General features: G+C 39.1%; 20 protein-coding genes, 1 long non-coding RNA gene and 4 pseudogenes across 32 annotated transcripts; 14 read left to right on the plus strand and 11 right to left on the minus strand.

Moving 5' to 3' along the window:
* Positions 1-1573: 1573 nt before the first annotated feature.
* aftpha (aftiphilin a) lies at positions 1574-14097 on the minus strand. Of its 3 annotated transcripts, none has more exons than XM_088342356.1 (10): positions 13847-14097; positions 8957-10417; positions 7531-7661; positions 7325-7466; positions 6485-6541; positions 6284-6406; positions 6160-6220; positions 3945-4028; positions 3711-3834; positions 1574-2209 (listed from the first exon to the last, which is right to left on the minus strand). In XM_088342356.1, the coding sequence occupies exons 2-10, from the start codon at positions 10391-10393 to the stop codon at positions 2068-2070; spliced, it is 2301 nt and encodes a 766-aa protein (XP_088198482.1). In that variant the 5' UTR covers positions 10394-10417; positions 13847-14097; the 3' UTR covers positions 1574-2067. The 3 variants fall into 3 exon arrangements, with proteins under 3 accessions (XP_088198482.1, XP_088198483.1, XP_088198484.1); XM_088342357.1 differs by having other exon boundaries at positions 7325-7454; positions 13847-14092; XM_088342358.1 differs by lacking the exon at positions 3945-4028 and having other exon boundaries at positions 13847-14093.
* Positions 12494-12583, plus strand: LOC148361613 (U2 spliceosomal RNA; annotated as a pseudogene).
* Positions 14098-16063: 1966 nt separating the features above from the next.
* LOC148361614 (galectin-related protein-like) lies at positions 16064-22444 on the minus strand. The gene is made up of 5 exons (XM_088342359.1): positions 22322-22444; positions 20388-20459; positions 20224-20312; positions 19753-19939; positions 16064-16504 (listed from the first exon to the last, which is right to left on the minus strand). Exons 1-5 carry the CDS (start codon positions 22358-22360, stop codon positions 16361-16363), a joined length of 531 nt encoding a protein of 176 aa, XP_088198485.1. The 5' UTR covers positions 22361-22444; the 3' UTR covers positions 16064-16360.
* Positions 22445-26068: 3624 nt separating this feature from the next.
* Positions 26069-32625, plus strand: LOC148361615 (uncharacterized; annotated as a pseudogene).
* A 5162-nt stretch (positions 32626-37787) lies between these two features.
* On the minus strand, positions 37788-48974 carry LOC148361616 (equilibrative nucleoside transporter 2-like). Its single transcript, XM_088342930.1, has 11 exons — positions 48870-48974; positions 46218-46348; positions 45994-46133; positions 44758-44892; positions 44580-44677; positions 43262-43349; positions 43106-43191; positions 42815-42923; positions 42631-42716; positions 40234-40430; positions 37788-38426 (listed from the first exon to the last, which is right to left on the minus strand). Exons 1-11 carry the CDS (start codon positions 48972-48974, stop codon positions 38315-38317), a joined length of 1287 nt encoding a protein of 428 aa, XP_088199056.1. The 3' UTR covers positions 37788-38314.
* Positions 48975-63128: 14154 nt separating this feature from the next.
* On the plus strand, positions 63129-73989 carry ndufaf5 (NADH:ubiquinone oxidoreductase complex assembly factor 5). The gene is made up of 11 exons (XM_088342361.1): positions 63129-63363; positions 65489-65529; positions 65598-65661; positions 65884-65931; positions 66012-66115; positions 66184-66223; positions 68666-68863; positions 71589-71649; positions 71725-71808; positions 73561-73643; positions 73724-73989. The coding sequence occupies exons 1-11, from the start codon at positions 63157-63159 to the stop codon at positions 73790-73792; spliced, it is 999 nt and encodes a 332-aa protein (XP_088198487.1). The 5' UTR covers positions 63129-63156; the 3' UTR covers positions 73793-73989.
* A 105-nt stretch (positions 73990-74094) lies between these two features.
* On the minus strand, positions 74095-84884 carry klf1 (Kruppel like factor 1 (erythroid)). The gene is made up of 4 exons (XM_088342360.1): positions 84654-84884; positions 82934-83415; positions 80065-80354; positions 74095-76544 (listed from the first exon to the last, which is right to left on the minus strand). Exons 1-4 carry the CDS (start codon positions 84714-84716, stop codon positions 76369-76371), a joined length of 1011 nt encoding a protein of 336 aa, XP_088198486.1. The 5' UTR covers positions 84717-84884; the 3' UTR covers positions 74095-76368.
* A 10980-nt stretch (positions 84885-95864) lies between these two features.
* c8h22orf23 (chromosome 8 C22orf23 homolog) lies at positions 95865-101945 on the plus strand. 2 transcript variants are annotated; one of them, XM_088342365.1, is made up of 6 exons: positions 95865-96191; positions 97685-97747; positions 97832-98005; positions 99477-99602; positions 99710-99810; positions 99884-101945. In XM_088342365.1, exons 1-6 carry the CDS (start codon positions 96050-96052, stop codon positions 99929-99931), a joined length of 654 nt encoding a protein of 217 aa, XP_088198491.1. In that variant the 5' UTR covers positions 95865-96049; the 3' UTR covers positions 99932-101945. The 2 variants fall into 2 exon arrangements, with proteins under 2 accessions (XP_088198491.1, XP_088198492.1); XM_088342366.1 differs by having other exon boundaries at positions 95865-96170.
* A 37-nt stretch (positions 101946-101982) lies between these two features.
* Positions 101983-129868, minus strand: micall1a (MICAL-like 1a). Of its 3 annotated transcripts, XM_088342364.1 has the most exons (17): positions 129116-129259; positions 123901-125060; positions 121192-121240; positions 118777-118918; positions 117463-117563; positions 116352-116470; positions 114145-114737; positions 114009-114069; positions 113428-113834; positions 111541-111893; positions 111338-111472; positions 111126-111252; positions 107742-107832; positions 107061-107134; positions 106664-106778; positions 105562-105608; positions 101983-104680 (listed from the first exon to the last, which is right to left on the minus strand). In XM_088342364.1, exons 2-17 carry the CDS (start codon positions 123966-123968, stop codon positions 104553-104555), a joined length of 2610 nt encoding a protein of 869 aa, XP_088198490.1. In that variant the 5' UTR covers positions 123969-125060; positions 129116-129259; the 3' UTR covers positions 101983-104552. The 3 variants fall into 3 exon arrangements, with proteins under 3 accessions (XP_088198490.1, XP_088198489.1, XP_088198488.1); XM_088342363.1 differs by lacking the exon at positions 123901-125060 and having other exon boundaries at positions 111541-111857; positions 129116-129868; XM_088342362.1 differs by lacking the exon at positions 123901-125060 and having other exon boundaries at positions 129116-129868.
* Positions 129869-132538: 2670 nt separating this feature from the next.
* Positions 132539-143511, minus strand: LOC148361621 (putative ATP-dependent RNA helicase DDX17). Of its 2 annotated transcripts, XM_088342368.1 has the most exons (14): positions 143132-143511; positions 141794-141956; positions 141578-141674; positions 141364-141497; positions 141051-141116; positions 139574-139715; positions 139275-139435; positions 137464-137636; positions 137105-137215; positions 136953-137014; positions 136826-136885; positions 134137-134370; positions 133872-134075; positions 132539-132817 (listed from the first exon to the last, which is right to left on the minus strand). In XM_088342368.1, the coding sequence occupies exons 1-14, from the start codon at positions 143182-143184 to the stop codon at positions 132744-132746; spliced, it is 1734 nt and encodes a 577-aa protein (XP_088198494.1). In that variant the 5' UTR covers positions 143185-143511; the 3' UTR covers positions 132539-132743. The 2 variants fall into 2 exon arrangements, with proteins under 2 accessions (XP_088198494.1, XP_088198493.1); XM_088342367.1 differs by having other exon boundaries at positions 132539-134075; positions 143132-143510.
* On the plus strand, positions 143379-150639 carry ntan1 (N-terminal asparagine amidase). The gene is made up of 10 exons (XM_088342369.1): positions 143379-143778; positions 147522-147624; positions 147966-148031; positions 148118-148226; positions 148291-148364; positions 148450-148503; positions 148595-148648; positions 148727-148824; positions 149815-149928; positions 150020-150639. The coding sequence occupies exons 1-10, from the start codon at positions 143698-143700 to the stop codon at positions 150197-150199; spliced, it is 933 nt and encodes a 310-aa protein (XP_088198495.1). The 5' UTR covers positions 143379-143697; the 3' UTR covers positions 150200-150639.
* Positions 150640-152665: 2026 nt separating this feature from the next.
* LOC148361623 (mpv17-like protein) lies at positions 152666-161274 on the plus strand. The gene is made up of 4 exons (XM_088342370.1): positions 152666-153346; positions 154507-154577; positions 157216-157245; positions 157511-161274. Exons 1-4 carry the CDS (start codon positions 153040-153042, stop codon positions 157727-157729), a joined length of 627 nt encoding a protein of 208 aa, XP_088198496.1. The 5' UTR covers positions 152666-153039; the 3' UTR covers positions 157730-161274.
* A 5758-nt stretch (positions 161275-167032) lies between these two features.
* bmerb1 (bMERB domain containing 1) lies at positions 167033-191263 on the plus strand. Its single transcript, XM_088342372.1, has 6 exons — positions 167033-167249; positions 175066-175186; positions 185212-185285; positions 187919-188033; positions 190328-190410; positions 190487-191263. Exons 1-6 carry the CDS (start codon positions 167162-167164, stop codon positions 190603-190605), a joined length of 600 nt encoding a protein of 199 aa, XP_088198498.1. The 5' UTR covers positions 167033-167161; the 3' UTR covers positions 190606-191263.
* On the plus strand, positions 181027-181199 carry LOC148361625 (U2 spliceosomal RNA; annotated as a pseudogene).
* Positions 191264-195862: 4599 nt separating the features above from the next.
* On the minus strand, positions 195863-212498 carry marf1 (meiosis regulator and mRNA stability factor 1). 4 transcript variants are annotated; one of them, XM_088342376.1, is made up of 27 exons: positions 212358-212498; positions 211781-211991; positions 211490-211690; positions 210541-210691; positions 207461-207675; positions 207268-207385; positions 207024-207196; positions 206277-206786; positions 205621-205769; positions 205356-205493; positions 205043-205229; positions 204787-204965; positions 204534-204614; positions 203583-203822; positions 202846-202965; positions 202573-202751; positions 202253-202473; positions 201748-201890; positions 201518-201651; positions 200994-201196; positions 200678-200905; positions 200334-200570; positions 200000-200254; positions 199841-199901; positions 199649-199753; positions 199172-199348; positions 195863-197810 (listed from the first exon to the last, which is right to left on the minus strand). In XM_088342376.1, exons 2-27 carry the CDS (start codon positions 211931-211933, stop codon positions 197653-197655), a joined length of 4716 nt encoding a protein of 1571 aa, XP_088198502.1. In that variant the 5' UTR covers positions 211934-211991; positions 212358-212498; the 3' UTR covers positions 195863-197652. The 4 variants fall into 4 exon arrangements, with proteins under 4 accessions (XP_088198502.1, XP_088198500.1, XP_088198499.1 ...); XM_088342374.1 differs by having other exon boundaries at positions 205356-205490; positions 210830-211690; XM_088342373.1 differs by having other exon boundaries at positions 210830-211690.
* Positions 212499-214852: 2354 nt separating this feature from the next.
* On the plus strand, positions 214853-229540 carry LOC148361627 (pannexin-1-like). The gene is made up of 6 exons (XM_088342380.1): positions 214853-215216; positions 219677-219798; positions 219886-220091; positions 222456-222960; positions 227552-227702; positions 227818-229540. The coding sequence occupies exons 1-5, from the start codon at positions 215036-215038 to the stop codon at positions 227690-227692; spliced, it is 1155 nt and encodes a 384-aa protein (XP_088198506.1). The 5' UTR covers positions 214853-215035; the 3' UTR covers positions 227693-227702; positions 227818-229540.
* Positions 229541-230806: 1266 nt separating this feature from the next.
* Positions 230807-242016, plus strand: nde1 (nudE neurodevelopment protein 1). Its single transcript, XM_088342381.1, has 9 exons — positions 230807-230920; positions 231329-231442; positions 234816-234969; positions 235042-235190; positions 236303-236439; positions 236525-236698; positions 237465-237550; positions 237629-237783; positions 240310-242016. The coding sequence occupies exons 2-9, from the start codon at positions 231357-231359 to the stop codon at positions 240401-240403; spliced, it is 1035 nt and encodes a 344-aa protein (XP_088198507.1). The 5' UTR covers positions 230807-230920; positions 231329-231356; the 3' UTR covers positions 240404-242016.
* Positions 242017-290694, minus strand: LOC148361629 (uncharacterized). The gene is made up of 42 exons (XM_088342378.1): positions 290570-290694; positions 285154-285518; positions 283543-283699; positions 281555-281582; positions 276206-276305; positions 276052-276078; positions 270870-270962; positions 270737-270800; positions 270482-270580; positions 270145-270288; positions 269641-269736; positions 269435-269553; positions 269200-269352; positions 268940-269113; positions 268053-268226; positions 267596-267710; positions 267302-267495; positions 264885-265006; positions 264705-264774; positions 264464-264624; positions 262867-262975; positions 262666-262797; positions 262384-262590; positions 262156-262293; positions 261967-262090; positions 261722-261893; positions 260030-260242; positions 259806-259950; positions 258347-258553; positions 258167-258271; positions 257934-258086; positions 257102-257350; positions 256818-257030; positions 252673-252885; positions 252417-252578; positions 250413-250541; positions 249172-249260; positions 248976-249099; positions 248705-248913; positions 247315-247423; positions 247062-247234; positions 242017-244313 (listed from the first exon to the last, which is right to left on the minus strand). Exons 2-42 carry the CDS (start codon positions 285493-285495, stop codon positions 244187-244189), a joined length of 5934 nt encoding a protein of 1977 aa, XP_088198504.1. The 5' UTR covers positions 285496-285518; positions 290570-290694; the 3' UTR covers positions 242017-244186.
* On the minus strand, positions 256475-256564 carry LOC148361630 (U2 spliceosomal RNA; annotated as a pseudogene).
* Positions 290695-298995: 8301 nt separating the features above from the next.
* LOC148361631 (uncharacterized) lies at positions 298996-321855 on the plus strand. Its single transcript, XR_015851142.1, has 3 exons — positions 298996-299148; positions 312647-312755; positions 320992-321855. It is a non-coding gene; the product is annotated as an uncharacterized LOC148361631 (long non-coding RNA).
* On the minus strand, positions 300537-304466 carry cep20 (centrosomal protein 20). The gene is made up of 4 exons (XM_088343163.1): positions 304341-304466; positions 303800-303997; positions 302264-302348; positions 300537-300867 (listed from the first exon to the last, which is right to left on the minus strand). The coding sequence occupies exons 1-4, from the start codon at positions 304366-304368 to the stop codon at positions 300744-300746; spliced, it is 435 nt and encodes a 144-aa protein (XP_088199289.1). The 5' UTR covers positions 304369-304466; the 3' UTR covers positions 300537-300743.
* abcc6a (ATP binding cassette subfamily C member 6a) lies at positions 306389-340914 on the minus strand. The gene is made up of 31 exons (XM_088342377.1): positions 340539-340914; positions 337586-337762; positions 337366-337491; positions 330088-330225; positions 324133-324255; positions 321173-321234; positions 320912-321043; positions 320334-320540; positions 318133-318310; positions 316823-316984; positions 316653-316745; positions 316049-316252; positions 315571-315717; positions 314417-314504; positions 313887-313956; positions 312605-312731; positions 312320-312496; positions 312094-312261; positions 311726-311909; positions 311542-311626; positions 311341-311458; positions 311040-311247; positions 310620-310930; positions 310290-310489; positions 310080-310206; positions 309716-309817; positions 309500-309646; positions 309266-309424; positions 309002-309168; positions 308737-308931; positions 306389-307653 (listed from the first exon to the last, which is right to left on the minus strand). The coding sequence occupies exons 1-31, from the start codon at positions 340578-340580 to the stop codon at positions 307545-307547; spliced, it is 4533 nt and encodes a 1510-aa protein (XP_088198503.1). The 5' UTR covers positions 340581-340914; the 3' UTR covers positions 306389-307544.
* A 42761-nt stretch (positions 340915-383675) lies between these two features.
* On the plus strand, positions 383676-393435 carry coq7 (coenzyme Q7 homolog, ubiquinone (yeast)). 2 transcript variants are annotated; one of them, XM_088343164.1, is made up of 6 exons: positions 383676-383971; positions 384242-384417; positions 387244-387358; positions 387464-387603; positions 391861-391929; positions 393313-393435. In XM_088343164.1, the coding sequence occupies exons 1-6, from the start codon at positions 383887-383889 to the stop codon at positions 393388-393390; spliced, it is 663 nt and encodes a 220-aa protein (XP_088199290.1). In that variant the 5' UTR covers positions 383676-383886; the 3' UTR covers positions 393391-393435. The 2 variants fall into 2 exon arrangements, 1 of the variants encoding a protein (XP_088199290.1); XR_015851218.1 differs by having other exon boundaries at positions 383694-383971; positions 387464-387607.
* Positions 393436-403777: 10342 nt separating this feature from the next.
* notum2 (notum pectinacetylesterase 2) lies at positions 403778-420844 on the plus strand. The gene is made up of 13 exons (XM_088343165.1): positions 403778-403876; positions 407087-407260; positions 408719-409016; positions 409086-409138; positions 411292-411387; positions 411454-411514; positions 411578-411690; positions 411775-411880; positions 413478-413666; positions 417010-417110; positions 419494-419641; positions 419722-419769; positions 420375-420844. The coding sequence occupies exons 3-13, from the start codon at positions 408721-408723 to the stop codon at positions 420676-420678; spliced, it is 1515 nt and encodes a 504-aa protein (XP_088199291.1). The 5' UTR covers positions 403778-403876; positions 407087-407260; positions 408719-408720; the 3' UTR covers positions 420679-420844.
* Positions 420845-422637: 1793 nt separating this feature from the next.
* On the plus strand, positions 422638-429644 carry rps15a (ribosomal protein S15a). 2 transcript variants are annotated; one of them, XM_088342382.1, is made up of 5 exons: positions 422638-422679; positions 423405-423542; positions 423623-423702; positions 427961-428046; positions 429514-429644. In XM_088342382.1, the coding sequence occupies exons 2-5, from the start codon at positions 423410-423412 to the stop codon at positions 429605-429607; spliced, it is 393 nt and encodes a 130-aa protein (XP_088198508.1). In that variant the 5' UTR covers positions 422638-422679; positions 423405-423409; the 3' UTR covers positions 429608-429644. The 2 variants fall into 2 exon arrangements, with proteins under 2 accessions (XP_088198508.1, XP_088198509.1); XM_088342383.1 differs by lacking the exon at positions 422638-422679 and adding an exon at positions 422728-422927.
* The last annotated feature ends 51601 nt before the right edge of the window (positions 429645-481245 follow it).

Consider the following 481245-nt stretch of genomic DNA (forward strand, 5'->3'; position numbering starts at 1 on the left):
TCCAGTCCAGTTTATTGCCCAGCTGCACACCCAGGTATTTGTAAGTCTGGAAAATTCTACACATTCTCCTTTGATAGTTACAGGAACCGGGTGAGTTCTAGTTCTCCTGAAGTCCACCACCATCTCCCTGGTCTTGGTGGTGTTCAGGTGCAGGTGGTTAGCGTCGCTGAATCAATTTCCTGTACTCCTCCTCCTGCCCACTTCTGATACATCCCACGATAGCAGTGTCATCAGCAAACTTCTGCACGTGGCAGGACTCAGAGTTGTACTGAAAGTCCGACGTATACCGGGTGAATAGGAATGGAGAGAGCACGGTCCCCTGCGGCGATCATGTGCTCCTGTGTGTTTTATTATAAAAAGTAACATTGGATTGATCATGTATTTTTGTCTAGTATTCAAATGAATGTTTTTATTGAATGGAAGTTTCTAGGATCACTAGGAGGCACTAAATATTACACACTTTCCCTTTGATGCATTTAGGCCGGGAGTGCAACACTGAATCTACCACTAGCTGCAGGAGTGCAGTAGCGCATTTCTACCTTTAAAATTGGTAAAAAGGAGTACAGTACTATGTATTTTTCAGTGTCTTAACCGATGCATCTGATGTTTTTTTTTGTAGTCCCTCACGTAATGTGAATATGCCTTTCTGAACAACGCACATCTTCATACCTATAAATCCATACGATTTTATATTCTTACTTTGCTAAAATGTTTAACAGAACAGTGTATGTTACACCTCCTAGTGGTAAAACATTAAAATATACAAAAATGCAAAAACCAGCATACAAAAATATTGATTACAATTCTAATAAGTTTTAAAATGTGCTTTTATTCTATTAAAACGGGAGCCTAACCTAGAGGGAGCTGACATAATTGCCATCTTGCCCCTACAGGTACCCAAAAACCTTAAAGGCTAGGCCAAATATAAAAATGGTGTGGTCTGGTCATGTTGAGTTTCATAGTTTATTATTTTTGCACTTTGCAGCGCCCATTTATGACACTACACAATAGTCACATCTATTGGTCAAATATTACCTTTGCAGCTTTATCATGCATATTCAGTAAAAATAAAAATGTTCCAGTTGGGCTAATTAAAAATGTCTATTCTTGGCCTTTTCAGCACTTGTTCATAAGCACCATTAAAAAAAAATAGATTTTCCAAAATCCATTGCCAATTCTCATGTGTGAATAAATGTTCTGTCTTTAAGGACCATTATTATTTAATACATTGGTTTTAATTCTATGATGTGGGCTTATTACCTTTATTGCTCCTGACATTTTATAATTGGTTTTAGATCACAAGATGACAGATGAACAAAGGATTGATCTGTATTTTGTCAAATGGTTGCATAACATTTAAAGTCAAACATTTCAAAAGTACCCTATAATCTGGGTCCTGGTGTTATTAAAATGCATACATTTACTTTTGTATATTCAGAAACTGCATTTGAGACCTTTTTACTTTTTCTCTTAAATTAGTTTATTTGTGTAAACTAAAAGTCAGGTGAACAAACACGCGCACGCACACACACACGTACGTACATACACGTAAGTGCCCACACCAAGGCTGGCATAACTTCCAGTGATTTCATTTTATTTTCTTCAATAAGAACAATTCTCTATTTTTCCTCAACTGAGTGCAAAGTGCTTTCCTGACTCTTCCTGCCAAATACACCCACACAAAACGCAGCGCACTAATTGGTCCCTTCATTCATACACGCACCTCAATGTTCAGACCCAAGATGCAAGCCCACACGGCCACTGTGCGCATGGAGACATTCAAAACGTCAGCAGCAGGCACAGCAGCCAAAGTCCATAAATATGAATTGATAAGATTGATTGTTTGGGTATTGATAATGACCGTCAGCATTTCTTCCCTGAATATATACACACCAAAGCACAAGCAAAATGTGTGGGAGAAAGCCTACCAAACCCCCTTTCCCTGGAATAAATGCTTTTGATCCCCCACAAAAAAGATAAAAGGAATAAAAATTGGAGAAAAACAGGGCTGTTGCAAGCGGAAACCTGCGGGTGGGCCTGTGGACAGGTGCGTGCATGCAGAGCTCTTCAGTCAGGTGTGGCCTGCGAGGCAAGTGGCATGAGCGTGGCGGGGAACATAAGAACCCTGGCCGTCATGAAGGACAGGTCGGGAAGGCTGCATATCACTTCAGCTGCCTCTGAGCTCAGTTTTTCATCCTTCCGCGTCTTCCTGTGGGGTGGGAATAGGGGAAACCAACGTTATTGTGTTTAGCATGCCAAGCTCAGTGGCAAATTCATCTCATTACTCACCGCATAAAAATATATTTTTTCACATTAAATAAAATCAAAATTGCATAACTTACTGTATTTTCCACATTACAAGGCGCAACTGATAAGGTTCACCACAAATTAAAGTCTTGTGAATTTTTTTTCATATGGGAAACACCAGACTAAGACGCATGGAATCAAATTGCTGTAAGGCTAGGGTTGCACACAACTCTATGAAGTGCATTGATTGATCAGTCAGGTTATGTCACTGATCACAATTGCATTACATTGGACGCAACATGAAGCAAATAATCGAACCCAGATGGCGCAGCAGAGTGTGCCAGTTCCTATCCTTTAGACCACTAAGGATACACACAACACATAGATACGCATTTGGTTTGATCACACTTTTTTTAGTCACAGTACCGAATTTTTGATATTATTGGGCCAGACTACAAAAATACTGTCAGATGTAAAACGGGTCCTAGTACAGCCGATTCGCAAAGGTTTTACAAAGCGCACAACTTTTTAAACTAAATGACAAGAAAGGCATTGTCGGAAGTAATTTGGTAGTTCTGAACTGAATAAAGAGATTGGCATTATATGGTAATTTGGATGTCCTGAAAGATAAACGCATGGCTGCACATATTCAGAATGCTCGTCACTTACAACGCTTAGTCTGGCCTAAGAAAAAGAAAAACAACATTCTCTCTACTCGTGACATATCTGGTACAGTGACAAATGCCCGGAGTGGCTGAACGGAAAGAACGGGGGATTTCCCAAAGGCCTGGCTCATGTCATGGTCTATGTCGGGCTGGCGAAGTCAGAAAAATAATTTTAACATGCGTCTGTCACTTGTACTATCTAACCTTACGTGTGCATTTATTCTCCAGTCAGCTATTTGGCCACGTTCAGCGGAACAGATGGAGTTTTACCATTTGGGGGTATTCCTCCCTTACAAATTACAAGTTGGTTTGGCCCACCACCAGTCAGTTATTATATAGTGTCAAAATGAACACAGAGCAGCGTAAATTGTATGAGTTGCTATTTGGAACTGAAAAATCCCGAAAAATAAAATTAAACGCCTTAAATGAAGGACTGTTATAATACATTTCACTCATTTTGCCTGTCATCGGTGTATCCCTGATTGTGTGTTGTGCTACAGAATTTAGCAATTGAGTAGCTCCTCTCACTCAAACTCGTAGTGATGGGATTTCAGTCTTTTTCGAGAAGAGGCTCTTACGGCACGGCTCAATAAAAAGGGACTGCTCTTTCGGGTCCCAAAAGCATCTTCAGTCTTTGTTGCTTTTATCCAACAAACATTGATATGTAACCTTATGCAAAAAATTACTTTTGGGGGACAAATACAGCTGAAAAAGAAAATAGAAAAAAAAAATTAAAGGCAAAAAGAGAAAAAAGAAGAAACCATAATAAAGAAAGAAGAAGTATGGTCTGAAACTCACTTGGTGGCGGTGCTGGTCTTGTCCATTGTGGACATGAGGCGGGCGAAAGCGTCCACCACGCGGCTTCCGGCGCTGCCAGCGTCCATCTTGGCTGTGGTCAGCTCGATCAGTTCGGGGTCCATGCCTGCAGGACGGGGAAAGAATTAGTAGGTGAGTGCCGATGTGCAATAGCTGGTCCAGCACGACGATTAAGCGAGTGAAAGACAGCAAGAGACGACAGTGACAGCAGCTGACCTGGAATGGCGGTGGAGAAGGACAAGCCTGAGTCGTCAACGGGACCAAAGAAGTCCAGGTTTAGTAGAAAGGAGCCGCCACTGGCTGTGCGTGTGTACGACACCAACAAGCAGCACAGGAAGGTAAAGAATAAGATGAAGAGAAGTGATTGGCCTGATAAGGGCTGGGTGGCAGATCCATTTCGGGCCAAAAAGGTTTGAGGACACGATCGGCGCTTTTCCACAACACAGTTCCTGCCTGCCTTGCCTCACTTTTGGGGGTTTTCCATTCTGAAAAATTTACCTTTTCCTTGGCCCCTACTACCACGTTTCTTTGTACCTTATCGATAGAAGTTCCAAGACCGAGTCCCAGGGACTAAAACGTCATTCCGGTGACTAGCGACCACTTATTGGTCAGCGATGATGCTTCCCTGAAAGCTGCATCTAAAACAAGCCATCATTGTTTGTCCGCGTTTTACCCCAACAAAAAACAATTTTTTTCCAAGTTTTGGAAACTGTAATTCTGCCCCGTGGTCAGTTGATGAACGAATCCAGTAAGAGCTCGCCGGAACAAAATTGAAGTGTTTCTAACAGCTGGGTAGCTGAAGAGCAATAGAATAAACCAACGTAGCAGGCTAACGTTTGAATGTGTGTTAAACGGGTAAGAACAACGAACAAAAACAAACTGTTGGGTATTTCTTTGTCTTGAAGTCCATCTTTGTATGTTTGCCGGATGTTTCACTTATATTTTTTTTGGTGCATGTGTTGCGATGCAGTGTCAATTAATCAATGGCCATTTAATCTGGCCTCTTTTACTTCACGTATAAAATTAATCAATTTAAAATCTATTCTTTCATTTAAAAAAAACAGAGTATGTGATTGCTTATTATAGAATAACATTTGAGCGTGTGTCATGACAATATGGCAGGGCTTTTGAACCTTTAAGCTAAGGTGCACTTTTTTGTTAAAAAAAAAATCTCAGTCTGTTTGAAATATTTTTAAATTCATTTCAGGTACCAGGTTTTTTTTTTTAGCTTAAATTATACGATCATTTAAAATAAGTGTATCAAAGTTCCTTTTGGATCACAATTGTACTGTAATTTTGGACTTTACTATATTTTTAACCTGTTTATGTTTCACAACATTAATATTGTGTCTTTTTTAGAAACATAAAAAAACAAACTTAATATGAAGGGGTGGAGGATGTCTACCAGGGGAACAAACATTTTTAGTATTTCTTTTTACAATTTTTAGCATACAGTATTAAGAATTACATCAGCTAAATTATAGTTGCCTTTTTTTATCTTGCCTATATAGAAAATGAGTCCAAATAATAGGTAAATAAAAACAATACACAACCGGGATATTGCACTTAAAACTAACAAGTCAATGAAATGCCTTCCATTTGGACAAAGTTATGGCAATGAAGTCAAGTTTAAATAAAGTAAACAGTACAATGTAAAACATTTACAAGTATGAATGTAAAGTAAAAATATTACTTTTGCAAATAAAATACTTTTACCGCCCAAACCCTTTTGGAACCATAAAAATAGTCAAGAACATCTAAAAAAATAAATTAATCTTGCCTAAACAATAATGAGTTATTACAACATCCTAACAAGAATATGCATTCATAACCACATATTCCTATTGTAATTTGATATTATAGCTCCAGAGACAATTAAGTAATTACACTCCTATTTTATATTTCTGAACATTTTAAATTGTGTACGTCGTACACCTTAAAACATTAATGGGCACAAATTTGGATGGAAAAATAATAATTTAATAATAGTTTAATGTAGTCTGGGTCTAGAATTTGACCAAAAGAGGGAGTATATCGCCTGTGCAAGGTGATGATGTCAAACCACTGTACCATGGCAATGCCTTCAATGGAAAAGGAGACTAGGAAAAGTATTTAGTACCAGTTGCGAGGCGAGCTGGAAGCATGTTGTGGAAAAGAGGCATAATGTCACTCTAGGTTAGATGGCTGTGACCCTTGGTCAGAATCCTTTATCTGCGCAAGATTCTGTTGGTTGGATATGAACAAAAATTAACTTAAGTTGCACCAAACAATCTCTATAAGATAACTTTTTCATCCATATCGCCCAGCCCTACAACTTGATAAGAGAGGCCATTTATTTGCCTTTTGAACATCTTAACTAAAGAAAAGAAAGGAAGTGAAGTAGTAAGTTAGGAAGAATGTTTGTGTTGTTACATTTGGATCTACCACCTACCGTCCAAAGGATTGGTAAGGCCACTACTGCTCCAGTCAAATTGGACAGGTGGGAGCACCTCCTGCAAAGATGGCATGGATGTTGACTACAGTTTCAACCGGACAACCCCTTCCCTTCATCTCACCTGCGAGACATCCGAGGGGCAAGAGTTGCCATCAGGAGCAATTGCTGGTGCTTGTGCAATGGAAGCAATCATCTCTGCTGCAGAGATGGGCTTTACTGGCTCTTTGGTGGGCTCCAGCATGCCCTGGGGACACAACACACATTAGGCATGGACAAGTAAGAAAATATGTTTTGGTTCCAGGGACACCAGTAAGTGACTGACCAGGCTGGCGGCATAGACGGGAACGATGAGCGGCTGCTTCTTCTGTCCAGTGAACAGCTGAAAACATGAAAGACAAATACAAGATTCAGAGATTCAGATTCAAGGCTTAAGCGAGTAAAGCACAATAGTTTGACTCCTGCTTTTAGTCTTTTCCTCATAATAACACGACTTAGATTTTTACCACAACCAAAAGAGATATTTTGATTAAAGAATTGAAAAATTAAAGTCCATCAGTCGAATTCCTCAATGCTAACTCTGTCAGATCCAGCCCTGTCAAAGAGTAATATTGACATATGTAGTCGTCAATAGCAGTTGACGATAAGATATCATGAACTCAAACGAGTTTTATTTTTACGGTTTAGTGAAGACTGTTAAGTTTCGTCTCGTCCGAAATGTCTTGCAAGGTATAATTTTGCACAAGTAGCAAAATGTTGGGTTGAGCTTAAATTTAACCAGTAAATTGTGACATAGAAACAGGTTATACCAGGGAAAAGGACAATGTTAAGACTAATTTTATATCATACATCAATGTTGTATGAAAATGTTCTATAGGATTTTTTTTTTTTTTGCAATAAATCAAATCGAGTTTGTTGGATTCATTGAATCAATTATAATAAATTAAAATCAGATTGATCCAGACAAATCAGTTTTATTTGGTCAAACATTTCAATAGCTTTGTATAAATGAATGAATTAAATGACACTTGTCTCCCACAGACAACATTATTATTTTCTATACTGTCTCAAACTGTAGTGTTTTAAATTGTTTTTCTTTGAGTTTTTAACAATGGTCAAGAATACTAGAGATGGAAGTAGAATACAGTAAATGTAAAACCCTCACAATGTTGCGTGTGTCGATGCCAAGGCAGCTGAGCAGCGTTTTGTTGCAGTAGGAGCCCCCCCACTGATGTCTGAGGCCCACCGCCTCGTGAATGTCTTGAAGCTGCGACCACACTCCACCACTGAGCACGCTACACAAACGACTACATAAGACATTGTTGAACAGGTCCAGCCATTGGCTGGTAGCGCAGCCTTCTGTGACTTTACCTGCTGACGTCCTTGCCCGCCTCTACAAGCATCTTGAGTGACACCACCTGCTCTTCCGTGGTGGCGGAGGGCCCGGTGGACAGGGGAAAGCTCATCTCGAGCAACTTTTCAACTCGACTACAAACTACCTCCTGAAGACGTGGCAAAAAAAGAACAGACGAGAACAATTTATTTAGCCATAGGATAAACATTAAACCTAATGGCAAGAAAATCTATGTACAAAGATATTGCTGTATCACGGGATTAGGTTTAGAGCGTTATCATGCTGCTCTAAAATGGCAATTTTGAAATATTTGGTAATTAAAAAAAATGAAAAAGCCACAATGTTGACTTTAGAACTAAATAGTATCCACTGGTAATATATAAATGTAATACACATTCATGTGTATCAATAACTGACAAGGAATAATAAACAACTTAGGTAAATGCAATGTATGAAGAATTTTGCAAGAGATTCTGGCAAACTAAATATTTTTTCTTTTAGTGAATTACTCAATGTTAACCCTTACTAATTGAAAGGAAGGGGTTCTAAACTAGCACCCAAAAAGGGAAATCTAAAAACAATTGCCCCAAAATAAAATCTTGATGTAGGCATTATAATTTGATGAATTACTTGGCACTCTATTTTCCCCAAGAACATTTTCCTTTATTATTAAAATTATTATTGGTCGGGCCTTAGAATGTCTTATTGTCATTACACCAAGTGCCAATGAAATTCAAAGCTGCTTAGTTGGAACTTTTTACAAAGTGAAGAATTACCTTCAAATCATGTCAGTGTTGACCTGCTAAGAAAAACTGGATCTGTAATCATTCATATTTACTCTAAAGAGTTTAAGCGTACGGACTACATATAGTCCCATACCCAACAAATAGGAGGAAAAAACTTGAGTCAATGCGACTTCTGAAAAGCACCATAAAGACTAGCAATAAAATGAACAAGAGAGAGCGGAGAAATGCCCTGACTAAGTGCATTATGACCTCCAGGTATGGCCCGGGCGCGTTTTAACACCTGGCCGATGATCGTGAGCAGTTTGCCGGCCGAAACGAGTGCCAGAGAGCCTTAATTGAGCCCTAACCCCTCTTCCAATCGTTTGTCTAACTTATCAGTGAACTTTTGTCACCCTAATGCAGCCTTTAGACACTGCCTTTACCGAACTATAGCTTTGTTTGCCATATTTCTGAGGTCAATCACAAAAAAACAAGGTCAACTTACGCACACACCAACCGAATATGGTTGCCGCTACAAATCTTGCTGGGATGCAGATGACATGATAGGAACTATCAATAAGAGCATATGATTCAAGTAGAGCAAATTTGTAATTTCACTAGTGCCTTTGACTTTTATCAGTAGTTAAGTATATATCTACTTCAAAAAGAGTAGTGAGTCCTGTGAAAAGCCCTTCATAACTTGATCAACAACACTAACCGTGTGTCTACTGTTGTCCTGGTCCACATTGGACGGTTCTGCCTGATGCCAGTCTTCCACAGTAGCGCCAGCGGCTGGATCGGCGTCATCAGAGTTGAACGCCGCCCATGACTCGCCCGTCGACGGCTCTTCACCGGATGCATTTTCAAAAGCGTTCCATCTTCTTTCTGCAGCTGAGAAATTTGTGAATGAGGCTTCTTCTTCATCATTAGTGTCTGGTTTAGACCCATTACAGTCACCAAAGTCTTCAGGGGCTTCTGGCGGGAACACTTGTTGGTGGTTAAAGTCCATAAAGGATTGCTCGCCAAATGAGCCCGCGTCTCCAAAGTCCCCAAATTCCTCATCCTCATCCAGCTGGCTTTGGTCAGCGGGGGTGGCGGTCCCCTCTTGGAGAAATGGTGGTGAAGGGGAGAGGCCTGTTGTGCTCATGTCGCCATACTCTTCCAGGGCGTCTGTGGAGAGGGGGCGGCCTAACGACGTTTCTGTTTCCTCAGTCTCCGTCTCTGACGTCTTTCTCTCAGATCCAGGGCTGCCAACATTGGTCTGTGCGGCTGCTGGTGACAAACCACTGTTAACAGCAACCTCTGCATTTTCTGACGACTCTGTCGCAACGGACAAGCCCTCGATACAGGTGTTGTCTGGGCAGGCACTGTTGACATTTGTGCCGTTGACAAAGTCACTTTCACCGCAGACACCATTGCCATGAGTCCCATCAGCATAGATGCCATTGACATGAGCACCATTGACACTATTGCATTGGTCGCCATCTTTAGAGTTGTAGTCAGTGTCGTTGAGAGGTTGGATTGTGTGAGTAGCGGATAAGTCCTGTGCAAAGTTGGCATTACTTGGGTGGTTGCCTGGCTGTGTGTGACATAATTCTGCAAGAGGTGTGTCTTCAATGTCTGGACCAGTTCTGTCTGTGGTGAATCCCTGGCGGTCACAATTACCTTGTGTGGTTCCGTCCTGGTGTCCAATGTCAAAGAAAGCGTCAAAATCACCAATTTCCTCATCTAGACCGTTCACACCTACAACAACTTTGTCGCCGCTATGGCAGCTGTCAAACGTCTGAGGAACCGGCTTAATGTCTATGCACGGGAATCCGTTCGTAATATTGCTGCTATCCCCGCCGGCAGCACGAGAGTCTGATCTGTCAACAGCTGACCCGTCCCAGCTTTCGACCGCTGCTGAGTGACTTGCTGGAGCCACTCCGTTAGTTTTGACCTCCTGCGCGGCTGAAAGGCCGTTGAGACGCTCCGTTGGTGAGCAGGCGTCCGGGTCAAAAGAGGCCTGCCCCTGTGCATTCAACTCGCTGAAGCTGATGCTGGCAGACACGGTCGAAAAAGCGCCAAAATCGCCAAACTCGTCATCGTCGTCCTCCTCAGTGTCCTCCATTGGTGGTGGGGACGAAGAATACAGCCGGATGACGTCAGGCTCCATGGCGACACGTCCGTCCTGCTACACCTGCCAAGCATACAAAAAATGTGTCAGGATTTCCATGGCCATCAACATCACCATCATTTCCATCGACCGGTTACATGTTCATCAACCAAGAAAACCGTCATGCTTGTGCTGTTATACTTTAAGCCTGATAGCAACCAATTCTGTTCATGCAGACAATTTTAAGGTGTTTCTAAGTATTTTGATTGTTTATTTGCCTACATTTTCAACAGATAATCTCCATCATTGTCGTAAAAAAATAAACTCAAAATCTCAGCATTTTAAATGCCATAGTCTTGGTTATAATACATATCACTTCTGTATGGAAGATTCAGAACTTTTTCATTGCTAATAATCCCTAAGTCAAAATCACTCAAAGAAACTGGAACATTAGTGTTGAGGTCAAATAACATCAATTCTACATTTTTTTAAAGACACGGAAAAAAATTCTATATCATTTTTAAACTGCAGTGAATGGATTAAGTTCAATTCAAGCTGCTGAACTGGTCACTGAAAGAACCAATGGTTTGATAGTAAATTTTGCCAAAAGATTTAAGGTCCATTATTAGTGTTTCAGGCAGGAGGCTTTATTCAATATTTAGCAGAATAAACTTTCCTCCAAAATTAATCTGCATTTTTAAAAGAAAATGTGTACCCGGCCTTTTTTCTTTTCTACAGTGATGTGGCAAACCCAACCAAAAACTTTTTTTTTAATTCAATTTCCTGTGCTTCTTGCAAACAAGTAGTCTACTTGAAGTTAATGGTTTTTAATCAACTTTTATCTCTTCCATTAGAAGAGCACTGGCACCAAGAATAAGGATGGAAGAAGGGGCGAGCAGGTGCAGAAGAAATAGACCCAATGATCGCTTATGTAAGGCTATTCTGTATTTTTTTTGTAATGCACGAGTGTCAGTGATTCGCAACCTTTTCTGAGCCAAAGCACACTTTTTGATCAAAAAAATCTGAGACACACAATCAGTCAAAAATATTTTAAAAAAAAAAATCCTGGCACCACTTTCAAGTTTTTTTTAAAGCTTAAATGATCATGTTGCCCAAATACACAGTATCAAGTTTTTGTGTTCACCATGCCTCAGAGGGAATATCGGTTATTCATTTTGGTTTAGCGTTTTGCTGTAACTTCAGATGTTAAATGTTAAACCTATTTTATAAGTTTTACTATATTTTCTTTTCTCAAGGATAAAAATTTCCATAAGTTAGCAAACATTATCTGCAATTGGAACAAAAAGTTTAACGAGGCCCTAATTTTTAAGTAACGTAAGAAAATTAAAAATCACTAAATTTATGTGCAAGAATTTTACTTTATCTGATTTAATCATTTTTGTAGTGCAATTTTAAACAGCTTTGTCAAACAAAACTGGTTATTAAACACATTTCCCTATACCTCGTGAGCAGAAAAAAAAAATCCTATTCTGACATGGATGAATGTTACGGTTATGCAGCTGATCAACAGAATGAAGCACGGATAATAAACAATGGCATACTATTTTACTAAGATAAAAATAATAATAATAATGTACTTGTGTGGATTGGAGTGCATCCCCTAGGACAAAACTTATAAGTGAGGACTGATATAAAAATATTAAGGAAGCCTATAATATGGCAATCACGAGACTTGTCAAAAGAACACAAAACGATTGTGTATTCAAACTAAACATGGTACGCGCTTCTAGTATCATGGTGTATTCCAGTAGTCCGCACCATTTCCTGAAAATCAAACCAGTGCAATGTCTGATAACATTCTCAGTCCTAGCCCAATAACATTAAGAAAAAGAAAATAGACTGCAATTACTGGACCGCTAGTGATCTGGAAGACGTGGGAAAAGGTATTCATTACATTTCATCTCATCTCATGACACTATTCCAGCTCATGGTACGATGTTGTAAGTTGTTTTGGCTAAAATATTTCCCATAATTCTTCATTACACTGTTGTACAATGTGCCTCGGTAAGTGAAAATAGTGTTAGGATAAGATCAAAATCAAACACTTTTTTTCCAGCGAAATCTTCAATCTTAATAACCTAGAGGTTAGGATTCAGCATTAAAACACATACCGTGTTTGGAGGAGTGCTTGCCATGATCTTTGATTTTTGCATTTCGGAGATGGAATAAGAGCTTGCTCTGTCCACTCCACGCATCGGCCCGGTATTGCAGTACCTCCGGGAACGGTGCATTCGCAATGATCGCAGCAAGGCTTTAGGGCTAGGACCTTAGCTTGGCCTTTTGGCTGAGAGTAAGTGTCCCGGCTCCTAGGCTTTGTAGCGTGTTATGAACTGACCGATAACGGATAATGGATAATGAATAACGAAGATAGAACAATAACCCTTAAAAACCCCAAAACCCCATCACCGCCTCAATCAGGGCATTATTGCATCCAAAGTTGACCAAAAGTGGTCAGCAGTACATGTCGACTGATCAATCATTGCTCAAATACTACCGTGAAGCGTTGTGTATGAGCGCACTCAAACTTTGAGTTCTAATGAGGTATTAACATAAAATAGGGCAACGGTTTTCTTTTAGTGCAGCCCAGTATAATAAAGCACTTTTGTCTTTTGGTGCAGCCGAATATGTAACAAACCACAGCCCAGTATCAATCCTCACCCGGTGGTCGCCGACCACTGATGTGTACTGTACTCTATTTTGATGTCCCTGCACTCATATTTTTCATACGTAGTTTTCCTACGTATTTCCCCTTAGGAAAAAAAGTTAACTCAGCAAAATGATCATGACAGGATCCGCCTGAATATACTGATGTCATGAAATTTAACTCAGCTTTGACGTTTTGGAATCATGGAACTACTTGTGTATTTAGTAATAGGTCAAGCTGAATCACTCAATTTTTACGCATTGGCCGAACCAAAGAAAAGTAGTAGTTTGAGATTGTAGAGCCACTTAGGGCCCGAGTACACCAAAGTTTGACCACTTTTTGCTACACGTTTGCCTGCCATGGAGGGAGGCTAACGGACGATTAGGGCTGGCGCTGACTCCAAAACAAAAAGCCGTAGAGGACACAAGCTAACGTGTGTGTCGTCTTCAATGCGGGAGTTCATGCTAGAACTTTTTGGACTGGAGCTCAATAGGTCACAAGTCCAAACTAACTAGCCTTAAGGTTAGGCGGCGAACATTAGCGCATAGCTCATAACGACGACGTAGACGAGTATGTCATTTCCGCGTTTGTCCACCTCGACTACGTACAATACGCTCACACGCTCGGCCGCAGCTGAATTCGAGAGCGTGAAATAGGACAGACGAGTGCCGTCAAAGGCGTCGAACGGTACCGGACAGCTTGGTTAGCATCAGGCGCTGCTAGCTAACAAGAGCCACAAGTTGAAGCTAGCCGAAGCGAGCTAGCGTTGACAGCAGGTGTTTCCTGATTCTCCTTTCCCGTTTCCTTTCATCGATACAGGACAACCAAACAGCACTCTCTTTACGCACCTTGACCCGTTCAATGAGAACTTCCATGACGCAAGGGAAGGACTCCTCCGCGGGACCGGTGGGGCGGCAACTCACTGGAGCCTGAAGTCAAGCTCGACGAGCCCGGCTGCTGGAGCTTGGCGGTGAGGTAGGACGAGATGAGGTCGCCTATGACGACGGGCGAGCGAACGGTCCGCCCGCCAGCCTCTGGATGCTTCCCACTTCCCCGGCATGCAACGCGCGGGCAAGCCGACAAAAACATGTAGGGAGCGCACGAATAAATAAAAAAGTGCATGTATTCGCCTATCACGTGAAACGTCCCCAGTTCGAGATCGTGTGGAAACATATGCTGGCCTGGATAGGGATGGGCACCACCAGGCTATACTTGCCCAAGACACACACACCACAGAAGATGGTGACCTAGTGGTTAAAGCACATTGTCAAACAGGCGGCCCGCGGGCCAGATTAGGCCCGCGAGACAACACTCAGAGAAGCGCAAGAGAAAAACAAGATGCAGGTTGAAATATGTCAACTTGATGTTGCCAAAGCCAGGTGCCTCTCACAAAGACACTGTACTTGTTTTTTATTTCTCTCTCTCTCTCTCTTTCTTTTCCACCCCTTTTCTCCCACTCTGTCTCTTTCACTCTCTGTGTCTCTCTTTTTCTCTTCCTTTGTTGCTCTTTCTCTTTGTGTCTTTTAACCTCTTTTGCTCTAACCTCCTTTTTTCCTTGTCTCTCTCTTCATACCCTTCGCGCTTTCTTTTCGCTTTTCTCTCCTGTCTTTCTATTTGTCTTGGGATTTCTTTCTTCCTCTCCCTTTTCTTTTCTCCCTCTCACGACTTTTTATCTTTTGTTTCTCACGCTCTCCGTCTCTCTTTTTCTTTCTTTGTCCCGCCCTCTCTCCTTTTCCCTCCCTCTTTCTCTTATTTGTTTATCTCTTTTTCTTTCTCTTTGAACTACTAGTACGGCCCCTCGACAGAATGTTTGTTCTATCGTGTGGCCCCCGAGTTAAAATGAGTTTGACACCCCTGGGTTAAGGGATCCAACCAACCATCATGTACTGCTTAAGTTGCCGAGGAAAGTGTTGGAGCTTATATTTGGAAACATAAGAAAAAACAGGAAATTGAGAAAAAGTACACAAGAGTCGAAGAATAGTTTGTTTGTCATAGTATGTGTTTATTTTTTATAATAAATTGTTTTGAACATTTCATCATAACAAACAAAATGGACACTAGAATAGACAGTCATAAAATACAAAATTGACAAATTTCCAGGGAACACTAAAGGCTGTAGAATTACATCAAAATAAATCAAACAATAACAACTAAGACCCGTTTCACTCAACACAAGGGGGAGATCCACATGCAACAACCAATTTTCAGCACCGCTTATCCTCACTAGGGTCATGGGGTGCTGGGGCCCATCCCAGCCATCTTCAGTGGATACACTGAACGGGTTGCCAGCCAGTTGCAGGGCACACATAGACAGACAAATCACTTGCTCATTCAAATCCATGGACAATTTGGAACCACCAATCAACCTGACATGCATGTCTTTGGAATGTGGGACGAAACCTAAGTGCCTGGAGGAAACCCACGCAGTCACGGGGTAAAAAAATGTGACCACAAATGACTGTTAAACTGTTAGTCTGTTAATGCCCAAACTACATACAACAATCAGATCGAAAAGTCAATACATGTGCAGAATGTGCACAAGGTAACTACAAGTGTTTCACCACACTTGTGTAGACAAATGTTAGCTCAGAGGTTTTGCTTAAATACATTTCAATCTTAAAAAATATTCTAAATCATTTGACTGCTAAGGTTGACTAGTTAGGTTGTCTTTCTCAAAGTTAATAGATCCTCAATTCCTTTCTAGCTACCAGCCTCCCTGCATAATGTTAGCATGTTCTCTCTGTGCCTGAGTGGGTTTCCTCCTGCATCACAAAAACATGCATGGCAGGTATTTGATGATTTCAAGAGTGCAAGTGTTATGGTTGTGTCTCCGTGTACCCTGGGACTGGCTGGAAACTGGTCCAGTGTGCCCCCTGCCCCAAGTGCGAAGTCAGCTGGGATAGGTCCCTGCACTTGTGAGGCTGAGCTGTTGGGAAATGAATGAATAACTGAAGTAAGAAATTATTTAAAATAGTAAAAGATGAATTGATAATACAATTACATGCAAGAATGACTGTGAGATGAAATTTTAATACTGTATAGCAGCACACTCAATCAAAAGTATAAAAAAACATTTCTTTATTCAACAATAGCTTATTTACACCAGTAACACAATAAGGCTACTTCTTACAAACACATGAACATCACACCAAATTGCTATTGCAAATGGAATGGCATTTTTAAAAGTTCAGTAACACAAATAACAATCGGCCAGCCGATTTGTCTACTGATATTTGCTGTATTCAAATGATTGAATATTTCCTCCAGCACTCTTTAATACAGTACAATACAACACAATGGCATCCAAAACCCTCAACCCCCGCAATCACTGCATTCAAATTGACATTTCGTGCCGCGTCTTATCAACCCAGCTTGGTGATAGTGAGGCTGCCTTTGATCCACAGTGTGTCCACCAAATGAGGTGGCATCAACCGGTGCTCAAAGTCAAAAATCTTCTGTGCGTCCACAAACACACGAAAGCCGCTTGACTCGCACTCCAATTCCATCTGGACACACACATAAAAGCACACATGGACTTTAGTCATCATGTGCCAAAGCACTTTTTCAAAAAATGAACGTCCTAATAATTCCGGAGAATAACTTCTAATGCATTGGCCTAAAACCAAATTTGAATATAAAATTATTTGGATATAAATGAGGGCTTTTAATAGATGAAATATTTTAACTGTAATTTGAAACCCATAGTCGCACTTCAAATCGCCAATTTTCTTGAAAAATAAAAAATAAAGCCTAACTTGAATTCTGATTTTGTCTTAAAGGGCAGTGTGTATTATTTAATACTCATAGGTCGAAAAATTAGCATTTATTCTACATAACATGAGCCTCAGCTGAGGGGCGCAGACATGATTGTCCTCCATCTTTCTGCCACAAGTATCCAAAAACCTAAAAAAAGCTGGGCAAATATGAAACGTAAAACGGTGAAATTTGGTCACTTTGAATCTCTGTAGTTTTTTTTCCCATATGCTTTGTAGCACTTGTTTTCAGTTGCACCATTAATACAGTGACATCTAGTGGTCAAATATTACACAGTGCCCCTTTAATATTAAACCCCTCTTTGAAACCCTAACATGGGAATGAAAATTCCATAAAACCCAAACCCTGTTTGAAATGCCCAGATGATGCCCTTATCTTTTGTTCAAAACACTACTTTCAAACACAATCACCTTTAGCTTGGAATTTAATGCCTTAGCCCTTTTTAGACTCCCCAGGCTGTCTAAAAACTTCCTTCAGCCCGATTTACAGATGCTGCCCGGCTTACAAACGAGTTAGGTTCCGGACGATCGTTTGTAAGTTGAATTTGTTCGTAAGTTGCTTCAGTGCTATATTTTGTATGTTTAAGGTTTATATACAGGGAGTGCAGAATTATTAGGCAAATGAGTATTTTGACCACATCATCCTCTTTATGCACGTTGTCTTACTCCAAGCCGTATAGGCTCGAAAGCCTACTACCAATTAAGCATATCAGGTAATGTGCATCTCTGTAATGAGAAGGGGTGTGGTCTAATGACATCAACACCCTAGATCAGGTGTGCATAACTATTAGGCAACTTCCTTTCCTTTGGCAAAATGGGTCAGAAGAGGGACTTGACAGGCTCTGAAAAGTCAAAAATAGTGAGATATCTTGCAGAGGGATGCAGCACTCTTAAAATTGCCAAGCTTCTGAAGCGTGATCATCGAACAATCAAGCGTTACATTCAAAATAGTCAACAGGGTCGCAAGAAGCGTGTAGAAAAACCAAGGCGCAAAATAACTGCCCGTGAACTGAGAAAAGTCAAGCGTACAGCTGCCAAGATGCCACTTGCCACCAGTTTTGCCATATTTCAGAGCTGCAACATCACTGGAGTGCCCAAAAGCACAAGGTGTGCAATACTCAGAGACATGGCCAAGGTAAGAAAGGCTGAAAAACGACCACCACTGAACAAGACACACAAGCTGAAACGTCAAGACTGGGCCAAGAAAAATCTCAAGACGGATTTTTCTAAGGTTTTATGGACTGATGAAATGAGAGTGAGTCTTGATGGGCCAGATGGATGGGCCCGTGGCTGGATCGGTAAAGGGCAGAGAGCTCCAGTCCGCCTCAGACGCCAGCAAGGTGGAGGTGGGGTACTGGTATGGGCTGGTATCATCAAAGATGAGCTTGTGGGGCCTTTTCGGGTTGAGAATGGACTCAAGCTCAACTCCCAGTCCTACTGCCAGTTTCTGGAAGACACCTTCTTCAAGCAGTGGTACAGGAAGAAGTCTGCATCCTTCAAGAAAAACATGATTTTCATCCAGGACAACGCTCCATCACACGCATCCAAGTACTCCACAGCGTGGCTGGCACCTGATCTGAACCCCATAGAGAACCTGTGGTCCCTCATCAAATGTGAGATTTACAAGGAGGGAAAACAGTACACCTCTCTGAACAGTGTCTGGGAGGCTGTGGTTGCTGCTGCACGCAATGTTGATCGTGAACAGATCAAAGCACTGACAGAATCCATGGATGGCAGGCTTTTGAGTGTCCTTGCAAAGAAAGGTGGCTATATTGGTCACTGATTTGTTTTTGTTTTGTTTTTGAATGTCAGAAATGTATATTTGTGAATGTTGAGCTGTTATATTGGTTTTCCTGATGAAAATAAATAATTGAAATGGGTATACATTTGTTTTTTGTTAAGTTGCCTAATAATTATGCACAGTAATAGTCACCTGCACACACAGATATCCTCCTAAAATAGCTAAAACTAAAAAAGCCCCACTCCAACTTCCAAAATATTCAGCTTTGATATTAATGAGACTTTTGGGTTCATTAAGAACATGGTTGTTGTTCAATAATAAAATTAATCCTCAAAAATACAACTTGCCTAATAATTCTGCACTCCCTGTAAGTATGTTTAAGGCTTGTATAAGTAACCTGTATAGTTCTGCACTAAAAAAATAAAAATTTCATAAAACAATATGTTCTATAAAGATAAATAAAGTTGAGTTTAACTTACTTTTGGAAGATTTTCTTTAAGAGGTCCACCACCGTGGTAAAAACTGGCCGAAAAAAAGCGTTCCAACCATTTTCTCAACCAGATCAAGCTTTCTTATTCCATTTTTATTTGAAAAGAAACGGCTCGCCTCGTCTTTACAATTTGCAACACTCACATTGAATGGATGCCCGAGATATTAAATTATAAAAATGTCAAAGTTCTAAGCATGCGCACCTTACATGCGTAAAATGTAAGGTGCGCATGAATGAGGTCAGTAGGGCGACGAATGCCGCGAGAGTTGGTGCGAGAGTGTAGGCGAGTGCGAGAGTTTAGTTTTGGAGAGAGTTTGGTGTGTTTACAAAGAGACCGTAAGAGTTTCTGAGTATTTTTTCATGAACGAGGAGCAATCCATTACCCACACAAAATGACAGGCTACATTGGTGGCAGCGGTGGGATTACGAGCAGGTGATGGAGAGATGTTTACATACGAATTGGGAAGAGGAAGCGGATTTTTGCACTTCAGGGTGGATGTTGGGTGACCTCAAGCAACGCCACACTAGGGTAGCGGCGGAAAGAAGCACTACAGTAATGTCCTGTACTCAAAAAAAAGGTGCACACAATACAAAATCTAACTAACAGCAAGGTCCGGATATTTTTCAACATCCCGAAAAAAATGTTTGTATCTACCGTCTTACGTACGTCGGATGGTCGTAAGTAGGATACCGTCTGTACTACTTTTCCTATTTATTTCTAATGTACGGTAGCCAATATACTTAGTTTACCTTGAATGGCTGCCCTTTGATGAACGGAAAGAAGGGTATTGCACTGTCAGCACGGCCCCACACTCCGGCCACGCAAGCTCGACGCAGCACCTGCCGCTGGCCTGCTAAGCGCACGCATATTTCAAGTGCTACGTTGGTCGGAGGCTGGCCGTGTACGCCCTGCCCACATGTCAACGCCACGTAGAACCTGACACAAATGCAAAAAGTCTGCATTAGCAAATGGGAACCCCAACAGGGATTTTCTAAATAGGGCTGCAGGCTGACATGGGCACAGTACAAAACCTAGCTTTTACATAATTTAGCGCCCTGGAAAACTCATTTGTTATTGCTGGTGACCGAATGTCAGTCCAGATGGGCTGCATACCTTTGGTTGAAAGTTATCTTTGCATTTCAAGGTAGGTTAGGGGTTTAAACCAAAGTCAGCGCTTCAAATGAACGACGTGAAAAAAAAACCTCAAGGGTTGTTTTTACTTATCAGCGTGCGGGTCCACGATGCCCATGATGACCACTTTCTTCCCCGTATGCATCCCGCATTGGACTTCACCCCGAAAAGGAACCATCTGCGCAAATTCATCCGCCACATCTGTAACTTTGAGTTTGTCATTGTTTGCCTTTTACGGTTGTGGATCTCGTACCAGTTTCGTGTCCACTTGCTGCTGACAGTTGCTGCCGAGGACTGTAGCCTCATTGATGTCAATTTTCCATTTCTGGAAGGAAATATACACACAAATAATAATTTCCTTCCTTTGCACAAAAGTGGGACAGAAACTGAACACAGATTCACTCGCGCGCGCGCACACGCACACACACACACACTTCTTTTTATTACTTTTTAGGACAACCATTTGCATTAATCATTTTTTGCCTCCTACCCTACGATTAAAGGTAACAAATGATCGACTTACCCTTATCCCAGCCGAAACCAAATCAGACCTAAACTCTAAAACTAAGTACAAACCAACAGAAAGGGGCCAAATGTTGTATAGATGAGATGTAACAGTTTTATTTACTTATTATATTTTTTAGATCAGGGGATGGTGTCATAATAGTCTTTTGCAATAATCTGTGGTCTGTGCAGCCCACTGAGACTAATTGTGATTAAGGGTCATACAAATAAACATGAGTTGACTTTATTTTATTTTTCACAAAGCAATACATTTCTATGGTTATTTTTGCTTTGTTATCGATAGGTTTATTATGTTTTTAATATTGGAAAAATGCAAAGGAGATTTCATTGGATGCCACTTCCTTATTTTGACTTATTGCACACTATTGCTCGTTGTTTTGACTATTACATCATTGTCACTATCGAGTAATCATGTTGCTGTTCTTTGATTACCACACCCCCCAGGACTTATCTGTTTTTTTTGTAACCTTAAAGATAATACAAGAGGCTCAGGGAAGTCAGAAACAGAATGGAATTTTCTTTTCAGAAGGCCCCTCACCCTGTTTCTCATTGCAAGTTTAAAATCCAATGATGTATTTTCTACTTATTTTGAGTGTCTACTAAAGTTCAAACATAACAGTAATATACTGTACGTAAACTTCGACTTGTTTTTTAGGGATTTATTCTGTTCTTACCTGGTTCCGTTGATAATATGTGTATTATTTGCCCTCATGTAGGTTTTAGATCAGGGGATGGTGTAATAATAGTCTGTAATTTGCAATAATCTTTGATCTGTGTAGCCCTTTGAGACTCTTTGTGATTAAGGGCTATACAAATAAACATGACTTGACTTTGTACTAAGTTACTATATTTATCACCATGATAACATACCTGTCAACTTGTACGTTTTTGCCGTACAAAGTACGTTTGTTATGCATTTTACAGGAAAATCTGTACGGAAAAACGCAAATTTGTCAATTATGGTTACCATCCGGTTAACACAGACTATCACGAAACTGCAATTCAATCAAGTCTAACGAGTTCGCTGCGGTAGCCTCTATCTCGGTATCGTTTTTTTTCCGTTGCGACGAAGCGAGCGGTTTGATGCTACTGTGCGCATGCGTCTGCCGCCTGGGGATTTCCTATAATGGATCATTCAGAGAAAAAAAAATGGTGTAAGATTATTTTGCATTTTGTAAGGGAAAATACGACAGTTTGTATGGACATGGAGCCGTGGAGGTTGACAGGTATGTGATAATTATTATTTATTATTGTTCAAAGTTAAAGTTAGAACAAAGAGTACTAGTGTTTATACACACACACACACACACACACACACACACACACACACACCCTACATTAGTTTTAGCTACTTTTTCTGTAAAATGTCTTATCAATAGAGCCCTTAAACGCATTAACAGATGCAAATAGCACAATAGATATGTTCTCGTATTCCAATGATAAAAGTTTGCATCGGGTTAGTTTACTCTTATTTTTGTTAAGCTTGCGATACCGAAAGCCCGCTTCCTGTTGTCCGGCGACGTCAACTTAGCGACAGTCAAAAGTCCTCAAAAGTAATTACGACGTCGCCACACGACCAAAAAACCCCCAGGTTACACCAGCTTCACGACATCAATATTTACATTCATTACTTATTGTTGCAAAAAGCTTTAAAACCTTTACCTTTCTCTCGCGCGACGTCCCAAGTTGCGCTGCTGCCATTTTGAAAGCTGGAACGCGCTCAATGCTATTGCACACGACACTTCCAGAACGCGCGCGGAACTATTGTTTACCACTTTGAATACCTGTTAACCCTCGACGACTAGAAATCGCGCATTATATATATCGTATTATATATATATATATATATATATATATATATATATATATATGTGGTCCAAATTGTCCCTAGGTGTGAATGAGCGAGCGAGTTGTCTGTCCCTGTGTGCCCTGCGATTGGCTAGCAACCAGTTCAGGGTGTCCCCTGCCCACTGCCCGATGATTGCTGGGATGGGCTCCAGCACCCCCGCGACCCTACTGAGGATAAGCGGTGCAGCTAATGAGATCATATATATATATATATATATATATATATATATATATATATATATATATATATGTGTGTGTACTGCTTTTGTTTTTTCCATTTGTGATCTAATTTAAGAAAAATAAATAAACACGAGTCAAGTCAAGTCATTTTTATTTGTATAGCCCTAAATCACGAAGAGTCTCAAAGGGCTTCACAGATCACCACACTATATTACACAGACTATTTTTCAGCCGATGAGAAGAGTAGGTTATTCATATGCTATGGAGTAGAAGTGAGTTTTAAGTTTAGATTTAAACATTTCCACTGAGGTTGCAGATCGGATCTCACGGGGAAGAGCATTCCACAGCACCGGTGCCCGGATGGAGAACGCTCTCGAACCAGCAGAACACTTCTTTGCTATTGGGACCACCAGAAGACCGGCACTCTCAGAATGTAGGCTTCGGACCGGGACGTAGGGGCAAATCAGATCCGAAAGATAAGAGGGAGCAAGTCCATGTATGATTTTGTACAATACTAAGAGAACCTTGAAATCACATCTATGGCTAACTGGGAGCCAATGCAGGTTAGCCAAAATCGGTGTTATGTGATCGTACTTTTTTGTCCTAGTTAAAAGCCTCGCTGCGGCATTTTGTACCAGCTGAAGTGACTTGATTCTAGACTTCGGGAGACCAGAGAGTAGTGCATTACAGTAATCGAGACGGGAGGTGACAAACGCATGAATTATAATTTCCGCATCAGACTGAGACAGTATTGAACGGATTTTAGCAATGTTACGAAGATGGAAGAAAGCGGTTCTAGTAATTTTCTGATGGATTTAAACTGTAAATATGTTATTCTACTGTTGCATTATCTTCTTTGCAAACTGTGTCTTTCTTGCTTGTGTTTGAAGAAGGAGGAAACAGGATATGTTATTCTACTGTTGCATTATCTTCTTTGCATACTGTGTCTTTCTTGCTTGTGTTTGAAGAAGGAGGAAACAGTATAACACCTTATCTGCGGCGAGATAAGGGACCTTTCTGACCGCAGGCTCACCTAGTTTCGTTTACTATAGATAACATGTTATCGTATAAACAGGTCTCAACTGTTTGTTTTGTCACTCCCCCTTCCTTTAGCAGAAGAGACCTTATGTAAATTAGGGCCTTCCGAACACAATAAAAGGACAAGGAGCATAAGAATTTTTCAGAGTGTCCAGATGTCTACTTTATGTAGACTATGGTCATTACTCCTTGCAAGTAAGTTTAAACTTACGATTCTTTGTGTCTTTTTTGTATATAGGTTTTGTTTACATCTGTTGGGTTAAACCTGACATTTATTTGGTCCTTCGAGCCGGATTCCAAGATACCTGACGATCCCAGCGTGTGAGTAAAGATCCAGGCAAGTCTGTAGCCACAGCATTAAGACCCTTTTCGGGACTGGTCCCTTCCTTACAAGTTGGGATCCGAAGGTTGACGGAAAGTCCAAGGACTCAGAGAATTGTGAGTAAAACTTTTATTTTAAAAAGGAATGCATGTGACTAAAGTAAAAGGGTATGAGTGTGAAGAATTCAAAACAGAGTTAAGAAAATAAATCCTAACAATCCTAGGCACTATTAGGTAAAAGAGAAACGTGGCCAGTGAGCCTTAAGACACAGTGAAGTCTTAAGTAAGAGGGCAAGGGTTCCTCTCCGTTTCAAAAAGAACTCAAGGGAAGTTCTTTAAGACAGTGAAGTCTTAAGTAAGAGGGCAAGGGTTCCTCTAGGTAAAAGGGCAAGGGTTCCTCTCTGTTTAAAAAGAACTCAAGGGAAGTTCTTTGTTCTTCAAAAAGAGTGAAAGTGAGTGTGAAAGAAAATACTATTACCACTAGGTAATTGTATTTTATACCAAAGCAACAGGGAATAAATGGTGAGCCTTTGTGGATGCATGTAGGCAAGAAAATTCCACCTGCAAAGGTTGAAGTGAGTTTTACCACAAAAGGTTATTTATCACCATCCTGTTGAAAGAGAAACTCAGTGTTAGAATACACTAGGTATTAAAAACCACTGAGTCCAAATTTAGTTCTAAAAATGGGAAAGGGGCAAAGTAAAGTAAAACAGAAGCTTTTAGAAGATCTTTCGTGCAAAGACTGGAAAGTCATTGAAAAGGAAGATGCCTCAGCGATAGAACCCCTATGTTACTGGATAAAACAATATAACTTTAATGGGAAGTTGTCCACAGCAGGCATTAGAGAACTGCAACAAAAAATAAGAAACAAATGCAAACAGAAAAATAATAAGATGAGAAAAGAAGGTTATGAACAGACACAAGTCTGGATAAAAATAGCAGGACAGCGAGAGGAAGGTGAAAGGAGGGCAAGACAGGAGAGAGAGGAGAAAAAGAGACAGGAAGCAGAAAAAGAGAAGAAGGAACTGGAAACAGAGAAAGAAGCAAAAGAAAAACCTGTAATGTTTCATAAGAAAGAAGATGACGAATATTCAGGCCCGTACAGAAACGCGAGGGAAATGTTAGCTCAAGCAGAAGGACCTTCTGCACCCTCAGAAGAACTACCCCCTCAATATACACCTCCTACTACAGATACTCCACATACTCCACAAAAGCCGTTTACACGTTCACAAGGAAAAATGGGGGGATGGACTAAAAACTTGACATCAGGGTTAGGGGGCTTGTTATCGCCAGCACCAAAGGTACCACCAGTAGGAAGAGATAATACAGAACTATACCCCCTAATAGAATTGCCAAATCCCCGTGCCAATGATGCAGATCAACCACCCACAATTAGGGTCTATAGGACCTGGACACAGGAGGATGTGAGAAAAGCAGTGGAAGGCATCCCTCATCCCAGAGAGGATGTAGAGGAATGCATAACGCAGATGGAAAATCTAAGGCGATCTTATCATCTAAACGGAATGGAAGTACAGCAAGTTTGGATGACACAATTAGGGCCAGATTGGTTCCACGTAAAAGGAGCATACTCTCCAACTAATGACGCTAACCCTCCCGTGATACTTGCACCCGAATCTGAACGATTGACACAACAGGTGACCCCTCTCCTAGAAAGAATCAGAACTAAATACAGGAAAAGAGCAAATTACACTGAAATAGGGAGATGTAAACAAAAACCAGATGAGCCATTTGATGAATATAGAGTAAGAATGGAAAAGGTGTTTAGGGCACATAGTGGGTTAGAACCTGGTGATGGAGCTGACGAGGGCCCCTATAAACAACAATTAAAAAATGCATTGCACTCAGGCTCCTTACCAGAGATTAGTGGATGGGTAAATCGCCACTATATAAGCATGAATGGAGGAACACTTGCAGAATACATAAATCATACCCTCCATGCTGAGAAAGTGATCAAAAGTAAGAAAGGGGAGAAGAAGCCATTAACAATTTTCTACCAAGAAGATGAAGGAACCACAGTGTTCTTTCAACAATCTAGAGGTAGAGGCCGAGGAAGAGGTAGAGGCCAAGGTAGAGACAGAGGTTTTGGATCACGTGCAAGCAATAAACCTAGAACCTGTTGGTCTTGTGGGAAGGAAGGGCATATTGCTATAAATTGCAGAAGCAACCCTTCCCCACAAGACTATCAGAGTGCATGACTAGGCCCGGAACCAGGACCAGAGCCTGAAATGAAATTTGAGATAGAGATAAAGCTAAAGGACAAAAATGAGGAAGAGGAAGAATATCTTTTCAAAACTCACCATGAGAAATTTGAAGAAGAGGTTTTAAACTTAGAAAACATAGTGTATAAAGAGAAAATAAGACCAGAAATCACACTATTAGTTCAGGGCACTCCAGTTACATTTCTCTGTGATACTGGAGCATGTAGAACTACTATTAAAGAAACAGTGCCCCATGTGATGCTTAGCTCAAATAGCACAAAAGTACGTGCAGCACAGGGCGTCCTTAAAGAGGTCCGAGAAACAGAGCCCATGTGGCTCCAAGACCCAGAAGGCAAATCATGCCAGTTGACCGTTCTAATGCTACCAGAATGTCCAGTAAATTTGCTTGGAAGAGATGGCTTAGTAGCCCTAGGTTTGGCTATAATGCCAACTCCTGATGGACTAAAAATAATCAGACAGAAACCAGAAGAAGTGTATGTAGTGCAGGGAGTGGGAAAACCTAATTACTACTATACACTAGACATTCCAAACAAACCTCCTACTTCTGCAGGAGCACATCTTATGGATGAAGGAAAGGGAGCAGTGAGACAGGTACAAGATCAAATGTCACCAGATGAGTTGCATGTCACTATGTGTTATACTAAAAGTCCTGACCTTAAGTACAAAGCAAGCCTAGACAGAGTTACACCCGCCAAAATAACAGTATCCTATGTGTACTCTGACAGTGCTGCCAACGCCGCAGCGGCAGCCATTTTACCAAACTCGATCATGCCGTGGTTCAGAATGTACTGCAAACCTCACATTTCATTATGTAAGAGTAAAGACACTGAGTGGAAAGAGCTTGGGAAGCTGGTGGACAGAGGAGAAAATGTACGGGATTGGGTAGCAACAGGCGTTAACACATGGTTCAGCGATTCTACTGGACTATCCAGGAAGTCATTATTCTGGACTATAATAGTAAACTCAGGAGTACATCTGAAAAAAAAAGAAGGAATGACACATTTACTTTACTAAGGAACAGCAGGAGCTATTAAAACAAATTCCTAATAAACTATGGTCCCAGGGACCCACAGATGTAGGACTAGTAAAAGGAGCACAACCTATAATAATAAGACCCAAAACAGAACATCGGCCCAGAATAAAACAATATCCTTTAAAACCAGATGCAATGGAAGGAATAGAACCAGTAATAGAAGATCTAAAGAAGACGGGAGTACTAATAGAATGTGCTGAGTCGCCCGTAAACACACCGATATTTCCTGTAAAGAAGGCACCCCCATCTTCAGGGTGGAGTATGGTTCAGGATTTGATAGCGGTAAATAACGCAGTGATCCAGAGGTCCCCGTGTGTGGCAGATCCACACACGCTATTGAACTCTCTGAACCCAAAGGCCAAGTATTTCACAGTGGTAGATATAAGCAACGCATTCTTCTCAGTACCAGTGCATAAAGACAGTCAATTCTGGTTTGCATTTACGTTTAAAGGGAAAAGATATACATACACCAGATTACCTCAAGGGTATTGTGAAAGTCCAACAATTTACTCTCAAGTAATTGCATCAAGTCTGTCTACCTTCGAGCCTCCAAATAAGAGCCAACTACTAACTTATGTAGATGACATATTAGTAGCATCAAAAACCAAAAAAGGATGTGAAGCAGATACAATAGCACTACTAAAACATTTAGCTGAAGAAGGCCATAAAGTAAGCAAAAACAAGTTGCAATTTTGTCAACAAAGGGTAAAGTACTTGGGTCACCAATTGAGTGCAGGAGGAAGAACTATTCTAGAGGAAAGAAAATCGGCCAGACTACAAGCACCCAAACCACTAACAAAGAAGCAAATGATGTCCTTTTTAGGACTCACAAATTATTGCAGAAGCTGGGTGCCTAACTATGCAGAAATAACAGCGCCATTGCAGTCTCTCATGTACAAAGAGGAACTGAAAATGTCTGACTACCTAAAATGGACCCCTGAGGCAGAAAAAGCTTTTTGCAAATTAAAGCAAGCCATGGTTAGTAGCTGTACACTGGCGTTACCAGACTATCAAAAAGAGTTTGTACAAATGGTAGACTGCAAAGGACATTTTATGACCTCAGTTTTAACCCAAATGCATGGTAACAAGCTTAGGCCCGTAGCCTACTACTCAACCAAAATGGATACTGTAGCATGTGCACTGCCACACTGCGTAAGGGCAGTAATAGCTGCATCACTAACTGTCACTTCAAGTGCAGACGTAGTACTTTTTCACCCACTAGTACTTAAAGTCCCTCATGCCGTGTCAGCCCTGCTTTTACAAACAAAAATGAGTTTTTTTGTCACCAGCAAGACATCTATCATGCATATCAATACTACTGTCTCAGCCTCACCTAAAAATAGAACGATGCACAGTACTTAACCCAGCAACACTGGTTCCCACAGAGGATGAAGGTGAGACTCATGATTGTGAAGCATTAGCAGAGCAAACAGCGAAAAGTAGAGCAGATCTAAAAGACACTCCACTAGAAAATGGACAAACCCTTTTTGTAGATGGTACCTCAAAGAAAGATGAAACAGGAAAAACGAGGACAGGCTATGCTGTAGTAACACATGATAAAGTGTTAAAGGCAGAAGCATTACCTCAACATTTTTCAGCTCAAGCTGCAGAGTTAGTGGCCCTAACAGAAGCCTGCAAACTTATGAAAGATAAAATAGCAACAATATACACAGATAGCCAGTATGCCTATGCAACAACTCACACGTTTGCACAACACTGGAAAAATAGAGGAATGATAACATCAACAGGAAAACCAGTGACACATGCAAAACTGCTAACAGAACTATTACAAGCAGTGCAGCTGCCAAAACAGTTAGCTATATGTAAATGTGTGGCCCACACACCAGAAACAAACCCAGTTTCAAAGGGCAATGCATTTGCAGATAAAATAGCAAAACAAGCTGCACAACGAGAAATAACAGTTCTAAGTCTAACAGAAAATGCCTTAAAAAACAAAATACTACAAGAAATGCAACAACAATCGCCTAAACCAGAGCAAGAACTCTGGAAAAGAAAAGGAGCACACCTAAAAGATGGAATTTATAAATGACCAGAAGATAAACCAATCTTACCAAAAAATCTATACCAATGGGCAGCAATATTGAGCCATGGGAAAACACATGTCTCAACAGGAGGGATAGTAGGATTGATAAACCAGATATATACAACCTATGGTTTTAACTCCTATTCAAAAAAATTTTGTAGAACATGTTTGATATGTGCAAAGCACAATGCTCAGGGTAATCTAAGACCAAAGAGAGGACAGTTTCCAAAACCAGATTATCCATTCCAACACATACATATGGACTTTATAGAACTTAACAATAGTGAAGGGGAAAAAGTTCTGTTTAGTGATAATAGATTCATTCTCAAAATGGATAGAGCTTTTTCCTACAAAACACCCAGATGCGCTAACAGTAGCTAAAGCATTATGCCAAGACATAATTCCACGTTATGGGATTCCAGAAAAGATCTATAGTGATAATGGTTCACATTTTGTAAATCAAATAATAACTAAAATAGGCCAAGCATTTCATATAGACCTAAAACATCACTGTGCTTATCACCCACAAAGTGCAGGGTTGGTGGAAAGGATGAATGGAACTATAAAAAACAGACTTAGAAAGTGTATGGAAGAAACCAAAAGACCATGGACTAAATGTCTAGAATTAGTAAAACTGCATATTAACATCACCAGTACAAATGGGCTAACACCATATGAAGTATTATTTGGTAGACCTTACAGATTACCATTCTTTAAAAATATGTGGGAAACTGATGACGAAAGTACTCTGGCTGATTACATGAGAAAAATGTTGCAGCACCAGAAGCAACTGGCAGATTGCAGTAATAACGATGATACACTTTCCATGTCTCCACAGGAAAGCCAGTTAGTTGAACCAGGAGATTGGGTCCTGGTAAAAACCATAAAGAAGAAACACTGGCATTCACCAAAGTGGGAAGGGCCCTACCAGGTGTTGTTAACCACAGGCACAGCAGTAAAGATTGCAGAACGAAACACATGGGTTCATTTGACACATTGTAAGAAAGTGATTAAATATGACTAAAATAACTATTTCTATCTTAGCATACACCGTAACCGTCCTAATTTGCGTCATTGTGATAGCATTGTGGTACCTATTGTAGAGCTGTAGTTCCTCAACAATACTTTCAGAGGAAGTCTGGCTACAAAGGGGGCTGTAATTATAGTTTGCAGTCGTCTCAAACCAGTGAAGATTGTCCACAACTCTGGAAGTATTAGGAGGAATTGCAGATCTACGAGTAGAATGCTCACTCCAACGCATAAGAAAATCGTGGCGGTATGTGGACCGATAGGAGCAATAGTAGTAATGTTGTTGTTACTAGGAGAAAAAGACCTCGATATGCAAAGAAGAAGGATAGGATGGACCAATAACGTGCAAAATGGACAAATAAAGAACCCGTGCAATACCACTGATGGAGACCAACACACGACAAAAGAACTGTACTTCTGTTACCAAAGCAATAGCATTCAGTCTGTGTTCACTTTTGACCGGAGCTTACAAGTTGGAGGTTACAGCATAAATAGTTGGAAGAGATATGACTGGTATCTGGATAGTAACAGGGACATCATGGGACATAATTTGGAGAACTCCCACAATTGGGAATATGTCTTTGCCACTACTGGATCATGGAATAAAGGATCATATGGATCCTCCATGCGCTCCAATAGGTGGAAAAGACAGGTCTCCTTAACCAAATCAAATGATAGATTGACGTTGAACGTCAATACAACCCAAAACCCTTTTGGAAAGCCTGATAAATTTGGGCCATATCAGAACCCACCATGTCATGGGTTAGCATTATGTATATGGAGACCACATGCCCAAGACCCCTGTACTGTGTTTCTGTTATGTCCAAATATCACGACGTCCCTTACTAAAGAACCAGACTTTACACTAGGGCCAAAATCAATCTCTCCTATCAAACCTAGGATTTATGTAAAACCTGATACAGATGATTGGTTTCAAATTAGCACAGGCATTTCTAAAATAAATAACAACTGGCTTCTAATGGCAGAACAAGCTGCGCAAGCAGCAAAAACAGATTGTGTAGTGTGCATGGGAGCCAGACCTGTTTTGCAAGTAGTTCCCTCAGCCTTAGAGTATAAATGTCTGGCAGATGTGATGAATAATACTACACCTTCAACAAACTGTTAATCATGGGATGAAGTTTACCCTTTAACCTCGGATGAAAAGGAAAAACCTATATTCTCTAACAAAGTGGCTGAAGGAAATTTCTCCTGCATAAATAGGACAGGTAAAGGCAAGAAAATGGGTAAATTAGACAGCAATCAATGTCACTCAGTGCAGACAGTAGACATAACCTTTAGGCCTAAGTCTCGGAGTGACATCTGGTGGTGGTGTGGAGATAAAAAGTTGTATGACAAGCTACCATATAACACCACAGGACTCTGCGCCTCAGTCTCATTAATCTTACCAGTATCCATCACACCAACCTCAGTTACTGATTTAATGTCCAAAGCAAATAGTGTACTTCCCCACACCTGGAAAAACAGAAAGAAGAGATCATCATCAGGATGGAGTGAAAATGACCCTACTTACATAGACAGTATAGGGATTCCAAGAGGTGTTCCTGATGAATACAAATTAGCAGATCAAGTAGCAGCTGGTTTTGAATCAATCCTATGTTGGTGGTGCACTATGAACAAAAATGTAGACAGAATCAACTACATCCACTATAACGTGCAGAGACTGGGCAACCATACTGAAAAAGGATTCTCCGCCATCCACGAGCAGTTGTCAGCTACCTCCCTTATGGCTTTCCAAAATAGAATTTCTGTTGACATGCTGTTAGCAGAAAAAGGAGGAGTCTGTGCCATATTTGGTGATCAGTGCTGCACGTTCATTCCTAATAATACAGCAGCTGACGGGAGTCTCACCAAAGCTTTGGAAGGACTCAGGTCCCTTAACAGCAAAATGAAAGACCATTCTGGAGTTGACACATCAATGTGGGACAGGTTTGGAGACATGTTTGGTAGATACAAACAACTGGTGTTGTCTATTCTCATGTCAATGGCTGTATTTACAGCTATCCTCACCTTATGTGGATGTTGTTGTATCCCTTGCATTAGAGTTTTATGCACCAGAATGATTACCACTGCTATACAGCCTGTTAAAACAGAGGTATCAGAAATGTATGCACTTCTCACCCCAAAGGGTGAAGCTCAGAAAGACAGTGATGACGGTGATGCTTCCTTACATTTTCCAGATCTTTTTTCAGAAGTTTTTGACTACGGTGAATAAGACGACAAAGTTTAACCTCTAAGTGTAACATGAGTACTATAACATGATTCTGTAACTGAAAATCGAGAGAAGAAGTTATTGGATGACAAAGAGAAATAGTACAAAGTGAATAAACAGGAGGGAAATGATGGATTTAAACTGTAAATATGTTATTCTACTGTTGCATTATCTTCTTTGCAAACTGTGTCTTTCTTGCTTGTGTTTGAAGAAGGAGGAAACAGGATATGTTATTCTACTGTTGCATTATCTTCTTTGCATACTGTGTCTTTCTTGCTTGTGTTTGAAGAAGGAGGAAACAGGATAACACCTTATCTGCGGCGAGATAAGGGACCTTTCTGACCGCAGGCTCACCTAGTTTCGTTTACTATAGATAACATGTTATCGTATAAACAGGTCTCAACTGTTTGTTTTGTCACTCCCCCTTCCTTTAGCAGAAGAGACCTTATGTAAATTAGGGCCTTCCGAACACAATAAAAGGACAAGGAGCATAAGAATTTTTCAGAGTGTCCAGATGTCTACTTTATGTAGACTATGGTCATTACTCCTTGCAAGTAAGTTTAAACTCACGATTCTTTGTGTCTTTTTTGTATATAGGTTTTGTTTACATCTGTTGGGTTAAACCTGACATTTTCTTTACATGCATTTCAAAGGATAGATCAGGGTCAAATATGACACCTAAATTTTTAACTGAGTCACTCTGTGTGATGTGACATTTGTCAATGTTCACAGCAGTTTTTGAGAATAAGTCACGGCATTTAGATGGACCAATGACTAACATCTCGGTCTTTTCAGAGTTAGGACGCAAGAAATTGAGTGACATTCACTCTTTCATCTCAACGAGGCAGGCCTCCAAATTTCCACAGTTTAGTGTGGGAGATTCCTCCAACGGAAGATATAGTTGAGTGTCGTCTGCGTAGCAGTGGAAGCTGATATTGTACTTGCGAATTATATCACCTAATGGAAGCATGTAAATACTGAAAAGAAGGGGGCCAAGCACTGAAGCCTGCGGAACACCGCAGGTAACATTAAAGGGCTCAGATGTCATTTCACCATATTTAACACAGTGCGTCCTATCTGAGAGATAGGATCTGAACCACGAGAGGACGGCTCCTGAGAGACCAATCCATTTTTCCAACCGTTCTAGTAGGATATTGTGGTGCACTGTGTCAAAAGCAGCACTAAGATCCAGCAGCAGCAAAAGTGATGAAGCGCCAGAATCCATTGCCAGTAGGAGATCATTTGTTACCTTGATCAGAGCTGTCTCAGTAGAGTGGTTAGCCCTGAATCCTGATTGCATGGATTCAAAAAGGTTATTCTCGGATATGAAAACATTTAGCTGCTGTGCCACTACTTTTTCAAGTACTTTAGAGAGGAAAGGTAGGTTTGACACAGGTCTATAATTACTTAAGATTTCTGGATCAAGGTTGGGTCGTTTCAGTGTGGGTTTAATAACGGCGGACTTAAAAGCTGCTGGAACTACACCGGAGGAGAGTGATATGTTTATAATATTTAGAACTGAAGGTCCAAGGACGCCAAAAAGACTTTTAATAAGTGAACCTGGGAGCGGGTCAAACTGGCAAGTTGTCGGTTTGGCCGCATTCACCACCTGATTGAGATCATCAAGTGACAGTTCACTAAAACGGGACAATTTCCCAGGACAGCCACCCTGTCGTGCATCTGTAGATTTCAGCCCTTTAGTATGTGTGGTATTAATAATTTCTTTAGCAATTTCTTCCTGTATGCATTGAATCTTCTTAGTAAAGAAGACCATTAAGTCATGAGCAGAGTGCGTCGAACTATCTGCAGTAGTCTGTTGCCTTGTAAGCGATGCTACACTGTCAAAAAGGGCTTTGGGATTGTTCTTTTGAGACGCAATCACCTTCGAAAGATAGGCCGATTTTGCAGAGGCAAGGGCCGCTTTATACTTTAACAAGCTGTCACACCATGTTTGATGGAAAACCTCAAGCTTGGTAGTGCGCCATTTTCTTTCCAATTTCCTGCATTCTTGTTTAAGGGTTCTAATTTCATCAGTAAACCAAGGCGTGCGTCTTTTAGGACGTGATTTTAGCTTCATGGGCGCTATTGAATCCAGGACACTAGTCAGGGTGGTATTGAACTCATTCATGAGTGATTCAATCGAGCCATTGTATGAAGGAAAGGACGCAACTGCTCCAGGAAGGAGTTCAAAGAGCTCAGAAACTGTGCCAGTGCCTATATTGCGTCCGCTAAATCCTTCAGCTTTTTTAACACTACATTTAGCTAGCACCTCAAATGTAACTAAATAATGATCCGAGATAACGGTAGTACACGGTAACACCATAATGTTTGAGGTTAAAACTCCTCGAGTCAGAATCAAGTCTAGCGTGTTCCCATCTTTATGGGTTGGCAAATCAACCAGTTGATTAAAACCAAATGCATCAATTAGAGACTTAAACGCAATAGTGAGTGAACTGAGTGGGGTGTTCATATGAATGTTAAAGTCCCCCATAATTATAATTTTGTCTGCATAAGTTACTAGTTCAGACAAAAGTTCAGCAAATTCGTCTAAGAAAGTTGTGTACGGCCCAGGTGCGCGATAGATAGTTATTACATAAATTGACAATAGAGAGGACCGCATCACAAGAGCCTCAAACGCCTTGTAATTATTAGAGGTACGAGGATTAAATTTGAGCGTTTTTTTCAGAAATGAGCGCGACACCGCCACCCTTTTTCAACGTGTGTGCTACATGGCTACTCTCGTAGTCTGGGGGAGAAGCATAATTTAGCGCTAAATACTCATCCGGGCGTAACCAAGTTTCACAAAGACCCATACAGTTAAGTTTATATTCACGAATAATGTTTTTAACAAGTAAAGCTTTTGGAGCAAGCGATCTAATATTTAACAGACCAAATTTTAGCTTTGCTGAATCATTTGACTTAGCTGAACTCTTTGTAGTCTTTGTCGAGATCTTCAAAAGATGCCGCGGTTGTTGCTTTTCGTGTGCGCTGAGTGTAAAGCTTCGGTTGTCCGGCGAGGAATGAATGGTGGAATTAGTTACATACTCGCGTCCATCTTGCTGTTTAGACTTCGCACGCTTCACACATCTACCTGCACGGCAACCACGCTTCTGTTTTCTGTCCTTACGGCGCCGTTGTCGTCGTTTATTAAGAGGAATAGCGGTCCACAAGGATGCCGGATCTCTTTGAAGTTCGCTCGGTATATCATAGGCGGTATAAAAAGTGCACGAAAAGTCGAAATTTAGACGCCCACCCAACCGAATAAGTTCGTCCCTACTGTAAGTGTTTTTGGCCACACATGTGTCCAAAAGTGAAAGCAAAAAAGACAAGAGAACGGCAATAAATAGAAGATTAGCTGGAGAGCAACTAGCCGCAAGCATACATCCATGCGCCGCCATGTTGGAACACGAGCCTTGCATAGAGGGCAGTGTTGTGCATGTTACGTTAAAAAAGTAATTAGTTATAGTTACTCACTACTTCTTCAATAAAGTAACTGAGTTACTCTGTAGTAAAAGTAACTAATTACAAGGAAAAGTAACTAGTTTTGTTACTTTGGAAATAAGTGGTTGTATGTCAAAATATTTGAAACGCTCTGCACTGTATTCAAGTTAGTTGAATAGCAAAAAACAAACAGGTAGTTGTGTTAAAGAACCTTACACTATTTGTTGCACTTCACCAGCAACAGATTTATCCTCCACGTGAAGTGCAACAAAAAGAAGCAGTCAACAATATGTGAGTTAAATTAATTAAATCCAACTCGAATGGTCTGTTGTCGAAATGGGAATTCCTACTCTTTTTAGAGAAACGGCTTTTTCAGCTTGGCTCACTCAAAAGGGCCTGCTCTTTTAGCTCGCAAATGCCTCTACAGGTTGTTTTTGTTGTCTAATCCATATCCATTCATCGTCTACACCACTTATCCTCAGTAGGGTTGTGGGGGTGCTGGAGCCCATCCGAGCCATCTTCAGGCATTGGGCCGGGGACATACTTGACTGGTTGCCTGCCAGTCGCAGGGCACTCAGACAGACAATTTACCCGCTCATTCAAACCTAGGGACAATTTGGACCTGACATGCATGCTTTTGAGAATGTAGGAGGAAACCGGAGTGCTTGGAGGGAACCCACTCAGACATGGGAAGAACATGTTGGAGTAGCTGGACTTGAACCCTGAACTTCCACACCGTGGGGCTGCGCGCTTGAAGAAGAAATCCACAGGTTTCGAGGGCGCTCTCCATTCTGGCCCCGGTGCTGTGGACTGCTCTGCCCTCTAAGATTCAAACTGTAACATCAGGAGAAGGGTTTAAATCTAGGATTAAAAAACACATATATTCTATGGCTTATGAATGACCTATATTTTATGTTGATAATGTCTGTGTATTGTTTGTTGATGCCCTTGCAACATCCATTGAAGCCTGGTCATCCCGAAAGGGGGATTAAGCCATGAGGCACCTTCTCAAGGTTTCTTAATCTCTTCATGCTGAGGTTTTTGAGTTTTTCCTTGCCCTCGTGTAGGTTTTTTGTTCAGGGGATAGTGTAATAATAGTCTACTCCGTAATAGTGTATGGTCTGCGCAGCCTTTTGAGACTTCTTGTGATTAAGGGCTAAACAAATAAACATGACTTGACTTGAAGTTAGGCAAAAATAATCTTTGGTATTGTACTTGTTTTGGTATCGAATAGGAGTATTTTAGCAAAATTAAGCGCACAAAAATAATATACAATTGTTTAGGTTGACAGGTATGTCTTTGCAGTAACACGTTTTAAAGAACACATTCAGGTTATGTATCACATTGTCCCTGCTGCTTGTCCTGAATGGGGAAAATACTTCTTTGGTAAAGATTTTCCACCCACACAAACCAGTTCAGGGTGTCCACCACCTAAAGATGGCTGGAATGGGCTCCAGCACCCCCATGACCCTACTGAGGATAAGCGGTGCAGAAAAGGGAAGTATGGATGTTCCAGCCAGTGTTAAGAATGTTTTCGTTGCGAAGAAAATTGAAGACTATCAAGATTTATGGCCAATAAATTGAACATGAACCACAAGCTGATGTTTTTGTAAAATTGCTCTACAGTTTTTGTAGCGAGGTTTAGGATTGTTAGATTTTTCTTCCAATCAAATTGATTTCCCCACTATTGAAGTGAAATCTATTTTTATGAATAAAAACACCACTTTTATAGGAAAATTATTTTATCTATTGGACTGCAATGTAACATCCCATCAGTCACATGACAGAACCAATTTATTACATTTGGAAAACAACTCTTAAAAATAAAAGAATCACGCATACAACTCATACATATAACACATCATAGATACACAAATTGTTAAAGATACAAAATAAGTGCATTGTTTTATACGATACACAATATGATATGCAATTTTTTTTTAGCTCAAAGTGGCTGAGAACAAGTGCTTTTTAAAAATATTGGGGTTTTTTTGGTCACATTTTTATTTTTTGACCACTTCCCCCAATCTCCATTAATTTTGCAAACTTGGCACTGGCATTCTTTTCATGACATCACATCATTGTTCCCATAAATTAGTCCCGCTTGTCACTTTCTAAGTTTTCCTAAACAAAATACATTTAAACTGCACTCGTAGTCAATAAATATTTAGGTCAGCAGAGGTACTGGATTAAAATTTGTATTACAGTGCTACCACACAGTGAAAAACTTTGTCCAGTGGTTGGTTAGAACCTAGAGCAGCTTTCCCAGAGGGAAGGATAGTGACGCACCCAGCGCCAAACCCAAAACCAGGAAGAAGGTCATGAGCAAGCCGGCCGTCTCGCAGTCTTTGTGGCTGACCAGTCTGATAAAAATAAACAAAATCATTAATTTTACATCATCTCACCACTTTGAAATAATAAATCTGTATCATCAATTATTAATGTGCCCTAAAAAGTTTATTCTGTTTTTAATATTTGTCACCTGCAAAGAAACTTGCATTGGATGCCAATTCATTATTTTGACTTATATCGCGCACTGTTGTACAATATACAATAAAGTAAATCTGAATCTGAATCTGAATAATTACATAATTTTCACGGTCGGCCAAGAATGTTTCTGTTTTTTGATTCCCACATCCTTTCAAAAGTTGCTCGAGGGAGGACTTGTGGAACAGGTTGGAGTTTCTTATCTGAAGTTTGGGCTCACTCCCTGTTCTCCTAGCAAGTTCAAAATGTAGTGATGTCTTCTCTCCTTATTTTGAGTGTCTACTAAACTATAAACCTGGAAACAAGTAAAAAAAATACAAGTGCATTATGTTGAATTTACTTAACAATTATAAAAACAATCCAGTTTTGTTATTAATTGGGCTATGTTTTGGGGAGATTTGTTTTGAAGTGTTCCTATTAATTGATTTTTTTTCTCTCCTGTTTTCATGAATGATTTTTTTGTTCTGTTTTTTGGAAGTAATTTATTATTTGGGAGCTTTTTCTAGTCTTTCAGAATTGTTTGTTCGTTTGCTTTCCGAAAATCACTGCATATCCACCTTGAATGCATTTGAAATGCATGATTTTGTATCCAAGAATGTCACATCTATCCAATCGATCCTCGAAAAAAAAAAATGCTATATCAAGCAGATATGAATGGGCTTTCCTCTTAAACTGAGGCAAAATCCTCTTGTCCCTGTTCAAAGTAAACACGCTATGTGACTTAAAAATAGGGCCACCTTTAAGGGTCTCTCTCCCATATGGAAATAAAACCTGATTTAATTGAGTAATCCTGTCATTTTACTTTACCAGCTCCAAAGAAAATCAATGTGTATACTCTATTCTGTTTTGCTATCAAATAGAAAAAATATGCAAATAGCTGAAGAAAACTGAAAACATTTTAAAAATATTTAAAAGTCAGAAAAATTATTTCGAAAAAAGAGAGCATTAAAAAAAAAACTAAAAAAAACAAAGCTCCTTGAAAAATAAAAAATATTTTTTGTTTTTTCAAGTAAATTCTGTACACTTCCGTAAAAATATCAATCTGATTTTGTGTTCGCAAATGTCCGGTAAACACAATTTATATGGTATTTCTAATCCATCTCCTACATTTCTAAGAATGAATTAACATCAATTGCTCATGTAACAGTAACAACTAATCAGGAATCAGCTTCTAAAAACAGGTGAGCTACGATTGGTCCACATGTGAGTCTCATAAAACTTGATGTTTCTTTTTTATTACCCATATAAGAATAAAGATGATGCAGTTTCAAATTACAATTTTTTTGGGTGGTTGTATGCTAGCGAGATCCATCTAATCAAAATCTATTCTATCAATCAATATCTAAACTATTTTCTAAGTCCCAATTTGTGTGCCTGTTTTTATGACTTATAGACCCTGAAATGACTAAACTGATTTTACAGTTACACTCAAGACCTCCGCAAGTGTCTTTGCTAGGTTTCGTGTAATGGGACACCCGATAAATACCATCAAAATCGTTAAACATCTGCTTTTGTGTGGTCTGTTATTTGTGGGGCCTCTAATGCTTTCTGCGGCCAAATTGGATACTGCAGCACCCGGCCAATCGACCACTCCCAGCAGCTCAATCCAATTTTCTATCGGAGCGCAAACGCCGTAGCATTCCGCTTGTCAACAATAAATGTAAAAAGTGTCCTGGGACTCACTGTGGTGCGTAGGCCATGCACAGGCTGGCCAAGTAACCATTGGAGAAGGCGAAGAGCGCCACAATTGTGGCGAAGGCGGCATCGTGACGGAACAAGACCATCAATTGCGAGCCCGGGATGTTGCACATCATCAGCAGCGGGATCAAGAGCACACGAGATATTACCACGCACGGTAACAGGCGGCTGTCCTTGGACGGCTGTAAGCACACAGAGGAGGATGAAAAACATTTTCGAGTACAGTTTTGCTAGCTGGCAGCCAACCAAAATATCTAATACAGTGGCTTTAAAAATTTTGGGGGGCGAAATGTATTTTGCACCAAGTACCTCTAACCACCATGAATGTTGGGTTTTGAATATTTATGAAGTGTGGAAAATTTGGCAATCCGGGTCGTTTCTTTCAAATTTCACTAATTTTTTCATGGTTGCCATGGCGCCCAAATGGCTGTGCCCGTGTGTGTCACAGTTGCCATGGTGCCCAAGTGGCCCCGCCCGTGTGGCGGCAGCTGCGGCTCGTTGAGACATTGACTTTCTGTCTAGATAAAGCTCAGCGCTCTCTTGCTTCGATTGTCAGCCCTTCAAACGAACTTCTGCCCCACAAGACGTGGGTTCTGACTCTGTCCTGATTTCCTGTTGATATCTTCAGTCCGGTATCCTCTTTTATTTCGGGTTCCAGTTTCGTTTCTGTCTATTTTGGTCCGGTTTATTATTTTCTCCAGTTTTTTTCCCGTCTTGTTTCACCTGTTAATTATCTATATCCTGATTTGTTGTCAACCCTGTCTGTCCCTTCCTGTCTGATATCAACTCGGGCTATTGGAATCGGTCTCGTCGGTCTCTGGCTTACTGTCCTTCCACGCCAGACCGGCTTCTTAACATGCATGACTCCCCATTTCCCGTAAAATAAAGGCTTGTGGAAGAACGTCACGCAATTGGGTCAAATTCATCATGTTGTTTAAATAAAGGAACACTATTCTTAATCATACAGCACAATTTGGAGGTGTTGTTTTCAACAAAATATCCCAGTTTTTGGTTGTCATTTTGTATAATAAGTTGTTTTTGAAAACAAACCACCCATAAACAACAAAATAAATCAATTTTAGGTCGTTTTAAACAAATGACCCAATCAGTTGCGTTCAAAAGAAAATGTCTTAGTTTTTAGGGGGTTTTAACCAATAGCACAATATTTTTGATTTAGCGCTTGTGCGGCACAGTTCATGTCATGGGAACCTCCTGCGTGGGTTCAAATCCAGCTCCAGACATCCTGTGCGGAGTTTGTATGTTCTCCCCGTGCTTGCGTGGGTTTCCTCCGGGCACTCCGGTTTCCTCCCACATTCTAAAAAACATGCATTTCAGGTGAATTGGCAGGTCCAAATTGTCCCTAGGTGTGAATGAGCGAGTGAGTTGTCTGTCCCCGTGTGCCCTGCGATTGGCTGGCAACCAGTTCAGGGTGTCCCCTGCCCACTCCCCAGAGATGGCTGGGATGGGCTCCAGACACCCCCCCCCCCCCCCCCCCCGCCCCCCCCGCGACCATAATGAGGATAAGCGGTACGGCTAATGAGATGAGATGAGACAAAATATCCCAGTAATTTTTAAAGGCCAACTTTTTTAGGGAACATTTTATTTTTCATACGGCACTTTGAGTTGTCTTTTGTTGTCCTAAAAGTGTTATACCATTACATTTAAGTTTGAATAACAACAAAATTTCTCAAAAAAGCCCAAATGGTTAATGGGACAAATTTTGACCCAAATTTGTTTATTTTATGAAGTAACAGTTTTAATGGTGTGCACTTTGTTTATTTAATGTAGACTATTCCTGAAATAATGGTAAAATATCCTTTGATTTTAAGGTCCTTCACAAAAGACTATAGGAATTAAACAATTAAACCCTTTTTCTGACGCAACAGAATTGTGTTTTCTACAAAAAAACAACTGTTTATTTTGATAGAGACAATTCTCACTAAGAAGGCTATGTTTGTGAAATCCGTGACTCTCCCAAGCAAAGAACCAAATGACATTCTGCGACTTATTCAGAACCTTTAAATATTTAAAGGAAAAGCCCCTGGCGTCTGAATGTTATTCTATTCCAAGGTATGTTCCAGATGTTTGAAGTCTAATTACTTTTTTCAAGTGTGGTGTTCAAACCCAAAAATATTTTTACTGAGGAATTGGCATTTTAATAAAAGCTGCAAAAGGTTGATTCCACCAGGAAACGTCTCAATTAATAATTAGTTTTAAGTCATCTTAATACAAAAGCTTCGTTTTACATTTATTTTAAAATGCCACCTCCCCCTGAAGTTTCTTTGCACAATCCCATATGAAAATCCCAAGACATCACATATTTTTTTATACAGTTCCTGTTTCTAATGTAGTGGCTTGTGTGTCCATGTGTGTCAGACATACCCACTGTGCGAGTGAAGGGGCACTACGGCCCACCAAGTCCATGACATTAAATACCAAAAAGCAGCAAACACATGTGAACACTTTATCTGATGGCATAGAAAAAGAAAGAGGGAGAAAATCAACTATACATTAAAACATGAGTAAAATTGAAAGTTTGACAACGCAAGACAGAATGTCAGCTCACCCCACTGGGCATGTTCTTTGTATATGGTCTCCACGCGCACCAGCACCACAGGAAACACGGAAAGCGTGACAGCAAACACGCATGTGATGCATAACGCCATGGACCAGATCTGAAAAAGGTAAACATATCTATAAATTGACACAACCGTTCATTATCTTTCAAAATAATATGTCATGTTCCCCTTTAATAAGATTCCACAGATAGATGAATGAATGCGCCAACATGTCTTAAAACACCGTTACATGTCTTACACACGCTGTCACTCAAAAATTTGCAGAAAACGGCACGGACCTTCTTGAAGACGCACAAAACCGACAATCGCTCCCTGCCCTGGCCGTCTGAAGCTGTGCCCTTTTTGCTCATGAAATGTTTGTTGTCTGACAAAGAAGAAATAGGGATGATGGACAGGATAGCGACAAAAAAGAGCATTTGGTGTTGTGCACAAACCTGTACCGGGAAGAAGCTCCTTCATCTTTTCCTCATCGTTATCGTGATGGTCGGGTGCGGTTCGTCTCAAGTGGAAGCGGGCAAACTCCTGCGTGGGCAATCGCTATCATTTGTACACTTTTATTTACTAAACTGATACACATTTTTGATCATTTAGAAAGCATGTTAAAACTACCAATGTTGCTGTCCAAAGAATGTGGTCACACAAACTAAAATAGTTAATGATCAAAGTGAGTAGGTCATTGAATTACAACATTATTAATAAGAACTTATTAAACAAATGGATAAATGAATCATTCTATCACCTTATTACACTGTTTAAAATTCTACCTCCGCCCCTTAATTCCTTTGTATAATCCCAGATGAAAATCCCTGATCCAAGACATCACATTTTTAAGACAGTTGTTGTGTCTAATGTAGTGTCCTGTGCCACAATTCTCAGAATAACTTCAATCCTGATTTCCAAACTAATTTTAAAAATCTAATGTAAAATATTAAATTCTTGCTTTATTCTAATTGGGTACATATTTTTTTAAAAGCAATGTTTTTATGTTTGTCTGTTTTCCTCACTTGGTTTAATATATCAAACATTTTAAAAACGCAATTACTAGTAACCTAGTTAAATTAGAAGGATGGTTTCAAACTCTTTATTTTAGTAACTAGATAGTTGACTTTTAAAGTAAAAAATATGATTTAAAGACTCATAAATTATGGTAATTTACTTAATAAAATTGAATTTTATTTATATATGAATATGTATATACACGCGCGCACACACACACACACACACACACACACACAAAAGATGCTGCATTTACAGGTGTATGCCACTTATTAAGCTAGCAATCCAAAACACCAATGCCCAACAGTGTAAACTGCACAGTGCACATGTTTTTTTAAATTTTTATCTAAATGTTATTGAACTTCTTAAGAGATGCTGAGGGTGCTGATAAAATTTGTCACGTATTGAAATGTAAAATAAATGTATCTAATTTGGAAAATCAAGGGAGCAATAATTTATTCGATTATCTTTTTCATTTAATTAGCGGCATGCACTTTTTTTTAGATTTATTGTATTGTCCAAATTCTGGGTTTGAATTTAGAAGATAGGAAGTACTAGTTTTGAAGCTAATATTTCTCTTTTATGCCAATAGGATATCAATAACAGATAATAATGAGTATCAGCACTGAATAAGCTCCATAAACAACATGCTACATGGATAAAGTTTAGCTTCGTAAAACAATATGCTGCTAAATTACAGAAAAAGTCATTCGAAGGAATAGGATAGTGACAGGCTAAATAAAATGATGTGCATACCAGGCGAGGCAACAGAGCGTAGCAGGCCAATGTTCCCAGCGTTGCCACGCAAGGTGTGATGAAGTAACCCAACGCTGCTGACTTGGCGTCGGCATTACCTGACGCAAGAACATAACCACCAAAAATCAATTTTTTTTTTGCTGAAGACATTGATGATGATGGTTATCCTCATTCTCACCCAGCACCGACACCAGCATGGCACCAGCGGCAAAGATCCCCGCTAGCCCTTGCCCGCTCATGAACAACATGCTGTACCGGGCCGGCAGAAGGCCCACTGCCCCAAAAAGGCTGCCCTGCAACACTGCACCAAACACTGAGGAAAAAAAAAAAGATCCCACGTACAAACAAGTGTTAGTGACATTCTATTAGGGCTGCCATGATAAATCAACATTGGCAACAAAAATCGGTAATAGAAATAGTTGACAGTGAATTCCATTGTCGACTAATGTCGCCAGAAACGTTTTTACAACAGAGTGAGGCATCTTACATGATTATAATCTCTACTGAGAGTCGCCCATGCGCTTGTGTCTCATTGGCAACATGCAGAAATGGCGGTGTCGATATCAAATACGTGTACAAAAACTTCTTAAGTTTCGGAGCATTTTAGCCCGGATACGACGAATAAAAAGAATACTTGCAAAGTTTGCAAAACGGAGCAGTACCTCGGTGACACACGGACATTCAAAGAGCACGACGGACAGTTAATGCAAAATAGAGTCTGACTCACCTCGGTAGGTTCTAAGCAACATTCAAGCAAATACGTTTTCAATGACACCTTTTGTCCATTTTCATATGTATATACTTCACTATAAATATGTCAGACTTACAGAGTTATGCCTGACAAACGTATTTTGAAATTAAATGCATGCAGTCGGAAGAACAAAAGTCAATCGTTAAAACGTTAAAAACAACATATGTCAGTTGCTAAAACTGTTTGATTTCATTAAGTTCATTAAGTTGTTGTTTTTTTCGCACAGACTTTGCAGTTCACCACTGAATGTACTTCACAAAATGCATCTAGTTTTTTTTTCCTGTAATTGGTTTATTGCGGTAAAAAATGTTTACTTGATTTTTATTTATCATTTATTTGGCTGTCCCTAAAAAATGAACAGAGGTTTTTTTATGAGTTGATACCGCTATTATTTTTTGATTCAATTTATGTAGGGATTTATGTTCAACAAAAGAAGCATTTTTCATTGAACCCATATTTATTGTGTTAATTATCATTTGCCATATAATAAAATCAACTTCCTTCTAAATTAAAGAAAAAAAGGAACCGATTATTTGACAAATCATTTCAATAGTCGCTGACTAGTCGATTTTTGAAATAGTCGTTAGTTGCAGCCTTACGTCCCATATGGCTGAGTTGTTGCATCTTACATGTTTGTGTATGTTTTAAAGGGATTTGACTGACTGTTGATGAACCAGATGGTCGCCATGGTGACAGAGAAGAAGGTGTCAGGCGCCATCGGTACCTCCACCAGGGCAGCTGTCAATGAGAAGAGCAGCAAGATGGCCACTAGGCTGCAGGTGACACGCACGCCTTCCCGGACCCTAAGTGGACCGGACCCCGCACACATATGATCAAGAAACAAACCAACAACTCCAGTGGTGGGACTGACATTAACACACACTTACCATTGGTAAACAAATGAGTTGAGCAGCGTGAAAAGCAGCAAGGGCAGCTGAGAAAGCAACGACATCCAACTGTCGTAGTTGTACTCTTTGACTGTTGCCTCCGACGATGCATTGAGACGCTGGTTGAAGTACTGTGGACAAGAACAAATGCCGTTTTAACACACAATGTTTGCAGCCATGCAGCAGAGACATGTGAACAAATACAGGAGATTGGCGTCGATATAACCAGTGTTATATCACATTACTGACAAACAGTAATTGGTTACATATACTACATTTAAAAGTAATTAAGTGACTTCCCAGATTAGAGACACCCACAAGTTGTAGTACTGGATCTAGTCACAAAATATCTTACTGTAACTAGACCCCTGAAACTGCTTTAAAATAGCCACAAAAGTAACTGTGGAAACAGTGAATTTTTCATATTTCTTGGCTTGTGCAATGTCAAAAGCTTGCAAACGAACACTTAACACAGAGACACCATATCCATTTTGTCTATAAAACACTCAAGATTTCCTTCACCATTTCTGGGCACTGTCCAAAACGTTTTTTTATCCTAGCATTGTGCATTGCCAGTGTCTGAAACTCATGACAAAAAGTGACCGGACACCAGCCATAAAGTTGCCTGCCCCATTTTTCACAACTTGAAACACAATAAGACAACTAATCTCAAAGAAAAAAAAACATTGCTGCAAAGTATTAAGGATTGATAATCAGAATATATAACAAAACAACACTTTAAAATGAAGTTTATTATAAATCTACTCATAACATTCGTTGCATGGATATGACATCGCTGTTTTCCATCTGCCATCAGTATGTACCTGTGTTAACTCATCTTCAATCATGCAATGTTTGCGTTGCGTCGTCTGCTACAAGCCACGTGAACTCCTCTTTTCACGATGATTTTAATTTACGTTTAGGTTTTATAGCATCAAAAATTTTGTTAGCTTCTTTCGAATCTTTCTTCTGGGGCTGAGGTTTTGGCTTGATTCCTAACCACTCATCCATTTTTCTTGTGTTCTCTGTGCTCCTACTTTGGAAAATGATATGCAAATGCACGACCTTATAAGGCTCGGGAAAGTCGGAAGCACGAAGTTATTCAATGCAGGCTTCTCATTGGCTGCAGAGTATGCAAATTGCCAAACGAACCGAAATTCCGAAATTTCCAAACCAAACGAAGATTTCGAAATCGGAATAAAGCAAACGTTTGATTTGAAAAAAAAAAATAAAAAAAAAAAAATATATATATATATATATATATATATATATAATAATAATAAAAAAATAAAAGCGAAAGTTGTTCGCCCGACGTAAAATATCCACGCCCCGGGCGTCCGGGCAAACATTATTTCAGACACTGGCATTGCTTAAATAATTTTACAAATAAAAAGGCCGGAATTCAGCACACTTTTACCGTAAGTTCTATGCTCACGTTGACCCCATGGGTTTCCCGTTGGTTTGTGGTTTTTGTATAAGCCACGTCCCCAATCCCCACACGCTGCCTACCGTTCGCTACTAGTGACACACAACCAAAGCATATAACCAGAGCATATACAGTAGAGAGAATATTTCTATTAGAAATTCAGCAACCTCGTACTCAGTGCTTGAGACAGGGTAAATGGTATGCATTTATATAGCGCTTTTCAAGTCAATGAAGACCTCCCAAAGCGCTTTACAATGTGCTTCACACTTACCCATTCACACACACACTCACACACCAATAGCGGCCATGCAGCCATGCAAGGCGCCGACCTGCTTATTGGGGGCATTAGGGATTCAGTGTCTTGCCCAAGGACATATAACACGGAGGAGCCGGGAATCGAACCTGCGATCTCTTGACCCAAAGACGAGCGCTCTACCTCCTGAGCTAATGCCGCCTAGTTGTACCTCATAAATAACACGCCCACACTCCTGAAACATTGATGTCATCTATCTATCTATCTATCTACCTACCTTGGTCATATCCCTCAAGAGGGGGTGACCGACAGCAAGACAAACACATACAATAACAAAGAAAATAAAAGGGAAAAAATTGCAAAAAAAAACACACAAACATTTTTGGACCATGGTCAACCCAAATGCCCAAACACGCAAACAAGTTAGGCACCTCGGCACCTAAGTTGGTCATGCTTTCGTCCCTCCAGATGAAACGGGACACCAGAAAGCGGCCATGTCACACGGGTGCCCACCCCATCCTTAAGAACGTGTCCACAATCCCACTATCCTTTCACAATACCTCTCCACTCCTTTCTATCACCAACATGATGTTATACCAAGGGTTTTATGTGACATTGTGACCAAAGTTAGCGATCAGAGGACGTTGTAGTTCATGTTCTGCCTTTAATAAGCGTCGGAGTAACGCACCATGTTGTAATGACAGTTGAGTTACAAAATTTTATTAATTATTTACAGACCTTGTTGCTGAGAAATGTAATTGCATGAAAGAAGTGTGTGTCTTTAAAACGCGTTAAACTCAACACAAGGAGATTTCCAGGCTCTGTTGCCATAGTAATAGTAGTTACAAAATATTTCTTGTCATGTCACCAGTAATCAACCTCGAAACCTCTAATAGGACAAATAAAATTCTGTGATTTGACAGGTCAAGGCAATAGATTTGTAGCAATGGCAATATGCAAATATGGTGCTCACCTGAGAGGCCGTAATGAAAAAGTTCCAGGGGAGCAGCGTCCCCAGGCCCAACACAAAGAAGATGGCGGCGACCACATTACCGCTGCAGAATATATCCCAAAACATGTGCTATTAATTTTTGTTGCATAAAGAGTATATTTTTGATGTACTCACTGGTCAGGTGGAGTGTTTTCTTTCTTCTCTTTTGACATCCTTAAGAATAAATAAAACAAATCAGATTTTAAATATTTTGTATAAAGGCAATCGACTTGTACAACTAACCACTTCTCTTTTTATAAAACAATCATTTGTGGTGAACAGCATCATATACATCTACGCCCAAACTTAAGAAATGGACCCATAAAGGAAAACAAAACACCACAATATAGGACACGTACAACATAGAGAAACATATATGTTAAAATAAATAAAAATAATGGAATATGTTCAGAAGAACACTACCAAATTTGGGCACATCATATTTCAAGCGATAGCATAGCATTCATGACCGTTATAGGTTCAATTTTTTACAATGTACTGTCCAAATCCTGGAGAGGGATCGGTGCCACCGGCCCGTAATTGCCCAAGACACACCACAGGTAATGGTGCCCCTACATCCTTGTTGGTTAAAGGAATGCACCCACCAACCCACTGTACAAATATCTGCTGTTGATTAAAGGATTTACAAAAAATAGATCATTCTGGACCAATTAGGGGGAAAAATGAAAATTCTGACACACAAACTATGCAGACTGTGCGGGAAGTTAAATAATACATGGTACCTTTAAAAAACAAACAAAATAACAAAGGAAGTTCGGATAGGTAGGCAAACATTTTCAAGGTAGTGCTTGTAGACTGTCTTAAGTTATAGGTGCATAAAAAAAATAGTGCATTCACTTGTAGTTGCAACATTGTGCAAAATAAGAATAAAGAGTAAAATAAGAGAGGATGGGAGGTAAATGTATCACAAGAAGTTGAATATCCTCCTAAAACAAATTCCATCTTAAATGGCTTTGATAATGTTTGTCAGAATCTAAACAGATGGTGGACCCAGACGTGTAACGTTTTCACACAAGCTTCATTTTGCGTGAACAGGGTAGTCAACGCAAGCGAAACCGGACAGGACAGATGGGATCGATACCAGACAGGACAAATACCAGACACTAATGCAAGATACCGGACAGGATAAGACAGATGGGACAGATACCGGATAATGGAGCAAGATACCGAACAGGACAGGCGGGATCGATGCCGGATACTGGAGCAAGATACCGGACAGGACAAGAAAGACAGGATCAATAGCGGGGCAAGATACCGGGCTGGACGAGACAGGTGGGATCGATACCGGATACTGGAGCAAGATATCGGACAAGACGAGACAGACTGGATCGATACCGGAGACTGGAGCAAGATACCGGACAAGGCGAGACAGACGGGATCGATACCGGATACTGGAGCAAGATATCGGACAAGACGAGACAGACGGGATCGATACCGGGGACTGGAGCAAGATACCGGATACTGGAGACCGGAGCAAGATACCGGACAGGACGAGCCAGGCGGGATCGATACCGAATACTGGAGACTGGAGCAAAATACCGGACAGGATGAGACAGGCGGGATCGATACCGGATACACGAGCAGGATACCGGACAGAGTCAAAATACAAATCTTGCAAGTGCAGAGGTTCGTTGACGGACTGACAAGGAGTGAATGAGAGCACTGAGTTTAAATAGGAGGGAAGCCAATCAGGCAACGAGCAGCAGCTGTCGCCAAACGGGCGGGCCCAAGTGAGGGCAATGGGCAACCGTGACAATATTACAATAATAGTTGGTCTCACTGGTTAAAACGTTGAACAGTAGTATCTACATATTGACTGGGAGGTCGCTGGTTCGCGCCTCGGCCGAGTCATACCTAAGACTTATAACATTGGTAAAAATGGCGGCGCCCTCTGTTGGCTGCGGCTGCATCGGCTCGCTACAACGGGTCAGGTGTATCGACATTTCGTTCTGTGTACATTGTTACAAAGAATGACAATACAAAGGAAATTATTATTATTATTATTATTATTTTATAAGGCATTACTATATCAGCTTGTTGACATTGAATTGATCACATAAACACATCCACTTTTTCATGTCAAATTTGAACGGTTTGCATGATGCTCCTATGTCAATGTCAAGGCCCACGGGCTGGATGTCGCCTGTGAGAAGGTTTTCTTCGGCCCCTGAGATGATCTTGATTTATTATTGTATGAACATATGTAACCGCGTTGTACGTGTCCCACCAAAGATCCACATTCACGCTGGACTGGATGATGAGGTTTTTATTATTACAGTTCTGCAAATGGATGAGTCACAACATTAGCTTTTTCTGCTGGGTTTGATCTCTTTGATCTTATGCATGGTGAGAGATTTGTCAGCTGGGGTTATAATGTTTAAAATTAACTTATTTTGTGGAGCACCAAAAGATATGTCTTACCTTTGTAGTACTCTGGTTAAACTGACAAAACCCCGCCTCCTGGTCACATGTTAGAAGCCAAAACCAAACCCCACCCCATACCAGCAGATGGCACTGTTGGACTCAGCATTGCAGGACATTTACCAAAAACTATACACATATTTTAGCAGGAATTTCAATAAAATAAAAGTTATTATTACACCCGTTACATACACCCCCCTGAAATTCTGCTAAATATGGGTGTGCTACACTAAACAGAAAAAAAATCACATGCCAAAAAGGCAAATACTGATGAAAAAGAGGACACGAAAACTGGTACAGTATTACAAGGAACAAACTGAAGTGCATGTCAGTTCTAAAACTCTCCCAAAAAGGAGTGTGAAAAGAAAGGAGGCGATCAAACTCCTAACTAAGCACAGACTCAAAGATGCCTGTTACATCTCTGAAATATCAAACATTATTCCTGTAGTTGTAAGTGCTCACATAGGCACAATTCTTGTTTCTTACTCAAGCTTTGTTACTCAAACTGAAAGTGCATCTCTACTGAACTTAAACTAGGAACTTGCAGATATTGCGGACAGATGATTGTCACCTACCACATGGTCATTCATCTGACAAATAAGACGACTAGGAGGCCTGATGGACTGGCGGACCCTAAGACCATAACGGTTAGGTTGAGCACAAATAACCTGAGCTTGAAGGTCTGGGGCAGTCAAGTCTAAACAGTCAGTATCAGGGGAGTCTGCGTCCAGATGGTCAGTGTTCAATGGGGTCTCGTCTGGGAGACCCATACCCAAAGGGATCATGTTTTCAGAGCACTGTGATGGGCTATCCGTATTGTCACTTGAAGTATGGTCAACATCTCGTTCGGGGATGTGCTGACTTCCTCGGCTGGATGTATCAACACTGCGAGAGTCGGACTGGGCATCAGATCTGCTGTCTAGTGAGTTATCCTCTACCTCTGGATGAACTTGCTCTTCACCTGCCTGTATCACCCAGTTTACTGTACGGACATCACTGTCTTCAACCGCGTCAGGTAAATCAGGGCATACATCACTTCCATGCATAGCAGCGTCAGACTCTGAGTGTTCAGATTCGCTGGCCAGATCATCCTCACAGGGCAAGAAGCTAACAGAGAGCAGCAAATTCCTGTGAACTACCTTCTCTCTGCCCGTCAGACAATCCTTGACTCTGTAGACATTGAGATCAGGCTTGACTGATATGACTTCATACGGGGTTGACTCCCACTTATCTGCAACTTTGCGTTTCCCCGGGACACCTCTGTTGGCGATCAACACCCGGTCTCCCACGACGAGTGGTGATCCTTTGGCGCTACGGTTGTACAGCTTGGCATGACGAGTCTGTTCTCTGAGAGTATTCCTCTGTACAATTTGAGCAGCTTCATGTAGATCTTTCTTCAGATGGCGTACAAAGTCAGAGTAGCTGACAACAGCATCATTGGTATTAGCATGTTGAAACATGACATCGACAGGGAGACGAGGGATCCTACCAAACACTAGGTAAAACGGTGCAAACCCTGTTGTCTCATGCTCTGTGCAGTTATAGCAGAATGTGAGCTGCTGCAGCATTTGTGGCCACTTTGCTTTGGGCTGAGGGGGAAGGGTTCTGATCATATCTCCCAATGTTCGGTTGAATCGTTCTGCGATGCCATTTCCCATGGGGTGGTACGGAGTGGTATGGGATTTCTGCACCCCTGCCATCTCTAGAAGCTCTTTGATCAGTTTGCTCTCAAAATTAGCTCCCTGATCAGAGTGGATACGCCGTGGGAAACCATAGACAAGGAAGAAATCCTGCCACAGACGGCGAGCAACTTGTTTGGCGGTTTGATTTCTGCAAGGGAAGGCGTGCGCCATCTTGGAGAAATGATCAGTTACGACCAGGACATCTACAGACTTGTTCTCTTGCTCAGCAGTCCAAAAGTCTATACAGACCAACTCCATAGGCTCAGAGGTGACTATGTTCTTGAGTGGTGCACGGTTGTGTGGTTCCGGTGTTTTCCCTACTACACAGCGCTGACAGGATTTGACATAATTCACAACATCACGTTCCATGCCATTCCAGAAGAATCGTTGCCTCACCAGAGACAAAGTACGGTTCTGGCCTTGGTGACCTGCTGAGTCATGTAAACCTTGAAGGACTTTCTGTTTCAATGAATCAGGCACCACAAACTGGAAGATTTTCTTGGCCATGTGAGGATCTTTCCTTATTTTGTAGAGCATGCCATTCTGTATGGTGAGTCTGCTCCAATGCTTCAGTAGTTTCATCACACTAGGCGACTCGACAGCTCTCTCACGCCTGGTAGGTCTCTTGTGTCTATGCACAAAGTACATGGTCCTGCTTATTGTGTTGTCCTGTTCTTGTAAACCAACAAGCTGACTCTGTGGGAGTGCCGTTGACTGATCTCCCTTCTGCAGAAGATTGAAGTTGGCGTCTGTTCCCATCACTTGACCCACGCCACCAGTGGACTGAGCACTGAAGACAGCAGCAACCTCTTCTGATGTCACAGAACCATTGGAGCCTGATGGAATTGCCCTTTTTACTGACTCGTCTGATGTCCCAGCACTCTCGTCTACAACAGCGTGACAATTGTTGGATACTCTGAACACCTCTTGCACAGTACTGTTGTTCACCCTGTTGACTTGGTCCAAGAGCGAAGTATAGGGCTCGGTAACAAGGCGATGACCCACACATGACCGTACAAATGGCTCACGGCTCAGAGCGTCGGCTACGATGTTCTTTGGTCCGGGAATGTACTTCAGGTCAAAATTGTATGCAGCTAGCTTCGCTACCCACCGCTGTTCACACGCATCAAGTCTTGGTTTGGTCAAAATGTATGTAAGTGGGTTATTGTCGGTCCACGTTGTAAAGTGTCTTCCTTTCAACCAATGGCTGAATTTATCACATACCGCCCATTTCCAGGCAAGAAATTCGAGCCTGTGTGCAGGGTAGTTGAGCTGGGAGCGAGAGAGCGTCTTACTTGCAAAGGCGACTGGTCTGGCTACTTTTCCACCAGGTGGCAGCTGTGACAGGACTGCTCCAATCCCATCAAAGGATGCGTCGACAGCCAGAATAAACGGCGCATCAAAATCTGGGTGGGCCAGAGTGACACCTGTCACGAGGTCGTGCTTCAGTGTTTCAAAGGCGTTCTGGCATGCATCGGACCAATCTGCAGGCGTCAGCTTCACTTGACCTTTCTTGCGGGCTCTCTTGCGCTTATGCTTGTCACCAGATTCAGATGTGAGCCTGAACATAGGTTTTGCCTTCGCAGAACATGCTTCAATGAAGCTTTGGAAATACATCACCATGCCTAGAAAAGATCTGATTTTACTAGGGCATGGCGTCTTGCCATCCGACTCCATTAGATCAGTGACTTGTACGTCATTTATCGCTCTCACTTTCTCGGGGTCAGTCCGAATTCCATCCTCACTGATGACATGCCCAAGAAATTTCACAGTCCGTCTGAGGAAAAAACACTTTTTGGGTGCGAGCTTGAGGTTGTGTTCCTTAAGGCGAGTAAACACCATCTGCAGGCGTTGGAGTGCAACTTCCTCTGTGGGGGCAAACACCATCAGATCGTCGAGGTAACATAATAGGCTCATGAAATTCTGATCACCAAATATTGACATCATCATCCTCATAAATGTTGCTGGGCTGTTGCAAAGTCCCTGAGGGAGCCGGTTGTACTCGTGAAGGCCGAATGGTGAGGAGAATGCCGTGTACTTTTTGTCGTCAGGGTGCAAGGGGACATTGTAGTAGCCTGACGTCAGATCCATTGTGGAGAAAAAGGCATTTCCCCCAAGTGCGGCCAAAGCATCAGCTTGATGCGGTAGTGGGTAGGCATCCTTTATGGTTCTTGCATTAAGCCTTCTGAAATCAGTACATACCCTTAGTTCTCCATTCCGCTTCCATATGAGAACAAGCGCAGATGCATAGTCGCTAGTCGACTTCTGAATAATTCCTTTCTCTTCCATCTCGTTCAGAGTCGTCCTCAGTTTTTCATACTGACTTGGTGGTATACGTCTGTAGGGTAGACGGAACGGCTTATCATCAACAAGGTGGATACGATGTACAAACTCTTTGGCCTCTCCACAGTCCATCTTATGGCGAGAAAAGATTGACTCAAATTGTTCGATGATATGAAGGAGCTTGTCTTTACACTGCAGCGAAACCTCACATGACTTCAGGTCAATGTCTTGCAGTCCCAGAGCTTCCAATGCACGCATCATGTCCTCTTCTGACCTGGGTCGGACCTCTTTGCTCTGTACACTCTGCACGTTGCACTTGACCTCCTCTGCATTGGGCAGGTCTTCCGCTGCGATACAAGGAGACACATCTGCAATTTTCCTGTTTCTTCTCAGCACCACAACTCTGTCCGTGGGATTAAAGACTTTAACAGGCACCCATCCATCTCCCCAGAGTGGAGTAACAACTCGTCCGACAAGGACTTGTCTGGGCGCAGCCTTAGATTGGGTTGGCTCAACGACCACTGTGCTGCCCGCTGATGCCCCGGCCAACTCAGGTAACTTGCCCCAAATAACGTACTCGGTCCGTGGATTCAGCGTCACGCAACTCTTGATCTTTACTGTCCCTACCTTGTCTGGAATGCAATCACCTCTCCATCTCTCTGTGTTGGAAAGCATTGACAGGAATTGACTGTGGTTATCGGACAGACCGTTGTCAGGAGTGGAAACTAATCTCCAATAGCCATCAGTACTTTTCAATTGAGTCAAAATATATTTGATGGCATTGCTGCCAAGGATCATCTGTTCTGTCTGGCCTGGCACCACCATTACTGGTATTATCATTTGGCACCCGTAAACTGTGACGTGAATGTCGTACATATCTCTGGGAGAAACTTGGTGTCCACCGCAGCCTACAATGACATAATCATCGGCCGTGTAACTCATCATATCAGGGAATTGCTGCAGGAGGTACTTAGCTGTGTCCTCACTTACTGTACAAGCCATCGACCCGCTGTCCAACAGTGCTCTGAAAGTGGGGCCTTCTTGCACAAGTACAGGTGTGTAAAACAGTTCGTCAGTCTCCGCTATTCTCTGAAACCCCTGAAAGATCAGCTTCTTCGATGGAGGTATCTTGTTGCTATACAACTCATAAATTGATTTATTGTCTTGCATGTCAGGCTTCACATTAGTGGTGGGAGGTATACTCAGTTGATCTGCACTGTTCTCCCCTAAGCGCAGATCAGTTAGTTTCCCTGAGGCAGCGGGACAACTTTCGTCACTGGACAATCACGTCGAGAATGCCCTGGGGCATGGCAGTGAAAGCAAAGGTTTTTGTCTCGGCAATGAGAGAGAGCACTGTGTTCGACTTCTTTGCAAATGATACATGGCTTGGCAGTGAAACCATTTATTCTGGCTCCAGGTCGCCTGGTTGGAGCTCCCCCTCTCTCTTGAAACTGGTTCGAGGTAACACGTATCAGAACTTTCTCCAACATACTAATAACGTCCGTTAGAGAGACATACTGTGGGCTCGAAGTCTGAGGTGGCTCGTGCACGAGGGTTGGACCATGGTTCACCTCAGCTTTGTGTACGGCAATTTCCGCTCTATTCGCAGGTTGTTGTAGGGAATCTGCTTTGTAGCTCTTCTCAGCGTGGTATTCATTCAGCACCTCTAGTACCTCACATGCTGACCACTTTTCGATGGTTTTTGATCTGTAAGTGAGTGCCAGTTCCTTGCATGGGCAGTTCCTAATAAATATGCGAGTAACCTCTATTTCAGGGTTGTCAAATGTTTTGCCCTGCTCTCTCAAGCACTCAGAGGCAAGGTCAGCTGCTCTGTTTAGTCTCAGCCAGTAGTCATAGGGGTCTTCCTGGTCTTTGGGCAAAGTTGAATAAAAGTCAGCTAAAGGGACAGCAGAGTACTTGGTACAGCTAAAGTATTTCCTGAGAAGACTATAAATCATGTCAGGGCGGGTATAGACGTCTATATTACTGTTTCTAATGCTAAACCTAACTACATCTTTAGCTTTTCCTCTCAAATGTATAAGGATTTCCTCTGCTTGCTCTTCAAGTTTCACATCACTCCTTTTTATAAATGTCCTCATTAGATCTTCCCACTCATGTATTGTTATTGAGTCTGAGCCATCCCCAATAAATGACGGCGGTTCCTTAACCTTTCTCTGCGTTACCACCTGACTCAATCTGTTTGCTTCATCTTGTGTGGCAGCAGCGTTAGGAGCTACTATATTATGTGACTGTATATTTGAGAATATGCTATCAGCCAATTTATGTCCTATCTCCTGAATAATATTTGTCATGTGATCAGCTAAACCCTCAGAAATTTCACTCGCGGAATTTGGCGTAGATGTGGGTCTGACCTGAGGTGAAGGTAGGCTAGCATGTTGGTCAGCTGCATTATGGGTGCTCACACTGGAACTTGCCTCTACTCTATGTGTCGCACCACCTGGGGTAGAACTATTATCAGAGGGGATGGGGGTAAACATGCCCCTGCCCCTGCCAAAGTGAATAGGTGTGTCAAATTGTGGAGCTAACACATTGCTCTGATTAAACATGTTTCAAAGATTAACAGAAAAAAATGTAAATAAGTCAAAATCACAAAATAAATCAGCAGCCTTCGTATCACTGTGACACTGCACTGTAATGAGCTAAACAATATCGCTCATGTAACTAAAATTTCAAATACTGTGAGCTCATGTGGCAGGTAGGACAGTCCTCGGTTCGGCGAGTTTGATAGAAGTCACGGGTCACGGCACCAATGTAACCGCGTTGTACGTGTCCCACCAAAGATCCACATTCACGCTGGACTGGATGATGAGGTTTTTATTATTACAGTTCTGCAAATGGATGAGTCACAACATTAGCTTTTTCTGCTGGGTTTGATCTCTTTGATCTTATGCATGGTGAGAGATTTGTCAGCTGGGGTTATAATGTTTAAAATTAACTTATTTTGTGGAGCACCAAAAGATATGTCTTACCTTTGTAGTACTCTGGTTAAACTGACAAAACCCCGCCTCCTGGTCACATGTTAGAAGCCAAAACCAAACCCCACCCCATACCAGCAGATGGCACTGTTGGACTCAGCATTGCAGGACATTTACCAAAAACTATACACATATTTTAGCAGGAATTTCAATAAAATAAAAGTTATTATTACACCCGTTACATAGTTATTGTATGAACATACACAAAAATGTAAAATAATTATAACATGTGTTCAACTAGATACCACCAAATTTGGACACCCCGCTGTTGTTAATAATGAGGGAGGAAGTAATGAAATGTAAAGCAAAGCCACCAGAGAGCACTGTCTGCAATATTTTTAAGCAGACTTGTTGAGAGACATTGCAACAATTTCAAGCATTTACAAGCACATCGCCCAAATTCCAAGCACTTTTCAATCATTGAAAACACCAAATCAAAATTCAAGATTTCAAGCACCCGTATGAACCCTGAATATTATGTGATCACTTAAAAAATGGGTTTTGTCCCAACCAATCCACAAACCAAACCTACATCCTTGAGAAGAAGTATCCATTTATTTATTTTTTTCAATGTACAAATACATTCTATTTTTAATATATATAATTGTGTGCCAATTCGGGAAAAAAATGAAATTCTGGAGAGAAATAACATTGGACCAGACAACATCATTTATGCCGATTGTACAGGAAGTCATGGTGTAAATGACGTCATCGCCATTCATCCAGCTCATGGCGCCAAGTGTATTTCCGCGTAACGTCATCCACGTGCCGCGTTTTACTTACAAGAGTCGCTCTCACCATCACAAAATGTCTTCTCGCAACACTCCCAGCATTTCTGAGATATAAATTCCAAAAATGTGCACCTTGGGTGCCGAACATATTTGACAGCGTTTAAACAAACGTGGGCGTGATACACGGTTGTCACGCCGGTACACACGTGCGCAGTGAAATGTATAGAAATGAATCATATAGTAATTATTTTAGTTGCCCAGTGGCTCCATGTTAGTAATTTAAACGCTTAAAAACTAAATACATCCCTTGATTGGTCACCTTTTCACCGACTTTTAAGTATCGTGAGATAAAATAATTTTTAAAAAATACCCGCAAACTCACCTGCGTTGTTCTTTGGCGTTTTGTCTCCAATCTCGAACGTCTAGTGGGGCGAGAGTGTTTCCGCTAAAATGATGACCGCGACTATGTGACAGTTTGAAAGAGCGCCAATACTACTTGTTCCCCTTTACCGGGAAAACGGGGGCGGCTCCTTTGAGCTCCACCTACTAAATAAAACAGCCACCCACACTGCATGCAACGCATGATTGTACTGTATTAACTACTGTACTACTATGCAAAACAATTTGCTCTTTTTTTACCAGTAAGCAACTGGTATTTCCAGGAGTAATTACATTTTTGTAGGGGTGAATCAGGCGCGGATTTATACATTAGAATAGAATAGAATAGAATAGAATAGAATAGAATAGAATAGAATAGAATAGAATACAAGTCATGTTTATTTGTATAGCCCTTAATGACAAGGAGTCTCAAAGACCTGCACAGACCACAGTTTATTGCAAACCACAGACTATTACTACACCATCCCCTGATCTAAAACCTACATGAGGGCAAGGAAAAACTCAAAACCCTCAACACGAGGAAAATGAAGAAACCTTGAGATAGGACCACATATGAGGTAGGTTTAGAATAGAATAGAATAGAATAGAATAGAATAGAATAGAATAGAATAGAATAGAATAGAATAGAATAGAATGAAATAGAATAGAATAGTCATTAATATCAAAGTTGTGAAACATTGTGTGCAACGAGATTGGACATGGCAGGGTTCCTACAGCTTCAGGCAAAATAAATTAAAGAAGCACTCATCTTGGGATCAAGAGGTCGTAAGTTCGATTCCCGGCACCTCCGTGTTATATGTCGACCTGTTCTTCTGCAAGACACTTAATCTCAATGCCCCCGATAGCAGGTAGTTGAGCGGCTTGCTTCCAAGGTCAGCTGGAAGCAAGCCGACGCTGCTATCGGTGTGTGAGCGTGTGAGTGTGTGTGAATGGGTAAGTGTGAAGCATATTGTAAAGCGCTTTGGGAGTTCTTCGGTGACTATATAAATGCAGAACATTTACATTCACTCCAGGGTAAACATATAATAAAGATTTTAAAGAGAAAAAAATAGATAAAAGACTGTCAGAATAAAAAGCCAAAACACATTTGCAACGTAGTGCTTAGAGACAGGACCAAGTTATTGTAATGGTGCAATGGAATAATACTGCATCACGTTCAGAGCTTTTGGGGTGCTGTGCACCCAAGGTCTAGCTGGTTAACCAATATGTCGTGTTAGGGTCTCCATTGACCCGTTTCCATTTTACAAAGGAATCAAATGGACCAATCCATTTGAAGGCAGAGGAGTATTTCCAATGCTACGTTTTTCCATTTTTTGTTTTACTTTTTTAAGAAAAATCTTATCTTGCGTTTTTCGTCATATTTAAGCATATTCTTTCCTTTAAGGAAATTACATTTTTAAAATATTTTCATTTTGGGGGTCCTTCTGTGGAATTTAGGGGCGCTCAAGCACCCCCCAAAACAGCTGGTCATACCCATGGTACATCGTAACAATAGTGCAATTACTAATGTGCTTGATTACTGAAATTTGTCTAGCTGAGCCATTTGTTTAATTCCTGCAAAAACGCCTGCAGATGGAAACAAACCCCAGAGCAGAACATGTTTGCGACGTCACGCATTGCACGTTGATTTATCTCATGGCGTCACTTATGCGCTGTAATATGAGAACTACGCTCGCAGTTCTTGGTGACTTTGCAAAAATCGTTGACACAATCTGAGAATATTATTCAATTATCAATTTGGTGGGGGATACCAACAAATTTGAAGACCATCTGTGGATGGACACCACAGTGTTGGGGAAATTCTGCTTGTCCAACAATCATTATCAAGGCAAAGGATTTCAGATCACTGTGTAAAAAGGATAATGTCATTATGGACAATATATGTTCAATTGGTCGAGTGGAAAAGTCTGGTTGTTACCAAATTGCTATTTATTAAGAAAAATAATTAAAATGATTCACAAAGTGCATATGAAAAAAGGTTCAACAAAAATATTGCTGTTAAAAGTACATTTTATTCCACTGACCCTGGAACTAATGCATTTATTTTGGCTCTGCCCTAAGGATAGAAAAATGTGGTCTGAAATATGTAATATATGGTACATAAGATTGACAATAGGTTACAACTATTTTTGAAATATATTGTACTTGGAATATATGACTCAAAGACACATAAGTTAAAGTCAAAAGTCAATCCTGTTGTCATCATGGAGAAATTCTGTCAAGAACCGGAACAGGAGGAGAACCCAAATGCGTGACGTTTCTCACACAAGCTTTTATTTTACGGGAAATGGGGCAGTCATGCAGGTTAACACAAACCACTGGTGATTCGGCGATCTCTGGGCGAAAGAAGAAAGACGGAATTCTGACATGAAACAACAGAAAGCAAGAGTCCAACGAGATCGATACCAGTACACAAGCTGATACCGGACAGATGATGTCGATACCGGACAGAACGGGTTTGAAAGGATTGATAACAGATATAAGAGACTTGAGACAGATATCAGACAGGATGAGAATGACGGGCATGATACCAGACACTGGAGACGGGAGACCTAAATCAAAACCAGACAAAACAGACAGGATCGACACCCGACAGAGTCTAACCCTACGTCTTGCGGGTGCAAAGGTTCGTTGACAGACAGACAAAGGGTGAGTGAGAGTACTGAGCTTAAATAGAAGGGAAGCCAATCTGTCAACGAGCCGCAGCTGGCGCCAATTGGGCACGATGGAAACGGTGACAAATTCTACACGCGCATATATTTTTATGTCCTCTAACTGGTAGATTTTGGGTTGTTTAGTGTTATTGGAATTGTTTTCCAGCCAAGCATTATCATTTACCATGAGTTCTTGTTCAAAAATGTCACATTATGCCTGTGACATGACCAGGGGCGATTTTAGGTTCAGTGCTTTCAGGGTGCTGATAACCTAGAGCAGGGGTGTGCAAACTGTGGCCTGTGGGCCACATACGGCAGGCCTCTTCATATGGACAACCAAAGAAAAATGGTCAAAATAAAATGAGATATAGGCTATATATAACAGTAAATATAGTACTTGTAATAAAAAATAATTGTGCCAACTTTGTCCCCTTTGTACTTTTGTGTGTCCTCAATAAAATACTACAAACAAAAAACTACAGTAATACTACAAAATGATGACTACAAAAATTATATACAAATACAATTACAGTAATATGACAGATATATTACAAAAATACCACTGCATAAATACTAGGATGCGGTGCTATGAATCAAATAGACTCAACCATTTCAAGGCAGTGGAATATTTCCCACGCTGCGTCGTTTACATTTTTGTTTTGTTTTATTTATTCATTATAATCTAGAGTTTTCATCATATTTAAGCCTATCTTGCGGTTTATAAGGGAAAAGAGAGTTTTTAAAATGGTATAATTCTTGAGGGTGCTTGGGTTGAAATTGAGGGTGCTGAGCGCCCTCCAAAACGGGCTGGTTGCGCCCATGGACATGACGTGTAGCTGTACTGTTTTTCTGTGTAATTTGTTCAATAAAGCATCAAAAATAATATAATGTTGTCGAAAAAAAAGTAAATCTCGAGGATATTACAAGTTATAGGTGGTTGCCTACTCCAATATGGCCGCGATGCAGGCACGGCGGCTCACTGGATTGCAAGTTTGATGACGTAACCCCGTATCATTGGTCCTTACACACTGCCTACGTCATCCTGACCCGGAAAGAGTGTATCCCTGACCAGAAAGGTCACCATGATCGGTGGCAGCTTGTGCGGGAGATTCCTGCGGGCCTCCGCGTTACAATGGCCCCGATGCAGTGTGGTGGAAGCCCGCAAGATTTCGTCGCGGTCTGGAGGAAGAGAACCCGCCAACGTGTTTGACCGAAACGCGAAGAAACGACAGAAGGAATGGGCGGGCTCAGGCAGTGGCAGCCGGAAGTACGACTACCTCAGGGATGAGGTGAGCGGAGGAGCAGAGATCAGAAGCTGCAAGTTGTTATTTTTTTTTGCCACTGCGCAGGATTTTGGTTATTTTAACTGTTATGTCGAATGAACACATGTTTTGAAACCTTATTTACGACAAAAATGACGATCAAAATGAGCCTCAACACTCTTAAGTGAGTGTTGGACACTCATTTTAAGTGGTTTATTTGTATTGATATGTGACATAGATATGGGGATATGGCTCTGGCATTATTATTCTTGAATAGATTTCCAAAGACATGCATTTCAGGTGAATTGGCCGGTCCAAATTGTCCCTAGGTGTGAATGAGCGAATGAGTTGTCTGTCCCTGTGTGCCCTGCGATTGGCTGGCAACCAGTTCAGGGTGTCCCCTGCCCACTGCCCGATGATTGCTGGGATGGGCTCCAGCCCCCCGCGACCCTACTGAGGATAAGCGGTACGGCTAATGAGATGAGATGAGATGAGATTTGATCAAATGACACACGGTGAAAAAAATGTGTTGAAGAAGTAGCTTTTGTCTGGAGAGCTCAACCTCCACGGCTCCATGCCTTTACAAAATGTCGTATTTTCCCTTACAAAATACAAAATCGTCTTACACCATATTTTTTTTCAAACGTGTTTATTTATGTAGTTTAACATGTTGTATTGTACACGTGTTTCGTTATATCATATATATTGTTCATTAACATTTTGTTGTGAAATACTGAGTTGCTCGACATGAATGAGGTTTATTATAAAAAAAAAGTTAAAAAATGAAGTAGCTTGGACGTTCACTGTAGAAGGAAAAAATACATGCAAATACAATTAAGTAGAATAATACATTTTCTTATTCAAATTATTAATTCATTATCTACATTAAATCATTGTTGGTAATATACTGATTAAAGGGATAACCACAAACCTGTCTTTTTTTCATTTTCTCCTTTTATACTTCCTTTCCAAGCTCGGTGGCCTTGGGGGTAGGGCGCCCGCTCCGAGACTGGGAGGTTGCTGGTTCAAGCCTCGGCCGAGTCATACCTAAGACTTACAACATTGGTACTCATTGCCTCCCTGCTTAACGCTCGGCATTAGGGGTTGGATTGGGGGGTTTGGTCACCTAATGACTTCCAACACATCAGTTGGGTTGAGCGAGGGGGTTGGGAATCCCCTTCTCTGTATCAATCTCCCAGAGTCAGGAATGTGTTCTTGACTCTAGGGGGGTATGGCTCCAGTGTATATAATATATATATATATATATATATATATATATATATATATATACTTCCTTTTTTTCTTAACTTTATACGACATAAAAATTTGTAGTATAATGCATCAAAGCAAGTGAGCCGTTTGAGAGCCGACTCTCTTTAATGAGTTGAGCCGAAAAAGCCGGTTCTCTAAAAAGAGACAGACTTCCTTTCACTACACAACTACCACATGAAGTCCGATGTTTTTTAAGACCACATGTATGTTCTGTACTGCTTCTGATCGGCTGTCGAGTATGTACTGCTCTGCTTTCGCTTTGTTAACTTGTAATCTGAATGATGCATGATAGGAAATCCTCAGGCAGCAGACGCATGCGCACAGTAGCGTCAAACCTCTCGCTTCGTTGGTAATGAAAAAAAAGTTACCGAGATAGAGGTTACCGCGGCGAACTCGTTTGACTTGATTGATTTGCCGTTTCGTGATAGTCCGGATGATACCCATTATTGACAAATTTGCGTTTTTCCGTACAGATTTTCTTGTACGTCGTACACGTCTTAAAATGCATAAGAAACGTGCTTTGTACGGCAAAAACGTACAGGTTGACAGGTATGAGAGCTGGTTTGGCGGTTTTGTTGTATTTTGTCTTAAAATATATAGTGTGGTTCTCTCAATTTTTTTCAAAAACATAGTATTGCTTTTATGGCTCTTTGAGTCACAAAGGTTCCCGACTCCTGCTCTATCTGCAACGCAGGGCCATTTGCTTGTAACAATATGAATATTGTATTGATTTTCTGTTGTACATCAAAGCCCAGCAACCATTACGTAAATCATACAGTTAAACTTTCAATATTTTTTTCAGTGGTCAACTACAAAATTAGCATGTTGCCGGTAAATTAAAGACCTGATAATAGAAATTACTGTTTGTTTGTTTTGTCAGGTTGGGAGTCGGGTGGCAGATCGCGTGTACGACGTTGCAAGGTGATACCCATCTCAAGAATGCATGTTGCTTTTTTTGTTAATCTCATTGTGAGTTCATATAATTGCAGGACTTTCCCGCTTGCATTGGAAATTGGTGTAGGGCGAGGTCACATTGCTCAACATTTAACCAAGGTAGGCTAAAATCCTAAGTGATAAGATTTAACATTAACCAAACTTCAGAATTAATGTTATCATCACACAGTTATTTTCACATTCTATTCTGAGAATTCTGTACCGAAAAAAATGCTTGTAAAATAAGCTCATACTAGATATAAACAAGCACCAGTAATGGCAATTATAAGTACTTATCTTTCAAAGTACAAGCATCATGTTTGTTTTCTGCTTATGCTTTAGGACACAGTGGAGCGATTGTTTTTAACAGACATCTCTGAGAATTCCCTGGTATGTTTTTGTCCACGTTGTTGGATTATTTTTGAAGATGCATCTCAAACATGCAAGTTCCTGCTCACGGCTGTCATCAGAGGCAGAACATGGGTGGGGAGATGAGGTGTCACACGCTGGTGGCCGATGAGGAGTTTCTTCCATTTCGTGAGAATTCATTTGACCTAGTCCTCAGCAGCATGAAGTAAGAATAACGCTTTGTTTGACGTGTTCGATCACGACGCTGACCTTTGCTTCTTTTGTGGTCTTCAGTTTACACTGGGTCAATGACTTGCCCGCCGCGTTTAGGCAGGTCAGTAAAAATTTCCCTTTGTGTCCCAATCGGCACTTCATGGTTTTTTTTTGTTGCCTTAATCCCACATTACCAATTATTTTGTAACATTATGCACAGAAATAATTAAAAATAGGGGAAATAAAGAAAAAAATACAAATATCTAAATAATATACAAAAGGAAAATACAATAACAAAAGAGAGATAAAAGATGAACAAAGAACAAACGTTATATTCTATAGAAACACCATAACACTGAAATGGAAATATAAGTGATATATGTATACATCTACAAAAAAAGATAAAACCTAAAACAATTTCAACCTTTTTTACGTTAAATAAATTGGAAGTCAACGTCACAGAATCCCATAAAATGCATATCGCCCAATTTCAAGAGAAAAAAGGTGTCTCAGTGGAGAGCCTGGTTCCTTCTTTCGCTTAAAAGAGCCGGCTAATAGAGACGTTTCATTCATGAACTCCACAATTTAGGTGTCGTCAAAACTCATCCCTCATTTGACTTTTCTTTAAGCACATTAGTAAATCATTTTTCGTAAATGTTATTTAACTGTGTAGTACTCGCTTTTTTGAATGGTGACCTGATCCAAAAAGACATGACGTTAACAACTCTGAGGAGACGCAGAACACGGCGTCAGGTTTTTAGGGGGCACGCCGCCAAAGAAGTAAAAGCGTAAAAATATTTAGTTCGATTACCCCGTTACTGAAAAAAATAGCACCTTTTGGTAACGGCGTATTTTATTACGGCGTTATTCCTGGCGCTGATTATCGTTAATATTAAAAAATCATACACCAAATTATTTACTAATTTCACATGTTTTCCAGTGGATCCCTGAAAAACACATGAATTAGAAATCAAAATATTCACAGATCTGAAGATAAATGTAAAATTCAAAACAATTTTAGCTTTTTACACACTGGACAGATTAATAGTTAAACAACGACACAAAATCCCTGAAAATGCAAAACAATAAAAATATTAACTCTTCAGTGCTATAAATGAATGATAAAATGCAAAAAATATGAACTGTTTACAATTCTTTTTTAACCAATTTAGACCAAGATCCTCTTAAAAACATGCAAAAAAATATATATTAAAAAATGTAAGGCAAAAGAAAAGTCTCTATGATTGAAAAATAGAATGCATTCTGCTTCGAAGCAATCAATATTATTAAAATAAGTCCAAATTTGGCTCATCAACAAGATGGCGGACAATTATGTCACTTCCCTGTAGGTCAGAGTTCTAAAACTCTGTTTGCCCGGGGTGAGCTAGGGTCTGAGTGACGTTAATTGTGTTTTCCACAAGAAAAGTTCTGATAAAACTATTCTACTGTTCTCATATATATTTTCAACAAATACGGAACTTTCTTTTTTGGTCTTCATTATAAAATACAATTATTACCCTACACCTTTAGAGCCCTTTCTGTGTTTGTAAACAAGTGTGATGTAGCCATACCGCACGTGCATTGTTGAAGCAGAATGGCAGAATTCATGTCAGTTTATGTCAGCCCATTGACACAAAAAGATAATAAATCATAAATAGGAACAGCTCAAAACAGCACAAAGGATGTGCAAGCAGCAAGATAGCGACATTATCTTAGTCATCAAAGTCAACAAAAATAAACCTCTTTTGAAGGGCGTTGGATTTCTTTTTTTTTTGAAGGTACAGGAAAATTTGAAAAATTTACCTTGAAATATGAACGCATTAATAAAATGTATTCTTGTTTAAACTTAAAAGATTCAGTAACATTTATCAATCGTCTTATTTAATAATTCACCGATTTACTTTCGTGGCAACATTGCATGACCGCAATAACGAAACGATCAAAACGGCTATGTGGTTTCAGTCGGGCCTTTCAGAGCAGAGGCATGTCTTAGGTCTACCCACATACACATAGCAACTTTAGGCAACGACTTTTACTTTGGACTATAGGAAAGTGTAATTTTGATTTGAAGAAGCTGTCCACCAAACGTTTTTGGCCATGTCTGAAAGCCGTGCCAGGTAATGTGTACGAGGCACCATGTATTGTGTGCAAGAAAAAATTGAGTTTGTTTCAATTGTGGGATTTTTTTGTCAACTTGGCCTTAAATTGGATTTCAAAAGGCGTTTAAAAAGTCTTGAATGTAACTTGCCTTAAGCTTTAGCAACTCTGTAGAAGGTTCTAGGTTATGCCCGTATAGCAAAGCGGAAAATGCTTTCAACTGAAACATCAACATGTTATGATTGATATGAATATACAAAAAGAGGAAACAACACAAAATTATTGTTAAAATCTTGCAAACACATCCATCCCAGTGGGCAAGCTATTGCCCCGTTTTGTTGAGTGAAAAGTTGTCGTCATCTTAAATCATCATCAAGTTACAAAATGGATGCCTCTCTAAGATGAGCAAAAACAGATGGAATGGCTTTTTACATCACATCCCACGATAAGAATGATTCTTCCGCAGATTTATGACGTCCTGAAGCCGGACGGCGTGTTCATCGGAGCCATGGCCGGCGGCGAAACGCTGTACGAGCTGCGTTGCTCACTGCAGCTGGCTGAGACGGAGCGCGAGGGAGGATTCTCGCCACATATCTCGCCTTACACGGCCGTCACCGACCTGGGGAACTTGCTGGGACAGGCCGGATTCAACATGCTCACAGTGGTAAAGTCACTTAAATATACAAATTCATCAACAGAATCTACCATAAATTCCTGAATACATGCTGCTGCTTGTTTTCTTCCATTTAAACTATGCAAATTACAATTTAATGCAGCTAATTCTTTTTTTTTTCCGAGATGAATAGCCGCAAGGTGACAGTGACGACTTCGGATGCAGAAGTGCGACAAAAAAATTCTCAAAACAAAACTCTATGGACTGTAGTCCGTAAGATTCAGAAGCCCGTACAATCACAAGAGGCTGCACACATGCAGATTCATGCGACTGATCTTGAGCTCTCCCTACCCTTGCGTGCATTGCAAAGTAATAGAAAGGAGACCAAGTATTGCTACTACATAAAAAAAAATCATTACACATGCATGTACTAGTTACAATCTAAGGAGGGGTATACCATAATCATCCGGGTGACACATATCGGACTGATAACAGCATAATAAAAAATGTACCCGATAATTAGTCACCTGCTGCCACACTAAAATATTCAATCAGCCAACATTGTTAGAAAGTTTCCAAAATTTAGTGTATAATGCTTTTTTATGTAATAGTAGCAATACTTCTCCTCACTAACACGTAATATGTAAATGCTGATTTGATTAATATATACAGTGGAACCTCGGTTCTCGACCATAATCCGTTCCAGAACCCTGTTCGAAAACCGATGGTCGCCTCATCTACAATGTCCTGGTACATAGCCCTCTTTGCCTAATGAGATATTGCTAGCCTGTCTTCCCAGGGAACAGTGAGTTCGGCAAGAATGATGGACTTTGAACTCCATCTGCCAGAGGTTCGGTGTGCCGAGGCTAGTGCCACACTGACTGCACAATACCCTTTGCTCCTTCCCCCAGAACTTCAAATTGCTTGGTGTGGGTAGAATATCAGCCACAGTGCGCAACAGAAAGTTCAGTTTGCCCTGGTCGATAGGCCCATAGCTTCTTCCAAGTCAACGGTGTCTCGCCCGGGCCTCCCACTGCATCCAGCGTGCCTGGGAGCCCGACCCCACCGCTTTGATTCAACGATCTTCTTGGACCCTTTGTACCACCATGTCCCTTCTGTCTCGCACGAAGGATTTGTCGACAATTTCCCATCCAAAATAAAATAAAATCCCAACTTAAAACTCAAGACAGACAGGCAAAAGAACAGTTCAACATCATATGTTGAAAAATATAAAGCAGTATACTTTACTAGTAGTATGAAACAAAAAACTACGAATACAGAGGCGTTACAGATTTTGGTTGGGATATCAAAGTTACCAAAGTCATCCCATCGCTCATTAGTCACATCAACAGGTTTTATCTCCTGAGCATTTTTTTCACAAGTTTTGGGGTTAAGCCATATTGGTGCATGTTTTTTTCGGCACTGGGAATTTTTGCAGGTTTTGTGTGCTTCCTGCCAGACCATATAGAGTGATGGAAAATGAGATTGCTCTTTCCATTCCCCCTTGCTTCCAGAGGTTTGTGCAAGATACTCTATTGACTTAAAAGTGGAAGTAATCTCCTGCTCATTAAGAACCAAAAATAGTCTTTGCAACCCAATATTATGCAATCCAAACCTTTTCGACCAAAAGAACCACAATACCTAAATATTTAGTTTTTCTCGTTTTTTTGACATCCACGTTGTTTAACTATTAATCTGTTCAGTGTGTAAAAAGCTAAAATTGTTTTGAATTTTACAATTGTCTTCAGATGTGTGAATATTTTGATTTCTAATTCATGTGTTTTTCAGGAATCCACTGCAAAACAGGTGAACCTATATTTTAAGACAAAATTCACCAAAGCCACTTAACCCTCTCTGCAGACAAAAGCTGATTTTCCCGTGCATTTTATTTCTCTGTGTGGCGTTCAATGGTTTGAACTGAAAATAAAAGTTTATGGATGACTTCCCGTCTGTGCAGTGGGTGCGTGTGAGAGAGAGGGGAGCTGTTGTGTTTGCATAGATCCACTCACCCTATCAAATTTGTGTGTGTGTGTTTGTGTGTGTGGCTAGCCTTTGTGCGTAATTACACTTTGTTCTGTGGGTTTTTATCACATAGTGTTTCAACAGTAAACATTCATTATTCAATGAGTTTCTTCATAAAGGATTCTTTAGTGATGTAAAGCCAAAACAGGGTCTGTTGGTGTGACACCTGTATACTGATGGTAAGACCGTACCCTTTACGTACTGGACCAAACAGCCCTCATTATCAGCGTTGCTCCGGCTATGCACGCACCCAACATGTTTTGGAATCTTATCAATATTGGAGCACCACAGAGGAAATTTGCTCAATTAGCGTTTTTTCTCCGAGAAAGAGCTACCCATGAAAAGAGCCATACATGGCATGCGGGCCAAAGATTCCAAACCCTTGTATAATTGTTCATGTTAGACCGCGACAATCCAGCCCTCTCCGTGATGGGTACAATTTATCTGAATTTGTGGTTTCTTCCTATCCCACAAATAATGTTTTATTATGATATCATAGCGTAAGAGTATTTTTGGGACTGAAAATAGGTATCTTTCCCGTTATGCAATTTATTTGACAGATTTTTACATTTGTAATATGTTATTTTTTTTAATAATAAGGCAATGTGAATACTAGATAATCTGTTTATATTGATGTTATAATTTGAATTTAAAAAAACGTATCTTAATTTTTAATAAATATTGTACTTTTTTTCTGTATGGAAGGTTTATGTTATCAAAAATAACATTTTGTATTATTGAATATGTGTTTCAGGACATTGATGAGGTGCAAGTGTTTTATCCAGGCATTATGGAGGTGATGACAGACTTGCAAGGTAATGGTTAATTCTTCTTCAAAAGAACCTTCCGTTCACTCCACCTCACTCTGTGTGTTTCCTTGTGTGGTTTAGGTATGGGCGAGAGCAACTGTGCTTGGAACCGACGCTCCATGTTGCATCGAGACACCATTTTGGCGGCGGCGGCCATTTACAAAGGTGCGTTTTTTGAGGCCTTTGAGGTACAAGTTGAATCGAGTCTTTGATCATTGTTGGCTGTGTTACTAAAGGAAAGTAATTAGTTACAGTTAGTAGTTAATTTTTTTAAAAATAATTGCATTGATTATAGTATTTTATGGTTGTAAATACAGCTTGGATGCGAGCAAATAAGGTAGGGAGAAAATCAGAATATTACTAGGGAGAAATTACGCTTTCTTGTACTTTGTGCTTTAGACGACAGCACTGTAATTGTATTCAGTTCTATTTTGTACATAAATATATACAGTGAAGAAAATGAGTATTTGAACACCCTGCTATTTTGCTATTTCTCCCACTTGGAAATCATGGAGGGGTCTGACATTTTCATGGTAGGTGCCAGCCACTGTGAGAGATAAACTAAAAAGAAAATTCCAGAAATCACAATGCATGATTTTTAACGATTTATTTGAGTAGTATGGCTGGAAATAAGTTTTTGAACACCTGAAAAAAGTGAATGTTAATATTTGGTACAATAGCCTTTGTTTGCAATCACAGAGATCAAACGTTTCCTGTAGTTTTTCACCAAGTTTGCACACACTGCAGGAGGGATCTTGGCCCACTCCTCCACACAGATCTTCTCTAGCTCAGTCAGGTTTCTGGGCTGTCGCTGAGAAACAGGGAGTTTGAGCTCCCTCCAAAGTTTTTCAATTGGGTTCAGGGATGGAGACCTATTTGCAGCTGCATCACGCAATCATACATTGTGATTTCTGGATTTTTCTTTTTAGTTTATCTCTCTCACAGTGGACATACACCTACGATGACAAGTTCAGGCCCCTCCATGATTGAGTGGAACTAATAGAAAAATGGCAGTGTCTTCAAATACTTATTTTCTTCATTGTACTTGCCCGCCCTTTCCAGGTGTTATGTTCAGTGTCGTGTTTCTGGCGGATTGAGAGTTCTATGGTTCTTTGTGAGCGAAGGACAAACTGTAAAAGAACAGATGACATTGAAAATCATCATCTCCTTTTTAAAAGTAGCAGAGTAACGCACCGTGTTATAACGACAGTTCAGTTACAAAATATATTGATAATGTACCATTATTGAGAAAGGTAATTGCGTTCCAGGAACGCGTTCCTTTGTAATGCGTTACTCCTAACTAGAGGTAAGATGTTAAGCTGGAGCCTTAACCCGGCCTAAAATTTGGGTTGGGTCTAAAATGTCATTACTGTACTAAGTTCCAGAACGGGCTTCTCGCACGCTCTTTTTAAAAAATGATCCACCCGTCATTGTTCCATGTTTCTTTTTCTTTGTGAAGGATCAGCGCAGTGCAACATTCAGGCTCGTCGATGCCAAAATCACAATTCCTTCCTCCTCCCGAGTCCTCACAAATGAAATATGAAAGTTTGAGTTTGTTTTGGGCTCGGTCCCTCAAATCAAGTAAATTTATCGAGCTGGGGCTGGTTTGGGTTTCAATACCCTTGGGCCGGGTCGGGCTGGATTCTTTTTAGGCTTGACCTTCCCTCTACTCACAAAACTGTCTCTGACAACGCTCTCAGTTCACATAACATGGCAGAATCCTTCCCAACACAAAACTTACATCACTAGTTTATGCTCCCAAGCCAAACAAAAGATACCAAACACTCCTTACTTGCACCACCTTACAGTCGACAAGATTATCAAGACCTGAAATATGTTTCATCATAGAGAGTTAATGCCAGCGGGATTTACTGTTATCGAAGCATTTCAAAGAAAGACATTTTATCTTTGTGCCAGAAATGTATGGAAACGAGGATGGTTCTGTTCCGGCCACTTTCGACGTCCTGTACATGATTGGCTGGAAGCCTCACCATTCGCAGGTGACTCACCTCACACTCTGACAAACCGAAATGTGACGAAACGTTCTCATGATGACTTTTTGGTTTGTTTTTGTCTTCAGGCAAAGGCAGCCAAACGAGGATCTGCAACCGTCTCTTTTGGAGATTTGTCCAAAATAAATGACAAATGAACCACGCTAGCTTGAATTGCGATCAATCGTATTTATTCAACCTGTACATTTATTGAGTGTGCGTTTGTAAATTTCAACTGCTGTCATCTTGTTAGTAACGTTTTTCCTGCTTCCCAAACAAAAATGCGTCTTGGGATATTTTCCAAAGTGTGTCTTCAAAAGCATCCAATGTGTAAATTAAAGGAATCTTTTAATAATTAGTATACAATTCTTTTTAAACCCTGAGTTAAAATGTTTCATTTTGTTCAACTTGACATAAAAGCTTTTTTGACACGACACAATACAGTAGCGGGAGTAGCCTCCTTATTTTACTTATATACAGCACCAACATCTGGTCGCCGTTGCTTTTGTGTAAAGCGCTCTTCTGAGATGAGCCAAACCTCTGCATTTACGGGATGCGGCACTTGGGTGTACATTTGCTACATGTGTGATGTGATGTAAAATATGAAACTTCTGTATTTGAAACCAGAGACTTGTATGTACAAGGTGGTTGGCTCTTTTTTTAAAAATTTTTTTTTGAAGAACTACGCTTTTTTACTCTTAACTTAAGACACTGTATTATATAGCGCTTCCCACTGACTATCATAAATGTGCAGTTTTTTAAATACTTTTGTCTCTCACCTAGAGGAAGCTGACATAATTGTCCGCCATCTTGCGGCTACCTCATAAAGGCTAGGCACAAAAATAAGGAAAAGTAAAAAGGTGTAGTCAGCTCACTTTGAGTCTCCGAAGTTTGTTTTCTTCCTTGTACCATTTAGCACTTGTTTATAGCTGAACAATTTTTATTTTTTCCTCTAACTCTTGCGTGTGGCCAAAGGCTTCACAAAAGTTAAGTTTTGTGAAAAAAGTTACGAAATTTACACAAATCCAGGGCAATATATTTAAATGCTTTGCACTTTGTGGAATTATTGTGTATAGCAGTACTGGGATTTATGATAAAACTATTTACTCCCAAGTATATGATTAATATGTTTCAGTAGTGCAGTGGTAAACACATTTGCCTAACATGCGACACGTCTCTGGGTGGAAACATATGTTGACCTGGAGAGGGATGGACCCCACCAAGACACACCACAGGACATTATGCCACTACGACCCTAGTGGTTAAGGGATCCAATCAACCAACCGAGATATGATTGATAAGATAAAATACATCTAGTTTTCCACAAATTATAAACCTTGTCTGTACATACCTCATCTCTTCAAAGCGTTTCCAACTGTTTTTGATCCAACGTATTTTTAATGTTTTATTTGTATTCGTACAAAGTGGATGAATAATACATTGAAAACACCAGTCTTAATCGAGCACTGCTGTGCTGATGTAAAGTGGTAAGACTTTTTTAGAATATGACAAAGAAACCAATAATCCAAAACTTGAATCACACACAAATGTAAATAGAATTTTTTTCTACCAAAACTTGTCAATAGATACGATTACAATATTTTTATTGCCCAAATGCCTCCAGACAAATATACAAATACACAACATTAAGTTAAATAATTGAATACAAATATTTTAAAAAAATTGAGAACAGGACAATGGTAGAATGAAGAGAAGTGAAACATAGATATGCAAATTAAGGTCATGATTTCGTGCCCGTACCAAATCTTCAAATGTACTCCCCCCTTCTGCAGGTCTTGTGTTAGTGTTGGGGATTATTGTCCACATGCTCCATGATATATGTACAGTTTTTTTTAATGTGGACTAATTTACTAGGCCATCATTTTCAGCGTAGTTCTTTTGTCACATAAGGGGAAGAATGTGTTAGATTTGGTCTGAACATGGCTAGGTTTAGGAGTAGCAAAAGAAAGTCGGCTACAATACAAGACTATTCATCGAGCATATTTGAAATGAAAAATGATGATAGTTTAATCATTTATTTCTTTATCAAAACAAGGACAGATTGGAAAATAACATTACAAAAAGATATTTAATGAGCTACAAAATCAAAAGCCATTTTGCAATAAAAGCACGCGGTAACTGGTTGGCATATTAGCTGCACCTTTACAACTATTACAATATAATCGTATGAAGAGGTCATTTTTTTTTTTTATCATTTATCATTATCAAGAAGGTCATTTGGTAGTTGTTTTGAGGCTCCCATGTTGCCAAAGAGGAGAACAACTTGCAATTGGCCACCAAAAACAATCTTTCTAATGATTGGATTCACTTATGTAGGCTATGTCGGTCAATGGTCAATGAGCTTACCAAACTATTTTGTTTTCAAACTCTTTGTCTGTTTAGAATTTGTGCGATGAGCGAGCGAGTTGTCTGTCCCTGTGTGCCCTGCGATTGGGTGGCAACCAGTTCAGGGTGTCCCCTGCCCACTGCCCGATGATTCCCGGGATGGGCTCCAGCACCCCCGCCACCCTACTGAGGATAAGCGGTGCAGCTAATGAGATGAGATGAGATGAAGGATATGGTCATAAATATTGCCGATATCGAAAAAAATGTTTGCTGGTTTACAAAAGGGATTGAATCTGTTTAATGGATAAGACTTAATATTTTGTATAAAAGCCCCATATTGGATTTCATGTAGGATATGTACCCTAAGTGTATTTTGATGTCTTGATCATCAGGTATGCCTTTTCATATGCAAAGCCAGATGGTCAGAACGTGAGAAGGCCCTATGGCAGAGCACACACTCGTAAGGTTTTTGGCCCGTGTGCTTGCGGTAGTGACGTGTTAGCTCATCGGAGCGAGCGAACTTCCAGCTGCAGCCATCCCATGAGCAATGGTACGGCTTTTCTCCTGCAAACGTATGAAGGACAAAAGTTACTTTATGTTTACATGCAGGGAATGGTCCGATTGACGTCAGAATTTGTAATCTGCTTTGCTTATTTATATATATATATATATATATATATATATATATATATATATATATATAGTGTTTATATATATTATATATTATATACATTTTTATATATTCCTCCCACATAAGTGTTTTGGCCCTCTCTTCAACACAGATCTTCCCTATATCAGTCAGGTTTCTGGGCTGTCGCTAAGAAACATGGAGTTTGAGCTCCCTCCAAAGATTTTCGATTGGGTTCAGGTCTGGAGGTTGGCTGGGCCATGCTAGAACCTTGGTATGCTTCTTACGGCGCCACTCCTTGGTTTTCCTGGATATGTGCTTCGGGTCGTTGTGGTGTTGGAAGACCCAGCCACGACAAATCTTCAATGCTCTGACTGAGGGAAGGAGGTTATTCCCCCATATCTCACAATACACGGCCCCCAATCATCCTCTCTTTAATGCAGTGCACTAGTCCTGTCCCATATGCAGCAAAACACCCCAAAGCACCCCCATGCTTCACAGTAGGGATGGTGTTATTCGGATTGTGTACAGGTGTTCAAATACTTATTTGCAGCTATATCACATAAATAAATTGTTAAAAAAAATAATGCATTGTGATTTCAGCACATTGACATTTTTACTGGCTCAAGGCGTCATTGCTGTCATACACTTACTGTACAAATTTTTGTGTTACCTATGTTTTTTTAAAAAATAATGTTCACTTTGCTTGGTGTATTGTTATCCAATGCCAAATCTATTACCCTGGTCATCCCACAAAAGGGTATCAGCACTTGTGAGGCCCCTTCTCAAGGTTTCTTATTTTCCTAATGATTAGGTTTTTAAGTTTTTCCTTGCCTGCATGTTGGTTTAAGATCAGGAAATCGTTTAATTCTAACCTGTGCAGTCCTTTGAGACCTTTTGTGATTAAGGGCAATACTGATCAAACGATGAAAAACAAACATACATTACAGCAATATCATGGTATTTGGATTACGCTACTGATTCCATTTCTTTTCAGCAGGTAATTAATAACTCTTTTTTTAAAAAAAATAAATCCTATCAACCCTGCCTATAATGTGGGAGGTAATGAAACAGGTTTTATACGTGTTTATATTGTCTTATGGAACTGAAATTCGGGCAGCACTGCGGGACAGTGGTTAGCGCGTGTGCGGCACCGTTCTGAGGTCATGAGGTCGAACCTCCTGTGTGGAGTTAGCATGTTCTCCCCGTGCTTGCGTGGGTTTCCTCAGGGCACGCCGGTTTTTTCCCACATTCCAAAAACATGCATGTCAGGTTAATTGGCCGGTCCAAATTGTCCCGAGGTGTGAATGAACGAGTGAGTTGTCTGTCTCCATGTGCCCTGCGACAGGCTGGCAACCAGTTCAGATTGTCCCCTGCCCGAAGATGCCTGGGACGGGGTCCAACACCCCTGCGACCCTACTGAGGATAAGCGGTGCAGATAATGGATGGATGCATGTAAGTGAAATTCCGACAGAGGGCAGTACGGGATAAGGAAACTCACAAAGCCAGGAGTGAGAAGTGGTTATTCAGACACGTGTCAAGAGTTAAACGTAGTTCTTATCCGGCAACATACTTATTTTATTTGCAAGTTAAAGTGTTGTTGTACCTAAATCAAATGTTACCCTTTTGAGGTGAGTGAAATAGCAAAGCAAAAAACAAAAAAAAACCACACTCTACACGTGACCTTAAATTGCCGAGAATGAGAGCCATGACCGACGGCAAGAGCATTTGAGTTGCAACAAATATCATTAACCATGACAGAAGGATATAACCTAGACTTTTTCTGATGGTGAGTTATTGCTTTGCGTTAGGGTGTGCCAACCGTCAAGGTTCTAAGCCTGGTTTAGGATTTCATCATATCTGTTTTGATGAAGATGGAGGTCGGTGATGTTTATCTGCAAATCAAAACGAGGGACTGCGGTCCTAAAATTCTAGGATTTGCAGTGAGCATTTTTTACAAGGTACAGCTAATGTATTTCCGAGCAATCTTATGTGAAGTAGGTATGAGTCACGTGAAAAATACGGTATATAATAGGTTAGCTAGTGCTAACTAGCTACATTAGTGGCTTACTGTTGCCATTTCTTACTATGTAAAAAAGCTGTTTTTATTGCGATTAACCAGCTATTCAAAACAATATTCTTCCGTGTTTCACATGTATTGAAAACTGTTATGTGCTCTACGATAAAGCTTATTACTCAGAATTGAACTGCCAAATTATCAAAGAATAAAACGGGAGACGAACGTTCAGAAGATGAAATGTCATTTTGCCAAAGTAAATATTTTCAACATGCTCAAAATTGATTTCTATAAAAGGTGCAAATACCCCGTGCTTTACTGTTGTATTACATTCTCCAACATATTAGATACAAAGTATCTAATATCAGCAATGAAGAACTGGTAAGCATCCTGGCTTTTATAAGCTTTTAGATCAGCACCAGTGTATGACGATACTCCATCTACAATATAGTGATGCACTGAAGTCAGGCAGAATGGATAATTTGGTCAGATGTGTGAATATGTCAGCAGGAAGACTGTGTGGGTCTGTAGCTAGCATCGCTAATGCTATACTCAGTTTCCCTAAATAGTGTTTGTTTGACTAACTATTGCCAATAATGTGTAATAGTATAGCTTTTTTGTTGTTTGTCTACTGTTTACTGGCCTCGTCCACTGTTTTCTACGGTTTACTGCCGTTTGTCATGGAGTCGTCGCGTGTGTGCTAAGGGGTCAACATGTTACGTCCAACAAACACAACTTGAAGCGATAAGGTGGTAAACGGAAAGTACTTTCTCATTTTCTAGAGAAATAATTTCCTTTGAGTTCTACAAATAAGTTTAAAAAGGAGGGGGAAGATTAACAAAAAAATTGATTGGCAAAGGAGAATTAATGGGATTGCAACTTAACGTGGGCATAACCTGATACTACTCGGGTCGAAGCACGATTGATCTGATTACGCACATTCACGTTTAACAGTAAACATTACATAGAAGTCCAATTATCATCAGATACACCAAAGAGTTATTTCCCTTGTCGTACTTTTTTTGTGTTTATTTACATCTTTCAGGATGACTTTTTCTCTCCGTTCTCAAACATTTGTTTCTGGCCCAGTGAGTAAAATAGTGTGATAATGAGATGTAATCCATGCCTTTACATCTGCCATCTGTATCACTGTGTATAGTGGTTCGGTTTCGGCACTCACTGCCGCGACTCGGGTTGGATTCCTATTGCATACAATTTTGGGGGATTTAGGTCAGTGACATTTGTCGTCTGATCATTCCTTGGACTCGTTAGTAATACGCAATAATGACTGTAGTTTAAAATCCAAGCGCCTTATACAGTATATGAAAAATATGACGAATGAATATTTGTAGCATGGTGGTCCTGAAGTCAGACCAGTTCAGAACCACTGCTTTAAATTACCCGACTCGTACTATTCTCCACACGTGCGTTGGACTTACCGGTGTGTGTCCGGAGGTGAGCCTTGAGGTGCGAGCTCTTGGTGTAGGTCTTGCTGCAGCCCGGGTATTCACAGCCGTGAACGGCGGGTTTCTTTTTCCCGGTGGCCTTTCGCGTACGCTTTCCATCCACCCCAACAGGTGGCATCGGCGGCGACCGCATCTGTTGAAGTACCAGACGCCCGGCTGCCTGGCCGCCAGTGTAGTCGCAGAAAATGCTGGTGCCGTTGGCGAAGGGAGATTGGTAGTTGTAGTGTCGAGGGTCAGGGGTTGTTTCTTGATGAGGGAGGAACCTGCCGTCAAGGAAAGATAAGGTAAGACGGAGCCTTAAATATCCAGACCGACACATACCCAAGCCTGCGGGTAATAAAGCCAGAGCCAGATCAACTAACTTGACGTGCAGGACCGAGCCAAAACAAACACAAAATCTTATTTTTTATTTTTGAGTACTCGAGAAGAGGAGAGGTGATTTGTGATAACAAATTAAAGCCTGCCTTTTGTAATGAAAGTTAAACAAGACTGTATATACATTTGCATCTTTTATATTTTTGTGTCTGCAGAGGTTACATTAACCTACAACTTACCATCATTGACAGATTTTTTTCAAGAGTTGTTGGGACAATTCTAAGGCCATCCGTCATTTTCAGAGCTTGAAAATTAGGCCATAAACTACAGCAGCAGTACGTCCACTAGAATCTAGCACGACAAAATAACTTAACTTGCAGTATCGAGCCATAAGAAAAACAGAAATTTCCTATATTTTTTGTGAGGACTCGGGAGGAGGAAGCAAGGATGATTTTGGCGCCGACGATTGGCATGTTGCACTGCGCGGATGGTCCACAAAAAAAAAAAGAAACATGGAAAAATTAAAACCTGTGTTTTTGTAACAAAATCTCAGCTAAACAAGACTGCATAAACATTTTTATATTTTTGTGTCTGCTGCTTTTTGGAGAGTTGATGGTAAAATTAAGACCATTCGTCATTTTGATTGGAAATTGGACCATAAACCACAGCAGCAGTACATCTTTAGGCCAAGCATAGAGAGAAGTTTTTTAAAAATATATTTTTTTATTATGTAGATAAGTATCCATATCTTGTATACACTGTTTGAAAATTTGGCGGCGCATGGATATGTCCTAATTTTTGAAGGAAAAGCACTGTTTTTTTCAATGAAGATAACAATAATTTTATAGATAGTTAATGGAACATCCATTGCAGCCTGGTCATCCTGGAAGGAAAATTAGCTCATGTGCAGTCCCTTTTCAAGGTTTCTTCATTTTCCTCATTCTGAGGTTTTTGAGTTTTTCCTTGCCCTTGTGTAGGTTTTAGATCAGGGGATGGTGTAATAATAGTCTGTAATTTGTTATAGTCTGTGGTCTGTGTAGCCCTCTGAGACTCCTTGTGATTAAGAGCTATGCAAATAAACTTCTAACCATGCATTATCTGCAGCGCTTATCCTCAGTAGGGTTGCGAGGGTGCTGGAGCCCATCTCGGCTATCTTCGGGCAGTGGGCAGGGGACACCCTGAACCAGTTGTTAACATAACTTGACTAAAATTATTTAAAAATACACCCATATATATTAACATGGTAAATGACTAGTTTAGCTGCAAATGTCTGGTTAATGAATGACTATAAAATCGTTGTGCATTTATGTCAGCACATCTATAAACAGTTTAGCTGGGTAGAGAAGCTAGAAAACTGACCATCCTTTGAGCTAGTTGAGTATCTGGAGTGTCACTTTTGAGAACGTGATTCAACTTTCAACATGGCCCAAAAAAGAACTTCCATGTGAAACTCGACAATTTACACCAGTTAATAGAAATCAGGGCAATTAGATGCCAGAAATTACCAGGTAAGTGAAGATCTGCTACAGTGTGTGCACTACTCCAGAGAACACAACAGAGTAAATAGTGAAGTGGGGGGGGGGGGCACTGCACAACCCAGCAAAAGGACAAGTACATTAGAGTCTGTAGTCTGAGCAATAAACGCCCTAAAGTTCCTCAACTAGCACCTTTGTTAAATTTATCCATCTATCTTTATATCTATCTACCCTGGTTATATCCCTCAAGAGGGGTGACCGAAAGCAAGACAAACACATAAACTCAGGTGGTAGAGCGCTCGTCTTGGGATAAAGAGGTCGCAGGTTCAAATTTCGAAATGTCCCTGGGCAAAACACTGAACCCCTAATTGCCTCCGATAGCAGGTAGTTGCCTTGCATGGCTGACGCTGCTATCGGTTAGTTAGTGTGTAAAAGGGAAACATGTGAAACACATTGTAAAAAAGGAAAAAAGTAGCAAAAAACACAAAAAAATTGCCAATGGAAAACCCAAATGCCCAAACAAGTTAAGCACCTCGGCACCCAAGTTGGTCATGCTTTCGTCCCTCCAGATAAAACAGGACATAAGAAAGCGGCCATGTCACTTGGGTCAGAGTGACACAACACACTCTTCAGCAGGGCCCGTGAACTTTTACTGGTTTACCACCGCCGTATGATACAGTTTGGTTAAATAGTACCTGCAAAACACCATTGTCAACATCTACTATGAAGGGGCGACTTCAAGATTCTGGCTTCTAAAGCAGAGTGGCGTAGAAAAAGCCATATCTGAGACTTGCCAAAAAAATGAAGAGTTTTGTATGGGCAAAAGAACACAGACCGTGCAAAAATCCTCAGATAAAGAAAAGTGTCTATTTCATGGAAAAAATAAAATTGTCAGGGTGACATTCAAACAGTAGTGTAGATTTCCTTAATCAAAAAAAATGTTAAAAAGTCAGCGAGAGAGAAGCCTCGCCAAACCCGAACGTAATGAGTGATAATTTAGGTCCGACCGGGGCTGAAATTCGCGTCGGTCCAAACCGGGCTTAAGATCTTACCTTTGAGGGAAGGCCCCTGAAGGAGGATGCTGTGGGGCGTAGTATGAATTGAAGTCCCAAGATGTGAATTCGCTGAGGTTTCCCGAGCTCTGTCGTTCTAAGGGGAAGCCAAACTGCTCCGCGTGGTCGGAAGCAGACGTTCGACCTGAAGGCTCATTGTTATAACTTTGGTGGTACAATTGTGGCTGTAATGTCATATTTGGGGGCCCCAACTCTGCCATGAGACTGAAGTCAATCTCATCCTGTCCGGTTTGGTCCTTATGTGTGGCTCCACCATCTTGATTCATCTGTGGTTTGCAGTTCTCGTTGCTGTGGTCCAGAGTAGGGCTAATGTCCGGCGAAGGGCCGCTCCATTCGGACAGAAGCAGTTCGATATCCCATGAGGCCTGGCTATCGTTATCCGGAGGACCCTCACTCGTTCGCTTGGAAGGGTGTAGCTGTTCGGGGCCCAAATGTGTCGAGCCGTCTTCCAACTTCCACACCTAGGAGCGTTTGGTACAGTCAGGTGAAAATGCATTTTTAAAAAGGAAAACAACAAAACAAGAGGGTCACATAGAAAAAGTGAAGCTACGAATTGCTTCACTCAGAATTCGATTTTAAAGGACACTGTCATAGTCCAACCGAAAACGAGAGCTACACAGCAGAAGGAATATGACAAAGTGCAGAGACTCAAACCGCATCATTTTTCTTATTATTTTCTGCCCAGACTTTCGCAAGGTTTACAGTTTTTGGGGGTACCAGTAGCAGCAAAACGGTGGACAATCATGTCAGCTCCCTCTAGGTGACCCCCATGTTATGTAGAATAAATACAAATTTCTCAATCTATGAGTATATGAAAATGCACGTTTGTATGATAGTTCATGTATTGTTTTCTTTATATTCAAATCAATACTTTTTTAAAGAATTAGTTTTTTTTAATATTACACGATCCTTTAAAACAAGGCTCACTACTTTTTTCAAGCTGAGAGCTATGTTTTGTTACTAATTAGCGGAAAGGTCACCCAGATTGATATGCATTTCTAAAATAACAACTTATTATGTCATTACTATGCAGTAACCTTGTTATTACCAGGTTAATTATTCAAAAATAGGGTTAAATAGACTCAGTAAACCAATATAAAAACACTAGAAAATCTCAATGACCCAGCACTTGAGGTGTTTTCAAAACAGGTCCACGGGCACCTCAGCTGACCCTAAGGTCACCCTGGTGCCCGTGGGCCCCACGTTGGAGACTGCTGCATTCAAATTATGTCAGTGTTGTACACTCTCTGTGGTGAAACCTCTACATTAAATCGAGTTCCAGATTTAACACTGAGACATTTTCCAATATTTCAAATTGAATGAATACGATTATTATTAAACAATAATTATGGATGTGGAAAACTACATTATTTCAAAGCTGATAGTAATACCGGATAACAATGCTATTAGCAAATTCAGATATACATTATTGTCATTCTGGTACACACGTATACAGAGCTCAATGTCAATACGTTAGACCCGCAAAGTTTTCGCACGATATAAATATGTAGGGATATAAAGTAGTAGAGCTGTAGAAACATCCTTTACATGAGATCAGATCGGCCTTTGGCCTGTAGGTTATTTTTTTTAATTTTTGGGACGTTTGATTTGACACCCCTCCTGTACAAGTTCAAGATGATGCTTTTTCTTTTTTAGACGTTGAACCAGTAAAACAAACCTTAACCCTGACTAAACTTACTTTCATGTCAGGCAAGTTGGAGAAGGAGCTGAAGGAAGGCAGCACAGCCTGTGTCGTCGCCATTAAGATCAAATAGAATAAAAAACAGCCAGCAGATGTGATCCTTTTCAGGACTTTCTGTGTTTTAATGTCCTCAACTCGAAAAGTCGATCAGAAGCTCTCCGAACTTCTCATGGCGGTTACAGTTGATGACCCGAGGGGCAGTTTGATGAAGTCGCCTCCTCGGCAGCATTTGCCTTCTGCTATCTCTTCGACCTCCTTGCCTATCTTTGTCAGCTGAAACTCTCCTTTCGAATCTCTCGTTTTCATCAGAGGAGGGTAGAGTAGCCAAAAAATTGGACTCCAAAAGTTCTGTTACTTCAGAATAGTATTACTCAAGTAGAAGTAAATTACCTGAGTAAAAGTAAAAAGTTACTTTGTGACAAAAACGACTCAAGTACTGAGTAACCGTAGCAACGTCTAATTTATTTAATTGTTTTTTAAGCAACTGTTCAATCAGATTATCAAATCATCAAAATCCATCTAATCGACCATAAGTTACATTTCATTTCGTAATAGATTATAAGAGTCAAAGTAAATTAGACTACTTTAGTATAATAGTATAAATCAAAGGAATAAATTAAGCACAAGTAGCACATTTCAAGCCCAAGTACTTCTTTTAAAAGGCTCTGCAGGCAAAACAACAAGCTAGCCAAGGGTCAGCACCCCAAAATGTTGAAAGAGCCATACTAACAAAGTTGTCAAGGGCTGCAAAAAATTAAAAGCCTTATATAAGCCTTATAAGATGCTGTATGTATGAATTAAAGAATGTTGAATTGGTTTGGTAAAATTAAAGAAATGCAATGTAGAAATCCAATTTTTGATGTCATTTTTATTTTAAAGATTGGTGAAAAAAAAGGTGCACCATGTGCCCCGTATCTGGCCAAGATAAAGAGTGCAATAAAACAGCATGAATGCGTAAAAATAAAATGTCAACCTTTTGAAAAGGTAAAAAAAAAATGCCATTAATACAGTTTATGTCAAGAACCGGAACAGGATCAGGACCCAAATGCGTGACGTTTCTCACACAAGCCTTTTATTTTATTGGAAATGAAGAGTCATGCACGTTAGGCAGCAGTCTGGCATGGAATGATAGGAAGCCAGAGGTTGACGAGATCGATACCAATTGCCCAAGCAGATATCGGACGGATGGGGTTGATACTGGACAGGACGGGACAGACAAGATTGATATCAAAACAGGATATCGAAAATAAACAGGATAAACTAGACAGGAACAAAACTGGAAACCGATATTAAACAGGACAAAATAAAAGGGAACAATACCGGACAGGAAATACCAACAGGAAACAGGACAGAGTCAAAACTCACATCTTGCGGGGCAGGGTTTCGCTGACGGACCGATAAAGAAAGAGTGAGAGCACTGAGCTTAAATAGAAGGAAAGCCAATCTGTCAAAAAGCCAAATCTGGCGGGCAACGGGCGGGCCAATTGGGTGCCATGGCAACCTTGACAGTTTAAGTTTGATTTTTATTGAGTTATTTTCCTCTCTCTTATTTTGTTATTTAAACAGCCACCTGCTTGGTATGTGATGCTGCCTCTTTAAAAGGGGTGGGGCTTGGGCCCCACAGTGGCTCTCACTCAGCAAACACCGAGGAAAAAAAGCAAGCAAAGGACTCGGAGAAATGCGCGTACTTATGTGGAGGGGATTTAGGTTACTTAGTTTTTTTGCTTCAATGTAGCCTAATGCAGCGGAGTAAGAGTACCGTTTCTTCTTCCAAAATTTACTCAAGTAAAAGTAAAAAATATAGTGATTTAAAAGTACTCCCAGAAGTACAAAATGTCCCAAAATAGTAAATGTATCAATGTAAATGTATCACGTTACGAACCACCTCTGGTTTTCATGTCACATTGGACTGTTGCTGTCACAAGCCAGGAACCGAGACAGGACCCAATAGCGTTCGTTCTACTCACTTTTTAATGAAGAAAGAGAGCAGTGCTTGCATCCTTGATCCGATGATCGTCGGTCACGGGTAGCTGATGGCAGGAACGCGGAAGTGGCACTTCCGTGTTGTGCGAGGGTAGTCGTAGACAGCGAGAAAACATGTTGATGGCCAGGACGGGGGTGCAAAACGGAAACGGGTCCAGAAAAGAGCTCGGCAACAGGTATCAGGCAGGAAACAGGGCAAAACAGGTCGATGGCCTCGTGATCTGCAGTCACCCCGAAACATACCGCTAAATATTGTTTGGTAACTTCTTATTTTATTTCGGAAAAGAAAAAAAAAGGGTATTCAATATATTTTTAGCTAATATCGCATATTTGATACCAGTTTATTTCAGACTGAGAATAGTATTCAACTCTTCAGTAGGCTCCTCCCTGTTAGATACAGGCCCGTCTCGGAAAATGTGAATACTGTGAGTGATTCCTCGTTTATCGCAGCGGTTACAATCTAGAAAGGGCCTATGGTAGGCAAAATTCATGAAGAAGAAACGTTTTCTTGGCGTCTATTTATGTCTTAAAAGGCGACTTTCTGTTTTCTCCATTCTCTAGCATTCATCTCTGGTACTGTGACTAAAATAGTGTAATAATTACATAAGGCCTAATGCCTTTTTGTATGCTACTTATGCCAGAGGTAGACTACCTGAAGATCTTAAAAATAGTTAGTTTATTTTTAAATGTATTACCTAGCCTTTTATTTATTTTTTTATACTTCTAATTATGGTTCGCTAGTACACTTTCTATGATATTCTAATATTTTAAAATGTGACATTTGAGTGTTTGCTATAATCAGGAATATTAAAGCAATAAAAGACTTGTAATGTTTCAATTGAATCCAGAATGTATAATATTTTTGTTTTCACAATATTCTAATTTCATGAGACAACTCTATTTTCCAGATGTGGGTAAACTACGGCTCGTGGGCCACATGCGGCTTGAGACTCATTTTAATCCGGCCAACTACATTAAAATGGCTAAACATAAAACTACATTTAAAATATATATTTTTTTATATATATAGAATGTTCAATAAAGTAGTCCTAATACAATTGTTGTTTTGGGGCCACTCTTTCCCCCGGTGCCCTTTTGTGTGTACCCCAAATTAAAAAAAATGTTTCTATCAAGCATAAACTCCATATATTTTTATCTCATTATTTTGCTTGAATTTTAAGTGTTTGTAGACTAAGTCCTTTTAAAAAATATATTTATAGGTTGAGATGAGGCTCACCTATACCTCTTGCTGCTTCGGGTACCCACAAAAAACGGAAACCTTGTGAGAGGCTGTGAAGGAAAATAATCAGGGAGAAAATTGTGCAGTTTCATTACTTTGAGTTTCCGTAGTTTAATCTCTTCCTTGTGCTTTGTAGCACTCGTTTGCGGTTGCACTATCCAATCCAGTGGTTGAATATTACAGAGTCCCTTTACTATTTTAATCACAATTTTTGACAATATTTTGATATTTTGGGGTTTACCACAAATCCCAACTTAAATATGACTTGACTTCCCTTTTGCTATATTTTATGAAGTGCATATCTGCCGTCAGAATAACAGCCTGATTGTAAATAATTTTCCTCATGCTGCTTTTTGTAGTTTTTCCTTTGCCCACATCACTCCAACAAATAATTGTCCTTTAACTTTGTATTTGACAAATTTTATCACAAGTAAATTTTTCATATATTTGAATTTCTTTCGTCTAAAGATAATGTATTTCATCACATATAGTTAACTTCGAATGTTTTAAGTGAGTCTGCAATAGCCTCGTATTGTCATCGATATGACACAGAGCTAAACCATCAAAGAAGGACCATGACCACACTGGATGTGTAACAGTAGCTTTATTACCTTGTCCCAAATTGTGAAAACTGCAAAAAGTACATTACAACGCTTTGAGACCACGTGCCAATAAATTCACAGAAAAAAAGTACATAAATCTTACACCTTTAAAAGCTATTACAAGATATAGTTGTTTATAAATCAAATAAACACTTTTGGAAACTTGGGGCATTGCCTGGCTAATCCTTCAACATGGACAGAGACCGATTAGAACGTTCACTTGCCCTGTCAGCCTGTGTGTGACTACTAAAGGCAACTAAATCAAAGAGCGGGAAGTGACAAGGAAGACCTGGAACTAGGACAAGTAGTATTATTTTGCTATATTTTTTAACTCAAAGCTCATATAAACACGAAACATATATGTAGAACACTTCTTAATTAACTTTTTAGCCTTGTATTACATTTTGAACACAGTAACTTACCTATTAAACAAAAAACAGGTGTCATAAGGACAACATAAGACTTATTTACTTTGCATTGAATTATTGACAAATAACATTTGGGTCAATATAATGTATTTACATGCAACTATCAGTATCAGGGGATGTTGTATTGGTGGTCTGTGTAACCCTTGAAACGTTTTGTGAATAAGGACATTACAAATAAATGCAAACTGACTTGACTTAATAACAATCATGGCAATACTTTGTAAGTATCCAACGTCGCTTTTACTTCTGAGAAGACCTGTGTGTTTGAAAGGTGATTATATTCTTGTAGTATTTATCTATTGCTGGCAGTTGCCCGTCACCTGATAACACTGGAGAAGTTTATCACCGATAAAATAAAAACAACTCCCTCTCCCTCTCTCTCTCTCTCTCTCCTAACTGCACAGAACTCATTTTCAATAACCCCACATTTTAGTCACTTTTATGTCAAGGAAAGGAAAACATTCTTCAGGGTCTTTATATCCAACAGCTTTTTGTCAATGGAGGCTTCAAATGCATAAGTATGACTTATCCAACCACCAGCAACAATTACTGTATATTGAGCTATTGTAAGTTATTGCATGGAGCGTGAAAAACAAGAGTTTTGACCGTGTGCTTGACTGCACATGCCGTGGGATTACTGCACTTAACGGGTCACTGCGTATTATTCGACCACCAGATGTCGCTGTATAACGCAGTGCGCCCGAAAACATATGCTACAAAACTTACAAACTATGGAGACTACAAATTACCTAACTGCACCATTTTTTATCCAATTTTTTTTTTGCCTAACCTTTCGCAAGGTTTTTGGTTTATTGGGGTACCCTTAGCAGCAAGATGGTGGACATTCATATCAGCTACCTCATGTTATGTGAAATGAATGTAAATTTTTCTCGACCTATGAGTATTTTTAAAAATGCACGTTCATATGATATTTAATGTATTTTTGTTTATTTTTTTCAACTCCATATTGTTTTTTGATTATGTTTTTAACACTGAGAGGCGCTAAATATTACACACTGTCCCTTTAAGATCTTTACTTGCCTATCTGCCTTTTTGACCACCATAGTCACAGCTGCATCGTGTATAGAGCTTGTTTTCTTTGCAGTTCTGTTCGACATGTATCTGCTTCAAAGACCTGTTAGAAAATCGAGTAAAGAATGGGTGGGAAAAGTGTGGCAGAAGTTAAATGCTAAAAATGTATAAAAAAACAAAAAATAGTCAAGTCATGTTTATTTGCATATCCCTTAATCCCAAAGAGTCACAAAGGGCTGCACAGACCACAGATTATTGCAAACCACAGACTATCATTACACCATCCCCTGATCTAAAACCTACATGAGGGCAAGGGAAAACTCAAAAGCCTCAACATGAAGAAAATGAAGAAACCTTTAGAACCACCAATCAAGAGCCGGTTCCTTTCGAGACAAAATGTTTCTCTTTTGATTGGTCAAAATGCATTTTTTTCAGGGATGTGGGATTTGGTGCTGTTAGTTCGGAATTTATTGAGCATAAAGAAGGTTACTAAAGAACATTTGTTGATCTGGTGCCACTCTTGTCCCCAGTGTCCCCAACATCCAAATAACTGGCTATTTTCTTCTTTTATTGCTATTTTCAAAATATTTGTCAAATTTAGTAAAAAATATTGCATTTTGAAGTTTTCAATGCAAATTATGAGATTTAGTGCTCTAAAAAGGGACACAATGTATTACTTTGCTTTAATCCTGAGTGTTTCAAAAGAAATTGATTAAATGGTTTATTTATAGATGGGGGGAAAAAGAAATATACAACATTTACCTTTAAATGTCTGCATTTTTGTTTATTCATCAATGCATATCATCGGTGCTATTCTAAAAAGACTCATCTACGTTTCTGGTCATTTTTTATTTTTGCCTGAATGGAACGTGCGAAAAAAATGCTATACATAAAAAGAAATGCCAAAAATAGAGATATATTTTTAACGGTGACAACAAGATGAGAAAATTTCAGTGTGCTTAAATGATTCCCTCATGTCACCGAGGCATTGGATTCAAGACTGAATCCGTTGATACAAAAATAAAATCAATAATTTTATTCCTTCCAGCCCTTTTGCCAAATTTTCCAACGCAATTCAACCCTTGACACAAAAGGTTTGCCCACCCCTGTGTTAAAGTAAGACAAAACAACGTATCATCTTTCAATGGAAATTTTCTTTTTTCTATTTACAAATATCTTGCTCAATCATTTCATTATTTTTTTATTTTTTTATCTATTTTACAATATTTTTCTTACATATGGCTGACACCTAGAAAAGTAGGATAAAAGAGCAACATTGTTGATGATGTCTGTCTTTTGATGCCCCTGCAACATCCATTTCAGCCTGGCTATCCTGGAAGGGGATGACGTTATGTGCGGTCCATTTTCAAGGTTTATCTGTTGTCTTCATACTTAAGTTTTTGAGTTTTTCCTTGCCCTTATGTAGATTTTAGATCGGTGTGACTCCCGGTATGGTAACATATTTTTGTGAATTTCCCCACGGGGATTAATAAAGTATCTATCTAGATATCTAGCTATCTATCTAGCTAGGTATCTATCTATGTATTTGATGGTGTTACTGTGGTCCGTGCAGCTCTTTGAGACTTTTATGATTGAGGCCACTATACAAATAAACATGACTTGACAAGATAATTATCTTATTTTACTATATTTATGTATTCATACTTTGTTTATTTTACCATATATCTGTCTATTTCGACTTCTTCGGTGTAGCGTTGCAAAAAGATCAATATATTTTGTTTTATTTGATATCATACTTCAATTATTTTATATTTTATTTTTAATTGTATTGTTTGTTTTTGTAACATCCATTGCAGCCTGGTCATCCTGGTAGGGGGAATTGCCATTTCAAGGTTTCTTCTTTTTTCTCATGCTGAGGTTTTTGAGCTTTTCCTTGCCCTCGTGTAGGTTTTAGATCAGGGGATGGTGTAATAATAGTCTGTAGTTTGCAATAATTTGTGGTCTGTGCAGCCCTGTGAGACTCCTTGTGATTACGGGCTATACAAAAACATCACTTGACTGTAGTGAATGAATGAATAAAAACTTTATTTCGAACATTAAAATAAAAACAGGACAAAAACAATGCGTCAACAACAAAATAATGTCACATAACATGTTCGAAAAGGGGTAGTCAGAAGCAGATGCTTACTTTTCCCACCCCTCTATCTTCCCTATTAAATACCTTTTACAAATCCTCCTTTCCTCTTATGTCTAATATAACAAAATCTCGTGGATATACTTATTCCATTGGTCAGATATCAATAATTATAACAATTACAATAATCAAGTCAAGTCAAGTCATTTTTATTTGTATAGCCCTAATCACATATTTTATACACTAATCTTCGCAATACCCATCCCTCAACGTCATAATACGCCTAGTTACCAAATGTCACTGCGGCACCAATGATAATAACAACAATAAAAATAAACATAATATTTGTAATAACAGTTCCGACATAACAATAGCAACAACAACAACAACAAGTTAACCATAGTTTGAAATGCAGTATTTCCAATCTCCCTCATATCCCATTCTCTTCATCCCTGTATTTCGCCAGTAATGCTTTTTTGTATTTAAATTTGAACACGTGGATAGTTGGACATTGTTTGATCTCATCTCACGCATACTTTTCCTGGTGGTTCTTACCTTTGGGAATTTGAAATCACTACAGCCCCTCAAGTTATAATTTCTCTCTTTCCGAGTGAACAATTTTTGTATGTTTTCTGGCACTATGTTTTTGGTGACCTTTAATAACAGTTGTGAAGTGAAAAATTTTATTAAAGCATCCAATTTTAATAATTTGGACTGCTTGAATAAAATATTGGCATGATCCCGATATCCTACCCTGTTCTTATTGCACGTTTTTAAAGGATAAAAAGGGGCTGTAGTGAACCTTTGTAATTATTGCCCCAGACTTCTGCACAATATGTTAAATATGGCAGAACGAGAGAACAATATAATAAATACAATGCATTATAATTTAAAAGAAATTTGGTTTTATCAATAATTGAAATGCTTTTAGATACCTTAGTTTTTTTATGTCTGATGTGTGTTTTCCAACTTAGTTTATTGTCTATTATGACCCCTAAAAACTTAATTTCTGATACAATGTCTATTGCAACACCATCCATTTTTACTTCTAAATCTTGATTTGCCTTGCCATTACCAAAGAATATTACTTTGGTTTTATTTAACTTTAAAGATAATTTATTTTTATCCATCCATACTTTTAGGTTAATTAGTTCACGATTAATACAGGATACCAAATCAATATAGTTATCATTTGAATAGAAAATGTTAGTGTCGTCTGCAAATATTACTATTTTCAATAGTTTTGAAACATTAGAAATATCGTTAATATATAAATTAAATAACTTTGGTCCCAGGATAGAACCCTGTGGTACTCCACAACAGATGTCCAAATATTCAGATGACAACTCTCCCATTTTCACATATTGCTTCCTCCCTGTCAAATAACTTTGAATCCATTGCAAAGCCACTCCCCTGATGCCATATCCTTCCAGTTTTTTTAATAGTATATTATGATTAATGGTATCAAATGCTTTTTTTAAGTCAATAAATACCCCGACTGCGTATCTCTTCTTTTCTATACTATGGGTGATTTCTTCCACTGCATCAATAATTGCCATTGTTGCTGATCTGTTTGCTCTAAAACCATATTGACTTTCATTAATCAATTTATGTTTATCAACAAACTGTTCTAGTCTATTATTGTAAAGTCTCTCTAATATTTTAGAGAACTGAGGAAGCAGAGATACCGGTCTATAGTTTGTAAAAATGTGCTTGTTTCCATTTTTGTATATTGGTACTTTTGCTCCTTGGATTACCTGTGTTTCCCTCTTTCGTTCGTAGTGTACTTATACATGAAAAATGATACAAATCATGATCAAAACTTAGTATTATTGTTTGAACCTTTTTTTTAATCGTTCTTAACTTTTTGCAGAGTAGGCGGTGCCCAGTAAACCTGCGGCGCCATTTGCTGTACTCTAAAGATTATTTTAAAGCAAGAATATCAAGTCATCATTGAAGGTTTATCCAGTGGTGCGTCGAGTTCTTTGACCGTTTACATGTTGTATCTTTGACGCCCCCTGGTGACAGTTTATTTAACCTTTGTTAACTAAAACTTTTCTTGGCTTGCATGTGTGAATTGAACTCTTATCATCATGGGCGCCCGTAAGAGAGGAAGACAGAAAAAGAACTGGACTGACAAAATCAAGAAATTGGACTGTGGCCATCTTTGCTCTGACCCAAACTCCAGGAACTATCAGCAGTGGAAAAAGCTGTCCAGAGTTGCCTCCTCAGTGGTGCTCCGACGACCCAGGCGTTTAAGGGATTTGTAAACTGTGATAAGCAGGCGGCCAGGAATTCTTTTTCACCCAAGACATTCAATATTCTTTTCTTGTTACACTGACTTTTTTCACAATCGAGCATTAGCTATTTTTTCCTCGCCCTCATTTGGTTTCAGATCGAGATTTTGTAATGGAGGTCTGTGCAGCCTTTTGAGGCTCCTTGTAAGTTTAGCACACAACAAATTAAATAACTTGATTTCTGAAAGATGCTTTTGATGAAAATGTATGTAACTTCAATAATATCCTTCTTGCTGACGCAATCTTATGGCAGAAACCCTCACTGCAGCTCTTTTTGTTGTGCGTGCAAGTATGTAAATTTCTTAGATGCGCTACAAAAAAAAAACCTCATCCTGTTTCATCTTTTGGGGTTTAGGTAGGCATTTGGACTATATTTGAAACAGCCCTTTTCTTACTTTGATCATTTTCATCCTCATACCTGTCAACCTGTACGTTTTTGGCGTACAAAGTACGTTTATTTTGCATTTTAAGACGTGTACGACGTACAAGAAAATCTGTATGGAAAACCGCATATTTGTCAATAATGGGTGCCATCCGGTAAACACAGACTATCACGAAACGGCAAATCAATCAAGTCTAACGAGTTCGCCGCGGTAGCCTCTACCTTGGTATAGTTTTTTTTCGTTGCAAACAAAGCCAGTGGTTTGATGCTACTCTGTGCATGCGTCTGCCGCCTAGGGATTTCCCATCATGCATCATTCCGAAAAAAAAAGAAAATGGTGTAAGATTATTTTCTATTTTGTAAGGGAAAATATACTGTACGGGCATGGATCCGTCGAGGTTGGCGGGTATGCATCCTACAATTAAAGAAAACCACAAGCACGCGCGTGAAATCACTGATATTCGGAAGATTACGATTTTGGATCACCATTTAATCACAATAGAAGCAGCCCGTTTAGGTGTGCATCAATAGGTGAGAAAAGGGAGAGTTCATTATATAATAATAATAATAATACTGTAATTCATTCTACTTCAAAGCGCAACTTTTGGCACAATAAATGAACACCGATAATAAAAGTAAGATAAACGCAGACGGGCGCAGTTAAAAAAAACCTAAATGTGCTTGGAACACAGACTTAATAGAGAAAATATTTAATTTGAAACTTTTTAAGTTGTTTAACATGTCATATTGTACATGTGTTTCGTTATATCATTCTGTACATATTCTTAATGATAAAATAAAATTAAAAAACTACGCACCACACCATTGTGATAAGTCAATAAAACAGTTTATACATTGCATTTTTTTACTCTGTCAATCAAATTATGAGTGATATGTATTCAGGGTTGGGTAGGGTTAGTTTAACTGGATTACTAAATTACAAAATTTTGTGCGGGCTTGGGGAGTAACGGAATACATGGAGTTGTGAGTCATAATTTTATTCATATTTAGTTTCTTTAGTCTTTTATTAGCATATTTGGTATTGGAGTAATTCAAAAGTAATTGTAAGTAATCCAGTTAAAGTAACCCTACCCAACCCTGTATGTATTCTAGGTTCATTTATTTGTAAATCTGACTATGCAAGACACGTCACTGGTTTGTAGTCATGGATACCGAAAGCTACACGCGTGGTGAACAGCTATCGGGTAATTTTGCGTTTGGCATCAACTTAGCTAGCTCATTTAAACACAGTAACACACCCATTGAATGTAACTGCCATATAACGAACCGATTATCCTCTTCAAGCAACTGCACTAATGTAAAAAAAAACGCCGATGGGAATGCTGTTTAGGAAGAAGTGTTCAGCTGAAATGGAGACGTACTCCCCGGGAAGAGTCTTCGGAGCGCACCCAGGAACCAAACATTACAGCAGGAAGACTCGAGATCTGCTCACATGTAAGATGAACCAAACAAACGGTATCAAAGTCAACTTATATCATGCCTGTCAACCTCCACGGCGCCATGCCCTTACAAACTGTCGTATTTTTCCCCTTACAAAATACAAAATAAACTTACATTGTGGGTGTCAAACAGGCGGCCCGCGGGCCGGATCAGGCCCACTAAGGAATTGAATCCGGCCCGCGAGGCAACGCTCAGAGAAGTGCAAGAGAAAAACGAGCTGCAGGTTGAAATATCTCCACTTGATGTTGCCAAAAGCCAGGTGCCTCTCACAAAGAAGCTCCACTTGTATTTGTTTTCTCTCTCTCTCTCTCTCTCTCTCTCTCTCTCTCTCTCTCTCTCTCTCTCTCTCTCTCTCTCTCTCTCTCTCTCTCTCTCTCTCAGTCTCTGTATTTCTCTTTCTTTATTCCTCTTTGTCTCTTTCTCTCTGTGTCTTTTTACCTTCTTTTGATCTCTTCTCCTTTCCCCTTCTCACTTTTTCCCCTTCTCTCTTTCTCTCCTCTTTTATCCCCTTCTGGCTTTCTACCTTTCTTTTTCTCTTTGTATTTCTTTCTTTCTCTTTCTCTTTCTTTCCCCCTCTCTCACTATTTCTCTTTTTGTCGCTTTTGTTTCTCATGCTCTCTCTCTCTCTCTCTCTCTGTCTCTCTCTCTCATTCTCCTTTTCTCTTTCTGTGTCCCACCCTCTCTAATTTTCTCTTTCTCTTATTTCTTTTTATTTTTTATTTTTCTCTAATCTTCTAGTCTGGCCCCTGCGAGAACGTTTGTTCTATCATGTGGCCCCGAGTTAAAATTAGTTTGACACCCCTGCCTTACACCATATTTTTTTTCAAATGTGTTTATTTATGTAGTTTAATATGTCATATTGTACATGTGTTTTGTTATATCATTCTGTACATATTCTTAATAATAAAATAAAAAGTAAAAAATCCCAAAATCAGGAACAATTGTTATCAGCAATTAAAATATCCATTAATAACACTTTAAATTTAAATTTGTAAATAAAGATATTTTTGGAGGAAAAAATTAGTTGGCATTTCTATTTTGTAAACCAAACCACAATATCAACCATTGTTGCTTGAATTTTAAATTTCAAATACCAATAACAAAACAATAGCTTTATTGTTTTAATAGGCTTATTATATAGAATACGTCCGCTATTGTTGGAAGCGCAGCAGAATGTGCGTTCACGCGAGGGGGGAAGATGCGCACAGTAGCATCAAATAGCTCGCTTCATTTGCAACGAAAAAAAAACGATACCGAGATAGAGGCTACCGCGGCGGACTTGTTTGACTTGATTGATTTGCCGTTTTGTAATAGTCGGTGTATACCGGATGCGACCCATAATTGACAAATTTGCGTTTTTCCGTACAGATTTTCTTGTTTGTCATACTCATCTTAAAATGCATAATAAATGTACTTTGTGCGGCAAGAACGTACAGGTTGACGGGTATGATATATTTACGGGCTGTCATTGCATGAAGCCATTTTATCCCAATCTCTCCGCTGGATAGCAATGACGGCGGAGTTAACTCTCAACAGTCTCCAAAGAAAAAAGATCAGCGACTGTCTGAAAGGTAAAGCTCTCTCATTTGTCCTGAACGGTTGCATTGCGGAACCTTTTAATTCAGGGGAGGAAAAAAACCCTTCCCCTCCCTCAGATGGCTCAGCTTTGCCTCAAACTATTGAGCCACCATCATCAACTTCATCTCCTCAGTTTCAAGCCAACGAACGCCTTCAAAATCTTCTTCCGGCGCGTCCGCTGAGACGTAGTGCTCATTCTTGTCGCTCTGGAAACAGCTATGAGAGAGAAAAGTTCTGCCCGGCACCCACAAGTATGAGAAAAATCTACTTTGGAACATAATTGAGCTTTCTATTCTTTCCGCTTTCCAACGTTGTTGAGGCCCAGCTGGAATGGAAGCCCCAAAGTGCCAAACTAAAGTCATTTTACACAACTTGAGCCTCAAATTGAAGGAGGTGACATCATTGTCCGATATCTTTCTGCTACGGCATGGGGCTCCAATCTTTTGCAAGCCGAGAGCTACTTTTTGTTAAAGCACCCAGTTTTATATGCATTTAAAAAAATAACTTTTCGTTTATTATTGTAACGCCCCTCGATGTGATCACCGATGCACTCAGTCGCTGATTAAGCCTCGTTGCCAATTAACATTCACACAAGACCTACTGTTGGTCGCAACTCACGCCGTTCCCGTGCACAGACTGACTTCAAAGCACAAAACTTCTGCCTCTTTCGTCTCCCCCTTCCTTTGCGAAATATAAATGGTAAATGGTCTGCATTTATAGAGCGCCTTTCAAGTCAATAAAGACTCCCAAACTCCCAAAGCGCTTTACAATGTGCTTCACACTTACCAATAGGGAGTCAGCCATGCAAGGCGCCTACCTGCTTATTGGGGGCATTAGGGATTCAGTGTCTTGCCCAAGGACACTTCGACATATAACACGGAGGAGCCGGGAATCGAACCTGCGACCTCTTGATCCCAAGACGAGTGCTCTACCTCCTGGGTACATGCGTGAACACAAACGACAACAGACATCACACTATGTTGTCACGTTAATTATTGGAAGTAGGCTTAACTAGACTTAGTCAACTACTAAAAAACATTTTACTAGCTGAGAGACGGGCACTGAAAAAGTTGCAGTCGTCATGGACAATTCATCACATCCACTACACAGCATCATCTCAAAATGGAAGAGCACCTTTAGCGACAGACTGCTGTCACAGTCTTGTTCCATGGATAGACTGAGGAGATCATTTCTTCCTCGTGCCATGAGGCTCTTTAACTCCACCCGGGGGAGATAATCCCACATTAAACCACACCCCCACATTGCATATTACCCTATTTTTATTACAGTGTGTATTTTATGTATCACTACTTAAATACTCTATATCAACACTTTACATTGGGTATTCATGTATTATATTCCTTTTACTTTATTATTGTTTTATTTTCAACACAAGGATACTGCTGGAAGTGTGAATTTCCCTACGGGGATGAATAAAGTATCAATCCATCTTGAGTCTCCACAGTTTTTATCTTTCCTTCTGCTTTTTAGCATTCATTTTAAGTTGCACTACATAATTAATACATCTAATGGTCAAATAAAACAGTGTCCCTTCAAAAATGAAAAACGATTTTATATAATTGACCGCTTTAGAGCCATAGTTTTTCATAGATACATTTTTCATTTTTGGCACATTTGGGCATCCTTACCAGCTGTGGCTTGTGGATTAGTGTGTTAAAAGACGAAACAATAAAATGTGCACTCTTTTTGGACTTAATCTAGGAGACTTAGAAAAAGAGAAGAGGAGGCTTCAAAACATCTTGGCAACCGGTCATGAAGATGACACAGCTTTCAAAACGGCGGTTAAACATCAGATGCCTGAGTTAACAAAGGACCGCTATCAGGAAGGTTTGAGATAACCCACACAGCATTGGCCACATGCTAGTTATAGCACTAGCAATGGCGGGTATGTTGGTAACAGCCATATATACATATATATATTTTAATTTTTGTAGTTCTGGAGGAGATTGAGGAAAGGAGACAATTCCTGTCTGATATGGCCTCTCTGGGACAAGACAAGCAGTACATCCGCATTATAAACACAGAGATTTCACAGGTAAACACATTTGTCAAGTCCAATAAAATGATTTCATGCATTATACTGACATCAGTTCTGAATTGCTTTCTAGAAAATCAGGGAACTGGAGATGCTGAATGGCAAACATCCAAAGATCTAACCCCAATGGAAAAGAGCGTTTGAAATAACTAAGGATAAATCTGCACTTCAATCAAATAATAACATTTGATAGGAAACACATAGTAAATATTTGAAAAATGATCAAGGGAAATCAATTATTTTAATCAGCAAACAATAATAATTTTTTGTTAAAAAAAATGATAAAAAATACAAGAACCAATAGCACCTCTTTCGTCATTGCTGCGGGGAGAACACGCACGCCAACGTAGATATCAAACAAGACCTCATAGTAATTGTCAGTAAGACATTGCTTGGATTTGGAAAACCAAATTTCTCCTTTTCTTCGTTTTGACTCCTCCGGCGACAGTGTGAACCACAACGGACGAAGGACCCGATCAAGACGAGTTTTGCCCTGTTTTTTTCCCTCTTAGAAAAATTCCCTCGACGAGTTGCGAGTGACACTACAACAGGAACCACACAAAGATCTGATTCATCAGAGCTTCACATCAGGGTCGCGGTGGGAATTGGATTTTTCCTTTGATCTTGACTGTGGACTCATGAACTTTGAGAAAACAAAACCATGGATTTGGGATTCCCTGAATTGTAAAACATTGGAATTGCATTTTCTTTGCTTATTTGATGAACCTTCTTGTAATTAATTTTAATTGTCATTGAAATTTGAAATGTATTATTGTGTGGCCTTAATTTCTCACACGGAGAAAGATTTAGCTTAATTATACAATTGTAGTGATGAGCATAAAAAGACATTTTTAGACTAATAATGGGTATTAGCAACCGAAATTAGAGTAGATAACCGGTCATTAAACTGAAATAGAAATAACACAAGGTTAGTAAACCTATACAACCAAAATTTAGGATTTGTTATCTAACACCTTACAATAAATAAGATTGTTCTTTCACTATAACTTATGTTAAATGTTGTCTAATGTCTTGTCCATTATATTGACGTGTTTTGTACAAATTTGACTCGGGTGTTTCCTCTATTAATTTTACTTGTCAAGTCATGTTTATCTGTATAGCCCTTAATCACAAGGAGTCTCAAAGGGCTGCACAGACCACAGATTTTTACAAACCACAGACTATTATTACACCATCCTCTGATCTAAAATCTACAGGAGGGCAAGGAAAAACCAGAGCATTCCAAGACATCGGGGCCCGAATGAAGCCTTAGAGTGACCAAATCACACCATTCTTTTCTTTTTTTTGCCCAGCCTTTCACAAGGTTTTTGGTTTGTTGGGATAGCCGTAGCAGAAAGATCAGGGATGATTATGTCAGCTCCTTCTTGCTGTGACCCTTGTTATATAATAAATACAAATTTCTCAACCTAAAAAAAACACAGGTTTATAATAGTTCATGTATTTTTGCTTATTACTCAAATCAATATTGTTTTTCAGTGTTGTCTTTATGAAATAAATAAATTGTAGGGCGACACGGCAGATGAGTGGGTAGTGTGTCTGCGGGACAGTTCTGAGGTCATGGGTTCAAATCCAACTACCAGCATTCCTGTGCGGAGTTTGCATGTTTTCCCCGTGCTTGAACAGGTTTCCTCCAGGCACTCCCACATTCCAAAAACATGCATGTCAGGTTAATTGGCCGGTCCAAATTGTCCCTAGGTATGAATGAGAAAGTGAGTTGTATGTCTCAATGTGCCCTGCGACTGGCTTGAAACTAAATCAGGCTGCCCGAAGAAAGCTGGGATGGGCTCCAGCACCCCCGCGACCCTAATAGGGATGAATGGTGCAGATATTGGATGGAAATAAATTGTATATTTTATTTTTGGAAAAAATTGCCCAGAGCTTCTTTGGCTTGTGTGCAAGAATGGTAATCAACTACTAAACATGTTTATCCTATTTTCAATGTGATTTGAGGCATCTGATTTTAAACTTAGAATTTTTGAATTTGGAACTTGGTTGCTCACCTCTCACCAAACCGAGGACTAGTCTAATAGCCTTTCTTCCCTCTGCCAAACAGCATATGTGCTACACTAAGATAATAATTTCCTGTATCTTATTGATATAATTTCTGAATTGCATTCAAGAAACAAACCTGAGAAATAAACAACAATAATGTACTTGTATCAATTTGCTTTATTGATCTGCCTTCCAGTCTCTCCGTCATTTGCATGAGGTTGCTGCAGCAATTGGTTGTAAAAAGTGGGCAACGTGACCTGGCAGTATTAAATAAATGGCACGACATCATACACCCCATTTTAGACACACATGAAGCAAAGAAAAATATAAATTAACACGCTTTCCAAGTTAAAAAAAAGGCGAGAACTTGTTAAAAACCACAAATGAGATATTTTAACATGAACAACTCACTCACAGAAATGTAGGTAGAAACTGTCAGGCTTTAGCAGATTCAAAATAAATGTGCTTTGCATCCAAGTAAAGTCACTGAAGACTATCACTCTGCTACTGGAGCTGTCCCGATCCGATATTGATTCAATATCAGCAACCCATAAAAGTTTCCAAATACTGGTGCTCATAAACAAGCGGTCCAATCCTTTTCTTCTATCTAGGAACATTTGGAGAGTCTAAGTGATTAAAACGCCTAGACCAAGGGCATAGTTTTAGCATGGACGTGTCCCCACCAATATTGAGCAATCATTGTTTTGTCCCTACCAATATTATTTGATAACCTAAAAAAAGAGAGATTTAATATATTTGGTTGTGTGTCACCAGTAGCGAACTATAGTCAGCACTTTAGAAGGGGCCTTGGCTGATTGAGGAACAACAAGCCAACAGGAAACCAATGGGGCAAATACGTGAATGCAGCAACAGAATTTACGGTGAAAGTGGGTTGCCTTTTCATAATTTTATTTGTAAAATTATGTTTACAATACTTGGAGAGAAAAACAATGAAAACGTCTTTCTGCTGACTTCAAGCCAAGAGTGAGAAACAGCAAGAAAGTTTGGTGGAAATACAAAATATGTCAGATGATGGATAAAAGAGATCACACAAAATTGCACCAAAGTCCAGGCATGCAAACAGGAGATCAAAAGATGAACCGTAGCCAGAAATCGGAGAAGATCTTGGAGTGGTTTGAAGCCAAAATGGATAGGGAGTGTCTCGGCTAAGTGTTCGTTTGCAAGCTTTAAGGATTGCACAGGCAAAGAAATATGCATGTCAGTGTACACGTTTTCTTTCTTTTTCCCTTAGTATGTTGCTATTTTGAAACACTTTTAAGGTATATGCGAGTATACACACTGTGAGGTTTGTGTGTTTTTATATATTAGGATTTGTTCCAAGCCCAAGACCAAACCTATGCCCTTTGTCCGGACCCCAGGCAACCAACCGTTGAGGGTTTCAAGACTACATGATTGACGCAATGTTAAGACAACACGCAACCAAACTCGCACTGTTTTCTCATGGTGGCGACAGGATATACAACTGATATTGTTAACCTTTTTGACTGAAGGAATAGACTAAAGGAAGGAAAATATTTTGTTCGAATAGAAATGAAAAAAAAAAATACAATTTATAATTTACTGTATCATTTTATTTGATACCGGATCAGATAACATTAGTATCGGACAATAATCAGGACCCCAAATATCGACTTTGTTTCAAAAGTGAAAACATATTGGGATGCCCTCATCCACTAATAGACAACGTATCTTTGACATAAATAATGATAGTCACCATAATGGTTATTTCTATTTTGTATGACTTATTACAGTAAACCATACTATTTGCATGATTTTTATTTTGGTATTCTGCTCGTTTTGCACCATAGCGGACCAGAAAAAGGCCTACTTTGGCCAACTAAAGCCGTTCCCTAAATCTAAATAAAAGTACGCCAGTCCTTGAAGAAGCAAAAGCACAAATCGACGCACCAGTTTATGAAAGTGCTCATTGTAAACGGATTTCTTCCACTTTGGATGATGTAGTCACCGACCATAGCGATAGGAGGTGGAGACTGCTTTGGAACCCCAAGATTGTACATCATATTTGATACGCCCAAGTTGTGCACCGCATTAAATACGACTGACTTCTGTCACACACATGTAAATCTTTCTGCTTTTGGCTCTATCAAATCCACCCGGATTACACAAGACCCCTTGTGCCACGAGTCTAAACATATTGTCACCAAATTGTCAGATACTTTGAGGGCACAGCAACTGTTACGATATTGCTAGATATTTGGGTTGTTGAGGGTTACACTACAAAAACATTCTTACCCAATTGGCAGAAACATTTCGCTCATTTCAAGAATATTTTTTCCTTATTTTATCTTGTTTCTCAAGAAATGCAAGAAAATTCTTCCCTACAATATTTTTTAGATAAAAAAAATAATCCACCACTTTTTTGTTTAAGAGCAATGTTTCTCTTATTTTATCGGACAAAGGTAAAATATCTTGAAATCATAAAACATGATTATTTTTGCAATGTACAACCTAAACAACCATTTATGAGATATGATATGATAAACTACCATAAACTCCAAGGTATCAATCTAGGAAGCCGATCATAGGTCAGTTAAGCTTTGGTCAGCATCAATCAGGAATCGGTAACAAGTCTGTGCAGTATTGCAGCGAGCTACTTAACAGGCTGGAGAGCTCTCAAAGCACTCGGCTCTTAGGGAGGATCATCTGTGTGGCACTTCAAGACGTCCGTGTGTTAAAAACTGTTCCGATCAACTATTGTCCTTACGAGGACTCTTTCCAGGTTCTCCTTTGTGACTCAACCTCTTCAGAACCTTCATGGGTTTAAACTTTCCCCCTTTCTTCTTCAGCTCGTCTCCATCCAACTCCTTGTGGAAATCTGACAAAGAGGAAATGACAGAATCAATTAGTAAAAAAAAAAAAAAAAACACCTTTAACCGATCTTTAGAATCTTTACAACAACACCAAGTGTCAAACTATTTAGCCGTGATTAGCTGTCAGGGGTTGTGAATGTCTGACATAGAAATAAAATAACTTTACAAATGAGTTTAAGTTAGGAGTGCAACACCGTGTTTCTACCACAGGCAGTAGTAGCGCTTTAGTTTTTCTATCTTTAAGGCTGGTAAGAACAAATGTCATGAGAATTTCCCCCCAGTCTTTAGCTAATGAGATGCATCGAATAAGCATGCAACTGTGATGTCTGCCCTCTACCATTTCCTGGATATTTTTCAAGCGTATAATTTGCGCAAGGTACGGAAAAATGACGAATGATCAATGATTCAATTGAAGACTTTTAACACAAATGTTTGTCCATTTCAATGATGTCGAAGTTTCAGATTTACAAAACTGAATAGAGAACAAAAAATGACCATTTGATTCCCAAGGTTGGAACTGTGACAAAATCACAAAGCCAAAGCGAAATACATCTGTATCCTTCTTGTTTGCAGTATTTAGTGACATGTTCACAAAAGAACTCTGCTCACATCTTCTTGGCAAACCATTATTCTGGGACCTAGGTTCTGGCCTTACTTTTTTTTAATATATTTAATGAAATCATCAAATGTCACATAGTGAAATAAAATGCTCTGAAGAATAAGCTTTAAACTCAATCGCAGTTTTGACGGCTTTGTCTTTTTGCGTTTTAAAATATATGGCAGGGCTCTCATTGAAAAAAAACAACAACAAATTATTTTGCTTTTTTTTGAGTCAAAAAGGTTTACAACCCCTGCTCTGTATGAAGAGGCGGGCATGCAATCCTACCTTTTTTCTTAAGCACAGCTTCCATAAACTTATCCTCCTCTTCTTCCCTGCGAGAAATTCACATCGTTAAAGTTGACAGTACTAGCTTTTAATGATGCAGAGTTGCTGACTTGGACTCCACCAAAGTTTCAACATTTAAGTTGATTTGAATTTGAGGTAAGATCGTGTTTAATTAATCCAGCCCGGCCAAAGCCCATGGCTATTTAAGCCTGACCCAGCCCTAGCACGACCAATTATTTTGAATTGTAGGATCGAGCCCGAAGCAAACCTTTAATTACATATTAACTGTGAGGACTAAGAAAGGGGAGAGGTGATTTATGATAACACATTAAAATCTGTCTTTTGTAACAAAATCTGAGTAAAACAAGACTGTATAAACACTTCCATCTTTTATATTTCTGTGTCTGCAGCTTTTTTGATGGGAAGTTGATTGGAAATATTCAGGCCATCCGTTATTTTGACAGGTTAAAAATTGTGCCATAAACCACAGCAGCAAGCAATACATCCTTAAAACCCCAATGTGTGATATTTGACCAATTGGTGACACTGTATTGTCTGGTACGAGAGAGAGCCAGTGATACACGGCACAGCATAGCGACAGAATGCCGGAAAAACATGGCGCCGACTTATTTTTTTTTTTAAATAAAAACTAACATTGGTAAGATAGTTCATGTATGTTTACCTAGTATTCAAAACAATTTTTCTTATACTACCTAAGTTTTTTTGTACCACTAGGAGGCACCAAAAAGTATGGAGACAAGGAGTACTTTGAATTGATATATAGTACTTGTTTTGATTAGGCGACTTGTTTTTTTTTTTTTTTTTTGCTGACCACCTTCTCTTGTGGCCAAAACTACTCCTGGCTTTAAAACGCCTTAGCGCACTGCAATGTTAGCGTAGCAACATCACACTTTATGAGAGAGAAGCCCGACCAGACCCGAATGCAATATTTTAGGCCCAACCCGGGCCGAAATTCGGGTAACGCTTGGGCTTAAGATCTTACCTCGAATTTGGACAGCATTATTTCAAAGACAGTAGTCCAAAAAAAGAGGGAGAGGGATGTTCAAGGCTCCCAAAATGTTGCAGAACACGGCAAGATTACCTTTGCCTGTCCTGGTCCATGCTGTTTACTATTTGGTTACGTTGCTCAATGATGGTAACCAGCTCGGCCATCAGCTGCTGCTCACGGCTCTTGTCCTCCTCAGTCCAGTCTTTCTCTGATGGGGAGGGGCAGGATGACTCTTTTTAGCTTATACATATGGCCCCATTAGCAAAACTTTATTGGTGAAAATACTAAACACTGTAGTTTTTACCCAAACAGCTTTAGCCTTAATTATTCAAGTATGTAGCTTTCTTCATATTGACTTCAGCATTATATTAATACGTACAACAGGCACTTCCTTTGCCTCCACACAGGAAGGGCACTGTCCGCTCAAATGGAGCAGATGAGCTTTGAAAACACACACAGCTGGTTAACAAAGGAAGGCGCACAAACAAACCTGGTTTGTTGAGGAGGCATCTCAGCTCGTACTCCACGTCGGCCTGTCTCTCCTCCAGGTTCTGCTGCTTTGTCCTGTTGGGAGCGTAAAAGAAAGATATATGTTGGTTTATTTAGGTTGATATTGCAATTGATTTTGTAATTGAAAAAAATAAAATAAAAACAAGTTCAACAAAAAAATACCCCAAAAGACCTATTAGCCATTTCAATTGGAATAACAGAAATTTCCGGAATGTAATCCAAAGTTTTTGTCACACAATTTCAATGCTGCGGCTTATGCAGAGATGCGGCTAATGTATGCATTTTTTGTGACGTCCGCAAGGGACGCTCAGGAAGAATGGTCTGGAGGACACAAGTAACAACCACCAATAAACATCACAGAAGAAGAAGTTTGATGTACAATAACTCGCTTTGCACATTAATAAAATTTGCACAAACTTACCCCAATCATAGAAAATACAAAAAGAAAAGCATATTGTATGACACATCTTTCAAGTTAAAAGTAATCCAGATGGCAGATAAAGAAAACAGGTGTGAGTTATGTATGTATAAAATGTTTCTCTTTCTTTAAAAAATGTATGGGTGTGGCTTATAGTTAGCGGCGGCTTAGTCTGGAATTTATGGTACTCATTCATATTCAGACATAAGTAAATATTGACTCCTACTGTGTTCTGTTACTTACGTGTAGACTAGCTCAGCTTCACGTCGGACTAACTGATGTTTGTCATGAATGAGTGTGAACCAGTCCACCAGCAGGCGCTCCTCATCCTCGTCTGGAAGAATAAGCACACCTTTGATGGAATCATATACACATAAACAGAGGATGGATTGAACTGCTGTATTTTACGGACTATAAGGCGCATCCAAAATCTCCAAATTGGCAAGAAATTTAAATGTGCATCTTTCATAATTCGGTGCACCATATGTATGGAAAATCATATTTCTGCAATTATTGATCAGTCGTTATTTATCGCTGATCATGACTGCATGAAAATGGCGAAAACAGGGATTGAATTCATAACGGCGCTAAGAGCACTGAATTATAACCACCATCCGACTAGGGATATAGATTATGTAGGAAAAGGCAATAGGTATTATCTCATTATCAGACCATTTTTAGCCACAGTACCAGATATAAATAAATGTTAAGTAAATGAGAAAACAGTAATCAAAAAATTGGTATAAAATTTTGTTTTGCCTTTTTTCTTAGCTCAAAGTACTATAACGCTAAGTGATAAACAAAGTGACAGACATTTTTGCGTTTGTCTATATTTCTCAGGAAGACTGAATTACTTCCAACAATGCCTTTCACTTCATTCAGTGCAGAATCTTGTGCGCTTTGAGAGGACTGCCTTATAGTTTGGAATGTCCAATATATAAAACAATACCAGAAAAGTTTTCGGGGTGAACCTTTTAGAGTAGTGCTGAAAATATGGTAGATGTTTTTTTTTTGATATTTTTCCCCCAAGATACCTTCACAGAATTTTCCAGTCTCTACATCTTTTTTGCAACCTGTTGCTGACACTCTGAACTGAGCGGCAACTTCCCTCCAAGGACATCCTGTTTAAAGTCTTGCAAAGGCAAGGTACTGTTGATCAATTGATGGACGACATTTTCAAGGAAATGCATTGCCACATTTGTAAATGAAATGTTTCTTCTGCCATTTGCTGTTTGGCACCATGTAAGTGAGAAAACAGGAAGTCAAGCAAAAAGTACTGAACACTTGAACCCTTGATGTGTGATTTGAAGTTTACGAAATGTCAAATTATGTAAATCTGCTTAGGGAATGTTGCAATTTTGCTCAGCATAGAAATTTCAAATATCTTTACAGTATGCCTTAGCTCCAACGCAGTTCACCTTTCATAGCTTTGCTCTCTGTGGATTTGAATTGTACTTTGTAGTCTGCATTCCGATTGGTTAAAAAGTTTCCAAGGCACTCATTTAATGCAATAATGTATAATTATGTTTTTAAAAGCATTGTCCCTGAGAGCCAAACGTAAAAATACATTTTTTTATTAAAAAGGGTTTGGTTCTGGTCATCAGTAAGTATCAACCCTCTGGGAATTAATACAGTATGATAAATCATAATTAAATGACAGAAGTGGCTTTGATCAGATATTCATCCACAAATCGAGTAAGCGTCCAATTTCAGTGTTTCAGTGCTTCCCGTATCCAAAGATTGAGAGTGTGCAGCAAGTAGGTGTAAAAGCAGCGTAAGTAGCAGAGATATCGATGAGTACAAACAATTAACGCTTCAATAAAACTTTTTTTGTTTCTTGAAAAAAGATGACAATGTTATCTTAGGGGCAGAGAGGATCACGTTCCGTGCATGTCCACACTCGCCATGGTGACCGAATTCATGTGCTCATGTCAAGGGAAACATTAGGCGTTTAAAAATTCTTGACACATTCATACATCATTCATACATAAATTCAGTGTTCTTGCAGTGCAATTTTATTTTGGAAGCAAATTTCCCTTGCTTTTATTGAAAGCAATGTTTAGATCAGGGGTCTCCAACGTGATGCCCATCGGCACCAGGTTGGCCCCTAAGGACAACAGAGGTGCCCGTGGACCTGTTCTGAAAATAGCTCAACAGTGCTGGGTCATTGATATTTTATAGTAAAATGTTTTTTTAGGGGTTGACTAAGTCTATTTAACCCTACTTCTAATGATTAACCCGGTAAAAACATAGTAATAAAATAGTAACAAGATAGTAATAACATATCAAAAATGCATAAAAATTGGGTGCCCTTTGCGCTAATTAGTAACAATAAGTAGCTCTCTAATTGAAACAGGTTGGAGACCACTGGCCTAGATATTCGAGGTATCACAAATGCAAAAAAAGCGCAGAAGTAAAAGTTCTGCCTGAAATGCATCCTTTCACAAATCTGGTTTAATATTTGATGACAAATTTCAAGAAACGCAATGTTCAACTGTTGTTTTCTAAACAATGGTAAAAGCTAGAAATAAGTTTTTTTTCTCTAATGACAGGTGAGGGTTTATATGTCCTTTGGTGTTAGATAGATAGATAGATAGATAGATAGATACTTTGTTCATCCCCGAAGAGAAATTCACATTTCCAGCAGCATCCCTGAGCTGAGAACAATCGAGAACAATCGAAAATAACACGGGAGCTGCTGGACTGTAGCAACAGAACTAAATTTATAGTGGGCCTTCGAAAATATGTCAAAATACTAAAAAATGTCTGACACCAGCTCTTACTATTGGAGAAAAATGTCTAGCATTGAACGAATTAAATAAATAAATAAGCATTTATAGGTACGGATAGGTAAAGGCGCCCGGGATACAACATTAATCTGTTCTGAGGTAGGAATAGCAAAGTGAAATTGTCTTATAGCAGACGATAGAAACCGATAGTAATGCATAGCTAATATGGTCAAAAACCCCAGAACCCCCCCAAAAAAACATTACTATTACTACAATAGTAATTAGTAAGTACTACTTATGTGTACTATACAGGAAATAAAACCATAAATAAATAAGAAAATAATAAATTTAAAGGTTTTAAAAGTATTTGTAAAGTCATATTAGCCGGTAAACCATGTGTAGTAGATTTCAAAATCTATTAACAAACTGCCGATGATAGCGAAGTACCATTTTTATTGTAACTGGGATAACCATGAACGGGTTAAATCAATTATTTGAAGGACATGCAAAGTTTTGCAGGAAGCGGGGATAGAGGATTCATCTGCAGGAATAGACCACATGGGAAATGCACGTTGTAACCTGCGAAAAGGACTGGCCTCAGTTAAATGTGCATGTGCTAGACCAGCTAATAAATATAATAATATTCGGTTAAGTTTGACTTGGGTAGTTTCATTGGTCCATTTTGAGGTAATTGTTATGATATTTTTTTATCAGATGTAAAGGGACTATCTGTTAATATAATGGAAGATTCATTCTTCAGTAAAAATAACTCAATAAACTGCATGCCATTTAAAATTGAAGGGTTCAATGTGTGGGAAAAGTAGACCTGAAAGTAAAATATTTTTGGAACTTATCTTTGACAACAAACAAACATCTGAGAGGCATTCTGGTTTCCTACCATCTGGATTGTCTCTTAGTTTCTTTTCCAGCTCCACACCCCTTAGCTCTAGCTCATCCAGGCGTATCTCCAGCCGACTCATCTCCACGTGTATATCTTCTACCGGGATGTATTGATCAGACTGCACCTGTTCAGTGTTTGCATGCACAGAACCACTTTAGTTCCAGTTTTAAACTAATTGCTTTAAAAAATGTTTACGAAATTGTTTTTACTCTGCGTTTGATAAGCGGGAATCCATGACCTGGGGCTGGTGGTCTAGCAGGACGGGAACCTTTGGGGGGTTTGTTTTGGGATTTACCACGAGAGGGTGAAGCTTTCCTGTTGAATGGATTTTCCTTACAAATACGCTAAAAAGAAAGAAATAGAAAAGGTTTAGTGTAAAGTATATATATATATTTTTAAAAGATGTTTTTACCTTGTGTAAAGGAGTTGTCTCTGAGGCTAACGGACTGGGAGTGCTTGTAGTCGTTTTGGTTTCGTGGTTGCGACTGACTTGTGGGGTAGCAGGCGCCGAGCTCACACTTGAAGGGGCAGGAGACGCAACAGAAAAATGAGGAAGACGCTCACTGGAGGAGGAGGAGGAGGAAGGTGAAGCAGTCGATGGTGAACAAATGGAAGGCTCAGATAAGCTTTTGGTGAAGCTGAGTTCCTGATCAATGTCTCCTCCAGGACCTAAACAGGGTTGGCAGGAGCTGTGTTCGGAGCCAGTGGAAAGATTCTCCGCACTGAGAGCTGGAGAGCAAGAAGATTGCTGAGATTGTGGAGGAACTGAGAGCACAAAAGGAACAGAGATTACATTTCAAATATTATTAAAGAGGAGTGGCAAAAAAAACATCTATATCAATTTTTAACTTTTTTTAGTGAAAGCAGAGTCATTTTTGAGGTGGTATTCTGTAGGGCAGTGGTTAGCACATTCGCATAGAGGTCCCTGCTTTGAGACCGGGTGGAAACATTTGTTGGCCTGGAGAGGGATGGGCGCCACCAGGCTGTACTTGCCCAAGACACACCACAGGAATTGGTTTACATACGACCCTAGTTGTTAAAGGAAACTCCAAGCATCATTTGAGGTGTTCAAAGTTAAATATTTTCTCTATCAACCCCAAAACGTTCCTGTAAAATTGGCCTAAAATTCCGATCCAAGACGTACACTAAGAAAATTGAATGTTGTTCTTGAACTGTTTGAACAATATACAATGTTTTGATGATTGGCTGGCAACCAGTTCAGGGTGTCCCCCTGCCCACTTCCCGATGATTGCTGGGATGGGCTCCAGCACCCCCGCGACCCTACTGAGGATAAGCGGTGTAGCTAATGAGATGAGACACTGTTTTGATCTCTTTTTGAAAGTTAACAATTTGACGTTTAGCCCCAAACTGAAATAATAACTGCAAGTGCTACTAATATCTGAGTAATCTAAGTTGGAGCACACAAAAATAGAAGGTTTTTATTGTCGCCTGATTTTTTTTTTCCAACCAAATATCTGTAAAAGAGTGTAGCATGGGCATCTTAGCTAAAAAACAGGTAAGACAGTAGCTTGAAGCTTTACCTGGTATCTTGTCAAAATTGATCACAATCTGAAAAAAACTTAACACATTATTTTACAAATTTTTAGAAGGGTAGATTCTAGCCGTTTCCAAAATTGGCCATTAGGATACGACAAGTTTACAAAAAAAAACCCCCCAAAAAACCCCTGCAACTGTGTATTTTAGATTTTTTTTTTTGACATTTTTAAACAGCATTAAATGTTTGACTTCCAGAAATCAATCAATCAATGATTGTGAGTGCTGGGGAGTGAGGTCATGCTCGTCCCGGTTGTATTTTTGTTTCTATTTGTTAGTGTAGCATTAAAATGGTGAACAAAGAGGCTTTTAAGTACAGTCCAAACACGAATCCAAACACCAAAAAAGATGAAAGAAAAGTTTATCTGGGCATTTCTAAATAGCGCACGTAATTGTACGTGTATCATGAACGAGCTGACAGAGGCAGCAATGATGGGACAAGCCAGGAAATGGCGGCAGTGGGTAAAAAGGTTCCAAATTCTGTACAGCTCCTCTAAGGAGCAATCAATTGGGCTTCCTTTTTAAAAGGGGTCGGAGCTATTGAATCCCATTAGGGCAAAGGGCAGGCTGCAGTAAATTAATCAGGCGAAGAAAAAAACAAAATCATCATTTATCAAATCACCCAGGATTAAAAAAAATCTGCATTGTTTATACCGCTATAAGAGAATATAAAAATGCCTGCTTTCCAGTAAACACCAAGTAAGTGAAACTATATCATGGCGATTCTGCAAGATTTTTTTCAAACCTTGGTTAGCTGCAGGTGTCTGCGGTGCACGAGGTGCAGGTCGTTTCTTGCTTTTTGCACTTCCCGGGCTAGCAGACCGAGACGAACTTCCTGTGGTCGGGGGCGTGTCGGCGCCGGCCGCTTGTGAGATTTTATACCACGGATGACTCGTTGCCAGGGCTGTCGGAATAGCACTGCCTTCCTCATCGTCTTTAGCCTCGTCATTTTCCTCTTCGTCATCCTCAAAGGGGTTGGGGGGTGAACTGGACCTGGAGCCCTCCTCTTTAAGAGAACACACAGAGCCTGCGTTGGGGGGTGTTGCAAATCCTGCAGGGGGAGGTGGCGGGGGTTTCTTCTTCTTGGCTTCTGATTGCACCAAGGCAAGCCAAGGTGGGTCTTTTGGTTTATGTGTGTCACTGGACGACAAGCTGGACAGTGAGACAGACACATGGAGGCATCACAGACAAGAAGACCACACATCCAAACAGAGCCATGAAATGGTCAATATATATGATGATGTCATTCAGACAGGGAAAACAAAAAACGATGTGGTCACACAAACAAAAAACAAAAAGTAACAGGATTAATAGAAAGTCACATACCCCCTTGGAGACTGAGATCTTTCTCTGGGTTTTGGAGGGGTGGGTGGCTTCTTATGTACACCTACATTTCCAGAGCAAATGTAAGAGTCAATATTTTGAATCTACCAGTTTTTTTAAAGCCACTTCCATCACATACCAGCTGCCTGGCTGTCTGTTGACCGTGGTAGCTTCACTCGTGGGGGTGGGCGGGGCGTAGGGCTGGGCTCCGCCACTCGACGTGGTGCTGGCACTGGTCTGGCGACTGCTTCAGTTTGATTGACAGCTTTAGAGGACAAGTCCCCATTGGCTGTCTTATTTTCTTCTGACACTGCTTGCTCCTCTTCATCCTCTTCGTCATCACTCTCATCAAAAGGGTTGGGAGGAGAAGCTGGCCGATTTTCCACTTCTGTTTGTCCGCTGCCATTGAGTAAATCTGTGTCATCCGAAGAAATGTTGGTTGTTGGAACAGGAGTGACTATGACAGGGACGTTTGCTGGTGTGTCAATGTTTTTGACTTTCTCCACAGGGAATGGAGTCGCATGCTGATCTTGCTCAGAGCCTGGGATTTGGGGAAATGTATTGCGACCTATTCTCACTGACTGAACTGGACTGGGTGTCTTGCTAAGATCTGGCCGGCCATTCTGGTTTGTTGAAGCTTGCCTTATAAGGTGGTGGGTGCAAACCAAAGATCCAGAATCACTTCCCTGTCTGTAAGAACCAGGTACCAAAGTGCTTCGACACTCAGTGCATCTGTAAAAGCAGAAAATCTTATATGATATAATACGAAATCAGCTCAACATTAGAATCAGTCATATGTAAAATACAGCATGCATGCAAAACTTGGTAAATTTTATCTGATCCATCTGACTTAGAGGCATGATCGGGCCTAAAAAAAAATCCATTAAAACCTGACCCGGACCAGCGGGTATTGAAGCACGAACCATCCTGAGCCCCACCAGTTAGCTTGATTTGAGGGACGGAGTCAGAAGCAAATCTGAATTTTAAAATTGATTTTAATTAGAGGAGGGGTGTTTTTTGCCCACTACAAACCCACATTTTGGGCAGGGCCCTGGTCTAAGATCTCACCTTAGTAATCTGACTTGATAGTTAATGGTGGCCCAAAAGGTCCAAAATTATGATTACATTTTCAAATAAGCATGGAAACAAACAAAAATATAAATAATAACCAGAATAACAAACTTAAATATAAATGAATAATAAAAGTGATCATTTTAAACAAACATTTGAATACCCTTATGTAGAGATATACCTAAAAACAAAACAAAGTCAAACTAAATACAAAATATAATAACTCAATTTAAAAATTAAAATAAATGCAAATAAATCAAAATAAATACATAAAAAGTACAAAATCTCAATCTACAAATACAATATTTTGATTTTGACAGAGCAAACGTCCCTGTTGTACATAAATATGGCCTACTACGTGTATGTCTAGTCAAACAACTCCATGCTAAAATATCAGAAAAGGATGATTTATTTGAGGAGTTAAAAGCAAATATAACCAAAATGACTGAGAACAAGGAGACACTCATGCAAGAAATTGGTATGTTGATATTTTAGTGTCATTCTGGTTTATCAGTGTTCCTGTTTTTAACTGATCAGGGACTTTTAGTTAAGATCATTTTTATTTCAATGCTGTTAAAAGTCAAACATTTAACTCTTGAGTGCAATGTGCATTATACGATGTGAATGTGAACGAAACAGAATTCCCCAAAATTTCGAAACGAATGAGGTTTTTCCCCAGTGATTTAACATTTAGTATCTCTGAAGAGCGGGATGACGCGTTTACACCGAAAACCGCGGCGACTAGATGACGATGGTGCAGTACCTGAGTCAGATCATGTAAACCAGTACTATCAGTTTTATGTGGGGGAGCAAGCCCCAACCCAAAAAAAGCCTAGAGAGGAATGGGCGCAGCCAGGCTGTACTTGGCCACAGCAGCAACAAAGGAAGTGTTGGCCCGAAGAAAAAAATGAAAATGAAATGATCTGCATTTATAAAGCGCTTTTCAAGTCAATGACTTCCCAAAGCGCTTTACAATCCACATTTCCCAATAGCGGCCTTGTATTGCAGCCATGCAAGACGCTAACCTGCTTATTGGGGGTATTAGGGGTTCAGTGTCTTACCCAAGGACACTTCGACATGTAACACGGACAAGCCGGGATTCGAACTCCCTTGATCCCAAGACGAGCGCTCTACCTCCTGAGCTACTGCTGCCCCATGACCCGTGTGCTTAAGGGATCCGTGAACTGTGAACCTCATTTTCACTATTAGTGACTTTTTGCCACCCAATATTCCACTGACATGAAATAGCCATGGAAACGTATACGGAGTACTCACCTGAAGCAATTTCGATGGTACAGCTTGCCGTCCACCAAAAAGCGCTGCACCAGATGGACGTGCTGATGGCAGGAGGTGCAGGTGCTGCTCAGTGTGCTACGTTTCACGTCCAGCCCCGGCTAGTGCAAGCGAGCCGAAAGCAATTGGCAGGCAGAGGGCAGGAGGAAACGACAAGGAAAAGGGTGGGGGTGTGGAATAGGGAGGATGCAGAATGAAAAGGGGAAGATCAAACATGGAGTCAGGATTTGAGGATGTGAATTCTTCATTGTGTTTATGTTGCTACATCTACTTCCTGTCATTTTTACAGTGTAATCCAACAACACAATTTTCTGAAATGTAAAAAAAAAAAAGAAACAAAAAGAAAAATACAAATTTTAATTATACAGTACTTTGATCGATATGAAATAAAACAATAATCATTGATAAAAATAAAGGGAAAAAAAATAACGCTCGAGTTAGTATTGATAGTTATAAATTCACACGAGAAAGGATACAATTTCCAGTCTCTTTTTTCAAAAGTTTTTAGACTAGGATAAAAATTAGTGGTGAGCAGCAGCTAATTGTTAAGCACGGGACACAGTGTTAGGGAAGTACAACACCAATATGTTAGCCACAAGACTGACCTATGTCTATTACTTTCATCTCTTAGTTCCCCCCACCACCCGTTACTGCTTAGGTTCAGAAACAGACAGCGGAGAGGGGGTCAGATTTGGGGAAGGGGAAGTACACGAAGGAGTGGATTAGATTTCCACCTGGAGAAATGACCACACCAGTGCATGAGTATTTGGATGAAAGAAAAGAAAGAGAGGAGACATGATACATGGGCTTCTTTAAGGACTTATACTTTTGTTGCCCTTGCAGAATAGATAAAAAAAAAAGAGTGATAATATACTTGAATATTATAATTTTGTATTTTTATGTACACAAATATTCTGAAAAATCAGTTTCCTTTTTTATCTACTAAATGACACAGCAGACCTGAAATATAAAACATGCAGTATTTGAGAAGGAAGTAACTGCCTTCAGAAGTCACCAACAAAAGCACGAGGAAAACTCACTGTCATCTCTGAAAATCAATATAAACATTTTCCTTCCCAAATCTCACTCTTACCTCAGACTCAATCTTTTTTTCCTCGAGTGGATCTGGAGATCGTTTCAGGGCAGGTTCATTTTGATTAAAAGCCCCCAGTCTCTTCATGCTAGGGGGGTGTACTGCAGAAAGACAATGCAAGATTAGATGTTCACATTTATCAAACACCCACAAGTTGAAACATTTTCCAGTAGGTTAGCATTTTCAGTCAAAAATTGAATTTCTGTAAATCCAAATCAATGATGTATTAAAGGGCTATGCATTATAAACCCAGTTTATATAGCAACCCCTAGAAGCACTTACATAGGATTCTGGGTTTGAAGGCGAATCTGGGATCCTTTTGTGTGGTATTGTATGTGATGTATGGCCTTTACAGTTGATATAAAAATGAAACACTAGTTGTTTTGTTAAAAAAAGTTTTTTTTTAATCATAAATGGGAGGAATGAGTTGTACAACTCAAAATAGACATTTTGCAAGAAAACTGAGTACATACAACAGCAATAAAGTGGGCGTACAAGTCAATTAATAACTTTAGATTTGCTTTTGTTTAGAACTAACTAGTAACAATCTATGTCAGCACTCAACTATTATCAGTTAAACCTAAATCCGAGACTTTCATTGGTACTGGTTTGCTTTCCAGCGAAAGCCTCTTAAGTTTTTCAGCATTGGCTAGCAAAGATTTTACACAAACTTTTTTTTAGTACTAATTGTAGATTGGGATTATCAGAAAGCTTCAATTAAAAACTGGCACCTTACAAAACCTATTAAGTACCTGGGAACCAAGATATTACAACAATAAAATAAACACCAATTGTAAATTGTATGATATGGTAGCTTTTAGTTTTGATCCTTTTGTGTTAAAAATAGAATAGGGCATTATCCACAGAGCGCTTCTGTTTCACAGCCATGCAGCCGTTGAAGTCGGGTTAATATAGCAATAAGTTGATCAAATGCTTCTGTTTACATCATGGATGCCGTTAAGAGCACATATGCCTAATAGACAGGCAGATGTGCAGCAGGAGCAACACATAGGGACAGATACATCTGTATTTTTGTGCCTTCATGAATTGAATACAAATTTCACAACTGCCTTTTGTATTTCCTTGGGTTGTCTCTGTGTGATATTAAAATTAATTTGATGATATGAAACCTTTGTGAGTTACAAATATGGAAAAAAAAACCCACAGAAATAAGGAAGGGGGCAAATACTTTTTTCGCGGCACCGTAGTTGGGACTAGTCAGCTAAAATGGTAATGATTTAAATGTCTATAGTTCATGGTGAAAGGGTTTGAAATCACGGAACCTTTCACCTTCATTGTGTCCGTCATACTAACCTTGAGACTTGTTATTGAAGAAGTTGTAGTACTGGGAGACATAGGTTATGATGCTGAGTCTGTCAGGAACCTTCATTGATACCATGTCTTCCGGGTCCAACAGCGCTGGTATCCCAAGCTGGGCCTCAGCCACCTCAAAGGCCTAAGGGTCAAGCATTAAGACTCTCATTCGTTTCAAGCAAGGACTTGTAATCACCTTGAGAGTGGAGCTATAAAAACTAGCAGTAAATACTTTGGACCTAATACATTGAAAACCACTGGCGTGTGCGTGTGTGTTACATCATCACTTGTGATTGTGTTATGTTCTTCTGTCACAAGCTCTCTTACAGTATAAATAAGAGCCTAGCTCCTGCTTATGTTTAGAACTGCGCACTAGTGAGAAGGCGTATGGATGCATAAACAAGCGTTCAACCTATATACTGTAGAACAGGGGTCGGGAACCTTTTTGACTCAAAGAGCCATAAAAGCAAAAAATTTTAATTTTATTTTGGGAAAGAGCCACACCATATATTATGAGACAAATTTACTAAATTGCTAAACCCGCGCCCCAGACAAAAGCTTAGTCTTCAGCACATTTATTTTTGATGATTTGAGAAAAATTATGAAAAGAGAATAATGCCAGAGCCCCTGTCCCAAATTCAACAAACAGACCACTTTAAACTTGTCTCTCTTTTGCAATTACTCAAGATCGGTTAAACTCCTTTTGACCCTTTTTTTCATACATATTGGTTTCAAAACCAGATGCAAGCATTTATTTTGTAAAAACGTCACAACATTCTGAGAATAGGGAGCCTTATGTGCTTACCTTTGGCGAGAGATGGGAGGGAATGCTTGTACTTTTTGCATAGCTCCACCCATCCCTCCCACTCACCCAATCAAATGACTAAGTTCTCTTCCGGTGTTTTGGCGTATTTACAGTTCTGTGGATTCATCATAAAGTATCTGAACACTGAACACAGATTATATAGTGAACTTTTAAATAAAGGATTCTTTAGCGTTGTACAGCCAAAACGAGTTTTTTTTCCCCTTTTTTTGTGTGACACCTTGACTGTAAATTGTAGTGAAAAACGTGCCCTAAATATACTGCGAAGTGTTTCCTTCGCATTTAGCTTTGGTTTGGCTTTACGTGTACCTGAATAGGATAGATAATCCCGGTTTTGAACAAGATGGAGAAATTTTGCATGCAATCAAATTGGTCTCTGAGCCACAGATACTCATAGAAAGAGCCATAGGTTCCCGACCCCTGCTGTAGAACAACTTAAACCACTTCATAGAATTTATCAACGGATATGACAAAAAAGGCTGCATTTAACGGAGGTTTCAGTTATTTTAACCTTTCAAATTATACTTGAGAATGCCTAACTAATATTAACTAGAATGGTAGCATGATCATGGCATGTGACAGGAGTCTTAGTGAAGATCTTAAATATGGACACACTGCTAAAATGAAAAGAAACAGACTTAAATAGTTGCATGTGCTTCTTATTTGCACATATAAATGACGTATTGATGCTTAAGCCTCAGAGGAACGATTTGCTTGTACTTATTAGTCAGCAGATTTGGTTTCTTGCTCTTTACACAAACCTTTCAGCAAATAAAAAGGAGACTAGCAACAGAAAGGCTTTGCCAAAGTTTGGCTTACACTTTGAAAGAAAAGATTACCATTTTAGCATTGAATGGATTTGAGAGATTAAAAAACTCTTACAAGGAAAAATATGTTCAAAATGTGAGCCTTTTTTGACTTTACCATTAATGTCAATTTTCCTAACTCCCAATTCGCATGATTGCAATTATTTATCTTCTTCTTGATTTGCTGCAATCAAAGGAGTCGAAGTCTAAACTGTGTCTTATCAAAACCTAGATAGCTACTCGGGTGCGAGTTAGTGGGCAGAGCATTTCTATAGTAGTCCATGAACAATAGAGAAAAGGATCACAAAAAAATGAGGATGCACAGTTTGGACCAGCTCTGGCATAATTGCTGAACATTTAAGGGATTTCACACTGAGAAAGCAATAATATAATTTCATTAACGAATTGATGTAGTTCAAATTTAATGAGAAGTCAAATGTGTACAATCGTCCAATGCATACAATATCCATTAAATACTAAAATATGCAACCCTACTTTATCACAAAATGCAAGGTAAGCAAATGCGCTGCAACACGTTTGAATCTGGTGCACCTTCACCAATTTCAATGTTCCGTACACGTGCACTATTTATGAGTACCCGTGTCTATAATATGACAACTGTAATATAATTAAACAGCAAACAATAGAAATTACAAAATCGAATACAGTATCTTTTGAATAGTCATAAATCTCAAAACAAAACATCCTTGAAAAAATAAGAAAATAATAATTCTAATAATTAACGGGATTAAACAGCAAACATCTTGAAGACAAAAAATAACTTACCAGTCGGTTGTTTTCGTAGACATCATTTTTAGAAAGGGAGCCAAAGTCTCTAAAACAAGAAAAAAAAAACAGAACAGTTTGTCAGAAAGTGTGCAAATGGTCCAACTTAACAAAAGAAGAATCAACACCACTGATTTGTTAAGAACCACAAAAAAGAGGTGTCTGAGCGGCACGCTGGACAGACCTACTAAGCATTTAAGCCATTTAAAGACACTTGTTTTGCTACTGTAACCCCCAACACAATTATACAGGCTGGGGAAAATAACAGTAGTGGAGGTGCTATTATGATTACAAAGGGCCCAGAGTGAGGAAGTGACGCTTCCACCAATAAACATCCTGCTCTTAAGTGGAAAATATCTGAAGTGTTCCTGAATGAAAGCATGCTTGTCTGCATGTCTTGGAAAGGCATGTTGGAAAAAGTCTAGTTCTTCTGATAACAAGTAAGTGGGAAATAATGCTGAAAGAGGGTTTGTGTTGACTAGCAGTCACCCCCAACTAACAGGCCACAGAGCAATATCAGGCCTTGGGTTGTTTGATACCAGGCAAAAAGAAAATATGGTTTGATTATATTTAACTTATTATTGTTTTATTGACAGGAGTCTGTTGCAGTAAGTTGGCGCAAAGTAGCCCATACTGTGCGATTTTAGTTCGATGTTATAAGCAGATCCAAATATCGCACATAGTAGATTTATGCTTACTATTATTACTACTGTATTGTTATTATAATTTTTATTTGTATTAATCTCATCATTGTTATTATCATTATTTATTCAAGAAAATAAACAAAATGTTTAATTCCGACTTTGAGACGCGCAGTGAAAATATTGTCAGACATTAAAAGGGTTCGTGATGAGAAAATTATGGGACTGGACAACATTATGTAAGCACATTAAATGGAAATCCCGGAAAAGGCCAAACCCCCACCAAGTGCTCACACAAGTGACCTGTTTTTGCTCCAAACTTGATCCTTAGCGCATTAGCAGTCCACAGAGCAGCAGCTCAAATATAAAGGGTGGTCTAAGTGGTCAACTAGGTCAAATCTTTTCCAGATAATTTTGGAGTGACAATGAACTGGCACAACCCATACAAATGATGGACGGAGTCAGCCATGGCAGTGCTCCATTTAATTTATTTTGGGATAAGGGACAACTGAGGGTGAAACCAACTTTATAAGTTAATGTGTGTCGTCAATATACACAAGAAATCCCCACTTTGAGTATTGTGACGACACACATCAACATGTGCATCACAAAATCAATTAAGGCATTCAAAGGGTTCTCATGAGGAAACACCCTAAAATAACTTGAAACTAGGGTTGCAACTAACATTTATTTTTATAATCGATAAAAAAAAATCGTCAGATTTATCGATTAAACGATGAATCAGATGAACAAAAAACACATTATTAATTTCTGCTTTTTATTCAAATATTGACATTATTTGGACAGATAAGAAAACAGCGCACAAAACAGAATATTCTACAATACTAAAAAAATAATCAGCGTTTGTCATGTAACAAACAAAAGACATACAAACTTAGGTTATAAACCTGACATACATATTTTTTATAAAGTGCTAAAAGGCATCTTTGTTGTTTAGGGGACATGGGCTTTTGGAACAAGAAGTCATTGCAAATCTGAAAACTCGGTGAGACGTTTCAACATTAACATTCCAAATATTGATCAAAAAACAATAAACAAAAATACATACAAATCAATGATATACATCTGCAAATATATAAGATAAGTCTCTTAAGTGCAAATAAAATAGGTGTTTTTGTTGTTTGGAAGGGACATAAGCTTTTGGAACAAGAAATAAATGCAAATGTAAAAACAAAATAACATGATTTTCAACATTAACAAGCAAGAAGTAACCACTATCCCCCTTGCTCACTAACTCACTCTTCCTTCTTTGAGAATTTTGCATTGCAATGCAAAAATGTGAGCATGTCAATGAGGATCTCAGTGATGACAGCAGCTTGCTGTGACGTGCATGATGTCTCTTTCTCATCATGAAACTTGTCATTGTTTGCTGTTTTCAATTGATACCAAAACCTATGAGTATTATTATGGCACAATTTGCAAGGATACAATAATCACTCCGAATTTGCCAGAAAAGTAAAACATGATGTTTGATCCTAAACGTATTGACACCATTGTGTGCAAGCAAGTTGAGCTTTTTTTTTCTTTATAAAAGCATTGTTAAACCTACTCCCTTCCGTTACATGTTTATGATAATATTGCATTGTTAAGCAGATTTATTTTACTTTTGTTTGGTGCAAATAATCTGTTGTTCCCTTTGTCAATTAGTATTTGGTACTGTATTTTTGTGTTGTGCCCAATCAGACACAGACACAGACACGCACGCACAAACACACAGTCACTATTAAAACTATCAAGCAAACGTTAACATGTCAAGGGAGCAACCAGAGACTAACGATACGTTCCTTTACCTAATCACTCGGACTTTGCCAGAAAATTAAAACTTGATGCTTAATCTTACCATTGTTGCGTGAAGGTTTAGTGTTTTTATATGAAGCACAATCAAAAACTGCTTAAGATGATTTAACTGAAATAAAAAGTATAACACACACGCGCACACACCAGCTAAAAAGCAAACATCGGCTAGCTATCAGAGACCAAGGTTACGTTTCCGCTCTTAAACAACGCAAATAACAGATGAATAAAAACAAATAATGCAGTGACTTACCCTTCTACTGATCTCCCTTCATCCTCGTCGGTGACTCCATGTTTTGTTTTTGTTTGCCGCCTCATCATTGTGGTGCTCCCGTGCCATTTCACTTTTGCAAAGCTTGCAAATTACTTACTTATTTGTTCTGTTAAGAGTGGAGTACCCCCACATTTTTGCGGACTTTGAAAATGGCGCCTTAATTCGCACTCCACCTTGCTCTGTTATATTCGCCGACTCGCGCTGCGTGTGACGACATTGGCTTTGTTTGCCGAGTGACGCATACATCGCGTGACACAACGAATCGATGAACCTTTAATCGTCGATTTTAATTGATTTTACTGATTCGTTGTTCCAGCACTACTTGAAATCTGATGCCACACTAAAATGACCATTTATTTTCCAGCTTATTGTACATGCCGTTTCCTCACAATCTTGTTAGCAGTAATGCCAATCAATATTGAACTAATAAATTACCTAAATGTATATTTTTAAATGAATGGTCCAAATCGCCAAAATTTGAATTTCTGATCTGAAGTGTAAACTTTATGTTGAATGACAACGTGACTTTTTCAACAGCCGGGAAAAAAAGCAAGTGAATCATTAGAATTTTCAGTCTAAAATAACATTATACTTGGGATTAAAAACAGGAATCAATTGGGTTTTGCATCCTGCTCGTCAACCTATATAAACAAACGCCTCAACCGAACAAAATCTGCGTTATTTACAACACAAAAATAATTCTAAACATTTTAGCAAAATTAAAATACTGACTTATTAGCACTTGACAGAAGAACTGTTAAACATACAGGTATATTGATATATACATTTAATAATGATGGTTATATTTAAGCATGTGTGTAGTTAAGACCCGATGGAAACCCAAAATAAATTCTTGCACAGCAGTTTGCTAAAAGGTTTGATCAAGTGTTACACCAATAAATAACTAAACAGGCTCCCACTCCAATGTAAACTTTTTAAAACAACTGTTGAACTTTCTGCAAACATAGTGGCTACAGGCACACTACAATGACCAGCGCCCATTTAAGAGAAGTAAATCAGGTTTGACAAGCAGAGGCCTCGGCTGCAGATTACTCTGACAGGCTGTCTGTCTGGATCAAAGTGGGCCGGAATCGGTGACTGCAGCTACTGTACACACTACGGGGCAAAAGGGTGCCAAGCTGTGACAGAAATGGAAGAGGCATTGTTCAGAGTTGACTTGCAGAGTTTAGATATTTTTCAGTTCATTGACTAAATCATACATGAAATGTTTGCTCCGTTTCCTTCATAGGCAAGAGGAAAAATAATTTTCCTTTGCATGAATAGATCTCCTTTTGCACACAGCCCAAAATACATAGGGTGCATACAAATATATCAACTAAAGCAACTTTTTTTATGTGGATTATAGAGATTAGATTCTCCCAGAAACATTGGGAAGCTTGGTGCTACAAAATTCACACGAGAATGGCAGTGCGTGGGCTAGATTTATGATGTGTGCCAAAAGTGGCAAGCATCAATTTGTACTCAACTGACAGTAGGGAAGATACTATTCATCATTAGGGAGAGGGTTTCTTGCCTGGTGAAGGTAAACAACAAGCCTGAAGACCACAAGGGATTTAAAGCAAAAGCAAAAAAAACCCTATTATACATTTTTCCAGATCTGAATATACAGGTAGGAATTGCATTATGGGCCTGATCACCTAATTGTCTGCTCGTCTGTCATATTGCTACAACTCACAAAAAAACACTTTACTTGTATTTGACAAAAGTTGCAATTGAATCCTAAATAACCCTAGTCACTAAATCCCAGTAACTGTGACGACCTAACATAACTTAGAATGTGTGACTAACACAAGTCACGTGAGTAACTAGTAGTTAGTCACATTCCATTTGAATGCGCTCGTTCACAGCACATGACAGCTGACTAGACTGACTGGGATTATTATAGGAATAGACTATAGGGTCATCTTTTATGACTCACAACTTGATATCCCCTCTTCCAGCAAATGTTTCATTGGGAAATGGTTGGCTATCACAAACATACATAACACCGGTCATCTCTTTAGATTCCATCTAATTTGTCTGCCTGTATAATAAAAGCAGAGATTTGAGTTAGTCTGTGGAACACAAGGCTTGTCACGCTGTGTTGATTACACAAGATTGATCTCTTGCTTACATATACTATTACAGTATATGTACCGTTAGGTCTGTAGAATGATGGATGCTACACCCTGATTCTAATCACCAAACTGAGAAAATTGATTTCTGAAATTTTGTACAACCCAAAATGGGAACTGTTACGATATTCCTATCAATACTTAGTATGCAAATGCCAACATCATAGGAATGCTGACTCATTAGAAATCAAACTGCTTGAATTTGATCCTGTAACTGAATTATATTTCCTAGACATGGCAAGTGCTGATGTCATTGTTATGGGTGCTGATACCAGGTGTTTTATTATTTAATGGCTACTTGTGGTAAAACAAAAAAAACAACAAAAAAAAAAAACATAAAAACATAACATAACGAAAAACATATTCTATTTAAAAAACAATATTAATTTTAGTAATAAGAAGAAAGACATGAACTATTACATAAGCATGCATTTTATCAAATATCCGTATTAGGGCAGGGGCCTCAGACGATCATCATAAGGGCACAATTGCACCCCCGGGCCGCAAGTCTGAGACCCATGCTCTAATAATAATAATAATAATAATAATAATAATTTCCTTGTATTGTCATTCTGTGTAACAATGTACACAGAACGAAATGTCGATTGCACCTGACCCGTTGTAGCGAGCCGATGCAGCCGCAGCCAACAGAGGGCGAGTTTGTATGTAAATGATCATGTTACCTAAATTGACAGTATATGTTTTTATTTTAATTTGTGGTCGGTGTGGATCAGCAAGTAATACAGGTTATTTATTTTGGAGAATAATTATGTCGTAATTTTGGATTTTAATATATTCTTAACCCGTTATTCAAGTTTAACCATATTTACTTAATTTTTAAGGGGTGTAAAACCTAAAGTCAAAAATAAACTAATTTGTTTCTACGACATTCCTGCTTTTTTTAAGTAGAAGAAAATAATAAAAAGGAAATTGTGTCGTATTTTTGAGTCCCCTAGTGGTAAAACAACTTTATTCATTTGAAAAAAAAAATGTAATTTGAATAACAAATTATACGTTTCAAATTGTTTTGTAGCAGCTTGTGTATGGAAAAAAAATTGAAAATAGACAAAACTTATTTATTTTTTTGTCAGACTGATATTACTCTGCCCATTCCGACTCCAGATTGTGTCCGTCACTGATAGCAGACGACAACCTCGTTTTAGATTACTAAAAAAAGTCTTGGTACACTGGCAAATGTTAAACTTGATCAAGCATTTATTTTTCACATACATTGTTTACATTAATATTTTGTTTGTTTTTATTCTAGTCTGTCTTGCTGTGAGTGAACAGGTACCATGTTGTGTTTGTAGGGTTTATTATCACTTAATAAGAAAAATTGCAATCATTAATAAGGGGAGAAATGGGCTGAGGTTGACAGGTATGCGGTTGAGTGAATGCAGTTTTACACTTGAACCAACTCACTATGCTATACAAACTCAACTCCGCTCTCTAGCGGCTAAAAATAGCATTTAGTTAGCATTTATTTAAAACATCCTAACTTTTGATATAAATGACATGGAGACTTGCTTCTTTTTGTGACAAACTCATAAATGTTTGACGATCTGGATTAAATCACCCAACAGGCCGGATTCTACCAGTAGGCTGGATGTTTAACATGCCTGCTAAGGAATTGGTAGGTACTTTCAATAGTAGCCAATTCAGGTATACGGAGACTCCTCGCTACTTCACGCTTCAGTTATCGCTTAATCGCTCTTTTGCGGATTTTTAATTGAATTGCCTTTATTGTCATTGAGATCAATGTTTTTCTTATTGTGGTCAGAGAGAGCACAGATGAAGGGCTGTGTATGTAATGGGTGGGCATGCCTGTTAGCGTGCGGGCATGTGATACGCTCCTGTAGGCTGTCAGTAAAACAGTTTGCGCAGTCAATGTTTCCAAATCAAAACAAGCCGGGAAGAATACCGGCAGCTATCTTTAACGGCTCGTTACATTGAAAATAAATTCATCAATTAAATCAAACTCCGTGGAAAGTCAAAAGAGCGCAACGAGATGGTGATCACCAGCGGGTGCTCTGTGGATTATTATCGGGTTTGGGAATTGATTGAGGCGGCGTTGTTAGAGAAAGCAATAGCGAGGCTGCAGGTCTGGCCTACTGCTACTGCTAAGTTAACACCCCTCAGAAGATGCCCCTGCAGAGACTGTATTTCAGCAACGCCAGATCCATTAACCATGAAAAAGATGACCTGGAGCTACAACTCGTGGGAAACAGCTACCTTTGGGACTCTTTTATTTCAATCTTTGTGGAGACTTGGCTCAAATAAAGGACACCCTATGCTAACAGGGAGCTAGCCAGCCGCTATAGACTAAGAAAACAAGGAGACGCCCTCCAATTTTGTCTTAATTTTCTATAATGACAATTGAACCATCCAATCAAATACAATTATGTGTTACATGTAGATCTATAGCTATTTTGTTAGTCATATACCATACCTGTCAACCTCCACGGCTCCATGCCCGTACAAAGTGTCGTATTTTCACATACAAAATAATCGGACACCATTTTTTTTTTTTTCGGAATGATGCATGATGGGATATCCACAGGCGGCAGACGCATGCGCACATTAGCATCAAACCGCTCGCTTCGTTTACTACGAAAACAACAATAGTAAGGTAGAGGCTTCCGCAGCGAACTCCTTTGACTTGATTGATTTGCCGTTTTGTGATAGTCGGTGTATACCGGATGGTACCCATCATTGACAAATTTGCGTTTTTCCGTACAGATTTCCCTTTACGTTGTCCTCGTCTTAAAATGTATAAAAAAAACGTACTTTGTAAGGCAAAACCGTACAGGTATGATATACTGTAAATTGCTGATGAATGTTTCGGAGCTTTTGTGTAGGTGCGATACTACTTCGCGGATTCTGGCTTTTCATGGGGGGTTCTGGTCCCCATTAACCGTGAAAGCAGAGGGATATCTGTGCATGTCTTCTGCTGAAAACATAATTTGTAGAAACTGTCTTCGTATGTGGTATCACTATCGGTTAGAATTTTTTTATCGAACATCTCTAAAATGTCCACAACCACTGAAATGTGTACTTACATCAACTCCGGCCTGTAGCGATGTATGATGGCACAAAATGCCAAGCCGTCTCGAAAGGACGTGGACATGTCCTTAATTTCCACATCGTGGTAATCTTCACACTGTACCCGACACCACTCTTGAAGAGCCTTAAGAGATCCCATCATCATGCCGTAGCGGAGTTCCGGGCGGCGGCAGTCTTCATTTGAAGAGTTTCGCCCCAGGGCGTCACTTTTAACCAACAACGCGACGTTTTGAGAGCGAGTAAAAAATTGCCAACTTTTTCTAAGTACAACCTAGATGTTAGTGTCCAAAATATGACCTTGGCGAGGATATTTTATCAAGCCCCCCCCCAAAACAGATGGGGAACACAGATGATATATTAAATTGCTAGCTTAAAGCCGTAAAAGTTCTAAGAGCAACCAACTTTGCTAGCAAGCTAGCAGCGTCCCGGCCAGTAAAGTAAACACTTTCGTTAAAAGGACGACTTTGAACGGAGCTGTGAAAAGATAAATCAGTTCAGATTCAAGTAGGGGTGACAGTTAATGATGCGTGGTCCGTGGTACACTTCTTTTTGCCACCTTGTCCCTCTTTTCGCGATGATCGAACCGAATGAAAATGAAATGCTATCGTTAATCCCACAAAAGGTAGTTAAAATCTCCGTAGCCGATGTCCGAAACTTGTCGCCGATGCCAATTCATCTTCGCCCGCTTGAACTGAAACGTTGGCAAGGCTCTAACTCCACAATGTCACGCTGCTGTATGATTCCGCGCCGCACCCCCACCGGGGGCGCTACAGAGATTCTGAACGCCCATTTGCCAATCACGCGATATTACAAAACATCGCGAGATATCAGCTTGTTAGTAAGTTTTATTTATATATATATATTTTTTTAATTGGATAATACATCGTCACAGACAATATTGGCATGGAAACAAACAGTCAAAATTAATATATCTCCGGGCAGTGGGCAGGGGGACACCATGAACTGGTTGCCAGCCAATTGCAGGGCACACAGGGACAGACAACTCATTCGCTCATTCACACCTAGGGACAATTTGGAACGGCCAATTCACCTGAAATGCATGTTTTTGGAACGTGGGAGGAAACTGGAGTGCCCGGAAGAAACCCACGCAAGCACGGGGAGAACATACAAACTCCGCACAGGAAGTCTGGAGCTAAAGACAAATTCGTTAACAAAATTTTGAAAAGTGGTTTCACACTTTTGATATACAGTACAGTATATTTTTTGTTGATAAAACGTTTTGGTATACATAAAAATGAGATTTATTGCCTTTCTATTGTTCTTTAGTATAAGTCCAAATGTAATATAATCTCTGGAAAAGGTGTTAGGAAAAGTGGAGATGATAAGAGTGATCTTACAAATCCTAAGAAGGTTCTGGAGTGAAACGAGTTATCGCTTAACAAGCATCTAAATATGTATTGCAATTCACCCCACCCAACAGAGGTTAATGGAGAAAACAAATCTTGGACCTCCAACTGGAACTGGTTGACATCTTTGCAAAAAAAGCAAAAGGAGTGTTTTAGATGAAAAGATAAATTGATTGACCGAGAAAGGGGGGAAAATGCAGCCTATTTTTGTGGCCTTGAAAAGACAGAAAAGAAATTGTGTCAAATCCCTAATTACTGATAATATTAAAATTTTAGATGAAAGCCCAATCTCCCTCTGAGATTTTATTTTATAGCAATTTTTACAAGTCAAAGTTATCGGAGGCGTGCTGGGATATGCTCCTAAAATAGATTCACACATCTCTATTATTAATAATTATATTAAAAAAAATGATGACCAAATTACAATAACAGGACTTGATAAAGCAGTTAGCCGCTTGTCAAGCATTAAAGAGCCTGGTTCTGATGGGATCACAGAAGCCTTATATTAAACATTTCTGGTAAGAAATATGGTAATATTGCACCTGGTCTCTAGAAATATTTATAAACTTTTGCTTCCTCCCACAATGGCCCACAGCACATATTGGGATTGTTTATCACATTAACAGAACAGACCAAAAAGAAAAAAAAACTTTAATGACATTTTGAAAAGTCGGGTTACATTTTAGACATTTTTTTTAATAGATAATTTTACCATTAACAATGAGATTCAAAAAAACAACTCAATTTTGTTATGTAGGATATTTGCATGTTTAAAACTGGAAGTTGCAATCTTTTACTAAAACGGACATTTAATTCGATTGTTGTAGCAGTTTATTCACACATAGACAGTGTTTCATTTTTTTTTTTTTTTTTAAAAAGCAGTCGGAGAATAAAGTATTAGTTTCGGGTCAAGATTTCGTTGTTTAACTTTGAAAGAGGTCGATTTTTTTCTTGACAGAACCTCTGTATAATTTGACCTAAGAACAAATAGTTAGTGGTTACACTAGCATGGGGTGTCATGATTACTGACTAGCATCACCTGTGCCCGCTGATCCGGCGCCAGCCGCTGCAGGCTACCTCATTGGATCCTTGTCCCTTTTTAAGCCTACTCCTGTCACTCTCTGGTTGTCAGTCCGTCAGCGAACCTATATTGTTACAAAGAAAGTATTTTGACCCTGACTCCCGCCTGTACCGTTTTTGCACCCGTTTTTCCACCTGTCCATTCCTGTTTTCCCCATCTGTTTCCGGCTACGACCGGTTTTTGATCCCAACCACATGTTTGCTCTCCTGTACCGGCTATCGACCTGTTTTTTTCCATCCCTGACACCGCCATCTCCCGCTACGGAACATCCCCTTCCGTATTCGGATCAAGATTTGATTTTTGTGAGCAGCTTGCTTCCCGCGTCCAGCGAGCACCGGATCGCGGGCGCTGCCTTTCCTCTTTCTATCAATAAAACTTGTGGTTAACGTTACACAATTGGGTCCTGATTCCGTTCTCGTCGTGACATGGGGGCAACATGACAGGAGGTGATTTTAATATTCTTTTGGTGAGATCTTAAATATCCATAGAATAAGTGACGTAATTGTATGTAATATATGCCACATTTATTCTCGTTGTGAATAATGTACACGACGTTGTAATCTATGACAAAAAATACATTTGAATCAGAATCAACCTTTAATCTTGTATTGGAAAAATCACCTTGCAGTCCTAAGAAATTATGAAACTTCATACACAAACAATAAGCACAACAATTAACTTCCATCTGCTTTTTATTTTGCTCGTCACTTAATTACTTCAAAAAGATGATGACTTAGTTCATTTTGCCACCTCCATTAGTTTTTTTCTGACCCAAATAGTCCTAAAATGGTGCCTCTATTTGACATCATATTAAAATCCTACATGTGTCTGAGACTGAAGTCAGTTTTTATGTACCGGTACAGTAATTTTTATGGACCTGTCAAAATCATACCCTGAATTGATAAATTGCAGTAAAGGCTAATGTAACACAGCTACAGTCTATAAATAAGGAATGATAAGAATGAGACTGGTTGTTTGTTGACGTGATTCTTTTAATATGATCATATACAAAGTCTTTCTTGAGTTTCTATGTGACTGCATTATGAAAACAGGTTTGATGTGTTCTCTTGTACGATTGCTCAATTTCATTCCTCAAACATTGCACAGAAACACACATATTTAACAGTTTGACAGAAAATTTGGCATCCAAGCATTTCACAGGCAGATATACTGACCTCACCTGGTCATTGTCTTAAACCCAAACAGTCCTACTATTGTGAGGCCCAACAAGAGGAGAATTCCCGCTAGTCCTAAGGAGTGGAAACACAACATTGTGTCCAGAGCTTTTATAAATTCATATCAAAATGATGAATCTGCTAAAGAATAATACAATACACTGATAGAAAGCAGTAAGTACATGTGTTCCTATTCAGAAATAACTTCCATAGCTACACAAATTATGAAAGAAAATTGTTCTGATTCACTGCTGTGATTAACAAAACCCAAATACTATACAAAAGTCCCTTTAAACAATACTCCTACACACACAATTATATACATATAAAAATAAAACATTGCACATGTATTGGTTTAAATTGTTGGTGTGCTCTCTTACTCTTTTTGACGCGAGACACATTAATGTAATGTTCAAAACATTTTTTGGCTTAAATTGTGGTTGAGGATGACTACCAACCTAATCTTTTTGGGAGGGCGGACGGAGGTACTTAACTGAACATAAACTTTAAAAAAATCCACCAATACAACACTGGGTACTTGTAAATATGACTTCTTTAGAAGTTACTTTTATGGTAGATATGATCTGAGGTTTGAATGTAAGTTTCCTTTGACATTTGAACTAAACTGACATTCAGCAGCGGAAAACCCCTCCATCAAAGCTTAATATCGCACTTAATCCCTATTGTAAGACCAGTACAAAACTATCATTGCTGAAACATGTCTTCTCATCCTTGCTGTTTTAGCAGACTGATAAGACTGGGTAGCCATAAAAGGTAGGAGTAAAGTGAAACTCGACCCAGATTAATTTCCTAATATGTTAAATGGGTCCCCACTTGACTGAAAACAATAATATATTCTTAAATGAGGTAAGAAGCATATTCAGAAGCCGCAATTGTGAGAGCTCATGAGTGTTGACTTCCACTTTAAGACTGGACATAAAAAGATAATAAAAAGTACTTTCAGAAACATGTTTTTACATAAATCATAGATACTGCATGGAATGGTGGAAGCATATTTTTTTAGGTTTTCCCTAAAACCAGATTAAACTCGGTTAGAGGGTTGTGGCGGACGTTGCTGAGACATGAGCGGCTTTGGCCCAACCGGTGGCAGACGTTTGGGCAAACTGACCCTGAAGATGACTCGAGTACTCCGTCCATCCACCACTATGGTTGGAGTTGTGGCTGCCTCTGTAACCCAGGTATTGATCCAAATTGTGGCTGCCTCTGCTCCGATCTCTACTGCCGGGGCGCATGCGGCGTTCGCACTCATCCTGGTACATCATATTAGGGTTGTTGGAGTTGCCCCTTCGGTAACGCATTCTACCACCTGGCCCTAAACAGAAAATAGGAATGGAAATCAAGTGTATAGAAACGAACTTTCTGATGATATTTACCACTTCCTCTTCCGTGGCCCGCATCCACCAACTGAAGAAGTTTCGGATCGACGGCCTGATTCGCCTCCTCCAGAACCCGGACTAAGTCGCGAGCCTGTCGTGCGTTGGAAGGTGTGAAGAATGTGTAGGCGGTGCCCTTGTTGGTGCTACGTGCCGTACGTCCAATACGGTGGACGTAATCTTCAGAGGAATTGGGGTAGTCAAAGTTGATGACGAACTTGATGTCGTCCACATCTTTTGAAATAAAAATTGTATTTTTTAGAGATTGGAAAGGTATATAGTTTTTAAAATAGGTTCAATCAGAATAAGTAGAAAACTGGTCTTTTCTTATTTATGGATATTTTTTCAGATTTATTTAAATTCTAGTGAACTTACCTCTTAATTGCTAATGAGACAGAAAAGCCAACTTGACTTGTGCCTACTTGAAGACAATATCCCCTCAGTAAGTCTATCATGGATGTAGCATACCATATACTGTTGGCCATCCTGCTAAATTTACTTTATTACTCAGAATGCAGTGTGTTTACATAGAAAAATAAAATACAATAAATTAACAAATATATAATCATTTTTAAGTGGTTATAGGGTTTCCCTTATTACTTTATAAAACCACCAGGGTGAGTATTCTTTATCAGTGGCATCAATTAACTGTCTTCCAATTTGTCAAACTTTGACTGTTACAACTGTCCCAGTTTTACAACTGTACCAGGTCCCAAAATCAGTTTTGTTCCATTTTTAAATAGGCACACTTGAGTGTTTTTGTTGTAAAGTTGATGTAAAAGCAGATACCATGAAAACGTTTAAAAATGAAGAGTGGCTGCTCCACAGATTTTATATAAAACACTCATCCTATTATCAGGTGCGCCTTAAGTGTGCGTTAAATTCAGCAATGCCACATACCTTTTAGTTCAGTGCGCCTTATGGTAGAGAAAATACATTAATTAACAAACTACAACAGACGGAACTAGGTTAATTTTTTCATTGAAATATTTCGGAAGGGGTCGCTGTGCGATGATCATGGAGGGTTAAAAAAAGGGGCAGTGTGGTACTTACCCCCTTTGTGTGTTGATCAGTCCTGGTTCAGAGGGAGGGCCTGGGGCTGAGGGTGAGGGAGACCGCCTGACTCTTCCCTCACCTTCTGCACACACCAGCAACATCAGACTGGAGCAGAACTGCGAAACCTTAAGCCGCGGACTAAGGTTCTCTTGCTCTTGCATATTGCAAAACCCTCCTCAGGCCCTGGCCAGGACTGGATCCAGACAAGCCAATCTAGCACACTCGCTGCCTGTCTGCTTTTTTGGGGGTGGGGGGCAGGCATCAGAGCAGACAAACAGAAACCTTGGGCAACTCCGATGACAGGCTCGTTGGATTCACGCACAGTATTCTATATTATATATTGTTAAACCCCTTGAAAAAAAATAAACACCTATTTTTACAAGGACTGAGCGTGCAGCAACAGCAGCAGGGCAGACTGTTATAGCTGCTGCACGCTACTAAATCCTCAATAAAATTGATGGGACTATAAGGAAAATAAAGTAATGCAAATTTTAACCAATCAGAGACCCTATTGCTAATAACTTTTTTATATACCCCACAAATATAGCAAGTATGAGTGACTGATAGGTATTTCTCACTCAATGTCTATTGCAGTTAAGGCAGCATGTCAAAGATCCTCGCTTGAGGGATGCTTCTAGCTATAGCACCAAGTAACAGATCAGCAGACCAAAGTCCCAATATTGTACAATAAACATAAATAAAGCATTCATATACAGATATTCGATTAATAACCCATTCTTAAAATAGGAAGCATTCATTTATCAAAGTAGCCAAATCAATTCATTGTAATAGAGAACAAAAACAATGTTACTGTCAAACAATGCAACATCCACTCTTTATTTACATAGACCAGGGGTCTCCAACATTTTTGAAGGGCTACTTTTTGTCACTAATAAACGCAAAAAGAACCCAGTTTTGATATGCACTTTTAAAATCACAACTTGTCATGTTATAACTATGTTGTTACTATATTATTATCAAGTTAATTATTGAAAATAGGGTTAAACAGACTCAGCCAACCACAAAAAAAAACACATTTTGATAGAACAGGTCCAGGGCACCTCAGCCGCCTTTAGGGGGCACCCTGGTGCCAACAGGCACCATGTTGGAGACCGCTAACATAGACAGTCAGAAAGTGGAGTGGGGATGAAGGGTGGGACGGGCATGTCAGAACAGTAACTCATTTAAAAAGAAAATATCCATGTGTTAAAGTTGGGATTCAATCACATGATGCCTATTTCATAAAATCCCAGGAGATGTTATTTTAGATCTGAGGTAGGGTCACATTTTTTGCCTCAGGAATTTGACTTTTGATAACATTTTCCGCTCCTCTGAGTTATTGTCAAGACACTGAAACCCTATGGTCAAGTATGAAGCACGCTGTAAAGTGCTTTGGGAGGTCTTCAGTGACTTGTAAAGCGCTAGATAAATGCAGACCATTTACCATTTATGTAAATACTGTATTCAAAAATAAATGGTACAAAATGTTTCTTTGCAACATATTTTAAAAAGAGAACACCAAAGATTAAGGAATATATGAGTTATTTTTTTTGACAACCTTGAAAAGCATTGTCTCAATTAAATTACAAAACAACAGGGTGACTGATATTTTGTTAAATTTGAGGAGACATACCCAGACCACGTGAAGCAACATCTGTGGCAATCAGAATTGGGGCTTTTCCACTCCGAAATTCTGTTGGAAATGAGAAATAATCTCAGACAGCTCCCATTCAACAACTAAACAAATCTTTAACACAAACCCGTGAGCACCCAGTCTCTTTCTGGCTGGCTCTTGTCTCCGTGAATACACATGGCTGGCCACCTAGTGGGGAAAAAAGGCAATTGTAGCCTAGAGCCCAAAAAATCTTACCAGAAACAAGTGATCAAACTAGCAGACACATTGCTTACTCACCCATCCCTTCGCATTCTTCTTGTCAGCTCGTCACAGCGTTTCTTGGTCTCCACAAATATGATGGTTTTGTTCTCCTTATGTGCCATAATTTCTTCCATGAGTTGCAAAAGTCTAGGGAAAGAGGTCACATCATGATACCTCCCATTTCATTGGACATTTTCTTGGAAACACTTTTGGGGCTTTCATATTGCGTATTCAGAATCACTGCTTATTCTGCTACTTGTTCTCACTTCAAGTATGGATAAAAAGGATCTTACTATGATTCAAAAGGTATTAGGAGGATCACACTAAAACTTGTGTGTAAAGCCCAACATACAGTAATAGCATATCTACTGTACATATTTTTGTCACTTCCTTACTTGTGGTCTTTTTCATTGTCTGTGCACACATCGACAATTTGCAAAATGTTGTGGTTGGCGCTAAGCTCCAGGGCTCCAACATTAATCTGGATGTAGTCCTTCAAAAAATCTTCCGCGAGTTGACGGACATCTCTGGGCCAAGTTGCACTCCACATCAGGGTTTGTCTGTCCGGCTTGGGTGAAAAAAAGAATGAGATCAAATTAAGCCTTTCAGCAGGGAGTCACAAACGTGGTGCATGCAGGCTAAAAGTTTCCCTCAAAGAACAACTGAGTAGACAGCTGATCAGTCCTGAAAATACCTCACCTAAGCTGCGCGCGTGCGCAATCGCGCACTCCCTGCACATTCACAGCGCACAAGAAAATCTATCCAGCGCTATGTTCCCTCTAAACTGCGTGTGTGAGTTTTTTAAGTTTTTTGCGAACCGGCTTCTTCGGCTTGGCTCACTAAAAGGAACCGGCTCTTTCGGGTCCTAAACGGCTCTTCAGGTTATTTTTGCTTCTTTCATCCCTATATGACCAAATATTATGTAAAATTATGCACAAAATGACTTAAAGGAGGCGGGAATAGAACAAAAAAGAAAAAAATACCAAAATGAAAAAGTAGTGTAAAGCTGAGAAAAAAAACAAAAGGAAGAAAAAAAGAAGGAAAAATTCAGAAAAAAACAGAAAAAAAGAATAGAAAGAAACAAAGGAAAAAAGTAAATAGAAAACAAAAAGAAAAAAGTAACAGCTAGGAAAAAATAAACACAATGAGATTTTTTAAAAGGGATTAAAAAAATGGAAACAGGGAAAAAGAAGAAAAAGTTTGTGTTGCATTCAAATAATTTCCAATTATACCAAGTCAATCTTGTTGCCAACGTTGTACTTCCACTAAAAAAATGTGATTAAATACAGTTCTGTATCGTGCAACCAACTAAATAAGCCCCCCAAAATGTTAGTAGTAAGCGACAAAAGATACCAGGAAAAAAAATAAATGAAAATCTTGTGAAAGAATTGTAAAAACATATGACTTTTGTAGGCCGTACAACCTTTGCACATTACATTAGTCAATTCATTCAAAAGTGAATTTTTTTTTGCATTGCCGGAAACTCAGCAAAATGTAACTTGATGTCAAGTTTTGGACATGTTTGATAATGACTCAGTTGCCACACTTGGGATTGCCGTTGCTCACTGTTGTTTCAAGCGTTGCTCACCGACTTTGTGTGAACGCTCAGACCCGTGAAAAATTAGAGGGAACATTGCTCACCAGTGATAGGTCGTTGTGATTTTCTGGGAAATTTTAAAATGTAAAACATGGAAAAGATTCTAAGGTGTTTTTATATTGGTAGTTTGGATTTCTTACTGGCATAAAAAATTAAGATGGTCAGTGCTTTTACATACAGTATCTTATTGGTTTATTATAACTATAAATACTATTTTTTACAACTACCATATCAATTATATACTTATATACTGCGTAATTGTAAGTAATCGCCTCTCATTTTGACAAACATATTTTTATGGTTGAATGAGCATATTTTATCTTCACTCCTAATACAGTAGACCCCCGGGATTATGAAATTAATCTGCTCTAAGGTGAGGATTGCAAAGTTAAATTGCTGTATAGTCGGGGATAGAAACCGATAATTAATAGCTGATGTGTTCTGAACCCCTGTTATATAATAATGACAGAGTGACAACATAGTGAAAATATAATAAACGTTTTGCAAATAGTTATACAACCGGAGCCCTTAACATTTATCAGTAACAAATGAGTAGTTCTCAGCTCTAAAAAAGTGGGTGACCCTTGCATTACAGAGTTCTTCTCCTACCCTAATTTGTTCAACTATCTTGCGAATCTGTGGTTCGAATCCCATGTCCAGCATGCGGTCAGCTTCGTCCAGCACGAGGTATGTGCAACGACGCAGGTTAGTCTTCTCTGACTCTAAGAAGTCAATCAGGCGTCCAGGTGTTGCAATGCAGATCTCAACACCTAAAGAAGAATAAAAAAGGAAAGTCTCCACATAGAATTGAATACAGTAGTGCTGTCCTCGAGTACATTGGCAGTTACAAAAGATTTTCAGCACAACTTTTGACATGATGCAGCCATGTCATCACATGGCATACTCACCCCTCTCAAGCTCTCGTATCTGTGGCCCTCTGGGTGCTCCACCATATACACAGGTGCTTTTTATTCTGGAAGAGTTGCCATATTCAGAAGCCACTTGCTGAACCTGCTGGGCCAGCTCTCTGGTCGGGGCAAGGACCAAACACTATTGGAGGAGAGACTTGGTTAGATACTGCCTAACAAAAAAGAAACAATAAGAAAATTGAATTTGGACCCCCTAAAGTCAAACAATATGGAAAAGGAAATACAGTGCTCACTATTTCACAGTTCACTTTTCATGATTTCACCTTGTGCATTCTGTTTTGCATTGATTAGCTAAACAGCCTCTCTGCTTCTCTACCAGTGCGTCAATAACTCAATCCTCTCAACTTGAAGCCTTAAAAACAGTATAATTTTAATCAATTGTAGTCTGTGTCACCTCCTGCATCCATCCGCTACTTCACCAAGTTAAGTTATGTCAGACCAAGGGTAAATAACATTTATTTTCCTTTTACATTTTTATTGATTTACTTCATTTAATCCTTTGCAGTTACAGTATATTCCAAATAAGTAGTATTTACTACGTACTACTTTGATATTTTAAGGTTTGGAGGTTTGCCATAGGTTTCTCTCCCTGCTGTACGACACTTTCAGTTAGCAATCCCCACCTCAGAAGGTATTAATGTCATATCCCAGAGGTTCACTGTCATTGTGAAAAACAAAACAAAACAAAACAAAAAAAGTTCAATTTGATGCAAAGACTTTGCCAAATTGAAACTTTTCTTTATTAAAAGTATTCTATGTATTATTTATAAGGATGCAAGTTTTTTACCCAAATTAGAGAGGAAGACCTGCTTGTAAAATACTTCTGCGTATTGTTTACAGCAGGGGTCGGTAACCTTTTTGACCCAAAGAGCCATGATAGCAAAATATTTTTATTTTTATTAGAGAGCCATTCCATTTATTTTAGGAGAAAATTCTGCTAAACCGCCAAACCCACTCTCCAGACAAAAGCTAATTTTTCAGCATGATTTATTTCTCTGTGTGATGTTAGATGATTTGAAATAATAATATTAATGCCAGGGCCAGGTCCCAAATCAACAAATATACCACTTTAAGCTTGTCTCACTCCCAGAGTTACTTATGATTATTAAGGCTCATTTTGACCTTCGTACTATCCGATACCTGAATCAACATCTGAATCTGAATCTGAATTTTATTATTGAGACTTGTGGACTCTTGAAAAGAAACATATGGTTCGTGAGCCTCTGGGTTACAGTTACAACTCAAATTATTTTAATCGGCAAATTAAATGGGTGGTGGCATCAGAGACAGCTTCTAGTGAAATGCCAAACCACAATAATAATGGAGAAAGGAGTGTTGAGTCTCCATTTTACGCCACACCTCAGATAAACCGGAACTCCGATATGGGTAAGCAGTAGAAAATGCAAAGGGAAAACCAACAGACAAAATTAAAAACAACCTTTTGGTTTAAACTTACAATAGGTCCATCTCCACTCTCCAGATAGGGCTGATGATTAATGTGCACGATTGATGGAAGAAGATACTACGAATATAAAAAGGGGAAAGCGCAGTGTTAGGAACTACATGAAATGAATCTCTATTTGCATTTATTTAATGTACAAATGTTTGCATATTGGAGTTGAATCTAAGGTAAAAAACATGTTAAAATATCCATATTTAAGTCTTCCAATGTTTTTATGGGTATCATTAATAAGGATCAAGTAGTAAATAAACAAGTTTATCATTTTTTTTTTATTCGTCATCGAGTTTGTGCTTGTTTATATCCTTACGGCTAAAGTCTTTCCGGAACCCGTCTGTGCAATTCCCACCATGTCCTTGCCGCTCAGAGCAAGAGGGAAGCCCTGAGCCTGAATAGGTGTGGGCTCCGTGAAGTTCTGCTGCATGAGCACATCCATTACATATTCTAATTCAAAAGGGAAACAATATTACTAGACTACCGGGAATTTATATATATAATGCACGATGTATGGCTGGTACACTCACGTGGAAACTGTGCCTGTTGAAAAGTTATTACAGGCTTAGGACAGTCCGGTCCTTTGACTGTGATCTCTTTGCTTCTACGAAACTCCTCAACTTCATCCTAGTGACAGAACGTAAAGAAGGTAAACATGACATTTCTATTCACCGAAGCAAACAAAGTATTCTAACCCTACAAAAACATAATTTTAAATTCAATTCGATCAAATAAAATGTGTGGACCTGATTCATTTGTTGAACTTCTGGGTGCTCAATGTAAAAGTTCTTTTCAAATTTTGGCAGCTCATCAAGGTTCCACCTCTGCTGGCGCAGACGGTCACCTAGATTTCCAGTCCTCATGTGTGCGGGCCCATTATTCCGACTGCCCATTGGCCCAGAACGAGGCCTACAAGTTTACACATACAAGTGCCCCAAAAAATCAGTTCCAGCAGATTGTCAAAATCTGCATTAAACTCTACAAAGTAGCGTTAAGACAAAAGTGAAGACGATGATTATGCATTCTACTAGGTATACAACTGAGAAAATGTGGTAGTTTTTAAAGATACAATATATAATAAAGGTTATGCAGTCCAGTGTTTATAAACAGATGTGCTTGGGTATATTAATGTGCCGTGAGAGGTTGTCTAGTGTGTCCCAGTAAATTGACCAATTTTCTTTGCAAAAAAAAATGAAAAAAATAAAACCCACTCCATTGTGCAATACATTTGCTTTCTTCCAATGATCAGCAATTACTCTATCAATCATTCATATCAGTAGGTGGCAGATTATATTTTATCTTTATACAATAATCTGCTTATGAGGTAGTGCAAGGGAAATATATCTAGTAACTTGTTTTGTTTCAAGAAAGTGATCAAGTTGCGACCTTTTTCTTCTCTTTTTCTTCTATTTAGTCAAAAGGTTTTTGAGTTTACCCTTAGTAGCAATATGGCAGACAGTCATGTCAGCTCTTTCCGTGTGGACCTCATGTAGTGAGAAACTTCCCTTTTTAAGGGCATTTTAAAAATTCAGTGTTATATGATTGCTCATGCAGCACGTCGGCCGGGTGGTTACTGCGCAGCCATGGTGCAGAGGTCCAGAGTTCCATTCCAGCTACCGCAGTCTCCCCATGCGGAGTTTGCATGTTCTCCCCGTGACTGTATGAGTTTCCTCCAAGCACTCAGGTTTTGTCCCACACTCGAAAAACATGCTTAGCAGGTTAATTGGCCAATAAAAAATTGTCCCTAGGTGAGAGTGAGTTAACTGTCTCTGTGTGCCCTGTGACTGGCTTGGCAACCAATTCAGGGTGACCCCTGCCAACTACCCAAAATTGCCTGGGATAGGCTCCACCACCACCCGCGACCCTATTGAGAATATGCAGTGCAGAAAATTGATGGATAATAGGCTCATGTAGTTTTGCTTATTATTCAAAACAAGGTTGTTGTTTTTCTTAATGAAGTTGTTACCACTGGGAGGCGCTAAAATACAATAAGTACCTTTAAGGTTTCAACTTTCAGCTATTTGAATTTGATAATTGAATAATAATTACATTATTTTAGCCATAAAGAATCACGATCAACTTACCTATATCGCCAGCTATCCCTGTCTCTGTGGCCATAGGATGAACCCCGCCTCATATTCCCAAAACAAAACGTGGAGCGTCTTGTCGTCAAAAAGGCTTCTTTACGCCGTAATTTAGCCACAGGTACGCTTTTATTCACCTGTAAACGCACGAACTTATCTTTGCACTTTACACTCTATGACAAAAGGTACGATTTGAAAATGTCCCAAGAACTGACGCGTCACCTAACACAGGACGAACACAACTTCATGTGTAGGCTGTTTATTTTCCCCGCCCTCTCCAGATGCGCAACTCCAAGTAGTCGGGGAGCGTATTTCGACAAATTGACTAATGGCTACGAATAAATACCTGTAGTCAAGAATGCTACTCAATGTTTACTTCAACTGGAAGGGAGGCCTTTTGGCTTCCGTACCATGGGGTGTCACTGTTGTTATGAAACCTTACATTCCAGCGTAAAAGAAAATAATTTTCATGAAAAAAAGGGAAGTTGTCGTTTTCTACATGGAATGAGCAATGTAGTCGTTACTAAGTTTGTCTCTAATTATTAGTTTGTTAATGACTTTGGGACATGCCTTTGCTCATTCAAAATAAACCAGTGGAGCGTATAACTTCGACTGCAGAGCTCTTTGATACATATCCCCAATTAAAGGTAGGTTTGGCTAAAACAAGTTAGGAATCATGTTTCTTGTTTAAACTGATGCATAAACTTATTCAACTTATTTGACCTCGTTTTTAAATTTCACTGTTTAGGACGTATCATAATTATGTTTACGTGTAAATTCCATCAGCCTCAAGTGTACTCTCAAGTGATTGGGATGACAATTGTAATTTATGTCTCTTTATTTACGCCCTGCTCAAACGAGGACTAATATACTTTAACTTTTACAAATCACTGCCTCTTTGACCGGCTGCTTTGCTACAGGTCCCTTAGACTAGTGTTTTTCAACTAGTGTGCCGTGAGACCCTGTCTAGTGTGCAGCTGGAATTTGCCCAATTTTACCTTTCAAAAAAATCAGGCCATTATTCAGTATTTTTGCTTTTTTCAGACGAGGAACTATAATAGTCATCCATATCAGTAGGTGGCAGTAGATTTTCATATACTAATTAGCTGCTCATGAGGTAGCACAGTGCATTTAATAACTTAATTTGTTGAACAAATCGGTTTAAGATTGCACTGTAAAATGAATCAAATAAAGCAAATCATTCTTTTTTATTTTAAGTATTATGTTTTCCTTTTTATATACTAATTATCTGCTAATGAGGTGGCACAGTGACATATTTGACATAACTTCATTTTCAAACATTTTCGACGGACGGTGTGCCTCGGAACTTTTTTATAAATAAAAGTGTACCTTGGTTCAAAAAGGGTTGAAAAACACTGCCTTAGACCAGCGTTTTTAAACCTTTTTTGAGCCGGGGCATGTTTTTTTACATTGGAAATATTTTGCTGCACACCACTAATCAAAAATGTTATAAAATGACACTGAACAGTCTGTTTGATTACAATATAATTTTTAAGACCACCAGTTTTACAGCACCGACACTTGACAATGACACAATGTTTGCAGAAAATGATTCATTAATGTTTTATAAAATTTGAAATTTGAATAATTTCTCACAGCACACCTGACGATCTCTCACGGCACAAATAGTGTGTCGCGGCACGGTGGTTGAAAATCACTGCCTTAGACTAACCGATCAGAGACAGTTTTTCCCCTAAAGCAGCGGTCGGCAACCTTTGACACCGAAAGAGCCATTTGAACCCGGTTTCCACGGAAAAGAAAACACTGGGAGCCGCACATCTAAAATGAAAAAAAAAAAAACTTCTACTACTTTACCGCAGCATGTTTCTTATGAAATCCACGTGCTACAGAGAAAGTTACATTTTATTCATTTAATGAACACATTTTGAATTCTTGAAAAATAATAACAATGAATGTCTCTTTCAAATAAATTAAAAAGCTGAATTTAAATTGTCCATGTAGCAAACGAAAGCAGAAAAATGCCATGAGGCGTCATCCTTATATCCATTTATCTTATCTAAAATGAAGATAACACTGTATATATTGCTTTTTCTTACCTTTACACTTTGTATAAACAACTATAGTGTGGTTATGTCTTATGAAGTGCTACGGAGAAAATTAAATTTTACCGATGTAATGAACACATTTTGAATTCTTGAAAAAATAATAATGTCTGAATGTCTCTTTCGAATAAATTAAAAAGCTGAATTTAAATTGTGCATGCAGCAAACAAAATATCTGCATAAATATTTATTTTACCTGGTTAATGGGACTTCTGCTCCTGAACCTCTGCGCACAGCTTCTGCAAATCGGGGCTGTACGAAGTCACTTTCATCTTTACGCAGGACTGTAAGCTGTCATCTGTGAGCCGTAAGCGGTGTTTGTTTGCATCATTGAATGTTCTATTTTCTTGAGATATTTTTCTTTTCTTACATTTCTCCATTGGCTTTGCCGGGGTTGAAAGTCGCTCAAAATAGACGGCGTTTCAGCGGGTATACCAGCTTCCGCAGTGTGACGTCTATTTTGAGCGACGAAAAAATAATATCAAATAATTTAATCAATATTTTAATATTTCAAGATCACAATAATCTTCAAATTTAGAACTAAAATAATATAAAAACCAACACAAATAAAACACACTTCAATTAAATACAAAAAAAATTTTTTTTGTAATTTATTTTCCCAAGCCAATCAGAGCCGCATTATAAGGATGAAAGAGCCGCATGAGGCTCCGGAGCCGCGGGTTGCCGACTGCTGCCCTAAAGCCATTTTGCACCTCCTGGTGGTAAAAGCTTCACTCATTAAAAAAAAAAAAATCAAATAATAGCAGTGTCTGAAACTCATGACAAAAAGATACCGGACACCAGGGGAGACAACTCTGAAAAGTTGCCTGCCCAGCCATAAAGTTGCCTGCCCCATTTTTCACAACTTGAAACACAATAAGACGACTCATCGCAAAAAACAAACAAAAAAACAATTGTTTCAAAGTATTAAGGATTGATAATCAGTATATATAACAGAACAACACTTTAAAATCAAGTTTATTATAAATCTACTTATAACATTCATTGCATGTATATGACTTCGCTGTTTTCCATTTGCCATCAGTATGTACCTGTATTTACTCATCTTCATTCATGCAATGTTTGGGTTGCGTCGTCTGCTTCTAGCCACGTGAACTCCTCTTTCCACGATGCTTTTAACGTACGTTTATGTTTTGTAGCGTCATAAATTTTGTTCGCTTCTTTTGAATGTCTCTTCTGGGGCTGAGGTTTTGGGTTGATTCCTGGTCAGAGTGTGCAGTTTCCTCATACATTAGAAGATAAGCAGGGCATTGTGGTTCAGCCTTTAAGCATATTTATTCCTCAACAGCAAGCAAAAGAGAACACGGTTCCATTCAATACAACATGGCAATCAACAATTAGCAAAATGATAAATGGTGCGTGCGTAATGACGTCACACAATGGAAAAAGTCTTACTGCGATACGAGTAAGAGCGCTATTAAATTGACAAATCTTCACAATTCCTAACCACTTATCCATTTTTTTTGCGTTCTCTGTGCGTCTACTTTGGAAAAAGATATGCAAATGCACTACTTTATAACGCTCGGGAAAGTCCGGAACCACGATGTTATTCCTATCGGCTGCAGAGTATGCAAATTTCCAAACAAACCGAAATTCTGAAATTTCCTAAACAAACGAAGATTTCAAAGCAGAAACGTTTTGTAAGTTGTACACCCGACGTAAAAGATGCACGGCCCGGGCGTCCGGGCAGACGTTATTTCAGAAACTGATAATAGGCAAACATAAGTGAACTATCATATAAACGTGCATTTTTAAAAATACTTTAGGTCTAGAAATCAACAATTATTTCACAACCTGAGTTTCGCCACCTTGCTTCCAAGTGTAACCAAAGACCCCCAAAAGCCTAGTCAATAAAGTAGTATAATGGTCAATTTAGTCGCTTTGAGTCCCTGTATTTTGTAGTCTTCCTTGTGGTTTTTAGCACTTGCTTTCACCATACAGTGACATCTAATGTTCAAAGATTACACACTGTCCCATTAAAATCAACACACATTCTAGTAAACACTCTTCAACCCGGGCAATACAATTGTTAACTATTCATATTTTTTTTCTTTTTTCTTTCTTTTTCACAATGTTGCTGTTAATGCAGTGTTTTCTGATGCACATATACAATTTAGGCAAGTCTATAACCCCTACCTTGTACTTATTACCTATCCTAATTTGCCTTTATGCTTTAAGTTGTCTATTTCATATTTATACTGGATTGCCACATCTGATCTTGTTGTAAACAATCTACATTACGTTTTAATCAACAAAAATAAAGACTATTTTATTTTCTTCCACAGGAAAATGCTAAAGCCTTTCGTTCCCAGCCTCTCACAGATGTTGACCCCAAGTGCCTCTTGTACGTCCAGCAAAGAGAGTTTGCTGCAACAACACCAGCAGATAGTAAGGGGCTAGTAGTGAAATATTAAATTGTATTCATAAATTTCAATATTAATGCTTGCGAGGTGTTTTTCTAAAATCTTACATACTTATATAAAGCTCTCAATGTTAGCCTTAGCACTGATATTGAGTAGGCAGAAAATAGTTCACTATTAATGACTTTAGTAAAGTGTTGCAATTTTACACACACAGAAGAAATTGGATATCGTCATAATGTCTTCTCTAAATAAAAAATAAACAAAGATGGGCACATAAATTGACAAATAATCTAGACTTTAGATCAAATCATCAAAAATTAAATTATGGGTTACATTTACCATTTTGTCTTCTATCTACTATTCGAGATATTGTGTCAGTGATTGGATCTGACGATGCCACTACCTGCCATTTAGTTGTGCTGCGCCATACAGGTAAAATGTATTTTCTATTTTTTTTTTACAATTGTGTTGTTTTTATTTTAGAACATTTGAGTTTGAACCTTGTTTCTCATTTATAGGAAGTGGAGCTGCTTGCCTCGCACATTGTGATGGCTCCGACACTTGCGCTGAAATTTCCCTTTTTATCAAATCAATCACATCCCTGAGTTCCTGCTGTAATGAGGGCAGGTATGTAAAAATAATCTAGTTTGGGTCATAGTTCATTAATTTAACCTTTTGATTGATCTCGTAGACTTGAACTCCATCTTGTTGGTGGATTTAAGGACGATGCGATGACATCCCATGCACTCAGCCTTAACATATTAGGTATTGTCTAATTCACTTACTTAATATTTCCATGAAAAATTAAAAGGAATAATGCTAAACTTGAAAGTCCCTCTACATTCTACAGAAGCCTTTCATCGACTGAAAGATGATATTCATCTGGAAACCTGTTGTGTCACAGGTAATTCTTGTCACAAGAACCATTACACATTTTGCGAAAAAAAAAAAAGTAACTATTCTTGTCTTCATTCTTCTTGTATTTTTTCCTGCAGAAATGAATGATGTTGACTTAAATGCTGTTCATAAGCCTGCAGTTTATGGTGTTGGTACGTGTGTGTCATACTACCTGTTATAAGCTATTTTAAAAGAAAACTACTCTAATTGCCTTTTCTGTTGTTTTTTAGGTGTCAATGTCAAAACAGGCAAAGTCTTCCCTGCAACCTTTCCTTATAAAGGACCAGCAGAGGACCTGCGGTCAGCGCGCTCCTTCACTGGAGGAGAGGTATTGTACACATCATTCAGCATGTGCTAATCCAATGGTTCCCAAACTTTTGCAGGCTAGCGCCCCCTTGGCTCCCTAGTGTATTATTACCTCTCAGTCCAATTGTAGATGCACCTTCTTTGTCTTTTACCTGTTATTCTTTTTAAAATGACTTGTGTTTCTTCTGGATCTAACGACTATGCGAAAGTAAATTCTGCAATGGGCTTTTTTTTTCTGTTCCACGTCTGCTTCTTCAAAACCAAAATAGGTCTTCGGTGCATGCTTGGTTTCCTCCTCGTTTTTTTTTACTTTGGGTCCATGTTTACGGAGTCCGCCATGACACCCAATGAGCTCACACGGTGGGTGTTGCATAGTGCGGTTCTTGCAAACTTTGAATCGCGTTCATTGGCTTGTGCTATTATTAAAACTTGCCTCTGATTGGTCGGCGCTTTTTAAAACTCGAACAGTAACAATTGTGGTTGGCCAAAACTCCCATCACTCACTACAAAACCTTGAAACAAACGCAGTGCTTTGCAGTTTCACAACCGCCCTACGTCACATCGCGATGTCAATTCGATTTCGGTTAATCGTGCAGCCCTAATGTCTTGTATACAAACGTTCAAACTTCTGACTTCAGACTGCTGCCCCCTTATCGCCCCATTACCGCCCCCTACCGCGCCCTTCTTCCTACAAAAGTAAACATTGAGACGTCAAGTGAATAAAACAGAAAGTAAATATATGGATAATCAAGGGTGCATTAATTACAAAATAAACAAATGAAGAAGATGTGAATGACTGAAATAATAAAAAGGCTATAGCTGAAAACTCATACAACCATTGCTGTATTCAATGACACCGTTCTATATTACAACATAAACTTTACAACTTCAACATAAAGAATAAAGCTTTTAAGATATCCTCATATGATTAGCATTTTTATGGTTTCACTAAGAAAATGAAATTTCTCTTTCTTTCCAAAAGCAACCAAATTCTATTTTTAATGTTGGACAGATGGTAAACATCTATGATTCACGACGGGGACTAGTAAAGGTTGACCCTTGCAAGTGGTCTCCCAACATGGAAATTGCCTTTTGGTTATCACAAGATGATGCTATCATTTTGAAGGTGAACAATCCTATGAACAATTGTTGTGATTCAATTCAAAGTGTATACTAAAGTCTGTATTTTAAGTGTTTATTTTTTGTGTCCTTACTAGTATTTGTCTACCTCACCAAAGGCTGAGCCACCGCACTTTGTCCACCAAATCAAATCCACCATCCAGTTCCTCCTAAAGAACCCTAACTCGGATGGTCTCTTCCCTGGGGGACAGCCTCAGCTCTATCAAAGGACTGAAAGCGGCGACTGGGAGAGGGCAGCCTCTCAAGTTAATTCTTGATGTATTTTTTAGACTGATCAATCATCACCTTATCTCTTGAACCATACCCTTCATTTTCCTCATATAGTCTATGGAATTTCTGACATGACTCACCTGGCAGGCCCAGTCAAGATGGAGAAACAAAATGCATCCTGTTAGTGAATACTCTTCCCAGCTGATGCAAAACCTGCACATTTGATCTTGTCTCATGTTAATATTCCTCTTCTTTGTGCCTGAAGTCAACCCGCATTTATTAGTCTAAAAGTCCCTAAATCACAAAACAAGCTGAACGGCCTTCACAAACCCGCAGTTGACAATTACAACATCCCCTTGCCCTAAAATCTTTACTTGCTGTAGAATGGTGACCACTCAACTGATATCTCATTTTCTTGTAATTCACATTGGTGACAAACTGATTTTTTTCTCTTACTTAATGATATAAAACTTAACAATACTCAAAAGTTTTCCATCCATTATTCAAATTGTTATACCCCTTTGTGTGACGGGGTACGCTGAAGCAATTCCAGTTTTCTACTTTCTTCCTCTTAATGCTGCAAAACAATCCTTCCACTATGGGCAAATATTGCTTCCCACTTGTATGTTTCTTGTTTTATTATATTTTAAATTGGTATTTCTCACAGAATTACACCAATAATCCTCAATTTGAGCAAAATTAGCCTTTTGGAGCAATTTTGCACACGTAGTACAAAACTATTGATAGTATGAAAACATGGAAGAACGTCATTCTTTAAGGTGGGATGCATAGTTTGAGGTATCTTTAAAAAGTTTTAAAAAATATATATTTCCTCTGTTGATTATGTGTTAAAAATGGTTAACTAATTTCAAATAATTTATTTGAGTGCATCTACATACTTGCTCGCACAACATAAGAAACGCAATGATGATTCTAGGCCAGAGACTGTATATTAGTATATTTTTAGGATTACATACACTACATTTAGTATACAATGTATTTCATAATAATACGTTTTATTTCAAACTGCCTTTCTGTCCACCCTATGTTGCTGTACAGTGGGGTCAGGAACCTTTTTGACCCAAAGGGCCATAAAAGCAAAAAAATGTTTTATAAAAGAAATTGAGGAAGCCACATATTTTTTCAGACAAAATTGAAAAAACTGCCAAACACGCTCTCTAGACAAAAGCACTGTGTGTCATTTGATGATTTAATCAAATGTATGAAATGATAATAATGCCAAATCCTGTGTCCCAAATCAATGTAAATATGCCATTTACAATTTGGCTTCCACCTTCAGTTAAGAGTGTCGAGGCATTATTTTCCCATGAAATTTGTCCTTAATAACGGTTTCAAAATAATGTGCATGCAAAGTTCTTTTGTAAAAATGTCACAAATTACTGCAAATGATAAGGATATTGTCATACAGTATTCACTTTCGGTGTAGACTGCACTGAGTGAGTGAGAGAGAAGGAAGTGCCTTGCGCTGTGTGCAGGGATCCGTCCACCTGTACTGCTCACCCAATCAAAGTCATTTGCCAGCGTTTTTATTCATCAGTTTAAATGGTTTCTTATCGAACTTCTGTATTAAGTTGCTTCGGCTTTATATGGACCAAAATCGGGATGAAATCACTTGACTTTGGAACGCCACAGAGAGATGTGCAATAGGTACATTTTATTCCAGAGCCATATGTACTCATGAAAAGAGCCATATATGGCTCCCGAGCCATAGATTCTCTACCCCTGACTGTACACAAAACATAAAATGGTGATACAAATTAAAAGAAAAATAAAAGAAAAACAAAAAATGAATAAAAAAGCAGCCTACAATAAGAAAAATTGGGGAAGGGGCTGGGATCATGTGGGGCAGTTTTGTAATAGAAAGGCAAGTCTGGATAGGTGGGTTTTTAGTCCGGATTGGAAGACTGACAGGGTGGCAGAATTTGACTTTTTATTTAGCATTTTCTTCCTCATTTGACAAAAAAAACAAATCATAAATGGTGATGTGTAATATTTAGCGCCTACTAGTGGTAAAAAAACAAACAAAAAAAAACGTTCATCCAGTTAAAACATTGATTTGAATACTGCGAACAAAATTTATAACCTATCATACCATTGTTGTTTTTGTTAAAACAACATTAGGTCGAGAATTTTTTATTTATTTTTCACAGTGGTATACCTTCTTGGATCGGCGCCATGTTCTTCCGGCATCCTGTCATCACGCTTTGCGGCGTATCACTGGGCCCCGCTGATACCGGACAACACAGTGCCATCTAGCGGTCAAATATTTCACAACTGGGCTTAAAGGACAAGCTAAAATACAACCAAATAATGATTTACCTCTTTTGAAAATATAATAGCTTTCTGATTGAACGTTACTTTCACATTTGGGATAAGAATTACAACCCAGTGTCAACCATCTGACTTTCATTTGTCCATGAAAAGCTCGTGCTTTTCCTAATCCCGCCCACATTCGACGTTAGCCAATCAAAACAGAGCGCAGGCGGTGGACACTCTGGTAAATACAGTCAGCAATACCCTCTCGAAGCTCTGGCGACCAGTCCCGTTCATTTGTTTATTTGCTGGATCCAAAAATGTTGACTTTCGACACATACTTTTTATAACAATTTATTTATCCCGACATAGAATTTAATCGTGTTATGAGCGCCCTCCATTGGAAATATTCTATAATTTTAATGCCAAGAAGCTCATTGGGTAAATATGACGCACGTCATTTGTCCTGCCGTGACCGCACGATAGCGCCGAGCAAATTGAATCCTTATTTTTCTTTTTTTCGTTTAATGTAATTTTCTCCCCAAATTCACAATGCAAGCTAATCGTGTAGCCCTCTTGTCCGTCGTAACGTAACGTTGCCTGTGTTCTATTAATGATGATAAAAGCCTTTATGAAACATGCCCGCCGGTTCCCCTGGGTCACTAACGTGACGTTGTACGGTTGCCTGTTCGCGGGAGGGGACTTTGTCCATCAATGGTTTTCCTACCGGGAGAAAATGGACTGGAATCACACACGGAATGTCGCCGTGGTCGCATTCAGTTTCCATGGCAACTTCAATTTCTTCTGGATGCGCTTTCTGGAGCGCCGGTTCCCCGGCAATTCGGTGCGGATGGTGATCAAGAAGCTTCTACTGGACCAGACCACGGCGGCGCCCTTGGCCACCAGTGTATTCTACACAGGTCGGTTAATGGATAATTTGACTTGTAACCCAACCACTTCTTTAATCGCTTCCGACAAGACCCTTCTGCTCTGTTAATGTTTGCTGCTGCTCAAAGGTCACGATTGTTCTTTAACTTCGTTATTTTCTCCACGCACACCACGAACTCACTGCATTCCATCTCCTTAAGTCATGTGTTGTTACTTTCTTCTTTCAAAGTAGGTTTTTCCCCCCTTGAAACTTCCAACTAAACTCCTCACATGTCTTTGAACAACTTCTTTTTAACTAAATCTGGTCCATGTTGACAGTGGCGTTTCTACACTACATTACTCCCTGGGCGAGACCACCAGAAAATAATACAAATTGACTTATTAATTCTTATACAGAAAATCACACAATTACACACTTGAAAACACACTAAAGAAAACATAGTTGTATAATGAAAAGTAGACAAGCTAAAAGATAGATAGATGGATAGATACTTTATTCATACCCGAAGGGAAATTCACATAAAACCAGACCTTTCCAGCTTTCCTTGATGCAAAATCATCGATGATATCATCATAAGCGATCTGCTTCTTATTTCGTGATTAGTGTTTGATTACAGCAAGGCCAGTCACCTCCATTTCACACATGATGTTGACAGGGTTGAATACAACTCAAATTGAAAACATTTTTTTTTCACTAAATCCTTTATAAACTGAATCAGAAAGGTAGATGACTGCTTCAATTCCAACTATCGGCCTCCATGTGTTGAGTTTGCATAATTTTCCTGTGTCTGAGTGGATTTTCTCCAAGGACTTCACTTTCCTTCTTAGCACCAAAAACATGCGTGGCAGGTCGGTTGATGTTTGGATATTGTCTTTAGGAATGAGTATGTGAGAGAATTATTGTCTGTCTCAGTGTGGACACCAGTCCAGGGGGTCCTTTGCCCATTACCTGAGGTCAGCTATGATGGACTCCAGGAACCCTGTGACCTGAGTGAGGATAAGCAGCTGGAAAATGAATGAATGGATGAATATTTAAATATGACCGGATCTGATTAAGGCCAAAAATTAGCTGTCCAAAATTTGGTTTTGGGTGGGAAATTCTGAATAGATGTATCAAATGAATTACGACCAAATTAATATATATCTATTATATTAATCAGTCTGATTGTCATCTGTCTTTTGTGTTCAACAGGCATGAGTTTCTTAGAAGGCAAAGAGGATATCATGGAAGATTGGAGGGACAAATTCCTGAACACTTATAAAGTGAGTAGAACAGAAGAACAATATACGATGTCAAGTCAAGTCATGTTCATTTGTATAGCCCTTAATCACAAAGAGCCTCAAAGGGCTGCACAGACCACAGATTATTGCAAACCACAGACTATGATTACACCATCCCCTGATCTAAAATCTACACGAGTGCAAGGAAAAACTCAAAACCCTAACATGAGGAAAATGAAACCTTGAGAAGGGACTGCACATGAGTTAATCCCCCTTACAGGATGACCAGGCTGCAACGGATGTTGAAATAACAAATAATATACAGAGATTGTCAACAGAAAATACAGTTCATTAATATGCTATAGAATAGAAATGTGTTTTAAGCTTTGATTTAAACATTTCCACTGAAGTTTCAGATCGAGACTCAGGGGGAAGAGCATTCCACAGCACCGGGGCCCGAATGGAGAACACTCTCGAAGCAATCATTTTGATTATTTTTTTTTTACATTACTATCAATACAAAAATCTAGTATTTCATTTTGATGTATTTACATATTTTACTGTAAAGATACAACATGAATGGTTATAAGGAAATAGTAAAAATGAAGGAAAAAAAATCAGTGGAAGGAGAGAGGTACGCTTGAGGAATCCAGGTTGATTCACTGAGCCACACTTCTAGTCGTTTTTAATAGTCGAGTGTTGGCATAAAAATAGTAATTTGTAATCACAGATATTTCATGCCTCCATTAAACATGGTCAACTAATAGTGATCTACACCAAACAATAGCAAACTGAGTAGCAAGGCATATGTTTTCAGATCAATTAAGTTTTGTTTCCTATTCAGTGGTCGGTGTAATATTTTTTTATTATTTTTACCCAGATGGCAAACTCACAGAACACACACTCTCAAAAGCACATGAAATGGACACCACTTTTGAGTGTTATTCACTGACCTGTGTTATTCACGAAATTCTCTCCCAATGTAAATCTTGTTTTAAAGAAGCCTGTATTTTTTCTAATTAATGTTTTTTCATTGTTAAAATAAATAAAGCTTAATACTGATACATTAAAAAAATAAGATTAACCTTGTATAAATTGTGTTATAACAAACTGCTGAGTCAAGGAAAGCAAAAGTTTAGCAGAAAGTAATTCAGAGCTTGAATCAAAGATCAAAACTGTGTAAAAAGTTTTGTAAAATCACTAAATAATACCATGCGTCTTTATTCTGGTTTAAAATTATAGAACTTCGGTAAACATGTATCCAAAAAGTAGTCAAGTCAAGTCATGTTTATTTGTATAGCCCTTAATCACAAAGAGTCTCAAAGGGCTGCGCATACAACAGATTATTGAAAACCACAGACTATGATTACACCATCCCCTGATTTAAAACCTTCATGAGGGCAAGGAAAAACTCAAAAACCTCAACATGATAAAAATGAAGAAACCTTGAAAAGGGACTGCACATGAGGTAATCTCCCTTCCTGGATGACCTGGCTGTAGTCTTTGAGAGACTAGAGCTTGACTTTATCAATCCATTGATGAATATTCACTTTGTCTGTCAGGGTTAGGATTATATTGTAGAAAGTGCATATGATTATTGATGTTTGTTATGTGAAAGTAAGTCCCTTCTAAACATTATACAAGTGCTCCAGTAGTTAATGTCACACATGCCTTGGCTAAGAAAAATACTTTACACATTTTTTAACAAGTGACATTGTCTTCTTTGTACACATTTACAGCTGTAACATATGAAAATTACATATACAAACGCTGATGCATTGAGGGGAAACTACAATGGGCTTTTTTCAGTTGTTATTATTCCTTGTGACGTTTGAGAATTTGTCTTGAGTACAAAAAGAGGAATTTTATTCATTCATCCATTACTTTATTATGTTAGAAACTCCACATTCATTTACTAATAGTTGTTTTTTTTCCCTTTTGCTCACTGATTTGGTTTTCTGTTAACATTTTTGATTTCCTGCACCATCAGCGATCTTCAAATGCTCCATGAGAATAGTCTGCAAGTGAAGCAATTTAGTTTCTTTTTCATTCTGTCAAAGCTAAAGTTGGTTGAGAAATGCATGTTGGAGAGCGTTCTCCATTCGGGCCCCGGTGTTGTGGAATGCTCTTCCCCCTGGGATTCGATCTGCAACCTCAGTGGAACTGTTTAAATCCAGGCTTAAAAGACACTTTTGTTTTCTAGCTTATGAATGACCTACATTTTCTGTTGACGATATCTGTGTATTATTTGTTAATTCAACATCTGTTGCAGCCTGTTCATCCTGGAAGGGGGATTACCTCATGTGTGGTCCCTTCTCATTTCAAGGTTTCTTCATTTTCCTCATGTTGAGGTTTTTGAGTTTTTCCTTGCCCTCATGTAGGTTTTAGATCAGGGGATGGTGTAATAATAGTCTGTGGTTTGCAATAATCTGTGGTCTGTGCAGCCCTTTGATACTCCTTGTGATTAAGGGCTATACAAATAAACATGACCTCACTTGACTTGCTGAATGGCCTTTTCCAATCATGTTTTGTTAGTGTGTTAATGCCTGAAGAGCAAAACAATTAAACAGTTGAACTGAAATCCCGACTACAGTGGTTTCTAACCAGAGCGCAAGGCAAATTAATATTTGTACTGTATTTACTTTTCTATGAGTTAATTTTGTGTTATTTCTCTTTTCAGACTGGCTTAATGTTCTGGCCCTTCATGCAGGTAAAATCTAATCTCATTTTAAGGGCTAGAATTTAATCATTGGGCATGAGTGGCAATATTTTACTAAGAAGGTGCATGATTTACAGCTCTAAACTAAGTTAAAAACCTTTCCTACATTGTGGAGAAAAATACAACCAACCCCTTGTCGAATATTCAATTGTCTGTACACTGTAACCTGCATAGATACATTTTGCACAACCAGAGCCAGTTTATTGTGTGTTTCTTCACTAAAATGAACAATTATTTTTGTGTCTTCCTCCCACAGTTTTTAAACTTTGCGTTGGTGCCTCCGTACGTGCGGACAACCTTCAGCGGCGGCTGTGCCTTTATATGGGCCACTTTCTTGTGTTTTTCGCGTCAGAGTGGCGACGGTACGGCTGGTGCTGCCCTCGAATGGATGTTCCCCTCGAAAGAGGGCGAAGCAGAGAAGACAGATGAGCTGAAAAAAAAGGTCCTTTCTACCCAAGAGTCTTCATCCAAGTAGAATGGAATCACACACCTAAAAAAGGTCGGAGCAATTGCGGAGAAAGCAGCTCAGGAATCACTCGGGGAGCAATGCTGGGGTACAAATACTAACGTCATCCTGATTTGAACGATACACACACCTGAGAAAACAAAATTTTTAAACTAAACCATTTGCTATTGCCATTCTGAAAAAAATCGAACGAACAATAATCTTAAAAATGGTCACATTCACAATGTTTTGTCCGGTATGAAGGTGCTAGCATCTCAATATTTTGTAAACATCGCAAGGCTCTCACTCAGTTACCATCTTCTAGAAATCGGTTAAAAGTTGAAAGAGTTTACCTGATATCTTTTCAAGATGCGCTTGTTCAAGGCCTGATGTATGGAGTAAATAAGCTTTTGATTGGCTACAAGTTCAGCTGCCTGAACTGTGTTAGTCTTGTGCTGTGGTACTTCATCTGTGCTCCCAGTTAAACCAAAATCAGTGTCGGAAGTCAACCTAAATAATAATATATTGTTTCACCCACCAATAGTCTAAATTTGGCATTTTCATTAGTATTGTGTCCGGAAAATATGAGTTGAGAAGCAATACCCTCTCGATTCTTTCCGTTTCTAGGGGCGGCCATTTTGAGATTTGTTGTTTAACGTAGATAACTTCACAGTTGTTAAGGCTTCATCTAATAACCAATCATGGCTCTGCTTCGGAAAGCAGGTGATTGGTCACCACTTGGGTCCTATGCAACTTCAATATATTTTTCAGTAGACAGCAATTAAAATGGTCGCCTAATGAAAAAGTACATCAACTGGTAGAAATGTTTTCTTAAAATATATTGCATAAACACAACATTGTTCAAAATCAATGTTTTATATGTAAGGGGCTTGTACCATATATTTTTGTTAGGAATTTTTTGGGGCTGATTTCCGCTCTAAATGTACTGTATAAGCTTTTACGTTTCTGCTTACTTGATAATGATGATAACTGTATTTCCCGGAGTTTTTGGTGTTCAACAAAACAATGCTAGTGTTTGTGGGCTCAAACTGCATTCACGAGCAGATTAGTTCTTTTTTTGAAGTCTCATCATTCTACAAAGAGTAAGATTTTCATTTTTTTGAAAGTATATTCATAGGTAAGATAAAGGAATACACCTTATCATTATGGAGTATTGATTTTGTAAAATATTCCAATTTATTCATAATATGTGTGCACTACACTCATACACGTCTAAAAATGTAAACATTGCTAGTTCACAGTTGTAATGAGTTTTTATGATGTCTGCCTCGCATGTTGCCACAGGAAGTTATATGCAAAAGTCAAAACTCTGTGGCATTATGGGGAGATCTTGCAAATGTTTGCTCTCATGTAACACCAAAATAAATGCTACAAAATAACTAGGTTTTGGAAAAAGAAAAAAAATATTGTTTTCACTGTGGTCTCGGTGACCACAAACATGCTAATTACATGCGGTGCACATCAAAATAAAAAAACACTGTTTATTGCAAATGTTAGCGTTTACCATTTTCATTTATTAACTACGTTAAAATCGCAACTCAAGATAACCAGAATTCTCAACTCTAGGGGTTCCTGACAAAACACGCGATTATATTTTTTGTCTTGGCAGCTGAATGTGAATTTTTTGCGACACTGAAAATGTAAACTTGAAAACGGGAAGCCGAATCCGAAGGCTGGTGCTAATACAAAAACTTGTGGATGTTTCCAGTACAGTATGTGACAGCTACAAACATTTGACACACCCCTGCTCAGATGAAAAGTTTCATGATTGACAAAAAAAGAACCCAGGTCAATCATTTTAAAATATTCTCTCAGATATATTTTGAGTGCATTAAAAAACACGCTTTTTTTCAATATCACATGATACTGAAATTACAGCCCACACACATTGAAGTGATGTCCCCACAAAAAAAAATAATCTTTTTTTTTAATTAAAAATCTTTGGAACGATTGACTAACTTTTTAAAAAATATTTTTTAACGTCTTTTACATTTTTTTACATTCGAAAAAGAAGGCTTCTGAACAGGGGTGTGTGGATTTCTTTATACTTTTGTGAACGCTCCTTGTTTTGGAACACGTTTACATTCTTAACAATAATGTATCACTGAAGTACAGAGTGTAACATAAGGAGTATATACATATAGTATATACATATACAATATAGATACATGTAAGCTTTATATTGAAATCAAATCAAATAATACATATACTGCACATAAAAAGGTCTCCAGAGGGCACTAAAATTAGTGTTGTACAAGTGTAACCATATCTATCTTCATAATACTCTCTCAATTGTTCATTTCACAGACCATACATATATCTTGTTTTGACATATATTGGCATTCAGACAACTTTATGTGTTTACACACCACTGACTATCCATCCATCCATTATCTGCACCGCTTATCCTCAGTAGGGTCGCGGGGGTGCTGGAGCCCATTCCAGCTATCTTGGGGCAGAGGGCAGGGGTTGAACGGGTTGCCAGCCAGTCACAGGGCACACAGAGACAGACAATTCACTCACTCATTTACACCTAGGGACAATTTAAACCGATCAATGAACCTGACAAGCATGTTTTTGGAATATGGGAGGAAACCGGAGTGCCCCGAGGAAATACACACAAGCACGGGGAGAACATGCAAACTCCACACAGGAAGGTTCGATCTCATGACTTTAGAACTGTGCCGCACACGCGGTAACCACTGCGCCGCCATGCTGCCCACCACTGACTACTATTTGTTTATTTAAAGAACTATCTGTTTGTTTGTGTATAGGTTTTAAAGGAGTAGTCAATACCAAACATTCTCACTCCCACACATCTAAGCACAATATTGTAATTACAATTGTTTTTGTGAAATGCAGAAAATATTGTCCATCTCAGGAGGTGACTATTTTGTCATTTGCTGTCAATTGAGGAGATCAGAGTTGCAGAGGGAGCTGCAATTGTGAGCGTAAGTCATTTTTCATCGGCAGCAAAGAGCAAAATAGGTGAATCTGAATAGCGTGTCTTGACTAATACGGCTGCATAGAACATCTACATCTTTGCAAAACAAATGTTTTGCTCCACATTCCTCTTTGAAGCTAGAACCCAAAACTGTTTCAGTACCAACTGACGCACACATGTTTTAGAATTCATATCAATTTGTGAAAAACGTGAACATGTGCAGGATTTTACTGTAAAGATACTTTTCAGCATGTATTTGTTTTCCTATTTGTTCCATTACCCTGAGGAGAAACCTATAATCCAAATGTTGATTGTGTTAATTGTTGATGTCGTTTACACAGAAATAATCCTAAACACGTTTTGCCCAGTTATTCTATTCATGTGCTACTGCATAAAGTCAAATGAATGAATTGTTCGATTTATTACCAGTTGGTTTACTGATTCCTGTTTTTTTGAAACTGTATGCTGCATTGAATTTGATATGACAATGACAACTTTTGATTAATAATGTGGACCCTTATCATATTTGACACTACTGAGATTATTGTGATTGTGATAGAGAAATAATATATATTGATGAATAAATATTTCAAGCTTGCTATGCAATGTACCATGAGTCTGCATTGAATACTACATTGCTAATTGAATGACACTTGGGACAAAAAGCCCCTTTTGGGTTGAGTCAGCTGATGTTTAAAACCTTAAATGACACAATTTCAACATATATCAGAAATAATTTTGTCCTCAAGCCACCTTCGCTTGAACAGGCAAAAACTAAAAAGCGACAACACCAGAACTGCAGTCTGGAGAGGCAGGTGAGACAGTGCCTCACCTGTCATAATTGAAAAATAAAAAAATATTAAGCGGTTAGATTTATTCAGTGATGAAGTTATTTTTCATTTAACTTAGTATTATTGTGCTGAGTGTCTGCAGATGCAGAGTGAGGCACGCATTTCTCTTGCCTCATAGCAGAGGGCGATAGTGAGACCAAGGATTTTATTACTCCCCAAAAAACTTTTACTCAGCACTTAGGCAAATTAAACATAATCAAGAGCAAATCCAGCAACATCTTACATCAGACTTCATTATTTAAAACAATAGACTTCCAGAATACGTTTTCCCCTCGCGTGATTGGTCAATAAGCGTTTTCAAATGAAAGGTTAAAAATGTTTTGTATTTTTATGTTTTTTCTAGATTTATACATATTTTAATTTATGTTTCCAGTGTTTTTCAGGGATGTGTGTTCAAGATTAGCTTTTTAAAAGAAAGCTGTTTAGCTTATTCTTATATTTCGTAGTTTATTTGTTTTTGCACTAAATGGTCAATATTTTTAATTGAAATTTTGTTTTGTCACACAGAGATGCCAGTTGCTAGACTTTAAAAGTTGCTTATTATAAAAAGGTTCTCTGGAGAGCTAAAAATAAATAAATAGAATAAATAGTTCATTTTGTGCATAATATTACATTCTTATCGGTGGTGATCAAACCCCCAAAACCTCTCTTTTTTCCATTTTCCCCCTGCTATTTCTTCTTTTCTTTTTCCCTCAGTTCTGACTTCTTTTTTCTCACTTGTCTTTTCTCCCCTGCTTAATTCTTTTCTCTCCGTTCCTTTTTTCTTTTTTTTCCCGTTTGTTTCCCTTTTCCTTGCCTTTTTATTTATTTTTCATGCTTTTTCTTTTCTTCCATTTTTTATTCAATTTGTGTCTTCTTTCGTTTTGTTTTTTATTGTCTTTTTTCCCTTTTCTTTTCTTTTTCGTTTTCTTTATTTTCCCCCTTTTAGTCCCTTTTAAGTTTGGTAAAAATTTTGGTAAAACCAGAATACATCGTTTCAAAAATGCTTTTCATACCTTAATGAAATTATTTAAGCACAGTAGAAAAAAATATATATATTATGAATGAATAAATGAATGAATTAATAAATGAATGGATTCTATTGTTATTGTACAATATAGCATGTGTGTTGAATTTGGGGATGAAACCCCCAAACTCAACCCAAGAACCCCCCAAAATTATAGCATTTTAAAAATTGTATTTTCCTTAATAAAGGACAATAAATATGATGAAAAACCCAAGATTAAAAAAAAAAGAAAACAAGGCGAAAATGTGGACAACGCTACTGGTTTGAAATGGTCCAGTCCATTTGATTCCTAGCCCTGCTCCACTTTTGCTTGGCTTGTGTCACCTGCGGCATAACAGCGGAGTCTGTGGAAGCTCCAGTGTAGTATGGTGAGAGTATGTGATACAGTGGTTATTTTGAACCACCCAATACCATAATTATGTTATCATCAACAGATACAGGACTGTCTCAGAAAATTAGAATATTTTGATAAAGTTCTTTATTTTCTGTAATGCAATTAAAAAAAAAACAAAAATGTCATACATTCTGGATTCATTACACATCAACTGAACTATTTCAAGCCTTTTATTATTTGAATATTGCTGATTTTGGCTTACAGCTGAAAAAAACTCAAAAATCCTATCTCAAAATATTAGAATACTTCCTCAGACCAAGTAAAAAAATAATTTTATAACAGCAAAACTAAATCAAACATTTGAAAATGTCCATTGATGCACTCAGTACTTGGTTGGGAATCCTTTTGCACGGATTACTGCATCAATCCGGCGTGGCATGGAGGCAATCAGCCTGTGGCATTGCTGAGGTGTTATTGATGCCCAGGATGCTTCGATAGCGGCCTTCAGCTCATTTGCATTTGTAGGTCTGGTGTCTTTCATCTTCTTCTTAACTATACCCCACAAATTCTTGATGGGGTTCAGGTCAGGGGAATTAGCAGGCCAATCAAGGACAGTGATGCCATGGTCAGTGCACCAGTTACTGGTGGTTTTGGCACTGTGGGCAGGTGCCAGATCATGCTGGAACATGTAAGTTATGTGTGTTGACACCTCCCAGCACCAGCATGGACATTTAAAAAAAAATCTGCAAAAAAACACCATGTTTCGGTGAGTCTATTACCCACAGCAACTATAGAGGAATAAATAAAACTCCCTCCTCATTTATTTTCATATGCTCGTCAGCGCTATCCTGTTGATCAGTTTCAAGTGTTATGTGATGTTCACCCGTGGCGCCTCCAGAATTCTTTCATAAGGATGGCCAGAGGGGGCCACTTAAATATTTTTTTTAATAAAAGCTATAGTTTCAGGTTATTGAAGTAAGAAGGTAAGGGTAAAACTATCAGAAAGACTTAAGGACAAGGCTACTAATATACTTTGGTGTATCGTGTATTTGATTTGACTAATGATTTAATGCGCACAGTCCGTAACTGTTTAGTCAACATTTTGAGTTCCCACACAGCTTTCCAACAAGCTGAAAATTTGCATCAACTGAGACATGCGTCTCTCGAGGACCGGGTTGGCCAGCCCTGCCTTATAGCTATAGTAAAATATAGCTATAGATAACCTCAGCCAGCTTACTTATAATACAGGGATGTGATTTTTCCGCTAATTCGCGGAATTCCGCTTTTTTTATCTCCAAAAAAAAAATTTTAAAATTTCCGGTGTTTTAATTGGTAAAAAAAAAACGATTTCGTCTCGACAGCATGCCATTTGAGTGTTTCCGTAACTGAAATGAAACGTACTTGCGATTGGTTGAAGTCTCGTGTTGACCAATAAACGCGCTTGTTATAGGAGTGTGCCATTGTTCATTTCTCACACGTTTTTGCCGGGTGTTTAAAGAAAGATGTCCGTGATCGAACGCAAAGATGCTCCGCGAGCTAAAGAAATTGATAAGATTGTAAAAAACAAGTTTCGATGGGACTGGTTGGAGAAGGAATTATCTACGAATGTTGGAAAGAAGACTGTGACGAATTTGTTCAATGACTTTATTCGGAAGATCGATCGTGCCGGGAAAGCACTTTGCATTTGGTGTCATGATACCATCGACTATGGTGGGAGAGGTTTCAAAGCTCTTGAAAGTCACGCAAAGAGCAAAGAACACGTGAAAGAACTCCCCCCCCCCCCCCAGCTAGCAATCACCCCCCCCCCCCCCCCCCGCTAATTTTCAGATAATTTCACTTTGGTCAAATCACATCCCTGATAATATGACGACATTCTTAATCATGCGATTTGACCACATCCCGCCGGAATGCTGCACATGAATTAGCTCAAGTGCAAAGAGGTTCGCTCAAGCCGGGGTAGAGCGCGAACAAGGCAAAAACCCTGAAGCAAGGCAGGAGGAAAAATGTTAGCCAATAACAGTAATGGTGGTCATGGCAGAACTTAGTTGGGGGGAAGTATGACACGGGCGGGGTGGTGGGACAATAGCTTGCCTGGCTCTACAGTTGGAATGAAATGCATGACTGACGCTACAACAATCTAAACATATACAGAGACCCCTTGCTACTTCGCAATTCGGTAATTGCTGGTCCACTCCTCCTCGGATTTTTAATTGTATCATCTTTACTGTCTTTTGACAGCGAAATATCATTTACTATAGTGAGAGGGAGCACACAGCAAGTTCTTGCACATGGCAGATTATGTGTCCGTGTATTGGGTGGGCGTGACTGTTGGCAAATGCGACTATGATAGGTTGGTGTATGCTGTCCGTCAAACAGCTGTGGTGGGCATGCCCAGTATAAGTCTCAGAATCAAATCAAAACGGGAATCATCGGTCGCTTGCATTTAGCGGCTTGTTACATTGAAAATCAATATATCAATTAAATCAGACTTTAAGAAAAAGTCAGAAGAACGCAAAGAAATTCCAATTACCAGCGGCTGTTTCTTGGGATAATTTTTGGGTTCCAAAAGCGACTCGGAAGATGTCTAGGAGAAGGCAGAAGAGGGGCTGGTGACCTGGCCTATATTGCAAACAGCTAGGGTAAAAACTCTCCGAAGCCACCGGTACGCACCTTGTATCTTGCCAACGCCAGGTCCATTTGCCATGAAATGGATGACTTTGGAGCCCCAACTTGCTGGAAACCAATACATTTGGGACCGTCTTATTTGAATCATCGTGGTGATCTGTCTCCATTTGAGACCACACGATGCCAGGAAAAATCTCTTTGATTTCGTTTTACTTTTGTATAATGGCAATAAAATCAAAGGTCCAAGCGTTCTAAATTCTGCATGGGGTTTGGGGGTTAATAAAGCCTGGATCACCATTATGTGTCGACGTGAGTGGGGGGTCTCTGCTCATACCTAGAGTTTGTGCTTTTAACTAATGTCCTCCACATTCGTTTTCATTTTGTATAATGACAATAAATCATTCATTAAACTGCAATTATGTGTTGTTTTATAATTTGTTGATCTAGAATTGTTTTGTGTTACAGTCTTATAGTTTGTCGGTAATGATGTCATCACAGGGTAAATCGAATAACCCTACGGGGGCTTTTATGAAGATGTGACGCTACTTTGCGGATTTTCACTTTTCGCAAGTGGTTCTGGTCCCCATTAACCGCAAAAGCCGATGGATTTCCCTTTATGTTCCGATCCGGAGTCTTCGTTCTGAAAACGCTGGTCTACTAGTGATCCCAAGAGCCAAGAAGAGTTTTGCAGGTTCGAGAGCGTTCTCCATCCGGGCACTGGTGCTGTGGAATGCTCTTCCCCCTGAGATCCGATCTGCAACCTCAGTGGAAATGTTTAAATCTAAGCTTAAAACACACTTCTACTCCATAGCATATATTTATTGTTGACAATATCTGTGTATTATTTGGTATTGCAACATCCATTGCAGCCTGGTCATCCTAGAAGGGGTATTACCACAGGTGCGGTCCCTTCTCAAAGTTTCTTCATTTTCCTCATGTTGAGGTTTTTGAGTTTTTCCTTGCCCTCATGTAGGTTTTAGATCAGGGGATGGTGTAATACTAGTCTGTAATAATAGTCTGTGGTTTGCGATAATCTGCACAGCCCTTTGAGACTCTTTGTGATTAAGGGCTATACAAATAAAATGACTTGACTTGATTTTTGTACTGGCAAGCGGGGTGGCCAGTAGGTTGGCCAAAACATTTATAACGAGGCCGTGGCCATCCCTGGCAACCCCCTGGTGGCGCCACTGATGTTCACAAAGGGGAAATGACACCCCTGAACAGTGTTGCATAATTTTCGATCACTTTAAGAAAAAAGTATATGATAATAAGAGTAACTAGCCTGACGCTCAGGGTGCTAAGCACCCCCGATGCTCTGAATCTAAAATCACAATATAGTATAATAAAATCAGAGGGCTTTTCTTTTCAGTACAAGTAAAACGAATTAAAAAGACGAAAATGTGCAAAGGATGAAAACGTTAAAAAGCAATAAAGTTTTAATTTTTAATATTCAATATACTGTACATTTGTGTCTCCTGCCGCGGCAACCATTGGGTGTCTCCCGTCTTTCGTGTCTCCGTTAGCACCGCGCATGCGCGCTAGCATCCTCTCATCAGCGTATCGAGGGACCGAGGGGCTCGAAGAAAGATGCTCGGCGTCTCAAACTCAGCCGGCGAAAAACTTGGCTCTAAGAGATCTTAGTCTAGCGTGAGGCGCAGTAATTCATCATTAGTAAGCAAATATGGAAATGAAAAAATCCATTTCGGACCCGGAGCGGACGCTTAGGAGCTACGGCGCCGTGTCGCAAACGGCGTGGACGACGGACAAAGGTGAGCAGCATCCGGGGGGGGGGAGAAGAAAATATTTACCCTGGTCAGTGTGCATAAGAATGAGCTCAAGTCCTGAAATGCAACTCTGTGTTGTTTTTCAAGGTGGCAATCATTTGCTTTCTTGCCTTATTGAGGCCCATTCATTCGCCTGCGCGCTCTCATGCGCGATTTGGCTCTTATTGATTTCACATTTTTGAAAACAAGTTTTATAGATAGAATTTTAATTGAAGTTTTTGTGTGCATTGAATCTGATACAACAGAATGTAAGCACACTCGAAATTTTCAAAAAGGAACCAGCAAATCTCACTTTAAAAGGAGCTGTTACATTGCATTAGCCCAAATAATAACAGTAAAAAAACAATGACTGTTGTTTCAAACCATCAAGACTGAGATATAAACCATTGCTCAGTCTCTTTTAGTAATACAAAATTTGTTCATATCTATACCATTCGGTTCTGAAACCCAAATGACATAAGTGTGTATAGGGTGGGTGGATCAATCCAAATATACATATTATCAATATTCTTACCTGTCAACCTCCACTGCTCCATGCCCGTACAAACTGTCGTATTTTCCCGTACAAAATACAAAATAATCGTACACCATTTTTTTTTCGGAATGATGCATGATGGGAAATCCCCAGGCGGCGACGCATGCGCACAATAGCATCAAACCGCTCGCTTCGTTTGCAATGAAAAAAACGATACTTAGATAGAGGCTTCTGCGGCAAACTCCTTTGACTTGATTGATTTGCCGTTCCGTGATAGTCGGTGTATACCGGATGGTACCCGTCGTTGACAAATTTACATTTTTTCGTACAGATTTCCTTGTACGTCGTACTCGTCTTACTTACGTCATACTTTATATGGCAAAACCGTACAGGTTGACAGGTATGAATATTAACCAAGTAGATGGAAATGGATCGATACCATTGTCTTTGGATTGATACTTTTCTCCCCCAACAATTTCCTTAAAGTGCCGCTACTCTATGTAGAGCAGCCCTTCTTGTAATTTAGGGCTATACACATAAACATGACTTGACTTAACTTCTCACATTCACCCAGTGCCTTGGCCACTAAGTTTATGCCTGAGTTGTGACTGACAGGCCCACCTTTGCACTTCTTCATACATGGCCTGCTGCTGCATCATGCCCTTTAGGTAAAATAGAGAGCCAAATCTAAGCGCTCACCCCTACCAGAATCTAAAAATGACAGAGGCAAACTTGAAGCACTGTGGTGTGTGGACTTTTTTTCATCAAGTACAGAAAAAAACAATGCCAGGTGTAATTTGTGTGGTAAAGTGGTCTGCAACACCACACATTTTCATAAACACAAGAAAGAAGCAGATGGCAACAAGTTGTTACTGTTCCTGAAGAAAAACTTTGGGACCATGTTATTTCTTTTTAACGTTTTTGGGACCATGGTGTTTGTATTATTTACTTTTTTCAAAATATTGTGCAATGGAAGATAACTTAGTTGTCTTGTTGACACTTTAAACAGTATTTGTATGTTTTTATTACATTACAGCTTTTTGTTTGACTCTCTTGGCATTTTTTTTCCTAAAACAGTTGTATTAGAATATTTCAATTTATTTTGTATGCGGTTAAAGTTTGCAATGTAGTAATTAAAAAATGAAACATTTTAGTGCCTAAAATCTTTGTGCTATGTTCTTGTAATTGACAGCTAACTCAAGGGGGAAGGGTTAAACAATTCAATGATACCTAAATTCCCCGTATCGCTCAATCCTAGCGTTTACACCGTCCGAGCTATTTCCCACTTTTAAAAGTCGTCACTATGGGAACACAGTGTGAACTTCAAGGAAGCGACAAGGAAAACAAAAGAGGAAGCTATGGCTTTGACTATATTTAATGGCATGATTTCCTTTACGTTCACATTCACAAATGAGGTGATGAAACTAGAGCTCCACCCCCTCCCTGGGCAGATCTCCTTCAGGGAGGCGGGAGTGGAATATACTGTGTGTATTTGTGACTGCAGGATGTGTCATCAGCTGAATGTCATGCAGATGATGACATTAACCTGCACGTGCAACGGACATCATTGAATCATAATCTGGGGAACACCATTGAGGGTCTTTAATAATTTGCAAGGTTGGGTTAGTGTTAAACTAACATTGGGTTTTGTGCCGTGTGGTGCACCCTACCATCTATTTTTAAGGGACACTGAGTAATATATGACCACTAGATGCCGCTGTACTGTGTAGTGCAACTGAAAAACAAGTGCTACAAAGACAGAGATGGGCGGATCCAACTGGATGTTTGATCTTACTGTACACACAGTCCAGTGTTTTTTTTCCCTAATTGCTCAGTCCACGTATTGAATGGATTTGAAAAGTACAGTCCATAAACATGCCCGATTACAGTCGCCGGTGACGATAAAAGCTCCGTTGGGGTGTGCAAGATGCTGTTTATTGATAGCAGCAGGCAGGAGATTTAGCATCCAGTGGAACGTTAGCATCTGGTGGAACGTAAACAGCAAGCATATGGTGTTGATTTATTGTACACTGAACATAGGGTTAATTCTCAATGTCAATTTTACCCTAATAAGAGTTATGTTTTTATACTACAATTTTCTAAGGAGCGTCAAGTTTTACACTAGGAGAAAAGTCACACCTTTGGTGTTGTTAAAGTTCAACACTGAAGAGTTAAAACATAACCTTTTCAGTGTAAATCCTATTAACCCTTGTTGTGTGAGGAATTATTACCAATAATAATTGTTAACGGGTCAATTTTGAACCGGGGACTAACACAGTCCGACTCCTGACCACTAAAAAGAAAGGAGTATCACTCATTTATAGTTAATAGAATATCCTAACAAACATGATATGCATCCAAAACCATATTATCCCTTTGTAATTCGATTTTATGGCCCTAAAATACATCAGTTAGTACATTTTATTACCTTCACTGGAGACCCTACAACAACATGAGGGTTAAAATTATTCCATTTAATCACGCCGGTGTTTTTTTTTTAATGTAATTTTTATTTTTTTATGATTAACACACAATTCAACAGAGGGTTGACTCACCCACCATGCAGCAATACAAACAAAAAATATATACAATTAACATTTCCATAACAAACGAAAGAAACAACAACAACAAATGATAATAAAATGAAAAAAATTAAAAGGTGAGGTGTTTAGACAATAAGGAGAAATTGTGTAATAGGCTTCCATCTTTTCTCAAATTGATCTAATTTCAATTGAACAGCCCTGGGAACCCATTCGTTCCTGGTGATTTATTTATGTTTAGGGTTATCCTGTATTTCTTGTTGTGAAATAAGGCGAATCATTTCTAATTTATCCCCATTTAATAGAGTTAGTAAATGTAGTTTTTCCGAAATGCTTTGTGCTGTTACCCTAATCATTTTCCTAGTCATTGTATGAATTTTTATTATAATTTGCAAACGCTTCTGCAATACATTTGGGTTTTACCACACCTTGTTTAGAAATAGGATGTTTTATTCGTGAAATTATATATTATTATCTTTTTTTTTTTTTTTTAAGTTGCAGGGCTAATAACTGACTAGCTGTATTGCCCATTTCATAATATCTCTGATGCGTAAAACGTAAAGCCCCCCTTCTGCCTTACTTAATCATCTAATTTGTCTCTGGTTGTTTTTAATAGCTGCAATCTGGATTCATTTGGCGTTCTTTTATGTTCTGCTTCTAGTTCCTTAATCTTATCTTCCAATTCTGATTGATTATTTAATCAGGCTTGCTTTCAATTCGGGTTTTTTTTTAACCCACACTTACTGTCAGGACCAGAATGGAGACAGGACCCACTTGCGTTGCGTTTCTCACAAGTTTTATTGGAAGGGTTGCGCCCACGATCCGGTGATTGCTGGACGCGGGAAGCAGGACGCTCTGATATCCGGATTGTGCTCTAAACGCGAAAGTGGATCTTCCGTGGCGAGTGATAGCGGTGTCGGGGATGGAAAAACAGGTCAGTAGAGGAGAGCAAAAACGTGGTCGGGGTCGTAAGCGAGTCGTAAGACAGAATAGGAGAGAAGACGTGGTTGGGGAAAAAAAGAGGTCGAAAGCCGGATTGGGAGAGTAGACGTGGTCAGGGTGAAAAACGGTTTGAAGCCAGGGGACAGACAGGAGCAAAAGACGGGACAGGTGGGAGTCAGGGTTGAAAAAGGCTTGCCTAGTGTTAACTGAGGTTCGCAGATGGACTGACAAAAGGGCACAGACAGGACTAGGTACAAGTACTGATTGGGAGCCAATCAGAACCCGCGGCAGTTGGCGCCAAAGGAGCTGGTACAGCTGAGTCACATCATTAATCATGACACTTACAAGCGTTGAGTATATTTATGTTTACGACCCAATAAAAACACAATAATACAGGGCTTAATACAAACTGATTTTGACTAAACGTAATATTTCAATAACATTGTAGGGTAAATTGCTTTAAACTAAATTTATAAAATTCAGAGTCTAATTCAGTGGCCAGCCGGTACTGATAATGTTTTCCCACTGGAAATAAATTGACATAGCCTCATATTCTCTCTAGCATTTATCATAAAGCAAGTAATCCTCTAAACATACTTTAATTTCAGCTTTAAATTATCAGACCTTGCCCATCTCCCCCTCTTCTGAGTAGAAATTTGATTAGGAAACCAAGAAAACTCACAATTTGGTCGGCAATATTTAGCTTATTGCTAGGCGCGCCGGTCAGTAAATTTTTTAAATTAAACATTTCATGACCAAGAATCGTCTACGTCATCCTAGTTTCAGTTGAGGGGGATTCTGTATTATGCAGATAATATCTCTACAACATGTACAAAGTTGACAATGGAGAGATTTTTTCCCACACATTGACCTAAAATTCACCAACACTAAAGGTTGTTATGGTCCCTTTTGCTCTGTCCATTGTTGGAAGAACACCGGAGGATCTAAAACACTTTGACAATTCGTATTTAACTTTGGTAATTTTAGTGTTCAGCCTTGTCCGACTTCTTGGGCGAGGAAGCCTTTAGAATTTTGGGTCTTTTGATACTTATAGCAAAAAGGTGGGCCAACTTTTGGATCAGGGTTGGCATTGGGTTAAATAATTTGACAAAAGGCTGTAAAGAAAACAAAATATTTTTAAATTCCGACCATTAGGTTTATATGATACATCATGTATTGTTGCTTTTTATTCAAATCAAAATTATTTTTTTACCACTAAAAGTCGCTAAATAATACACATAGTCCCTTTCGGTGTATAAAGGAACCCACTTTTGGGTCGTTGATGGGTGAATTTCCAAAATAGGCGAACACTGGCATTGTCGTGGTACCAGCAGAGCAAGTTCCTTGTGAAGATTGTTGTGCAAGGCTTGTGGTCTTCTTTGCAGAGTCCATTTGAACATTTGGAAAAACGACAAAGGTAAAAGCACTCATGCTTCTCTTGCAATATGTGGCTGGTCACTGTCAAAACGTATGCTGCTCTGCTTTCAAAACAGTAGGAACAAACAAGCTCTCGTTTTTCTATATTGCGTCTGTTTGCTTGATAAGAGTGAATCAGCTCTGCAAGCTCGCTGACTGCAGTTTGAGTCCCTGCAGGAACTCCAGCGAAACGACCAGGAAATATATTTTAATGAAAACAACAATTTTACATCCGGTGTTGAGATAGATTTACAGTATGTATACAAATATGACTTACACAGTTAAGGCACGTGTTAACACTCTTTTACAGGAAGATTCAGTAACTAGGGCAGGGGTCGGGAACCTATGGCTCGCGAGCCATATATGGCTCTTTCTACGAGTATCTGTGGCTCAGAGACAGATTTGATTGCATGCAAAATTTCTCCATCTTGTCCAAAACTTGGTCCATCTATCCTATTAATTTACACGCAAAGCCAAACCGAAACTACCTGACAAATGATTACTTTGCAGTATATATATGGCACGTTTTTCACTACAATTTAGATAGATAGATAGATAGATAGATAGATAGATACTTTGTTCATCCCCGAAGGGAAATTCACATTTCCAGCAGCATCCCTGAGCTGAGAACAATCGAGAACAATCGAAAATAACACGGGAGCTGCTGGAGTGGCTGCCATTCGTGACGGCGCAGTCAAGGTGTCACACAAAAAATGGGGGAAAAAAAACTCGTTTTAGCTGTACAACGCTAAAGAATCCTTTATATAAAAGTTCACTATGTAATCCGTGTTCAGTGTTCAGATACCTTATGATGAATCCACAGAACTGTAAATACGCCAAAACACCGGAAGAGAACTTAGTCATTTGATTGGGTGAGTGGGAGGGATGGGTGGAGTTATGCAAAAAGTACAAGCACTCCTTCCCATCTCTCGCCAAAGGTAAGCACATAAGGCTCCCTATTCTCAGAATGTTGTGACGTTTTTACAAAATAAATGCTTGCATCTGGTTTTGAAACCAATATGTATGATAAAAAAGGGTCAAAAGGAGTTTAACCGATCTTGAGTCATTGCAAGAAAGAGACAAGTTTAAAGTGGTATGTTTGTTGATTTTGGGACAGGGGCTCTGGCATTATTCTCTTTTCATAATTTTTATCAAATCATCAAAAATAAATGTGCTGAAGACTAAGCTTTTGTCTGGGGCGCGGGTTTAGCAATTTAGTAAATTTGTCTCATAATATATGGTGTGGCTCTTTCCCAAAATAAAATTAATATTTTTTGCTTTATGGCTCTTTGAGTCAAAAAGGTTCCCGACCCCTGAACTAGGGCATAACCTGACAAAACCGAACCTAAATACGAATTTCACATAATTACAAAAAGTGCAGTATTTGATTAAATACCGATATTTGGACCTTAAACTGCAGCATTATGAAGCAAATAAGTAATCAGCTGGCTTAGAAGTAGGACGACGCAATTGATAGAATTAAGTCGTTTAATCTAATTCATTAAATTTAAAAAAATATAACTTACTGGATTATGAAACGAAAGTCAAAATTCAGAAATGTAATTTGCTTTCCTCAAAGCTATTGCTGATCATCTAACAGTAGTAAGTAGTTAATGGAATTTAATCAATTACGTGAGTCACAAACTATAACTGTTAACTGTTCGTTAAAACTGATAATAATTTCTTATTGACTGTGTGTTTTGCACGGGTGTATTTTTTAATCAGTAAATGCTTCTTCAAACCAATGTGTGGCAAGTGGGGTTTGAAATTAATGAATATCGTAATTGTCCAGACTGAATGATAAAATTGAGATTTTATGTTTTGACTGCAGTATATTGCCCTCAACAACGAGATAGTTACTAGACCATGGGTCAGCAACTGAAAATGTTAAAAGAGCAATAAAAGACTAAAAAATAATAATTCATACATAAAAGTTAATCACTTAATCTTAGCTCTGAACATTTTAAAGCCTTGAAAACGTGTTTAGAATGTTTTGTGTTTGACCTCCCATGGGACCCAGATTTTTTAAAAAAGTAATATTTTTAACCAAATCCACAGGGAGCCCCCATGGCGTCTCTAAAGAGCTGCATGTGGCTCTAGACCTGCAGATTGCTGACCCCCAGTCCACGAAAATGCATAAGTTGAAGCCCTTTTTAATTGGGCCTATCCATCCATACACGAAAATGTGTTATTCACACTTAGATTATGCACTTTCCTTTCCCTGTCACCTATCAGTTATGCATATGAGGGTTCCTAATATAGATGGACATTAGGAAGGTCAGAATTGTTATCCATGTTGGTTGCTGTTCTTAGCATTGCAAATACTAATACCAATACATAAGGCCATGTTGCTTTGTCAGGTTCAAGCAATCTAAAAGGCGAATTTGTTTTTAAATCAAACGTTTGATTTCCTGTTTGCTCATCCCAGGCCACTGCGACGTTTCCATGGCCGAGGGCAGCATGCGTCCGGAAGAGATTGAAGTGGAGATGGCCCGGATCCAACGTCTCAGGGAGGTCCTCGTGCGTCGGGAATCCGAGTTGCGCTTTATGTGAGTTAGCCCCTTAACTCAGATTACTCAATGATAGTAGAGATTGCAATGATTATTTTAATTTAGGACAAAACTTCAGAGTCATACATTTCAAAAGAGACCAAAACTGTCCAGATTCTCTAAAATTTTCAAGAACAGCATTCAAATTACTTTGGATACGTCTTGGATTGGGATTTTAGGCGAATTTTACAGGATCGGTAAAGGGTTAAAACATGTCTTCCTTGATTTACATGAGATCAGATAAAGCAAAGCAAGGTGAAGATGTAATCACGAGAAGGCCAGTGGCTGTCATTGCCTGCTTGATATTGTTACTGTGATATAATTTTTTATCCTATGTTGGCTGAAACACCATCTGAAACATTATCAAACCTTTTTGGTCCACAGTGTTATTACTGCAGCCCCAAAAGTCTGCTCTTTTCATTTCATCGCAATTCTGCAAGCTGCACTGCTCCCAAAAACGTTTTCTTTTTTCTACCGCTGCCAGATACCGGCTTTATTCCAAAATTTTAAAGGCCTTCAGAATCAATAATGCTATTTGATGTAATTTATTGTATCAGCAGTGGGACTGTTTTTTTCCCCCCTTAATTTCAAGCCAAATAGATTTCTATTTTGCCTCAATCTCTAAGTTATGCTAACATTTTAGTGAAAACTAGTTCAGCAAAATGAAACAAACCTGAACCAAGTTACAGTGAATTTGTCATTTTTTACACATGTTATTACTGTTTTGGAATCTAGGGCTACAACATACCAATATCATTATATTCAGTTCTTTTTTATAATTGTTTTGTTGGTTAAACATATGATCTAAGACTTTCTTATTTAAAGCAATCAGCACATATTTAGCTTTTAGCTCTTAGCTTTAGTATTTGTATTTGTATTGTTAAGCTTTGCTTTAGGGGTCAACTAGCACAACATTAGCAGTCACTTTCATTTGATGGGAATGTTACAGGAATTTTTATATGAAGGATATTTGTCTTTTGTGTCGGTTGAAAATTCAAGATTACTGACTGAGCCATAAGAAAATATTGCTTTATTTATCTAATCATGTTGTAGTATATTTGTTAGCATCTCTGTTGTTTCATTTAGGTTTACTAGACTATATTGAGCTTTTGCACACACGTGACCTAACTTTGTGACGACACCATGACAGGCGGGGGGAGTGAACCGTAGTAAACAGTGGGAGAGGCCAGTAAACAGTAGACAACATCAACAAAAAACTATACTATTCAACACCATTGGCAATGACTGGTCAAATGAATATTGTGCAGCTGTCGGATGAGGTGGCTCACCTTTTCAGAAATTACAAGAGCAGGGCTAGCTACACCCATACAGTCTTCCTCCCGACATATTCACAAATCTAAACAAATCATCCAGTCCACCACTATATTGTAAATGGAGTATCCCCATACACCAATACTGTTTTAAAAGCATATAAAAGTCTGATTGCTTGCCAGTTCGTCGTAGCTGATTGGGTTACTGGGATATTATTGTTCACTGATGGGGGGAGGCACTGTATTACAGTAAAGGTAAGACACTAACGTTAGCTGTGTATGCTTATATGATTTTTCCAGGGTGCCATTGAATCTCAAAGTTACTGTAACCAAAAGCTGCTCAAATTGTTTAACATTTTTATTTTAGTTACAGCAGCTACATTGAGTGTATTTGGCATGACTCATGGCTAATTTCTGCTTCCCTGAAGAATCTCTGCCCCCTTTATGCGAACACGTCCCTGTTTTTGTGTTTTAATCACGGCAATCAAAATTGCCTAAAAAACACGTAAGACAGACCTCGAATGTAACACTCCTTTTGTCGGAAACACAGGGCTGGAAAACAGAAAAAAACAAAAGCTCGTTCACGTTAAGGGGGAGTGAGATTTTGCAGAGGAGTCAAAGTTAGCCACTTTACTTGTACATACTTAACATAAAATTGATCGGAAATACATCAAACGTACTTGGTAAAAAATGCTCGGTGCAATAATTTGGGGGCTAGGTGTGTGTGATTTGCAGATAAACATTGCCGTCTTCTGTCTTCAACAAATAAGATACGATAAAATTCCAAGTCGTGCTTAGAACCTTGCTGGTTGGCACAGCAATCAATCACCATCGTAAAATGTCGTGGTTATATTCTTCTGTCGTGGTTATTGGTATTTGTTTCAACTAAAATTATCATTCAAGTGCTGTCTGCTAGGATGCTTTTACCAACTGTCATGGCTCTCATTCTGCCAAGGAAGGCGATGTGACGTCACCTGCAAAGGGTCAATACATGTGCATTTTCAACACTCAATCTGTCCGGCCCCGTGCTTGTATCATAGTTTAGTGTTTTTTTTCCTTCCATCCATTTGACTTTGATGCCCCTGTACTATGACTACCGGTAAGTATGTGTTCTGTGTTTTCAGTGGCTTCAATTAGCATAACTAGACTGAATGCAGGATTCCAAATCTAAAATCCAGTTCGAGTTTGAATCATTTCCCTGCTTTACATTCCAATGTTGGCAAACCAGAAACGCTATTGAGAGAAAAATGCTTTTTTTTTAATATGAAATCTGCAAAATTGTGACGCAAGATTTAAGCAAAATGTTCTGATTTGGTTTAGCACATAAATAGAATATCTTCCACAATGGAAGATGATAAATACATTGACTTTATAGTTGAAATTTGGAAAACTTAAAATGTCAACTATCAATGTTTTATCCTGAAAATTAATGTAGTAATTGATTAGTTGGTGATTATGGTAATGTGGTAATTGATTAGTTGGTGATTATGGGTATGTTGTTGCATCATTGATTTAACGTAAAATACTCCCGATTTACATGTAGCGAGCGTTTATTTCTTGTGGTTTCACATCATATTCATAGATTGTATGAGGCTGATAGTGGTACAGTGATAAGAAGCGGACTAAGACTGCTAAATCCTAACCAAAGGCCAATGTACCAAAGCCCTCTACAGTTGTTTATACCCTTGGATAATGAATGTACTTAATCCTCATTAACATTGGCATTAAGGATTAGGCATATAGATTCACTACTCGCAGTCATTTCGTCTGCCCACTTGACCGTTTGCTTGACAGTATTGCGGTTTTTGGTAGAACCTTCATCCCGTCCTTGTTCCACCCACTCCAAATAGCATCAACCCACACATTTTTTACACTAGATTCGTAAATCAATGTGTGATATTGATATCCGGATTGGATATGTCAGCAATTAGGCTAACGAGTTTGATGTATCTCATGAGCTGTGTTCTTACAGCCAATTGATTTGTGATGTCAATGTGCTTCATTTACTTTGATCCACTGCACAACTACATTAGATGTCCAACAACAGCAAAAAATAGAGTACATACAATATTGCTTGGAGGCAAATTTTCATGCTCAGTGTGTTTGTATTCATTAGTCCTGAAGCAAAAGTGTCCAAACATTTTTCACTGAGGGTCATAAACAAGAATATAAAGGATAAAAGGGGCTTCGTTGTTTTAATATTCATTAGGCAAAATCAATTTGTTTCTTGATTTATTTTGTTTGGGGCGGCAGTAGCTCAGGAGGTAGAGCGATCGTTTTAGGATTAAGGGATCCCAGTTCGAATCCCGGCTTGTCCGTGTTACATGCCGAAGTGTCCTTGGGTAAGACACAAATGCAGATCATTTCATTTCATGTTTGTACACAGAAACCCAATGACTCTAAGTAAGGCTTACAATTTTACAAAAGTGGGAAAGTGTTCCTAAAATAAATGAAGTCATATTATTCTGAGGTAATAGTACTTTTAGTTCAGTTAAAATCTGGCTCTTCAACTCACCTCTGTGCTGAGTGTAGGTAGGTAATGGGGATAGATTCTCTTACATCTTTGTTGCAAATTAAAGTAAATTGGGACAATTTTCTCATACGGAGTAAAACACTGTAGAACAGGAGTAAAGTACAATTATCTAAAAGTGGGAACCATTCAGTGATGTTTTCATAAACATCAGAATCATTTGGAAAATACAGATAAGACACAATTGACACTTTTCTGGGATCAATGAAACATTAATTTCCACGACACATTTTAGATGTGAAATATAAATACATGTTCATCATATCATAATGTTTTGAGATGGTGTCAAGGATAAAACTTGAGATTGTAGTAGAATGAAGAAAAGAACACATTCTGAGTGGACTATTTAGGTTTTTGATAGCCCCTTCCATCGGAGGTGCATGTTTCCAAGATCGGCTCAGGGAGAAAACACGCTCCGTCTCTGGCAGGAGGCTCATTTATTAAAACAACACATATGATTGGTTTATATGAACACAGGAAACGGATATGATTGGTTTAGACAGGAATTACATTATTAAATGAGCAATAGGGATAGTGAAACTTTAAAACACAATGTGTCTCTGTAATTTCAAGGAGGTAAACGCTCAAGCAGACTTGGAATGTGGGAGTCAAGCTCTCGAACGAAGGCTATCTTGATATACAGCTATCAGGCCCCAAGAGGAATGAGGAGTAGCCTGAGAAACTGTTAGTGGCCTTTCAAGTTTTAGCTTTTAATCAGAGACACATTTTTTGGTGCTTGGAAACTTATTCTTTTGACCTTGGAGGTGCTTGCCTTTGAACATAACTCAAAATCGTAATACCCTAAACCTTTTGAGTATACTATAAAAAAATCCTTATAAAGATTTAAGAGTGCAAAGGTATAAGAGTAGATGAAAATACAAGAGTATAAAAAGCACATTGAAATAAAAATTTCTCTTACAGATGGAAAATTTGAGTTCTAGCCACAATTACCAATATTAAATCAAAAAGATATTTGCAATATTTCAGGCGATTTTAATTAATTCAGAATTACATTATTGTCTTTTTAATTGCATTACAGTTGCCATTATATACTGGTTAATTTATTAGGCGTGTTTGTAGCATATTATGAAGGATGCATTTTGTAAGAAAACAATAAAAATGATATTAAAAAAATCAAGAAATGCTTTTCTTTCTATTGACAATGTTGAGTTTATTTGCTGTGTATGGTGCACTAGTACAGTAGCTCAGGAGGTAGCGCTCGTCTTGGGATCAAAGGATCCCAGTTTGAATCCCGGCTCGTCCGTGTTACATGTCGAAGACACAGAACCCCGAATACCCCCAATAAGCAGGTTAGCGCCTTACATGGCTGCAAGGCCGCTATTGGGAAATGTGGAGCACATTGTAAAGCACTTTGGGAAGTCATTGACTTGAAAAGCGCTATATAAATGCAGATCATTTCATTTCATTAGTGCGATATGTTGGAGTCTTGCAGTAACAGCAGGTTTGATGTTGCTGTTTCTTTTTTAAGTGATAACATTATCAAAGAACCACTTTCGGCCTAAAAGAGTGCTCTTAAAAGCTACTACGAAAAAAATCAGAATCTGAATATTTAAGTATGATTCTGCAACGTTTGACCTTTCTGCATTGCACTCAAGAACTTTATCACAATATTTGAATTTTCTAAAACAGTCCTGTAAATATAATATAATATGAAACATTAAACTTTTAAAGCGATATACCTGTATGTGTCAACCCATACGTTTTCCTTGTATTTTATAGTTTTTTGTGATCATTTCAAATCGAGTACTTTTTAACAATTTTTGATTTTTTTTTAAATGTTGTTTTTTTTCTTCGACCAATCTCGTATTGCCCATTTTGGCTAGAACCCAGACTAACTTGGTCAATGGTAGCAGACAACAACGTAATCGCATATTGCTAATATGGTCACGCTATACACTATCAAATGTGATCCTCGATCAAGCATTTATTTTAAACTTTAGTGCCAGGACCTTAGCTTGGCCTTAACTTGGCCTTGATGCCAGGTCCTTAGCTTGGCCTTAGCAAGGCTTTGATACTAGGTCCTTGGCTTGGCCTTTGGCTTTGATGCTAGGTCCTTAGCTTGGCCTTTTGTGTACTTTCTATGAAGTCACTATCTTTGATTTTTGCATTTTGGAGATGGAATATGAGCTTGCTCTGTCCACTCCACGCATCGGCCCGGTATTGCAGTACCTCCGGGAACGATGCATTCACAATGATCGCAGCAAGGCTTTAGGGCTAGGACCTTAGCTTGGCCTTTTGGCTGAGAGTAAGTGTCCCGGCTCCTAGGCTTTGTAGCGTATTATGAACTAACCCGATAACGGATAATGGATAATGAATAACGAAGATGGATCAATAACCCTTAAAAACCCCAAACCCCATTTATTTTAAACTGACTTGTGAAAGTTTCTGTTACAGAGTAAAACCATCTGTTGAATGAAGTCTTTGAACTCCTGCACTGCTATATATAATAAGAAACAGAGAATATACTGCAAGTAGGGAAAGAACAAAGGAAGAGGTTGAAATAATTCTTTTTTGTCGAAAGATGAAATTTTTCACACATATCTTTGTTTTTTTTTTACATTGTCTGTGATTAAACAGGTGCCGCATTGAGTTTGTAAGGTTTATTATTGTTTAATCATCAAAAAGGGGAGCAATTGGCTGAGGTATGAAATGACCAAAACCATCTGCCAACACAACATTTTTTGTGCAGTGTTGGGTGTCATACAAGTCTTATAGTTTGTGAGTGTATTGTTGGCCTTTAATTTTTTATGTGAAGCACACATAAAAGGAATCAGAGTAGTTTGTGCCTGTGTTATGCTTTCCGGATGACTTGTAGAGAGTTCAAGTGGACAGAACAGCCTCATTAGTCTGCTACCATGCTGTCCATCTCTCTTTGTGCCAGCTGCCATATTAACACGTGGGTGTGTAAAAATACAAATGGCACTCACGCTTCTGGAATCCTCCGATAGCAAAGAGAGACTCTACCACGAGGCGGAGAATGTAGCAGCACGGGTAAATGCAGAGGGAAGGGGTGGAGGGTACTGTGCATGAGTCATCAGGCTCATGTATCACTGAGAAGTCAATGTGTGGTATCTGTCGGAGAGAATGCCTGATGTCTCAAGATTGCTGTCGCAGGTTCCCCATCTACCGCCAAGATGACATTTTCGTGACAAACTCGCAAGATTAGACATTCCAACAAAGGAACTTACCACTCAAACAGCAAAATGTCTACGCAAAGTGTGGATATCTCCCATTTTAGGTCTGAGTGAGGGAGTGTCTGTAAGGACCAATAGTTAACTAATGCGGTAACAGTTTGCGTCAGTGTAGAAGGACAATAAATTGCATTGAGAGCTGTACTATGTACGATAGTATTTCTACATAAGCAGGACCAAAGCTATGTGGCAATAAGCTAGAGGACCTTAAATGCAAGGTTTGCATTGGGTTAGTCTAAAAAAATCACATTAATAATTAATAGGAAATTCAATAATACATGAATAAGATAATAACATTACAGTAAAAATAAGACTACTGAAAATACAGTGGTACCTCTACTTACAAAAATTCTAAGGGGGGTTCAACCATACCTGTCAACCTGTACGTTTTTGCCGTAGAAAGTATGTTAATTATGCATTTGAGGACGTGTACGACGTACAAGAAAATCTATACTGAAAAACGCAAATTTGTCAATTATGGGTACCATCCGATATACACCAACTATCACGAAACGGCAAATCAATTAAGTCAAACGAGTTCGCCGCGGTAGTCTCTAACTCGGTATTTTTTTTTGTTGCAAACGAAGCGAGCGTTTGATGCTACTGTGCGCATGCGTCTGCCAGTGTAGTGCCTAATTTTGACTCCCCTGCAAAATCCTCTTCCCTCGCGTGAAAGCGCATTCTGCTGCGCTTCCGATAATAGCGATCATATTCTATATAATAAGCCTATCAAAACAATAAAGCTATTGTCGGAAACGAAGCAGAATGCGCGTTCACGCGAGAGGGGGAAATTTTTGCAGGGGAGTCGAAATTAGGCACTTCACCGGAAGACTCCTCAACAGCTGCAGAAGCGATGTTTTGCCGTTCCATCGCAGAGCAAAACATACCTCCAACAGTTGCCGATCACTTCACAAGGCTTATGTAAAACATGTTTCCCAGTCACAAGGCTGCAAAGGTTTGTATTTTCTGTCCCTGTTAAATAGTCTGTTTGAAATTTAAAATACAAGCATCGATGGTTGATATTGTAGTTTGGTTTACAAAATAGAAATGCCAACTAATTTTTTCCTCCAAAAAATATCTTTATTTACAAATTTAAATTTGAAGTGTTATATTTTAGAGTTACTCTGATAACAATTGTTCCAGATTTTTTTTTCATTTTTTTTTTTTTCATTTGATTATTAAGAATATGTACAGAATGATATAATGAAACACATGTACAATGTAACATGTTAAACTACATAAATAAACACGTTTGAAAAAAAATATGGTGTAAGATTATTTTGTATTTTGTAAGGGAAAATATGACAGTTTGTAAGGGCATGGAGCTGTGGAGGTTGACAGGTATGCCTTAAAACTTTGTAAGCAGAGACACATTTGGTATGTAAATGTGCTAATCCGTTCCAAGCCCCGCCAAAATACTGTATATTTTTTTAATAAATCATAAAAGAGCATCAGAACATTAAACAAATACATGTTAAAAATAGATGACCGCACAACAATCATCAAGTAAGTAGCACAAAACGTAAAATAAACAAAAATAAAGAAAATAATAAAATATTAATTTACCATTTTGCCTCGTGTTTATTGAAAAACTGATCCAATGATTTCTGCTATTGGCAGCTTTCTACGATTGGTCCAAAATGTGCGATGGCCTGACTTGTATACAATTTTTTGGGATGATTCCTTTCCACGAATTCCGAGACTTCATGAAATTCTCCTAGAATGTTTTGGGAAAGATGGCTGTATCCTCCTCCCCGCTATCTGCTGGGAGGACGCGTAGACACTGGTTGCCGTTTGTTTACATTAGGGAACCTAAATTTTTTACTTCGTAACTAGAGGCAATCTTCTTCAAGTACTTCGTAACCTGAAACTTTTTGTAGAGACATTCAGAAGTATAAGTACCACTGTAGCCATCCATCCATTATCTGCAGGGCACACAAAGACATACAACTCACTCGCTCATTCATACCAAGGTACAATTTCGACCTGCCAATTAACCTGACATGCATGTTTTTGGAATGTGGGAGGAAACCGGAGTGCCCGGAGGAAACCCATGCAAGCGCGGGTAGAACATGCCAACTCCACACAGGAAGGTTCGATCTCATGACCTCAGAACTGTGCCGCATACGCGCTAACCACTTCGCTGCCGTGCTGCACCACCAAGTAAATAAAAAACAAGTTTTTACTATTTAGTTTAGAATCTGATATTCTGAACACAATATGAACTTTTGATATGAACAGCTTCTTGAAACAAATTAAGTTATCAAATATGTTTCCCTGTATTACCTCATGACCAGCTAATAAGCAGGGTTGGGTAGGGTTACTTTAACTGGATTACTTTCAATTACTTTTGGATTACTCCAATACCAAATATGCTAATAAAAGACAAAGGAAACTAAATATGAATAAAATTGCTAAATTTTGTTTATTTTGTCTTTTATTAGCATATTTGGTATTGGAGTAATCCAAAAGTAATTGAAAGTAATCCAGTTAAAGTAACCCTACCCAACCCTGCTAATAAGTATATATAAAAAGCAAAGCAATCTGCTGCCACCTACTGATATGAATGTATGTTGAGGTTACTCAGCTGATCAATCGAAGAAAGCAAAGATACTGAACTATGGCAGTCTTTTTTGCAAAGATGAAATTGGGCAATTTTCAACAGCACACTAGCCAACCTTCCATTGCATAGTAGTGTGCCGCAGCACATTGGTTGAAATACATTACATTGCCTTGAATGCAACTATAACATTAATTTGATCACAGCAATCATGATATTGTCTGCAGGTCTGTAAACAATATCGACTGGAGCAAAATATGGTTAATTGTGAATACCTTTCTAGATTCCTCTAACATCTCTAGATGTAAGAATGCAATGTAACGAGGGCTTTGGGGGCATTCTTTAAATCATTCATTGACAAAAGTATAGTGAACCTAAATGACATGCAATTTGGTGTGCATACAATGTCTATTTGAGTGTGTTGCATCAGTAAACGTCTCCTTTACTTGTAGGATGGACGACATCCAACTGTGCAAAGACATCATGAATCTAAAGCAGGAATTGAGACGAATCGTCACTATCCCAGGTAAAGCTTAAGCTTGAACCAATGCATGAGCACGTTCCTTTGTCACACAATAAAACCAGTGGGGGAAAGATTTCAGCTTGAAAATACGTGCATATGCGTCATAGGGATGTATAAATAGGACAAGAATGGATGGGGTGGATCATGTGAGTGACGCAAGCAAAGCATCTTTCGTCCTGGAGCTGCTTCGTGTTGATTGAGTTGCATTCGAGAGGCGGCGGTGCAAATAAGACGTCTGCAGCACATCTGTTTGGTGTAAATAGCTGGGAAAATAATTAGCAAATGAGTGTCCTGACCCCCAAGCTTCTGATCCAAGGGCTGTGGCCCGGCGATGGCCTGTGACCAAGGTCTTTGCAAGAATTGGATATTTAATCCTGGCCCCAATCATTATTTTTGTTTCAACAACACCACAATACACAGAAGAAATTACAAATCACACACAAAGTCAAAATTATAGAATTAGAATTATATTTAAATCAGTTTAACCTAAAAATAAAACAACATAGTGAATCCATGGGGTATTTAGAATTAAAGAAAACTTCAATAAATCAAACTAGAGAAAATATTTCACAGCCATCAATGGCCCTGAATGTGTTTACCATAGAACATACTTACTCTTAGAATGGGGGTGTCAAAGTCAAACGGGTGTAAAGCCCAAAACAGTTGAGCTACAAGCTGAGGGCCGGACTGATACAATGTTGATTTTTTTTAAAATGATGCAAATAGTCTTGTGAACCTAATTGAACCTACTGAAAAGGGAAAAATGTGTTCTGATATGATCACATAAAGCAATATTTTCTTATTAATATGAATCTTTAATTTTCAACAGGCACAAATCTCCTTGATATACAAATCCCTATTACACGAGCATCAAATGATGATTTCATTGATATTGCTAACCAAAATCCCCTAAGTACTGTGCTCGTTTGTCCCTTGCTCCAAAAGTCGGCTACATTGTTCTCTCCCATCAGTTCACAAGTTGAGCTCGTATTTGGATTGTCATAAGGATAGAATTACACTATATATGGGTGGATATAACTGTGGTGACCACCAATATACGTCTATATATATATTGTGTACAACTATGACATTTTTGCCATGGAGACAGAAAATAGTATGTCATGGGAAAATGAACCAATTCAAAATGGGTTTTTTTTTTGGGGCGGGTGAGTAAGTTTGTGTATATCAGTCCCGCAGTACTTTGCGGCATGGAAATATTCCGGATGAGGGTAACATAAGCAAACAAATCAATTGTGGAAAGCATTAAGTTGTATAAGCTATATATGTATATCTACCCTGGTCATATCCCCCGAGAGGGGTGACCGACAGCAAGGCAAACACAGAAACAAAAAACGAAAAGAAAAAGGGGAAAAAAAAATGTCCATGGCCAACCAAATGCCCAAACAAGTTAAGCACCTTGGCACCAAAGTTGGTCATGCTTTCGTCCCTCCAGATGAAACTGGACACAAGACAGCGGCCATGTCACTCGGGTCAGGGTGACACAACACACTCTTCTGTTCAACAGCAGGGCCCGACAGCTTTCACTGGTTTACCCCTGCCACATCAAACGCGTCCCCTGCCCATCCCTGATAAGGTGTCCAAAAATCCCACTATCCTTTCACAACACTTCTCCACTCATTCCTATCACCATCAAGAGCTCTAATTTCCACTACATTTAGGCCTCTTTCCTGCAGCGCACTCACAACACCATCCATCCGCGTCAATTGCGGCCTTCCTCTTGGTCTCCTTCCATTTACTTCTGCTCTGTAAATCCTCTTCAACATTCGCTCCTTATCCGTCCTCTCCCTGTGTCCAAACCAACAGAGTACGCTCTTTTCCACACGCTTGCTCAGTTCCGCTACTACTCCAGTTCTGTCTCTCACAATTTCATTTCTCAATCTATCCAATCTTGTCACTCCTAACTTAATCTTCAAACATTCAATCTCAAAAACATTTAATTTCCTTCTCAAATCTGCGTTCGGGCTCCAAGTCTCTGCACCTTACAGTCAGCACAATCTCACTCTCATACAGTCCTCTCTTAACATCCATACTCATAATTATATATACATATACATATATTTTACACTATTTTTAGTGTTAAGCATTGAATCAGCAAAACCCACACCATCAAAAACTAACTCTAATTAGTAACTATTACCCAATAAATTTGTGTATGAGCACAAAATCAACAGAAAAGACTCACAACAAAAATCAATTAGTCAAGCACACATGCACAACCACTAACATTATGACACGAGTGAAAATTGTTTCTTTTAAAGATTATTTATAAAAGACTTAAATTGGCCACAAATAACACAAGCATGCCTACTCCATTCCTGCTTTGCTGACATGGGAGCTATATGGACCAGGATCATTACCCCAGCCTCCCTTTGGCTTCCACCGCCCCTTTATGTCCCATGAAAAGATGATGCTCACACTCATTTTCCAAACAGAGTGAAGCAACAATGTGAAGCAAAGCTACAACTCATTTCATTTTAATACTCTTAAAAATTGAACAACATATATGCGAAGTTCTGCAAGATCAAAGATGACTTTGAAGTCACTTCTGAATTGTAAATTTGCCTAATGGATGGTTTTTACCCAATTTTCATCAAAGAAAATTATCCTTTTTACAGAGAAAGACAAAAGCAGGAAAGACAAACAGCAAGAAGAGGAACTGATCCTGAAAATTCATAAGCTGGTGCAGAAGAGGGACTTCCTGGTAGATGATGCAGAGGTGGAGCGATTAAGGTAGGATCGAAAGTGGAAATCTTATATCTGGTGAGCCAAAGTCGGATTTACAAATATATATATAATTATATATATATATGTATATATATATATATATATATATATATATACACTGGAGCCATATCCCCCCAGTGGGAGGTGGCTAGAGTCATTTCTGACTCTCTTTGGGAGATTGATTCAGAGGAGGGGATTCCCAGCCCCCTCGCTCAAACCAACTTATGTGTTGGGAGTCATTAGGTGACCAAACCCCCCAATTCCAACCCCTAATGCTGAGCGCCAGGCAGGGAGGCAATGAGTACCAATGTTGTACTTCTTAGATATGACTCGGCCGAGGCTTGAACCAACAACCTCCCAGTCTCGGGCGCTCTACCCCCAAGGGCACTGAGCTGGATTTACAAATAACCTACATCATATTCATCATTTGATTAGGAAACCAAAAAAGAAATATATAAACTATCTCATAGAAAAAAAAAACGTTTTATTGTCTTAATAAATGAAGTCGATGTACTGATCCTTGTAAATAAAAGCATCAATAGATAGGCAATCCTTCATTCTGAGAAAAAAAAAAACAATAAAAATCAAAGCAAGGAGAAAAGGCTATTGGATGGCCGGACTTGCTGTTAGCTTGCTAATACTATCACCAATTCTGTTGTCTGTAGATGAGGAGTGTACCTAATCAGAATCCTTGGTCTTACTATCGCCCTCTGCTAAAAGGCAAGAGAAATGTATGTCTCACTCTGCTTCTGAGTACACTAAGCACAGTACAGCAAAAACTCCCCGCCTACTTACGACCATTCGACTTACAAAAAACGGCAGATACGGAAAAAAAATTCAGAGATGTCGAAAAATATCCGTACATTGCTGTAAGTTAGATTTGTATTGTGTGCACCATGTGGCGCTGTGAGAGGTCAGCCAGCATCCACCTGGAAGAAAAAAAATCTGCTTCTTCTTCCTGGTTCGTGTGTAAACTACTATTCTATATAGTATCTCAAGCGCGCTAAGAACTTTTTTATTGTTCAAAATCTTGTGCATACATTCAATATGGTTGGTGTAAGGTGTAAAGAGGAGAGCCATTTCATTTAAAAATAAAAGTGGAATAAGAAAGCTTGATGCGGTTGAGAAAATGGTTGGATCGCTTTTTTTCGACCACTTTTCACCATGGAGGAGAAAGTCGCCTAATTGTTGAACCTCATCTTCCAAATCTAAGTTAAGCTTTATAGAGCATATTATTTTATGAAATGGTTTTTTTTTTAGTACAAAACAATCCAGGTCACGTATACAACCCTTAAACATACTTATATAAACCTTAAACATACAAAATATAGCACTGAAGCAACTTGTGAACAAATTCAACTTACGAACAATCGTCGGACTCGTTCGTAAGTAGGGCAGCGTCTGCAATATGTTACGTACTATCATACATACTAACCGTTTGCCATCAAAAAGCGGTAGGTTTCATCTTGCATTCTATTTTGATGTGTGAATCACAACTCGTCTTTACATTAAAAAACAAAAAAAACAACATGTGCATGTTTAAAACCAGAAGTGGTATACTTACAAAAAACAGAGTTCAAATGCAATTCTTGGAGCGCTTTATTCTCACACAAAGACTTAAGTCTCACTTCAAAATAATGCAGCCCTAGACTAAAAAAATAGTATTGAGCCAAGATTTTTGTTGTTAGAATTGAAAAAAGCGGCACTGTTAAGGAGAAATGCGGTTGTTTTTAATCGTAAAGTGGTACTAATTTCAGTAAAAACATTTATGTGTAAATTCAACACATTTTAAAAGAAAACCAAAATTTTGGGAGTTAAATGAGAAATAACTTTTAACACTGAATACACAACCATTTAACCTTCAAGTTGTGTTATGAATTGGCACCACTAACTGCTGTTTTCTCAGTCCTGACCACAACATCCTAACAAACATGCATCCGTAAACATATTTTCTCATTAGAAGTAAGATGAGGCCTAAAAAAAATCCAGCATGACCCGTCCCATGGGTATAAAACCCCAAACTAACCCGAGCCCGAAAAATTAACTTGATTTGAGAGACCAAGCCCGAAGATTTAATCTCATCTCTTATTTCCCTTGTAATTTGATTCTTTGGCCCCGGAGACATATCAGCTATTATATTCTATAACCTTGAAACACGTCACCAGAGACCCTAACCCAACATTAAGGGTAAATATATTTTGGATTTTATATTTCTACAGCCTCACCTGACTAAACCTCAATGAATGAAATGAAAGAATGTATAGAAAACTCAATTCAGAGCTCATATTTTTATGTCTCAGGGAGCAGGAAGAAGACAAGGAGATGGCAGAGTTCCTTAGGCTGAAACTGATCCCACTGGAAAATAAACTCAAAATCAAACAAAGTGAGTATGAAAATACATGCACAAGAAAACACTTGCATTAAATCCTCCCCTTCTATTTCATATTTAAAACTTCAAGATCCTCCAAAGGTCAAAAGACAAGTCTTGGAGCCACCACCAAACAAGCCCTTCGTCACTAAATCCGGTGTGGCCATCATCAAGGACTGCTGTGGCGCCACACAGTGTTCAATCATGTAAATTAGGAGTGTCCAAACTTTTCAGAAAGCGGGCCAGATTTGGTAAAATGAAATTGTGTGAAGGCCGACTATTCAGCCTGGCATTCTTTGAACAGTCTTTGATAAATTCACCCTCTGTGAAAGGTTTGCAGTGCTTGGCGATCAGCATTGCGACCTCATAGCTTGCCTTTGTAGCATTTTCATTCGACTTGCTGGGTCTCCTGAAAAAGCGCTGCTATGCTTAAAATGGCTTCCAGCTGCTTCATTTTTTCACAGTGTTTGTTCAGTTAGCTTATAGTAGTCGGCATGTTTTGTCTGGCAGTGCCTCTTGATATTATATTCTTTAAAAACAGCCACAATTGTTTGGCATATCAGGCAGACGCACTTGTTTCGGATTTTGATGAAAAATGACTGCAATTTCCACTTGTCATGGAAGCGGCTGCCCTCACAGTCGACTTTCCTTTTTTATTTATAGTCGCCATGTTAGAAATAGGGTGGGCTAAAATTCGCACGGAAATCCAAGCGCGAGGTAGCCAAAGGGCTGCCATCTGGTGACATAGTAATATATATATATATATATCTTTTGGTACAAATGTATTTAACACTGCCTTCAACATTACTGGAGGGCCACATATGTATAATTTTATGACTGAGGCCACGGGCCAGTAAAAATTTGATCGCAAGCTCAGGGATGTGATTTGACCAAAGTGAAATTATCTGAAAATTAGCGGGGGGGGGGGGGGGGGGGTGATTGCTAGCTGGGGGGGGGGGAGTTCTTTCACGTGTTCTTTGCTCTTTGCGTGACTTTCAAGAGCTTTGAAACCTCTCCCACCATAGTCGATGGTATCATGACACCAAATGCAAAGTGCTTTCCCGGCACGATCGATCTTCCGAATAAAGTCATTGAACAAATTCGTCACAGTCTTCTTTCCAACATTCGTAGATAATTCCTTCTCCAACCAGTCCCATCGAAACTTGTTTTTTACAATCTTATCAATTTCTTTAGCTCGCGGAGCATCTTTGCGTTCGATCACGGACATCTTTCTTTAAACACCCGGCAAAAACGTGTGAGAAATGAACAATGGCACACTCCTATAACAAGCGCGTTTATTGGTCAACACGAGACTTCAACCAATCGCAAGTACGTTTCATTTCAGTTACGGAAACACTCAAATGGCATGCTGTCGAGACGAAATCGTTTTTTTTTTACCAATTAAAACACCGGAAATTTTAAAATTTTATTTTTGGAGATAAAAAAAGCGGAATTCCGCGAATTAGCGGAAAAATCACATCCCTGCAAGCTGCAACTGGTCCCTGGGACATGGCTGATGTAAATGCTACCACTAAATTTAGTGAACACTACTTCCTCCGAAAAATTTCTGCATACATCATGTTTGTAATCCTAAGAAAAAAACGTCAGGGAGGCCAATTAAGCACTACATTGTTCATCAGGTAAAGCATATTGTACAGAAATTTGCAGGTTAATATTAACATACTTATGCATTTCCCCCCTTGTTATCAATTCTAAGCTAATTGTTATTTAAAGGGTACAGTGTGCATTTCTTAGCGCATCCAAAATAGTATTGATTTACCAGTGAATAATGATAAATATGTAAATTAGCACATAAATTCAGCTACACGTAAACAAAAACCTCAAAATGGCGATGCAAAAAATAAGTAAAATCGTATATTATATGTATGGTATATTTTTACCTCCGTACAGTTATACCTCTATCAGGGTTCGTACAGATGCTTGAAATCCTTGACTCAATTTTCGTAACATTTTGATTTTTTTCTTTATAAAGACTATTAGAATCGCAAGTACAGCTAAAATGGCAAAATAAAGTGATGAATAATAACAAAGTTGCAGTTAATGTCATTTCAAGTTTACAGTGACTGCACTATCGCCACCCCCTCTGTACACCTCATTTACAGCAACTCCCTTATAATAACCTCACATTTCTCCCCCTTAAGATTATCTTATTACTGTATTTTTATCCTTAATTATAACCAGTTCTTAGTGATGAGGGAGATGCGTTTTATGTTTTTTTAGGGTTTACTTTGATGCTTATTGCGGGGTTTGTACAGCTGCTTGAAATCCTTGAAACTGCTTAAATTTAATGTTATTTCAAGGTTTAAAAAGTGCTTGAATTTGTGGAGAAGTGCTTGTAAATGCTTGCAATTGTTGCCATGTTTCTCAGCAGTCTGACGCGATAGACCTAGCATTAAACGAGGAAAAATAAAACAAAAACACCTTTAACTTTCAACTTCATTGTCTATTATGCTATATGCACAACATAGAGCACACATGAAATCACTCCCTACTCCCCGCTCGCAAACATGCAATGAATAAGACATACTACAAATAAAAAATAGTAACATAGTCAAAAAACAAAAATTCATATAGAAAAATAAATAAAAGTTCACACACGGGTTAAACTTTGGAGAATCGCCTTTTCCTTGTCTACAGTTTGAGGTGCTGTCAGTAAGAAAAAGAACAAGAGAATTTGATACAACATGACCCGAACGGAGACGGCAGCAAACACGAATGAAATGGGGCACATGAAACTCTCAATTTCTCTGCCCAATTCATTTGCTGGTTTAATATTTGGCTTACGATTTATTAAGCTTCTGGTTCTTCTTCCTACAGGCAGAACTAGATGACCTCAAACAACAGGGCTATGGATTAATTCACAGAGGATTTTTTTTTCTTTTAATAGTGCTGGAAAAAACGGCTTTGAAGGTCCATAAAAAGGTTCTAGAATTCAGCCATGAATAAAGTGTACCAAATCCTTTTTTTGGTAGTTCGGGAATGGGCTAAATTGTTTTTATGATTTCATATCGAGGAAATTCACTCTTTAAACAAGCAATTTGAGCTACAAGCATGATACTGGAACTTAGCTCATATGAAGAGGTACCTCTGTAGTTTGTGTTAATCCATGTGATTTTTAGTACTCATTGTCGGCTGCACCGCACCATCTAGTAGTTAAATAATACACACTTTCCCTCTAAAAAAAAAACAAAAACATTTTCTGTTTCGTCACAATCCAAATGCCACTAAAGTCCTACTTGCCTGCACTTTGTAAATAGAGGAATTAAGCATCAAGGAAACCCGTTGCAATGAAAATTACTTGTAATTACTGAGGAAAGTGAGATTAGTTTGAAATGGTGATTTATTTTGTATCGTAGTTGGTTGTGCTATTATAATTGTCGCTAAAAGGCTCAGATCATGCTTGAATTGTCGGATCATTTTAGTATATAAACATGAATTGCCTTATCCATGTATTAGTTGGCTACATTATCAATATAGTTTAAAATTAAGAAAAAAAGACTAAACAAGCACAATGTCAATTAAATGGATTTTTGTACTGTAGGCCCACTAATTTAGTTGAAGATTTTTTGTCATCCTTGATGCAAACCGTCTAAGTACTGCAGATCAAATATTAATTATTGGATGTTTTAGTACTGAAACTGACAAAGGAGCACTTTTAACATCCTCTATTGTTAGTTGCTAGAAATTAAGCATTTTGGCATCGAAAAGATCAACTGTACGTCAAAGTAGAGCTGCAACTAGCTGAAATATTTCAATGATTAACATGATTATGTGTGCTGGTTCTTTTCCTCATTTTATTATTTATTTAATGCAGTTCCACAAATGCTTGTTTTCATAAGAATTTTTCTGCAGATCCTTCAATCATACTAGTAAATGACTGTCCATCCCCCAAAGGTTTAAAACAGGCTATTGGCGACAAGAACTGTCAGGTTTATGTGCACTTGAATATAACTCACATTTTCATTTTGGCCCAGTGTCTTACCAGCCAAATTAATATGAAAAATATGATTGTGATAGCAAACATTCCAAAGTAATATTCTTTGGTAATTGCAAGGCAAATAAAGATTTAGAGGTAAAAAATTATGGTGCTGCAATGGACTCTATATCAGAAATTACGTTTTTAGGGGTCATAATAGACAATCAAATTAAGCTGGAAAACACACATCAGACACATACAAACTATAGGATCTAAAAACATTTCAATAATTAATAAGGCCAAATTTCTTTTAAACTATATTGCATTGTATTATATGGTTCTCTAGTTCTGCCATACTTAACATATTGTGCAGAAGTCTGGGGCAATAATTACAAAAGTTCACTACAGCCCCTTTTTATGCCCCTAAAACGTGCAATTAGAATCATACACAGGGTTGGATAGGGATAATACTAATATTTTATTCCTGCAGTCCAAATTATTAAAATTGAATGATTTATTTAAGAATGTTCACTTCACAATTGCTGTTTAAGGTAAAAAAAAAAAAAAACATTAACAAAAACAAAAATTATTCACTCGGACAGAGGGAACCTATAACTTAAGGGGCTGTATTAAATTCAAAATCCCATTGGTGAGAACCACCAGGAAAAGTATGTGTGTGTCTGCGTGTGGAGTCAAACTTTGGAAGAATTTAAAAGACGAGATCCAACAATTACCAAATTTAAATACAAAAAAACATTACTGGCAGAATACAGAGATGAAGAAAATGGGGTATGAGTGATAGAGATTGGAAATATTGCAAGGCAAATGGATGGTTTATAACTATAGTTAACCTTGTTGTTGTTAGTATTATACCATAACTGTCATTATTGCTATTGTCGTTATCATTGGTGTCACAATATTTAGTGACTAGAAGTAGTATTATAAGGTTAATAGATGGGTACTACGATGATTAGTATACAAGATATGACTATTGTTATTATAATTATTGATATTCGACCTATGTAATATGTATATCCGTAAGATTTTGTCATATTTAGACACGAAAGAGGAGCTATCTGTGAAATGTAATTAATAAGGAAGATGAAGGGGTAGGGCACATAAGCGTCTGCTATGTATTAGCCCTTTTCGAACATGTTATGTTAACATACCTTTAGTTGTCGAGTCATTGTTTTTGTCCTGATTTTATTTTCGAATGTTCGAAATAAGTTTTCATTCATTCATTCAAACATTCTCAGCTATCCTTATTGCTAAGAACCAACTCCATCCAAATTATTGTGAATTATGAAAATGTCATCTTTTTGAAAATACAGACTATTTGTTGTGTTTGCTTGCATTGTTTTTGCTGCCTCGTCTTTCTTCCAATACTCATCTGTGGTAAAATTCCCAACACTGAATACAGATGCAATAAATAAGCTGAACTTACCTGTAAATACATGATTAAATACATGTCATCTTTCAGGAATCTGCCTCTAGATTGTGTATTTTTGCCCAGATTTATCAACAGAGAAGTGATGCTTAGTGAAATTTTATTAACGCCATTGGTCCACTTTCCATTGTTACACATTGTGGTGACAGTTGTGATGGATTGGGCGGGTTGTGTGGTCAAGGGCAAGTAAAAAGGATTACAAAACATTGAAATCTCATTCTTGAATTAAAACCTTTCTTTGAAGTTCTCAGATGAAAGAGCAATACAAATTTACTTAAACATGTAGTCAAACTCCATATAATTGCACATCTCACCAACCTAAACTATGCCATTCAGCATATTTTAAATGATCATTAAGATGAAAGTTGCACAACAGAAAAGCTAAATGTGCTGCAGCATTCATTATGAGATCGATGACACTGCACAGAGGGCACTCAGTTGTGCTTAATAAGTTTCAAATTGATGTTCATCAGAATAACTCAAGTTCCTATTATCATATAAAGATAAGTAATTCAATGAGTTGTACATTTTTTGATTAAATTATTTTCAATTCAGCAGCAAGTGTATTTTAAATAACTTGATAAGGAAAAGGAAATTATCTCAGTTGAACCATGTAATGGGTGGCCATCCAATTAACGGGCTGGTACCCCTTCTCTGAAGGTTGTTTTTCTGATACTCGCCACATGCAAGCAACCAGTGCACCAGAGTGAAATTGGCGGCAAAAAACAACAAGTAAAAAACTAGGAAAGCAACACATGGGTACGACACGACATGATGGTTGTAGAGGCACTCGAGTCATTCCTGTAACCGTGGCAAATACAAGCTATTGTAAAAGCCCGGCAAAATTCAGAGAGCCACCGAGGGTTCTCCTTCGTGGACGTGACACATATGCACAAGCTTCACTAAGCTTCTGTACCACGCCGTTAACATGACCACTGCCTACCACGTATGTCTTTGCCCCAAAACTCTCATCTGTGCAACTCATCAAAAATCACCATGAGGCTGAATTATTATCACGCCCAAAAGGGGTGGCCCCACCTCCAAGAAGTCCAAAACAAGCCGGAAATTACATGCACAAAAAAGCTTGCTGGGATTCTATCATCCGTTCCTGTGTGCCACAGCAGTGCTTACTCCATGCGTCATGTATGCACGCTCTGCATATGTAACATGACCTACAGTGGAGAAGCACATACACACGGCGAAAACAACACGGACACTGGCTGCTGGCCTGGCAAACACGCATGCCCTGACCCTTCATTTTCATAACACCCATTATCTTGTTATCTTGACGCCTGCAAACATGACGAAGGACGTCTTGAAGCAAAAAAAGGGGAAACGGAGAAGACTTGACGAGCTCTGCAAGAACTTAAAGACTTCTGAAAAGACCACCAACTGAATTTTTTTTGTCTTTAACTAATCAAGATGTTTTTAAAAAAAGGTTATTTTTAATAAATCCTTGATACAAGCTCAGCTCAAGCTTTAGACCCAACAATAAGTTTGTTTTACTTTTCTAAAGCTGCAGCTCTCTAAATAGCCTGTGCGCTGTGCAGTGGCATCCAGCTTGCCATGAATACTTTGTGCACTTTTGATATAATGTTGAGGATGGAATGAAATAGGCTTTACATTAGCAAACTGCAGAAAATCTGCAAAAGGTACAAAAAAAAATATATCAAAGACCTTTGTGTTCTTTTGAATGAAACATTGCGGATGAACCATCCGAATATTGAGGACAACGAGAAAAGACGAATATTAGAGGGCAGGCAGCAGGAAGAATGTCTCTTCTGTAGTGAGTTAGTAATGCTACTCAACTCTTCTGCTCGAGTTGCACCTCAGCTCAACTGCTTAAGCTCACTGCTCGTGTGTGCGCCTTGAATTACAGGCCTGATTTGAAAGAAAAGTTGGCTGCCAACTTGATTCTAGTGCGGGGCCCTCTTTTGCAAGGACTGCCCAAAGACAATTGAGACTCTGTGCCAACGGTTGCTTCAGGCTCTTCTGTTTTTGCTGCGGCTTCAGCGCAGAGTTCTTGGCTCTCTGTAAGCATAAAACAATGCATTTGAATAAGGGTGCCTAACAATGGTTTTCTTTATTATAGCCATACCAAATGCTAGTCATTATCAACAAAGGGATCTTTTTTCCATTAGGTAAAAAATAGGTAGGGATAGGAGTTAAATGTGGCGTAAGTATCTTACAATATACTGATGCCATCTTCTGGCTAAAGTAATCATTGCAGCTCTTCCTTTTTCATCTTTTTGGGGGGTTTATGTTGGCATTTGGACCGTACTTGAAATGGTCCTTTTCTTACTTTTACCATTTTCATCCTTCAACTAAACAAAACCATGAGCGTGCTTGTGATATCACACTGTGCCCCCGCCTCCATCCCTTTAGCGTAATGCGCCTTGTGGCCATAACACGGATGATAAAAAGGAGATAAAAGCAGATAGGCTCCGTAAAAAATAAAGGGTCTTTGAGCTCAGTAGGGCATTGTTAACACATTCTTAATAAAGAATATATTAAATTTGAACCTTTTAAGGACACCTCACACTACGCATCCCACATTTGAACATATTGCAGTCCATGAAAATTGATTTTCAACCTTTTTCCAATGCCCACTTTTTTTCCATAAAATTATATCAAGGCAAGCCCTTGTTCCAAAATATTTCAAAAATATATCTCAGCACCAATTTCACTTCACGTTTGATTTAAAAGATTAAATTATCGTGCTGCCTGAAATGTTTTTTGCTCATTAGTGGTCTCCGTAGCTCAGGAGGTAATATGGATTATCCAATTTTTAAAGTATATTTTACACCTGTTACATGGTATTTTTACGTCATTTTTCTAAAAAATTTGCAAAGACAATGAGCAAGAATTATCAGCTGTTGCACCAACATTTTTACTACATTCTAGCTGTTTTGTAAACTAAGAGAATACAATTGTTAACAAAATAACGTGCAGGGTTTTTACCTTATTTGATGCATTACTGTTATTTTTGCAATGCAAATCAGTTTTTTTCCCAAACAAAATAAGTTATTGAGTATATTTCCCTGTACTACCACATGAGCACATAATTACCATAAGTAGATTAAAAAATATATACCGTAGCAATCTACCGTCACCAATAGATATAGATGGATTTTACAGTTACTCGGCTGATCAATGGAAAAAAGCAAAGATACAGGTTCAGGGTTTTTTGTTGACATAATTTGAAAACACAATATTCTATGAAAAACAATAATTCAGAAGGCTCAAAAATGCGCTATTTCCCCAAATTAAATGAATTTAAAGATTTAAATGAAAGAAAATTCTTGCCCATTGAACAATTGAAGATAGTTATGTGCGTCTCTTGGCTGTTTGAAAACCAGACGACAGTCACTTATTTTCACTCTCGTGCTGACCTGATTCGTGGGGGTTATGCGCAGTTTTCTCCTCAAAATGAATCAGTTCATCCAACTGCATTAAAACTGGGCCAGGGTGAAGCTGAGCGGATGGCGGACAAAACGGTACTGGGTCACAAAGAAGGTCGTCTGGGGACATCAAACGCTGCATTTTGGACTCCGGTACAGCGGTTGTGCCTGTAAATACAATTTTATGTTACTCATAGTTAAAAAAAAGCAGATTAAGTTGAGTCAAGTCTTTGTGTGTTACATTTCGAACACAATACCAAAGACGCAGCAAATGGGTATAAAACAAAATCTGCATCTTCAGTCTATAAAGATACTGGTTGTGCTCCAAGTGTTCAATATACAACGGACAAGTTGTGCTTGGTTGACTAGATACAATACCGGCTTTATCAAAAACAAGATATTTGTTTGGCAGAAAAATTGCTGAGCGCAGTAAAGGTTTAAATCTAAGGCAGAAAAATCAATAATTACCTGGATTGTTTGCTTCAAAATGGGTGATGGTTGTTGGGCTGTCTCTGGGGCTCTCAACACTTCCACCTGACTGAGGTCTGCTGGGGATCGCAGTGCTTGCCTTCTCTGTGTCACACCAACAACACCCGATTTATCATACATAGTACACAACTGCCACAGTATTGCAATGAATAGATGTTCTGAAGCGTTTGCCTTTCATATCGTTCTTCAAAACGATAATCTTCTTGTGACCATGACCTTTGACCCAGACCACCTGTTGGCATACAGTAAAGGTTAGTATAGAAATGAGTAATTTGCAAGTTAAAAGGGATTAAAAAAAAAGCCAAGAGTGAATATATAGGAATCTGGCACCTGTGGAATGGCATTAAGCAGCTCATCATTGCTGTTGTACCCGTAAAAACGAGAATCCAGGCTGCATCCAGTAAACTTCTTATAAGCTCCCCGGAACTCTGACAGGAAGATCTGGTTGTAGTGGTAAGTGTGGAGGAGTGCACGTACAGTATGGGCAAACTGGTAAAGCTCAGTCAGCCGAACCCACTCCCCAGTAGGGCTTTCTGTGCTACTGTTGCCATCTTGGATACTTCCGTCAAGGTCTTGACAGTAAACCTATAAATGCTAACAATTAAAAAACTGGACGGTTTTAAATCAATTATATAACGTCATTGAAAATAAAATGTTCTCTCACTTCCATAAGGTAGGGCAGACTCTTGAGTAATTCGCTGATTGAGAGAAATCCATATTCACAAGGGTTAAGTGAGGCTTTGTGGACCATATGGTAGCGCTCTCCCAGCTCATCCACTTTGAGACCTTTGTTAACACCTTTCTCTTGAGACATAAGCAACGCCAGAAGTTGTGACGTCAGCAAGCGCATAGATTTCCTGTTAATGAGCTGAACTTCTCGTCCCTGAGAGCCATCCACCACCTTGAAAAGCCAACAATGTGCCTTGACAAATACTTGTGAAGGAATAGCATTTGACTAAAATAGGCTTTCCCAACCTTAATACAGCAAACAAGTTAAATCAACTTTACCTTGACAACATGGCCGAGTTTGCCCAGGAGGGCAGGCAAAGAGCTGGCGTCGAAGTCTTGCAAACGCACACTGTAACCAAAAGTCTTGCTGTACTCTGTGAGCAGCTGCCCCACAGGAAGACTGCAGTTTTTCTGCGTTCGAAGGATCTTGACCAATTGGGCTGCCAGAGCTTTGATCCGCTCAACCTGTGTCAGGGTTAACATCTTTTCTTCCCCACAGTCCAAAACCTGACAACACAATAAGGTGGAAGAATTAACAGAAAAGTTGACATGAATCGATTGACGAAGCTTTAGTGCCAACCAGTAGTATGCTCACCGTAAGCACGTTTGGGATGGCCTCAAAGAGGTCCATGAGTTTAGTGAAGCCATAGTAACTGAGTTTACACTGACGTCCGAAGTGGTGGTGGTAAGTGGGAATGAACTTGCTGAAGGGCATTCGGCAATGAGGTTGGTGACGGAGTAGGTCAACGACTTCCTTCCCAAAATGCTTTGTGTGCACCATTTCTTCTGACGTACGCTCTGTGGTTAAAAAAAACAGTTCAGTTGCTAACACAGGTCACTATGATTTCTAGCTTTGCCTACTGTAAAGAGTAGACACTATTGTTTTTATTTTTACAAAACTTAGGCAGCAAGTGTCTAGATGTCCTGAGGCTAGTCAAACACCGAAAAAAGACAACGCAAAGCTGCGAATCTAACAATTTCCCACTATGCGGTCTCACTTGGGGAAGCTAAGGGGTGCCATCTTGTCACCTGCTGCTCTGTCATCAAGTTCACACAAGTACAGTGTAGCTAAGCAACTGAGTTTGTTAAAAGAACTGCAGGTTATAAGTTTAGCAGGACCTCTCTTCGGAACAGAGATGACTGTGTCATTTTCATGATGTGTGGTGGTAACTGTGGTATCTGGAATTTCAGACAGCAGGTCATTGAGGTGACATGTGCCGTAGTCCGCAACATTCCAGTCTCTGGAAAAACACCTGATAAATTTGACAACAGCAAAATTAAAACCCGTAATAATCAGCGCAGCCTCAAAGCCAATATTGTGAATATGATTTTTAGTTATGTTAACGAACCAGTGGTATGCTTGCATAAAGTCCGTGATAGAAACTTGCTTGCTGGCTTGAAATTTGAGTAGTTTCAGTAAGTCTTGAGTGAATCGTTTCACTTGGGCTCGATGAGTGAGGGTAAGCAATCGTTTTGTGCCCATTCCTAAAATCTGAAAATAGGAAAAGGACATGCTGAATAAAGAGGACAAAATGAACAAAAATGATAAGCGTTACATACAACATTTACAGGCAAATAATTAGGTCCAAAATAAGCATTATGTAGTGGTCCGATCTCTCAATTTGAATCTTTACCAAGGTGATAATACAAACCAGCCAAATCTGTTTATACCTTTGTCAACATACTAGTTGTATACAATATGCATTTACAAAGATAGTTTTGGATGTTTTAAAGTATACAAAATACAGTTTTACACTTAGTGTGAAGAAAGCAACATCACTTAATAAAGGTCATACAGAGATATCAGATGCAATGTAAGTACTCTTTAATAATGTTGCGGTTATACCACAATACCTGCAGAACATGTGGCACTGCTTCCAGCAGCTCAAACAGCTTAGAGTAGCCATAATCCGAGACACGGCACTGCTTGGCAAAATGGTGATGGTAATAAGGTATGAATTTACTGATAGGCATGATGCAAGACGGTTGACTCTTTAAGAGGTCAATAATCTCTCTGCTGAACTGAATGAGTTGAGGGTTGCCAACCGGACTCTTGCATCTGAGGAGCCATGGATCTAGAGGCAAATGAGGGTAATTTTCAGGAGAAAAATATTAAGAGCATAAACCCCAAAGAAAGTGTTGAAATTGTCATTTGAAATCTAGCATGTCCTCACCAGAGTTTGGTGTTGGAGGTTTGTTGTGAATCCACTTGATAATTTTGTAACCATTCTGAGCTGAGACAACAGTTATACTGGGCACACATGTGATGAGGTGCTCCAATGGAACGCCACACTCCAGGGTCTCATCACCCAGTTGCAACCGACTAAACTGTGCTTCATAGCAGTCTGGGAAGCTAAAATATTAGACACGACAGTTATACATGGAATCAGAAATATTGTACAACTAACATTATTCACATGGTTAGTATTAGAAAGACATATTTTAACCTGATCAGGGGAAGCACTCCTTGGTGTGATTGCAGCAATGCATGAATTTCTGAGGCCAAAGTGCTTAGAGACATGACCACGAATGGAACTTCGTATGAGTCAGGATCAAAGTCTGCCTCACTAAGAAAAAGAAAGAGCAAATCTATCAAAAATGAAGCAAGCCAACACAAAAGCTTTCTAAAAATCTATTACACTGAATGATGGATTGTTTTATAATGACACCAACATAGTGGCCAAAAAGTAAGAATTATATATTTTTAATTCCAATACAGTAAATTGATTTTTAACATTGAAAATTTAGGAAAAATATGCAGTCAAACATGAACAGGAGACTAAACCCGGTCAATGATCAGATGAAGTACTGTCTGTCCAATGCATTATCATAAAAAATGAAGCATTTGGCTATTAGCCCTACTGCAAATTACTGTGCCTTAATAATAGATGAGGAAAAATGTTGTGTATACTTGGGGACCAATGCGGCACAAGCAAATCAAACTCAGTCAAATTGAAGAGTTGTTATATCCACGCCTGTATATGTGCATGTGTGTGCAAATGTTGGAATCAACTCAGGTGGCATTACGCAACATTACTGGAAAGTGAACAGAATAAGAAAATTACAATGACACGTAAACATGTGCAATATGCATGTAAACGAGCTCTCATTATGCATGCAAAAAAAAAAAAAAAGCACAAGACTTGTGTGTACATGCTATGTGTAATACAGCGAAGATTCTTGCCTGAAGTCGTGTTTTGTGTAGTGCTGACTGCAGATGGGTTCATGGTACTCAAACTCCTCAAAAATCACAGGGCTGATGCTAGCCGTGGAAGAGCTCTCCTGTGACTGAGACGATCCAAGCGGGCTCTGACGGACTTGGCTGCTGGGATGAAGGCACACCATCCTCGTGCCCCTCTGCTCCCTAACAGCCACCAGATCGGTCAGTCTGTACAGATCGCTAAGCAAAAGCTTACGATGATATCTGTGAATGGGAGTGTAAACGCTGACACTTAGTAATAGCAACATCGAAAAGTTTATTTCCATATTTTCATGACCATAAGGCGCACATTAAAGTCTCAGATTTACTTTGAATTGTGTGGCACGCTCCATTGTGTTGTGCGTATATGTGTCATATAAAGCAGCGGGCATAGATAAGCTTGGTGGGCTTAGGTTTGGGCACCAGCCGCAAGACTGGGAGGTCACAGGTTCCAGCCTTGGCCGAGTTATAGAATCAAAACATTTTTGGGTTAAATACGATGTTTTTGAGGAATCATTCAAATTTCCAACTAAATACGACTTGTGAGAGATATCATGTGACTTCTATGCATGTCTTCTGTAAACACCACCATGTCCTACTTGTGCAGAAGACAAGTGACGCCACACGCAGCGCTTTCATGGTTTGCATAAGTGCTCATGGATGCTAACACCGTAGCGCAGCTAGCAGTTTCAAAGTTACAGTTATTGTCTTGGTGCTTTTGTTCAATGAAACTTTCCTTCTGGACCAGGACCTACAGTGGCACAGAGACTTTGAGCGGATTATAATAAAAAAATGGATTGTCGATGCTTGGGCTAACATGTCTGCCAAAATAATACAGAAATAGAACCAGCTACGGAGAATGCGCCTTTTAACACCATGCACCTTATGGTCGTGATAACACGATAGGTTGATATTCTCAGATTTTAAGATGCTTACTTTTTCTCATAAACCTCGGTGAACTTGAGGAGGGGAAGACAGTTCGCAGGCGCTTCCTGAAGAATACCGCTTATCTCTGAGCTTTAGAGCAAAGCGAAACAGCTTTATTCATATGCGATATATTGGGTAACCCATTGGGCTTCACAAAATCAAAGCCAAAACAATATTTATCTATCCAGAATCTAAAATAATTATTCATTTTGGTCAAATTCAGCTCTCCACATATCTTACAATTATATTGTACTAACCATACCTGAGCACGGCAATAGATCTGTTGTGGCCACCTGTGACCAGAGACACCTGAATGCGCTTGCCTCCTATTTTGTAACGGTGAAGTCCACTTACGGCACTAATTGCGTGCTGTAAAGACGGCATGTGAATTGTTGCTTTAAGTTGATAGTCAGTGTGAGGGCTAAGATCCACTCCTTTCACCTGAATCACACACAGTAATAGTAAAGGCCCAAGGCATCATAACAGTTACAGATGTTAAACACCTCAAAATGACATACGGGTCCATATCGTGAGAAGACGTCATGTAGACTCTGTTGTAGTTCCATGCGGGACATTCTATAATTAAGGTTACCCACTTGGATTTCAACTCCGTCTGAAAATAACTCAGATTGACTATCTGGACCAGGGCTTCGAGGAGCAGCAAGATTTGGAGAAGATCGACTAGAAAGGCTGGGCGATGCAGTTCTTTGGTGAGGAGAAAACACATTAAAAAATTACATACTGTTTATGTTTACTACCTAAAACAGTTCCATTGCACACACAAATGCAATTTATTTTCCCAATTTTTACAGGCAAATTAAATAAAATCACCTGGAAGGCCAAGATCCTTGAGACAAGACAAGCGGACTGAAGCTTCTTTTGAGGTTCAGATTAGTGAAAGCAGATGGTGTGCTTATCTGAAATCCTAATGGAGACCATGTCCCACTTCGGGAATTGGATCCATTCCTTCTAAATGCATTTTATCAAAGCATTAGAAAAGACACAAGTTTTCAAAAATTAGAATATATATGTAGACTTTTTAGGCTGCAGACCTCAAACTTGGCATGACTTATAATACTCTCTTCAACATGATTACCTTTTTGATTTTAATTCCTCGAAGCCAGGTTTGGGGAGCTGTTCAAGTGTTTCGATAACACCATTAGTAAGGGGAGAAGAGGAGGCTGACCGCCCAATACTAAGGTCTTGGAAACCCGGTAAGGGTTTGTTGTCTGCACTTCCCAACTCCTGCAACAAATATTTAATAGATTCAGAATAAATGCATGAAATTGCGCTGTTGGTGTCACAATCAACATTAAACAAAAAGCGTGTAGGAAATTGTTTTTTGGGAACAGAAATCATCTCCATTGAGCAGGTTATTGCCTTTCGGAAGAACTGCAGGCATGAAACGGAGCAACCAGAAAGGTAAACGATACAGATAGACTAAATATTACCAGAGGCCACATAGAAACAAGCACTGACACAAGGTATAGGCTTACACTTTAATAAAAATGTAAATCATTGGTTAGTTGAGATGAAATCACAAGCTTTACTTCAGATTAACACATGCAGGACAAAAGACAACACACACAGTTTTGACAACCAAAACATGCCAGCCACGACAGAAGATGGATGTTAGGTAAACTGCTACATGCTGTAAGTCAAGCCAGCAATTTAAGAGGGAGGGACTCTGTTCTAAATGGCAGCATCAATCGGGATATAGGGAAATGAGCAGGCACTGACGATTCTGCTGACCTTTGCCGGAGCGCCGCCCAGAGGCCCAGAGCACCCCCTCTTGGGGCTGTAGGGCCTTTCAGGGAGTTGGCCCAGTGTGGAGAATGGCCCGGTAGGACGCTGTGCCCTCCTGGGCAACCTCGATTTTTCCAGGGGCAAAAAGGAAGAGGAGGAGGCAATTGGTGCGTTAAAAATGGCACCCTGATTATGAAAAGGCAGGGGCAGTGTCTGGGGCAGGGGAATGTGATGGGACTGAGATTGAACCTCACGCTCAACACTCTTGTCTCTGGGCCACGGGGAGGAAGAGAGACTGATTTGACAACCAAAAACGTCCTCTTTTTCCATACGCTTGCGGGCCCGCGAAGCTGCTTCCAGGGAGCCAAAACGGAGGACAGCAGTTCCCTGGGAAAAGCCTAGCACCTTCCCGCCACAGTTGTCTGAGAGACGACGGAGCCTGAGTTTCACAGCATTCCACAGGCTCTTATCACAGTTGACAGGAAGGTTGTGCACATAGACCAGGCTGAAACTGGGCTAAAGAGGGGAGGAAAAGACGGAGGGCCTTTCTGGAATTGAATGGTTTACACTTATATGCTGTTGTCCTTTTCAGTAGAAAAGAGGACGATATCATAGTGCCACAACTGAGAAAACTTCAAGAAACTTTATAAAAATTAAGGTCCTATGATTAATCTCTTCTTGATGCTACAACTTACCTTTTCCAATTAAAACAAAAAAAAAAATCCAAAGAAACAACATGTTCTGTATGCCTACCTCAGTTTTGAGAGGCATACGTGGAGGCAGGTCTGCTGTGATGTCTTGAAAAGACACATGACTGTTGGCATGTTGCAGCAGGGCCTGGGATGTGTGGTTCCCATGAATCAGGATTACCTGGAAACCATGGCGATGGCGCAGGTCGCTCAACTCACTTGCAAAGTTTACATCAGCTGTCAAAATAGTTACATGAATAATAAGTCAAAAAAGCCTTGAGATGATTGGGAATCTGGCCAAGACGCACATGACACAAGGATAACAGTAGCAGGTGCACTGTGTGTCTCGGCAAAACGTCGTAAGCTCTGGCGGAGCTTGTCATCAGCAGCATTTTTAGCTGTAGCATTGATGTGTGCCACAGTAACCTGATGAAAAGAAGTTCACACGTCGTCGTCCTAACACAGTGTCCAATGTCTGTAATAATTCAAAAAAAATCTCACCTGGCAGTTGTTGAGCTCTTGGATAACTGCTTTGCTTTCCTTACTGATATCACACACACAGATGAACTCTGCCTCGCGATGGCCCTGGAAAAAACGGCTGCGTATACGCTGTACTACTACTTCAGCAGATCTTCCACTAGGCACGCTGCAGTTCTCGATGTCCCAAAACACTCCGACTGGAGGGTGGTTCTCTGTACCACCACTTATTGGTACACCTAATCAACAAAACAAATAAAAAAAATAATTCACGGGTCTCCAACGTGGTGCCCACAGGCAAGCATGTTTTTGGAGGAAACCCGAGTGCCCGGCGGAAATCCACGCAAGCACAGGGGTAACATGCAAACCCCACACAGGAAGGTTCGAACTCATGACCTCAGAACTCTGCTGCACACGCGGTAACCACTGCGCTGCTGTGCTGCCCTATATATATGTTATATTAAAAAATAAAATAACGATGTATATATGAATCAATTTTTTGTCCCACACTTAGACCCAAATCCACATCTCTTTCTGAAGCAATTTGGGTGGTACATCAACTCAAAGACTATACACGCAGCTGGGACTCTCATAAAAACTAAGAAAAAGCATTGTGATTTTTTTCATGGATAAGTTCAATGTTCTTGTATAAATTATTTATTTTCAAATTGAGCTTAACTGGATCAACACTTATTTTTTATCAATTATTTTCCAAGAGCGCCTGGGAACGAAAAAATGTCTGAGCTGTTTTTGGCAAGAATTTGCTGCAATTTTTCAAAGACAGTGATTGAAGGAAAACATGGTGTTTTCAAAATCTCCAAAAGCTCTAAAAAGTTGAGCAGTCTGAATATGCCAATTATTATTTTTTTTTAATTAGCTCAAGAGGACTGTCAAATGTGGTGAGCTCACGCTCAGAGCAGCTGCAAGATGCAACCTTCAAGCGCTTGCAGAAGTATCACTTTAATATGCAGCAATGTCTCACTTTTTACAGTGGCACATCACATGACCATGGAAACAAAGCATTGTTATGCCACATGCTGTGATGGTTAGCACTTCACGTGAGTTGGTTTGAGGTGAAGTCAGTTAGTCAAACCACACAATGTTTAAGTTATGAGTTGTGCGAGATGCCTCATTATAATGCGGGTTACTCGAAAGGAAAGCTTCTGCACGGATTAAGAATGATTTAAAGTCAGACTAAGTTAAGGGTTGAGTGTATAGTTTGAGATGTTCTTAAAATGTTAAAAAATCAAATATTTTCTCCATTAAATACGTGTTAACAATGCCCAACTAAGACCTATATTTTTTTTCACCAAGCCCATCTACTTTCATCTTACTTTTATTGTCAGTGTTCTGGCCAAGGAATGCACAAGATTGGAGGAAAGGAAGCAGGCAGTTTAGGGAGAGTTGTTTCACACGTGTGCTAGTTTTTTTGGGGGGGATGAAAGTGGGGAAAGTAAGAAAAGGACTGTATCAAATACGGTCCAAATGCAAACCCAAAGCCCAAAAAGTTGAGAAAAAAAATATATTCGAGTACGTCAAAAAAAGACACGTACGTGCACGCGCCACAAAAGCAGCTTGACAGGGGGTGCAATGATTTCAGCCAGTATATGGCGCCAACGAGTAGACAAGTTTCAATTTGCAGACACCACCTAGTAGCGTAATTTTATATTCATAATATTTTTTCAGTTATCTACGATGAGTAATAAACAGTTTGTAACTGTTAAATAAAAAGATGAATTGATTCAGATAACTTTTTTTTCTATCAAAAGAATCAAACCCCCATCCATGTCTTACCGTATTCAATTCCTACCACAAAAAGTAGTTTTTCACTTTGTTAAGACTGACACTATAGTGAGCCTTTTACGTTTTGTTGGATGTTAATGCAATATAATTTAATCCATCAAATGTCCCATGTATTGACTAACTAAACTGAATTGTGTCCAACAGGTCAAACAAGCATTTCAACACAAATGATCTACAAAAACTACGAACAAGTGTCGTGACTAACCACACAGAATTATGCCACATGCATAGAAAATCTCTTCAGATTTTTTCTGTAATATAAAAGGGTTTAATTTCTAAATCACTAGTCAAATGACATGCCCTTCTCGTTTGAGCAAAATCTTCAACACAGGACAATCGTGTTAACCCCTTAACGTTCCTGTAAAATTCGCCTTAAATCCCTTATCCAAGACGTACCCCAAATAATTGAATGCTGTTCTTGAATCATTTGGAAATTTTGGACGGTTTTGATCTCTTTTGAAAGGTAATATTCTGAGGTTTTGTCCCAAACTTAAATAATCACTGCAAGTGCTGCTCACATCAAGTAATCAGAGCTGCAACACACAGCCATAGAAAGGTTTCATTGTCGCCTGAGCAATCACATGCCTGCAAAAGAGTGTTGCATGGGCATCCTAGCTGGAAAACGACTGGGACAATAGCATTAAGCCTTACCTGGTGCCAGGTTAAGTTTGATCACAATCTCTAAAACTAAACATTGTATTTCACAAATCTTTCTGAGGGTAGGCTTTCTAAAAGTGGCCATTTGAAGACAACCAGTTTACAACACAAAAACCTTTGCAAATGCATCTTTTCCTTTTTTTTACATTGTGAAAGAGTTGTAAATGTTGGGCTTCTGTTTCCAGATGTCAATCAATGATTATGCACACTTGCGCGTGGTAATGGTGCGTTAAAAATGAGTCATGAATTGCGTTGCCCACTTTTATTTTCAGCTCTGATTTGAATACGCTCTGGGAAATTGGCATAACATTATTTTGGGAAATTCATTTGCTAACCAATGTATCAATCACCATTCGAATCGCTTACTACTGGCTGAAGATATCCGGAGCTACAGGAGACGATATCAGTTTCATTAAACAGGCCCGTATAGGCGAATGCCACCTGTGAACTGAGAAAAAAGCCTGCTATTGGCCGAGAGAGGTGTCAATCAAAAGGTCAGAGGCTAACGACCATGTTGTGAATAATTTTACGAGTCTCGCTGTTTATTTTTAATGGGGAGTTTTGGAGCCAAATGAACGGATGACCACAAAGAACGTCCAAGCGAACCTTTAATTGAAGAAGTATAAATTCAAAAGTGCACCTACCATACTTTTGTCCACCTTTTCCTTGACTTAGCATCACACCATCAGACGAGGTGCCACAGCCATTGCAAATCGGAAGAGAGACTTGAATTGTTTGCGGGGGAGGGATATTGGGCCACACATTCTCCAACTTGGACACAAAATTGTTCATGGGCTGCAAACAAGGGGGGGGGGTGTGTTTGTTGCAAACAGATACACACAGTACACACAATAAGAGGCCCAAGTAATACTCACACCCAAGTTACCTTAAGTGATTCTCAAGAAAATAAAAACTGTGTGGAAGTTCACCAACCTTTAACAAGCAATCCTGGCAGTAGTGCGCACCTTTCACACAAAGTGTTTGCTCAAAATTTAGGTGCATGGGATTAGAGCAGAGATGTGCTGCCGTGGATTTAGTGTTGATAGTAGAAGTAACAGGATGATCATAGTGTGCTGTATTTGTCTGGGTCCTTCTGACCATGGGACTGCAGTCCTGGCCACACATATAAAAGCCAGAAGAAGCCAGGGGAGAGCCATGCAAGGGAGACTGAAGAGCAGAACTGGGTGCAAAGGAGGAAGCCAAAAGTGTCTGAGGCGGAAAAGATACTGGATTGATTGGACGAGCTTCAGCTTTATAGGTGTTAAAAGGTCCTGAGTAACAAGTAGTGTGTGGTTGTTGAGACATAGGCTGGGAGGTGGTGACTGAGAGCCCCTGATGTTCAAAGCTACATCTGAGCAGCGGATTTTGTGTATCATCTTTAGCTTCACAGTGTTGGTGCGGAATAATATTTGAAGCTATAGAGCAGGAATGAGACCTGCCAATATTACCGCTGCTGTAAATAGGTGTTGCCAGTGAGTCAGGAGCTGCATAAAGAGGTAAAACACCACCCAAACTACTACCAGCAATACCTCCACCGTCTGCTATTCCAAAGCCCTCGGTGACACAGTAATCACAGTGGGCGCATACGCTTACTTTGGGGCTAGCCCCCTGTTGTGGCTGCTGCTGCAGTGGAAGGTGTTGTTGATGGCGATCTTGTGCAAGCGGAGAAGAAACCAAACAAGAAGAAGCCAAAGGGAGGTTGGGTAAAGGCAAGAACTGTGATGCATGATGAAGAGGAGGAGGAGGGACATCCTTTAATTCCAGCACTGTTTTTCTGTTGTCCATGTCATTGTCCTGGAAGTAAGAGAAAGAATGTAGTCATCGGTAACATCGCCAAGACTATATTCTCAGAATAATAATCAATTGAAAAAGGATGTTTAGTACCTTTTCATTTGTTTCTGATGGGACAGGTGCTGCGTTGGTAGCAAAGCAGTCTCTGACTTTACAGAGAAAAGTCGAGGCTTCAGTTTTAGAAAGCCTGCCACATGGCGAGGTTTTCGGGCTGCATACGGATCTTTCCTTTCCCAGAGCTTCCATCTTCCAACCTCGAAAGGTCTCTCACAACACCAACTCCCTGCTGTCTCATTCTTTCACACTGAGGCGGGGGAGTCGATTAAATACACAAATGCGACGAAACTTTAACATTATTGCACTTTCATTACATCACGTGGATAGTTGGCGCTAGTCCAGTGTATTAAGTCATCCCAAATTTCTTAGTTGTTATCCAACAAAACGTCGTTGACTAAACAGATAGGATCAAACAAGAAAAAAAAACGATGAAGAACCCAAACACCAGTTAAATTGCTTTGCCTGGCGAATAAACGGTTTCAGGCTAACAGGCGCTAGCTTGGTTATTTATTACGCACAATGGGGTTCGAGTATCTCCAGTTTTATGTTGCAATCACAAGGACACGCTCGTAACAAAATCATTCGGAAATAATAACGCTGTCGAGTTAAATACCTGAAACGTTTTCGTTCGTCACATCTTTCTGAAGTCGACATCTACTCCACAACGACCAGCTCCCGCGACAAAACCCCGCACCTTTTTGGAACCTATGATCTGCCAGAAAACAAGCGTAACTGTCGCAAATTTGTTCAGAACCCAAACAAACACGTTACGTGAGATTTTAAAGGGACATTGTGTATTATTTAGCGCTGGGGGTAGAAAAAAAAACTTCATTCTTTACAAAACCCGCCCTCAAGATTAATTTGAATAAAATATCGTATAAACGAGCATTTTTAAAAGTACATGTAGGTCAAGATATTCAGATTTATTAAAATAACACGATGCAGGTGCAAGGGAGGTGGCATTATTGTCTGTCATCTTGATGTTAAAAAAAGCCTTGAGAAAGGCTGGGCAAAAAGAATGCAAAGAAAATTGTGTGGTTGGGCATTTTGGGTCCCCGTAGTTTGTATTTTTCTTTGGGCTTTGTAACACTCCGTTACTGTTGCTCTCTTTTTCGGCTGCACTACACAATACAGTAACCTCTAGTGGTCAGATAATACACAGTGTCCTTTTAAATCTACATGAGAGAAGGATTCATAATAAAGTTAATAAAATATCAATATTACAGTGAATGGTGTCAGTAATGCATTCAAGAAAAAATATACATACTAACTGTGCTTAAAACTTATGTTATATCTGTAAGGCTTTTCATCTGTTTAGTATCCAATAAATGAATAACTCATTTGTTTGGAAACTGGGATACATTTTCAACTATAATTATTTTATGAAAATACTGCAAAAATGCTTATGTTGTCAGATTTGAAGTTTTGTTTATTCTTGCTACTATATTGTTAACTTTTTCTAGTAAAATAGGAAATATAAATACATAAAGAAAAATTGTGTGACATAAGATATATTATAAATCTAGAAAAAATGTGTTTATTTTCCAACCGAACAAGGGAATTTAACCTGGAATCATATCGATTCTTTGCTTTTTTATTTTAACCAAAACTTTAAGTATTTTTTGCTTTTAATTATCTGTTTGTACTTGTAATTTCCAAATTTAAAAGAACTATATAACATTTTTTTTGTGTTGTATTACAATTATTCATTTTGTTTTCAGGGATGGATGATAGATAGATGGATGGGTGGATGAATGGATAGATAGATAGATAGATAGATAGTAGAGGTAAGATCGGGCCAAAAAAAAGCACCCGAGCCGGACGCAGGCCCGAGGGGTATTAAACCCGACCCGGACCGAGCCCGACTAATTAACTGGATTTGCTGGCCCGGCCCGAAAGGGGCCCGAAATTACATATTTTATTTATAAGGAGGGGTGATTTATGATAACAAATTAAACTCTGCCTTTTGTTACAACATCTAGGCCTAAGTTAAATAAAACTGTATAAACATTTACATCTTTTATATTTCTGTGTCTGCACTGCAGATGTTACATTAAGCGACAATCTGTCATTGACGGTTTTTTTTTTTTTGAGGTAGCGAAAACATTTAAGGGCGTCCGTCATTTTGACGACTTGATCATTGGGCCATAATCCACAGCAGCAGTAGTAGTACGTCCTTAAGATTTTAGCGCAGCACTTTCATTGAGGGGGTGTTGACGTGTTGTGCCCTTTTCCGACTCCTATGCAAATCCCCCCCCCCTGATCGTATTCTATATAAAACGCTTATTAAAACAATAAAGCGAGCTAATTATAACAATTGGGAGATCCTAGTCTATATAACGCGTTTATTTAAACAATAAAGCGCGATCGTATTCTACAAATTGCGTTTTTTAACGCGGATGAAAATGTCACCAACGTCAATGTACGCTTCCGACAAAAGCGATCGTATTCTATATAAAACGCTTATTAAAACAATAAAGCGAGCTAATTATAACAATTGGGAGATCCTAGTCTATATAACGCGTTTATTTAAACAATAAAGCGCGATCGTATTCTACAAATTGCGTTTTTTAACGCGGATGAAAATGTCACCAACGTCAATGTACGCTTCCGACAAAAGCGATCATATTCTATTAGTATCCATACATAGTTTAAGTATATATTTTTAATGAACATATATTTATAATTATTAATTAATTTAAAAAAAAAAAAAAAAAAAAAAAAGCAGGACCGAACCCGACCCGACCCGACCGTATGACTGACATTTCAGGCCCGACCCGGCCCGAAATTGCCTCGGGTTCGGGTTCGGGCCATAAATCTTAGGTCTAATAGATAGATAGATAGATAGATAGATAGATAGATAGATAGATAGATAGATAGATAGATAGATAGATAGATAGATAGATAGATAGATAGATAGATAGATAGATAGATAGATAGATAGATAGATAGATAGATAGATAGAAGAAAAATAAAATCAATTATCATCGATTCTAACATTACTAGTTTTAGTTGTTCGTTTATAGTACATTTTAGAAGGGTCGCAGCCAGTTGAGCCTCGTCAGCTCGTGGCCACGTGCGCCCCTTAGTGGTTGTGGTGTGGATGCGACAATAATAACGGGACAGCAGGTTCAAGCGTTCTCCCACAGATGACTGGGGACGCGTGAACAATAGCGTCTCAGGTTGCTTTGCCTTATAGTCTGCAGTGTTTTTATCCGCTTGTTTTAATTACTCATTTTGAATACAGCGACCTCGACTTCTCTTCTCAACATATCACAGTCTCTCCGCACTATGGCAATTGCCAACCTAGCAACAGAATACGTCTTTTCAGACTTTTTGCTGAAGGACCCAACGGAAGCAAAGTACAAAGGAATGCGATTGGAGCTGGCCGTGGATAAAATTGTCACGTTTCTGGCAGTGGGACTACCTTTGTTTCTCATCTCGCTCGCTTTTGCTCAGGAGGTGTCCGTGGGTAAGCTAATTTAAAACAAACGTGTGCACGTCTTTAGGATGCAGATTTCACGAAAAACTCAGATTCCTCTCATGTAAAAAATATGTTGTTTTTCCCAAAGTTTGAAGAAGGATATCGGTGTATAACCATCGGTTTTTAATCGAGATTCGAATGAAACGCTGAAGTATGACGTATGGTTCCCACCCTTTTACTTAAATCACGCCCAGACAGGAGCAAGGCGGCAAGACGCTGCAGCTGCAGCAAGTCCTGCCAGCCATAATCTTCTTATAATGCTAACAATGTAAAGTGCTGTTCCAAAGTGAACAATATACAACCCAATATGTTTACAGAAGAATGGAGTATCCAAAGTGGAGAAAACCTTTTTGGAACAAACGCATGAATTATAATCTTCGCATCGTACTGGGGCAGCATAGGGATGATGCGAAGCTGTTCTAGTAATATTCTTAACGTGAGTTTGGAAGGATAGGTTGGGGTCAAATGTGACACCTAAACTTTTAATTGATTCATTCTGGCTGATATTACATTTGTCAGCCTGGTCATCATGGAAGGGGGATTACCTCATGTGCAGTCCCATGCCAAGGTTTCTTAATTTTCCTCATGTATGGGTTTTTGAGTTTTTCCATGCCCTCATGTAGGTTTTAGATCGGGGATGGTGTAATAATAGTCTGTAGTTTGCAATCATCTTTGGTCTGTGCAGCCCTTTGAGACTCCTTTTCATTAAGGACTTTACAAATAAACATGACTTGAATGGCAATTTTTTTTTGTTTAATCACAGATTCCATGCCTGTTTTACTGGGATATTTTTGATTGTTTGCGACTTTTATTCTGGCACAGCACAAAACGACATCAACCCATAATTGACAGAAGGAAATAACTAATATGTGTCATGGTCGCCGTGGCGACCAGTCTGCCGCGCCCCCGAACTCAAGCTGTAGCAGATCAGCTGATTGCTGGTCTGCTACTTAAGGCTGGGTTGTGGGTTTGGCGGGGGCTGGCTCATTATCTACACATTCCCCGGTCTGTTATGCCTTGTCCTGTTTTAGTTGAGTTGGAAGAATCAACTGTTTGTTTTGTCATGTCCCAGAGTTTTGGACAACTTTTATTTTGGTGAATAAAAGTTTTGGATCGTTACGCAATTGAGTTCTCCCTTCGTGCCTCCTGCCTCCGTTCCGGTCCGGTCACCCCACTCCACTCCACCACGCCTCGTGACAGCCTCCTTCCACTCCATTCCGTGACATATATGTACACACAAATATTGAGAGACTGTCAAGTGCATCACATCTCCTACCCATCCCTCAACTGCAGGACAATAATTTATAGGCTGTAAACGACAGCACAACACACATTTTACACTCAGCCACACATTGATGTACATATGCAACACAGAATACATGTATATAGTATTTTACTTTTTATATACTTTAGATAATTTTTTTGTATTCCTGTTATTACAAACATTCTCCGAGGCTGCAGCAACTTTTTTAATAGGCTTTTCATATTAATAACAATGGAAACAATCTTAAATCTTGAAACAATTGTTCAACACAATGATATCATACAAAATCATGTGTGAAGCAGTGTCACGAGGTGGACGGGACCAGAACGGAGGCAGGAAGGGAGAACTCATTTGCGGTTACAATCATAACCTTTATTTAACAAAATAAAAGTCGTCCAAAACTCCGGGACAAAACAGAACAAAAACATTCTTACACTCAGAATGGGCAGGTACTGGTTTCCTCCGACTCAAACTAAACAGGACAGGGCATAACAGAACAGAAAATGTGTAATGAGCCAACCCCCGCAATACCCACAACCCAACCTTAAGTAGCACACACGCAATTAGCTTATCTGCTTCAGCTGGTGCCCAGGGGGTGGGGCAGACCGGTCGCCACGGCGACCATGCTGGCCATGACAGAGCCCCCCCTTTAAGGGACAGCTTCTGAGGTCCCAAAAAGAAAATTATTACCTCGCACCCCGGAATGGTTCGACGCTCTCGATTGGGGCAACCCCGCTCCCTCCTCCGAACACGCAGGAACGGGGAGAGGCAGGCGCCATCTGCGTCGGGTGGATCGAAATCGGCGCTCGGCAGGGGGGAGAGGGGGGGGGGGGGGTCGGACAGGCGATCGGCAGCGGAGCCGGAATGGGTCGACGATCTCGATTGGGGCAACCCCGCTCCCTCCTCCGAACACGCAGGAACGGGGAGAGGCAGGCGCCGTCGGCGTCGGACGATCGGACTCGGCGCTCGGCAGGGGGGGTCCGGCGGGCAAACTGGACAGGCGAAAACAGACAGGCAGAACCGGCGAAAACAGGACAGAATCAGAGCCGGCAAACAGGACAGGTAAACAAGGGAGTCGGACAGGCAGAATCAGAACCGGCAAAATCAGAACAGGCAGAATCAGAACCGGCAAACAGGACAGGTAAACAAGGGAGTCGGACAGGCGGAATCAGGAGAGTCGGAATCAGGACAGGCAAAACAGGAGTCGGAATCAGGACAGGCGGAAACAGGAGAGTCGGAATCAGGAGAGTCGGAATCAGGACAGGACAGGCAGAATCAGAACCGGCAAACAGGACAGGAAAGGCAGAATCAGGGGAGTCGAACAGGCAGAATCAGGGGAGTTGAACAGGCAGGCTGGAGAGTCGAACAGGCAGGCTGGAGAGTCGAACAGGCAGGCTGGAGAGTCGGACAGGCAGGCTGGAGAGTCGGACAGGCAGGCTGGAGAGTCGGACAGGCAGGCTGGAGAGTCGAACAGGCAGGCTGGAGAGTCGAACAGGCAGGCTGGAGAGTCGGACAGGCAGGCTGGAGAGTCGGACAGGCCGGGGCAATACCCAAAACCCCACCTCGTACCCCTGAATGGGTCGACGCTCTTGATTGGGGCAACCCCGCTCCCTCCTCCGAACAAGCAGGAACGAGGAGAGGCAGGCGCCATCGGCGTCGGACGGATCGGACTCGGCGCTCGGCAGGGGGGGTCGGACAGGCAGGCACGGGAGTCGGATGGGATCGTCCGCTGAGTTCATTTCTTGGCTGGCTCATTCTGTCACGAGGTGGACCGGACCAGAACGGAGGCAGGAAGGGAGAACTCATTTGCTGTGACAATCATAACTTTTATTTAACAAAATAAAAGTCGTCCAAAACTCGGGGACAAAACAGAACAAAAACATTCTTACACTCAGAATGGGCAGGTACAGGTTTCCTCCGACTCAAACTAAACAGGACAGGGCATAACAGAACTGAAAATGTGTAATGAGCCAACCCCCGCAATAACCACAACCCAACCTTAAGTAGCACACACGCAATTAGCTTATCTGCTTCAGCTGGTGCCCAGGGGGCGGGGCAGACCGGTCGCCACGGCGACCATGCTGGCCATGACAAGCAGAAGTATGGGCTGAAGCTGTTAAGTGCCTACCCCTATTCTGGCTGGAAACACATAAATAAATTGATACGGATAAGGGACTTTTTTCAATGTCATCATATAAATTATTCCATAAATGAATACCTTTTTGGTTGGCACAATGACTTTTCAATGTTGTTCAAGCATATCGGACCATGAAATTAGTGGATTCTCCTTAGAATATAAGGCTTAAATACGTTTTTACTTTGTAGAAAGACAACTATTAAATATTTGTTGAGAGTTGATGCTTTTTGAAAGTATGTGCTACTAAAAGAGTGTTGATTTGAACTATATCTTCAAGTTTAAAAATGGTTGATTTTAAACACAATTTGTTGGTTTGTTCTTTCTGCCCAGTGTTATGCACAATCCTAGCAACTTTCTTTCGTAGTCAAATAAAACCAATAAACAATACAATGAACAATTCATGCTACAAAGGTATGATCCATCCATCCATTATCTGCACCGCTTATCCTCAGTAGGGTCGCCGGGGTGCTGGAGCCGATCCCAGCCATCCTTAGGCAGCTGGCACCCTGAACTGGTTGCCAGCCAGTCACAGGGCATACAGAGACAGACAACTCACTCGCTTATTTACACCTAGGGAGAATTTGGACCGGTCAATTAACCTGACTGGCATGTCTTTGGAATGTTGGAGGAAACCGGACTCCCGGGAGAAACCCACACAGGCATGGGGAGAACATGCAAACTCTGTGCAGGAGGATTCAATCCAATGACCTCAGAACTGTGCCGCCGACACGCTGACCAATCAGCCGCCGTGCCGCCCCTTATGAGGGCATAACATTTTTCTTGATCATTTTGCCAACTGATTTGGGTTTGGGTTCAGTTTCATTACGTTGATTTATCCATCCATCATTCCATCCATCCATCTTATATATTGCTTTCCTGTACAGGGTCACAGAGAGGCAGCGATGCATTCCAATTGATTTGAACAAGGCTCTGACCAAGGCTGTTGGTCCTTTTCGTTATGGGTCATCATGAGAGCTTAACAGACTTTGATTTGATTGACATTGATTTCAATGCACATATTTAGCATTTTCATCAATGTTCCTTCAGGCACACAAATCAGCTGCTTTGCACCCACCAACTTCTCCTGGAGACAAGCTGCATATGTGGACTCTTTTTGCTGGGCGGCTGTCGAACAACAGGCAGATGGTTCACCACTTCGTCTTCATAAGGTACGGAACCTATAGTCTACAACAGCACACCGTAGTGTGCATGAAAAATGTCAGTGAAAAGTACATGTTCTCTCTCTATCTGTGTAGTTCTTCCCATATAGCTTGCTCTCACTGGCCATCCTTTTGTACATCCCTTCCCTTTTGTGGCGCTACACGGCAGCCCCGCATCTCTCTTCAGATCTCAGCTTTATCTTAGAGGAACTAGACCGCTTTTACAATCGTGCCATCAAACTGGCCAAGAATTTAGCATCCTTGGATGCTAAGGACAAGGATACTTCACAAGACACACAGAGGTAAACAGCCTAACATTTCCATCATAACAGTTAAATGTATGGGAAAATTATTATTATTATTATTATATTTTTAAAAACAATTTTGCATAAGTTTGCTAGACATTCATCGTCTGCCACAGGCCAGAAACCGAGAAAGGACCCAATAGCGTTCGTTTTTACTCAGTTTTATTGAGAAAGAGAGCAGTGCTTGCTTCCACAGTCAGATGATCTTCAGACACGGGTAGCTGATGGCAGGAACGCGGAAGTGGCACTCCCGTGTCGAGCGAGGGTAGTCGTGGACAGCGAGAAAACTGGTCGATAGCCGGAACGGGGGAGCAAGAGCGGTAACGAGTCCAGAAAAAAGGTCGGCAACAGGTATCAGGCAGGCAACAGGGCAAAACAGGTTGATGGCCGGGACGGTAGCGCAGGGCAGAAACGGGTCCAGAAACAGGTCGGCAACAGGTATCAGGCAGGAGAAAACAGGGCAGGAGATTGTCGGAAGGTACAGAGCTTGCCTAGCTGAAAGCGTAGGTCCGCAGGACGGTCTGACAGCTTCCTCTTGGAAGCCGGGGGTTTAAAAAGGGTCAGAGAACCAATCAGCAACCAGGGCTGTTGGCGCCAACGGGGCATTCGCAGATGCACCGAATCAGCAATCATGACATCGTCATCTTTTGGAGGGATCATTAAACATTTGTGTGGGGAAAATACTCTAGTATGATTCTGGGTGTGTTTACTATTCTTCTTTGAAATATAAAAACTCATGTCAATTTTAATGTGCTTCATAAAAATATTTCATATTGTATAAGAGGTCAAGGAAAACAAATAATGGAGTAGAGCAGTGCTGTCAAAGTATTTTACTACAATTACACCATCAACAAATCGAAAATTTTATGGGCAAATGAGTACAGAACAAAGCTTTAATCTTTTACAAAATGCACAGTGAAAATGGCCAGTTTTCACTTATAAAGACAAAAACATAATATAAGTGGAAAACCCTGCTGAACACCAGCCCCTTGTCTAGTTATTGATAAGACTCAAGGCCTTCTCCCAACAGCAAACCAAAACATCATTAGGGACAATGTAGATACTGTATAGCTACTAAATGAATGGCTATATTGAGAAGTTGAGTAATTACATTAAGAAATATATGATCATAACTACATTCAAGTATATGAATTGTCATAAAGTTCATTAATTATGACTAAGTAAGTGACAGGAGAAATAAACGACTAAAATAATTTGTGTTTATAGCTGAAACCAAAATGTAACAACATTAAAAACAAAAGGAATGAACAATTGTCACATATGTTACGGAGAAAAAAGTGATCCCCGAAGTGATGACGCTGGAAAACGGACATACTTTTCTAACTCCTATAGAAATCCTTCCCTTGCCCCTGCCAAATAATTGGAAGCAGGAGAATGTCACAAGCCAGGAACGGAGACAGGACCCGATAGCGTTCGTTTTACTCAGTTTTTATTGAGAAAGAGAGCAGTGCTTGCTTCCACCGATGATCGTTGGTCACGGGTAGCTGATGGCAGGAACGCGGAAGTGGGACTTCCGTGTCGAGCGAGGGTAGTCGTAGACAGCGAGAAAACAGGTCGATGCCCAGGACGGAGGAGCAAAGGCAGTAACGAGCCCAGAAAAAGAGGTCGGCAACAGTTATCAGGCAGGAAACAGGGCAAAACAGATCGATGGCCGGGATGGAGGAGCAAAAGTAGAAACGGGTCCAGAAACAGGTCGACAACAGGTATCAGGCAGGAAAAAACAGGGCAGGATAATGTCAGATAGTACAAAGTTTGCCTAGCTGAGAGCATAGGTTCGCAGACGGTCTGACGGCTTCCTCTTGGAAGACGGGGGTTTAAAAAGAGTTCAACAGCCAATCACATCCCGTGGCTGTTGGCGCCAACGGGGCAGCCGCAGGTTACCCGAATCAGTAATCATGACAGAGGAGAGAGACAAACAAGAAGAAGTGGGTAGGTGGAAGAGAAAGGAATGGAATTATGGCTATATGTGTGGCATTCCTCTTCAGCTGGCAATCAGTGCAAATGTCTTAAACACAGATGGCCAAAACATACCTGTGTAAAATTTTGCGAGATTGACTAACCACCAGATTAACTAACGACCAGTTGAATTAAATTGTCTTTATTGTCATTGTTAACAATGTAGTGAAACATTTAATGCAACAAGATTACTTTGAAACAGTATTGTGTATTTTTCACAGTTTTGCTCGCTTGTTTAGAATAGTGATGGCATCCGGGAAGAAAGTCTCTGAGCCTGTTTTTCGTAGTTTGAAGGGACCTGTATTACCTACCTCAGGGCAACAGGTCTAAAGAAGTGGTAATCCTTCATAATGTTGGCAATGTGATTTGTGTTTTCATCTGTAGCAGTGCTCTGGAGCTCGCTGAGGGTTGCTTCAAATACCCTTTAGTGGAGCAGTATCTAAATATCAAGCGTTTCTCTCGCCGCCTGGTGATCACGTACTTGGCATGCCGAGGCTTGACTCTGCTCATTCTGCTGCTGGCCTGCATCTACCTGGGTTACTACGTGGGAATGGCCTCCCTCACCGACGAGTTTATTTGCGACTTACGCACGGGCGTGCTGACCAATGACAGCAAGATTCCCTCCGCAATCCAATGTAAACTGGTGGCAGTGGGGGTATTTCGGCTACTCAGTTGCATCAACCTTGGGGTTTATGTGCTGCTCACCCCATTCGTGGTGTATGCCACCGCCAGACCTGCCCGGCAGAGTTCCGGCTTCCTCAGGCCTTACGAGATGCTGCCAGGCTTTGGCACCTTGGGGGTGGTCACGCCCTTCTACAACGACCTCAGCATTTATCTGCTCTTCATGCAGGAAAACCTGAGTGTGCTGAAATCATACAAGTGTTTGCAGGTAAATGAATTTGTAAAGGCAGTAAGTAGTTCAGTAGAGAAGTGTTTCTCAACCATCAAATTTCTTTTTTTTTAACGAAAGACTGACTAGTTAAGGGGTCGCCAAACATTTTCCTCTGAGGGCCACATAACTTTTCCCCTCTTTGATGAAGGGCCTGGGTCAGTTTGTAACAGAAAAAGTGTGATAATTGCATGAATGCCTAAATGTAAACAAATATTGTTTTCAAGAAATCCAAAATCAAACAACCTTTCTGGATTCTTTACAGAACTTAAGTCAGAAAATACAAAATAACACTATTCATGAAATATTTAATAACCAAATAATACCCTTCTAGATTATTTACATAACAAAACCATGTAATAAATAATAACACTATTAATGAAATAATAACAATTAAGTAACACCTTGTGAGTTCTTTACAGAAAAAAAATGAACAGTAAACTTTCTGTTGCGCCATATACAGTCTTAACAGGTCCAATTTCAGCCTTGTTGTCAAAGCACTAGACAACCAGTGGTAAAGATGACTTACAAAAAGGCAGTCGGTTTGATCTGATTATCGCTTTAATTTTAGTCATAGTAACAGAGACAAAAGTCATTTCGTAGTGCGTTTCACATGTTACATTGACAATAAATTATATTAAATTCTTCAAATCTATTCTAACTTTGTAAGTGACAATTGTATTTTTAATATGTGAAGTGCACAACAAAATTAACATTAGTCTCTGGCTACGTGACAAAAAATATTGAGATAATGAAATAAAAAAACATGCCTTTTCATATGTCATCTATATCACTAATAGTCTGGTGGTAAGAGTTCGGCGCTCTCACCGGTCTGAATCCCATGACAACCAGAAATGGGCACCTAGATTTAGAGGAGTTCTCTGTTAGATAATAAAAGTGTGCGTCAAAATGCTCTCTTGGTATTGTTCAGGGGGCCGGATGGAGGCAGGCCATATGTGGACCACGAACCGCAGTTTGGGCACCACTGAATTAGTTGCTTGACTGACTGGTTTCGTTTTTGCTATATTTATGTTTTCATTGATTGTTTTGTCACCAGGGATACAAACACCAACCTATTCCAGTTTACAGCATCCAAGATGACAATATGACATAAATCAAAACCAACCCGATACACAACAACTAAAACAACAATAACAAAACGGAAAAAAGAAAGCAAAACGAGAAAATGTTAAAAAAAAAAAATCTGTCTCCAGTCTCTCTATTTTTAAATTTTAATGTCAAGACTTGATGTAATCTAGCTAAATTGTCGATATAAAGTTGATATTATTTTGGGCCATTGTGGCTCAAGAGTAGTTAAATTGATTTAGTCAATAAATTATCTATATTTTCATTTTTGTTTTTGTTTTTCTTTTTTTATTAAATATGTAACTTTTTTTCTACCAAAATGATTAAAAGGATACTTAAAATTAACAAAATGATCTGCCAGTGAAAGCCTTTTTTACTACAAGCAAACTTTTTGGGGTAAAATAACAAAAATAATATTTAAAATAAGCAAAATTATCCGCTTTATTTTTATTTATTTTATTAATTCTTTCCTGTGGTAAGGGGCCCTCTCCCTCTGGAAGGTGGGTGAGAATTCTCCCACCGTGATCTGCTGAGTGTCGTAAGAGGGGACTAAAGTGGAAGGAGCGATGGGACTGGGGATCCTCTCCTCTCTATCTCTTCTCCCTTAGAGACAGCAAGGCAAAGAAGGTCTCACAAACGCTAGTTATAGGGTCACTAAATGTGAGAGCATGTGGAAGTAAAGCGAGTGGATGAAAGAGGAGATTGGTAGGATGATTACTAAAAGGAAGGTTGATGTGTTAGCCTTGAGTGAAAAAAGTAAAGAGAATGTTAAGTAGGTTGTTGGATGTGCATGTTTACAGAGGTGAAATCAGTGGTATGTCTGATCATTTTTATGTGGAAGGAAAACTGAGAATAGATGGATCGTGGAGGGCTAGTTATAGGAAGAATATGTGGAAAGAGGTGAATATGTGGGAGTTGAATAAGGCAGAAAAGGAGAGAGAGTTTAAAGAGAGGTTAGGGGAAGAGTATGAACAGATTATTAAAAGACAAGTGGAGAGTGTGGAAATGTAATGTAAGTAGTTTAAAGAGTCAGTGTTGAAGAGTGTGAAAGAAGTGTGTGGAATGAGAAAAGTTGGTTGATGTATGAGGAAAGGAAGTGAATGGTGGAATGATGAGGTCTCAGAGGCAGTGACGAAAAAGAGATGTGCCTTTGAAGAGTAGCTGCAAGATAAGAGTGGTGATGCGTATGAAAGGTATAAAGTGAAAAAAGTTTGGAAAAAGTAGTAGAAGCAGCGAAAAGGAAGGAAAATGATTACTGGTATCAAAAAATAGGAGTGAACTTTTTAGAATAGGAGAAAAGTGCTCTGGAAAGAAGTGAAAAGACAAAGTAAGAGTGAGTCTGCAAAGGAGGAGAAAGTGAAAGATAGGGACAGTAGATTGCTGGTTAGTGGTAGTGGAGTCAGGACGAGATGGGCATAGTATTTTGAGGAGTTGAATGTGGAGGGTGGGAGGGAAGTGAGAGTCGAGGCAATCGGTGGTATGGGGAGAATGCCTGTGTCAGGTGATTCAAGAAGTGAAAGGGGAGTAGGCGCCTGGGTTGGATGGTTGATGAATGTCTAAAAAAAGGTGGCACAGCTATGATTGATTGGTTAGTACGCTTGTTGAATGTATGCTTTTTAAGTGGTGTGGTTCCTGTTGATTGGTGTAGTACATGTGTGGTGCCATTGTATAAGCGTAAAAGTGATAAATATGGATGTGGCAATTCAAGAGGTAACAGTTTGTTGTCTGTGCCGTAAGCTGTATGGAAGAGTCTTGATTAAGAGAGTGAGAGGAAGAACAGTTAAGGTGGTTATGGAGGAGCGGAGTGCTTTCAGGTAAGGAAGAGGATATGTGGATCAGGTGTTGGCAGTATGACAGTAGTTGTCGGAGAAATATTTAGCAAAACGTAAGGATGTTTACTTGGCTTTCATGGACTTGGAAAAGACGTATGACAGAGTCGATGGAGAGGCGTTGTGGCAGGTGATGTTAATATATGGAGAGGGTGGAAAGTTTTGGAAACATTGAAGAGTTTTTATGTGAGCATGTGTAAGAGTAGGGAGTGAGACAAGTGAGTGGTTCCCTGTGTTGACTGGTGAGAGACAGGGGTGTTTTACGTCACCATGGCTGTTTGATGTATACATAGATGGCGTGGTGAGAGAGGTGAATGTAAGAGTATTTGGTAGAGATGATGGATAACATTGGAATGGTTTGGCAGGTAAGTCAGTTGTTGTTTGCAGATGACACAGTGCTTGTGGCTGATTCTGAGGAAACATTGAGGAGACTGGTAATAGAGTTTGGAGTGTGTGATAGGCGTAAGTTATGTGTGAATGTTGGGAAGAGTAAGGTGATAAATGTTCACAGGATGGAGTCAGCATAGCGTTTGAAATAAACTTGAATGAACAGGTGCTGGAAGAAGTTACAAGCTTTAGGTACTTGGGTTGTGATGTGGCTGCAGTTGGTGGAATGGAGTGCGAGTGTGATTGTGCCAACTGTGTTGTATGGTGCAGAGACATGGAGCCTGAACACAGATTTGAGAACGAAATGAAATGTTTTTGGAATAAAGTGTTTGAGGAGTATTTTAGGAGTGACAAGGTTGGATAGATCGAGAAATGAAATTGTGAGAGACAGAACTGCAGTAGTAGTGGAACTGAGCAAGCGTGTGGATGAGAGAGATCTCGGTTGGTTTGGACACATGGAGAGGATGGATGATGAGCGAATGTTAAAAAGGATCTACAAAGCAGAAGTAAATGGAAGGAGACCAAGAAGAAGGCCGCGATTGACGTGGATGAATGGTGTTATGAGTGCACTGCAGGAAATAGGTCGAAATGTAGTGGAAGCTAGAGATCTTGTTGGTGATTGAATGAGTGGAGCGGTGCTGTGTAAGGATAGTGGGATGTTTGGACGCATTTTAAGGGATAGGTAGGGCACCTGTATGATGAGGCAGGGGTAAACCAGTGAAAGCTGTCGGGCCCTTGTTGAACAGAAGAGTGTGTTGTGTCACCATGACCTGAGTGTCATGGCCGCTTTCTTGTGTCTTGTTTCATCTGGAGGGACGAAAGCATGACCAACTTGGGTGCCGAGGTGCTTAACTTGTGTGGGTGTTGGGGCATTAGGGTGGGCCATGGTCAATTTTTTTGTGTTTTTTACATACTTTTTTCTTTTTTTTTCTTTTTTCTTGTATATGCTATTTTCATTTGACTTTTTTTTCTCGGTTAATGTCTCGGTTAACAAACTTTTTTTTGTACTACATTGTGAGCAGAAAATTGTCTTAAAATAACCTACAAAATTGTCAAATAATTTTGCTTGACCCTTTAAGAAAAAACATTTTCTAATTTGCTGCTCCCTACTGATACATGTAAAAGTTCCTAGGCTGATAAATTGAAGATACTTAACAATGGCAAGATTTCTTTGGTAATACATATAATTTGTACTCAACAATTAAATCAGTTAAAAATAAATCATGCAGCACACTGGTTGAGAAACACCAGAGTAGAAAGTTAAACAATTTTGACATTTTATTTATCAGGTGCTTGAGTTGCTCCAAGAACGTGCTGATGAAGGTTTTGACGCCATGTGCCTGCTAAGAACTCTGGGTCAGGTGAAGACGGATGTTTTGGATTGTAAGAATGAATGTCCGCGAAACAAAGCTAAGGAAGTTCCTTCATAATTCCAGTGAGGTATGGAAAATACTATAAGAAAGGGTATTGTCCTTCTGAAGGTGCATTTCTATTTTTTTTTCTCTGATTGGTTATTTTGCATCTAATAAAATATTTCCTTTTCTTTTTTTTTTAGCTTCTTCTACCTCATTTTCCAAGTCTACCTGCCAACAAAAAAATCGACCTGATATTGGTTTGTTGTGTGTAATGCCTAAGGAAGGAGGGATTCACTCTACATCATCCCAGACCTATATATTATGTATAATAACTTTTGTGGTTGCCTGTGGGTCGTTTGGAGTTTGAAACTAAGCTTTGGAGTTATTGTCTAATCACAACCTTCAAATGCTTATTATAATCTGAACATGCTGCAACATTCATAAATGTGATTTTCCACGAGTTTCTTTAGGTCACTGCATGTTTCACTCATCATACAACTGTTTTAATACAGGAAATAATTCTTGAAGTGTCCTTAATAAAGGTAATCATCCTTGTTTGTTCTAGATGAAAATAATGAAAAAGTTAAGAAGGGATTTTTAAGAATAGTTTTTGTTTTTTACACTTGGTCCTTTTCTCAACCGGACAGCCAAATACTTTCCTGACATTAGTCTAGGTGAGCACTGGTTCTATAACTTCTTTATTTTAGCTTATGATCAATGTTCCCTCTAATTTTCCACAGGTCTGAGCGTTCACACAAAGTTGTTGAGCAACGCTTGAAACAACAGTGAGCAACAGCAATCCCAAGTGTGGCAACTAAGTCATTAGTAGTACGATACACAACTGTATTTAATCACATTTTTTAGTGGAAGTACAATGTTGGCAGCAGCAAGATTGACTTGGTATAATTGGAAATTATTTGAATGCAACACAAACTTTCTCTTCTTTTTCCCCGTTTTTTTTCTATTTTTTAAAATTCCTTTAAAAAATATCATTGTGTTTATTTTTTCCTGGCTGTTACTTTTTTCTTTTTGTTCTATATTTACCTTTTTTTCCTTTGTTTCTTTCTTTTATTTTTCCTGTTTTTTTTTCCTAAATTTTCCTCCTTTTTTCTCTTCCATTTGTTTGTTTTTTTCTCAGCTTTTCACTACTTTTTCATTTTGGTATTTTTTTCTTTTTTGTTCCATTCCCCCTTCCTTTAAGTCATTTTGTGCATAATTTTACATAACATTTGATCATATAGGGAAGAAAGAAGCAAAAACAACCTGAAGAGCCGTTTAGGACCCGTAAGAGCCGGTTCCTTTTAGTGAGCCGAGCCGAAAAAGTCTGTTCTCGAAAAACTCTTTTGACTTTACTCAACTTCGTTCTACTTTGACCTTGACTTCAAAATACCGCATTTAGAACACAACGTCAGGGGAACCCTTGTATTTTTACCTTCATGCACTGTAACTTTGACTTAATTCGCTTCTTAATTAGGAATTTCGAGCCCTGATTTTTGTGAGCTGGCTAGATTTTCTTGTGCGCGGAAAAGCTCTGGGTAGTGCGCAAATGCGCACACACGCTGCTTAGAGGGAACATTGCGCTGGATAGATTTTCTTGTGCGTTGAGAATGTGCAGGCAGTGCGTGATTGCGCATGCGCGCAGCTTAGAGGGAACATTGCTTATGATCATGTAAGTATTTGGTAGCTCTGAGCTTATTTCGTCGCTGCTTAACAACACATGTTTGCTCTTATTTTATGTATACAATGTACTGTATCCAATTGTAGGTAACATAAATGGAACTTAAATAGTTTACTCTTTTGATAGGATTTGAAGGATTTTACTAACAATGTGTGTTGAAGATATATCAATGTAACTGTGGGAATTACACAAATGAAAATATCCAGTTTATTCATGACACTCAATTTCAAGTGCTACACAATAAAATGGCCTTTTTATTACCAAATACACAATACATGGAAATATGGCCGTCTGACATTTTTTTTAAGAACAGGGAAACGTGGTTTAACTTTTGATTTCTTGCCACAAAGTAAAAATACTGTAATTAAAATAACAGCAAAACTATTATGATAGCAACCTGTTCCAGTTCATACAAACCTTTCCTACTTGTTGACCCTGTAAAATATCCCACAAATATCAATTTCTATATAGATTCTTAAATGCCTATGGTCTGTACTGAGGAAAATGATTTGAGCAATGCGCCATCTTGAACAGGGGTGCGATTTTTGTAAAAGTGATACTGGAAATTCTAAATTACAGCGACAACTACACCAACATATACAATGAAACTGACAGCAAAAAGCCTTAGGACGTGATTGTTTGTCCTTCAAACATTCAATAAGCTGGACTGCAAAGTAAAATGTTACGGAAGCTCTTGTTATAGAATTATCTTTGTCTGGTGTTATGAAAACATGTTTGACATTTAAAACAGATTAAAACAATCCACACAAGGCCAAACATTGTGTTAAATAATTTTACAGGCCACAACAAAGAGTTACCCAAGTTAAAGGTTAAATGGACATAACCTCTGCACATGTTTATTAATTGAATTCTTTCTTTAGTACAGTGTTTTTCAATCAGTGTGTTGCGACACTTTGTCTAGTGTGCTGCATTAAATTGCCCAATTTTATCTTGTTCTATCATCTATCTATCATTGTTCAGTATCTTTGCTTTCTTTTATATTGATCATTGGAGTAACTAAAATCCATCCATATCAGTAAGTGCCAGCGGATTACTTTTTATTTTTGTATACTAACTTTCAGTTCATGGGGTAGTTGGTGGGTGGATCCCTTGACTACTAAGGTCATAGGGTCGCTATTTCCCTTGGGCAAGTACAGCCTGGCGGTGTCCATTCCTCTACAGCCTGACAAATGTTTCCACCCAGGGGATGGTGTAATTGTGTAATTGTAACCTGTGCAGTCCATTGGGACATTTTGTAATTAAGGGCTATACAAATAAATGTGACTTCACTACCTTGTTGTCGACAATAACAATAACAGTTACAATAATAATAATAACGCCAACAAAAAAATAAACATAAAATAAAAGAAATAAGAACAAAATAAAAATAAATTTAACAATAACAACAAAGACGATTTAAATTCTAATTAATTTATTTTTTGGGTCATTCTTTTTTAGAGCGCTTACGTCAAACCCCCACTTACTACATAAAATAACATGCTTGTGATTGGCTCATCTTGTAATGTCGTCATTCACGTCGACCAATCGTACTTCGTTATTCAGGCTTTATTTGTAATTGATTGGTTAAGCGGCAGTGCCGTTTTGAGCTGGCGGCGAGTGCTAAAGTAAGTTTTTTTCAACCTACACTCCTTACTCGAAAAAGTCGAAGATAACTCATATCCCGCAATTTAGACGTTAACATTGTATATTTTTTCGCAATTTAATGGCGTGCGGATAGTCCGTTTAAAAAGCTCGATTGTTATGGCGTTGGGTAGCTTGTTAGTACACTTAATTGCTAAGCTGGCTAAGCTTGCTAAGTCACTATGTTGACTTGAAAGTTAAACGAGCGTTTTCTTTTAAAAAAAACCTAGTCACCATTTCCTTATTTTTAACGATTATGCTTGATAATAACCGTACGTTTCTGTGGTATGGTCATTTCTGGAGTTGTCTTAGCATATTAGCATCCGCTATCACCGTGGCAGTATTCCTAGACAAAAACATTGTTGAGCGTGGTGTGCGACGCGCTGTTTCAGCTCCAACAAAGCTGGGCACTCGGGAGGCATGGACGAGCCATCGACACGCAACTTTGGGAGCCTTCAAGAGGAGCTGGGCTTCTGGAAGGAGCAGGCAAATCGACACCAGCAAAGGTTTTATTATCGCACACACTAAAAACATAGTAGTTCATCTAATGCAGTGCTTCTCTGTTATGCCATACCCCCAATAGGAAAAAGAGAATCAGAATCATCTTTATTATTGTATTTCTACAACCATATAAAAGTTTCACCCCAGTTGGCAAACAAGTGCAATATAAAGATTCATGAAAAGTCCTCCTAATATAAATGATTTACATCTGAAATAAGAACTGTAAACACAACCGGGATACTGCATTTGAATCAAGATATTGCACTTAAAACGGTCAACGTGACAGCTGAAAATTCTTCCATTGCACAAAGTTATAGAAATTAAGTCAAATGTGAATACGTAAACCGTATAATGTAAAACATTTAGCAGTACAAAATACTTTAGTGCAATAAAATACCTCTCCTGCAGCCTCCACCGCCAGGCGAGTAGAAAATGTATATCATCAATTGTCTATAGTTTTGATTTAAGTACACCCAGGGGCGATTTTTGGTTCAGAGCTTTGAGGGTGCTAAGTGCCAAGTGTCTTATTTCTCTCCCTTTCAACCTACAACCACATACAAATGTCGTTAACAATATTAATTCAATCATTTATATAAGTCATAAATAATTATATATATAATCTACCTTGGTGTTCCCAAACACAAGCGGTTTTATTAAAATAAACGGACTGGTCATGAGTACCGTATTTTCTGCATTATAAGGCGCCCCCCCCCAAAAATTTTTTGTCATACATAAGGCGCATCGGATTATAAGGCGCTACAGTGGGAACGTCAACAAAACAGTCAGATAGTTCAGTCAAATTTACTAACCCCTGAACATTCGACGACTCGCAAAGATGCAAATACGTGTCTCAGACACGTACGGACACGGTGTCTATACCATGTCACCAATCGAGCAATAATGTCGACAAATAAAAATAAAAAAATCCGTCGAAGCATCTCTGCAACGATGGACGTTGCTTGTTGCTAGCTGTCTGTTTAGTCCCATAATTCCTGTTAACAAATTTGACTAGTGAAAAATGTTTTCTCCATGCCGTAGTGCAACCCAACTTGTAATTCACATCTTTTTCGACCAATTGCAGGCTTTGTTTTACGTTGTTTTAGCACGAGCCTGTAAATTTTGAAAAGGACCCGCCTCCTTTACCCCCGAATAACTTTAGCCAATAGTGACCGATTCAAATGACGATTGACACATTGGTCAGGGAATGAAACAGCTTTTTTTTCCCCACATCCCAAAAACATGCATGTTCGGTTGATTGGCCGGCCCAAAAAAAATAAAAAATACACCATATATTTTGAGACAAAATTCAACAAAACAGCTAATCCCTCTCTACAGACAAATTCTTATTCTTTAGCATGTTTTATTTAACTGTGTGCCATTTAATGATATGATAAAGTTTATGAAATAAGAATGATGTTAGAGCCTGTGTCCCGAATATCAACAAATATACCACTTTGAACTTGTCTCCCTCCCGCAATTACTTTAAATCGTTGTGGCTAATTTGTAACTTCAATTTTTCCCACAAATAATGGTTCCAAAACAAGGTGCAAGCAGTTATTTTGTCAAAAACTTAACAAAATTCTGCAAATAAGGATCCTGCCGTATTTACTTTCGGGGCAGGGTGAGAGACTGGAGGAAGTGCTTGCGCTCTTTGCATAGCTCCACCCATCCCTATCGCTCACCCAATCACATAGGAGCTTTTCTGACATTTTGGGGATATACAGTTTTTTATATGGATTTTCATTATAATGAGTCCCAACAGTAAACAGTATTTAATCAGCTTCCATACAAAATTATTCCTTGGCGATGTTCAGCAGAGACAAGTTTTTTGGTGTGACACCTCGACGGTACCGCATAGAATTCTAGCGTTGGTACGACTTCATGTGAAACTTCGCTCACTCAAATTTGGAATGACATTGAGAACATTTGCATGGGAACAATTTTGTCTTTGGGCCGTACGTACTCATGAAAAGAGCCATATCTACATCGTGAAGAGCCTCATGTTATGTAAAGTATATACAAATGTATCGAATGTATGTATGTATGTATGATGTATGTATTGAAACATGTACATTCATGTATAATCATGTCATTCAGCTTATACAAAGCTTTGCTTTTCTAATAATCAATGCCATTTTTTAACTACTAAGAGGCGGAAAAATACACAATGTCTCTTAAAAGAAACAGTAAACCATGTGAAATCATGATACTCGGGGAAAAAAACCCCAATAAAAACGCGTTTAAAATAAACACCAACTTTAACTCACAAGAACAATGTTAAAGTAAAACCTTTTAACCAAAAAGACAAAAATATATAACATTTGTGCAATTTTTTCTTTTAAAAAAACAATCATAGATAATGTTGGATCAATGGCTACAACAAGCATGTTTTGCAATTTATAGCTTTTCAAAGCTATAAACCTGCGGAAACAATGAGAAGGTTGGAGCCTGAACACAGATTTGAGAAGGAAATGAAATGTTTTTGAAATGAAGTGTTTGACGAGTATGTTAGGAGTGACAAGATTGGATAGATTGAAAAATGAAATTGTGAGAGCCAGAACTGGAGTAGTAGTGGATAAGAGAGTACTCGGTTGGTTTGGACACATGGAGAGGATGGATGAGGAGCGAATGTTGAAGAGGATCTACAGAGCAAAGGTAAATGGAAGGAAACCAAGAGGAAGGCCCGATTGAAATGAATGAATGGATGGTGTTATGAGTGCACTTCGGGAAAAAGGTCTAAATATAGTGGAAGCTAGAGCTCTTGATGGTGAAAGGAATGAGTGGAGAGGTGTTGTAAAAGGATAGTGGGATGTTTAGACGTGTTCTAAGGGATGGGCAGTCTTTCACCGTAGTCACAGATAAACCAACTGCTACATGAGCTTAGTGATATTTCCCTGTCCAAGCTTTTTGGAGACTTGTTAAATATTTTCTCATGGTGTCATGTTAAGGATCTGCCGCAATCACTGACACTACCGCTTTACTCATTAGGATGCCGCTTTTCTCCCCTTAAAAACACCTACTGATTTAAAAAAATAATATAAAATATTCTGCTTTTAAAATTAAAACAACAAAATGACTTAAGACAAAAAAAAAATCTAAACTCTAGTGTTTTAGCTTACAGCTTCTTTATTTTGAAGCAAGACTGTCTTTGTGCATAAACCGCTCCAACAATCTCATTTGCATTTCCTTTTGAAAGAAGTTCCTAATGTGGTGGCGAGGCAATTCCAATTCTTTCTAAGACAGTAAAAAAAATAAAATAAACATTTTACCTGTGGTCAAATGCATCCTCCTTGACAGAGTCCCACTATTTGAAAAGCACAGTCTTTAGTTAGGTATGCAGGTTGATTTTATTCTCCTCGAATGGTTCGGTGTCTTAAGGGCTGATGAAACTCAGGAGGAGCTGCAGGAATTCACACAGATGAGTAAAGACTATGAAGCAGAGCTTGAAGCTGAGTTAAAGCACTGTGAAACTCGGAACAAGGAGCTGCTCCAAGACAACAACAGACTTCGCATGGAGCTGGAAAACATTAAGGTTTGAACGATAAGTTGAACTGATGATTAACCACCCGGTGAAAATATGACGCGTGTATAAAATCCTTTGCAGGAGAAATTTGAGACTCAATACAATGAGAACTTCAAGCACATCTCCAACCTGGAGGAAACTCTTGCTGAGACTACAGCGGTTAAAGATCACCTGCAGAAATATATCAGAGAGCTTGAACAGTCCAATGATGACCTTGAGAGGACAAAAAGGTTAGGACAGAAACCATAAGGCTATAAGTTAGCTTTTTTTTAAATATACAATTATCTGAATTGTTCTCAATAATATGTGAGGGGGGTGGGAACCTTTACTGGGACGACTTGCTTCTGTTGGCCCTGTTGCTCATGTCTAGACCACAGAACAGGGGACTTGTGATGTCAAAGGCTGCGTGACTTTCTCCCATGATATATATCAATCGTGCGCTGCACAAAAAAAAAAGTCACGCTCGCGGCTGCCGTTTTTCTTTCTTTTTTTGTTGTACGTAGCATTGATTATATCTATGCGATGATGGGTAAAGAAAAAAAAAGTTTGGATTATTATAATTCAGCGACGTGCAGTTAGGGAAGCCCGGTAAAATATATTAAATGTTTAGATTTATTCAGTGTGGGCAGCACAGCGGCGCAGTGGTTAGCGCGTGTGCGGCACAGTTGTGAGGTCATTAACGAACCACCTGTTTGGAGTTTGCATGTTCTCCCCTTGCTTGCATGGGTTTCCTCTGGGCACTCCGGTTTCTTCCCACATTCCAAAAACATGCATGTCAGGTTAATTGGCTGGTCCCAATTGTCCCTAAGTGTGAATGAGCGAGCGAATTGTCTGTCCCTGTGTGCCCTGCGACTGGCTGGCAACCAGTCCAGGGTCTCCCCTGCCCACTGCCCGAGGATAGCTCGGATGGGCTCCAGGACCCCCGCGACCCTACTAAGGATAAGCGGTGCAGATGATGGATGGATTTATTCAGTGTTAGTTTTTATGTAAGTTCTCATTTTTAAAATTTTCTATATTCTAAATGTCTTTAGAATAAAGGTCTATATTGATATACCTGAATTATACTTTTTTACCCAAGAAGTCTCATGATTGTTGCTGTCAAAAGCAGGGATTAAACATGAGTCATATCAAATATTTATTATATTTTATTATAATTGTTTTCTGTTTTATAACATCACACATAATGATTTGAATGTTTTTAGCAATTTCAAATTTATTGGAGCAGGACCTACAATTGTCCTTGTGACATTATAATGGAGAAGTTTTTGTAGTTTAAACGCACACTTACAATTTCGACCTTGTAAACCCAGCCCTAAGTTCTTTCTGTTTAAATACCCCTCAGGGCTACCATAATGTCACTTGAGGACTTTGAACTGAGGATGAACCATGTCATTGAGCGCAATGCGTTCCTTGAAAGCGAGCTGGACGAGAAGGAGAACTTGCTCGAGTCTGTTCAGAGGCTCAAAGATGAAGCACGAGGTAAACGTTTGACCTCATATTTCAGACACTTGGTTGGATTTGAAGCTTCCCAACCTGTCCAACTTTCCTTTGGTGCTTTTGGTAGATCTTCGCCAGGAACTGGCAGTACGTCAGAAGGAAAAGCGACCATCCAGCAGCATGGGCAAAGACCCGGAACGACCGGACATGCCGTGCCCCTCCGCTAACACCGCCACCCCAATTACTCCATTGAAACTACCCACCTCCTATTCAACGCCTCCTGCATCCAGCATTCGGCGAGGTGAAAAATGAAACCTTGCTTGCTTTTTCTACATAAAGTGCTACCTTCTCATACAAGCTTAAGTTGTTCCAGAACCGTGCTCATAGCTCGAATTGCCAATTGGAGTGAATTTTCCTGTATCTAAAAAATTAAAAAGTGATTTATCCGCTTCCTTCCTCCCATAAGCATACAAGTAAACCCTAAATAGCAATAATACACATCTTCCCGAACTCTATACACATTTAAATAGTAATTAAAAATAAGAAATACAGTAATGAGATAAATAAGATAAAAATGAAATAAAATTGTAGTCTGCTAATATTGTCACGGGATTCTACCGTATCTGTCCTGCTGTAAAGTAGGTGCTGCATTGTGTTTGTAAGGTTTATTATTGATTTAATAAGGAATATAGAGATTGGGCCTTGAAAATCCAACCCGACTCGCAGGTGAAAAGCCTGAACCAGTCTGAGCCTGATCAATTAACTTGTTTTGAGGGCCCAAGCTCAAAGCAAACCAAAACTTTCACATTTTATTTGTGAGGTCTCGGGAGGAGGAAGGAAAGGTGATTTTTGCCTTTCGTAGTTTGCATGCGCAAACTGGTCAAGCTGATCCTAGCAGTATGCGCTCACAAGTGGTCTCTAGTGGTAGCTTCTGGGACTTCTAGTGAACTGTATTGTCTTTCGTATAGCAAGCAAGATTTTTGCTTAAGAAAACTTGTATACTGAAATCATCATGTTTTAAAGAGGTACTACGTTTCTTAAGTCCGCATATTTCTGTTTACTGTCAGGTGATGGACTAACAGGAACTCCTCTCACAACATCTGCAAGAATATCTGCACTAAACATTGTTGGGGAGCTGTTGAGAAAAGTTGGGGTAGGAAATGTGATTTTCTGAATACTTTTTCTGAATACATAAAAAGTTTGTGATTATTTTTGTTCTTTGTGGCATTAGAATCTGGAGTCCAAGCTCGCTTCATGTCGAGACTTTGCGTATGACACGTCAAATGCCCGAGCTGCCTTACCCCCCGCTCCTGCTAGTCCATGTGGTCTAGACAGTGGCATTGATATACAAGCTAGCAGCATGAGCCCTCCACCACAGTATGACAGGTGAGGGGCATTCCGAATTATTGAATGGTGCTTTTTACGTGTGAATTTTTTTTTTTAATCAAGGTCATTTTTCTAGTAAAAACTAGTAGATTACCTGTAAGGGTTAACAGATTTGTCTTACATAAATGTTTTGGCGGTATTGATGGGTGGCGTGTACATTTTTCCACTGAGAGTGGTGGTAACAATCCCTCGCCATAGCAGCTATATTGAATTATTGTCCTTGGGCAAGACATTGAACCCCAATTTCCTATCGGTACAGTGGCAGCTCCTTGCATGTGTGTGAAATTTTTGCACTAAATTGTTGTGTTTATTGGTGATTCAATCCCACAATTGAACCTCTTGCTTTCAATTCTCACAAAACTATGCAGTATGAGTGTAGTAATGAATGCATTACATCTGCAGTGGTTTCCTGTGATTTTTCCTTTTTGAAGTACAAATAACGTGAGGAGTGTCCCCATAATGTAGCAAAATAGAATTTGCAAAGTTATTTTAATTAAGCATCAGAGGGAGTTGTAAATAGTAAACATAGATCTGTTCTGTTAAGCTGTCCAAATAAGAAGTCTAAAAAAATGCAAGAAGTACACAGAGTAGTTTTGCCATATCACTTATGTGACGTTTGTTTAGTCAGCTAGCTTTACTATTTTTAAAATGCTTTTTCATACTTTTGGGTTTGTGTTGGGGAAACGATGCACTAGTCAAGTCGAGAACACAGACATACAGAGACTGATAGGTACCTGGTCCCTTTTCCCCGGGCCTTGTTCAATCCAGAACAATTAAAAAACAAAACAACTCAAGCTTAAATACATGCTTGCAGGATGTTTGCTCGTACCCCTTTATTCTTTTTGCAGGTCTCCCAACATTTTTATTGACAAAGCTAATCGCGAAACAGACAATAAGAGGGAACCACTTAAGAGTTGAACATATCGTGATTTAACCATCCATCCATCCATTATCTGCACCGCATCGCGGGTATGCTAGAGCCCATCCCAGCTATCCTCGGGCAGTGGGCAGGCGACACCCTGAACTGGTTGACAGCCAGTCGCAGGGCACACGTGGACAGACAATTCGCTCGCTCATTCACACCTAGGGACAATTTGGACTGGCCAATTAACCTGACATGCATGTTTTTGGAATGTGGGAGGAAACCGGAATGCCCGTAGGAAACCCACGCAAGCACTGGGAGAACATGCAAACTCCACATAGAAGGTTTGATCTCATGACCTCAGAACTGTGCCGCACACGCCCTAACCACTGTTCCACCGTGCTGCCCGTGATTTAAACAGTCTTTTGTTAATCTTTTAAAATCAGAAAAACGCCAAACATGGTGAGATCCCACGGAGGTGTCGGCATCCAAAAGTCTCAGTTAACAGAATACATAGAAATGAAAGTATATGTTCAACTATGAATGATATGACTATAACAATACCTAATGAATAATTGGATGGTATCCAATACATGAGTAAATATTTGATAACTAAAACATTTTGGTACCCATTCATTCATCTATTTGCTAATTTGAAATTAGCAATTGATGGAGCCAACCTATTTTCTCTGGTTCTTGAATTGGTTCTGCATTTCTGTCATTCAATCGATTGACCATCATTTTTCTTCACATTTCCACTATTTACAGCCTATAGAGGCCGTATCTACGTATTGGTTCAAAAGAGCCAGTGCGTAAAATTGCCTTTACAAAACAAAACATTGATTTAAATAATGATTGAAAATACATGAACTATCATATAAACATACATTTTTATGAATACAGTACTTAAACTGGCATCCATTGACCGTAAGGGAGGTGACAGTTGTCAGCCATCTTGCTTCTGCCATTACACAAAAAGACTTGGCCAAAAAGTGGAAATAAAATGGTGCGTTTTGGTCAATTTGAGTTTCTGTAATTAATATTTATCCTAGTGCTTTTTAGCACTTTCTTTTTTTTCTTTTTTTTTTTTTTTTTTGCTACACCACTATATACACTACAGACAGACATTGTAGGTTATGAAATTTGTGGTGCCATGTGAACCCCAGTGAAGCTGATGCACAATTTAAATGGTACTTGGTCTGCACTGATATACCGCTTTTCAAGTCAATGAAGACCTCCCAAAGCGCTTTACAATGTGCTTCACACGCCAATCGCGGCCATGCAGCCATGCAAGGCGCCGACCTGCTTATTGGGGGCATTGGGGATTCAGTGTCTTGCCCAAGGACACTTCGACATTTAACATGGAGGAGCGGGGAATCGAACCTGCGATCTCTTGATCCCAAGACTAGCGTGCTACCTTAAGCCGCATCTATTATTTTGCACTGCTCAACTAAGACCAAAACATATATGCAACATTAACTGTATATTGTAAATGCTGGTTATTATTTTACATGTATTGAAAATGTATGACCTTGAAAAGAAAATATCCTCGAAAGAAAAACCACGTTCTTGATGGAGTCATGACACCCAAAAAACTGCGTGAGGATGAGCAATGCATTGACTACCATTGAGTTTAATATACTTTATTTGTTCTTGTCTTGTAGTTTAGTGAAGCGTTTGGAATTTGGACCGGCACCGCCTCGAGGTGTTTCTCAAGGACCGCAGTCCCCACAAGGTGGCGTCAAGATGCTGCTGTGAGGAATCTGAACCCCCTCTCGCCAACTGCCGCCCCTTACATTTCGAACGCCAAGCTCCTCAAAACCAAACAAACCTTGGCTCCCACGTGATGTGTGGAATTCACCTGCGTCGGAGACACATCTTATGGGATATGGAACACTGTATTAGGGCATTGACTTTGTTCTTGGATGTGAGGGATCACCTTCCTGTTACAAATATTCCAGGATCGCATCGAAAAAGAGCTATTCACCATGCTTGTTGTTTACCACTATTTTGCAGCATAATTACACATTTTTTTCAAAGTGAAAATGTAATAAAAGTGTACTTGAAATATATGCAAATTTATTTCAGAAATGTTTGAAACATGAAAAAAAATAGTTCAGTACCAACAAAATTGGATTACTGTCTAATACTAAACCAAGGTTATGATAACGGGAATATATAATTTTTTGAATCTTAAACTTTCCCGAGTGTTTAGTGTCTAGATATTGATTTCTGGCAAATAATGGGGAATTTTTTTGCTGCAAGTGTTTGTTTTTTTTTCAATTCTACCTTACCTAGTTTAGGCTCCTTTTTGAATTTCAATTAGCACACTCTATTGAATGCAACATTGTTCTCTACTCTTCAAAGTTTAGAAAAAAAAGTAAAATGTGACATACTCTGCATGTAGCAAAGTTCTATTTTTGCTGCAGTGAGATGACTGAAAAGAAAAATGAGGAAAATCATGAAAAAAACATGTTTTATGTTTTTCGCTATTTTGAAAGATATGATATTTTGAAAACCCTTTTTTCGAGTTTTATAATCCACATAAACAGGGAAAGTAACAAAAAGGTTTGCAATAATCTATGTTCTGTGCAACCCTTCGAGACTCCTTGTGATTAAGGGTTATACAAATAAACATGACTTAAAGTTCAATATTTCCAAATTTAGAAAACAAAATTAAAGTTTTTAATATGTGCTAAAAATGTCTTTCAGTGCAGTGATTAGCACACTTGTCTAACATGCAAATGGTCCCGGGTTCAAGCCCGAATGGAAACTTGTTGGCTTAGAGGCTGTATTGGCCCAAGACACACCAAAGGAGATGGTGCCCCTATGACCTTAGTGATCAAGGGCTTGCACCAACTCATTATCTTTATACGTGTACAAATGCCCATGTTAAAATTAAACTTTAAAATTACACTGTCCCTTTAAAAAGTATGAGATGGCCCAAAAAAAACTTTAAACATTATTTTCTCAGGTTTTTGTTCGGAAAAAGGTGGATGGCTGTAATTTAATTGGCCATATGTTCAAAATAATTTATCATAAATCTTAGATTTCAGTATAATTATAACACTCACTACTTATACTTTCCATTGACACCAAAAACCTAAATTTGATATTTGCCTCACTGTGACTTATTTCCGTGGATCAGGTCACAAATGAGAAAAACAAGCCTTATTGAGCTTTCTGGTTATACTGGAGTGTTTAATGTGGCAGGTTATAAAGCTATACTTTGACTGCACACTGTATTTTCTATGACGTTACTTGTGGCCTTGTATTCATTACACTGCAACACCAAACTATGACCCTTTGACCTGCAGTGTTGAAATGCTTCAATTTGACTTCTACTGAAATATTAAAATGACAAAACAATGTTTTTTTTGTGGTGAAGACTTTTATTTGTGCAAGTGGTCCAACAATTACAAATTGTGCTATGTAAACAATTGGTTACACATCTGCATGAGACAGTCTGGGTGATGAGCAAGGACAAACTTTAGAAGACTGTTGCTGACAGAATTGCTCAAAATGTATGGAGTAGTTATACAAAAAATGTAACAGCTGATTATTAGGGTACAAAAACAGCAGTTACAGGCAAAAATGACAACTATAGCTTTAATCATAGTTTTACATTTACACAAAGTGACTTATTATCCAAAGATGTTAAATAATTTTGGCTCTGCTTGCAGGTTAGCAGGGTAATTAGCGACACCTATTGCATAATGATGCATTATTAGTCATTGAGTGAAGCATAAAACGGGTGACATAAAACTTAACCACGCAGCAGTCTCCCAAAAACCCTCTTAATCCGTTTGTGTCAAGAAAAGTGCCCTGAAATAAGATGCTGATCAGTGAAAATGGCAAAAAAAGAGACACTAACAAACCCGTTGGAAAAGGAATCTAATTAAACAATTAATAAAATATATATTATTGCTTGATTACCTAAATAATATTAAATAGTCAATTCATTCAACCCTCGTTTTGTCCTCATCTTTGAACTTTTTATACATCTTACATGAAAATGTGAATAAAAACCTGATTTAATGTTTCTATGCTAATCAAGGAAAAGTCATGACATCCATTCATTTTTTATACAGCGCCTATCCTCACCAGTGTTGTGGGGGTTGTTGGGGCCTATCCCAGCAATCTTCAGAGAGTGGGCAGGGGAAACCCTGAACTGGTTGCCAGCCAGTCGCAGGGCACACAGAGACAGACAACTCACTCGCTCATTCTTATCTAGGGACAATTTGGATCAACCAATTGTTTAAATGTGGGAGTAAACCAGAGCGCTCATAGGAAACCCATGCATGCATAGGGGGAACATGCAAACTCCGCAAAGGGGTGACCAGTAGCCGTCACGCCAAGTTATAATGTTTAAAGTAAAATAAAATATGATTTAGGAAACTTCTGCGTTTTTAACAACACAGTGGCGGGTCATTTTGACCCAAAGACAACAGGAGGGTTAATTGCTTAAGTGACTTAGGCTAGGTTCACACTGCAGCGATTTTTTTTTTTTTTTTTTTACATGGAGGCGACCTGTAGCTGATCTGTTAAAGTCTGCTTGAACGGAACATACCCGCATTTTTCACACCAGACCATAGTCAATTTCATATGTGGTCCTAAATACGATACATTTTTGATCTTTTGGAATGTGACTTCTGTGTGAACGGTCGAGACGCATTCATGTGACCTGCAGGTCATGGATAGGCGGTAAACGTCACTATTCTGCCTTCGAACAGGCAAAAGGAAGCAGAAAAATCAACAACCACGGCGGACGAAAACACGGACTGTCATGGATTCACACATTAATGCAAGATAAATACTTGTTTATTTAGTTACTTAACAGAACAGCCAACATCGCATGGCGGATTCACAACATGTCGCTTGAGTTTATTCTTAAAGCGATCCTCTAGTGGTAGTTAACAAGAGTTACATTCAAATCCCACCACATGGAAAGCATTACATTTTTGGATTGAATCAATACTTGGGGGGACAATGCTCCGCTGTTTACATCCATGAGTACTTCCTCAAACATGAGTGCATTGCGTGTGACGTCACGTGTCCTCTTGTGCGCATGCGTGACAGTTGGTGCGCGTTCAAGTCACATTTAATTGGTAATGTGAACAATCTCACAAAAACATTAAGCCCTACAGTGTGAACGTAGCCTTGGTTTATGAAGTGACATTCAGTATTTAGGTTCAGAGTTCATATTTAGTGCCTGAATACAAGATCAGTTGAACAAATGGGTGTTTGAATTCAATGGGATTAACATTGAAGGATTTTTTTTTAACTTTCCTAACTAACATGTAACATTTCGGCCCATAACTGATCCCTTTATGCCAGACGTTTTGAATGTGGGTTCCACTGTGGTCCAAAAGGTAATGGCAGTCAAATTCAATTTGTGTTCATTAGCCAGGCAGTGTATATTTTGATGAATAGAGAAATAAAGGTCAAGGAAAAAGAAGAGGAAAACATGGAAAATCTCTTTTCAAGAGGCAGTACTATCAGGTGATTCTGATACCCGCCAAGTGGCCGCTGTGTTAAATTTCAGTCTGCTGACTTTCCATTGAAGTCGCCTTGGGCATCGACCTCTTCCTCGGACGCATCCTCAACCGCTCTGCGACTTCCGCCGATACGTCGAGGCGCACCGCCAAAGGAGGGTTCGTTCCCGCGTCTAAAAAGTCACAATCACAAGAGAAGGGACTCATGACTATAGAAAATTAACTCACAGATCATACAACAGCCGATAAACAAGGGTCCCCAACCACAGGGCCGCCGGTTGGAACCGGACCGTAGGTTGTTTGATAATGGGCTCCACAGTACGAAAAATACTTTTCATAATTCTTCGCCTGTTATTGTTTCACTGACACAGCTACGATTCAGACTGAGGCTTTGAAGTGTGTTTGAATTTAAAATCAGTGTGGTTCACAAAGTCGGGTGCAGTTGCCTGTTAGGCAGCACAACCGTAACGTTGGAAACGAAGATCCCCGCCTACAGAAAATACAGCGAAGAATGAATCAAACCAAATTTCTCGATTGTAGCCAGTCAGTGTGGAGAATGTTCAACTGGAGATCATTACATTATGCTACAAAGATTGTAAAGTAACTTGCCGCCAAGGAAGAACCTTTGGCAATAGAGTTGGAGGATACATGTTAAAAGCCCACATAACACCAACAAGCTTTTTGTAGGGGTTTATTTATTTGGTGAGTATTTTTAATGACTTGGCACACAGGTCGACACAATGTTTTCCGATAGTTGTTATGATAGCAACAGGGGCGTGTCGCTATTAGCACGTCTGCCTCACAGTTCAACGGTCCTGGGTTCAGTTGCGCTACCGGCCATGGTGAAGTTGACATGTACTCCCTATGCCCCTGAGCACTGCAGTTTTTTCCCACTTTCCAAAAGCATGGGTAGGATGGCCCCAAGACTCCCAAAGTGATTTTGTTCTAATGTTATGAGGACCCCCTAATGTTCCACATGATTACACAGTGAATTTACTCTCATCATTATTCAATTCAGTTCAAAGTGTTTATTGTCATATGCACAGTAAAGAACCACAATTTCCTCCACAATGAAATTCTTACTTTGCTGTTCACACAGTTGCCAGTGTAATAAAACTAAGAAACTAGATACATGTATACATAAGAGAATATTACGAATATTATAAAGATCATAATACAAGATTAACTCAAGAGGTTAATTTTATTATGAATGTTACAATCATTATTATTTTGGGAAAAAACAATGCGTTAATTTCACATGTATTTCTTTATTCATGTATTTTAAATGGAACAATTAAAATATTTATGTACTGGTGTAACTTATTTGAAATAATGTATTATTTATTTTTTAAGGAACAATTTTTTTTTCATCCTCCTAGTTTTTTACTCATTTAAATACATAAATAATTAGAATACAGGTACTTGCCTAAGACACACTACAGGAACCATACAACCCTAGCTGTTAAGGCATCAACCAAAACAGACAAAGAGCTTTTGAGCCTTTAATACAGGGGTGTCAAACTCATTTGAACTCGGGGGCCACACCATAGAACAAACATTCTGTCGGGGGCCGGTCGAGTAGATTAAAGAGAAAAAAAAGAGAGATAAAGGAATATGAGAAAGAGGGAGGGACAAAGAAAGAAAAAGAGAGAGAGGGAGAGAGCGTGAGAAACAAAAGATAAAAAGTCGTAAGAAAGGGGGAAAAGAGAGGGAGAGGAAGAAAAAATCCGAAGACGAATAGAAAGACAGGAGAGAAAAGAGAAAAGAAGGTGCGAAGGGTATGAAGGGAGAAAGAGACAAAGAGCAACAAAGGAAGAGAAAGAGACAGAGAGTGAAAGAGACAGAGAGGGAGAAAAGGGGGTGGAAAAGAAAGAGAGAGAGAAAGAAAAAAAGAAAGAGACCGAAAGAAAGACACAGAAAGAGAAAAAGAAACAAAGAAAAAGAAAGAAAGAGACAGAAAGAGACAGAAAGAAAGAAAGGAAAAGAAAGAGAAAGAAAGAAAACGAAAGAGGCACAGAAAGAAAGAGAGAAAGAAAGAAAGAAAAAGAAAGAAAGAAAAAGAAAAAAAGAGAGACAGAAAGAAAGAGATGGAAAGAAAGAGAGACAGAAAGAGACTGAAAGAAAGAGAGACAGAAAGAAAGACAGAAAGAAAGAAAAAAGAAAAAGAAAGAAAGAAAGAAAAAGAAAGAAAAAGAGAGAAAGAAAGAAATACAAGTACAGTGTTTTTGTTCGAGGCACCTGGCTTTGGCAACATCAAGTGGACATATTTCAACCTGCAGCTTGTTTTTCTCTTGCGCTTCTCTGAGTGTTGTCTAGCGGGCCAGATTCAATCCCTTAGCGGGCCTGATCTGGCCCACGGGCCGCCTGTTTGACACTTGTGCTTTAATACGTCTAAAAAGCGAAGAGTGTAATGTCCTCACCACAAGTTTTTTCTCAACAAAATATGAAAGCCTCTAGTGATGCAATGCGTATTGTGTGATGTGATGATCAGTATTTTGGAACAAAAACCGTTTCACCCCAGTAATTCGGAATCTTGTGTCAGTATTGTAACATGCTTCTGCACGTCATCTTTGACGAGCGGGATGACACGTTCCACCAAAAAACAACGACGACCAGACAGTAAAGGTTCTGTATCTGAGTCCGATCAAGAGGCTTTCCTGCTCGTTGAACCATGGAATCCAGTATTATCTTTTTCATGTGCGGGTGCAAATCCCTATCTAAAAAGGCGGCCTGGAGAGGGCGCTTCCAGGTTGTACTACACATGACACCCCACAAGAAGTGGTTGCTCGACGACCCAGGTGCTTAAACATGTTTAATGCTGCACTTTCGCCGTTCCGTGGACATATTGTCAGGAATCAAATGGCGATAATAGGTTAGGGACCCCTAGTTTGAAACATAGAAGGAAGTTAGCATGAGAGTACCTAAGTTTGCTCTTGAGAGAGTTGACCTCGCGGTTCATGGCGTCGTTTGTCTCGGTGGCTTCATCCAATTCCCGCTGGAGCTTCCTGCGAGCGGCCAAGGCACGCTGGGATTCCTCCTCGGACTCCTCCAGCTGCCGCTTCAGTTGCTTCATGCGCGTGTTTGCTTTCTCTGCCTGGAGAGAGCGTTGGAATGATGATGGAGTCGTTTCCCTTATCACAAGTAGTCTTGAAATTTGGAAATTGAAGGTCACACCTGGTCCTTGTACTGTTCAGCTTGTTTCCTTTCATCCTCAACCTGCATCAGCACATCTTTGAGCTTTTTGTCTTTTTGGCGCAAACTCTTGGTGGTAGCCTGCTTTTCCCTTAAAACAGAATAAAAGTTCAATGTGATTAAGTTTTAAAGGACAAGGCATGATATTTAACCACTAGAAGTCGCTTAATTGTGCACTGTTACTGAATTGAAGCACTACAAAGCACAAGGTAAAACACAAATTGGTGAGTCAATAGGATCAAGTTGCACCATTTAATTATCTTTGTTTTGACCAGCCTTTCACAAGTTTGGGGTTTTTGAGGGCACTCTTCGTACAGGGGCCTCTGGATCCCGGCTCGCAGCCCACAATTGGCCCGCGGGCCACACTTTGATATATGTACCAGCTAGCTTTGTCCTTACAAGTATCACAGCTCTGCCTACTGATTAAAGCACTTGTTAGAATAGAGATAGAGATAAAGATATTGAGAACAGTGGAATGTTTTTATCAGGGCTTTTCTATTGGAAAACCCAATTTGGCACAACGTCGCCCAGACCCTAGCTCAAGCGGCCCACATGTAAATTAAGATTAAGACCCCTGCTCTAGCAGCAACATGGCGGACAATGATGTCAGCTACTTTAGGTGAGACCCATGTTATGTAAAAAAAAAAGGTAATTCCTCCACTAAGAGCATTTAAGAATGCATGTCTATACAATAGTTCATGTATTTTTGCTTATTATTTCAATGAATATTGTTTTGTATTAAAATAATTTTTTTAAACCGCAAGGCTATAATTATTACACACTGATCCTTTAAACATCTTAAAGGACGCTTAGGGAAGGCAGAATCACATTAATTTGCTATGGGATAGCTTCTAGCACAAGGTGTGTTGTTCAGAGCCATTCCAATGCGTAGGAATTTGTAAACACAATACATTTTCTTCCATTGTTCAATTTTTAAGATCCATGGACCTTAGAATTGAAATCAAAAGAGCAAAAGCAAAGGTTGGCAAAAACATCGTGTGATGGAGTCTCATTAGAAAGGACGCTTTACACACGTGTTCTGTGAATTTTTGCTTCTTCACTCCCTTTTCGTTTCATTTCATGGCACACAAAAAAAAGTGTTCTATTCTGTTCTATTCTACTCTATTCTTGTGATATCGCAATGATTTTAAAAGATTGATAGAAGTAGCATTCAAAGTTATTTTGGGGACAGGTCTCCTATAAGCCTTTGGCTTTGACCCGTCATTCTTTTCTCATTTTCATGTGATTTGTTCATTTTGCGATGTGAAGTTTGTTGCAACATGCTTGAAAAAAATAAATAAAGAGAAAAACACAAAATAATAAAACTATACAAACACAGATGGTTATGGTGTTGTCTTTTTCTGTCTCTTGCCTGTTCTCCTGTTCCAGCTGCTCCTCCAGTTGGGCTACCTTTGCCTCCAAAGCAGTAATAGAGGCCTTGAACTTGGACTTGACCTGGTTCTCCATCTCGCTGAGCTTTGCCTTCATCTCCTTGTTCTGGCGCTCCATCTGCTGCCGGGCACTCTCGTTCTTCTGGGAGGTGGAACGTTCAGTTTGCAGCTCGTTGTTCATCTGCTCCAACTGTGATGGGGAACACAGGGTAGTATGGATTCCATAGAGCGCTCGGATAAGCCGGTGGCAACCTGCTGCGTGCTCTTCCTCAGCCTGTCGTTGACCATTTCCATGTTGCCCTGCTCCTCCTCCAGTTCCTCTTCCAGCTGTGAAATCTTAGCTTCCAGACGACGCTTCTCGTCGGACAAGGCGGATCTAAATGAAAGATGCGCGAATTTTGTCGGATTGGATTCACATAATCCTAGATGATTAAAAAGCGGGACTAACTTTCCAGAAGAGTTGCTGGCCAGCTCATCTGACAGCTCGTCTCTTTCTGCCTCTGCTTGCTTTCGTGCCCTCTCCGCTGAGGCCAATTCCTACAAGCATAACAAAAAATTGATTCAAGCTAATATTAGGTATCTTCATTTACAACATTTTACTGGTAAGCCTGTAAAATAGGGTTAAATGTGTGTACCAGTTAGCGCTTTGTCCTTACAAGCATGATAACCATGCCCACTGATAAAATCACTTGCTGGAATACAGTAAAATGTCACCACATTTATAGTCATAATTATAGAGTTTTCTTAGTTGTATCTGTTTGACTATTTCAATAATCACCTTATTGATTTGGTTGTAGATAAGACATCATTATTTTAAATAAAGCATTTACTCATGGGTTGTTTTTGGACCTTTGCCAGAACACTCAGATTCGTATAGGAGAGTTTATCTTACAGCGGTTAAACATAAGGTAATTTGGTAGAGTTCTACTATGCACAGGTTCATCTACTAATCACAGAGATTCATATTTCGAACTAAACCCATTTCTTATAAAAGGCTTTTTTGGGGCAGACATGCCCAGAATATAGTACATGGAAATCAAAAAAAAAAAACCTTTTTACATGCCTAAACATTTGTTTAACAAATTAATTTATGGTTAACTGTACCTTGAAACATGTATTTATTTATTTAAAAAAATCTACTTTTTCGTAACTGTTTAGCCAATCAAAATGCAGAACACACTACATAATGAAAATCCTTGAAGTAGCGAGACAACGTCGAAGGAATACTTTACTTATCTATTGATGCTTTTATTCAAAAGGAACAGCGCAAAGACTTAATTCAGAGGTTAAGATGATTTAACATTTTCATCCATGCGGTTTCTCGTTGTGCCAATCAAATGATGAATACGATGTGTGCCTCACTAGACACAAACCTCAATGGACAACACTGCTCACAATCGACCAGAGGTGTTCAATATGGTAGCACTTTTTTACACCGATCCAGAAAACATTGATATCAATACCTTTGGTACTGTTAAATTAAGTTAAATTCTCCGCCTAAAACAAAGACCGGATACAGCAAAAACAGAGTGGTTGTAACCTATAGTAATAACTGTGGCAAGCACCGATAACTGAAGATAGACTGGTGAAGGTATTGGCCCAAAATCCATACCTGGTCTTTCTTATCCCAATGAGTAACAAGAGTATTCTACTGATGCACCCAAATCATTGTAGGGCAATGTTTTTTACCTCTTGCAGCTGCATCAACTCAGCCTCTAGGCCCTTGGCTTTCCTCTCGCTCTCTTTGGCCGTTGTCAAAACTTCCTCACGGGCTGCACGAGCATCTTCAAGTTCCCTCTGGAAGTCTTTCATTTGGGCCTGGTGGTCAAGAAGAATAACAAAAAAATGTTAATAATGGGCAATGAAGGCAGTTCTTGAATTCAATTTTCTTTTTGAAGAACTTAAGCAAAGAAAACAGTAGCCCGAGAAGATTAGAAATGCACAATATTTGGTGTGATGATGTCTATCGTACAATTAATGGGAAAAAAAATCACAGTTCATTAAGCCAACAAAAAGACAAAGACTTGGACGTTCATGAATGCACTGAAGTAACTTTAAAAAACAGCATTATAAAATGCTGAAACATTATTGTATGCGTGCATTTTGTAAATACGATAAAAATGGTAGAAAAGTTAGTTTAATATCCATCGATCCATTATCTGCAACGCTTATCCTCAGTAGGGTCGCGGGGTGCTGGAGCCCATCCCAGCCAACTATCCTCGGGCAGTGGGCAGGGGAAACCCTGAACTGGTTGCCGGCCAGTCGCAGGGCACACAGGGACACACAACTCACTTGCTCTTCCACACCTCGGGACAATTTGGACCGGCCAATTAACCTGACATGCATGTTTTTGAAAATGTGGGCGGAAACACACGCAAGCACGGGAAGAACATGCAAACTCCACACAGGAAGGTTCGATCTTATGACCTCAGAACTGTGCCGCAAAAGCGGTAACCATTGCGCTGCCGTGCTGCTTAGTTTAGTTATGTGTAAGAAAAATTCATCTCACTCGGTTTTTCACTCATTTCTCAAGTAAAATGAGAAAGCTATCCATTCAAATGTGTAATGAACAAATCGGCTACTACACAATCAACCATTAAGGGAAAAGCTCAGCCAGTTTGATCTGCCCCCTTCATTTGAATAGCAATTTGGTATGACAAAATATACGACGAAATACATGACTAAATAAATCACAAACTGTACAACAAATGAAAGCCCCAGTGCATAATATTTGACCACTAGATGGCACTAAATTCAATGCAAAACCAGTGCCTCGGAGCAAGGCCTAGCAGCAAGATGCCAGAAGAACATGGCAGTGACTTCTAAGTAAGTATTACACTATGTAAAATAAATACAAATCTCTCAACCTATTATTTTTTGTTATAAAAATTAACATTGGTATGATAGTTCAGGTATTTAAATCAATATTTTTTAACTGAATTAAAGTTTTTTGTACCACTAGAGGCACTAAATATTACCCACTGTTCCTTTATTTTGAAAGTCAAGTCAAGTCAAGTCAAGTCAAATTTATTTATATAGCCCTTAATCACAAAAATGTCTCAAAGGACTGCACAGGATTACAGTTACAAAATTACACAATTACCTGATCTTAAACCAGCATAAAGATATGACGAAATACATTTTTGTCATATATTTTGGCATTGTGTGATTTTGGTAAGGGTTTATTTATTTATATGATGTATATTTGTAAATATTTATTTATTTATTTATTTATACATATGGCAATTAAAATAAACAAAATGATTTACCACCTGGCACATAATACGATTTTGCTTAAGTTTTATTTGATATATACTAGAAACATTTGTTGACATATAGCAAAGATAAAATAATATTATTTTTTTTTTACTCTAGTACACAAAGGTTTGTAATATTGCGCAAACGTTTCTGTTCATAGGTTTACAACTTCTTTTAAGAGAATTGTAAAATAAAAACACATGCAAAATAATTATTGTTATGTTTAGTTGTCGGTTTTGTTTTACAAAAACATTAAACAATTAAATGAGAAAAGAAAAAAATCAAAGTACAATGTAGGAAAATAAAAAACATTACTAAAATTTCATGTGAGATTATTTTCCAGTGAAGAAAAATTATTTATTAAAAAAATCATCACATTGGAAAATGCATTTTCTGAGAATGGGCTACTTTTCTGATGCTATTCCATCTTCTCACCTGAATCTTTCGGAGCTGCTTGATGGCCTCGTCTCTTCCCTTATTGGCAGCGTCAATCTGATTCTCCAGATCTTTCATGTCGGTCTCCAGCTTCTTCTTGGCCGCAGCTGCTGACGTCCTCTGCTTACGTTCGTCCTCCAACTCGGTCTCCAACTCGCGTACCTGAAGGCAGCATCGCGGGTCTTACGTTCCTGCAGCAACTAGCAACTAATGACTGTTGCAACTAGCAACAAGTGACTGAAATAATTTTCTTCACCTGCTTGATCAGCTGCCTCTTCTTTTCTTCTCCCATCTCGTCACGTCCTTGCAGGTCTCTCTCAAACTGGGCCTTGAGAGCTTGCATGTTAACCTCTAGGCGCAGTTTGGCATCTTCAGCTGCCTGCAGCTCGTCTTCGAGTTCCTCCAGCTGAGTCTTCATCTCCTCCACTTGGGCCTCCAACCCTCGCTTCGACTTCTCCAGCTCATGGACCTAAAAGTGACGTAAAGTCAAATTTGGAAACGTTGTTGATAAGTTTATCCTGTTTTTGATTTTGGACACTTGCAAAGGAGATTGCCTAGGATACCAGTTTGTTATTCTGACTATTATTACAAACTGTTGTTTGTTGCTTTTGAAATTAATCACACTATTGGCCAATTATGTCAGATTCAGATTCAGATTCAGATCTACTTTATTGTCATTCTAGTACACGTGTATACAGAACGAAATGTCGATGCATCTGACCCCCACAGTTTCCTTGAATGTACAGATATAAATAATGTTGTATTGTATTTTGGCTACGTATAGTATTTTACCATAGTGCCGATAGTGCAAGAAGAGTAGCTAACCAGATGTGCAAAATGGGCAGTCAGGTTAACAAGTCAGGTACACAGTAACATTAACACTGTAACAATAACGCTGTAATTACAATAGTAATGTGCAAGGAGAGCAATGTGCAAGGAGTGGCAAGCTATAAAAAAAAACTGCCAGTAGTGCAAAAAGTCAGATTAGCAGCCGTTTAGATTTAAATTAACTATATGTTAGATTGACCATTTAACAGTCTAATGGCCAGGGGGACTAGACTATTGCGGAGCCTGGTGGTCCTGCACCGCACACTGCAGTACCTCTTCCCAGAGGCTAGCAGAGTGAACAGTCCATGATGGGGGTGAGAGGGGTCCCCGGTAATGTTTTTAGCATGGGATAGGCAGTGCTTCTGGCCAATGTCCTGAATGGAGGGAAGTGTAGTCCCGATTATTTTCTCTGCTGTCCTCGTTACCCTCCTCACACTACCCCAGTCGGTAGCGCTGCAGCCTCCACACCACACAGAGATACAGCTGGTCAGGATACTCTCTATGGTGCCCCTGTAGAATGTAATGAGGGAGGGTGGGGGCAGGTGGGCTCTCCTCATCCTCCGCAGGAAGTACAGGCGCTGCTGTGCCCTCTTAACCAGTGATGCAGTGTTCACGGACCAGGTGAGTTTGTTTGTAATGTGCACCCCTAGGAACTTGATACTGCTGATACTGTGATACTGTGTCTGGTCTTTGATTTTCCACACCCTTTGGGTGTACTTGCTTTTGTAAGTTATCAAATATAATAAAAAGAAAGGCTCAGGGAGGGTCTTTAGAACAAGTTGGAATTTCTTATCTGAAATTTGAGCTTTTTCGTGTTCTCCTAGCAGGTTCAAAATACATTTCTGTCTTTTCTCTTTATTTTGAGTGTTCAGTGTTCTCGTTTGCCCGCGTCCCTGCGTCCTAGACGCATCATTTTTGCTGGGGACGCATTTTGTCAAATCAACGTGCGTCCCCGGGACGCAACTTTTTTGACACCAAATTGTTATTATTACCCGATTACTTTTTTTTTTAACAAGGATTTACCGCACTCCAAACTTTTCGTCAGGCAGATCCGCCATTGTTGTTTTGGTCTCGCGCCGATCTCGGCAAACGAGATCTCGGCCAACGAGATCTCGTTGCTTCGAGATGACGTCATTGTTTTGTTGGTTCTCCAGTGAAAGAGAAGTAGGCCTCCGAAAAAACAGTTGGTATTAGGTGCAAATCGACAAAAAAATTGGTAATTTCTTCAGTGTCGGTAATAAGTCGAAACATAATACAGAAAGTGGTACCAACGGCAATAATTCCGGCACGAAAAAACGGTGGAGAAATTCTTTAGAAGACCGCGAAGGCAAGGAAAACACGAGTTTTGAAGCGAACGATTCGACGAAAGATAATAAACAAAAGAATACTCCTAGCAAGAAAAGGACTTTTCTGCCAAAATGGACTCAATTATATTCCTGGTTACGCTATGAGGAGGATGATGATAATGGATTGGACCTTGAGAAGGCATTACAACTGTGGCGGGACAGCAAACCACGAAGAATATATGAACTGAAAAATCTGAAATGATAACTTGCTTTGTATTACCAATCAACTGTAATGATTAAAACTACATGAATATATAGACTAATATTTCAGCAATATTATTTTGGATAATGAACAATATTTTTGTGAACTAAAAAATCTAAAGTGATAACTACTTTGTATTACCAACAGGGTTGAGTAGGGTTACTTTAACTTGATTACTTTCAATTACTTTTGGATAACTCCAATACCAAATATGCTAATAAAAGACAAAAGAAACTAAATATGAATAAAATTATGACTCACAACACGTGGTAAGCTTTCTCTCCTTGCTTTGATTTATTTGATCTCTGGCAAAACTAACGTAAAATGCGACAGAAACAAAATGAAAATAAATCCAAACAGCTTGCCAACATCATTTTTGCCGTTCCATGTATTCCGTGACTCCCCAAGCCTGCACAAAATTTAGTAATTTTATTCATATTTAGTTTCTTTTGTCTTTTATTAGCATATTTGGTATTGGAGTAACCCAAAAGTAATTGAAAGTAATCAAGTTAAAGTAACCCACCCAACCCTGATTACCTATAAATTCTGATGATTCAAACTGAATGAAAATATAGATTAATATAATTATTTCAGCAATATTATTTTGTATAATGTACAATATTGCTGTGAACTGAAGAATCTTTAAGTGATAACTGATTGGTATTACAAATAAACTGTGATGATTAAAACTGAATGAATATATAAATTTATATCATATATCTGTCGCCGATTTACAATTTCAACCTCGATAACACTACATTTTGGGGACCCATAGATCTCTGTTGGGACCCATAGATTTTTGAGCATGCGAGTCCCTGGGACCCATCACTTTTCAGAGGTAAAATAAACACTGAGTGTCTACTCAACGTTAAACACACCAGTCGTGAACCAGGGCCATCAAACTCATTTTAGATGAAAGGTCAGATGGTAGAAAAAAAACACTCTAGTGGGGCTGGACTAGTAAATTAAAAGTGTGCCCTAGCTTTAAGGCTGTTTTTTTGGGAGGCTCACAATGAAATTAAGATTATGATTCACAGGTGTAAGATTCAATTATAGTACAACTATTGAGTTTCCCGCCCTCAGTATTATTTTAAGTGTTTTGTGGTGTTTGTAAACATTCCTTTTGTAAAAACAACAATTAACCTTCTTTCCACTACAGTTTATTTGACTTAGGAAAATTCATGCCAACTGGAAAAAGTATCAGACAAATACTAGTTTAAGTACAAATGATTTGAATAATTGGTTTTATGATTTAAAAGTCAGTTTATATATTTATGAAAATGTTTATATGAATTTGGAAAATTTGCTGTTAAATTTTATATCTATTATAGAAAGGAGCTAAAGCTTCTTTAAACTTCTGCAAAGAAACATAGGTAGTATTTTTAGCTCTTGTTTTTACTCCAGGTGCTTACCAAAAATTTCCAAACACCGGGGTTAATAATAGTTCATACTCGTGGCTTAGTAACAAATGCTACGATTAAGAGAGACATCCAAATTGAATTGTCTTAGGCAGCGCGGGGATTTTTTAAGGGTTATTGTTCTATCTTCTTTATTCATTATCCATGATCCGTTATCGGTCAGTTCATAATACGCTACAAAGCCTAGGAGCCGGGACTCTTACTCTCAGCCAAAAGGCCAAGCTAAGGTCCTAGCCTTAAAGCCTTGCTGCGATCATTGCGAATGCACAGTTCCCGGAGGTACTGCAATACCGGGCCGATGCGTGGAGTGGACAGAGCAAGCTCTAATTTCATCTCCGGATTGCAAAAATCAATACTGAGCATAAAGTACCTATGATACTGCCACTGTGTCAACAGCATTTGCGGGGTGCCTTTTAAGGGGTGCCTTTTTTCAGATAGTACATAATTTCAGAACCACTTGTTTGGTGACATCCTTTGGACATATTAAAAACTGCAGGTTATTCACTTTACCTAGTGGGCGGGATTAAATCCGTTGACGGACCTGATCTGGGCCACGGTTGTATGTTTGACACCCCTGTCTTAAACAGAACACGATTGAGGCTCGTACATTTTTGCCAACGTCATCCTTGGAGCTGATAAGGTCTTCCATCTCCACCCTCAGGGCCTTGTTTGCTCTCTCCAGCTCCTCTCTGGCATCCTGGGCCTCATCCAGAGCCCTTGCCAAGGACAGAGCCTTGGTCTCCTTCTCTCTGGCCTCAGCCTCTGCTCGATCTCTCTCATCGGCGTATTTGCTGGAGATAGACTTCTCCTCCGCGAGCATCTAAGGGTAAAACGACGCCGGATCTCTAAGTGTCACACTTGATTATGTCAACAATGAAGATTCAGGCTTACCTGGTCAAACTTCTTTTGCTTCTTCTCAAGGTTTGACACGATTTGTCTCTGGTTGTCCAGATCCATCAGCGTATCCTCCAGTTCCTGCTGCAGGCGGTTTTTAGTCTTTTCCAATTTGTCGTAGGCGGAAGCCTTCTCCTCAAATTGGGTGTTTGCTGCCTCCAAATCTCGCTGCAGACGTTTCTTGCCTTCTTCTAAGAGTTCATTGTTTGAAGACATTTCCTCCAGCTTCTTCTTTGCATCAGAAAGCTGTAAGAGGGAAGAATACAGTGTAAAAAATGTTTCGCTGTGGAGTAGCCCTCTACATACAAACTACTCTAGTTACGAGAATTTCGAGATTTGAGATATCTTTTGAGCACAAGTCTTGCCTGATATACGATCATTTCCAAATGCTACCGCTAGATTAAAATACACTAAATACACTAAAAACAAAAAAGAAACCCTTCCTACAGAATCAAACATTTGTTTAACAAATAAAAGTAGTGTATATATGTTCTTTTCATTTGACCTTTCTTTGTTACAAATAACTACTGTAAAATCATAAGTGGTGGAAGACTGTTACCCAATCAGAATGTAGAACACAATTCACAATGCAAATCAGTGAAATACCGAAATCATGAAACGTAAACCGAGGGATTACTGTATATGGATTCAACGCAAAGATCATTTGTCCTTTATCATGGAAAATATAAAGAATTTACTAATATTAACAGTTGAAAAGCCTAGGATTTAGAGACTTGAAAAAGCTAAATTTATTCAAACCGTTATAAAAATTGTTGGCACTAGATTACTTGACGATTAGTAGTAGCATTTCTAAATGTACACGTCTGACCTGGATGTTAAGGGTTGAAACGTGTCTCTCAACGTTCTGCTTGGCCTCCATCTCTTCCTCCAATTGCTCCTGCAAGCTGTTTTTGTCATCCTCGGCCTGACGAAGCTTCGTGGAGAACTGAAGCTTCTGACGAGTCTCCTCAGCTAGCAGCTCCTGTGGCCACCAAACACGTCAAAGATCAGCCCCATACTTCATGGCTCACTTTTATAATAATGGATTTCAACTATGCTTACCTGTGCATCCTGAAGTTGGGAGCTGAAGCTGGAAACATCTTTGTTGAGTTTGATGACTTTGCCCTCAGCTTCATTCAGTATGTTTGTCACACTCTCCAATTCAACCTGTGGTGGGCATTAACAGTGTGTGAATTTAGAGAATTTGACACGTTTTAGGGGAGAATTGAGAAAGCCAATTACGGTGATCTTAGAACAGCGTTCTCCAAGTTCAGCCTTCTGCTTCTCGCTGTCGTTGAAGCGGGATTGTAAATCTGTCACTTGGCCCTCCAACTTCTTTCTCTTGTGCTCTCCTTCTTGTTTGGCTTGCGCCAGTGAACGCACTTCCACGGTTAATTCAGATGTTTCCTTCTCCAGAGCTTGTTTGGCTTTCTCCAAGTTTGTCTTTACCTAAAAGTGAACAGAGGTTTTGGCTTAGATTTAAACAGATTTAAGTCCAGTTAAAGGAATATCATAATATCTGACCACGAGAGGCTGCTCTATTGCGTAGTGCAACCGAAAACAAATGCTAAAACATGAAGGAAGAACAGCATTTTTTGTAATTCTTTTTGTTCAGCCATTCACAAGGTTTTTGATTTGTGGGGGTACCCGTAGCAGAAAAATGTCGGACAATCTTGTCAGCTCCCTCTGGGTGAGCAAGAACAAATTTATTGACCTACGAGTTTTAAAATAACATGCACATTTATATCATAGTTCCTTTATTTGTGTTTTTATTCAAATTAACAATGTTTTCTTTATTAATGTCCCTTTAAAAATAAGGAAGAAAAGTAAAATAATCAACATTCCAAGTAAACAATATTTGGTTTTGGTGACAAATAATAAAAAAATAATTCTAAAAATGTATTTGTTAGAATTTATTTTGAGAATAATTTCTAGGAGGCAGAATTTATTTCCTAATTTTAGATATAGTATTTTGTACTTTTTTTTATTTGGAAAGAAATTGGGGATAAATATATTGAACTTGCTCATTTTTGTTTTACGTATTTAGGTTTTATTCAAATAATTATGTTGATACGAATTTTAAATTTTGTTTTATTATTTTTATTTCTTTATTAAAATAATTAAAAAATAGAAATATACTTAATCTGAACCAAGTATGCATTATCTGCTATGCAAGGTAAACATGCATTTGAACTATTATTTATTTTATTTCATCGAAATGTAGTGAAATAGGAAAAGTACTCAAAATTATTATTATTATTTTTTGATAGAAAAAAACATCAAAATAAAAAAAGAATACTTAAAAAGATGGAAATGATCTGCCCCCCAAAATATAATTTTTTGTGGTGCTCATTTTAATTATTATACTTAGGCTAATTTATTATTGTTTTTTAATGACTTTTAAAATATTTTTTAGAGTATAAAAAAATAATTACGTTTTCATCCATTCATTATCAGAACTGCTTTCCTTACTAGGGTTGCGAAAAAATGATACTTAAAATAAGTCAGATATGTTTTGATTATTCTAAATATAATTTTCCAATTTACCATTAGTAAACATTTTGTCGTAGGGAAATACAGTATTCAATTTTATAATTTCACTGTACATTTAACTTATTATCCAGGTAAAAATGAGACATTTTTTTACAATTTACACAATTGTGGTAAATTAATTTAGTTGAAAATAAAAGGAGTCACTAACTCGTTTGGATTGCTCCAGTTGCTCCGTCAGCTCCTCCACGGCCTGGGTGTGTTTCTGTCGCATTTCATGAATTTGGGCTTCATGCGTTCGGTTCTCATCCTCTATGGCTCTCTTCAATAAGGTCACCTCCTGCTCACGTTTGGCTCTGCAGAACAGAAGAATAGTTCATGATATTCCCAAAATACTTTCAACTATTTGTACAGTTTTGTGAGCTCATGTCATACCTTAGTTCCTGCTGGGTGGCTGTGCTATCCAAGGTGTCCTCCAGCTCCGATTTAAGAGCCTCCAACTCCTCTCCCAAGTCTCTTTTGATCTTTTCTGCTTTGTTCCTGGCTGCTCTTTCTGAGTCAAGGTCTTCCTGTAGGTCTGAGATGTGGCCCTCCAGCTCCCGGATTTTCTTTAGTGCGTTGTTTTTTTGAGCGGTCTCGTCTTCTAATCTGTAAAAAGGAGATCATTTGTATCATACACCTGGAAATCATCAAAAACACAGCCACTTGGCACCAACCGCATGCGACGCCACTGCTGATTTGCGTGGAGGCAATTTTTGTATGGAAATGCTGTGGTGCCAATGGAATTAAGTATATAAAATGTTTGGTTAATTTATTGCTCTAAATGTAAAATACCTGGGTGGCGTCTGAAAACGTTTATGACGCCCTTCTAGAGGAAAAATAGTCAATGTTTTTGCCAAAAATATTCATAATAAAGGCCGACCGATTAGCGGGTGGGCCGATTGTCGGCACTAAAATTTGGGAATTTGACGGATATCGGTATCGGCATTTTTTTATTTGATGGCCCAATTATCAAGCCACAGAATACAGCCGAAGCTTTCTCTCACTCTTTCTACCCTCCCTAGCCCTCTTCCTTCCCACGCACGCATTCTGATTGGACAAGCGACTGGGCAAGGAGCCTCTGGAATAACGTTAGTAGAGCGGAAAGCTCTGCTAACTCCCTGACATGCCTGTGATAGTGAAACAAGCCGCTGGTAATATTGAGATTTTAGAAACACGTTCAGGTGGAGACTCGAGGAACGATGGCAAGTGAATGCAAATTGGTCTGTTACGCTGGCTGGATGAGACGACTTTTTTTCGCTGGAGGAGCCGTAATGATTCATTCGATTATTGTGTGGCGGTGTTTCAGTGGCAGGGTTAAAACTCCTCTCCTCGGCATTGCGCATACACACACTCACAGACGGAGCAGAGGAGGAGGGGTGCTACCATTAAGTCTTTAGACAACACGGCGCGCAACTGAAAATGACTCAATTTCAGGTAAAAATGGGCATTAAAAAAAAAAAGATTATCATTTTGCCGTGCGCTCGCGTGCCACTGGTTAACCCCTCGTGTGTCAGAGCTGGAACATATGACATAGGTTGCCGAATCCTGCTCTACAGTATGGTTGTAAATATGTGCTCTTATTTGTAATCTCTGTATTCATGTAATTCTCTATTATTGGTATTCTTCAAACCAAGGCATCAATGCCAAAGGTTTGCAGCCGGTTTGTTCCAGGCTTTAGGGACACAACCTTTTCTAGAGGGCGCCAACCAGGGGTGTGGAAATGGCCGCACTTGTGCCCAATCTCTTTACAGGTGACGGTGATTACCCTGAACCTATTACCCTAAAATGACTGCTTGGAGAGCACATGGGGTTGGGTAATTGCCACCTCCATTCTGTCTTTTGCTTCCATTTCTGTTTTGGATCGTCAGGTTTGGCTTTTGTTGGGACATGTTATTTGTATTATGACCCCTTGTTTGTTTGTTACTTTGTTCCTGATTTTGTTATTTAAAACTGTACCATCCTTTTTTGAGCAAGACAGCCTTTGTTCCTGCTTACCTTTACTTGGGGCCACCCGCAAAATGTGACAACACAGTTAAACTTTATTGCCCATTAACTTCTCATACAGAAATCATCGTTGGACTTCACCTGGCCAAGCAATTCTGTAGCTCCTCCTCTTTCTTAGCCAGCTGGGCTTTGAGCTCAGCGATCTGGGCCTGCAGGTCTGCTAGCTGCTCCTGGAGATCATTTGACTCCGCCTCTAACTTTCGCTTAACCTTATCCAGTTCCTGCCGAGTCTTTTCCTCCTTCTTGAGTCGGACTAGAAGTAAAGTCAGAGGTTAAGGACGCGAAGGACGATCATTTACAAACATAATCTACAAAACAAGGATTACCCTCCAGTTCTGAGATCATAGACTCGTGTTTATTTTTTAGCTTAGTGAGGTTCTTAGACTTTTCTTCTTCTTCTGCCAGATTAGCGCTGTAGTCCGCAACCCTCTCCTCCATCAGTTTTCTTTCCTGCAAAAAAAAGAAAGTACGTGTTGAATACTGAGCCAATGAAATCATGTTTTTTTTTCATGTACCTTGAGAAGCTTGTTGTTATGATCTTCCATTACTATGATCTCATCTTCAAGTTTTTTGATTTTTCCTTCACAAGTGACCTTCTCCAGCTGCAGTTTTTGGCGTGCGTCCTCTTCCTCTTCTAAATGCTCTTCCAATTCCTGCAACAAAGGCAAAAACATGATTGTTTTTTCCAAGTTTGGAAAGATCGAACCTTTAACACATCATTATGGAGAAACCGAATTGTGTACCTGCATTTGCTGCTGCATTTTCTTCTTTTCCACCAGGAACGTCTGAGAACGTTCTTCCTCTTCGTCGAGTCTTGCTTCCATTTCATGGAGGATCTCCTCCAGTTCCTGCTTCTTAGCTGCCAAACGCACCCTCATCTCCTCAGCTTCCGCATACAACTCCGTCTCGGCTTGAAGCTGCTCCTGCAGTGCATTTCTCTCCTCCAAAATCTTATGGTAGGGAACATTAAATATATTAGATGGAGTGTACTTCACAGAAGAATGGGATTTGAACTTGTTATTTACGGTTGTGTGCTTCAAGGAGATCTCTTTCAGCTCCGATTCAAACTTTGCAGCATTTTCTTTCGATTTCTGCAGTTCTTCCTCCTTGAGGCTCATCTCCTCTTCTTGTCGCGTTACTTGCAGAAGAGGCTTAACCTTTTTGGGGACAGAGGCAAGTGTTGTTAATGTCAAATGTTAAGATCTTTAAACAATTTAAACGCTAACCTTTGTGAAGAGTCTCCACCATTGCCAGTTTCTCAGTTTGAGGTAGGCAGCACAATTTCTCTGAATGACCTTCATGGCAGTGAGTTGTTGCTGCCTCTTTGCAAAAGCTCTTTAAAGGATCAAGAACAAATATATAATTTATAAGACAATACCATACATGTGCACACACCCGTTCTGAACATAATAACTAAAGAGAGCAAATCCTTGATTTGATAACTGAAGATATTACTATTTTCTTGAATCCAAAAGCAACATATTGAATGAAATGCCAAGTAGCAATGGTCTGCAATCCATAGTCCAGGGGCCGTTTGGGGCCTGCTAACCATTTTTCTGCAGCCAGCAAAACGCACTAAAATAATATTTGATTTTGGAAAAAGGTGTTAGAAACTGTGTTTCGTGACATAAACTGATTCTTTTTACCAGCAGAATTGTTTTGGATTATCTGCACTGTTGAAGTTTTAAACATACAACAAAAATAATTTTGCCTTCAACAAAATGTTTTAGTTTTGAAGGCAAGTATGGTATCGCCCATCATACTGTTTTGTACAACTCAGATACAACTTGAAACATTAAACATTATTAGTATTTTTCCAATTTACATTTGTCCATTATGATATAAAGCACTTTGACAATGATAACATTTTACAACATATTATTATTTTTATTGTTGTCTACTCATGAATGCATTTTACAACTGCCTATCCTGAGGTGGTTCTATTAGAATTGTATTTAAATAAGAATGACTAATCATCAAACTGCAAAGTACAGGTAATAAGTAAAAAAAGTACTTCCTCTGACTAAAACAAAAGATTCAAATTGGAAAATTCCAAGACAAATATAAAAATAAATAATACAAATTAAATAATAAGATAAGACCACAAATTATGACAACAAGCACAACTACCACACTATTACTCAGTGTTATTCTTATTACATTTTAATCATTATAATAATAATAGTATTATTGATACAAGTAAAATAAATTATATAAATAGAATTATATAAAGTAAAATAAATTATATGAATAGGGTTATATGGGTAAAAATAGTAAAGTTGGCCCTCACATGAGCCACTCTAATTTCAAGAAATCCAAGAGCCAATATATCTTTTGAGCAAAACTCTTGCTCGACTTAGGAGAGACAATCTCAAAACTGCTCACAGCCAGCATCATTTTGTCCCGGTCGGCATTTGCGTTTCCCGCCATAGATACCTGATCCCGTGCTCGTGTGTTGTTTTTTTTTATCGTGATCTCTCCTCCACAACCACGCATACATCTCCATTAGCAACCGCCAACTTCCTCCACGGTAAGTGCTCCTAATAAACTTAAATTTTATTTCAGCAATATATTTTCATTTATCTCACTACTGTATTTGAATGTGTTCTTAGTGATCAGTCAGATGTGTTTTATAGCATGTATTAATTGGATATCAGTTATCTCTTATGGGTAAAATTATTTAAATGTTTCAGCCATTCTAGATAAAAGCTTGATCCAGGAATAAATTCTTCTGGTATGTTGAGGGGCAACTCTACTGGGAACAATGTCAACTATGTTTTGAAATGATTACAGCTGAATGCAGTCTTGCTGACATGCACGCACTTTCTGGCCAGGAAGCCTCGAGCTTGGGCTTGGAAGGCGATGATGATCACAGTTATCTTCAGATCTCTCTCTTCCTCCAGCTGGGCCAAAACCCCTGTGCGGAAAAAGATCTTGCTCTGCCCGATTCGGTAGAGATTTGGATCCAGGTCCACATGCTTGATCTACATTGGTAGATATTGACAACATTCATTGCGACATGAAATTCAAAGCAGTAAGCGGAGATCAAATAACACTAGGTTACCATGAGGCAGCAAGCTTGCTTTCCATCCATAAAACCTTTGGGAATAGCACTTGCTGCCAGAATTTCATAACTAGAAGAAAAATATTTGCAAAAACAAGATTCATTAAAAAAAAAAAAAAAATCACATTTAGTTACTCGGTAAAGGATAGCAATGCTTTAGTCCTTGATGATGGAGCTCACCGCTGGCGAAACTCTTGGAAGACAATTCGATTGGGGAACCCTTGTCTGCAGATTCGAATCCCCTCTAGCACACCATTACATCTGAGCTGCTCCAGAACCAAATTTGCATCCAGCTTTCCTGCCTGAGGAGAACGACACTTGTAAGACACAAAAATAGTCACCAACACTACCGTTTTATGCATAACACTACTGCTTTTCTCCCTTTTAAAAACGACAAACAATTGAATAAAATAAAAATGTTTTTCTCATTTAAACAACAAAGAAAAAACTCTCGACTTGAATAAAGTATTTCAGTCTACTGCTGCAAGTCTTTGTGCCTGAATAAACTGTTCCAATGATTACACTCGATTTCCTTTTCGGTAAGTTTGCCACTTTCAGTTTTAAACGGTAATTAATTCTAGAGATGGATTGTGTTTCACACAGAAAAATAGATTGTTCACTAACATCTACTGCTTTTTAATGTCAAGAGGTCGGTATGTATGAAAATATTGTACTGTTTTGTCAAAAGCTGTGTCATGCATAGATAGACATTAGGCGGTGCTAGCACTCTTGCCCCTTTGCCATCTCTTTAAGAAAGTGGCTTTTTTAAATACATTTTATAACAACAACCAAATAAAATTGTTTTAAAAGTTTACTGGGGTTATTAATGACTAAGAGGGGATAACATTTTTCAGGGTTGTGTCAAAGATGTTAATGTCCAAAACTTTTCTCTTTTTCAATTTTTTGCAGACAAACTTGGGAATCCTTCCATTTTTTGTCGCGTAGACTCCAATTGTAATTTATACTCTGGTCTACTGTAAATCTGACATCCAAATTGTTGAAAAACCTATTCATAGAATTTTATTAATAAAAGTCAATGCTTACAAAATGTATGTACTATTAAAATTGTACATTTTTATATTCACTTTTACAATGAAACATTTGTATCATCACTTTCATGTAAAAAAAGGTATAATATTTTTTACATTTTTAAAATTACATTTAATATTGACGGATTTTAAAAAAATATTGCTCTTTAAATAACTATTTAATAAACCAATGAAGGCCAATTTAGATCATGAACACACTAAAACAATTTGGAGATTACGTTTTTTTTATTACATGACAACAACGATATGTGGAAAAAGTTCCCTTTTTTAATTCGGGAACTAGTAGGGATCTGAAGTAATGTTTAAATACGTACCTTATAGATTCTAGCATAGCACGCACACCTGTATAACATGTAAACCTGTATGTATTATATGTGACGTTAAGGCCAGATTGCAGGATGTTAGAGAGAGTGTAAACCCTACCTATATGCAATGGTATTATTATCGCTCATACACACAAACACCAAAACGTAGCGTTAGTAGCGGCGGCAGTGGGGCATCTCGGGGTTGCCTCAGTTCCATTCACGTCACGTTCCGAACCCCTCTGAGGTATTTTTTTCTCCTGCGTTCCCGCCCGCAACTGCTTATTTATCGCGTGTCAAGGAAATGTGGGCCCTTGGATCTTAAACCCAGCTGATGATGCATTTGATTGTTGAATACCATTTCCTTAGAAATGCCTCACCTTTGTGCATGATCTATCGAGAATTATTTATTTTAGATCGTCTCCCCAGGTGATCTGGATATTTTTACAAAAAATAGGCCACAGGTGTCTTATGGGTCGAAAGATGTGGTTGCACTCAATATTTTGCATTTGTTGTCCACGATATCTTCCACTGATAAGTCAATGCACAAATACTGTAATATACTAATACAGTGTCTGCCCGGACGCCCCGTGCATCTTTTACGTCGGGTCTACAACTTACAAAATGTCTCCGCCCGGGTGGCCGACAACTTTTTTCAGGAAAAAAGAAAACAAAAAATTCTGTGAATGATTTTTTTTTCAAATCAAATGTTTGCGTTATTCCGATTTCGAAATCTTCGTCCGGCCAATCAGAAGCCTGCATTGAATAACTTCGTGCCTTCCCGAGAGTTATAAGGTCGTGCATATACATATACATGCAATGAATGTTATAAGTAGATTTATCACAAACTTAATTTTAAAGTGTTGTTCCGTTATATATTCTGATTATCAATCCTTAATACTTTACAATAATGGATTTTTTTCAATTAGTTGTCTTATTGTGTTTCTCATCTCATCTCATTAGCTGCACCGCTTATCCTCAGTAGGGTCGCGGGGGTGCTGGAGCCCATCCCAGCAATCATCAAGCAGTGGGAAGGGGACACCCTGAACTGGTTCCCAGCCAATTGCAGGGCTTATTGTGTTTCAAGTTGTGAAAAATGGTGTCCGGTAACTTTTTGTCATGAGTTTCAGACACTGCTAACATATCTAAGAGTGTCACCCGAGCCTCTAGTTTATAACACGCACCCAAACTATGAGTTATTCTTTTAGGTAAAAAAAAAGTGATACGATTTAAATTTTCTTTTTACCCTTTTCTCATGGTTGGGAATAATACATCTGACAAAGTTGGGCTGAGTGTTGTGCAGCGTAGTCATGAGTTTGGCGAGGGACTCCTTGTAAAGCTGCCCGACTGTGCGGAACATTCCCTTCTTGGTCTTCGATCCGCCTCCCATCGAACTGTCTGACATCTTGACGATAGTGTCAAGACCCACTACTCTGTCAGCTGAAGCACACCATACAGTCATAAATCAATCATACAAAAAGAGAAAATATTTTTTTAGGATATTATCCAAATATTCACAATAAAACCTAAGAAATCTCACAGTCTTTCCAGAGGTCTTGCACAAATGAGCTGGAGGAGTTATTGAGCAGGGCTGTGACATTGTCATTCAGAGGGTCCATGTTCTTTGTCAACCAGGCTGTGGCGTTATAGTCCACCTACGAACAAAAAGAACGCATCAGGGCGGCATAGGCTCAGGAGGTAAAGCGCTCGTCTTGGGATCAAGGGGTTGCAGGTTCGATTCCCGGCGCCTCTGCGTTATGTGTCAAAGTGTCCTTGGGCAAGACACTGAATCCCTAATGCCCCCGATAGCAGGTGCTTTACTCGCATGGCTGACGCTGCTATCACTTAGTAGGTAAAATGGAAAAGTGTGAAACACATTGTAAAGCACTTTGGGAGGTCTTCATTGACTTGAAAAGTGCTATATAAATGAAGACCATTTACATAATCAAAATCATATCAAAAATATATTTAAGGTGCAATTGTCCGTGTATCCTCACCTTTCCTGCATAGTGCAGAATAGAAAACTCAGTCTTGTCTTTCAGTTGTTTTGGTTTTGCAAATTTAACGTGGTTCCCTTGGGTGTTCATGAGTTTTTCCACAAAGGAGACGTCGGTGGCTTTGGGGAACCAGCACTCTTCATCCAGCAATGCCAATATGCCTGGAGGGTTGTTCTGCAAATGAGAGATTCACCAAATTTGGGTTGTCAATGATAAAGACAATATTTTATTTTGGGGCTGGGCTGGGCTCATATAGGTATCGGTATCAGTGCCAGTATAATCTTTAAACCAAGATATCAGTTCTCACTCTGGTGGCAGTTAAGTGAATTAATTAATGTCTTATTTGGTTGCTCAGACAGTAAACACTGCTTATAATTTATTTATTTGTGTGATATAAAATGTTGCGAATGATAAGTAACTTATTTATTCTCTTTTTACTAGTAGACACGTGTAAAGAATGCTGATGAGGATGCCAGGACCGTTAGTTATTTTGACAATTGTCATAGCACAGTTGTTTATTGTTGTGCCTGTTTGTTGTTTTGGCTGTTATTTCATACTGTTGTTAGGTATTCTTAATATTATGTGCTCTATATATCATTGTAACTATTGGCTAGTCATGTTGCTGCTCTTTGATAACCACACCCCTATATATTTACTTCAATGTTGAATTAACTCAGAATATAGTCTACCATGCAATATTACCATCATGATTAAATTAAGATTTTCATAATATGTAAAAAAAAAAACCCACAGTGGTATCAATATTGAAAATACAGCCCTAAAATGTATTTTTTAAGGTGAACAAAATACTGTAGTATTCCTACCACGGCCAGTTATTCCAATACGAGGAAAAAAAGCTAGCCATTGTGACATATTAGGCCACTCACCGGCCTCTCGATGAGTTCTATGCACGGCTGGAGGTCCAACCCAAAATCGATGAAATTCCACTCGATGCCCTCTCTTTGGTACTCCTCCTGTTCCAAGATGAACATGGTGTGGTTGAAGAGCTGCTGGAGCTTCTCATTAGTGTAATTGATGCACAGTTGCTCAAAGGAGTTGTCCTGCAATAACAGACAATGTTGAGGGTGGCCTTTGTCCGCAAGAAAAAGGGTTTTCCTTGTGACATTTGACGTCCACAAATCTGTACCTCAAATATCTCAAAACCGGCAATATCGAGGATACCCAAAAAGGAGGCCCCTTGACGTTTGGTCTTGTCCAGGGCTTTATTGACCCGGCCGAGGATCCAGCGGAAGAGGCGCTCAAAAACAGCCTTTGCCAGGGCTTCAATAGCAAAGTCGGCCTGTGACGAGCATAATATGGAACTCATAAAATGATTGTTCTTTTAATCTTGTTTTTCTACGGCAGTGTACGCTGTAGAGTACCTGCTCTTTGGTTTGCGCTTTTTGCACCACCTCTCTGCCAACTTTAATTCGAGGTGTGAGGATGGCGCGAGTGAAGTCTGTCACGTTGATGCCTTGGAGGTGACAAACCTTCTGAGCCGCTAAAGACAAGAGGAGAAATATATGTATTATACAATGTTTAATATAAGAATGTTATGGAATTTCCATATGTATGCATACTAACTAACCTGTGTTGTCAGGCATGGTGGCCTGCTCTTGGTTCCTTTCTTTTTTAAACTCAATGTTTCCCAGCTGCATAACAGTTGAACAGACTTTCAGGATATCTGAGGCATAATCAATAAACGTATTAGTATATTTGTCCATCTGTTCATCATCCATCCATCTGTCCTCCCATCCATCCATCCATCCATCCATCCATCCATCCATCCATCCATCCATCCATCCATCCATCCATCCATCCATCCCCTACATTACAAACATTTCAAGAGCAGAACGTGCAAACTCCATAAAAAGAAAGCCTCAGAGGAGGTTCACATTGTATTTTTCTGCCTGTTAGCAAATCTTTTTTTTTTTTACAGTTCAGCATTTAATTTGCGTCATCAGAAAACAAGACTAAAAAAGTTCAATCAGATGTCAAATATTTAGAATGGACTATGGATATTTCATTGATTGGGCATTCTGCTTGAACATCCATTTGACTGCAATTTTTTGTTGGATCAGGCTAGTGGTACCGATTCGCTCCTCGTCAGAAAAGCCCATGATGGTCATGGCTTCCATGGTCTCCTCAAACATCTCATCATCCTGCTGGCCAGGGATCTGGACATGGCCCGCAACTAAGAAGCGATAGTTACTGAAGGGTTCCAGAAGAAGCTCATCTGAAAGGATAATAACAACAAATCATGATTTCAGTTTTATAACCATCTCTCAATTACTTCACAAAAACACATATATTCATACCGTGAGTATACATCAAGAATTGAATTGCAGACATACATTGATATGCTGTATAGATTCAAAAGAACTGACCCTAGAAAAATACATTCAACACACACATTTTAAGTATGTTACCTCGAACTTTGTCTTTGGCTCCGGCAATCATATAGTAGAAGATATGGAAGGCTCTCTCTATTTTGGCTTGTCTGATACAACGAGACTTTTCCAGGAGGTCTGAGGACTCTTTGATTTAAGAACACAAATTTTCACATTCATCCTGCTAAGATATCCATCCCCACAAACCCTGCTTTACAAACTAGATGAAGTAAACTCTTCTATAGTTACAATGTCAAGTCTGTTGACTTTTTATTAAATCAAAATGAAGGATACAGGTTTCGATATTGGCTCCAACAATATAGCCTGTCACATCAAAGTTGATTCGAATGAATTTACCCTGTGTGAAAAAATAGAACACAAAAACTCAACAACGTTTTAGCACATCACCAAAACCTATGACACTCACAAATCGGGAGGAATTGTCATTTTTGATGGTCTTGGCATTCCCAAAAGCCTCCAAAATGGGATTGGCCTGAAGAAGCTGCTTCTCTAACTCTCCCTGGTAACAACAACACATTTACACAATTAATTGTTGGCGATTTTAGATGCAGATCAGATTGATGTGGTAGGTTTACCAAAATACAATTCAAGTGTGTCAACAAAGACACTCACATAGCAGAAATAAAAAGTGGAATTAGGTCTTACAACGGCTTTTCAAAACTACCTGCATGAAGTCAACATCTCAGAATTCCAGTAAGTTATGTAACCAAATGACTAATATGAATTGCACAGCCCAAATGAGGGGAAGCTGATATATAAACAGACGAGGAGGTCGCGTTGGTTCAGCCGAAAATAATATTACCAGTGCAATGCGTCTGAGGAATCCTTCTTGAAAATACATTTTTGTGTGCATTTTTCATTTGTTAGATGAATTCAATGATCCCGATCCAAAAAAATTAATGTTTAATCTCACTATAGCATCAAGTTGCCCTCGGGTTTTGGAGCCACTTCAAAAACAGAAAGTCTGAAATTTATAAACATTTATTTTTCTGCAGCTCCTGTCAGTCAAGAGCTCTTGGAACATCATCCCCCTTTTCCTACCGGTCTGTATTCTTTTGAGTGGAATCAGGCGATTGTACAATTAGGCAGACGCCTTCTCAATGTGCATTGTGCTAATCCACCTGATCAAAGAGTTTGTGTCATCTTTGAAGCAAGATTCAGACCCACCTCAATAACTTCTCTTCTGCTTAAATGGGTTGTGGTAACTCATTCACTGCCAATCCCTTTAAAACTGAATTTAGTTGACTCTGGCCATTAACAACACTCATGAGATAAAATTATCGGATGAGGAAAAAAGCGACATTGACAGTAGACTGATTGATAATTGGCCCATGATGATGAAAGATCATTTGCAACATAGTGCCATAAATCTGGAAAAAAAAAATACAAAATACAGACCAGCTGATGTACTGAAGATCAGAGCTATCAAAGCAGAAAGGATTGTCTCGCTCATTTAAGCTCCTGGCATAGGTCACTGGAGGAAAGAAATGAGAAATGTGCATAGCAGTGCAGCCAGAAAGAGAATGGGATAGTTCACAGCAAGCCTTTTTCATATCAATGTTTAGTCCAAAGTTTTCAGGGAGTCAAAAAAGAGTACAGAGGCAAAACCATCGTTTTGTTCAGATACAATCTATAGAACCCAACAGTTGACACCAGTAGACAAAAAACATTTACACCACCAATTTAATAAACTAACAAGCCACAACATTAGGCTACTTTTCAATCAAATGCAAAAAAATTGTAGAATAAGTTTTTATAATTGGTCGTGCAACGTATAGCTATCAGGGTAAATGGCTAATTGGGTCTGGTTGGTTGGTTGGATCCTTTAACCACTAGGGTCGTAGGGGCACCATTTCCTGTGGTGTGTCTTGGGCAAGTACAGAATAGTGGCGCCAACATATGTTTCCACCCAGTCTTAAACCGTGGACCGTTCAGGCGAATGTGCTAACCACTGCACTACAGTTACTAAAAAAAACTTCTAAAATGTCAGAGAGCGTGTTTTTTTCAGCATTTTTTCCCCGTTACTTCGTATAAATTGGCCAAGACTTAGTCCTTTAAAGGCGGATATTCTCTACTTTCGAGTCAGTGGTATTTTTTTTACCAATGTCTACCAGATTTGTTGAAGTAAAATGGTAAAAGACTGTAAGGTAGGAATGAGCAATTTTTTTGAGTTACGGCCCGGATTGGGTTCAAACATTAAGTGTAATGGCCGTGTCAATACGTACAGTAGTTTCAATCTGATACATAGGCAATAAATTAGGAAAGAAAAAAAAATACGGGCCTATCAAAATTTTCTCATATTGTCCCTGCCATTTCTAAAAGACAAGTGTCCATTTTTTGGTCATTTTTTTATTTAAACCAAACATAGGCTGTAATGACTATTTGATTACGAGTTTAAATGCTTTGCAATACAGCATATGTACATTTGCTTTTGAACATTGTAAAATGTATGACATTGGAGTTAATAAAAGTATGCCTTAAAAATACAAAAATAAGATTAATTATATTTCCATATAAGACTTATTCAGTAGCTCAGGAGGTGGAGTGCTCTTCTTGGTACCAAGAGGTCTTTGGTACGATTCCCGGCTTCTCCAAGTTGAATTTTGAAGTTTTGAAATTTTGAAGTTGAGGTTTTCTTGGACAAGACACTGAACCCTTGAATGCCCTGATAATCAGGTAGGTGCCATGCATGGCTGAAGCCGCTCTCAATGTGTGAGTGTGAATGGGAAAGTGTGAAGCACATTGTAAAGCGCTTTGGGAGGTCTTTAGTGACTTGAAAAGCGCTATATAAATGCAGTCCATTTACCATTTACTTACTTATTTGTAAACATTCTATTAATATCACATTGAATGTTTAATTTCAAGGCCATTGGTGAAAAAAATAAAAAATAAAAGAATGGCGACAATTCTTAATACAATCAGCAACAATGCACATTTATGAATAAATAAACATGCAAACATCTACATGCTATATTGTATTTTTTTTTTCTATAAGTAGACTATTTAATAAACATCAATGGATTTTAACTTGCATTGAGGACCGTCCTAAAGCCCTCCCCTGAGCCCCCTCTTTTTATCAACTCTTCAACGTTACAAAAAACAGATTAGCCCTAAAGGGTGTGGATAGATAGATAGATAGATAGATAGATAGATAGATAGATAGATAGATAGATAGATAGATAGATAGATAGATAGATAGATAGATAGATAGATAGATAGATAGATAGATAGATAGATAGATAGATAGATAGATAGATAGATAGATAGATAGATAGATAGATAGATAGATACTTTATTCATCCCCGAAGGGAAATTCACATTTCCAGCAGCATCCCTGAGCTGAGAACAATACATTAATAAAGCAAAAAGAATACAATATACAAATACCCAGTGTGACGTGCAAATGCCCACTGTAGCGTGTTATATAGAATAACTAAATAGTGCTACACAGAATACATATTGCAGTAAGATTCGGTAATATGCAATGAAGGTGGTGTGGTTTACTGTGGGCTTTTACTCTGCCGGGTAGAGTAAAGGGCCTCATGGCATGAGGAAGAAAAGATCTCTTCAGTCTGTCCATACAAGACAGTGACAGCAGTCTGTCGCTATCATGATTGGTGTACGGGGATGAATAAAGGATCTACCTACCTACCTACCTACCTACCTACCTACCTACCTACCTACCTACCTACCTACCTACCTACCTACCTACCTACCTACCCATCCATCCATCCATCCATCCATCCATCTATCTATCCATCTATGCATCTGTCTATCTATTTTAGCGGCAAACATCAAACAACAGGGCACAATAATAGTCAAAATAAGAAACTGGCATCCAATCAAATCTCCTTTGAAGGTTTCCACTCATAAAACTTATCAATAACTCAAACAAGGGCTAGCTTAGAATTTTCTTTTGTTAAATTTGAGAAGTAGATTGCCCACCCCTGCTTTTAGTATATATTTCAAGAATTGAGTAGTACATTGTTATCTGCACATTCAGAATGGTTTTTAAAGAAAATGTCTGGATTCAAGTTACCGGGCCTTTAACACTTTATCGCTAGAGCTTTCAGTGTGAATACTCTATTGCCACTCAGAAAAAGATTTTAAAGTTTGTCAACAGTTAAAAGAAAATTGCAAACCACACAGTTAAACTAAATGCATCACCTCAAAAATTTCCAGGAAAAAATGAGGCAGAGCAAGGAAGGTAAATAAAGAGGATGTGTTGGAGGCAAGAGAAAAATGGTTGCGCATGCTCACACTGTGCACTTTTATCGGTGAGAGACCCTTTCATTGCTGGGGAGGCTTCCAATCATCACCGCTGGCAGTGAAAGGGTGTTCACTGAGAATGTTTGACACCCAACTCAACATAGTAAACCAACAGCACTAGTCGATTCTGGAAGGTTCAAATGTGACTACGAAGTACAGTGGTACTCTTTGTACGAACAGCTGTAAACACAAGAATTTCCGTTTACAAGTTTTATTTACAATAAATATCTTGCTCACTATACAAAGGAAAATCCAGTTCACCAACAGTCGCAGATGCTACCACTGGAGAGCGCTCACCGCTCGTGACTGCTCACTGTCAGCATTAGCTTGTCCAGTTTAGGCATGCAAACTACTAAAGGCAAAAAATATGCTGTTCAAAATTTGTATGCTTATGTTGATTAATAGTTACAGTAACTTCAACTTTAAGTGTACAGTAAGTTCTTAGGTATCATCAACAGTCTCTCTATCTCATACCTGTTAATCTCCGCCAATTGCTCTGCTTATTAATAATTACAAATCTTTTTGATTAAGCGATAATAAACCTTGCAAACACAATACAGCACCTATTTACTCAAAGCAAGACAGATTATGTAGAAAGCTGTGACAAAATTGTCAATCTATGATGACGTTGTCGTCTGCTACCAGTGATCAAGACATCTGGATTAAAGCCGAAATAGGCAAAACAATATTGGTTCTTTTTAATTAATTTTTTTCCTGTATTAAAATTGTTACACAACGTACACAATTCTAAATGATCAAAAGACGTATGAAATGTGTGGAACAAATATAAGTTGACAGGTATGCAATCTCGGTCACTCTTCGTTGTAGCTTCTTCCTCCGCACCACACGTAAACATTTGTTTTGGTGACTGCCTCCGGGGTAAGTGCTAAATTAGCTCACATTTCATATTGTTAAAATCGTCTTATTTATCTTACTACTGCATATATTTGTTTGATTACTTTTCAAATGGGTTTTTAGTCATCAGGAATGTGTCGGGAACAGGCCAATTAGTTTATTTCATCCGGGGAAAATGTCCTCTTTACAAGAGCAATCTGAGCTATGAGCACAATCCTACAACGAATTAAGCTCGTATGTTGAGGTACCACTGTACTATCATGCAAATCCACACTCAATGGCCAACACAGAAAAAACTCATGTTAGGGAAAACACTAATCCTGATGATTTGGAACTCTGAATTGAAAATAAATGTCCCAAAAATGGCTCTTTGGTAACAAAGTCAAACTACCTTCATGCACGTTGAACTCTCAGGAACAAACAGCACACACAAAAACACACATCAGGCGTACCCCTTTACTCACGTAGGCAAACTGCGATCCTGATTGTTGCTATTTGGAGGAAATGGCGATATACAGGATTAAAGCGAGCAGTATCCTAAATACATGAAGAGTGAGGGAACTGGCTAACAGACCCTTACAATTCATTACAACATTTCTGCTTGGCATGCATACTTACAGCACTGCTGTCCTTCTTGCCTTTGTGTGACGACGCCACCACTGCCAAATACTGGATGACTTTTTTGGTGTTTTCGGTCTTTCCTGCGCCAGACTCCCCACTGCAGAGCACAAAAAACATGTCAAGGTGAGACCATTAAGAGGAAGAAAAAAATATAGTATCCTCCTGGCTGAGACATGTGGTAAAAGCTTATTTTGAACGCTCTTTATTGTAAGAGTGTTTCTTAATGGGACACATTTGTATTCATTGTAGAATTTGTAAAACTTAAAGGGAGTCTGTGCGTTATCAGTGTCTGAAACTCATGACAAAAAGTTACCGGACACCAGGGCAAAGACGTTGTGTAAGTTGTACGCCCGACGTAAAAGATGCACGCCACCGACGTTATTTCTGACACTGGCATTATATAATGTCGCTGTATGATGCGTATGATGCTGTATGTTTGCCGCGGGCAAAATGTGGCTTGCCACATATTTTTATGTGGCCTGTGAGACCATGCTGAGAGAACCACAAAAAACAGGCAAACAACGACTTTCAGTTTTAAATATGTCCACTGGATATCGCCAAAACTAGACGCCCTTCCTAACCACCCACTGTAACTGGATTCTCTGACGTTAATCAACCAGAGAACATTGAGAAAAACCATGGATAAGGTAATACGAAATCTACATCAATAAAAAAATAGCACTTAGGTATTGTTGCAGAAGTTTAAAGAGGCCTAAGCTCCTTTCTATAATACAAGCATAATGTCCCGGCATTGCGTTTCCGGACATGAAGTTGCCGGGGTTGGCGTTGTCGGGCATTCTACTTGAGCGAGGCTGTTGGAGCCGTGGTTTGTTGAAAAAGCACCAGGGAGCCACTAGAGAGTGCCAAAGAGCAGCATGACAGCATGCAGATCAAGAACTGCTTGTACACAAAAGCAGTTGTTTACTGATTTTGTTGGTACTTACTGGTAGACACTCAGAGCCCTAGAGTACAACTGTGTAAATTTTTACGAAAATTGGTTCCATTGTTTTGGAGCCTAATAATTGTTTTAAAATCAAATCTAACATCTTTGAATCATAATTTAATTGTGAGCCTCTAAAAACACTCTCAGCCTTCCAGCTAAAGCACACTTTTTATGCCATTTATTTACTGGTCTGGCCCCCATGAGAATGTTTTTCCTACCAAGTGGCTCAAAGCTAAAATTAGTCTGACACCCCTGGTTTAGTGCAACCGAAAGCGAGTCCTCAAAAAGCACACAAATACAAACTACGGAATCTGAAAGTGACAATTTCACTTCTCGTTTTTTCGCCCAACCTTTTTGAGTTTTTCGGTTACCCATAGCAGCAAGATGGCGGACGATAAGGTCCACTCCCACTAGGTAAACCTCATGCTACGTCAAATACATTTCTTGACCGACAAGTATTTAAAAAAATTCAAGTTTATCCGATACTTCACGTTTATTTGTTTATTATATGAATCACTGTTGAGATTTTGTAATTAATTAAGTTTCTTCACCACAAGCAGGCGCAAAATCATAAGCACTGTCCCTTTAAAGACATGCTCACTCCATTTTAATCTATAAAATGCATCACAGATCAGAGTTGAACAATCCCAGGGCCACCAGCTATTGAATTCATGGCTCCTTAAAAGGCATGGGAGGCTCTGCGTAGTGCTTGGAAGGTCGGAGCCTGTTCAATCTATTTTTTTCCTGTGCACATCTGCTATAAAGTCACAACATCCATTTCACTGCTTAAAAAAATAATTCTTGTTCCACATTATTTTGCTCGTTTCAAGCATAACTTTTCTCATTTTACTGCTAAGAGCAAACTTATCTGATAAAGCAGGGGTAGACTACCCGGTACATTCTTTAGCTCATACTGAAAATACTTTTTAAAAGAACAAGATTTAAAAAGGACCAAATGTAAATGTTTATAGAGAAAAATGTTTTTAGAATGGTTAAAGATAAGTCTGTTGACCAGTTAAGGGACGGCTTTTCAATCAGATTAAATGGTTGTGACGTCCCTAATGCCACAAAATAGTACAAAAAAATGGTGTTCAAACTGACGAGGGAATAAATTGGTTATGATAAACCAAGTGAGGTAAAGATCTCATTTGAATCTATTGGTTACTTACAAGGTGGTCGAAAGACACCAACAAATATTTTAAGTTATCTAAATATTTTGTAACACAAATAAAATATTCATTTCCAACTTTGGCAGATTCCAATAAAATGTATTCCATCTTTTGCCAAAATATTTTTCTGAAAGGACACTGTGTAATATTTGACCACTAGATGCCGCTATATTGTGTAGTGCAACCAAAAACAAGTGCTAAAAAGGACAAGGAAGAATACACTCAAAGTGACTAAACTGTACCAATTTTCTCCTATCTTTTGCACTATTTTTTTCCACAAGGTTTTTGCCCCCTGAGGGTACCCATAGCAGAAAGATAGCGGACAATTATATCCGTTCCCTCTTGGTGACCCTTACGTTATATAATACGAATACATTTCTCCACCTACGAGTACATAAAAAAAACAATATTTTTTCTTATTATTCAAATCAATAATTAAAACAAATATATATATATTATTTTTCACCACTAGGAGTCGCTAAATAATACACAATGTCCCGTTAAATAATTGTTGGAATAAAATAGATTATGATACATGAAATAATAACGTTAGAACGTGTATGTATAAAATATAAAATTATCTTAGTCCAATGGATTATTATTCTCAAATTATGTAAATAATCTTGTTTTACCTCCAACATTTGTTTAAAAAAAAAATCATAAAATAAATAGAAACGAAAAGATCATTGCAATTTACTTAAATACATGATTTTCTTTTTACTTGTTTTATACGCCTTTTTATTCTAAATTTACAAAGAAGACTTTTTGGAGTGTTCAGACAAACCTGTGAGTGCTAGATACATTCTAAAGGAACTTTTACATCACTTGCTTAATCAAAATAAATTAATGCCTAGCTCAGTAGTAAATTAGTGTTCAGCATTAAGAATACTACAAATACTGATTGATGTACATATACTATATTAAGAGTATTTATGTGCACATGAATCTCAAGGAACCTGCATACTTTAAGACGGCGTTGGTTCATGTCTATTCTAATTTTTCGTAAATACATTAAACGAAGTAATAGGTGAATTTCAAAATAAATAAAACCCGAGGTAGATGCAGAAGTGGCTACTCGCCATAGTAGCCAGTTCCGTGATGGCTGCAGTGAAAATAACACAGACGTTGAACGTACAGCGCATGCAGACACTCGCACGGGCGCTCACGTTATACATGACATTCCATGTTCTTCGACAGCAACATTTCTGCCATATAAGGCCCCAACGGCCTGTAGAGTTTTACAGCAGTTGTAGTTTTAACTCAAATGGTCATGTTACCGCTGCAATTTTACTGGGCAAGTGTTTCAGGTCATTCCAAGTTATCATTTTAAAAGATTGCACGTCAAGTTAATGGGATTTTCTTACATTTATTCAATCTTGTGTGTCTCAACGTGTTTATAGTGGTTCCCTTGAGTGCAAATGTTTCCTAATCTAGGGCGCAGACCAGCGAATACTAGAGAAAAACCCTGGAAAGGGTGTGAAGAATAGAAAATTGGGGATTTAAAAAAAATAACGTTTTGTACAGTTTTGTATAATTTTAGAATTTTGAGTGGAGAAAGCTTATAGCTTTTTGTCCTCTTTTTGCTTGGCTCCATATGTATAGCTTCAGTATTTGGGATAAACATCTCAATGATTTGGAATACCTGCCACCCGAGTGAATTTTTTTTTTAATAAAAGAAAAGTGTATCTTGGTTACAACACACTCACACACTGAAATAGATCAATGGTTCTGCAAAGGAGATACTTAAAATTTTAACTAAACTAAAAGAACAAGCATTTATGATAAAATAGTTATTTAATTGGCAGCACGGCGGAGCAGTGGTTAGCACGTGTGCGGCACAGTTCTGAGGTCATGAGATCGAACCTCCTGTCTGGAGTTTGGATGTTCTCCCCGTGCTTGCGTGGGTTTCCTCTGGGCACTGCCGTTCCCTCCCGCATTCCAAAAACATCCATGGCAGGTTAATTGGCCGGTCCAAATTGTCCCTAGGTGTGAATGAGCGAGCAGATTGTCTGTCCCTGTGTGCCCTGCGACTGGCGGGCAACCAGTTCAGGGTGTCCCCTGCCCACTGCCCGAAGATAACTGGGATGGGCTCCAGCACCCCCGCGACCCTACTGAAGATAAGCGGTACAGATAATGGATGGATGGATGGATGGATAGTTATTAAGTTATCAAGTCTTTATTACAATTAAATATATTGACTGTACATACCATTCTTGTTGTATCCAGAAAGGAATTCATTTTTAGATTTGTTAATAGTTTGCAATATTCTGTGATCTGTGCAGCCCTTTGAGACTCCTTTGAGGGCTATACAAATAAACATGACTTGATTTTACTAGTGAGGATAAGCGGTACATATAATGGATGGATGGATGGATTTGAAATAAAACAATACAGAATGAGTAAGACGTCTAACTTTCTTAATTAAGAAGCAATGATCAGCTTGACGGTGTGTATTGTAACATTGTAAAAACAAAGAAAAACCTCTCAACTCTCGAGCCACAGCTAATCCAACTGTACCAAACAGAACCTAACTGTAAAAAACAAAATATGTAACCTTCGATCAATCAATCAATCATTTTCAACTGATCCACATTTCTCTACACAATTTTTTCCCTTGTCTGTCATTCAACACATCTTGAGCTTATAAGCAAGTTCTATAGAAGTCAGATAACAATCCTGTTTCCCAAGCTGTTTTAGGGATGGGAAACATGGAGAGAAAGGCAGGACTATGATTGCAGGGGGCAGGTTTCATCGCCATTGGCCTAAAGATAGTCAGTTCAGCAGCTAATAAATACCTTGAAAGTAGATGAGATGTAGGCCTAACTGCCAATCTGCTTTCCGAGTCAATTTGGAGGCCAAATTTGGGACCAACAGTCTGAGAGGCAAGTCATCAGAGAACACTAGAGTCACTTGAAAGCATTCCCAAAGGGACTCTCGAGATATAAATATCAAAGCAAACTAGAATTTGTGGACAAATCATGCAGCTTGAGTCCCTTTTTCAATTTTAATTCAAACATCAAACTATGATATAAATCCCTTTTCCCGTGCTTTTCTCAAGGGCGTAGAATAATTCACTTGATTCATTACAAATGTGCCCAAGCATTTTTGAACAATCCTAGGAAGTGCAAGATACGATATAAGCACACAAAAGCCATTGAGTGACATCATGGAAAAACGGTCCAGGGCGAAAAAATAAATGGAGAGACAGTACTCTCATGGCAGATTTGTACTCACGTGCAGAGAATGGATTGGTCCTCACGATCTGCAGAAAACAGAAAAACAGTGGGTTTTAGCGTGTTATAAACCTATGTCTGCTTTATATTTACAGTGGGTCAAAATGACACCGATTCATTTATGCTGTATAGAGCCGCATATTGTGAATCTACAGCTTAGGATAACTTTCTCAAAGGTAATTTTTATTCCCTTAAGCATGAAGATCTGAAGCAACAAGCCAACAAGGCTAAGAATTATTTAAACTCTGCACTACTTTACATAACTGTGACTATACTTGTAAGTGCAATCACAGATAACCTGATATTTTTTTGACATGTTACTAAAAAGTCTGATGGTGTTGACTTTTTATTGTGATTAAGTTTACTTAGATGGCTATTTCTGGGATGGAAAAAGAATGCTATGGTGTCTTTTTCTATAGAAACTAAACACGTACACAAGCAAATCTATTTTTTTATTCCCACTGCACAGCCATGACAGTGATACACAGATCTGTTGAAACCGACAATCTTCACGGTGTACATGAAGTATTTGTCCAAGAAAGGAGCTCACTCTATAAAAAGTGAGCTGGATTTTGTCCAAAAGAATAAAGTAGATGTAGACAGAACTTGTCGAGTTGTACAAACTAATGTAGGTAATGGGGAGTAGTAAATTGAGTAATTGTTTTGTTTTTTTTCTCTCGCAACATTGTTTGATCTTCCATCAGGATGCCTATCAGGCATGAGAAGCAGATCCTCGCCAATAGAAACACTTCACTAATGCTCAGTGAAGGGATGAGACAGCGCATCATGATTAAATAGCTTTGAGAGACACGACTTGCCAAGTCTCGATGTAATCTAAAAATAATATTATTTTAGTATGTTATCCAAATTATAACATAATAAGATTAGGAACTACTACTGTATTGTTTTTTTCCCCTTGAGCCCTTGGTTCTGTGCCAAGTTAAGCTATAAGTCAGTCTCATTTGTGTTTTCTATGAACAGAAGTAAAGCAAACAATTCCAGATCACCATTAAGAAAAAAAGGTAAAACAAGTAAAAAGGGCAAATGATATTTCCAGAAGACAAATGTTTATAATGTAGCAGAAGAAAGCTGAAGCATTAGAATAGATGCAGCATCGGTTTGGAACTTAGGTTTGTAATTCTGAATCCTATTTACTTTTTCCTTCCTTTATGCAGTAATGAAGCGCTTAAGTGAAAGGAGGCGTTTTGAAATGTGCATATTATTCTAACATAAATGTGATAAAGTAATAGCTTAGTAGACCTTCAAATAGGGAGAATACATCAATGCATTTTGAACTTACAAGAAGGACAGGAGAGGACTGTATAAGAAACCCTCACAATGCCATTATCCAAATATGTTGTATAAGCCCTCCTTTGTTAAGAAAGCAGACCCGGGCGTGGTACAGTCACTGCTGTTGGAGCAGAGCGTGTGCCAAATTACAGATTTAAAGCACTCGATATTCCGTCCACGTACTAACCAGGCCAACCCTGCTTAGTGTCCTGAGATCGGGTGTTTTCAGGGTGGTGGGCCTTAAACAGGACTTACAAAATTGGCCACATACTTCATTGGGTCTATCAACAGGATTGCAGGACATGGCCTCTTAATTTTTGGGGTGATTGCATTACACTTTACCAAATTGCTAAGATGGAATAAAAGAAAGACAAGTTGACAGGAAACACTTTACAGACGCCCACCGAGCTCTCAACAAAGACACCAACTCCTCAGAGGGAACGTCGGCGCCTCAGCTAGACTTCCAGTGGGCCCGACCCCCAGTAGGCACACACGAAACAGAGTCCATGGGAAAGCGAGGCAGCTAAGGTCAGACCACGGCCGAGCTAGCTTAGATTCGTTTACAATAACCAAAGCCTTACCAGCAATTCAAGGGCCGCTTCTACAAAACACTGAGTCTCAAATTTGGCAGTACGTTGACCGAGTTACTGCCAAGGTTGTAACGGTTACTGTACAGCTATCGTCTTTGAGAGGCCATACCTTGCATCATGTTTCTGTACGCGTTGTCTGTGATGGAATAGATGTGTGGGGGGACTTCATGCCGCTTCTTCCCTTTGTACATTTCAACGATTTTCTCAGAATAAATAGGCAACATCTTGTAGGGGTTGACCACAACGCAGAACAGGCCCGAGTATGTCTGAAAGAAAAAGGGTCATAGCATAGTCTCAGATGACTTGTCAACTGTTATACATTTTGTGGCATTAAAATCCCATGATTAATATTATTTATATTTCAATTGGTGGGGCTTGGTCACATGACACTAATAATCAGGAAGTGCTTGCTAGAAAGCCTTCAGTGACATATCCCAGCAACACCTACTGCAGCTGAATGCTCTTTCGTTTCCTGTTCTAGGTTGGTTGAAAGTTTTCTATAAGAACTGTACAATGTTAGTTTGGACATAATCGGACTGATTTAAACGCATCATCCAACAAAGTCAAACTTTTACAAACTAGCGTTTTTGTGTGAGGTAACAAGTTAACGGTATGCAGCTAAGATGGTCTTTTATTGTCATATATTGGGGCGGCATTAGCTCAGGAGGTAGAGCTCGTCTTGGGATCAAGAGATCGCAGGTTCGAATCCCGGCTCCTCCATGTTACATGTCGAAGTGTCCTTGGGTAAGACACTGAACCCCTAATGCCCCCAAAAAGCAGGTTGGCGCCTTGCCTGGCTGCACGGCCGCTATTGGTGTGTGAGTGTGTGTAAATGGGTAAATGTGAAGCACATTGTAAAGCGCTTTGGGAAGTCTTCATTGACTTGAAAAGCACTATATAAATGCAGATCATTTCATTTCATTTGATTTCATGGAAAGTGTCTTATTTTTACAAAGTTTCACAAAATCTAAAATGAACACAAATGTATCTGAAAGGCAAACAGAGTAAAGCCTCAACCTTATTTTAACTTTTAAAGACATTTTCTTCATTAATGTTTGCTATCTGTTGGAATCACAGCCTGCTATGCATTGATGTGCAGCCAGGGGAAGCAGGTGAGGCACAGCTTTTTCTATCACAATGGAAATAGAGAATTGAAACATATTAAATGGTTATATCGATTCGGTGTTTCTCTTTTAACTTCAAAAATTTGGGATTTCCTTTTTCCAAATAAGTGAATCTCATTAATATTTTTAATCACCAGTAACTCTTGCTTCATGGCATAGGGCGATAGTGAAACACAGGAATCTGATTTGCCGCACACCTCAGCCCCAGACAATAGAATTAGAGATAGTATTAACAAGCTAACAGCAAGTCGAGCCATCCAGTAATTTCTTTCTCGTTGCATGGATTTCTTTCCCCCCACAATGTAGGATTACCCATCAATTGATGCTTTTATTAATAAAAAAGACCCGCATAGACCTCATTAATAAGTTATGGTAAGACAGTATTATATTCTTTATTCTATGCTACAGTTTATATATTGTTTCATTGCTCTGCCATCAAATGATGAATAAGCTGTAGGTTCATTAATTTGTAAATCTGACTGTGCCTCACCAGACGCCATGTCACTTCTGCCATGTGTGATAGGAACAGAATAGAGACCAATAACAAAAATTTTATATTTATGCGTCAAGTTGGATCTTTTTAGGTGCATACTTACATAAATGAGGCCAGAGTAGTATCGCTCCCGGATATTGTGCAATACCGAAGCCTCGTTGAGGCAGGTGAGCTCGGCCATGTCTTCCACCTTGCTAAACTTGGGCGGGTTCATCTTCTGAATGTCATCCTTGTTGACCGTCACTTTCTTGCCGTTGTCGGCCAACTCCACAAGGACTTCGTCGCCGTGCTCCTCCTTGATGCTGGCGGCCTCAAAGCCGTGCCGGTCCGAAGGGATCCACACCAGTTTCTTGGCCGCCCAGTCAGCTTGAGCCATGGGGCTGTTCAGGAAGTCCTTGTCGACATAGAGGAACTTCTCGTCCTCATTTGGGCCTTTCTTGGACATTTTTGAACCAGGTAGGGGGCCGACTGGTGAGGCAAGCAGAAACCCATATTAAAACAGGAAACAAACCTCATGTAAGTTGGAAAATGTGGGCTTATTTTAAGAACAAAACATTTGGTTATGAGAGAGGTTGACACAATTTTTAAAAAGCATCCCAAAAATATGACTGCAGTGTTTCCCTACACTCGACAAGCATAAAAACACCTAGAGGAAACCACAACCACCAACCTTTTTAATTAGTAAATGTAGGAAACCATGAAGTAAAAATAGGTAAAATAATCATCTTTCCAGATAAAAGGATCCTATATATATATAATTTATCATCGCTAGAATAATACCCGCCATATTGAATATTTTAGATTACAGTTACTTTGAGATTTTTTTTAATACATTTTATGGAATAAATAAAATTGAAATAATTAAAAATATATATTTTTAAAAAATGCTCCTGTTCCGAGGCCAGATAATTTTAGTTTTTACATTATATTCCTGATCAATTACCTATTATTTTTTATTTTAAGGTAAAAAGAAAATAATTCTCAATAAGAAAAATTGCTTGTATACTCTGTCATATCAGATATTTTAGCTTACAGGTATGTCGAGATATTTTATAAGTTTACCTTAAAATGTTAAAAATAGAGTATAAGAAAAATAATGACACACAGTAATACTATTTTCCATATACTGTGCAGTATTCCCTCGCTATAACCGAGTTTACTTTTTACAGTTTCACTACTTCACAGATTTGCAATTTGCACTGTGTTCTGCATTATGATTGTCTAATGTTTATTTGACGGTACAGTAGTACAGTATTTGGTTACAGGGTATAGTGTAGTACTTAATTGTTAAAAATTGTATTCAATTAAAAAAAAAAAGGCTTCGACTTCACAGATTTTGCATATGACACATTGTTATGATTATAATTATTGATATCTGACCTATGTAATAAGTATATCCATGAGATTTTGTTATATTAGACATAAGAGGAAAGGAGGATTTGTAAAATGTATTTAATAGGGAAGATAAAGGGGTAGGAAAAATAAGCATTTGCTTCTAACTACCCCTTTTCGAACATGTTATGTGACGTTATTTTGACACATTGTTTTTGTCCTGTTTTTATTTTAATGTTTGAAATAAAAGTTTTCATTCATTCATTCAACGTAACCCCCATGAAAAACAAGGGATTACTGTAGTACTATACACTGTGTTTAAAAGGGTTTAGTTCTTATTTTACATGTGAAGAAACTAAAACAAGTACATTTTTTGAAAAAAAATGAAGAAAATTATTTGACAAAAGAAAACAGTGTAGACATACACATATCTTCCCAAAGGATCACAGTGAATATTTGTCCTAAAGTTCTGTAATGCATTGTCATTTTATAACTCTTAATGCTACTGCGAACTTTTTGCAGTCAAATATTCACGAATTTACCTGGACTCTACCTTCACACAAACCTGGGTGATTTCCCTCTCATTTTCTGAGAAATCCCTAAAATCAGCTGATTTCCATTACGTTTATCATCTCTAAGCTATCATTTCATTGACATTACCCATGTTTAAGCACACCTTCAACTCTTAACCCCACCCCTCTTTCTGCTTGGAGGGGGCTTTGGTCTCGTGTTGTGATGACCATATAAGGGCCACTTCACTGGAGCAAGTCTCTTTTCTGCCTTGTTCCTAAACAGCAAAGCGAATCAACTCCCAAACAAAGCCCATATAGGGAATAATATGTCTCGAGCGGCCCTTGTCGTTTACTTCAAAATGATAGTAAGGCAGCAAAGTAGCGGGGTGCCTGGGACTTTAATAGCCATGCTTCGCATTAGCCCCCATAGGAACAGCTTTTTATATGCAATAGCCACTGATTAAATTATAAGGGTCATGCAAGAATGACAGCAGTGAAAAAAATAAGCTAAATGCATGCACGAGACACTCCTGCTAAGGTCCAGCAAGCATGTAAGTATGCGCCTTTTTGATAGGTCAAATGAGTTTGGCCTTTCAACTTGTAAAGATAATTTAAGGATTCTAGGATTATGTACGTAAACTCAGCTTTCCATGGCCTGCTGCTTTGACCTCCTTTCCCTCTATTTCTCTGTACAAGACTGACACTCTTAGATAGAGTGGGAACTACGCAGAAAAAGCCCCGAAAGCTTTGTGAGAAAACAAAACCAGGCCTCAGGGACAAGGCAAACTAAACCAACCAAAGTGATGTGGAAAAAATTACCAGGGGACAGAGAAGTGCAGTAAATAAATATTCTCATCAGGAAGTGATGATGATGATGATGCACTGGGATGATGAGACCAAATAGACTTTTCCTGTATGAGCAGCCTGATCTTCACACTCTCACACTGTCCTCACCACTATGACTTGCGATTAAGCCACTTCTATTGTGTCAACATCACAGTGTATGGTGAGGACATACGTCTGAAATAGAGTTGACAAGAATTCAACGAGAAATGAAAAAAAACCCAGCGCTTTTCAATACTTTCTTTTTGCAAATCCATAAATTACGCATTTTAGAAAAGAACAGCAACAAAATACCACCTAGGTATAGATTAGACCAAGATGTGTCTTTACTCAGGCTAGAACAAAGGAAGATCTGTGTTCAATTGTGCGCACACAAAAACGTCAGTGGTATGGTGACGTCACAAAATTTTAAGGACTGGACAAGATGGTTCTCCAGGGCAGAGTCCAATGGGGAAGGAGAAAGGAAAGACCAAAAAAGAACTGGGTCAACAGCATCAAGGAATGGACTGGTGCCAACTTTGCCATGACGCAAACGCAGGCCATGAACCGTCAACAGTGAAGAAAGCTGTCCAGAGTTAAATCCTCAGTGGTGCCCTAACCCAGGCGGTTAAGGGATCCGTGAACAGTGAAAACAAACGGAGAACTCAAAGCAAATAGTCCTACTTTGTGCCGATTGCTAAGATGACATCACAGAAGCTCACCACCGATGCAATAACAAATCAGGGCTCATCTCTTTTATGAACCTAATTCATGGTTGGTTTTCACCTGAGCCCCGATTTTATTTTCAGTTTAAAATAAAAGACGAAATGGCTGCCCCAATGAGATGGAAACAAAACATAACAACATAAAACATGATTTCTTTCTCATATTAATTTGATTTTTATGTTCAGACTATTAATGGTACAATTAAAAATAAAATATTGTGTCATGATTACTCATAGCACTCACCTGTGCCCGCTCGTTTGGCGCAGCTTCTGCTGGTTGCCTGATTGATTCCCCTCCTATTTATACCCAATACTCCAGTCAGTCCTTGTCAGTCCGTCAGCGAACCTCTGCATACGCAAGGCAAGCACTTTGACTCTGGCTCCCGTCTTCATCCGTATCCTACTCGTCTGTTCCTGATTTCCCGTTTGTCTCTGGCTATTGACGCGTTTTTGACCACCATCCACCCTCTGATCTCCCGCTCCAGCTATCGACCCGTTTTGTCCGTTTGACCACGTTCTGATCTCCCGCTCCGGCTATCGACCCGTTTTGCCCATTTGATCACGCTCCGATCTACCGCTCCGGCAAATCCACTTCCGCATTCCAATCACGCTACAATCCTGTGAGCTGCTTGCTCCCCCTGTCCAGCGAGCATTGGATCGCTTCTGTTTGTTACCTCGATATCCCAATAAACTTTTGAGTGAAACGTTACAGGTTTGGGTCTACCATTTGTTCTGGTTCTGACATATTGGGGTTGAATCCCCTTTAAGAACTGCGTCATATCAGTCAATTAATCTGAAAGTTCTGGTGGACACAATTAAAACACTGCTAAAATAAATGCGAAAACGACCCCGAGTTGTTGAACAAAATTCTCATTTCCATCCACAAAAAAAAAGAGAGACACCAACCCGGGGGGTGAGGTGACCCTTGTATTTGTGTGGCCTTCGGGTCCTGTGAAGGATTCCACTCATTTCCTCTATTGTTTGACAACAGTCTTCGGGCATGTTTTTGTTAAACCCAATATTAAGTAGCTCTAAATCAATCTGCATGGATTAGGAATTGCAGCATGGCCGGGACAATATTAATTAAAACATATCTTAATTCTGGCTAATTAGGGGTTATTAAATGTATATAGGGCTGCTATTAGAATAGAATAGAATTGAATAATGTGAGTCTTTATTGTCATTGATATCAAGGTGGTGAAACATTGTATGCAACAAGATTAGTTATGGCACCCCAGGGTAAACATGTAATAAAGACTTTAAAGAGGAAAAATAAGATAAAAGACTGTAATAATAAATTATAATAAGTTATAATACTACTGCAATGAGAGAATATTGCACTGTAACAACAGTGCAATGAAAAGTAGTGCAATAACATAAGCAGCAACAAAAATTACCAAATAAATTGCAAGATATATGTATATTTTCAGTTTTGCACACTTGTTTAAGGAGGCAATAGCCATAGAGAGGAAATTGTATCAGGGCCCGCTAGTACTTTTTTTAAAGGACCTTTAGCAGATACCAGAGGGCAACAGGTCCAAGAGTTGGTGGCCAGGGTTAGGAGAGTCCTTATAATGTCAACTTGGGAATATTATATATATTTAGGGCTGCATTTTGTTACGATTGGTAATGCCATTGAATATTTGTTTACAAGATTACTTTGAAATCTGATGTTAGTTTTGAATCAATTGAAAATATTTAGTTTAGCTGACTTTCATAAGAGCAACATTCATTTTTCTTATCATTCTAATTCAGGGTATTTAAAGATAACTCATTATTCATTATAATTTGAATAGTTTGAAATGAAATATACTTCCATGATGATTAGAGTGATCACTCTACATAAGCTATGGTCAGTGCCGTTTTTCACAAATGCCATTTGAAATGATCTGTACACACATACATCCAACATTTTGGAAAGTGTCACAAAGAAAGAGTAGCCGATTGAAGCTTTTCTTTGATTGGTTTCATTTGCTTTGATTGTATCTGATCGCAACATATTATCGCTTCCTTTCAAATTATTGTGAGCTTTTCATTCTGTGCAAACGCAGCAAAACCGTTGACGATATTACTCTCTTTCTTAGAGACCTCGTTGAACAAGTGTATGAAGCATTCGCAGAGTACTCACTTATAGGGAAGAATCAGCGTGACGAGGGCAACTTTGGATGCAGAAAGGTGTCGAAGTTGACAAGGTACTCCCCAAACGAACAGTCCAAAAGACCCCAGTCAAATTGCGATGCTAACCATTTAAACAAGTGAGCTGCACGTGTAGGCGGGGCTGCACACACGCACGAAGCCGCTATCCTCCTTGCGCGTTCCTCCACCAGGAAGAGGCAGTGAGCATGCGCACTACTCATACCGGCAAAATTGCGAAGTGATGGCTGGAAAAGACAACTGGATAAGGCGTCTCCGACCCTTTCCAAGCTGAGAACAACTTTTTGTTACTAATTAGTGGAAAAAACACCCAGTTTAATATGTATTTAAACAATAACAACTTTGCATATTATTACTGTGTTGTTACTGTGTTATTACCAGGTTTAATTCCTCGAAGTATTGTTAATTGGACTCAGTTAACGACATAAATAAATCATTTTATTAGAATATATCAGTGACCCAGCACTGAGAGAGAGCGGCAACCAGATGATGAAGGTGCTGTCTCTGAGTCAGAACAGAAGGCTTCTACTGCTCCTGGAAACCCCGGAAAGCATTACTGTATATGTTTCATGTGGGGGAGCAAATACCTACCCAAAATAAACGTTCTGCCAGGGTGTACTTGCCCAAGAGACACCACAGGATTGTCTTTATCGTTATTAATAACGATAGTGAACATTGTTTGCATCGAGATTAGACATCGCACTCCAATATAAACACGTAATTAGGACTTAAAAGAGAAAAATAAGATACAAAAAAAGCAATGCTTAGAAAATGGCCCAAGTTGCAATAGTGCGGTGAGAAATAGTGCATCGTAATAATAGTGCAAAGAAAAATAGTGCAATAACATACAGCAGCAAAAAGAAAATCACAAATAAGTCGATGAATAAGACATGACGCCTCTTTGCTATGCAATACCAATTTTTATCTACAACTGGCAAGACATAAATTCATGTACTTTCGTGGTTGTTTGAGTCTGAGCTGTCTCTGAGCCTTCAGTCCTGGATTTAAGGAACCTGCAGCGCCTACCAGAGAGCACCAAGTTACAGAGGTGGTGGTTGGAGTGAGGGGAGTCCTTTATGTTGTTGGCTGTATTGTGGTACTGCAAGCTGGCAATGTCCTTCAGACTGGACAGAGAGCAGCCAATGATTTTCTGGGATGTGTTGATTTAGTTAGAGTGGAGTTCGCTTTAGCTGGACATATTTATCTGCAAAATGTGTTGCCCTACATTTAGTGATATTGTCAATGGATAGATAAATCATCCACATTTAGCTAATAGCTAACAATATTAATTTACAAGGGCAGCACGGCGGCGCAGTGGTTAGTGCGTGTGCGGCACAGTTCTGAGGTCGTGGGAACCTCCTGAGTGGTGCTTGCGTGGGTTTCCTCCGGGCACTCCGGTTTCCTCCCACATTCCAAAAACATGCATTTCAGGTGAATTGGCCGGTCCAAATTGTCCCTAGGTGAGACTGAGCGAGTGAGTTGTCTGTCCCCGTGTGCCCTGCGATTGGCTGGCAACCAGTCCAGGGTGTCCCCTGCCCACTGCCCGATGATTGCTGGGATGGGCTCCAGCATCCCCGCGACCCTACTGAGGATAAGCGGTGCAGCTGATGAGATGAGATGAGATTAATTTACAAGCTAACTTAAGACATAATGTGTGTTTTTCTTTACAATTAAATTGATATATTTTTACTTATGGTAGTTTTTTAAATTGCAAAACACACTTGTTTTCTGAGTTTTTCATTTAATATGAAACCTCATGAATTTCATAGCTTATGAATGACCTATATTTCATGTTGACAATGTCTGTATAATCTGTTAATGCTACATCCATTGCAACCTGGCCATCCTTTTTAGTATTTTTTTTATTTAATCATAAAACCATTTTACATTTGATTTTTATTGTCTGTTGATGAAACTTCCATTGCAGCCTGGTCATCCTGTAACGGGGATTACTTCATGCATTCCTTCTCAAGGATTCTTAATTTTCCTCATGCTGAAGTTTTTGTGTTTTTCCTTGCCCTCGTGTCGGTTTTAGATCGGGGGATGGTGAAATAATAGTCTGTAGTTTGCAATACAATAATCTGTGGTCTGTGCAGCCCCTTGAGACTTCTTGTGATTGAGGGCTATACAGATAAACATGACTTGACTTGATATGAAAAACCCAGGAACCCTTTTCATTTTTGGAAAATAATGACCCAGAGTTTAAGGGTGAGTCATGATTGGCTGTGACCTGAGGAATAGTGATGGCAATAGTAATAAGTGAGGCTACAAAGATTCACAGTAAAGACCTTTGTGATTTGATTTGACCCATTTGTGTTGTCCAATTGGCTAGTTTTATCCTTTCACCCCAGGTCAGTCGAAATACAAAATTCACCACTTTAGGTGCAATTGCACTCTATGACGCACTAATCAAGTCAAGTTATTTGTATAGCCCTTAATCACAAAGAGTCCCAAAGGGCTGCACAGACCACAGATTATTGCAAACCACAGACTATTTTTAAACCATCCCCTGATCTAAAACCTACATGAGGGCAAGGGAAAACTCAAAAACCTCAACATGAGGAAATGAAGAAACCTTGAGAAGGGACCGCACATGAGGGAACCCCCCTCCGGGATGACCAGATTGAAATGGATGTTGCAATAACAAATAATAAACAGATATTGTCAACATTAAAAATAAAGGTTATTATTCTGATATAGAATAGAAGTGTACTACCAACTGAACCTTAAAATCACTTCTTAAGCTAACAGGGAGCCAATGCAGGTTCACTAAAATCGGGGTAATGTGATCAAACTTTCTTGTCTTACTTAAAAGCCTCGCTGCAGCATTTTGCACCAGCTGAAGGCTCTTGATTTTGGACTTCGGGAGACCGGAGAGAAATGCATTACAGTAATTGAGACGGGAGGTTACATACACATGAATTATAATCTCTGCATCCAACTGAGACAGCCTAGGGCGAATTTTAGCAATGTTGCGAAGATGGAAAAAAGCTGTTCTATTAATATTCCTAACGTGTGTTTGAAATTTTTCACCTAAATTTTTGACTAAGTCACTCGGGGTGATATTACATTTGACAATGTTCAGAGCAGTTTTTCAGAACAAGTCACGGCATTTAAATGGACCAATAACTAACATTTCGGTATTTTCAGAGTTAAGGCGCAAGAAGTTGAGTGACATCTATTGTTTTATCTCAGTGAGGCAGGCCTCCGAAACCCACAGTTTAGTGTGGCAGATTCCTCCATCGGAAGATATGGCTGAGTGTCATCTGCGTAGCAGTGGAAACTGATATTATACTTGCAAATAATATCACCTACTTTTAAGCATATAAATGATGAAAAGAAGGGGGCCAAGTAGTGAACCATGCGGAACACACAGGTAAGACGAAAGGGCTCAGATGTCATTTTACTATATTTAACATAGTTGAGTCCGATCTGAGAGGTAGGATCTGCACCATAGGAGGACGGTTCCTGAGAGACCAAACCCTTTTTCCAACGTTTCTAGTAAGATTTTATGGTCCACAGTGTCAACGGCAGCACTAAGGTCCAGCAGTTTGATCAAAATGTCATAGATTCTTACACATTGCTGTGATGAGGCAGAGTCAAAAGTTGATCACAGCTTAAACATTGGGGGCCTACACAAAATACTTATAAATACATTAAACCAATACACTATTAGATTCAATGTTTCAATCGAGGCTTAAAACACATTTATATTCTATAGTTTATGAATGACCTATATTTCATGTTGACAATATTTATGTATTGTTTGTTGATGCCTTTGCAACTTCCATTGCAGCTAGGTCATCCTGGAAGGGGATTTCCTCATGTGCGGTCCCTTCTCAAGGTTTTTTAATTTCCTCATATTGAGGTTTTCGAGTTTTTCCTTGCCCTCATGTAGGTTTTAGATTAGTGGATGGTGTAAAAATAGTCTGTGGTTTGGAATAATCTCTGGTCTGTCAGTGCAACCCTCTGAGACTTAATGTTATTAAGGACTATACAAATAAACATGACTTGACATGAAGAACATCATATAACATGAAGAAATGAACTGAGCATCACAGGTCTTTAATAGCAGCGTGCCTTGAATCATAGAACTGATTTTTAAATGTTCTCATTTAAGAAGTTGAACGAATGCAACAGTATGTATTATGTACAGTACATATTTTCTGTAGACTATGTAATCAACCATCACTCCTCATAAGGCCAATGAGCTATCCCCTGCACAGGAATCCCCCTTGACTGGAAATCCACAAAGACCATTATAAACAAACTCATATTTTAAAAGCCTCGTGTCCCACCGTTTGTGTGTGTGCATGTGTACAGATCTTTCAAATTCCATCACCACAAAGGTCGGGACTCCACCTCCTACATCCCCTATTGCCTCCCCACCCTCTTTCCATCGTCTTTCCAGTGGAACTTCCTATATAAGGACACCGTACTGTTTGCTCCAATAAATCAAGGTGAGAGTTGATAGCTCGAGCCTGTTCTGGGCCGAGGGTGGAAGTGTTGTGTTTGTGTGTCTGTGTGTGGATATTCTTGTGTACCCACATAGAGGATCTCGCCTCCCCTGGCCATCATCATTTGGGAAGGGACGATTCACTTTAATTTGGGAGGCGGGTCGAACTGCGTGGAATAAGGAGGGGTGACAAACGAGTCGACAGGGTAGGACTTCGAAGGTGGACGCAAATAAAGCAGAGGATACACTGAACAGGAGTTGCGGTGTGTGCCATATAAGGACAGAGGTTCTGTTTGGAATCTCTGCAGCTTTCTGTGTTACTTGTACCACAGACAAACAGTGAGGGCCCGAGTGACTAAATATGGTCCAGTCGCAATTGAGTTGCAATGTTACTGGAAATTATCTGACATCAATGGGGATAATTGTGTTTACTTGGAGTGTAGTTGAGGCAGACAAAAGGTTTAGTGTAGCAATATGTCTTTTAGCACCCGAGGTAGTTCCTCATGGTTCCGGGTTTGAAATCCCATATTACGTAGAGAGTTTAATCAAAGGGAGAATTCTATAAATAGTACTTTAAGATATTGAGGGGGAGTGCCGCTACAATGCATCCAATTTTATCTTTTAACCTGCCACATGGGCGGCATGGCAGCTGAGTGGTTAACATGTTCTGAGGTCATAGATTCGAATCCAGCTACCAACCTTCCTGTGCGGAGTTTGCATGTTCTACCCGTACTTGTGTGAGTTTCCTCCGGGCACTCCGGTTTCCTCCCACTTTCCAAAAACATGCATGTCAGGTTAATTGGCCGGTCCAAATTGTCCCTAGGTGTGAATGAGCGAGTGAGTTGTCTGTCTCTGTGTGCCCTGCGACTGTCTGGCAACCGGTTCAGGGTGTCCCCTGCCCACTGCCCGGAGATAGCTGGGATGGGCTCCAGCACCCCCGGAACCCAGCTGAGGGAAAGCGATGCAGATAATGGATGGATGGAACCTGCCACTTGATAGAAGTTTTGGTTTGAACAATTTTATTGACTTTTTTGGTTTGAACAAATTTATTGACACTAAAAACAGAAAACAATCATGACAATCTCAACAGCAATTAAGCACATTCACAATATTATATTCCAATATTACGTTTTTAACAGCAAACACAAAGTGAGGTTTGAACAAACCTTCTCGAAAATCAAACATATTCACAATTTCATTATATAACATCTTTGTTAGTGTCAATAGATCCGTCCAGGCCAAAGTCGATTGTCCTCGGTCTGAACAAATCCACCGACACCAACAGCAGCAAAACACAGCCATCAAGCATATTCACAATTTTTTTATATTTGACAATATTGACACTATTAACAGCAAATAAAAAATGTGAGGTTTGAACAATTATCTCGACAATCTTAACAGCAATTAAGAAGGGGTGGGAAAAGGTTTTGAGTCGCGGTCCTCACTGGTTTTAAACATTTGGGAAAGAGGCCGAACTAGCAGGAAGAGATGACAGATTTTTCCATATCTTATCACTCTATATCTCGGCTATACGTGAGGAAAAAAGACAGATCTAATTCTTCTCATGCGTTTCATCAAATTAGTTTAGAAACGCTCCGGATTAAACCTAATTTATATGTATATTTTTCCTTTTTTAAACGATAAATCCCATAATATACATTGAAAACCTCAAAATAAATTAGGACTAGCCCATAAGTCTTTGGTGTGAGATTCAATAAAATAAATACATAATTCATGATATATTTTTAATATTAGGTTGGGGGTGGCACAGCAGTTGAGTGGTTAGCGCATCAACTGCACAGTTCTGAGGTCAAGGGTTCAAATCTAGCTACGAGCCTTCCTGTGTGTAGTTTGCATGTTTTCCCCATGCCTGCATGGGGTTCCTCCTGCATTCCTAAACCACCTGTGTCAGGTTGGTGACCCCAAAGTGTCCCTGTAAGCATATAAAAGGTTGTCTGTCTCTGTGTGCCCAGCAACTGACTGGCAACAAGCTCAGGGTCATAGTAAAAATAATTGCCCAAGACATGTTCAGGAAAAAAATGCCCATTTCAATAGAAAATGGTCGAAGTCAAGTTCAGTTGTTAATTATCTGCCACGAGGTACCATGAGTGTTTCATGTTGGTTGTTGTCAGTAGATTTTATTTTCAAGATCCAAGAAATTTGTATTTGGAACAATAAACAATTTGTGTGTACTTGTTTATTGTAAATACACGTTGGTGTATGTATATTTTATTTCAAGTCAAGTCAAGTCAAGTCATCTTTATTTGTATAGCCCTAAATCACGAAGAGTCTCAAAGGGCTTCACAGATTATTACACTATATTACACAGACTATTTTTCAGCCGACGAGAAGAGTAGGTTATTCATATGCTATGGAGTAGAAGTGAGTTTTAAGTTTAGATTTAAACATTTCCACTGAGGTTGCAGATCGGATCTCAGGGGGAAGAGCATTCCACAGCACCGGTGCCTGGATGGAGAACGCTCTCGAACCAGCAGAACACTTCTTTGCTCTTGGGATCACCAGAAGACCGGCACTCTCAGATCTAGGCTTCGGACCGGGACATAGGGGCAAATCAGATCTGAAAGATAAGAGGGAGCAAGTCCATGTATGATTTTGTACAATACTAAGAGAACCTTGAAGTCACATCTATGGCTAACTGGGAGCCAATGCAGGTTAGCCAAAATCGGTGTTATGTGATCGTACTTTTTTGTCCTAGTTAAAAGCCTCGCTGCGGCATTTTGTACCAGATGAAGAGACTTGATTCTAGACTTCGGGAGACCAGAGAGTAGTGCATTACAGTAGTCGAGACGGGAGGTAACAAACGCATGAATTATAATTTCCGCATCAGACTGAGACAGTATTGAACGGATTTTAGCAATGTTACGAAGATGGAAGAAAGCGGTTCTAGTAATTTTCTTTACATGCATTTCAAAGGATAGATCAGGGTCAAATATGACATCTAAATTTTTAACTGAGTCACTCTGTGTGATGTGACATTTGTCAATGTTCACAGCAGTTTTTGAGAATGAGAATAAGTCACGGCATTTAGATGGACCAATGACTAACATTTCGGTCTTTTCAGAGTTAAGACGCAAGAAATTGAGTGACATCCACTCTTTTATCTCAATGAGGCAGGCCTCCAAATTTCCAAAGTTTAGTGTGGGAGATTCCTCCAACGGAAGATATAGTTGAGAACAATTGTTGGTAAACTGGGTGATTGTAACCCTTTTCCAAAGCTAGTAGGTGCTCTTGAAAATAACACAAATAAAAAAAAATTTTGGGACATTCTGTTTCATGCTTCTTAGCGCTATTTAAAGGGACACGTGATGTTGCTGTATTATGTAGTGCACCTGAAAACGAGTGCTAAAAAGCACAAGAATACAGTCTATGAAAAAAAAAATTAACCAGACTTGTATTTTTTGGGGGTAGCAAGATGGCGGACAATTATGTCAGCTCACTCTAACCGATATGTAAAATAAATGCAAATTTCTCAACCTACGAGTATATTAAAAACTGCATGTTTATATAGTAGTTCACATGTATGTTTGCTTATTATTTAAATATTGTTCGCTTTTTTTAAACGAGTGAAGAATTTTTGACAGTATTAGGAACTAAATAATACACACTGTCCCTTTTAATACTTTCTGTATAATTAATTATATATTAAATGGCCATTGGAAACCCTGTTTTTTTTACCCTTATTTTCACAGCCATAAATGGTCATCCACTAAATATAATTTTGAATATATTTGACCCCCACGGAATTCATTCAAGCCCAAGGGCAAACATGAACACGCTGTTTTATAGTCAAAGAGCGCTAAGTTTAATATTTATACAAGTGTCTGTTACACACAACTGTTTTATAGTGAGGAGGAGGCCTACCATCAATCAGGCAGCAAACTGCCAACTGACCAACCGCTTGTTCGTCTTCCTCCACATATATAGCCATTAACAAGGTAGAACTCACATCAACTGCCAATAAATTAGGCGTCTCTGCCACTTCAAATAAGGTTTGTTCCGAGGAAACCTAAGTCCAACTCGCTTCGCCCCAACATCGATTTGGCCGGATGAGGACAACAATTCCGTTTATCCTGAAGGTGCGTGATGGTATTGAGGTCAGATCTATCAATTACGAATGAATAAAGTACACTGAAGACATGGTTGAAATGATCTTTACAAATATGTTCGGAGTTGAATTATGTGGTGTGTACAGTATGTGTACCGTTGACGATAGGGCTCTGATATTAACGGTTTGTTCTTTAAATTATCACTTCCAAAAATTGTGTTTGTTAAAGACTGTCAAGTTCCCTTAAATGGCAAGGGGCCCTAAATGCCACTCTGGAGGTTTTTATTATCAGCCGCGACCAAAGCGAGGGCGGTGATAATGTGTTTTTGAGTATGTTTACCTGTTTGTTTGTGCCTTTGTCTGTGTCTGTCCACCCAAGAAAAGAAGGAAAGACTTTAGATATTACCACCACCTTTCACGGGCATTAAGGTAGGTTACCCTAGATGTGAAAAAAATGCCCCAAAAAGCTGACTCTACACTTTTTTTGTCTCCATTTAGATTCTTACTCTTTGGGTTTTCCATTCTCATGCGCCAATGATCCTGCCTAAAAGGAAAGTGCCACCTTAAAACGATTTTGTGTCTCAACACTGGTGATGCTCTACTGGCACATAACCATCCTAGTTCTTGTTTTGAATTGACCTTTGCACACTAAAACCCTGGACACCATTTCCTTGACCTGTTGCCCTCTGGTAGGTGCTACAGGTTCCTTAAAACAAGGACTAACCAGCTCAGGGACAAATTCTTCCCCAGAGCCATTAGATAGATAGATAGATAGATAGATACTTTGTTCATCCCCGAAGGGAAATTCACATTTCCAGCAGCATCCCTGAGCTGAGAACAAACAATCGAGAACAATCGAAAATAACATGGGAGCTGCTGGAGTGGCTGCCATTCGTGACGGCGCCGGAAGAAACGATTCAATTTGAATCATGTACAAACAAACAAACAAAATATTTATGTTTCAATAAGTGGAAAATGGGGGGAAAATAATTTCTCATACTAAAATAACCAGGTAAAACTAATTTTAAGTTACCTGTCCAAATGAATGTTGTGCCATCTCACCTTTCCAACTCTCTCTCCTGCAGTTGACTTGCTGCTGCTCGCTCCTGAAACTAATACTTACCTCTTTGTGTATTGCCTGCATATACCACCCTAACGCATATGTAAGACTTTGAAAAATATATATCTTGTCAGTTCTATTGGGAAATACTGTAGGTTTGCTGCTAAATGTAGTTGGACTGTTTTTCATTGCATAATTATTAGAAGAGAAAATTGTATTCACAACTTAGGCCAGCCTCCAAGCACAACCTCGTAAATAATTTTTCTCTTTTCAACCTTTATTACCTTATAAGTTTGCTTGGTTTAAACTCGTTCTTTATTGCCACCGTGTGGTCGTACTCAGCAAAAACGGCACAGCGCTGAACTATGAAAAACATTTATTTTAAATACATACACAATAAAACATTAAAAAGTGAATAAAGCAGTTGAAAAAAATGCAAACACGCAATACATAACAGACAGATAATGTTTGAGTGCTAAGAAATCAGCATCATTTTATGTGTAAAAAAAGTGATTGGAATTTGAATGGATTCTATCTTAGTCTAATGGTTCCATCAATGCATTTTGCTACTTTGAGTGTGAGCTGTCAGCTCTGTGTCCTGTGCTGCTAGCAGAAGGACCCCTGAGGAACATTTTCCTTCCATTGTCATTGCTATTCAGGAAGTGCGACACCAAACCGTAGAGCAGAGGCCTGAAAAGTAACCAACAAATCAACAAATACAAAAACTTGTTAATACAAAAGGGGAAAACTGCTGATGTTTAGCGACCAACTAAATCAGGGGTGTCATACTAATTTTAACATGAGGGCCACATAATAGAAAAAACATTCTCAGGGGCCAGACTAGTAAATTAATGTCATGAAAAGCGTGCTGTAGTTGTAGGGATGGGGATCGTTTAGAGGCTCACAGTTAAATTATGATTATGATTCAGAAATGTATTTGTGAGATTCGACTACAAAATGATTATTGAGGTTTTTGTCCAGTAAGATTTCCTCTCTCATAGTGTTAATCAATCATGCATTTGTAAAAGAAGCAAAACAAGAATTGACTCGGGATAACTCAGGCAGACTGGAAAGTGAGAAGAATAGCTTACAAACACGAATTTAAATGATTGATTTCATGTTTTATTTTTATTTATTATGAAAAGGTAACCTGAATCTGGTTTGCTGTGGATGTCATCTATTATAGCAGGGGGGCGAACAAGTTTGACACAAAGAGCCAACATTTTTAACTGTGAGAGTCAAAGAGCCACACAACGCACTGACCTGCCATGACAGACAGACAGACACAATTAAAAACACATTTCCCATAACACACTCCTCTCCTTACAATACAACAAGTTGTTTTTGTGTTTATTTCAAGGAAAGTGTCCACCCTCAATACACACAAGAAAACTAGCCATGAAACAAGGCAAAAAGCCACAGTATAAAGAAAATATGATGAGGCAAAGAGACGCATTCTTATTGGCCAAGAGCCGCATGCGGCTCAAGAGCCACGTGTTCGCACCCCTGTATTATAGAAATGAGCTAAAGCATCTTTAACCTTCTGCCAAATGCTATTTTGTTATTTTTTGTATTGCCTTAAACAGTGCGTTTGTAACTCTTACTTCAAATAAAATAACAATGTTTTCGCCAAAGCCAGGTAGCTGTATTTGCTACAGTAGGTGCTTTGCCAAAGTCAGGTGCCACTCGCACATTTGTAAATACAGCTACAGTGGGTGCTTTGCGAGTGGCACATTTCTTTGGTGACATCCAGTGGACATCTTTAAAACTGCAGGCCATTGTAGCAAAGGTTTTTCTTGTGCTTCTCTCAGCATTGTCTGGTGGGCCACATGAAATGATGTGGCAGGCCATATTTGGTTCAAGGGCAATGAGTCTGACACATGTGAACTAAATCAGTAAAATGTAGAAAAATATTAAAAATGGCAATGACGCCATCTCAGTGCTAAGCCTGGAAACCAGAACAAAATAGTTATGTAAGCTGTCTGTGTAAAAACATTTAAAAAAAAATCAAAGACTTATGAATCCCTCCAACAAATGACAAGTTTGCAGAAAGAGCGTGATTTTACATTTTGGCAAATGGACTTACACCGCCTTGGAGCTCGTATCCTCCGCCACTCTCAGCTCGCTGGCCAGAAACTGTCTGTCCAGGGGAACTTCGGGTTGGCCTGACTCTGGGATAACAAACACAGTAGATTTTAGAATTTTTTTTCCAACTCCTTACAACAATAGAGATCGGTCATGATCTAAAAAAAAGCACTGTCAAGCTATGCTCTAATCTTTTTCCTACTTGGCTTTGCATGTAGACCACAGTGCAATACTTCCAGAAGGTTTCATAACCATCATAAGCAAAAATAGTCAGTCATGAACTTACAAGCTCAGTCGGTTTAAAGCAGGGTCGCCAGGTTTGTGTTCCTGGAAAATGACGTGACTATGTGCTTGTGATGGATAACAAACGGCTGATCAAAATGAGCAAAAGTTTACGGTATTTAGTAAGTATTTTATTTTACAGAGAATGAGTGAATAAATACAAAAAAAACATCGCTAGTGTAGATCTTGAGCATGGATAACTCAAGTTTTGTGCCAGTGTAAAGAAAAGTAACAGTCCAAATGCATTATTACTGCAATTAGCGAATTTGTCATTTACAAAACTCACCCATCCATTATCTTCACCGCTTGTCCTCAGTAGGGTTGCGGGGCTACTGGAGCCCATCAAGCAATCTTAGGGCAGTGGGAAGGGGTCACCCTGGACTGGTTGCCAGACAGTCCCAGGGCACACAGAGACCAACAACTCACTCGCTCTTTCTTACCTACCGTCGTTTTTAAAAACTGATAAGTATTCAACGAAAAAAGGCATGCTAAACAACACAGACACTTTCAAATAGGAAATAATATACTATAGTACACTTAATAAAGCCTACTTCTGTACAACTAGTCGTGATTGTGAATATTAAAGCGTTTAGCTACATTGTGTCCTCTTCGGTGTTGGTGAGGTATTCAAATGTCTTAATAAACTCATTATCTGGACTATGATCGCTTTTAAGTTTTAATCACAGAAATCATCCATCCATTATCTGCACTGCTTATCCTCAGTAAGGTCACTGTGTCATCTTAGGACAGTGGGTAGCGGACACCCTGAGCTGGTTGCCAGCCTTTCGCAGGGCACACAAAGAGGGAAAACTCACTCGCTAATTCACACCTAGGGACAATTTGGACCGGCCAATTAACCTGACATGCATGTTTTTGGAATGTGGGAGGAAACCGAACTTTGTGAGGGCACGGGGAGAACATGCAAACTCCACACGGGGAGGCTGTGGTAGGCTGAAATTGAACCCTGAACCTCTGCGCAAACCATCTGGCATGCTACCCTCACGCCAATCAAAAGTCCTCAATCGCCAAATTATGCAGACTACAATCGCGACACACGTTCTGTCGGAAGCGCGGCGCTAAGAAACATAGATCACACGGAGGGGAGTTAGATTTAGGCACAAAATCGCTTTGGGTATGATAATTCCCTGGCTGAAAAAGGGACCCACTCCCCGGTGCTCAGCACCCCAAAATCTCTGAACCTGAAATCGCCCCTGGTACAAATTGTGTTCATTAATGTGAACGCCTTTTATCCAACCTGCTGTCAGAACCTTGGCTGTGTGTCGGTACTTGTTGAACTCCAAGTACTCCCGGATGAGCTCATTGATGAGCAGGTTTTCGTGGGAGAGCGGCGGCCGCTGTTCGCGTTGGTCATCGAGGGCTTCGAACACTTCCGCTCGGATGCGAGCCTTCAGTTGGCCCAAAACCCCCCGGTTCTCCAGCGTTTCTCTCACTGCTACAATGAGCGCAATTGAATACAACATGAATCATCATTTTAAAATCGGCTTCGCTGGAACTTACAATGAGGCAATTAATGAAAATCGAGGAGTTTGACCAACTCGCCAAACCATAGGTCCAATCGCTAACAAAACTTTGATGATCCACTTTTTTTTGTTTTGTTTTAGTTGAAATAAAAATAGAAGCCTAGAATTTTTTTTAAATGAATTGTGTTCACTCAAGTAAATAGCTAGGTGTCATGCAAATTATTGTATGGTAACACCTTATAGACAGTGATATAGGGTACATTAATAGTATAAAATGTTTTATTCGACCAACTTTTTGTTTTTGTGATCACTTACCGCATTTCAGTTCGGTAATGGTCGCCATTGTAACGGGAGTAAACAAACCAGTAAGACTTCTTCGTGTCTCTATAATGTGAATGAGTTTGCGTGCTTTGCCATCTAGCGGTTATTCTAGTTTAGTGCTACAACTTAAAAAAATATATACTGTACAGCAGGTGTCGGGAACTTTTTTTTGCTGCAGAGGCATAAATGCAAAACTAGTTGGATGTTTTTGTGTGTGAGTGATCAACTACATATATCTATAGACAGAATTCAATAAAACTACTCTCCAAACGAAAGCTAATTCTTCAGCACAATATATTTCACTGTGTGATTCTTATGATTTGATAACGTCTATGAAATAATAATGCCAGAGCCTGTGTCCCATATCAACATAAATATGATTGGTTGGTTGGATCCCTTAACAACTAGGGTCGTAGGGGCACTGTTTCCTGTGGTGTATTTCTTGGGCAAGTACACCCTGGTGGAACCAATCTGTCTCCACGCCAACATATGTTTCCACCCATAACACCTTTCGTGTGTTATGCGAACGTGCTAACCACTGCACTACGGAAACACCAATATAAATACACAACTTGTCATTTATCTCCCTCCCGCAGTAACTTAAACGTGTTGAGGATCATTTTGACCATCATGTTTGTCCTTACTAATGGTTTCAGAAACAAGGTGCGAGCACAGTTCTTTAGTAAAAATGTCACAAAATATTGTGAAATAGGATACCAACCTATTTAGCTTCAGTGCAGACACCCTGTATATAGCTCTGCTCGGTCCTACCGCTCACCCAATCAAATTGATGTAGGTGCTTCTCTATAGCTTCAGGTTATTTAAAGTTAGTTTCTTTGGCTCTTATCATAAAGTGTCTCAACAATGAACATGGACTGTTTAATGAGTTTCCATATGAAGGATGTTTTTTTGACGATTTACAGGCAAAACGGGGTCTGTTGGTATAACACCTTGACTTTAAAGTGTAGTTAAGATTTTGTTCTATATATACTGGACCGAACCCTAATAGTCTAAGCTTCACGTGTGTGATACACAGCTCTGCTTGTATGACACATTAAATTATTGCATAAATTATGTTTTATCTCCGAGTACTCATCAAAAGTGCCATATATGGCTCGTGAGCCATAGGTTCCCTGTCATGATAACTGATGTGATTCACCTGTGCCCGCTCATTTGGTGCCAACCGCCGCGGGTTTTGATTGGCTCCCTGTCACTATGTGAACCCAGTCCTGTCAGTCCCATGTTGTCAGTCCGTCTGCGAACCTCAGTGTATACTAGGCAAGCCTTTTTCGACCCTGACTGCCGCCTGTCCTGTTTTTGCTCCTGTTTGTCTCCCGCTACGACTTGTTTTGATCCCGACCACATCTGCTCTCCCGTCCCGGCTTATAACCCATTTTTGATCCCGACTACATCTACCTTCCCGACCTGGCTTACGACCCGTTTCCGATCCCGACCCCGCTTTTGTTCTCCCTGTCCCGGCTACCGACCTGTTTTTCCGTCCCGACACCGCCATTGCTCGCTAAGGAAGATCCACTTCCGTATTCGGATCACAATCCGATTGCGAGAGAGACTTGCTTCCCGTGTCTAGCGAGCACCGGATCGCGGGCACTGCCCTTCCTCTCTCGATCTCAATAAACTTGTGAGAAACGTTACGCGATTGGGTCTACCCTTTGTTCAGGACGTGACAGTTCAGTTTTCCGGGCTTTACTTTTTTTGACTGTTATTGAAAAATAAGAAAGCCACTCAAACTGAGCAACATTATCTACCACAGTTTTGTATATATAGTTGCATATGACTTGTAGGAAAAGAAAAATATTACCTAATACGATCAAAATCATCTCCCATTAGAAAAAGGTACTCTATGTTTGACTACATTTCTTTAACTGAACCTTTTGTAGTGTACTTTGGACGACACATCAAACACAATGTGGGTTTTGTCGTGACTATTAGATGAAATTGAAGAGTTTTCTGCTGCGCACTGGACACGGCCTCATGGCGCACTGTTGTGCTGCTGCACACTGGTTAAAATCACTGCAATAACATACCGTTAAATCACATGGGTTTATTATTCAGCACAATGCATTCAACAATACAATAACTGCAATTGCTCAGTGAAAAATGAAAATAGCCTTGTTATAAAAAGTATAAATATCATACAATCCTTGATATTGAAAATATGTTTTGAAATACCACATAAATAAACTATATGGTTCTCTTTGAAAAAAATGTCTAAACAAGTAAGACAATAACAGCATACTGACTTTTCTTTGTGAAAATCTTACAATTCTCTGAATTTAGGTCATTGACAACTGTACGCTTTGTAGCGTCAGACCCCCCAAAATACAAAAAATATATATAGTGAAATCTCTCTACACATATACAGTATATATGTATGGCCTGAGTTGTGCGGTGGTGGAGAGAAGTTCACTCACCAAGATTTACAACCATTGTTGAGAAGAAATATTCTCTTCATTCAATGTGGCTTTTCACATATAGGCATCAGGTTAAACAAGGTTTCTTTGGACTTTATGTGTTTACTTTGACAGAAATAACCAACCGACTGCCAATGTCTTGGCTCATAACCTTGTTTTCCTGCTATCCTCTGTCATATAAATTATTTTGATTGGCTGCTCCTATCTTCTTTATAAAAACTGAAAACCTCAAACGCCTCACATTCACCATGTTGAACCCTTCAGTTGGTCAGTATGTCAGTCTTTTCTTTCCTCATTCTTGGAAAACAAAGCGTCCCATAAATGTGGATGACCTCTTTTTTTTGCATTCAAGGCTTAAAAAATGGAGTAAGTAAACATTAACTTCGAAGCCTGAGAAAACTTAATATATGTCATGTGCTTAATGACACGTAAATAATACTGTTCCCATTTAAAACAGGAATGACAATCCATATATTTTGTAATCACTTTCATTCCAGGCTTTGCCCTTTGAAAAAGAATGAACACATTCCATAACTCTTTGTATACATAGCTAGCACACTTCCAGTAATCCACTGTAGCTTAATTTACAATTTGATAATCTGAGGTTGTTTTCCAGCATATCCATGTGTTAACAAGCTATATCGGTGGCATCACTGGATCCTCAACCTCAATGCCCTCAGTTGAGCTGCCAATGATCTTGGAAGGGCCGGTTCAACTATTGTTGAAAAGCCACGCAGAGAAAAAGGTGCAACATTTTCCTAATGTCTTAGACCAGACCAGCTTCGCGGCACATTCGGAAGAACTGTCCTTGCTCTGCAATAAGGTTGGATGGAGAATCCATCTCAGAGATGTTGCCTCGGTCCATTACAATAACTCTGTAGGAAAACAACAAGAAGTTAAAATGGTTTAAGTGTGTTTACTGACCAACATTTCATTCATTTGGTGGATTTTGTTTTCTTTGAATTTTTTAGGTTTCCTATGCTGTGGGACAGGGATGTAAAACACATTTCAGCTCAGGAGCCACATGGTATAAAAAAACTCATGCAGTACATATTCTAAAATGATTATTGAGGGGTTTCTCCCTCAATATTTATTTTCCTTCACTACGATTTTATTTCATGTAATGTTCATAAAGTGTGCATTTATAAATAAAAAAGCAAAACAACAATTGAATTCATTTCCATTACAATTAATAAACTCATGTAGACTGGAAAGTGACACTAATTTGAATGATTGATTTAATGATTTAAATACTTTTCTGCTTTTAATTTATATCTATAATTAAAATGTTTACTGAATATGGTAACTTTGCTGTTAGAGTTCATATCTATTATAGAAAGGGGCTTTTCAACTTCTGTAAAGACCCCCAAGTGCTAATAACACACAATTTTTTTTTTTCGTATTACCGTAAACAAAGCGTCCGTGCCTTTTAGTAAAACACAATAAAAATTAATATAATATTAGGATGAGTTTCCTCAATGCTCTCTGGTTAATTAATATTAGTCGGCAAATACAGCTACTGTGGGTGCTTGGCTAGTGCCGCTCGGCTTTTGCGACATCCCGTGGACATATTTAAAAGTGCAAGTTATTTTTTTTTACATGATGCAGCAAATATTTTTTTCCTTCTGCTTCTCCCAGTGTTGTCTCTCGGGCCACATTAAATGATGCCATGAGTTTGACACGTGTGCACTGGAAAGTCTTTGAACACAGCTTGCATATTCAACCATAGGCGACTGGATGAAGCGGTTTCTTCATCCAAGGAGGCAGCTAAGACTTTTCAAGGCCAAAAAGATCACTGTTATGGACTGCCTTTTCATTTAAACATTGTTGCTGTAGACTCCTAACTTTATATATGTGTGATGAATGTACAGTACTGTAAAGAATGATATGTAAGATTAATTGTGTTAAAAGGGAATCTGCATAACTAAACTGCAAATAAGCGAAGGACCATTTTGTACCTAGTGTAATCCATGATTGTGTTGAGGCGATGAGCAATGGTGAGGACTGTGCAGTCTTCAAACTGAGTGCGAATTGTAGACTGGATCAGCGTGTCCGTCTCCAGGTCTACAGCAGCCGTTGCCTCGTCCAAAACCAAGATTTTGGTCTTCCTCAGCAGGGCTCTCGCTAGGCAAACCAGTTGACGCTGACCCAAGCTACACAAATGATCAAAATGTAGTGACTGTCAGAACCAAAATCTGTAACATGTAACATTTAAGAGTGTACCTGAGGTTTTCTCCTCCTTCTGAGCATTCATGGTTAAGTTTATCTGGCAGGCTGGACACAAACTTCTTGAGATGAGCCAGTTCCAATGAACTCCAAACCTCTTCATCGGTATAAGTGTCAAATGGATCAAGATTCATGCGGAGGGAGCCCGAGAACAAAACAGGGTCCTATGAATCAAGTTGTTACAATTAAATTGATGCATTTATCCTATAAACAGTTTATGTGAGAAAAGCCAGCGCACATTTGGTGTTGATAATAACTTACCTGTGGAATGATAGTTATGCGTGATCGGAGATCATGAAGTCCAATGTTGGCAATGTCAACGCCGTCGATAAGAATCTTTCCCTTTGCCGCTTCTAAGATCCGAAATATTCCTAGAGCAAGGGAAGACTTTCCAGCCCCTGTCCTTCCCACAATGCCAACCTGGAACACATTTTAATGGATTGATAAATCCCAAAGTCCCACACAAGCTTTGTTAGGCAACATTAAATTGCTCACCTTCTCTCTTTCATGAATCTGCAAAGTAATCCCCTTTAAAGCCAACTCGAGGCCTTTGCGGTACTGCAACCCATAGTCCTTGAACTCTATGGTGCCTGTCTGGGGCCAAGCCAGAGGCAAAGAACTGCCTTCTATACTCCAGCTGGCCTGCATGACGTTAAAATAATGAAATAAATCACAGGGCAAGGAGCACAATGTGTGGCGGAAAACACTGACCTCTTTTGCAGTGTCAGCATACTCGTTTACTCTTTCCACAGAAACAATGTTGTTTTCCACATCAGTCCATGACCTTACAATCCAACTCAGAATTCCAGTTACCTGTAAAACGCAGGGAAATCTGAAGTGTTTATTCAGGTTTAAGAGCACTGTGGCAAAGGTTTACACTGTATGCTTACACTGTTGGTGAACAAATTCCTTTCAACCAACCAACCAACCAACCAACCAACCAACCAACCAACCAACCAACCAACCAACCAACAGACTAAACCATCCAACCAACCAACCAACCAACCAACCAACCAACCAACCAATCAATAAATCAATCAATCCTCTGATTTATGAAAGTAGTATAGTCTATTACCTGGAGTGAATGTGACACCGCCAACCCTACTATGCCTGGACTGAGGGTGTCCCTTCCAATAACAGACAGAATGGCAGCTGCTAAGACCACTCCATTGCCAAGAAATTCTAGATTGACTGCCAGCCATCTGTCAATAAAAGTTCATATTGAGTGGATATTCAGTGAATAGAACACTTAATCAACTTCACAGACATCAATGCTGGCGCTCACCGGGTTGCAACAAATCTGGGAAAGTAGGCTGTCTGGTTGAAATCTACCCTGTTATTGGCTTGCAGTATGAACCGGGACTGATCCCCGAAGGCCCGGATAACACTGGCACCCTGCACTGTCTCATTAAAGTGGGTGTAGATGGGAGAGCGGCTCACAGCTTCAAGCCTCCGCAGCTGACAGGATGTTGCAACGTAGAAGCTCTGTTGATTGAAAAATTTAACAGAGGTTGTTACTCAGAATGTCCCTGAAGATTCCTTTGTCATGAAAAAACAGTTGTGTGCATATAGATAGATCAGGGAATAGTACGTCATATTTGGGATAGAAGCTAACCTGGACAAAGGCATAAAGGAATGCAAGAGGCAGAATGATCACAGCGGCAAAAGGTGTTGCAATTAGCACAATGATGCAAACTTCCATAAGTTTGAAGACATAGCTCAGCATCATCTTCAGGCCCTCTGGCACCATGCAGTCGATTGCGTCAATCTCTTTAGCAAAGCGGTTGAGTAAATTCCCGCTTGGTGTGCATTCAAAGAAAGACATGGGTGAATGCAGCACATTAATCAGGAGGTCCATGTGTAAGTGGCGGGAGGCAATGATGCCACATATAGAAATAGCCACCGTTGTGCCAAATATGGCAATGCCTACGGAGATAACAAGATAATAGGTTATTTTTATTGTAGGGAAATTTATTTCAATCTGCAACAAAACAAACAATATGGGGATTTTCCAAGTCAAATGATGGAGCCTTACCTTGAACAAAGCCCAGTGCTCCAAAGACAGACAATTTCAGGTCAGCGTCAATCTGGGTACCATTAACAATCGGGTCATCTGCCCACATGCTTAGCCAGTAGTTATAGGCTAGCGAGGCTCCCTGCTGAAAGGCGTATAGGAAGACAATGGGAATGATGATAGCCAAGCCGATAGTCTTAAAGTACTTCTGGTACATCTCCAACTTCACCTGTAGTTGGGGAAAAGCAAACAGTCAGCAACTAACCGATAGTCTTTATTTCATTTAAATAAAAAACTTTAAAAAGTTATAAACAGGTCTTACTCGTCCAGTGTGAGCCTTGTCAACCTCTGTGAGCTTGCCAAGCTCCTCAGGTGTCTGTTCCTGTTCGGTTTCAGACACGGGCTCCATATTCTGCAAGTTTGTATTTGTTGTGTCACCCCTAGGACAAAACCGAGATGAAAAGTCAGGTTATTCCTATATGATAAGAAGTTTTCCCTGACAAACATCAAGTAGTTCACGTACCCAATAAGCTGCTCTTGAGACAGATCCCTGGAGAATGGCATGAAGTCAACCATGCTTAGACGTGCATTGGATCTCCTTGAGCCAGCTACGAGAAGGTCAAGATATTTATTACCATCAATTGCTCAATACACTGGAATTCCAAAAATGCTTTAAAAGCAATTTATAGTATTTCTGGATTCCTTACCCCTTTGAATTGAACTTTCTTTGCGTTCAGTGCTGGCAAATGTGTGAATGAAATCCGCAAAAGCGCCTCGGCGGCTGAGGAGTTCCTGGTAAGAGCCGCTCTCTGTGATTTCTCCATTTACAAGGACAAGAATGAGGTCAGCCTGAGGCAGGAAGCTCATCCCATGGGTGACCAGGATCCGGGTCTATATTGCCATTCAAATAAGAAGAATTGAATGAGGCTACCACGACAACAATATTGCGGCTTTTGGAAGATGAGAAATACAACCAAAGTGGCGGTTTTTGTTTTGTCAGGAGAACAATGCTGCTATATTCTTGTCAAGTTTGAGGTGTCATAAATTATTCTTGGGGAACTCAGATGCACTTTACCTTGTCTTTAAGCACTCCTTTGGGTCCGATAACTCTGTCAAAAATGTGCTGCCCAACGTGTGCGTCAACAGCAGACAGGGGGTCATCCATCAAGTACACATCTGCCTTTCGGTAAATGGCTCTGGCCAAACTCACTCTTTGCTTCTGTCCACCTGAGAGGTTCAGCCCCTGTAAATGAAGACTGTGAGGCAATATATTTCAAGAGAGTAGAAAAAAAGAAACATACCTTTTCTCCAATTTCTGTCGCATCTCCAGCAGGGAGGATGTTCAGGTCAGGCAGCAGGGCGCAAGCTTCTAACACATGGTGATACCAAGTCTTTAGCTTTTCACGCCCGAAAATTATATTGTCTTGTACTGTTGCATTTTGTATCCAGGCTTGCTGGGGCACATAAGCTGTGGAACCCTGCAAATGAAAGTGAAGGTTAAATGAAATGAAATGAAATGTTGCATTCAGGTATTTAGAGATAAAAACATCGTGAAGGTTTTAAATGTCGAGAATCCTGCGTTGTACCTTAACAGTGACACGGCCACTTCTTTTCTCTGTTTCTCCAAGCATTGCAGACAACAAAGACGACTTTCCGCTACCAACATGTCCGACCACAGCCACAAGGGAACCACGTGGCACATGAATGGAAATTCTGTAAGCAGCATCAAAACAACAGGTATTGGTTGTCACCTGATTAATTTTGGATATGTTTTTTTTTGGAAGGGCGTAATATTTAAAAAAAAAAAAAACCTGGATTTTCTGAGGAATGAAGTTGCAAATTCATGACATTCTAATTTTTTTTTGTGAGAATAAATGTTATATATAAAGTTATATTAGTATATGTCCAACTTTATAAAGTGGGGAATCTTAAAAAAAAATAAAAACAACAACAACAAAAAATTAGGCTTGCAAATTTCATTGCATTTCATTGTGACATGAGAATTTTTTTGTGGAAAAATACAAACTTATATATATTATATACGTGACTTTAAAAAGTTAATAATTTTAAAGGACAACATTTACAAATTACTGGAATAAATCATTTAAAAGAAATTGAGTTTGATGTTTTGATTCTACAAAGTTGCAAATTTGCTAATTAGTACCTAATAAATATTTTCTTTCTAAAGAGTAAACCCCAATAAAAAAACGTAAAACTGTTAGATTTCAAACAGTGTTTCTCCTTTTAGAATGGATGCCTAATTACAGGTTGCGATAAGGTATTTTTTATAATGTTAAAAAAATTAATAAAAATGGCTTGCGGGCAGCACGGCGGCGCAGTGGTTAGCGCTTGTGCGGCACAGTTCATGTCATGGGAACCTGTCGTGGGTTCAAATCCAGCTCCAGACTTTCTGTGCGGAGTTTGTATGTTCTCCCCGTGCTTGCGTGGGTTTCCTCCGGGCACTCCGGTTTCCTCCCACATTCCAAAAACATGCATTTCAGGTGAATTGGCCGGTCCAAATTGTCCCTAGGTGTGAATGAGCGAATGAGTTGTCTGTCCCCGTGTGCCCTGCGACTGGCTGGCAACCAGTTCAGGGTGTCCCCTGCCCACTGCCCGAAGATGGCTGGGATGGGCTCCAGCCCCCCCGCGACCCTAATGAGGATAAGCGGTACGGCTAATGAGATGAGATGAGAAAATGGCTTGCTTGTTGTCTTATTTTCCCTTTTAAACTTTTCCTGTTGATTTTATGAATATATGTATCTTATGTATATAATATGTATGTATTGTTGCAAAAAGCCTGATCACTATTGTATATTCCCTCACAGATTTAATATTTTTAATTATTTTGGTTTTGTTGATTACTCTTACTTCTTAAGACAGGGCGGGCCCTCCGCAGACCAGCTAAACGTTCCATTTTCAATCACCAGATCTTCACCGTCTGAACAGGGGAAAGGAAAATGAGCCATAAAACACTTCTTTTGTGTGAACAGATAACACTTACAAAAGAATACTACTCGGAGAGCTTTCGGGCTATAATCAAAAAACTGATTTACTTCATCATAGGAATTACAGACTGTCGGAGCAAGTGTTGACAGATGTGAGATGGAAAAGTAGAGCATGTTTGCCTAATTCATCTCGCCATCAATCATACGTTTTACTTGTTGTGCTGATTTATGTTCAACCACTAAATGGCAGCATCCTGTTATTACTTTGACTGTCTGTCATCTTGGAGGCCCAGGAAGTAACATTTGCACATCATTGAAGTGAAATTGTTGTGCTCTACAAACACAAACAACTAAATCTTGCTGCATGCTGACATTTATTATGACAGTCTTTATGGAGAAAATTAGCTCCTTATTCATCTAGCTTAATCAATTAAACACAGGTAGGTTTCTTACCAGAACTTAAGGGAGCCTTGAAGACATTGTCCTCTTTGAGCTCCTCCGAGCACAAATATTTTCCGAGACGTTTTAGTGAAACCACAGCCTGGAAAAGAGAAATGAGTTGATCCTCTGACTACACCCTGGCCAGACACAAAATTATGATTTCTTGCAAAATCCACTATGATTTAATAGAGCTGTAGCTAGTTTTTGAATGACGCTGTCAAAGACATTTTAATTCAAATGATGGTAACTTGCCAGGGTCGTATTTTATTATTTTGGTGACCTCATAAATTTACATTAAAACATTACACACAGCTCCCGGTATGTCTGTGCAGCTGCTCTAGAACATTGCAAACGACAATACCAATATCATTACATTTTACTGTAATAGTTGTGTTTATCTTATTCAAAAGTACAAACACTGATTAAGTGGCAACAATCAATGCTATAGCTATTGAGGTAACTTACATCATTTATTTTTAAACAAAGTAACGTACCAAAGAAATAACCTATGTGCAACAACTCGGTAAGGTTAAAAAAACAAAAAAAACCATAGCTACACTGGTTTCTATCTAAATTTTTTTAAATTGCTAAAAGACTGATGCAGAAAACAGGTTGAGGGGAATGTGTGACATTTTTTAGGGGTATAATGTGTAAAAAATAAATCTAACTTTGGAAATGTTCCTCAAACGTTCATGTATTTTATTTAGTGCACCGTTATTTGGTGATGACACCAAGCAATCAAGCAATTGCTTGAAAAGCTAACAATAGCAACTATTAGAAGAAGCATAGGGAGACAGGGTACCGGAGGCCAACTCACAGAAGGGACTAAGTGACAACAGCTAGCATAGTTAGTGTAAAAGAAAAAATATTTTTTTTTTTATTAGGGATTGTTAGAAACCTGTTTCTTTCTATCCAATACCAATACTGTGGCTGTGTGAATCCGTGAGATTCAATTGATGTTGTCAATGGAGACGTTAAAAAATACATTAATTGTTATGACTTCTAAGTTAAAGTTTAACCAAGTTAAAATGGCATGTTCATCACTGCGTGCAATTTTATAATAAAAATAATGGATCCCAATCAAATTTTGGTCTGAATTGGACTTAATATCAACCCTGTGGATCAGATGGCCTAATTTCCAATCCTAAATTTTAATATCTTCTCACCTGCAAAGTTGTGCTTATTGCAAAAGGAAGCTGGCTAAGAGGGGTCTTGAGAATGTTGATAAGCGCCATGGAAACAAAAACCTTCTGTGCATCCAGTATATTTTTGTCATCGAGCATTATGTAGACTCCAAACATCGCAAAAGCAATCTGAAGGGAGACAACACATATCAATTTAGGAACATATGATTCATTAAAGATGTAGCAAGTCTTATAAACCATCGTAAATTTGCAGATGAATGATATTCGTGGATGTGTGGATAATCAAAAAACACATGACAGAGGCTTAGTATAAATATCCACCCATCCATCTGTTTTCCATCCATCCATCCATCCATCCATCCATCCATGCATCATTCCATCCATCCATCCATTCCTCCATTCATCCATCCATTTATCCAACCAACCATCTATCCACCCACTTGTGTTTTTTTGTTGTTGAAAAAAACCCCACCATCCATCTGTATTGCACTATTCTTACCATAAAAGAGGAGGAATTAAACGATGCAATAGAGATGGAATAAAGGATCTGTGATTTCTTTAGGGCCTTCAGCTCCTTTTCTCGATAACCCAACACTTGCTCTAGGAAGGCCTTCTCCCAGGCGTAGAACTTGAGAATCTTTATTCCATTCAAGATCTCGTTCATTAGCCTTATGCGACCATCCATGAACTTCATTTGTATTTCCTGTTAAGCAAACAAGAACATAGTGAAATTCCAGCCTGGATCAGATTCTCTGATACAACCCCCCCCCCCCCCTACTTTTTCAAAATATGAATAGTTTTTTGACAGATCTGCTCTTAAGGGCATAAAGGCGGTAAACAACCTAATCCTGTTTTTGATTAAATTGACTTCAAATTCATAAATTCACATTTTGTCTGAGTATACTAGCTCTTTCCAATCATTGTTTGATTATCATTATTAAAGGACTAAGAAGACAAGACAATGTGTACCATTCAAGCACGGAAACCACATTGTTGCTCGGCCAGTATTTAAACCAGATGTGACAACTGGGACCTGACACGCACTACAGCTACTCATAAAGAAATCCAATTTATTCTTATTATTATGATTACTATTCCTTTACCTGCAGTTTGCTCCTCTTCTTTGCTATCAGTCCATTTAGTGGGAAAATGAGGATGACTGTGGCGATCCCTGCCAAGGCTGATGGGCCAAGGTGCTACCAAAAGGAAAGCAGACAACAGTTACTGTAACTGGACGAATTTTCATCCGACAGATAACCAAACGATGACATACTTGCCACAGGAAGAAGAGACAAAGGGCAATTTCAATCGGGGCCAGCCAGACAGCGTTGAAGTAGACCACAAAGTCCATTAGCTTCTGTGTGTCGGCTGAAACCAGATTAACAATCTCGCCAACAGTGCAAGTCCTCCTGGCAGCACTATTTATCACCAAAGACTGAATTGACAACAAAACGGTAAATTCTGTTGTTGAGTGCACAGACAAGAACCTCAAAATCAGTGATGTGCAGTAAGGGGAGGCAGGTGAGGCTTTATAAACTGATCACATTACTTCGGTGTTGAAGTTCTTTTTAATATCACTTCACAGTTATTTGATTTTCTTTTGAAAATTGCTGAATTTTCACATTATATCATGAATATTAACATAATTAGTATGTAATGCATTACCAGTATCCGGCCAGTCATAGTTGGAAATCCTAGCTGTCAACCGTAATCATGCTTTAATATCAAACTCAAACCCTAGTCGACAACCACAGTTGGAAAACCCTACAAAGGCTTTACAACACTAATATCAAATCAAATCCCTCATTTGAAACCGTAGCTGGAAACCCTACTGATGCTTTATAACCATAATATTAAGTCCAACCCTAGCTGGAAATCCTTGCTGGAATACTAAAAAGGCTTTATAACCCTAATATCAAGCACAAACCCTAGTTGGAAACCCTGAATGGAGGAGTGAGGCACGCAATTCTCATGCCTCTAGGCAGAGGGCAATAGTGAGACCAATGATTCTAATTTGGCACACACTTTGTCCCCAAAGTATGGAATTAGTAATCGTATTGACAAACTAACAGGAAGTTAAGCCATCCAGTATTTTTTGTCTTGTTTCATGGACTTTTTACATAATGGAGGATTTCCTTTCCATTGATGCTTTTATTCAAAGGGAGCAGTGCATAGATTGCATTTACAGGTTAAGATAAGAGAATAAAAGTGTTTTTTCTATGCAACAGTTCTGAAATATATTGCTTTCTTGCTCTGCCAATCAAATGATGAATAATCTGCAGGTCATCCTGGAAGGGGGATTACATCATTTACACTCTCAAGGTTTGCCAATTTTCCTCATGCCGAGTTTTTTGTAGTTTTCTTGTCGAGTATTCCAATCCGGGGGATGCTGTAGTAGTGGTCTGTGCTGCCTGTTGATGCCTGTTAGCATTAAGGGCAATACAAATAAATATGACTCGACATATAGTTTCATTTATTTCTAAATCTGACTGTGCCTCACCAGACACGAACCTCACCGCACGTCACTGCTAAAATCCAACTTGTGCAGTCGAACAATTTTTGTTTGTAAATACTGTTGCTCACCTTCCGGTAGACCAGGCCCATGACAGCTGTCTTAACCCTCATTCCCACTGTGAAGCAAGTGTACATGTACTGATGGTTGAAGAGCGATTGCAGGCAAGACAGCAGGAACATGAGCGTGGCGTAAAAGTAGCCCTTCCACAAGGGTGCATCTTCATCTCTCATGAAGCCCAGGAGAAGACTGAAGACAAAAGAGTACAACCGGTTGGTCCCAAAACCGTTTAAGCCTTTGCATGCACGACTAACACAAATCAAAAACTACCAAATGCAATTTCTCTGTCAACAAGATTCTAATTCTGGCCCCCATATGCCCAGTGATTGCCACACACATTTGGTTCAATTAAAACAAAGCAGCTTTTGTTTGCGCAACGTTGCTCAGCCTGCAGTCAGCGACTGTCTTATTGTGGTTGGTCTGTGTGTGTGCCAGTCAGAGACCGATGCTGTGAGTGAGGCGAGGGGCTGCGGTTTGGTCTACTCCTTGCTTACAAATCCATGACCCTAATTAACACTTCAAATAATTCAGTGTTTGTGCCTGAAAAACAACATTCCAGTCCGACCACCGGAGCGGTACCGTAGCGGGGGAGCCTATACTTGCTTTCATTGAGTTTGGATTTGTTGACTTTGGCTACAAATGCCCCCCAAATTACAATAGCACAAGTACGGGGGTTGGCAACACGCGGCTCTGGAGCCGCATGCAGCTCTTTAACGCTACCGAATGGCCCACTGGCATTTTTCCCAAAATGTTTGCAAATTGAAAAAGATGGCGTAAGGAAATATTGGTTTGGTTTAATATAGTTTCTGTAAGAGACATGAGACAAACACTTTGAGTGTTTTCCAATGCTTTAAAAATGCGTAGAATAAAAATCCATTTTAACTAGGCGTGTAACTATGAGATGAGAGGGAAGATCAGCTGCAACGAGTTGACAGGCGGGTATTCGGGGGTATGACGGGTACGGGCTCTCGCCGTAAACGTAGCAAAGTATTATATTGCGGCATCAAGCCGTGGCTTTTAGGCTACTCCTCGTTGGAGAACTCAGCTGCAACGCAAAACTCTTGGGCTGCTCTCCGCTTTTACTCTTTCACATGTCCCTTGTGTTAGAACCGAACTGTGCGGGCACAAGCTCCCCCCCTTTTAAGGGGGTAACGTCACAAACCGCCGGAGGTGTGATTGGCCATGGATCGCAAAGGTAAAAAGAGAAAAATAACTGCACAGAAATCAAACTTAAACTGTATTAATGTGATTTTATCTTCTTTACCTTTTAAATAGGCTGCCATTCTATTTTTTTATAAATGAACACTGCGTTTTGTTGCACTATTTTTTTGCTCAAGGGGCACGTTATGCTAGTTCCATTTTGTTGTCCTTTCGAATCTTTAGAAAAAATGAGATCAAAAATTGGATTTCTTTATTGCATTTTTTAAATTTTATCAAAGCAATGAAACATACTGTAATTCATTGATACTGTAATGAAGATAAACTTAAGGCACGATCCAGAGTAGTCATTTGGTGCATCAATCTCTACAGGATGCGCCTCATTCAACTTAGTCATTTTGATAGTAGGCTAATATTGCTCATATTGATACATACAGCATGTATTGCATTCGTTAAGAGGCCTATATAAGGCTTTTAGTTTTTTTTTTCTGCTCCAGAAAAGGTAGTTTTTTTGGTCCACAATGGCTCTTTCAACATTTTGGGCTGCCCACTTCTGCACTAGTATCAGGGATTATTATTCCAAATGTATTTATGTCTTAGTCAAGTTTGAATATGCTATTTCTTTCAGTGGTATTTTTAAAGTCACCATAACATCTTTGTTTTTTACTAAATTCCATCAAGGTAGGTTCTGTCTAACTTGAGGTTTGGCGCTTTTGGCAACTTCTTTTTGCAACTTCTTTTTGCACTACATTAAACTCACTCGAACGCTTTGTGCGGTGTAAGTGCTGAAAATGTTTCTGAGCCACGCAAACCTGCCAGTTTCTGTTTCTAAATATAATACCTTGAGTTGCATAACTGCAATGTACCGCAAACCTTTTTTCACTTGTAACAAAAACCACCACATTTTCCCCCGAAAGCTTATTCCTAAAACTTCCAAATTATTTTTGTGAACTCGAAGAACCCTGTATCAAACAGCAATAACCTTGTTGAGATAAACTTCAATGTACAAACGTTTTTTTGGACAATTCTCTTATATGACAGACAGCCATCTTACCTCAACACCTGGGGAATTGCGAACATGAAGGCATCATGGAATATGATACACATGGTACCAGTAAGGAAGTATGGACCAAATTTGCGGGCCAGAGTTCTGAACAGGAAGAAGCCAGAGCTCTGCTCTTTGCGAAGCTTCCTGAGGAGTTGAGCTTGGTCGGGCAATCTGCTGCCCAGTGCCGCATCTGATCTTAAGGCCTTTTCCTGCCTGTAATGTGGGTAAAAAAGGATGGCAGTTGGATGGTTTAAGATACCAATTTGCGACATTTCTGCACATTTTTTTCTTAATTTTTAATTGCGTACGCCGTACACCATTTTTGGACAGGAATTTGTTTTTGTAAATAGAGACCTATCTCATCTGTAACTGGGATTGTCTCGGTCACTGGTGGCAGACTAAAACATCATCATAGGTTGTTACTGAAAATGAAGTCTGTGAAATCCTGCGCTGCTACGTAAAATAAGCAACACTTAGTTTATTGCAACGGGGGAAATAACTAAGAAGGATGCTAAAATAATTGTAATTTTTAATAATATGTCTTTTGTGTGTTGATATGTCTCTTTTGCTCAAGGTCATCTCACTTTTGAATCTTGGCGCATTCCACTGTCCAATCGTCTTGCAGCACAGAAATAATCTGATTTGATGTGTCTTCCTCTCTCAGGGTCCATAAATCCTCAGCCTCCAGAGGAGTGCGATATCCCTTCACAACAAGTCTGAGGAGCGGGCGTGCCGATGTTTCACACATGTAATTATCAACAGAACATACACAAGCACACATGTAAACAAGTACAAATGTTAACGGGTTGAGTCATTTGTGGGCTAAAAAAATTTCAGGACTTTACCCAGTAAACCACCAAAAGAGAATCTTGGACAAAAAAGAAGCGTCTTTCACTGGACAAGGATTCTGTAACAGAAATGAAAACCAAAGTTATTTTTCTTGTTTTTAGTAAATGCATTCCTGCTCATTAATGGCATGGGGTGGGCAAACTATGGCCCTAGCACCACATACCACCCGTTGGGCGTTTTAATCTGTTCCGCCAAACGAAAAAGGTAAAAAAAATAGTGCTTGAATGTATATGTTAAAGGTGGGGTTTGTTGTTTGTGGTTGCCCCCTCAAAAAAGGTGAACGTTAAATATTAGTCTCCCTCCTGTTGTCTTCATTTTCTGTATACACCCTGTGTCCTCTAAGTCAAAATGACCTGTTGTCACTAACCCCCAATATATGCAGATTGATTAAATTTTCATATTGCCTGAGGAAACAATTTGTCCTCCCCCACAACATGTGTTGTATGGTTCTCCCTCTATTTCTAACACAATGGCATGTCAATTTGATCAGAAAAAAACAGGAGGGTTAAGCATGCGTTAACAATGTCCACGTGAGATCAAAAATTCCTCAAGCTTTATCTTCCGATGCGGCTACCTGGTTTTATCTTTCTTTTTGCAAAGCTGTTCGGTGCGGAACACATTATGCAGGAGGAATGGTCGTTGGGGGGTTCAAATGTGATCAAACTTGGTGCTTAAAGGTTCTGTCTGGAATTTGAAACTTTGTTACTCTCTGCCGCCATCTCCTGGCTTAAACGAATTATTACAGCCTTAGTAAGGTCATTCATCAAGTATGTGCATCCTAGAAGTGCTCAAATAAACTCTTCCCTTTTCACCTTTTAGTTGTTTGGGTTAGTGTGTGGACTGTATTTTAAAGAAACCTTATCTCACTTTTACGATTTTCATGCTACACTAACAGAAAACATACAAGCCAATTACATGAAGTGGTTCCCTTTTAAACAGGTATACAAATAAATATAACATTGCCATGTAAATGAAAACAAGAAAAACTGGATAGACTTATATATTGGATTCAAAACTTCACCCGACATTTTCCCCTCCTGGCCCTATGCAAAACTTCTTAACCCACTGCGGCCTGCGACAAAAAAAAAAAAAGTTTGCCCACCCCTGGCATGGATACATCATAAATAAATGACAAGGTTCTAAGTTCCCACAAGTCAGCATCCTGTAAATAGAGTCCAGTGTTCAGACAAAGTATGAATGATGTTTGAGGTCAACAGCAGCAGACGGAGAGGAAATGTGTCATCACAAAGTGTCCTATACATAAACAGGCATACATACACAAGTTTGCCCCCGCCACCATATGTTTCTCCCCATCCTGCCACCCCCACACCCGGCTATTTGCTCTTTATACCAACACTCCAACGTCTCATCCCTCATTTCCTTCCTTACTATGAGTAAGTCTAACCAGAAGAGGAGAAGAAAGTAGAGGAAGATGAGAACAAACCAAAAGAGCAACCGATGGGTGCGTCCACGCACCGTCTGTGGCTTCTGCACCGCAACGGTGGCTAGAAATCGCGAGGGATTTTTTCAGCTGTATTTTTTTACAGTTCATCACTAGGGAATATTACATCATAGCTTTGTTTGATTGATGAGGCCTTTCATTCTCAGTGCCTTGACGTAGATGATTCGGGGAGCAATAGCTCTCAGTATGACGCTCTTGTGTCCTAAATTCGTGCCAACAGCAAAGGTCAAATCAAGGGTGAATGAATATACTGTATAGCATATATTTCGTCCACATACAAAACAATGGGAGAATTCTCTGTGATTTATCAATCACCTCAAAATCAATTTCTTTGTTTTTTTTTGATTGTTTTTAAAAAGAAATTCAAATTGCTTTCTTCAACCCCCTGTGTCAAAAACAACACCCACTTTGTTAAAATTGGACTTATGCAATACTTCAATCCATTTGATCTTTTTTGGGTTGTTTTATAGAGAATTTTCAAATTTGGGGGTTTTAAACACATTTTTGGGTTTATTTCAAACAAAGAAACACAACCCATTTTGGGGGCTTTTATACAGTAAGTATTGCCGATTTTACCAATTAATGGTTATTGTCAGAAACAAAAAAAAAACCAAAACGTTTTTTTTACCCCCATTTTGGCCCCTCTACCATTTCTTTTAACAATATGCGGCCCACAAGTCAGAAGGCAGGGTTTGGCAACCCAAAATTTTGAAAGAACCATAACGGACCCAAAAACTGATCAAAAAAATATATGTCTGGTGCCACAAAAAAATTCAAAGTCTCATAAAAACTTGTATCTAAATTAAAAGATAGGGTAATTCATACATAAAGGTTGGACATTCAACATCTAATACATATTCTAAAGAAAACCATCACACACTAAAAAATACACATATATTTCTAAGATCAGGGGATGGTGTAATTGTAACCTGTGCAGTCCTTTGAGACATTTTGTGATAAAGGGCTATACAAATAAATGTGACTTGACTTGACTATTTTCATCCCCTTTTTTCAATTTTCAGAAAAATCTCTAGAAAGCCACACGGCCAGCTTTAAAGAGCCACATTCGGCACTAGGGACGCAGATTGCTGACCCCCGGTCTAAATGACGATAAAATACGAGAGAATAGCAATGTAGAAGCATTAGTGCTAACTACCTCAAATACATTGTTGATGTTGCTAAGGTGTCGCTAAAAGTGGTGTTAGTTGCAGATTTCCGGGGTCAACTGCATTCCAACGTCTTGTTAATAGTATGCAGGAGCATAAGGAACAACCACGCGTGCTTGTTCACACTCTCCTCACAGGAAGTTAAAGCAGTGAGGTGAAAAAAGTGAAGAAGTGAATTACATCATTGGCTCTAAAAGGCTGAACATTCTGCAAACCAAAATTTGGAACCACAAGAACTGTTTTAGGACATTAATTGCCATCCTATTAAAAACAGATAAATGACATTTACAGCCGTCAATGGCAGTGAATGTTACTAGGACATGCCTACCTTTTGAAAGACGTGTTTACCCTCTGGTGGCTGGTCGGCAAAGCAGCTCAAGAAGAGCTGGACCAGTTGAATGGTGAAGTAGGAGAAGAAAGCCAAGTATCTCACAAGATCAGAGTCAATACCCTGCGGATTGAGTAAACAGCATGAGTTACAGACCACATTGGCAACACATGACTCAGTCATTTCGTGTAATCTATTACAGGCATGGTTTGTGAGTTGGAATTTTTGGGTGACCACAAAGGCAATTAATGGCTTTGTTGATGAAAACGTCACAGCAAAACCAGCATTATATAACCCACTCTTTTTAGTGGCATTAATATGTTGTTTTGATCGCTTAATCTCCAGGAAATTTCCTCAACATGTCACACAAGATTACGGTACATCGCCTTCATTTTTATACATTTTAACCTCAGGATATTAGTTTCTTATTTAATCCCTATCCATACGTTGTGTATGCACTTATTAAAGTATCAGTGTGAATTATTTAGCGGCTCCTAGTGGTAAAAAGAACAAACATTATGAATTAAAAATAATATTGATTAAGAAGGAAGAAGGAAAAATTTATGAACTATTGGTTAAACATGCCCTTTTCAAAATACTTTTAGGTCAAGAAGTGTGTATTTATTTTACATAACATGAGTCTATCTGGTTGCTACAGGTACAGTGGGACCTCGCTACTTCGCGGTTTCACGTTCGCGGATTCAGAGCTTCGCAGGTCCAAAAAATAATCATAATAAAATAAAAAAAATAAAATGTGTATTTATTTATTTATTTTAAGCATTTTTGAAGCGGCGTCGCTACTTCGCGGATTTTCACTTTTCGCGAGTGGTTTTGGTCCCCATTAACCGCGATAACCGAGAGATTACTGTACCCACGAAAAAGGCTGGGCAAAAAGAAAAAGTAAAATGGTGCGTTTTGGTCACTTTGCATCTCAGTAGTTTATGTTCTTCCGTGCGGTTTGTAGCACTCCATATGAGTTGCACTTCACCATAGAGCAATATCAAGTAGTCAAATAATACACACTCTCCATGTAAGAACTTTAAAATTTACCTTTACTATTCATGTTTAAGAGTATGGTTGCCTGAAAAATAAGTAATAACTTTTATTATACATTTATTTTGGGTTAAACAGTGTAACAAAACTTTCTGGAACACAATTAATTTTCTCAATAATGAGTACTGCAACACTGTAAAAAAACTTTGTAACCCAATTGTTATTAGAACAAGGTGCATTACAAAGCACAACTGAATACAGTTACAGTGGCGCTGTCTCAAGCACGAAGTGTTAGGATGCTGTGTTCCTCCTCAAGGAGATATTGTCCCTACTGTGTAAACTTCCATATTTACTACTTTAAAGTAAAATACTGAAATCAAGTGGTCAGTTTTTATGTGCATATTTGGTTGTGTGTCACCAGTAGCGAATGGAGGCAGCGTGAGGGGATGGGGTGTTGCTTGTACAAAACCAAAAACCAAAAGGGGAAACGTGAGCACAGAATCTACAATAAAAGTGCGCAGATTTTTTTATTGTTTTATTTATAAAATTACCATGCATGGAGAAAAATAGCAAACGTCTTAGACAGTACCGATAGGAGGGAATTCTTCAAGTGGTTTGAAACGCAGAAACAAAATGGATATGGAGGTTCTCAGCTTTGTGTTCTTTTGCAAGCTCTGAAGATTGCACTAGCCAAGAAGTATGAAAGGGTTAACTGCTTCCCTCGGTCGGTGTACACATTTTATTCCATGAGTGTTATTTTGTTTATATCTTAAAGCAGTTTTAGGGGATCAGCTTAAATGCAAGTACTGATATATATAGGAAGTTGTAACTACATGGTTACTTTCAGAGTAACACGCTGCTCTTGGGTGTCAGTAATCTGGGGTATAATATTACTTTTTAAGATTAAGTAACAATTAATTACTGTTTTTAAGTATGGAGCCCAACACTGTTGTTGAAGCTTTCGCAAATGTTATTGTCATACAGACTGAAGAAATATCTTTAGTGAGGCCCATTTTTACTCTTGGGTCATCGCCACAGCCACAGCTGTTTTGTTGTGCGGCGGTATGTCAAAGCATGAAATTTAAAACTATGGTAAACAGTTTGCCCTGCACATTATGGACCAATGCCCAGAGAGGAGCTATAATGTGACCAGATGGATCCTTCCATGTACAGAAAAACAAGGTCAAGCTTGGTGGTAGGGAAAATGTAGGTCAAGTAAAAATGGCCGAGGTTTCAATGTTGTTGAGGAGTCAGATACTTCGTTATAAAAATTGTACTTGGAAAAAACATTGGTGGCATCAAAGTACATGATAGTATGCTTTGAAATGCACAGCAAATGTGCTAGATATTGAAAGCAAATATTCTTCACATGCTTGTATGGCTTCTCTTCAGGTATTCTGTTCTTCTCCCAAATTCCAGAAACAAGTATGGTAGACTTACTGACTACTGAAGTCGTTTAAACATGAGTTTGAATTGTCTTCATATGCCCAAATTCTGCACAAAACAGCTCCTTTGTGAGACACTATACTCCAGATTGGCTTAAAATGTAACACTAAAACAGTTACCCCTCGTCGCCCCTTTCTCCCGACAGCCTTCTTAAGTTAACACCTTTTTGGAATGTAGCAGGAGGATGTATAGAAAAACACATGCAGATCTGATCCAAGATTCACACCCCAAACCTCAGAGCAGTGAAACAGACCTGTGGACCACCATGCTGTCGTGTGGTCCGTTACCATTTCTTCTAATTGTCATTGGACGCTTATTGGTCACCATTGGCAATGAGATGGACAAAGTGTCACGGTCGCCATGGCTACCAGTCTGCCACGCCCCCGAACTCAGCTGCAGCAGATCAGCTGATTGCTGGTCTGCTATTTAAGGCTGGATTTTGGGTTTGGCGGGCGCTGGCTCATTACACAATCCCAGGTCTGTTATGCCTTGTCCTGTTTTAGGTTTAAACATTTTCCGTCTGTTTTGCCTTGTCCTGTTGAGTTCGTGCCGGAGGAACTCTGTATTGTTCTGTTTTGGTCCCGGAGTATTGGGCGACTTTTATTTTGTTAAATAAAACTTATGGATCGTCACGCAATTGAGTTCTCCCTTCCTGCCTCCTGCCCCCGTTCTGGTCCGATCACTCCTTCGACCCCACCACGCCTCGCGACACAAAGATTAAAATGAAAATAAATACGCACAACAAAATAGGAAAATGTGATCGAAGGAATAAATACATGGAAAAAGATACCTGAAAACATTAATTGTAATGATAAATGTAAACATTTCAAATATCGTTTTCCTATTTCAATTTAAAAAAATCAAAAACCGTTTAATCTATCATCCTCTCTATTAGGTCATTTTGTCTCATTTTGATGTTATGAGAAAAACAAGATATGCCATGCCATGAGAGGCTGTTTGAGAAGGAGATCATGTTTGATCTCACGTTTAACACAGTACTCTCTCACATGCACCACTGAACAGACACAGTATAACCACGTATAACATTACTATACTTTCTCATGCATATGACTCTGTATGTTTGAGAGTAGATTTGTGCATGTGTCAGAGTAAGATGTTATGTGTGAGAGCAAGTATGATTTACTTCTCAAACAGCCTCCATGCCATGCCATGCCATGCAATAACATACTATACTATGTAATCCTGTGCATACTATACTATACTATACTATACTATACTATACTACACTATACTATACTATACTATACTATACTATACTATACTATACTATACTATACTATACTATACTATACTACAGTATACTACACTATACTATACTATACTATACTATACTATACTATACTATACTATACTATACTATACTATACTATACTATACTATACTATACTATACTATACTATACTATACTATACTCTCTATCCTAAAAATGATTTAAAAATACAGAAATAGAGAAAGTGTATTTGAAACTATGTGTTTTTATATCTAATCAATTGTTTTAGAATATTTTGCCTAATTCAAGGCTTTTTGATATTTTACGAAAAAAAAACATGAAACACACTGATGATATACTATACTATACTATAGTATACTATACTATACTATACTATACTATACTATACTATACTATACTATACTATACTATACTATACTATACTATACTATACTATACTATACTATACTTCATAGGCTTTGATGAAAAGAAAGAAAACAATTATTAATATTGTGTTTTTATTACATTATTTTGACAAACATTAGAAAACTAGTGCATATGAATTTGTGTCAAATTAATGGAAAAAAATGGAAAAATGACCCAAATGGGTAATATTTTCTGCTAACTTAGCAACTGATTATGAGGTGAAAAATGTTGAAAGCTCAGCAGTAGTTGGTGTGTTAATTGGGCTGTAGATGCAGTAGATGACACAAAAAAGCTAGTAGTGTGTGTGTACTTGTGTTTTTTTGTGTATTTCTTATAACCATGAAATCCAAAGATCTCTCCAAGTCGTTAAAGTTTAAGTGTATGCAAGTAAATGTATGGATTTACGTTTGGCAGCGTGTTCTCATTGTAAGAGCCAATAACCCCAGTAGTGCCTTGGCTCACCAGCATTTATCCAAGACCCGTCATCACAACCCCTTATGCTGCATGGGAATGTCACATGGACGTAAATATGGATGCGTCTGTCCTCTTTCTTTCTTTTTTTGGGGGGTAATGTAAATGAACCGTCTGCATAGCTTTGCACCCAAAAACATAAAATATATCCCATTTCACAATTATTGCGGTGTTGCACAGCAGGCAAGAGTAGAAATGAAAAATGGGAATGGACGCAGGCATGACCACAATTGGTAGTGTCATCCTCTATAGATGCTTAATGTTCACTTTCTTGGTTGTACAATACAGGAATAAATAACACTTTGCTGACATAGTGTATAGTTCACACTGGAAATTAGAGTCTAGACTATGGGCAGCGACACGCTTGATTTGGTATGACGGCTTGAGGTTTAAAAAAAATCCTAGAACAAAACACCGGTTCGCCGGGGACAAATCCTAGCAGTGTCTCAATCAGTACCAAATAAAAACGATAATCAGTTATTGGGTTTTTGTTGCTGCCGAATGTTATTGTACTGCTTTTAACTCATTCGATGCTGGATGCCATTTTGACTTACTTTTGAAGGCCTTACGGAAAATGTTGTTATGTAGTTCTATAGGCATAGGACATATCAAAAGGACGCTTGAACCATGATCTTTCATTAGAAAAAACGTTATGTATGTGTACCATTCTTTATTGGACCACAGTTGAACATTGCTAGGTTTCTTGAAAATACTTGTGTCCAAGTAAATTTCTAAGAGAAACGTAAACTTTTTTTTTTCTACTCGCATCTGTGATCCCCTCCAACATCTAAACAATGCTTTCCATAAACGCCAGGGCACTTTGCTTGCAAAATATTATTTTTTGCCAAAACACTGATCTTATGCATGATTAATGCACCGCTAGATGTTTCCGGTAATGTGATAGCACGATTTCGGTCACTCAGGGGCCGCCCACACACTCTCAATCACTGGATGGAGGAAGCAACAAGAGGATGTGGGGACTCCTCAATGTGTGGACAAAGATCTGGTCATAGCTATTCTTGCCATCTAGTGGTGATTTATCATACTAAAATCATTCCCAGAGGCTTGATACTTACTGATTAACAGCGCTAGACCTTTGGAAGAGTTTTAAAAATATATATTTTAGAAAAAAAGTTTTGGCACTCAGCGATAATTCTTCTGAAAACGTATTTATACTGTACATCATGGCACTCTTTTTTCATCACAAAACATTTTTTATCCTTTTATCCTGACAGTTTTTCAATTCTATTGTTTCTCTTTAAAGCCTTTGTTACAGGTTACCCCTGGATTTTCATGTCTTATTTTGTTGCATTCAACGTTGATATCATTGACAATAAAGACAATTCGATTCAATTCCATGCAATAGATACATGACAAAAAACACATACCTCATCCAAGGCCAGCTGAATTTTTGCTCTGAGAGGCACCAGGGAACAAACAACAGCCAAGACCCAGAAGAGGAAGAGAAATACCGAAGAGCGACAACCTCGTATCCTTTCCAACTGGATGATGCATAAAGCCAGGATCTGAAAAGAAACAGAAAGACGGAAATGACATCTATTTTTATAGCAAAGGGTCTTGCCAGAACTAGCAAATATAAGCCAAACTCATCCTGAAGTTTGGAATCCTATTGATGATTTCTACCAGTTAAATCAAACATTGACCCACATTTATTTTTAATACACTGAAATAATTTATAAGATGATATACTTTCCCGAGACCAGAGCATAAGCGGTATGCTTCAATGATTTCATACAAGAAAACTATAAAAACAACAGCGGAAAAGTTCAACTTGTGTGATCAGTGCATTGGTTTGAGGGGTTTTCCCTTGCATGGCTTAATCCTGCCTTCAAACAAACAAAATGGGGAAAAAACACAAACATTTATCAGTTGACGGCCCCACTTTACAACTCCATCAAGATGTTTTCTTTGAAATAATTCAACTTGGTGTGATCAGTGTTTTGGTTTAAAGCAGGGATGGGCTACTATTTTGAGTAGCAAGAAGACCAGTTTAATCAAATTGATTGTGACACGCTCACAATTGTAGCAAAATTATATATTAGGTCCATGTTTTAAGCACTTAATTTGATATTTAGTTTTATAGTATTACTGTAGTTGTATTATTTGTGGGATTTTGTAGTATTTCCGAAGTATTTTTGTATTTTATCCAGAGTAAATTTTGTAGTATCCCTGTAGTTTTAGTGTTTTTGTTGTAATATTTCTGTAGTACTTTTTTGTATTATACTATTACTGTAGTTGTATATTTGTAGTATTTTTTTTCAAAGTATGTTTGAAGTTTTTGCCATGTAGTATTTCTGTATTTCTATTTCCAAAGTAATTTTTGTAGTATCTCTTTAGTTGTAGTACTTTTGTTGTAATACTGCAGTAGCATTTTTGTAGTATTGATTGTAGTATTTCTGTAGTAGTACTTTAGTATTACTGTGTTACCATAGTTTTTTTGTAGTATTTCTTTTAAAGTATTTTTGCTGTATTTGCCTTGTAGTATTTTTCTAGTATTTCCCTAGCACTTTTGTAGTATTTTCTTGGTAGTATTTTTGTTATTTCTGTAATATTACTGGAGTAGTATTTTTATGGCATTTCTGTTGTAATATTTCTGTAGTAGTATGTTTTTATTATAGTATTACTGAGGTAGTATTTTTGTAGTATTGTTCTCTTTTCAGACCAAAAGCAAAATAACCCATTAGGCTCCTGTTTTCAAGCACAACATTTTATATTTGGTTCAGTAGAAATGTTGTAGTACTTTTGTTGTACTTCTGTAGTAATATTTTTGTTGTAGACACACACAGGGACAATGGGGACAAAAAAATCCTAACATCTTTTATAAGTAGTACTTTATTTACCATAATTTATTTACACGGCTATTATATTTTGACTATTTTTGTTTGTTAGGCTGGATAAAAAAGCCTGTGGGGCCATAGTTTGGCCTGGTTTAAAAGGGATTTCCCCGTGCCTGTCTTAGTCCCGCCTTCATACAAAAAAAAAAAGCCCACAAACATTTTTCAGTTGATGGTCGCACTTTAAGACTCGATTAAAGAAGTTTTCTTCAAAATAAAAGTCAGTTTTAGGACGCTGTTATCTTTAGCGGAGTCATGCGCTAAAGTACTTGGCCAAATGATAAGATTGAGAAAGCTCTCTAGTGGGGAAAAAGTTAATTTAGGTTTCTAAAAATGCACTGCATTGGTTAACCAGCGATTAGCCACGTGCTCCTTATTAGAGATGAGTGGTGCAAGGAGTTTCCCTGCAAAACTTGATTCGGTGACATTCGTGTGTGCGCTCAATGATGTAAACAACATTGCCGCCTTTTCATTCGGTGGCATATGTTTGTTACTTTCGGCTTTTTGACAGTCCAAACTTGTTGTTGATGTGTTTGGGCACATATATCAGAAGGCGCTAGGCGGAAAACATGTTTTGACTTTCCCTCGATACATAACATTATCATACAACGTCTCTTACTTCTAAAAAAAAAAACTCCAGTCAAAGATTTTAAGACAAAAATTTTCAACTTATTCCAAGCAGCTTGAACTGTTTTAGGAATTGCGCATTTGTCAAAGTATAGACAATCGCAGTTCATAACATCCATCCATCCATTATCTGCACCGCTTATCCTCAGTAGGGTCGTGGGGGTGCTGGAGCCCATCCCAGCTATCTTCGGGCAGTGGGCAGGGGACACCCGGAACAAATTTCAAGATGTTATATGCCTGATATGACTGATAATTGTAGCAGTTTCTGCCTCCCTCTGTTGACCATTTTACAATAAGTGACTAGAAAATACAAACAAAAGGAATGTTACATTTTCAGAAATTGTATACCGGTACATATTTAAAGTATTATGTCAAATATTGGTAATGTATTGTTGTTTATTGATATTTCTTTATTTCCGTCAGAGCGGAGGGAGATTTACGTACTGGAGGTGTTCGTTTATGGCATTGATATTGATGACTAGTTATTTTTTGAATATTGATATTGGGCCAGGGAAAGAAGGGTTATCAAAAAACCCTAATTTCCACCATTTCTATAGTCAGGGACTGGGAATATCTGGGAAATAAACAGCAATGAGCAAAAACTGGAAAAAATGAAACACTAAAAGTCGTCACAAAACACTGAAAAATACTAAAAAAAAATGTAAATCTTATCATTATGATCCAATCAATCATGTAATTGATTGTTGGGCAAAATATGACGTTACAGGTGACGACCAATTTTCCAATGCAAAATATTGTCCAATGCTGATTCAATCTTTCCATCGGTGGAAAATTGAATGTTGTTGAGTGAATAAACGCCTTTAAAAAAAAAACATGCTCAATACTTTGATTAACAAGGAGTAATATAATGTTGGCTGTCTAAGCCCACAATGTAACAATCTAACAGCTTAAGTTGGATCAATAAAGGGTAGCCAATGGCTCGGAAGAAAATGACTTTGAACAAATACTTTGTTAAACAGTGTAATTTCTAAAGCCCTTTTTTTCTAGTACTTTGTGTGCCCCGATAATGACTTTTAAATTGCAATACCCAAACCTAACAGTAAACGAGTGAAAATTGCGCTATGCATTTGAAGTTCCCCTTTTATGACTTGCCATATTACTGGAAGCCATTGGTCCAGCTTGCATCTACTGTATGAGTAAGTGGGCGGAACAAAATCCATCATGGAGCCAAGCTGCTACCTTGTAATTACACAGGCACTATGCAAGAATGATGAAGGCTCATTATGACTTGTTATGTTTGTAATATTAGGTTTTAGACCGGCCAGGTCTGTTGTTATTATCCAAAATCATGCATGGACTTGCTCCCTTTCAGGTTTAATTTCCCCCTATGTCCCGGTCCAGAGCCTTCGCCGTGAAAATGCTGGTCTACTATTGATCCCAAGAGCCAAGAAGAGATCCGCAGGTTTGTGAGCGTTCTCCATCCGGGCCCTGGTGCTGTGGAATGCTCTGCCTACTGAGATTCGATCTACAACCTAAGTGGAACTCTTTAAATCTAGGCTTAAAACACACTTCTATTCTATAGCATATGAATAACCTACATTTTATGTTGACAATAGCTGTGTATTATTTGGTATTGCAACATCCATTCCAGCCTGGTCCTCCTGGAAGGGGGATTACTTCATGTGCGGTCCCTTCTCAAGGTTTCTTTATTTTCCTCATGTTGAGGTATTTGAGTTTTTCCTTGCCCTCAAGTAGGTTTTAGATCAGGGGATGGTGTAAAAATAGTCTGTGGTTTGCAATAATCTGTGGTTTGTCAGTGCAGGCCTTTGAGACTCATTGTGATGAAGGGCTATACAAATAAACATGACTTGACTAATCAGTTTGCTGTAGGAACTTTTCCAATTTTATTCTTGCATTAATATTGTGTTTTTATTACATTATTTTGACAAACATTAGAAAACTAGTGCATATGAATTTGTGTCAAATTAATGGAAAAATAACCCAAATGGGTAATATTTGCCATGTCAATCGTGAGTGTATAGATAGATCACTGCTAACAGTTTTCGCCTACAGTGTATGTTTATTTCCACCTGTACAGGTGACGTAGGTGTGTTTGCTACCCGTGAAGAGGAAATACCACATGACATCAAACGTGAGACTCCTCTCTGACATAAACTGCACCAATGTGAAGAAAACGCAGCCTGGTGTGCTGTTATTTGACGCCACTCGATATGCCAATGTGAAAAGTTTCTGAAGAAAACAGTCTGCCATAAAAGTAACGCTAGCGATTTGTTATTGACTTAAAAGAAAAACATGAAAAGGCAGTCATTTGCGTGAATTTAAAGCCCCAACGTGTAATCATTAAACACTAGATGGCACTGTGTTGTCCGGTACGAGCAAAGGCCAGTGATATACGACAACGCGTGGCGGTAGGATGCCGGACAAACATGGCGCCAAACAAAGTGGGGATTCCACAGTGTAAAAGAAATACAAATTTCTCAATTTAGGATTTTTTTAATAAAAAATTAACATTGGTATGATATTTCACGTGTTTTTTGCCTAGCATTCAAATCTTTTTTTGTATTGGATGAAAGTTTTTTTGTTCCACTAGGAGGCACTAACTGCTACACACTGCCCCTGTAACTATATAACTAAATGAATAACATTGGAAAAATATTTGTCGTCACCCGTTCCCAACAATCACACTGTAAAATTGGTAGGTTCTTCTTCTGATGTGAGAAACGGTTTTTAATACACTGAATGTGGATCTGACTAAATTTTGAAGTATCAACCATTAACCTGAGTCTTTTCATGATAGTCACAAAAAAAGTCATCGTCTGCAGCAATTGAAAGCCTTGCTATCGAACTTGCGGCTCGCCAACAGATTTATTCCGGCCCGTGAGACGACAGTGAGAGAAGCGCAAGAGAAAAAAAAAGTTGCAGTTTTAAATATGTCCAATTGATGTCGCCACTTCCAAAGCATCAGTAGCTGGATTTCTATCTATCTCTTTTTTGTCCCTCTCTGTTACTTTCTCTCCTTTCCCTTTCTTTCATTCTCTTTCTTTTTTCTTTCTTTCATTCTCTTTCTTTCTTTCTTTTTGTCTCTTACTTTCTCTTTTTTTCCTTTCCTCCTATCATCCTTCATTTCTTTCTTCCTCTTTCTATTTTTTCTCTGTCTCAGATTCTTTCCCTCTTTTTCTTTCTCTCTTTCAATCTCTCCCTTTATCTTTCCCCTTTTATATTTTTTTTATCCCTTAACCTCTCTCTTTCTCTCTTTCGTTTTCCCTTTCTCTTTCTCGATAATGTCTCTTTAATTTCTCTTTCTATTCTCTCTTTCTTTGAGTCTCCCTCACTTTTCTCATTTCTTTTTCTTCTCTTTCTTCCCTTCTTTCTCTCTTTTTGTGTTTCTTTCTTTCCTTCTTTCTTTCTTTTTGTATTTCTTTCTTTCTTTTTATTTTTTAGTTTGGCCTCCGTAAAAGTGCTTTTACCTACCAGGCTTAAATGACTTTGACACCTGCAATCTAAAACTTAGCTACGAGTAAACCATGCTTTCATGCACATATAAAACAGTAAACGATGGCAGCACACTCTGCACTCGGATGATTGATGGTCAAAGATAAACATGTTTGCAAGGTCATGCAATATTTACATTGACTGCAACACGATAAATCTCTACTCAGGTATTATGCTTTTCACCTCCGTGTCTTGTCAGTAAAGGACACACAATATTCTTTCATGTGTTTACACATTAACGTGAGTGCATTCACAGCAATTTTTTTGTTGCCCTCGGTAACTCCGGAGGAATGACTCACATTTTGAGCAAGAATCAATAGTTTTCCGCGCAAAGGCGCTGCGTTGTCTGAGAGAACCATCACGTAGTTGCACTGATAATTGTTGTGTGAATGCATTTTTTCAAATGCTGTGACAGTTTGGGGAAAATCATTTGGAAGAAAATACGAATGTCCAAAGAAGTTTCGCATCGAGGCGGCAAAATTGTCCAAGGATTCCTGCTCACATAGACGTGACAAAATGCTATAAGATTCGTGCCAGGTTAGAATTTGGCAATGTCAATTTGGGGGAGGGAAGAAAACTTTGACATGCATTGGCCAAACACAATTACTTCGAAACTGCCTAGCGTAATAAATCGTGTAATTGTTTTTTTTCTTTTTTTTTTCAAAAGGTTTCTGTTTCAAGTATTTCACCTGTCAATGGTCCATTTTGTAACATAACACATGTCATGAATGAGGGAAAGCCTAGGAAAGTGGTTAATTCCATTGTATCTGTCTGCAATAACATGTCTATGATTTTCCCATTTTAAGTATTATATTTGTTTTTTTAAGTATGATTTTTCTTATTACTTAAAAGAAAGGTGAAATTTTAAGAATTATTCCTCATAAGATAGGATATGTTCAATTTTTTTTCAACTTAAGTATTGTTTTTCTCATTTTCCTGGAAAATATTGTTGAAAATCTAATAAAATAATAGAGTTATCCTCAAAATATTTGGAAGCATTTACAGTGCCTATGTCAAAGTCAAGGCCCACTGGTCACATCTGACCCCAGGAAGCTTTCCTATGGCCCCTGAGATGATTTTGAGTCAATATTGTATCATCACCAGGAACCGCTGTAATTACTTCTCCTTGCACTTCATTTCATTGTATTTAAGTGAAAATACGGACTATTGATGGTGCCTAGAAAATGTAATGTTCACGTAATGGGGATTTTGATATTAAGGAAATTATTCATTTGTTTTTATTGAAAATTAAAAAATATTGACCGAGCCATAATAAAATATTTATTTATTTATCTGAACCCATTGCAAAAATGTATTAGTTTTTAGGTAGGTAGAATTGGGTTCACTAGACTATATGCATCATTCTAAAATGTTTCAATATCTAATCAATCTGGCACTTGGCTTGCCGCTTAATTTTTCATTTGGCCCTTCCTTCTATTTGACTGTGGGCGGCATGGCAGCTGAGTGGTTAGTGTGTCTGTGGCACAGTCCTGAGGCCATGGGTTCAAGTCTAGCTACCAGCCTGCCTGTTCAGAGTTCACAAGTTTTCTCCGTGCTTGCGTGCCAGGCACTCCCGCTTGCTCCGTCATTCCCAAAACATACATTTATTTTACTTTGTCAACCCTGCTTTAATCATTAAAGTACTGTACATTGGACCTCTCTAGGAAATATGCAGATAAAATTGAATTAAAGAAAAGTGATCATTTTTACCACAGTCATGCTGCGTATGATGGGGCTGAGAAGGAAGATCATGTGTTGCTCGATCTCCTCACTTCTTTCCAGTAAGATGTAGAAAAACTCCACAAAGCCAAAGGAGGCCAACAGAAATCCAAGCACCTAAACAGTAAAATTCAATCAGGCTGGCAGTTTTTTTTTCAAGAAAGAAAGGCAATTGCTAATCTCCACAAGCAAGCTTCAATGGAAAACTCACCATTTTGGAGATACAGAGGGAGGACACCTGAATGCGTCCATGGTCATGGCAATAAAGAAGAAGGCAATAGAGGGGCGTCAGGAACCACAAATAGACACAAGGAACCCACACTAAAATGGTGTTCTGGAAACACTGCGTCAAGTCTGGATTAGCTGTGTACCATGTGCGGTTCCAGTCCTGCAAGAGAAATGACAACATTTGAATTTTTCGCTCCTAAAATGACCATTGAACTACAAATTATTCACTGCACGACATCAATTATTTGAGAACATGTGAAGACTCGACCCAATTACAGAGAATATAGACAAAGTTTTAGCTTTTCTAGCACAACGGCGTAAAACCACAGTCAACAAAATGGGAGTGAATTCAGACTGGTCTGTGCGAGGAGGTATGCTCTCTTAGTCTGAAAAGTTGAGTCAGCCTTTAAATATGTTTGAACTTGTCACTTTCTTTCAAAAGTAGGGCAAAGAGATAAAAGATAACACCAGAAGCCAAGTTGGCTAATAAATAGCTGTGTGTTTGTTGGCCTGTTTATTTATAGCTCGCGAAACATCGACAGAACCAAAGATTTTCGAAATCAAACTAGCAGGCTTGTTGTTGTCATCTTGTGTTTTATTGTTTACCACCTCAATGGCCTGAAGGGTGTCTGGGTCAGCTAACAAGATGCCAAAGGAAGTGGCAAAAGTTCCTCATTTAGAAGCACAGATTGGCATTTTCAAGCCTAGGAAAGTGGTTTGAAGCCACAATGTCATTATATAACAACCAACCGTGCAGAAGCCGATCATTAAAGCTTCGAAGGTGCACTAGTTCAGCAAGTATGGATTGAGCTGTTTTACAGATGAAGTGAAAACAAAACAGCGTATGGGGGGACTGTTTTCCTATCCTGTTTTCTTTATTTTTGTTATTTTTCTAGATATCCGTTTGAGCTCTTGTGGGAGTAACAACAACTTAATTCCTGGCAAAATGAAGCATAGCGGTGCAGGGGCATGCGGTCTAAGTAGCGGAAAGAGAACAGATTCAACAGAGCTCATACAATATTTTTTAAAGAGATGCGATGGTTAAAGTCGCAATATTTGTAGACAAAATAGGACTGTACCCACCACACAATCAGTGCTTTGTTCAAATCCCTCAAAATCACCTAACACCATCTGCACCACAATTTATACCTGCTTTCAGCTGACCTTAAATCTTGAGTACTCGTTCATACTAAATTTAATGTTGCGCTTCTGGCAAAAATGAATATTTGACAAGGCGTAGTCTGCCAAATACAGACTACAAAACAAGACTTGCCTCAGCATAAAAATAAAAATTCAGCAGTTTTTTTTAGGCCGAATGCATGTGAGTGTGTTCCTTGTTCCCTGTTAAACAGCTACACTAATCTATTTCCTGAAAATGTTGAAATATATCCTTAGCTAAAGGTCTTGTGCTTTTCTGGCACACAGTATTGAATTGAATCGAACAGTTTTTGTTGTCATTGATAACAACGTAGTTCACATCGTTTGGCACGAGATAAGACCAGGAAAAACACGTAATAAAGACTTTTAAGAGAGAAATAAGTTAAACAGATGTCAAGAAAAATGGGCAAAAATATTTACTATAGGTAGAGCTTGGATACTGGCCTAAGTATCTTTACTCAAGTATGGGACAGAGGTCCACTTTTTAATGATTACATTTCTTGGATGATTCACTTGACAAGAGTGTGTTAAAAACTATAGTGATTATCCATGTTTACCATAACTTGCCACTGTTCATAGCCTCTGGACCCAAAAGAGTGTGAATCATGGTCTGACTAGCAGCTACCTGTTTCTCTTTGAATATTTGTTTGTTTTTAGTCAAAAGTCACCACAGAGCCATGTACAGTAAATATTCCCACTTTTTCATCATTTTTTTTTTTTAGATTTTTTTTTTTAACCTAATCCTTCCTAAAAAAAATCAATGGTCAGCCTTACGTAACAAATTTGTACTCACTGTGCATTTGTGGACTCTGTAAGTGCATTTAGGTTCATTTAAACAGTATTACTCTTGAGAGCCAGTGAGTGGGCGGCAACTTTCACAGACTCTTCTGACTCCTGCGGTGGATGGCAAAGGTATGAACAGAGAGCTTTCATGAAGACGCAATCTAAAAGTTTTCTTGTACATCTCACGTCTTATTCACTTTCTCACACCCTCAACTGAAACCCTCAGTTTGGATGCCTAAGAGTGTTTGTCCTGCTTTATATGACGAATACACTGATGTGAAGGCAAACCTCTGCATATGGATGTTATTGGCTGTGTCCATAATGCTCATTTATCAAAAGTAGAATGCGTTTTATATGAGCATTTGCAAGTTTCCAGCTTGTTTCTTGGAGACTGCTGGGCTTTGTATGCTTACAGGAATTCCCATCACTTCTTCAAAGCTGCGGCCAAAAAGCCAGCTATGACGCTGCCTCAGAGGTATGTGTAAGGTTCAATACGACTACAGTCGTACTTTGCTGAAAGTGAAAGACAAAAGCAAATATTTGAAGTACTTATTGGTCAGATGGAACTTACAACTTTCCATCATGGCCTGAATGCAACACCAGACATACTTTCATGTTGATACGCTTGCAGGAGCCCAAACAGAAAGTGCTTAATGAGAAACAGAAACATCACAGGGGCGTGATAAAAGAGGCCAGTTCTGACCGTCAACATTCCGACTGCACTGAAGACATTGTTTTTGAGATAAGATATGAAATATGGAGACTTAAAACAGAGGAAACCACATCTCATCCCCCTAGTTTTAAATTCCTGCAGGCTGCCACATGCAAGTCAGACTTTTCTTCGAAGACAATCTGTTAAATACCCACATGCACCACTAGAAGCCAGACTTAATAACAACAGGTTTGCTCATTTGAGGGCAGAAAGCATCATCATGAGCATACACGGCTTGTAACACTTTTTCTCAATCCATCACAAAAGATTCATTGAAACTCACCCACAGAGGGTCCAGGCCACTGAGTCGGCAGAAGGCGTCCATCCACTTGTCTGCAGCTTCCTCTCTGATGGTCCAATTGTCAGGCCGCAGCAGTTCCCGTGCCTCACAAGGGGAACTAGACCTCCAGGACCCGTGTGTGTCCGGGTCTGGCGAAACACGTAGCAGTATGTCCTTGATGGACCTTTCCTCTCTCTTGGATGCCAATAATTCTCACTCAGACTGTCCTTGCGAGTGTGTCTGAAGATCTCAGTGTTTATTAGCAAGGGAGTGTTGGAGTGCGTGTGACTTGTCATAGAACATCAATGAAAGTTTTCACAGGTTTGAACTGCTGCTGCTTCTCAGAGAGCTCGAGTTGTTCTGACTCGCGCCTCGTCTGCCTGCCTGTTTATGTGTGTGTCTCCTTGTTAGGTGGGTGTAAATATTTCTTTCTCTCGCTAGCACACCCCTCTCCTCTGTCCCACATCTGCTGGATTTCAATCAAAGCACCATAGCTACTCCCCTCCATGGGACGACAATCCCCCAGTCCACCCCAATGAAAAACTCCTCCCACTTGTGCTCACTGCCTCGTCTCAAAGGTTCTTCTTCTCATGCATCAGTTTGTCTGACCACACAGTTTGTTAAACTCATACATTTTTAAGGGCATCATTCAGGAACTGTCAAAGTCAGGAAATGAGCAACGAAGTTGGTGTTGGGTGACATGTCTTCATGTTAAGCTAAGCAAATCTCGCACATATGTGCAGAAACCACTCGTAGCATACAGGTATTGATTGCCCTCAGTCCAAAAAATGATGGACATGAATTTTGTTGTTTTGTCTCTAGTGTATTGTATGTATTTAATTCACCAAGTATTTTTTTTTTTATTTAGCAATATATTTACCAAATGTCATGCCCAAAAAATCACTTCTGCTAATTTAGCAAATCAAAGTTTTAGTTATTTGTCCAAATGTCTCTTTCTGACCAATATGTGATTAGTCGGCCAATCTGTTGCTGTGTGCAGGATAGAAAAGGACAAATTAAACTATTTTGCATTTAATTTGAAAAATGTAAAGGATAGACAGTGACATGAGCAGTACTTGGCCACTCGTGCCGCCGTCTTCCTTCCTTCGCCATGATGCGTTCACAAGCAATAAGCCAAAACAACATCTATTTTTTTTTTACCTGGCTTTCAAAGAACTTTTGCGTTTGTTGCATGACAGGGGGTCATTGTTGAACCAAAAATTTTATCGATTAGTACCACACAAATTAAGTTTCTAGCATCTATATTATGATGTTCGATTCAACCCCAAAAATATGCACTAGTGCTGTGTTTTCCAACCAGTGTGTTTCGGCACACTATTGTGCCGTGAGACCTTTTCTGCTGTGCCGCAAGAAATTGTCCAGTTTCATCTAGTTGGTGACAGTACAGTCCCCAAAACCATGCCGTTGTCAAGTATCTGTGTTGATTCCAAGAGCCAAGAAGAAATTGACTGGTTTGAGAGCGTTCTCCGTTCAGGTCCTGGTGCTGTGGAATGCTCTGCCCCCTGGGGTAAGATCTGCAATTTTAGTAGAAGTGTTTAAATCTAGATTTAAGACACACTTCTATTATATGAGTGATATTGACGTAATACTTTTTTTTTTCCTTTGCCCTTGAGGGTTAGCAGAACCCACTTGTATCATACACGTATTGTTATTTTTACCCCGGTCCAAAAAACGAGGTCGTGATTTTTGCAGAATTTCTACTGTCACATGAATTTCCCAGTATTAGTAAAAAAAAGAAAAAAGGGGTAAAAATGCTGACTTTAGACAAATAAAGCACAAAGTTCATTAATAGGTTATCAAACCCCTTTTGGGGGAACTGCAGTAAGTAGTAATTCACTTTAAAATTATAATAATAGTTTCTATCTCAAATATATTAAGTGCAGCCCTTAAAGGATTTATTTCGGTATGTGTAAATTTAAACCATTTTGGGGTCAAATTAAATGTTTTAAAGCCCAAATCTTTATCATAATTTCAAGTCAACCTAAGTGCAGTACAAGGTCATGCAAGGACATATCGGCTTTACTTGCTGTGCGCTGGAGAAATCTGCAGAGCCAGAGGAACTACAGTGATTCTCAAATTATGGTTACTATTACCCCTGGGTTACTTGAAGATACTTTAGGCGTCCCTGAGATACTAGGTTAATTATATCTTAAACAATAAGATGGGTTCATCGCTTTTACATCTACTGCAAAAAAACAAACAAAAGAGAAACTAATCCTATTGGCAACTCATATATCCGACAGCGAGCGCTAAGCCGCGCCCACCATACTTACGGTTTTCATGTATCTCAGGCGGAGCAAATACGGCGGCCGAAACAACGATAGTGAGCAATTCTTAGTCGTTATTCCTGATAGCATCGCCGCATAATTTTTTTTCCGGATTATGCAAACTTATCTCAAAACTCAGTAGATGGGTTTAATTTATTATATGCAAAGTTATATTCAAAGCATAAATGTGTCCAAAGACGCTAACCTTGCAAGGGTGGATGCATAATGTTGGCGATCTGAGAAGAAGTCAGAAGCCCCGTACCAACTACACATTTGATTCAGATTTGTCAGCTCTGACGGACTCTTAGTGCAAATGTAAGCAGGGTATGTATGTAAACTGTATTGTTTTCCCTTCTAACAGACCTTCATGAGATTTAGCTCTGTCACCTCACACTTGTTTATTGGCGTGTCTAATGCCATAAAAGAAGCTAAGTTTACTTTTGGCTTTCTTTGCAAATAACTTTATAATTGCATAAGCTATGACAGAATATACCCATTCCGGATATCTATAAGGCATATCCAGGTTTCTATTTCATGGTAATGTACCTGATTAACGTGGCATGGGGGAGCTACATGTCATGCCGTGAAGCTGATAAGGTGCTGTGTTATAAGGGATTATTTGAAAATGTGACCAACTGATTTTCCCAGCATGTTACTGTGAATGTAGGCTTTAAAACGGGGGTTGGCTGTATAGTATTCATCTTGATGGTTGATTTGACATTTAACTACAGTAACAATACCCACTGAGTTTAATCAGCCCTTTATTTTCCAATGCCCCGAACTGCTTTTATCTTGCCTTTAGCAGTGCTGTCCGGGTGGAACACATTAAGTTTGAGAAATGGGAGCTGGTGGACTGCTGAACAGTGACGTCATGCTCGTCCCACGGGTTTTATTACTATTTATCTGCGTAACACAAAAAGGGTGAAAGTAAAGAAAAGGCCTGCTTCAAGTGGAGTCCAACCTAAATCCAAACCCCAATAAAGATGAAAAAAACGAGAGTTTATCTGAGCGCTTTTAGGAAATGCACATATTTGCACGCGTATGATGAATGAGCTGACTGAGGCTACAATGATGACAAAAGCCAGAAGTTCCAAATTTTGTGCAGCTTTCTTGAAGATGAGTCACATGATTTGTTATTAGTAGAATTTATTCAATACTTTGTTTACTGAACAACGTCAAAGATCCCTGGTAATGTTCTAATGTTAAAGGAGCGAACGAAAAAATCTTTCATTGGGGTACATTCATGTCAAAATGTTGTAAAACTACAGAATTGGTGATAAAAATGCAAATGCAGCATAAGAAAATGGCAAAACGGTGCTACACAGTTGTTAACAATTGCTCCAGCTTTCCAATAACTAAAATGCATTTTTTTTTTCTGTGGTTCACGGAAACAAATCAACTCTGTAGTTTGAAATTAGTATGAATCCTCTTCGTGGTCTACTGCAAAGCGTCTTTCAATCACAGTTTTGGTCAACCTGGTCAAGACGTAAGGGAAAAGTACAGCAAAACAGCTGTGCAGGAAAGTATGACAGCCTTAGCCGGGACTAAAACAAGCGGCATCATAGCCACGGACAGAAACATGGAACATTTGGCAGGGAGAACGACCACTACCTGATCCTACGTCTGGATGTTCAAATATCAGATTATTTTTCTTCAAATGACTCATCACGCAACATCCTACACCAGACCAGGGACTTTTTATCCGATGGGTCTTGATGCTAAAAGCTACATTTAATGTAGCACAGTTTTTTTTTCCCTCAACTTTCCGCTCTTGCCCCCACTGTTTGTTTTAGTTATCGTATATTTATTTGATACTTATTAAATGTTGTGCAAAAAAAACCCAAACATGTGCATTTTCAGTTTTTATACATATTATAAAATTTTGTGCTTAAATTAGTTGCATCGTTTTCTTTCAAACTAAGTTTGTCGAAACCTGAACAGACGGTGGACCCAGATGCGTAACGTTTTCACACACGGGAAAGTCGTGCGCGTGAACACTAACGCCAGCGATTCGGCGATCGCTGGGAAAAAAAAGTGAAACAGAGAAGTCAGGCGCGGGAAATCAGGAAGCCAGGGGCGGACGAGATCGAAACCGGACAGGACAGATGGGGTCGATACCGGATACAGGATACATGAGAAGACACCGGACAGGATGGGACAGACATGATCGATACCTGGTACAGGATACACGAGCAAGGTACCGGACAGGACGGGACAGACGGGTTCGATACCGTATACTGAATACATGAGCAGGATACCGCGCAGACTGAATCGATACCGGATACACGAGCAAGATACCGGACAGGACGGGACAGACGACAGGATACCGGATACTAGGTACAACAGCAAGATACCGGACAGGACGGACAGACGGGATCGATACCGGATACCGGTTACACGAGCAAGATACCGGACAGGACAGCTGCCGGATGCTGGATTCACGAGCAGGATACCAGACAGGACAGACGGGATCAATATCGGAGACTGGATACTGGAGCAAAATACCGGACAGGATGGGACAGATGGGATCGATACCGGATACTGGATACTGGACAGGCCAGGACAGGCGGGATCAATACCGGAAACTGGATACATAAGCAAGATACCGGACAGAATATAAAAATAATAATCCAATCAATCAATGAATCAACCAATCATTATTTTCTTCTCGTCACTTCTGCCCAATTTTTTTAGCCAATGTGGCCCACGATTCAAAGATTTTGCCCATCCCTGATGTAGCTGCATAAGAGAGCTAAACAAATTTCAAGTAATACAGGTGCTATTGTATATTTGTGTACACGTTGATCGGTATACTGAATATAAATGGATATGTCAGTAGTTAGCAAATTTGCTGCACAATTCTGAGGTCATTTGCTCAAATACAGCGACCAGCCTTTCTGTGCGAAGTTTGCATGTTCACCCCGTGCTTGCATGGGTTTCCTCCCACATTCCAAAAACATGCATGTCAGTTTAATTGGCCCAAATTGTCCTAAGGTGTGAATGAACAAGTGATTTGTATGTCTCTGTGTGCTCTGCGACTGACTGGCAACCAGTTCAGGGTGTCCCCTGCCCACCGCACGAAGATGGCTGGGATGGGCACCCCTGCGACCTTACTGAGGATAAGCAGAGCCGATAAAGGATGGATGAAAGGTTGTTGAGCCGGAGGTCAAAGGGATGCTGTTTACCGAAGACAAGCAGAGTACGCATGAACTTTGCTGTTTCATAAGAGAACCAAAAATTAAAATTAAAACATGTACCATGACTTCCTGAAGCTGGGAAAATGTACTAAGTAAAACGTATTGGTAAAGGATAAATTTAGAAAATCTAAGTTGAGGCAAAAGAACTCTGGCTAACCAATCCACAGTTAGTTGGCTAACCGGTGCCTGTGTGCAGGGCGAATAACGAGTTACTGAATCTATTTTCCATTTATTTCTTAATAATTAATAGGAGGGACAGTGACACGAGCAGTACTCGGCCACTCCCTTCCCCGTGATGCATTCACAAGCAATCCCAAAACAGTCAAAAACAATGTCCTGATTTTTACAATTATTTTGAGATTGTTGCATTGTGTCATTGTTGAACCGTTATGTTGATTTATTGGTCCCACACAAATTAACAGTTGCTAGCATCCGTATTTTAATATTCGATCCAAACTACAGAAGCATGCACTTGTGCTGCGTTTTCCAACCAGTGTGCTACAGCACACTATTGTGCTGTGAGACATTTTCTGGTGTGCTGCAAGAAAATTTCCAGTTTCATCTAGTTGGTGACAAAACGTTGACAAAAAGCATGCCGAGTATCTGCGTTGATTCCAAGAGCCAAGAAGAAATCTGCAGGTCCGTGAACATTCTCCGTTCAGGCCCCAGTGCTGTGGAACATCATTGCACTCTGAGATAAGAGCAGTGTGAGTGTTTAAATCTTATCTTAAGACACATTTTTTAATGATTTGCCAATTGCCCTCGTTCAGCCCCAGTTGCCACTCGTTCCCAAATTAATCCTCCTCTTTTTTAAGCACGTCATGCTTGTTCACTCCTGGTCAGTCCATCAGCTTATCCTCAGTAGGGTCGCGGGGGTGCTGGAGCCCATCTCAGCTATCTTCGGGCAGTGGGCAAGGGACACCCCGAACCGATTGCCAGCCGGTTGCAGGGTTCTAAGGCATCATACCGGCAAATGTAACTGATGCACGTCATCATCTAGATTTTGAGACAGGAAGCTTGTCCCTACTGTCAACTGACCTATTTGCGCTCTGTTATTACATATATTAAAGGGTGAGTGCTCTAGCAATATCTATTTCAGACTGGTCAGGGGGATTACCTCATGTGTGACCCCTTCTCAAGGTTTCTTAATTTTCATCATGCTGGGGCTTTTCCTTACCCTCATATAGGTTTCAGATCGAGGGATGTTGTGATGCTGGTCTGTGCTGCATTTTAATACTTTGTGTGATTAAGGGCTATATGAATAAATATCACTTCACTTCCAGTCGTCAGCAAAGTAACTATAATTCTTCCGTATCCAGTGGCTGGCAGCAGAACACAATTTATGACTCTTATCTGACCAGAAGGTGACCCAGGTAAACCAATTTTTGTATTAAAACAGATTCCACTTGCAGGTGCTATTGGTCATTTTACTCCATTCCATGGAAAATAAATAAAACGTATTTTAAAACTTGAAAGGAAATAATTATAGTAAACATCTATGAACCATCATATAAACGTGCATTTTTCAAATACTCATAGGTCGGGAATTTTTCATTTATTTTACGTAACATAGGCCTCACCTAGATGGAGCTGACAAGTTTGTCCGCCATCTTCCTGCCTGAAAACCCCAAACCTTGTGACAGGGTGGTGTTAAGTTTAAACTTCAGTAGACACTCAAAAAAGGGCAAGAAGACGTCAATGTATTTTGAACTTGCAGATTAGAGAATTCCATTCCTTCTTAAAGGCTTCCACCGAGCCGGCTCGTTTTGTTGAATATTCAAGTTTATACAAAAAGGGTGTGGATATCAAATAACAGCAATGATAATGATGCAATACTCAAAAAAAAAAAACAATAGTGAGTCAAAATAAGGAACTGGAATCTCATAAAACCGCATTTGGACTTCTCCAATGATAAGAATAAAACAATCTTGTCAGCTTGGCAAAAAAGAGTTTTTTTCCTTGTGCTTGATAGCATTCGGTTGCACTACACAACACAGCAACATCTAGTGTTGATACATTACACAGCCTATTTTTTTTCTTTTCTTCTGTGAATATTTTTTATTGTTCTGTCAGCAGCACCTATTCCAAAAATTTCTTGGCACTAATAAAAATGATGTATGCAATAAATGCATGTAAACTGCTGACACGATCTGAACAGGGGACAATGTAAACAAACCGATGCACGTCTGGTACGTACATCAAACCAAAATCAGGTGGGTGTCAGCGGATGGCCCGGCGACAGACTGTTTACAGCAATTAAGACTAAAGACGGCACAGCATGACTGGCTAAAAGCTGGGCTTTTTGCGGTGGTTTTGTGTAGTAGTCCTGTAGTAACATGGAGTTGGATGCGGGGGTGGTAGCGCCTCAGCCAGCCTGTGGCGTTGTGGTTGGGTTAACCAGTCTAAGTCATCTACACTTCCTCTTGCCTCTGCTCCGAGGAGGAAAAACAGTCTAGTCAAAATAATGGTGTCATTTTGGATTTGTGTACATTCTGGCCGCAGAAGACAAATTTAGCAGCGGAGAGCAAAAGGAGGCGTCAAAAAGCAATGAGGAAAGTGAGCAAAATATTTGTTTGTTTTTGGACATCTGGGCTTAAAATAGCCGCTCATTTTTACTGCCGCTCGTAAATCGGCCTCTGCAAACAGTTTGGAATAGGGTTTATCTTGTGCTTCTCTCCGAGAATTGTGCTGCCTTCTCCATTTAAAGCAGGGGTCTCAAACTCAATTGACTTGGAGGTTGCCGTAACTCTGGTCTGGTTGAGATTAGGACCAAAAATGGCGTTTTCCACAAAAAGGTTCTAATCAAAACATTCCATTGTTCTTAAATAATCTTTTTAAATTTCCTACAAAAAATAAAACTAAAAACATTTAAGAACAAACAAAATGGCCCGGCATTGCCAAGCCGATTGAAGATTAGATTCGGCTGCTTGGAGTTCCCAGTGGTTGCGAGCTCCAGTACCCAATTTGGCCCCACACAAGCAGAACACACAAAATCAGATGTTTCTTGATTGTGCCTTGACACAAAACCTAGCTAAAGACACTCGCAGAAGCCTAAAGTACAACTGTGCACATTTTCGGTTTAGCTGATTCGAGGTCTATAAATCACATACAAACACACACCCGCACACAAACACACACACACACACACATGCACGCACACACACGCACACACATCAGTTATAAAGTAGTTCAGATTTAGATTGGATAGATTTAGATACGGTAGATTTAGTTTAGATAGATTTAGATAAAATAGATAAATTAAAAATTAAAAAAATAGATATATTAGATGGATTAGATAGATTATATTAAAATGAAAATAAATCAATGTTTAAGTATTAAATTAATACAATACACTAGGCTGCATTTAATGGGTCAGTGTGTTTTATTAAGTGCCAAGTAGTGGTTAAAAAATGGCATTCATTAATATAAAACTTTGGTTTAAATAAATAACAAAATGTATTTACTGTTATATTTTTTAATACCCATAGATCAAACAATTTCTATTCATTTGAAGTAACATGAGCCTCAATCAAATGGATATGACGTAATTTTCGTCCGGCACCTGAAAAAATGAAAAACCTGGCAAAAAAATAAAAGAAAAATGGTGCAGTTTGGTATTTTGATCGTCTTCTGCCTTTTGCTTTATAGTGTTTGTTTTTGGTAGTAGGCACCACACAGTATAGTGGTCAAATCATGCACATTGTCTCTTAAAAGAAAAAAAAAACAATTATAACTTGGCGAAAGGCTTGGCAAAAGAAATGAGAAGAAAAATGTTGTGGTTTGAACACTTTGAATCTTTTTATTTTGTGTTCTTACTTTTTGTTTTCTGTTGAAGGTCAGAATATAGTGGCATCTAGTGGCCAAAAAATACACACTGTCCATTTAACTTAAATAGTAGGGTAGGGGCGTTATCCTGAAGGCCGCCATTGGCCCTTGACCGTGAGTTTGACACCCTTGATTTAACGCTTCAATCATTTTGAGCTGTAAATGGATTTCTATTATGTTAGCCATTTAATTTCCTTATTGGTTTCTACTTGTTTCATCTTGATTCTGGACTCCAAACTAGCCTTACATAACTATGTGTCAGTGATACAAGCCCAAAAGTATTTACCATCTTTCCTGTCTTGGAACATTCTAAATTACTCACACACTAAAAGAGTAAAAAACCCTCTAGGGCAACGGTGGGCAAACTACAGCCTGCAGGCCACATGTGGCCTGTCACACTTATTAATCTGGCCTGCCAAATGAAATTGGTGAGGGACAATTTGGACCGGCCAATTTTTTTGGGGGGGAAGGGCTCCATTCTTGGCCCAAGTGTCCCTTTGATTTCCCTCATGTGATGACTGGCCCTTGAGTCAACAACTTTGCTCACTTCTGCTTTAAATAGACACTTTCCCGAGCATTGTCACAATACTAAAATTTCAAAATTTATATTGATACTCTGGAAAGTACCACATAAGTGATACAATTTTGATACATTTGGATAAAAAAGAAAAGTAGTTTGAATTCTAAACTTTAGGAGGTCATTTTTAAAAAAACATTTTGATTATTATTTAAAAAAACTGAAAGGTAGAAAATGTCAAAACAATGTGATCAAACCTTGCAGTTTTGGTTTATTGATTATCTAAATCTTCCTCTAGTGGTTCATGAAAGCTGTTTAAAGAGTATTTAATTTTTTTAATCCGTCGACATTAAATGAATAATTCTTATCTGTTTTGTGGGGGGGAGATAACCCCTCCCCTCCCCAAAAAAGGCCTGGAAAGGAATGGGGGCCACAATGTTTTACTTGCCCAAGACACACCACAGGAAGTGGTGCCCCTACAACCCAGTTGGTTAAGGAATCTGTGAACCGTGATTCCCGAGTTATAAGATTCGAGACTCTGTATCGACAGATACAAAAATCAAATCAAGCAATCGTCTATTTTCCTATTGGCCCAGCCCATCTGCCAAACTTTGAACCCAATGCGGCCCAAGACTTAAAGTTTGCCCATACCTGTTCTAGGGTAATGCGCCATTTACTAGTAGCAGCATTTGTACCTGTTATGACTGACTGACGGTCTCTATGAGGCTGGATAAAACTATATATCTCCTATTTTGTTGAGTTACATAAGCTTCAAAGTGACTTGTTCTCCTCATTAAATCGTTTTGGAGACGTCTGTTATGTGACAGAGTGAAACAAAGTTCTAGACGTGTGGGTAATTCCCAAAATAGCATTTTTTTTTAGGTTTGGTCCCTGCGTCATGGACACGGTGTTTTTGCCAGTTGTAAATGTTTCCTTTTCCCCAGTCGTTATAATTTTAGTAACTTTTTTTTATTACGATGAGGTAATGTAATTTAATTACTAAATTCCATAGCCACCACCTGCCACCTGCGCCCAACATGAAAATTCTGTGTCAATATTATATTACAGAACAAAAATGTACGCATTTAATAGATGGGAGTGAAAATTTACTGTAGATACAGTGTTCCCTCACTTTTTTTGCTGTAGAGGAAAAGTACGGGTTGACCTTGAATGATTGAAAAGTTTGGTTATACGCCAAGGGCCGATTGATCAAATGTTGAAAATGACACATGCCTAATGGAACCTACTGAATATCTAAAACATATATTCAAATTCGGTAAGATAAATAACGCAATATTTTCTTATGGATCCATCAGTAACCTTTTATTTTCAACATGCACAAAACTCGAATTTCCTTGATATAAAAGTCCCTATAATCATGCATTCATTCATTATCTCTACCGCTTGTCCTCAGTAGGGTCGCGGGGAGTCCCCATAATATGAACATAAAATAAAAGGAGCTATTCTTCAACATATATGATTACAGGTATGCTGACATCTTTATCTCTAATCTAGGATGCTAAATGATTCCTAGCGCTATTATTCAAAAACGTCCTGTCCGGTTTGTACAATACTAGCAAACTAGTAGAGGCAAACATATTTTATAAGTTTATGTCGCAAAGGGTAGACCCAATCGCGTCACGTTTCTCACAAGTTTATTGATATAGAGCAAACCTACTGTTGTGTCCACATGTAGTTCCGAGCGTACGCTTTACATAAAAGAACAACAGCAATCAAATGATGAAGGTGCATATCTGAGTCAGATCAGGAAGCTTCTCCTGCTACTAGTAACTAAGGAAACCAGTACCATTTGGGGGGAAAACCCCTTCCCCAAAAACCGACCTGGAAGGGAATAGGAGCCACCAGGCCTTACTTGCCCAGGACACACCACAGGAAGTAATGCCCGTTCGACTTAGTTGGTTAAGGGATCCGTGAAAGAGAAATTTTTATACAGTATTTATTTTTGTTTTTGTACATTGCTGCTTTTTTGGTTTGACTCTCTTGGCTTTTGTTCTGAAACAGTTGTAATAGATATATTTTCTATCTATTTTTGCATTTTAGTTATATAATACAAAATGTCATTTTTAGTGCCTAAAATCTTGTTGCTGTGTTTATGCTTATTACAGTTGCTTGCGAAACTATTTGCCCCCTTGAACTTTGTGACCTTTTGCCACATTTCAGACTTCAAACATCAAGATATAAAACTGTAATTTCTTGTGAAGCATCAACAATAAGTGGGACACAATCATGAAGTGGAACACACTTTATTGGATATTTTAAACTTTTTTACAAATAAAAAACAAAAAGTGGGTGTGCAAAATTATTCAGCCCCGTTACTTTCAGTGCAGCAAACTGATGTTCAGTGAGGAAAAGCAGCACAGCTCATCACCCTCAACACACCATCCCTTCAGTCAAACATGGTGGTGGCAGCATCATGGTTTGGGCCTGTTTTACTTCAGTAGGGACACGGAAGATGGTTAAAATCGATGGGAAGATAATGGATGGAGCCAAATTCAGGACCATTCTGGAAGAAAACCTGATGGAGTCTGCAAAAGTTATATATTTTGATGTTTGAAGTCTGAAATGTGGCAAAAGGTCACAAAGTTCAAGGGGGCCAAATAGTTTCGCAAGCCACTGTATAAACTAACTCAAAGGGGGTTCAATAATTCAATGATTATGATATGCAGGAAAAAAGTATCAATCCTGATCTGATACTGATACTTTTTTCTTGCATGTATTTACTTGTATCAGATCCCAGTATCGTCCACCCCTAGTAAACACTGCCAATTTTAGGGTACTAAAGCCTTAACTCAAAACATAAGTGGGCCTATTCAAAAATAGAAGCCAGTGAAAATCCTTGCAACAGTGCTCTGTCTTTGCCTAATAGAACTTGGAGCCAGCCTCCCACTCAATCTGGCTTGCGATGATACACAATCACATTGAAATCGTTACCACGTGTCGCCACATTGAAAGAGAGGGGGGGAAAGGACTCCTGGCCTGATGATAATTGCTGACACAGCACTTCTAAAAATATCAGCTTAAAAAAACTCAGCATGCAAGGATAGCAGTTATGTCTTTTAATAAGAAATGATCTTCCCACACGGGGATATAAAACGATGTCGTCGTCCGGGTGACGTACCAATAGCTTAAGTCCGTCATGACAACCCGCAAATGTTAATGTAAAAGATGCCACATGAGTAAGCCACAGTTCACTGAGGGAAATTTTGTTTGAGGAATAAAAGAAACCGTATAAAAAGTCCCGGTTGTCACAGTCAATCTTATTAATTGTTGACATTATCCAAATGAGAAAAGTTATAAACTTACCAGTGATGTGCGGTGAGGTTCATGTCTCACAGGGAACAGTCCGATCTCTAAATAAATGAACCTACTGTTACAGAATATTTATCATTTGATTTGCAATATGTAACATTTTTTGTTCAAAAGAATGTCTTACCTTTACTCATAAATGAAGTCTACCACTCCTTGAATCAAAGCATTGATAGCTTGCATGTCTACTGTTTTGATTTAAAGGCTAGTTTGGAAGACTCGTTTCATTTTTTCTTTTTCTTTTTTTTTTCTTTTTCATTTTTCAAAAAAAAAGACTCGTTTCATTTTAAGATGCAATCCTGATTTTTTTTTAGATAAAACCCAGCGATGTACAAAAAATGTGGATGGCTGCATTTGAACAGCTGTTGGGTTAAAAATCATTCAGTTTGGATTTGAAATGAGGAGAAAATGCATCAATGGATTTTGAACTTACAAGGAGGACCAGGAGAGGAGCTTTCGGATAAGAGAATTCCATCCTGTCAAGAACCGGAACAGGAGGAGGACCCAGATGCGTAACGATTCGCACACAAGCTTTATTTTACGGGAAATGGGACAGTAATGCACGTTAACACAAATAGCAGTGATTCGGCGATCGCTAGGTGGAATAGGTAAGGCAGGAGTCTGGCGTGGAGCAACAGGCAGCCAGAGGCTGACGAGATCGATACCAGTTACACGAGCTGATGCCGGACAGATGGGGTCGATACCGGACAGGACGGGACAGACAGGATTTATATCACATTCAGGAGACTGGAGACAGATATCAGACAGGACGAGACTGACGGGATCAATACCAGACACAGGAGACTGGACTACGATATCACACAGGACAGGATAGACGAGGACGATATTCGATACTGGAGATTTTAGGGATGCCAGACACTGGAGACTGGAGTCTGATAACAAGCAGTACGAGATAGACGGGAACAATACCAGACAGGATATATAAGCAGGAAACCGGACAGAGTCAATACACGTGTCTTGAGGGTGCAGAGGTTCATTGACGGATTGACAAAGGGTCAACTTAAATAGGAGGGAAGCCAATTAGTCAATGAGCCGCAGCTGGCACCAAACGGGCGGGGGCAATTGGCAACCGTAACACATCCTGTCTTAAAGTCCTTCCCTGAGACCCGTCTTTCTCATCAAATCTTCAAGGTTACAAAAGACAGATCAGCCCTAAACTGTCTGGTAATCAATGAACAGGAACATGATTGGCTGATAGTGAAAATGACGTGATAGTCAAAACAACAAACAACAGTGTGCAGTAATGTTCAAAATAAGGAACTGGCATCCCATGAAATATCCTCTACTGGGGTCCAATATTAAAAACAGGATAAAGCTATCACAAATACTATTTTTTTCTATTGATTGGCCCTAAGGAAGTGCGCCAAATCAGTCACTGTTATGGTTTGGTGGAATTTTGTCCACCAGAGGGCACGTAATTAGTTTGTAGTTGGGACAAGTATGTCCAAATACCCCACACCTGTCCCTAATTCGTTCCACCCTACATAAGGACATTTTTGAGAGCATTCAGTGTTGAGTGCTTTTCCTTTTCCACCTTCCACCATCACTTTTTTCCAGTCCATCCTACTTTTCTAAGGTTTTTCTTTTGTTTCGAACATTTTTCTTGTCTTTTTTGACCTTTGTTTGTCACATTGTAGCTCAGTTTGTTTTTAAATGCTACCTGTTTTTGAGTACCTTGTCTTTTCCTGTTTTCTGCGCTTGGGTCCATCAAAAAACACAACATACTACCCGACAATAAAAGGAACGAGCTGGAATTAGTTTGTAATTAGGACAGGTATGTCCAATCACTCCACACCTCTCCCTAATCAGCTTAATCCTTCATAAGGACATTTCGGACAGCATTCAGTGTCAGGTGATTTTCATTTGCCACCTTCTGTGAAATAAAATACTGAAATCAGGGGGTCAGCTTATATGTGCGTATTTGGCCCTGTGTCACCGGTAGCGAATGATAGGCAGCGCGTGATGAAGGGTCGTGGCTTATACAGGAACAACAAAACAACAGGAAATCAATGGTGTAAACGGGAGCGCAGAATTTACACTAAATGTGCGCTGAATTTTGGTCTTTTTATTATTACAATTAGTACAAAAAAAAATTAATGTCTTGTAAAATACCTAGAAAATGGCGAAGGAGGCCTTTGATTGGTTTGAAGCCCAGAAAAAAAATGGATATGGAGTGTTCGTTTACTAGCTCTCAAGATTGCACAGGCCAAGAAATATGGAGGGTCAGTAATATGAGTAACTGGATTATTTTTTTTAAATTAAGTAACTAGTAACATTAATAACTGTTTTTGATGTGCACAACGCTGATAATGACTGGCTTCAACAGAAAACGCTGTCGGATTGTTGCTTGCCCTTCCCTTAGTGGCTGCTTTCCAACTCCCTTGCTCCCGCCATCGACCAGCCCTGTTTTTTATTGATCTATTTTACCTCCTACTGTTAACCCTGTTCACCCAAAGAAATCCTTATCCGCGCTTGTTGTGTCTGCGCTCACCCCACACGTAACACACTTTCGATCATCCAGATTTAAAAGAAACATACCATTCAACCATTATCCGCGTGGCTTGTCTTAAAAGTAGCACGCATCACTCAGCACCTCACTGCAAGGTCTCTTGACCAGAGAACATTCTGCAATATGGTTAAAAAGTAAACCCACAGTTTGCACTCAGTAAATCAGAAAAATGTCAACCACACCTTCGGGCAAACAGGAAATGATGTTTAAATGACATGCTTCGCAAACGAGCGTGCCGTCACTCATCAAATTGATTGTTTGGATTGTAAATCTCCGCTTGTTGACCTTACCATTGAGCATGCAAATCATCCCTAAATCCGCCGTTAACAATGTCAATACAAAATGCCCGTGATGGGCTTGCTCAGTTGAGTTTACCAACAGAGGTGCAGCACCATTTTTCAAGAAGTTGGAGAAAATGAACTCAAGTATAACAATAAATCATGTAATAAAATAAAAGAGTGTACAGTAATCCCTCAGTCATCGCGCTTAATGGGGACAAGAACTCCCCCCCAGCAAAACATGAAAATCAGCAAAGTAGTGACGACCTAGATGACGTCCTTACGGACTGAGAGTATAAAACTGTTACAAAATAACAACTATAGATCTACAACTAAAAACACAGAAATGCAGTTGGTCTTTATTGTCTTCTTTCAGGGTAAAAAAAACATTTAGAGAGTGGCTGGCTAGCTGTCTGAGCTAGGTGTCAATGATTAAAATACAACCGTCCTGAGTGTAGTGGTTTACCATGAATTGTAGCTCCAGGTCATCCCTATCATGGGTAGTGAATCTGGCATTGGTGAGATACAGGCTCGGCAGAGGGTAGCTTGTTAGAGTTATTACGTAGCTAAGGGGCCGGTCACACAGACATTTGCGGCTGAATCACGGCCAGAAATTTCTGCCTGTGAGGCGGACGCTATTGGACGCTTTGAGATCGCAATGCAGACGAGATACAGCAGTGCTTAACACGCGGTCGGAAATTCGCGCGCGGGTGGCAGCGCGAAAAAATTTTGCGCTGCTCAATTCTTCAGAGCGCGGGTACACAGTCTTTCACGAGCGTATCAACGCTTCACGGCCAGAAATTTCTGGCCGTGAAGCGGATGCTGTTGGGCGCTGTTGGACGTTTTGAGACCGCAATATAGACGAGATACAGCAGTGCTTTACTCGCGGTCGGAAATTCACACGTGGTTGGCCGCGCGCAAAACTTTTGAGCTGCTCAAAAGTTTGAGCATGTGTTAAACCGCGTGCCGCACACGTGGTCAACACGAGGTAATGACGTGGAAATGACGCGGAACGACGTGCTCTGGCCGCGGCCAGGGCGTGGTTACACATGGGTAGGACGGGAAATTTCAGCGGGTAATCGTGGGTGGAGCATGGTAATAGCATGTTCTGCGCCTGTATCGCGGTGTTATTACGTGAAATTAGCGTGTTACGCGTGTGTCAAACGCCTTTCTCCGCGTATATACAGCGCGATTTGCCGAGCACAAGTCAGTTGTGCTCGAGACGTCAAGGGGGTGAACATGAATCCCCGTCAGCGTAGTGACCTCGTCTTAATCCATTTTTATTTCTTGACATTTCTTTTCAAGATAATAAAATAAAAATGATGCCATAGCTTGAAATTTTGATCTTCACGGGACTGTGTCTTGAGCGGTTATGATTTCTACAGCCCGGTGTTATCCGAGAAATGCATCCCTGCCGAGATTTGCATCCCCTCGCTACTACAACCACTTTTACCTCGTTTTATCTCACTTTTAGGGAATGTAATGGCGAACATATAACCAAACCACTTCGTCTTGCATTTGTTGGAAATGTAATACAACTTAAACCATTCCGTCTTTGTTTTTGTTGTGAACGTAATCGAACGGTAAATCCTCCCCCCCTCGCGTGAACGCGCATTCTGCTGCGCTTCCAACGAAAGCGATCGTATTCTATATAAAACGCTTATTAAAACTATAAAGCGAGCTAATTATAACAATTGGGAGATCCTAGTCTATATAACGTGTTTATTTAAACAATAAAGTGCGATCCTATTCTACAAAATGCGTTTGTTAACGCGGATGAAAAAGTCACCAACGTCAATGCACGCTTACAACAAAAGCGATCGTCGCAGAATGCGCGTTCACACGAGGGGGTGGGGGGGGTGCTATGTGTTGCGTAGGAGTCGGATTTGGGCACAACACCGGCTCGGGAGCTTTTATACCCGTGGTCCACACGAAAAAATGACGCAGAAATGACGCGATGAGGAAGCGGAACAGGCGCCGGCGTCTGTTTTGCGGGCATACCACCGATGAACAGCGGGTTGGCCAATTTTGCGCATTTTCCATCGCGGGCAACCACGGGCAAAAAAAAAAACGCAAAATTTTAGCCGTGATTCAGCCGCAAACGGCTGTGTGACCGGCCCCTAAGCCGCAGTAGGCCGGACGCTATTGTCTTCTCTCCCAGTCGATTCGCAAACCCAATTATGGTTCACGTATCACCATTTCTTTGCACTCGCCTGACTTTCCTCAGAGTCTGATTTTTCCCGGATTTGATGAATTTATTTTAAACGAAACAATCCAAACGCTCTGGTGCCATTCTTGTCCCCATTGTCCCTTAATGTCAATAAATATTTTTTTTTCTTCTTGTCCGATCCCTCTGCCTAATCTTTTTGACTACATCTCAAAAAGTTTACCTACCCCTGCCTCGAAAGAACAGGCAGGGGTAGTAGTATTTGACTACTTGATATTGTGCTACAAAGTACGAGGAAGATTATAGACTACGCTGACCTAAAGTGACCAAACCAAACAATTTTTCTTCTCATTTTTTGACAAGCCTTTTACAAGGTTTTTGGTATTTGGGCGTGCCCGTAGCAGCAAAAAGTTATGTAAAATAAATACAATTTCCTGACCAACGAGTATTTTTAAAAAATTCACGTTTGTTTAATAGTTAGTGTATTTTTGCCTACTATTGAAATCAATTATTTATTTATTTATTTTTTTTATGAAATCTTTTTTTTTTTTACTACTAGGAACTATTACAAAACAATGTCCCTTTACAATAAAGCTGGTGAGAGCAAAAATATGATACTCGGTATAGGTACTTGGCTTTTCCTAAAATATATCAATCACAAGAATACTGACGCCGGTATCAGTGCTATCTATGCCAATACCGGGTAATTTTTTGTTCATTGAATAATATGTGAACTTATGGCAAATGGTCTCAACGAATTGTATTGTACTTTTGCAGTTTTCACCCTCCAGAAAAGGACATTAAAGCTCCAAAAACATGTCCACTGGCAGCTACGGCAGCTGGGTGGTTAGCACACAGCCCTATGGTGCGTAGGTCCAGGGTTCAATTCGAGCTGCAGCAGCCTCCCTGTGTGGAGTTTGCATGTTCTCCCCGTGCCTGTGTGAATTTTTTTCCCGGCACTCCGGTTTCCTCCCACATTCCAAAAACATGCGTTTCAAGTTAATTGGCGGAACCAAATTGTCCGTAGGTGTGAATGAACAAGTGATTTGTATGTCTCTGTGTGCCCTGCGACTGGCTGCCAACCAGTTCAGGGTGTCTCCTGCCCACTGCTGAGGACAGCTGGAATGGGCTCCAGCACCCCGTGATCCTAGTGAGGATAAGCAGCATCGATAATGGATGTATGGATACATGTCCACTGTGGTTACGGTTTTACTTTAATGGTTTATCCCTATGTCATATTGATGACGTGACACAAGTACTGTTCTCACTTTAATATCAAAAGTATACCTAAACTTAGGTTGGTTTGGCAAAAACAGCAACCTAGCAAAATACAGCAAAGCAAATAATGTCACACAAGAACAGCGGCATGTGGTCCATTCAACGCCTTGATGTTTGCAGCTTTTGTGTGCAACTGATGTAAATTATTCAAAAAACAACTTTTAGCAAGTGCTTAAGTGTGCAAAGTGAACTTGTTCTACTTGTTTTTGGTCTATATTAGTCTTGACTGGAAAATAAGCCTGTCGCTAGGAGCCTCAGACTGGAATCAATATTTGAAGTAATGCTAGGCGAGGCTCGGTCATGTAAGTTCAACACCAAGCCCTCGCTCGTCTCACAAATGAACTCGGACTGAATTATTTTTAAAAGTTTCATCCTGAAGTCACAGTAGGTGTCTCGGCTAAGTTCCGCAAAAATGCGCATCTTTGTTGTGAACAAAATAAAATAAAACACAAACGCATAGAAAGACATACAGCAGACAGACAGGGGCCATTTAACGTTGACCAGACATGGCTTTATACACACCGCAGTGTCCATAAGAGCAGCGGTTTTGATTGTGCAGCGCTCTCGCCTGCACGCAAAGTGTAAACAGTCCAATCACGCCAAAAAAAATCCCTTTCCTCTACTTTGTTTGAGTGCGCTGGCTGAAAAGAAAATACTGGACTCTCTTTGGCTAAGCGGAGCACACAAATCTGAAAAATGAAATCTTTTTGGAGCCCTCCTATGAGATATCATGCTGTTGGGCCTTTTAGAGCAAACCAAGGCTATAATTTTCCTAACCTAGTTTTGTCACAATTTTGGATTGGTGATTGTAGTGGTTTGCAGGTTTTCCCCCCTCTTTTATATGACATAATGATTTAAGAGAAATTATTGAAAAGCGGTGTGGGGACCCAAGCAGTTTGATGCAGCTCTTACCAAGTCTATAATCATGTTGCACTCGCAGAAAAAAGCAACATTTGACTGTATGACAACAGACATATGATTTTTGCCACATTATATACAAGGTTTCCTTATCAACAGGAACCAATATCCAATAACAGGAATAAACCATGAATAATGTATACAAATATTGCTAACCGGATGCTAACTCTGCATTTGTCCTTTTGAGCACATTTTGGACATGTTATGGAATTAAGCTGTGAAGCTAAAGAACATTTTATTTTATTGCAGTCTCTGTGACACAAATTTGAACTCTTGTGGGTTAAGGAAACATTTCTATTGCTGATATGAATTAAAAATACAACCAGCCGGCACTCTGGATTCCAAAGGCTATGAGTAGATTAGATAAACACAGCATTATTTGGATTGGACAGAAATACCTTCCACATTCAAGATGATGTAGTAGTAGCATCGGGGCAGTCACATTATGAACGAAATATACATTTAGGTATAAAGGAATATAGTTCAAACTGAACAAATATTTAAATAAAAATAAGTACTTAAATATATCAAATTAAATATGAAAAATACACTTGCTTGTTCCATATGTAAAAATCTTGGTAAGTCAATATTCTGTTTTCTTTACAATTTTATGTAAAGAATGATGGCTTCTAATTATGTAATATCTTGCTGTCGGTCACCCCTTTTGAGAGATACGGCCAGGGTAGATAGATTAAATTAGCAGCAAATTTCCATGCTTTAATCAATTTCAACAGGTGGCCATTTTGCAGCTATTGAAAATGACAAAATAGTTTTGTGAACCAGATAATGACCAATCACAGCCCGCCTGTTTTCTGAACCTTAGTCATAATTGGTTGTTACCTGACAGAATGATAAAAGGCTGCCCGCTCAAATGGATTTACAACAAAATTAATCTGAATACAGTATTTAGACTAGGTGGTTATTTTGTTGATTACGAAAGGATTTTGATACCACATTTTTATACCCAATACCCAACTACTAAATAGTAGTTTATACAGAGACTGGGTATGATACTGTCATGATTTTCCCATTGCCCTCACCTCTACCCGGTTGTTTGGCGCCAGCTGCTGCTCGTTTCCTGATTGGTTCCCCTCCTATTTTAACTCAGTACTCTCATTCACTCCTGGTCAGTCCGTCTGCGAACCTCAGCGCATGCAAGGCCAGTACTTTTGACTCTGGCTCCCGTTTTGATCCTGATGTAATGAAATGATCTGCATTTCTATAGCGCTTTTCAAGTCAATGACTTCCCAAAGCGCTTTACAGTGTGCTTCACATTTCCCAATAGCGGCCTTGTATTGCAGCCATGTAAGACGCTAACCTGCTTATTGGGGGTATTAGGGGTTCAGTGTCTTACCCAAGGACACTTCGACATGTAGCATGGACAAGCCGGGATTCGAACTGGGATCCCTTGATCCCAAGGCGAGCACTCTACCTCCTGAGCTACTGCCGCCCTAATGCAGTAGCATGTGTTTACTGTATCGATCCCAGATCCAAGCTTCGTTCTCTTGTCTCGGCTACCGGTATCCTGATTCCGTTTTCTGTATCGCTCCCCGATTCAAGCTCCGTTCTCCTGTCCTGGCTACCCGTATCCTCGTTCCGTTTTTTGTAATGATCCCTGATCCAAGCTCCGTTCTCCTGTCCCGGCTACCCGTATTCGGATTCTGTTTCCTGTATCGATCCCCGATCCTTGGCTTCCCGCTTGCCCGGCTACCCGACTTGTTGCAATCTCAGACCACGCTCCATCTCCCGTCCCGGCTGCCCGACTTGTTCCGATTTCTGACCACGTTTCGTGCACGAGGGCTTCCCGCCCCTCCTGCCCAGCAAACATCAGATTGCTATCTTTTCCTCTCGCCCTGACTTCCACGGTCCCTTAATAAAGCATTGTATGACACGTTAAGTCATGACAGATTCAAAATGGCTGATATTTTCAAAGAATTATGATTAAATCCTAGGATTTAGACCTACTATTGGTATTCTTTAGCACCTTCTAGAGGTAAAAAAACTGCATTAATTGAACAAACATGCATTATCTGCACTGCTTATCCTCAGTAGGGCCGCAGGGTAAACAATATCGATTTGAATAATAAGCAAAAAAACAAACTATCATATAAAACATGCACTTTTTAAAAATATTCATTGGTCAATGTGTAATCATTTTACATTAAATAAGGCTCACCCAAAGGCATGTAAAATTATTGTCCGCTATCTTGCTTCTATGGATACCCCTCAGATGCAAAAACCTTGTGAATGGCTGGGCATAAAAATGAAAAAGAAAATGTGCAGTTCTGTGACTTTGTATCTCTGTTGTTTATATTTTTCATTGTGCTTTGTGGCACTCATTTTTTGTTGCACTACACAGTATAGCGACATCTAGTGGTCAAATTTTACAGGTGCCTATAAGTAATTACAATGCAATTCAGTCTATTGGCCCAAGTTGCAAGGTCACGCCCACTACTTTCCGGGCCGTATTTCCCCCCACATGTAACAGATTGTACTGGTTCCATGGTTATAAGGAGGAGGAGGAGCCCCCTGAGCTGACTCAGATACAGCGTCTTCATCATCTTTGCCATTGGTTTTTAGGGTAAGGTGTCATCCCGCTCTTCAGAGATAAGGCGGACCGCTGCATTGACAGGCAGTGGCGTGTGACAATACTGATATTCAATTGATATCCAAATTATGTGGTTAGCATATTCGCCTAACATGCGAAAGGTCCCTGGTTTGAGACTGGGTGGACGGTTATGTTGGCCTGGGGAAGGACGGCGATACCAGGCTGTACTTGCCCAAGACACACCATAAGAAATGGTGCCCTTATGACTATAGTGGTTAAGGGATCCAACCAACCAATAAATAACTGATAACAAAAATGAAATGGTTAATTGAAGTATAAAAATTAAATTATTTAAAAGAAGTTATATGAATACAGAAACAAATAATTCAATACAATGGTTCCATTAAAATAAATAAGCGAACAAAAAAACAAGCAAACAAATAAATACATATCTAAGTAAATGGATGTGTGCTGATACCTTAAACAACAATAGTATCCGCACTCTTGCGATGCTACTGAGGATAAGCGGTGCAGATAAATGATGGATGGATGGATGGATGGATGAATGTTATCAGCTCTAGAACTGCTAAATAGTATCAATAATGGCCCATCCCTAGAGAGGATACTATTCATGAGCCCCACTGACTGTTCAACATTTTTTACATCATTTTGGGGAATATAAATATTTTCCAAGAAACTCATTCCAAAATCCCACCTGACTTTGATCTCAGTTTACCAGTGATGACTCACAAAGTAGTTTTGAATTAATGCCATGAGGTATACTTGACTATACATCTAATTAAAGCTTTTTTGGTCAACGTTGCTACGGGACAACATTTCTGAAACATTTTTTGTCGAGTATTTTTGCAGTGAGTCCTCATTAACTAGCACAGAAGACCTTCTCTTCCGACACAAAACTATCATTCCGAGGTGCAAAAGAGAGCGCGAGCCTGCTCATAATTTGGTAAATGAGCAGTTGCAAAGAAGAGAACAGACAGTTACGTGCAACAGACACTTAGGTGTCCCTTTCGGAGCCCAAATGAGACAAGACCTGTCACGTCTCCTTGCAGTGAAAGCAGACATTGTTGACTCACTGTAGTCTCGGGGCTCTGTGCCTGTGTCCCACCGCAACTATGCGCTCGTCTGACCAGCCTGCACAGACTTACGTTGGTCCACAGACGCATGCAACCATTACACAAAGTGACACGTGGTTTAGGATCTTAAAAGGACTAGTGTTCAGTATTTAAGTAACAAAACTATAATTTGATAAAAAAACTACCGAGTACTCTAGTAAAAGTACGAAAAATGAACTTGCTTCCTTACTTAAATGTGGGGTGCGTAGTTTGAGGTGTCCTTAAATAGTTTGAAATAAAATTGTTTCTCTATCAAATATGTGTTAGCAATGCTTAACTGCGTTCAAAGAGCCTCCATTATTTTATTTTCCACAACGACCATCTGCTTCCATCTTACTATTCTCAAATCAAAGCTGTTCGGATCTCGGAAAACATTAGGAAGCAGGAAAGGGGAGGAGGGGTGGTGAGTGATTTCATATTCGTGCACAGTTTTCTGTTAGTGTAGCATGAAAATGGTGAAAGAAAGAAAATGACTGTTTCAAATCCAAGTCCAAAGTCCAAATGCCTACCAAAACACGAAAAATTAAGAACTAAAACTTTTATTGAGCGTGTCTAAGAAATGTATGTACAGTGGGACCTCGCTACTTTGTGGTTCCATGTTTGCGGGTTCAGAGCTTCGCGGGTCTAAAATAAAATAAAATAAAATAAAATAACAATAAATAATAAATAAAATAAATGCTTTATATATATATATATATATATATATATATATATATATATATATATATATATATATATATATATATATATATATATATATTTTAAACATTTTTGAAGGGGCGTCGCTACTTCGCGGTTCCAAAATAGTTTTTGGTCCTATTTTTGACATACATAAGACGCACCGGATTATAAGGCGCTACAATGGGAACGTCAAAAAACAGTCAGATAGTTCAGTCAAACTTATTACCCCCTTAACATTCCCAAAGCTTGCAAAGACGCAAATACGTGTCGAGAACACGTGCGGATGCGGTGTCCGTACGATGTCACTCAAATGCATCGTTCCATCATTCGGAAGGTTAAAGTCTTGGGATTCAAGAAATGCCAACCATTCCTTAGTTTCTATTTTCTTTTTCGCTCTCAACTTTACTGTATATATGACAATAAACACTTGGAATTGAGTTTAATTTAAAAATAGACACTCCGTTCCATCCATTATCTGCACCGCTTATCACAGAAACATCGAGTTCAGTCTGAAACAAGATACAGGGATAATATAGAAAGCCGGAGTAGTTCACCGATGTCGTTGTGTTCATAATAATGTGCAGCCGTGGTCCTCTTATATTCGTGAGTTTTAATAAATCCAGGAGAATAAAATATTTACAAATACAAAATAGTAAAAAAATGCTTTCTGTATGCCGTCAGCCACGTGCTATACGCATTCATCTTTTTTGGCCAATTGCAGGCTTTGTTTTGCCGTTCAAGCCAATGCCAGCCTGTAAATGATAAAAAGGATCCGCCTCTTGACCTCCGAATAACTTTAGCCAATAGTGATCCATTCAAATGATGATTGCACGTCTTTTTGGGCCAATTGCAGGCTTTGTTTTGCCGTTCAAGCCAATGCCAGCCTGTAAATGATAAAAAAGATCCTCTCCTTGACCTCTGAATAACTTTAGCCAATAGTGATCCATTCAAATGATGATTGACACATTGGTTAGCCAATGAAACGCCGGTAAATAAATCCCAGCATACACCGCAGACTCCTTGGCGTTCGGGGGAAAATCTAGTCGGCGGCGGCAAGTTAGTTGCAAGACTTTGCGAATTAATATTGATCCATAAATAAGGCGCACTGTATAATAAGGCGCATGGTCAGCTTTTGAAAAATATAAAGGCTTTTAGGTGCGCCTTATAGTGCAGAAAATACGGTATATATATATATATATATATATATATATATATATATATATATATATATATATATATATATGTATATATATATATATATATATATATATATGTATATATATATATATATATATATATATATATATATATATATATATATATATATATGTATATATATATATATATATATATATATATATATATATATATATATATATATATATATATAATTTTTTTTAACCATTTTTTAAGGGGCGTCGCTACTTCGCGGATTTTCACTTTTCGTTGGTGGTTTTGGTCCCCATTAACCGCGATAACCGAGGGATTACTGTACTTGTATGAGCCACACAAGCAGCTTGACAAAGGCTGCAAGGATAACTCAAGACAAAAGATGGTGTCAGCGATTAGAAGATGTCATAATTCCAGACAGCCATTTTAAAAAGTTGAAACTTAGAAATTTCCTCTATTAAAGTATGTGTTATGAGCTACCCGGAGCTATCCGGAGCTACCTGGCTTCAGCGCTGTTAGGGCAGACAGAGACACAAAAGCCTGCGGGAAGCAGAGAGGAGGTGGACTCGCTATCTACGTGAACACCGGGTGGTGTAACCCTGGGCACAAAGATTTCCATCTGCTGCAGGGACATCAAACTTTTGGACTAGCGTGTGACATCATCCACTCCGCTGTTGCTAAACTACAACACAGCACCCCGAGGCCATCCTGTTAATCTGTTAATAAACAACGAAAGGATACTGCTGGAAATGTGAATTTCCCTGCAGGGATGAATAAAAAGTCTATCTAACAATGCTCAAACAAGTTCAAAGAGCCCTTATTTTTTGTTTTCCACCGCACTTATCTTTTACCTTACTTGTAACAAAAATGTTCGGGGCGGAACACATTAGGCAGAAGGAATGGGTGAGGGCTCCCCCCCTACTGGAGAGTGACTTCTTGCTTATCCCTTATTCATTATTTTTTGTTTTATTTGTTAGTAGAGCGTTAACGTGGTGAAAGTCAGAAGAGGCCTGCTTCAAGTGGAGTCCAAACGCAAACCCATACCTCCAAAAAGATGGTTTATTTAAGTGCATTGAGAAATGCAGTACTTGCCCAGGCAACACCACAATAACCCAGGTGGTTAATCTGTGAACTAGAGAGAGAGAGAGAGAGAGAGAGAAATATAATGATGATTATGAAATCGAAGTTGCCCATAGCTCAACTAAAAACCAGTCATGGTTCAACTTCTTGATAAAGCTTAGCCCTGACTGGTCATTTAGCTAAGGCCTTAGTAACATCTCTTTCTTCAACCTTCACCACCAAACAAAAAATGGCTGCCTCATGAGAATGACCAAAAAGGGGAAAATATTCCTTCTTAAACTTATATTCTACAAACACAAAATACCATGTTTAGAATGGTAAGGGCACATACAATATAATATTGTGAGGGAACCGTTTTAGCTGAATTACAATTTAAGCAAAGATTCAAAGTAGCAGAAAAAAAATGTTTGCGTTGAAACTCTCAACCTTATCATATATATACTGTCCTCACATATAAGCCGAATTTATAACTATAAAAAAAAAATACTGAAATCAGGGGGTCGGCTTATATGCACATAAAACAAAATGAACACAGGAGAGTTATAGCCACCCAACGGCCCATTTCTGTGCGGTGCCCTCATGCTCCCTCCTCACCACATCTCATTTGATTGAGATTTCGTGTTTTTTTTTTGCCTTTAATAATCGGTCCCAAGAAAGTAGGTAATTAGAAAAAGTAGAAAATCAGTGACAACAATAAACAAGTCGAAGGAGGAAACAATTGCCATAATAAATAGTTTAAAATTGTAAATATCTTATCCTTAGTAGCCTACACATTGGCTGCACATTTAAATAATTATCAGTGTTTAGGTACACGTTTCATTAATATTTTAGGTGCGTATTTATTATAGCATGTGACTACAACAAGAAGTTTTATTCGTCTTATGTACGATGTAAGCTTATATGCGAGGATATAGGTTAGGTACAAAAGTTTTAAATAAATCTTTTGCTTTTACAAGTTGGATGTTAATTTCCTGTTTGATAACAAGATAACAGGTTCAAAAAAGAATGATGCTTTCTATTTACATATACATTGCAGGAGTGTTTAATTTCATTGTTAGCTCCAGCTGAAATGTAATAAAGAGGCCGTTGTTAACTAATGCTAACCTCTCCAATGATCTGGTGTCTGGCCTCTGCCCTCTTGGATAATCCATGATTACTTTCAGTGCCCAATCGAGCTGGTGTGGCGTGGCTGTGGTTTATTTTATTTTATTTTTTTCCTGTTTTTAAAATGGAGCACAATTAAAGGACACCAGTAAAGGTTTTCATTTTTATTCAATTTTCAAAAATGTTTAGGATTTTCAATGACATTTTAAAAACGGATTATCCAGCTCACTGTATTTGTGGAACACATGCATCCCTTTACAACTCAGTAGCAGCTCTTAATTTTTATTTCAAAATATGTGAATATTGCGTATTATTTTCACGCAATTTCAGTCATCACGATCCAAAAATGTAATTACCACATTTCTTGAATGTATGAGCCGAAATCAAAAAGTCACCAATATCAAAGATATTTAAGTTAAATTCTCATACCTGAAAAAAGTACATTTACGAAACACAAGTACTGTACTTTTATATTCCCCACCTCTGCATGTGGTTACACATTGGCAACCATTCTCCAGTTTTCAAGGTTTCTCTTTAAACACACATACGTCAAAACAAGCTAGAAAAGCAAAAATGTGCACTTGAGGCTTTTGCTGCATGGTTCAAGCTCGTGTTGAAACTCGCAGCCTCTTTCAACATATTCTGCGAAAACGTGACCCAAACCCATTTTGGGGCCTCTATTCTGGGAGAAGGTACATATTGTGGTTCGGGGGCAGCGGGGTCGCAAGTTTAAAATTGGGTGAAAATTAGCGATTGTTTCTGATAATATGTCCTTGCACTAGTATAGTGCTTTCATTGTGCTGCAAAGCATTGTGTGCTACATCAGAAAAAACGTGTATTGTCTTTCTTTTCTTGCACATTATATTCTTGGAATAATATCAGAGAATGAGGCATATCTTAGTAACATTTAGGTGAAAGCTATACTCCTGCACACAATGGAAAATTGCAAAACACATAGAAAACAAAAGGGAATTGATCCAATGACATCAGAACACTTAACTTAAACCAGATGACTGAAATCGCACCATTAACAATACTTACAGATTAAACAAGATGACTCAAGGTGAAAATGATTTCTCAAACTACTTCACGAAATATTGTGTATTATTTCGCACCAAATAGTGGTAAAAAAAAACTTAGTTTGTTGAAATAAATATTTATTTGAATTATAAGTAAAAAATACATGTACTGTTATAAGAACTTTGCATTTTTAATACTCTTAGGTCAAGAAATTTGTGTGTATTTTGAATAACATGAGGCTTATTTAGATGGAGCTGACATGATTGTCCACCATCGTTGTGCTTATGGTGCCCCCCAAAACCTTGTGACAGACAAGGCAAAAAAAACGAGGATAAAAATAGTGCGGTTTAGTTGGTTGAAGTTTGAGTCTTTGGAGTTTGTATTCTTCTTTGTGCTTTGTATGTCAGAGCCAGAACCAATGGAACACCAAACGCGTAACGTTTCTCTCAAAGGTTTATTGGGATATTGAGAAAAACAAATGCCAGTGCTCGCTGGACGAGGGAAGCAAGCCGCTCACGGGATCGGATCGTGATGGGAATGCGGAAGTGGATTTCCCGGGTCGGTGGTCAAAAACGTGTCAATAGCCGGAGACAAACAGGCGAGTAGGATACGGATGAAGACAGGACCGACAGGAGCCAGAGTCAAAAAGCTTGCCTTGCGTATGCAGAGGTTCGCTGATGGACTGACAAGGAGTGACTGGAGTACTGGGTATAAATAGGAGGGGAATCAGGCAACTAGCAGCAGCTGGCGCCAAACGAGCGGGCACAGTTGAGTGCAATGAGTAATCATGACATTGTCACACTCATTATCAGCTGCACCACATGATAAAGCGAAATCTAGTAGTCGAAAATCACATAGTGTCCATTTAAGCGAATGGAAAAATTAAGGACTGGACTAAAAAAGCTTCACCAATAGGCATTGCATTTGGTTCATTTTTAGCTTTCTATTGTCCTCCACTAAAATATATTGTTACTTCATCTCTATAGTGAAACAAAGAAAAATAACTATCATATCATAAAGTATGACACAGCGCTTGTGGCTGATTCTGGGAAAACATTGAGAAGGTTGGTAATGGAGTTTGGAAGACTATGTGATAGACGTAAGTTATGTGTCAATGTTGGGAAGAGTAAGGTGATATAGTGTTCACGTGATGGAGTGGGCATGACGTTAGAAATCAGGTTGCATGGACAGGTGCTGGAAGAAGTTGAAAGCTTTAGGTACTTGGGTTGTGATGTGGCTGCGGTTGGTGGAATGGAGTGCGAGGTATTGCACAGAGTGTATCAAGGAAGCAAGGTTTTGGGTGCTCTGAGGAGAGTGATGAACAACAAGAGTATGAGTATGGATGTTAAGAAGGGACTGTATGAGAGTGTGATTGTGCCGACTGTGTTGTATGGTGCAGAGACTTGGAGCTTGAACGCAGATTTAAGAAGGAAATTGAATGTTTTTGAGATGAAGTGTTTGAGGATTACAGTATGTTAGGAGTGACAAGATTGGATGGATTGAGAAATTAAATTGTGAGAGACAGAACTGGAGTAGTCGTGGAACTGTTGATGAGAGAGTACTCGGTTGGTTTGGACACATGGAGAGGATGGATGAGGAGCGAATGTTGAAGAGGATCTACAGAGCAGAAGTCAATGGAAGGAGACCAAGAGGAAGGCCGCAATTGACGTGGATGAATGGTGTTATGAGTGCACTGCAGGAAAGAGGTCTAAATATAATGGAAGCTAGAGCTCTTGTTGGTGATAGAAAGGAGTGGAGAGGTGTTGTGAAAGGATAGTAGGATTGTGGACACGTTCTTAAGGATGGGCTGGGCACCCGTATGATGCGGCAGGGGTAAACCAGTGAAAGCTGTCGGGCCCTGCTGTTAAACAAAAGAGTGTGTTGTGTCACCCTGACCCGAGTGACATGGCCGCTTTCTGATGTCCCGTTTCATCTGGAGGGACGAAAGCATGACCAAGTTAGGTGCCGAGGTGCCTAACTTGTTTGGGTGTTTGGGCAATTGGGTTGGCCATGGTCCAAAAATGTTTGTGTGTGTTTTTTTGCTATTTTTCTCCCTTTGATTTTCTTTGTTATTGTATGTGTTGATTTGCTGTCGGTCACCCCTCTTCAGGGATATGACCAAGCTCGATAGATAGATAGAAATCATAAAGTAGACAGTAGGATGTTTTTTTCATTTAGAGTATTTTTTTTTTCTAGAATCAAACATTTGACAACATTCCTGCGAAATCCCTATGCCAAAGTGGCAACCCACTTTGCATGTTCATCATGTGGGTTACCCAACTAGTTGTTGGCACCATGTTGACACCCTCTGGGCTAAAGGCCTGAATAATCATTATATTTCATTTGTGTCATCCAAATTTTTGCCACGTACAGCCCATAAAGTGTAGTGGTTTATTTAATGCAATCCAGTAACATCAACCCAATCCATTTTTGTCTCTTTCCGTAAATGCTGTACAAAAGACGCCAGTTTATTTCAGCTTTTATGGATTGTATTGTTTACTACAGAGAAAGGAAGCGGAAAATAGAAAAACAGAAAGATTGTTTGGAATAGATGAACTTATGACTGTTATAATTATATAAGAAGCTATGATGATATGATAATGAGTAGATAGAATTGAAAGAAGAGGCGTCCATAGTTATTTAGGGATCTGGTCGCCTATAAACCTTGGTTTCAAAGGGTCATCCATATTTTTCCTTTTAAGATTTTTATCAAATCTGTCACTCTGTTTGCCTGAAAAGAAAAAAATACTACAATAAATAAATCCGATTTTAGTTTCGAAATTGTGACCACGTAAATGTAATGTGTCCCAGAACATTCACAATTTCAACCGCTAGAGTGATAAAATACACTCATTAAAGAAAGTTTTTTTTTTAATTGATCAGATCGTATACTCAATGCTTTGCACCTTCGAAAAAGCGGATGGTGGAATTGGCAGTATTCCTGAGCTAAATAGTCTGTTCTGTTTGCCTCTTTGGTCGGTTAAACAAAGTGAGTGTCAGGTTTTGGCACGCCACCTTCCCCAAGACTGCGCTAATCAGGTGAGGATCAAGACACACCTGAGCCCAATCTTCAAACACGTGTCGCTATTTATCCCAAGACTTTATGTTGACTCCTTGGACAGCACACTGGGTTGGGTCATTGCATTTCCATTTCGGTATTTGTTTCTGGTTTGGATGTTGTCAGGTTTGAAGTTGTTTGGACATGTTATTTGTTGTGTGACCCCTTATTTTTTAGTTTTTTTTTTATTCCTGGTTTTGTTACTTAATACATCCTTACTTTGATCACCCCAGCCATAGTTCCTGCTTACCTTCAATTGGATCCACCCACAAAACATAATTCAAGTCAAGTCAAGACCTCTACAGCCCTTGATCACAAAAAGTCTTAAATCGTTGTACAGACTGTAGACTATGATTGCACCAAGGAAAAACTCAAAACGTCAGCATGAGGAAATTATGAACTCTTGTGAAGGGGTCGCACATAAAGTAATCCCCCTTCCAGGATGACCAGGATGCAACGGTTATAGGTACGTGAGAGGCCACCCAGGGCGACATATTTACCATGATACACTGGGGCCAGCGTGTGAACTTCAAACCCCTCCAAAAAGAAAGAAAAAAAAAGTGTGCCTCAAAGTGGTTTTGTCCAACATATCACCCCAGCCTCTTGTCAAGAGGGTGCCCCTGCTTGCTGCAAAGGTGTGCAGACTGCAGAGAGACTGACAACGAGATGAGGAGGCGTAGGGGAGGGACGGCGCGGTGGACAGTTCACCACTGACTGGGTCCCTCAAAACGAACGGCACTGTATTGCTATACATAGAATAATTTGTTGGGGGGTCCTCTCTTCCAAATAATGCACATTATTCATAACTTTGAAAATACAGGCCAACTGATGCACATTTTTCTGAATTATGTGAAATGGATTATATATGTGATACAAAATGGAATGGGCATCTGTTTACATTTAAGACGAGTGGAAAATAAACACAGATGGAAAGAAAACATCCCAAGCCATCCGTTGCCTAATTTAGAAAAAAAGAAAAAAAGATGAGGAGAAACAAGTAAAGGATAAAAGTATGCAACTTTTTTTTTTTTTTAATGATTACGAACAGTCGGTATCCATGTCATGAATGAAGGGCTAATGTTAATTTTGTTGTGTATTTGTTGACCTTCTTTCTACAGTGCTTGTTACGCTTATTCAGTACTAATTCATTTTTCACCCAGCAAAGACGCTATCTCATTTCACCTTTAGATTGGGCTTTGCTACAAAACTGCTACAAATTCAGTTATTATTTATATATAAAATTTGAGTTCTCTTCGGGCCCTTTATTGAACAAAATGTTCATATAATCAAATGGTTTAAACAACGAACATTTGCAATTTGCTACAATTCGGTTTCATGCCAAAGCTAGCCTTACCAGTCATAACTGAAAGTGTGCCAAATTTGAGGCAGAGAGTAAAGAACTAAAAAAACACTACATTGAATTAATAGGCTATACCAGGGATCGGGAACCCATGATTCGCGAGAAATAAATGGCTCTTTTCTTGAGTACAGGTGGCTCGGAGATCAAATCCTACACAGGCAAATGGCATTAGTAGTGTTCCAAATCTGACAAGCGCAGAGTCGATTCTATGGAGCGCATAGAGAAGCTGACATAGTAGTAGTACCTGAAATGGTTCGGTAAAGTATATAAAGCGTATACTCCCCACTACAGTTTGAAGTTAAGGTTTCACACAAACAGACCTTGTTTCAGCTCTACATCACTCAGGAATCCTTTATATAGAAGCTGATTAAACAATCTGTGTTATCTGTTGAGACATCAAATTATAAAAACCCCAAGGAAAAAAATGTAATAAGCCAGAAACACCAGCCAAGCACACAGAGCAATTTATTTGGGTGAGTATACTGGGGGAAGGGGAGGGGGCAAAGCTATGTACACACCACAAAAGGTTATTTCGTCAGTATCCTCTTTTGTAGTATTATCTGACATTTTTACAAAAGAACTCTACATGCACCTTGTTTTGAAACCATTATTTTTAAAAAGAAGAAAGAAAACTAAAGATCTGGGGGTGGGCGCTTCAAGGGGGTCCTGCCAAGGCAGTAATTACTTAGTGTAGAACTGCCACTGATCATTATTATGAAACATAGGTCTTCATAGGCTATAGAATAGTGTGTTTTAAGCCTAGATTTAAACAGCTCCACTGAGGTTGGAGAACAAATCTCAGAGAGCAGAGCATTCCACAGCACCAGGGCCCGAATGAAGAACGCTCTTGAACCTGCGGATTTCCTCTTAGCTCTTGGGATCACTAGAAGACCAGCAATTTCCTATCGAAGGCTCCAAGCAGGAACATATGAGGAGCAAGTCCATGCATAATTTTGTACAATACCAACTGAACCTTAAAATTACATCTTAAACTTACAGGAGAAATGGTGCCCCTACGAACGTAGTGGTTAAGGGATCATCCCACTTTATATCCCATACTTCAACATTGTTTTTGGGCCATTCTAAGAAAAAAAGTGCTTGGTACTATTGGAGAAGTTTTTAGAGAAGTTAGCTATGGCTAACCTATGCTAGCTCTGAGAAGCAAATTAAATATTAGAATGGTCTCTATTGGCGTTGATAACAACGGAGTGAACATTACAAAGAGATTAAACATGGCACTCCAGAATAAATGTGTAATAAAGACTTTAAAAGAAAAAAATAAGTCAGGATAAATTGGCAACAAAGTTCCAAAATGAGTTGGTAAATACTATATAAAACAGCACGGCGGCGCAGTGGTTAGCGCGTGTGTGGCACAGTTATGAGGTCATGAGATCGAAACTCCTGTGTGGAGTTTGCATGTTCTCCCCGTGCTTGAGTGGGTTTCCTCCAGGCACTCCGGTTTCCTCCCACATTCCAAAAACATGTATTTCAGGTAAATTGGTAAATTGTCCCTAGGTGTGAATGAGCGAATTGTCTGTCCCTGTGTGCCCTGCGACTGGCTGGCAACCAGTTCAGGGTGTCCCCTACCCACTGCCCAAAGATAGCTGGGATGGGCTACAGCACCCCCTCTACCCTACTGAGGATAAGCGGTGCAGATAATGGATGGATGGATTTATAATATGTAAATACCTACTGTATTTTATTTTACACAAAGCCAGGATATATATTTTTTACAGTGTTGCACTTGTTTAGTGAGGTAATGGGCCTGGGGAAGGAACTTTCTCTAAGCCTGATAGTCCTTTTTAAAGCCAGCAATGGCCTCCTGACTGGGCAGGCGTTGGCAAATGACTGTCTCGGCTGTGTTGGTGACTCTCTTTATGGTTTTCTATGAATAATACAGGGATGTGCTATGCACTTTTTTCAGGTTTTTATGACTTGCTCATATGGGGAAAGTATAGAGATTTGGTGTTCATCTAGCCGATGAGAATTATACAGTAAATCCCCACGGAAGACCTTGGGCCCAAATGTACCCACCGTCTTGGTAACAGCTAAAGCTTGCTAACCAAAAACCAAGGATATGTTTAAATTCACCTTTGGTCAACCATGGTTCTGGCCGTATTTCACTGTTAGCATTTGGGCTAACAGGCACTTGCACTGAGGACACGTCAAGCAACACACATTAATTACCTGTGCACAGCCACAAATGGGTAACCACCCGCAGTCAGACAGACACATTGGGAAACACATAACCGGTGTCTCACCACAAACACACAAATACAAACACGGCATACCAAGACATTCACCGGCCCTGTTTACTCCTGACACTCATTGCTGTGCAGCAGTCGTGGCATCATTCCCTGGATTCCTATGTAAAAACACTATTTTCATTTGCTTTGTTAGATTTTCTGAGATTAAATCCATCACTAAGCCTCAACAGTAACACCACACAAAACACGTGGCATTGATAAGTGTATGACAGCTAAATTTCCTGAAACCCAAAGACCTACTTTTACAATATAATATAATAATAGTAATAATAATTGATAATAATAATGATAATTTCAACAACAACAATGATGATGATGATGATGATGATGATGATGATAATAATAATAAAAAATGTGTTTTCATGTGGAAATGGCCTACTCCAGAGTAACACTTAAATTTCTTATTTGAGCAACAGTGCCACCTGCAGAGTAAAACAGAAGTCTGGCCCACAAATCCGTTTCCAAAGCCAGGATTTTTCAAGTCTCGTCATGCATAACAGACGTTATTCTAGGATTCACTTTGCACTTGTTTGACCCAGAGAAGAAACCGATTCCCTGTCAAAATATAAGCACGGTATATACAATATTCAGGAAAATGCCTGGTTTCCTTTCATAGACTGATTCATAAGCATGGGTCGACAACCCAAATTTTAAGTGACCAAACCCATTTTAATGTCCGGAGCTGCAAACAAATTAAAACCCTTATGTACAGTAGGAGCCAAAATGTATGTGTTAGTGTTATTCATTGTTATTTTGTTTTGTCCATGGGGTGGTGCATATCAATTGATATAAGATAGATAGATAGATAGATAGATAGATAGATAGATAGATAGATAGATAGATAGATAGATAGATAGATAGATAGATAGATAGATAGATAGATAGATAGATAGATAGATAGATAGATAGATAGATAGATAGATAGATAGATAGATAGATAGATAGATAGATAGATAGATAGATAGATAGATAGATAGATAGATAGATAGATAGATAGATAGATAGATAGATAGATAGATAGATAGATAGATAGATAGATAGATAGATGGATGGATAGATAGATGGATGGATGGATGGATGGATGGATGGATGGATGGATGGATGGATGGATGGATGGATGGATGGATGGATGGATGGATGGATGGATGGATGGATGGATGGATGGATAGATAGATAGATAGATAGATAGATAGATAGATAGATAGATAGATAGATAGATAGATAGATAGATAGATAGATAGATAGATAGATAGATAGATAGATAGATAGATAGATAGATAGATAGATAGATAGATAGATAGATAGATAGATAGATAGATAGATAGATAGATAGATAGATAGATAGATGGATGGATGGATGGATAGATGGATAGAAACTTTATTCATCCCCGAAGGGAAATTCACATTTCCAGCAGCATCCCTGAGCTGAGAACAATACAATAATAAAGCAAAAAGAATACAATATACAAATACCCAGTGTGACATGCAAATGCCCACTGTAGCGTGTCATATAGAATAACTAAATAGTGCTACACAGAATACATATTGCAATAAGGTAATATGCAATGTAGGTGGTGTGGTTTACTGTGGGCTTTTACTCTGCCGGGTAGAGTTAAAGAGCCTCATGGCATGAGGAAGAAAAGATCTCTTCAGTCTGTCCGTAGTACAAGACAGTGACAGCAGTCTGTCGCTGAAACTGCTCTTCTGTCTGGAGATAATGCTGTGTAGTGGATGCGATGGATTGTCCATGATTGACCGCAGCTTTTCCAGTGCCCGTCTCTCAGCTACTGTTGTTAGGCTGTCCAGCTCTTTGCCCACAACAGAGCTTGCTTTCCTAGCCAGTTTATTGAGACGAGAGGCATCCTTCTTCTTGACGCTGCCTCCCCAACACGCTGTCGCATAGAAGAGGGCGCTTGCCACAACTGTCTCATAGAATATTTTCAGGAGCTTTTTGCAGATTTTGAAGGAGGCCAGCCTTCTGAGTAAGTAAAGTTGGCTTTGCCCTTTCCTACATAGAGCTTCTGTGTTGGCAGTCCAGTCCAGTTTGTTGTCCAGCTGCAGTATAAAGTACAAAGGTAGGAACGTTTCTGTTGATAGCATTAACGGTTTTGACTGCTATGCTGCACTGTTAAGCTAGGACACTAACCCAAGCTGGTTTGGTAATTATTTCTTGGACTTCTATATCTGTAGTTTTTGGCGTTTTTATGATTTTAAGTCGAATAAGTCACTTTCAACTGTGTTTTATCTTTATTTTTACCATGTTGTCTTAACACATCGTCATTTGATCTTGTATTTTTATTTTTTAATATTCGTAATACTCTTTTATGTATACATCTATATAGCTTCTTTGTTTCTTTTTTTTTTTACCCTGGCAACTGCGTGGACAGCAAAGTAAAAATTTCATTGTGCAGGGAACCGTGGTTCTTTACTGTGCATATGACAATAAACACTTTGAATTTGAATAAAGACAATTGCTGTAGTGAACCAGAAGATTGCTCCAAGCGTCCTTACTTTATATCACTCTATCACTCTATGTCAACAATAATCATATCCCCAGTCACTTCCGGTAAATAATGCCACTCAAGCGCGTCAGTCAAACTATACCCAGCATACAGATGCTTCAGTAGTTCTGCACAGGGCAGATCTTCTTTAACATCTTATAAAAAAACAAATTTATATTTAAAAAAAAGTCAAGTCATGTTTATTTGTCTAGCCCTTAATCAGAAATCTCAAGGGGTTGTACAGACTACTGTTACACAATCCCCTGATCTAAAACCTACATGAGTGCAAGTAAAAACTCTAAAACCACAGCATGAAGAAATGAAGAAAACTTTGAGAAGGGACCGCACATGAGGTAATCCCCCTACATGACCAGGCTGCAATGGTCGTTGCAAGGCCATCAACAGACAATACAAAGACATGATCAAAATGAAATAAATGTAATAACAGAATGTCTGGTTGACAGCTCCCCGAGGGCAACATCATTCATAAGCTATTGAATATGAGTTTAAGCCTAGATTTAAACACTTCCACTGAGGTTACACATAAAATCTTAGAGGTCGGAGCGTTCCACAGCATTGGGACTTGAATGGCAAATGATTTCAAACCTGCGGATTTCTTCTTGGCTCTTGGATCACTAGAAGACCAGCATTTTCCGAACAGAGGCTCCCAGCAGAAATTTAATCTGAAAGATATGATGGGGCAAGTAATGCATAATTTTGTAAGATACCAACAGAACCTTAAAATCACATCTCAAACTGACAGTGAACCAATGCAGATGAGCCAAAGTCAGGGTAATATGGTGAAACTTGTCTTGGTTAAAAGCCTCATTGCAGCATTTTGTAATTGCCTGTTTGACCCACTTCCGAGCTTGTTGGCTAAATATATTTTTGGGATCTTTGGACCTTCAGTTCTAAATATTATCAACATATCACTCTCCTTGGGTGTTGTACCAGCGGCTTTTAAGTCCGCTGCCTGTAAACCTACTCTTAAACGACCCAACCTTGACCCAGAAAGCCTATAAGAGTTTTATTTAAAATTAAATACTTATTCTAAAAGAAACCATCACACTGAAATACACACTGTATATTTTTTACTCCCCAATCCTTTTCCCTTTTTAAACATTTCTGAAAAATCATTAGGGAGTCACTCGGGCAACTCTTACAAGCCACATGCAGCTCTAGAGCTGCAGATTGCGGATCCCTGAGCTAGGTCAAAAATGTTAGCAACAATGTTATTGTTTGGATATATTCTTAAAGATAAATGGGTAATGAGGCAGCACAGCAGCTGAGTGGTAAGCATGTGCGGCTTCCTGTGCGTAATTTGCATGTTCTCCCTGTTCTTGCGAGGGTTTCCGCCTGGCACTCAAGTTTCCTCCAACGTTCCAAAAACGTGTATGTCAGGTTAATTCACCATTCAAATTTGTCCCTACGTGTCAATAAACCTGTCTCTGTGTGTCCTGCAGATAATGGATGGAAGGTGGGTAATGATACTAAGTATCAATATCAGTACTCACATTGTACCTCGCACCGAGTTGGTAGCTGAAGAACAGAAACGAAGATACATTGCATTACGTTTATTATACAGGTACCTAATCTAGAGTGAATCATGTATCAACTAGTTATTTTTATACTTGACTTTTATACACTTGTTGTCACTCCAAACAATTAATAATATATCTTTTAAAACCGATCAAGAAATTGCTTTACTTACACACAATGATTGATCAATTTGATCGCAATGAAACATAGTTTCAATCTATTTGTAAAATGTGCTGCTAAATGGTTAGCTTGTTTCTGGAGACATGTCCTGGATGCAGCTTTGGAAATTGCACATAACAAGGACCCCAGATATCCATCAGAAGTTTTACTGCTCCCATGGGCCTCGTAGAAAAACCTTAAATGACCGGGAAAATCAGAGACATCTGTTATCTTCTTCAAAACCACGCGACCTTGTATGTCCCCGTCACCCCGGGTGAACTTCTGCCTGATCTGAATTGTGACAGCATACCGAGAGTCATTGGGAATAGGCGGTGCTTCCAAATGGAATTTGAATTCTACCGTGTGTCAGTCAGAATACAACAAATGCATTCGTTTTAGCAATAAACTCATCCCTGAGAGTCTTCGTCCTTCAAGCTGAATGAATGAATGAATGAATGAATGAAAACATGAATTCATAAACAAATAAATCAAATAATAAATATTTAAAGATACCATAAAATCTGCCAAAAAATACCATGAAGGGAAATAAAAGCAAAAATATGACCACAAAAAATGATTTGATAAACAAAAAAAATATATATACATACAAAAATAAAAAATGTTTGGACAATTTTAAAAAATATATATAATGATTGTGGAAATAAATATAGTTGATATGCAACAATGCAAACAAATATGAGACAGTAATTAAAAAAAACTCTGATCTCATGTACTTAATGTGTCATGATTACTGATGAGATTCACCTGTGCCCGCTCATTTGGTGCCAACCGCTGTGGGTTCTGATTGGCTCCCTGTCACTATTTGAACCCAGTCCTGTCTATCCCCTGTTGTCAGTCCGTCTGCGAACCTCTGTTGCAAGCCTTTTTCGACCCTGACTCCCGCCTGTCCCGTTTTTGCTCCCATTTGTCTCCGGCTACAACCTGTTTTGATCCCGACTATGTCTACTCTCCCGTCCTGGCTTACGACCAATTTTTATCTCGACTACGTCTACTCTCCCGTCCTGGCTTAAGACACGTTTCCGACTCTCCCTGTCTTGGCTACTGACCTGTTTTTCCGTTCCTGACACCACCATCGTTCGCTACGAAAGATCCACTTCCATATTCGGATCACAATCCGAGTGCGAGAACGTCTTGCTTCCCGGGTCCAGTGAGCATCGGATCGCGGGTGCTGCTCTTCCTCTTTTTTTCAATAAAATTGTGAGAAAACATTACGCGATTGGGTCTACGCTGTGTGCTGGTTGTGACATAAGGATTTTTTGAAATGTATTTGAAAATATTATTCAAATGAATGAGAAGTCTGAAGTGGTTTCTAGCAGTGACGCGCAGTCAGAAAAAGCAGGATAGGATGGGCTTCACCTGACCATTTGAAAATATAAAATGAAAAATATAATAAATTAATATATTTATTCAGTGTAAAGTTGTTCCCCAACTAACTTCACAATTTTTATATATTTTTTTCAAAATATCTCAGTTTTCACATTAGATTATGAACATTATCAATATAATTACTACGTAACGTAATACTGTGCTGAATGTCTTCAGATGCAGAGTGAGGCGCGTAATTCTCTTGCCTCATTGCAAAGTGCAATAGTGAAAACATGAATTTTAAATCGGAACACACCTCAGCCCCATGCAATAGAATTACCTGTAGTTATAGTATTAGCAAGCTAACAGCTCAAGCCATCCAGTAGTCTTTTTTTCTTATTGCATGGACTTTTTTCATAATGAAAGATTACTAGCTATTGATGCTTTTATTCAAAAGGAGCAGTATGTAACACATGTTTGTGCTAAGCGTCTTTAGTTGCAGAAAGAGGCACACAATTCTCTTGCTTCATAGCAGAGGGAGATAGAGAGACCAAAGATTGTGTTTGGGGCATCCCCAGAAAATATAATTTATGATAGTGTTTTTTTTTTCCAGTATTTCTTTTTTGTCATTGCATGGAATATTCTTCATAATGGAGGATATCTCTCTATTGATGCTAATATTCAAAAGTAGCAGTGCATAGACTCCATTTATAAGTTGAGATAAGACAATAAAACTTTTTTTTCTGTATGCGACAGCAGCCATGTCATACATATGGCCTGCGGGCTGTATCCTGCCCGTTGTATGATTTAACCCTTTAACGTTCCGCCAGTTCGCCATCTTGCCATCTGAGTATGTCAAAAAAAGAAGTGAATTTCTAGGTTATTTCTTTCAAAAGGTTTTTTTTTTTTTGATAAATACAAACCAAATTCCGTCTCCAGTCGCTGGAGGACATTGTTGAGATTCTATAGCGTAGTGAGTTGGTTCAGGTGTAAAACTGCATTCACTAAACTGTTAAAATAAACCAGTTAACACATTCAATGCGAACTTATGGCCATTGTTTGTGAATAAATGTGTTGTGTTTAAAAATGTTCTCTTTTCCTCAGTGATTATTACATGTACGATAGTTTTCTAATACTGAAAAACAAAGATAAAAATCAGAAGTTGCTTTCTTTCACAGCTCTGTCCTGCCTCAGAACATAAAATTTGGAACTGGCCCGGAGCTAAAAGGAGTTTGAGATCCCTGTGCTACAGTTTATATACCCCATTACTTTATTGATCCACCACTTAATTGATGAAAACGATGTCAATTCGTGTTTAGCCCTTAATTATAGGAGGTTTCAACGGGCTGTACAGACTACAGACTATTATTCATTCATTCATTATCTGCACCACTTATCCTGAGTAGGGTCGCAGGGGTCCTTTCGAATCTAAATACTTTTGAGGGCTGTCTCCTTGTCTGTATTGTGCATGTTCTCGTAAATGTGTAGAATTTTGGGAATGACTCTTCTGGTTGTTTCGAACTATTCTTAGGACTAAAAATTGGTTACTTTTAATGAAGAACATGAGTTGTTATTGTTGACTTGATGGCCAATGGCAGACGATACAGATTTTTGTTGATTGATTGATTGAAGTGTTTTTTTTTCTTCTGTTCATAAAAACACATTTACAACATGTCAAAATAAACAACTTTATCTGTGACGTAAAAACAGACAAAAAACGGAGGGGGAAATACACTGACAGGAAACCAGAACGAATAGTATTTCTGACTGTACATCATCAGACACGAACCACCGCACGTCACTGTTCTCTGGGTTTATTATTATTTTTTTTAATCTTATTTTTTGCCTCGTCCCGTGGGTAAACTGCAATGCAAAAGACTTAAACGAAAGCCTGTTAAATACTACAGTACAGTATAAAATGATGATCGTTAGGTGGCGATAAAGCAATGTTCGATTTTGCAACGAGTATTGCGCAAACACATAGACGTCATCAGTCCGCGACAAAACGAGCCCGCTGACATTTCAATGACAGTTTGCTGTTTTTCTCTTTGCTTCCATTCATAACTCGGATGGTGGGACGATGCAAAGAAGCGTGTACGCTGTGTTAGATGGCTTGACAAGCAGGGTCGTGCCATTAGTTACAAGGCAAAGCTCAATAAACAAAGGTAAGCATGTCCAATGAGTGCTACGATAACGGGCTAAAACCAAACATTACGGAAGCCTGGTTTTCTGTTTAGTAGTGTTACATTTGGCATTGGTGCAAAGTGAAAAAATGTCCCACGTAAAGCATATAAGGATTGTTTTATTTGAGGTCAACGTAATCTAAATGTGTCTACAACCAAAACAGAATAGTAGACCTTGGGTTGTGATGTTTACCTTGGGCTTTTGTTCTCATCTTTACCTGATCCAACGTGCTTTCATAACTGTGATTGCAGCATCCCAGTGGGGCTCACGTCATTACAGCGTGATTCCGCCCGCGCGTGACAGGGAGGAGAAGGAGCTGCTCGACAGCATCCTCCGAGTGGACCACGCTGGGGAATATGGTGCCAATCGTATCTACGCTGGACAGATGGCAGTCTTGGGAAGGTCTAGCACAGGGGCTCTTATCCAGGTAAGAGAAGAATCTCCCCTGAGCTTAAACAATGTAAAATTTCTATGCCTTAATGCTAAATGAAAATACACAAATTCACCTATTGTATATACTGATTTATAATTTAATGTATGTGTGTGTATGTATTTATAGGTATATATGTACAAAGTGCAGTAATCCCTCGTTTTTTTATTTGCAAAATAACCCATGATAGGTAAAATCATTGAAGTTGACATTTTTTTCTACAACTATTACAGCATTAAGTACTCTTATATATCAAAACCAAAATGACAAAATCCATTTTCTGGCTCAAATATTCGTTAAACAAATAAAAGAATTGCACTTGTTAAGTGGGTCGGATGAAGATCACCACCTTCAAGTCCCGAAACCATGGTTCTCAGCTGGAAAAGGGTTGCATGCCCTTTACATGTCGTGCATGAGATCCTGCCTCAAATGGGGGAGTTCAAGTATCTCGGTGTCTTGTTCACGACCTTGGGTATGATGGAACGTGAGATCGACAGACTGATAAGTGCAGCGTATGCAGTCATGTGGACCCTTAACTGGTCCATCATAGTGAAGAACAAGCTGAGCCGATAGGCAAAGTTCTCGATTTACCAATCGGTCTACGTTCCTACTCTCACCTATGGTCACAAATTGTGGGTTGTGACTGAAGAACAAGATCCCGGATACAAATGGCTGGAATGAGTTTCCTCCGCAGGGTGCCTGGGCTTTGCCTTAGAAATGGAGTGAAAAGTTTGGTAATCTGAGAAACTTGGTGTAGAGCTGCTGTTTCTCCACATTGAAAGGATCCAGCTTGGGTGGCTTGGGCATCTTTTATGGAAGCCTCCTTGGACGCTTCCCTCAGAAGGTGTTCCAGGTATGCCTCGGGATCCCGTCAGACATTGGACTTATTCATAGATCCGACAGCCCTCGTTTTCAGCCAATCACAACGTGAGGTCTGGTCCGTTATATGTTGGTGAGAGAAGTTTTAAGTTACTTCAAAGGCTTTACTTGCACTTTCTCTTGAGTATATCACTGCACCCTCGTAAGCCTATGAGTAAAACAAATTCAAGCGAATGTGGCATTTTATAATTAAAGTAAAACTTCTAAATTATGTTTTGAATAGGATATGCAATTCCTGATCTTGTATATTAAATATATGAAACTTGTGATGTAATTTCCATATGTTCCTCGCCGGAACTCTTAATAAATAGAAATTACACCACTCGTTTCATAAATTTGATACACTGGCTCACTTATTGTATATCCTCTAGACACCATTATCTCTCACAAATCTGAATCTATTTTTATGTGTAGTTGGTACGGGGCTTCTGACTTCCTTTTAGATAAAACTCTGCATAGTATAAGCCTTTTCTACTGTCTTTTGCGATAAGTTTGCATAATCCTCAAGAAATTATACGACTATGCTATCAGGAATATCGATTAAAGAGCCACTGGCTGTTGTTGTTTTGGCCGCTGTATTTGCTTCGTTTGTAATACATGGATACTGTAGCTATAGCGAGCGTGACTTGGCGCACTCTGTCGGATTTATGAATTGGCTGGGGACATGGAGGTCAGGGCTTTCCTGCTGAGCGGTATATAATAAATGTTTTTATTGTATAAATGTTTTTTTTTAATTTATATTTTTAGAAAATGGCTATCGTACCTTCGAATAATAATAAGCACTACTACTTAGACAATCAGAATGTAGAATACAATACACGAATCCGTGAAGTAGTGAAACCGTGAAAAGTAAACTTCGTTATAGCGAGGGATTACTGTAATCAACTAAACTGACCAGTTACTTAAAAAGTAAACCCAGTAGATTTTCACACATGCTTAGAAATATGTACTAGATTTAAACATGACAGGCATCCATTTGGGAATAGTTCGACTGCATTTGAACTGTTTGGATCGTAATAGCACAAATGTCAAAGTCAAGGCCCGCAGGCCACAGCTGGCCTCCGAGCAGGTTTTTATTTACAGCACCTTAAATGGTCTTGATTCATTATTGTGTCATAATGTCCTATGGCCTGAGCTTCTTGTTTGATGTGTATTTATGGCCACGCAGGTTAATTTCAGGTTTTCAGAGGAAACACTAGAAACTGTATATTTTTTATGCTGTGCATTATTTCTCTTTGAAGAAAATGATGTTGGTTGTTTGGTGTTTGCTCTTTTTTTCTTGTATTTTAATCCAATTCAATTAAAAAAAAATCTCAATTAAGTGAATGAAAGAAAAATGCTATAATTGTTTCTTCTAAGCCAATTTTGCCCATTTTTACCAAAATAGAAAGGATCTGGAAAGGCTACTGATGGTCCGTTTTGAAGATTTTTATATCAAGGATGTTTGTGTCTGTATAAAATTCACTATTACTGACAGAGGCGTAAAAATGTTGCTTTCATTTATCAGCTCATATTGGAATATATTTGTTTGGTTTTCAGTTGGTTCAATTAGGCTCACTAAACTTTGAACATTCAATCAGTCTGGCCCTCAGCTGGTACCTATTTTTTTTTTATTTGGCACTCCGTCTATTTGGTTTTGGCATTATAGCCTTTTTAAAATATTCCGATTTAGTCAATAAAAGTATTTGACACAATCAACAAAGTTTGACAATTCAGCTGCATTTCTTTGGATTGTTAGACTTAAATCGAAATCTGTAGAACACAAAGTCTAGCATTTTCAAGTCATACAATGCAAACAGATTGTGACTGAAATATAGTCTCAAATTACTTTTGATTTGAAGTTGGCAATAATAAAGCTTTTAAGAGGAAGCACAATGCTGTATGTTAATTTCAACACTGAAAAGCTGATGATCAGATTTTTAAAGTGCTGTTTTTTTCTCACAGGAAATGTGGGATCAAGAAAAAAAACACCTTGAGAAATTTAATGAAATACTCGCTGAGAGTCGAGTCCGGCCTACTGTGCTGCTGCCCCTTTGGAACGTCGCTGGCTTTTTATTAGGTTGGTACAACACATACAAGTAAAAGGATGCATTATGTCTTATCAGACTCATCTTCAAGATGATGATGATGCTTTTAGTCCTCTTAAAAGAGAACTCTTCTACAGGGGCATCTACTGCAATGTTGGGCAAGGAGGTGGCAATGGCCTGCACTGTGGCAGTGGAGGAGAGCATCTCTGAGCACTACAACAGCCAAATAAGAACTTTGATGGAGAAAGATCCTGACCGATACACCGAACTTTTAAAAGCAAGTAATATCCTTTGCTAGTCTTAATAGTAAGTAATGGATACAGATTGAATATTCTCTGGAGCAGAAAATTTAAATTTTGAATAAGACACTACCCGCTCTCTTTATTGACAGTTTTTGTACTGGGACTTCTTACTAACAGAGCCATTCTAGAGCCATACTGGATCCGGTGAAAAGGATGGGCCTTTAGAGTTTTTTTGTCATATATTTTTCCGGTTCAAACATACTCATGGGGAAAAAAACAAAATGAGCTCACAACTAACATTTGCTCCATAATTGGTATATATATATATATATATATATATATATATATATATATATGCAGTATTGTATACTTGTTGAAGAATTTCAATAAGTACAGATGGATTAGAGTAGCAGATGGACGAATGTTTAAGACAGCATAAATGTAATACGTGTTGATCTGTAGGAAGATGTGTGGGAGATTGTTGGATGTGAATGTACTGAGAAGTGAAGCTGGTGGAATGTCTGACCACTATCGACTGGAGGAAAAATTGAGATTGTTTGGTAAGTGGCAGGGTTATGGAAATAAATTGCATGCCAGAGATGAAGTGAAGATCAGTGGGTTGAAGAAGTGAGCGAAGCAGAATGAGTATAAGGGAATAGTGAGGGAGTGTTTTGAAATGGTGTGGGAGAGATCTGTTAAGGGAGTGGAGGAAGAGTTGCAATGTCTGAAGACACTGAAATATGTGGAATGAACAAGGTTGGTGGAGGTGCAAGAGAGGATATCGAGTGGTCGAATGAGAATGTGAGAGCAGCAGTTGTGGGGGAAAAGAAAGGCATTTGAGGAATGTTCACAGAGTGATGATCAGGAAGTAAATGAGATAAATAGACGGAAAATAAATTGTGTAAAGCGAGTGGTAAGAGATGCGAAAAAGGGCACCGAATGATACAGAAGGGAGGAAGTTGATTGAAAGTTTTGTGGAGAATAAAGGGATGTTTTGGAAGGAAGTTGGAGACAGGTCAGGAGAAGAGTGAAAGATCAGAATGGCAGGCTGTTGGTAGAAGGTCAAGAGGTACGTAAAAGATAGGCCGAGTATTTTACTGAGCTGGTGAATGTGACTGATGAGAGGGAGGCATGTATTTTGCCTGTGGATGGACAGATGCCTTTGTTTGGTGAAATAAATGATGGGAAGATTGTGAGGGAGTAGGTGGAAGCAGCAGTTGGATCGGTAAAATTTCCTGGATAGAATGGATTCATGGTTGAGTATACCAGGAGAGGTGGTGAATATGTCATAGTGTGGCTTGTAAGGTTGTTGAATATGTGTTTTGTGCATGTGCGGTTCCCTTGTAAAAAGGGAAAGGTGACAGGCTGGTTTGTAGTAAATCTAGAGGTATAATGGACTGTCTCAGAAAATTAGAATATTGTGATAAAGTTCTTTATTTTCTGTAATGCAATTAAAAAAAACAAAAATGTCATACATTCTGGATTCATTACACATCAACTGAACTATTTCAAACCTTTTATTATTTGAATATTGCTGATTTTGGCTTACAGCTGAAAAAAACTCAAAAATCCTATCTCAAAATATTAGAATACTTCCTCAGACCAAGTAAAAAAAATAATTTTATAACAGCAAAACTAAATCAAACATTTGAAAATGTCCATTGATGCACTCAGTACTTGGTTGGGAATCCTTTTGCACGGATTACTGCATCAATCCGGCGTGGCATGGAGGCAATCAGCCTGTGGCATTGCTGAGGTGTTATTGATGCCCAGGATGCTTCGATAGCGGCCTTCAGCTCATTTGCATTTGTAGGTCTGGTGTCTTTCATCTTCTTCTTAACTATACCCCACAAATTCTCGATGGGGTTCAGGTCAGGGGAATTAGCAGGCCAATCAAGGACAGTGATGCCATGGTCAGTGCACCAGATACTGGTGGTTTTGGCACTGTGGGCAGGTGCCAGATCATGCTGGAAAATGAAATACTCATCTCCATAGAGCTTTTCAGCAGATGGAAGCATGTAGTGCTCTAAAATCTCTTGGTACACAGTTGCATTTACTCTGGACTTGATGAAACACAGTGGACCAACACCAGCAGCTGACATGGCTCCCCAAACCATTGCTGACTGTGGGAACTTCACACTGGATTTCAAGCAACTTGGATTTTGCTCTTCTCCAGCCTTTCTCCAGACTCTGGCGCCTTGACTTCCAAATGAAATGCAAAACTTGCTTTCGTCTGAAAAGAGGACTTTGGACCACTCTGCAACTGTCCAGTGCTTCTTCTCCATAGCCCAAGTCAGACGCTTCTTCCGTTGTCTTGGGTTCAGAAGTGGCTTGACCATGGGAATACGGCTATTGTAGCCCATTTCCCGGACACGTCTGTGAACTGTGGCTTTTGATACCTGGACTCCAGCTTCAGCCCACTGTCTTTGAAGCTCCCTCAAATTCTGGAAGCGGCTCTTCTTCACAATTTTGTTAAGGCTGCGGTCATCTCTCTTGGTTGTGCAGCGTTTCCGGCCACATTTTTCCCTTCCAACAGACTTTTTGTGGATATGCTTTGAAACTGCACTCTGTGAACAGCCTGCTCTTTGAGAAATTTCTTTTTGTGTCTTACCCTCCATCAGGAGGGTATCAATGATGGTCCTCTGGACAGCAGTCAGATCAGCAGTCTTCACCATACTTGTGATTTAGTTTACTGAACCAAGCTGAGTGTTTTTAAGGCTCAGGAAACCCTCGCAAGGTGTTTCGAGTTAATTAGATGATTCAGGTGATTAGTTGAATAGCCTACTTGTATACTTTTTCATGATATTCTAATATTTTGAGATAGGATTTTTGAGTTTTCTTAAGCTGTAAGCCAAATTCAGCAATATTCAAATAATAAAAGGCTTGAAATAGTTCAGTTGATGTGTAATGAATCCAGAATGTATGACATTTTTGTTTTTTTAATTGCATTACAGAAAATAAAGAACTTTATCATAATATTCTAATTTTCTGAGACAGTCCAGTAAGTCTGTTGAGTGTTGTGGGAAATCTTTATGAATGGAAGAATAAGGAATGAGACAGAAAGAGTACTTGGAGAGGAACAGTGTGGATTCAAAAGAGTAAGGGGATCGACAGATCAGATTAATGCACTGAGGCAGTTGTGTGAAAGGTTTATAGCAAAAGTAAGAGAGGTGTACTGGGTACATAGAATTTAGACAATTCATATGACAGGATGAATCAGGAGGTATTGTGGCAAGTATTTTATAATAAGAGTAGGTTTCAGGCAATGGTGTATCATGTAACATTGGCTGTTCAATTTGTATATGGATGTAGTGGTGCTTGAGGTGCCTGTAAGAGCTTGGAGAGCAGGTATAGTGTTTTAGAGTGGGTTGCATGTAAGTCAGTTGTTGTTTGCAGATGACAATGCAGTTGGACTGAGTGCTGAGTGAGGAGATTGTGCAAAGGAGTGTGGTTGAAGGGTGCAAGGTAATGGGTGTGCTGAACGGATTGTTCTAATATAGAGATCTGTGAATGATGCAAAGCGAGGATTTTATGTAGGTGTGGTCGTACCAGCAGTGATGTATGGCTCAGAGATTTGGGGTTTTAGAGTCAATGCGTGTAATAAGTTAAATGTCTTCAAAGTGAGATGTTTGCGTAGTATATGTCGAGTGACACGACTGGATAGTTTAAGGAATGAGGAAGTAAGGAAAAGAACTGGTGTGGTGAGAAAGCTTACTCAGGGTTTATGAAAACGTTCTGAGATGGTTTGGACAAATGGATGAAGGCCGTTTGACAAAAAGAGCCTCAAATATGGTTGAATGGATGGGGTGAAACGTGCCCTGGATGTGAGGTTGGTAAATTTAATGGATGCTAGATTGTGTAGATGAAAATGGCGAATTATAGTTAAGAATTAATGATATTGGCGCATCTAATGCAGAGAGGGCAAACCAGTGTATGTTGTTGAGCCTCTCTGCTGATAAAGGGTTGCATGGCACAGCAATTCACCCCTTGTTGTGCTGTGTGCTTAATGTTTGATTTTAGGTTGGGAAAAGCGAAGGGGAATAAATCTTTGGTGAATGTGAGTGTGTTCTTGACTCCAGCTGCATCCCACTAGAGGGGATATGGCTTCGGTAAATAGATAGTTATTCATATTTTAGATTGAACACATCTGCTCCAGTCAAGTTCGTGTTTAGCCAATTCGAACAGCAGGTAGCAGCAATTTACTAAAGTTGTGCTCTGCCAGACATTCAACTTGAAAATGCTAAACACATTTTGTCTTTTTTGTGTGTGTCCCACATGTTGTGTCTATTTAGGTTATAAAAGACTTTAGAGATGATGAAATGGAACATCACGATATTGGATTGGAACATGATGCTGAAAAAGTAAGTGGGGAAACATGGAATCTGTAATGTAGTGTGTATATTCTACAAATGATGTTAAAAATCTTCACATCCTTTCATATTTTAAAAATAAAGATAATGAGACCCAGATAATCATAGACCTCCATTTATACAACACCCAAGAGAAAGTGAAAATAGTTAACTGAGTTTATGTAGTCGCTACAGTGTGCACATTCACTTGTAACGCGATCCGGCACAATAAAAAGAAAATAAAGAGGCTACCATTAGGCCAAAGGCAACATTACGAGGGGTATGTTTTAGTACTTTATATCTTGTATATATTGGCAACTGTGTTGGATTGAAAAATGGGGATGCCTTTTCTTAAAGGTTGGGGAGGGGTGGGTGTGTATATACTGTGTATCTTGAGTTTGTTAAATTTTACAAGGGCTAGGCAACCAATCGGATTATGTGATTGATCATTTTTAAAAATCAAACTTCAAAATGTGCTAAATTGTGAAATGGTGGTTAGGAATTTGGTGGTTTGATTTTAATTACTGTAATCCCTCGGTTATCGCGGTTAATGGGGACCAAAACCACCCGCGAAAAGTGAAAATCTGCAAAGTAGCGACGCCCCTTCAAAAATGCTTAAAAAAAAATATTTATATCAATTATTTTATTATTATTAATATTTTTTAGACCCGGTAAATGGGGACCAAATCCACCCGCGAAAAATGAAAATCTGCGAAGTAGCGTCACCCCTTCGAAAATGCTTTAAAAAAAAAAAAAAAAAATTATATATATAAAATTTGATTTTATTATGATTATTTTTTAGACCCGCAAACGTTGAACCGCGAAGTAGCGAGTTCCCACTGTATTCAGAACGATTGCTACTTTTCCAATAATAGTTGATAGTATAGTTATTTGTGGTATTAAACAATGAGTAGGTCTTTATTTTCATGAGCTACGACTGTTAGCTGCATGTTAAAACTGATTTTAAATCAGTTATTCTTGCCTGAACAGTTTGCACAAAATTTATTTTTGTTACAACCAGTTCAGGGTGTCCCCTGCCCACTGCCCCTCGACCCTAGTGAGGATAAGTGGTGCAGAAAAGGAATGGCAAAATATATTTGTTTTAAAGGATAAATGTTTTTTGTTTTTTTTGTTTTTTTTTAAATTAATGTCTATCCTGTGGTGTGCATTGTTTAAAATCCAGACTTGATGATACTATTGATATTTTATAGTTGGGCTGTATTCCTCAGCCCAATTTTTATGTTGTAATTGTCAACTTGTCATATTTACTCAGTTAACTCTTCAACCCATGCAATTTGTGGGGACGTATTAGCGGGGTAAATGTTAGTGTATATTCAGTTTTGGGTACAGGACTTTAGTGCAATTTTTCCCAATTCATTATTTGCTTTTTTTTAGGTGCCTGGATACTGGATACTTAAAAATGTCATCCAGCTGGGGTGCAAAGCTGCAATTTTTGCTTCTGAACGTGCGTAAATTTTTTTGAATAAATTAATATTAATAAATATGTGCTTGCTTTAATACATTGACCATTTTTTTGTGTTTCATATTTACATGTGCTAGACCAATTTAGGAAACTCCTGGAATTTTTGCCAATTCCGTTTCCTGATATCAATCAAATGTGATCCGAGCTTCACCTCTTCACAAATTTGAACTGATATTGCACAAGCAATCTGTGTTGGCCTATTTGAAGAAAATTGATTATTTTCAGTGCTATGTATCTTTACCTTCCACTATTTTAGTAGATTCTAAGATTGCTATTATAGTTAAAAAATAAGAATAATACTCAACCCAGCAAAAAGATCAATGAATGTTTTAGATTGACCCCCAAGGCAAAACTGTTTGAGTTTTATGCAGGACCCATCCTGCCATATGTAGAAATACATGTATAAATAAATACATTCCTTCAAATGTATGCCATATAAACAAATAATCACATAAAACATGATATAATACCTAATTATATGGCATAAATGCAATGTATTCATAATATATTTATGCATTTTGTCTTTTGTCTTTTATTTATTGTGGTATTTATTTTGTCATTTATTTTGTGGTGTAGTCTGCATTGTCACAATAGAGTGTTATTTAAAAAAGTGGGTGTTTCAAATTTACTGAGCTTGTCACCCGTAGTAGATTCGTTCATCAATGATCAACCAATAGCCAACTGAGACGCTTCCTCATTTGAATAACATTTTGTTATGACAGAATACACCACAAAATAAATGACAAAAAGCATTGATGAATTGATTAATGGAATTTATGTCATATATTTAGGTATTACATGATTTATTTACGTGTTCATTCATGTATGTGAAATATATATGCAGGTATTTATAAGTGTCTGAAATAACGTCTGCCCGGACGCCCGGGGTGTGCATCTTTCACGTCGAGCGTACAACTTACACAACGTCTCTGCCCGGGTCGTCGACAACTTTTTCTAGAAAAAAAAAACCTTTTTTTATTTATTATTATTATTATTCTCAAATCAAACATTTGCTTTATTCTGATTTCGAAATCTTTGTTCGGTTTGGAGATTTCAGAATTTTGGTTCGTTTGGCAATTTTCATACTCTGCAGCAGATCAGAAGCCTGCATCGAATAACGGCATCGAATAACGTTGTGCTTCCGGACTTTCCCGAGCGATATAAGGTCGCAAGTTTGCCAATAATTTTCCAAAGTAGACTGACAGAGAACACAAGAAAAATCGAAGTGGTCAGGAATCAAGCCAAAACCTCAGCCCCAGAAGAAAGATTCGAAAGAAGCTAACAAAATTCATGACACTACAAAACGTAAACGTACATTAAAAGCATTGTGGAAAGAGGTTCACGTGGCTTGTATCAAATGACGCAACGCAAACATTGCATGAATGAAGATGAGTTAATACAGGTTCATACCGATGGCAGATGGAAAACAGCGATGTCATATCCACGCAATGAATGTTATAAGTAGATTTATGATAATGTTAATTTTAAAGTGTTGTTCTGTTATATATTCTGATTATCCATCCTTAATACTTTACAACATTTTTTTTTGATTAGTCCTCTTATTGTGTTTCATGTTATGTAAATGGGGCAGGCAATTTTATGGCTGGGCAGGCAACTTTTCAGAGTTGTCCCTTGGTGTCCGGTAACTTTTTGTCACGAGTTTCAGACACTATTTATTTACACTTATTTCTACATACAGCAGGATCAGTCCTCCATAGAGTTTAACATCTTGACATGCACACTTGAGGTCTGTCTCAAACCTTCCAATCTTGTTGAGTACAGTAATCCAGTTGACAAAAAGAAAAATGTTGTATTGTGTACTACTGTCTTTGGGGATTTTGTACTATTATGGCCCTCATCTTCTAAATCTCCAATTATTGTTTTTTTTTTTTTTTTGCTGAATAGCATAGCATGCATAGTTGAACTGATACACAATTCTTGTTCCAAAGTTAGTTTATTTACAGCTTTATTATTATGACGTGTAAGCCAAATGAGCAGCCCTTGATCCATTTTCTAATGCATTCGGTCAGTGCAGTTATTTTAACTGAGATGGATTGCTCATCAGATCTTGCCCGAAAGGGTCATTGGGTCACAAGCCCGTCATTTCCTAAGAATAACTTTTACTGTACATGCTTTCAAGCAATGCAAACTATGCTTACATGAAATAAGAATGCTGTTTGTACATGATTCAAATTGAATCTTTTCTTCCGGCGCCGTCACGAATGGCAGCCACTCCAGCAGCTCCCGTGTTATTTTCGATTGTTCTCGATTGTTCTCAGCTCAGGGATGCTGCTGGAAATGTGAATTTCCCTTCAGGGATGAACAAAGTATCTATCTATCTATCTATCTATCTGCACATCTTTAGTAAGTTAGGCTATTCCTTAGAGAACTTAATTTATTTAATCATCATAAGGTATTTGACATAAATGTGTGTAGCAGCAATGAATAGTAATGAATCAAAACTAACTGGTAATCAAACCGGAGTTACTTTTATTAGCCAGATAAACGTTTCGTCTTTGTTCTGAGTGTGCATTGCTTGTCAACATTCCTTTCTTACATCGCATTCACAGGAATTTTCAGATTCTGGCAACAGGCAGTGAAATAGAGTAATAAAATTGAACTAAACTGAGACAGTCTGGGACAGCCATGAATAGCCGTCATTGTAAATCTTCAAGTAAAAAATCCGGATACAGGTACTAATGCCCTTCTGGCTTCAGCCTCTCCAGACTCCTGCCTGCACTTTATGGTAAAGGATACCCCACATTGGATTTGTCTGAATCTCAGATTTATTTTTCATGTCTGACAACTTTCATTTTTTTTTTTAATTTCAAAACATGCTTCATCCAATACCTTTTAAAAATGATGGATTATTATAGAGGTATTTTATTGTACAGTACGATTTCAGTTTCATGTGCATTGGGCAAATTCCTTACCAAATAAAAGCAGCCTTTTTTTTTTAACCCCAATATCAACATAAGTCCACAGTTCACCAATCCTGTATCGAAAGTTCTGAAGACGTGATGCATTGTAATTCACTTCTTCAGAAATAAACACACTAAAATGATTAGTTATTTGACAATCTTAGTCAGAACTGAAACTGATAACCAGAGGTGGGTAGTAACGGAGTACATGTACTCAAGTAAGTTTTGGGAATTTTTGTAATTCTGGGAGTATTTTGAAGTCCCTATATTTTTACCTTGAGTACATTTGTGAAGAAAAAAACAGTACTTTTACTCCGCTGCATTAGGCAACATTGAAGTCGTTGCATTGTTGCTTAATAAATGCCCTCCATGTAACTACGCATCGGTCTGTCTCCGCTAAGGCGCTTTTATTTTGACACAGATCTTCGCCAGGCTCTACCATGTTTAACAAATAAAATGTAGCCTCTTCACGTGACCATATTCAACTTTAGCGGGGGGAGTTGTTTACGGGTGAAACAGATCGAAAATGTCGCTTAGCAATACAGATTATGGAACACAGAAGCGAAGGAGCACCCCTGGCCTCACGTCAAAAGCCTTAAAACGAAACACCAGCTACAATATGCAATATCTCCTTTGTTCGGGTTCATGGGCTAGCTTGTTGTTCTGCTTGCAGAACCTGTTAAGTTTTGGGGCTTTAAATGTGCTACTTGGTGCTACATGTACAAATTTTATTTGATTTGTAACACTTTTATTGTTTATTAAAGCACTTGAATTTAGTTGATTATTTTAATCTACTATTTTTTTGTTTTATTGGATGGACTTGAATGATCTGATTGGTTGTTTAAAAAAACAGTTACTCAGTACTTGGATAATTTTTTCACCAAGTACTTTTTTTACTTTTATTCAAGTAAGTATTTGGATGACAACTTTTACTTCTACTTGAGTAATACATTATTCTAAAGTAACAGTACTTGTACATGACTAAAGTTTTTGGCTACTCTACCCACCTCTGTTTATAACTGATAAAATCCTTTTTCTGGAGACCGATACCATTACCCAATAACTTTTTTAACTGCATGACATAAATGGGAAAATATGATCAAACACACATTAAAATTGTCATCCAAATGTTTTTATGTGCACCTTGATTTTTGTATACAATTAAAATAACACTACAAAGCTTTGGTAAACATGTCTCCTAAAAGTAGTGCTGGAGATCCTAGAGCTTGACTTGACCCTGGAGAACACTTTTTCTCCTTTGGAAAATTATGGCCCGATGGTTTTCGAGAGGGCAGTACGGCAGCGCAGTGTTTGGCGCGTGTGCGGCACAGTTTTGAGGTCATGAGATTGAACCTTCCTGTGTGGAGTTTGCATGTTCTCCCTGTGCTTGTGTGGTTTTCCTCCAGGCACTCCGGTTTCCTCCCACATTCCAAAAACATGCATGTTAGGTTAATTGGTGGTCCCAAATTGTCCCTGTGTGAATGAGTGAGTGAGTTGTCTGTCACTGTGTGCCCTGCGACTGGCTGGCAACCAGTTTAGGATGTCCCCTGCCCACTGCCTGAAGACAGCTGGGATGGGCCCCAGCACCCTCGCGATCCTACTGAGAATAAGCGGTGCAGATAACGGATGGAAGGATGGATGGTTTTCTAGAGTTAATCAATCAATACTTACTTTGTCAGTGACAACTCTAATTACGAAAGATTGCTATGAGCACTGAAAAACTGACATACAGATGTTGCAAAAGTACACATGGTTAGACTTTCGTTATAAATGAAGTGCTCCAATATATAATGTCTTACGGGCCTTAGGTAAAAAATAAATATATCACTAGTTCTTATCAAGTGGCATTATTTTTGGTACATACAATAGTAGCTATAATAAATGAGATTAAATGTACAAATGCTGATGAATGAAATGGAAAGCTACATCAGGCAAATGTAATGTTTGGCCAATTCCAGCTGTAGTTGTGTCTCTTAGCGACACACACAAGGAAAATTTATGGCAGTTGCTAAAGGAGCGCGAAACATCTAAATATATTCAGGACAGTTAGTGTCCAGTATGTCAAGTACAGAAAAGTAACACATTGTATCGTGGTTAAGACCTTTGTTTGCGGACTTAGTCGTGCAGCTGTCAATTAGGCTCACCAAGCTGTAAACTTAATTGAATCGGCGTTCATGCACAAACATGAAGGAGAATACAAAAAAACAAAAATTCTAAAAACTTCAGGACAACAGACTTTATCTTCCTCCGTGTGTTTTAATCAACATCTGGGTTGCAAGACAAAAACAAGCACTGGAGTGAGCAGTTAGAATTTAGTATTACAATAAAATAAATAAAATATTCTGGCCTTGCGAGTAAAGAACAAGGTTGCAAGGATTTCCCAAATGCACTTTAAAATTGATAATTATCATGCATCCTAGAAAATTGTCATTTGAAGCCACTTTCTTGTCCAGTCACAGAAAATGGTCATCAGGTCATTTTTCAGGTGAAATAGTTATCGTTGTTCTGCTTTTGATTCAAGATGATGCTGAACTAGTGAAATATAAAAATAAAACTATTTCAGTCAACTTGACAATTTTTAAATATTCTTCATTAGAATCGCTGATTTTTTACAATTATATCATGAATATTATCGATACAGGTTTTGGTCGTTTTAAGTATTCTCTATAGAAAGCATTATACAATTAGTATGAAACGTCATGAGTGTTTGGAGATGGAGAGTGAGGCAAGCAATTATCTTGCCTCATGGCGGACGTCACTATTTGAGCCCAAGGAGTCTGATTTGGCGCACACCTCAGCCCCAAACAATAGAATTAGTGATATTATTACCAAGCTAACAGTAAGTCGAGCCATCCAGTACTTTTTTTTGTTACATGAATGTTTTTTCGTAATGGTGGATTACCTATCTACAGATGCTTTTATTCAAAATTAGCAGTGCATAGACCTCATTTATAAATTGGAAAAGACCGTAATAAAAAAAAAAATCTATGCTACAGTCTATATATTGCTTTCTAGCTCGGCCAATCAAATAATGAATAAGATGTAGGTTAATTTATGTATGAATACAAACCACTACACGTCACATTAATGCTACCGATCCATCAAACATTGTATATGCAAAAAATATTCAAATTCATATCAATCATGAACAAACCCAGTCCAGCTTCCCAAAACTTCAGTTATTTAGGTCAAGAATTTCAAAAGGAGCAGTAGGGACTTAGAAAACATCCATTCTCAGACATGTAACTTCATAAATAGAAAATAATACATTCTAACATTCAATTTATCACGCTGTGAGCATGCCGATTTGCCATTGGATGCTTCAGCTGAGAGATTCCAAAGATGATGTAACTGTATTGTGCATGCAGTCGTAAAATACTATTAGCGACGTTATCTGTTCAAGCCAATTGGCTAGTGTGTGTGTGTGTGTGTGTGTGTGTGTGTGTGTGTGTGTGTGTGTGTGTGTGTGTGTGTGTGTGTGTGTGTGTGTGTGTGTGTGTGTGTGTGTGTGTGTGTGTGTGTGTGGCTCTAGACAATGGTCAATTTGGTCAATATGTTTTTCAACTGCACATTAGCAGAATTAAAATGTTATTACACGTCTGATATGCGGCTCACTTGTCAAACATTTCAAAAGGATTGTACGGTTGTTAAAGGCCTTTAGATGCAACTAAAATATTTGTCTTGAGTCAAGATTTTTTGGGTTGTTATATTTGAAAATACGTTTTTTTTTAGGTTAGTTGACAATTAAAGGAGAGAAAAGCAGTTGTCCAACACATTAAAATGGTAGTGTTTGTGAGTATGCTACAAACCAGTCAGAAAAATGATTTTAGTAAAATAAATTCTGTTGTAATTCACTATTTAACTATATATATACTTTTTTATACTTACCCCAATCGGCCTGAAAAGAATGCTTAAGTGTAATTGAACAATGTTTTATTGTTTTTTTTTTCTTGGAAAAGGAGAAAATACATACAATTTAGCTTTTTAAGACAAAGTGTTATCAAGTAGAAGGTTTTGGTCATTTTAAGTATTTTTGGATATTGTTATGCAATTAGTATGAAACATATTACTGTGCTGAGTGTCTGCAGATGTAGAGTGAATGGTGTAATTCTCTTGCCTCATGGCAGAGGGCGATAGCGAGAACAAGGATTCTGATTTGGCGCACACCTTAGCCCCAAACAATAGAATCAGGTCAAGCCATTCAGTACATTTTTTTTCTCATTGCATGGTTTTTTTTTCCACAAAGGTGGTTTACTTATCCACTATTGCTTTTGTTCAAAAGAGCAGTGCATAGAATTCACTTAAGTTTAAGTAAGACACTAAAACGTTTTTTTAAATATGCAACAGTTTATTTTTTGCTTTCTTGCTCTGCCAATAAAATGGTGAATAAGCTATAGGTTCATTTATTTGTAAAATCTGACTGTGCCTCACCGGACATGAATCTTACAACATGTTATTGGGCATTGAAAACGTTTTATGTGCTTGCCTATATGTTGGGGATGCCACAAGGCTCTGGTTCGGGTCCTTTATTTTCAGTGTCAATACACCAGTGATGATTATATGCATCTATGAAATATTTCTTTTTTGCTGGTAATGTGTATCTGACTTGCATTTGTCATGTTTTACCAAATAAAATAAAGAAAATTTGTTGGTTGAGCATGGTATGGCGTCCTGTTGATTTTACATTAACCATATGTGTCAGCAGGTGATCATTTCCCCTGCCTGCAGGCAAAGCCATTGGTGCTTCACATTGTGTACCCAAAACACACTTCAAACTTCACAGGAGCACACTGTGTCCTTATAATTGTTTCGGAGTGCAGGTTGGAGTCGAAGCACGCCAGACACCCTGTGAATTGAGACATTTGTGGAATGACTTGAACAACATTTTCCAGCGATTTGGTGACATAAGACTGGCTCATGCACTGTTATTATTTACAAAACTCCACAAGATGATTTTGTCAGGATTTAGTTTGTATCCATTACCTAATTTCACTTTTAAAGTTCCTTTAAGTCTGTTTCTCAGTAACATGTTCTATTTGCTCCCATTGGTCATTAGTGCAGTATTGTAATTAATATATTAATATTAAATAAATAAATGATTCTGTCCTTTTGGGAGATCCTTTTGCTCATTTTACGTTTTATTTTTCTTATTTAAGTACGTCGTTTTTTAATAGTAAGTATCACTTTTCTTGTTTCCTTTGTAAAAGAGCAGTTATCTGACTTCTGCCATATTATATTGTTTTACTACGTTAATAATGTGTTTCCTTATTTGACTAGATACGGCAAAAATAGAAAAAGGCTCTGAATGAATAGAAAATTTTAGAATTTGCTTCGCCAAGTAGATAAAATCTCACAAATACAATGCAAAACTAGCATTCGGTATTTTTTCTGATTTTAAATGAGCACGGTGTCACTGTGCTGTGTAGTGCAACTGAAAACGAATGCCACAAAGCCCAAAAACGATTACAAACTACGGAGACTCAAAGTGACCAAACCGCAGCATTATTCTCCATGTTTCTTACTCAACTTTACACAGGTGTTTGGTTTTATGGGGTACATTTAACATCCCGATGACAGACAAATATTGTATGCACCCTTAGATGAGCCTCTTGTTAAGTATAATAAATTAAAACTTACCTAGGAGTATATAAAAGTACACGTTTAAATGATTATATTTTTGTTTATCATTTAAATCAATATTGTGTCTTTGAATGAATGATGCCTTCCATCACTAGTAGGCTCTAAATAATACACAATGTCCCCTTATTCATTCAATGCCAGACATTTCTTTTAAATGGTATGTGCCAGTGCCAGACAATTTTTACCATTTTGACTCATTTTTAAGGCCTCTAGAAAGTGTAGTTCTGTCATTATGTAGGATTTACCAATTTTTCAACTTCGCTGTATTTGAAAAATTTCTAAAATTGAAAAATGTAATAGATAAGGAAGAAAATCTTACAGTAACTTCTCCCCTATTATTGCTGACATGGCATTTTGGGGCTTTAGCAATGAAAAATATTCAGATTCTGATATACATAATTGTCCTTCTGGTACAGATGTATACAGAGCAAAATGCCGATTCATTTAGCTACATTATTCATCATTGTGACCAGAACTTTTTATTTGGCAGTGTTTGTGAAACATCATTGAAGCAGAAAAAAACTTTTCCATTTATAGATAATATTTTGAAAGTCGTTAAGGTAGAAAGAAAAAAAAAATCATGTTATAGTATTGAACCTGACCAGCATGTTGATAAATTAAACATTCTTATGCCAAAAATGCTCGCACAATTGCTTTAAAAGGATAACTGTACTATTTATTGCCTCATAGTTGAAAAAAATGGAATTTATTTAATAAACGACATGGATTTCAATTATCAGCAAAAATACATGAACTCAAATAAAACATGCATTTGATTAAATACTCCTAGGTTATGACTTTTGCAAATACTGTAACCTAAGGTTCACCTTGAGGGCGCTAACATAAATGTCTGGTATCTTGCTGCTACAGTAACCCAAAAACCTTGCAAAAGAATGGGCAAACAAGTATAAGAAATGTAAGAAGAATGGTGCAGTTTGATCAGTTTGAGTCTTGGTAGTTTATAGTCTAACTTGTGCATTTTAGAATTGTAGTGGTTCAATTATACACACAGCCCCTTTAAATGTGGAATAGTCTATTCATTGCTATTTGTTAGTAGTAAGTGCAGTTGCCGCAAACTTGGCACTATTCAACTCTGATTGAAAAAAATGCTGCTCAGTCCCATGCAATACGAAAAACTAAAAAGCAGCGACACCATCTCTCAGTTTGTGACACTCCATTGATCTGCTGGTAGATTTTCAGCAACCTTTTTTTCAAGGTATTCCAGATAATCTGTTCAACAGACTTTTGTGCTGATTTATTGGAAGTTTGTCTAGACAACTGAAGGAATGAAGAATTGTTCAGCTTAGGAGATCAAATTCAGTATAGTGATGTCTTTAGGGTGACTTTTTACTGCATTTAGGTGATATGATCTTGCACACTCATTTTAGTAGCTCTATTTTATTTCTGGCATGGCCTTAAGATAGCATGAATGCTTGAACCTAAGTCAAAAATATTTTTTTGCTGGCGAAGCGAATGATCTATTTTGTTTGCATGTATTTCAAAACGGTTTAATCGTAATGATAAAAAATATCTTTAATCACCTAAAAGTATCCTTAATTTGGATTGTGGGAGGATAGGGATGAACGGGAGCTTTTATTATTCCAATCTGTTTATTTTTGGTAGGAGGTAGGCCTCACTCCTTCGGTGTCCTCACATCCCCAGGGCCCGCACTGCCTTTGTGTGCTTGGCCTTTGCAGCATCCATCATTCGCTGTGATTGGCATGTTAGGACAGTTTGAAATTTCAATAATGAGAATTTCAGAACCCCGAGGCCCACGATCGGCGCTATGTCACCACTGAGTCATCCCCCAGGGCACGGACGTGGATCGGTTTCAAACACTCCGTCTGTCTTCATCAAAAGCACTCCCCAAGAGTCTGCGAGCTCCAGACTGACTTGGATCCAAACACAGTCCCAGGTAAAACCCTTATGAGACGGTGCTTATAATGTCTCAATCATAAGCAAGGTAAAAAAAAGGTCAGGCTTTGACTTTATAGTACACAAGTGTCGGATAAAATGTGAGCGTCTTTTTCGAATGAAGGTATCACCGTTAAATGCTGACATATGTGCGATGTATAGTCGACTTGATCTTCAGTTTTTTAAAACATTCTCAATTATCAAATATAAAGTGCTGCATTTTCTGTACTATAAGGGGAACACAAAAGCCCTGAATTTCTCAGAAATGAGAAAGTATGCATTAAAATCAAGTCCCCATTATAGAACCGAAATACTGTACATAAAATCATAAATACATAATTACAACTAAATGTTTCTACATGTGGCAACTGTTTATGAACGAGTCGATGGATTTTAGTCGTGAAACCATTTTCCCCATATATAGGTTCTGGGGAATACATTTTTTTGTTTTCTGATGCTTTGTTTTTCTTATTTTTTCTTATAAGTCAAATCTTGGATTCAGAATGGGCAGTATGGTTTTCGTGCGCGCTGTGGAACAGTGAACCAGCTCAATGCCCTCTGCAGGGAACTGACTCCCATGCTCCCAAACACCCATGCAGGGTGCATGGGATGGGAGTTTGCCCATCCAGTCCACATGTGTTCGTCTTGAAGTCCTGCAATGGGTGCTTCGGGAGCATGGGGTCTTATCAGGACTGTTTGTTCCCTGTATGATCAGTGCCAGAATTTCGTCCACATTGCAGGCAGTAAGTGGGATTTGTTTCCAATGAAAATTGGACTCCACCAAGGCTGCCCCTTTGTCACTGATTCTATAACTTTTATAGACAGAATTTCTAGGCGCAGCCGTGGCATGGAAGGGCTCTGGTTTCAGAGCCTAAGCGTCGCATCTCTGCAGATGATGTGCTCCTGTTGGCTTCCTCAGGCTGTGGTCTTCAGATCTTACTGAAGCAGTTCACAGTGTGAAGCAGCTGGGATTAAGATCTGCACCTCCAAGTCAAGTCAAATTTATTTATATAGCCCTTAATCACAAAAAAATGTTTTAAAGGACTGCACAGGATTACAATGAGACAATTACCAGATCTTAAACCAACATGCGGGCAAGGAACAACTCAAAACCTCAGCGTGAGGGAAAAAGAGAAACCTTGAGAAGGCACCTCACAAGAGGTACCCCCCTTTCAGGATGACCAGGGTGAATTACATTTTGCATTACAGTACACAAACATAGTAAACACTAGGTAACATGTTGAAAATTTTTACCGAAAGTGCATGACAGCACCAATGCCCCCAGCCTGTAAACTAGTCCAGAAAGTCTATGACGGCCACGAGGCAGCTTCCCATCTCTGCCAGCTGGTCCATGCAGGCGTTCACGTGCTTCAGGTCAAACGCTGGTCCGCTGACTCATCTCAAATCGTCCTTCTCCTTCGTATCACAACCAGGAAGGCAGTCGGTAAAAGACAGGACAATACAGAATATGCGGTGGGCATCAATCATAAGCTTTGGAATAGAATTGTGTCTTAAGCCTTGATTTAAAAACTTCTATTGAGGTTGCAGGTCTTATCCCCTGAGGCAGGGCATTCCATAGCACCGGTGCCCGGATGGAGAACGCTCTCAAGCCTGCAGATTTCTTGGCTCTCTGAGTCACAAGTAGACCGGCATTTTCCGAGCGCAGACTCTGTGCAGGAACATAGGGGGAAATCAAATCAGAGAGATAAGAGGGTGCAAGTCCATGCAAACCTTTATATGTTAATAAGAGAACCTTAAAGTCACATCTTAAGTAGACTGGGAGCCAGTGCAAGTTGGCCAATACAGGAGTATTATGCTCAGGCTTTGTGGTCTTAGTCAAAAGTCTAGCTGCTGCATTCTGAACCAGCTGCAAACTTTTGATGCTAGACATCGGGGGAGACCAGAAAGCAATACATTACAGTAATCAAGCCGAGAAGCAATAAACGCATTGATTAAAACCTCTGCATCTGATTGGGACAGCATCGAAAGAATCTTCGCAATATTACGGAGGTGGTAGAAAGCTATTCTAGTAATATTTTTTACGTGTGACTGAAACAACAGATTGGGATCAAATATAACACCTAGATTTTTGACCGAGTCACTATGGGTGATATTACATTTGTCTAGGTTCAGGGTAATGTTTGAAAACAACTGACGACAGTGAGCTGGACCAATAATCAACATTTCATTTTTTTCTGGGTTAAGGCGCAAAAAATAAGTGACATCCATCTTTGAATCTCAGTAAGGCAAGCCTGCAGATTTCTACAACTTAACTGTCCAGTTGTCTCTAGTGGCACATACAGCTGAGTGTCATCTGCATAGCAATGGAAACTAATGGTTTCATGGTTCTAAGATGAGAATAGTGGCATGCCCTTTCTGGGGCAGGGATGAAATCCTACCCCAAGTGAAGAAATTCAAGTATTTCAGGGTCTTGTTCATGAGCGAGGGTAGAATGGAACGGGCGATTGACAGACGGATCGGTGGAGCATCTGGTGTCATGCAGACCCTGAACTGGTAACTCACGGTGAATAAGGAGCTAAGCCGAAAGACAAAGCTCTTGATCTACAAGGTAATCTACGTTCCTACCCTCACTTATAGTCACCAACTGTGGGTCACTAGGAAAAGAACCAGATACCGGATACAAGATAAGATAAGATAATCCTTTATTCCCACAATGGGGACATTTCTTTTGTTAGAGCTGCAAGACAGCGAATAATGACTAACAGCTAGAATATGAAGAGTAAACGACTGAATTGAGTTTTCCCTGCAGGGTGGCTGGGCTCGGTCATCCGAGAGTAACTCAGTGTAGAGCTGCTGCCCCTCCGCATTGAAAGGATCCAGCTGAGGTGGCATGGGCATCTAATAAGGATATCTCCTGGACGCCTCCCTTGGAGGTGTTCCGGGAAATTCTCACTGGCAGAAGGCTTATCAGTCCGTGCACGTTGTGTGTGGTAAAATCGTATAAATGTATCAAAGAAATTAGTGCGCTTTATAATCAGGTGCTTTTTGAAAGGATACATGATTTTGCAATCAGTTGGATTATGAGGGTGGGGGTGCTAAAGAAAAGAATGTGGGGGGGAAGAATGTTCCTGAGCGCCATCAGATGGCAAAGTGATTTGCGGCTGAACTGTGCTAAAAAAAAAAAAGGTTAAGGGGAGCTTTTATCCTCACCAGTGGTCATCCAGTACCTCCCCTTGATGTGTGTCATCAGTTGGAGCTCCTGGAGAAAATGGGAGGAACTCTGAACCATATGGTGGCGCTATAAAGCTCGGCGATAACTTGCAAGCTTCTTCAAAACATCAAGACTGACATATTTTTTTTATACTTGCTCCCATCATCAAGTCGACTTCAACTTCAGCAACTGCCTTGCTTAATTTTTAAATAGGTATGTCCACTTTTGATATTAAAATCAAGCTTGTGTATTGTCTGTGATATTGCGAAATATAGATTATTGTTGAGTTATTTAATCATTTTGCCTAATTTATGTATTACTTTGTACACTTTATTTTTATCTTTTTTTGAAGTAGTTTTCCCACTCTTTTCTCTGGACAGATAGTTTTGCCCACTCTTGGTCCATTTTTTCTGGCTATTTTAAGAATATATTTTCTTTTTTATTAATTGATTATTTCCTGTGCATTATATAAGAAAAAACATTATTTACATAAACATGATTATATTATCCTCATGTTGCTAAAACTAAATACGCAAAAAGGAAGAATAGTAGGGCACATGCTTTTGATTGTTTTTCTTTTTTTACTCTTTTTTCTGAAATCATTAAAAAACGTTATTTCAAACAAATTATTTCCTAATATAGATCTTAACACAAGACAAAATAATATGGCACTATATTTGTCTAATTTCAAGTATTTTTGTTTTGTTTTAAATAATTCTTAAAAATCATTAAATAAAGGAATATAAAGAAGGGACATGATACCTCGTTTTAAATGAACAGTGTGTATTATTTGACCACTAGATGTCATAGTATGGTGTAGTGCAACAGAAAACGAGTACTAACAAGCAGAAGGAAGAATATGAACTACGGAGACTCAAATTGATCAGACCACATAATTTTACTTCTCTCTTTTTTGCGGATCCTTTTTGAGCATTTTCGGTACCTGTAGCAGCAAAATGGCGGAGAATCATGTCAGTTCCCTTTAGGTGATATCAATTATAACATGGGAAAAATAGTTTTTAAGATATATCAACCGAAATGATCTGCCAGTTGGGCAGCACGATGGATGAGTGGTTAGCGCGTCTGCGTCACAGTTCTGAGGTCATGGGATCAAATCTAGCTTCCAGCCTTCCTGTGCGGAGTTTGCATGTTCTCCCTCGTGATTGCGTTTTCAGTCTGGTTTTCTACCACATTCCAAAAACATGTCAGGTTAATTGGCCGGTCCAAATTGTCCCTAGGTGTGAAAGAGCAGGTGAGTTGTCTTTCTCTGTGTGCCTTGCGACTGGTGGTACAAATGTTTTTGTTGACTTCCTAGAATCACAATGATTCTGCGTGAGATATTTGTAAATAAGCCTGGCCCACAGGTGTAGAACTTTCACAATCTGAAACAACACTTTCGGAATTATTGTATCTGTTTTTTACTGTATCAGTCAATCAATCATGACACTACCCCACTGACCCAGCGTTGGAATATTATAACGTTCACATAAAACTTTACAAAAACATTTAATTCCCATTTCCTCCCATATCGCCATCTAAGTGGTTAAAGAATGTATTTCATGTTTTTATACACCTGGGTCTTAGAAGGTGATTGTACTTCATTTTTAATCTTTTGGTGTTTTCAAACTGTTTTCCTTACAGTGCATTAATAGTGAACTGTTTTTTCCGCAGACATGAGATTGCTCAGCCAGATTGCTTTCATGCTTTTGCTCGGGGCGAGTTGGAGTAAGAATCCAAAATTTCAGTCCACCAAAAAATCTCTGACTAGGACCCAAGCAAGTGTTGGCATCAGGGCTCCACCTGAGGCTGATTTCGCCACCGGGAGCAGTTCGAGCTCCAGAGCTAGTGGAGGCGACTCTGCAAGGGGTGATGCTGCAAAAGCTCAAGCGGCTAAACAGCAGACGGATGAGATGAAGTTGCATTTTCTCAAGAACCCAACAGTGACATGCAATGATGGGACACCGGCAGGGTGAGATGGGATTTCTGCCTTCTTCCAAGATTTGGAGATCAACCAAAGCATGTGATTTTTTTTTTTTAGGTTTTACCTAAAGGAGATCAGAGGAAGTCGCAGATGGTTGTTATTTCTAGAGGGTGAGTATTTTAAAGCCCCTCTCATCCAGGGGTGTCAAACTCAATCGCACAGAGGGCCAAAACTCAAATAACACCTTCGGGCGCGGGCCGAACAGGATAAATATGTTTTGAATACACTAAAACTTGACTTTTTTTTTTAAACATAAATTTTAATTTACAACAGTCAGGGATATTATTGCAGAACAAACTTACACATTGAATAAATTAAAAAATGTTGGTCTCCATAGAAATATCTCCGGTCTAAACTAAACAAATTCAAAATATGAAAAAAAAAACAGAAATATAAATACAATTTGTGCTTTTCACTTTGGTATTTTGCTTTGGTGAAAAATATATGCTGGGTCCACGTATTCTTCTTTAACTCTTCAACTCTCTGGATCTTCTGCTCTGGATTCAGGTTTTTTCAGCTGACTGTTTGTTACATGAAAACCTTAATTTAGGCCACATTAGCTCCACAAAGAAAACACACAGGTTTACAGGCAATGTGAGTTAACATATATTCAGCCTCTTCTCAGTTTTGAAAGGCTTTCTTTTCCAAACCGACTTTTTCTCTAGGCCATTGTGAGGGTTTAGCATTCGCGTAATGCACAGCAACAGAAACATCACCCTGCTTTTTTCCATTTGGCCTTCCGTTACATCATGATAGATAAAAGCAGACATGGGGACTTGAGACTTAGTGACTTGGACTCGAGTCGACTCGAGTCGCTGTTTTTATGACTTGTGACTTGACTTGGACTTGGCAATCTAAGACTCGGGACTTGACTTGTGACTTGACTTGCCCAAGAAAAAAATACTTGGGACTTACTTGGGACTTGAAGGTGAAGACTTGAGACTTACTTGAGACTTGCACATGTGTGACTTGGTCCCATGTCTGGATAAAAGCTTGTCCCCGCTTCCTCACACTAAAGCCTCACTGTTAATGTACCTTCCGGTTGTGTTTTTCCTACTGTCTGACGTGTTGTTTGACAGTAGATAGTTTTAAAAGTGGCAACAGGTATCTCAATTGATGCAGGAACATTTTCGGGAAATCTATGCTCTATTCACTTTGGCCACAGGACGTCAACTTGTTTGGCGTTGATGCCCCCTTTAGAATTTAGACGGGGATGTCATCTTCCGCTCTCCCTTTTTTAGTCATTGTCAGTCTTCTTTGCATTCTGGAATGGAAATATGTATTTTTGATGCTTTAACAAGATCCCTCTTGCTATTGGAATCACTTAAAATGGCTTATGCATCATATTTGTTATGATGATTTGAAAAAATATATAAGATTTATTGTCGGGTTCTGGTGTGAATCAAAAGCAACCATGCCACTAATTTACCACTGTCTGTGCATTCAGAATGTGACCATTGCTTGGATTCATATTGAGCACCACCAGTCTCAAGTGTAACAACCGAATAATTTTCACAGATGCTCATAACATAAAAACAAATTTACATTATGCTAATTTTCCAGCTACACAAAATTATTTTCTCAAATATTTGTGAATTTTAAAGTGTACTATACACGGAAATTTCAGTTGTTGACATAGTACCTCTGGGTTTTAAAAATTGGTCTTTTATATTACTCAAATTTCATATTTTGTTTAGTTGGTCGCACAGTACAGTACTTGGTTGTACTTTTTGGGGGGGGACAGTACAGCATGGCCATATTATCCAATATTAGGTTTTTCCTTGCCAAAAAAGGGATTGGTTAATTCATCAAATGTGCATGTAGAACAATATCTCATCTAACAAACAATAACCAATTGTGTTAATTACATTTGATAGTCATTATCTCCTTGAAAAAAAGCTTAATTCAAATCAAAATGGTTACCACCTGCAAGCTAAGATAATTTACTATGTTATGGTGGGGAATAATTCTTCAAAAGAGAAAAAATATGTACAATCTGCTATTTCAAATGGTTTTATTAGTGTCCGTGTACTTGAGAACAGTTTTAAACAGTTCAAAATTTAAAAAATATATTGTATTATATATGTGCCAAATTTTCTGCCAGTGGTTTGATATTTCCTCAGTGTACAAAACCTGTAACAGTTAAAGCATCAAATTAGAATATAGAAGCTTGTGTCAAGGTTATAAGTGCATCACCCTCCGACTACAATTCTGCTTCTTATCCAGTGGTCAAATATTTAATGTGGGTTTTCCCTAATCATAGGTGGCTGGTGTTGTTATAGCAAAGAGACCTGTGATTCCAGGTACCAAAACATCCCTCGATTAATGGGCTCAGCAAGTTGGCCCATGACAAAAACTGGTAATTTGACTTATGGTACAGTACAGACAAGAAGCACTGTTTAATTTTCGATACCTTGATTTACAGGACACGGCATCTTGTCAACACAAGTTACAGAGAATCCTTATTGGCACAACACAAATTTTGTGTAAGAACCTCTATCATTTGGTTTACTTGTGAGAAGTTAATAGCTATTGTGTTGATGCTGCAGAGTCATCCCTTACTGCTCCAGTGACGTTTGGAGTGGAACCGGTCCTGCCCTGACTCCTCCTCACAACCAAAGACAAAGTAGAGAGAAAGAACGAAACAGAAATGCAAGTTCATGTGCGTCTCGACAAAACTGAATTGCCCCTGTCACGAATAATTTAATGTATACATCTCCTGCATTCATCGTTTACAATTTTTTAGCATCTGAATATGCTTTTATGGGATCGCTCATCATCCGAGAGGTCATCAAGGACCTTATTACCAAAGGAATCAAGCAGGCCAAGGTTGTTTTGTTGTCTGGCACAAGGTGAGGGAGAGGGACCAACCAGCAACTACTGTTTGACATTTGTTGCTAGGGAAGGGAGTTCTCACTTTGATTCTAATTTATTGACAGGCTGTTTGATTTTTGGCGAAAAACTTAAAACTCACAATGGACGGACGGTTGTAGTTAAATAGTTTACATCAGTGAGTGCGTGCACTTGTCGATTCACATTCTTGCCCAGTTTGCGACTGTTCTATGACCAATACTTGATAAGTCCATGGCCAGCCACTAATATTGATTTTTTTTTTATTCTATTTGATTTAGATTTATAAATGATCAGTTCAGTTAGATTCAAATATGAGAATTTGAATCCACCCTTGTTCGATCCAAGATCAATTAATATGCAAGTATTAATGAAAAATCTTTGTCTTTAAAACTCAAAGACAAAAAAAAAATTCAAGTCAAAATAAATTACGTTTAGGCAGTAATCATCCAAATTCTTTTTAATGGGGTAACATGTCATAAATCAATCGATTAAGTGTGACACAAAGATGGTTTTATTTTGGTACTTTGATTGAGAAAGATATAAGAAAACAATTCTGACCTTTGTAAATATGAGATAGAAAACCCTTTCAAATGACTCTGAATGGTAAATTAAAAAAAGAAACCCTGCAAGATCCCAAAAAAGGGGCAAAAAAGTGCATTTCCTCAAAGTTTCGGGGAAAACAAATAATAAGATAATTTAAAAAAAATTAAAAGAAAAATTGATTTGAACGATTGTTTTAGGGATTTTCAAAAATCGAATCCTAATACAAAAGCGAACGTAGACGTCAACCAAAATAAAACACAAAATCTTTACAATATTTTAGCTTGTCAATAGTTAACTTTGCAGTCTGGTTATACAGGTATTGTGTTTGTGGAATATATTTATAAAATATTGACAGATTTTATTCATTTTGACACTAGCTTTCCATTGAAAATGACATTGGACACCCAACGTCTGAAAAATATCGTCTTTTTTAAAAATGTAGTATTTTTGCTTGGAGAAATTGATGACTAAAAAACTAATTAATTTACTCTTGGTTAAAAAAAAAGAAAGAACGAAAAGATTCTTGCTTTAAAAGTAAACAATAATACTACACAAAACAACCAGTTCAGGGTGTCCCCTGCCCACTGCCCGAAGACAGCTGAGATGGGCTCCAGCCCCCCCGCGACCCTACTGAGGATAAGCGGTGCAGATAATGGATAATCACTTGAGTTTTTGATGTAACCATTAATTCAGCTACAGAGTTTTAAGTGGGTTTTTTTTAAGCTTGCAGTTTTGAGAAGGCCTTAGATTTGATCAGTACTTGCCAGACAAAGGAAGGTTAAGTAGGCAGTTTTCCACTACCCTTAGAGTTTATTCTTGGTCGTTCGCCCCGCTAGCATAATGTGATTGCCCGCTATTTTGACTACATGTTTGTGAACCCACTGGCCTGGTTCTGTACCTCACACTGCCTGGAATATTCTGTTACCGTTTGATAAAAATCTTCAAGAAACTGCTCAACTCCAGGTCACGTTTTAACCTGTCTCACACCGCGCATGTTTAACACATAAAGGTATTCCATTTCATCGCCTTTTGAAAATTTGAATTTTGCTGCAGCGCTGGAGGCACCGGAGTTTTGCTGAATATTGAGAGAGTGGCCAATTATCTGGGGCAGTTAGGTGCCGAAGCACAGGTCCGAGGTTTGGTGGACTCGGGTTGGTTTCTGGAAAGTAAACACCAGAGATCACCCAACTGCCCCGAAACGGTTACATGTTCCCCTGAAGATGCCATCAAAGCCGGCCTTAGGTGAATATAATCACCATTCTTAAACTATCTGTATGTTTTTCTGTAGAATGATAAAGCATGTTACTAAAACCTTCCAGATCTGTTGACATTTATCTATCTATCTATCTATCTATCTATCTATCTATCTATCTATCTATCTATCTATCTATCTATCTATCTATCTATCTATCTATCCATCTATCTATCTATCTATCTATCTATCTATCTATCTATCTATCTATCTATCTATCTATCTATCTATCTATCTATCTAGCTATCTAGCTATCTAGCTATCTAGCTATCTAGCTATCTCACTATCTATCTAGCTATCTATCCAGCTATCTATCTAGCTATCTATCTAGCTATCTATCTACCTTGGTCATATCCCTCAAGATGGGTGACCGACAGCAAGACATACACATACAATGACAAAGAAATTAAAAAGGGAAAAAAGAGTTAATTACACACACAAACATTTTTGGACCTTGGCCAACCCAAATGCCCGAACACCCAAACAAGTTTGGCACCTAAGTTGGTCATGCTTTCGTCCCTCCAGATGAAACAGGACACAAGAAAGTGGCCATGTCAATCAGATCAGGGTGACACAACGCACTCTTTTGTTTAACAGCCTTCACTGGTTTACCCCTGCCGCATAATACAGGTGCCCTGCCCGTCCCTTAGAACGCGCCCAAACATCCCAATGTCCTTTTACAACACCTCTCCACCCATTCCTATTACCAACAAGAGCTCTAGCTTTCACTAGATTTAGACCTCTTTCCTGCAGTGCACTCATAACACGATCCATCCACGTCAATCGCGGGCTTCCTCTTGGTCTCCTTCCATTGACTTCTGCTTTGTAGATCCTCTTCAACATTCGCTCATTATCCATCCTCTTCATGTGTCCAAACCAACTGAGTACTCTCTTATCCACACGCTTGCTCAGTTCCACGACTACTCCCGTTCTGTCTCTCGCGATTTCATTTCTTAATCTATCAAATCTTCTCACTCCTAACATACTCCTCAAACTCTTCATCTCAAAAACATTCAATTTCCTTCTTAAATCTGCGTTCAGGCTCCAAGTCTCTGCACCATACAACACATTTGGCACAATCACACTCTCATACAGTCCGCTCTTAACATTCATACTCATACTCTTGTTGCTCATCACTCTCCTCAGGGCACCCAAAACCTTGCTTCCTTGATTCACTATGTGCAATACCTCACACTCCATTCCACCAACTACAGCCACATCAAAACCCAAGTATCTCAACCTTTCAACTTCTTCCAGCACCTGTCCATGCAACCTTTTTTCTTATGCCACGCCCACTTTATCACGTGAACACTTCATTACCTTACTCTTCCTAACATTCACACATAACTTACGCCTATCACTTACTCTTCCAAACTCCGTACCAACCTTCTCAGTGTTTCCTCAAAAACAGCCACAAGCGCTGTGTCATCTGCAAACAACAACTGACCTACCTGCCACACCGTTCCACAGTTATCGAACATCCCTACACCTCTGCCAAATACTCTTGCATTCACCTCTCTCACCACGCCATCCATGTATACATTAAACAGCCATGGTGACATCACACACCCCTGTCTCACACCAGTCAACACAGGGAACCACTCACTTGTCTCATACCCTACTCTTACACATGCTCGGCTGTTCACATAAAAACTCTTCAATGCTTCCAACAACCTTCCACCCACTCCATACATTACCATCACTTTCCTCTCTATCAACTCTGTCATACGGCTTTTCCAAGTCCATGAAAGCCACCTTTTTTTCAGACATTCAGCAGTACAACCATCCAACCCAGGTGCCTTCCCCCTTTTATTTCTTTCACCGCCTCTTGCACCTCCCATGTTTCTACAGGTTTCACATTTAAATCACCCAACACAGGCATTCTCTCCATACCATCGATCGCCTCGACTCTCACTTCTCTCCCATCCTTCACATTTAGCAACTCCTCAAAATACTCTGCCCATCTCATCCTGACTGGACTACCGCTAACCAGCAATCTACCATCCTTATCTTTCACGTTCTCTTCCTTTCCAGACTCAATCTTTCTTACTCTTTTCACTTCTTTCCAGAACCCTTTTCTCCTTTCCTCAAAGTTCACTCCTCTCTTTCAACACTATTCATCATTTGTTTTCCTTTTCGCTGCTTCTACTGCCACTTTTACAAACCTTTTCTCCACTTTATCCCTTTTATACGCATCGCCACTCTTATCTTGCAGCCACTACTCAAAAGCACAGCCTCTGACACTTTATCATTCCACCATTCACTTCCTTACCTAATACCTCGACCAACTTTTCTCATTTCACACACTTCTTTTGCACTCGTCAACGCTGCCTCTTTAAACCACTTTCATTCCATTTACACACTCTCCATTTCTCTTCTACTAATCCGTTCATACTCTTCCCCTATGCTCTCTTTAATCCCTCATTCCTTTTCTACCTTATTCAACTCTGGCATTTTCACCTCTTCCCTCACACTCTTATAACTAGCCCTCCACCATCATCTATTCTCAATTTTCCTTCCACATTAAAATGATCATACATACCACTCATTTCACCTCTGTAAACATGCACATCCAGCAATCTACTTAACATCCCTTTCCTAACCACCACATAATCCATAAGTGCTCTGTCCACCATCTCACCACCATCCACTCTGACAAAAGTATACTTATTCACGTCCCTCTTTTTAAACAATGTATTTCCAATCACTAACTCATTTTCCACACAATCAATTTCTTCCCACTCTCATTTCTTCCTGGTACTCCATATCTACCAATCACATTTTCAACCATTCCATCACCCACTCTAGCATTCAGGTCACCTAGTATTACCACTTTCCACCCTTCTTTCGCACTTTCCACACATTCGGACAAGTCCTTCTAGAACTCCTCTCTTTCCTCAGTGCTTCTTTCTGAACCAGATCCATATGCACTTATAAACATCCATACTTCTACACCCCATTTCAACCTCTCCCACATCAATCTGGAAGATATCTCTTTCCACTCCACCCTTTTTTCCTTTGCTTTCTCACTCACAAGCACAGCCACTCCTTCTCTAGCATGTCCACCCGTAACTCCAGACCTTCTAACCATACAAACATCCAAGCTGTAATTCACCCTTTCCTTTCATCTTTGTTTCACTCATGGCTAACACATCCTTCCTTTTAGTCATCATCCTTCCGATATCCTCTTTCTTCCACTCAGTTGCTTTACTTCCACATCCTCTCACATTTAGTGACCCTATAACTAGGGTTTGCGAGACCTTTCGGTCTGCCGTCCCCCTTTCTTTGCCTTGACATGTATAACATTAGTAATAAAGTTGTGTGTTTTCTCAGGTTGTGGAATGGTGCCGTGCCTGATCGGTGTCGTCGACTATATAAGAAAGGGGAGGAGTGGCAATGCTTCTTTGGATACAAGCTCTATTCAACCTTGACCAGTAAGGCCGATTAATTGTCCATTGCAGGGGTTCGTAAATGGGGTATGGGCACCACTGAGGGTACAATCTGAAGCTGTTGATTGAACAATGGGCCAAACCAATGTAGAGAAAATTGCTTCAAATTGTATTTGTTTTATTCAGTATTGGGTGGCACGGCGGATGAGTGGTAAGTGCGTCCGTGGCACATTTCTGAGGTCATGGGATCAAATCCAGCTACCAGCCTTCCAGTGCTAAGTTTGCATGTTCTCCCCGTGCATGCGTGGGTTTCCTCCGGGCTCTCCGGTTCCCTACTACGTTCCAAAAACATGCATGTTAGGTTAATTGGCCGGTCCAAATTGTCCTTAGGTGTGAATGAGCGAGTGATTCATCTGTCCCTGTGTGCCCTGCGAATGGCTGGAAACCAGTTCAGGGTTTCCCCTGCTCACTGCCCGAAGACGACTAGGATAGGCTTCAGCAGCCCTGGGACCCTGCTGAAGATAAGCGGTGCAGATGAAGGATGGATGATTCAGTGGTTACTAATTCGGTCAGCAGATGGTGCTCATGATTTCCCACTAGATCATGATAAATACTACATATTTATAATGAAGGAAGCGATACTCTAAACACATTGTATTTTTAGCTCTGAATTGTCGATTTTGCAGTTCATTGACATGGATACTGATTGAAAGTGAAATAATATAAACACACAAATAAATAATGCAAAATTGTTTTGATTCAAACAAACTATGATTTATTTACATGGCAAGGGAAATTGAATCAAAAGAAAGAGTAAAGACATTGTTGACACAATAACTTGCTGTGTTAGAGGGGGAGAATAAATTATGTTACAGGATAGAAAGGACTGATCATTAAACCTGGTTTTAAAATAATCAACTCACATAAATGATCCAGAATTATTTCCTAGCGTGTCAGAGTGATATTTTTACCCAGCACCGAAAACATTTTGTTGCGTTAGCTTTTCTTACGTACCTAAGTCAAATGGAGCATCACATGGAGGGAAAAAAGGTGGGGCGGTGGCTACTGGGAATTAATGCCATGTCTGTCCGTGGACCCTGTTGTGTGTGCTCTTGAAAACAAAAAGGGTTTTGTGAACGAATTGTTGGTCTTTCGAGGTGTTGCCAGAGTCCGTGGTTGGAAAAGGTTCAGTCCCCAACACCAATATTTAGGTTTATGTGACACAAAAGACCATGTTATTTGCATAAATTGCCAAAAACATTGTGTAACGTTTTTGTTTATTGTACAAGAGAATTCTGCAAAAGTATTTTTGTTTAAGTTAATAGTCTGCAAAATTGGTTCATTTTTCTATACTAAAACTACTGGTTACATTTGTTTAGATCAACCCAAACAAATGGATCGTTTTGTGTGAAACAAACCAGAAGATTCGGTCGAACTGATACAACTTTTGGGTTGGTACCCTTTTTGAGGTTTATTAAAGTGTATGTTTGGGTACTCCAGAAGGATAGGTAAGATATTTAATAAAACATTCTTAATTTGATCATTTACATAAGGATCATTGTTTGAAGAAAATACAAGTAATTTTTAATTAAAAATGTTATGTTCAGAAAGCTACTTATTTTTACATTTCATTTAATGATTTATAGTATGAACATACTGTATATTCAAAGTGTTTTAATAAATGAAATACATTGCAAATATAAATGTCAATTATTACAACGGGGAAACTTTTGCTGATTTTAAATATTACTTTTACTATTTTATTATGTTTTACAGAGACAATTTTTTTTAAAATGAGCTTTATTATGATATAGTCAATAATTTCAATAACCTATTAAGTATTATTTGAAAAAAAAATCGGGAAATAATACATTTTACACTTTATATTTTGTTGTTATTATTATCATAAAGAAATGTGCGAAGTTATTTGCCATATTTCACATTTTTGCTCATTTTCAGTATCAATTATTTAACTAAATACACACTAGTTAAAATTGTGTTGGAAAAAAATTACTTAAAATGAGCAACGGGGCAAGACTTTTTTTAAATCTCACACTTGTCAATTGTGTACACTTTTTTTTTTTATGTAACTTGATGAATTTCTTTATTACTTTTTAAAACATCTATAAACCCTAAATACTTTGCACTGGTTAGGGTTGCTTGGTTAAAACATATTCACGATAAAAGTTAAGAACCACTGGTTGTTTGAATGTCTCAGAATTTAGTAGCATAAATGTCAGTTTCATACTTCACACCATTAGACACGTGAAAGACCTTACCTAGAATTTAAGGAGACTTTTTTATTACTATCCCTCCTAGTTGTAAAAAAAAAATAAAAATTCATTAAAACAATATTGTTTTGAATAATAAGCAAAAATACTTGAACTATTATTAAAACTCCTATACTATTTTCTTATTTTGTGTCCAGGCCCATTATTTGTTGTGCAGTGGCTATATGATGAGGAACAGTTGAGGGTGGAGAACATCTACATCGGAGGACAGCACATGAGCAATGAACAGTGGCAATACATTAAGAACCTTGGCAGAGAGTTAAAGAACTCATTGAGAGATGTCACGTAGGTTCCTGCCGGAGAATCTCTTTATTTAGTAACAAGCCAGAAAATCACTTTTTTGTTTTCTTTGTGTAACTCTTTAGAGCAGTATTTGCGCCTTCCTGCCTCTCCCATACAGCAATCACCAAAAGGTAAGATTGAATATAGTTATCCTTATAAAGCCTTTTTGTGTTTGTAAACAAGAATGCAATGCCTAGCTGTGTGCACATTGTTGAGGCAGAGGGGCGGAATTCATGTTAGTTTATACCAGCCGATTGACAGAAAAAGATTGGAATTTGTAGATATTAACAAACCAGTTACAGAACTAGTTACACTTATTAGGGCACTCGGCATTGAAGTAAATCCAAACCAGATCGCCACCTTTACTTACCAGATATGAAATGGACAAGGCAAATTGGGATATTTCTATTGATGTCCTTGGTCAAGTCAGTTATTTTAATGGCTTGCAGCCACATATGGCTTGTACAGTTCTTTTGAAAAGGCCTGTATCCTGTTGGGATTGCAAAAATCATGTGATCCTAAAATTGCGATTTGTGCACGCGTACATACAACAGCCGGCATATTGTTTTTGTAAATTGTGATTCTAAAAAACGCAACTCCACGTAAAAACTTTTACTGCTACTCCTTCTGTTTTAGGTAAACAATGCCCAGACATCCTTAGGTGGTCCCGTGATGATAGAGGCTGGGAAGAGGTTTATTTGCATCTCTGTAATTACTTTTCTGTGTGTTCCTTCAGCAACTGGATGACTTTCCATGTCCGAGGAACTTCTTTGCCACGGGCTCTGCACTGCTGGGACAGAAGCTTGGAAGCGGCACATAACAACCGAACCCCGGCCAAAGGATGTCCATTCCACCTGGTGGATGGTTGCCATTGGCCACAGTGTAACCCGAGCTGCCCAACTCTGATGGACCAGGCAACCCAACAAGAGCTTACTTTGCTCCAGACGCTGCTAGCTATGGGTTTTGACCTTCGGAAGATGGGCTTGCATCCTAAAAGAAACACAGATTTTCTTATGAGCATGGGCAGCAATGGTGGCTAACTTTATAAGTTAGGAGGCAAGGTCAGGTGTCCCTTTTTTAAGTAACCATCAAAAAAGTGAAGAAACAACAGTCAGGCATTTTGCTGTCAGGTTTTTTTCCTTTAATTTTGAACAGGGTAAGTGTTTCAAGTACAGTACTTGGGATGGGGTAAGAAAATTACTTAAATCTTGAACTGAGCATGGTGAAAATGTGTGTGACTTCTGTTTGTTTGTTTTTAAATAAACTTTTTTTTATTTACTAACTTGGCACATATGTTTATTTATATATGTTGTACCTAAGGTCTAGACATTTTTCAACTCATTTATGACTTTTTTACCAATGCAGTTTGTATTTTGTTGTAAAGGGACATTAGAGCCTCCCAGTGGTAAAAAAACAACAACAAAAAAACGAAAAAAACCAACTTCATTTATTAAAAAGACGATCTCAATTTGAATAATGGACAAAATTACACAAAATATTATATAAACATGCATTGTTTTTAAATACTCTTAGGTTGAGCAATTTGTATTTATTTTATATAAAATAAAGCTGACCTAAAAGGAGCAGACATGATTGTCCGCCATCTTGCTACAACAGGTACCCCCAAAAACCCAAATTATTGTAAAAGGCTAGGTTAAAAAAAAAAAAAAAAAAAAAAAAAAAAGATGCTTCATGGTCATTTTGACTCTACGTAGTTTGTATTTTTCCTTGTGCTTTGTCGGATGAATTTTAAGTTGCACAATACAGCAACATCTAGCGGGAAGATAATACACAGTGTCTCTTTAAAGTACCGGTACTTACAACTTTGGCCAATAAAAGTATTGGTTGTCTTCAAGTGACCATTTAACACAGGAACTAGCTGTTACAAATTGCAAGTAGTTAAATGCATATTACGCTGAATTTAAAGATAATTCTCATATCAGCCCTTTATTGCAGGGGGATAGGAATTCTGTATCATACGGATATCTATACCTAGTATCTATATCAAATACTATTACCCAAAACAAAAACATTGTAAAAGGCTGAGCAAAAAAAGAAAAGAAAAGCAGAACCGCTTGGTCATTTTGAGTCTACGTAATTTGGATTCTACCTTTGATTTTTAGCACTTGTTTCTGGTTGCACAACACAATACAGCAACATCTAGTGGTCAAATATTACACAGCGTCCCTTTAACTCTATAGATTCAGCATCAAATATATGTATATAAAATGTATACCTATTATTATCATCTCAATGCAAACAAGCAGTCGTCATTTTATGTATTTGTACTGTTTTGTCTTTGTTAACTTAATGTATCTTTATCCCTCTACACACTAACAGATCAATTCATAGTTACCTGCGTGTCGGGAAACAGCAATTGCTTTTCTACCGTTGTTGGCTTTGATGTAGATCAAACAGATATCATGATACATGTATTGTTTTCAATAAAGATTTATTTTAGGGCGAAAACAAATAATTTTGGTTTCATTGGAACACATCAATTTGAATAATTCTATATAAAAATGTGTAAATAGAGAAAAGACCACAACTGTGAAATAAGTAAATACTGTACAGTCTTAAGTACCAAATACTATTTAATGCATTACTCTTCCATTTGTATATGTGATGTTTAAACCTTAAGCTGTAAAAATATTTTCCTCATTACCCTCTGTCATTCCGCATGAAATAATAACTCGTCAAAAGATTATATGAAAATAAGATTTTAATTACATATAAAAATTCGCTTTTCGCTACGAAAAGTAAGATCCGCAGTATGTAGTTATTCTTTCTTACCACTCGATGGCGCTAAGTAAAAATACAACGATGTATTCTCCACACAAATATTTAATTCACTATTTCAAAATTAATTATTAAAAAGCATAAAAAATGTGTTTATTATTTAAATAACTAAAATATAACAGTAGATATTGTTACCGACCGCCAGAAAATAGGGATTTATTGATACTGGGAGACGATTGCACCTTTACCATAATGCATTGCGAACACGTACTACTTCCTCTTTCCGCCATATTGCAGAACCGGTGAGATGTCTTCTACAATTGTCACACACAATCCACTTAATATCTTTTTCATCTTACGGTCAATCTTTCCACTGTGATAATAAAAATGTAGTTTAGTTATGTAGTAACCTTGTAAAGTGCGTATTGTGAACATTTATCACTCAAAGTTATCGTTTGAGTGACTTCTACATGCCATCCGTCCTGTCCGGGCCGAGCGGTGCTTGCCTTAAGATCTCCCTGCAGTTGGCAAATATTTACAAAAAATAACAGTTAAGTTTCTGAAAACGGAACGCTTTTCTAAAGCCTTGTAGAGAAAAGCTGTAATATTTTTCTGTAGCGTCTGCTAAATGTTTGCAATCGTATGGTACCTCACAGCTACCTACTGCTAGCTTAGCATCATTCGTGAATACATTCGTTTTAAAATGGACTGCGCTAATTTGGGTTTGTAAAATAAAATCTAGGAAGTACATAAGTGATTCGTCTTTCTCTGAATCTTATTGAGACTTCTATGTCGGGGAGTACATGTTAAATAAGCCCCGGTAAATGTTCAAATTTGATTTCTTGCGTGGTCGCCGTTAGTCAAGTCACATATATTAGGACTCTAAGAAATAAAATCAGGGGTTCACTACCACATAGAATTCCTCGAAGCTGAACATAATCACTTAATTTCACTTTCAATAAGATTATGCACTTGTTTTGGAAAGTAAACCCAACATGTCTTCATCTAATATTTGTATTTCCTTAAGGCATCATGGTGCGCATGAACGTTCTCGCAGATGCATTGAAAAGCATCAACAATGCTGAGAAGCGTGGGAAACGACAGGTCCTCATCAGGCCATGTTCCAAGGTCATAGTGCGTTTCTTAACTGTCATGATGAAGCACGGTGAGAATCATTCCCTGTGTCATTCATTTAAAAAAAAAAATCCAAATTACATTAATTTTTAATGTAATTTTATGTACCAGGTTACATTGGTGAGTTTGAGATCATTGATGACCACAGAGCCGGGAAAATAGTCGTCAATCTCACAGGAAGGCTGAACAAGGTAAATAACTGCTCACGCTGCTGTTATGAGTTTGAATTTTGTTGCATGCCTTGCTGGAGTTTCCCGATCCAATATTGAAATCTGGTTAATATTAGATCAACGTATGCATCATTGGATTAAACGGATTTTAATTATCCTGTATTTATGTTTTTTACAATCTGTTCAATCCGTCCATGTTAATGTAATCCAAATTGGTTGGTTTCAAATTGCTGTGTTCAATTCCAAAGGGGAAAAATGTATATTTCTATCGACCTGCTTTATATTCAAGGGGTTGGACAAAAAAATCGATTCATGATTATTTTTTATGCAGTTATTAAAACCAGTGTTTCTCCCCTGAATCGATTTTTCTTTTATTTTTTATTTTTTTGGGGGTGATATATCTGGTATGTTAAAATATGAGAAAGTAAAGGGAAGCTAAGTGTGTGTGTGTAGGCATGTTTTTCAACATGAACCAGGGGTGGGGTAACTACTTGGGGAGTGGGGTTGTATTGGGTTCCTTAAAATGGGGCCCATCCTGGAAACCTTTTTTTTTTTTCCAATTTTGTCAATATATTTTTGGAATCTTAAATACGTTATACTTATTTATATTTCTAACGGAATTGGTCTTTAATAATTGGCTTTAAAACACTCGTTGTTAAAGAAAATGTAATGGGTCATGTTTAATGCAGTAAATCTCACTTAGTTTATTTGTATTGCTGTAGTTGTTTTTTTTTTTTTTTTGGCAGTCAATTTTGGGTTTGTTTGTAGTATTAAGTTGTATTACAGTAGTTCTGTTTTTGTGGTTATTACTGCAGTAGTATTATTGTAGTTAGTTTTTTTCCTGGAACTTCATAGTGCATTTTATTTTTAATATCTAGTATCTTTGTAGTATTTATGTTGTTGTTTTCTAATACTTCTGTTGTGGAATTTTCGCAGTATGTCTATTATTACTGTATCGGTATTTATGTAGATTTTTTTAAAATACTTTCACAGTAGTATTATTTCTGTAAAAAAAATCTCAATCACCAATTATATCGAAAGGCAATACTATTAGAAACGCAATTATTGAGAATCGTGATATAAAAACGGATCAGCACCTTCGCATAGATGCATTTGAATCGTTATTTAAGCATCTCTCCCCACCCTTAATATCTTAACTATATTTGGCATTCTTTGGGTGCCTCATGATTCTGTTACATTGCGGTAAAGGGGTACAATTTGTTAAACTATTGATGCACCTCAACGAAATCCCTCAGTAATAAACCACAATTTTATCAGTTGAATTTTTAATAATCAAATTCAGAATTCAATTCATGTTGAATATTTTTCTAACTCTGAAACTGAAAAGTCGGGAAATGGCACAAAAATTGAATTCAAATATTCTTCGGTATCTGAAGCTCAAAAATGCTGCTTATTACTTATTGCAAATGTTTTCTTGGGTTTTACAATGTCACTTTTAGATGTTCTGGTGGTAGATGTTTATTTTTAAATAAAGTTTAAGCATCTTAAAACTTCTGCAAAGCCTCTTGGGTGTTTTGTATTTTTAAATCAGGGTATTTACAATTAATTTCCAACCACTTGTAATAGAAGGCTCGATTGCAATGATTTGGTTTTGAATGATGTCCGTGGACTGCATGTCCCAGTGAGTGTGAACGTATTTGGGTGTAACGGTGTGTCAAATGACTTTGATTTTAAGTGGAATGTCAGGCACGTATTGCCCAAGTGGGCTTTTTTTTGACAAAGCCGGTCAGCCGGGATCGATGAATACAGTGGTTTGAGTTTTCTCAAATGTTCTCTGCGTGATCAATCCTAGCTGGAAAATTGACTGGTCAATTCTAACTCCTGTGCATGGGCCATTTTTTAGTTTAACACAGCTTGCATATGATGTTTTAGTTTCCTCTGCAGTAAACGTTGCAGAAAATTAACGTGTCTGTGTTTATATAAAAAGCTGATTGTGTACAGCACAGAGTGAACAGTTGTGCCCGCAATAATGCAAAAGGAACACTAAACACGATCAAGGCGTTTGAATAAGTCGATGTGGTTAGTAGGGGTTGGGTAAACTTATACTTAATTGTGGTACCTGAGCTTAAATCCTGGAAATTGCTTGAATTTTAATGTTTTCAAAGTCAGGAAAATGCTTGAATTTCGGTAAAGTGGCCTCAAATTCTCGCCATGTTTCTTTTCAGTCTGAGTCAAAAGACCATGCGTTAAACGAAAAATAAGAAGTCAGTCTGCTTAAAATGACACCGAAGCCGCGATTGCTGTGCTTTGTATGGCGTTGTCCTGTGAAACATCATTGCCTCCAACATGTGGGTGCATCACAACAAGTAAATCACAGCGAGATGCCGGGAGGTTGCAGTTTTATTGAAGGATGGCTCGAGAAAGAAAAAATGGAAACCGTGGAGCAAATCCACACACGGCTTGCGGCAGTGCATGCACAAATGAAATCCAACTCTTCTCAATTGGAGGGAGGGTTGGCACTTTCTAGTCATATGTAAGCTGAGTCATGGAGAGGACTATCCTAAATTATCGTATTTATTTTTTTCAAACCGTGTACTACATGCTACACCTAAATGTGGCAATGTGGAATGTGTACTGGTGCAAGGATTATGGATAACGGATATTCATTAAGAGTCAAGCAAAAAGGGTATCATTTCCTAGTAGTAAATTGCAAGGCAACTGAAGTTACACCAAGATGGGCAGTGATTTACACAACTAAGATCCACAAATAAACTATTGTTTTACTAGATTTACAATCATATGTCCCTTTGCATTATTGCGGGCACAACTGTTCACTCGGTGCTGTACACAGCTTTTTATACAAACACACATGTTAATTTTTTGTAACGTTTACTGCAGAGGAAACTAAAACATAACATTATATGCAAGCTGTGTTAAGCTAAAAAAGGGCCCATATAACCTTCTTTGTTCCTTTATCTTCTTGTTTTTTTTTACCTCACTGTGAATGTGCGAAACTGGAGTGTCATGCTCAATTTCGTTGTCACAATGTTAATCCATTTTATAACAATGACAATAAAGGTATATTCTATTTTATAGTACTCAAGATTAAAAATAACATATGTAAATTGCAGAAATATTGGTGGTTTGACAAAATACATGATTTACACCGGATTTCTTTTAATAGTACTGGTTGGAGGAAAATTGGTCTTAAAGGTGCTTAAAACGTGCTTGAGATTGGCTATGGAAATGGTCTACAAAACGTGGATGTATCAAAATTCCAATGTGAACAAATCTAAATACATTCAAAGACGTACATACTCCGATTATTAGAACATGTCAAATAACGTAGAAATCATACTAGGATGCAAGGTTTTGTTTTTGACAAGACACTTAAAACAGACCTGGCCGGGTTATGTCAAGAAACGGCTCATTCAAACGCAAATGTGCGGGAACGGTTTGCTCTCTGAAAAACACAAGATTAAAACGATACTGTGTCATGCAAAACTTTCATGCAAGACATTTGAGTGCCCCCTCCCCAGAATGCTAACTGCATTGCCAGTTTTATCAACCAAGGAAACGTGCCAAATTTGCCTGAGAATGTTGGCACCCTACAATGTGACTTGCTTTTATCTCAAATACTGGTGATGGACTCTGTCAAAGACAACTAATACACGTCACATTCAGTGCTATACATGACGTTTATTAGTACCATAGTATTGCTAATATGGGCTATTGATTTGCACCCAGATTAATACCGAAATTCTGTGTTTTGGCCCAAATTTGAACGCTTCAGTGTCATCTTTTGATACACGTGATACCCAAAAATGGAATTTAAAACTTCAGTGACACATTTTCATATTAATTGAAAATAATAGCATAAACACTTTTAACCTTCAGATACTTTAGTGGTCATTCTGACTTGGATTGTGTGCGTTTTTCACAACCTTTAGTGGAAATCGATTCTATTCTTCTGCTTTGTTTGAATTCCAATTATTGTAAATACAGTTTTTTTTTCTTGTGATGGGAAAATCTATTACACAAAACCTTTGCTGGTTTGTGATCAATTATATAACCTGGCCCACGACTGTTTTTAAATAATGAGGTACCCACAGATTTCTACTGCTAATTGCTGTATTCCACATGTTGTAACTTGTGTTGAACTCAACTTGAAATCAAAACAATAGATACAAATATTGACTCTGTGAGGGGGGGAAACTATGGGGAAAAATGAGATTTCCCCACCCCTACAAAGCAAGTCCCTGTTAAGTGTATTTAGGCACCATTCATAACCTGACATCTAATTTTGCTTTTTTTGCAGTGTGGCGTGATCAGTCCACGTTTTGATCTCCAGCTAAAGGATTTGGAGAAGTGGCAGAACAACCTTCTGCCTTCAAGACAGTTCGGGTGAGAATCGCAAAATTTGGCATTCAGATTATGTCTCATTAACAGTAAACTTGTATCGTTAAAAAAAGAGATATATTGGTGTACTGATTCTTAATTCAGTTGATTTTTGACCAATTGTTTTTGAATATTTACATCTTACGAATGCATCCTAAATGTAAAGGAAAACATTCTAGGGAGTGTATGTATGTTAAATCCTCTGCTCAATTCTGCAACACGACCAATGAACTTTGAGTGCAGAGGGCTGGAATCTATAGGCTTTGTATTGACTTTATTGAAGTCTTTGTACTTGCCAACACAAAGCTTTAAAAGTTACAGTTCAGTCTTGGCATGTGTTGGACCGTAGCACTATTAAGCCATCTGTGCTTGTTGGGTTCTACCAAAATAAATAGCCTTGCAACATTTTTGAACATCTCCGAAGCCATCTGGTAGTGCTCAGCTTGCACCGGTACTAAGAATGTGGAGCTGTGTGACCATGGTTGCATAAACTCGTAAGCTGATGATTTTATGCCCTCTTGACTTTTCATCAGATTTTTCATTTCTTGCATATTCACCAGAAATTCTCAATAGCAAAGTGTGACATAACGTATGACAGTAAAGGTAGTACACAACTCACATTTTTGCAGATTTTATTATATTTGATGGAACACGGAGGAAAAAAATGCTTTTACTTGATTTAAAGTCTGACTAGCTTAATTATCTTTCCCCCCTCAAGATAAAGCTTTTAATAGCAAAACTCCTGGCCACAAGTTAGTACAGTGATCCCTTAGTTTCTGCAGTTAATTGGGACCAGAACCACTCCGGTAAAGGGAAAATCCGCCAAGTGTCGCATCTTCATAAAACCACCCAATTGGGTTTAACTTGCCCTGAAATGACAGAATTGACTAGAAGAAAACAATCATAGATCTACAAATAACATGGAATGCATAATAGTGGGATGAGTGGTTTTATTGTCATTATATAATAGTTAAATTACTTTAGGGGGCTTCTCCTTTAAGTGTAAGAAATCAATTTGGGGAGCGGCCAAATTAAGCATGTACTGTGAAATACTGGAACAGAGAATAAAGATATGAATTTTTACACTGTTGTATAAGCTTTCCACAGACTATTTTTAATAGTGTCAAAGCAATGTTTTTTTCAGTGTTGTTCAATTAAACATTACAATGAAATCTCAGCAGCTGTACTCTAGTGATACACTGTAGTTACAGCAGGTATACTGGTGCAGTAAAACTGACATTTATCTAACGATCAAAATCTTAATAGGGTTCTAGTTATTTCCCCCAGCTTTTAATCTTGATCTTGGATATGTTGGCCTTGCCGATTAATGTCAGATTAAAAAAAAACCTAAAGAAACCAAAGAACACCTTAAGGAGGTGGCAATAGTTAAGGCAAGTAAGGTTGTGTAAAATGTGTTCTCACTGCCTATGTGTTACAGTATGGTTAAACGGAATGTCTTCCCTTCCCCCCCAGATACATTGTACTGACCACCTCAGCTGGCATCATGGACCACGAAGAGGCCAGACGGAAACATACAGGAGGCAAAATCCTTGGATTCTTTTTCTAAAATGTCAACTGAAAATAAAATCTGCCAGGAAAAGGTTTTTGGCCCTGATTTATTTCATCATATCTTATCGTTACCTCTCATTGTAAAATACCTTTCATTTAATTCTTTTTGGACCTCTCATGACCCCGTAACATTAAAGATGCTAAATGTGTATTCTTGCAAAATGCTGTGCAACGCTGCAAACATCCGCACCTTCAGCCCCAGGACTCTTTCCAAGGTCCTCTTGTGTAGTTTTTGACTCCAATGGCCTCGCCAATTTCTGACCTCATGATGGAGGTGCGCAAACATGTTACTAATGGAACATCGCTGTCTAGGACTTGAAAACACACACACCGACTGCATCCCTTAAGGCTTAGCTATACTAATAGCTTTCCAGTTGCCGTTTTTCTGCTCCACTGGAAGTTAATTTCTCGTGTGTCGTTCGATGGTGGTTGAAGCAGGACACTAAATGTCCCCAATGCTTTTTTAAATGCATTTTTGAAAAATCCTATATTTAGGGATCAGAATTTTCCGCGGATCCGCGGATTTCCGCTGTTTTTGAACCCCAGAGGTCATTCCCGTAAATCGTCTAAATTCGATGAGAAAATATTTTGGGGGGGTGAGGTATGATACGTGACTGTTTCATCACCCCAAGTTAGCAGTTGGAGATAGCGAGAAAAATCGGCAAAAAGAAGCGCAGCGCATTAGATCTATAACACACAACAAATAGATCGACTCCTACCATTGGTCGATATGTTCGCTGATAACCAATCAGCGGAGCTTTTGTTCAGAGCATTGGCTTTCTCAAACATGGCGCTCCTTCCGGTCTTTTCAAACTGAAATGAGTGTTTGAAAAAGTAAATATGAAAATACTAAGAAAAGAAGACGAGGCTTTTGTCTCCGAGATTGATAAAGGAATCAAGAATAAATTTAAGTGGTCATGGCTGGAGAAGACTGTCACAGACTGACATGTATTTTCTTTAAGCATGTTCAGTTTGTGAATTCTATTTTCAAATTAAGGATGAATGGTTATTAATGTATATATTTTCATATATATTGTTGATTAGTAGCTAAATACAAGGTCCATCTTCATCATCAAAACACAACAACAATGGTGATGGTTGTAACATTGTAATCCCCCAATTGTTTTAAACATCTTAAAACTGAAAAAAATACATGGTTTCTGTTTTGTTGGATTTAATTCATTGTAGTGCAATTTTCACATAGCAAATAAGATAAATGCCGTTGGCTTCGGGTGGGTTTGCCCCCCTGAGCCCCCCACCGGGCTCCGCCCTGGACCTGGCCGGGGCCTGCGGCCCCTGGACCCTGGCTATTTCAGCTGAAAGTGAAAATCTCCATTCTGATCCCTGTATATTGTATCAATACTGGGAGCGGCACTACACAACTAACATATTTTTCCCACCTTGGTTCTTAACACTACGTCCTGCTATTTTCGGGGTTATTGTGAGGATTTGAACTGAGCTGTTTTTTGTAAATAGCCACACGATGGCAGTAGCGTCTCATTTGAATGCCGGAAAACCATGATTTGAGAAGCTAAGATAAAAATAAGGTCGCGCTAAAAGGCTGAAACTTAAAAGCTTTCCATTCCTCTTATGACCACATTATCAAAGAGCATTTTTTTTGTCACAAAATACATCAAATATTTTCTGTAATTGTTAAAGTATGCGGAATACTACACCCAATTTAATTGGAAAACCCTGATTTGATTTTCTACTTTGTGAAAAATAACTCATACCTTTTGATAATTAAAGTGGGTTTAGTCTAAGACATGTTGGCAAATTCTGAATCTAGTAACGTGATTGCCAGGCTTTTGTCGAAGTCATCACAGAAACCATATAGCAGGGTTTACCCTGCAAACAATGCCATGAAGAGTCCCCACATTCATCCATTAAACAAAAATTGATCCAATTATTTGCATTCCCTCATTGTTTGGAAACTGATCAGCACCTTAAAAACGTTTTAGGGTTGTTTTAACTCAGTCGTACAGATACATTAAAATATCAAATTTGCAAAATCCGGTATACGCGGGAATAACCAACAAGTTCTTACTGAACAAAACAAGACACATTTATTGACAAATACTGTATTCCAATTTCTAATTCGATTATAGAAACTGCTGATACCAACCCCATTGTGCGTTCCAAAACCTCAAAACAATGTTTCTCAACCCAGGTGCCATGGCAAACAAGTGTGCCTCAGAAAATCACAATTTATATTAATGCACTTTGTGCATACAGCTACTACTCGGTAAGAATTCAAACTTCTGAGCATTATTCCAAAGCATGATTCCCCAACCTTTTCGGTATATTGTCTGCTGGAAGTTGTCCTTTTCTTTTTCCATTTGTTCATTTTATTCCGGGTAGCTTTCAAAGTAATGTCTGAAAAGGATGAGCAGTCCCTTCGATAACAAAGTTCAGACAAAACCTTCAACTGGTTAGAAACAGGAAGTCCTGAGTCAAGTAAAGATTGGCATCATGGTATCCGGAAACAAGTGCAGACAGAGACATGAAATAATGGAACATAACAATCTGACAGCTTTTGCTATTTGCACAGTCATTATGTACTGGGTTCCTCATGAGAGCCAGGTGTGATTGATGACAGGTAATAATAATAATAATAATAATAATTTCCTTGTATTGTCATTCTGTGTAACAATGTACACAGAACGAAATGTCGATTGCACCTGACCCGTTGTAGCGAGCCGATGCAGCCGCAGCCAACAGAGGGCGCCGCCGACCACTTTTTAAGTCTTAGGAATGACTCGGCCGGGGCGCGAACCACCAACCTCCCAGTCTCAAAGCGGGCGCCTTACCATCTAGGCTACTGAGCTGGTAGGCGTGGATGCTAAGTGTTCTACTATTTCAATGCTTATAACAGTAATTATAACAATGATAATGATAGCGATAATGATGAAAATAATAAGCAGTAAGAATAATAATGGCTGGTGGTAAAATACAGCCATCCATTGGGTTGCAGACCCTCAAGTGTGTTGGTTGTCTCAGTAGAATCTTTTATGAAAGATTTTCTGTAGGAAAACCTGAATTGGCCCAACCTCACCTAGAACCCAGGACCTGTGGCCCCCAAGTAAACTAAGTTTGAGACCCTGTTTTAAGTTATTGTTGGTGGGCAACACTAGAATAATCTGCTGTAGTTGCTATTATACAATCACAAACTTGAAATTAGAGAAATATGACATTGTCATTAACTTAAAAAATATTTAGTAAACATATTACTTTGGCCATATTTAGGAGCTGGGGGTTATGTTATAGTGTCTGGTATCAACATTAAAAACCACTCAAGAGTATTGGTCTCGAAAAGAGTGGTAAATACATTCTTATCGTACCACAGACCTCCGCACACCCCAACTCCTTGGAAATTAAATCATGTCACAAGTGCTCAGTAAAAATTAAAACATAGTTGTTCTAACAACTACGCTTAAAATTTTTCATTTCATAGGAAAACTCGCGGCGCCCTGTTTGGCTGCGGCTACATCGGCTCGCTACAGTTTTGACGGTGAACAAAGTCAACTCAAACCGCAGATTAATATACGATGGCAGTTTTTTTTTGCTGGATATGCGATCATCCAAAAATCAAGCGCTCGGTGCTACGACCACTCAGGAGTGTTTACTTAGCCTCGGACTGCTACGTCAACAAGACCCAGCGGCCTACAAAGCAGCGAAGCAGAGTGGCAAGAGAGCGGTATGACCGGAGGAGGAAGCGAGGTTGTCGGGCTGGGCTAACCGCTAGGCTAAAGGCTAAACCCTTCAAAACGCCTAAGGAAACTGCGGGTCAGATGTATCGACATTTCGTTCTGTATACACGTGTACACGTATGACAATATAGTATATCTGATCTGAATCTGAAAAGATCAGAAATCGGAGGGAAAAAAATACAGTCCGGAGAAAACTCGTGGTAGGCATGAAACGGGAAGGCCTTGGGTCGCGGATGGATGGGGGTCAAGGGATCTTGAAGCAAATGCAGGCAGGAACATCAAAAATGGAATGCAATGTTATGATAGCTTTTGCTGTCAGCGCAGTCGTTATATACTGTGTTCCAAATGAAGACCAGGGTGATGAGAGGCAGATGTGGAGATCCTCCGGTCCATTTGCAACCTGGTGCCCTTTGGAGGACACGTGTGTGCTGGAACCACACTGTTCTTTCAATAATAATTATAATAATAGCAACAAGAATGATAATGGCAAAATGACGAAGAAATGATTTTAAAAAAGCAGTAATCATAATGATAGCTGCTGGTTTAATCATACCTGAAAATGCAGCCATCCATCGCGGCTCAGGCCCTCAGGAGTGTTGTGCTTGTTTCAGGTAAGGAACTCGGGTGTCCGCCGCTCGAGCAGCGCGTTAAACGACGGTAAATTAGCAGGCATTGAGTATAGCCCGTCAATGTACAGATTGGAGAGAGGCCAAGAGTGCCGGCAAGAGGCGGAGTTTATTAATCGGGCTGCTCATTTGTTGGCCATAGATCATCTTGAGCGCAGTTTGGATTTCTCTGAGGACGACGGAGGCTTTTGAAGTGTCGATCACGGGATAAAAGGTGCTAAATGATGAGTGTTCACTGACATTGGATTGGAAACACTTGTGTGCTAGTCGATAAAGTGGTGGGCGGTCAGGTACTGCAAAGCTGTCTCCGCTAGCCTAAACTAGGTGTTATTTAAAGTACATCTTTGTTTTAATCAATCAAAGAGGGTCCCCTTCTGTTGTCTGAGTTTAAACACACAGCGGTGTGTTTGAAAGTACAAAAACAGGAAATGATTGGGTTAAGATTGTTCCTCTTTACATCAATTATTTTATACCATTCTCTGAAAAGAATGGTATAAGAATTGTTTTATTTATTGTTTTATTTATTTTTCAAAAGTGGTAATAGTGATGGTGCTTGGTATCAGTATAGCGAATACTGAAGAGTATTGGTATATATCAAAGATTGTACAATGTCAAGAAGGGAGCTCAACCAGTTGACAAAGTTGTTTTTTTATTACAAATACATCTGTTTTCTGCACTGCTTATCCTCAGCAGGGTTGCTGTTGGTGTGGGAGCCCACGGAGTGGCACGGCAGATGAGTGGTTGGCATGCAGCCCCACAGTGCAGAGAACCAGTGTTCAATCCCTGTTACCGCAGCGTACCCATGCAGAGCTTGCATGTTCTCCCGTGCTTGCGTGGGTTTCCTCCCAACTTCCAAAAACATGCATCTCAGGTGAATTGGCCTCTCCCTAGGTGTGAATGAGTTAGTGAGTTGTCCCTCTATGTGCCCTGCGACAGACTGGCAACCAGTTTAGGGTGTCCCCTGCCCAATGTCCAAAGTCGGCTTGGATGGGCTCCAGCCATGCAACCCTAGTGAGGATAAGCCGCGCATACAATTAATGGATGAGTTTGATCACAGAATCTTTAAAAAAAGATAAGCAAAATCTACACACAAATATCATAATCACAGAAGCCTTTTGAAATCCTGAAATAGCAAAATGGCTTTCGAATGAAACCTAAAGATAAGTCTAGTCATGTTTGTTTGTATAGACCTTAATCATTAAAAGTCTAAAAGAGCTGTACAGGCCACCATTGCGCCATCGCCTGATCTGAAACCTACATGAGGGCAAAGAAAAACTATTCGCGTATAATATCACCTAACGAAGCATATAAATGCTGAAAAGAAGGGGACCAAGTACCGAGCCCTGCGGAATGCCACAAGTAACACTAAAAGGCTCAGAGGTCATATCACCGTATCTAACACAATGCGTCTTATCTGAGAGGTAGGATCTGGATCATGAGAGGACAGTTCCTGAAAGACCGATCCATTTTTTCCAGCCAATCTAACAAGATATTGTGGTCCACATTGTCAAAGACAACACCGAGATCCAGAAGCAGCAACATTGATGAAGCACCAGAGTTCATTAAAGGGACAATGTGTTTTATATAGTGCTTCCTAAAACAATATAGATTTTATTTGAAAAAAATGATCTCGTAGGTCAATTTTTTTATTAATTTAACGTGAAATGAGGCTCACCTGGAGGGAGCTGACATTGACCGCTATTTTGCTGCTACGTGTAACCCCGAAAACCTAGTGAAAGTCTGGGCCAAAGAAAGACTGGGAATAATGGTGAGTCTCTGTAGTTTCTATTCTTCTTTGTGCTTTGTAGCACTTGTTTTTCCTTGCAGCACACAATACAACGACATTTACTGGTAAAATAATATACACTGTCCTTTTGATGTACTAAATTGATGTCTCAATGCATTTATTATTTCAGTCGTTATACAGTCTCTAAATTATTTCATGTGATATCTAATTTGCTGTCAGAAAGATGCCTTGAGTCTAAATCTGGTCAAACAAACTGCAAAACCCAACAAGACTGGGGTGAGAACAGGGTTTGGGGAATTTTCTACGCACTTTGGGGTTCGTGCTTTTCAAACCACTCTCATTCCTTTTAAAAACAACAGTCAGCCATTTTGTCAAGACTCTTGTGAAGGACACTCAGCTCTGCATATATTCTGTTGTTAATTTTTTTTTTCAAATTGTAATAAAAACCTCTGCTTTTCTGCTCCAGTAATTGTTTTACTCATCTAGTCTTCTGGCCCGGATATAGATTTGAACATGCGGAGGAGGAAAAAGCCTTCTCCTTTACACCTCAATTAAGAAGCTAACAAAATGAAACCAGGATCCGTCTAGGCAAGTGCCGTTAGCCCAATTTAGGACTGTTAAGGGTTAAATCTTGCTTCAGATGTTGGGAATAAACACAACCGTTAAGCCAAGCCATCGGCGGAAAAACATGTAACTGACGGTTCAAATGTCATCTAAAACAAAAGCAGACAAATGGCGCTCATCAAGCTTGTTTGCACATTATCGTGACATTTCTGCCAACTGGTAAGAATTCTGTTTACCGCATGCTCAGCTCGACATGGTGGCTGCTTGCAACACAAAAGGTCATTCCTTCCTCTTTTGTTAGTACATTTCATTACACCAGTTAACATGCAGAAAAGCTGCAAGGAATATATTGATTTTTGAAAATAAAGTACACTAAGCTACTGCAATTCGAAATTCAAAAGCCTTTTGAGGAAAAACCTTCTCCAACCCTCGCGAGAAAATCCAAGTCACGATAATTTCTAAAGGCTACCACCAAAAGACTTAGTGCTTGAGACCGCTCACCGGCAGCACCACGGTGTCCCAGTTAGCACATACAGTTCCCACTCACGGACCTGATCCCCGGCTTTGTGTTGCGTATGTGTGTTTTTTATCATGCTCTCTAATGCTCCCTCACTCCTCCTACACCACACACACACCACATCCCACAAACGTTTTATTTCGTTAATATCCTTTTTATCCTACTCATTCATCTTACTGTATTCTTTCTTATGTTTGTTGAGTATTTGAATGTGTTTTTAGTTATCAGGAAGAAGCTATTTAAGGTTATCTTGTGAGACTTTGGGAAGTGGGGAATGGATCAATTGGTTTTCAGTTACTTTTGAGGGGGAAACTTAGTTTGAGGTATGAGAGTCTACATACCAGCTCAATCTGGGAACAAACAATCCTTTATGTGTTGTGTCTTGACGAGGAAAAAAGAAAGCAAAAAAAAAGAAAATCGAAAAAATAAAATTGTCATTTGTACTTTTTAAAACCTGCAAAATCACCCCAATATTGTTGAAGCTGTAAGGGAAATTATAATTATGTAAGTTCCTTTGTATGCTTTTTATCCTAAAAAGTACCTTAATGGGGAAAAAGATTATATCCAGGTGCTGTTTGTATTCTTACAACAATTGTATCCTCTAGGGACCTGCTAACTATTAATCAAGATGGCCTTCGCTTTGGTGCTGGGGAGTGTGGGGAAGAGCTTTCCTCCCTACATTCCTTTCTTTTTACAGTGACGCATTCACTTCATTTAAACATGTGTTTTCTGTCTGAACCGGATTTATTCACATGATCTCGCTTAATGAAATGAAATTAAATGAAATGATCTGAATTTACATAGCGCTTTTCAAGTCAAAACTTCCCAAAGCGCTTTACAGTGTGCTTCACATTTCCCAATAGCGGCCGTGCAGCCATGTAAGGCACTAACCTGCATATTGGGGGTTCAGTGTCTTACCCAAGGACACTTCAACATGTAACACGGAGGAGCCGAGATTCGAACTGCGATCTCTTGATCCCGAAACGAGCGCTCTACCTCCTGAGCCACTGCCGCCCCCAATCAGATGTGTGGTTTTATGTGCGTGTTCCCAAGTAAATGAGTCTTTAGTCGTTGGGGGAATGGTTCTTTCCTGAGCCGATCGTGGAAGCAGATCTTGGAAGCACGCGCCTCTGATAGAGGTGCTATCAAAAACCTAATTTACAACTCAGAGTGTGTTCTTTTCTTCATCCTAATACAATCTCAAGTTTTACCCTTGAGAGAAACCATTTACTTTTAGGGACAATTCCAAAAACATGCATTTCAGGTGAATTGGCCGGTCCAAATTGTCCCTAGGTGTGAATGAGCGAATGAGTTGTCTGTCCCTGTGTGCCCTGCGATTGGCTGGCAACCAGTTCAGGGTGTCCCCCGCCCACTGCCTGGAGATGGCTGGGATGGGCTCCAGCCCCCCCGCGACCCTAATGAGGATAAGCGGTTCGGCTAATGAGATGAGATGAGATTTTTGTTGATCTTTGATTTTTTTTTTATAGATCACAGGTCTTAGATTATAGATTTTTTAAGAGGTAAAAATCAAATGCCATGTAAACATAAAGTATTCATATCAAAGAGAATAAAAATGCATCTCAAATTAGATCTTTTAAATCTGAATAATCCCTTGGAGTGTTTTTCAATATTCAAAGTGTTCATTTTATCCAGGTTGAAAAATATACCAGCTAATAAGAAAATAAATAAAAAAACGTGGCAGATAATGCTTCTCATTTTAAGAGGTGTTGAATCTTTTTCAGTTTATGAATGTTTTTTTTACATAGTTACAAAACTAAGCAGAACTATTTGTTTAAAGAATAAAGTGAAATATAAAACCTAATGTAGAAAATATTTAAAAAGTATTATGTAAATTGAGCCAATAAGTATTATTTTTCCATATTTTATTATACTGTATCATTTGGAATTATTTTTATTTTCTTAAATACCCATGGTTGAGAATCTGGCAAATGTCTGCCATCTTTCTGTGATGAGTACCCGGAAAAACAAAAACTGGGGGAAAAACACACGTAAAGTTAGGCAATAAGTGTAAAAAACATTGTTTTTCCATATTTTGCTATACTGTATTATTCGGATTTTTTTTTGCGTTTTCTTAAATACTCAAACGTCCAGAAATTTGTCATTTAAATGACGTAGCAGGAGCTGTACCTAGAGGAAGCTGACATAATTATCCACTATCTTGCTGCTATGTACCCGACAAAAAAACAAAAACTGGGCAAAAAAAAAACATGATGAGATTTGGTCAGGTTAATATTTGTAGTTTGTATTCTTCCTCGTGTTTTTTACCACAAGTTCTTGGCTGCATGACACGATACAGCGGCATCTAGTGGTCAAATAATACACACTGACCTTTAAGAAAATGAAATTGTAAAATGAGGAAAACGTTTTTTAAATACAGTAGAATAAGTGGTACTGTCATGTGGTGTCGGATGGACCCAAACGCGAGACAAAAGTGATGTGGTTTAACCCCACTAGAATGATCGTTTATTTAAACAGCAACACAAAATTTAACGGTGAAAAGGAGTTGTGGGACCGGTATAGAGGAAAAGTTGATCTTGAAGAGAAGGCTTGTGAGGGAAACCAAAGAGCGGGTCCTGGGGTGAAAAAGATATTGAGGTGAGGAATACCTTTAAAGAGGATGGCTTAGGTCAGGGGTCGGGAACCTTTTTGAATCAAAGAGCCATAAAAGCAAAAAATATTAATTTTATTTTGGGAAAGAGCCACACCATATATTATGAGACAAATTTACTAAATTGCTAAACCCGTGCCCCAGACAAAAGCTTAGTCTTCAGCACATTTATTTTTGATGATTTGATAAAAATTATGAAAAGAGAATAATGCCAGAGCCCCTGTCCCAAATTCAACAAACAGACCACTTTAAACTTGTCTCTTTCTTGCAATTACTCAAGATCGGTTAAACTCCTTTTGACCCTTTTTTTCATACATATTGGTTTCAAAACCAGATGCAAGCATTTATTTTGTAAAAACGTCACAACATTCTGAGAATAGGGAGCCTTATGTGCTTACCTTTGGCGAGAGATGGGAGGGAATGCTTGTACTTTTTGCATAGCTCCACCCATCCCTCCCACTCACCCAATCAAATGACTAAGTTCTCTTCCGGTGTTTTGGCGTATTTACAGTTCTGTGGATTCATCATAAAGTATCTGAACACTGAACACAGATTATATAGTGAACTTTTAAATAAAGGATTCTTTAGCGTTGTACAGCCAAAACGAGTTTTTTTCCCCCCTTTTTTTTGTGTGACACCTTGACTGTAAATTGTAGTGAAAAACGTGCCCTATATATAATGCGAAGTGTTTCCTTTAAATTTTGCTTTGGTTTGGCTTTACGTGTACCTGAATAGCATAGACATTCCCGGTTTTGAACAAAATGGAGAAATTTTGCATGCAATCAAATTGGTCTCTGAGCCATAGGTACTCATAGAAAGAGCCATATATGGCTCGCGAGCCATAGGTTCCCGACCCCTGGCTTAGGTGGACAATAGTGGGACAAGAAGGGAACCGGAGGATTTGAACCTGTTTTGGCGAAAACTGGAATGTGAAAGGCCAAGGCTTGACGTTTTGGAGAGGGAGAGGCTTCAGGAATCAAAACGTTTGAAAGGCTTCAGGAGTCCAAGCGGCTGTATGGCTTCAGGAATCCAAGACGGTTCAGCAAAGAAAGGAGGCAGTCCAGGGTATTTTTAGTGAAAATGGGATGAAGCTGCCATCTTTTGGGGTAAAGAGGGACCACAGGAGCCAAACTCTGACAGGTTTTAAGCATCCCAAGTATTGTTCCCCCAGACCTCCGCATCCCCCGACCCCTCGGAAACGATATCATCATGTCACCACCGCTCAAGTAAGAATTGAAACACAGTTGACATGTCAACTCCACTTCAACTTTTCCGTTCCATAGAAGGGTGATCAGATTTGGACAAACACAATATAAATTCAGTGTCTTCTGTGGCTTATGCTAATGCTTTTATGTTTCATTGAAGCGTGTCAGTTTGTTTGTGTAGAGATCCCAGCTGCAGGAATGGGGCTAGCAGCGTGTGTGGGGGGGGTTTGATGTCTGGGAGATTCTCAGCAATGTCTGAGGTCAGAATGTGTTGACAGCTTCCCGAGGCAGGGGAGCGCAAAAGATGCTGCGCCTCACAACGCAACATTTCAGATTGCTCTGTAAATAACCCTTTCCCAAGGCTTGTCAGAGTATCCAAGGTATTGGTGGAAAAAAGCACGAGTGTCTTTATATTGTATTGAAAAACAATAATACATCAACTGCATTTTGCAGACCAGGGTTCTCCAATGTGGTGCCCATGGGCACCAGGCATCCCCCGAAGAACACTTAAGTAGCCTGCGGACAGGTTCTGAAAATTGAAAGTGGGCTCATCGATCACAATACTATTATCGATACTGAGCTAATATTTGGATCAGATTCATCACTATTTTATTGGGTTTGATGCTGTCCTCCCAACTTAACATTCACAGTAAAAATATTGTTCTGGCCGCAAGATTATACCATATACCGTTGGGAATTAAAGTATTAAAAATTTAGTTTTTACCAAATTATTCGAATTAGTTATCTGACTCCATTAACCAAACATAACCTTCATTCACACAACAATGCATGCTCTTTTCTTTTCGGGAAAATATGGGCAAGAGACCGGCATTTCCACACGGGGGCAGATTTATTTTCTTAAACAAATTAACTAAGTGAATTCCATCGAATTAGCCGAATTAGTGTCTCTCGTTCTCCCTCGATCGATCTTCTGAAGTTCTTCTGCCCACGTTTTTCCACCAGCTCGCGTGCCGGTTCCTCTCATGGGCGTGGGGACTCCTCCCCTGGGCGGGCCAGATGCCAGCTTCACCACCTCCTTGCCGAAGGGCGTCGCGATGTCTAAAACACTCATAACAGCAGAGCTTTTCAGAACAACTTCTCCAAACTTTGTCTGCTTTCCCCCGTCACAGAGGCCCCTCCTGCGTCAGCCCTTGTCCCAGTTCCTGCTGTTTTCTGTAAAGATAGATAGATAGATAGATAGATAGATACTTTGTTCATCCCCGAAGGGAAATCCACATTTCCAGCAGCAACCCTGAGCTGAGAACAATCGAGAACAATCGAAAATAACACGGGAGCTGCTGGAGTGGCTGCCATTCAACATCATTCCACTAGGTTACTTCGACCTCACCCCACAGCTCAGCCAGTGATATCTTTTGCATTTAAATGTAATTAGTATTTGATCGTAAAAAAAATCCCTTATAGTCAAAAACATATAAAATCCTTCAATACATGACGTCAAATTCGGACTATAAGCCGCGCCTTTTTTCCAAGCTTACAACCCTGCGGCTTGTGCAATGATGCGGCCGATGTATGCATCTTTTAGTGGCCGCCAGGGGCGCCCAAGCAAAAAGAGTAAGAGTGAGACACGTGGAATATATGTGTCGAAGAAGACGCATGTTTGATGTATTTTTGCGCTTTGTGCATGAATTAAAGTAGCACGACAGACCTTCATCATGGAAAAGGTGTTAATCGAAAGGGGAGAGCTAACTACCATTTTGGGAATAATTCTACGAGTCTGTTTATTTAACGGAAAAATTGTGGTGAAACGAACGGATTGGGAGAACCAAAGATACTCAGCTTCAAAAAGTTTTGTGACTTCTAGACTATATTTTACTGGCATTCAGAGCTGACAGATTTTTTCTTTACTAACTAACTAGCGATTAATAAATACGAATCTCGATTCATTACGCTTTTTAGCTTTAGGTATTTTTTCCCCTTATTTTCAAAGTATATTTAAGAAAAATTCTCTAGCAAAGTAAGAAAAATCATCAAGATTTTGAAATAATGACTGCTCACAGGTTTTCTACCCTTTTTACACCTAATTATTTGCTAATTTAACCCTTGTTCGCCAGACCGGCCGCCTGCACAACTGAAAAGTCAGTGTTGTGTTTTTGGTTGTTGATGTGCTTGTCACGAACCAGGACAGGAAACAGGAATGAGAACCCAATAGCGTAACATACTCACAGTTTATTAGGGAGAGGAGGAATGCATGCACACTCAAACCGGGGATCGATGGTCGCGGAAGTGGATTGAAATCCGAACACAAGAGTGGTCAAAATCGAACAGATCAGGCCGAAAATAAAACAGGATCAAACACAGGAAAATTCACAGACTCTGGGCATTTCACACAGAGTTTAACAGGACAGCTCAAAGGACAGCGTTTAAGTACTCCCAGGGAGCAATCTGTCAACGCGTTTCAGCCGGTGTCCATGGTCAAGGCCAATTGGGCGCCGTGGCAACCGTGACAGAACCTGGCACCACACGGCTGAGACCAATTGGGCGTCATGGCAATCATGACAGTGCAGAGGTTTTTAGTTTTTCCTTGCCCGCATGTTGGCTTAAGATCAGGGAATGGTATAATTGTAACCTGTGCAGTCCTTTGAGACATCTTGTGATTAAGAGCTATACAAATAAATGGGACTTGACGGGAACCAATACAGGGGTCGAGATGCTGATGAGACGTTTACTTTAATTCCTTATCAATCGGTCACGAACCAGAACAGGAAACAGGAGGCAGAACCCACTCGCGTAACGTTACTCACAGTTTATTGGGGAGAAGAGAAATGAGCGCACACTCGATCCACTCGATCCGAGGATTGATGGTCGCGGAAGTAGATTGCTCGGTACGAGAGAGTGGACAAGATCAAACAGAACGGGGCGAGAACAAAACAGGGGCAAAACACAGGCAAAAAAAATCGGCGTTTCACAGGGATTGGCAAAACAAGAGCAGAAACACAGGCAAAAACGAGGATTCACAGGCTTAACATATCACAAGAGAGTTTAGCAGGAGTTTTGCAGACGCTCCGACACCAGGCGACTTACAGACAGTAGTCAAAGAGCAATCTGTCAACGCGTTTCAGCAGGTGACCATAGGCGGGGCCAATTGGGCGCCGTGGCAACCGTGACAGAACTTGGCACCACACGGCGGGGACCAATTGGGCGCCATGGCAACCATGACACAAAAGAAACACTGACAAATAATAACCATTAACAAAAATAAAACGCTCAACATTCTAAACTTTACTTGCGCAATAAAACGAGTGAAAATATCGTAACAGAAGTAAAATATTAACATAAATCTCATACACGGCATGTTAAAATAATGTATGTCCTTACCTTATCACTCCAAAAGATACACTGACATGAAAATGGCAACACAGGAAGACTTAGGTAGAATAAGGGGTCTCCAAAGAGACAATTAAAACCACCTACTTACATTGAAAAAGAATACTAAAGCAATAGACATTGAGCAAAATTACATTTGGGGCCCCCTATCCATCCATCAATCCTTTATCTGCACCACTTATCCTCAGTAGGGTCACAGGGGTGCTGGAACCCATCTCAGCTATCTTCGGGCAGTGGGCAGGGGACACCCTGAACTGGTTACCAGCCCATCGCAGGGCACACAGAGACAGACAACTCGCTCACTCATTCACACCTAGGGGCAATTTGGACCGGCCAATCAACCTGACATTCATATTTTCTTGGCAATTTGGGAGGAAACTGGAGTACCCGGAGGAAACCCTCACAAGCACGGGGAGAACATGCAAACTCCATACAGGAAGGTTTGATTCCATAACCTCAGAACTGTGCCGCACACACGCTAACCACTGCACTGCCTAGTTGCTAGTAGATTTGGGGCCCCCTATTACTTGATAATTTGTATACCTACTAGAACTCATTCCATGTTCTACTCCAGTGGTGGGCAACTATTTGGCGTCGGGGGCCGCGTGTGACATGTTATACTACTTTTTAAATAGATTAGTTTCATCAAATTGCTTTTGAAACAACCACAGTTATAGCGAAATAGTATATTAGGTGCCTGTTTTAAGCACTTCTTTTGTTATTTAGTTTTGAAGTATTACTGTACGTTTTTTTTCAGTTTTTTTTAGTATTTCTGTAGTCTGATTTTTGATGAAGTTATGTAGTTTTTTTGTAGTGCTATTGTTGTTTTATTTAGTACTATTTTTGTAGTATTTCTGAAGTAATTTTTATGTAGTATTTCCATAGTAGTAATATTTTCTTAGTATTTTAGTAGAAGTATAATTGATGTATTTCCAAAGCAGTATTTTTGTAGTATTTCCATAGGAGTATTTTTGTCATACTTCTTTAGTATTTTTGTAATATTACTGTAGTTGTCTTTTCGTAGTATTTTTGAAGTAAATAATTATGTAGTAGTATTTTGTAATATAGTATTACTATAGTAGTATTCTTGTAGTAATTATATACTATTTTTTTATTTTCAGAATGAAGGCAAAATAATATATGGAGTCCCTATTTTTAAATTTAAATTCAAATCCAAAGTTTTTTTGTCATGTGCACAGTAAAGAACCACGATTCCCTGCACAATGAAATTCTTACTTTGCTGTCCACATAGTTTCCAGCGTAATAGAACTAAGAAACTATATACCGTAAATTCCGGACTAAAAGACGCTACTTTTTTCCCAAACTTTCAACCCTGCGGCTTATTCAGTGATTCGGCCAATTTATGTAATTTTTCTAACGGCCGCCAGTGGCGCTCGAGTACAAGAGGTAAGATTTAGACTGCAACTTCTTAGCTTGTGCACAAATTAAATTAGCGTAGACATATCCTTATCATGCTAATTGAAACTAAATAGGCACATGACGCAACCTTCAAGTTTAACGCAATCGAGCATTCCGATAAAGAAGGAAACTTTGCGAGCGTGATGCAAGGTTGTTTTTTAATTAGGGAGCGTGGGACGACGTCTATATGACAAAGTCTCTTTCCCACACTGAAGGAAGACGACTTTGATGACGTTAATTATAAGAAGGAAGGTAAGAACGTTTTACCATGCTAATTTCAAGTACGACATGTTTTTTTTAACAGAGCTGTTTGCTGTGTTGAGAGCGTGTTCCTAGTGGCGTTTTGCTACCCTTCACAGGCACGGTCTGGGATGAAAGTTATAATATTATTATTAAAGCTTTGAAAAGTCTCTCAGTGTACCGTCTTTCTTTGTAAATATGTGTAACCATGTATAATATGTATTTGCAACTGTATATTTTTGTAATGTATTTATTTTAGAAACTTATTCTGATATGTTTTGTTCGAGCAAATGAGAAAGAAGGGGCGGGGCAAACGCGGGCTGACGGGAAGTGGAGTAAAGGTGAGACGTGTTTGTGGACGTGGCCGACAATAGTGGATATATATTTTTCCCACCCTTACCTTTGGAAATATACACCTTTTTCCTTGGATTACTTTCAACGGGCACCTGGACTCTGCAGGTCTGCATTAAATATTAAGTACCGGTATCATTTTCCATTCAATTTGCCGGCTGTGTTTTTTTAACTTAATTGGGTATTGGTTAATTTCGTGTTTGAATTGCGTTTTTTCAATGTGGGGGCATGTGGCTAATATACAGGTGCGGCTTGTGTATGTACAAAATCGGTTTTCCTCACGAAATGTGGTGGGTGCGGCTTATAATCAGGTGCGCCCTGTAGTCCAGAATTTACGGTACATGTATACATAAATGAATATTACAAATATTAAAAAAGATAAAAATACAAGATTAACTCAAGATGAGTTAAGGCACTAAAGATAAAAATAAGATAGAACACAGTTGAAAGTGACTGTAGTGCAAGACTAGTCCAAGTATGGTCCAGTTTACATTGAAAAGGAATACTAAAGCAATAGACAGTGAAAGCGTGCCCCCTAACAGGACCAGCCCAAGCCTTCATGGGACCCTAAGCAAAATTACATTTGGGGCCCCAAATCTGTCTGTAGTGTGCTGAAGGTGTCTGTGGTGTATTGTCCAATCAGCAGCCGTTGAGGAGTCTGATGGCAGAGGGGTAAAAAGAGTTCTCTAGACGGGTTTTCCTGCATTTCACACTCCTGCACCTCGGTCCTGAGGGCAGAAGTGTAAACAGTCCGTGTTGTGGGTTGGTGGGGTCCTTAATGATGGAAGCAGCCCTCCTGTGGACTCTGTGGTAGTATGTGAAATGAAATGAAATGAAATTATTTTGCATTTATATAGCGCTTTTCAAGTTAAGACATCCCAAAGCGCTTTACAATGTGCTCCACATTTCCCAATAGCGGCCTTGCAGCCATGTAAGGCGCTAACCTGCTAATTGGGGGTATTAGGGGTTCAGTGTCTTACCCAAGGACACTTCGACATGCAACACGGACGAGCCGGGATTCGAACTGGGATCCCTTAATCCTAAAACGATCGCTCTACCTCCTGAGCTACTGCCGCCCTGCAGTGCACTCCTGGTGATCCTCTTAGCGTTCTTAATCACTCTCTGCAGGTCCATGGCTGGGATGCCGTATCAAACAGTGATGCAGCTGGTCAGGATGCTCTCCACGATGCAGCTGTAGAAGTTGCAGAGGATCTTGCTTAACTTTCCAAACTTCCTTAGCCTCCTCAGGAAGTACAGTTGCTGTTGAGCTTTCCTGAGGTACTTACCCGCTCTTTAAGTTCTATATTCGCTGTTTAGTTTTGTAGTTATTGTGTAGTATTTTTGTTGTTTTTGTGTAGTATTTTGAGTGGACACACAATGTGACAATGGGGAAAATGCACCCAAAAAATTCACCACTCTTTGGTCCCCCTAGTGGTTGCGGGGCCCTAAGCAGTCGCTGAGCTCGCTTATGCCTTGGGACACTTTTCACTAACTGCCCTACATCAAGATCAGAAAAATATTACTATCGTTAACAATATAAGACGACTTTGCTCATTTTAACATATATTGTGTTCATTTCACTTGAAAAGGAGCTAATAACAACAAAACAAAACCTACTTAAAATAAGAAAGTAATTTTTTGTTTGGGCTAACATGTTTTTGCAGTGCGGTATTTATTTTGAGAACACAGAAGACGAACGTCCTTCTTTTCAAACTAAAAAACAAAACTAGTGTCTCCTTTGTTAAAAAAAAAAATCATTTGTTTATACAGGAAGATAGCGTTGCCTTTTCGCATGCCGAAACGTACTTTTCAACTTGTGTCTGATTTTTTTTAAAGAATGTGACTTTTACTCCATTGTGATTTACTGTATGTTTGAGGCCTTCCTCGCACTGAAGCGTTACATTTTCACCAGCAAAACACCAAGGTACAAAATTCCAAGTAAGAAAACTTTTTCTTTTCAAGCTGCTTATCTGAACTATGGCCATCACCCCTTTTAAGTTGTCCAAACAACTAAATGATAAATAACTAATGTTAATTTAGCAGCTTGGAATACTCCTATGCTAAGCTAGGCTTCACGATACAGTCCTATGTATGTTACGCTGGCGGTAATTACATAATATGTTTAACAATTTAACACAAAACAAAAATCGTCAAGAATAGTTATATATGATGATTACACACACAACCTTTGAACAATCGTTTTTCAATATGATAACTAAAATACGATTCCACGGCAAGCGTACACACGGGAGAGTTCGCATTGCTAGCTGCCGCCTCTGGAGTTTTATTTTTTAAATGCAAACTTACTGCTTATCATTTCATTATTTGAACTTAACTGCAGAGCGTGTATGTTTTCCCCCAACTTGAATAACATTTTTTTTGGCTTAATTTGACTTATAATCAGTTGAGAATATTTTCCTGGTAAGTATGACATCAATTTGGCACATTTTCACACAGCCTTTATGTCCCTGCTGGGAATGTTGGAGACCTTCAGACCAATACCAGTACAGAAATGTTAAATACTCTTTAATACTCATACCTCACACAGAATAATCTTCCCAGACTGCAATATCTCAAACAAAGCCTTTGAATTCCAACGTAATATTTTCCGTAAAGAGACACAGTGTAATATGTGATCGCTATATTACAGTATGTAGTACATCACAACTAAAAACAAAGGGTACTGAGCCCAATAAAGAAGACAAACTATAGAGACTCAAAATGACCAAACAGCAACAGTTTTCTGATCATTTTCTTTGGTTTAGCAGCAAGATGGCACACAATTATGTCAGCTCCCTCTGGGTCAACCTCAATATATATTCAAGACCAGAACTGAGACAAGAACCAAGTTTTATTGGAAGAAAGAGAAAGGGTTGCACCCACGATCCGGTGATTGGTGGACACGGGAAGCAGGTCGCTCTGAACGCGGAAGTGGATCTTCTGTGGCCAGTGATGGGGTGTGGGGAACGGAAAAATGAGCCAGTAGCCGGGACAATAGAGCAAAATCGTGGTCTGGGTCGAAAGCGAGTCGTAAGCCAGGAAAGGAGAGAGTAGACGTGGTCAGGATCAAAAACGGGTTGAAGCTGGGGCACAGACGGGAGCAAAAAACAGGTGGAAGTTAGGGTCTAAAAAGGCTTGTCTAGTGTTAACTGAGGTTCACAGACGGACTGACAAAAGGGGACAGATAGGAGTGGATTTAAATAGGGAAAGGGAGCCAACCAGAGTCCGAGGCAGTTGGCGCCAAAGGAGTGGGCACAGGTGATTCACATCGGTAATCATGACAATGTTAAGTAAATCCAAATTTCACGACCTACAAGAATTATAAAAAAATCCATGTTCATATTTCATTCTTATCATTTAAATCAAAGTTATCATTTTTATTGAATTAAGTTTTTTCCCCACCACTAGGAGGTGCCAAATAATAAACAATGTCCCTTTAATTCCCTTTTTATCCTTTTTTAATGCAAAATTACCATTCCTTGATTTTCGAATTCCTGAATCCTTTCCACTAGGAGGCAGCAGATATCATCTACCATCACGAGTACAGTAATCCCTTGGTATAACACTGTTTACTTTTCACAGTTTCGCTACTTCATTAATTTGGATTGTGCATGGTGTTCTCCATTCTGATTGGTTAAACTGTGTCCCCATTTATTTTACAGTACTGTAGTTGTAAAGAAAAACAAAACAAAACAAAAAAAAATCTTTTATTGGTTTACAAATGTTTGAGCCTGTAAAAAGGAGTATTTAGTTGTATAATGATTGTAAACAAACAAAAAAAAAACGTTTTTTTATTTTCACAGATTTTGCTTTCATATTTGAGCATTTAACCAATCACCTCTCAGTCATTACTTGGGCCACGGTTAGAAATCTATCCGGAGGATTTTCTGTCGCGTTCCCCCTTGGAAGAGGAAATCCTCTTGCGCCACCCCAAGGACTAACACCAAAATCTTGCTAAGGAATTGTTTTCCCCATTCCAGTTTTCTAAGACTACAAGGGCTTGTGTCCACAATGTCTTTTTTATTTTTCATTTGATTCAATTTTCCTTGTCATGTAAATAAATGTAGTTTGTTTTTACCAAACATGTGCATTATTTATTTGTGTGTCTCTATTATTTATCTTCTGGACTAATCAATCAGTATCCATATCAATACACTGAAAAATTGATAATTTAAAGCTAAAATTAAAATATGTTTAGAATATTGCTTGCTTCATGATAAATACTAGAAATGATATAAGGCTATGGCGAATTGATTTGTGTCGGAAACCGTGATTGCTACCTGTTAGCCGAACCAGTAAACCAAATTAGATTCTGAATTAGATAAAGATAATATAAAGCAATGGGCAGCACGGCGGCGCAGTGGTTAGCGCGTGTGCAGCACAGTTCTGAGGTCGTGGGACCCTCCTGCTTGGGTTCAAATCCAGCTATCGGCCTTACTGTGCGGAGTTTGTATGCTCTCCCCGTGCTTGCGTGGGTTTCCTCCGGGCACTCCGGTTTCCTCCCACATTCCAAAGACATGCATTTCAGGTGAATTGGCCGGTCCAAATTGTCCCTAGGTGTGACTGAGCGAGTGAGTTGTCTGTCCCCTTGTGCCCTGCGATTGGCTGGCAACCAGTTCAGGGTGTCCCCTGCCCACTGCCCGATGATTGCTGGGATGGGCTCCAGCATCCCCGCGACCCTACTGAGGATAGGCGGCGCAGCTGATGAGATGAGATGAGATAAAGCAATTTCTCTACAATAGCAAACAATACGGTATTTCCTCATCTCCACCTTCACAGTCACAATAAAGCGCTACGGCACTCTACATCAAACGTCCTCATCTTAGCGTTCGAAGAGGAACCTTTCTTTTTTCTTTACCCCGTCTCTCTTCGCCTGTCTCTTCATCCGTGCTAATTTTTTTTTCATGGGGTCACTTGAGGGTCTGCTACTTAGCCTCCTCTCTTCTGTATGCAGTAGACTGCATGGAGGCTACATGTGAACAAAACACACGCAAAAAGAGCGCCACTACTCCCTAGTGTAGTGGAAGTGTGATTGCACTTGACAGGTAAAAAAAAAAACTTCTCTGAGGTCAAACACTCTCACGCCCCTGTTAAGGTAGCTTATTGCCTCACTATTTAAAAACCAATGGTTGAGCGGCCAATCCGATTTTGGGTTTAAAGAGCCGGGGCCTTCTAGAAGGCCAAAGGAGACAGAAGTAAGCAGTTTCACAAACTGATTGGCTAGGGAGCGGTAACGAAAGTATCACAACAAAAAGATGAGGAAAATATCTCCTTGTCCACTGTTTCTGTGTTACAGACATTTTCAGCCCTAAATCGAATAAAAACAACAACAGGATGAATGGAACTAAAACACACAGATAATTCGTATGACAGACTAATTAAAATTTTCTTGAGGAAAGAAAAGGATGGATTTTGTAAAAAAAAAATAATAACAGGGACTTTTGGTGAGCAAAATGTGGTTACATTCCAAAATCATCTTGATATTTTATGATGTTATTATTGTTTTTTTTAGATGTGTGGCAGCTGTAGCACAGTAAAGGTTTTACAGCCATAAAATAATTAGTAAGGGTTGCATTGATTCCTCCTACTGGTGGCCTAGGTGTGAAATGCAAGGTACGTCACTGAATCTCATCCAACCCTAATAATGAAGGTAAAAGACAATTTTTTCTCTGCACAGAGGCAACCACGACTTTGCCATCACTTGTCCTCATCCTATAAACCCTGCAGGTGCAAAGGTGAAAGGAGCCGAGATCCACACAGCCATTTGATGATGTAGTTGCCTTCTTTTTCACTTGGCGGGCTCCATATTGATTTGATTAGGTGCTAATTAAAAGTTGGCAGGCGGGGTCGGGTGAGAAGGAGACGGCTCAATTAGCGGGGTGTCAGGGAATCAACCCCACCCTCCCTCCCCCGTCTCCTCTTTGCCTTCCCGCTCTATCACACATCTCCTTGTTGTTTAATGAGAAGAAAAGATGAAAGAAGGGTGAGGGTGGGAATCGGGGTTCCACACTTGGTGCATTCTCCTGGAGCTAAAAGCATTCAGGCCTGTAATCCTTAAACTAATCTTTGCTTAAAGATGCGCTTTGTACGTCGTATAGAACAACAGCAGCTTGCGAGCGGACGTGCGTTGGGGCATTTCGCCTACAGCGAGCCTCCACGTTTTTCTTCATTCTATTCTTGTGGCAGAACAAGTGAGTCGCACGCGGGCCTTGGCGGCTTTAGAGGCCCGCCTCTGGCAACCCGAGTTATGAGCTTTAACATTCCCTCTTTGTCTCTGTCAAGAGATCATTTTAACTGGTGTTCTCTTTTCTAAGGAGATTGGAGACGCGCTTTGGTACAAAGACAGTTTTGCTCTATTTCCAGTGAGTACAGTATTCATCTTGTTTTGATAACCGACCAAAGGCAGTGTCTGAAACTCATGACAAAACGTTACCGGACACCAGGGTAGACAACTCCGAAAAGTTGCCTGCCCTGCCATAAAGTTGCCGGCCCCATTTTTCACAACATGAAACACAATAAGACCACTAATCGCAAAAACAAAACAAAAACATTGTTGCAAAGTATTAAGGGTTAATAATCAGAACATATAATAGAACAATACTTTAAAATTAAGTTTATAATAAATCTACTTATATAATTCATTGCATGTATATGACATCACTGTTTTCCATCTGCCATCACTATGTACCTGTATTTACTCATCGTCATTCATGCAATGTTTGCGTTGCGTCGTCTGCTACAAGCCTCCTCTTTCAACGATGCTTTTAATGTACGTATACGTTTTGTAGCGTCATAAATGTTGTTAGCTTTTTTATAATATTTCTTATGGGGCTGAGGTTTTGGCTTGATTCCTAACCATTTCTCCATTTTTTTCTGTGTTCTCTGTGCGTCTACTTTGCAATATGATATGCAAATGCGCGACCTTATAACACTTGGGAAGTCCGGAAGCACGAAGTTATATGATGTAGACTTACGATTGGCTGCCGAGTATGCAAATTGCCAAAAGAGCCGAAATTTCCAAACCGAACGTTTGATTTGCAAAAAATTATTTCGTTTTTTGTTTTTATTTCTTGAATAATTTGTCGGCCACCTGGGCGGAGACGTTTTGTAAGTTGTATGCCCAAAGTAAAAGATGCAAGCTCGGGGCGTCTGGGCAGACTTCAGACACTGCCAAAGGTAATGTAAAGACTGCTAATCAACTCAACACATATGTTTTCCGAGTTTATCGATCTGTTAAAAAAATAAATGTTAGATTATTAAAATGTGTCACTGAGTATGTTGTCACGATCACATCGGTTTTCGCAGAGGTGGGTAGCAACAGAGTAAATTGACTCCATTACATTTACTTAAGTAAGATTTAGAAAATTTTGCACTTCTGGGAGTATTTTTAAATCCCTATTCTTTTACTTTTACTTGAGTAAATTTGTGAAGAAAAAAACGGTATTTTTACTCTGCTGCATTAGGCAACATTGAAGTCGTTACCTTTTTGCTTAATAAATGCCCTCCACTTAAGTACGCGTCTGTTTATCGCCGCCAAGGCGTATTTATTTTGATGCAGAACTCCGGCAGGCTCTGCCATATTTAACCAATCAAATGTAGCAGCCTTGTCACGTGACCATATTCAACTTTAGCGGGGGGAAAAATTGCTTACGGATGATCAGATAAAACATGTCGCTTAGCAATATCAACTATAAAAACACAGAAGAGGAGGAGCACCCCTACTACTTTTATATTAAATGTATTTTTTTGTGTATTGGATGGACTTTGATGGTCTGATTGGTTGTTTTAACCGCTTATCCTCAGTAGGGTCGCGAGGGTGCTGGAGCCCATCCCAGCTATCTTCAGGCAGTGGGCAGGGGACATCCTAAACCGGTTGCCAGCCAGTCGCAGGGCACACAGAAACAGACAACTCACTCACTCATTCACACGTAGGGACGATTTGGACCGGCCAATTAACCTGACATACATGTTTTTGGAATGCGGGAGGAAACCCACGCAGGCATGGGGAGAACATGCAAACTCCACACGAACAGGCTGTGGTAGCTGGACGTGAACCCTGAACCTCTGCACCGTGAGGCTGTGCGCTAATCACCCAGCAGCCTTGCCGCTCAAGTTAATCAGTACTTGATTAATTCTGGGGATGTAAGAGAATACCGGAGTGCCTGGAGGAACCCCACGCAGGCACGGGGAGTAATATAATTGATCGATCGATAGATAGATAGATGGATGGATGGATGGATGGATGGATAGATAGATAGATAGATAGATAGATAGATAGACAGACAAATTAGTAGATAATACCTTCCCAATTGGTAAACACTGAGCTAATGAAAAAAAAATCATTTGAAATATTTAAAAAACTATGCACAAAAACATTACAAAAAACATTACATGTAATCTTTAAAATGAGAAAAACGATCTAATGCAGTAAATGTGAATTTCCCTTCGGGGATGAACAAAGTATCTATCTATCTATCTATCTATCTATCTATCTATCTATCTATCTATCTATCTATCTATCTATCTATCTATCTATCTATCTATCTATCTATCTATCTATCTATCTATCTATCTATCTATCTATCTATCTATCTATCTATCTATCTATCTATCTATCTATCTATCTATCTATCTATCTATCTATCTATCTATCTATCTATCTAGATCGTTTTTTTCACTCTACAAGGTATTTTGTTTACTAACATAAATAAATTATTTTAAGATCCTTCTAAATAATATTATTCAAATAATAACAATATTATTGTTGTGAAACACCTATTATAATAAATAATTACACATTTTCTTAGAGTTAAAGATATCATATATTTCGAATAACATGCTTCGACAAAATAATTATATAATTGTACTATTATTATCTTAGAAAAAATAATTCTTAAAATCAAAATAATTTATTATCCGTCCATATATGGCATTCTTTTATAAAAAGTCAGAGCAGAAGTTCAATCTCAATCTAGTGACTATCTGTGCATGCCACTTACAGTATAATGGATCACAAATTGATGAAAGATTTAGTTATCGATATGGTTCGTTCCTATTTATGCACTGCATTTCTGCTTTGAGCGTTTATTCAAAAGTTAACTACATGAAACTACAACGTGTGACATTTCTTTTTCATCAAGGATTTGTCACTTCACACATGAGTTTTAGTCCAGCTTTAAGTAGAGGTCACTGTCTGAGCAGATTAGCATCAGCACAAGTAATTGACGTTGACATAAACACTTCCGGCAAACCCTGTGTTCTTTAGGAAGACTTTTCAGATAGATAGAATTCTCAGCTCATTGCAACTACTTTATAAAGAAGATCTTTGTTAGGTTTCAAAAGAGTAATTTGAAAAAAAAGTCACACCTAATTAAATAAAGTCATGGCAGGTCTTAGAATTGTCTCTAGTGTCATGACTGGCTGTGGCGACTTGAAGTGACCTTCTGTTAAACCAAACAGGCTCCCAATTCATTTGTTAACTTCACAGTCTTACATAATATTTACAAGTAGTAGTTAATGGGACTGCAGAGGCCGGAGATTGGACTAGGTCCTGGCGGAGGCGGAAAAGCTCAAACCTGATGGAGCGGAGCTTTTATGCAGTCCATTTTGTGGTATAGCAGCTGGGCTGAAATGTCAGCAACCTGCCAGCTGTTGGTGCCAGTGTAAGTTACAGGATGGACTGAGGCAATTTCCTGTAAATAAGCCTGCAAAACAACCTTTTTGTTTACATTTTGTTTACTGATAAACACGTGATCTTGACATGTTTGAATAACATGTATGGATGTGTTGGATCGCTCATAAGGAATTCTTGCTATAAAACTCTTCCACTGCAAAAATTTAAATCTTTCGTTATCTTGTTTTAAGCTTGTTTAAGAACACTATCTATCAGAACCAGAACGGAGACAGGAACCACTTGCGTTGCATTTCTCACAAGTTTTATTGGAAGAAAGAAAAAGGGTTGCGCCCACGATCCGGTGATTGCTGGACACGGGAAGCATGTCGCTCTGAACGCGGAAGTGGATCTTCCGTGGCGAGCGATGCCGGTGTTGGGAACGGAAAGCGGGTTAGTAGCAAAAACGTGGTCGGGGTCGGAAGCGAGTCGTAAGCCAGGAAAGGAGAGTAGCCGTGGTTTGGGACAAAAAGAGGTCGAAAGCCGGGACGGGAGAGTAGACGTGGTCAGGATCAAAACCGGGTCGAAGCCGGGGGACAGACAGGAGCAAAAAACAGGTGGGAGTCAGGGTCGAAAAGGGCTTGCCTAGTGTTAACAGAGGTTTGCAGAAGTGGGTATAAATAGGGACAGGGAGCCAATCAGAGTCCGAGTCAATTGGCGCCAAAGGAGCGGACACAGGTGATTCCCATCGGCAATCATGACATTATCTTTCGTTTTGAAAAACTCCCTCAAACGAGCAAACTTCTCTGCAAATTGTCGGGCCACCTTTGGGAGCGATAACAGAAATCAAATGTTTATGTTAATCGGTAAGGAGTCTTTCGCGACGCAGTGGAGGAATTCTCAGCCACTCTTGTTTCGAATCTGCCACATTGAACGGTTTTCTAGCATGAACTGTTTGTTTAAGGTCACACAACAGCATCTCAATACTTCGATTTTTAGCATAGCCATACAATGGTCAGATTTTTTTAAAAGAATAAAATTTGACAACGTCGAGCCATCTGCGACTAGGTTTAAAGAAACATGATAGCGACAACTACAAGTAGCCTGAGCTAGTTACAATAATTTGGAAATATACACATAAATTATTCAAGTCAAGTAACAATACAAAAATACAATCAACAGAGAGAGACATCACATATTAAAAGAAGATCTCAAATTTTATTTAAATGTCATAATCTGTTACCATAAACAATGTTTTCTTTAAGGCATTTAAGCAAGCTCATAAAACTACAAAGAAAAATGGACACAAAACTCACGACATCTCTTCTAGATTGCGTTTTTCGTCCTTTGTGAATCACACCACTGGGGACAACCGAATAAAATGAAAACATTGTTTTTCCAATTCCAAGCGATGTCGTGCTAACAAGTGCTATCACAATCGCAGGTTCTCTCTGCCGTCTACTCTCGCTATGATGTCAGTGATGTCTATGATGTTTTTTATCTGTTTCTAACTGACTTTTTCAAGGGGGTTACAATTACATTTCGCCCAAGGCGCTGGTTGCACTTTATGTGGAAATTTTCCAATATGTACACTACCTCAATATGGCAACAGAGTATAAGATATTGCCTGGGCTTTAATTTTACCTCATTTGTGGATAACAACTCCAAGTAATTCCTACCCTCTTCAAAATGCAGACTTCTTTTTTAAAGGGTAAGGATTTGGGGTAGGTAGAGGTGTTCGCGTTTTAATTTTATTTTCAGACTGACTGTAATTATGTGTTAAAATGGAGACTATAGTGCAAGGGTCATTATGTGGCTTGTAAAACAAGCAGACTCTTATTTGTCTCTGAATGTAAAAATCGTTTTCCTAAAGGAAGAAAAGTGTACAGTATCCCTTTTGTAAGTCCCACAAGTCGATGGATTTGAGGTATTCGACTAATTATGCGTCTTCACTGTTTTTCGAAAAAGTATAAAAACGTGTCACCAGTTTCCTGCTTTTGGAACAAATAAGTATTTTAGAGAAACAGCTTTAGATTTTAATTGGGTATAAAGATGAAAAAATTAATGAAGAGAATTATTTCATTTCTCGAAAATAAAAGCAAGCTCATGTCCTTGTCTCTTTCCCCGTTTTTCTCAGCCTCTTGCCAGGGGGTTGGTCTTGCCTTTCAGACCTGACCGCTCTCCCTGTGCTCGCAGGCTTTGCCAGCCATGATGAATGTGGAGCAGGGTCCAGTCCGGGCGATTGCCATTACCCCGTGACAATTTATTACCCTTTATCTGTAGGCACAATTAACCCAAGCCCAGGAAATAAGGACTTATCAGTCCTTCATTACTAGGACCTGCTCATGTCCCCATTCTTCTTTGTCACTTGCTGTGCATGCACACACACGCCTGCGCACACACCTCAACATACACATCCGTAACATTAAAATGTGTGTTCACTGGCACGGCTTGAATTCCCGTACGGCTGATTGATCTTTTTTGTCTTTTAAGTGTTGTTTATTTACCATACAGTACTCAATTTAACATGCATATACGAGACAATAACGGAATTTTTGACTTTGTTCTGGCACCCTCGGGTTAGTTTTAGTGCAGTAAAATATTAGTCAAGTATGTTTAGGTTACGGGAGGCATGGCGGTTGGGGGGTTAGCGCGCAGCCCCAGAGGTTCAGGGTTCAAGTCCAGCTACCGCAACCTCCACGTGTGGAATTTGCATGTTCTCTGCGTGGGGTTACTCCAGGCACTCTGGTGTTCTCTTACATCCCCAAAACATGCATGTCAGGTTAATTGGCCGGTTCAAATTGTTCTAAGTGTGACTGGGCGAGTTGATGGTTTTATGTCTCTGTGTGCCCTGTGTCTGGCTTCCCACTGCCTGAAGATAGCTGGGATGGGCACCCCTGCAACCCTACTGAGGATAAATGGTGCAGATAATAGATGGACGGATGTTTAGGTTACCATATATCTGTCACAGTGGTGTTCCGTGATTTTCAAATCAAAGCTTTTAGTAGGCAAAATCAGTCCAACCCTCAATAACAGCTACAGCAGCGTTAAAAAATATTTAGAACAACCTCATATAATATTATTTAGGAACAGACATATTTTACTCACCAAAAATCATTATTATTTGTGGACAAAATCCATTCCCTTTCTTTCCTCAAGATTTAAATTACTCTGTTGTACAAAATTGGTGCATTTCAGTTCCATCATTAAGTCATTTTCTAATCCTGAAAATGAGCCTGTCCTGTTGTATTTCTTGTACTGTATATGTTTTTATTTGATTTGGGGATGAAAAAGTCTGTTCTACAGAAGCAGTGGACACAGGCAAATTTTCTTCACGTTTTCGTTGTGTTACTGCCCCTTAGCCAGTTAAAGCCCGTAAAGCCACTGTCATTCACAAGGCCCGCTTGCAGGTGCTAATCCTGCCAACTTCCATTGGCTAAACTAACAGCTTTATCAAACACTGATTTTATGCATTCAGAAGTTAGGGTTAGGGTTAGTGTTAGGGTTTATGGTTAGGGTTAGGGTTAGTGTTACAGACCCTGGCAAAAAGTAATCGCTGAGATGTGATTGGTTAAATGCCGGAATATGAAAGCACACATCTGAAAGCAGCATAACAAGGGGTAAAGCAGTGAAAAGAAGCTGAGAGAATATTTGTAATCATTTAATACGCCTTTATGATGAACAAAAAATAATTAACATCACGTGATTCAGGTATTTGTTAGGCCAGCAAAGAAGGTCTTGGATGCCCTGACGGCCCACCAATGATCTGTCATATATTAATAGCGATGCTTATCTTTAACTTTTACCCAGAAAATATGTTGTTTTTTTTCATTTCAAGCAATTATGAGCAAACATTTTATGTTGGAATTGATTGCATCTTAACGCTGTAAGTGATTTAAAAAAAAATATTTGACTTGCGTGTGTGCGCAGGCATACATAACAATAACATTTTCATTTGGAAATATCTTCTTTCACTATGTTTTGTTTCTCATTTAAAAAGAAAAACATTTTTGCTGTACATACTTACATGAGGCGAGAAGATAAAGCCTAAGGTGTATGAACACAGCGTGTTATGTTCATTGACAAGACTGTGAATTGTACTTTGGTGGTAATATAAGTGAGAACGATTATTTGTCTGTACAACAAATGTCCTGAGAGTGGCTGGGATGAACTCCAACTCACTCAGGGCCATACAAAACCGAATCAATGGGACTTGATTTCCCTAATACATGCAATTACATAGGGATGATGAGAGGAAGGAATGCAGCTGTAGAGACGTGTGAGGTTTATGTTGTTGCTGTTTTCAGGTCCAGTTTAGCCAACTTTACTGAAACTCGAATGCAAAGAGTGATGCATGATAAATATGGCTGCGAGATATAGATGACTGCATAAAGAAAACAATTTACCGCGCATGTTTAGTGCGGCTCAAGGTGCCGCCTCACCCGGGTGACAGCACGTTTGCTCACGTTGAGAGATTACGGCTGTTGGAAGGCAAAGTCGTGGCTGAGGGACGATGCTTGCCTGCCATTAAACTGCAACTGAGAAAGTCGATGTCGCCTCAGCCCGATGATGGGACTGCGCGGGATGTGAAATATGATGGTTGATCCTCTTGACCGTTTGGTGAGGGTCACAGGTGGGGCATGGCAGAGAGAGTAAGAATACTCTTCACGCCATCCATACCGGAACGAAAAAGGGCAATGTGGAGATATTGCGGATTTTCTCACAGTATTGAAGGGTAGACATGCCAAAATAATGAGCATAAATGATCAGTATTGTTAATTTGGCCCTAACTAGGAAGGATTTAAAGCTTTTTCCATGAATTCTGACGGTGATGTGTGGTATGATTCATGTCTGGCGAAAGATTCACAGTTATATTAACCTACCGTGGTTTGCGCACAGGCCCATGGTGCGGAAGTTCAAGGGTTCAAGTCCAGCTATCGCAAGAGTTTGCATATTCACCCCGTGCCTGTGTGGGTTTTCTCTGGTTTCCTCCCACATTCCAAAAACATGCATGTCAGGATAATTGGCCGGTTCAAATTGTCCCTAGGTGTAAATGAGCGAGTGATTTGTCTATATCTGTGTGCCCTGCGACTGGCTGGCCACAACTGCCCGAAGATAGCTGGGATGGGCTATTGAGGATAAGTGGTGCAGATAATGGATGGATAGATGGATGAACCTACTGTAAATTCCAGACTACAAGCCGTTAGGTTTTCCTCCATTTTCAACCCTGCAGCGTCGACATAGCGGTCCCCGCTTTGTCTGGCAGTGCGTCTTGGGTGGATCACCTTGGCTAGTGCCTAGCAGTTGGCTTAGAACTGGTGCGGACCAGAAAGAAAATCCTCACCTTCTTTCTGTGTGAATACTTATGAAAACAGCATGCATAGAAATGTGCATACATAACACCGCGGTGATGTCTACAATTGTTTATTTCAGAGAAATTGGTTCATGTTTATTCCAGGATTATTTATGTATTACATAAGAGGAGCAAAACGGGAGGTATGACTGTGGGTACTCTATTCAACGTTTATAACGTACGCACAATATTTTGACTTTCTCGTCCACAAATCACATCCTCAATGTATCTCCATAATGAATAGCAGTGGTAGTTATTTATCAAAAATGCCACACTTCTCTTTCCGAAATCCGAATCATTGGCGTCAATATCAGGTTGGTGGCGTTTCTTTTGATGCACGTTGGAACGATGACAAGCAAATGCAAGATGCAGCCCTGATTATTACGCCGTAGTAAATACTGTACATGTTTGGCTTTGACATCGCCATCCTGAGTGGTCAAAAGCGACTTTGGTCAATTTGAGGAAGCGCAGCTAAAAACAATTCAGAATCCTTGGTCTCACTATCGCCCTCTACCATTAGGAAAGGGAATTGCGTGCCTCACTTCTGTACACTTCGATTTGTTGAACAGGGTAAATGCCACTTACCTTCAAGTTTGGTGGCGACAATTAAAAGGATACAGAGACTCTAGTGATAACGCGCATCATCAAAATAGTATAATTTCTAATCAGCGGCAGTATGAAAATATGTGTTAATGGTTGAAAAGTTGAAAAGCATTTCTTTAAGACTCTTCTTCTTGAGAAAATTGATTTTAAATGGTAAATGGTCTGCATTTATATAGAGCTTTTCAAGTCAATGAAGACCTCCCAAAGCGCTTTACAATGTGCTTCACACTTACTCATTCACACACACACACTCACACAGCAATAGGGAGTACGCCACGCAAGACGCCTACGATCTGAGTCAACCTTTTTTAGCTTTTGTCTCTGTAAAATGGCAATTTCTTGCTGAAAACACTGTCCACGTGTTGTTTTGCTGCAATCACCCGTCTAAGAACTCCAGTTTAATCTTGTACTCCATCTCAATAAAACGATTGTGTATGTATAACTGAGGACATCCTTCACTGTGAGTTTTTTTTCTTAGCAAGGGTTTCTTATAGTGATGCAATAAGACAGTTTGAGAAAATAAATTTAAAGAAGTAGACATCAAACATTTAAACGTAACAATGAAAATAAACAATATGAACATTGAGACGCAATATATTCAAAAGTCCCAATTTTTGTCTGTTCTTTATACGCACCAGAGGTCGATCGCAGAATACTAGTGGGTGCTTTGCTTGGGAGAGGTGTGGCTTTTGTGAACAAGGCCATCAAAATATGTTTTATTTTGTAAGAAAAGGGATCATTTTTGCATCAAAGGTAGGGTATAGTCATTTATTGCCTATGGTTTATTGTGAAAGGGTTTTAAATCTCAAGATATGTCTCCTTTTACTATGCTTGGGGAAATTTACACTTGCACTGCGATAGTGAAAATAAATTGCTGGTGTCAAACTTCAGCTGTTCAACATTCCCCAAAATCGCCTACAGGAGCAAAGAATAATACAAATATTTTTCACAGAAGGAAAAACATTTACATCTATTGGGACTCATGCTACAGGTGAGGGTTGAAGAAGTTTCTACTCAGTTTGTGGTGATATGGTGACTTAATGAACTTGACTTTGATTAAGCAGATCGTGAATTTTATTATGGCGTAACAGCACAGTGACAGCTCCAGCAAACTTGGGATGAACGCGGGACTCTTGATATGTTTGTATTTCTGATGGGTTTTGTTTTTAATACTTGTGAGTGTGCAGACAAGTTCCGTGATCCTTGAAAGAAGTTAAAATATAGTGTTTTCAAAATACAACCCAGCCGCAAAAGTTGCCTTTGCTGTGATGCCTAATTAAACACCAAATAACTGAAAAGTACAAACAAAAAAACTGAAGTTTTCACACTTGACAGAGCATTTAACACGGAGCAACCACAAGTAAATATGAGCTTACGCCTACCGTGTCTGAAGTCAGCTGCGATAATAATGGTAAAATATACTCGAGGATTAATCACTTTAATGAAGTAGGATGCAGTATTTTGTCATGATTACTGATGTGACTCAGCTGTGCCCGCTCATTTGGTGCCAACCGCCGCGGGTTCTGATTGGCTCCCTGTTACTATTTGAACCCATCCTGTCAATCCCCTGTTGTCAGTCCGTCTGCGAACCTCAGTTTATATTAGGCAATCCTTTTTCGACCCTGACTTCCACCTTTCCCGTTTTTGCTCTTGTCTGTCTCCGGCTACGACTCGTTTCCTACCCTGACCACGCCTTGGTCTCCCATTCCCGGCTTCCGACCCGTTTTTCCTTCCCTGACACCGCCATCGCTCGCTACGGAAGATCCACTTCCGTGTTCAGAACACAATCCGAGTACAAGAGCGACTCGCTTCCCGCGTCCAGCAAACACCGGATCGTGGGCGCAGCCCTTTCTCTTTCCTTCAATAAATCTTGTGAGAAACGTAACACAATTGTGTCCTGTGTCCGGTTTGGTCTTAACATATTTACATACATTTTCAATCTAATATTCATAGATAAATTCAGAGGAATATGTAACAGTCACCAATGCTTGCCAATTTGACCGTACAGAGTTTTCTTATTATTTTTGGTCACAATGGCTCAGTGGGTAATAAAGGCTTTTTTGTTTTTAGCGAATCATTTTGCTGAGACAATTCATGGGTCTTCAACTAGTAGTTTGGTTAAACGGTACCTGCAAATCACCAGTGTCAACATCTATAGTAAAGACTCCAAGATACAGAATGGAAAAGAAAAAGGCATATCTGAGACTGACCAAATGGTATGTGGTAAATGGTCTGCATTTATTTAGCACTTTTCAGGTCACCAAAGACCTCTCAAAGCGCTTTATAATGTGCTTCACACTCACCTATTCACACACACACTCCAGAGGCCAGAGGCAGTCATACAATCCGCCTATCTGCTTTTAAGTAGTCCTTGCTAGTCAATTTTATAAAACTGAAGTTGCGATAGTACCCACCCAACCCACCAAAACAGAACAATTTCAGGAAAAATCGGTTATTTCATTGAAAATAGAGTCTAGTAATTATGAGAAATGGTACAAATATCACCATATGGGCAAAGGAACACAAACATTGGACAGCTCATTTGTTAAATAAAAGTAAGACTTTCTCATGGAAAACACAAAATTGTCTTTTGAACTGTAGTGAGTGTAACACGGAAACACAACCTCCAACAAACAAACATGAAACTGATACCAAAAATAAATTTTTAACCATTCTCGATGGATGTTGTGTCTCAAGATGTTTTACTGAATAAAAAGGTGCCTCGTTTAAATAAGGTTTGGTAAACTGCATTAAACAATATATTTCTATTTTTTTTATTTGACAGATTATTTCCAAAAACATTCTCATTACGATGTTCAAAAATAAAAGTAGCTACGAATTATAATAGAAACACGCATGCCATGAAACTCCCCTCCCACCTCACCCATTAACAATGAAGGCTGTAAAATGCAATTTTGACTGCCGAGCGCCAGGGGTAGACAGAAAAAGAAGGATTATTGTGGCAGTCGTGCCGTCAAGCACACTTCAATGCGTTCGGCGTCACTTTTAATGTCATCGGTCGCGCCATCCTTCATAGAGACAACTGAAAAAGTCATTTCAGCCAATTAAAAAAGAATACAAAACGAACGTTTCAGACACACTGTCGACCCCAACTCACTATCATTGACCTCGACCGTTTTTCCCCCTTCCGTCCAATTTCACGAAGCGAAGGTGATAAAGCGCAGGGGAGACAAATTAAAACCTAAAGAGCCTTCAATGCTATCATTCCTCTCCTCATTTCTTTCACTTCTTTCTCCTGTGCACTGGCAGCCAATTGATTTTCAAATGAATTATTGGCACGGTCTGCTTAACTGCGCTTTACACATCCCCAAGAGTAAGACAATTCTTAGATGAACTTCTGTCTTGTCGTTCGTTCTCTGTCACTTCCTTTCTCTACCTTTATTTGCCATAGCTTAGTCCTTCTTAGCTCACTTTATCTTATCTTTCCTTTCGTGTGCAGCAGGACCGTTCGGGAAAGAATGGACCGCTCGCTTGACTGACCGACTGGCCTCAGCGTGCCATCCGTCAAAAAGACTCGTTGTTGTGTTGGACTCTTGCTGGGAGCTGTCTTCTTGTCTCGGCCTCTTTCTCAGGGACTTGTATGCTTGTGCATACGTGCACAGAATTTTTTAATGCTCAGTTGTATTTACACATCCCACTGTTTCTGAAACACTATCAGATGATACATCTCTCCATCCATCCATTCATCCATCCATCCATCCATCCACCCATCCATCCATCCATCCATCCATCCATCCATCCATCCATCCATCCATCCATCCATCCATCCATCCATCCATCCATCTATCCATCCACCTGCCCAGTAAAATTCCATCGATTGTAGTTAAATAAATACAACCTCATGGTAAAGTATTATTTTTTTACCAATGTGAGACATTACCACAACTATTTCCTTAATTTCTGCCATCTAGTGGCGAACAAATAGCATGCAATATGATATGGTAAATAGATATGTATATAGCGCTTTTCAAGTCAATGAAGACCTCCCAAAGCGCTTACCCATTCACACACACACACTCACACACCAATAGCGGCTATGCAGCCATGCAAGGCGCCTACCTGCTCATTGGGGGCATTAGGGATTCAGTGTCTTGCCCAAGGACACTTCGACATATAACACGGAGGAGCCGGGAATCGATCTCTTGATCTCCTGAGCTAATGCCGCCCGTATTACTGTAGCAGTATTTGGTATTTTTTCTGTGATAGGCTTTTTTCCTAGTGATGTGCAGTCAGGGGAGCAGGTAAGGCTATGGGTCACATGGTATCAAAGACATTTTTAAGAAAAAAATATATTAAATGTATAGAGAAGAATAATTGCTTTGAATTCTCTTTATTTGGCTTAAGAATTGGATTTGCTGGGGAATCTTTCATAAGGTAGGTCTGAAGAACCACCGCAAAAATTAGTCCATTATTGCCTGTTTTGTCACTAGAATTCTATGAAAGAGCAATCCTCAAGAAAAAAAATATTTTGGCTTTTTAAGTTATTGATTTTGAAGTTAATTGAAATTGATGATGATAGATCAATCTGAAGGAAAATATAGGTGCAACAGAAGACAACATGGTTGAATTCTAACAAACAAATTTGTATTTACAAGGCAGGAAAAAAAATCAATAAAACAAAGAACACCGCTGACAAGAGAACTCGCAGTATTGAAGAAGGGGAAGAAGGAGGAGGAATTCTGTAGCGGTTGAAAGCACTGAATAATAAGCCTCATTTTAAGATATTCAACTCATTTTAATGAACAGGAATTACTTCATAGCGTGTCAGAATGAAGAATACACCCAAAACACCAAAATGGTTTATTGCAAAATTTCCTTGGGTTAACTTGGGTTAGAGGAAGATTCACATAGGGGAAGGCTCCCACATGGACCCTGGACGTTTGAAAAACCTTCTCTTCTCCTCCTCTAGGGCTCATCTTTTCATCCTTGAGCAAAAAGAGAGGGACAAGGATGTAGCCACCGAACGCTCCCGGTCCGTAGCCGCCCTGGCTCTGGCTTTGTTTGTCCAAATTGTTCAGGGGGCTAAGGCCAGCCATGCCCCCTGGAATAATGACAAAGAACATGCGTTTGCGCCTCTTTTTAAGTGCAGGTGATGTCACCGCAGGCATGTCAAGTAATCTGTTGATGTTTCCTCTTGATGCATTTCAAAATAAAGTTCTCTAATGGATTGATTGATAAAAGGCAAAGTTCATTCGGGCACACAACGAAATACATCTCTGGTGGGATTCATGACGACATACAAAGGCAGATAATCTTTTGATCACGAATGAACACTCTGGTGTTTATTGTACAGCTGGGGACTCTCGTCTCTTACTGTAACTGTAAGAAATATCTGTCCGTTTCTCACTGGTGTGCCCTTGTGTACAGTTCAGGGTGGTTTATGTAATCCAATACTCCCAGCGGAACAGAAATTAAGAAAAAGGGAAAGAAAAGGGGTTTTGTAAGCCGGATTGTGACTCATTTCAGGTTCTTCCTTGTTTTGGAAGAGTTTGTGGTTGGAAACGGCTAGGGCAAATTTATTTGTTGCAGGATATTTTCTACAATTAGTTATGTTTATGCAGTACAGCATCAGCCCCACCATACAAAGGTCCAGAGCTCAATTCCAGCTACCGGCCTCCCTGTGCTGAGTTTGCATGTACTCCCCGTAAAAAAAATAATGGTGATATATTCGTTTTAATTGAGTGACATATAAAAAATATTTTTTTGTACATATATTGTGAATAATGGAGAAAAATAGTAAAAGGGACTTTATGTATTATATATTGCCTACTTAGTGCTAAAAAACATGGATTATAAACAAACAACATTGGTTTGAATAAAAAAACAAAATACGTAAACATGCAATTTTAAGAATAGGTTGACAATTTTATCTTGCATTTATCAAAAATAACATGAGCCTCATCTTGAGGGAGCTGATGTATGAGTCTTGCAACAGGTAGAGAAAAAACAAAAAACCTTGTGAAAGATGGGCAGTCAGAATGAAATGAAAAATGGGGCTTTTTCGTCATTTTTAGTTTGTATTTCCGCCTGTGTTTTTTAGCACCTGTTTTCAGTTGCACAACACAATACGGTGACATCTAGTGGTCAAACAATACACATTGTCCCTTTAAATATAACAGAAAGGTTTTAATTCTTATAGGGGGAAGATCAGTTGTTAATTCCCCAAAATGTTAAAAAACAAAAATAATTATAATCCAGGGGGAAAAAAATAAGTACTAAACACATCCCAAAATTGAAGTAGAGATTCCCCAGGCCTCTGGTGGACTTGATACTTTCTAGGTTCTGGAGCTGCTTATGTTTGTCAGTGTTTGCTGGTCCAAGACCCGCCGCAACCTGTCACCTCTCACTGAAGCTCCCTTCACGCTGAGGCTCACTTTCTCCTCTCAGCTTCCTGACTGTCTGACAGCCGTTCTTGAAATATTTAGTAAGCACTCAAGATCACGAGAGCCTTTATTCTGCCTGGCTGCAAATACACTCATGGGACATTTCATTAGGTACACATGAATGGCATAGCAGTGAGGTGCTCGGAATATTTTGCATTATCTATGTAGCTGCTTTGAAATTACCCACTAGAAGGGTTTTGAGGAGCTCTCTCTGTAGAAACGTTTAAATCCTGTTTCTTCACACATAAAGTTGGGGTGCGGAATTTGAAAACGTTACTACTATCTGATGCCATGTCCCTGCTTGAATTTATGATTAGCAGCCTGTTCATGATGTGCGTGCAAGTACATGTATTTCTTAGATACGTTCAAATAAACTTTTCATTTTTTTATCTTTTTGGGGGCGTTGCGTTGGTGTTTGGACTTTTATTTGTTACTTTGACCATTTTTATGCTTCATTGACATCTCCAGCACTACCTCAGCCCCCTTTCCCCAAACCTAATGTGTTTAGCCCCGAACAGCTTTGATAAAAGTAAGATAAAAGAAGATAGGCGCAATGGGAAATAAAACATAGGGACTCTTTGAACTCAGTTGGGCATTGTAAACACATACTTGGTCGTAAAAATATTCTACTTTTCTAATTTTTGAGGACAGCTCAAACGACGCACCCCACCTTTGAGTAAAACTGTACCTTGGGCTATTTTGGCTGCTCCCCCCACCTTCTTCAGATCAAATGGAGATGCGTTGGAAATGAACAGCACCAAAAATGGAAGGTGCAACTAACTAACTAACTAACTAACTAACTAACTAACTAACTAACTAACTAACTAACTAACTAACTAACTAACTAACTAACTAAAAAGGAAAGATGGAACAAACCAACTAATAAACAAACCAACTAATGAAAAAAGGAAGGAACGAACCAACGAATTAGCTAAGAACAAACTAACGAATTAACTAATGAACTCTCTCACTCAGTCACTCAGTCACTCAGTCACTCACTCAGTCACTCAGTAACTCACTCACTCACTCACTCACTCACTCACTCACTCACTCACTCACTCACTCACTCACTCACTCACTCACTAAGAAACAAGCGAATAAACAAACTAATTAACTAATAAACCAACCAATGAACTAAAATATAAAAACAAAGGAATGCATGCAAACAAACATATAAAAATGAAATGATTGATAAATATAAAACGACCAAATCAAAATAAATGCCAAATAAATATCAATGACTAAATATAAAAGTATTGTGGCACGATGGCTGACTCATTAGCACATCTGCCTAACGCTGTAGAGGTCCTGGGTTTGTATGTTCTCCCCATGATCCTGTACTCTGTTTCTCAGTCCCTCTCTCTTTCCCTCTCTCTTACTTGCCCTTACCTTATTTAGTCACTCATTTCCAGATTCTATTCTTCTCATCACAGCTGTTGAGACCTGTCTGGATTTCCCCACGTTTTTTCCTCCTATCACGACTCTTCCTCTTTCCTTTTTCAGTACTCGTTCCCCTTGCTTCCATGAGATCTCATTGTCTTTGTCGCCACGTTCCAAGCACCACTGTCACATCACTCTTATTATTCAGTGTACCAAACCCCTTCCTGACTTGCCAGACTACAGTACCGACTGCTGAACTATTATATAGTCGACTTTGCTTCTTAAATTTACTGGATCACCGAACCTTTCGCATTTAGAGTGTTTGTTTGCCTCTGGTGTTCTGTATACTGGTGCCTTGCTGCCCTTCATTCGATTTAGGGAACCCTGCCACTATTAAGAGACTACCCATTATTGTACTAATCTGTTCTTCTACATTGTGCTTCTGTATTATGCTTCTGCACAATCCCAAGTGAGTTCATGACACCCTGTGCCTGATTGGGTTTTTGGCGGGTATTCCGGTTTCCTCCCACATTGCAAATTTGTGACTTTAAATTACCCCTAGATAAAATGTGTGTGTGGATTTTTTTTTGTTAATGTGTGCCCTGTGATTGCCTAGTAATCTGTCCAGGGTGTCCCAGTACTAGATGGTCTCAAGAACCCCGTGAACTTAGGGATGATAAGTGGTTCAGAAAATGAATGAATGAATGAATAAAAAGTATAAATTTAAATGAATAGACCAATCTCTAACTTAGATCTGTTTAATTAACATTTTGAGACTGATTTGGGATTTTTTCTTTTAAACAGATGGACTATATTTGAGGTTTTTATAAACAAATGGCACACGTTTTGGTGTTTTAAAGCAAAAAAACAACAACATATTTTCGTTTTGGTTTGAAATAAATGACTCACCTTTTTTATTCTTTAAAATACAAACACCATTTAAGTTGTTTGTTTGTATTAATGACCCATTTTGTGGGTGTGTTAGAAATAATACAACCACAAAACATTGATATTTTTTGGACAAATTAACCCAATTAGTGAATGGGTCCACTTTGAATGTGGATGGGGTTTTGTTTTGACCCGACATAGTGTACCCTTCTGGATATAATATTGATTTTATCCTTTTGAAATGGTGAGTTTATTTAATTGCATTTAATACTTCATTTTTCTTGTTATCTATCTAAAAGAAAAACTACTACCGAAATAATTAATGACGGAGTTTGTGGAAAAATAATGAGACAACTTGGAAGTTGAATCTGTAAGTGTGGAATAGCAGTGATTGTGCCATGAAAGATGACATCATTATTGCATCCGCGGGATCACGGATTGTCTACCAGCTGGGGAGAAGAGTCATGACTTGTTAAAATGTTGACTTATTTAATATTTCATGCTTTGTTTCTATGATGCAGGAAAAGTGCTCCTTCACATTCTGCTCGGAACACAGCCTTTCCACCAACATAGCCCGACTCTGCATATTTGGATTGTTTTCCGCCCGTGCACGATCAAGATAGCTGAAGTTAAAATTTCACTCAATCAGGCAAACATTTACAGACTCATTCGGCTTATTTTTCCATGCAATAAATAATTAATATTTTATATTGTATTGCTTGACTTTGCAGTCAGGTCTTAACAATGGAATACTTCTGCTTTGTTGTTTATCCTGTCAAGGTACTTTGATTAGTCTAAAATCATTAAAAGTAGGAATACCGTAAATTCCGGACTATAAGCCGCTACTTTTTTCCCAAATGTTCAGCCCTGCGGCTTATTCAGTGAAGCGGCCAATTTATGTAATTTTTCTAACAGCCACCGGCGGCGCTAGAGTGTAAAGGTAAGATTAAGACCAGTAGAATATGTGCACCAAGAAAGACTGCAACCTCTAAGTTTATGCATACATTGTCTGTAAAGGAAGATATGTTCCGATAATGAGGAAGACGCCCTTGATGGCGAAAGTTATGAGGTGGAAGTTGAGGACGATCTACCGTGAGTTTCACAATTACGGGATGCTTTCTTTTGACACACATATTTTATGCATTGAGAGCGTGATCCTACTAGCGTGTTGGTACCTTTCAAAGGCACAGTTTGGGATGAAAGTTATACTATTATTCTTAAAGCTTTGAAAACTCTCGGTGTACCGTCTTTCTTTGTAAATATGTGTAACCATGTATAATATGTATTTACAACTGTATATTTTTGTAATGTATTTATTTTAGAGATTTATTCTGTTATGTGTTCTACGAGCGAATCAAAAAGAAGGGGCGGAGCAAACGTGGGCTGATGGGAAGTGGGGTAAAGCTGAGTTACCGGTAGATCTGTCTGTTGTCGCAGCGGACAATAGTGGATATATATTTTTCCCACCCTTAACTTTGGAAATATACATTTTGTTTCCTTGGATTACTTTCAACGGGACCCGGACTTTACAAGTCTGCATCATACGTTAATTACGGGTATCATTTTCCATTCATGATTCTGGTTGTGGTTCTATGATTGTCTACTATTAATTTAATAAATTTGTTCATACCGGACGGATCTATTGACACTATCAAAGATGTTACATAACAAAATTGTGAATATACTTGATTGCTGTTAAGATTGTCGAGAAGGGTTGTTCAAACCTCACATTATTTGTTTGCTGTTATTAGTGTCAATAAATTTGTTCAAACCAAAAAAGTTACAATCGTGGAGTTTATGGCCTGGTCTGGGTTAATCTTGTGATTGTGTCACAGGTTTTATTGCGTGCCCACGTGGCTTGTACAGGGGTGCGGCTTGAGTAAGTACAAAAGTGGCAAACCACTTAAAAAGTGGTGGGTGCAGCTTATAATCAGGTGCGCTCTATAGTCCGGATTTTACGATAGATGTTGGAGCTCAGTTTTGTATTTCTGTTCTTCCACATCTTGGGTGAAGAAATGCACTCCCCATTGAAGTTAAAATAATAAGGCAGTCTTCATTGCAGGATCAAAGCGTCCACCAGTGTACTGAATTGCTATGACAACTGCTGCAGATATCCTTATTTCTAACTTTTTTTCCTTAAGGTTTAAAGGAATACATGAGAGTGGTTCTGTGAAAGTCAGAAGGATATTTGAGTCCACATATACCCCTTTTCCGTGTCAACTTAAATGACTTTGACGTTTTTCATATGACTTTTTAAATATTAACATTGGTTCATGTTTTTTGCTTGGTTTTTAAATCAATAAAGCACTAAATAATACAGATTGTCCCTTTACCAAAAAGGAATACCTGACTTTGCTATATATATATATATATATATATATATATATATATATATATATATATATATATATATATATATATATATATATATATATATATATATATATATATTGTATATTCCTCCTCATTTGTCAGGCTGCCATACTAAACAGAAAAAGAACTGCTGAAAAATCAATGGGCGTGATGAAGAAGGTGCGACATCACAGCAGACTCGCGCCAACTGTACCGACCTCATACTGACGGGGTCAGGTCTTCTCTTTTCTTTCTGCATGGTGAATATGCTTGATTGAGTGTTTTTTCTCCATCTGGGCACTAAAAGGGTTTTCCTCATATAAAAAAACGTTTTATGAAAATTCGGAAAAGGCAAAAGGGATGTGACCTGCGATTGACAGGGGGAACACAGCTTCACCCCGTAAGCCTGCTGGAATAAGCTACAACACGGCTGTGACACTCTCATGGACCAACTGTTATTTATAAATGAAATAATATTTGATGAATGAACAAATGAAATAATAAAATAATTAATAATGTGATATTGAAAGGGAATCTTTTGTAGTTGTTTGAAGGTCAAATTGTGGACAAAAAATATTAGCACGCAGCTAGCCAGCCGCTCTTTAATTTGCTTTCTTACCCTGAAAGTAGATGCCCTTCAATTTTTTTCACTTTTGTATAATGACAATTAAACCATCTATTCAACAGTGATTACGTGTTGTGTGTTATTATTTTTAAATCAAAATTTGCTATTTTGTTACAGTCGTATACTCTAAGTTTGTAATGATGTCATTTCGAGGTAAGTTTACCCTTTTGGGAGCTTTAATGAAGATGTAACACTACTATTTCCCCTTAATTTTTCGTGGATGTTTCAAGTCCCCATTTACCCCGAAAAGTGATCGATCCCTGTAGGCATACCAAAAAATAACATCATGAGAAAGAATCTTACTGCATGCTGTATTCATTTGCAGTATGTAGGTAAATATATCCAAGCGCACCCTTTAGAGGAAGTGTCTGGTGGATAGAGGGTTGAATATGACAACTTCAATGAGGCAGGAATATTAGGAAGAAACCACAGTAACTCATGATCTGCATTGAATAAGAAATTAGAGTAGAGCAGGGCAGCACGGCCGCGGAGTGGTTAGCGTGTGTGCGGCACAGTTCTGAGGTCATCAGTTCAAATCCAGCTACCAACCTTCCTGTGCGGAGTTTTCAGGTTCTCCCCGTGCTTGCGTGGGTTTCCTCCGGACACTCCGGTTTCCTCCCACATTCCAAAAACATGCATGTCAGGTTAATTGACCGGTATAAATGAGCGAGCGAATTATCTGTCCCTGTGTGCCCTGCGACTGGTTGGCAACCAGTTCAGTGTGTCCCCTGCCCACTGCCCGGAGATGGCTGGGATGGGCTCCGGCACCCCCGGGACCCTAATGAGGATAAGCGGTACAGATAATGGATGGATGGATGGATAGAGTACAGCAGAGTTATGCACAATGTAGTAACATCAGTAGCGTTACAAAATTTTACTACAAGAAAAAAAAAGAAAAGTAACTGCACGTAAGTCCTAACACTGCTCCAAAGAGTCTCTACTTTCAGGGTTGCCAATTAACCGGGCGGCGTGAGCATGTTTGTGTATGCAGGCTAAAATTTGATCATTGTGTCGTGCGTCTGCCACTAACTGGAGTCGCTCGTTCCCAACAAGCTTTTTCAGTTTGTCAGTGACTCACTTGCACGTTGAGCTGGCACGCTAGTTTTTGATTCACTTCCTCTGGAGACGAGCACGCAGCCCACAGGACTCATTAGCGCTCGTCTTTTGGGATTGTCCATGAGATGTGTTGACACTGTACCCGTGCTTTGATCACAATGAGTCCAATGCTCATCAGTCTGAGGGTACACAACACAGTAAACGAGTGAACTGGCACTTTATCTAGGTCTCAGTTTTGTATGAAAGTTCGTTTGAGAAGTAAATCATACTTGCTCTCATGTGTAACATCATATTCTCACACATGCACAACTATACTCTCATTACAGACACAGTCATTCCCATGCACAATCACTTCTAAACTCTCTCATACATACTACCACACTATGCTTTTACACACAAGACTGTACTAACACACGCACACTACTGACCTACCCAACACATACTACTATGACCTCACACACAGAGAGTATAGTCTGAGAGAGTATAGTAGTATGTATGAGAGAGGATAGTGGGGTTATTAATATTTTTTTCTATACAGTATTTTCTTTCTTGTACATACGTATTATTTTTTTATTATATCCCATTTTAAACTTCTTTTACAAACACTGTACAATGTGGTTGCAAATAATTTTTTGTTGTCATTTTATGCTAATGATATCAAAGACAATCTTGAATCGTGTTTGTGCATGGGTATGCCTGTGTCTGTATGAGAGTATACCAGTAGTTGTGTATGAGAGGCTGTTGGAGAAGTAAATTATACTTGCCCTCACCTATATTACCATACTCTCACACATGCACAACTATACAGACGCTGCCCTACTTACGAACAAGAGGTTCCGGACGATCGTTCGTAAGATTAATTTGTTTGTAAGTTGCTTCAGTGATATACAGTGGCTTGCGAAACTATTTGGCCCCCTTGAACTTTGTGACACCTTGCCACATTTCAGACTTCAAACATAAAGATATAAAACTGTAATTTATTTTGAAGCATCAACAATAACTGGGACACAATTATGAAGTGGAACACACTTTATTGGATATTTTAAACTTTCTTAACAAATAAAAAACAAAATAGTGGGTGTGCAAAATTATTCAGCCCTTTTACTTTCAGTGCAGCAAACTCTGTCCAGAAGTTCAGTGAGTATCTCTGAATGATTCAATGTTGATCTAAATGACTAACGATGAATGGAATTCCTCCAGTGTGTAATCAAGTCTCTGTATAAATACACCTGCACTGTGATAGTCTCAGAGGTCTGTTAAAAGCGCAGAGAGCATCCAGCTCAGTAGCCTAGATGGTAAGGCGCCCGCTTTGAGACTGGGAGGTCGGTGGTTCGCGCCCCGGCCGAGTCATTCCTAAGACTTAAAAAGTGGTCGGCGGCGCCCTCTGTTGGCTGCGGCTGCATCGCCTCGCTACAACGGGTCAGGTGCAATCGACATTTCGTTCTGTGTACATTGTTACACAGAATGACAATACAAGGAAATTATTATATTATTATAAGAACGAGGAACACACCAGGCAGGTCCGAGATACTGTTGTGGAGAAGTTTAAAGCTGGATTTGGATACAAAAAGAATTCCCAAGCTTTAAACATCCCAAGGAGCACTTTGCAAGCAATAATATTGAAATGGAAGGAGTATCAGACCAATGCAAACCTACCAAGATCGGGCCGTCCCCCTAAATTTTCAGCTCATACAAGGAGAAAACTGATTAGAGATGCAGCCAAGAGGCCCATGATCATTCTGGATGAACTGCAGAGGTCTAAAGCTGAGGTGGGAAAATCTTTCCATAGGACAACAATCAGTCATATAATGCACAAATCTTGCCTTTATGGAAGAGTGGAAAGAAGGAAGCAGTTTTTTAAAAATATCCATAAAAAGTGTTGTTTAAAGTTTGACACAAGCCACCTGGGAGACACACTAAACATGTGGAATAAGGTGCCTGGTCAGATGAGACCAAAATCGAACTTTTTGGCAATAAAGACTTTGTGCTTGGCGTAAAAGCAGCACAGCTCATCACCCTCAACACACCATCCCCACAGTTAAACATGGTGGTGGCAGCATCATGGTTTGGGCCTGCTTTTCTTCAGCAAGGACAGGGAAGATGGTTAAAATTGTGTGGAAGATGGATGGAGCCAAATACAGGACCATTCTGGAAGAAAGCCTGATGGAGTCTGCAAAAGACCTGAGACTGGGACGGAGATTTGTCTTCAAACAAGACAATGATCCAAAACATAAAGCAAAAGCTACAATGGAATGGTTCACCAAAAAACACATCAAGGTGTTCGCCAAGTCAAAGTCCAGACCTCAATCCAATTGAGAATCTGTGAACTGAAAACTGCTGTGAACTCAAAACTGCTGTCCACAAACGCTTTCCATCCAACCTCACTAAACTCGACCTGTTTTGCATGGAGGAATGGGCAAAAATATCAGTTTCTCAATGTGCAAAACTGAGACATATCCCAAGCGACTTGCAGCTGTAACCGTAGCAAAATGTGACGCTACAAGGCATTAACTCAATGGGGCTGAATAATTTTGCACACCCACTTTTTCGTTTTTTATTTGTTAAAAAAGTTAAAAATATCCAATAAAGTGTGTTCCACATCATGAATTAGTCCCACTTTTTGTTGATACCTCACAATAAATCACAGTTTTATATCTTGATGTTTTAAGTCTGAAATGTGGCAAAATGTCACAAAGATCAAGGGGGCTGAATAGTTTCGCAAGCCACTGTATTTTGTATGTTTAAGGTTTGCATAAGTATGTTTAAGGCTTGTATAAGTAGCCTGTATTGTTTTGTACTAAAAATAAACATTTCATAAAATAATAGGCTCTATAAAAATAGACAAAGTTAAAAGTAACTTAATTTTGAAAGATAAGCTTCAAGAAGTCCTCCTCCGTGTTAGAGAGTGGCTGAAAAAAAGCAATTCAACCGTTTTCTCAACCTCATCGAGCTTTCTTATTTCACTTTCGTTTCAAGAGAAACGGCTCGCCTCTTCTTTACACTTTACACCAACCATATTGAATGGATGCACGAGATATCAAACAATAAAAATGTCAAAGTTCTTAGCGCGCTGGAGATTGAATATACATAGTATAGACAGTAAAGAATGTTCAAACACGAACTAGGAAGTAGAAGCCGGATTTCTTCTTGGTAATCTCTCACAACGCCACCACCCGCTGGTAGAGACGTAAAGAAGCACTACAGTAATGTCTTGTACTCGGAAAAAGGTACACACAATACAAAATCTAACTTACAGCAATGTCCGGATATTGTTCAACATCCCGAAAAAAATGTTCGGATCCACCGTCTATCGTAAGTCCAATGGTTGTAAGTAGGGGAGCGTTAGTACTGTCATACGAACATGGTTATACTCATGCACAAACACTACTATACTGTCACACATACGGTACACCTCTATACTCTCACACATAACCTACTATACTCTCTCACACATAACCTACTATACTCTCTTACACATACTACTATACAGGGAGCAATTTCAGTCTCTTTGAGTTCCTGTTCGTCTCATTCCAATCCGGCAATATCATCAGCAAAATGGAGGTTAGTGATGTTGTGTCTCCCAATACTGACCGTACATTCATGTTCCTGCAAAACCTCATACAAATAAAACAGGCAAAAGTAAGCAGAAAAATAATAATACAAAATAAAGAAAAAAAAACATTTGTTAAGCCCATTTTTCCAGGGTAGTTACAGTATTATGTAGTATGTAAGAGAGAGTTGTAATTGTGCATGGGTCTAACCTTTCCTTATGAGAGAATAGTTGTGCATATGTGAGTTTGATGTTATATGTGAGAGTTATATGTGAGTATGATTTACTTCTCAAAGGGCCTGTCGTAGTTTTTCTTTCACTCTGTGTAGCATGAATTTGCAACACTATCCTGTTCTGTTTGTGGGAAGTTTTTTTTATATTCATTGTGGAGGCGCATGACTGAGCTGTTACCTTGTGGGTGTTGCGTGAAAAAGTCAGCAGGGTGCCCTTTGTGGGCGTTTATGTGGTATAAAAAAACCAAGAGTAAAACTCAAGCCAAGTAATACAGTTCAATTAACAGTAAAAGTGCAAGTCTTAAATAATACAGGAATTAAATGACTGTGTAAAATAAATATTCCTCTTCCCTCATCTTTATAGCTTTTAAATGGTACCTAGATGTGCATCTACAAATCCAATTAAAAGCCCGAGTGGGCCGTGTTCTGTGCCTCCGTTGTTGAGGCACACAAATTAATGGTAAGCTCAACAATTCATTCTGTTGGTGCACGCCAGCTAAATTCGTCAAATTCGTCAAGCATGTGGTCCTTAGAAGCTAAGAGAATGTGGCTTTGGCACTTTCTGAGGCAAGCGTTTGGCAGTTAGTAGAATATAGAGGACCAGTTTCTTCTAGTAGCTGACATCTAAACTGCGACAACTCCAGTAAAAAAAAAACAGAAATTTAAAATGAAAGTAGTAGATAAAAAAATCTTTATGTGAATTTTTCTTCTTAGTTATTAGCTTTTTTCCCCCCATCTTTATATATTATTTCTGAATTTTTGGTTTATTTTAAACATATATCATATATATTTTTCTGTCCATACACTAAAAAAAACCCAGGGGTAGAAAATGCGGCTTGAACCTATAGAGCAATCATTTTTTTAAAAATAGCAAATAAATCATCAGAATATATAAATTAATACAAATCTCATACAGCAGATGGCTGGTGTTACAGTGCATCCGGAAAGTATTCACAGCGCTTCACTTTTTCCACATTTTGTTATATTACAGCCTCATTCCAAATTGTATTAATTTCATCGCTTATCTCAAAATTCAACACAAAATACTCCATTATGACAATGTGAAAAAGTTTTTTTTTTTTACTTTTTTTGAATTGATTAAAAATAGAAAACTAAGAAATCACATTTCCATAAGTATTCACAGCCTTTGCTCAATACTTTGTTGATCCACCTTTGGAAGCAAATACAGCCTCAAGTCTTTTTGAATATGATCCCACAAGTTTAGCACACCTATCTTTAGGCAGTTTTGCCCATTCTTCTTTGCAATAAGTCTCAAGCTCAATCAGGTTGGATGGGAGACGTTTGTGCCCAGCCATTTTCAGATCTCTCCAGAAATGTTCGATCGGATTCAAGTGTGGACTCTGGCTGGGCCACTCCAGGACATTCACAGAGTGGTTCTGAAGCCAATCTTTTGAGATCTTGGCTGTGTGCTTTGGGTAGTTGTCCTGCTGAAAAATGAACCTTCGCCCCAGCCTGAGGTCAAGAGCGCTCTGTAACAGGTTTTCATCCAGGATATCTCTATATATTGCTGCATTTATTTTTCCTTCTATCCTGACTAGTCTGCCAGTTCCTGCTGCTAAAAAACATCCCCTCAGCATGATGCTGCCACCACCATGCTTCACTGTAGGGATGGTATTGGCCTGGTGATGAGCGGTGCCTGGTTTCCTCCAAACATGGCGCCTGGCATTCACACCAAAGAGTTCAATCTTTGTCTCATCAGACCAGAGAATTTTGTTTCTCATGGTCTGAGAGTCATTCAGGTGCTTTTTGGCAAATTCCAGACGGGCTTCCATGTTCCTTTTACTAAGGAGTGGCTTTCGTCTGGCCACTCTACCATACAGGCCTAATTGGTGGATTGCTGCAGAGATGGTTGTCCTTCTGGAAGGCTCTCCTCTCTCCACAGAGGAACGCTGGAGCTCTGACAGAGTGACCATCGGGTTCTTGGTCACCTCCCTGACTAAGGCCCTTCTTCCCCGATCGCTCAGTTTAGAAGGCCGACTAGCTCTAGGAAGAGTCCTAGTGGTTCCAAATGTCTTCCATTTACGAATAATGGAAGCCACTGTGCTCATTGGGACCTTCAAAGCAGCAGAATTTTTTCTGTATCCTTCCCCAGATTTGTGCCTCAAGACAATCCTGTCTCGCAGGTCTACAGACAGTTCTTTTGACTTCATGCTTGGTGTTTGTGCTCTGACATGCACACTCAACTGTGGGACCTTATATAGACAGGTGTGTGCCTTTCCAAATCATGTCCAATCAACTGAATTTACTGCAGGTGGACTCCAAATAAGCTGTAGAAAGATCTCAAGGATGATCAGTGGAAAAAAGATGCACCTGAGCTCAATTTTGAGCTTCATGGCAAAGGCTGTGAATACTTATTGTCACGGTCGCCTTGGTGACCAGTCTGTCCCGCCCTCTGGGCAACAGCTGAAGCAGTTCCACTAATTGTGGGTCTGCTATTTAAGGCTGCATTGTGGGCTCTGCGGTTGCTGGTTCATTACTCTTATACACAATCCCGGTCTGTTATGCTTGTCCTGTTTTAGTCTGTTATGCCTTGTCATGTTTTAGTCTGTTATGCCATGTCCTGTTGAGTTCGTGCCGGAGGAACTCTGTATTGTTCTGTTTTGCCCCGGAGTATTGGGCGACTTTTATTTTATTAAATAAAACTTATGGATCGTCAACGCATTTGAGTTCTCCCTTCATGCCTCCTGCCTCCGTTCTGGTCCGGTCACCTTCCACGCCACCACGCCTCGTGACAGAATGAACCAGCCAACAAATAGAACTCAGCGAACGATCCCAGCGCGACTTGGGGAGAGCTGGAGAGCGCAGTTCGGCAGGCGCCTACTGAGTTGGCCTTCCCTGCCCGTTCGAACCACGGCCCCGCCCGTCGTGGCCCTTGCTGTGCCTCGAATGGGGTCCCGGGAAGAATTGACGCCTGCCTGTTCGACTCTCATGCCTGCCTGCCCGACTCCCGTGCCGATTGCCTGCTATTCCGTCTCCCCTGCGTGCCAGCCCGACTCCGACTCTGCTGCCCGTCGGGCCGACTCCGACTCCGCTGCCCGTCGGGCCGACTCCGACTCCGCTGCCTGCCAGTCCGACTCCGCTCCTCCTGTTTTGCCGGTTCTGATTTTGACTCTCTCATGTCTTGTCTGTTCTGATTTTGACTCTCTCATGTCTTGTCTGTTCTGATTTTGACTCTCTCATGTCTTGTCTGTTCTGATTTTGACTCTCT

This window comes from Urocampus carinirostris, chromosome 8 (genome assembly GCF_059441175.1).
Source record: "Urocampus carinirostris isolate Australia breed hairy pipefish chromosome 8, RoL_Ucar_1.0, whole genome shotgun sequence".
In the NCBI taxonomy this organism is placed as follows: domain Eukaryota; kingdom Metazoa; phylum Chordata; class Actinopteri; order Syngnathiformes; family Syngnathidae; genus Urocampus; species Urocampus carinirostris.

Excerpts from the sequence above, each read along its gene's own strand:
- aftpha (XM_088342356.1), bottom strand. The coding sequence starts at position 10,393 with ATGGAGCCTGACGTCATCCGGCTGTATTCTTCGTCCCCACCACCAATG. Across the intron at positions 7,662-8,956 it reads AGGACAACAGTAGACACACG|GAGGTAGTTTGTAGTCGAGT; the intron begins GTTAGTGTTGTT and ends CCACGTCTTCAG. Across the intron at positions 6,407-6,484 it reads CCGTCTATGCCGCCAGCCTG|GGCATGCTGGAGCCCACCAA; the intron begins GTCAGTCACTTA and ends TTGTGTCCCCAG.
- LOC148361614 (XM_088342359.1), bottom strand. The coding sequence starts at position 22,360 with ATGGCAGCAGCGCAACTTGGGACGTCGCGCGAGAGAAAG. Across the intron at positions 20,460-22,321 it reads GGACGTCGCGCGAGAGAAAG|AAATGGAAAATTGACATCAA; the intron begins GTAAAGGTTTTA and ends ATTTCCTTCCAG. Across the intron at positions 19,940-20,223 it reads GTGGACCCGCACGCTGATAA|GTTCTACGTGGCGTTGACAT; the intron begins GTAAAAACAACC and ends CATTTGTGTCAG.
- LOC148361616 (XM_088342930.1), bottom strand. The coding sequence starts at position 48,974 with ATGTTTTGGGATATATTCTGCAGCGGTAATGTGGTCGCCGCCATCTTC. Across the intron at positions 43,192-43,261 it reads GGAGCTTCTTCCCGGTACAG|ACAACAAACATTTCATGAGC; the intron begins GTTTGTGCACAA and ends CTTCTTTGTCAG. Across the intron at positions 40,431-42,630 it reads CCCCTTCACTCGCACAGTGG|CCGTCCAAGGACAGCCGCCT; the intron begins GTATGTCTGACA and ends GTGTGCTTACAG.
- ndufaf5 (XM_088342361.1), top strand. The coding sequence starts at position 63,157 with ATGATCGGTGGCAGCTTGTGCGGGAGATTCCTGCGGGCCTCCGCGTTA. Across the intron at positions 65,662-65,883 it reads TTGCTCAACATTTAACCAAG|GACACAGTGGAGCGATTGTT; the intron begins GTAGGCTAAAAT and ends CTTATGCTTTAG. Across the intron at positions 66,224-68,665 it reads TGCCCGCCGCGTTTAGGCAG|ATTTATGACGTCCTGAAGCC; the intron begins GTCAGTAAAAAT and ends ATTCTTCCGCAG.
- klf1 (XM_088342360.1), bottom strand. The coding sequence starts at position 84,716 with ATGGCGACGACACAGGCTGTGCTGCCTTCCTTCAGCTCCTTCTCCAAC. Across the intron at positions 83,416-84,653 it reads CCAACTTGCCTGACATGAAA|GTGTGGAAGTTGGAAGACGG; the intron begins GTAAGTTTAGTC and ends AAACGCTCCTAG. Across the intron at positions 80,355-82,933 it reads TCAGGGGCCTTCCCTCAAAG|GTTCCTCCCTCATCAAGAAA; the intron begins GTAAGATCTTAA and ends CCTTGACGGCAG.
- c8h22orf23 (XM_088342365.1), top strand. The coding sequence starts at position 96,050 with ATGGGAATGCTGTTTAGGAAGAAGTGTTCAGCTGAAATGGAGACGTAC. Across the intron at positions 96,192-97,684 it reads TAAGATGAACCAAACAAACG|CAATGACGGCGGAGTTAACT; the intron begins GTATCAAAGTCA and ends TCCGCTGGATAG. Across the intron at positions 98,006-99,476 it reads GTTCTGCCCGGCACCCACAA|GAGACTTAGAAAAAGAGAAG; the intron begins GTATGAGAAAAA and ends GACTTAATCTAG.
- micall1a (XM_088342362.1), bottom strand. The coding sequence starts at position 129,264 with ATGATGATGGGATCTCTTAAGGCTCTTCAAGAGTGGTGTCGGGTACAG. Across the intron at positions 114,738-116,351 it reads TACCATCGAAATTGCTTCAG|ATGCACTGAGTGTCGAAGCA; the intron begins GTGAGTACTCCG and ends CTGCTTTTACAG. Across the intron at positions 107,833-111,125 it reads ACTAAGAGACAATCCAGATG|ACGAGGATGAGGAGCGCCTG; the intron begins GTAGGAAACCAG and ends TTATTCTTCCAG.
- LOC148361621 (XM_088342367.1), bottom strand. The coding sequence starts at position 143,184 with ATGAGGCGGGGTTCATCCTATGGCCACAGAGACAGGGATAGCTGGCGA. Across the intron at positions 137,015-137,104 it reads AGAAGAATGCGAAGGGATGG|GTGGCCAGCCATGTGTATTC; the intron begins GTGAGTAAGCAA and ends TTTCCCCACTAG. Across the intron at positions 136,886-136,952 it reads AAGAGACTGGGTGCTCACGG|AATTTCGGAGTGGAAAAGCC; the intron begins GTTTGTGTTAAA and ends CATTTCCAACAG.
- ntan1 (XM_088342369.1), top strand. The coding sequence starts at position 143,698 with ATGCCTTTGCTCATTCAAAATAAACCAGTGGAGCGTATAACTTCGACT. Across the intron at positions 143,779-147,521 it reads ATACATATCCCCAATTAAAG|GAAAATGCTAAAGCCTTTCG; the intron begins GTAGGTTTGGCT and ends TTTCTTCCACAG. Across the intron at positions 148,649-148,726 it reads GCCTGCAGTTTATGGTGTTG|GTGTCAATGTCAAAACAGGC; the intron begins GTACGTGTGTGT and ends GTTGTTTTTTAG.
- LOC148361623 (XM_088342370.1), top strand. The coding sequence starts at position 153,040 with ATGATGATAAAAGCCTTTATGAAACATGCCCGCCGGTTCCCCTGGGTC. Across the intron at positions 153,347-154,506 it reads CACCAGTGTATTCTACACAG|GCATGAGTTTCTTAGAAGGC; the intron begins GTCGGTTAATGG and ends TGTGTTCAACAG. Across the intron at positions 154,578-157,215 it reads AATTCCTGAACACTTATAAA|ACTGGCTTAATGTTCTGGCC; the intron begins GTGAGTAGAACA and ends TTCTCTTTTCAG.
- bmerb1 (XM_088342372.1), top strand. The coding sequence starts at position 167,162 with ATGGAAATGAAAAAATCCATTTCGGACCCGGAGCGGACGCTTAGGAGC. Across the intron at positions 185,286-187,918 it reads ACGAATCGTCACTATCCCAG|AGAAAGACAAAAGCAGGAAA; the intron begins GTAAAGCTTAAG and ends TCCTTTTTACAG. Across the intron at positions 188,034-190,327 it reads GCAGAGGTGGAGCGATTAAG|GGAGCAGGAAGAAGACAAGG; the intron begins GTAGGATCGAAA and ends TTTATGTCTCAG.
- marf1 (XM_088342373.1), bottom strand. The coding sequence starts at position 211,933 with ATGGAAGCTCTGGGAAAGGAAAGATCCGTATGCAGCCCGAAAACCTCG. Across the intron at positions 205,770-206,276 it reads TGGGCGGCGCTCCGGCAAAG|GAGTTGGGAAGTGCAGACAA; the intron begins GTCAGCAGAATC and ends TATTTGTTGCAG. Across the intron at positions 200,906-200,993 it reads CCATCCCAAACGTGCTTACG|GTTTTGGACTGTGGGGAAGA; the intron begins GTGAGCATACTA and ends TTGTGTTGTCAG.
- LOC148361627 (XM_088342380.1), top strand. The coding sequence starts at position 215,036 with ATGGCAATTGCCAACCTAGCAACAGAATACGTCTTTTCAGACTTTTTG. Across the intron at positions 215,217-219,676 it reads TGCTCAGGAGGTGTCCGTGG|GCACACAAATCAGCTGCTTT; the intron begins GTAAGCTAATTT and ends ATGTTCCTTCAG. Across the intron at positions 219,799-219,885 it reads CACCACTTCGTCTTCATAAG|TTCTTCCCATATAGCTTGCT; the intron begins GTACGGAACCTA and ends CTATCTGTGTAG.
- nde1 (XM_088342381.1), top strand. The coding sequence starts at position 231,357 with ATGGACGAGCCATCGACACGCAACTTTGGGAGCCTTCAAGAGGAGCTG. Across the intron at positions 234,970-235,041 it reads TGGAGCTGGAAAACATTAAG|GAGAAATTTGAGACTCAATA; the intron begins GTTTGAACGATA and ends AATCCTTTGCAG. Across the intron at positions 237,784-240,309 it reads CCTCCACCACAGTATGACAG|TTTAGTGAAGCGTTTGGAAT; the intron begins GTGAGGGGCATT and ends CTTGTCTTGTAG.
- LOC148361629 (XM_088342378.1), bottom strand. The coding sequence starts at position 285,495 with ATGTCCAAGAAAGGCCCAAATGAGGACGAGAAGTTCCTCTATGTCGAC. Across the intron at positions 269,554-269,640 it reads CACCATGCCTGACAACACAG|CGGCTCAGAAGGTTTGTCAC; the intron begins GTTAGTTAGTAT and ends TCTTGTCTTTAG. Across the intron at positions 265,007-267,301 it reads TTCCCAACCATGAGAAAAGG|GCAGGAAAGCTGGATGCAAA; the intron begins GTAAAAAGAAAA and ends CGTTCTCCTCAG.
- cep20 (XM_088343163.1), bottom strand. The coding sequence starts at position 304,368 with ATGGCGACCATTACCGAACTGAAATGCG. Across the intron at positions 302,349-303,799 it reads AGCCAAGGTTCTGACAGCAG|AGTCAGGCCAACCCGAAGTT; the intron begins GTTGGATAAAAG and ends TTGTTATCCCAG. Across the intron at positions 300,868-302,263 it reads GATACGAGCTCCAAGGCGGT|GCCTCTGCTCTACGGTTTGG; the intron begins GTAAGTCCATTT and ends GTTACTTTTCAG.
- abcc6a (XM_088342377.1), bottom strand. The coding sequence starts at position 340,580 with ATGGACGCCTTCTGCCGACTCAGTGGCCTGGACCCTCTGTGG. Across the intron at positions 312,732-313,886 it reads GGCCCGCCCTGTCTTAAGAA|AATTTCCATTCATGTGCCAC; the intron begins GTAAGAGTAATC and ends TGCTGCTTACAG. Across the intron at positions 310,207-310,289 it reads CCCAGATTTGTTGCAACCCG|ATGGCTGGCAGTCAATCTAG; the intron begins GTGAGCGCCAGC and ends TTTTATTGACAG.
- coq7 (XM_088343164.1), top strand. The coding sequence starts at position 383,887 with ATGCAAAGAAGCGTGTACGCTGTGTTAGATGGCTTGACAAGCAGGGTC. Across the intron at positions 384,418-387,243 it reads GCACAGGGGCTCTTATCCAG|GAAATGTGGGATCAAGAAAA; the intron begins GTAAGAGAAGAA and ends TTTTTCTCACAG. Across the intron at positions 387,359-387,463 it reads CGTCGCTGGCTTTTTATTAG|GGGCATCTACTGCAATGTTG; the intron begins GTTGGTACAACA and ends ACTCTTCTACAG.
- notum2 (XM_088343165.1), top strand. The coding sequence starts at position 408,721 with ATGAGATTGCTCAGCCAGATTGCTTTCATGCTTTTGCTCGGGGCGAGT. Across the intron at positions 409,017-409,085 it reads AATGATGGGACACCGGCAGG|GTTTTACCTAAAGGAGATCA; the intron begins GTGAGATGGGAT and ends TTTTTTTTTTAG. Across the intron at positions 409,139-411,291 it reads ATGGTTGTTATTTCTAGAGG|GTGGCTGGTGTTGTTATAGC; the intron begins GTGAGTATTTTA and ends CCCTAATCATAG.
- rps15a (XM_088342382.1), top strand. The coding sequence starts at position 423,410 with ATGGTGCGCATGAACGTTCTCGCAGATGCATTGAAAAGCATCAACAAT. Across the intron at positions 423,543-423,622 it reads AACTGTCATGATGAAGCACG|GTTACATTGGTGAGTTTGAG; the intron begins GTGAGAATCATT and ends TTTATGTACCAG. Across the intron at positions 428,047-429,513 it reads CTGCCTTCAAGACAGTTCGG|ATACATTGTACTGACCACCT; the intron begins GTGAGAATCGCA and ends CTTCCCCCCCAG.